At 42.4% G+C, this 576,716-nt stretch overlaps 6 protein-coding genes and 2 pseudogenes across 11 annotated transcripts; 3 read left to right on the top strand and 5 right to left on the bottom strand.

The window, feature by feature from the left end:
* The first annotated feature begins 52,623 nt into the window (after nucleotides 1-52,623).
* Nucleotides 52,624-57,449, top strand: LOC148041738 (uncharacterized). Of its 2 annotated transcripts, XM_087681864.1 has the most exons (3): nucleotides 52,624-56,117; nucleotides 56,395-56,668; nucleotides 56,780-57,449. In XM_087681864.1, the coding sequence occupies exon 1, from the start codon at nucleotides 52,804-52,806 to the stop codon at nucleotides 55,057-55,059; it is 2,256 nt and encodes a 751-aa protein (XP_087537990.1). In that variant the 5' UTR covers nucleotides 52,624-52,803; the 3' UTR covers nucleotides 55,060-56,117; nucleotides 56,395-56,668; nucleotides 56,780-57,449. The 2 variants fall into 2 exon arrangements, with proteins under 2 accessions (XP_087537990.1, XP_087537981.1); XM_087681855.1 differs by having other exon boundaries at nucleotides 52,624-56,668.
* A 179,125-nt stretch (nucleotides 57,450-236,574) lies between these two features.
* On the top strand, nucleotides 236,575-237,467 carry LOC148041737 (uncharacterized). Its single transcript, XM_087688705.1, has one exon. It carries the CDS (start codon nucleotides 236,749-236,751, stop codon nucleotides 237,064-237,066), a length of 318 nt encoding a protein of 105 aa, XP_087544831.1. The 5' UTR covers nucleotides 236,575-236,748; the 3' UTR covers nucleotides 237,067-237,467.
* Nucleotides 237,468-241,752: 4,285 nt separating this feature from the next.
* LOC148041736 (uncharacterized) lies at nucleotides 241,753-242,583 on the bottom strand. Its single transcript, XM_087696594.1, has one exon. It carries the CDS (start codon nucleotides 242,581-242,583, stop codon nucleotides 241,753-241,755), a length of 831 nt encoding a protein of 276 aa, XP_087552720.1.
* Nucleotides 242,584-243,046: 463 nt separating this feature from the next.
* On the bottom strand, nucleotides 243,047-243,598 carry LOC148041735 (uncharacterized). Its single transcript, XM_087696579.1, has one exon. The coding sequence runs from the start codon at nucleotides 243,596-243,598 to the stop codon at nucleotides 243,047-243,049; it is 552 nt and encodes a 183-aa protein (XP_087552705.1).
* A 14,933-nt stretch (nucleotides 243,599-258,531) lies between these two features.
* LOC148041731 (uncharacterized) lies at nucleotides 258,532-536,109 on the top strand. Of its 5 annotated transcripts, none has more exons than XM_087681817.1 (13): nucleotides 258,532-258,829; nucleotides 323,745-323,844; nucleotides 335,567-335,608; nucleotides 420,070-420,178; nucleotides 421,289-421,377; nucleotides 463,450-463,506; nucleotides 463,590-463,698; nucleotides 463,784-463,885; nucleotides 463,983-464,047; nucleotides 465,214-465,317; nucleotides 465,417-465,481; nucleotides 470,959-471,013; nucleotides 535,422-536,109. In XM_087681817.1, exons 1-13 carry the CDS (start codon nucleotides 258,769-258,771, stop codon nucleotides 535,574-535,576), a joined length of 1,113 nt encoding a protein of 370 aa, XP_087537943.1. In that variant the 5' UTR covers nucleotides 258,532-258,768; the 3' UTR covers nucleotides 535,577-536,109. The 5 variants fall into 5 exon arrangements, with proteins under 5 accessions (XP_087537943.1, XP_087537935.1, XP_087537951.1 ...); XM_087681809.1 differs by lacking the exon at nucleotides 535,422-536,109 and adding an exon at nucleotides 534,909-535,357 and having other exon boundaries at nucleotides 258,539-258,829; XM_087681833.1 differs by lacking the exons at nucleotides 258,532-258,829; nucleotides 535,422-536,109 and adding exons at nucleotides 259,048-259,515; nucleotides 534,909-535,357.
* Nucleotides 298,469-300,028, bottom strand: LOC148041734 (uncharacterized; annotated as a pseudogene).
* Nucleotides 300,587-301,681, bottom strand: LOC148041733 (uncharacterized; annotated as a pseudogene).
* LOC148041732 (uncharacterized) lies at nucleotides 301,836-302,558 on the bottom strand. The gene has a single exon (XM_087685987.1). It carries the CDS (start codon nucleotides 302,439-302,441, stop codon nucleotides 301,836-301,838), a length of 606 nt encoding a protein of 201 aa, XP_087542113.1. The 5' UTR covers nucleotides 302,442-302,558.
* Nucleotides 536,110-576,716: the final 40,607 nt, after the last annotated feature.

Genomic DNA, 576,716 nt, shown 5'->3' with positions numbered 1-576,716 from the left:
GTATTGGCCTGTTGGAGGTGGGGGGTGGGGCATGGTCGTAGTGGTGGCGACCTCTTCTATTTTTTGCCTTTTCAATTCCGGCCTTGGCTCCAGTTCGGCCGTGGCTGCCCTTTTGGCTCTTGAAGCTGGGGTGGCCACAGCCGCTTCCCTTGCCAGCTCCCTTTCCACCAAAAACTGCAGCCAGGTGACCACATTGCTCTCGTCGACTTTTGGGGTGGGCCCTTGGGTGGCGGTGGCAAGGGGTGTCATCATGATAGCAGTGGCTTACATGGGCGGTATGAGGAGAGGGGAAGCTGGCCTGATCAAGTCCTTTCCTTTTCCTTCTGCAGGGGGCAGGGGCGCGATTTTCGGCACACCGGTACTAGGACTGGGTGCCTCAGGTTGGTGCGGACCCTCTGCTCCTTCCTCGTCTCTTCTGTGCTATTCCTCGATGGAGCGACGGGTTGCCAGCTCCAATTCTTCCTCTTCCTTCCTTCTCAGCTCCTTCTCGGCCTTCTTTTTTCTTTCCTCCTCATCCCTTACCGACTCCCTTCAGGCCCTTTCTAGATCTTCCTTCTCTTTCTTCTTTTGCTCCTCCTCTCTTTTTCCATGTAGAGCCTTAGTTCATTGTTCCGCATGCCTTTCAGGTGTAGCCTGGGGTTCTCCCTCCTTATCGGCATCCGTTTCTGTCTCATCAGATGACTTCTGCTGCTCTTCCGTGTGAGGCGGGGACTGTGACAGTGATTCGCCACTTTCCTCGTCACCTCCCTCTTTGTCTTCTCTTGCTTGTCCCTGCCCCATCGCTTCTTGGATGATTGTTGTAAGGACACCTCCAAACCCTATGGTGGGGGCCTTGGAGGATGATGCCTTGCAGGTCGATCGGGACGACGGGGACTCTCGTGCTACTGCTCTTCCTCCTGTCGCCAGGGCCTTTGCCGAAGCCTCAATTGTCTTTCTCATGAACCCATTGAGGTTCACCTCATCCAGCGATTGCACCGCAATGTTGTCGAGCAGAGGTACATTGATTCGAGTCATAATGCTGTTGTACCTCTGGCTTGAGAACAGGGCGTGCACCATCTTTGCCTGCAGCTGAATTTCTTGGTTGGGGATGTCCGCCAGGCTAATTATGTCATTGGTGTGAACCTTCACTTTATCCATCCCCAACATGGCATAGATGTCTCTTTTTGGCTTCCTTTCCACCTTATAAAGCAGCCCTAGTGCCCTTTCCACCAACTCGGGGGTTAGCTCGATCTGCACCTGTCTGGCCCTTGTTTCTGTTGAAGGTACACAAGAAATCAGCGCACAGGGTGTAGTCTATCCTCCGGCCCACTGCGTCCAAGTACTTCTATAGGTGGCACTGCTCTATGATTTGACGTACCACCGGTTCTTCGATGACTACGTCTTCCAGGTTGAAGACATGGCGGAACTTTAACTGGTTGAAAGCTCTTGTTTCCACCGTGAGGCCATACTTTACTTGTTCCTCCTACGAGAAGGGAAGCTTGCATGCTTTGTCCTGGCTTGCCATGGTCGCCACCTGCAGATTTAGCCATTTCCATTTTTAGTATTTTTTGGCAACTAATTTGTTGGACAAACAAAAGCATAGCAGATTTTATTACTCATAGCCTTAACTTTGCCTTTCAAACTTCTATCATTGCATTTCAATTTTAAGCGTTTCACACTTGGTTTACTTTTTAGATTTTATTTCGTTTATCCCCTTACTGCCCCTTCACCCGTTTGGAAAAGAAGAATCCGTCCAAGGATTGGAGGTTGTGGAGCCAAGGCGTTCATCTTTATTTGTGTAGGAGCCAAGCGTAGAAGTTGGGGTTATATTCCAGTTGTGCAGCACAGTCCAGATCAAAGGGTTGAATTCCTACATGTGTGATGTACGTGAGGACATCTGTGAGGAAATCACCGGAGTCGACCCAACTTGTGATGTGGAGCTCTTCCTCTGTTAAGAGGCAGTCGAGATAGGGGTGCCCTGTGATATGTTCGTCCATGGGTCGACCCCGAAGAGTGGTTAACACTCTATACGAGGTGGGCGCAACGTAGGTGGGATCATACTCGGTCATTTTGATGGCTCGGCATTGTTCGACATTGGTCATTATACAACATCCGTCGACTTCCCATTGCAACCTAAGAGCGTACCATTGCCTCAAGAAGGGTGATCCCATATCAGCCAGGTGGGATATCCTTGCAATCTCTTGGTCGGTGATGGCAAATGTTGTCCGTGGGTCAAATGATGTGATGAGGCGTTGCTTAATGGCTTGCTCTTCGGAGAGCTCGCTAGCGAGCAACTCAGCGGGCAAAGCGAGAAGCCTATGCAAAGGCGAATTCAAAAGTCTCCCAAGAGCAAGGCATATTGCGCACGTCTGTTGCAAAGGGTTCTCCTAATAGACCCAAGTCTAGGCTATCATAGCTAAGGGCCAATGCAACAAAGGTGGCATCGAGCTGTTTGATGCAGTCCACCACATCATCTCCCATGTCCTCTGCAAGGTTAGCGGCCAGCTTTAGAAATGAATTTCGTTCATAAGAGGGCTTAAGGCCGACAGGTGGTTGAGGTTTGCTGGAACTGGAGGTTCTAACTGTACAGAGTTGAGGCTGGGAGTCCGTTTGAGTCGGCAACCTGGCTGTTGGCAAGATGGATGGGTCGGGTTTGATCACAGCAATTATGCTGCTGCAGTCAGCTAGGCTACGGAGCAGCGGGTTGACTTGGTTGGATGATGCCACTTGTGGTGGTGGCCGTTGTTTGGGCCGATAGGCATGTGCGACTCTCTTGGATTGATGCATAGAGGGGTTGGATGACTGGGGTTCTGGAGAGCACTGTGGCCCATGGTCTTGAGGCGTCGGGGGACATGGACTAATTAGACTTGAGGTTGGCATATGACTAGTGCTTTTGGCAGTGGGGACCTTAGGGATCCACAGCAAGGCATTCCCCTCATAGTAGCCTTGTGCATGCACGAGGATTTTAGGGACCCACCTTTGTTTAATCACGCGGCGCTGGCGGTGATGGCATCTTGGTTTCCGAGATTTAGATTTGTAGGTCTTATGCAGACATGTGCATCTAGTCCTAGGCGGTTCTCGAGGCTGTTTAGGTACCCATTGCAAGCAAGGCTGTTGGGGTTTTGCTTTGGTTGCTATGGCCTGCGGTTTATGGGGATCTGGGAGCGGCAGATATGCATTACCCCCCTCCTTAGTCTTACCTACGGCTGTTTCTATTGGTGGCCCTGTGAACGATGATGGTGTTACAAGGCCCTTGCTGAAAGCTGTGACAATGCACACATTGCCGATCGCTAATAAGTGGATGCACTGTGACTCATAATCAACATTGCAGTGAGTCTGCTTTTTAAAGGTTCGCCCAAGCAATGACTCGACTCTGTGCCTGCATCCGTGGTACTTGGCAATACGTAAAACAGCATGGGGACAGTTTCAGACTCGATAGAAACGGTGACTCTGCATATGCCAAGAAGCGCATAAGATTGAGCCCCATATGGGCTTAATTTGGCTGTTGTGAAATGAAGTAGGGGTTTGCCGAGTTGGATCCAATGCTTGTGCGTCAAGACATTGAAATCTACCCCCTCATCAATCAAGGCGTTGAAGGAGCACGTTTGCTTGGCCGTGACCGTGACACGGAGGTAGGCAGGTTCTACAAGCTCCTCCTCATTCTCGTAGATTTCAATAATTGTGGCTACTCGTATTTTGACAGGCGGTTCCACCATTGGTGGTTCATGCAAAGGATGAGTGGGAGGGTAGTACTTCTTGACACGGCTGCCATTGAAGAAGCCTATTCCTTCACCATCTAGTGTCTCAAGCTCGACGTTACCAGTTCAGCTGATTGCCCGAACCTTGAAGGGTCCGAGACCTTTGAATTTCATATTTTTCTTATGTCCTTTAACTGAGTAGAGGAGCACTAGGTCACCCTGCTCAAACTCTCGCTACTTGACATGTTTGTCAAACTAGCTCTTGCGTCAGGCTTTCTCGCAGATAAGTGCGTGGGTGGCTAGAAGGTGAGCCTCCGATAGGCGTTCGAGCTCGACCAAGCGTTGCGTCAATGCTTCCTTCCCTTCCCATCGTTCTTGGAGCGCTATTCTCAGGCTAGGGACGAAGAATTCTAATGGGAGAATGGCTTCAGTCCCATAGGTTAGCCTAAAAGGTGTTTGACTGACGGCCGTTTTATAAGCTGTTTGATAGGCCCACAAGGCTGCCATCAGCTTGTTATCCCAGTCGCTTCGTGAGGCTGAGACTACTTTAGTCAGGACGTTGATGAGAATTTTGTTGGTTGATTCTGCCTGGCCATTAGCCTGAGGGTAGTATGGTGAGGATTTGCGATGGATGATAAGAAAGGTGGATAGGAGATGGGCTATCACTTCGTTGATGAAGTGTGTTCCTTGGTCGCTAACCAATTCGATGGGGCAACCGAAACGTGAGATTACTTGCTCCCATAAGAACTTGGCAGTCGTCCTAGCATCGATTTTTTGTATGGCTCTCGCCTCTGCCCATTTCGTGAGGTAATCCGTGGCCACCACGATGTACTTGGCTTGTGAGTATTGTGCCATGGGGCTAATGGGTCCTATGAAGTCAATCCCCCATTTTTCGAAGGGTTGGCGAGCAATAACAGGGGTAACTCCATCTGATCCTTGCGAATCAGGACTTTTTTCCGTTGGCACTCGTCACAATGCTTGACCAATTGCTTAGCATCGCGAAAAAGTGTGGGCCACCATAGCTGGGACTGCAGCACCTTCCGTGCTATCGCGTCTCCGCTAAAATGTCCTCCTGCAATGCCGTTGTGCGCCTCTGAGAGCACATCATGCATCTCATGCTCACACACGCACCTACGCAACAGCCCGTCTTGCCCCAGCCTATAGAGTTGCCCTGCAATCAGCTGGTAGGGCTAGATTTTCAGGATCAAGCGCCTAAGTCGTGCCCGTTTTATTGGTCGTTCGAGTAGTCCATGCTCGAGCACTTGGACTATATCGTTTGCCTAGTATGGTATCAGATCGGCCCTAAATAGGTCTCCTTCGCTGGAGAGATGGAATAAGTGGCTGTCAGGTAACTCGTCCATGATGCCTTGTCCAACGGCTTCTCCTGTGGGTGTACGGGACATATGATCAGCCATGTAATGTTGTTTTCCCTTCTGTACCACCATGGAGAAATCGAACTCGAGGAGCAGGAGAAGCCATCGAGCTATTCGTCCTGTAGCACAAGGTTTGTTCACTAAATAGAGCAGGGCTTGATGGTCCATGAAGAAGATGAAGGGGGTGGCCAACAGGTAATGCCGGAACTTCTTCACGGCGAACACCATGGCTAATCCCTCCCTTTCCGTTGTCGAATAATTCATCTCTGTCTCAGTGAGTTGCCTGCTAGCAAAACTCACTGGGTAATCTAGGTTATGCTCACCAGGTTGGCACAACAATGCTCCCACGGCAAACTTAGAGGCATCAATGTGTACGTGGAAGGTAATGGTCCAATCCGGGGCTTGTAGAATCGGTGTCATTGTTAGAGCCTTTTTCAATTCTTTGTACGCCCGTTGGCATGCTTCGATCCACTCGAAGATGATTAGCAGCTTGTACAATGGCCTAGCAATCAGCGCGTAGTTCAGTACAAACCGTCGATAGTATCCTGTGTGACCTAAGAAGCATTGAACTCCCTTGTAATTACTTGGGGGTGGAAGGTCAATGATAACCCTGACCTTCGAGAAGTCCGTGGCAATGCTGTTCTTCGACACCATGTGTCCTAAGATGCATCCGTGCTTCACCCAAAGCTGACATTTCAAGGGGTTCAGGGAGAGACGATATAAGCAACACCGTTCAAAGACCGCGCGGAGTTTGTCTAGGTGTTCAATCCAGGTCGAATGGACACACAGGTCATCGACAAAGACCTCTAACTCCTTGCGAAGCATGTCCTTGAATATGGTTCACATGAGGCGTTGAAAGGTGGCGGGGGCATTGGTTAACCCAAAGGGCATGACTACGTACGCAAAGATGCCCCACTCAGTGGCAAAGGCGGTATTGTGCATGTCTGCATGATGCACTTGCACCTGGTTGTACCATGAGAAGCCATCCAGAAAACTGTAGGCTTCCTTGCCTACCACTCTCTCAAGCATGTGCTCGGTGTACGGCAAGGGATAATTGTCTCTCTTTGTAGCAGCGTTCAACTTTTTGTAATTGACACACAGTCGAATCTTGCCGTTCTTGTTCATCACAATGACTATGGGTGATATCCAATCTGTGTGCTCAATTTCGTAAATGAATCTAGCTCTCATTAGCTTGTCAATTTCCTCCTTGACAGCATGGGCGTGTTTTGGATTCATAGGGTACGGTCGCTGCTTGATCGGCGTTGCGTCCGATGTCATGGGTATATTGTGAGTCACAACACTCGGATCTATCCCCCATAGCTCTTCTAAGGACCAGGCAAATACATCCATGTACTCCCACAAGAGAGCAACAAGACTCAACTCTCCCTTACCAGTTAAGTCATCGGCAATGAACATTGGTCGGGGTGTCTCCCCTTCCCGGGCTAGGTTAACCTCCTTGACCTTGGCTGGTCCTTCGATCGGTTTGCTTGTCTGCCCTTGACGCTTGGCACCTAGCAGAACCACTACCCTATCCCCTTTTTTGAATTTAGTGAATCGCTTAGGGAGGTCTTGTGGTTTCCCCTGCTCTTCTGATCGTGTATCTTTAGGGTGCTTTGCCCTATCCTAGCGTGACCGTCTGCGTCTCAGGTGGATGGGTAAGTCCCCCTTGGTGCATCTGGTCATGGGTGGCCTAGGGATCTCTGGGTCGCTATCCGAAGTAACTTCTGATTTGGATTCAAACCCTCCATCTTCGGTGGAAGAGGCGGTGTCCCCTGGTGGAAGCAATTCGGATGGCGATTCAGTTCTAAGTATTGACGTCGTTCCTGCTTGGGCTAGGCCTGCCTGCTCCAGGTCTATGGCCCCCATACATTCTAACCACGCATGATCACATTCCATGCGCATGACTCAATGCTCCAATCTAAGGGCCTGCCTTTTCTGTGGCTTGGCGTCCGCTCGTATCTACTCAATTTCGCATCCATCCATGTCATACTCTATGGTATCCACTTCACCCTCGCTCTCACCACTGAAAGATTGGCAATCTTCATATTCATCGCAGGAATCTTTGTCGTTCAACTGCCCATCGTCTCCTAGGGCTTGGAATGCCCCGTCTCGTTGGTCTCGAATCAAGACCCAATTATACATGAGGTTCAACTCGTGCACTCTGGTCCATTGCTACTTAGGATCCTCTAAGAGATCCTGGAGCAGTTTGAAGTTGGCAGCCAGGTTACCCGCTAGCTGGTCTGCTAGATATTCCAGTATCCCCTGGAGTTCCCTTTTGTTGGATGGTACTTGGAAGGTGACAGGCTTAGGCCCTTCATGGAGGCTTGCTGCCATCATGTAGACGGGTGTAGAGAGTGTTTCGTTTGTCTTGCCAATTGTTTTAATAGCCCGCTCGTACGCCTCATGGTCTGAGAATGGCAGGTCAAGTGTGGCAAGAACGTGCATCCAATCCCGCTCGTCCTCTGGCCATGGGATATACTTAGTTAAGGACCCATAGGGTTCCTTGACCTGAGTGTTCCCTTTGAGCATAGCAGAGATGGCATCTAGGTCGACTGGTGAGGTCTTCCAAGTGTCCATCTCTATTCTTACGGGGTCAGTTCGATTGCCAAGGAAGATCAGGCTATTATCCCAATCTTCGATGACTCTAGCATTGCGCATCCAAGGTCGGCCCAATAGGATATCATAGTCCACTCCCTTCATGACTATACAGTCGACAAAGAACTGGACTCCTACAATCTTTACTAGCCAATTCTTCAAGACCTCGAATGGCTTCACTCTCATACCATTTGCTAGCCTGACATTAAACTGAGCAGCTTCGACAGGCAGGTTTCCCCAAGTCTGCAGCACTACATGGCTAAGCACACTAACCCCAGCTCTCGTGTCTACAATTCCCTTCCTCATTGTGTCACCCAGGGCTAGGACCGACAGGACTGCGTGCATCTCCGAGCCCTCCCAAAAGGCATTGACGTGCAAGGATTTAGGCATGGAGTGTAGCGTCAGAATTGGCAATTGTGTTTCCGCATCCTGGTCTTGAGGATCTGCCGTGGCCTGCTCTTGCGATCCCTCGACCCACTGCTTGAGGTCTTGCCATAGGGCAGGGTGCTTCTTAAGCAGGTCCCCCATGCTAAGTGTTACAAGCGTGGTCACCAACTGGAGCCCCAAGAGGAACACCAAGGAAAAGGGAATTCTCTTGCAAGAAAATCTATCTTGTAACATCAACAAGCTTGTTTATCATACTTCATATGATCACAATGAAGAAAAGAACACCATGCACAACAAATCTTCATGCAACATCATGTAGATCTCCCACGGATTTGATAGAATCAACCATATTATTCAATATCTTCACAAAATCCATCAATACAACAAAGAAAGCAAAGGAATACACCATCTTTGAATGGAAATACATCACATAGTATTCATCTTCAATATCTTCATAGTCTTCTCTCTCAATCTCTCATATACAATCACTTTGTTTTTGTAGAATTGGCTATCTCTGACTCTCTCTCTCTCTCTCTCTCCATCAATAATACATCATATCCTCACTACAATCTCTCAAAAATCACTCTCAATAATCCCTCTTAGGTCGTGGATACCCCTCCCAAGAGGTATGTCTGATATGAAGAGTCACCAGAGCCACTACAGTGTCCTTTCATAGCTCACTAATGTCACTTCACTCCAATCTTCACTTGAGTCTTCAGCAGCTACTTCTTTCAGCTCTTTTGCACTTGTATTCACCTCTTTCCAAGGCTAGAAAACTTTCCCAAGCTACACTCTCATCCATCAAAACACATACAGAAGCATACAGAACAGTCACAGTGCAGTACCAGAACAGCTACAGTACAGAACAGAACAGAACAGAAACAGAGGCTCTACAGAAGACCTACAGAAGGTTACAGAAGGTCATCAAAACCACATAACTCATACTCAAACCATTCCAAACTCTCACAAACCATTCAATAAACTTTCACAAGATCTCAATCTTCATCAATCAATACTCCATCCCTCCTTACAGAAGACAATCAGAACAAAACAGAACAAAACAGAAGGTATACAAAACCAATCATAACCTATCAAAACATCACAGAACCACTAATAAACATCATGAACTTCCAAAACACAATCAATATCATCCAAAATACTCTCAAACCACTTTCAAACCAATCAATCATATCGTAAAATCAACCATTCAGCTCTCAAAAACAACAAAAATCAGCCCAAAAACAAGTCATTTCAACACTCAACATATCCCCACACTTAATAAGGAAGCGTCCTTGCGACCCAGGAAAAAGGGAATACAAGTTCAGGTAAAAGCTCAACTTTAATCTTCAATATCTTTTCAAAAAGAATCCATCCACCACGACCCCAACTTATAGCATGTTTCTGATATAAAAATACAAAGAAAGGAAAACCCTTTATACATTAACACTTCTTATCAAACTAAAAATTCACAACAAACTTGTAAAGGATATAAGAGTTTTCTTCTTCTTCATCGACTTCAACTTCAACTCTACAACCACGACCCCATCACCACAATTCTCCAAAATGTATCTCACACAAAATCCAATCCAATAGGAAACCACCACGTTCTTTTTACAAAAATGAACTCACAACACAAACACTACACACCACACAACCATCTGAATGACTCCTCCAAAAAGAGAGATTTGCATTAAAAAGCATCCACCATACATTGGAAAGGTATCAATGAAGATGATCTCTCTTGAAAGATTGATGTTGTCAGAACCGATCCATAGACAAGGATTCATCTACAAATGTTTTGGGAGGATTTTGAAAAAACTGAAGACAGCACATCCTTTCCAACAGGACCAAGTATCTGCTAGGCAAACAAAGGGCATGAAAATACAATATATCCAGCTACTGGGAATCAATGCTCACATTGGCATTCATGCACAACTTTGGAATAGGCTTGGAATCATTATGAGAGTGCCTATGCATATACGCCAAGTACCAAGCAAAGTGAGCAGTTAATCTCACTGAAGGATCTGCAGACTGTGAATACTGCTGAGCAAAATGAACATAGTTCTGATGAGCTTGACTAGTAGATGTCCATTCTCCTGGAATTACTAGCCAATTGATCTGAGGTCCTGTAAGGGAATCATTCAAGCTCCATCCCCTTCTTCTGAAAATCTGATGATCAAACCCGTCATAGTCACTAACCAACTGAGGTGGTTGAGATATAGAAGTGTTAGGTGACGGTAGTGGAATAAGGAAAAGTGGATGAAGTGAGGGATAGGCAAAATCATAAAAGGAAGAAAAGTTTAAAGAAGGAGTGGCATAAATTTGTAGGGAATCACTAAGGAAGGGTATTAACTGATAAATGGGAAATGTGGAGGGTACATGAATGGATGGAGAAGGACAGGGTGGAGAAGGGGAAAATACTCTATCCTCAATAAAGGAACAGTATGTAAAAATGGGAATGTGAGGGAAAGATGAAGGTTGGAAAAGAAGGGGTAAAATAGTGGTGGAATTAGATTGACAAAGGGAAAGATATAGATCATATTGGTGAGCCATTTGTTGGTAATAGAGGAGGGTAGGAACAGAAGGTCCTAAGAGAGATCGTCTATGATAGGCATCAAAGAAGGTAGAATCAAACGGATTATGTTTTGAAAGATAGGCTAAGAGATCCATCCTCAGTTGATTAGTACTGTGGGCATAGGTAGGGGCTGTGTTTTGTCTTTGATTCAAGACCACAGAATCAATCATGGGATGCCAGGAATTATCATGACAATCAGCTACTTTGGAGGAGTAACTCTGGAACATGTCAGCTATGCACAACTCCAAATGGTTGACATACAAGACAGATTGTAGAACCACGTCTCCCACATACCATGCCATATCCACCTCATCTGGAATTAACAAGTCTCCTCGTAGATATATGTATGACATCAACATGGTATCTAGCATGACAGAATCTTCAAACACTATCCTGACTACCTCTGTCAACAACTCAGCAAACCAAGCCCCACTCCATCCATCCTCTGGAAGAGGTAAATCCATCGTGGAAAGCTTCATGTAAAAGGCCAACTTCTGTAAGTGGTAGTGGACAAAGAAAGAATGGTATTCCTGAAATTGCTCAAATGTAGACCATAACAAGTCCATTCTGGATTGCAATCTTTCCACTTTATCTTGGAATAGAGGGCACAAGGTAGCCTGTCTCTGAAGAGCAGCCAAGTCCTGCTGTGAAAGAGAAGGGATAAAAGGAACATTAGGGCTTGGACGAACAGACCGTGACTTGGCCAGTTGATCTTTCAACTGCTTGATTTGGGAGGCTTGGGATTCCAATGTGTCATTAGCAGTCTGTAAAGCTGAAAGTTTGTCATCTAAGAGAGTTTGGAACTCCTGCGCTTCTCTGGATATCCTCTCCTTCTCCTCTAAAAGGCTAGTAACCTTTGATTGAGCCTCTAGTAACTAGATCTTCAAAGAAGAGATCTCATCTCTTTGGGTGGCAACCAGGTGGGTTTGTTGTTCCATTTGCTTAAACAAATCTGCTAGGGTATCCTTAGCAGAGGCTAACTCGGATGTTGCCTTATGCAACTGGTCCTTAGACTACATGAGTTCTTCATAAAAGGACGCGTACAACTGTTGAACACAAGCTGTCATCACTGACAACTCAATGGAACTCTGAATATCTTTACAGAGGAAAGGAATTGCATCTCCTGAGACTAGATTGTTCACTGAGGGAACTGATATGTCCAATGATCCTTCGCGATGTGCTCTGAATAGGTTATTACAAGTGAGATACCCAGGGAGATCACTGCCAGAGGTAGCAGGAATGGGCACTGAAGGAAGTACTGAAGGAGCTTTATTCCCTACCCGCTTCAAGCATTTGCGCTGGATGATCGGGGGAGACGGAGAATCATCATCCTCGATGTCAATAGGTTCTAACTCATCTAAAGGTGGAGGAGGAGGAACTGGATCTGATGGAGGAGGTGGAGGCACACTCTTCTGTAAACCTGAGTAGGTCAAGAAGGCAGACAAATATGATCCATATGTGAATTGGTAACATTACCCCTGGTGACTTTGATGAAATGTTGATCCATTTTAGTGAGGAGGTAAGTGCTCCAATCAATAGCAACTCCTTTCAACACCATCCTGGAAGCTGTGAAAAGCTCTTTGGACAAGTACTGGGATGGCGTTTTGGCAGGCATAAACCTGTCCTGGAGAAACTGATAGACCATCTTCCATACGGGATCAGTGATCATGAAAAAGGAAACTCTTGAAGAGTTGATCACCTTCTTAACATCCAGCAATTCCCTTGTTTGCTTTTGCAACAGCTTCAGAATCTCTTCATTAGAGAAAAGCTGACGAGTGGTAACAAAAGGTTCACCTTTGGAGGGAAGAGACAGAGCCTTCCCTAAGCCTCGAGTGTCAAAGTCATAGAAATTCCCTGGACTAGTCCTGTCTTCTCGTTGTAGGAGGCCAGAAACTCATCACATAATGACGGATCCTCCGGAAGCAATGGAAAGGAGGTAGCCACAAAAGCAGCGAGTCCCGCCTTCGTGAGAGGCTCAAAAGTGAGTAGGGAAGAGTAATCCCTACTAACTAATGGGACGTACTGGATACGAGGAGGAGTGTGAGAAGGCGCCATTCAGATGGTTACACACACACCACAAACACAGACAATCAAGGAGAATGCCTACAAAGCAACAGACAAAAAACCAAGGATAAGAGAATAACCAAAACAATAAAACGTGACGCGACCAACTAACCCCAAGCAAACCACAACCTAGAAAAAATTCGACATGACCTCAAGACATATGCGACCGAAAGCTTCATGGTATGCATCAGACAAACACCCAGAACCCCATATCAGGCAATAAAAGAAAAAAAAAACTACATACCGTACCCTTAACCGTATCAAAGACAGTAAACCAAAACATCACCACATGCGACACATATCAAGACAACATCTTGCAGACCATGGAAATAACTCTAATGACTGCGCATACCCATCCCACGAAACCGGGTTTATTAAAAAGGGGAATGTAATTGCAGTGAGGGGGAATTAATTTAATGAAGGGTTCATTTTAATAAATTATTAAAAAATGGATAAATTTTTATTAAGTGATAAATATAGCAAGAAAACGGCGGTTCCTTCTTAAAAATTTAATTACCAATTAGTAGGTTAAAGCGGTGCTTTAATTCGAATCCCGGACTTCGATACCCAGACTGGGTCTCTAAATGCAAGTTCATTGATTACGAATTAAGGTGATGTGGAGCGCTTTTTTGCCAGCGCATGCTCTTGTGACAGCTGGTTCATTTTAATTAAAAATTATTAAAGTGCCTCTTTAGCGCACTTAGCACGTACTAAGTGAACGGCGGGTTTATTTTAATTTAAAAAAATATGGTGTATTTAGCGCGAATGCGCATGCCATGGTGGTGTGTAGGGTTCATTTATGTTAATTATTGGGTTGTTTGTTTGTGTGTTTTTTCTTTTCGTGGTTGTTTTTTGTTTTTATATTAACCATGGGTTTTGGGGTAGCTGAAAAAATAACAAATAGCAAATAAAAGGGAGAATACCTGGTAGTGGGTGTATGGAAATGCAAAGAATCCGCTCTCCTCAATCCAAAAATATCTGGATTTTTTTCTAGACATTTAGTGGGTGTTTTGGATGAAAAAGGTGTTGTTTTTTTTTTTCAAGGAATTTAGGTGTGAAAGGAAAGATTATGATAGCTGAGAAAAATATGCCAAAGATAAATAAAAATATTAAAGAAAGTGTTAGGAATTTTTCAGAAATTAATTTGGAAATTTTAAGCATTTTAATGAATTTTGATCATATTTTTTGGTATGTTTAAAGATTTTGGAATTTTAAAATGGGCAGAAATATTTTTTTCTGAAATTTACAGGTGTAGAAAAATATGGCCATGGGTTGCAAAAATAATAGGAAAGTTTCCTAGATTTTTCTAGAATTTTTTCAGAATTTTAAAGTGGTTTTTAATGAGTTTTTTGTATTTTTCAATGTTTTTGTTTTTTTTTGTAATTATTTTAAAAGGGTTTGCAGGTGTGTGAATTAAAAATCTAGGAAAATACCCAACAATAGGCTGCGTGTCAGCAATCGACGATCAAAGTCCCGCAGCCGCGCACGAACAATCGCACAATCAACCACAATCTCCCACGCGCACGTACACACCCGTGCGCATGTCGAAGGACGGAAAAGAGTAGCTGCGTGGGTAGAGGGAACAACGGCTGAGAAAGGGGGACAGTGGGTTTAGCTGGTGAGGTTGCTGCGCGGAGACAGGGGTTCGGGAAGGGGTACGACGGAGGTGGGTGTGTGCAAAGGTGGGGGGAAAGAGGGCCTGGTTAGGGGTGGTGGGGAGTGTGTGGGTATGGGGTGTGAAGGGGGCCTAGTGGAGTGGGGGAGGTTGTGTGTGCCGGAGGCAGGAACAAGGATTAGTGGGGGGGTAGGGTTATGGGGGTGGGAAGGGGGGTTAGTGGGGGGGTGAATGGGGGGTGGGTTTAAATGGGTGGGAAACGTGGACAGGCGGGAAGCGGGAGGCGCTGACCAGCGAGGCGGCAGGAGGCGCGGGCTACGGCGGGAGCAGGAGGCGCAAGCACTGCGACTGGCAGGGGCGACTGGAAGGCGAGGCGGCAGGAACGCTGCTGCAAGGCTGGCCGGGCTGGAGGGCGGCGCTGCAGAGGATGGACGAAGGGCGACGTGGGCGGACGGGCGACTGCTGACGCAGAGGCCGGGCGCAGGGAGCAGGCGCTGCGAGGGCGCGGGCGAGAGTAGGGACTCTGCACGTAGGGCGGCCTACAAGGCGGGCCGCGACGGCGGCAGAGAGGAAGGCCCCGACAGCGCTTGGCGAGGAGGGAGGCGGCCGGGGCGCTGCTGCAAGGCGGCCCGGGGAGGGAGGACGAGGGAGGAGGGAGAGGAAGGAGGGGAAGGAGAGGGGAAGAAGAAGAAGAGAAGGAGGAGAAGAGGAGGAGGGGAAATGGCGGGGAGGAAGAAGGAGAGAAGGAGGAGAGAAGGAAATGGCGAGGAGAAGGAGGTAGGGAGGGGGGTGGAGATGGAGGTAGGGAGGGTGGAGATGGAGGCATGCAGAAGGAGCAGGAGAGGGAGAGAGGGAGGGGAGGCAGTTAGGGTGGAAGGGTCGGGGAGAGAGAAGGACATGGGGGGGGGGGGGGGGGGGTGTGGAAACTAATATGGGCGGGGTCCATAGGGGGGGTTGCCCAGGGGTTGGGAATGGGCGGGGTGCCCAGGGGGTGGGAAGGGGGGTAGGGTAGGAAGATGGGCAGGGGCCCAAAGGGGGAAAATGGGCGGGGGGTCCCATAAAGAAGAGACGTACCCCCCGTCCCGCGCGTGAGCGCGAGGCGGGGTAAAAAAATTTACCGTGACGGGAGTGAAAGGGCGCTCGGATACGAGAACGAGACACGCGGATGCAACCGGGTACGTTAAGACGCATAAAATCGAAAACAGGCGCGTGCACGCGCAGGATGGGGCGCGTAAAAACTCATAAAAATAAAGAAAAATTAATAACTCCCTATCCGGATATCAAAACGAAATAGCGTAAAAACAAAAAGTGGACAGGACAACAGGGGGAAGACATGAAAAATATGCAACGGAGGTTCTGGGAAGGGTAAAGGGCGGTCATGTGCAAAAAACACAAAAAACAGACCAAAAAACGCAATTAAAAATTAAGATCGGGAGATCCGTGCATCGGAACGAGGTGCAAAAAGAAGAAAAACTGTGCAGAAAGACGTGCCCAACAATCCTATCACATCAAAACATAGTTCCGACTGAGATAAGACGCACGTGTTCACATGGGAAAAACCCAAAAATGGGATCGGAAATTAATACTAGCCAAACCGTTCGCTGGAATGACATGCAGTAAGAAGGAAAAATCTTTGCAAGAAGGGGTGGCACAGGGTTGTCACGTTAAACCGCAAGTCCGGTGGAAGTAGAAGGGGTTCACATGCAAAAAATACCAAAAATACGCCCAAAAACTCATTTAAAAATTAATAATTAAAAATCCAAAAGTCGAAAGAGGGGGGAGGAAAAAGGAAAAAGGTGGGGGAAGACACAGGGGACACGGCTGTCAAATCAAAATGGAATTTTGATGCAAACAGGGCAGGTTCACATGGAAAAATGTCAAAAAGACGCACGAAAAAGTCTTAGAAAATCGGAAAATTAATATTGGACAAACCGTGTATCGAAATGACTCGGAGTAAAAAGGAAAAATGTCACGGGAAAAGTGGTTGTCAAGGCTATGACGTCAAATCACGGTTCCGAAGCAAGAAAAGCACATTCATATGGAAAACCGGCTAATTTGCAAAAAATACTTCAAAAATTAATAACTCGAAAACCGTGCACCGGAACAGGTGTAGGTAAAAAGGAAAAATGGTCAGTTCAAATGGAGGAACATGGCTATAAGGTTGGGCTTGGACTTCGGTGAACGTAGGGTGTATTCACATGGCAGGACCTCAAAATCAGGAAATGAAGGAAAACTACAAGGGAACAGTCCCAAGGGTGGGTGAAAAATGAACGAATGGGTGGGAAGGGACCCTATCAAGGTAACAGCAAGTCATGGAATACATGCATGAGCAGGTTGAGGCATATGCAGAAGGGTATGCAATGTAGATGCGCAGGGACGCGTCCCCACACTTAAGACCTTAATAGATAGGGTTAACCGAGCAACAGGGACCTAGGACCATGCCACAGACCATCCACTAACGTCCCCACACTTAAAACATGAACATCACTGAGAAACAAAAGTTGTAAGGTTAGAAAAACTTGGCCCATTTTGTCAAGAAGCAAGGTTGAGTGTCGATGGCACGTCCTGTGTTGTTGTCGGTTGCTGGAGGTACCAAAGCATCTTCTCAGCACACGTCCGTCATGGAAGGGACCACGCGGTAGCACCCAAGGAGGTAGCTGATTGAAGGAATCGCATGAAATTTATCGATGATGAGGGATATTGCACTCAACTCACAGTCACTCATATGGAATGAAAGAACAGTCACTCACCCCATGACTAATATCACTCGAGGAATAAGGATTGAAACCCATATCGCATACCCGGTTTAGGAATCGACAGGGGAATGGTGCAGAGGGAGTATGCCAAGGTGCACAGTTGATGGTGCATTAGGGCATCCAACTCCTCTGGCATAAGTGCAAGGAGAAAGGCAAGAGAACCTTACAGTGCAGTGTACAGAACAGGGTGATGTGTCTTGTGTTGACGACAAAGACCCATCCCATGGGTGCATAGGGAAACGGGAACATACCTGACTCCAAATGTCGTAACGTCCCTCAATCTCACCTCTCGGTAATTGATTAAAGAAACTCCAGTCACACTCAACCCACCCTCTGTCTCACGCTCTGTTGATAGATACAGGAGGGCAACCATATCCTGAAACCCATTGATGTAATCCTCACAGTCACTTGTGTAAGGGTTGTATGCCTTGTGTACATTTGATGGTGCAACTGTGCATCCTGCCCTGTGCTGGCATACGGTGCGAGAAGGAAGGCCAGGGAGCCTTATAGTGCAGTGCACAAAAACAAATTGTGCGTTGTGCATTGAGAGGCCCATCCCGTGCGTGCAACACTTCATTCACACTACTCACCTCTCATTTGATTTGAAGAGAAAAGACTGGTCTCTCGGCCCACCCTCTGTCTCACTCGTGGTTGATAGTTACAAAGGGCAACCCATACTCACGTCCCCATCCGGTTAGGATGAAAGCTCACATCACTCGATTGTTTGTCGATGAAGATCGCGTCGTCAGTTAAAGAGGCGTACCCAGGGAGGTAGCCATCAAATCGAATGTTGTGTTGGATAGGACATGTCGTCTGCTAGAGGACAGTTAGACACTTTGCAGAAAGACCCAGGACACTGTGTACCAAGGGAGGCAGCTTCGGAATTGGATCCTGGAGATATCAATTAATGAATCTACTTTCTGGACTGCTGGGTGTTGCCACCTTTTCCACAGCCAGCTTCCCGCCCAAGGGTGTTTGCCACTTTTTCTTGGAATGAGGCATGCTATGATAGGGAATTGCTTCCTTTTCTCTCATAACAGATTTGTTTTTCTTCTTTTTTTCTCCTTTTTTTTATTTTTTGTTTGTTTTCCCCTATTCCCGAGGATGTTTCCACCTTTTCTCGAAGAATAGGTCGGCATGACAGGGACCTAAGTCCTTTTCTCCCATGACCGATATGTATATTGTGTTTTTTTTTTCTCTCTTTTTTTTCTTTTTTTTTGTTTTTCGAAGTAAACAAGGGAATGGTAGAAATACCATGTATCAAGACCAACCTCGCCACTGTTGTTGGTGGAAAATAGAGAATAAGAGATCACGGCTGGAAGGGGGGTTTGAGGGGACGGAGGGTTGCGTCCACCTCATCAGGAGTGGCTGAAGAACGGCTATCAGAAATAGCATCATAAGAAGTACAGCGCCATGCCAACGAGGGAAAGGATCAGGTAACCATGATTGTCAGGATCCCCAAGGAGGGAAGTACTTCTTTAGGCGATATCCATTGATCAAGAAGGGATCATCAGAGGCATCAACGGTCTGCACATGGACAGAGCCATTAGGGTTGACAGCAAGTACCTTATATGGGCCTATCCACCGCTGTTGGAGCTTGCCAAGAAACTTGCCAAATCGTGAATCATAATCTAGGACCAAATCACCTTCTTTGAACTCCTTGTGCTTGATGAAGCTGTCATGGTAAGCCTTGCGTCGAGCTTGCGTGGCTTCCATGCACTGTAGAGCCATCCTACGAGTTTCGTCCAAACATTCCAGGTGCAGGAGACGGCATTGTAGTGAATCATCGTTCCGCAAACGCTCTTTGATAGAAGCCACTCTCAAAGAGGGTAATTCCAATTCAACAGGAAAAACAGCTTCTATACCATACACCAACTGGAAGGGTGTCTGTCTTGTTGCTGCCTTATGGGAGGTTCTGTACGCCCAGAGGGCCTCTGTAAGTTGATCACCCCAATCACGACGATGTGCGGCAATTGTTCTTATCAAAATCGAATAGAGAATGCGATTCGTGACTTCGACTTGGCCATTGGCTCTAGGGTAATAAGGAGTGGACTTGCGATGGCGGATCTTATACAACTCTGTCAACTCTTCCATGACTTTGTTAAGGAAATGAGTACCTCTATCACTTACCAGCTCTAAGGGACTGCCAAAACGGGTGATGATATTCTCGTACATGAACAGGGCCACGCTGTTACCATCGTCCCGCTTTAGGGCTTTAGCTTCACACCACTTTGTGACATAATCCGTACATACGAGGATGTATCGGTTCTGTTTCCTTCTGGTGGGAGGATCGATCGGACCTATGAAGTCAATGCCCCACTTCTCAAAAGGCTTCAAGGGAAGAATAGGTTGCAGTGGCATAGCACTTGTCTTTGTGGGTTTCCCCAATCGCTGACAAGCATCACATCTTTTACAGTAATCATAGGCATCCTTATGAATGGTAGGCCACCAATAACCTGCTAGCAGAGCCTTCCTGGCTGTAGCTTCTCCTGCAAAGTGACCTCCACATGGCTCGTCATGGCAAGCCTTCAAAACAATCCCAATCTCATCTCCTGCAACCCATCTTCGGAGCACTTCATCTTTGCCTTTCTTATACAATGCACCACCTAGCAAAGTGTAGGGGGCTGATTCTAGCATAAGCTTCTTCCTCTCTCAACTAGAGATACCAGGAGGGTACTGTTGGGTTGCCAGCAGATTGGCAATGTCTGCATACCAGGGGGTTACAGTTTCTACCAAGAATAGGGAAGCATCAGGGAGGTCTGGATCATCCTGCTCCTCGTCTGCAGTTTATGGGATACGCGACAGATGATCAGCCAAAACATGGGAACGACCAGGCTTAGTAATCACCTCAACGTCGAACTCCTGAAATAGAAGGAGCCATCTCATCATTCGTCCTTTCACATCTGCTTTGTTCATCAGGAAGGATAAGGCCTCATGATCCACATAAAATTTAAAGTGGGTGGATAGGAGGTAATGGCGGAACTTCTCTAGGGCAAACACCATTGCCAAGCACTCCAGCTCTGTCACTGTGTAGTTCCGTTCCCTATCAGTGATTTTTCCGACTTGCGTAATAGATCGGTTGATCCAGCTTCAAGGAACCCTTTTGGTAGAGAACTGCGCCTAAGCCTTCAATGGATGCATCAATGTGTACATGGAACTCCTTCGTCCAATCAGGAGGTTGCAGAATGGGTGCCTCTATGAGACACTGCTTCAGAGTGGTGAAGGCTTTATCACACTCTTCCGTCCAAGTAAACTCTGCATCTTTCCTCAGAAGCTTGTGCAAGGAGGTTGCCTTTGTTGCAAAATGGGCTATGAACCTTCTGTAGTAACCCACATGGCCTAGGAATCCCCTCAACTGTTTGAGGTTGGTGGGTGCTGTCAAAGCTGCGATCTTTTTGATCTTTGTAGGGTCTGTTGATATCCCTTGTGCGGAGACAATGTGGCCCAACAGAACTCCAGAAGAGACCCCAAAGATGCATTTGTCGGGGTTGAGGGAAATCCCATACTCCCGGCATCGATCAAAGCATTGTTCCAAGTGTCCCCAGTGTTCTCGGATCAAAGTATAGACACAAAAGTCATCCAAATATACCTCAATAAAATCATGCAGATGATTTTGGAATGCGGCCATCATGACTCGCTGGAAAGTAGTACGGGCATTGCAGAGTCCAATCGGCATCACTTGGTAAGCGCAGGTCCCCCATTCTGTGGTGAAGGTTGTTTTGGATTGGTCTTCTTCTGCGATTTGGACTTGGTTATATCCATTGAATCCATCCAGAAGGGAGTAAAGCTCATGTCCTGCCACCGTGTCCAACAGTTGGTCTATGAAAGGGATAGGAAAGTGATCCTTCTTCGTCTTAAATTGAGCTTTCGAAAATCCACACAGATTCGCAATTTGCCATTCTTCTTGGGTACAACCACGATGGGTGAAACCCATTCACTATTTGCCACTGGATAGATGAAATCGGCTTCTAGAAGCTTCAGCAGCTCTGCTTTCACCAATGTGGAATAATTCGGGTTCATTCGCCTCTGTCATTGCCGTACTGGCTTGGCATCAGGCTCCAAGTCAATATGATGCTGACATATTGTGGGATCAATCCCCTTTAGGTCTTTGTAGGACCAAGCAAACACGTCCAAATTTTCTTTCAACAAGTTGTACAAGGTTGACAACTCTCCTTCTGGGAGGCTGCTACCCACCTTCAAGTGGCATTCAATGCCTTCTGCATCCACAAAGGTAAACTGCCTTTCACCTTCTGCTTCACGGATGAAGGTCCCATGGACTGCTTCTGGATACAGATTCAACTCCTTCAAGGGAGTGATGTCCTCTTTTGACGTCCCACTAGACCCAACTTCTTCTTTTGGTGGAGACTTAGGTTGCTCCTGGAGATGTTGGAATGGGATTAGAGCCGTGTCGGTTTTGGTTTCAAGAGTAGTTACCTCTTGGCTTGAAGACTCATCTTCTGATGACGCATCCAAGAATGTCACATAACAGGGACCCTCTGATGCCTATTGGGTTTGTGGGACTGGTGCTTGTTGGCACGGTGCATCATCATCATCTTTTCTTGGCAAAGATGGGTTAGGACGACATGAGCCACTGCTGAAAGACGGCTTGTTCTTCTTAACCGATGTCTTATAAAGATTTTGCATATGAGAAGATCCATTTACCAGACCAAATGGTACCATCGTCATTCTGTCCCATAGCATGAGCTCGTTTGCTTCTGATGCTTCTGGAACTTCTTCTTCAAATGTATCCTTTTCGGGTGGAATAGACTCTTCTGGCTCACTTTCATAACCTTCTTCGTCCATATCATCTCCATCCTCTTCTGTTTTTGTCTCTGTCTCTGCTTTTGCTTCTGTCTCTGTCTCTGTCTCTGTCTCTGCTTCTGTCTCTGCTTCTGTTTCTGTAGGAGCTCTGTAAGAGAAGAACAGGTTCTCTATTTCATCTTTTGCCTCTGTCTCTGGCTCTACTATAGCCATGTAACAGGGAGAGTAGTACATCCATGCTTCTATCTCACTATCAGAAGTGATTTCGGAAATAGTTCCTAGTTCAGGCAGGAAGTATTCTCCCATTGACAATGGCTTTGCATCTTTTGGGAGTTGGCTTACAGTATCCACTGTTAAGGAACGTGCCACTATTTTCTGGGGAAGGATCTGTTTGACAGCATCTTCATCTGCTGATGTTCCATCCATAGCCTCATTAGGGGAGTCAGAAGATAATTCCAAGGAGGTGGATCCATGTCCTTTTTGAGAACCATACAGTTTCAGCACCACTTTATTGGGTCCTCTACCCAAGGTCAAGGTTCCTTTGAACCAATCCGTCCTTGCTCTGGCTTCAAAAAGCCATGGTCTGCCCAGTAACAGAGGGTAGGATGTACCATAAGAGTTTGGCTTCACCACCAGATAGGTTAGCCAATAATCTTTCCCAGCCACTGTAGTCTTCACATATGGGAGAATACCCAAAGGCTTGATTCTACTCTGATCCACTAGTCTGATGAGCCATTGGGTGGGTTGCACACCTTGTAGGCCTAGATCCTTCATTGTCACATCCATCATAATGTTCACTGAAGAACCACCATCAATCAGTGCATTTGCAATGAAGCAGCCTTCAATCCACACGCCAGTCTCTGGGGTACCCGCATCTAGGAAGGCGTTAGCCACATCCACTTCTTTGACAGGCTCTGGAGCTTTATTGGACTTTATTTTTATTGAGGGAGTAATTCTTAAGCCACGTCTTCTTGTCAATATACTTTTGAACCGTTTTCGGCAACTGGAAGACAACATCAATAACTGTCGGAATGTGAGGTTTGGTTTAAAGGTATCTAGATCTCTAACCAGATCGTATTCCTTAATAGGATCCACTGGCTTCTCTAACCGGTTAGGAATGGGGCAACACCCATTTCCATTTTCCCTCTTTCTTCCAACAGAGGCATCATAGGAACTTCTTCTGCCACTTGTGGCACTTCCTCCTCTTCTATCTCCTGGACCTCTGATCGTGTCTCTATAACTGTCTCTGTAACTCTCTATGGCACTATAGTGCTCTGTACGGCACTGTCAGGCTCTGTTCTGTTCTGTTCTTTTGGTGGAAGATTGAACTTCACTGTTCTGGCAGGAGGATTATTTTCTTTCTGGATAGGTGGTTCCTTCTTCTTTGCACGTGTGATGGCAGCAACTTCCAATTCCACTAAATTGGAGGTAGGCTCTTGGGCCTTGGCCGGACTATCAGTAGCACTGTTTTTCACTAGGGCTGGGCTTGGACAATCTTTTGCAGTGTGTCCTTCTCCTTTGCATCGACTGCATAAGGGCTTGTAATCCACTGACCTTCTGGGATTTGGACAATTTGGTGAGATGTGTCCCTTTTCTCCGCATCTGTAACACTCCACTTCTGTTCTCTAACCACCGCCAAACTGTCTTCCTCTGTAACTTTGAGATGGAAATCTTCGGGGTCCGAAATTAGGACCAAACTCTCTAGGCTTGGGTCCAATATCTTGTGTTGTCATTTTGGATTCCAGCAAGTTGAATCTTGCATCTTCTTCCTTCCTCCTCCTATCATGCATCTCCTTCAGAGAGCAAATGTCCTCTGTATGGTTCTTCCGCAAATAGTAGGAACAGAAGGCTCCAGGAATGGTTGGTTTTCGTGTACATTCAGTGGCTAAATGGCCTGCTTGATGACACTTACCACACCAAGTATTTGACCGCATCACATCTCTTCCTACTCCTGCAACATTGGATATGCTGGCGGTATTCACTTTCAACGTCTGTAGCTGCTCTGTAATCACATCCATCAACTCATTTTTTATGTTTGCAACTGAGTTGGATAAGTAATCCTTAAAGCTTTCTCCTCCGGAGGTACTGGCAGGAGGGTTTTGAGGAGTCTCTATAATCACTGCATAAACAGATTGGGTTGGTGCAGAGGAATCTCTATTCTGATTCTGATTCAAAGCTCCTGTTTGAATTGTTGGCTGTTGGCTCCAGTTGGTAGGATTCCACTGTTGCTGCTGCTGATTTGGCATTGAGGAAATTGGTTGAGACCATTGTTGTTGTGGTTGAACCATCATTTGAGGCATGGATTGTGGCCACTATGGATTTGGTGCACTGTACTGTGATACTAGGGGCATCTGTTGGTAAGGGTAGGGGACAGTCCCTGGGACTGCATTTGATGGGTACATCATTCATGGCATCAGAGAAGGTAGGACTCCTCTTCCTGTATTCATCGCTAATCTAGCTTCCACTTCATCGTACAGTCGTGAACCTTTTGTTGCAGCTTGCAGCGTGGCTGGTCTTCGCAGCTCCACAAACTTACGGACTTCTAGTTGTAATCCTCTGATAAACACCCCCTTCTAAATGCCATCATCTAGATTATGGTTAGTCCATCTCTTCAGGATGGATTCCATTCGTGAGACATAAGCTTCTACTCTTTATCCAGAGGACTGACTTAGGTTCATAAATTCCTCTTGCATCCGCTCTTCAAAACCTTCACACCTAAATTTAGTGAGGAAGGCCAACTTCAGGTCATCCCATGTGCCAAAAGTTCTTGCTGCTTGTCTCTCATACCACTGAAACGCCGCGCCCTTAAAAGTGGCGAGGAATATTGCCAACTAATACTCAGGGGTTCTGGCATTGTTAGCCACACATGCTACCATAAACTATGCTACATGAAGATCGGGGTCTTCATTGTACTCTCCCTTAAAAACTAGCAATGGGACTATATTCGCTGGCATGTCATCAATATTTCCAGGATGGATCTGGCTTGGAAGTGGACCTCCAGCAGGAGGAGGAAGGGCTTGATATGCCATTGGGACTTCTGTAAATAGTTCCGCAAGGGCGTCAAAGGCAGCTTCTACTGCGAGCTCATTCTCAGCCTTGATTTTTACTTTCTCTCTTCTCACGTACCTCTGGACTCGTTCTAATGCTTGCCTCTTTATTGTGTCATTCATCAAGGGGTTGGCTCCACTATGTTGTTAGTGCTCTACAGAGGGTTAACAGAAGGCTTCAGTCTCTAGAGGACTGTCTTGCCAACATTTCTTCTACTTTTTCCTTTTCAACGTTTCTGAATTCTGCTTTCATGCCACTGCACAGAGAAAGGTATTCGGTTCTGAAGGTGTCAAAATGCATACGTCTAAGCATTGTGGTGGTGCCATCATCATAGTAATGCCAGCTTCTGATGGTTTCAATAGTGTATGTTGTGAAAAACACTCTGTCTACCAACTTCCAGTGGGTTGCTAATTGAACAAACAGAAGGTTATCAGTGCACCAAGCATCCCATGTATCTTGCTGTTGAGCATCCACGAATAAATTCCAACTCTTTTCCTTCTTGTCTTTGTGAACCTCTACAGACCAAGACTCCTGAAGCTTCTTCACAATCTCCCACTTAATGATGTCTGGAAACTTCTCAATGAATGCCAAATCTTCCATGGATGGTCATTCTCTCTGTTTCTGCTCTTCAGTTTGTTCCCAAACAGTTTGTCACCAAGATGCAAGTTTCTGCTGCTTCAACAGGATTAGCAAACTATCCACCACATAGAGCATGCATCATGATGGTGATGTGTTTCCGCCATTGTGGGATAAACTTCTTGTGGAAAGTAGCTTTGATTATGAGAAACTCCAACTCCTCAGTGGAAGAAGGAACTTTACAAACATCCATTGAATTCTTCTCTTCTTGGCAATGCCATTTCCTTCATTTTTAGCCTCTTCTGGTGCTTGTTGATGGCAAGCTTCCCCGACTGCGCACCAAAAACATGGAGCCCCAAGAGGAACACCAAGGAAAAGAGAATTCTCTTGCAAGAAAATCTATCTTGTAACATCAACAAGCTTGTTTATCATGCTTCATATGATCACAATGAAGAAAAGAACACCAGGCACAACAAATCTTCATGCAGCATCATGTAGATCTCCCACGGATTTGATAGAATCAACCATATTCTTCAATATCTTCACAAAATCCATTAATACAACAAAGAAATCAAAGGAATACACCATCTTTGAATGGAAATACATCACATAGTATTCATCTTCAATATCTTCATAGTCTTCTCTCTCAATCTCTCATATACAATCACTCTGTTTTTGTAGAATTGGCTATCTCTGACTCTCTCTCTCTCTCTCTCCATCAATAATACATCATATCCTCACTAGAATCTCTCAAAAATCACTCTCAATAATCCCTCTTAGGTCGTGGATACCCCTCCCAAGAGGTATGTCTAATATGAAGAGTCACCAGAGCCACTACAGTGTCATTTCATAGCTCACTACTGTCACTTCACTCCAGTCTTCACTTGAGTCTTCAGCAGCTACTTCTTTCACTTCTTTAAGCTCTTTTGCACTTGTATTCACCTCTTTCCAAGGCTAGAAAACTTTCCCAAGCTACACTCTCATCCATCAAAACACATACAGAAGCATACAGAACAGTCACAGTGCAGTACCAGAACAGCTACAGTACAGAACAGAAACAAAGGCTCTACAGAAGACCTACAGAAGGTTACAGAAGGTCATCAAAACCACATAACTCATACTCAAACCATTCCAAACTCTCACAAACCATTCAATAAACTTTCACAAGATCTCAATCTATGAAAAGATGGGTGATTGCGCATTCTGCGCACCTTTGGTCAACTTTGTCCCTATTTTGCTGCTCTCTTTCAGGGCAGTGCGATGAGACATGACCGGGATTTCCGCAAGTCCAACAAGTGACCGGATCCTGTGGCTGCCCTCCTAGGCCTCTACCCCATCCTCGTCCTAACGCCATCACCGGCATGGGTCGATAATCCATGAGGACCGCATTGCCCTCGTCATCATGCGAGATGTAAGGGTATATGTAGGTCTCTTCATCACTGGGCTCCTCCACGTAGTGTACGGGAGTGTCGCTCGGTGGGTGGATCACATAGGGACCAGGCGGTCTAGGAATGCCGGTAGGATTTATGTCCATTCTAGGGACAGCTGGTTTCACATCGTTAGGCGCAGGTAGGGCTAACGGGGCTCCTCGTCCGAAGAATGGCTGCGGCCTGTTAGCCGAATAAGGCTGGTCGTAGGGTTGCGCGTATGGTAGTCTTCATGGTAATCTGCAGTGTGCGGCATCGTGGCCCAACCTACCACAGTTAGCGCAAGGTCTTGACCTAGGGTCTTGACACTCTGCTGGCAGGTGGTTTCTGCCACAGTACACGCACTGGATGTGCGGACGCGTTGGTCATCTCAATATGTCTTGTATTTTGGCTAATTCCATCTTGACCTCAGCCAACAAGCCTTGGTCCGTTTCAGTGGTCTTCCCCTTATCTTGGGATGATGGGTTTGACCGCTCACTAGAGGTTGATGTTCGATCTACGCTTCGCGGGTTAGTCTCTTCCAGAGTTGAGCTCCTAGAGCTTCTCTCTTTCAGTTGGTCATCGACTCTGATGGCTTTCTCAAAAACTCTAGCCACCACGTCTCGCTGCAAGCTTGAATTGCCTGCCAATGCCTTATATTTTCATGAAGCTGTACGGATTGTCATGCGGTTGGTACTTGTCGAGTTGCTTGGCAACAATCGATATTTTGGCCTGGCGCTTTGAGCCCTGGCTTGCCCCTAATCCAGCAAGTAGAGACGTCGCTAGTGCAGTGGCACTCTGCTCTACTGCGGTGTTATCGAGTAGTCGTTTCATGAGGAGATCGCTCAGCATCAGGTCTCCCTCTAGTGCTCTCTCATGGTCTGTTCGGTTCCGGCCAGCCAAGTTCAGCACTCGCTGCACCTCATGCAGCTCCATGCTTTGCCTTAGGCTCCTAGCTTGTTGATCCCTATTATACTCAGCTATGCCTTGCAATGCCCTACGGGCTAGCCTTCTCTCCTCCTCTAGGTCTGCAATGATTGCATCTGCCGTCCTGCCATGGTGCTCGTACCGGGCGTGTGCATCGTAACTGCTCACCATCTGCTGTATAGTGTCTGGGAATACACTCACATCGAGCTCCTCAGTAGACCGATGGTATGAGCTTTCCTCTGTCATGGTTGAATTCTTGCGCCTCGCTGCGCTCTCGATCAGGTTAACTAGTCGTGAGACAGATCCTTGTCGTTGACGCTCCTTGCTTGGTTCTATCCTACGCTTCGCGCGTTTGTCTATGTCTTGGGTCCTCTCCTATTGGTGGGTTTTTTGAGCGATTTATTTGAGTGATTTCCTTTAATTTCTGAATACAGTGCTCAACTTATGGTCGCTCATGAGTATGTTGTTCCTCGTGCAATTGTGCTCAATCAGGCTTTCAGCTTTCCTAAGTGTACTTCAAGTGCGGAAATTCAACATGAGTGCTGCAAGCAATTTCCCGACGTCTTACTCACTCTCGCTCGTTTCGGGCCTAATAGGCTTTGTTACTCAAGTCCTGGCCGTTCTAACGGGTTTTAGGGTCTTGTGCTGCTTCTCGTTGTTCACTAGGGGGTAGGTCGCTGGGGAATGTTCCAGTGTGTCCCTTGGTGGGTCAAGTTTTGATGTTTTTCCCTTTCTTTTTTTTTTGTTCGACTCTGGGAATCGGACGTCCGATTTACCAGTGGTCCGATTTACCAATGGTCCGATTCTGGGAATCGGACCAGGTGTGTCAGGGCTGAGTGGCAGTCTCAGAGTCCGAGTGTCCGATTCTCAAAATTCAGACGGGCAAGTGTTCAATGAATAGGACAAAGGTGGTCCGATTCTGGGTGGTCCGATTCATACGAATGGTTCGATCGGACAGGGTGGTCCAATTTTGAAAATCGGACGGGCTGGTCCGAGTGTCCGATCCTGGTGGTCCGATTATGGGCGGGTTCGATTCTGGAAATCGGACCGGGCAGGTGGTTCGATTGCAGACGTGTCTTAATTCGTCCGATCGAACAGGGTGGGTCCAAGTCCGAGCGTCCGAGTTGGACGATTGTCCAAGTGTCCGAATCAGACGGGGTGGTCCGATCGAACAGTTATCCGAGTGTTCGAATCGGAAGAGGTGGTTCGATCGGACGGTTGTCCGAGTGTCCAATTCTGGGAATCGGACACTAGGTCAGACATCCGAGTCCGCCGCTCGACGAACTTGCGAGCACAGATTCGCCCAAATATCTCTAGATATCTATTACTATTGACCACAAAATTCACCAGCGATGGAGTTGGAGTGGTGAGGGAGAGATCGGTGTACCTGGGGATCGCTGAATGCAATGTCACTCAGTGCCCTAGTCGATCGGATGGTCACCAAGCTCGCTCTCTCTCTCTCTCTCTCACTCTCAGCTAGTTGTAAATGAGAATTCTCTTGCCCTTCCAGAACTTATACCCTATTGGTCCCTCCCTAAACACTACAGATCACTCTCTTAGCATTTCCTACACATTTACATGCGCATTTCCTCCATTTTCCCCCTGTTTTCCCCGATTTTCTCCTTGTTTCACAACAGCAACCCTCTACCTCTCGGGTGTGATTCCCTACTGTTAACCTACCCTAAACACAACATAAATCGAAAGCAAAACACTGAACTACTTTCTCCATGTTTTCCAATCATCAAACAACCAAAATATCCCAAAATACTTACCTGTTCTAAAGATCGAAAACACCCAACTTCCTACCTATCTTAAGCTCCGTTTCGGGGATGAATACCCTACTTTGATGCTCGATATGAGGCGCGCAAGTGCTCAAGCTTGAATCCGTTGGTCCCGGCAATGGAACCAAAATGTGGGAGCTTTCGCTCAACCGCCAAGACCCACAGGACCACCTATTGTTTCAAGCATTCCAAGCGAGCTCTAATGGCTATCTCTCACCTAGCCGACACACCGTCGATCCTACAAGTGTTGTGAGTTTACCTTGATGCCCGATCGAGTACCCTCCTCTCTCTTGCACTCCGGTAGCTCCACGACTCTTGATGCTAGCTCAAGCATCCTCAAGCCTCCTCTATCTCCAAGCTCCATCCTCCATAGCCGCACACGCAAGAGAAAAAGGGAGAAGAGAAGAGAAGAAGAGGAGAGGAGATGGTGAAGAGCTTCACCCTCTTGATCTCTCACTCTCACACACACTCACTCCCTCATGCCCTCACACTCCCTCTCTTAAGAGCACACACAAGCAAGGAGAAGAGAAGAAGAGAGGAAGAAGAAGACTCCTTTTGCCACACACCAAAGAATGAGCTTCTCATTCACTTTTCAACTTTATATACATGCCCTAATTTCCATGGGCGGTCATCCCCCTTTTTTACATGGCCGGCCATTAGCCTAGGCCCCTTTTCTCATTGTCCTTCTATCTTCCTAGCTTCCTTTCCGTTGCCTGTCTACATTTACAAATTTCACGGGTGAGAGCCCGGCGCTCTTTTACAAGATTTCAGGGTGCGCCTTTTTATTTTAAAATGCACATTTTTTCCCTTTTGCATTTGCCTTGGACTTTTAAGGTTGCCCTTGCGCTTTTGGTCTTCTTTCCTCTTCTTTCTTCAGTCGGGCTACCTTTTTTTCGCCTTTGCCCTACATCTTTCCCACTTTCTTTTGCTTTCTTTGTATTGGGGTTAACAAACTCTTAGGAATGAATGGTGTGATTTACTTTTTTGTCAAACTTCACTCACTTTGACGAAGTTATTTGTCATTATTATGAGGTGACTATAGTTGAGGTCCTCTAGATTGCTTCACTCTTAGAAAAGATGTGTTCATTGTCATCCCAAGTAGTCCTCCATCATGAGACCGGGTCTATCATTTGCTTTTCTACAATTCCTAGATAAATCATTTTATATGTTCAGATAGGTGTTTCGAACATATTATTAAGTTGAGTGAAACAATCCATCACTTGGAGATTCACCTTTGCTTGCCAAAACTATTGCCATTTGATAAATATATCAGTGAGTGGAAGAATACCCCTATCTCCATTTAGGATATATAGCTATTGGTATCATTCTCTTATTTCACAATGGTTTGAATGTCTCCTATATGGCTATTGTGCTTAATACAAGGCACTTAGAACTTTTGGATATGGTTGTAGGTGATGCAGTCTCTCCTCCTTCAAATAGTCCAATCTTCTTTGAATTAAGACCTAATTATATATTAGAACTATGGGACTGCATATGAAAGCTTCTTCTACCCATTTAGTTATACAATATAGAATGGTTTTTAGATGTATGTCATTAGCTATTCCTAGAGTGTTAGAAGGAACAAACAATTCTAAAGATCACAGATAGACAATTATTATCAAATTAGATGAAAGTACTTAGAGATTTTACCCTGAATGTGTTAACTGGGATAATATTGAACATCCCCGAGAATGACATCTTGGCATCTTTCTTTATAGAAAAAATAATTATTGGCTCCAAGGGTGATTTCCATCAAGCATATCGAAGGGAAAATGTTGGATCTTCCTCAACGAGAAACAAAGCCAGAATCCTCCAAGGCAATAATCTTTGGTCCTAAAGTGCAACTCAATATCTCACCCTCACAAAGAGGAAGTATCCTGAAGTTCCATGTTCAACCATATGATCACTTTCAGGTCATCCAAGGTATTTGTCACAGCATTGCAAGAAGTTAATTGAGTATGGCCAATTCATATGTGGTTAATGTGGTCCAAGAATTTGATTATGAAACTCATAAGGATAAAGCTACTCCATATCTTTGACCTCAAGATGGTACTTCATGGACTGTTGAACTTCAAGCCACCAACTAGACTCATTTGTCTCTAATTAGAGTTATTGAGAAACTAGATCAATTACAAGCCGTGTGTGATAGTATCCCCCAACTTTGCCAAATTGACAAAGGCCAACATTACTTCCATATCTACTCTTAGTAACTTCTTCCACTTCTTCTATTGTGCTAGCTCCTATCATTACTGATTGGGCTAGCTTCTCTACAAAATGCCTCCAAAAATGCTAGAGTACTCACTTTCTCTCTCCTTCTCCTAGTGTTCTTAATGAACATTCTTCCCTCATTGTTATTGAAAAAGGCAAAGGAAAAGTTGTATGGATTGAAGATGAAGAATCAAGTGATTGTGACTCTATTTTTGCAAAATTGCAATAAATCTATTGTCCTTCTTTAGCTACTATTATGCAAGAATCTGAGGCTAGTTGGACCAAGTACTTCTTCTAACATGTACCAACCTCCTTTACAATTGGCTCAACTTGCCCCAAAATTATCAGAATACTTAGAACTCTGCTTCCTAGATTGGTTTGATAAATATTATCACATTGATTTTGATGCAGTGGATGAATATGTGTTTTAGAAGATCCTAAGACAACGAGAAGCTAATAAATTCTTGGATCAAATGCCCGATGTGTATAAATCCAGAAGAACAAGTCAATGATAATTTAGCTAGGACTATACATAATTGCTATAATTCTAGAGTGATGGGTGAATCAGCTGACCAAATTGCCTATGAATCTCTTCCTGCCTGGTATCAAATGGACCAACAACAATATCATAATAGAATTACATACACTCTCCTCCTCTGATGAAGATGGTGATAGTGTAATTGATGAGACCTTTATTCCCATCAATCCACATCGGCTTCCTTTTGCAAAAGTAGTGCCACATGAATTTCTTAATGCACATCCTCTAGCTACACATTCTCCCACAAGTTGTTCGCAGTAAGGAGTGCTTAATGCAAATAGATCTACTAAGTATAAGTCTTCTTCCAAGTCTTATCATTCTACTTTCTACAACTGGATTGGAGTGCTTGAAAAAGTTGGAACATTCCCTATTTAGTCAATAGATGGTAAGACTCCTGAAGGAATCAAGCTCTTGATTTATATGATGTATGCATATGTGGGTCAAAAATCTTGGATAAACCTTCAGCCAATAGAATTGATATTTTGGATGCAATGACACATGGTCTTGTAGGAGGTCTCAATCAAGGGTGGGTTTCTATACATCCACATGTAAAGATAGCTATTGTCCAACACGTTGACCTTGTTCAACTCTTTTTTGAACTCTTATTATTAGGAGAGTTAGTTGGCAACAAAGGTGATGATGTATTGGAAGTGTGGGAAGCATTCTTCAAATCTAAATTATGTGATCCACACCAATACAAGGAATACCTCAACTACATGAGAGATTTTCTCTATAAAGGACTTGATTCCCATGATAGCAGTATGAAGGAACATTTGGTATGCTCTTTTCTTGAGCCCATTCTTTTATATTGTAAGCAAAAAAAGAAGCAAGAAAATAAAGACTTCTCAGACAGTGTTGGTCAAATCATTCAAACTATCGAACACACTATCAAAGAAGTGTGTCAACAACAAAAGATGACCCTCCTCCATCAAAAGTTTCCTCAAGTAGTGTGCAAAATGGCAAACAAGTATGATGTTGATTTTGGTTGTGACAAATATTCCTGCCAACCTTTCTCTACCTCTCATAGTAGTTCTACTTATCATAAGCATGGCTTCTCAAGAAAATCCTATTATAAGCCTCACCATCAACATTTTTCCCACCATTCACACCACTCCAAATAACATGGAAGACATGGACATAGACATCATTAAAGAACAAAATCTTCTACAAGGTCTTCTAATCAACAAAAGCTTAAATGTTATCTTTGTGGTAGCCCCTCTCATTTAGCAAACAAGTGTCCCTCCAAGAAGAAAGATGGTGGCAAAAACAAGGAACCAACTAAAGTAAATATGCATTTTCTTGTCCTCGGCTCGAATCTGAGTCTACTAATGAAGATTCCTCTTGCTCCTCTTCTACATCAAGCTATTCTACATCAAACTATTCCACTAACACTGAGACAGCCACTCAGTCCCTCTCTTTTGCTCTGCTGATAGTCTATGGTCTAGTTTATGGTCAAACAATGATTATTCTGATGATGGATCTTTCTATATGACTTCATCCAGTTTGTTTGATAAAGCTTGTATTTCTTCTATTCCTGAGACTTTGGACATTGATGAAGGTATTGATACTTAGACATTTGTGTCGGTTATTAATGCTCATTCTCTCCACTCTTCCTTCAAACCAAAAGACATGTATGTCTCTACTCCTTCAAGTTCAAAACAAAAACAGAAAGGCAAAATGCATCAATTTGAAAGCTTTTCAGATTCAAAAGCCTGACTATTGGATGAAGATTCTATTGACAGTAAAAAACAAAAGGATAATAAAATCAGAAGAGAATTCTTTAACAATCCGTATGACCTTCCAAAACAGGGTACACTTAGTTTGAAAATCATGAAAAAGGCTAATTTGTTTGTTCCCCATAATCTGGATCAATTGCATAAACCCAAAACTGTATCTCAGTTTATAAATTATTTATAGCAAACCACTCAAGGAATCCAGCAAGAAAGTGATGGGATGTTGCAAGCCTTTATGCAACAAGAATTACATTCTCAATTCAAACTTTTGAAAAGAACCCTTAGAGGACAAAGCCATATTGAACAAACTTCTACAACTATTTAGGAAGACTTACAACATCAAGTAACTTCCTCTAGTGTTCTGGGGAATGGGGGCCCTAAACCAACAAACTAGATCTAATTATCTCCCTTAAAATAAGAGGTGTACAAAGTGAATACTTTGACCAATGGTGGCCCTATCCCAATGATCTGTGTCCAATTGAAAAATATGCCTAAATTTTCTTTATATGTTGATGCTTTACTTGACACAGGATCAAGCCTTACAATCACTCCCTATGAATTGTTCACACCGGACTACATACAAGTGACCAGTCCTATAGTGGTGGAACTTTCCAACAATAAAAGAATCACTTTAATCCATGTCACTCAAGCTTATTTATATCTTGGAATAATCAAGGTTCGTATTGAAATCCAACTAATGAAGTAGATGAGATATGACTTGCTATTGGGTATAGATGTTCTTCAATATTTAGTGCCTTTCACTTTTTGGCAAGAGCATTTTATTGCTTCATATCTCAGTAAAAAGGTTGATATTCCCCTCTTGATTATGGTCACAATGTCTATTCTATCTTTGAGTCTTCTCAAGAACACAAAATTCAAGCTACGGAAACATGGCTCCAACAAGAACTATAATTGCATGCTCTTGAAATTCAAAAGATTACGACAAAGCTCAAATTCTTTATGCATGAAGATCCCCTCATGTTTAAAGAGAAAAGAGCTATTTATGCCATTTAACTTCCTTATAAAGATCATGCCACGCCAACTAAAGCTATTCATCTGGGCATGAAGGAAGACGATTTAGAATTGTGCAAACAGGAAATTCAAACCTTGCTCTCCAAAGGTTTGATAGAATCAACTACCTCACCATGGTCCTATCAAGCCTTCTATGTGAATAAGCATTCGGAATAGAAAAGAGGTAAGAAACAGCTCGTCATTAACTATAAGCCCCTGAATGCTTACATCATTGGGCATGGACATCCAATCCCTCTGAAAGATGTCCTCATCAAAAGGATTAAAAAGCTAAACAACCTTCAATAAATTTGATCTCAAATCTGGCTTCTGGCAATTACCTATCAAACCTGAGGATCGCTACAAAATAGGCTTTTGTGTGCCACATGGCCATTGCCAATGGATTGTCCTTTCGTTTGGAATTAAAACTTCCCCTACCTATTTTCAAGGTTGGACGAAATGAGTTTTATCTAACATCTCTTATTGATCGGTTCTTTGAAACTTATGCTAGCGAGAAAAACTTCCTCACATACTTCAAGGAAAATTAGGTTCCCAAACTGAGTAAGGCTTTTTAATTTATAAATTCATCTATTCTTGAATTCACATGAATGTTGATTCACTCGTTATTTTATATTATAGGAATGTGGGTGTGATTTGTTGTAGTATTAAGGTATTAGAGGCTTGAGCAATTTATAGACACACATATGGCACTTACTATATTCTCTCATTTATGCTACTTGAAATTTTATATTTTTCAATTTCTATCATTGGCATTAGATGTTGATGTCTTGATTTGTTCAAACTATTTTGAACCATTATATATATGTGCATTAATCCCTAGTTAAAAATGACTCTAATTTCCATTTGTAAGTTTCTAGTAAAAATCTTCTACATAATTCCCCTCTTAGAAATATGACATATATAGAAACATGTGCAAACAAGAAAAAGGGTATATTTCATACTTACAAATAGTAAGACAATCACTTGGAATCTTGTTTCCTATATAGGAGTTGTTTCCTACATACAAAACTTTTTCTATATAAGGAATTTTGTTTGTGATTCGGTAGTTACTATAACTTTTTCACTTTTCCCTAGTTTTAACGCCATCCATATTATTGGTATCTTGAGGCCATGAAAGAGGCAGGCTTTAGGCAAAACTTCAATGTCCAAAAGAATGTATTGTCATCTCTTATGCGTGCAAGAGACATTCCAAATCAATTTGTCAAATTTATTGGAGATGATCATAGTCTTGCAAAGGTTAAGAGCATGAACAATGCAAAGCTTTGGTATACAATAGACAATGCACATTGTGAGTGGGCATGTTGCAACTGTGATTGGGCCATGCAAGGAAATATATGCAAACATCAAATGAAGGTCTTAATATTGTCAGGTTTTGAAATTGACACCATTGTGTCGAAGAGCATGGATATATGCTACAAGAATTTTGAAGGTACATGGGCTTATTTTTATGAGCCATCTTTTGTGAATACATTTATTCGATGCTAATATCAATTCTTATCAAATAGGATCTTCTCTAAATATGAATATGGAACAGCCTACTAACATTGTTGAGAGTAGTCTTACACATATATAGAATGATGCAGATACGCTAGACGACACTTATAGTGACATACAAGATCATGGCGATTCAATCAAACCTTTAGTATATATGGTATTTGCTATTTTCTAGATATATATGTGTATCATATCTATCTCAATTTGCACGCCAAGCATTACAAGGTGCCAAAGAAAAGTTTTGTGAAGTAATGGCTTTAGCAGGTAAAATATAGTTACAATAGAATACACCTTGATTTCTTATATTTGAAGTATCAAAACATATACAAAAGATGTTCTCTTTATGATAGAGAAGGATCCTAAATTAGCAATCCATCTTGAGTGCTTGAGTAGTCATCTGCTTGCCTCCTTGAAACAAATCAAGTCTAGCTTGCAAGGACAAAGACCCTATCCCTTAGCTTCCTTGCAAAGGAGCAATGATGGATTCAGTAATTCTATCCAATGTGCCAAGCCATTCATTGAGAGACAACTCTCCAAAAGACCACGACAACCACAACCCAAAGATGTCACACCATTTCCAAATCCTCCAAAGCATAAGAGGGTATCTATGCAAGCACGGCTTGATTCAGACGCAACTTTTGAGGCAAATGTTGTACCTGATACAAATTGAAAAGAGCCTCACTAACACTGCCCATTTTGTGATTGATTTTGGATTGTTGTTCTCTATATTTTTTCATTGTGATAGCAAGCTATATGAAGTACCTAGAACAATAGTTGTGAGATGGAGGGTTTGATACAACACTGCAAACTATCTTCTTGGAAATGATACAACATTTTGTGATTGATGGTGCATTCTTCTTTTTAATAGTGCTTTCATTGTAAAAGTAACTAAGATGACTTTCAAATAACATTCTACATCCACATCAAATGTGAATTTATTGAATAAGTTCTTAACGACTAACTTGTATGTTTTTTTCTCTCAAACATACCGTTTCCAAATGGACATCATGCCTCATCAAAAGGATAATCAATGAAATGCATAATGCCATAAAATAGTTGCTAACACGATTTCCATTTATTCAAAAAACTTTCAATTCTCAAATTGAAATATGAAAAAATGAGTCCATGGTGAGAACCCCTTGAAGGTTACATTCTAACCTCAACATGTGGCAAATAATGTGAAATAACTAGATGAGTAGGTTGTTTCACCAATCAATTTTGACTTTGAATTCTTAGGCACTAGAACTTGTTCATTTATTTTATCTCCAAATTTCCAAAATTTTAAGGTGGCAGGCCATCCAAAGCCAAAATAATGAATAGATTACTCACATGATGTGTGTGTGTGTGAGAGAGAGAGAGAGAGAGCGAATTATTAATCTTGAAGGAATCTCAGAATTGGTGGGTGGTGGTGCAGTACCTATGAGCTAGAGCAGCAAGCAGTGGGGCTGGGTGCCGAGGTGAAAACAATAGAAGAATTTCACCTCCAAAGTCCACATCACGTGGGTCAACAGGCCCCTCCCTTCCACATCAATCAAAGAGGGGGGCCCATCCCGATATCTATCCTCAGCCATCAACAACATCCACTTCACACTAAGGTATCCTACTCTTCTTCTTCTCCTCCTCACCCTCTTTTGCTAAGTTCCTTACCTTTCCCTCCTTCCTGCCACTTGATCTATACTTTCCACGTAGCATTGTGGTTCTAGAGTAGGGATATACCTCTTCTTTTGCCAAGTTTGCACCTTATCTCTCCTTCCTATACCTAGATCTCTACTTTCCATGTGGCAGAGTCAAGTTAAACTAGTCTCCTTCATGATATAGATAGAAGAGCAATGTTGCCAATAGCTAACTAAGGGTATTTCAAAATATGCAATCAACACAGCAAAAGCATCTTGCCCATAGTCTGATGCCCCAAGCCTCCATTTTGCAGAGTTATTTGCATCCACATCCTAGGATAGAAAAGTCCTACTTATCTTGAAGTGGGTATCCACACCACAAGTAGATTATTTCTTACTTTAGTGGTAATGCACCCAACCATTGCAACTAGTTAAGTCTCATCTCCCCAACTACACATTCCAATCCCAACTAGCAGCTACAACATCCTTCTGAACATTGGGCAATGTTATCCTGCTTTCTGTACATAGAAAGCTCACTCCATGAAACTTTTTATGGATAATGTATGTCCAACTTTCTACTACTACTGTTGTAGTTTTAGTAGGCCTTATGAGCCATGATAGCATGAGGGACATTTGTGTCTATTTTCCTTCTCCTTGCTCATTCTGTAAAGAACACATATTTGAGCTAAATGTCTCCTTTGTTGTTTAATTAGCTACTAATATAAATAATACATATATTCAATTGAAAATATTCAGTGTTGGGACTCTTGCACAATGTGATGGGTTTCTTACCATATTAATTTCTCCAAAGTGTAATGTGATGGGCCCTCAAAGTACACAGTCATTGTCAAGTTATGTGATGACTAACTTGTAGAATAAACAAGTATAATGTATATTGTAGCAGAATGACCTCATAAATCAATTAAAATCTCCAAGTATACACAAAAAATTATCTATTTTTTGTGGAATATCAAACATCAGCCAACATGGAGTAGCATTCAATCAAATGAACGAGAAACATTTGTGACAATTCCGATATTAGATGTGTTTAAATCCCGTATCAACAATTCCATGATATACATATTTTAAGTAACTCAATGAACTCCTAATGTGAAAAAAAGATGCGGAGCCAGCAAGAACAAAGGACATGGGTTGAGGGGGTTTGAAGGAGGAAAAAGGCACTGTAGCTGAAGAAGAAGGGGATGCATAGTACAAGGGGGAAGAAGAGGAAGCTAAGGGTATTAATTGCTGACATTCTTGTGCTGGAAATGCGAGGGGTGGGGCCATGGGGGCACCGAGGAAAGGTGAAAACTGTTTTCGTCTTTTTTGAGCAGGTGCTAATCAGCAGGTCCCCCCCTTCCACGTCAATCAAAGAGGGGAGCCCATACTGATATTTATCCTCAGACAGAGCCGATAGGAGTGGGGCTGCAGTGGGAGCCGAGAGGGCCCAAGGTGGTGAGCAGCTGGTAGGAGCAGGGATCCAAGAGGAGGGAGGAGCGGAGAGCTGACGTGGCGCCCAGGGCTGCAGCGGGAACCGGGAGGAGCCGAGAGGGCTCGAGGTGGCGGGGTCGCAAGCGAACATGGAGAGCATGGCGAGAGCTGAGAGGGCTCGAGGTGGCGAGGTTGCAAGTAGATGTGGCGGGGGGCGATGTGGCAGGCATGGCGGGAGCCCAAGGTGGCAAAGCCGTGGCAGGAGTTCGAGGTGGCGGGAGCTTCGAGAGGTCATCCTCTCTCTCTCTCTCTAGACTCTCACGCCACTCCTCTGCATAGGAGTGGCACGAGAGAGAGAGAGTGTGTGTGTGTGTGTGTGTAGAGAGAGAGAGAGAGAGAGAGAGAGAGAGAGAGAGAGAGAGAGAGAGAGAGAGAGAGAGAGAGAGAGAGAGAGAGAGAGAGAGAGAGGGAGGGAGAGAGATTGTGTGTGTTAGTTAGTTAGTTTAGGGTTAGTTTAGTTAGTTGGGTTAGTTTTGAAGAGAGAGAGAGAGGGAGAGAGTTAGTTAGTGGGTGAGTTAGTTTGTTTACGGTTATGTTATTTTAATTGTTTGTTTAGTTAGTTGATTAGTGTAGGGTTAGTTGGTTGGTTAGGGTTTGCTTAATTAGTGGGTGGGTTTTGTTAGAGAGAGAGAGAGAGAGAGGGGGAGAAAACATTATTTTAATTGTTTATTTAATTTAGGGTTGGTTTAGATTAGTTTAGGTGTGAAAATTTATGTTGTTTTAATTGTTTTTTTAGTTAGTTGGTTAATTTAGTGTTAGATGGTTAGTTTAGTTATTTAGTTAGTATAGATTGATAGATTAATATTAGTTAATTGTTCATTGTGTGTGTGTGAAAGTTTAAGGTTATTTAGTTGTTTAGGGTTATGTCATTTTAATTGCTTGTTTAGTTAGTTGGTTCAGTTAGTTTTGGAGAGAGAGAGAGAGAGAAGAGAGCGAGTTAGTTAGTGGGCGAGTTAGTTTGTTTAGGGTTAGTTGGTGGGTTAGAGTTTGGTTAGTTAGTGGGTGAGTTTTGTTAGAGAGAGAGAGGGAGGGAGAGGTTAGTTTAGGATTAGTTTAGGTGTGCAAGTTTATGTTATTTTAATTATTTGTTTAGTTAGTTGGTTAGTTTAGGGTTAGTTGGTTAGTTTAGTTATTTAGTTAGTATAGATTAATATTAGTTATTTGTTCATTTTATTTAATCGATTGAATGGTTAATTCATTGTTTATCTTATGTCATTAGTTAGTAAGATTATGTGTGTGAGTTTAGGGTGAATTTAAGGATTTAGTTTAGGATTACTTTAAATTTTTATTGATTGGTTAGTTAGTTAATTTAGTTATTTACTTTATTATTATCTATTAAATAGTTTAGTTATTGGTAATTAGTAAGTTTATATTGTTTAAATTGTTTGTTTACTTTAGTTGTTTAGGATTAGTTTATTTTTTTAATTATATATTAGTTATTTATTTTATTTGTTATTCTTTAGTTTGTTTAGTTAGAGAGAGAGAGAGAGAGGGAGAGAGGGAGAGAGAAAGAGGAGGGAGGGAGAGAGGTAGGTTGGTTTGCTATTGGTGTGGTTTAATTATTGGTATTTTGGTTTGCTTGGTACAATTTTGTTTGCAAGATTGGTCGTTGGGGCAGTTTTTGGCGACTATTATTCAGGTTGGTGATATCTCTCTCTCTTTTGGGTTGTACTTTTGTTTTGTTGTGTTTTTTACTTTATTTGTTGTTGTTATTGGTTTGGTATGTCAGTTGGTTGGTTGGGTGGTTAGGTTAGTACGTTCTTCTTAACTATGAGTTAGTGAGTTATTATAAGTTTATGTTGATGTTGGTTGGTTGGGTGATTAGAGAGAGAGGGGAACGGGGGAGAGAGTGTGTTTGTGTGGATTAGTTATATATTGGTTATATTAGTAATAGAGTAGTTTGGTTTATGATTGTGTTTAGTTGTTATTAATTGGTTGGTTTTATGATGTTGGTTTGTGTTTATATTAGTTGATTGGTTAGCTATTAGTAGGTTCTATTTTCTTCTCTCTCTCCCTCTCTCTCTCTCTCTCTCTCTTCTCCTTCTCCTCTCTCTATCTCTCTGTCTTATTCTTCTTCATCATAATTGTCTCTTCTCGCTTTTCAAGAATCTCTTGTGCTTAATGTATGTAATCTTTCAATCTCACAAGCTATATGGAAGTATTTGATAGAAATTCTTATTCTTCTTCTTCTTCTCTCTCTCTCTCTCTCTCTCTCTCTCTCTCTCTCTCTCTCTCTCTCTCTCTCTCTCTCTCTCTCTCTCTCTCTATGTGTCTCTTTCTTAGTTGGTTAATTAGTTAGTAGGTTGGTTAGTTGGATAGTTAGGTTAGCAGGTTCTACCTTCTTCTTTATTGTGAATTAGCAAGTTATTATAAGTTAGCGAGTTGTTTATATATATGTATATATATGTATATATATACATATATATACATATATATATATATATATATGTATCTCAGTTGGTTAGTTAGTTAGTAGGTTGGTTGGTTAGATAGTTAGGTTGGAGAGGGAACCGGGGGGAGAGTGTGTGTGTGAATTAGTTATATATTGGTTATATTAGTAAGAGAGTAGATTGGTTTATGTTTGTGTTTAGTTGGTTGGTTGGCTATTAGTAGGTTCTCTTTTCTTCTCTCTCTCTCTCTCTCTCTCTCTCTCTCTCTCTCTCTCTCTCTCTCTCTCTCTCTCTCTCTCTCTCTCTCTCTCTCTCTAACAAAGTTTAGGTGCGCAAGTTTATGTTATTTAGTTAGTTAGTTAGTTTAGGGTTAGTTGGTTAGTTTAGTTATTTGGTTATTTAGTTAGTATGTCTGTTGGTTAGGTAGTTGCAGAGAGATCTATATGATATTAGTTAGTTGGTTAACTATTAGTAGGTTCTCTCTTCTCTCTCCCGCTCTGTCTCTCTCTCTCATGCACATACACACACTCTCTTCTCTCATTCTTTTTCATGTTAATGTATGATTTTTAGTTAGTAATTTAGCTATTGGTTGGTTATCTATTAGTTGGTTAGTTAGGTGGAGAGAGAGACACACAGAGAGAGAGAGATAGGTTGGTTGTGTTGGTTAGTTAGTGCATTGGTTGGTTGGTTAGGTGTAGAGAGAGAGAGAGAGAGAGGGAGAAGGAGAGAGAGAGGGTTGATTGAACTTTGCTAGTATTAGATATGGGAGTTTTCACTATCTCTAAATTTTGAGAATATTTGATATATCCCTCAAGGTTAACGTGTGCTTTTTATCCAATATGGAGGTTTTTGCAACAAACAAGAATATGTTTGCAGAAGATATTATATAGTACACTCCTAATGTGCAAATGAATGTATATAAAATGAAGGAGGTCACAAGGAAGAAGGCAGTTCGTCGTACACTTAAGCATGTTGGAGGGCATGATAGTTCCATCAGTTTCTTGAGGTTTATTCATCACTTGGATGGGATTGAAAAGCAAGTGAAGACACTATTTCAGCGTCAAAAAGCTTCGATTTCTCTTTATAAAAACATTGGTGATCGTCTGCAAAGGATTGAGAGAATGTTGAAAGAGAAATATGAAGGGCACATTGCCGATGGAGTAACAATACAAGATGAGTTAGATCTTTGGATGATCAAGAAGAGAAGGTGAAAGACCTTCTTAATAGTGCATGTTGTATAGAGGATAGAGTATCTGAGTTAATTGCTCACAAGGATGAGAGCTTGGTTGCACCGGAGAACATTGCTCTTAATGTGCAACTTACTTCTTTGAAAGTTTATCTTAATAGATTTTCGACAATGTTAACGCAGATGAATCACCATGCAGCTCATCTTCTTGCATTGGAGAACATTGCCCTTGATATGCAACTTGCTTCTTTGAGGGTTGATCACAATAAACTTTTTGGCAATGTTAACCCATGCTTCTTTGCCATGGTTTGCTTGGTATACATAATCCCTACAAGACACCTTAATGTTTAATGAAAATCTCCATTTTGAAACACATTGTTTGTCGTTTGCAAATTATAAAACTATTTTTAAATCATTTTAATACTCTTTCTCTCAGTCTCTCTCGATTACTATACAATTTTACTAATGTGCTTTTGTAATTTAGATTAGATTAGATACATAGAATGGTTGAAGCTCTGACATGTTGGGAATCTTTGTATAGTTTGGTTTTGCAATCAAGGTACATCTCTCTCTCTCTCTCTCTCATGTGGGTGGCTTATGTGTGGCTCCCCTGATGTGTCTCACACTCTCTCTCATTCTTCTTCTCTCAGGCATATACAAACACTCTCCTCTCATTCTTCGTGTTTTTTTCCCTCCTCTTCTTATTCTCTCTCTCTCTCTCTCTCTCTCTCTCTCTCTGGGTTCATTAGTTAGTGGCTTATTGAGCTGGTGGTTAGGTTGGTTGGTTCTATCTTCGTTATTGTGAGTTGGTAAGTTATTGTAAGTCATCTCAAAATACGGTCCTATGGGATTGGCATCAATAAGTATTTTGAGACTCAAGACACTTTCCCATGTAGGACACGTTCATTTCTCTCAAGAATGTGTAGATCTAGATGAATGAACATCCATTGGCAAGGCCTTTAGGCAATGCTTGGTTGGCATTTGGTGAGTGTCATGTGTTCATGGCACTTATGCACATCCATACATGCATTATTTCATGCATTTAGGGTTTGTGGTTGTGAATGTGTCTATCACTTATGTCTTGAATAGCTTTGAGATCTATTTGTTGTGTGACTCTTATATTCTCTTTAAAGTTTGGTGTAGCCATGGAACAAAGCAAATCCATGGGAGATATTCTCAACGTAGTGCTTTTGACTCCATTGAATGTAGTGGATTTTGTTGAATTCAATAAAATGGCGACAACATCATCTTTTCAACACTTGCCAACGGTCGCATGGGTATGGAATATAATTGTTTTAATTGTGCTTGCATCAAAGTGCTATATATATTTTTGGAGATGATCCTTTGTATATTTCGTTGCAACCAATGTGTGGGCTCTAATGGAATGAATGTGTGAAAAATGAAAGAGGTGGCAAGGGGACAAGGAACGCATGTTGCTAAATGTACAAGAAATGCAAAGATCTAGAGAAACGTGAGGACTACTTCAAGTTCTTCGAACTTTAAAATTCTTGAGGCCAAGATGAATGAGTTGATGGAAATGTAGACGGGTTTATGCATGTGTTAATCATTCACTTGCCATGTACTCAACGGAGTTACATGAACATGCTCAAGGTTTGTATGGTGTTGTGTGTGTGACAAAGCACACACAGAGTGTTCTCCTGTAAGTGTCGACTGATCTGGGTGGTGAAGTAAGGAAACTTTCAACAATTATTTTTGAGACAAGTAGATTAATGAATCTACTAGTGAATGATATGTAGGCATCATTCTAGGGGCTTGGAGATGGCCATGAGCATATGATTTGCCAAAGGGGTTATCGGTTGTCGTTCTTGTAGTTTCAAATGAATGTTAGTATGTTTAATGCCTTGTTGCAACAATTGAGTCGTTAGATGAACAGTCACATCTGAGGAGAAAGAATTGCTTAGAATGGAACTTATGCAAAGCTCCATCCTCAAGCTCCATGCTCCAAGCTCCATTGCTGCAAGCAAGAGAAGAGAAGAAGAGAGGAGAAGATGGAGAGCTTCTCCACCATGGTCCCTCACCCTCGCACACTCACTTCCTCACACTCTCACACTCCCTCTCTCAAGCACAAGCTCAAGCAAGCAAGCAAGAAGAAGAAGAAGAAGAAGAAGAAGAAGAAGAAGAAGAAGAAGAAGAAGAAGAAGAGGAGGAGAGCTACTTTTGGCCACACACGAGAATGAGCTCTCATTCATCTTTTGAACTTTATATATAAAGCCCTAAATCCCATTTGGGCGGTCATCCCCTTTTTACATGGCCATTTTTTCCATTGTCCTCCTATCTTCCTAGCTTCCTTCCTACTGTCCATCTACCTTTACAATTTGCACGGGTCCTACCGTCCATCTACCTTTACAATTTGCACGGGTGAGAGCCCAGCACTCTTAAAATAAATCGTGGTGCACCTTGTATTCTTTTACAAAAGCATTGACTTGCGCTTTTTCTTATGCACCTTTCTCCTTGATTCAAGACTCTTTTGCACTTCTTGTGTTTCCATATTTCTCTTGGCATGCCTTCGTCTCCCGTTTCACTTTTTCCTTGGCCTTATCTTCTGCTTTAAATTTTCCTGATTTTTCAACTTGTTCGTCTGAGGGTTCACACACACACACACTCTCTCATGGGTGGGCTCAACGTCTTTATAGATAGATACATTGATTGGGCTGCAGGCATTGATTCAAATACATTGACTTGGTATCGTGTGTCTTGGCATTTAATAATTAATATGTCTGTATGTATATGCTGAGCCATGCCTTCGATGGAATGTGTTGATAGCATATTCTATGGCCATCTAATCAATATGGGGTATTCGCATCAAGCAACTAGCAAGGACTATGTGTTGCGTGTTCCTAGGGGAGTGCTTACCTCCACAAGGTATGAGAGATGGCAGATTCCTAGGCTTAGGCTCGCAAAGGGATTTTAGATTATGGTAGAACACTTCATAAGGATATTGAAAACCTGCCTTTTAGTCAAGAGATTCCAAGTGGACATCATGAACTAGGCCAACAATTTGGTATAGACCTGCCTAATGGTTTGCCATCGACAGATAGAACCATTAGGGGATTTTAAGCTCGATGACAATTTGGTGTGGAATTGATGAATGCTTTGCCATCAGCGGGTGATTGCAATGGCCTTAATCATGTGATTATCGAGTCACATGTTAATAATGTTTCGATGTCTAACTGCCAGGATGGGAAAAATCATAATGGAGTGGTTTATGAGAGTGTGTCTCACCATGTTGAAATTATAAAGGGATAATGAATCGATTGAACAACATGTTGGTATAGATTTGGTTATGATGCATGTTGATTATGTTGTGTCTAATATTTTAACATCAATAGATGGTTGTGATGTTGGGAATCACCACAATGTGGAAAATTCTATAGATAATTAATGAGTCACATGTTGATAATATTGTTATTTTTTATCCCCAAAATGGTGGATTGTGCTCCATTTTACATGTTTTGCCTACAAGGGATGTTCATCCAGCAACAACGGTATTGCTATTTCAAGATTCAGATATGCATTCCATGGCGAGTCTTTTTGAAATATGTGAGAGGTGTTTAGCTAGGTCGTGGAGATGCGAGACTTGGGTGCAAGGGTTGACTTTATTTAGAAGGCACTGTTGTCAAAATGGAAAAGTAATGTTGCCACCATTGCAACATCCACCATAGCCATTGCATGATTTGTTGCATGGTATGCACCCTCAGAGTAGGATATTTAAAAATAACATATGAGCATACATTAGTGCTCTTGCATTTGTATGACTCAGAGCTAATGTTGATGATTTGTCTATTGTCGGGAATGGTTACACCTTTAGAATGCATGGCTCTGTTTATCACCGTATAGGTAATCTGCTTCCTAATGTGCAACGTCAAGAAAGGCCAAGATTTGCACAACTCTATGTCTATGATACTGAGCATCAGTTGTTTAATTGGTTGGGGTTTATACATGATTTATTACCAAATTTGCTAGGGGAGCTTCAATGTATGATGCATTGACACAACATATATGCACATGCTTTTAGGTCTGTGGATTTGCAACTGCAAAGTAACCCCATGCAAGAACTAGGAATGAGTATTTTTGGTGTTCAAAGAACCAGCAACAGTACTCTGCTCCTACAACAATTGAGATTGCAGCTATCATGCCGAGGCAGGGTGGCAATAATACTCTTGATCATTAGGATATTCATGTTTACACTCGGGGTGGTCGATGTGTTGCTATTTGAAACTTGCATAGAGCATATATGCCAATGCTATATGTTCTCCTTTTTCCTATGGGAGATGATGGTTGGCATGTTAAGGTTCCCTACAGTAACGTGAGTGTTCTTGTTAACATATATGAATTGTCCAATAAAAATTGTGTTACCCAAGTGCAATTTTATACATTCCATCTTCAAGTACACAAAGATACTGAGGTGTGCATATTGCACAGTGGTCGACTATTGCAATAGTTTATTGTTGATGCTTATTGTAGTATAGAGTAGTACAGGTTAACTTGGTGTCGACAAAATCAATCAGTGTTGTGATTGGAGGCCTACATAGACTTGGCAAACATGGTGGGGGCAAACGATAATGGGCCAATGCAGATTGTTGGTGCCTCTGTTGGCAAGAGGATAGTTTTACCATCGTCATTCACGGGCGAGAACCAAGGCACATGCATCAATTATATTAGGATGCCATGGGTGTAGTGTGATGCAAGGGGAAACTTAACATTTTTATAACAATGACATGTAATCCAAAGTGGTTGGAGATAACTAATGCTTCATTGCCTAGTCAAAGTGCTTATGACTGTCCACATTTGACTGCTCATGTATTTCATAATAAACATGCTAATTTAATGTACACGTTATTGTGGAAGGACCTCTTTGGAAAGGTTGTGGACTATGTAACAATGATTGAATTCCAAAAGGGGGGGGCTATCACATTCTCATACTTTGCTAATTTCAGAGCGGTCTTTTAAAGTCAGTATGATAGACTGGTTTGTGTTGAGTTGCCGGATAGAGTTAGGTTTCCAACCTTATTTGAGACAATTTCAAAGTGCAACAGTCATGGCCCTTGTGGAGGATTGAACCCCAAGAGTCCCTGCATAGATAAGGGTAGATGTACTAAAGTCTTTCTGTGAAAATTAGTGGGCATGATAACAATTGATAGGTTTGGCTATCCCATCTATCAAAGATGAGACGATGGAAACTTTGTGATCATAAATGGTAATGTTATTGATAATTGATGGATTGTTCCATATAAACTTTTCTCGAGTAAGAAATACAATGTACACATAAATGTGGAGGTGTGCTCAATAGTAGCAGTTGTTAAGTATTTGTATAAGTATGTGTACAAGGGGCATGACCGTGCAACCATCAAAATTTCTATTGGGTTGATTTAGTTCAAAATGGTGGCAATATTCATGTGGTGGACGAGATTCAAAGTTATTTGGATGCAAGATATGTTTCCGTCTCTAAGGCATGTTGGTGGATCTATGATTACAGATTGCAGGATGAAAATCCTAATATACAGTGTTTGCAAGTGCACTTACTTGGTGAGAATTATGTAGTGTTTCGAGATACATATAGTATACTAGATATTGTGCAGAATGAAGACCTTCGAAAAACTACTCTTACTAAATGGTTTGTGTACAATCACATTCATCCAAAGACTAGGACTATTTGCTATTAGGACTTTTCGATGTAATGGGTGTGGAATGCATGATATAAGATGTGGACTAGGAGGAGGCGTGGGAATACATGTGGTTGGATGTATTTTGTGGCACCTACATGTGGTGAGCTCTATGTTTGTAGATGCTTTTAACAGAGTGTCGAGGATGTACTTCTTTTGAAGATTTGCATACTATTTATAATGTGATCTATGATACTTTTAGGGATGCTTCCATTGCAAGAGGTATGTTGGAGAGTGATGATGAGTATGTTGTGTGCTTGGAAGAAGTTGCCTCTGTGCAAACCAATGCTCAACTCCATACTTTGTTTGATGCAATTTTGGTCAATTGAGAGCTATCTTGGCCTACCCATCTATGAGAAAGATTTTTGGTACCAATGGTAGAGGATATCATGTATAGATTGTAGCAGCTACAATACATGGATGCCTCTCTTGGTGTTCTACAGCACGAGGCATCTAACATGGCTTTGTTAGATCTGCAAGACCTTTTGCACCATGCTGATTTTGATGGGTTGCTTGAACCTCATCAACCGAATCCACAGTTGCATGCTAACCCCTTTTTGCAAGTTGAATGTACATATAACACGTCGGAACAATGTAGGGTTTCCGAATCCATGGAGGAAATGCTGAATGAGGGACAAAGAATTGCTTTTAATGCAATTATGGATGCTGTCGATGCAAATATCGGGGATATATTCTTTTTGGATGGTCATGGTGGGTATGGGAAGACTTTCCTGTATAAATGTTTACTTGCGAAGGTACGCAATGTATAACACTACCAATAGCACCATGTGGCGTTGGTGCCTTGCTTCTACCAAGTGGACATACAACTCACTCAGTTTAAAAATCGAGTAGAATTAAATAATCTATCCACCTGTAACATTCCTGCTCAAAGTGACAGTGTTCAGTTGTTGAGAAAATCGAGCCGAATTTTGTGGGATGAGGCTCCTATGACCCATTGATATGCCTTTGAAGCGGTTGATAGAACTTTAAGAGATGTTGTGAGTTGTGATAAGCCATTTGGTGAAAATATCGTTTTATTTGGAGGGGATTCTAGGTAGGTCTTGCCAGTTGTAGTAAGGGGAACATGTGAAGATATTGTTAATGCTGCATTGTGTTAATCTAATTTGTGGTATTATATAAGGGTGCTAAGGCTATCTGGGAATATGCAAGTGTCAACAACTGGTAGTGTAGTGGACAAATGGGTTCATCTGTTGGATTCACAGAATAGGGGATGGAGTGGATATTGCCAAAAACTATGATAAGTTGTGTGTTCACCTAGTATGGTATTAAAAGGGCAGTTTATTGAAACCTTGATTGGTAGTGTCTACAGTGACGTGTCCAATGTGGGCGACTACACAATGTATTTTAGTGAGTGGGCTATACTTGCCTCATGTAATACAGAGGTGACTACTTTGAATGCTCATGTAGATTCAAAGTAGCCACCTCCCCTTTGGCATCAATTGGTCTTTATCTAAAGGTGCTAGGGGAGCACTTTGTCCATTGTTGGGCTTTATCTAAAGGTGCTAGTATTTACACATGATCATCTATATGTTGCATTTTCGAGGGTAAAATCTTTGCATGGTGTGAAAGTCCTATTGGGTAAAAAGGATAGGGATATGACCACAAATATTGTATACAAGGATGTACTTCGAAAGGTGTAATAATGTGCATTGAGAAGGTGTAGTTATTGACGACCATGTAGGGACACTGGTTTTGCATATATGTGAATTTCTCTCTATGCCATATTTGGTTAGCATATACTATTCTCTTGGAAGTAAATTATTTTTCATATTTCACTATTTATTTGACTTTTGCATATGTCTACCATAGAGTGGCATTATTACCCAGAATCTGATTATTAAAAGGAGTTATAGTGCATGTTGCGCACAGTAATGAGTGATGATATCATAAGAAGGACGGTTGGAAGAGTCATCAAGCATTTATATGATGATGTTAATATTGACCTCAAGCTCCCAATTTTTATTGAAGTTGTACATTGTGGGTACACACAATGTTTTCGGGTATATATGTATGAGGTTGACTATAAGAAGAGATTTCAACACTCTCATACTAATAAGATCTCGAGGCATTGATTTAAGTATGGATTCAAGGATTTGGGTTGTTTTGTGACACTACGTTAACGTTTGTCAGTACCTACTGAATGGTTCACAAATGTTCGACTAGGTATTATTATTGTTGGAATGAAATGGTATTTGTTAGTTGTTCCACGTACTTATATTGTGATTTTTGTTCCAATGTAGGTGTTAGAGAGAGAGAGATAAGACTATTGCATCGCCAATGCGATTACCAACAGAAATTATGGTATCAGTCCCTGCTTCACCTTCGCATACTTTGCTTGAGGATGAAGATTTTGCTAATGGTTCCTCAAAGAAGAGGAACCTTTGTTTCTATTAGGCATCTTGGAGACGTCTTTTTTTGTTGGCATTAGCCATTTACTTGTGGTGCTTGGAAATAGTTAGGTACCCTATACTTGGCCTTCGTGGCTTGCTAATGGAAGGTAGGATATCTTATACCTTGCCATTATGATCGATGGAAAGATGCCAAGGATATTGGACCCTGGCTCAACTTTACTTGTGAGTGTCTTGCTTGGAGATAAGAACTATTCCTCAAAAAAAGAGAGAGCTTTGTTTTAACTAGGTCTCGTATAGAAATTCTTTTTGTGGTACTTGGTCTTTGTTTCAATTATGACTAATTTCAGTATAACATTGCTGCTTTTAAATATCGTGCGAAGCAAGCACGTGATTCCTTACATTCATGTCAAGAGGAAACTTTGTAAGTATGGTGCATATAAGAGATTGTTTCTATGTCTGGCATTCTGTATTACGAATTTTGATAAACTACTTTTAGTTTTAAGTTTGATGAGAGAGAGAGAGAGAGAGAGAGAGAGAGAGAGAGAGAGAGAGAGGGGAAAATAAAATAAAACAAAAGGCAGAGATGGAGAGAGGATTTATAGAGTGAATTGGGAAGAGAGAGAGAGAGAGAGAGAGAGAGAGAGAGAGAGAGAGAGAGAGAGAGAGAGAAAATGTCTCTTAAAGAAATTCTTTTTGTGGTGCTTGGTCTTTGTTTCAATTCTAACCCATTTCAGTATAACATTGTTGTTCCTAGATGTCATGCGAAACAAGCATGTGATTCCTTACATTCATGTAAAGAGGAAAGTTTGTAAACATGATGTGTAAAAGAAATTGTTTCTATGTTTGGCGTTTTGTATTACAAATTTTATAAAATACTTGTAGTTTTAAAGTTTGACGAGAGAGAGAGAGAGAGAGAGAGAGAGAGAGAGAGAACAAAAGGTAGAGATGGAGAGAGGGAGAAAGAGAATTTAACTAGTGAATTGGAGAGAGAGAGAGAGAGAGAGAGAGAGAGAGAGAGAGAGAGAGAAATAAAACATCTTGGAAATGGAGAGGGGAAAGAGGAGAAATGGATTATTGAGTGATCGCTTGTTGCCACGAAGCGGCCTAGTGTTTCGTGCGCACGGAACTCAAATTCCTATTACCATTGGTCAAAACCTTAGCTTTGCGAAGCAACCTAGCGTTTCGCACGAGCGAAATGCTAGTTTCTATTACCATTGGGCCAAAACCTGTTCGATGTTAAAATATGCAATGCCCCATATGTAAATATAATTAGGACAGTTTTTGCAGTGCCCGGCCCATCCGGGATAGTGTGTAACCGGCCTAAATTTGACGTTTGGGGGCTATTCTGAATGTTGCCGCGGTGGTTGGAGCGCAGTGGCAATATGAACGGCTAGAAGTATTGGATTTCTTGTGGGAAACCCTAATTCTTTCTCTGTTATCGCTCTCTTCTCGCTCTCTGTGTCTCTCTCTCAGAAAAACAGAGGTTTCTTGCAGCACGCTCGCAGGCAGGCAGGCGGGGCTCGCATGGAGCGCCTGGCGCCATATCCTTCCGCTGTAGCAGACGACGCCGCCGGCGACATCTTGGCCCGGTCCCGTCCTCCTGACCTCGGCCCGCCTCTGCGGCTCTCCTACAGTGACTATCCTTCCTATCCAGGTTACCAGTCTTCCCTCTCTCTCTATGAATCCAGGTCTAGATCGTCGCAGCAGTTGCCATTGCCTGCCTCCGCAGGTCCCAGCGACACTTATCGCAGTGAGTACCTCAACTCAAACAAACCCTATGGTGACCTAAACCCTGGCTCTGATTACCTTGGCTATAGTTCAGCCTACGGCAGTTATCCATACGCTCGTTCTTTTGATGATCATGCCAGCAGTGGTCGGAATCTTTATCAGAAGGACGACCCCCTTGATCTGCAGAATCGTTCGAGAGATGATCTCTATGGACGTTATGAAGCAAGCTCCAGCAGCAATTATGGTCTGAATATTGACACCAAGGACCGTTTTGCGCATTTCACCCTGAATCAACAGCATCAACCAGCAATGGATCCTAGATATGGAAGAGTTGTCCCTGATTCCTTGTACAAGCTCACCGACAGCAGAGATCCCATCTATCCAAATCTGGAATCTGGTCACCATTATGAGCAGACAACTGGTACCTCTGCATATAATCATTATCTACAGCCAGAAAGCATGCATTTTAATGGAAGAAGTGAGCTGGACATGCACAGCAAATATCAGCAGCAAGTTGCAAAAGCTGATGCATCGCCATCACCATCTCCATCTTCTGATAGAGATCAGGGGCAAGATTCTAGCAAGGTGACTAAGGAAGGGGAAGTGATTGACAAGTTGAGCAGTCAGGGTGCAAATACAGCAGCACAGGGTACTGAAAAGAAAAAAAGGCGCAGTCGATGGGAGCCGGTGGAGAATTGTGAGGGAGAGAGTAATGAAAACATAGATGGAACATCCAAACGCAGAAAATCACGATGGTCTGAAGAAGCCAAACCATCTGTTATTAAGCTGCCAGACTTTGTGGCTGGAGGTGTAACGTTTGATCGAGAAGTGCTGGAACGTAATGTAAGACTATTAGAAATAAGTAAAAGGCTTCAAACTGGACAGGTGATTGAGGATAAGCCTGATGGGAAAAGGTCTCCTTCTCCAGAGCCTGTTTATGATAGCCTTGGCATGAGAATCAATACAAAGGAGTCCAGGGCAAGGGAGAGACTGCTGAAGGAAAGAGCACAGCTAATTGCTGAGATGACGAAAAAGAATCGGTCATACAAGCCACCGGCTGACTATAAAATTTCCAAATTCCAGAGGAAGCTATTTGTTCCTGTCAAAGAATATCCAGGGTACAACTTTGTGGGTTTGATTATTGGGCCTCGAGGCCTGACTCTCAAGAGAATGGAGAAAGAGTCAGGTGCCAGAATTCTTCTACGTGGTAAGGGCTCTTCTAGTAAAGAAGATCAGAAATCAACAGTATTACCCGAGGAGGATCTTCACGTTTTGATTGAAGGAGAAACTGAAGAGTCTGTAGAGAAGGCAGCTTTGCTGGTGGGAAAACTCCTGGTACCAGTTGAGGATGACATGAATGAGCACAAAAGAGCCCAGCTACGTGTGCTTGCTGCAATCGAAGGCACACTAGATGTTTGTAGATGTTGCGGTGAAACTGGACATTTGTCATATACATGCCCTCTGGGGTCCAATAAACCAGTGATTTGCCATCTTTGTGGAAATGAAGGCCATATTAAGTCACTCTGTCCAAAAGTGGGCAAAAAGGCGGAGCCTAGCAAGAGTGAGTTGGCTGAAGGGAAGAAGCCTGAGCCTAGTCAGAGGCCTGTTATGGCTGATGGTGTCAACCAAGAGAAAACATTTTCTCTGTCAGTCTCTGAGGGTAGCTCTTCAAGCGGTAATTCTGTTCTTCATGCAAGCTGCTTACCATCTTCACTAGATGATGAGGGTCTCGCAAAATTGTTTTCCCTCTTTGGTGACCTAGAGCATGCAAGGGTAGTCAGAGATCCATTGAATGGTTCAAGCAAGGGCTATGGGTATGTTAAATTTTCTGATGCTACAGCTGCAGCACAGGCTGCTGCTCTCATTAATGGATATATAATGGATGGATGTAAACTAGAAGTTAAGGTTGCAAGCAATTCGCTCTATCCGGCTGGTGATGCTATTCCTATGCATTCTTTGCGGTTTGGTAGCCATTTGGCAATTCCTTCAGAAGGAGGTACATCCTGCCTCTCTCCATATAATTTTTATGACCCTTCAGCTAATCATTTTTGACTACAGCAGCTATATCCCCTGTATAGTTTCAGCAGTTGTTGTGTTGCACTGCTTTGTTGGTCAATGCTCTATCATGGAGACAGTGCTTATGCTCAGTTAGACCTGGGACATTGTATCGATTGTGCTGAGGTATAAAGTCTGGGAGGTTGTTGGATGTCAAATATGAAAGGTTGGATTTTTGCAATTGATGGTGATTACGACCTTTCATGAGATTTGACTTTATTGATGGCTTGGTTGTTACTCTTTGGGATGAAATGGTCAATCTTATTGTGCTCTGGTGACTACTTAGAGTTGAATTGCTTGTCTGCAGGGTTTCTGTGTATAAATGGTATGATGATGATATTAAGAGCTTACATTTTCTGCCATGTTTAATATCCTTGTTATTCTATTGCCATGGAGTGTGCCTTTATGTATTGATGACAGCCAACTTCACCACTGCAAATGTTAAAAGCACCATAAAGCTTTTTTGTCCTTGGTGCTCGAAGTTCTTTCCCAGTGGCAGGGAGAGTCTGTAAGTCTGTTCTTCTAACAGTGATTAGTTTTGCACACTTCTTCCGAGTGACTTTACAGCCTACAGGTGAAGTTTTTCTGCCGTCAACTGTAGAACTCAGTCTTGTTTTTTCACTGCTTGGCAACTCTCATCAGGGTGATGGAAAATGAACTAAGCAATTGGTAGACAGCTGATGTAATCTTGTCCTTGCTGAAAGAAAATAGATATTCAAGTCGTCACACGAAGTACCTCAATATTGTCATCTGCATGCTTTTCATGCTGTAAAATTTAATCTTCTCGGATCTTGGCTTGAGTTGATAATGCAACATCAAGCACTCATCTGTCTAGAGGCCGCAAGTGGTCTCTGAGTTTTGTTATTTTCAAAGGAGATTGTCAAATATCAGGTGCCCTGGGAAACAAAGATCTATGTGCAAATTGGTCTCCAAGGCTTGTGAAATTCAGGACAAGGCTTGTTGGTGATTTCTCTTTTCTTGCTGTAGTAACCAATTCATTGGATTAATTCCAATAGTCACTGGAAGATTCGGAAACCACATCGGCAAACAGTATGGTAAGTTTCTCTTTGATTAGTAAATCCTGAAATTTGAGTTCTAAATCAGAGGAGTATTGTTGGTTCAGACTCTGTATTTTCTACTTCAAGCAGCCGAGCACCTTTCTTGTAAAAGGGACGCGTTGTGAGCTACCATTAAATTTCTTTAAAAATTGTGTATTGAAGAAGCTTTAGAATGATCAAGCATTTGATTCTTGATGAGTTGAAGCTTTTATAAACGAGAGTGGTAATGCACACTTAATGTCTCTTATGTTTTTGCATGATTGTTTCAATACAGAAAGTTAGTCGTGGGTTGTGCTAGCTTGTGGCATCCAAGTTCTATGTTGAATGGATCTCCGCCCTAACTTTTCAGTGCCAAACCACATTCAGTTGAAATAATTACACATTGAGAATCTCGAGATTAGAGCGATGACTATTTAACACACATTAGTTTGGAGCATACGTACTGTACTTCAAGAGTATCCTGATACTCTGTTTTTAAATGACTTTGGTGCACATGAAGTTGAAAACAGGGGAGGGAGAAAATTGCCAGCAGGCAGCTAATTTCATTGGTATGTCTGTTATTGGTAATTATGCTTTAATGCATGTTGATCCAAAGAATATCTTCACTGCTAGCTCCCTTTTGGCTTGAAGACAATAATTTTGCCATGCAATTGTTGCAGCATTTTGGAACAGACACATGCAAGCCAAAGTAAAAGCAGTGTAAGTTGAAAAGGTCAGGACCGAAGCCTTTCAAGTTTCAGTCCAATGCAAGGAAGAGGAGGTTACTTCAGTATGCTTGCTTACTTCAGACCTATCGCAACCTAATCTAGGTACAACTGTGGACAATGGTGGGTATCTGCTTTGCATCACCTCCTCTGTCACCTTAGCTTTTCCATCAAGCTGGTTTGTACATGTAATTTTCTTCAAACTCTATGAAAACATGTGATTTTCTTCAAACTCCACGGAAACATTTTTGTGGTAGAAGACTGTGGACCTACAACATTGAGATCTGCTACCACACTAGGAAGTCTGATTGGTGAGGCCAAAAATATAAATGAAATAGCCTCCTGATACTCCTGTTTTGTAAATTGTCAAATGTAATATCGTAGCCTGTATACTGAAGCTGTCATACAACTAGATCAGTTAAGGAGACTGTCTATCAAGACTGTCTATCAAGGATTCATTCTGTTGCAACACGGAAGATGAGGTATCCTTAGGTGTCAAACTAGAAAGTAGACAGCAAGACTGAAATGGTTGTTGCTAGAGACAAAGTCTTGGAGAAAAAGAGGATTATGTTAACAGCCGTGCTTCTAGTATGGATGGAATGCAAAGGTCATTTGGTTATTTCAATCAGAGTTGCATCTTTCTACTAAACATTACAATCTGTTCTCTACTCCTAAGTATATCTAATGTGTCCTTTTGCATTATCAAGTGGGAATGTTGTGAATATTTGGCCTAGTCACTATTTAAAAGGTGTTCAAAAAGTAATTGTGTTACAGTATCACTATGCTTTTCATTTTACTCGTGTGTTCAAAGGAGTCCTTATGGGTGCACACATTAAAGTGTTATTTTACCTTTAGGGGTGTACAGTCATAAGTATTATGTCATGTATGTGTTATTGTACAATTTGAATCGTTGGAATCTGTGATTTGCCCACTCATGTGGTCTGAATACTCCTCACCTCTTATTGTTAATAATTGAAAGGAGATAGAAAAGTGTGGGCCTTGTGCATAGGCGATCTTGTAGGAAGTATTCATAAGAACGACCGAAAAGCGAAGGGTCACAATTGAGCTATTTTCCTCCACTTCACGTCATGGGGAGAGAGAAACATGCAAGATCTTCATTTTAAGCAATTGGATAGCTCACTTCTTCTTATCTTCCAACTCGGTATTATATATGCCAAGGTGCAACCGGTGCACAATGCACCAAGGAATGGATTGCAATTAACTAGATGCAACCAGCAAGCCTTAATGCAACATGTAGCATGAGCTTAATGTAAGATGTAGCAAAGTATAATGTAGGAGTCTATGCTCTACCAATAAGGTGGTCCCTTTTATCATTGGGTATTGAAATCTATATCAAATGTGACCAAGATAAACATTACCGTTGACTTATGCTTAAATAAATACTGTTGACTTATGCTTAAATAAATATAGGACATAGCCTAATGATGGTCTGGATTATTTGGCTATTACACATGCACAATCAAGATAAAAGTACTTTTAAGGTGTGGGAGTTGATGGCATGGGACAAAGATGCAAAGAGGACAGTCCAAGGATGGTTTTGATTAGTTGGTTACTATACATGCACAATCAAGATAAAAGTACTTTTAAGGGGTGCATGTGCCCCAAGGTGCACAAGTGGCCCAAGGTGTCGGAGTTGATGGCATGGGACAAAGATGCGGAGCGGAAAGCACTTGTGGTCAAAGTTTTATTATGTATGTATTGGGGTTTGGTACAAGTGATAATAATAAGAAACCTTGTCACTACATGAATAAAATATGATGTGCTGCATACAAAGTGTATTGCTCGTTTAAAAATACAATGTGTCATACAAGGTTTCTTTATGGGACATATGATGACTCTAGCTTGTATCCCATTGTCATATGAAGATGTGTATTCCTCAAGTGAAAACATGGTGTCATAAAATGTTTTACATGGGACATGTTGATTTACTTGTATTTCATATGAATTTAGAATGTGAGGATATAGTGAGTTAAGTGATGTATTTAACATGTCTTATGATAGCTAACTAGTATCTAAAGAGTTAGTGGCCATTGCGATCAATTTTGAGGGAAAAAAGGCATTTTATTAGCATTCACTAATGATGAGATTAGTGTATAAGCCAATGGGACATTGCCATTTGTGGTCTAATGTAACATTTGACTCTTAACTAATTCAACTAAGTTTTTTCTAATACTAGTAAAGGTAAAAATGAGTCTTTAAACATATCCTCATGAAGGAATTTCAACCAAATGATTTATAATTAATAATGACATCTTTTGGTACTTTTTCCTTTTAACTCCTTGATGTGACTTTTTGAAAAGTGGGGTACTTTAAAATCATCTTAAAATAATAAAAGTATATTACTTTTCATTTTAACTCAAAGTAAATGTTTATTTAAAAGTTTTTGTAGTTGTCTTTTTTATACGCATTCATCTCGTAGTTGCAATTATTTGATTATCCTAGCTTCAAAAACTCAGTTTTGTAATTTTTCTATTCTATTTTAAGCTCATTTCTCATCAATATTTCAACCTTTGTCTTTTATGGTGTCTTCTTCTAGCGGTTCTTCTAGATGATCTAACTCTATACATGCATGCATGTGCTATAATACAAGAGAGTATGTTTTTTGGTATTTGTTAACTTGCAAACTCCAAGATTGTATAACAATGGTTTCCGCTTGTAAAGGTCCTCACAAGATTAATAAATAAATAAGAGAAAACATAAGCTTTCATGGGAAAGTATGAATTCTAGGGTTCAAAATATAGGATAAAAGATGGTATGTAAGGATCCATCATGTGTATACTACAAAGCACTTGGAACCTTCCATGCAACAACAATTTTTAGCTCATTGTAAGGCAATGACATTTACTTTTAAAGGAACATTAACATCTTATAAGACTTTTTTTTGTAGTATGTTTGGTTTTTTTTGAGTATGTAGACTAAGTTTTAGTTTGTGCAGATATGTTTCTATTAATAAGTGTGGAATGGCAGGCACTGGAGTCCTTGACAAATATATTTCGTGTCATGCATAATGAATTTGGAAACTTATCTTGATTGCAAGCATCTAGAAGGTTGGAAGAGCTTCATTTACTTGATCTCAATGGATTTACAAATTGCCGATAATGGAACCATCCATGGCTTGAAGTTAAAGATTATTGAAGATATTCAAAATTCCATGAAGATCGGGAGAATATTAAGGAGAATTAACTTATCTTGGTTCATTTTAATTCATGCTTTTAGATTAATCATTCAAAGAACATGTTTACAAAGGACAAAAACAATATGATAGGATAAGAGAATGCTACCTAGCACAATAATTAAAATATTTAGAGAAAATTCATTGTAGGTTGAGAAAGAATACAAGGATGATTTTTTTCTTTGCAATTGTTCGGAGGAACTTGGTACCATGTCATACAACATTCCAAGGCAAACTCTACATCTTTGTTTCCAAGAATATAGAATATGGAAGAAGATAAAAGGTGCATCGATACCCTTGGAAGCAACAGACTTCACATACCTCAATATGCATCTAACTCTATCCAAATGAGGCTTTCTAGGTATCTACAAAAATTGATTGACAAGGCCAACAAAATAATTTAGATCAGAGTCCCTCTATCCTCCTGAACATAGTAGGGTCTTCTATCTCATTCCCAACATTGGCACTCAACTTTACATTTTACTCCAATCGCACTGAAAGAGGCTTATACACTATCATACCATACTTGGATAATATATCCAAGCTATACCGCCTTTAGATTAGCCATATACAATTATCACATTTGCTCACCCCAATACCAAGAAAGCACCTTAGCTCACCCAAATCTTTCATCTCAAACTTCTTCTTCAAAAGGCCCTTAACTTCAGCAATTCCACTGTCACTATCACTTGTAGTAATCAAGCCATCCACATAGATGACTTTGATGACCAAACTTGCATATTCTTTTCTCACATAAAGTGAGTGATCGACATTAGAAAACATAAAGCCAATGTTAGCAAGATACTCTTAAATCTTGTTAGACCATGCTCTAGGTGCTTGCTTCAATCCATAGAGCACCTTCTTTAACTTGCACATATATGTGGGATGCTCTAAATCCTCATAGCATGTTGGATGCTCCATATATACCTCTTCTTGTAATTCACCATGCAAGAAGTTATTATTTATACCTATTTTTTGTAAACTCCAACCTTTGGAGCTTTACAGTGATTGTCTACTTGGAGGATGAGGATCAAATATGTTTGTAAGTAAATAAGAAATGGAAATTTGCAGACATTAGAGAAGCACTTCAAAGTCTACTAGCAACCATGCATACAATATCTTGATTTGAGATAAATTGTGAATTAATTTGAAAAAGGGTGGAAAAAGTGTATACATATTTTGAGCTACCTTCGGAGGGCATTGTAAGATTTTCAAAGAGTTGAACTTATCATATTTATAAATCCTTTTTTATTTTTCTTTTTAAGTGCTTTAGTTCACAAAAAACTAGCATACTTTGAATGAAATAGAGAGAATTGTAAGAACTAACATTTCTAAATGAAATAGGAGAAACTCAATGAGTGCTAAAAAATCATTTTGATGAATATTCTTGCCAAAGCAGTCGATGCTAGGAAACTATGATTGTAAAGGATGTCTGAAAGCTGATGGAAAAATGATTAATGTGACTAAATGTCCCCTTATTTATATAATGTCAAATTCATGATACACACCATGTGACAAACACTCATTTGGAGAACACTAGATACACGCCATGTGGCAAATTGTGAACTTCGACATGTTAGCCTATGTGGTAAGTTGGGAATTAGAGCATGCTTATCCACATAGTAGAAGGCACACACAGGAATGAGCTTGCATCACATGTGTGGTACTTCACATATAAATATCATCCACCTCATTTTTTAAGTTTACACTTGCAATAATTGTCACGTATATGGAATCCTCCATATAGCTCCAAAATTTTGCATGTATTTTCAAGTCTTACTATCATCATATTGGTTGAATAATTGAGACACCAGGTATAATTCTTTTCCATTGTTCTCCATATTGATGTCGAGACCTCACAACATGCACAACAACATTTCGTTAACTATTAGAACACGCTTGTGCATGCTATGTGGTCCGCTTTGGCATCGTTGGACCTCACTTGTGTGGTCTGCTATGTCATTGTCATTTCCATTCTACTCTATGTTGTTGTCGGACCTCACATTGCACATAGGGGGGTTCCCCTTCCAGTAGAGCACCCTTGTGCACACCTTATGCTCTGAAAATTTCCAACTATTTTTGCCAACTCCTTGTGGTATGTTGATTGGTTGATGTAGGATCCCACGGTGCACATAATAGTGGTCCCCTACCACTTCAACACCCTTGTGTGCAAAATGTGGTCTAAGTTTTTTCAAACACCTATTGTGTTTGTGGATTGTCCCCTCTTGTTCCCAACTCCTTGTGTCTAGGTTTTAAACTTGATTGTATGTAGTTTAGGGTGACATCGGAACCCACAGGTGTAATTGACAGTAGTCCCCTACAACTTCAACACCCTTGTGAACACAATGTAGTTCGCTATTGTTTCACCTCCAAGTTTTTCCAAACACCTATTCTATTTGTGGTTTGTCCCCTCTTGTTCCCAACTCCTCATGTTTGGGTTTTAGACTCGATTGTATGTTGTTTTGGGTGATGTCGGACCCCATGACATACTTGATGGTAGTCCCCTACAACTTCAACACCCTTGTGAGCACGATGTAGTCCGCTATTGTTTCACCTCCTATATCCCTATTGTATTTGTGGATGTTGGACCCCACAACATGCACAACAACACTCTGCTCTAACTTCAACAGCCTTGTGCGCACAATGTGGTCCACTCTTGTTTTGTCTCATGTATCTCTCTTTTCCATTCATGTGCATGTTGTTGTTGGATCCCATGCCACGGCCAATGGGGTTCCTCTACCACTAGACCATCCTTATGCACATTGTGTGGTCCAAAATTTCCCTACTTCGTGGGGTACATCCTATCAACCCCAAGTTCATCTATTATTTTTTGGTTTTGTCATAAGGTGTAATACATGAATTGATGTAGAGGCTAGCAGTAATGACAATGGCAAGAATAAAAAACATAGCCAAGAAAGTCCTAAGGGAGCAAGTTGGAAATTTATCATAGGACATATTACAAGAATATTCAATGCAAGAATAGAGAAATCCACTAGAGGTCCTTGACCTTGGAAGTCCTCAAGGGGAAGGAGGCACGATCCAACCCTAGGAGAACCTGAACGTCCCCATGACCTAGGAACCCCCGGTGCCCCCCCCCCCCCCCCCCCCCCCTGCTGACATAGAAGCCCCCCCTGCCACCTTGACCGACCGTGAGGAGAAAGGGAGGAGGAGAGGATAAGAAGGAAGTAGTGGGAGAAAAGTAAGGAGGGAGAGAGAGAAGAGGAGGAGAAGAGAAGGAAGAGAAAGGAAGAAAAGAAGGGGAAGAGAGGAAGGAAGAGGAGAGGGAGAGAGAGAGAAGGAGGAAAGGGAAATAAGGAGAGAAGAGATAAAAGAAGGAGAGAAGGGAGGAAGAGGAAGAGAAGGAGTGAGGAGATAGAAGGAGAAGGACAGAAGAGAAAGAAGGAAGAAAGAGAAGGGGAGGAAGAGGAAGAGGAGTGAGGAGATAGAAGGAGAAGGAGAGAAGAGAAAGAAGGAAGAGAGACAGAGGAGGAGGAGAGAAGGAGGAGAGAAGAGAAGAAGGAAGATAGAGAAGAGGAGGAAGAGAGAGAGAGAGAAGAGGAGGAGAGAAGGAGAAGGAAAGAAGGAGAGGGAGAGAGAAGAGAGAGAAGAGGGAGAGAAGGAGGAGAGAAGAAGAAGTGGGAGAGAGAAGAGAGAGAAGAGGGAGAGAGGGAGAAGGAGAGAAGAAGAAGAATAGGAAGAGAGAAAGTAGGAGAAGAGGGAAGAGAGAGAAGAGGGGAAGAAGAAGAGAGAGAGAGAGAGAGAGAGAGAGAGAGAGAGAGAGAGAGAGAGAGAGAGAGAGAGAGAGAGAGAGAGAGAGAGAGAGAGAGAGTGAGAAGAGAGTAACTGCCACAAGTCATCCAAACCACTCTCTTGGCAACAAACCCCATTTGGTGGTCTTCCCAACAGATCATGTCAAACCGAAACCATTAAGGTTCGGACTGCTCAATCTCCGCGAGGCGAATGGCTCCCAAGAAGAAAGTCGCGAGAAGCATAGGCGCCCAAACCACCGGTAATGCTGGAGGGATGAACGGAATGACCAACACAGCACACATGAATCAAGCCCAGGTTCTAAGCCTTAAAATTAATTATGTAATATTACTCGTGGAAGAGATGAAATGGTTTGTGCATGGAACTAGAACGAGTCTTAGGGTTTTGTTTACTCTAATAACTAAGTGGCATGCACAAACGGAAGAGTTTAAAATTCACATAAAATGATAAGGTTGTCGCCTTATCTCACATGAAATGATAGCTTTTACTCACATAAAATGATGGGGTTATCACCTTGTTGAGATATCGAGCTCCACTCGTGATATGCCAGGGTGACCGTTGTGTATTTATGTCACCGACTTGTCAGTTGCAGACGCGGTTGGTACACCGCCCATGAATAATAGCTACATGACAGCTATCCTTATCTACTCTAGTTCGTGGCTCAGTTAGTATGCCACCTTAGTTAGTTGAGTTTGGTTTGAGACCCATATATAGTGTTCTTCTATTTCTTTGTACTTGAGTTCTTTTGGCTTACACAACTAAGAAGAGGAAAACTATTTTCAGCCTCCACCTCTGTGTGTATTCCCCCATTGTGCAAGCAAGAAAGCTTCAAGTGAGACTCCTTCCTTCTCTCCCACAATCTTGACATGGTATCAGAGCCTTGTTCGTGGTAAGGAGCTCAAGAAAGCAAGCCAAGCTCGCGGTGTTCTGGTAAGAGGAGCAGTGTTGCTTTCATTTTCTGTTTTGGGAGCAGATCTCTGCAGTAGCACAGCCGGAAAGTGCAGGAGTGCATTGTCTCAGGTTGAGGCGCCCTTCGCGGTGAAGCAAGAGGGCAGCATATACTGCCGGATAGGGCTTTAGCCCTTGGCGACTTTGTTTTTTTGATTTGAGGCCATTTCGGGGCCTGTTTTGGAGGCATAAGTTTTCTGCACGCACTCAGGAAAATGCACAGTTTTATGCTGTGTAGCCACTGTTCTACAGGTCGGTGAAAAGTTACAGTAGAAATTGCATCGTATGCTTGTGCGCAGAGACACTGGGAGTTACAGAATCATCCCTGTTGCCTGTTGATGCAAAATTGTCACTAGGAAGTGATTGTGTGGTCAAATACCACTTTCGTCAGTTTTGCAGATTTTCCCTTGTGAGGGTGAAGCTGTGTTTTTTGCAGTGACAGAATTTTTTGCAGTGTTCTGTAATCGCATCTGATTCTCTTTCACAGATTGTCACTGAAAAGCTTGACAAGAACAACTTCCAAGCATGGAAGTTTAGAATGACGAATTTCCTTATGGGAAAAGGATATTGGGAATTTGTTGCAGGAAATGAAGAAGAACCAGTTCTTCCTGATGTTCCCAATCAACAGCAAATGCAGGCATTTAAAGCATGGCATGAGAGAGCCAAGAAAGTTATGTACTGGCTGTCTATCAGCATTTCAGACTCTATGATTGTGCATATTCAAGATGCAAGTACGCCAAAGGAGGCATGGGATACTTTGTCAAAAATATATAGCACAAATACGCAAGCCAGGAAAATGCAGCTCAAGCAAGAGTTGCATAATGTGCAAAGAGAAAATATGAGCATCAATGACTACCACATGAAGGTGAAGAAGATTGCAGATGCACTTGCTTCCATTGGGTCGCTAGTGGAAGATGATGATTTAGTTTCTATGACCTTGAATGGTCTAGGAAAGGATTATGCACAGTTCCGAACATCCATTTCCGTCCGTGAAAGATTTCCTGATTTTGAGGAGTTGATTGCTCTTCTAATTTCTAAGGAGTAGAGAAATGGTGGTGCATCTTCTTCAGGAGGAACTTCAAAAGAAGCTGTCTTCTACTCAAATGCTGGAAGAGGTAGAGGCAGAGGTAGAGGAGGCCGATATGGAGGCCGTGGTAGAAATCAGAATATGCAGCAAACTCAAGAAAACCAGTCCTATGGAGGAGGACATGGTAACTCTAGAGGCAGGGGGAGCCAAAGAGGTCGTGGTGGATGGCAAAGAGGCCAAAATGCAAATAGTAATGTTGAATGCTACTACTGTGGTAAAATGGGTCATATGGCTAAAGACTGCTATAAAAAGCAAAATGACATCATGAATGGGAAATTGCAATAAGGGAATTATGCATCTTCTAGTAGACAGGGTGATGACAGAAATGAGCATCTGTTTATGGTGCAACACATGAATAATTCTGTGACAAGTGCAGAAGAAAGCAACGATGTATGGTATGTTGACTCAGGTGTATCAAACCACATGATAGGTCATGCAGAATGGATGGAGGATGCAAGAAAAATGGAAAAACCAGGATTTGTGGAGTGATGATACTGCACATCCTATTGTGCAGATTGGAAAAATTCCTTTGTCTATGCAGGATGGGAAAAAGAAATACATGTCCGATGTATTTCATGTCCCGAATATCACCAAGAATTTGGTTTCTGTTGGTCAAATGGTTGAGCAAGGCTTGCAGGTCAGATTTAATCCTCATGGATGCTTTGTTGAGGATATGAAAAATAAAGGTCGCTTGATAGCAAAAGGAAAGAAGAAGGGCAGAATGTTTACATTGGATGCAGACATGTCTGAATTGAGTGCAGCAATGTTTGCACATGGGATCGGTGTAGTTGCAGATATTGATATCTGGCATAAACGCATTGGTCATGTTAATGTACAGCGACTTAAATCAATGCAAGCCCAAAAATTGTTGCAGGATTGCCTAAATTCAAGGTTGCAGAAATGCATAAGGTATGTGAAGCCTGTCAGTTTGGAAAACAGGCAAGGAAACCATTTCCTAGACATGTTCAAGAGAGTGAGAAGCCATTGGAATTAATCCACTCTGATGTGTGGACTACTAAAGCTGCATCTCTTGGAGGGTGTCATTATTTTGTCACTTTTATTGATGACTACAGCAAAAAAGTTTGGGTGTATTTTATGAAAAAGAAAAGTGAAGTTTTTGGGCATTTCAAAACCCTTAAAGCTATGGTTGAAAAAGAAACATGCCTGCAAATAAAATGCCTAAGGTCAGATGGAGGGGGAGAGTACCTCTCAAATGAGTTTGCAAGGTTCCTGCATGAGTATGGCATAAAGCAGCAATATTCATGCAGTCATACCCCACAACAAAATGGAATTGCAGAAAGAAAAAATAGGCATATTGGAGAGGTATCTCGTGCCATGCTCAATGAAAAAGGCTTGCCAGATTTTTATTGGGCTGAAGCAGTTGCTACAGCAGTCTACATAATGAACATGACTCCCACTGCAGCAATACATGGAATGACTCCCACTGCAGCAATACATGGAATGACTCCAGAGGAGAGGTATACTGGTTGGAAACCAGATATTTCTCATTTGAAAATTTTTGGTTGCATTGCCTATGTACATGTGCCAGATGAGTTGAGATCCAAGTTGGATCCAAAAGCTGAGAAGTGCATCTTTATTGGTTACTCTCTGCAGCAAAAAGGGTATAGATGCTATAACCCTTCTACTCGTAAGTTTACAGTGAGCAGAGATGTTGTTTTTGATGAGATGAGTAGCTGGTATAAACCAGTAAATGTGATTGATGATGTAGATGCACAAAATGGTAATGGTGCACAGAATTCATAGCAGCAGTCACAAAATATTAGTGGACCTGGAGCGGTCCTTTAGCAGTGGTTCACATTCTTCGCCATGGACAGGCAGATTGAGATCAGGAGAATCTTCTCAAAGTAATGCAGATAGTGGTATGCAGGTATCACGAAAAGGAAAAGAGAAGGTTGATCAGCCCATGTTTGATGTGAATGCAGGTCACTCTTATGTGGATGGTGAATCCAGTGGCTCAGAATAGAGCATTGATGATGAGTTGGGTATTCCTTCTATTGTTACACCTGGAGTAAGGAAGACCAGGGATGTTTTGAGAGCAATTGGGAGTGAACCTACTTTGCGCAGGTCTACAAGAGCTAGGTATCCTGTGGATAGGCTGAAATATGATGGATTTACACCCATTCACTATGCATATATGGTCAAAGTGATGTAGGAACCATAACCCACTTCTTTTGAGCAAGCCATGGGAAAAGAAAAATGGGAGAAAGCCATGGATGAAGAAATGGATGCCTTGGAAGCAAATGTTACATGGGAATTGGTACCTTTGCCTAAAGGTAAAAATGCAATTGGCTGTAAGTGGGTTTATAAGGTGAAGCACAATGCAGATGGTTCTGTGAACAAATATAAGGCAAGATTAGTAGTCAAGGGGTATGCACAAACATATGGCATTGACTATGAAGAAACATTCAGTCCGGTTGCAAGGATGGCAACCATAAGAGCAGTCATTGCTATGGCTACATCAAAGGGATGGTCTTTACATCAGATGGATGTAAAGAATGCCTTCTTGCATGGTGATTTGCAAGAAGAGGTCTATATGGAGCAGCCACCAGGTTATGTGCATGCTATTCATCCTGAGTTTGTTTGCAGGTTGAAGAAAGCCTTGTATGGCTTGAAGCAAGCACCTAGAGCATGGTCTGACAAGATAGGACAGTATCTTGTTACTATTGGCTTTCAGATTTCCAAGGCAGATTTCTCACTTTATGTGAGAAAAACAGAGAAAGGTATTATGCTACTTGTCATTTATGTTGATGATTTGATTATGACAGGTGACAGTGATGAAGATATCCTTCATGTAAAAATGCTATTGAAGCAGAAGTTTGAGATGAAGGATTTGGGAGAGGTGCGTTATTTCTTGGGCATTGAGGTGATTAGATCACCAAGTGGGATACAGCTCTTGCAGAGGCAGTATGGATTGGACATGCTGTCCAAATATGGGATGACAGGCTGTAAGCCTATTTCAGTTCCTTTGGAGCAGAATGTGAAGCTGAGCACAGATGCAGGTGAGCTTCTAGAAGACCCTACTATGTACAGACGCATAGTAGGAAGTTTAGGAAGTTTGATTTATATGACTATTACCAGGCTAGATTTGAGCTATGCTATTGGATTGGTAAGTCAGTTTATGCAGGCTCCAAGGAAACCACATTTGGATGCGACACATACTCAGGTATGTGAAGTCCACATTGCAGTATGGACTATTTTATGAGACTGGGGTTCAGATACAGTTGCATGGATATACTGATGCTGATTGGGCTGGTAGTATTTCTGATAGACGATTTACCAGTGGATATGTGTTCTCTTTTGGGAGTGCTGCAGTCACTTGGAGCAGCAAGAAACAGCCTACAGTTGCCTTGTCGAGCACAGAGGCTGAGTACAGGGGTGCAGCAATGGCTGCATGTGAGGTAGCTTGTTGCATAAGCTACTTTATGATATGCATCAGTCTACAGATGGGCCAGTTGTCATTTATTGTGACAACATGAGTAGTATACACTTGGCAAATAACCCAGTCTATCATGCTAGAACAAAGCACATTGAGGTGCATTATCACTATGTGCGAGAGAGGGTTTTACTAGGTCTTATTGATCTAGTTTATGTCAGCACAGAGGATCAGGTAGCTGACATATTCACAAAGGCATTGGGCGCAGAGAAGCTGCGCAAGTTCAGAGACCTGCTTGGTGTGCAGGAATTGGGATTGAGCTCGAGGGGGAGTGTTGAGATATCGAGCTCCACTCGTGATACGCCAAGGTGACCGTTGTGTATTTATGTCACCGACTTGTCAGTTGCAGACGCGGTTGGTACACCGCCCATGAATAATAGCTACATGACAGCTATCCTTATCTACTCTAGTTCGTGGCTCAGTTAGTATGCCACCTTAGTTAGTTGAGTTTGGTTTGAGACCCATATATAGGGTTCTTCTATTTCTTTGTACTTGAGTTCTTTTGGCTTACACAACTAAGAAGAGGAAAACTGTTTTCAGCCTCCACCTCTGTGTGTATTCCCCCATTGTGCAAGCAAGAAAGCTTCAAGTGAGACTCCTTCCTTCTCTCCCACAATCTTGACACACCTTACTTCACATAAAATGATAGCTTTTTAACCAGTTTAGTACATGAATAGTCATTTAGAATTCACATTTCACAATCATGGTTAAAAGAAACACATGAAATGTTAATTTCTGTTCATGAGATACACTTGCATCGTTAGACAAAACCCTAGACTTTCATAGATGCAAGTTGCATGTGATCCGGGTATTAGGAATAAGTATAAATTGCCTGCGAATTGTTTCATTGATCTTGTTGTGGATTATCGCAAATAGATATGCCCTAGCTTAGTTGAAGCTGGTGACCTAACCCTAAATGGATTGTTGACCCAAGTTATGCTTGGTGGTTTGAAAAGATTGTAAATCCCTTAAGCAAGTGTTTTGATACATCCAATTAAAATTCTGATTATGCATGCAACCAAACCCGCTGCGAGAGGTCTTTCCATGGAAATCACTTGGCATAGGAGGACGTTTGGATGCCAGTGGGGGATCTGGCCGTAAATCCCAATGCCTTCGGGCCCTACACATGTTCTACGTGACTCGAGATGGGATCTCGAGGCCTTGATACTAGTTACAAGGCAGAATCTTGGAAGGATAAACCTTCGAGTTTTATTGCCAGAAGACAGAATGATTTTTCTGCGGAGGCAGAAAGGAGCACTTAATTCTCCTGTATGGGCAGGAGACACACATTAATCCGAAGATAAGTTAAGGAAGTGTTTGATCTTGTTTTAATTTGTCTTCGTATCTTTGGCCTTAATTACGTAAAGGAACCTGTGACTAACGGGTTAATTAAGGAAGTTGCTTTTATGTGTCAAGCATAACGTGGTAGGTAATTAGATAACTAAAACAACCCTCGAGGGAAGGTGGTGGATGTGACCAATGGGTCTATCCTACGGAAGGGTGGTCTCGGTTGGCCGAGAGCTTTCCTCAAAGGAGATGTTAACAGGAAATGTTAGGAAAAAGTCGGTCTATGACCTTAGAGAATGTTGACTAGGAACTCAGACTTCAGGTCGATCCTAGTGGGAACGGCCAGATTAGTTCTATTGCAGGGCAGACTCGAGAGACCCTAGTTGGCAAACCCCGTGTCATTCCTTGGGAGTGCCAGGCGGCGTCTTCTAGATATATCTCTCGATGGACTGCTAAGACGTGTCCCACGATTTGAGGAGCGGACACGTTACAGTTGGTATCAGTACAAAACTTCTTAATGATGCATGATTGATTAATGTTTGGATCATAGATATATCCTAAATAACCTAAGTGGTATGGCTTGATTGTCAAGCATCTTCTGCACCCACAAATGCTGACATGCAATAGAAGAAGTTCCTTCTCAAGCAAATTAAGCCACCCGAGTTTAATGGTAAGGGACAGACTATTCAAGTTGATGCCGAGATCTGGATTGAGTCCATGGAGGACTATATTGAGGCAGCAGGAACTGCATATGCTAACCAAGCCATGCTCGCCAAACTTAAGCTTACAGGCAAAGCAAGATTTTGGTGGAAACAGTGGTGTAGAGACCAAGCGATCTCGGAGGGGGCCATCACTTGGAATAAGCTTAAGGAAGCTGCCACCTGTTTACCGCACACAAAAGATGAATGAATTCTATGACTTGAAGCAGCTAGAATTATCCCTTGAAGCATACTATTCGAAGTTCGTTTCAATCCTAAAATATGCACCCCCAATGGATATGACACAACAGGTGTCAAAGTTTTGTGCTGGGTTGAATCCACCCATAAACACTCGATTGGAATCAATGCACCCAACGGACTTGCAAGATGCATTACTCCAAGTAAATCCAATCGTCCAAGAGCTTAAATCAGGCAACTATGATGAAGATGACTCACGGGATCAAGATAAGAGGTGCCACAAGTGTGGTGAGATAGGACACATCCATAAGAGATGCCCCAACCGTCGATGTTTCCACTGCAATGAACTAGGACACATCCAAACAGATCGTCCTGAGTTGGACCCTGAGAATCAGGAACGTGCGGTCAAACGAAGCCGTCTAAAATATAATTTTGGCTCTTATTATAAATCACATGATGATGAAGGCCTAGAGCTTGTTGTGACCTTTGAGGATGACTAGATATCCTAGGAAGATATACTTGAGGTAATAAGTCTTGTACTTGGAATAAAACCTATTGAATCCCATGAGTTGTGGCAAGTTGTTATTTTAAGATGGGAATTTGAGTAATCAGAGTTGCACAGCGAAAGCGTGATGGGACCTAACCCACAGGTTTTAGAACCCAATAATAATTGGTTATCAATAAACCCCAAGTGCATTCGAGATGAGGGCATCTCGATTCCTTTAAGGGGGAGGGGATGTAACGTCCCCGTGCCGTAGGAACCCACCCCCCTTTTATTTTCTTTCTCAATTTTTTTTTCCTCTCCCTCCCCCCTGACAGTACGTTGGGGAGAGATAGAGAGGGAGTGAAGAAGGAAAGGGGGGTGCATGCCACCCAGGTAACGGCTTGTAGCTGTGCCCCCCCTTTAAAAGGCCACCCTCCTCCTCCCTCGTCAACACCCCCCCCGTTGTTGCAGAAGCCCCCCGTTTGTTGCAGGCAGACCGTTAGCTCCCTAGGTCCTCTAATGGACGTAGAAGCCCCCTCTTGCCACCTTGACCGGCCGTGAGGAGAAAGGGAGGAGGAGAGGATAAGAAGAAAGTAGTGGGAGAAAAGTAAGAAGGAGGGAGAGAGAGAAGAGGAGGAGAAGAGAAGGAAGAGAAGGGAAGAAAAGAAGGGGAAGAGAGGAAGGAAGAGGAGAGGGAGAGAGAGAGAGAAGGAGAGAAGGAGGAAAGGGAAAGAAGGAGAGAAGAGATAAAAGAAGAAGAGAAGGGAGGAAGAGGAAGAGAAGGAGTGAGGAGATAGAAGGAGAGAAGAGAAAGAAGGAAGAGAGAGAAGGGGAGGAAGAGGAAGAGGAGTGAGGAGATAGAAGGAGAAGGAGAGAAGAGAAAGAAGGAAGAGAGAGAAGAGGAGGAAGAGAGAGAAGAGGAGGAAGAGAGAGAGAGAAGAGGAGGAGAGAAGGAGAAGGAGAGAAGAGAAAGAAGGAAGAGAGAGAAGAGGAGGAAGAGAGGGAGAGAAGAGGAGGAGAGAAGGAGAAGGAAAGAAGAAGGAGAGGGAGAGAGAAGAGAGAGAAGAGGGAGAGAAGGAGAAGGAGATAAGAAGAAGTGGGAGAGAGGGAGAAGGAGAGAAGAAGAAGAAGAATAGGAAGAGAGAAAGTAGGAGAAGAGGGAAGAGAGAGAAGAGGGGAAGAAGAAGAGAGAGAGAGAGAGAGAGAGAAGGAGAGGAGAAAAAGAAGAAGAAGAGAGTGAGAAGAGAGTAACCACCACAAGTCATCCAAACCACTCTCTTGGCAATGAACCCCATTCGGTGGTCTTCCCAACCGATCATGTCAAACCGAAACCATTAAGGTTCGGACTGCCCAATCTCCGCGAGACAAATGGCTCCCAAGAAGAAAGTCACGGGACGCATAGGTGTCCAAACCACCAGTAATGTTGGAGGGACGAGCGGAACGACCAACGCAGCACACATGAATCAAGCCCAGGTTCTAAGCCTTAAAATTAATTACGTAATATTACTCGTGGAAGAGATGAAATGGTTTGTGTATGGAACCAGAACGAGTCTTAGGGTTTCGTTTACTCTAAGAACTAAGTGGCATGCACGAGCGGAAGAGTTTGAAATTCACATAAAATGATAAGGTTGTCGCCTTATCTCACATGAAATGATAGCTTTTACTCACATAAAATGATGTGGTTATCACCTTACTTCACATAAAATGATAGCTTTTTAACCAGTTTAGTGCATGAATAGTTATTTAGAATTCACGTTTCGCAATCATGGTTAAAAGAAACACATGAAATGTTAATTTCTGTTCATGAGATACACTTGCATCGTTAGACAAAACCCTAGACTTTCATAGACACAAGTCACATGTGATCCGGGTATTAGGAATAAGTATAAATTGCATGTGAATTGTTTCATCGATCTTGCTGTGGATTATCGCAAATGGATACGCCCTAGCTTAGTTGAAGCTGGTGACCTAACCCTAAATGGATTGTTGACCCAAGTTATGCTTGGCGGTTTGAAAAGGTTGTAAATCCCTTAAGCAAGTGTTTTGATACATCCAGTTAAAATTCTGATTGTGCATGAAATGGGATTGCGATGCCTTAAAGTAAGAGGTTGTGCATTCAACTGTTTGTTAATGTGGTTTTGGATGTTAATCCAAGTGGGAAGTGTTTGATGATTTCATGGCCGGGTCTGAGATAACTGATTGCCATGAAAACGAAAGGGATGTTTTCCCTAGCAATTGTTACTATGTTGGTTGCTTCAGCTATGGTTGATTTCCTAAAGGGATAATTAAGGAAGGATGGCGCTAGCTACCCCCCGCAAGCCGCCAAACCCTAACCAAGGGGGTTATGCATCCGCGTCGGGAATGTGGACCGCACCTGTCGCAAGAGGTCTCTCCGTGGAAATCACTTGGCGTAGGAGGACGTTTGGGTGCCAGTGGGGGCTCTGGCCGTAAATCCCAATGCCTCCGGGCCCTACACAAGTGTTCTACGTGACTCGAGATGGGATCTCAAGGCCTTGATACTAGTTACAAGGCGGAATCTTGGAAGGATAAACCTTCGGGTTTTATTGCCGAAAGACGGAAGGATTTTTCTGCGGAGGCAGAAAGGAGCACTTAATTCTCCTGTATAGGCAGGAGACACACATTAATCTGAAGATAAGTTAAGGAAGTGTTTGATCTTATTTTAACCTGTCTTCGTGTCTGTGGCCTAAATTACGTAAAGGAACCTGTGATTAATGGGTTAATTAAGGAAGCTGCTTTTATGTGGCAAGCATAACGTGGTAGGTAATTAGATAACTAAAACAACCCTCGAGGGAAGCGTGGTGGATGTGGCCGATGGGTCTATCCTATGGAAGGGTCTTGGTTAGTCGAGAGCTTTCCTCAAAGGAGATGTTAACAAGAAATGTTAGGAAAAAGTCGGTCTATGACCTTACACAATGTTGACTAGGAACTCGGACTTTAGGTCGATCCTGGTAGGAACGGCTAGATTAGTTCCGTTGCAGGGAAGACTCAAGAGACCCTAGTTGGAAAACCTCATGTCATTCCTTGGGAGTGCCGGGCGGCGTCTTCTAGATATATCTCTCGATGGACTACTAAGACGTGTCCTGCGATTTGAGGAGCGGGCACGTTACAAAACCCATCAACGAGAGGGCCACAACTCAAGCCCAAGTGGAAGTTAAGGGAGACACAATACCTCATGCAACAACTCAAGTCCAACGCGAAGGTGAAGAAGTACCACATGACTCTAGAGACAATCAAGAAGGAGCCAAAGCAATACCACAAGCACTAGCTGAAGTGTAGATGCTAGGATACCAAGGGACTCAACAATATGCACAGACCCTTGTATCCCAAGCTTAGTGGCCTCACGTTGAAAAACCCAAAAGGCAAGAAATTTTAGAAAGGGAAAACAAGATGCCCATGCACTAGTCAATAGTGCAAAGGAGAGGGCAGCCAACTTTGTTAGAAAGAGGTTGATTTAGCAAATGAATCCCTTAAGGGAAATCATGAAAGCCCAAAATTCCTTTGACAAGATCATTCCCAAAGCTCCTTTTCTAAGGATTGTCAAGGACATTTGCAATAGACATGGCCTAAGAGTTAGGTGGCATTCTTCTACCTCTCATGTCTACAAGAATTTGTTGAGGACTACCTAATTGATTTCCTCCAAGATAGCTATGTCTATGCTACATGTGCCTAGAGACACACATTGATGGATAAAGATATGCACACATCCAAGTTGAGAAGGTACATATTTAACAAATTGCTTGAGCTAACTCACACTGCTGATAGAAAGGCCTATGAAATATTAAACATTGCTCCCAATAGAAGGCCCAAGGAATCCAAATAGTCAATTTATAGAGAAGTGCTTGTTGAAGAGGTGACTTCTTTCAAAGATAAAGAAATCTATGAACAAGAGGAGTTTGTTGATGAGGGAAATGAAAATTATAGGTTTGCAGATTGAGGGCAAGAGGACAATTTTCTTAACAACCATGGTGAGTAGTAGAGAAAGGCAGATGATAAACAAAAAAAGGAGGGTTAAAAAAATAGTGGTTTTTCAAGAGGACAAGAGGATAAAAGTCAAATACAAGAGGACAGTTGGCTTGACAACTAGGGGCGAGCAGCAAAGAAAGAAAGATGATAAACAAAAAGAGGTTGATAATAATGAAGGAAATGAAAATGATGGATTTTCATGCATATAAGAGGATAAAATTCCTAAAGACAAACATAGAGAGGCACATGATGAAGAAGAAGAGCCACACAAGCAAGGTGATGATAAACAAAGATAGGAAGATAATTTGTTGAATAATCTCCTAGACCTAGAGAAGGAAAATGTTAGAAAGCTTAATGAGATTCTTAGGCAAGTGGTTGTTAATATTTTAGGAGAACAAGATCCACAATACCTCTCTATCTCACATGTAAACAATATATTTCTTCACAAGGAGGACAAATAAATAACTTTGACACAACAATTTTGATACTTCTTAGGTATGTCCCAAGTGATTTATTGATTTTGGTAATTAATTTATTTTTCACTTTTGTTGTCCCAAGTACTTATTCTTCATGCCAAATACTTTTTGGACTTAGTATGCACCTGGACCCTATGGTGCACACACTGACAGTAAGATGAACTCTAGAATGCTTATTTGTGTGTTCTTGGGTTTGAATAGACTGTTGCTATCTATAGTCACCATTCTGGTAAAGTCTGAGAATTTTCACATTTTGTTTGAAAATTTCTTGTAAATTATACAAAATAGTTTTTTTAAAGCTTGGAGCTTACTCGGACCCCATAGAAGGGAAGGGGGGAACAATGAATAAAAAATTCAAAGCCTTGCAAATTTTCTAATCATGGCTCTTATCTATGCAAATATACTAAAAGAATGGCTGGAATCAGTAACAAGGTTATCAAGAAGAGGCAAGGCAAACCCCAAATACCCTTCACATAGAATGAACAAGCTAAGTATAGCTCAACCTTGGATGTTTGGAGAAATGGGAACATAAGATACAAAAAAATCTAGAATTGAGTGAAGTAGTAGTAGGGAACCACAAGCAAAGGAGTTAGTGGAGTAGTCATAATAGATTTTAGAAGGACACAGAAAAGCAACTTAGTAGGATAAATAGTGAAAATCATGGTTTCTTTTGGCTCATCCCCAATGCCTCACACACTATTTCAAACCCTACAATATCCAAAAAGTGTTAATGAAAGAGGGAAGATGATGGCTCCTCTAGTTTCTCATTACGTTTCACTCAAATACCATCCTTACCCCTTAGCATGTTGTTTCTATGTAGTTCCCTACATACGATGCTACCCATACCATCAATGCCACCCTCACTACTTGCAACATAAACCCATCTCACTACCTTGTGCAAAGATGCTAACATATTCATGTTTATAGCAAGTGCCAATGCACCCCTACTATAAGAGTGAATATGACAAGTCTCACTCCTACAAGTGCTAGTGCACCATTGCATATGGCTTGATTTTGTCAAGCAAACTTCTCACCAAGTTCTTGTGCACCCATTCTCAACAAAAGTACTTGTTCTCATATCGCTAGGTTGATATGAGTAGAGGAATATACAATATAGAAGTACAGAAGTTGTTGATGCAATGTTTGTGTTCAAGCACAATTTAATCCACATTTACACTAGTTGCACAAGAGTGGTAGTTGATTTGACCAGACAAGGAGACAAACCCAAAATGCATGTTTGCACATCGTTGGGTTTGAATCAGCTATTGCCATCTCTTGTCCCATTTTGAACAAGTCCCATAAGTTTCACATTTTTGTTGCCAATTGTTTCTAAATGACATAAAATAGTTTTTGCCTTAGAGCTTACTCAGACCCCATGGCACACATACTGATAGGAAGATAAATTTGGAATGCCCATTGGTGTTTGAATCAACAATTATCATCTCCTATCATAATTTTGAACAAGTCCAAGAAGTTTCACATTTTTGTTGCCAATTGTTTCTAAATGATACAAAATAAGTTTTTGGCTAGAGCTTACCCAGACCCCACAATGTGCATACTAACAGGGAGACAAACTCGGAATGCCCGTTTGTGCATCATTGGGTTCGAATCAATTGATTCTGTCTCTTGTAATAGTTTTGACAGAGCCGAAGAATATTCGCATCTTTTCTATCGATTGCTATCTCTTGTCACCATTTTGGCAGTCTAATATTTTTCCCTTATTTTCTCCCAAATTCTTGTTAATGATGCAAATGGTTTTTGGATATAAAATATACTTGAACCCAATGGCATGCACATTGAAAGCAAGTCAACTTTGGAATTCTTGCTTGTGTTTTGTCAGGTTTGGGTCATTGGTTTTCTCCTCTTTGCAATTTTTTGCTAATAATATGTCTAGTGCAATTGTGTCCAGGTGTTTGATGCTCACACTCCCACTAAAAAAGGTTTATGTTGTTGATCCTCTTAATCTATACAAAAGAAAATTCAGACAATTGATTTCTTTGTGCAAGAGATTAAGCCTGATAAACTTCAATTTGTTATCATTACATATCATAAGGGGTATATTCTTGTCCATTTAAATTCTCATGTAAAAATTAGATCTAGTCATTGCTTTGATGTATCATGCTAAAATATATTTAATGCGTAGTTCACATTGGAGAACCTTAGTCTTGGACCTCAAATTTAGGAAAATTTGCTTAATGAATTCTTTCAATGGTTTCCATAGGGATGTTAGATTGTAAGTATGAATTGAAATTTTTGTGCAGTTGGTGTGTTCCAAGTGAACTTCAAATAACTATCACAAGCATACTCTATAGGTTTTCAAAAAGAATATTTGCTACCCTTGAGAATAAATTTCTAGTGCTAAAATGGGATAAGGAGGCATTTGTTTACAACTTGTAAGTCCCTCACTAGCCTCACACCTCCTCTTGTGGATGGAGGATAATTGCAAATTCACGGAGATTTCTTCAAGCAAAGTTCATGCTTGGGAATAAATCAATCACTTTAAGTAAGCTTCTAATTTCTTAGCAATACTTAAATATATTTCTATTCATTTTCATATTCCATCTTATTTTTGTAGTTTACACAAGGTTGCTAAAAAGTATATATTTTTTGGCTAGTAAGGGCATTGGCAAAATCAAAGTTCTCCTTGAAAGGCATGTTTAACTCCCTCATGACCTAGATTCCCCAGAACTTCAAAAAGTACCAAGAGCTAGTAAGAAATATATATCCAAGAAGCTAGTAAGCAATAAAGAAGATAGCTGGTGCAAAGAAGCTAGTTGCAGCCAAGAAACCAACTACACTTAAGAAGCTTGCTATTGCAACCATGAAGCCAACTGCCAAAAAGCCATCTACAACTAAGGAGCCTATATCTACAAACAAGACTAAGGATCTTGCATCTAGCAAGGATAAGAAGTCAATTGAGGAAATGGTTGGTGCAACCAAAGAAAGGGTTAGCAAGAAACTAAATCATGGTGATGACATCGGCCCAATGCTACCACAAAGTTCCCAACAAATACCACCATGAAGTTCCCCACAAAGACCACCACAAAGTTCCCCACATAGGGCTCAATAGACCCCCCAAAGGGCACCAGAAGGATCCAAAAAATTCCCACTTAAGTCCCCATAAAGGGAAAGCAGAGCTCAAGATTTCCATAGAAGATTCCCTAAAACACCAAGTAAGTAGCCAGAGACTAGGGCATCTTCTGACATCAAGTTGGGGATGTACCAACAAGTTTGTGATCATCAGATCATCTTCCACTATGTGGTAAGGTTTGGATTAATCTTGCTTCTGAGTATTGTACGATGGTCATTTGACCGATTGAGTTAACACATGAGATAACACATTGTTTGCTTACTACTTTACTTATCCTTCATTGCTTATGTATGAGATGATACATTTTTGTCAACTCTTCTACTTCTCTCCCATTGGCACTTCGTTTTTGATTATGCCATCCAAACATTGCCTTTGGGGCACAATACACTTGGACCCCACTGTGCACAGAAATTCAATGAGGCATTGGGAAAGTCTCCCCTCATGCCATAGGGTTCGGGTTGATCCTATTAAATTTTAATGTGTCAGGTTATTTTGCAATGCGAAACAAGGAAGTTGTAGCTATGTAATCCCTCTTAGGCTATGTCTTGTGGTTTGCAAGAGGCTTGGATGAAGAGAATGAGTGTTGGAGGTGGGGTCCAAGCTTAAAGTACATGATAGGGGATGCACACATGTTTCCTGTAGCTCTAACACACCTAGTTGGACAAGGAGGTCAATCACCTAGTTTCCCTAGTGAAATCAATATTAGATTTTCTTAATTCATCAATACTGTGACCAAATTGCACACAAACATGAAATGTTGAGCGACTTTGAAAATCTTTCCTCATGTTGTTGGGTTTGGGTTAAATGCTGTCAAGGTATTTCTTCTAGAATTATTTGTTCTTTGATACGACTCGACATGCAACTAGGAATGTCATGCAACAAGTTCTTCGATGTCATCCCAAGAGCTTTGAAATCACTCCTACTAGCATAACACTTCAAGGTTTTTTCAAAGATTGTTTCTAGATTAGTGATGGATTGTCTTCAATGGCTTCTAGCCCTTCCTCCTAGCAACCAAAGTCTTTGGGAGTGGAAGGAATATGTCTTAGGGTCTTGTTATAATGTGACACCAAATCCTTAGTTCTTAGAGTATGCCATGCCTTGGTGTGCATTTTCCCTTAACATACGTATGATCTCTTCCTACCAAAGTGTTGGACTTCATGGAGAAGTTCCCTACATTCAAAGGACCATGTGTTCTTTCCTAACAACATGTAGGGAACTTCATGGAGAAGTTTCTAGCATTGAATCCCTTAACCTATGTATGATCTCTTCCTACCAAAGTGTTGGACTTCATGGAGATGTTCCCTACCTGGTAGGTTTCCTTCTCAAGTTTTGGTTCTTTGGCAAACAACTCTCGAGGCACATGCATACCAATCTTGAGGTAATGTTTGGATCCAATTCAAGTCATAGGTATGATCCTTGTCAACAAGCTAGTGTGGGTGAGTCCTACATGGTTAAGAGGCTATCACTTGTAGTGGTAGCTTAGAGACTATGAGCTTGCATCAAAATTTTTGAATTATCAAGCTTCATTTCCAAGCCAAGAAAACCCTTGTTTGACATTCAAAGTGGAGGTTATAGATATAGATTGTGACTTAAGCATTGGAGCTCCTTTAGGGTATATTCTTGTATGCTTGTTCACATCATGTTCTTAATGTGCCATGCCTTGTGGCAGATCTCATTCGAGCAACTCCTAGTTGATTTTCTTGCAATCAATGTGCTCTCCTTATGATGCTAGGCTAATGTCTTTTGTAATTGCACTGGTCCCTAGTACCAAAAGATGATCAATTGGCCCTTGTGTTTCAAGATGCCCAAATTTTATTGTTTAATGACATAACAAAATACTCTTCTAAGGCTTGTGTAGTTGGTACTAATTGATAGAGATTTCATGCTCCTCTTCTCAAACTAGACCAAACTGCATGCAAATATGCAATGTTGAGAGCTTTGAAAATCTCCCCCCATTCGTGCCTTGAGACTCACTTGAAATGTTGTAATGAAGGATATGTGCTTATGGAAAATGGTTTCAAGAGTCCTTTATTAATTTTGGAGGAGATGACTATTGGAGAAGATAGGAATGACATTAGTGAATGTAGAGAGAAGTATAAAAGGGCACTTGGTGCTATTGTAAATAATTTTTTTCTCATTTGTCGAATCATCAAGGACTCAATTAGCATTAGCATTAGTTGCTTCCCTTGTACTTTCTTGTAGCATCCATGGATGTATTGTGGTGTGGGTTAATGGAAGTATTTTTCCATGGCATGACCCTGCTACATCGTCTCTGTGTTCAATTTCTTCAAGAATAGTCTCAATTTGTTGTAGGAAAGATATTTATTCATGATCAAGGTATGAAGTTTCATGACCAAGAATCTAATTGGAGTTCTATGCCCTAATCTCTGAAATTAAATCCATGGATTGAAAAGGACTCTAGACATGATCTAACCTACTTCTTTGATACCAATGTAAAGAGGGGAACCTAGCCTAGCCTTTCTAACTAAGGAATCGAAAAGAAATTACTCTAGGCTAAAGATAGCTGGTGGCACCCATAGCCAAAACTGTACTATCCTATGAAAAATGGATAAGAAACAAGAAATGATTCTAACTCATCAATTTTTATTGATCAAAATAATAAAAGGGCCCTACAATAGCACTTTCTCCCCAATTTATAGTTCTTCCCTAGAACTAGATAGTGTAGCTTCATGTAAGTTATTTACAAGATGACTTTTCCTACATTACATGTGCCTTAACGGCACCATCCATCATCCTAGGCTATTGTCTTCAGTCTCTAACACTTTCTCCTTGAAATTGAAGCCTTTTGAAGTTGAAGGAATATGGCTAAGGGTCTTGTTATAATGTGACATGAAATCCCTAGTTGAGGAGTTCCCTACATTGAGAGGATCATGTATTCTTCCTAGCAACATGTTTTAGAAGCTTGAGGTATGTTTCCTTCTCAAGTTTTGGTTCTTAGATAAACAAATTTCGGGGTACATAGATACCGATCCTGAGGTAATGCTTAGGTAAACTTTAAGTCATAGACACGATCCTTGTCAACAAACTAGTTTGGGTGAGTCCTATGTAGTTAAGAGGCTATCATTTACAATGGTCGCTTAGTGACTATATGCTTGCATAAATTATTTTGAAGTATGAAGCTTTGTTTCCAAGACAAGAATAACCTAGTTTGACACTAGAAGTGGATGTTGTAGATATAGATCATGACTTAGGCATTAGAGCTCCTTTAGGTTATATTCTTGTACACTTATTCATGTCATGTTCTTAATATGCCTTGCCTTGTGAAAAAATTCTCTCTCTCTTAAGCAGACCTCATTTTGAGCGACTCCTAGTTTCTTTTATTGTGATCAATGTGCTTCCCTTATGATGCTAGGCTAATGTAATTTATGATTGTGCTAGGTCCCTAGTACCAAAAGGTTATCAATTGTCCCTTGTGGTGTTTCAAGATGCCCAAATTTTGTAACACTCTTCTAGAGCTTTGTGTAGTTTGTCCTAATCAATAGAGATTTCATCCTCCTCTTCTCAAGCTAGATCAAATTGCATGCAAAAATGCAATGTTGAGGCACTTTGAAAATCTTCCCTCGCATCCATAGAGTCGAGGTCCTTGTATTTTGTGATTGTTCTAGGTGCCTAGTCCTAAGAGGTTGTCGATTGGCCATTGCAGTGTGTCAAGATGCCCAACTTTTGTTGTTGTCTAGTGATAGAACAAAGCACTCTCTTAAGCCTTTTGTGCAGTTGACCCTACTCAATAGAGATTTTATCCTCCTCTTCTCAACTTGGACCAAATAATCCATAAACATGCAATGTTGAGATGCTCCAAAAATCTCCCCTTGTGCCATAGGGTCTCAGTTTTCCATGTGCCTTGAGACCCACCTAAAGGGCCTTCATGGCACTATTCATCATGCTAGGCTAATGCTTTTGCGATTGTACTAGGTCCATAGTCCCAAAAGGTTGTCAATTGGCCCATAACAAAACACTCTCTTATAGATTTTGTGTAGTTGGTCCTACTCAATAGAGATTTTATCCTCCTCTTCTCAACTCAAACCAAACCACATGCAAACATGCAACATCGAGATAATTTGAAAATCTCCCCCTGCACTGTATGGTCTAGGTTTGCCATGTGTCTTGAGACCCACTGAAAGGGCCTTCATGGCACTATCCATCATGCTAGCCTAATGTCTTTTGTGATTGTCCTAGGTTCATAGTCCCAAAATGTTGTCAATTAGCACATAAAAAACACTCTCTTAAGGCTTTGTGCAATTGGTTCTACTCAATAGATATTTTATCCTCCTCTTCTCAACCAAGACCAAACCATGCACAAACATGCAACCTTGAGATACTTTGAAAATCTCCTCCTGCATTGAAGGGTTTGGGTTTTCCATGTGTCCTAAGATCCACTTGAAAGGCCTTAATGGCACTATCCATCATTCTAGGCTAATGTCTTCTATGATTGTGCTAGGTCCATAGTCCCAAAAGGCTATCAATTGGCCCTTGTGGTGTTTCAGGTTGCCCAAATTTTGTCATTCTTAAGTGACATAACAAAACACTCTTCTTAGCCTTTTGTGTAGTCAGTCCTAAATAATCAGTAGAGACTTCATCCTCCTTTTCTTACAGAGGACCAAATTGCACACAAACGTGAAATGTTGAGGCACTTTGAAAATCTCCCCCCACACCATAGGATCAAGGTCTACCATGTGTAATGTGTTTGGCCCTTGTTTTTACTTGATTGTGCTTGGGTCATCCCTAGCCCTTTCACTTCACTTGGACCCATTCTTCTTCCCCTACTTTCCACGCCTAGCCACAGAAGGCATTACATAATCTAATGGTGTTTCATGCTGTCCTCCTAAGCAATGAAAAAGTTTGACAATAGCATTGTTTTGTACTGTGCACATTAAGATGTCCCGAAATAATTCTATCTTTGATGTTTTTTCATCTTTTTTTCAGTTGAGTCCCTATGGTGTGCATGCATGTTTTTGGGAGAGCCAAAATGTCTTTTTGCACACTATGGGTTCTGGGTTCATTTCTCTTGCTATGATGTAAGTCCTTCTAAGTTTTGTTTCTTTGCCCCTCCCCCCTTCCCCCCTGCCTCCGGGCCACAAAGTGGATGGAGGTTAAAAAAAAGGGAGGAAGACCATAGATCACAATTCCCCAATATCTAAAGATATTTTCATCGGAGAGGAGTACCTTGCTCATGAAGGACCCCTTTTGTGAGGAGAGTGTGATGCTAGAGAAAATCCAAAAAATCTAGAAGTTCCTGATATTCAAGATGACATCTATGTTGGATAGGAAGTCACTCGTGAAGAGTCCCCTGCAGAGAAACTATTCTCATTCCTTCACAAAGTTGGCCATACTTCAAGCTTTGATGATGCAAGGAGAATATTCAATGCTCCATTCAATATAAATGAGGTCATTCATTTGATTAACATGAGTTTCATCTAGGATGAACTCAAGGCATGCAAAACCCTTGTGGAGTTAGAAAAACTTGTAGAAGATTCCAAATACTTCATACATTTTCCATACTAGGGAAGGAGGTATAATTCAAAGAGGATTGTAAGGAAGTGACTCCAACACCTCCCAAAGGATTGCAAGAAAACATTGGATTGTCCATTGCATAAAAAGATTTTTGAATTCTATGAATTCTATTCTAGTTTCTTGAGCTTCCAGACTTCACAAGAAGACCTTGTTGACCCAACAAAGCTTCAAGAGACCGCTTCCTCTTGCAAGAGTATTATAGACATCGAAGAAGTTGACATGAATATGGAAGAGGTACTGCCCATTGAGTAGGAGGAAAAAACACCAAATGAGCTTGCTATAGTTAAATTGAAGGTTGGTAATCTTGTGGAAGAGGGCTAAGAAGACATTGTAGTGTTTATTGAATCCCTCATTCTTGCAAATCTCCCCTCCATTCCCATACTTGGGAAGGAGTTTCTGATGCCTAATGATATCTAGAAATTCATAGGGCTAAGGGAAGAATTTTGCATTTGAGTGATTGCAGAGCTAATGAGGATGAAACGGACCTAATTGATGATTCCAAGGAGGGATTTCATATACTAGACAATAACACTTCAAATTTTGTTACTGCAAATGATGCTCTCAAATTCTATCTACAAAAGTCTCTTGAGCACTTCGAGACACTTCCAACTAAAGAGGAGTTTCTCGAGACTCAAAGGCGAGGTGCTATTGAGTGAATGGGTGGGGAGGTGGAGAAGAAGGTCACCTTGGAGGAACCTCAACAAGGTTCTATCAATTTATCAATAGATGAAAGAGTTGTAGATGAAGAATATCCTCAAAATATAAGCCCTTTTTTTAATTCTCCTTTTCCATTTCTTTGATTGATTGAATTTTCAATAATAAAAGTAACATGTTCTTCTATTTTCCACAGGTATTAGTTTAAGATAATGATGGTTTCCTTACTCAATTTGGTGGCACATGTTTGGGCAAGATTCTACCATTGCACACTATTTTCCTAGGCTTGATCCAAATATTGTGAAGATCTACAATTCAAAGTATAGCAATGAGCCATCTATTCCAATGACTACTTTAAAGACTTTGTCCAAATATTTAGGTACTTCCATATACATGCAAATAAAGACAAAATCATGCTTATTGAGAAGTATGCTATGATAAGGTCTTTTGGCTATGCTCTAGATGTAACGGCTCAAGGAGTGGATACTTGCTATGTTACAATGTTTATGCCTAGGCTACTAATCCTTTAAGGAACCCCCCTTTGCAAGGGTATAGGAGGTAAATATACCTCTTGCACAAGAAAAGCAACACATTTTTGCTAGAAGATAATACAAATAGGAAAATGGGGAAGCAAAAAGTAGCAAAAGAAGACACATTTGATTAACTTTTGAGCCATATATGTATAATGTCCTTAAATGTATATATAGAATGTTACAAATAGCAAATGCTCTTCAACAAAATGTGATGATAATCACATAATGTACAAACTCTCATTGAGCTGATGAGAATATTATTTCTAGGTTCATATTGATCATCTGTGGTTTCCTCAGTTTCTTGTGTAGTGTTGATTGATTTTATGCATCAAAGCAATTTTCTATAAAAGCTATTGAACATTTCACACAATGATTTTACTTTTCTTAGTCCACCACCATGTCTTGTGGTTCTAAAGTAGAATGTTCTTGCTTGATAGTGAAATTTTCCATGCCTTATGTGCTTTATAGGAACAATGGTCCATAGTTATCAATAAAGTACATTCCATGATTTAGTAAAATGTTTTGCACAAAAAAGGAACATATTAAGTCCAAGAACAAATGAAGTTTTGAGATACAATTTTAAAGTAGTATACTCACCAAGTAAAATGTTTTAAGTAGTATACTCACCTATGATGTCTTTCTTTGCCCAAGCTTTGACTATTGCTTCCACCAAAATTTTTATAGCTTTCTTGTAGTCTAAACAATAGCTTGCATTGATCTTGATTTGCTACAAAATTCTTAAGAAGTTATTGAGCTCCATCCAAGCCTTCATATGATTATTTGCTATTGAAGGATCACTCACTATATTGATTGTACATTCACACAATTCTTTCTAACATTCCCATAGTGAATTTTTTGACATTATCAAAGTTGGAGAGAAACCTTTTAGCCTTTGGCTGTCCCATTGATATAGGGGCTAAGACATTGCCTAATTTTCTTGATTTTTTATATCTTTTTGAAGTTGCATATGGCACCCATGAAAGCCCATTCTTGAAAGGAGTTCTTCACATTTCTTGATGTAGGCATCTGAAAGTGATGTAGGCCCAATAGAGTAAGCATAATCTAAATGCAACCTTAGAAGCTTATTAAGAATATGGATCTCTATATGCAATGTACAAATATTCACTCTTTCTAATAGAATTTGAAGGATAGCCTCCCAATTTTGATCTTACAATTTGTTGATGGCACTGCTTTGTAAATGCCTTGATGCACTGTTCAAAGTCCTAGTTGACTATTTGTCTTGTCCCTTGATAGAGCAATATGGTTCTTGTGTTAGACAAATCTGAAGATATCATTCTTACACTGCTCAAAGTCCTAGCTTGACTATTCATATTTTCTCTTGATGGGGCAATTTCTTGTGTCAAATCAATTTGAGGAGGTCATTCCATCCATACAATACAAGCATGGATATGGTGTTGTTGCTCCATTGGAGATCCCAAACATGCAAGTCAATGCTTTCAAGTTAGTGCTTAAATGCCATTTTACTTCAAATTTGAAATGACCCAATGCCTTCTACCTCAAGTAGCTCTCCTTTGTCTTGTGACTTTATGATGCTTGGGATGTCTGTGTGATTGAAAATCTAGTTGAGGGTCTCATGGTTCTTGTTGGGCACTTGAGTTGCACCTATCTATCATAGATCATTCTCAAATTGAATCCGTTTAACCATTCCTTGTGCTGACAAATCCTTGCATGTTGCAAAGCCTTGTTCATGCCCACAATACTTATATGTTCCATATTTTGGTATTTTAATATTTTCTCATCTAGTTTCAAAACAAATACAAGTCTCCCCTCTATATTTCCTTCAGTCTCATAGCATAAGCATGCACTATTGTAACTTGCATGCTCTTTAGATCCAACTACACACATTGTTGAATTTATTATACTGAAAAACTAACATATATTTTTTCTTCTCCTTTTTAAAGTGCATTAAATCTTTAATATGCATGTAGACACCTAGGAACTTTGTGATTGCCATGTTTTACATTTGTCTCTCTTGTGTGATCATATATGGTCTAGAAAAAACTAAACCACTTTGATGATGTGACAAAGGTTCTTCACCACCATCTTAATTGCTCTATACCCTTGACTACTTATTGAAGCACTGTCACATGCCTCCAAAACTTTTCCTGTTTCAACTATGTTTTGAAAATCCTTTTGTAGTTCCTTCCATAGATCTTTATGTAGTGAGATTGAAGCCAAATTTTGTAGCATATTGATAATGTCCTCTTTGTTTTTGCATGGTATTTGCCTCATGAAATGAGAATTCTTTAAGTCAATACCCGTTATATTCTTTTTTGATTATTTACTTGAAGACCTCGACTTTTGGTGCTAAATTGTCAAGGCTTTTGAAATACCTTTGCTTGAACCTAAAACCACCTGATGTCAGTGAGGCTTTCATTTTGCCACTTTTTTTCTCCTTGAGATCCTTTATTCCCTCCATTAATTTTTAACTCCATGTTTACCTCAACTAATATATTCCCTTGTTATCCATACTTTATCTCCTAACAAGAAGAATGATTGTGATAAAGTAATTGCTATAAATTATGAGACTCTCTTACGTGTTGGGACTCCAAATGATTACGATACCCCAACAAGCCATCATTTCCATCTCCAATAAACCCGATTTTGTCATGAAGAGTTCAAAATTGGGATGGTTGACTAGCAAATGGGTTTGTTGGATATGTGTAGTCATAGACTTGGTTGGGTCATGAGCAATTTCTCATGTGTGTGGTGTGTGTCTACTTTTGTGAGGCTCCCTAGATTTGCCATTGTCAGTATTAGCTGTCTCTATTATAGGTTTGACCTTTCAAGTTCTTGTTTTTTTTTTCACGATTGGTATTATTCCTTTTTTGAGGGCACTCTATTACTTCAATAAACTACTTAGTAAAATGGGTCAACACTCCACTCAAAACCTTAATTTTGTCTTTGTGCTTCATCAAGCTCCCTCTTTTGCAACCCAAGTATATCATAAACAAGAAGCCTCCTAGTAGGATCTAAACACTTGTATAATGAGAGAGGTTCTTGATGCTATGTCTAAGTCAAGGGGTAGTGCCTTAAAGCAAGTTCCTTACTCAAGTCACCTTAAGAGAATCAAGATGCCAATGGGTCATATTCGTAGGTAAGCATGTAGAGGGTTGGTCAAGTTGATTGATAAATTGTGTGTCATGACCATTCTTAGTCTCAATTAAGACTTGAATCCTATCATTGTCTTGGGTGGTGGTTCATTTTGTAGTTCCATGGTCTTGATACACTCATGAGTGTGTCTTTATAAATGATTTGAAATCTCTCTAATGTTTGCAATCAATTGATTATCTAGCCTTCTTCAATGCAAATATCCTATGCTAAAGTGCCTAGGAGTGTTGTGGAATGTGAATCTAATGATCTAAGCCTAGTATGGTGCTAATGTTGGCTAGGTGAGCCCTCTAATCTTGTGGCTAGGATTAGTAGTTTGAATTGCCCTAGGTGTGTCATTAGAAAATTATGTGTGCCTAAAAGTATCCTATGGTGCCAATTATTTGTACTTAAGGACTATTCCAAGGTGTGTATCTTAAGTTAGGGTGGATATGCATATTAGTGTACTAAAGACCTTGCTAATGAGATGTACATTGAGACTACTCTAAGGGGAATGTAGAGTCTACACTTTGGAAGGTCACAAGTTTTGGTGGTTATATGGGCCAATGATTGGGACTTGGGTGGATATATAGGAGGAGAGGTAGTTTTAGTGGAGGAGCATGAATGTGAAGTCCTATTTAATGTCCTTCTCTAGTGACTACCCCAACAAGAGGGCCTAGTGAGTATGTCGTTATAGTATGAGTAGTCCCAATAATGCAAGGGATAAATGGGTGTCATTAAGGGTCATTATGGTGGCTAGGTATTAGAATTGGATGTGCCTAGTATGGGTATACAACCATAGGGGTCCCTAGTGCATAATGTGTGCTCAAGAACCTAGTGGATGTATGCCTTAAGTGAGATATGTAAGTACCTAAGGATAGGGTGTGTATGTGCTTAGAGTATAGGTTCCTATAGGCAAGGATGGTGTAGGTTATTGTGATAGTACAAAGTCCCACTAAAGTTTAATGTGACTTATGTGGGTGTTTTTTAGGTGTAGGTGTTCACATCCTAGGGAATTGTGTGATATAGGGTAAAGGGTCCAATTGTAGAATCGGTGCCAATAATGGAAACTTCTTGGTGCTAGCAAGGGTCAGTGATAGAATGTCTTGCACTTGATCATAACACAAAAATGTGTGAGGGAAGATTAGCTTATGGAACCGTAGATGTTCTCTTTGAGGAGGGATTTATAGGCTTATATCATGTAGCATGTATTGGTTGGAAAGGGACATTTGAATATTGTACATGGCATTGAAAGATATCCTAGTGGTGTTTTGGAAGCTCGAGTGCAATAGAAATATGTGCTGTTCCAATTTCGCTCTAGTTAATGCTAGTGCACCACCACATGTTAAACCTATGCAAGTTCATGGCAGTCAAAAGCCTACACAAAAATTAAAAAAATAGGAAGTTGATCAAGGAAGCAAGAGCAAATATGGAACCATTAATAAAATTCAAATGCTAAGAAGTGAGAGATGCGGGAGTTGCCAAAAAATATTAGAGAAGACTAAAGATAACAAAAATCTTAGAAACACACTGAATTGTAAATTTGAGTGGCCATAATTTTGTAAATGTTTAAATTATTTTTGGGTTGGGCTCACTCCCATAAAAATTGTAATTCGATTTAATGTGCACTTGAGAGGAACGAGTTAGGAATTTTAATGAGAAGGTTTGACAAGTCACTTGGGCTGTGAGGATGTGCATGCATGAAATTCCAAGTCATGACCACTTTCAAAATTTGGCCATGCCTACTTGTAAAAAGAAGGCCCCTATTTAAGATGGGAAAAAACTTAGTCTAAGTCATTTTATGGTTTTTAAATCTGATGTCTTATCTTTTCTTTTTGGCTATCGACTCTCCTTGTCTGTTCTATCCTCCCTAAGAGGTGAGCTATTGCATGCAAGCTTAGGGAGAGAAGCTCTGTGTAGGTGGCATAGCTTAGCACTCTTCTTGGTGTTCCTTCTCTTTGTCATGAACATCATCATCTCATCTCCTCACCTTCTTGAGCTTAGCTCAAGGTTGAGAGGCAGCGAGGTTGAGACTCTTATAATAGAGAAACACGACATGAGACTTTGAATAATACATATATATATATATATATATATATATATATATATATATATATATATATATATATATATATATATATATATATATATATATATATATATATATATATATATATATATATATATAGAAGAGAGAGAGAGAGAGAGAGAGAGAGAGAGAGAGAGAGAGAGAGAGAGAGAGAGAGAGAGAGAGAGAGAGAGAGAGAGAGAGAGAGAGAGAGAGAGAGAGAGAGAGAGAGAGAGGTGCATTAGCGTGGACTAGAGGTTTGAACAAGGTGGCACACTTTTGCATGAGCTAATGGGATTGAGATCAGTGGAGCTTGGAGATTGCAAGTTTGGTGAAATTGGCAAAGCTTGAGAGCTCATTGGCGAACCCTAGACTACAACCGTTGATGAATCCTCTCTTACTTGATCTACTACTTAAAATCTTTCCACTTGCTTTGGGAAGTCACAGACTTTGCCTACAACAACCTAAGTGGAAAGCCATAGAAGGAGATGTTGTGGTGTGAGAGGGTACAAGAAAATTGATCAAGGAGAGTGCATGAAGAATATGCATGTTTCTCTCTAAGTTTGGCAAGTCATAGATACCAATCTACATTTTGGTTCCATTGTTGGAACCAAAGAATCTATTTGATTGATTCTCCAACCATAGACCCTAGGTAGAATACACTGAGCTCGAGTGAGATAAACTTTCTTGCAATGACAGAGTGAAAACTTGGCATGCCATAGATTAGGTTGATTTTTTCTTTGAGTAGAGTATAATTTTGGAAGAGATTGACTAGATTAGGAATTTTCTTCTTGATTTATCAAAAAATTTGAAAAACTATAAAAGTAATACAACAACTTGTTAGGACTATGCATTTTAAGCAATCAAAAGTGTTCTTGAAGTTTTGTGTGCTTAAAGGGAAGGTAAAGTAAGTAAATTTCAAGTTTTTAATTGTTAGTGACTAATTTTCACCATTGCTTTCTTGGGAAACTATAGGCATATCATGGGCAAAGACATGGGATGGCAATTAGCTAGATGTGGTCTACTATGGGTAGCCCAAAAAGACTATGCATGCATAAGTGCTAGGTATTTTTTAATGATCTTATTACGTCAAAAAACGAGTCTAAAATTATTGTTGGATGGTTGGTTATGCATTTAAAATCTTGGTTTTAATTCAATTTGATGAGTGCCTACATGAAGGATAGGGTCCCTCATGATAGAGAACATCATCTTATGGCGATGAATGGAAGTGTTTGTGCAAATTTGGAAGAACTAAGGATTGCTCGGGATTTGCTGATTTTTATTGGTTATTTTCTCACAATTTACTATTTTTTTGAAATTTCAATATTTGGAAGTAAACAACTCATGAACTTGGACAACTATGAGTAAGTAGTCAACAATGGTGCTAATAGGCTATACATTGGAAGATTTATAATCATGTATGAGTTCTAAATTGCATTGATGCAATCCTTTGATATTTTTTGAATTTAAATTTTTAAAATGTAAATTCATAAACTTGAGAGTTGGATGAACAGGGGACCAAACTACCTAGCAGACATTGTAATTAGGTAGAGCATTTGATTGCCTTTGTTATTGATTGTTGGGATTTGACTTATTGATCAAAGTTTATAGCCAAAAAAGGACCAATACCTAAAAAAATTAGAGTTTTCAAGGGTAAGAACCTTAATGTTAAATAGATTTCAAAGTTGGAAAAGGCAGTCTCCCAATGGGTATCGATTGGTTTCCTTGCAAATATTATATTGACATAATTTTGGGAGATGTGAAGGGATCTCATTAAGGGAAGTTGTCTACACTATCATTTCATTTTTTCCTATGTAATTCTCTAAGTAAAATTTTTATTTGATTAGTTGAGGTTGGGTACCTAGTTGTATACCCACTTAGGATCCTTCCAGGACACTAGGGAGCTAGTTTGGGACCCCAACATGTCATGATTTGACCTTGTTGAGTTCCATTATCTATGTGTTGATTTGATCTTGGAAATTGTAGGTTTGGGGAAAAAAATTGCAAGTTTAGGACCAACCTTGAAAGTCTCATACTTAGTGTTGCGAATGGACAAGATACAATGATTGTCTAGACCTAGTCTAGTACTTTGGTTTGCATGTTCAATAGTTGGGTGGATTGAGACACTCATGGCTTGGTGGTTTACTCCTTTATGCTAAAAATCACCGAGTCATTAGTTGGAATCCACTTGGATGTCAAAGGGAGTAGCTTAGGACTATTGCAGAATTGCTTGGCGGAACTATTCATGAAGGGCACCACACCATGGTTGCTATGGAAAATGCTTGGACATCTAGTTGGGCTTCTTTCCACTTGGGAGAGTTGCAAAAACCATCTTGCCTTGAATCATGAGGTAGACCTCTCGAAGGCCTCACGATGATAGAGACCTCCATATTAGTGGAGTTCTTGCATTGGCACCTCAAGTATAGAGGTTGCATATTGGAAGCTTGATGGTGCAAGCAAAGAGTAACATATAGAGAGTGAAATCCACTCCTATGGTTGGCCTTTTTACTCCCCCTGGATATGATGATTGTGAACCCATTGTTAAGCATTACCATCACTACTGTCTTATGAGCATGCATGAACTGTATCATCCTCATGCAACTCAATATAAGGGTCATCATTATCTTATCTGCATGCCTCTTTGAGGTTCGTGCACTTACTACGACCACCCATACTAAGGTGGTCATCATCCTCCACTTAGCTATGGACCTATTATCACCAAGAATACCAAGGACCTTCACATAGACTAGTCCACCACTCTCAACACCATTTTTCCACCACTACAACATAAGTCCGCGACTAAGGTAGAGTTGATCACTCAAGTTAATCAAGCTCTTGAGGCACCTTTCTTCTTTAGCCTCAATGCCTTCACCCTCATAACCTTGATCCCCCAACACCATACTTATTGGCTTGACCACATCATCATCATGCTCTCCATGGGCTCTTGATGTAGGAAACAAACTTCACCCAACCTTAGGGCAATTGCCTAGTATAGCTCAAGAGTATCCTCCTGAGAAGGAGACATGCAAGATCGTGAAAAATGCTAATGTTGAGTGCTAAGGAAAGAGTACCCTAGCTCTACATCAAGGGGCAAGCCAAGCTTGTCACCTAGAGGCATACTACACTACCCCTGCAGCTTCGCTCAAGGTGAAGCATCAACCCTCTATACTCAAAACAACCAGATTTACTTGAGATAGGCACTCTTCTTGCATCAAACTACACACAAGGCATACTTAGTCACACTTGCCTCCTCAAGGCACTCCATACCTTGATTGATTGCAACCTGACTTGAGAGAAGCCCAACCCCCTTGAGACAAGGCTAACCACCTCAGGCTCCCCCTAGAGTGCTTTATCTTGAGCTCCCCTTTCACAATGATATTTGCATTTAGACTTGAGCTTTTATGTCTTGCTTTTTTTTTTTGTCTTAGGACAAACAACATGAGTTGCTGACACCTCAAGGCTGTAAGGCCACCACTTGCTTAGAGCCGCTTCGTGCTATGAGAGATGTCTTGAGTTGTTGAGTGAGACATTGTCTTAAAATGCATCATTTACTTGGAGGGCCAGAGTCTCTTCTAGTCACTTGCTTTTTATGACGTGTCACTTTCGATAAAAACTCTCACTTATTTTCGTTGCTTTGAGCAATGTTAGCGCTATTCTTATCCACCTTCACATCGAGGCAATAGCGTGGGTCCACACTAGTAAGGAGATTATCATCATCGTCTCCAAAATAGTAGCGTTCGAGACAATCGGCTGAGTCACTTTTGAGACAAACAACCTTGGTGTTCCCTCCTGGCCACTCAAGACGTTGTGGACAAAGAAAGCCGCCATGCCATGCGTGCCTCCTAATCTTCGTTGTGAGTCAAGACAAGCACGAATGACTCGAGAGAAAGAACGTCCGGAGTGGCTCACCAACTCGATCGCCATCTCACCACCTCGAGCCATCGCCGTCTCACCACCTCAAGACAAGACCCACAACACAACGATGCGTGTCTCTACAACTCAAGACAAGTTGGCTTGTCTCCCTTCAACTCTCCTCTCTCTTGTCTACTCCGCTTGAGGCAAGTTGTCTATTACATCTCTGTGAACTCGAGACAAGCTCATCACGATTGGCCAAGTCCAGACAAAAGATAGCACTCGAGGCACATCGTCAAGCAATAACAACTCCAAGCAAATTGCAACACCAATGCCTTTGCAAGGTCCACTCAAAGCAAGTCAGCCAACTCAATACAACTTAGCGAATCACCTACTCAAGACATATTGAATTGTCTCGTTTGGCCAAATCAAGACAAGATTGCAACACTATAGTCAACTCGGGTGAGAACAAGGGCACTCACTCAAGGCAAAGCTCCACCCACCATAGTCCGAGGCAAAGCCCATGGCATCACTTCAGTCAACCCAATGTGATTGCCTACAACCACATCATGCACACGTGATGAAGTCAAAAAAGCATTTGAATCAAGCCAACTCGAGGCAAAGAAGCACTTGCATTTGGGTGCATTGAGACCTACTTGTCAAGCCACCTCTCACCCATATCCATCTGGCATTGCCAATCAACCTTGCACAACAAGCAAGTTGCATTGCCATCCAAGGCACTCTATCTTGCCCACATTCACCTTAGGCTAAGTGAACGCCTTTTGCACAAAAGAAAAAGACACACACATTCTGTGGTGGTACCTTCACGATCAAGCCTAACTTGAGACATAGAAATTGGGTCTCTCTTGAAGCTACCCCGCCTTTTCTTGTGGCATTCACCATCATCCTACTTGCCACTTGAAGCTACCCCACCTTTTCTTGTGGCAAGTACCATCACCCTACTCGCTACTTGAGTTAGGTAGCCCATGTGACAATAATTCACTTATGCCTAGACAAGTCGACATCTAGATCCATCATGCAAATGTTGATATGGGAATTGAACCAAAAATCGCAACCAACGTTCTCCCCATCCTTGCAAGGCACATCCCAAAACTCTTGCATCAATTGTACCTTGGAAAATTCTATCACACTAATAGTTGGTTTCTTAATAGAGTCAAAATTTCCATCTTGGTGTGCTAGGGTTATCAAAAAGTACGTTTCTTATTGTGCATCCATAAAATTGCATTGCTCAAATTAGACCTATTCCTTCCATGAATCTAGAACTTGAGAGGTGACCCTAATACAAACTTTAGAATACAATCACTACCATGGCAAACTAGCATCGCCTAGTGAATCTATAACTTGAAATCCAATCTGTGCTAGGGCTATCTAAAAGTACATTTCTGATTATGCATTGATAAAATTGTGTTGCTCAAATGAGACCTATTTCTTCCATGAATTCGAAACTTGAGAGGTGACCCTAGTGCTGACTTTAGAATACAATCACTACCCTAGAAACCTAGCATTTCCTAGTGTATGTGCAACTCCAAATCCAAGCTAAATTACTAACACTCTAAGTGTCTCAAATTGATTAGTGAATCATACACCTTACCACTTTTACTGATGAATGTGTTGACAAACTTGTTAGAAGCATCTAGTTGAATAGATGCAAGGTAAAACTTCCTCATGTGAACCAAGAGATAGAATTTCAAGCCACACCCCACTAGCTACTCCCTAGGGATCCTTACATGAGAGAGCTTTGTGAGTCATACATGTCACTAGATTTTGGGATATTGAGAGGAGACCTAAACTTTGAGAAAGAGATAGGCTATCATTAAGAAGCAACACCACACATAACTTATCAACCCTAGAAGACTTGGAGACTTTGAGAGTCATTCTTTGGGAGTAATTTAGTCTTAGACCTACATGATCTTGCATGACAATTCATGAACTACATGGTCATGATCCGACCCCCCTTGTAAGAAAAGCCATGTGTTGACAAGGTGGATTAAGTTGTTAGTCACAACCACACAAGTAGAATGAACAATTAGACGAATTGAGAAAATGACAAAACAAGAAAATAATAAAAATGAGAAGTCAATCTTCATCAAGAACCAAGCCTGTGAGACTTAGCCAAGAATGATACATCTAACTTGACTATCCCATAAAGGTAGTATGTAAAACCCTAACAAGAAAGAACAAAAAAATGGAAAACAAGAAATCAGTAATAATAAGGAGACATACAGAAACATATCAAAACATTGGGCTGAGGGAAACAAAACCAAAACATGCATCGAGGGAAAGGAAGTGTTAGCATGCCACCTAGGTTCACTGAGGCAAGCAAATCTTAGCATTGTAAGTCCTATAGACCCATGAATTTCTGAATCAACTATTGAACACACTGTGCTTTCCTAGACAGGACAAATAGGAACTCATGCCTCCTTACCAGAACTCATTAGTCTTATTGAAGCATTAGTTAGTTGAGAAGAACTCAAAACCATGTCAAGCTCAAGCTCAAGCTCAAACCTCAATAGTCTAAAACTTGAGTCCACCATATTCCCATTGGATATCCAATGGTTGATGTCATGTTATGACTAGTACACAAGAATATAGCATGTGGGAGGGTAGTGGAGGATATATTGACAAACTTGGCAATCAAAAGAAGGCTAGGGAAGGACCTTATAAGGCAAGTGGCTAGGTTCAATCAAGCTTGGACCCAGAAAGGGGGCTTGAGCTAGAGCAAGTCTAGTGAATCTTGGATTTGGGTGTGGTAAATAGGGAAGAAGAAGAGGTGGAACACTCTAATGCCAATATCACTCCTTTTGAACTTCTTCTTAAGAGTCTATTGGGAAAAACTTTAATTGAGAAACGTGGTGCTACCCTAGCAACCTTTCTTCTTTTGACAGGATTGAGAATAGGACATGGAGCTAGGAGTTAAGCAAAAATCTTGATTGTCACAAAGCAAGTTGACAAATGTAGAGCAGGTGATGTCCCATATAGACTTTATAGAACAATTTGAATAGGTACGTGAGATAAAAAACCTCATGGATGTTGACAAAAGAGCACAAGATTTCACATTATGTCTATGTCAAAGAGCAACTTGATTCACTAGCCTAGACAACAACCAGAAGAATGACAAGCAACTTGATTTCAAAGGAATTCTAAGAGGGTCAAAGGATTCAAATTAATCAATGAATCTTTGATGTTTGCATTTGCATTGAGCACTTGAATTAGCTTAGACTAGTAGAATGATCAAATTTTGCATTATCATAGCATGATACGTTTGGGCATTTGTACACTGATGGCATAAGCATATTTCCATTATAGGTGCACTGAGGGTCAAGAAAGAGCATGTGCAATGGGGCCATTAGTGTGAGGTCGAGAAGTGTGGGGGGTACCTAAGCAACCTTTGGCCCCATGTGTTTACGTAATAATTTAAATATTATTTTTGATTTTGTTGGATATGTGTTGTTTGTATTTGGGCCCAGTACTACTTTGTTGCTTGAATACGTGTTTTTATTTCTCTTCTACCGTACTAGGGTGATGGTGAGGGCAGATTGATGCAAAGTGTACCACCAAAACAAGCAAGATGGATGGAGAGGAGGCACTATCAATAGCAATGCTATGCGGCAAGAACACGAGGGGGGCCAGGGGGGGATTGTTGGAAGCCCGTATGCATCTAAGCCAAAGTTTTGCAAGACACTATTGTTGATCTGATCGAAGGAATACTCAATAGAGCTACAACTATATTGTAAGGATATTAATTTCAGGTTTTGCAACTTAATGCCATGCGACCTTCAAGTTGATACCCTTTCCTTTTGCAACATTAGAAGCAAATCAACAATGCTTGAAGTCTAGTTTACATGTTGTATTGATCTTACCAAAGGTTTTTAGTCCTACATTTGTGGTTATCATGTTACACATGTCAATCTCAAATAGAGTATAGTTCTAGATATCGTCTTATTTGGTGAATTTCATTAGTTGGATTTTATTCTTGGAATTGCTTTTTTTTTTTTTTTTGGGTTCAATCTAAACATTGGGGACATGAAGATTGGGAGGATGTAACAAAACCAAGGAGATACAGAGATGTGCTTTTGTTCACTTTGACATATCATTTAGGTTAGAAAATTAGGTGTATAATATTAAGACATAGAGCCACGAATTAGAATGTATTGTAATGTAGATGCAAAAAACACATGAACTGTTTACAAGAAAAGGCCTACACGTGCAAAATTTCGTATAGAGATAGCCAAAGAAAAATCCCTGAAGGTATAAGGGTTGAGAGTGAGGGAGGGAGGAGAATAATGCTAGTCCAAGTACCTTAGAATGAAGAGAACCCTAAAGGTATAAGGGTTGAGAGGGAGGGAGGGAGGAGAATAATGCTGGTCCAAGTACCTTAGAATGAAGAGAACCCTAATGTTTTAAAGAGTTATCTAAACAAACACTACAAAAGGTTACAACAAACTTTAAGAGTCGAGTGAGTCCTAAAGGGCAAAGACTCAAATAGAACAAAAAGTGCAACAATACCTCTTATATAATGTCTAGATCAAGTTGAAAGGACCAAGGAGGATATGTTAGGGACTTGGGGACAAGGAGCATGTATCTTTGTTGTACTTATAACGAGAAAGGAAAGAGTGGAATCCTAGACTAGTGATATTTAGAACAACTTTGTGGTCAGATAGTTGGATAGACCATGGGCATCTCCTTTGATTGTCTTATAGAAGTGCCTAGTGGAAAAAAGAGCAAGAGAGTAAATCTATTTTGATACACAAAAAACAAGCATTGGATTCCTAAGGAAATAGTTTGAGTATAATGTAAGGCACACTATATATGGTGTTGTTGGGTTGTGATTTCTAGCCTAGAGGATATTTAGAGGAGTTGGTACTTTGTGTCTAGTCATCTTTGAGCACCAAGATCATTAGTATATATTTTTCCTTTGGTGGCCTATTGGGTGCTTGCACCCTACTAGAAAAGCTCAATTTTTAGTGCCCTGGTTGATGATTCTTTTTTAGTTTTGGGGTTGAGTGTTCACTCCAAACTAAGCTCAAGATGACTTTGTTTGGTTGTAGAGCTCCATGGTCTTGAGGGATAGGATCCTAGTGAATTCCTTAGGAAACTGGAAATTGCAAGTTGCCTCAATGGGGGTAAGGACAATGATATTGATAGACTGAGGTTGATGAAGTTGCTTATGGCAAGTCAAGCAAGAGAATGGTGGGAATCGCTATCATTAGAGAAGAGGTATAATTGGGAGTTAATAAGAGTCCAATTGATAAATGACTTTAGTAAGAAAAGGACATTTGAAGAGATATGGAAGGATCTTGGAAGCCTACATTTAGAAGAACATGGGTTTATGGACAACTTAGTTGGCAAGTTTAATGTCTTATCAAAAGACTTGATTAGATCCTTGCACAATAATGAGATGCCATCTAACTTTCTAAAGATGGAGCTATTTGCGAACGCCCTATATCCAACTTTAAGAGAGAAAGTAGAGCTGAGATTCCCTGAGACATTTAATTAGGCTTTGGTTTTAGCTAGAGACAAGGATAGAAAGCTAAAAGGGATAGCTCAAAGGAATATACCAAGTAATAATGGGTATAGAAGTGCAAATGTGTCTTTGCAAGGAAAACCTATACAAAATATTGTTTGAAATGCATGTGTGGACCCCAAGGTATTTCTAAGCCATGTGACCCATGTAGGAGATAGAGAAGAACCTTGGAATCATTTTAGATCCCTAGGACTTGAAATATTGCCAGTTTGACTCGATTCACATCTAGGTAAATATGAATTAGATTTTTTGAAACTAGGGTTTGAAGAATTAGAGATTTCTAATAAAAGATCAATACGGAGGGCATAGAGTTAGAAGGGATTAATGAGAAATAATCCTTAGGTCATAATGAATGTGGCTTATTTGAAAATAGAGACTTAGAAAAAAGCTTAGATTTGGACAAATTGGTTAATGAACCTTGAGTAGTCTCAAAATCTAATGGTCCTAGTAATATGAATGAGCAAAGATTTCCCAAAAGTAGATTTGTTTAAGATGGAGAGGAGAAAAAAGTGAACAAATATAAAAAAAATCATGAAGGAGGTCAAACATGTGTTTTGGAGGTGGTTATATCCTTAGTAGATCAAGCAATTCAAATTAAACAATTCAAATTAAAATAACCTTAGCATTAATGAGTTTAGTCAAAGCTGTAAACAGAGTGGATAGCTTATTGTTAAAGGATATGGTAACAATAGAGTCAAGATTGCCCAATGGGACTAAGGATAAATGTGAACTAGAGCTAGAGCCCTTGAATAGTTCCAATCACGATGTTGAGATAAATGTGAGACCTAGTGAGAATAAAGTGCTAGATTTGAGTGTGTTAGAGCCATTATACATTGGGGATGAGTTATCATGTGTATATATTCACATTGGAAGAGGGAATGCATCTAGAGATGCCTAGTGTTTAGACATGTGGTGAGGTCACAAGAGTGGGAAGTCTTAGACCTTGGGACTTGAATCATATATATGCCCTTAGCATTGCGTTTTCTTTGCAAGAGGTTAGGTTCCTTGGAGAGACTCGAGATTGTGATGTGGATGGGGTCTTAGATCAGTTCAAGGCTGATGAGAGTAAATCCTACTTTAAACCTTCTAGTGGCAATAATTTAATCCTCAACATGTTGGATTTAGGGATCCCTTGCAAGTTTCTAGCTCTTTGAGTAAAGCAAAGGATAGAGAACCTACTTCATTAGTAAACAATGATTTTGAGGATGAGGAAGATTGGGGATATGATGATCCCCAAGATGAAATAGATGGGACTATGCAAGTAAGGGTGGCAAGAGTGAAGGGAGAAGCCTGAGAAAGCAAGAGAGATGCAAGCTATGGAGGATGGAGCAAGGGATAGAGACACAAGATGTGGGAACTCTAATAATCACGATGTGTGACTAGCCTTCCCTTATTCAATAGTCACTGAAAGAATAAAGAATAAAGTGACAATGATGGGTGCTTGCCACTTGCACTATATAGGTGTATGGTCATAGTGTGTAAAGTAAATGCAAGACAACATAGGCACATATGTCTTTACTCCCACATGTCATGAATTGCATTATGGAAGGACTTGCTTGAGCTATTGTTGCAAACACACACCATATATACAAGAGAAAACTTACTTAAGAACATGAGAAGAGAGATGGGGGGCCAAAACGTTTTCTTACTGATTTCTTCTTCTTTTTCACAAAGTACAATGTACACAAAGTATAAATAAGATACAACATAAAGGAAAGTGGCCTACTAAGTCAAAAGTGCATAATAGACTATACTAATCAATTGGCGCTATAATTATGCCAGCAATAGGTAGGTGTAACGAACTAAATATAATAAGTGATAAATCTGTGGTTGGCCATGTGAAGATCATAATGACCATTGATGTGATAAGTGTAGACATGCAGACCCATCTAGCTAGGTGGTCCATCATCAATGTCCACACATGTTGATCTTACTATCTCAACACTCCTGCTCAAGCTCAACTGTATCTTTGTAACTCCAAGTAAGCTTCGAAAATTTTGAAGCTTCTCTACACCTAATGACTTTGTGAAAATATTAGCTATCTGATCCTGTGTAGTACCGACATATACCAAGTCAACCTCTCTTGCAAGTACCTTCTCTCTCACAAACTGGTAATGCACCTCAATGTGTTTTTTCCTAGCATAGAACATTGGGTTCCTAGCTAGCTGTATACTGCTCATGTTGTCATAGTGAATGAGAACTATCACCCAATAAGTTTTGTAGCCATAGCACCTCACATGCTACCATAAAAACACCTCTCTACTCGATAAGGCAACCATAGGTTGCTTTTTGCTGCTCCACGTAATTGCTACACTACCAAGGGAAAACATGAATCCGCTAGTAGATCTTTTATTAGACATGCTACCGGCTCAATTTGCATCTATGTATCCAAACACCTCTGTATCCTTACCTGCCTTGTAAAGAAGTTCATAATGCAAAGGGGACTTCACATACCTTAATATGTATCTAACTACATCCAAATGAGGCTTTTTAGATATATGCATAAATTGACTGACAAGACCAACACACATAGCTCAAGTATGGACCTTGTGATAGTCATGTAAATCAAAATTTCTACTATCCTCCTATACATAGTAGGGTCTTCTATCTCATCTCCAACATCAATACTTAACTTCACATTTTGCTCCAATGGCATTGAAAGAAGATTATATGTTGTCATACCATACTTGGACAATATATCCAATCCATACTCCCTTTGGGATAGCCATATACCATAATCACATTTGATCACCTCAATACGAAGAAAGTACCTTAGCTCACCCAAATTCTTCATCTCAAACTTCTTCAAAAGGTCATTAACTTCAGCAATCCCATTATTACTATCATCTATAATAATCAAGTCATCCACATAGATGATTATGATGACCAAACTTGCATCTCCCTTTCTCACATAAAGTGAGTGATTAGCATCAGAAATATAAAAGCCAATGTTGACACAATACTCTTTGATCTTGTGTCAGACCATGCTCTAGGTGCTTGTTTTAACCCATAAAGCTCCTTCTTTAACATATATACATATGTGGGATGCTCTAAATCCTTGTAACCTAGTGGCTACTCCATATACATCTCTTCTTGCAATTCACCATGTAAGAATGAATTCTTAACATCTATTTGTTGCAAACTCTAACCTTTGGATGATCTGGTAAAGCAATCACATATCTAATAGTTGCCATCCTAGCAATTGGACTGAATGTCTCTTCATGATCTATGCCATATGTTGCATAACCTTTTGTAACTAGCCTAGCCTTATACATGCTAACATAACCATTTTCATTATGCTTGATTCTATAAACCCACTTATAGCTAATAGCTTTCTTGCCCTTAGGCAATGGTACTAGATTCCAAGTCTTATTGGCTTCTAATGTAGCCATCTCCTCATCCATTGATGCATCCCAATGAGCATGACCAACAACATCCTCAACCACCTTTATCATATAAGCATTATGGTGAGCTACATAACCTTCAAATGCAGCCATCTCCTCATCCATTGCTACATTCCAATGAGTATGACCAACAACATCCTCAACCACCTTTATCATATAAGCATAATGGTGAGCTACATAAACTTCCAAATTCAATCTTTTAGCAGGGTATCTAACCCTGTTAGAGTTGTGTGCCATTGAATCACTTAGTGGAGCCTTTACATTACCATGTGCTCTTTGTACACATGGTGTCTTGATTGAAGGAATTCCAAGCTTATCATCCAAACTTTTTAAACCACTTGAATCTCCATCAAATTCCAAATTGTTAGTAGATGCATTATTACTATTCGACACTTTCTTATTCCCTTTGTCTTTACTTGCAACACTTGTAGATGCACCTAAAGATGTGGAGCTACTCCTTAGTCTCCCAAACCAAGGACTAACTATAGATGTAGTACTAGATGATGTTTCTGATCCATTAAGACTTCGTGATTCTAGCTTTTTTTTTCTGTATATAACTATCATGATCATCATCATCATTCAATGCAACGCCACTAGCTATATACCAATTGCTCATAACTCTTTTTCTTCATGAAATATATCCATAACTTTCTTGAAGAATCATCAATAAACGTGACAAAATATTTTTTACCATCAAGAGATATGTTTGGTATAGGTTCCTAAATATTTGTATACACAATATCAAGTATATTTATGCTCACATCTCTATCATGCAAAAAAGATTATCTCAGCTGCTTACCAAACTAACATACTTCACATACTTTATGAAATTCTACAATTCTAAAAGCAAGCAACCTTATAACCAACCCTTCGGATTTCATTGATTTTAGACTTTGCACATTTTCATATCCAATATGTATGTGCCATATTTCAATGTATGCAACAACCGCTCCTTTTTCTTTAGTATACACAACATCATTCATAGAAGGAATTCCAACATCTAAAGTGAATATGCAGCCAACTCTACTTCCTTTTGTGATCAACATGCACTTATAATTAAAATCTTCCACAAAGAAACCTTTTGCATTAAATCAAACATGCAACCTTGCTCTACCATGTGACAAACAAACACTAAATTATTTGTGATGGATGGTATACATAATACATTTGACAGATTCTTTGTCTAAATATCATACAAGGACAAGGAAACCTTTCCAATGTGTGAAATTGGGTGGCATGAATCATTATCTATCTACACATAGCCTTGATTTTGTAAATACTGTATCTCTCCAAACCATTCAATATGATTGGTCATATGATTAGATACACTTGAATCAAGATACCATACATAATCATGTGTCCCCTTTTTTTAAACAATATTCATCATATGCTACATAACAAATAGACGCTCATTTTTGTCTTTATTCTATTGTGAAGATGATGCATAGGTTTCTTGCTGCAATTTACCACTTCGGATATCATCCTTCTTAGCATAACTATGGGTTGCAATATGACATGTTTTGCGACAATAATAATAAGCAATACCAAAATTGCTAGAATCTTTGTTCTTCCATCCACCTCTTCATCTAGAGCTCCCCATATCTCTAAAGTTTCCATGGCCTCTTGAAACTTGCATTTCATTGAATTGTTGATTTAAGATCTACGATGTTGAGTAAAATGCTTGGACCTATTCACCACTTCTTTTAGATAATTCACCTTGCATATTTATCGCTTCAGTAATGATGAGAGAGGTCAACTCATCGAAATCTAGAAATGACTTTCATAGATACGCATAAGTAATAAATGATTTTCAAGTCTTTTCATTATTAAGACCACCCAAAGTAGATGATACCAAATCATCATAATCAGGCATTGCATCAATAGTTGCTAAGGCATCTGCAATGCTTCTCACTTTTAAAATATACTCATTTACATGCATATTTACTTTCTTCAAAGTATTTAACTCTTGCTTGAGTTGAATCTTCCATGCCTTTGTATTGACTAAAAACACGTTCTAAAAAATTATCCAAGTTTTATGTGAAGTTTCTACATGTCCTAGCATAGTATTATTAATGATTGTAGATAGCCAATATGACAACTTTTTGTCTTTTGCATTCCATTCTTTCCATGTCTTTAATTCATCTGCAGTTTGCAGGGTTACTCAACTCTGGCTCCTTTTCTTCACCCAAAATAAACTTGCAGAGGCCTTTTCTTAGTTTGCCATAAGGAACTTCCATTGTGATGGGTAGTTGTTCTTGTCCAACTTCTGAATGATGGGGTTTCTAATATTCTCTGCCTTTATCACAAAACTGATACAAAATAGTAAGCAAGTCTTTTGCAATCTTTCACAACAACTGCACAACAATATACCAAGTAGCGTTTTTTACTATTTGCTCAATAGTACATATAATCTACAACCTGTTAGCATATAAAACTTGTGTTTGCTTTTGGTGGATAGGCCATGGGCATCTCCTTTGATTGTCTTATAAAAGTGCTTAGTTAAAAAAGGAGCAAGAGAGTAAATTAGTTTTGCAGAAGAAGCAAGTTTTGGATTCCAAAGGAAAAAGTAGTGTTATGTAAGGCACACTATGTCTCATGTTGTTGGGATAGGATTTTTGGCCTAGAGGATCTATCCAAAGGAGTTGGTACTTTGTGTCTAGTCATGTTTGAGCATTGAGATTCTTAGTATAGCTTTTTCCTTTGATGGCTTGTTGGGTGTTTGTGCCTTGCTAGAAAAGTCCACCTCAATGTGCTAAAGAACTTGTTCATTAAATGTTTTTGAGATGTGGGGTACACAACAACTCTAATTTTCAATCTCATGAATGTGATCTAGAAGGAAAAAGAAGGAATCCAAGACTACATCACACATGCATGAAGTATTTATAAAAGAATTTGTGTGAATGAAAGACGCACACTAAGAGCTATGCCTATGGTCTTGATTAATGGCATCAAAGATGGAAAATTGTATAAAGCCTTGGAAAACAGTTCTAAAGAGATGTATTGGCTAATAGATTTGATGAAGCCATATGAGTTTATGACTTACTGAAGGAAAGGAACACGACAATCAAACTAGTAAGCATTATCACAATTCACAATGAAAGGCCAACTATTTTAGTGAACAAGTGATGTTTGAAGCACATGAAAAAGGGTAAGGAGTGGATTTTTCACAAGAAATTTTGAACCTCAAACTTGAGATGGTCAAGCTTTAGGAAGCTTTGAGGAGACCCACTAGATCTAATGTTCTATGTGAGTGATAACCAATTGCTAGTACAATTCCCTAAATGTAGGTCTAGATCTTGCAAGAATTGTGGGAGGTAATGGCATGAAGCTATTCATTCTAGATATCTAGAAAGACCACCTTATCCTCAACAATACCAACAACACCAATAGCCAATGAATAGGAAATTCCACTATGGCTAGCGAGCTCAACTAGCTCAGCTAGTATCAAATGACTAGAGACTAGCTACACCTATGGATATTTGATTGGTTTGCCTAGACTCCCTCCACCAATCATAACACTTCCACAAAGCAATTCTCTAGTACACTATGTAGAGCCACTAGAAGAGGAGCCCTATTTGAACCCTTACATCTCATATGACAAAGAGAGTAACCTAGTTCTTATGGACTAAATGCCAATTCCAATGATGACGTTAGGTAGAGGAAGAGGGCAAGGATCATGTAAAATGTAGCCTCAAGAGCCTATAACTTTTTAGAATTGTGGCCATTTTGTACACATTTCATCTTAATGTCCCTAAAAGGAACAACCCAACAAGGTCAAGGAGGTTGAACTTAGATGCCCTAAATATGGAGTCACACATCTATATGTAAACTATTCAAGGAGGAAGGCTTCTCCTAGTAACACAATTGTCCCATTAGTAAAATTACAACTATTTGGAGTACAATCACTTGATGATGAAGCCATACCCATTCCACTCAATGTGACGACTAGAGCCCAAGTCAAACAAGCTGGAGTGTCAATACTAGGACTAGCAATGTAGTCCTTTTAGTTGGCGTATTAAGGAATTCCACCGAAAGAGGAATCATTGATATTAAGGTAGGAGTGAGAGTGTCCTCAACCATGTTGTGTTGCAAGCTTGGGGTAGTCCCCTTGTGGAAATTTCTTGATTCAATGCGATACTTGCCAATGGCATGAATATTAGACCATTTGGGGTGCTAAAAGATTGGCTGATTAAAACAGCTAATGTCTAGTTCTAATTAAACTTCATTGTCATGAAGGGTGTGGACTATGAGGTCTTGCTTGGAAGATCTTGTATAAGAAGTGCAAGAGTGATTGAAGATTGGGGTAATGGATTGATGTTTTTAAAGAATCAAACAAAAGCAATCCGTATAGAGATGTACACGTGAAGATTGCACCCATTGATCTAGATGCCATCTTTGTAGTTCCCAAGGGAGAATCACATAACAAACCCAACTATGGGTCCTTAACAAAGTATATACTATGTCCAAAGGATGAGAGTGATTAGGTTGATGTTCTAGATGCCATCTTTGTAGTTCCCAAGGAAGAATCACATAACAAACCCAACTATGGGCCCTTAACAAAGTATATACTATGTCCAAAGGATGAGAGTGATTAGGTTGATGTTCTTGTAACCACCAACTTTTCATGTCTCTAACAAGAGGAGGACCATAAGAGAGCTATTAAGAAAGTGAGTGCTTATAAAGGGATTGTGAATGAACTTGCACTTGGGAACTAACTTATCCTTTGTGCCTCTCTACATGATGGCCAACAACATGAGTAAGAACCACACCCTGACCTACCATATTCCTACAAATAAATGAGAATTTTGTCCACTGTAAATCTTCAAAAGTTCAAAGGTTTCCATAATCAAGGATTTGACATCTTGATCATGCTCAACTTTGAACCATGACTCCATATATTTTGGCCAAAACACAATACTCACACATAACATATACATGAACACAAAATAGTCATCTAAATATCACCTCGAAAAAGAGAATATATCATTATATCTTGTCAAGAATACAACATTTCTAAGGCGAGGGATTCATCAATAAATGCCTTGGGAGGATTCTAGAAGAATCACAAACAATACATTCTCTCCACAAGTACAATGTATCTGCTAGGGAACTAATAAGCATGAAGTACAAAATATCTAACTATTGATAATCAATATCCACATTGGCATTGAGGCAAAACTTAGGTACTGACTTTTGATCACTATGTAAGTAGTGGTACATGAGCGCCAAGTACTATACAAAATGTGCATTCAATCTTACTAAAGGATCAATAGACTAATAATATATCTATGCAAAGTACACATAGTTATGAAAATATTAATTAGACATATCAGATACTCCTGGAATAAGGTCAATTTAGTTGAGGACCTGTTAATGAATCCTTTCAACTCTAGCCTTTACATCTAGGAATTTGCAAATCTAGCCTCTACATCTAGGAATCTGCAAATGAAAACCAAAGTGGTACTAACCAACTAAGGTGGATCAAGAAGGAAATACATGCTAGGAGGAAGGAAAATAAGGGACAAACATTATAGTAATGGATAGGGAAAATCATAGAAAGACGAAAGGGTTAAGGATGGAGATTTAGGCAATCGTACTGAATCGAGTTAAGGAATAAGTTGAGAAAGTAGAGAGCAGAGGGGTAGACGGGAGGAGAAGATGAATAAGTGAGAAAGTACCATCCACAATAAAAGGATAATGACTAAATATAGAAATTTAGGGATTTTCTTAAGGTTGAAAAAGGAGGGGTCCATTAAGGATGGAATTGCAAGGCCCAAAATAGATTGACAATTGTAGGCTCCAAAGAAAGATGGATTAGAGGGAAGCTATTGGAAAATATAGGATAGGAGATCCACCTTTAGTTGGTTAGTATTCTAGAGATGGGTAGATGCTTGTAATTGGCATTGATTAAAAGCAACAAAGTCTACCAATGCATGCCAAGAAACCTCTTGATTGACAACTAGCCACTTTGGAGTAATATGCGTGAAAAACCTCATCTATCTTTAACTCCAAATATTAGACATAAACAACAGCTTGTAACACCACATCCCCCACGTACCAGTAAAAGCCTTTCTCATCAAGAATCAAAAGATAACCTTTGATATACATGTAGGACATCAACGTTCTGTCAAGTGTCACCGAATCTTCAAATGCCATCTTGACAACCTCTATAAGGAGATCACATGACCAAGCTCCTAATCATCCATCCTCTAGAGGAGGAAAATCCATCATGGACAACATCATATGAAATGCCAAATTTTGCTATTGATAATGGACAAAGAAAGAATGATTTGGTGGGACATATTCAATATGTTGCTCAAAAGATGTGCACAATAGACCCATCTTGGACTATAATCTCTCCACCTTAGCTTGCAACAGAGGGCACAATGTTGCAGTACGTTGGAGAGTAGCCAAGTCTATAACTGTCAAAGAAGACACCGGAGGAACCAAAGGACTTAGTCAAATTGAATGGGATTGTATCAACTATTCTTGTAACTCCTTAAGCTTTGTAGTCTGATTAACTATTATGGAGTGGATAGATTGCAACTCTTCTATTTGGGCATTGATCACGACTTGAAGTTCTTGGACTTTCTAAGAAAGATAATCCCTTTCCCCATGATAGTAGTCAATTGAGCCTTCCCCTCATTAAGTTGTGTATGTAAGGATGAGATCTCAACTTTCTGTGCTTCCAACAACTTAGTGGACTACTCCATCTGCTTAAATAGATGAGAAATAGTCTCTTTGGTGGAACTAAGCTCTGTGGTAACTTGATGTAACTCAACCCTAGACTTTTGCATGTCCTCATAAATTGATGAGTATGATTGCTGGACACACACGGTATAACTGCTAACTTTACAAAACTCTAAATGTCCTTGTAGAGGAAAGGGTATGGCATCTCCTGACACAAGGTAGTGGAGAGAAGGGACTAAAATCTCTATATTACCATCTCGATGTGCCAAGAATAAGTTAAGGCAGGTAAGGCATGCAAGAAGAGAGCTTCTTTCCAATGTAGGAGGGACTAATACTATAGAGATAGAAGCTGGAACAATGTTAGTAACATGCTTTAGGAACTTGCATTGAAGCAATGACATAGGAGGATAATTAGCATATTCTTCAATAGGAACGAGATCCTCAATAGTAGCAGAAGGAACGATAGGAGCCTTTGCTATGGGTGGTGGTAGCTTTATGGAAGGGGGAGAGTATGTAAGGAAGGCATACATGTAGGACCATATGTCACATGGGTCATGCGATCCTTGGTGAATTTGGGAAAATGTTGGTCCATTTTGGCACATATGTAGGAAATACAATTAATAATGATGCCCTTAAGACCCTCCTAAAAGCAATAAATAACTCCTTGGAAAGGCAATAGGTAGGAGTCTTCGCTGGTATGAAATAATCTTATAGGAATTGACACAACAACTTCCAAAAAGGGTTTGAGATTAGCACCATAGAGATCCCAAAAATAGTCCTTTGGATACTAGGTGGATATGTTGGATAGGTTGAGGTGCCATTTAGGTGATAATAGTACATATACACCACATAGACAAACAAAGAGGATACCTACAAAATAGGAAACAATCCATAGATAAGACTTCCACAACGTACAATGCATATACATTATAGACCATTGACCATCTCAAGCAAACCATATTCTAGTAAAGATTTAACATGAACTCTACACAAATGTGATTGAAAGCTTCATGCTTTGTAAACAAACAAGCACCCTGAACCCCATAGTCAAGTAGCAAAAGAAAGATAAACATTTGCATACCATACCCAAGGCCACAAAATTGTGACTAACCAAAAAAACAGAGAGCAATAGATCATAACTTACCCACCACAAAGACTGAACCATAGGCTAGACTAAAGAGGATTATGACATACTCAACAAGATTGTGCAACCCATAAGCTCACATAGTGTGTTCATTGAATTATGTTCAATTGGTAGTGGTGGGTTTTAGATTTCATGTAAGGTAGATTTTAGAAATTAATATCAATGGGTGACATTTTTATTTGGTAATAAACCTTATCAAGAAGATTGTGATTCCTTTTATTACCCATTATATCCCTTTATTAAATTTGAAGGATACATAAACTTCAAACTTGTGACTCTAATGTTCTCTAAATGCAAGTTTCTTGATTACAATTTAATGTGTGTGGAGCGCTCTTTTGCCAACACATGCAAGAGTGATGGCCGGTTGATTTTATTATAAATTAGATTGTGTGTTTGACAATCAAAGTGCGTGAAAAAGTGAATGACGAATTCATATTATTTTATTAATTTGTGTTTGTTGGGTACATAAAGTGCAGGGAAAAGTAACAAGCATATTCCTTTTAATCAATTAAGTGTGGTTGGAATGTGTAGGGAAAAAATGCATGGATGAGAACCTGAAGGGTATGTGGATATATCCTAATTTGAATGGACACATTGAGAAGTCAATGACATGTAATAATGTACACAAAAAGGGACCAAAACAATCCCAACAAGTCTTCAGATTTGTAGTGTAAGGAAAAAAACAAAAACACAACATTGATATTTTGGTGCTAGTTATTTTGATTCTTATTTATGTGTGTTGTCTCTCTCTTTTTTTGGATGTTTTGTTTTTAGTTTGATTATTTTTTGTCTTTATTATTTTGTGTATAATGGGAGGCACAAGAAGAACATAGATCACATCTGAAGAAGCCAAACTTGATCTCCTATTTTGTATAATGGGTGTTGCATACAAAGCTTATAAGAATTTCTCTTATATTTCTCTTGAGCTTGTTTGATTTGTGCTTTCAACTGTTTATGAATATCAAAGAGGTATTGAGCTAAGTTTGTAGTAGTTGTATTCTTCTCATGTGATCTTACATGATTGTCTATCCTTGGTTGTTGACCATAATTAGCAAAGAATGGTGGGAACCGAGGGGAGACATGAGACTATATGTAGACTCAACAAGGCATAATAGATCTACCAATTGCCTTGATGATAGTTGACTGTGCATCTAAGGTATTGCTCTAAGACTTGATTCACTCTTTCTGTTTGTCCATTACTTTGTGGTGGGCGATTTACATGTAGCTGAAAAGAGAAAGGTCATTGATAGCGAAATGTCTCATGCAGGGCAAGACATTCGTGGCATAACTGGTTGGGAATCACCGGTAGATGCATATTCATTCTATGCATATTTAGCAAAGGTACAAAACACGGATGTACTTGTGGAAGAAAAAAAGAAAAAGAGATGAAGATAATGCAAGGAAATCTCAAAGAATGACAAGAAGAAGTGTGGATCAACCTAAAGTTGCAAATCAGCCACCTCCCGAGCTTGTTATGGAAGAGGTAAGTCAAGAGCAAAAACACGATAACAAACAAGAGGGCAAAAAGAAGGGCAAGCAACCAAGATATAAGTTGCAGTCTGACATTGAGATAACCACAGATCTTAAGAAGGTTCTTGAAGAAGAGATCTTAAATAGTCGGGTAGAATTCACCTTGGGAGAGGTGTTTGGCAAGAAAGATTCACTTTTACTTCTAGAAGTTTAAAGAGGCTTTTCCAAAACCCAAATATAAATTGAAGGTAATGATCATCGTAGACAATATCATCATGTAACTTGTGGTATTGATATACCTATTCTAGGAAGAGAAAGGGCACGAGGCCGATGATGAGGGACTTTAGCTCGATTACATGTGTCATGAGAATGCACAAAGTCCTTGACTAGTTTTCACATTTGTGGCCCCCAAAAATCCCTTGAAACTAGCTCAATTGTCTTGTTAACCCTCAAAATGCTATGCTAAGGGGAGATCATGTATCTTTTTTAGTATATCCACTTGCAAGGGATTAGGAGGAATACACAAGAGTCCTTTATAATAGAGCAGCCTATCGATATCCTAGAAATCCCTTTGAGTTTATTCTTAGCCTTAATGTAATTGCCTCCTTATGTCCTTATAATAACGAATGAGTCTTTTGTAACTTCCTTCTTTACCTTATAAGAATCCAAAGTATTCTCAAGCTTTGTTGATAATCACCCTTAACTTCAATCCTTAGGTTTCAAGATTACTAAGTTTTGTCTTCTTTTGGTGCCATGTAGGATCTTTGAGATAAAGCATTAGGCTTCTCTTGTTTGGTGTCTAGGCGGCCTATGGGTAACAACAAAGTAATCTAGCTAGAAAACCACTCCATCTTTCTTATTAGCGATGATTCAAGACACGAGAAATCATAAAATATTCTAGATTCTTGTGATCCATATAGATAGTGATCTTATGAGAGGTGCCTTTAAGTAGATATTGTTAGGTCTCCAAGGAGTCCAGAATAGCTAGATGTTTTTTATCATGAATTTCATAGTCGATTTTTGTAGTAGAGAATTTTTGTATGTGGAAAGCTATTGGGTGGATGAACTTGATTATTGCCAGATTTGGGATAGACCAAATCCAAATGAAAAATTTGAGGCATTTGTCTCCATGATAAAAGGCTTTAATGGATTTGCATGGATGAGAATGGGGGCTGAGGTGAAGGCTTGCTTTATTCTTTGAAAAGATTATTCTTGAGCTTTTTGATCCCATACAAACTTGTCCTTTCTAGCTAGGCTTGCTTTATTCTTTGAAAAGATTATTCTCGAGCCTTTTGATCCCATACAAACTTGTCCTTTCTAGTTAGGTTGGTTAGAGGGGCAATAAGAAAGATTCAATACAAATTTGCAAATTCTAAAAAGCATTGAACATCTCACATAAATGAAGGAGTCTCCCATTCTAGAATAGCTTGTACCTCCTTAGGGTCCACAAAAAAATTTTATTCCCCAAAAACTCAACTTTGGTTTGATGGAAAGAGCACTTTTCCAACTTTGCATACAAACCTACTTCGTGCAATTTATTTTAGACTATTTTGACATGATGCTCATGCTCCTCTTAGTTCTTGGAATAGATAAGATGCCATCATCCAAATAGGTCATAATAAAGTCATCCAAGCATTCTTGAAATATATTATTCATCATATGTTGGGAAAATTTTTGGAGCATTTATGAGGTCAAATGGCATGACAACATATTGAAAATGTCCATACATTTGCAAAAAGTCGTCTTCCATTCATTACGTTCCTTTATCATGACAAGATTGTAAACACGACGAAGATCTATCTTGGTAAAGACTTTGGCTTTCCCAAGTCATTCAAGGAGTTCTAGAATCAAGGGAAGAAGGTAGTGATTCTTGATAAAAATCTTATAGAGCCCTCTATAATCCACACATATACTAAGGGATCCATCTTTTTTCTTCATGAATAGAATTGGAGCACCTGCTAGAGATTTTGAATTGAGTTTCTTCTTTTAAATCTATTGCACAACCATAAGTTGCACATTTGAATTTTTCTTTTCAAACACATCCTTGAACTCTGCATATTGAGTTGGGATTGTGTCTAGGCTTTCATCCTTTGGCTTCTTTGTTGGAATTGTATAAATAAAAAATGGTGGGATTTTTTTTGCTTGATGTATGAACACCTTTGTCCCAATGTATATTGTTGAGAATTCTTCCTTTTGTTAATTTTCACTCAACCTCCTCCAATTGATATCAAGCTTATGTGCTTTTAGTTAGGGTAGCCCAATAACAATAGAACTATTTGGGCAATGGATGATGTTGAAGGCTCTATTCAATACAAGACTACTCAAGGTAACTTTTATGGGTTGAGTCTCATATCTGACATTTCCTGAAGCAAGAGGTTGGCCATCAATTACTTTTGCATATATCGAATTTACTTTTCTTAGAATTTGTATAGCATGTTGCTTTTTGCAAATTTCTTGTCCAAGCATGCTATGGCTCTAGAGTCTAACAATTCTTGTCCATTTATCTGTCTTCTCTCTAGGTGAATCTCTATTGGTAACATGATGCTAATCATTGGATTTGTAGATAGAAGATCTTCTTTGGGTTTCTCGAAGCTTTGACTAGCTACATATAGTCTATACGATGTTGTCTGGACATCGACATTTCTTGACAATGATGGAGTACTAGCACCATGAATTCTAATCCTTTCTATGTTGGGACAATATTTAGATATGGATCCCAATAGGCTGCAATACATCATAATCCATTAATGTACTGCCTTTATTTGTCTTGATCTATAAATGGCTTGAATTGCATCATATCAATTTGCATAGGCTCTACCTTAGATACTTGGTCTTCTTAGGCAGTTGGGTCTTCAAAAGTATTCGTCATACTTGAATGCAAAGTGGCTCCTTAGTGCCTTTCTTGTCTTCTCTCAAAAATTGCTTAAGAGATAAATTCACTAAATGTATGCACTTTTGGCATGGTGAGCAAATGATCTTTAACCTCATCTTTCAATCCCCAATGGAACATACTAATTAAATAATCCTCGTGCCATGTTAAATCGCCAAGTTATCAAAATTGTGATGCATAGATTGAGGCAAGTCTTGATCCTTGACGTAGATTTCTAATATTTGTTTTAGCTACTCTTGCTTTGTCTAGTTCTCCAAATGTTGTAGAGAAGTCTTGTACAAAGGCCTCAAAATTATATAGCAATGGGTTTCCTTCTCAAGTAAGGGGAAAAGCCAAGAGAGAGCTATACCTAAGAGGAGAGTTCCTATGAGAATATTCGAGAAGCATCATTTGGGTAATGATTTGGTTACATCTCTATAAAAAAGCATACCTATGTTGGAGGAAATTATAACGTGCCTGCTTGAGACATCCTTAGAAGCACGAATTAGTGATCCATCAGGATGATTTTTCAAGCAACACTACTTGATAATCTTTCGAATAACATGAGGTTTACTACCTAGACTCTCCCAAGCTCACTTCACAATGAAAGGTCTTGGCCACTCCCACAAGAATCAACCTGAAGTTTAGGTTCTAAGTAAACTAAGATCACCCATCCAAGCTCACTAGTGTCGGTAGTTGAGCAACTTCTTGTGCTAGATTGCATGAACCAAAGTTTGGCTTGTATCGCACTTGGTTTTAGGAGAGTGAGAAATGAGGGGAGTATGAGTGTGTCGACCCCTCTACTTGTAAGGCAAAAATCTCACTCCATTTCCCTAAAATGATACAAAGTCAAGGTTCTAATTGATTCTATGGGTCAATATTTTGTATACTCTAATGCATCAAATTTGTAAAGAAGCTCTTGGCTTACAGAAGACTGGCCTACCTTAGGGTAGATTCGTCAAAAATCACGCCCTTTCGCTTCCCTTGGTTGGGTAGTTTTAGTTGTCTACTTACCTAACATGTCTATGTTGTACACATAAAATCAACGTCTTTAATTAATCCTTATTGTCACAGTGTTAGCTCAAGTAGTTTAAATCACAACACACAAAAAATGAAAAAAATCCTTTGGAAAACAACTTCTTTATTTAATAGAGATTTGTATACAAGTGTTCACCTTTGATCTATACGAAAGAACGACACGAAGGTCTTTATTTTCCAAGATTTTAGTCCCTAACTAGTACAATGATTGCAAGAAATCCATCCTAAGTCATGTAGATGTTTGGACGATTTGTAGGAGTCTAAGAGTTCTGGCTAGCGCACCCTTGGCACCCTTAACTCCTCCTGTGTCCAAGGATCTCCCTATGGGGCAGTGTCTCGCCATCAGTCGGTCCAAACTCTCCAAGGTAGCAAGCTAATCCCCCTTGAAAAAAGGACCCGTGACTAGCCTTGGGAGAGGACTAGAGTGCTTTTCTTTTTTATCCTATTACAAAATTTATACATTAGGATTTTTATTCAATTCAATCAACTTCCTAAGTGCATTAAGTTAAACTTATGTGCACTGTTACAAGAACAAGTAAATCTTCCTCAAGCAGTATTTTTATACAAATAGGAAGGCAATCAGAGCACGATCTTAACTTAGTGCAATTCTTTCCAACTTGGTCCTCTTCCTAGCTTCTTAGATTTCTTCTAGTTTTCCTTCAGAATTCTCTTTTCTAAGTCCCCTTTTTGGGGTCTAAATTTTGATTAGCCTTTCTTCATTGGATCTTTCCTTGTTTATCATTAGTCTTTGTTCACAACCTTGCTCATAACCCTTGCTAAAGGTTAGTCACTTGACCTTATTATGAGTCTTAACTATTTTTCTAGACTTCTATGTGTTGAGAAAATAGTTAAAATTTTTCCTAATTTGTGGAACCACTACCTTTCCTTGGAAACTAATTTCACTTGATTATGTTGGCAAAGTGAATTGGTTTGAATATCCTAAGTTTAAAAATAGTTACGTATTCAATTTAATAACTTCCAATGAGCTATGTATACCATAACTTCAACTTAATTAATAATGGTGGAAATTTTCTCTAAAAATAGTACTTTTAATTAACAATTTTTAATCACCTACTTTAACTATCTTAGTTCAATTTAAATGAATTAAAAATACTAAGAAAAATAGTTTTTAATGTTTATATGATTCATAAATACTAAAAAATAATTTTCAATATTTATGTTACTCATAAATACTAAAAGAAATATTCTTGATATAATTTTTACATTTCTCTACATTTACATAATTTGTAAAATGCTAAAAGAAATATTCTTAATTTAATTTTCACTTTTTTCTACATTTAAATATTTTTTAAATGCTAAAAAATATTCTTAGTGAAAATTTCGTTTTTTTTACATTTATATAATTTGTAAATGCTAAAAGAAATATTCTTAATGCAATTTATAATTTCTTAGTTATTACTAAAATTTATTATGACTTATTTTTCTAATGATCCTTCTTGGATAAAAAGTTGATTTCCTTGATGCACTTTGTTTATAAGCAACTAGGGAAGGGTTTATTCAATGTATCACATTGCCATGCAATTTACCTATCGTTCATAATTTAAAATCTAATTTAATAACCCCTATTTATTGTAATATTTCCTTCATATTGAATTTTCCATTAAGCTATAAGTTCTTTACTGATAATTAAAACTCATTTACTTAGGTTCTTATTCATGTATTAATAAATGATCATTAATCTATGGAAGAACTTGGTCTTGTGTTGTGTGTGACGACATGTTGACCATGTTCATGATCGTATTTGTAACTCCCATGCTTTCCACTCCAAAATGCCGTTTCTTTGGGGCCATTGCAACAAGCAGGGAGTCGACGTATGCTAGCTTCAAATTTGGTCTTGATTAGAACTCCAAACGGTTGGTTGGGCTCCTTGCGAAAGAACAGAGGTTTCGTATAGAGGAGAAGGGCTTGTTCCATGGGCACTAGAGACACATAGATGAATCTTTTTCAATCTCTTCCACAATTGATGATTACCTCTTGTTGCTCTTCTTCATCTCACTCTGTCTCTCCTTCTTCACCCTCTTCCTCTCTATTCTGCTCTTCTCTTTATTTACCTCTTCTTTTCCTCTTCTCTTCTCCTCCTCTATTCTCTTATTTTCTTATCTTCCTCTTCTCCTCTTCTCTCCCTTTCCTCCTTCTCTCCCCTGTTTCTCCACCTCTCCACCTCTCCTCTTCTCCTCTTCTCCTTCTTCACTTTTCTTCTTCTCCTCCTCCTCCACCTCTTTTCTTCTTCTCCTCTTTTTATATTCTTCTCCTTCTCCTTCTCTTTCTGTGTGTGTGTGTGTGTGTGTGTGTGTGTGTGTGTGTGTGTGTGTGTGTGTGTGTGTGTGTGTGTGTGTGTGTGTGTGTGTGTGTGTGTGTGTGTGTGTGTGTGTGTGTGTGTGTGTGTGTGTGTGTGTGTGTGTGTGTGTGTGTGTGTGTGTGTGTGTGTGTGTGTGTGTGTGTGTGTGTGTGTGTGTGTGTGTGTGTGTGTGTGTGTGTGTGTGTGTGTGTGTGTGTGCGTGGGCGTGCGCGTGCGCGTGTGCGTGTGCGTGTGCGTGTGCGTGTGCGTGTGTGTGTGTGCAAATGGTAGGCTAAGGAAGAAAGGAGCCCTTAGCCTAAGCTATGACTAAGGCTTTATAGCCTTAGGCTATCGACTTGTCTTGCAATCGTGGAGCTCTCCCTCCCTCTCATTGATGCATCCAAGGTTGATTATGCAACGTCCAATTGTGAGATTGATATGATGTTGGCGATGGCACTGTGATGAGGTTGGTAGTAGCATTCTTAATGATGTCGATGGGTTTTGTCAGTTCATGGATTATTTTGTTATTTTCCCTTTTTTAAAGGCTTCTAAGCCTTGTTAATTTACTTTTAAGTCCCCTTTTCGGCGCAAGACTTCCTAAAAGGCCAGCGCCTTACATCCTCTCTCCCTAACAAAGATTGAGATGTCCTCATCCCAAGAGAACTTAAGGATTAGTGGTTTCTAACAAAAGTTGTATTGTAGAACTGGTGGGTTAGGAGTCATTAAGGTTTTTTCTATACTCTTGTGACTATACACATCATTGGAAGTTTTTAAGATTATAGGGACAAGGTAGAATAGTCATTATAAAGTAACTCTTATTGCAAGTGTAGGGTTTATTACATCTCATGAAGCACTTTCTAAGATTTTATTGCGTCCTAGTTCTTTATTACAAAAGAAACTCAGGATGTTGTTTACATAGTGTATTCTCATCCATCGAAGTGGCATCCTGCTCAGGATAGTCTTTCCATTGGGTGAGATATTCCCTAATAGTCCTGCTTCTAAGGATGCCTCTCCTTACATCCATTATTCTTTCAGGTTGAAGCTCAAGGAATCCTTGGCTTGGTATTACAACTTGTTGATAATCAAGAACACGATCAGGATTGGGTACATAACCTTTTAGAAGGCAAACATGAAATACATAATGAACTTTCAAGTGTTTAAAAAGTTGTAGCTTATAAGCATTGAGTCCTAGACACTTGAGAATGTTGTATGGTCAACAACATCTTGAACTTAGCTTTAAAAAAGTTTCCAAGGATAAAGAACTCTTCTTAGGAGACAGACACGAATAAAAACCATGTCCACGTCCTTGAAGATCCATTCTTGCATTTCTAGATCAGCATTTGCTTTTGTTGATCCTTGGCAGCCTAGATATCTTGTCCGATAGTCTTAACTTATTCATCCATCTCTTCCAACTTCTTCTTGGAAGCTTCTAGTTTTAGGGCAGGGTTAGAAAAGTTGTGGGATTAGACATTCTTGTCCATACAGAGCTTGGAATGGGGTCATCTAGATGCTTTGATGAGATAGGATACATTATAAGCACACTCCACCAAAGGTAGGTATTGCATCCACTGCTTAGGTTCCCTACAAGAGTAAGCTCTAACTATGTATTCGATGACTTGGTTGACTTGTTCATTTTGCCTATCGGTTTGAGGATGATAGGAGGTGATACAAAGTTGGGTACCAATGGCCTCAAATGAACTCTTGCAAAAATGAAAAGTGAAGAGAGAATCACAATTATTGATGATCCTTTTAGGTAATCCATGCAGCCTAAAGATCTCCTTCATAAATATCCTTATAATATTTGAAGTCTTGTAGTTGGTTTTAATTGGCATAAGGTGAGCAAACTTAGTTAGCATATCCACAAAAACTAGGATTGAGGTGTATGCTCCTTGGATACAGGGTAATCAAACTACAAAATCCATAGTGATAAATTTCCATTCCATTTGCGGGATGTCAAGTGGTTGAAGCTTTTCTGGTATCTTAATGCACTCAGCCTTAAGCCATTGGCAACTTAGGCATTTAGTAATATATTTAAGCATGACTCCTGAGAGGCAGATTTAAAGCCATACTTGTCAAGATTTTGGACAATTTTAGATGGATCCACAGGGCATTTGTGGATGAAAATAAAGATTTTAGGCTTCAAAGTAATTCGTGGTGGTGCAAAGCAATCAAGGTGCAAGAGAAAAAGTATTTTGAAGAGCTTGAGATGTAGTAAAGCGCTAAGTTGAGTATGCAAATAATAAAAAACATCTAGCCATCACTTGGGCATTAATTCCACATGCTTGGGATTGAACTTAAGGCCATGAAACTTTAATTTATATGGGAATGTGGAGTTGGTAGTCAAGGAGATTAAAAAAGGCTCAAAACCATGTGGGCATGCTTGATTTGAAGAGGACTTATAGTAGGCCTCAAAGGGGTACTTATTTAATGTGTTTAGTCATTTGGGAGAGAGAAAGAAGGGGAAAAAGTGGGTAGAAAATGAAAAATGCTATCATGTTGGGCTTTTGATGATTGTTGTTGCATACGAGATCCTCATCATTTCTCACATGTGATGGATGAAATGAACCCCCCTCGCATTCCTCTATGCAATGATGTAAATTTTGTGGCTTGCTATGAAGAATAAAGAATGCTGTATTTTTAGTATTTCTCTCTCATTTCTCAAAATAGTCTTTTTCTCTCCTTCTTTTCCTCTTGCATAATGGCTATTCTTATGAGAGAAAAGGGATGGGCGAAAGAGAGAGAGAGGTGAGAGTTATGTGAAAGATATGATTTGTGGCATGTTGTTGGAACATTGTGGAGTATCGCCAAGTATCTTAGCAGCTATCTCAAGTATCAACAATGGCCTTGGAATCCACACGTCATCTCATTCATGTCTCACGATGTGTATGAAGGTTTCTAGGTAAGTTCATTAATTTTCATAGTAAGTGGAATGGGATTGAAAAAATATTTTAGAGGGAAAAAAAGAGATATGAATACTTAATTTTCAACACTTCATATTTTCTATTTGTTATTTTTTGAAGATTTAAAAAATAAATAGATAAAAATAAGGAAAATAATAAAAAAGAGAAAAATTATAGAAAAATACTAATAAATAATAGAATACTAAGAATAAATCTAAGAATTATAAAATATAAATATATTTCATATATGAATTTAAAAATCATAAAAACAAGTATTTTTGTGTCTAAATAAGATGTTTCGATAGCACAATAGTAATCTTGGTATTGTTTGTAGCGTGGTAAAGGAATCCAGTGTTAAAAATTAGAAAATAACTAGTGAAAATAATGTTTTTTCGTTGCACTTCATGAGTAGGATGGTCGTGTGTTATTTATATTCTCAAAGATAGCATGAGTCAGGAGGACAACATTCATTTACATTTTGCATACAAGCATAATCTTCCATATACCATCACACTACAATTGTAATTAATTGACTAAGTGTGCAAGATATATCCAAGGCGTTGAGATATTGACTCATAAGGGATATTAGTGAAAAAAGAGCAGAGTATGTTTCGTCATTTTTTATGTATTAAGACGCATGGGGCCAATCCTTGGGGTGTAGGAGAGCAATAGGGAACCTTAACAGTCTGTTGGGGGGGGGGGGGTGCCCTTTGTTTGTGTGTATTGAGATGAAGTAGTCACCTATGTATAAGAGGTTCCCTTTTCTTGGAGTCGAGATGGATAGTATGTTGGACCACAATCTAAAGATTATATCTACAAATGCATTCATTAGATAAATCATTTCCTAACGTCCAGACGCTCCTAGTTGTGAGGCTATGGGGATTATTTGGTGGGTGTGGAAGCCTACTGGTTAGAGCCTTAGAGTTAGTGTCAGGCTCAATTTTTAGTCCCGACGATAGGTGGTGCATTTTTTGAGAGTTGCTAATAAGTGGCTGTTTTTGAACCTTGGCTAATAGAGACCTAGTTAGTTAGTATATGCCAAAAAGTGTGGAGATAGATCCAATATATCGTGATAGAAATTGTCAGCCTGAGATTCAATGATAAGAAAGAGATGAAAGGACTAGATAGAGAGCAGAGATCATTAGGAGGTAGTCTTCTAAGTGCAAAAATCTAATATCGTTAAGAGTCAGAGGTCTTATTGATCCAGTTAATAACCTAATTAGTCAGTTAGGGGAAGAAGGAAGCTTTAGCGCTCCCCTTTCTTCAAAAAGTTAGTCTACTTCAAGTGGGAGTGTAACCCCTCCGATACAAATCCCTAGAGAAAACTCGGTTGTCATGATGGTGCAACCAATTGCGATACTTGTAGGAACATTAGATTTGCCAATGCTTGGTTTTTGCCTATCCATTTTCAATGAGTTAGCAAAGGAGGATGCATAACTCCATGTTAGTGAGTTCCAAAAGTTAATGTCCAACTTTTGAATCCAAGATGGACATCTTATGATGTTCTTTAATATGACTTTGAAAGGAAGAGCTATGGTGTGGTATCATGGCTTGGAAGCCAGAACCATAAATTCTATGATAGATCTATTTTATTCGGCCTTTCGAAGAGAGTTTGCCTCTGAGAGGTGGTCAATATTGGCTACATGTTTTGAAAATGACATGTCAAGAGCCTCATGAGAATGCTTGAGCTTATGCCAAGAAATTGAAGGAGATGTTTTATAATTGCAAGCCTCTATTCCCATTCCACCTATTGCCCAACTATAGTATTTCCTACATAGATTGGATTTCAATATCCAAGTGTATTTGAGTAGTGTTTCTCTTGCTAATATAAATATTGCCATTACACGAGTAGGGAAGATAGAGTCACAATTATAAGTGGCCTACGCATCTAGGAAAAATCTCTATTCAAGTCTAGGTCGTCCAAACAATAATTTGGCATTACCTACAACTAGTGGGGGGTCAAGGTGGGATAAGTCCACCTACAACAAACCCTAATGCAAGAGAAGGTGTTACACAAAATGTACCTATGCTGCCAACTCCTCCTAATGCAACCATGCCAATGGTTAGACAAATGGGCATGTTAACTAGTGGAAGCCAAATGATGAATCCTAATGTAATGCCAATTAATCAGCCATCAATACCTAACCACGTGGTTAAGCCATTGGGATGCCAAGCAGATGATTGTAGTTATGAGTCTAGTGCATTGAATGTTCTTGGTGAAGTCAAGGACATGATGAAGTATTATACTGCCATGACAATTGAAAAATATATACAAATAGCCATATATGTAAAATTCTTGAAAAAGTAGCAAAACTTAATAAGAAGTCGATGCCTTGAAAAGGGTGGTCCATCAAGATGTAGTTGTAAGTGGTGTGGTGGTTAGTATCTCCCATGGAATTTCCCTCATAAGAAGTGCGATATATGTGGAAACTTAGGACATATGACCAATACATGTTGGAGTAGAGTTACTTCACTCCAGCAAGGCAGTCTGGGCTAGTGAATCATCATTCAAATGATGTGAATCCTCAAGGGGAGGGCCCTAAGAAAACCTTGCAAAGGGGAAAAGCCACCTTAGAGGAAGTACCTAGTGGGATTAGTCTAGTAAAAGCACTTCCAATTGATGGAAAATTAGCCTCTAACAATATAAGAATGGTCACCAGGGGCCAAAAAATGAAAGATGTTCAGAATGATAACCCTAGTATAAGCAAAACTAACCCTAAGTTTATTGTGCTTGACAAGAAGATTGCAAATGCTAATACGTAGGTGGGGCCTCTTAAATTTGAAGGTGTTTTGAAGGAGCCCATGGGGTTAAGGGCAACTATAAGTTAAAAGTGAAGAAGGTTGTTAAGGCTGTCAGAAAGCCAAAAGAGAGGATGGTGTGGCAAAAGAAAAAAAAGGCTATTGTAAACTTCCATGAGTTTGATCTAGTAAATGCTCTATCTGAAGTCAAGCTAGATGTGAACTTGCTACAATTAATATGGTTGTCACCTAACCTTCACAAGGAGTTCAAGAAAATCCTACGAACAAGTTATATAATTGAACGTTCTGGGTGTTAATCGAGAGGGTAGTGAATGGTGGGAACAGGTGGAGAAACATTGTCCTAGGGTGTAAGCATATGTTGATGGCATCTTGATAGAAAGTGTTGTGGTAGATATGGGCTCGTCCATAAACATTATGAGTACGGGCTTATTGAATAGGCAACTATCCTAAAAATGGCCAACGATATTTTAAGACAATCAAAAGGAATAATATCTCAAGTACATATAACTGTAGTGCATATTGAGTGTGTTCTTGATTTTCGTGTTATCTGATATTTACTGGGAGACCAAACTATCAATTATTGCTAGGACAAATATGGATATTATAGTTTGATTGTTTGGTAGACATTCCAATTGGTTGACTGATCTTCGAGTGTAGATCAAGGAGAAAGATTTTGGATGTTTGCCACCTTGAACACCCATTGAATGAAAGGGCACCACCTTCCACTACAAAATGGGAGGTACTTGAGGGCACGTTTGCCATTGGAACTTTAAGCTCTCGTGAGTCTGATGAAGGTTCCACAATAGAGGAGGTTTATCAAGTATGTTTAAATGAGCTGATAGGGGCAAAAGATCACATGATATGCAATTTCTATGTAATAGAGTGGGATCTTGGGACTCTCTTGATGATCCCCATCCAATCAAAATTGGTACTATATTATTTGATGATGAGTGTGCAAACTATGTATTTCTCCTACAGGAGTTTTGGGATATATTTGCATGGATCTATGATGAATTGAAGGGGATTCCCCTTTCTATTGCCATACACATGAACCCATTGAAAGAAGATAGTAAACTAGTAAGGCATAACGTTGGATGAATGCCTTTTGAGCTAAAAGAGCCTCTTTTTGAGGAATTTATGTGTCTAAGGAAGGCATGTTTGATATTTCCTGTTGAACACACTCAATAGTGTTCACTAGTTGTGATAAGGAAGAAGAAGAACAATCAAATGTGCCTATGCATAGATTTTAAGGAGCTGAATAAGCAAATAGTAAAGGACTACTACCCTTTGCTTTTATTGACCAGATTTTAGACCAATTTTTGGCAGGGTGAAAAATGTATTCCTTGCTTTGTGGGCTATAATCAGATGGCCATAGTTGAGGAGGATAAGTTGAAAACAACATTCATTGTAGTGTTTGGTACCTTTGAGTACCATGTCATGGCTTTTGGTCTATGCAATGCTTCTGCGTCTTGGCAAAGATCGGTTGATAAGACATTTGCCAATATCTCTCCTGATGAAGAACTTGTTTTTATAGGTGATTTGGGGGTAGGACCACAACCCATGATAGAAAACTCATTGTTCTACGTAAGTGCTTTGAGCATTTTCGTGAGTACTACATAGCATTAACTCCTTAAAAGTGTGTATTTGGGGACCCTTACGGCTTATTGCTTGGCCATTTGTGAGTGGAGCTAGCATTGCCATTGATCTTGAGAAAGTAGAAATAATTGTGGCCATGAACCCACCCACTAGCCCTAGGGAGGTTCACAACTTTGTTTCATCTGTGGGATATTATCACCAATTCATTAATGCATGGGCTAAGCACTCATTCATTACCTTTGAAGAATCTCTTGGGGCACACCCATGTTTTCGAATGGATTGAATGGTGTGCAGTGGTGTTTGAGGATAAGATGGAATTATCCAAAATGCTAGTGTTAAAAGCTCCAAAGAGGGGTGAGATTTCTTTATATCTTTACAATTGCAACAAGATGTAGTATTAGTTGTTGCCTATCCTAGATTTGAGAGGTGTAGCTCTATCATCCGATCACTTTTGCAAGCTAGAAATTGGGCATTTCAAAGCTCCATTATAGTTATTTAGAAAGTCTATTTGGCTATGGTATTCGCCACCAAGAAGTTTAGACATTACATTATTTATGAGAATTTAGTGTTTTTCACCAAGATTGAGGGTCTATGATTATTGTTGAATAAGCTTCAACCCCTTGATCTCCTAGCCAAGCGGTTAATCTCTTTTCAAGAGTTTGACTATGAGATTCGAACTAAGCCACCAAAATTGCAAGGTATTGTTGAATGTTTAATAGATTTTGGTGAGCCTAACGAAGAGTGGGCTGATATTAGTGATTGCAAGGATCAATGCAAGATTGATGCAGCCTCAATAGCATTGTGGTATACATGGATTACACATTATCTATCCACATGCAACCCAATGGAAACTCTTTCTAAATATGAGAAGAGGAAGATTAAGAAACAAGCACTTTAGTTTTCCATTATAACTGATGTCTTATACATAAGGGGAGTGGATGAGGTGTATCATTGTTGCATTTGATGAGATACCATTTATTGTAGAGTAATGCCATGATTCAACATGTGGGGGTCATTTTTCTATATGACTTACCACCTAGAAATCTTTACATGCTAGTTACTTGTGGTTGATGGTTTTCCATGATGCTTTTGAATATGTTAAGCATTGTAATATCTATCAAAGACATAATGGTAGGAAAAATTGTAAGAGGCCACTAAATCCCATTCTAGTTACCTTGCCCTTTGAGAAGTGGAGCATTGATTTCATTGGATCTATGCATCCTTCATCTACTACACATAAGTTTTATATCATTGTAGCAATGGACTATTTTACAAAGTGGTTTGAAGGCCACACTATGATGAAGGATAATACCAAGGAGATGGCTAGTTTCATTTTGGAGAAATTTTTTTCCCATATTGATCCACCTAAAGAGCTTGTGTTTAGTCGTGGGATACATTTTTTGAATAAAGTGATGGAGGCTTTGATAGAAGCTCTAAAGATTAAACATAATAAGACCATGACCCAAGAAAATGGGCAAGTAGAGAGTACCAATAAGAGGCTTGTGGAGATTTTTTCTAAGACAGTATTGGTAAGCATGATTGGGACAAAAAGTTGTATGTGGTTGTTTGGTCTTATAATACAACATTTAAAAGAGCTATAGGCCACGCCCTTTCAAATTAGTGTATGGGGAAGAGTGTGTTTTACCTTTGGAGATTGAGTTGCCTACAATAAGGTTCACTCTAAACCATTCTTTGGGTGAAGAGGAAGCATTCCAAGAAAGATTCACTTCTCTTACACACCTTGACGAGACTAGATTACAAGCCTTGTTACATTAGGAAGTAGAGAAGAAGTGGATGAAAATGCTTCATGATCTTCATGCTAGGAAGTATACATTTTCAAAGGGTCCATTGGTCCTATATTACGATGCCCGCCATGAGCTATTCCTTGGTAAGTTAGAACCCAAGTGAGATAGCCCTTATAAGATTGTTCGTGTAGAAAAGAATGGCTCTATAGCTCTTTTAATGGATTTGCAAGGGGTAGAGTTCAAAAGTAAAGTAAATTTGAACAAACCGAAGCCCTATTATGTATAGGAGTTGACGTCAGACTTGGTGCATTTGTAGGTCCTTTAGGATTCAGCTTAAACTTGCAGAGGGTACCAAGACTATAGGATATGAAAAGTTATTCCTTATCTTGAGCATCCATATTTAGAGCAACGGTACCACCAAGGCAAAGTGATCTAGTGGAGCTTCTTGATGAGCTACTAAGCATGGGAGTGTAGGAGTTGTCATAAAAGCCCGTTGTCAAGTGGTTTTGAAAATGGGAGCATATTTAGACACATCTTTCATTAACAATATGATAGAATACAAGGCTTTTCTTATGGGGATAAATTTAGCTACACATGGTGGTACTCGCCAGTTGTTGGTGGAAGGCGACTCACAATTAGTGATCAACCAATTGAATGAGATCTATAGTATGAGGGATCCCATTCTAAGGATGTACCATTGTATAGCCTTGGAGTTGATTCCCCACCAAAGAAATTGCTTTGTAGGATCCTTGGCTAATTATGCCTTTGTTGAATATGTCTTTCTCAACTATGGTTGTGAGGGGCTTTTACAATTACCTTGTGATATCAGCCCAAGGCTACTATGGGGATTACTTGTTGACATATCCTGTTTTGGCCGCCGATGGTTAGTATGGGTTATGAGCCAGGTAGTGATTGACCATCTTCCTATTCTTTCATGAACATGCCGGATCTTTCAACAGCATATTTGTTGGACCCCCCTTGCTAATAATGTGATGGGCATAACTAATAATTTGATGCATTTGGTGTAGGGCCTAACAATTCATCTCCTTGCTTTAATTTTTTTCTTCAATAAGGTCATGTGAGGAGCGGGGTTTTTCTTTCAATAGCAGATTGTTGAAAGGTGTGCTTTATTATAATATTTCGTTAGGCTAAGAGGGCCATGTTTCTATTTGATGCAGGTGCATTTAGTGGTTCTTTGTTTTAAAACTACACTAGACAAGTTTGAAGGAACATTAGGAGGGAGCCAATTGCTGCATGGACGCTTTTGTGGCTAGTCCAAGTGATATATTTTCTTTCCAAGTTATTTTCCCTTAAGTAGAATGTGTTATGTGTATTTTAGAGATTTTTATTTCTTTTGTTAGGGACCGATAGTTAAGGCATGAACCCCTAGGATTAGGTTAGGTATGTCTAGAGAGGTTTGAGTAGTTGTCCATCTCTTGCAAAGGCATTGTTAGGCATGTAAAGAGTTGTTTCAAAGGTAGTCTTAGTGACCTTGTCCTTCTAGCCTACTAGAGAGCTAGTTCTAGGAATTCCTATTAGTTGTGAGGCAACTAGGAAAGCCTGATAAACAAAAGAGAAAAATGATGAATATATCTGAAATATACATCATACTAGAGTTGTGTAAAAAGGGGGTTCTGATACCTAAAATTAAAAAATAACAAGAAAGAAGACTCTCAAAGAGCTAATGTTCATTGCCTTACGAAGGCTTGGTAGGTTCTTAGGGACAAGTTTGATGCCTTATCTTCTTGGGGGTGGCATTTTGCCGACAAGAATATGAGGATGGTTGGAGCAAAAATAAAAGTGAGTAGGAACAAAAAAGGAAGATTGTATCACCTCTTGAGAACTTGATAGGTTCTTAGGTATCAAGATTGGACCTAAGACTAATGCCTTGTTCTTCTTGGGTCACAATGCGCTCAACTCCCTCCTTTTACACATCCAAGTACCAAATAGTGAAAAATGTGAATTTATATGAAACAAGCTATAGGAGTACTTGCCTAGTAGGAGTTATTGGTCCAATTGTCTTAGGTAGTAGGTAGGTTAGACCACCACTTAGGATGACCCATTTGAGAGTTCTTTTAGTCACAGTTGGTTAGAAACTAGCTTTTGACTTCTTTGTTAGAATATGCTTGGCCTATCCCTCAGGGAATTCATACCTTGATTGTATTAGGGAGATTCGATAAGCTTATCTGTGTGCAAATTAGTTCATGGATTCAATAAGCCAGGTCACCCTATCATGTGGTTGCCAATGAGAGACAGAATTAAAGGCATAGTTTTTGGAATGTTGGACAATTTTAGACAGATATGCAAGGTGTATGTGGGCGAAAATAAAGATTTTAGGCTCCAAAGTGGTTCCTGGTGCGAAGCGATCAAGGCACAATAAACAAAGTATTTTGAAGTTTGAGATGTAGTGAAGTGCCAAGTTGAGTTTGCAAATAATGAAGAAGCATCCAACCATCACTTGGCATTAATTTTGTGCACTTGGGATTGAATTTAAGGCCATGAGACCTTAATTTATATGGGAATGTAGAGTGTCAACAACATGTCATGAACCTGGTATACCTTCACATAACTCTCACCTCTCCCTCTTTTTCACCCATCCCCCTTCTCTCATAAGAATAGCCATTATACAAGAGGAAAGGAAGGAGAGAGAGATGATTTGAGAAAGTAGAGAGAAATACTAAAATGCCATTATGTTGGGCTTTTGATGATTGCTGTGTGTGAGATCTTCGTCATTTCTTGCGTGTGATGGATAAAACAAAACCCCCCTCATCATCCTCCTCTATGTGATGATATAAATTTCATGGTATGATATAAAGAATAAAGATTTCTAGTATTTTAGTATTTCTCTCTACTTTCTCAAAATAGTATTTCTCTCTCCTTCCTTTCCTCTTGTATAATGGCTATTCTTATGAGAGAAGGGGGATGGGTGAAAAAGAGGGAGAGGTGAGAGTTATGTGAAAGATATACGGTTCATGACATGTTGTTGGAGTATTGTGGAGTGCCACTAAGTATGTTAGCAGCTATCTTAAGAATCAACGGTGGCCTTGGAAGCGACATGGCACCTCATTTGTATCATAGTATGTAAATAGTTTTCAGGTAAGTTCATTAATTTCCATAGTAAATGGAATGGGATTGAAAAAGTATTTTAGAGAGAAAAAAGAGATATGAATACTTAATTTTCAACACTTCATATTTTTTATTTATTGTTTTTTGAATTTTTATTGAATAAATAGATAAAAAATAAGAAAAATCATTAAAATTTGTATCATGGTATGTAAGCGAATTTCAAGTAAGTTCATTCATTTTCATAGTAAATGGAATGGGATTGATAAAGTATTTTAGAGAGGAAAAAAGAGATATGAATACTTAAATTTCAATACTTCATATTTGCTGTTTACTATTTTTTGAATTTTCATTAAATAAATGGATTAAAAATGAAAAATAATTTAAATAAGAGAAAAATAAAAATACAAAGTGAAATATTAAGAATGAATCTAAGAAAAATATAACATAATTATATTATATGTATAAATTTAAAAATCACAAAACAAGTATTTTTTGTGTTGAAATAAGTCATTTTGGAAGCACATGAGTAATCTTGGTGCCATTTGTGGTGTGCTAAAGGAATCTATGTGTAAAAAAATAAAAAATAAATATTGAAAATAATGATTTTTTGCTACACTTCATGAGTAGGATGGTCGTGTGTTATTTATATTTCCGAAGACAACATGGGTCAAGAGAGGTGCCTCTGCGGTGTGTTTACCAACACCGAAATGAGTAGAAAATTCATGGAAAGATGTAAAAGAATGATTTTTGTACATTCACACTTTGATTGTCTCATTAAATCTGTTTATGCACATTCATTCATATTTTACATACAAGCATAATATTGTATATACCATCACAATGCAATTGTATTTTATTGACCAACTATGTAAGATATATCCAAGCTATTGAGATATGTGGATAATAAGGAATATTAATTAGGAAATAGCGAATTATATTTTGTTATTTTTTATGCATTAAGATGATGCATCTTGGGGCCAATCCTTGGGGTGTAGGAGAACCATAGGGGCCACAACAGTTTGTTGAGGGGCAACATTTGTGTATGTGTATTGAGGTGAAGTACTCACCTATGTGCAGGAGGCTCCTTTTTCTTGGAGTCTGGATGAGTGATACATTGTAATACAATTTGAAGTTTATATCTACAAACACATTCATTAGATAAATCATTTTGTAGCATCTAGGTTCTCTTGGCCACGAGGATGTGGGGATTGTTTAGTGGGTATAGGAGTCGACTAGAGCCTTAGAGCTAGTGTTGGATCCGTTTTTGGTCCCAATATCTCCTTTGAGCTTTTCCCAATGAAAGATTTTTCTTACAATATTGAGAGTCTTTGCATAGCCTGGATGTCTTGAGAAAGGAGAATCGTGGGCTTCCCAAAGTATCTTCTTTTTGAGGTCTTGACTTCTTGGGATGCACAACCTCATCTTGAAGTAGAAAAGTCCTCCTTGTATAGAGAAGTTCAAATACCTTAATTTAAACTTAGCATCTATCTCTTTGGATAGGACTTCTTTTGTCATCTATTGATATCTTGGGTCCTTACTTGCTTCCTCCTTAGCCATTTCTATGATTGGATTAGTAGGCATTGACACCATGGCTGTTAAAGATCTTGCCTTGGAGGGTTCTTTTGAGATAAGGGAATTGAGAAATGCTTTGTGGCTTAGGGTATTCTCCTTACCTAGCTTGTACTTGATCTCAAAGTCATACTCTTGCGCCAACAGACTTCAATCCATCATTGTTGCCTCATGTTTAGGTTTGGTTGAGTAAAGATCCATTTGAGACTCTTATGGTTGGTGACTAAGGTAAAATTTTTGCCAAACAAATAGTGTCTCCATAATTTGAGAGCATGAATTACATCAAGTAGCTCTAGATCATGGGTAGCATAGTTCTTTTCATGAATCTATAGCTTTTTAGAAGAATAGGCTATCAGATGGCCTTCTTTCATGAATCTATAGCTTTCTAGAAGAATAGGCTATCAGATGGCCTTCTTGCATGAGCACACAATGTAATGTAAGAGAGCTTGCATCTGTGTGACAGCTTCAAATTATTGGTTCAAGTCAGGTGGTTCTAGAATAGGAGATGTGATCAAACTAGGCTTCTCAAAGCTAGATTGTCAATGGGAGTTCATACAATGGCAGTTTGTTTCAAGGGTGCAACAATCAAGGCATAGTCCTTGATAAAAATCATGTACCATCTTGTCAAGCCCAAAAAACTTTGAACTTCCTTAACTATCATTGGGGGTACCCATTCTCGTATATCTTTAACATTGGCAAGGTCTACTATAATCCCTTTGTTAGAGACTATAAATCCAAGATACTCAATTTTTCTCTTAAGGAAGGCTTGTGCATCCTCATTGTTTCAAGGAAAACTTAGAGTTGCAGTTCATGACCTTCATTCTTCTTTGAGTAGATCAAGATGTCATTGAAGAAGACAAAAACAAAGCCATCATGATAGGGATAAAAGATGTCTTGCATTAGCTTGTTAAAGGTTGCAGATGCATTGGTTAATAAAAAAGACATCAAAATAAATTCATAACAACCATACCTTATGTTAAATGTAGTTTTTAAAATGTCGTCTTCTGTGATCCTTATCTGCTGATATTAGCCTGATCTTAGATTAATCTTTAAGAATATACTTGCATCTTGAAGATGGTCAAGTAATTTGTCTATGCTTGGAATTGGATATTTATTCTTGATTGTCACGTAGTTTAACCCATAGTTGTCGATGTATTTGTAACTCCCTCATTCCCGGTTCTAGAATGCCATCTCTTCGGGGCCATCACAAGTAGGGAGCCCATGTATACTAGCTTTGAACTTGGTCTTGATTAGAATTCCAAACAGTTTGGTGGACTCCTTGCAAAACAAAGACTTTGTAGAGAGGAGAGGGGCTTGTTCCACGGGCACTAGAGGCATGAAGGGTAGACGAGTCTTTCACAATTCGAAGTGGTGCTCTCTTCCATGATTGATGATGACCTCCTCTTTCTCTTCTTTGTCTCACTCCGTCTCTCTATCTTCACTCTCTTTCTCTTTATTCTTCTATTCTTTTCATCTTCCTCTTCCTTTCTTCTTCTCTTTGTCTCCCCCTATCCTCTTATTTTCTTATCTTCCTCTTCTCCTCTTCTCTTCTTTTCCTCCTTTCCCCTGTTTCTCCACCTCTTCTCTTCTCCTCTTCTCCTCCTTCACTTCCCTTCTTCTCCTCCTCTTTTCTTCTTCTTCACCTCTTCTCTTCTATTCCTCTCCTTCTCTTCTCTCTCTCTCTCTCTCTCTCTCTCTCTCTCTCTCTCTCTCTCTCTCTCTCTCTTTGTGTCTCTGTCTCTCTCTCCTCTCTCTCTCTCTTGCTATTGAATGCGATGAGTCTTCAAGCTTGAAGCTTGCACCTAGATCTCTCCCTTGAAGCTTGCACCCAAGTCATCCACCACGATTTCTCACTTGAGTGCTCAAAAAGCTTGCAGTATCGCACAGACCGTGGGTTGAGTATACTCACTTACTATGCCTACTAGTGTTGCTTATGAGTAGAATCCACCGAGTGTCTACTATTGCTTCGATGGAAATGAGAAAAATTTGTCTTGCTATGTTACAGAGTGGTGCCCTGGACTACACTAGTGCTTAAAGTAGTAACCCCAGCCTTTGCAGTTCAAAGCACACTGCCATGTCTTCTGCAATTCATATATGCAAGTCTACAGTTGTGCCTAAAGCCCTAGCTGTGGGCAAGGCTATGGGCAGAGTTGGACTGTGTGGCAGTGTTGGCAAGGCTGAACTACTAAGGATCAGACATGACTACAATTGGAGATACTAATGAGCGCCTTTCTTGGAGTGGATGATCTGTCGCACGCAGCAAAGCCAACTTGACAACCACAGGTTTACCTCTATCTATTGGCATGTTAGAGCAGCCATGTGTTGAAGAAATATCACAAGATGCGATATGGAATTTTTTTGCGACACTTCAAACATCAATCAATGCACAGAATCAAGAAATCACATGCTTGGCTCTCTAGTGTCAGGCATTGGAAAGCAAGAATACACAATTGGAAGAGACTATGGAAGAATAGGCCAAGAGAATCACAGACTTGGAAACGAGTATGGTGACACACACATGCATGGAAACACCAAAAACATGGGAGGAAGTAGTAGCACATACTCCCCCAAATGAACACATGCCTATACTTCATGCAGGGGGTGGTGATGCGGTGGTAGATGATGTGGATTCACGTGAACGTAAAGAAAGAGAAAAGCAGGCCCAAAACATGGTTACTTGGGGATTTCTCAAAACAGATGATGAGACTGCAGAAGTCATGGAGTTTTTTGGTAAGCATTTTGCCATGGTAGATGTACCTATCTTTGGTGCTCAACATATGGGCAAGAAGAAAGACGATGGGAAGGCAAGAGCCATTGTATGCACTCTATTGGATGCACGTAAGAGAACTATACTTGTAGACAGTAGTTGAGTATACCTCAAGGGAATACACTTTTATGTAAATGAGGATTGCACCCCCATGCAACAGGAGGAACGTCAAAAGTAATACAAAAAGCGAAAGAAATCTAGTGATAACACTTCAAAGGATGCATAGGGATGCGTGACCCATGGGAGCTAAGAGGGAATATACAAATGTCATTTGGAAGGAATGATTGATGTATGTAAAGTAGACTGACATAAGCAGTATGTATGGATTATGCTCAAGCACACTACACCAATGTACATTGCGGGATGTTACATTCCACATAAGGAGTCCCCCTTTTATGCATGACATGAAGTGGATTTGTAAGAAACTTTTGAATATTTGAGTATGGATGCATGCACATATATGCAACAAGGACATGTGATGGTATTACGTGACTTAAATGCGCGTATTGGACATATGCAATTTTAGCCCATAGTGCGTGATGAGCTAGACAAGGAATAGGTTGTGGATGTAGATGCACATTGGTGTAGACAGCCTAAGGATACATACATTAACACTCATGGACGTCCTTTGATAGATCATATGGTTAATGGTTTTCACATGCCAATATTGAATGGTATGAATTGTTTCCCAGATACTAAAAGATACACGTGCTACTTAGCTAGTGGAGGTTTCAGTATGGTAGACTATGCAATGGTACACATGAATGATTTATGCATGATCAGAGAGTTCTGGTTAGGTGGAAAACATCCAGAATTGGATCATATAGCTTTGGGCCTGATACTTGATATTTGCCATCATGTAGGACATGTAGGGGACACAATAGGTACTGGTGCATTCCGTATTGATGTAGACAAGAAACAAGCATATGCTGGTACCTTGACAGTCTTATGAGCAATCTTACTAGGAGCACATGGGCTGATCTGAGAGATGCGATGTTAAATATGACTATACAGGTTTTTGGGAAACCAAAGAGCAGTCACGAAAATGCCAAAGGACTGCCATGCAAGAAATGGTTTGATGATGAATGTTATGCTACATGTAGAAAGCTGAAAATCCTCCCTAAGCGACAAGAACAAAGTGAGGCAAAAAAATGATATAATACTCTCACGTGTAAAAAGCGATGACGATATGTAGTGGCCAAAGAAAGTGAAGATGCTAGGGAGTTTGACAAATGTCCAAGGCAAGCATGGAGAAAATTGCAAACCAAACGGTCAAATGTTATGGGGGATTTTACAGATGCTGATATGCTATCGTATGTTACAAAACTTTACATGCATAAAGGGGTACAACCCATCAAATGTGATGTATGTATGCAGCCATTTAGTGCTGTGTTCACTTTAGAAACATTGGAGGTAGCCCTCGATAAGATGGCTAATGGAAAAGCATGTGATACTTTGCAGTTGAATGCGGAGATGTTGAAATGGACAACAAAGGGACGAGAATGTTTATGTTGCATGTGATACATCATGCTTTTGCATATGGTTTTCCCCAAGAATGGCAGGAGAATTGGATACAACCATTGTATAAGGGAGGAGATTGCATTTTACTCACAAACTACCACACAATTATGGTCAGTTTAGCCATGGCAGACCTGATCAGCACTATCTTGGTTCAGTAAATGGGTAGAAATTAATAACAAACGAGCTTATGGACAAGTAGGTTTTCACCCTCATCATAATACCATAGACCATTTGGTTACTTTACGTGTGCTTATGGATGAGAGTCGGCTTGAGGAAGCAACCTTGTATTGCTGTTTTGTGGATTTCAAGAAGGCTTTTGACATCATACCAAGGGTTGGCTTAGGGCAACGAATGCAAGAATTAGGGGTCCCAAATGATCTATGCATGGGAATTTATAGCATATATTAGCGAGTGTTATGCCAGCTCAAAGGTCGCAACGGGCTGTCACAAGTATTTGAGAGTAATATGGGAGTCAAACAAGGTTGTCAGTTCTCCCCTATAGTATTTGATTTATGCATTGATAAGCTGGAGGAAATATTTCTTACATCCGTGAATGAAGAGGAAGCCAAAAGCCCACATATTGGTATGTTGGCCATCTTGCTGTTGCTTTATGCAGATGATGTGGTCTTCTTTACATATATTGGGGAAGACATGCAGTAGTTCATGGGGATTCTTGAATGATTTTGTCAAGATAGTGGTTTCACGATGAATGTATAAAAAACAAAGCTAATGGCTGTGTGCACCAAGCAATAAAAGACCCCACCAAAAGTACATTATGCGGGACAGTACATAAAGATAGTACTTACTTTCAAATACTTGGGGATTGAGATACCTGTAGACCACAAATGGCTTACATGTGTGGAGCGACAATTAGCGGTAGGGAAAAGCAAGTATTATCACTTTGGAAATGATTGAAGTTGTACAGATACTAAATGTTGAAAATACGCTGTATGATTTTTGATGCATATGTTCTACAGACGGTATTATATGGAGTGGAAGTGTGGGGGGTGAGTATCTCCTCATCTGCATGGAACAACATTGAGAAGCTACAAAAAGCTTTTATTCGTAAACATTTGGGCATCAAAAGCACCACACCATATGTACTTATGCTTTTGGAAATTGGCCATCGGCCAATTGAGGTACATGCAATGATCCAAGTACTGAGATATGCCACTTGAGTACATCAAATGAATGATAGTAGGCTCCCCAAATGGGCATGGGATGCTAGCACACGCCTACAAAAAATGTGGAAAAGTAAAGTGCTTTCAAAAAGATGGGTGCTAGATATGCAAAAATGGTTTAAAGGGTGGGGAGTGCATATATATCTAGATATGGCATCCGAAGATATATGCATGGACACATTTCAATCAGACCTCTTATGAGCATATTAAGCAAAACATCAAAGAAAGGGAGAAAATGGCAAACTTGCTTATTACCGTATACATATCTATCCTTCATGTTGGGAATCCTACATGCAGGCAGAGGTACACACACAGTCATATATAGCCAACCCGCTCTCAATGGTATTTAGACAGAGTATTGCACGACTTCGAACTCGATCACACACTTTAATAATCGAGGCAAGTGCATGGAGTGGACATGTAAGAGATATGAGGTTATGCAAGTTGTGGGGACTACAGAGTGTAGAATCAGAGGATCACATGATTATGACATGCCCATCATATGCTCACATACAGACTGACTTTGATATCCCTTTACAGAGGCCATTTCACCAATTTTTGACCACTACTCCTATATCGAAGTTAGGGGCTCTCATCACCCGCATGTTACGCTTTTGGGAGAACCACGCTGCATAGATCGTTTCGTAGCTACCCTTTCCTACCACGGGGGAGGAGAATCATTGTATATCTGGAAAGGCACCATGGGTTATAATTTGGCCTTCCATGGACGATAATAAACTTCTCTTCTCTACTCTACTCTACTCTACTCTCTCTCTCTCTCTCTCTCTCTCTCTCTCTCTCTCTCCGTGCAATTGATAAGTTAAGGAAAAAAGGAGCCCTTAGCCTTAGCTAAGGCTAAGGCTTTATAGCCTTAGGCTATCGGCCTGTCTTGCAATCATGCAGCTATTCCTACCTCTTATTGATGCATCTAAGCTTGATTATGTGACGTCCAATTGTGAGATTGATATAATGATTTCAAGGAGCGGCTAATAGTGGTGATTAGTTTGAGGAAAATGGCACTGGAAAAATGAGATGAGATTAGCAGTGTTCTTGCTAACATCGGTGGGTTTTGTCAGTTCATTGATTAGTTCTTCTCCCCCCTTTTTTTAAGGCTTTTAAGCCTTATTAATTTACTTCTTATTCCCCTTTCATACGTGGGACTTCCCGAAATATTGGGGCATGATAGAAACCTTTGAATTTTGACCTTATGCCATCAAATTTCTCTAGAAGACTAACCTTTGGCTCTTTCCTATATTGACCATGAAGGTTGCCAGTTAGCTAATGGACCTCTAGCTTGATGTAGGCTTGTGTCTTGAATTTCTTGAAGTTATCATTGTAGGTCTTACACAGTTATGCCCAAATCTTGTGGTTGCTCTACTTTTATCTTTACATTGCTTTCTTGAAGCTCTTGGCTTTGCTGCTAGATGCTTTATAAAGAAGCAACAATACCTTCCATCACAGAATCCATCACAACTAGGCAAGATGGTGGTAGGAGAGTTTTTCCAAATTGTTATGAGCACAACAAGTGATTTCAAGAGTGAGCAGATTTCTCTCACAACTTACAAGAGAAGAACTTGAAAGAGAAATTGAACTAGAACTTGATTGCGAGATAACTCATTTACAAGAGAACTTGATTACAAGAGAATGCTCACAGGAGCGTGGCTTGATTACAAGACAAGAATTGACACAATACAAGAATAGAATAAGACAAGAATTGGAAGAGAGCTTGTCTCGTAGGAGCCTCACGACTAGTGTTGGCAAGACTAAAGGATATATGAGGTTCATGGACCATTGGACTCAAGAAAGTATTAGAAAGGTAATTTCTAATGAGAACTATGGTCAAACAAAGAATACTTGGAAATAAGAAGAGGTTAGAGCAAGGCTTGGACCTTAAGCCAATGATGATTACTGCTCATAATAAATAGTGAATAGAAGCTCAAAGTGTGGTGGATGGTGGGGTCTTCAGCCCACAATAAAGGGTAGGCATGATGGATCCAAATAGAGCAATTTGGTTTGTCAAATTTTGGGTCAGGAGAGGTTTCGATACATGGGAGCCAAATTTTGTAACTTCTTTTTTTTCTAGTTTCTATATGTGACTATTTGGAATTGATTATATCTAATACTCATGCTATTTTTATTTTGTAGTTGACTATTGTTGGTTTGCTATTTATAAGCTTGAGATGACTTGTAAGTATCATCATAACAGGCTTGATATATGGATGCAATTGTGGAAACAAGGCATCTTCAAATAGCAATAGTGGCATGAAATGATGGTACAAAGAATTTGTTAAGGTGGTTCTCTTGTCAAATATATTGAAAGTTCTTAGTTATTCTAAGCTTGAATCTTCTAGATCTATTAGGACAACAAAACAATGAGATAGCTAGAGAGGAAGGGAGCAGAGAAGGGGTTTATGCAAAGAGTGAAGAGCACAATGATGAGGAGAGTGATGGCAATGAGGATGGGAAAAGCAATGAAGAATAATACAAGTAGCTTTTTCTCAAGCCCATTGGTTATATTTGTTGTGCATATTTAATTATCTCAATCCATTTTATTATATGTGGTATTAAAAAAAAATGTGTGGAACTTGAGCATGGCTATGGAGGATGAAATAGAAATACAGGACTCATGATGATATAAACTTAGAGATAATGACTGTCACACAAGCAAATTAGGTTCCAAGATGGAAGCTTGGACTCATAAACACAATCTTGTATGTATAGATAGTGACACTGACTGAAAGGACAAAAGTACAATGACATTGCATTCAAATGATAGGAAATTACAATGCTTTATATTCTTTTGGGTAGGTAGCACTTTCCACCATTGTGCTTATGGGATTTAGTCCCTTCTCCTAGACTGCTTGAATTTCCCTTGCCCATTGCTTCACATAAAGAGGCTACACTGGGTGTGATTGCCTAAATTCTCAACATTTTCTTAATATGTAGATTCAATTCATAAAAGTAATGTCCAACGTGTATGTAAGAAGGGGTATTCAAAAAACTAGGGAGTTGCTTGTTGGAGCCATGTTTGTAATAATTGATAGCTAATTGTTTTTTTTTCATGTACAGAGCACATTTATATTCACATGAAACAATGTGTGAAAATTGTAGGTGTATCCTGTTTAAATAACCATTCAAGCCATGTGAAAATTGTACTATAGAGATCATTTGGTACATTCTTTCCAATTTCATTTTGATGTCTATCATCACAGTGCTATTTTTTATTTATTATATGAAATTGACTAAATAATAGATTAAACCATTACCATTAAAATCATCTTTTTATTTAGTGGCCATTTTTTGGTCCATGTCCTATGGGATGTTTGATCCAAGACCAATAATTGATTGACATGGCTTGTACTTGTTTTACTTGCTCTTTGCTCATCGAGCATAATAGCTCACTAATCTAGCATTGTAGCACCAAAGATGTATCAGAGGTATATTGCTAACCTACTATCTAAACTTTTTAGAAGATATGAATGAGAGTCACTTCACGAGTTGCAACCACCCCCTCTTACCCATTGCTCCATTGGCAACTCGAGCGGCAACTTGAGCTATATAATGAGAATGTATGCTTAGAGTGCTACATAAAGGCTCTGCTTCCACCATCTCAAGGCAAAGGAAAAGAAAATGAATAAAAGGAAGGAAGGAAGGAAGAAAGAAAGAAGTAAAAAAAAGTAAAGAAAAACCCTTGCACATGCACAACACCTAGGGGTCCTTAAAGTGTGGGTGTTTAGTGATTTTGATTAGCTAGCTCCATATTCAATCCCCTAGCCCATTTCCACATAACTTGTTCAAGGTCCTTAATTATAGGGCATCCCAAGAAAGACTTGTCACCCTGAATACCACATCACATCACTACACAACTAACCCTCCACCAATTGGGTCCTTAAGTCTGGGACATACCTAGGGACCTCAACTGTAAAAAGAAGGCCCATATTTAAGATGGGAAAAATCTTAGTTTAAGTCATTTTACGGTTTTGAAATCTAAAGGCTTGTCTTTTCTTTATGGTTGTTGACTCTCTCTATTTGTTATATCCTCCCTGAGAGGTGAGCTATCACATGCAAACTTGGGAAGAGAAGCTTTGTGTAGGTGCCATAGCTTAGTGCTCTTCTTGGTATTCCTTCTCTCTTTCATGAGCATCTTCATCTCATCTCCTCACCTTGGAGGTTTGAGCAAGGTAGCACCATCTTGTATGAACTCATGGGATCGAGATCAATAGAGCATGGAGATTGCAAGTTTAGTGGAATCATTAGCGCTTGGAAGCTCATCAGCAATCCTAGACTGCAATAGCTAGTGAGTTCTCTCTTGCTTTACGTACTATTTAGTTTCTTTCTACTTGCTTTGGAAAGTTGCAAACTTTTCTTGCAACAACTTGAGTGAGTGGGAATTCATAGAAGGATATCCTATGGTGTGAGAAGCTATGAGAAAATCAATTAAGGAGAATGCATGACCAATATGCATGTTTTCATCTAAGCTCGATAAGTCATAGATAACGACCTACACCACCACACCTACCCTTGAGATTAGATTCATTGGGATGGAAAATATATTCAAGCTCATGCTTTGATTTCATTGTTTGTAAAGTGTACCATGATTCCATGTCTTGGCTTATGTAAGATAGCTAAGGATGATGGGGATACTCTTATACATTTGTATCATGGAAGAAATGAGGGTTGTATTAGCTACCTATGCAAGTAGTTAGAGAGTGAACATATGGATGAATGTACCATGGATAGTTCCTTGACTAAGATAAAAGATCTTAAGGATTAGTTGATTGCTATTGATGATATTTTGCTAGAAGTTTAGTTATGTAGACTATTCTCAATGGTCTGAAAGTAAATGTTATAAGTTATGCTATCCATAAAGTAAGCATATCTCGATCAGCCATGATACCATCTTTGTGGAGAGATTTTCTTTAACATTTACTTTCATGTACATAGTAGGATCCTCATAAGTTACTTATGACAATTTGTTACCTCTTTTCAATGGTGTGTGTAGTCACATGTAGTGCCAAATGAGATAGTTTTTTGGCCTATGTAAGCTTCTTATGATATCATAGATCAATCTATTTCTAATATAGATGTGAATGATGCACCTTGATGAGAGAGTAGAGATTCATCAAGCTAGGACTGTGCCAAAATGACTGATGTAAACATTGCATGACAGTATGTTAGATACATTATTGTCTTGTTATATTGATTTGAGCTCTTGTAATGACTCTTATGTAGCATTAGATTTTTATGAATTGGTTGTTTCTAGTTTGTGTGATGGGGATCAACCTGTGTTGTCAATGAGGCACACAATTTAGAAAATTCAATGGTGGTTGCTATGAATCTGAGTATGATGCTATTATAAAAAATGGTACTTCATTCTCATGTGATTTGCCTCTTGGCATTGGTACCAAGAGGGTTTACCAATGGCCTTCTTGTCTCTTGACAAATCACATGTGATGCTATTATAATAAGTGGTACTTCATTCTTATGTGATTTTCCACTTAATACCAATGGCCTTCTTTCTAAGAGGGTTTACAAGTTAAAGCACAAGCTAGATGGATGTATTGATCCCTACAAAGCTACTTGTTGCAAAGAGTTATACTCATTAGTAGAATCAGTATGCTGAGTAGAAGGGTATTGATTTTGATGAGACCTTTGTTTCCACTTTCCATATGAGAAATATTCATAGCATTTATTCATTAACAACTTATAATGCTTGGGATGTACATGGTTAGTCCTTGAAATTAAGTAAGTTTTCTCATGGATAAGTGCAGTTATCTACTACCTAATTGCGAAGACAATAAGCAAACTTTACTTAGAAAATGATTTTTTATAGTTTTGTTTGGAAGGACTAATTATGGTTTATGTTTTACATATGAAATTACACTAAGTTTAGTGTATACCAAGATGACGAGAGAAATTTCAATAAAGTGACAATGATGGACACCCATAATTTGCAATGTATAGGTATGTAGTCATGGTGTGTGTACTGAATATAGAGTGGCTAAGGCATATGCGTCTTTACCCGTGACAACCTTTTACTTAAAGACAAATGTGCTTTGAATAAGGAGAGACTAAGAAAAAAGTGACAAAGTACAAATGTACATAAGTATAATAGGATGAGCAATAGATATCATCTCATCCTATGCCCATCATCTTCCTAAGGAAGAGAAAACATTCTATTGAGAGACTTTTAGTGAGAGATTTATAGGATTCTTGTCAATCAAGATCTTGAAAAGCTCAATGGACTTGTCCTCTACCACCTCCTTGATGAAGTGATAGTACATCTCAACGTCCTTTATCTTCACATAGAAGCCTAGAATCTTAGCGAATTGAATAGCATTCATAGAATCTGAATGTAGTGTAGGAGTAACAATAATACCAAGGTGGGCCTAACCATAGGTCCTCCTTGCAAGCCTTAGTAGCTACAATATACTGTGTCGTAGTAATAGATAAGGCTATGCATTTCTACATCCTAGACATCCAAGAACATTACCTTAAGCAAAATTGAAGATATATCCAGAGGTGGACTTCCTACCATCTACATGTCCTATATAGTCGGAGTTAGTGTAATCCATGACTATAGTATACTATCCACGATAGCAAATGCACATATCTATAGTGTCTTTTAGGTACCTCATGATATCCTTCACGGTGTCCCAGTGTTGTCAGCTAGGTGTAGCCATATAGCATGCCACAACTCCTATTGTAAATGCTATGTCAGGGCAAGTGGCTATCATGGGATACATCAAACTGCCTATTGTGGATGCATAAGGGATCTTGGCCATCTCTAATTTTTGCTCATTTTACTAGGGACAATCTGTTTGACTATCCTTCACATGGAAAGGTAAAGGATAGCCAATAGACTTAACATCCTGCATATGGAATCTCTTAAGCACCTTCTGTATGTATGCCTATTGTGAGAGGTAAAGGAGGCCATTAGAGCGATTGCGCATGATGTGTATACCAAGAATATGTGAGGCCTACCCCATATCCTTTATCTCAAAGCTCTTCTTTAGTTGAGTCTTCAAAGTATCCATCTCATCATGAGCTCTACCAGCAATCAACGTATCATTGATATAAAGTACCAAGATAATAAGGCTATAATCATGGGCCTCCTTGTGTATAAACATGGAACCATATCAATGTGAGTATATCCTTGTGAATGTGTGGAATTGTCAAACTTATGGTGCCATTCTTTAGGTGTATGCTTAAGGCCATAAGGACTCTTTCTCAACTTGCACACTAGGTGTTTCTTGCCCTTTTCCATAAAGCCCTTAGGCTAATGTATATAAATATCCTCATGCAAGTCTCCATGCAAAAAAGCCATTTTCATATCCATTTGATACAGGTCCAGATCTAACTGCACAACCAAAGCTAAAACCAATCACACTGTAGTCATGTTGACTATAGGGGAAAAGACTTCATCAAATGCAATACTAGGCTTACACTTAAAACCATAGGTAATGTGGCATTATCTGCTAGCTTGGGGTTTCCAAGGGTACTCTTCAACATATACACCCATTTTCATGGTAATACTTGTTTCCCACTAGAGGCGGCAAAGTAACCAAATCCCATGTATGGTCTTTTTGTAGTGAATGCAAAGTTGTTTCCCAGTTGCACAAAACTTATCATGTTATGATAGGACTAAACCAATCTCTATGTAGGGTGAAAGGAAGTCCCAAAATCAAGAAGCCAATACTAAGAATATATAGATGAAGCGTCGGTAAATTGAGAAGCATCAAGAGAGGAAGCTACTAAGATATACTCATCATTTGATTCTAGTTGCACTATATTTATCTCTTCAATATTTACACTGGACTTACTAGGGATAATTTTTGTGAACATCAGACTTTTCCTACACTTTACCCTTTCCTTTCTCTTTATGTTTATCATCATGCATTTTATCGCATAACAGCCTAATATGACCCTGCTCCCCATAGTAATGACATGTTAGGAAGGAGTTATGACAACGAGACTTATTGCAAGACTTTTCACAAGACTAAGACCTCTATGAGTTTCTACTATAGTGGTAACTACCACTCTTATCACCATGTCTGCACCTAATGGTCAATGCATGAGAAGTATGGGTTGCGTCTATATTCTTTCTCTTTATCTCCTCCATGAGTAAAGCACCCTTAACATCTTGGAGTTTCAAGATATCTTTATGCATATTAGCACACATGGTTGTACAAAAAGTGTTCCATGACTTAGAATGTGTCACAAGCAAGAATAAGGGGGATAGGTTATTCTTGTGCTCTATACCCTCTGAAGTCAATTGGCTAAAGATTGAATGAAATTCATTAAAATGTATGGACACACTAGTCCCCTCCATGTGAAGGTCTATAAGTTTTTTCGACCAATGTATTTGTGATGCAAGACTTTTATTGTAATAAAGTTTGCATATATTTTTCCTTAACTGCAAGGCATTATCTTTAGGTGCAAGAGTATTGAAATAAACCTGTTTAGACAATGACAGTGGATGGATTTACATAGCTCATCCAACTCATCCCAATCATCTTGATCCATACCTATGGGGTTTACACTCTTGGTTTTCAATGGCCTAACCGACATCTTTTGGATCGATACTTGCCACATCTATGTCTTCCTGTTGAGAGTGGAAAAAGACTGAATTTTTGACTAATTTTTGTTGTTTTGGACGTTTGAATGGTTGATTTTTGATGGATTTTGAGTGATGTATGGTTGTTAATGGAAGTGTTTGAGAGTGTTTTGGATGATATTGATTATGTTTTGGAAGTTCATGATGATTCTTAGTATAAATATGAGGCTTTGTGATGTTCTGATAGGTTCTGATACCTTCTGTTTAGCTTTTGTTTTGTTTTGATTTTCTTCTGTATGAAGCATGGATTGATGATTGATGAAGGTTGAAATCTTTTGAAAGCTTATTGAATAGTTTTTGATAGTTTGGAATGGTTTTAGTATGAGTTATGAGGTTCTGCTATTCTGTGATGACCTTCTGTAACCCTTTGTAAACCTTCTATAGACCTTTTGTCTCTGCTTTGTTTCTGTTTTATTCTGTTCTGTTCTGTAGATCTTCTGCAAGTGTTCTGTAGAATGTATGTGTGACTTTGAAAAAGTTTTCTAAATTTTGGAAAGGATGAATCTAAGTTCAAAAGAGCTAAAACAAATAGAAGAAGTAGCTGTTGAAGACTGAAGAGAAGACTGAAGTGACAGTGAAAGTAGTGAGCTATGAAGAGATACTGTCGTGGCTCTCGTGCCCTTTCATACCTCCCATACCTCTTGGGAGGTGCATCCATGACCTAAGAGGGATTATTAAGTGTCATTGTTGAGTATTGTAGTGAGGAGATGATGTATTTTTGAGAGAGATATATATATATATGTGTGTGTGCGTATATATGTATATATATATGTGTGTGTATATATATATATATATATATATATATATAGAGCCAAAGATAGCCAATTCTATCAAAACAATGTATCTACTATACCTTCTGTTTAGCTTTTGTTTTGTTTTGATTTTCTTTTGTATGAAGCATGGATTGATGATTGATGAAGGTTGAAATCTTTTGAAAGCTTATTGAATAGTTTTTGATATTTTGGAATGGTTTTAGTATGAGTTATGAGGTTCTGCTATTCTGTGATGACCTTCTGTAACCCTTTGTAAACCTTCTATAGACCTTTTGTCTTTGCTTTGTTTCTGTTTTATTCTGTTCTATTCTGTAGATCTTCTACAAGTGTTCTGTAGAATGTATGTGTGACTTTGAAAAAGTTTTCTAAATTTTGGAAAGGATGAATCTAAGTTCAAAAGAGCTAAAACAAATAGAAGAAGTAGCTGTTGAAGACTGAAGAGAAGACTGAAGTGACAGTGAAAGTAGTGAGCTATGAAGAGATACTGTCGTGGCTCTCGTGCCCTTTCATACCTCCCATACCTCTTGGGAGGTGCATCCATGACCTAAGAGGGATTATTAAGTGTCATTGTTGAGTATTGTAGTGAGGAGATGATGTATTTTTGAGAGAGAGAGAGATATATATATATATATATATATATATATATATATATATGTGTGTGTATATGTATATATATGTGTATATATATATGTATATATATATATAGAGAGAGAGAGCCAAAGATAGACAATTCTATCAAAACAATGTATCTACTATGAGAGATTGAGAGAAAAAACTATGAAGACATTGAAGATGAATACTATGTGATTGATTTTCATTCAAAAATGGTGTATTCTTTTATGTTCTTTGTTCTATTGATGAATTCTTTGAAGATATTGAAGTGTAACGTGTCCTCTTCGTATCATCCAAGACACGTCTTAGCAGTCCATCGGAAAGGATGTCTAGAAAGCTCCACCCGGCACTCCCATGGAATGTTACGGGATTTGTGATCTAGGTCTTTTCGCGTCTGCCACGTAGCGGAAGTATCCTGGCCATTCCCACTTACGATCGACCGGAATTAGGGTTTTTCTAACTGGTCATTAACTAACAGCAACTAGCATCGGACCCAAGCGAACTACTTTACGCAGAAACGCCAGGTCCGAAGTGGATTCACGCTACACTTGGTTCAAGGAGAATGGGAAACGAGAGGGATGCAAAGCTCAACCTCTCTGCCATAAGGCATAGTCCCATTCCGTTGCCCTAAAACAGCGTAAATCGGTTAAGACATAACTCTAGGTCATCGCTTTCATTATTCGTTTTCTTTTACGATCATCCCGCTGTTCTTTGAGAAAATTTCCCGGCTAATCGGGACTACCCAACTGCAGGACGGACCTATGGCCCATCCTCCGCACTTTTCTCGGTTTGTTTTAGTTATGTAATTATCTAACACATTAATTTGACATGTAACAACCAGCTTCTTTAATTAATCCATTAAACACTGGTTCCTTCACGTAATCTTATCATGTGACATAGAAAAACAATATCAAACAAGTTCTTTATTAACATATCATCATTGTTATCTTTGAAATACAAGGAGTTTCGCCCGTAGGCAAATCTGCCCGAAGGCTATCCAAAATTCCACAGTGATCACTATTCTAAGCTTCTGCTCGTAGACTAGTATGCGTGCCTCGAGATCCAATCCCGAGTCACATTAGCCTCTTGTGCAGGACCCGGAAGGCGAGGGATTTACGGCCAGAGCCCCCCTGGCACCCAAGCGTCCTCGTGCTCTAAGTAGAGCTCAACGGAGAGACCTCTCATGGCGGGTTTGGTCCACGTTCCCGGCGTGGTCAACAAACCCCTTGGTTAGAGTCAGACAGGTAGTCGGGGGTAACTGAAACTGCCTCTCTCTTTAGGCCTTCATCCTGAAGTATAGGTATTCATTTAATTTGTAATTCATAAATCAAACAGTGCTCTAAAATCTCTAGCAAGCACAAACATTTCCATTAATCGACCGTGTTGTTTGGCAAACTGCTAAGGAATTATTCTTTCCTTTTGAGTGTATCAGCACTCATTCCAAGGTGTCTTGCAACTTGGCGAGATCCTTTATATTCCGGTTTAGTGCGTACCTTATTTGGTCAACCCTAAAGTTCATTAGATACTTTAGTTTCCGGTTTATAACTTTCCTTATTTAGAAGGATATCCAAGAATACGTCCTTTTGCAAGATAACTTGCGTAAGGATCTGCCATCCTTGTTGAGGGTGTTTACCCTTTCTCCTTGTGAATAAATCACAAGACTAAATGACTTCATACTTGTTGCGCAAGTCCTACGATGAAATAATCAGTTTTAGATTCTTTAAGCTGACGTATGTCGGACCTAGGGTCTCTTTCTAAGAACCTTAGGGACAACTCTAGTTCATTTACCTTTACAAAATTAATTGACTCTACAATCAGGGAAGGTAGTCAAGTGCTTAAGGTATAAATGTTTCTTTGGTCTTTAAGGCATGTTTTGCAGCATGGTATTTCTAAATTTAGATTGATTTGGCTATCTTTTGGAAGGAAATATTGATCACCTCGGCACGATTTGTTATCCTTGTGACAATTGATTTTTCAGTCCTAAATTTTATTGCTTTGTGGTAGGTAAATTCAATTTAATCTTCCTTTTTCCTTGCAAACGAAACTTATGCCAATTAACATTCTTTTCCTTGCCAAGATATGCAATTAGCAATGATAATTTCCTCGTAATTTGAACAACGTAAAAAAAACCTTTCATGAATTTCATCACGACTTGTTGCAAAAAGAATAGGGTTAATGGTGCAAGATGCAGCTTTTATACCTTCAGGAATTTAAATTGAAATATACTGCTATAGTAAGTAGATAATCTTGTTCGTAATTCATTATAAATGTATGATGCTATTCGAATGAAACTACGTTCTATACATTATCATTTGTTCAATTAAACTGAACTCCTTCATTGTAAATAACTCGAAAAAATATATCCTATCCCTAACAATTTCTCTTTGCCTGATTGACTTAAAATATAAAAAAACCAAGAAGGAAAAACCTGGTTTTGCGGTGAGATATCCACATGGATACCAGGAGATGATCCCTTCGCAGCTACTCCTTGGACTTTCTTAGGCGACATCGCAGTTCGATCGTGAAGGCAGCTTTTACTCTTTTTTTTCAGATTTCCACCGTCTCTCTTTCGAGGCAAGAAGTCGATCAAAAAGTTGACCATCGGAAGGGATAATAAGACCTCTAAAATCCTAGCTTCTTCGGAGAGAAAAAGGTTTGTAAGCTTGAGGGATAAAGGATCTATAGGATATAATCACGGTGGAAAGATTATGTGTGAGCGTGGCTTCACAAACATCTATGAAAGCCCTTGGGATATCTTTGGCAATGGAACGGAAGGATTTGGGAATTTTTCAAACCCAAAGGAAAAATTGAAAAATACACAAGGGTTTATAGTTGGGGAAAAAGGTGTGTACGGGGTTTAGAAAGGGCTTAGGAGTGTACAAAAGAAAAAGAACATATGAGGGTAAAACACGGGGTCAATCACAAGACAGGACTTATGGTTTTAGGCACGGGGATTAAGGGTTTCTCCTCCTAGAGTAAGGTGAATTTTAAGGGACTTGGCTTTAATGCACCCCGGAAAAGGGTTAATCGTACCCCGGAAAAGGCTTAAGTCTACCCCGGAAAAGGGGTTAATGCACCACGGGAAAGGGGGCTTGGGGGTTTAAAAACCCGGGGGAGGGGGAATGAAAATTCACAGGAAGGGATATGAGGGGGGGTGAATGGGGGCTTGATTAGCCCCCCCCTTGGGAAGCTTCCACTTCCTTTATCACGTGGCAGGAGGGGGGGAAAACAATCTGGCGGGGGGGGGGGGGGGGGGGGAGAATGGGAATTCTAATGGTGGCGCTGTGGAGAGGGAAACTAGAGGGGATAGGCGGCAGCGGCGGCTAGTGGTGGGAGCAATCCAGCAGGGCGGCGTGCATCTTCTTCTCCTCCTCCTCCTTCGTTAACCGTGCGGCCCTCCCTCTTTAAATAGGGGAGGGGAGGGAATCCTCCCCCCCCTTGCCTGTCAGCATGCATGGCGAGGGGCCTGAGCAAGCTCCAGCGAGGAGCTTGCTGGCCCCCTCCCCCCCTCTATCCCCTATCTGATTGCGACGTCGTGGCTTAGCTCATGCGCCGCCATGAAAGGCGAAAAATAATTTTTTTCTTTTACTTATTCAATATATTACATTCTCTCCCCCTTAGAAGAATCGAGATGTCCTCATCTCGAGATAAACTGGGGATATTGATGGTTGAGAGTGCCTTCATCTACCCAGGTGGCATCCTCTTTGGAATAATCTTTCCATTGGACGAGGCATTCTCTCAAGGTTCTAGATCTTAACTGTCTCTCCCTAACATCTAAGATCCTATCCGGCCTTAGTTCAAGGACTCCTTGACTAGGCATTACAATTTGTTGGTCATCAAGTACATGGTTAGGGTTGGGTACATATTTTTTCAATAGGCTGATATGGAATACATTGTGAACCTTTAGGTTCTCAGGGAGTTGCAATCTATAAGCACTGGGTCCTAGGCATTTGAGGATTTTGTACGGCCCACAATAACTTGGACTTAGCTTCTTGAAATCTCCTAGGGATAGAGAACTCTTTTTAGGGTGTACGCAAATGAAGACCATGTCTCCTTCTTCGAAGACTCTTTCTTTACCCTTCAAATTTGCGTATTCCTTTTGTCTATCCTTGGCCGCTTGTATGTCTTGTCTTATTTACTTTATTTGATCATCCATGTCTTCCAACATCTATCTTGACGCTTCAACCCTTACGGTTGGATCAGAAAAGTTTAGGGGACTTCGACAATCATGACCATACAATGCCTGGAAAGGGGTCATTTGAATGCTTTGTTGGTAAGAAGCATTGTAGGCAAACTCTACCAAAGGCAAGTATTGAATCCACTTCTTGGGTTCTCGAGAGCAGTATGCCCTAAGCATATCCTCGATGACTTGATTTACTCGCTCTGTTTGGCCATCCGTTTGGGGATGGTAGGCGGTGCTAAAACAAAGTTGAGTCTCAATAGCTTCAAAGATAGCTCTCCAGAAGTGTGATGTGAAGAGAGAATCTCGATCATTAATGATTCTTCTGGGTAAACCATGTAGCTTGAATATCTCTTTGATAAACAATCTTGCAATGTCGGAGGCTTTATAGTTTGTCTTTGCTGGAATCAGGTGTGCAACCTTGGTAAGCATGTCAACCACAACCATAATGGAATTGTATCCTCCTTGGACTTGGGGTAAGCCTACAACAAAATCCATACTGATGAATTCCTATTTCATTTGGGGAATGTCAAGCGGTTGCAGTTTCCATGGCATCATGACATGTTCGGCTTTGATACATTGGCAAGACAAACACTGAGTGACATATTTGAGAATGTCACCTTTGAGCCTCTCCCAATGGTAGCTCTTCCTAACTGCATTAAGAGTCTTAGCATAGCTTGGATGTCCTGCGAAAGGGGAATCATGAGCTTCCCATATTATCTTCTGCTTAAGTGATTGGCTTGCTGGTATACATAGCCTTGTTCTGCAGTAGACAAGCCCATTATCAATGGAAAATTTCTGATATTTAGCTTGCAACTTTTGATTCTGCTCCTTGGTAGAAATCTCATTTAGCATTGCTTGGTAGGCCAAATCATGGCATGCTTCCTCTCTAGCTAATTCAAGTATAGGGTTGTTTGGCATAGATACTTTTGTAGCCAGAGATCTGGCCGTTGATGGATTCTGCAAGATTAGGGAATTTAGGAATGCCTTGCGACTGAGTGCATCGGCAACTACATTCTCTTTCCCTGGTCGGTACTTGATTTCAAAATCATATTCCTCCAACACTTCAATCCACCGACGTTGCCTCATGTTGAGCTCGTTCTGGGTAAAAATCCATTTGAGACTCTTATGATCGGTTACTAAAGTAAACATGTTACCCAACATGTAGTGTCTCCAAAGCTTTAGAGCATGGATGACAGCTAGTAATTCCAAATCATACGTGGCATAATTCTTTTCATGACTCTTCAATTTCCTTGAAGAGTATGCTACTGGATGACCTTCCTGCATAAGTACGCACCCCAAGGCAAGAATGCTAGCATCAGTTATTACCTCAAACTCCTTATTGAGGTCAGGAAGTTTTAGAATAGGTGCTGATACCAAACTTTGCTTCAATCTGTAAAAGCTATTTTGTTCGAAAGTTGACCATGTAATGGAAGTCTGCTTCTTTAGTAAGTCTGTAAGAGGTGCTGCAATCAAAGCATAGTTTTTTATGAAGACCCTATACCATCCTGTCAATCCAAGAAAGCTACGTATCTCTTTGACGGATACTGGTATTGGCCATTCAAGCACATCTCTAACCTTGGGTGGGTCTACTGATATTCCTTCTGATGATACTATGAATCCCAGATATTCAATCTGACGCTTGAAGAATGCACACTTCTTCATTTTTGCATACAACTTATGTGACCTCATTGTCTCAAGGACAATCCGAAGTTGAGATTCATGATCTTCTTCCTGTTAAGAATAGACTAAAGTGTCATCGAAGAAGACAAGCACGAAATCATTAAGATATGGTCTAAAGATATCCTGCATTAATCTATTGAAGGTGGCAGGTGCATTTGTAAGCCCGAATGACATAACCAGGAACTCAAAGTGCCCATATCTTGTATTGAAGGCCGTCTTTGGGATATCTTCTTCCTTGATCCTTATCTGATAGTAACTTGACCTGAGATCAATCTTAGAAAAGATCTTTGCACCCTGAAGACGATCAAGAAGCTCATCTATTCTAGGAATGGGATACTTGTTCTTGACTGTTGATTGGTTCAACCCTCGGTAATCAATACATAGTCGAAGTGTCCCATCTTTCTTTTTTTGGAATAGCACTGGAGCTCCCCACGGTGAATTGCTAGGCCGGATGTAGCCTTGATCTAACAGTTGCTTGAGTTGTTCCTTCAACTCTATTGCTTTTGGTATGTACATTCTATAAGGTCTCTTTGCAATTGGTACAGCTCCAGGTACTAACCTAATCTCATGATCTACTTCTCTTTGAGGCAGAAGTTCAGTCAATTCTTTAGGGAATACGTCAGCGTATTCCTTTAGCCAAGAAGGTCCTTCATGAGATGCTTGCTTTTGATCTAACTTATTGAGTTTGATCAGGTAAACGGGTAATCCTTTTCTGACTCCTTTTATGATCCGAGATACTTTGGCCAATTGGATTCTTGGCACTCCTGCCTCACCTTGAGTTGTGACAAATTCCCTTTTAGAGTTTCGAAAAGAAACTTGACCCTTTCCACAGTGAATGTGGGTGTCGTTGGGCTTAAGCCAATCCATTCCTAGTAGACACTCATGGATTCCTAAATTCATGACTCTGAATTTGACTGAAGTCTTCTTTCCTCCTAGAAAGAATTCCACCTTAGCAGTTTGCCTGGTACAAGTTACCTCACGACCATTTGCCAATTCCATAAGCAGGGTAGGTGCTTCTATTGTGGCTATTCCTAATCTTTTTGCACATGCTGGTGAGATAAAGGAATGTGTACTGCCACAATCAATCAAGGTTTTGAAACCTTTACCTTGATAGTCCGACGGTGTCTGAATCACTGAGAACTGGCGATTCGGCCCTTTCTTGTGTAAAGCGGCATGGATTGTCGCTCTTTCGAATTTTGCTTCCATAATCGAATCTTCCTCTTCTTCTTCTTCGCATCTTTGCCTATTGGCAATGCAGGCGGTTCTTCCTCTTTCACGGGTGGCGGCTCCTTGACCACGGCCTGCTCCTTGGAAAGGCATTTGGCGATGTCCTCCGCTGAGCTTGGGACATTGCCTCTTGAAGTGACCGGGTTCGTTGCAGTGGAAACAACGGAGGTTTCGGCCATTACTTTGAGTAGGAACAAAGTTGTTGACGTTATTTGTCCTTGCTTTCTTTCTTTGTCCCTGATTATGACCTTGAACTCTCTTCATTTGAGGTCTGAATGCACCTCTGTTCGGGTCATTATAAGACCAAGTTTTGTTACCCCTTGGTCTAGCTTGCACCTCCTGAATTATAGGCGCCGCTCGAATGAGTGCATCTTGAATATCTGACGGACGCATAGATTCGAGATGGGTATTTACTGGTGGATTTAAGCCTGCACAAAATTTGGACACCTGCTGCGTCATGTCCATCCGTGGCGCATACTTTAAAAGTGAGACGAATTTAGAGTAGTATGCGTCAAGAGTGAGTCCTAGCTGTTTTAGCTCGTAGAACTCGTTCATTTTTTGCGTGTGATATGCAGGTGGTAAGTATCTTCCCTGCACGGCTTTCTTCAGCTTCTCCCAGGTAACGAATCCCTCTGAAATCCCTTGATCCCTGCACCATTGCTTCCACCAAAGTCTGGCTTCGCCGGTGAGTTTTAACTTGGCGAGCATAGCCTGATTGGTGGGTGCAGTACTAGCTGCTTCAAAGTAATCCTCCATGGATTCAATCCAAATTTCAGCATCAGCATGAACAAACCTGCCTCTCCTGTCAAACTCGGGTGGCTTTATCTGCTTGAGGAGGAACTTCTTCTCCTGGATCACAACAGTACTTGATGTAGGAGGCGAATTCGGAACATGTACCTAGGGTTGTGCCTGAATAAAGGTTTTCTTAACGTTATTATATGATAATCGATGTTAGCTTATCTTTCATTTTTAGTTCAGCTATCTCGTAAACAATGTAGCTACTTCACTTTTTAACAACTCTTATGCACATCCAAATATTGATAAAAAGAAGTCTTTATTTGTATTTACATGGGCATAGCCCTTTCGAATACAACGTTTCATGTAATGATAATCCAATTGTTACATTCAGTTTGGGGAGAACAACGTTGCATTGCATTTGTTTATAGGAACTGTGTAATAGTAGGGTTTTGGGTCATGGATCTTCAGGAATCGATAAATCATTGGAAGTTCAGGATATCCTTTCCGTTGGAATCCATACTTCTCATGGTGGCCCAACACTTTAATCCTGTCGGCTGGGATTACACGGGTAACTTCCTCATATACATATGAGTTCATCTCAACCCTCCGACCTCGGATATGTAAAGTTGAATTTACATGAGCTTCCACAAAAACGAACAGCTTCACGACCTTCAAGTCTTCCAACCATTTGATCCTCTTTAGGTTGGTTTGTAGATAAGCAAACCGGTGGGCGGCTATATAGTAGATTCCTGAAGACCCTGTCCATCTTCGTTCTATGTATAAAGGTGATGGATTATAAATCTGCTCCAGGATGATCATAATCCCAATTCATTGTCTATAAAGTGGAGAATGCATTGCAGTCATAAATATGACCCGAAATACCAAAAACTTGTTCCACGCTTCATAATTCTGCAAGACAGCATTGAAGATAAGGAAATGTTTGGACAACAGCAATTTCTTTACTTTATTTAATTGAGATTTTATAAAAGCAATTCTATTATTGGTCGGCTCTGATACCAACTGTAACGCGTCCTCTTCGTATCATCCAGGACACGTCTTAGCAGTCCATTGGAAAGGATGTCTAGAAAGCTCCGCTCGGCACTCCCATGGAATGTTACGGGATTTGCGATCTAGGTCTTTCCGCATCTGCCACGTAGTGGAAGTATCCGGGCCGTTCCCACTTAGGATCAATCGGAATTAGGGTTTTCTTGACTGGTCATTAACTAACAGCAACTAGCGTCGGACCCAAGCGAACTACTTTATGCAAAAATGCCAAGTCCAAAGCGGATTCACGCTACACTTGGTTCAAGGAGAATGGGAAACGAGAGGAATGCAAAGCTCAACCTCTCTGCCATAAGGCATAGTCCCATTCCATTCCCCTAAAACAGCGTAAATCGGTTAAGACATAACTCTAGGTCATCGCTTTCGTTATTCGTTTTCTTTTACGATCATCCCGCTGTTCTTTGAGAAAAGTTCCCGCCTAACCGAGACCACCCAACTGCAGGACCTATGGCCCATCCTCCGCACTTTCCTCGGTTTGTTTTAGTTATGTAATTATCTAACACATTAATTTGACATGTAACAACCAGCTTCTTTAATTAATCCGTTAAACACTGGTTCCTTCACGTAATCTTATCACATGACATAGAAAAACAATATCAAACAAGTTCTTTATTAACATATCATCATTATTATCTTTGAAATACAAGGAGTTCCGCCCGTAGGCTTGTTCATAATCTGCCCGAAGGCTATCCAGTAATCCACAGTGATCACTATTCCAAGCTTCTGCCCGTAGACTAGTATGCGGGCCTCGAGATCCAATCTCGAGTCATGTTAGCCTCTTGTGCAAGACGCGGAAGGCGAGGGATTTATGGCCAGAGCCCCAAGCGTCCTCCTGCTCCAAGTAGAGCTCAACGGAGAGACCTCTCGCAGCGGGTTCGGTCCACATTCCCGGCACGGTCAACAAACCCCTTGGTTAGGGTCAGGCAGGCAGTCGGGGGTAACTGAAACTGCCTCTCTCTTTAGGTCTTCATCATGAAGTATAGGTATTCATTTAATTTGTAATTCATAAATCAAACAGTGCTCTAAAATCTTTAGCAAGCACAAACATTTTCATTAATCGACCGTGTTGTTTGGCAAACTGCTAAGGAATTATTCTTTCCTTTTGAGTGTATCAGCACTCATTCCAAGGTGTCTTGCAACTTGGCGAGATCCTTTATATTCCGATTTAGTGCGTACCTTATTTGGTCAACCCTAAAGTTCATTAGATACTTTAGTTTTCGATTTATAACTTTCCTTATTTAGAAGGATATCCAAGAATACGTCCTTTTGCAAGATAACTTGCGTAAGGATCTGCCATCCTTGTTGAGGGTGTTTACCCTTTCTCCTTGTGAATAAATCACAATACTAAATGACTTTGTACTTGCTGCGCAAGTCCTACGATGAAATAATCCGTTTTAGATTCTTTAAGCTGACGTATGTCGAACCTAGGGTCTCTTTTTAAGAACCTTAGGGACAACTCTAGTTCATTTACCTTTACGAAATTAATCGACCCTACAATTAGGGAAGGTAGTCAAGTGCTTAAGGTATAAATGTTTCTTTGGTCTTTAAGGCATGTTTTGCAGCATGGTATTTCTAAATTTAGATTGATTTGGCTATCTTTTGGAAGGAAATATTGATCACCTCGGCACGATTTGTTATCCTTGTGACAATTGATTTTTCAGTCCTAAATTTTATTGCTTTGTGGTAGGTAAATTCAATTTAATCTTCCTTTTTCCTTGCAAATGAAACTTATGCCAATTAACATTCTTTTCCTTGCCAAGATATGCAATTAGCAATGATAATTTCCTCGTAATTTGAACAACATAAAAAAAACCTTTCATGAATTTCATCACGACTTGTTGCAAAAAGAATAGGGTTAATGGTACAAGATGCAGCTTTTATACCTTCAGGAATTTAAATTGAAATATACTGCTATAGTAAGTAGATAATCTTGTTCGTAATTCGTTATAAATGCATGATGCTATTCGAATGAGACTACGTTCTATACATTATCATTTGTTCAATTAAACTGAACTCCTTCATTGTAAATAACTCGAAAAAATATATCCTATCCCTAACAATTTCTCTTTGCCTGATTGACTTAAAATTTAAAAAAACCAAGAAGGAAAAACCTGGTTTTGCGGTGAGATATCCACATGGATACCAGGAGATGATCCTCCCGCAGCTACTCCTTGGACTTTCTTAGGAAGCATCGCAGTTCGATCGTGAAGGCAGCTTTTACTCTTTTTTTCCGGATTTCCACCGTCTCTCTTTCGAGGCAAGAAGTCGATCAAAAAGTTGACCACTGGAAGGGATAATAAGACCTCTAAAATCCTAGCTTTTTCGGAGAGAAAAAGGTTTGTAAGCTTAAGGGATAAAGGATCTATAGGATATAATCACGGTGGAAAGATTATGTGTGAGCGTGGCTTCACAAACATCTATGAAAGCCCTTGGGATATCTTTGGCAATGGAATGGAAGGATTTGGGAATTTTTCAAACCCAAAGGAAAAATTGAAAAATAACACAAGGGTTTATAGTTGGGGAAAAAGGTGTGTACGGGGTTTAGAAAGGGCTTAGGAGTGTACAAAAGAAAAAGAACATATGAGGGTAAAACACGGGGGACGGGACTTATGGTTTTAAGCACGGGGATTAAGGGTTTTCTCCTCCTAGAGTAAGGTGAATTTTAAGGGACTTGGCTTTAATGCACCCCGGAAAGGGTTAATCATACCCCGGAAAAGGCTTAATTCTACCCAAGAAAAGGGGTTAATGCACCATGGGAAAGGGGGTTTGGGGGTTTAAAAACCCGGGGAGGGGGAATGAAAATTCACAAGAAGGGATATGAGGGGGGGGGGGGGGGGGGGGGGGGTGAATGGGGGACTTGATTAGCCCCCCCTTAGGAAGCTTCCACTTTCTTTATCACATGGCAGGAGGGGGGAAAAACAATCTGGCGGGGGGGAAATGGGAAATCTAACGGTGGCGGTGTGGAGAGGGAAACTGGAGGGGATAGGCGGCAGCGGCGCAGCTGATGGCGGCAGCAATCCAGCAGGGCGGCGTGTATCTTCTTCTCCTCCTTCTCCTTCCTTAACCGTGCGGCCCTCCCTCTTTAAATAGGGGAGGGGAGGGAATCCTCCCCCCCTTGCCTGTCAGCATGCATGGCGAGGGGCCTGAGCAAGCTCCAGCGAGGAGCTTGCTGGCCCCCCCCCTCTATTCCCTATCGGATTGCGGCGTCACGCCTCAGCTCATGCGCCGTCATGAAAGGTGAAAAACAATTTTTTTCTTTTACTTATTCAATATATTACATGAAGATTATGGTTGATTCGATCAAATCCATGGGAGATATCTACTACGATGCTACATGAAGATTAGTTGTTTTCCTTGTTTTGGTCATCAAAAGAATGAAATAAAAGCTTGTTGATGTTACAAGATAGATTTTCTTGCAGTAGAATCCCTTTTTCCTTGGTGTCTCTCTTGGGGCTCCATGTTTTTGGTGCGCAATCGGGAAAACTTGCCATCAAGAAGCATAAGAAGAGGCCGAAAATGAAGGAAATGGCATTGCCAAGAAGAGGAGATTTTAATGGATGCTTGCAAAGTTCCTTCTTCCATTGAAGAGTTGGAGGTTCTTATTGCCAAAGCCACTTTCCACAAGAAGTTCATCCCACAATGGCGGAAACATATTACCATCATGATGCAAGCTCTATGCTGTGGACTATTTCCTCTTCCTATTGAGGCAACAGAGACGTGCATTTTGGTGGCAAATTGTTTGGTAAGAGCAGAAGCAGAGAGAATGAATATCCATGGAAGATTTGGTATTCATTGAGAAGTTTCTAGACATCATCAAGTGGGATATCGTGAAGAAGCTTCAGGAGTCATGGTTTGTGGAGGTTCACGAAAACAAGAAGGAAAAGAGTTGGAATTTGTTTGTGGATGCTCAATAGCAAGATACGTGGGATGCTTGGTGCAATGAAAATCTTATGTTTGTCCAATTAGCAACCCACTGGAAGTTGGTAGATAGAGTGTTTTTCACAACATACATTGTTGAAACCCTTAGAAGTTGGCATTATTATAATGATGGTACAACAACGATCCTAAGAAGAATAAATTTTGATACTTTTAGAATGGAATATCTCCCTCTCTATAGTGGTTTGAAAGCCAAATTCAGAGATGTTGAAAAGAAGGAAGTAGAAGAGATGTTGGCCAGAGAATCCCCCAGAGACTGAAGCCCTCTCTGATTCTATTCTGTTGAGTACTGAACAACTGGTTGGAGCCAAGCCCCTGATGAATGACGCAATCAAGAGGCAAGTGTTAGAACGAGTCCAGAGGTATGTGAGAAGAGAGAAGGCAATAATCAAAGCTGAGAACGAGCTCACAGCAGAAGCCTCCTTTGACGCCCTAAAAGCACTCTTTATAGAAAGTCCCCATGGCGACTCAAGGTCCCCTTCCTAATCAGATTCATCCTAGAAATATTGATGATAGGCCAGCAAATGTAGTCCCATTGCCAATTTTTAAGGGGGAGTACAATGAAGACCCTGATCTTCATGTAGCAGAATTTATGGTAGCATGTGTGGCTAACAATGCCAAAACCCCTGAGCATTGGTTAGCAATATTCCCCGCCACTTTCAAGGGCGCGGCATTTCAGTGGTATGAGAGATAAGCAACATGAAATTTTGGCACATGGGACGACTTGAAGTTGGCCTTCCTTACTAAATTCAAGTGTGAAGGTTTTGAAGAGCGGATGCGAGAGGAGTTCATGAACCTAAGTCAGTCCTTTGGAGAAAGAGTAAAAGATTATGTATCACGAATGGAATCCATCCTGAAGAGATGGACTAACCATCATTTAGACGAAGGTATCCAGAAAGGAGTGTTCCTTAGAGGCCTACAATCAAAAGTTCACAAGTTTGTGGAATTGAGAAGACCAGTCACATCTGCAAGCTGCAGTGGAAGGTGCAAGATTGTATGACAAAGTTGAAGCAAGGTTGTCAATGACTCTAGGAAGAGGAGTCTTACCTCCTCCCATGCCAGGAATGGTATACCCACCAAATGTAGTCCCAAGGACAGTTCCCTATCCCTATCCTCAGATGCAAACAATGCCGCAGTATAGTGCACCTAATCCACTATGGTCGCCACAGATGATTGTGCCTCAAATGATGGTTCAACCACAACAATAGTGGCCTTAAACAGTCCCTCCAATGGTGACTCAATAACAGTGGAACCCTATCAACTGGAATCAACAATCCCAAGTCTCAACACAAGAGCTCTGAATCAAAACCAGAACAGAGGACCCTCTGGATCAACCCAACCAATATGTGCAGTAATTACAGAAGCTTCACAAAACCCTACTACAAGTACGTCAGGAGGTGAAAATATGGACTATTTATCCAACTCAGTTTGCAAGTATCAAGAAAGAGCTTATGGATATGACTACAGAGCAGCTATAGACGTTGAAGGTGAATATCGCAAATATATCCACTCCTGCGGGAGGTGGGAGAGATGTGATGTGTTCTAATATATGGTGTGGAAAGTGCCATCAGACGGGACATTTTGCCAATGAATGTACTCGAAAACCAACCATTCCTGGAGCCTTCTGTTCCTATTGTTTGTGGCAGAACCATACAAAGGATATTTTCTCTCTGAAAGAGATATACGAACGAATACAAAAAGATGAAAATGCAAGATTTAACTTGCTAGAATCCAAAATGACAACATAGGATATTGGACCAAAGCCTAGGGAGTTTGGTCCTAATTTTGGTCCAAGGAGGTTTCCCTCTCAAAATTATAGAGGACGACAGTTTGGCGGTGGTCAAAGATCAGAGGTGGAATGTTACAGGTGTGGAGAAAAGGGTCATATCTCCCCACATTGTCCAAATCCTAGAGGATTTGTGGATTACAAGCCCTTATGCAGCTAATGCAAAGGAGAAGCCACATTGCAAAGGACTGTCCAAGTCCAGCCCTTGTCAAGGTCAATGCCACTGATAGCCAACAGAAGGTACAAGAGCTTGCCTCCAATTTGGTAGAGTTGGAAGTTGCCGCTATCACGTGTGCCAAGAAGAAGGAACTAGTTGTCCAAAACAAAAATAATTTCCCTGCCAAGACTGTGAAGTTCAACCTACCAACAGAGGGACAGAGCAGTACAGGAAAGAACAGTGCAGTACAGAGCATTGCAGTGCCACTAAGAGTCACAGAGACAATCCCAAAAACAGGACCGGAGGTCCAGAAGATAGACAATACAGAAGCACTTCCAGAAAGAGCAAAAGCGCCGATGCTGCCATTGCTAGAAGAAAAAAGAAAGATGAAAATGGGTGTAGCCCCATTCCCTAGTAGGCTGGAGAAGCCCATGGATCCTATCAAAGAATATGACTTGGTAAAAGACCTAGACACTTTTAAACCAAACTTAATATTTTGACAGTTTTTGATGCTATCTCCCAGCTACCGAAAGAAATTCAAAAGCATCTTGACAAGAAGACGTGGACTAAGGATTGCTCCTTCAACAGCGACCAAGACCAATAAGGCCCCAGAGCCTGTAAAGGAAGTAGATGTGGCTAACGCCTTCCTAGATCTTGGAATCCCAGAGATTAGTGTATGGATAGAAGAATGCTTTATTTCAGATGCATTTATTGATGGAGACTCGTCAATAAACATAATGCAGATGTGACAATGGACTTAGGGTTGCAAGGAATTCAACCTACACAGTGGCTTATTAGATTGGCAGACCAAAGTAGAATTAAACCGTTGGGCATCTTCCCATATGTAAAGACAACGCTTGTTGGAAAAGATTATTGGCTGACCTATCTGGTGGTTAAACCAAATTCTTATGGGACATCATACCTTCTACTATTGGGAAGACCTTGGCTTTTTGAAGCTAGAGCCAAGATGGACTGGTTCAAAGGAACCCTAACCCTAGGCAGAGGACCCAACAAAGTGGTGTTGAAATTGTATGGATCGCAAAAAGGCAATGGATCCACATCCATCAAAGTCATAACTGACTTCTCCAATGAAGTAACAAATGGTACATTAGGAGATGAAGAGGCTGTTAAACAAATCTTTCCCAAGAAAACAGAGGCACAGTCCCTAACAATAGGCATTGTAAGCCAACTACCAAAGGAAGCCAAGTCTTTGTCTATGGGAGAATACCTCCTGCCTCAACTCGAATTCACTTCTGAAATCACCTCTGACATTGAGATATAAGCATGGATGTATTGTTTTCCCTGTTACATGACAGCCATAGAGACAATAACAAAGACAAGGCTAGAGACAGAAGTAGAAGCTGAAATAGACACAGAGGTGGAGGATCTGTTCTTCTCCTACAGAGCCTCTAGAGGAAGAGGATAAAAATGATGAGGAAGAAAACGAAGCAAGATATGAAAGTGCGGATGAAGAATTTCCTCCGATAGCGAACAATCTTGTTGATGTCCCTACGGAGACCTCAAAGGGGCCGAAGATATCGGGGTGTTGGAGGGAATGACCATGGTTCCATTTGGGTTGACCAACAGACCACAAAGTATGCAGAATCTACATAAGCAATGGATCAAAGGCATAAAAATTAAGTTCACCAGTGGCTCATGTTGCCCTGACCATTCATTTCGGAGAAAAGATGATGATGATACCTCTTGTCAACAAAAGCTAGAGCTATTAGAGCCATGACTTCTAGAAGGTCCATGCTATGTGACATTCATGGACTCATCCTCTGAAGATAAATCCCTAAGTCCAGAAGAAATCACCACTCACACAGAAGCAAACAAAGCTCTGATACCCTTCCAACAATCTCAATAGACAAATGAGTCATCTGTTTAGAGGGAGGACACTGGTTCTAGTGGAATATTAGACGATGACACTACTCCCTTGAAAGAGTTAGACCTCTATCCATAAGCAATCCGTGGGACATTTATCCATGAAGTGGAAGGTGAAAGGCAAGTGACGTTCCTAGATACTGACGGTATTGAACGTCACCTGAAAGTGGGTCTCAATCTTTCAGAAGAAGAACTAGTGGTCCTGCGAGACTTACTAAAGGAGAATTTAGACGTATTTGCTTGGTTGTACAAAGAACTAAAGGGGATTGATCCCACAATATGCCAACATCACATTGACTTAGAGCCTGATGCCAAACCTGTAAGGCAAAGACAAAGGCACATGAATCCTAGTTATTCTTCATTGGTGAAGGCTGAATTATTAAAGCTCCTTGAAGCAGAGTTCATTTATCCCGTGGCTAACAATGAATGGGTTTTGCCCATTGTGGTTGTATCCAAGAAGAACAGGAAACTTCGAATATGTGTGGAATTTTGAAAGCTGAACTTGAAGAGGAAGCAGGATCATTTCCCTATCCCTTTTACAAACCAACTGTTGGACACAGTGGCAGGCCATGAGCTGTATTCCCTCTTGGATGGATTCAGCGGATATAACCAAGTCCAAATCGCAGAAGAGGACCAATCCAAAACAACCTTCACCACAGAATAGGGAATCTATGCTTATAGAGTGATGCCATTTGGGCTCTGTAATGCTCCTGCTACCTTCTAATGAGTAATGATAGCTACCTTCCAAAATCATCTCCATGACTTCATTGAGGTGTATCTTGATGACTTCTGTGTCTATAGTTTAATCTGTGAGCACTGGGGACACCTAGAGCAATATTTCGAGAGTATAGGATTTCTCTCAACCCCAACAAATGTGTCTTTGGCATTTCATCAAGAGTTCTTCTGGGCCATATTGTCTTTGCACAAGCGATTGCAACAGACCCAGCGAAGATTAAGAATTGCCGCCTTGACAGCACCAACAAACCTTAAGCAATTGAGAGGATTTCTTGGCCATGTGGGCTACTATAGAAGATTTATTGCACATTTTGCAACCAAGGTAGCCTCTCTGTACAAGCTCCTAAGGAAAGATGCAGATTTCCTTTGGACTGTTGACTGCGAAGAAGCTTTTAATACCCTAAAACAGTTCCTTATCCAAGAACCTATCTTACAGCCTCCTAACTAGACGAAGGAGTTTCATGTGCACACAGATGCATCAGTTGAAGGGCTAGGTGCTGTCCTATGTCAAAAGGGCCCCTCCAAATTAGATCAACCAATATATTATGCAAGCCGAAAGGTCACTGATAGGGAACGGAACTACACAGTGACAGAGCTTGAGTGCTTGGCAATGGTGTTTGCACTGGAAAAGTTTCGACACTATCTATTGTCAACGCATTTTAAGTTCTATGTGGATCATGAAGCCCTGTCCTTCCTTATGAATAAAGTAGATGTCAAAGGGAGATTGATGAGATGTTTGCTCCTATTCCAGGAGTTCGATTTTGAAGTGGTCACTAAGCATAGCTGTTCCCATGTCCTAGCTGATCATCTGTGGATCCCTCAAATTGCAAAAGAGGAACAAGATGATCCAGACCTTCCTGAAGCTTCCTTGTTTCTAGTTGAAACAGTTACTCCCTGGTATGCAGACATAGCCAACCTCCTGGCAACTCAAGAGTATCCTCCTGGCACCTCAAGCCATGAGAAGAAGAAGCTTCTATTAGAATCAACTCCCTACACCTTGCTAGGCGGTGCACTGTACAAGAAAGGTAAAGATGAAGTATTGCGAAGATGTGTTGCAGGAGATGAAATCGGCATAGTATTGAAAGCATGTCATGACGAACCATGTGGTGGACACTTCGCAGGAGAAGCAACAGCCATGAAGGCTCTGTTAGTAGGATAATGGTGGTTGACCCTCCACAAGGATGCACATGACTACTGCAAGAGATGTGATGCTTGTCAGCGACTGGGAAAACCCACCAAAACAAGTCCCATGACACTGCAACCTATTCTTTCCCTAAAGCCATTCGAGAAGTGGGGGACTGATTTTGCAGATCCCATTGATCCACCCACCAAACGGAAGCAAAACATATACATCTTAGTATGTACAGAATATGTCACAAAGTGGTGTGAAGCTAAAGCTCTAAAATGGGATGATGGTAACAGCGTAGCTCTGTTCGTGTATGAAAATATTACTACATGTTTTGGTAGTCCCCTCGAGCTGGTAAGTGACACAGATACTCATTTCCTTAACAAAATCATGGAGGAGCTGACGGAGCTATATAAGATCCGCCATCGCAAGTCCACTCCTTACTACCTCAGAGCCAACTGCCAAGTTGAAGTCACCAATCGCATCCTCTGCTCGATCCTGACAAGAACGATTGCCGCACATCGTCACGACTAGGACAATCGACTTACAGAGGCCCTCTGGGCATACAGAACCTCCCATAAGGCAGCTACAGGCCAGACCCCTTTCCAGCTAGTGTATGGTAAGGAAGCCGTCTTCCCTGTTGAACTGGAATTGCTCTCTTTGCAAGTGGCAGTTAAAGAACACTTGGGAGATGATGAGTCACTGCAATGCCGCCTCCTACACTTAGAATGTTTGGATGAGATTTGGCAGATAGCCCTACAGTGTATGGAAACCACTCAAGCACGAGGCAAGGCCTATCATGATAGTTTCATCAAGCACAAGGAGTTCAAAGAAGGTGATCTTGTCCTAGCCTATGATTCGAGATTTGGCAAGTTTTTTGGCAAGCTTCAACAATGATGGATGGGCCCGTACAAGATACTTGCTGTCAATCCTAATGGCTCAGTTCAGGTGTAGACCCTTAATGCCTCTGATGATCTTTTTCTAATCAATGGCTATTGTATGAAGAAGTACTTCCCTCCTTGGGTATCTTGACAATCACAGTTGACTACCCTCTCCCTTTTGGGCATCGCATTGTCATTCTCTTCGTGCTTCTGATAGCCCTTATGATCTTCCTCATGAGGCGGTCTCGTTCTACTAGCTTCTCATAGATACCTCTCAACCCTACCTTGTTCTCTTCTCGTTTGATCCAACAACGGTGGCGAGGTTGGTCCTAACACATGGTATTTCTACCATTCTCTTTATTAACGAAAAAAAGAAAAATAAATAAATTAAAAAAAAAACAAACAAACTGTTATGGAAAAAAAAGAAAAAATTCACTGTCTTAAATAGGCCTCGTTTCAAGAAAAGGTGGAAACATCCTTGGCTAACTGGGGAAAAGGTGGTAACACCCCGCAGTTCAGGATAGTTGACTCACTAGCAGAACCAGCTAGTAATTTGAAGCCACCTCCCTTGGTGCGCTGTCTCTACAATATCAGTCTGTCTGCCCTTCTTAACAGATGACCTTTCTTACAAATCATTTAAGTACCAAACTTGTTGGCTGCCTCCTTGGGTACGTCTCGTCTTCAATATCCTGATGACAACAACAGCTGACACGATCTTCATCACCAACCCCTTGAGTGATGTGAGCTTTTATCCTGACAGGATAGGGGACATGAGTATGGGCTACCTTTTGTATCTATCAGTGAGTGAGATAGAGGGTGGGCTGAGTAACCAGTCTTTCCCTTCAAATCAAATGAGAGGCGAGATGTGTGAATGGAGTGTTGCACACACAGGTTGGGCCTCTCAATGCACAACGCACGATCTGTTCCTATGCATTGCACCATAAGGCTCCTTGGCCTTCTTTCTTGCATTGAATGCCGGCACAGGATGGGATGCACCATCAAATGCGCACAAGGCATACAACTTCTGCACAAGTGATAGTGAGGATTACATCAATGGGTTTCAGGAATGGGTTGTCCTCCTGGATCTTTCAATAGAGAGTAAGACAGAGGGTGGGCTAAGTGTGACTGGTGTTTCTTCAATCAATTATTGAGAGGTGAGGCTTGAGGGACGTTATGACAATTGGAGCCAGGTACATTCCCATTTCCCTATGTACCCATGGGATGGGCCTTTGCCATCAGCACAAGACACGTCACTATGTTCTGTACACTGCAATGCAAGGCTCCCTGGCCTTTTTACTTGCACCTATGCCAAACGAGGTTGGATGTAGTGATGCACCATCAACTATGCACCCTGGCATACTCCCTCTGCCTCGTTCCCTTGTCGATTCCTAAACCAGGTGTGAGATTTGGGTTTTATCATTATTAACTCGAGTGATGTAAGTTATGGGGCGAGTGATTGTTCTCTCATCCCATTTGAGTGCCAATGATTTGAGTGACTATCCTTCATCAACAACGCCTCCCCCGACAGGCTTCATCAACTAGCTACCTCCCTGGGTGTGCTGCTACATGGTCCCTGCCATGCTGGCTGAATGCTGGAGCGAGCCATGGTACTTCCTACAGCCGACTCCAATCCTTTTGTAGCAGTGATGGTTCCTTCGACCATATGCAAACCGGGCCAAGTCTTTCTAACCTTATCCTTATGATTGGAAGTGTACGTTATGTTTTAAGTGTGGGGATGCTAGCGTCCAGTTGGTTGACGAGTCCTAGGTTGTGGTCCTACATCTAACCCTGTTCGTTAAGATTTTAAGTATGGGGATGAGTCCCTGCGCGTCTATTATGCATACCCCTTGCCTATGCCTCACTTTAATCCTGCATTTATACCCTGACCTGATTTTACCCTGATGAGCTCCCTTCCCCATCCACTCGTCCATGTTCAACCCACCCTTGGGGCCGTTCTTTCTCTTTTTCCCTTTATCCCTTGTTGTGATGATTTTTCATGAGAACGTATCCTACGTTCACCGAGACCCCCATCCAACCTTACAGTCCTATTTGTCCCTTTGATCTGACCATTTTTCCTTTTTACCAACCTCTGTTCCGACCGATGGTTCTTGAGTTATTAATTTTTGAAGCATTTCTCGTAAATTGAACGATTTTCTATGTGAACGCACCTTTATTGCTTCCGAACAACAATCTGACATGACAAACATATCCTCCATCTTTCCCATGACATTTTTCCTTTTTTCTCCCTGTCCTTCCGATGCACAGTTTATCCAATATTAATTTTTGCACGTTTTCGGGCCATTTTCGCGCATATTTTTCACATTTTTTCATGTGAATGTGCCTTTTTTCACTAGAATACGAGTTTTATTTGACTGTTGTGTCCTGTCAGCCTTTTCCCACCTTTTTTTTTCTCCACCCTATTTTGATTGCTGTATTTTTTGTTATTAATTTTTCAATATATTTTTGGTTTTTTTTGTGTTTTTTACATGTGAACCCCTTCTAACTCCACCGGAAGTGCGTTTTGATGTGCCAACCCTGTGAATCCCCTTCCCCTGACATTTTTTCTTTTTACAGCCCTTCATTCCGATGCCCCACTCTTTTTATATTAGTTTCAGTATCCCGTTTCAAGGTTGATTTTTGGGTTTTCTCCATGTGAATGGGTCTTATCTCTATTGGAATTCTGTTCTAACATGATAGGCCTGTCCGGTATAAATTTTCTCACAATTTTTCTTTTTCCTGTGTTTAATTTCGGTGAATGGATTCTTTGATATTCATTGTCGTATGGGTTTTCGAGCCTGTTTTTTGCCTTTTGCCCATGGGAACGCCCTGATTTGATCTCAGAAACCCCATTGTACTTTTTCACAATCTCCCCCTCGCCTTTCGGCTCAATTTCCCTTTTTACGTCATTGTGTTTCGATGCCCGGTTTGTGAGTTATTAATTTTTCTTTGTTTTGTTATGTCCCCGTGAGCCTTGCCTTGTGCGTGAACACGCACGTTTTTTAATTTACGTGCCTCGACATGCCCCATTCTCTTCATGCCCTTTCGTCCTAAAGTCCTGGCCCTTGTTGCTTCCCATCCTTGTAAATTTTTTTAACCCTGCCCCGTCCATGCGTGCAGGGCGGGACCGGCTCCGCATTCTTTCTTTTTCTTTATTTAAGAAAACAAACAACCAAACCAAATAAATAAATAAATAAATAAATAGAACACCAACAAAACCATTACCAAACACAAACCACAAAAAAAAGGAAAAAAAAACAACAATATTTCTTTAAAATAAAAATAAATTTTAAAAAAACAATTCTCCCCCCTCCCCATTCAACGATTTTTTTCCCTTGCTTCTTCTCTCTCTCTTCTTCCTTCTCTCTCCTTCTCTTTCTCTCTCCCCGTCTTCTTCCCTCCTCCTCCTCCTCCCCTGCTCTTCTCCCTCCCTCCCTCCCTTCTTCTTCTCCCTCCTCCTCCTCCCCTCTCTCTTCTTCTCTTCCCTCCCCTCCTTCTTTCTCCCTCCTCCTCCTCTCCTCTTCTCCTCTCTTCTTCTACTCCTCTTATTCTCCTCTCCTTCCACTTCTTTCCTGCCCCTGATCGCCCGCCGCCCCAGACCCTGGTCGCTGCCACCCCGTACACCGTCGTGCCGCCTACTATACCTTCCCCCCACCACCAGTCCCTCCACCACCCCACCCCGCCCGCTGTCCCTTCCCCCCACCACTAGTCCCCCCCCACCCCGCCCGATGTCCCTTCCCCCTACCACCAGTCCCCCCCCCCCCCCCAAATTGACCCCCTCCCCTTCTCTCAACTTACCTCCCCCCCCCCACTTAAGCCCCCTCTCCCACCCCCTACCGTCGCCCTTTACACCTAACCCCTTGTTCACCCCCCTTCACGCGCTGCGGTCGACGTTTTGGTGTCAAGGGTCGTTTGCGTGCGTTCACGTGCGAGGACGTGCCTCCGACTTGTTCGTGCGGTAGGGTCTTGCAGCCATTCGAATGCAACCACAATCATTAGCAGCCGTTCATATGTAGTCCGAGTACTTCAAATCTCGAAAACTCTTAAAATACATACAAATTTCAAATATTCATTAAAATTCAACTAAAAGCCAAAAAACTTACATAAAAATTCCTAAAAAATCTCCAATATTTCAGCAAACAATTGAAATATTTTTCAAACTAGAAATCTCAGAGAAAATTTTTCGAAATTTTGAAAATTGAAAATTCTTTTCAAAAACATTAAAAAACTAGTCAAAATTCATTAAAATTTGATTTAAAAAATACCAACATAATTTCAAAAAAAATCAAAAAAATCCTACAAACTTCCTTGTCCCTTTTTTTAATCATTTCTCAATTGAAAATGCTTTCCTAAGATAAAACCTGAAATTTTTTGCCCAAATTCATGCGAAATTCATTTTCAATCTCAACAATGAGTTGAAAAATGTGAATTAAATTTGATTACATTATTGACACTGGATGATCATGTTTGATTTGTTGAAATCTCATTTTTACATTATGTTAACAAAAGAAAAAACCAAAACACACTATAAAAGCAAAAAACAAAACATAACAAAATCACAAACTTTTCGCACATTGATATTTCAACTGTGATATGTTTTCTCACTTGGTTTGTTGTTTCGATACACATCCATATGAACCACCATATTGCCCTTTATTTTATTTTCCACATTTTTTTCTTTTAAAAAAAATTAAAAAAGAAAAAAATTCACAACAAAACAAACACCAAAACCATAACAATAAAACCCAATCAAAACAAAATCCAAAACATATCCATCATTTTATTTTATTTTGGTCATACGTATCATTTGTTTCTTTCTTTTTTTTGTCAATGTGTTAGTTGTTTTTTTCGTTTTTCTGTACGACAGGACGACTACCGTTGTGTGGAATATTTGTGGATTGCGCCTTTCCTTTTTTTTTAAAAGGGTGTGGTATCAAACTTTGCAGATAGCCCCACCCATTGCCAGGTTTTTTCTCTTTTTCCCTCTCTCACGTTGCACTGTAGCACACATGTAATTGTAATAAAATCAACAGACTATTGCACCCACGAAATAAATAGAATGCACTTCATTAATTTTTAATTCAAAAGGAACCCAACCGTTAATTGTAAAAAGAATCCCCACCATTACACAAGCACATGGCACAATAACCCACACAATTTTCTAAAATAAATCCACAGTGCACGCACACATGCGCTACTGACACAATTTATTTGTAATTAAATTGAACCCCCGCCGTCACTCATGCATGCGCTTTGCGCCACCACAGATCATGTAAGTTGTAACAATGAATTGCATTTTTAGAGACCTCCAATCAGTCACGTCAGTCTAAGTAGGGGTTGGGATTACAGAATCAACTCACTATTCATTAATGATTAATTAATAACGAACTACAATCTAATTTGTACATGGCTAAAATGAATTCGATAGTGTTCACCCATCCACGTTCACTACACCATAGGTTCACGCAATGCATTTATGGGGATTAGGATTTGCTAAGTCAGAGATGTCGGTCTTGTTCATCTCTCTTTATTCTGTTGGTCCTAATCTTGGATTCTATTTGAGTCTGGTCATTGCCTGGGGTACAGTGTGTTTGAGTTTTTTTATTATTGATTGCTTGATTATGCGGGATGAGGGTGCCTGGTTGTTGCATAGCATGAAGCTTTTAGTTGCATGAGTGCGTAGGTCATGTCAAAATTTTTCCGTAGGATGTGGATTGTTTGGGGAGGTCTGGTCTGGTCGTCTGTCCTTTGTTTTGATGTTCCTCTCAGTGTTGATCTGTCTGGGTTTTGCAAGAAATTTTTCATCTTTTTCCTTGGTTGTGTGTGTGGGTCTCCTGTGTAGTTTGAATGGCATCTATCTCTATTCCTCCTATTGTCATCCAGCATGTGCCGTTGCCGATACATGACTATGCTCTTCTCTTGGAGGCAGATTGCATTCACTGTGCTGGTCTTCGTCCTTTTGTGGCTTTGAAGTTTCTGTCAATGGTGGACAACACGATTTGCTACTCCTTCCGGGCATCCTACAAGAACCAGTCTGGCTTGGTTTATAACCGATGCTTTTGCTTATCCACAGCCAATATCAGTGATGCGTTGTGCTTTCCTCTTTCAGCATCTTTCGTCCCTAGTGGAAATCAATTATTGACAACTGAGGAGATCCTTTCTCTCCTGCAGAAGGAAACCTCTATTCCTTTGGTCTCTAGCAAAGTTATTACCAGTTCTGGGGTTTTTGTAGCTCACATCTCCTCCCTAGTATGGAAACAACTTTGCCAATTTCTACAAGACAGGCTCATGTCAGGGAAGCCTGCTTCCAAATGTCTCTCCAAGGAGTTGTTCACTGCTTTTGTTAGGATCCTGGAGGGAGCCAAGTTCAATTGGGCAGCATTCATGCTCGCAAAGATGGATCATCATTCTCAACGAGTTTGGAAAGGTTAGGGCAGTAATGTCTTCTACAGTATTTTTCTTCAGAAGATTATCTCCCTTGCACCTCCTCCTGGTGGTGTGCCAGTTCCTGATCCTGCTCCTCTTCCGAAGTAGCCGCCACCTTTTGTTTTAACTCCTCCTCCATTACAGCCCAATTTTGATTCGGAGGATAAGCCCCCTGCCAAATTCTCTCGTAGTAAAAGATTACGTACTAAAGGGCCCCTTAGTCCTATTTCTATTTCAATTTCTGATTCTCCTGCACAGGACTCCATTCCTCCTGTTTCTACCAGTTCCCTTCCTTCATTCTTGTTCATGTCCTAATCTATTTGCATGCTTCCTTACAAACAATGTTAGCTGGACCTTTGCTTCCTTAGTTAGTTTTTGGTGTCCAGGCTACATTGGAGACTTCACTGATGACTTGTCTTCAGTCCATTTACACAGGGGTGTATACTTCCTTGCAGGACAAAGTGGATTCCCTGACAAGTCAATTGAGTAAGGCTTTGGAGGATCTAGCATCTGAGAAAGCCGCCCTCACCAATATTCACAAAAAACTAACTAAAGCTACTACCTTGATGGATTCCCAGAAGGCCACCATTCAGAAGTTAGAAGTTCAAGTAGTTACCTTGGAAGCAGAGAATGCGTCTTTGACTAAAGAGAAGAATTCTACCCTTGAGGAGATGATCGACTTAGCCAGTAGGCTGGGTACTTGTGAGGGTCAGCTACAGTCTTCTCAGGAAACTGTTGAGTCACAGAAGACGATGATTGAGGAGCTTATTTAGAAGATTGTTACTCTTTCTGTTCCTCCACCTCCTGTGATTTCTTCTGTATTATCTTCCAACGAGGAGCTTGACCAGTTACAGCAGAAGGCGAAGTTGTGTAATGGTTTTTCTACTAAGGTAGAACACCTTCAACAACGTATGAACTATGTGCATGATGATTTTACTAGTTATGCAAAGCTGGTGTCACCCCCAACGTCTTTCTAGATCAAGTATAATCAACAGTGTTTTGCCTTGTATATCTCTTTGAGCAATGTGGATTTAGAACCTCCAGAGGATGTGTGGCAGAATTTGTGGTCTGCAAATTTGCTGAAGTCTGTGTTTGACAGATTTGTTGATGAGCTGATTTTGCATGACGTACAATTGCTGTCTTTCATGTATCTTATGGGGCATTTGTAGATTCCTGATGAGGAAGATATCAATTTGTATGTGGGAGATGTCATCATACGCCTGTGATGTATGTACATTCAGTGGAGCTTCTTTTAGCTGAAGGGTTAAAAACTTATCATGAGCAGACGTCTTGGTGTTAGGGACATGCTTGGCATCTACCTTTGGAGGATGTTACTTTGGAGCCTCGTCGTCTCAGGGGTGTATTCCACAAATCTGAAATCCAACCTTTGCAAACTCAACTATTGTGCCATATTGTTGATCATCCATTATTCACTGATTCTTTTTTCCAAGATCTTGCTTATCGTTGTTCTTTTTATCCATTAGATCCCACTGATCTTTTGTCTTATTCTTTTATGTCCTATCGTTTTCCGTTGTATATTTTCCTCCTCACTTTCAACCTTGACACTATTCCTTTGTTGTCTTTTACTCCTTCTAATTCCCCTCACATTCATGTTTTTACTTTTTGTCCTTTCGTTGCCGATCCGACATCACCACCTACCCCTTCTGAACCTCCTCCTGTAGTTCCTCCTATTCCTTCTGTTTTCTCAGCAGATTCCCTTCATAAGTTTTTGCTGAATTTTCCATCTTTTCCATCTTCCTTATCTCTTCATTTCCCTTCTTTTTATGATCTATCCTCCTCCTTTACAATGCTCTCCTCTTATTCCATTCCCCTTTCCTTCCGATTACATTAACCTTCCTCCTCAATCAGTGCTAGATACACCAGGGTATGATAGTGACATACTTCATTGACAACAATGGACACTACATGATTCTGTGACAGGACCGGCCTTTCATTCCAGGGTCCTGGGATACCTCTGCAGCATGTTCGAACTCTTACCTTCATTTTTCTCGGATGCATGCTCTATCTGAGGATACCTCTGTACGTCTTGCAGCTCATTTTTGCTGGTACCTTGCTTTTATGCATCAACAGTCTAAAATGAACACTTGCAAGTGTATCCCCCATTTGATTATCAATCCGAATGTGGCTGTGACTGTTGTTCAGATGGATATTTTGTATTACTTTGCACAAGCTTTCCTTACCAGGTTTCTTATTTTGCTGGAAAGGATGTGTTGTATACAGTTCCTCCAGATTGTGCCTTTGCATTTTGTAGATTATGGAGCGTCTCAAGTCTAGCATGCAATTTAAGAAGAAGTGTCTGCATCGTGCTTAGCAATGGAGTTCTTTTTGGATGTATCAGTTATTTTTCTTTAATGGAAATCTTTTTCTGTGCTCTCCATTTTTTGGGGGCATGTGCCATTCAGATTAGCTGGTGTTGTGTCTATGTGAGTTGTATATGTGGTATGTATATATTTTTTATCTTTGTTGAATGGAGCTGAAGTTGAAGATGGACTGATGAAGAAGATGATGCTAATTCAAAGAAAACTCTTATATCCTTTATGACTTTGTGATTGCTAACTTTTTTTATTATAAATGGAGATAATATCCAAAAGGGTGTTTTCCTTTCGTTGTAGTATTATTAGAGACACAGGTGATAAGTTGGGGTCATAGTGGAGTGATTGTTGAAGATACTAAAGAATATCAAATTGAGCTCTTTACTAAACTTACATTCTTCTTTTCCTTAGGTCGTGAGGACGCTTCCTTTCTAACTATGGGGATATGTTGAGAGTGGAAAAAGACTGAAATTTTGACTGATTTTTGTTGTTGTTGATTTTTTATGGATTTTGAGTGATGTATGGTTGTTAATGGAAGTGTTTGAGAGTGTTTTGGATTATATTGATTATTTTTTGAAAGTTCATGATGATTCTTAGTAGAAATATGAGGCTCTGTGATGTTCTGATAGGTTATGTTGAGGTTCTGATACCTTCTGTTTAGCTTCTGTTTTGTTCTGATTTTCTTCTATATGAAGAATGGATTGATGTGATTGATGAAGGTTGAAATCTTTTGAAAGCTTATTGAATAGTTTTTTATAGTTTGGAATGGTTTTAGTATGAGTTATGAGGTTTTTTTGTTCTCTGATGACCTTTTGTAACCCTCTGTAAACCTTCTGTAGATCTTCTATCTCTGCTTTGTTTCTGTTCTGTTCTGTTTTGTAGATCTTCTGTAAGTATTCTATAGAATGTATGTGTGACTTTGGAAAAGTTTTCTAACTTTTGGAAAGGATGAATCTAAGTTCAAAAGAGCTAAAAAAAATGGAAGAAGCAGCTGCTGAAGACTGAAGTGACGGTGATAGTAGTGAGTTATGAAGAGACACTATAGTGGCTTTGGTGCCCTCTCATACCTCCCATACCTCTTGGGAGGTGCATCCACGACCTAAGAGAGATCATTAAGTGTCATTATTGAGTCTTTATGTGAGGAGATTATGTATTATTGAGAGAGAGAGAGAGAGAGAGAGAAAGAGCCAAAGATAGCCAATTCTATCAAAACAATGTATCTACTATGAGAGATTGAGAGAGAAAACTATGAAGATATTGAAGATGAATGCTATGTGATTGATTTCCATTCAAAAATGGTGTATTCTTTTATTTTCTTTGTTCTATTGATGGATTCTTTGAAGATGTTGAAGATTATGGTTGATTCTATCAAATCCATGGGAGATATCTACTATGATGCTGCATGAAGATTTCCTGTTTTCCTTGTTTTGGTCATCAAAAGAATGAAATAAAAACTTCTTGATGTTACAAGATAGATTTTCTTACAGTAGAATACCTTTTTCCTTGGTATCTCTCTTTGGGCCACTTCCAATAGGTGAAATTTGTGCCATCAAGCTTTTCAATATTGAAGATAACACTGTCATTTGAAGAACCAGTCATAATGATAGTATACCAATGCAAATAAAGTGCTAGTTTTGGGTAAAGCACAGATGCATCCTAGGGCACGTAGTGTCCAAGAACGACATTGCTACTGACTTCTTGAAAGTCAGGGTTATTGTCGATCTTCCACCCCCAACCAATTACAAGGGAGTTCAGTGCTTCCTAGGTCATACAAGGTACTTTTGACACTTCGTGCTAAACTAGGCATTGATTTCTAGACCCCTGTACAAGCTACTAATAATATTTGAATGGATCAAGGAATGCCAGCATGCATACGGGGAATTGAAGGCTCTAACCACCGCACCAATCTTAAGTGCCCCAAACTGGAACATAGCCTTTCATGTTCATATTAACGCTTTGAAATTCGCAGTAGGAGGTGTGTTGTGCCAGCCTAGTGACCACAACCTAGACTATCCATTGAGCTTTGCTAGCTAACAACTCACAGATACAAAAATTAATTACTCCACAACCGAACAAGAGGGGTTAGCCATGGTGTTTGTCGTAAAGAAATTTTGGCATTATTTTTTGACTACACCCTTTATTTTCTTTGTTGACCATCAAGCCTTATTGTATCTAGTAAACAAACCCTACACTATAGAATGCATAGCTCAATGGTTACTTCTACTTCTCAAATTCAACTTCTCTGTCATCATATGCAAGGGGAAGCAACACTATATGGCTGATCATATATCTTGCATACCCACGAGAGAAGTCGTTGGATAGAGCATTAGAGACGAATTGCCATATGCGCATCTATTCGCCCTATCTAGTGAAAGAGATCTACTTAGAGCCGACTTGACGCCATACTGGGCACATGACATAGTCCAAGTGCTTGAGCACGGACTATGTGACCAACCCGTAGAAAAGGCCCGATTGTTGAGGCGGTTCATTCTCAAAATCCAACCTTATCAATTAATATAACAGGCTAAGTCTATCGACTAGGGCAAGACGGAATGCTGCAAAGATGTGTGTGTGTGTGTGCACAAAATGCACAAGTACTAGTTGAGGTACATGACAGAATCGCAGGAGGCAACTTCAACAGAAATACGGCAACCCACAAGGTGTTGCAGTCTCAACTATGGTGGCCCACACTTTTTGACATGTGGCACAATTCGCGAAACGCTATGACAACGAGTGCTAATAGACCAAGGTGCTAGTTTAGAAGGACAAAATGGAGCTAAGTCCCATCATTGCAAGACAACCATTCAAGAAATGGGGGATTTACTTCATTGGGCCTTCCTGTGGCTCAATATTCTCAAGCCAAGTACATCATTGTTGCCACCAATTATCTCACAAAGTGGGCGGAAGCTCGAGTCACCAAGAAGAACGACGCACAGACCACTGCTAAGTTCTTATGGGAGTAGGTAATCTCTCAGTTCGGCTGCCCCAACCTATCAGTGATCAAGGCACACACTTCATCAATGAGATGATTGCTCATCTCCTGTCCACCTTCCTGATCATCCATCAAAAATCCTCACCCTACTACCCTCAGGCAAATGGCCAGGCGAAATCAACAAATAAGATTTTGGTAAACATCCTGACCAAGGTAGTCTCTGCTTCATGCAGTGACTGGGATAACAAGCTAATGGTGGTAGTCTTATGGGCCTATCGGACAACTTGTAAAATAGCTGTGGGACAAACTCCCTTTAGATTGACCTATGAGACTGAGGAAATTCTACCTATGGAATTCTTCGTTCCTAGCTTGAGAATCACTATTCAAGAGAGATGGGAGGGAAAGGAAGCATGGATGAAGCATCTAGTCGAGAGCTAGAACACTTCAAAAACTCGAATTCTAGCCACCCATGTGCTAATCTGCAAAAATTCACACTACAAGAGCTCGCTTGACAGGCACATCAAGTAGTGAGATTTCAAACATGATGACTTAGTACTACTGTACTCAATCAAGGGACATAAGCATAAAATGAAGTTTAGGGGGTTAGGACCTTTCAGAGTTTGAACCATAAGTTGAGCCGGTAATGTAGAACTCAAAACCTAGGAAGGTGAAGGCATAGGCTTCTTTAACGGAAGCTGCATAAAGAAGTACTACCCTCCCACACATCCACTACACAAACCCTTGATGCTAGAAGCCCGTGTCAATGTATGGGTAGCTACCATTACAAAGATTGAAGATGAGGTTGCGGAAACCATAGCTCTGGCTTACCTATACATGACTATTACATTGGCCTAGCAAACACATGCCATTGATACATTGATTGATGTGGGCACTGCCTTTAATTATCATGACTTACGATCATTGGACTCAAATTGGCAAACCATAGTTACAGTCCACTAACACCAAACTTAGCCCATTTGGGGGCCGATCATATGCACTTCTGGGAAAGTGCAAAGTTGCAGTCTCTATTGAGTCTGAAAGCTTACCCATGATCTTTTATGTATTGCCAAACACAAAAGATGTAGGCATGGAATCATTGTTAGGACAAACCTTTAAGAAGCAAACCCATTGTAATGTTGACTACCAGTCACTATGCATTCACCTAGCCATCAACAATGTATGAATCATCACAACCTTCAGCAAGGGCTACGTGACTCCATCACAATCTGCAAAGTGACCGATAGAGAAACCCACCATCAAGCCTAAGGAGGGGAGTCATGATTCGTCACCACCCACCAAACCTTAGTGCCAACAAAAAGCCGACCACAAAGCTAGAACCCTTGAACACTAATTCAAATGGGTACCAAAACATCCAAGACTACTACCTAGGAGCACCCAACCACAAGCTTGCAAAGCTAAACACTAAAAACCTAGGAGGCCTATAAGAGACTACTGGCATTGATGAACGGTCAAGCCGCGATGGGTCCCCAAGACCATATCGCAATCGCAAGGCTATTACAAGGGTAATACCTAGATCTGGGTGCCTAAAGCCAAGATGGCCAAGCACACTACTCAAATGTGGCCCTCAAGCTTGACCACACGAAGCATCAAGATGAATCAAGCATCAATGCAAGAGTTGTCAGAGAGTGAATTCAAAACTAGAGTGGTAGGAATATTTGGAGGTCCTCCATCATGAGCACATAGAATTTCAACTTGTAGATATTAACCCAACCAACTCCTAATGTTCTTGAGATTCTAAAAGAGCAAAATAAAAGTCAAAATTCATTCGATAAATCAGATGAGGCAAGTTTAGAGTCAAATGAGAGCATTGGCTTCAACCTCAAGATTCCACAGCTAGCCAAGTAATACAATGTCACATTATAGATGCATTTGAGGCAGAGAAAGCTAAAGGAAACTTGGAAAACTAGAGAATCAGATGATGATAATTAAAAAAGTAGAGATGTAGACAACAACAATTAAAAGAAGTTACAATATCTCTTTAAGATATTTACTCCCTTCAAAAAGTGGGATCTTGTGGTCATTCTATTGGAACCAAAATGTAGAGGAAAATCAAGCAAACCAATTGAGGGACTTGCAAAGGTCAAGGACGTCAGTCTTGTTGGGAAAGAACCTCCTAAACCAACATGTATTGTCAATGACCTAGCAGGGAAGGACAAGGGAAAATGCATCACACTTCTTAAAAAATTATGTGATGTGTTTGCATGGAGTTACACCAATCTTAAGGGAGTGCCACTACACATGCTCACCCACACTATCGTAATGGATCTAAACATCAAACCCACAAAGCAAAGACCGTATCCAATGAGCTAGAGATATGCACACCTCATATAAGAAGAGTTGGATAGACTTCTTAAGGCAGGGTTCATTTACGAATTTGACAAACATGTTGGGTATCTCCCATCGTAGTAGTAATCAAGAAGAATGACAAAATATGAGTGTGTTTTAACTACAAGAAAGTAAATGTAGGCACTAAAAAGGATCACTACATGTTGCTATACACCAAACATATGATTGAATACGTTTTAGAGAAGGAGGTTTATAGCTTCCTTGATGGATTTTCACGCCATAATCAAGTGCAAATACACCCTAATGATAAGCATAAGACCAATTTTTCCACTAAATGGGGGGTTTTGCATACATCATCATGCCGTTTGGTTTGATGAATGCACTAGCAACCTTTCTTTGTTGTTTAATGTGTACCATTTTTAAAGACATGCTTTGCAAATATCTTGGAGTGTTTGTGATTACCTTTGCATCAATTCTTCATGGCATGAACACTTAGAGAATCTTTAAGCTATCTTCAAACACTACATGTAATATTAATTGTTCCTAAACTTGCTTAAGTATTAGTTTTGCATAAAATATGGTGTTATTCTAGAGCATGCCATGTGTAAGAATAGAATAGCAATTGATACTTCAAAAATTCAAATGATTGTGGAACTACCACCTCTAGAAAATGCTAAAAGAATTTAGTGCTTCGTCAAACACACCAATTGCTATATAGAAATTTTGTGCTCAACTATGCATCCATTACTACACCATTGTACAAACTCTTACTAAACTAGGAGTGGACTAACAAATGTCAACAAGCTTGTAAAGCCCTAAAAAAGGCTCTACTCAATGCACCTATCCTATGAGCCCCTAACTAGGAGCTAACATTCCATGTCCACATTCATGCATCCAAGATTACTATGGAAGTGGTGCTTTGCTAGCCCAACATAGATTTTCCTTGCTAGTCAATAACTTAAGAAAACCAAAATGACTATTCAACCAAAATGAGAGGAATGCATTTTTTGTTCTCCCAAGTTGACAAAATGTAGAATAAGAAACCTTGCTCGGATGTCCATTCAAGTTCAAAACATAATGTCTAGTGGAACAACACATTCATCTAAATCTCCTTGGAACCAAAATTATCTTTGCCTTCAACAACAGAGACTTGTTCGAAAATCTATTGTGTCTTATGAAATTGAGCCAGTCGTTGATACCTGAAGAACAAACAAAAGGTCTATTGAAGGAACTTTCTTGGCCCCAATATAAATAGCTCTTGCCAATTAGTAGTACAAAACATGTACAACCTTACGGAATCCCATGCAAATTAGCCCTAGAAACTCGGAAATAGGGGTTTGATCCTTCATCTTTACAAACCTATTGGAATGCCATCCAAACGAACGAAAGAGTTATAAATTTCTAAATCTGAATTGAGCGGTTTCAAAACATTACTTAATTTGCTCATTTTAGGCTTGCCTCTAGGAGTTTCATCGATAATCTTTGCAACCATAGCTTTTTCTCTTGATTGATTGATAATCACTGACTGTCGAATAAGTCTTTTGTTGCCGATGACAATGGGAGTTTTTTTTGTTAGATACCCTTGGACATGTTGTGGACCTATCCAAATACTGAAAGGGACAAATTCCACAAAAATCCTAAAAGCTTTGATAATTGTAATCATATCCAAGATTTCTCTTTGATATGAAGGATAATTTTGTTTAGTTGTATTAAAAATCCCTAAAGCATATCAACAAATGTGTAAGACTTTTTTGTCATCTTGTTCACAAAGTACAACACCCCAGCTAAAATCTGAAGCATCAATGAACAAGAGTGAGGGTTTGCTAGTAGGAAGATGTAATGGAGGAAGAGTAGAAATGAAATGTTTAATTCGTTGTAGTGCCACCATATGTATAGGTTGCCAATGAAAATGACATTTTCATAGAAGAGGATATAGATCTTTGGTATACAAAGCTAAATTAGGGGTGGCAAAATTTATCTGATTTAAACAACCTAAAAGTTGTTGGAGTTGTTTAGGAGAGGTTAATTCTAAGGGAAAGCTAAGAATTTTCTTGAGTATATGGTCTTGTAAATCAATCATGCCATGATGGATGTGTAATCCCTAGAACTCCACAAAGGTTGTAAACCGAATGGACTTGGTTGGTGAAAGGACCATGCCTATGTCTTTGATTGCTTGATAAAACTGATATAGATGTTGGATATGCTCCTTGATTATCTCTTAAAATACTAAAACATCATCTATATACACTATACAAAAAGGAAATTTAGATAAAACTCGATCCGTCCAACCTTGAAAATAGGTAGGGGAATTTTTAATTCCAAAAGGAAGGACAATCCATTGGTAATGGCCATGTGGCACGCAAAAGCCTATTTTGTAGCGATCCTCAAGTTTGATAGGTAATTGCCAAAAGCCAAATTTTAGATCAAATTTATTGAAGGTTGTTTGCCTTTTTAATCCTTTTGATGATGACATCTTTTAGAGGGATTGGATGTCCATGCCCAATGACGTAGGCATTCAAGGGCTTATAGTTAATGACGATGTGTTTCTTACCTCTTTTCTATTCCGAATGCTTATTCACATAGAAGGCTTGATAGGACCATGGTGAGGTAGTCGGTTCTATCAAACCTTTGGAGAGCAAGGTTTGAATTTCATGTTTGCACAATTCTAAATCGTCTTCCTTCATGCCCAAATGAATAGCTTTAATTGGCGTGGCATGATCTTTATAAGGAAGTTAAATGGCATAAATAACTCTTTTCTCTTTAAATATGAGGGGATCTTCATGCATAAAGAATTTGAGCTTTGTCATAATCTTTGAATTTCAAGAGCATGCAATTATAGTTCTTGTTGGAGCCATGTTTCCGTAGCTTGAATTTTGTGTTATTGAGAAGACTCAAAGACAGAATAGACATTGTGACCATAGTCAAGAGGGGAATATCGACCTTTTTACTGAGATATGAAGCAATAAAATGCTCTTGACAAAAAGTGAAAGGCACTAAATATTGAAGAACATCTCTACCCAATAGCAAATCATATCTCATCTGCTTCATTAGTTGGATTTCAATAGGAACCTTGATTATTCCAATATATAAATAAGCTTGAGTGACATGGATTAAAGTGATTCTTTTCTTGTTGGAAAGTTCCACCACTATAGGACTGGTCACTTGTATGTAGTCTAGTGTGAACAATTCATAGGGAGTGATTGTAAGGCTTGATCCTGTGTCAAGTAAAGCATCAACATATAAAGAAAATTTAGGCATATTTTTCAATTGGACACAGATCATTGGGATAGGGCCACCATTGGTCAAAGTATTCACTTTGTACACCTCTTATTTTAAGGGAGATAATTAGATCTAGTTTGTTGGTTTAGGGCCCCCATCCCCCAGAACATTGGAGGAAGTTACTTGATGTTGTAAGTCTTCCAAAATAGTTGTAGAATTTTGTTGAATATTTCTTTGTCCTCTAAGGGTTCTTTTCAAGAGTTTGCATTGAGAATGTAATTCTTGTTGCATGAAGGCTTGCGACATCCCATCACTTTATTGTTGGATTCCTTGAGTGGTTTGCTATAAAGAATTTATAAACTGAGATACAGTTTTGGGTTTATGCAATTGATCGAGATTATGGGGAACAAATAAATTAGCCTTTTTCATGATTTTCAAACTGAGTGTACCCTGTTTTGGAAGGTCATAAGGATTGTTAAAGAATTCTCTTCTGATTTTATTATGCTTTTGTTTTTTCATGTCAATAGAATCTTCATCCAACAGCGAGGCTTTTGAATCTGAAAAGCTTTCAAATTGATGCATTTTGCCTTTCTGTTTTTGTTTTGAACTTGAAGGAGTAGAGACATACATGTCTTTTGGTTTGAAGGAAGAGTGGAGAGAATGCATTAACTGGCACAAATGTCTAAGTATCAATACCTTCATCAATGTCCAAAGTCTCAAGAATAGAAGTAATACAAGCTTTATCAAACAAACTGGATGAAGTCGTATAGAAAGATTCATCATCAGAATAATCATTGTCTGACCATAAACTAGACCATAGACTATCAACAGAGCAAAAGAGGGGGGGGGGGGGGGAACTGAGTGGCTGTCTCAGTGTTAGTGGAATAGTCTGATGTAGAATAGCTTGATGTAGAAGAGGAGTAAGAGGAATCTTCATTAGTAGACTTAGATGTGAGCTGAGGACGCATATTTACTTTAGTTGATTCCTTATTTTTGCCAGCATCTTTCTTCTTGGAGGGGCACTTGTTTGAGAGGGGCTACCACAAAGATAACATTTAAGCTTTTCTTTCTTAGAACACCTTGTAGAAGATTTTGTTCTTTAATGATATCTATGTCCATGTCTTCCATGTTGTTTGGAGTGGTGTGAAGGGTGGGAAAAATGTTGATGGTGAGCTTATAATAGGTTTTTCTTGAGAAGCCATGCTTATGATAAGTAGAACTACTATGAGAGGTAGAGAAAGGTTGGCATGAATATTTGTCACAACCAAAATCAACATCATACTTGTTTACCATTTTGCACACTACTTGAGGAAACTTTTGATGGAGGAGGGTCATCTTTTGTTGTTGACACACTTCTTTGATAGTGTGTTCGATAGTTTGAATGATTTGACCAATGTTGTTCGAGAAGTCTCTATTTTCTTGCTTCATTTTTTGCTTACAATATAAAGGAATGGGCTCAAGAAAAGAGCATACCAAATGTTCCTTCATACTGCTATCATGGGCATCAAGTCCTTTATAGAGAAAATCTCTCATGTAGATGAGGTATTCCTTGTATTGGTGTGGATCACATAATTTAGATTTGAAGAATGCTTCCCACACTTCCAATACATCATCACCTTTGTTGCCAACTAACTCTCCTAATAATAAGAGTTCAAAAAAAGAGTTGAATAAGGTCAACATGTTGGAAAATAGCTATCTTCACATGTGGATGTATAGAAATCCACCCTTGCTTGAGACCTCTTACAAAACCATGTGTCATTGCATTCAAAATATCAATTCTATTGGCTGAAGGTTTATCCAAGATTTTTGACCCACATATGCATACATCAAATAAATCAGGAGCTTGATTTCTTTAGGATTCTTACCATCTATTGATCAAATAGGGAATGTTCCAACTTGTTCAAGCACTCCTATCCATTCGTAGAAAGTAGAATGATAAGATTTGGAAGAAAACTTATACTTAGTAGATCTATTTGCATTAAGCATTCCTTACTCTGAAAAACTTGTGGGAGAATGTGTAGCCAGAGGATGTGCATTAAGAAATTATTCATGTGGCACTCCTTTTGCAAAAGGAAGCCGATGTGGATTGATGGGAATAAAGGTCTCATCAATTACACTATCACCATCTTCATCAAAGGAGGAGAGTGTATGTAATTCTATTATGATATTGTTGTTGGTCCATTTGATACCAGGCAAGAAGAGATTCATAGGCAATTTGGTCAGTTGATTCACCCATCACTCTAGAATTATAGTGATTATGTATAGTCCTAGCTAAATTATCATTGACTTGTTCTTTTGGATCTATACACATGGGGCATTTGATCCAAGAATTTATTAGCTTCTCGTTGTCTTAGGATCTTCTAAAACACATATTCATCCACTGCATCAAAATCAATGTGATAATATTTATTAGACCAATCTAGGAAGCAGAGTTCTAAGTATTCTGATAATTTTGGGGCAAGTTGAGCCAATTATAAAGGAGGTTGGTACATGTTAGAAGAAGTACTTGGTCCAACCAACCTCAGATTCTTGCATAACAGTAGCTAAAGAAGGATAATAGATTTATTGCAATTTTGCAAAAATAGAGTCGCAATCACATGATTCTTCATCTTCAATCCACACAACTTTTCCTTTGCCTTTGTCAATAACAATGAGGGAAGAATGTTCATTAAGAACACTAGGATAAGGAGAGTGAAAGTGAGTACTCCAGCATTTTTGGAGGCATTTTGTGGAGAAGGTAGCCCAATTAGTAATGATAGGAGCTAGCACAATAGAAGAAGTGGAAGAAGCTACTAAGAGTAGATATGGAAGTAATGTTGGCCTTGTCAATTTGCCAAAGTTGGGGGATACTATCACACACAGCTTGTAATTGATCTAGTTTCTCAATAAGTCCAATTAGAGCCAAATGAGTCTAGTTGGTGGCTTGAAGTTCAGCAGTCCATGAAGTACCATCTTGAGGTCAAAGATATGGAGTAGCTTTATCCTTATGAGTTTCATAATCAAATTCTTGGACCACATTAACCACAGATGAATTGGCCATACTCAATTAACTTCTTGTAGTGCTGTGACAAATACCTTGGATGATTTGAAAGTGATCACATGGTTGAACATGGAACTTCAAGATACTTCCTCTTTGTGAGGGTGAGATATTGAGTTGCACTTTAGGACCAGAGATTATTGCCTTGGAGGATTCTTGCTTTTTTTCTCGTTGAGGAAGATCCAACATTTTCCCTTTGATATTCTTGATGGAAATCACCTTTGGAGCCAATAATTATTTTTTCTATAAAGAAAGATGTCGAGATACCATTCTCAGGGAAGTTCAATATTATCCCAGTTAACACATTCAGGGTAAAATCTCTAAGTACTCTCATCTAATTTGATAATAATTGTCTATCTGCGATCTTTAGAAGTGTTTGTTCCTTCTAACACTCTAGGAATAGCTAATGGCATACATCTAAAAACCATTCTATATTGTATAACTAAATGGGTAGAAGAAGCTTTCATATGCAATCCCATAGTTCTAATATGTAATTAGGTCTTAATTCAAAGAAGATTGGACTATTTGAAAGAGGAGAGACTGCAGCACTTACAACCATATCCATAAGTTCCAAGTGCCTTGTATCAAGCACAACAGCCATACACGAGACATTCAAACCATTGTGAAATAAGAGAATGATACCAATATATATATATCCTAAATGGAAATAGGGGTATTCTTCAACTCATTGATCTATTTACCAAATGGCAATAGTTTTGGCAAGCAAAGGCGAATCTCCAAGTGATGGATTGTTCACTCAACTTAATAATATGTTCGAAACACCTATCTGAACATATAAAATGATTTATCTAGGAATTGTAGAAAAGCAAATGATAGACCTAGTCTCACGATGGAAGACTACTTGGGATGACAATGAACACATCTTTTCCAAGAGTGAAGCAATCTAGAGGACCTCAACTATAGTCACCTCATAATAATGACAAATAACTTCATCAAAGTGACTGAAGTCTGACAAAAAAGTAAATCACACCATTCATTCCTAAGAGTTTAATACAATCATTACCTTCAAATCACAACTAAGGATACTTGTTTAATGATCAACATAGAACAATAGTCGGTGAAAACCATGCAACATGACCCCATGCATTGTAATGAAATTTTGCTTCATGCCAACCTCATCGTTTAAGACCTACCATACTCATTTGAATTGAAGCAACACCCTTTGTTAGTTGAAATATTGTGAGAAGAAGAACTCCAAGTGGCAAGCCACTTGGAAGGCCCAAATCTGTTGATCAACTTAGCGGCCTACCTTTGTAAACTACCATGCTAACTATTCGATTTAAATGTGCTTACTAAACCCTAATTCAATCCCAAATTCTTCTACTAGTTGGAGCCTCGAAAGGAACGCCAAGGAAATAGGGTTTCTACTGCAATAAAATCTAATGTATAACATCAACAACCATCTTTTTCATCTTTTATATGTTCTCAACAAAGAAAACAACACCAGGAACAATAAATCTTCACGTAGCTTCATAGAAACAATTCTCCCACAGCTTTAACTTTAACATAATCCATCATATTCTTCATAGAATTCTTTGATAGACATAGAAAACACAAAAGAATACTCCATTTGGAATGAAAAATCTCACATATGATTCATCTTCAAAGATTCCATAGCTTTCTATCACAATCTCTCATATGTAGATACATTGTTTGGCATAGAATTAGCTCTCTCTCTCTCTCTCTCTCTCTCTCTCTCTCTCTCTCTCTCTCTCTCTCTCTCTCTCTCTCTCTCTCTCTCTCTCTCAATAATACATCATCTCCTTACTAAAATACTCAATAATCACTCATAATAATCCTTTCTTGGTCATAGTAGATACCACTTCCAAAAGGTGTGTCTAATATGAAAGGTCACTAGAGCCACTACAATGACTCTTCATAACTCATCACTATCACTTCACTCTAGTCTTCTCTTGAGTCTTCAATAGTTGTTTCTTCCACTTCCTTGAGCTCTTTTGAACTTACATTCACCTCTTTCCAAAGCTAGAAAACTTTTCCAAAGTCACACATACATTCCACAGAACACTTACATAGGCATATAGAACAAAACAGAACACGAACATAGGCTCTATAGAAGCTCAATAGAGGGTTATAGAAGGTCAACAGAAAACATCAAAACCACATAACTCATACTAAAACCATTCAATGAGCTTTCAAACAACCTCAAGCTTCATCAATCATTACTCCATTATTCATATTGAAGAAAAACAGAACAAAACACAAGATAAACAGAAGCTATCAAAACATCACAGAGCCTCATATCTCTACTAAAAAACATAATGAGCTTCCAAAACATAATCAACCTTATCCAAAACACTTTCAAATACTTCCAAAAAAACTAAATATCATTCAAAATCCATCAAAATTCAACCATTCAAGCCTAAAAAACAACAAAAATCATCCAAAAAACCAAGTCATTGCAGCATTCAACACTAGTGGATTCCTCCAACATCATCAAATGGCACTTTCTAAGCACACCTCTTGTACATACCAACTCATACTTTATCTTTAATTTATTTAAAAGAACAATATTAAAAAATACAAAACAAAATAAATCACACATCTCCATGAAAGTGCCAGTATATAGTAAGGAAGATATTATCTTCACTTTGAAGGGGGGGGGGGGGGGGGGGGGGGGAGATTTCATATTGAATCTTGCAAAACTATTTTGTATTGAATTGTGAAAATGTGGTGTAATGATGACAAATCATTTTGAATGGTCCTTTGGTATTTTATGTTTGCAACCATACACAATTGTCTTTTGTTCACATAATTCTCACAACTTGTTGATGTCAAATGCGCAAATGACAACTCCTCCTATAAGAATGATTGACCTTGAAGTTTTCACATTAATCAATGACCTTAGGATCAAAGAAAATGTTATCCTTAACATAGATCAATGCAACAAGTATAACCTGCAATCCACCATATGTGTCTAGGGGATCTTAAATTATAGCTCATTAGAAACCTTGAGGAGTTTGTTAATGATAATGGCATGGTTGGGAATAAAAAATAAGCAAGGAAAATTCAAAGAATTCACAAGATTTCCCACACTTCTACAAAGATAGAATAAATTGTCTAACCTCATGCAACACATTGTATAATTCAATGCCATTGCAGCGAGGAGTTGTGCACAACCACCTAAGTTCCTCATCACATGTTCATTAATAATAAATTGTATTCTTCCAAAACAAAGATTCCCAAACACCTCATGGAATAGATGCTCACTAAACAAATCGTGGCTAGAGATCTAAATGACCTTTAGATAGAAGGAGTTCATGAAACTATCACCAATGTGCAAAAAGCACTAGTATAGAACCTTGATGTGAGCCCCTCTGAATCTAAACAAATGGTAATAGTCTTTGCTATTGCACTCTCTAGGATGATTATGTGGGATTGGACTCTTTGGTGATGCACCACTAGCACTAAGTATGGTTACATTCTCATGAACAGCCACCACCGCTGCACCAAAGCTATCTCACACAGGGGAACTAGGGAATTGAAGAGAAAGTAAGAAAGGGAGAAAAAAGGATAAGGTAAAAAAAGGTAAAAAAGTAAGAGGAGCAAGAAAGAATAATTCAAGCTTCTAGCAAAGCACTAAGCAACCAACATGGGAATAAGAGGACAAGAGAAGAGAGTGAGAAAAGTTTATGTACATTGGGCTCCTACGATAGGGACACCCCTAAGGAGCGAGCATCAACTTGTGCTACCAAGAAAACAAGTAAGAAAGAAGCAAGAAATAGAGGCAAGTATGAATGAACATGCTCACATTATTCAACAAACCATTTTATAGTCATTTGCTGATCAAAGATGGGAAATCAGCCACACATTTGTTCAACAAATTCAAATAGTTATGGTAGAAGGGGAAGGTAGTTTGAGCAAGGGAAAAGAAAAGACCATTGAAAGCACACATGGCCTTGACCTAGAAATGATTTAGCAACTAGTATATAAGATACAAGGCTTGCGAAACAAAATCTTAAGTTTGGAAAATATAGGGAACACTAAAGAAGCCACACCCACTTTGCAAGTTGACAAGTTACGCTAACCAAAGGTCATCTCAAGCTCACAATGACCCCAAGGAGTGCACCTTATAGAACATGTGAGATACCACATGAGTTCAAAAGAAAGGGTATTTTATTTAGTAAAATTTACAAGATTATATTTACAAAAGGGGTGTTTTGATTAGAATTTGAAAAAAAAAAGTTTAGTAAAGTAAAAGGGACCATTTCTAGCATGTAAAGAAAGGCTATTTTGTAATACCATTTGAGCACACTTTATATAGATGATTCTTATAGGTGCACCCCTCGAGACAATAACCTACATTAATCCTAGGCACAACAGGGAACATGGAAACCCTAGAAATGTTATGTGAGGAACTTAGAAGGAATAAAAAGAAGCGCTTCAAGGTAAACATGAGCTACATGATAGATTAGGAAACACTTAAGAGGCCTACCAATAGTTCATGGAACAATCCAATCATCGAGTACTATAGATTAGGAAACAATTAAGAGGCCTATCACTAGTTCATGGAACAAGCCAATTGTCAACTACTACAGGACCTCCAAACTCCAATGATATAAAAAGAAAAAGCACTAGAAGTAAACGGTGAGAACTAGAAGAGCTAAAAAAGGAACATGAAGTAATCTAAGTTCAATTAGGAAACCTCAGTATGAAATTAGAGCAAGAGAAGATTAAGACAACTCTGCAAAAAAAAGGGAATCAAGGAAAACCAATAAGCCTAAGAGCAATTAAAATTGGATTGTGATGGTCTGCAAAAGACTATGCACAAAAAGGACATCAAGGAGAATTGACAAGTATAAGAGCAATCAAAATTTGATTGTGACGGTCTACAAAAGGCTGTGCACAAAAAGGACATCGAGGAGAATCGACAAGCCCAACACGAATTAAAAATGGCTTTTGATGGTCTACAATAGACTATGGACAAAAGTCTTATCAAACAATCTTTAGAACTCAAAATGAAGTGAGAAAAAACTTAGAGAAGTATTCAAAAAGCTGACAAATGATTTAGCCAATTCACTAGGCAAGGAAAGTTAGCTCAATGTGCATGTAATTGTACTTAAGGTTTTATTGTCGGAGCAATAGGAGCTCTAAAATGTGACCGCTTATAAAATCACCACCTATAGCATTGATGATGTAATAAAGCTAAGCACAAAATTAAGCTTGGCCAATGTAGCATTGAGCAATTTGGAATTTGGCCAAGTGTGTGATCTTCTAGTCTCGATCCCAACCACAGAAACATTAGGGAGTCTTTTAAAGAATGTTGGGTATGAAGAGTAAAAGTTGAGAACCATGGGGCTGGGAGGACCGAAAACTTGTGGAACAAAGCTATCCTTTCCCATAGACCCACCAAAATCATGCCTTCCTAAGTAGATTTTGTGGATCCACAAGAGTTTGATGATCTGTGAGAGAGTGCCAATGAAGTGCCTCCAAGATTACTGCTAGTGGGGTGGAGCTACCATTGGAAGTGCAAAAGCAACATCTAACACTATTGAGTGTGCTAAAGGATCCTTCTCAGAAAGTGATTGATCATCCTCTTGATTGTAAGGGCTATGAAGAATAGTGAGAAGCTATGGATGAACCAATGAGGAAGTACTAAGGGCCAAAAGGGGATCAGGTTGTTGTAGTGTTTGAAAGTACCTAATGAAAGAAAACTATGAAAGGCTCCATCCCCCAAGACCATTCATGTATTAATTCACACAACTAAGAGCATTAAAAATAAATGGAGGAACTAACAAAATAAAGATTCCCTTTTGATCACGTAGACACTAATTCGAGCAACTAAGAGCATTATAAAGAAATGAAGGGAGCAACAGGATGAAGATGGCTGCCCTTCAATAAGCTTATTAATATTCAAGAAGGCAAAAGTCGAGGTGAGCACTTGAAGTACCAGTCATGAGAAATATAGAAGCTTCAGCTAGAGTGGTGATAGGTGGATAACATTACAAGGTTGACATTTTGCTATGCATCAAGCTACAAAAGGGAAAATGAGCTTTACTATCCTTATCCCAAGAAACATGAACATTATGATCCACAAGTCCATGGCTGATATAACTTTCCAAAGATCCCCAATTTCAATGCCACCATGAAAGAAAATTTGAACTTGTTCCAACATAGAGACTTGCAACCTTCATTCTCTCCATTCCTCAAACACTTCATGAAACTACCCTGACCCTACCTTCATCATCACCTACAACTACCTTTATCTTTTGGTCAAGCTATTAGAGCAAGACATTACCCTCTATGAGGAAAGAGCATGCCCTTTGTTCTTTGACATCTATGCATGCATTGATAGAGTGGCCATGATACAACTCCACCTTCATGCCACCCTTTTCCCATCCTATTGTTTGGTGCTACTAAGGGACATGGTGGATAACCACTTTGCCTTGTATATCCATCCCTATTATGTGCTGCTACTAAAGGACATGTTGGATTGCCACTTTGCCTTATGTACCCATCCCTTTTATCCAGAGTCTTCCATTGAGCTATAAGATGCAGTTAAATATTACATGCATAGCAAGGGATGTCTAGCATGACGAAAGTTATAACCACACCAAACAAAAAATAAATAATAATTCAAAAATAATAATAATAAGATAAGAATAAGAAGAGGAAGTAGCGAGAAGTAAGGAAAATAGAAAAAGAAAAGAAAAAGAAAATTTAAAGAAAAAGAGAGTAAAAGCTCCAACTTAGATAGGCGCACAACGCAAGCACCACATCTAGGGATCCTCAAGCTAGGTGTGTCCAGTGGCTTTACTTAGTCAACTCTACTTCTAAATCCCTAGCCCTTTCCCTCATAGCATAACCTTACGACATATCAAGGGGAGGACACTTTGGGCTTGTTCAAAAGACCTATTCCCATGACCATTCATCGCACAATAAAATCATGCATCAATTGGGTCCTCAAGTGTTGGACAACATGCCAAGCCTAGTTGTAACTTGACCCATATCCTAGTTGCACATGCACATGTACAAGCATCACACAAAAAAGTAGACACACCTCAAAGAAGAGCACATTAATTATAGGTTTCTGAATATCCATGGTTACTAAAGTTTCATTGAAGACTTAGAAACATCAATGGCCAATCATCCCCTACACCAATATGACATCCTAAGCTCTCTTCAACCTCCTCAACAATTGCCATAGACTACATCGATACTTCTATCACCCTCAAAAAATTTATATCCTCTCAAAAAATCCATGTCATCACACGACCATCCCTAGCTGCACTCAACTAGGAGAGGATAATATTAACCCTCGATTGCAAGCATTTAAAAAGGGATAGAAGCATCCATAAATTTCACTATTTACGTGCAACTTTCTTTTGTTTTATGTCATGTAATGATCCTTGTGATAAATTTGTTTTTAATGGAAAATGAGGACCATTCTCACTCCCATGCAACTTGTATTTATTATTTGTAAAAAGCAGAGTTCCATGGGAACACTAAGGTTCATGCAATTGTGGCTAGTCAGGAGACCACGAATGTGGGCTAGATGCCCAAAGGGGGTGAGAAACCCTAAAACTTTGTATAAAAGCAATGAGAAAGAATGAAAAGGCTATTCATATGTATGGAAACTTTTGCTCCTTATCATCTTGCTATGGTCTATGTGTGAGAATGAAGAAGAGGGAATGTATGAGAGTGTGAGAGGGTGAGGGACAAGGAGTGCAGCTCTCTTACCTTTTCTCATCTTCTTCTCTTTGATTTGTTTTGGCAAGAGTGTGTGAGGTTGAGAGAGTGAGGGAGTGAGTGACACAATGTATAAAGCTCTCTTTCTCTTTTCCTTCCCAAGTGCATAATACGACTACAAATTCCATGTGTGGCAACCATGAAAGCAAAGTTGTAGCAAAGAGCAATGTACATGGATTGTAGAGTGTTGCTTTATCCAACCTATTGTGACTACAATGTGGTCAATAGTTGGTATAAGTGCACTCAATACACCACCTCAAATTGATCTATTATCAGTAGGTTAGTTTGTGTGTTTATGTGCATGTGCAAGTAGACTAGGTGAGGGATAGCTTCATAGGTCAAAAATATTCAAGGAATAGGAGCATGTTTCTGGTTCCAATGTGGTGTATGAATGTTAAATAGCATCCCTTACTTCACTACCCCTTGGGTCTTCTAACTCATACATCCTTGAGACAAAGTTTGATAAAGAAAAAATGACAATGCAAAAGAGAAAATATAGATTTTAGCTAAGTAAAAAGAATGTATTGGCTTGTGAAGAAGAGTAGTCCTCAAAAAGCTTGGGCAATATAATACTTATTAATATTAGAAACTGAAGGCTTGTTGTATCCTATGGATGGGTTTTGGGGGGATAAAGGCACCTATGTCTACATCCTCTTTTATTTACTACACACACCATGATTGTAGGTACATGTACACTGCCTATGGTGGGCACCCATCACTGTCACTTTATTCTTTATTCCTTGAATGGCTATTGAATAAGGGAAGGCTGGTCACACATTATCACTATTGGAGTTTCCACATAGAGTCTTTTTCTCTCTCCCTCTTGCTCTCTTGCTCCATCTACCATATCTCTTGCTTTGCTCTTGCTTCCACTTGTGTGCTTCTGCTCCAGCTCTATCTTTCAACTAGTATCATAGCAAGTATTCAAGAAGCTTGTTCATTCTTTACTTCAGCTTGGATTTAAAGCTTCATGTCAAGGTTTCATGGCAATCATCGTTTCTTCTTCTTGAGGTATGCATTGAGTTCTTTCATCTCCTCACAGCAATTATTCCCCACTTGTTCAAGCTATCAAGAAGCTTCCCATGGATTAGCTAAGCTTTATTGAGTGTTTTGAGTGGATATAGAGCATGATGTAGAAGCTATGGACAAGTATGGCAACTTGAGAGCACTTTTGAAATTTTGCCCGTAACTTTTATATAAGATATCAGATTTAGGTGTTCTCTAGCTAGAAACAAAGAGTGTGATGAGAAATATAGATCTAACCACTCATAGAGTTTATTCTATATAGTTCTTAGTTCTTTATTTTACACAAAATAGAGCAATTCATGTTTGGACCTACTTGATGCTCTACTAATGCTTATGATGAATGTTGGCAATGTCCAGATGATGCATTGATACTCCAAAAAAGCTTTTGGGTTGATTAGAGCTTGATTAGCTCAATCATTGAAGTATTTATTATTATAATAACGATTTGGGTGGCAAGCATACAATAGTAAGCTTCATGCTATGAATGTCTATGGTGCTTACATGGTATTTTTGGTATGCTACAAATCTATGGTGATGTTTAGTATTGATATATGAGTCCGAACATGGTTATGTCATGATTTATCACTTGTATTTGATGTACTTGGACTTTTTTTAGTTTCTTTGAGATTTTGTGCTTATTCATAAATGGGCATTGAAGCTTCATTAGACACTTATGCTCCCAAATATATTTGTGATGTGCTTGGGATTCCTAGATGCTTTGATGTATATGTCTTGAGATTTTCTTGCTCACTTTGCATTCTAGATTTTCTTCTAGTGGGAGACGCTTGAACTTATTTAGCAGAGCTTGGTTCTTTGAGATAGTGGGACTCTTGATTTATGTATATGCTCTTTTGTATGGTATTGAATGCAGTTGTTCTCGCTTGTGGGCTGATTTGATTCCATATGCTTTGGATATGACACTTACCTCTGTCAATAGTTTGTTAGTGATGTATGTGCTTATGGGATGTATGGTTTACTGACACTTTGAGTTTGTGAAGATAGTCTTCGGTACCAATGGTCTATACTTAGTTATTGCTAGTTGCATTCTTTATATCCCGATTACTAGTGGGATGTCCTTGGAAGCTTTGTTTCTTGGCTATTTCCCCACAATTGGATTGACATATATTGTTATCTTTATTTTAGCATTACTGTTTACAATTTTCACCATTGTCTTAGAGAGTAGATATGGTACTTTGGTATTATATTGCTTGTAGTTGGTGGATTGCTCTATACTTTGGTATTCGCTCCTTTTTTGCCCCTTGTTTTGGCTGAGTTTTGAGGGATGATTTGCAGTCATTCACAACAACCCATTCTCTTGGATTTTGCATTGGCATACTATCATTATGGTTGGTTCTTGGAATGATAGTGCTATTCTCAATATAGGAAAGCTTGAAATTTCACCTATTGGAAGATGCAAATATGGTAGGTAATGGTTCAAAAGAAGTAAGTTAGGCCATTGAAAACCAAGAGTGTAAAGCCTGAAGGCATGGATCTAGATGATAGGGATGAGTTGAATGAACTATGTAAATCCACCCTTATATTGTCATTGTCTAAACATGCTTACTTCATTGTTGTTGCACTTGAGAATAATGCTTGGCAGTTATGGGAAAAGATATGCAATCTTTATGGTAAGCAAAGTCATACATTGCATACGTATTGGTTAAAACAACTTATGGACCTATAAAGGAAGAGACTAGTGTATCCATGCATTTAAATGAATTTCATTCAATTTTCAGCCAATTTACTTTGTAGGCATTTAGTTCAAGGATAACCTTACCTCCGTTCTTCTTGTTTATGACAACTTCACAAGTCATGGAACACTTTTCGTACTGGCATGTGTACTAATATGCCTAAGGATGGCTTGAAACTCCAGGATATTGAGGGTGCTTTACTCATAAAGGAGATAAATAGAAAGAATGTGGATGCAGCTTGTACTTCTCATGCATTGATTGTTAGGGGTAGACATGATGATAAAAGCAGTAATGACCACTGTGGTAGAGACTCATAAAGGTCTCATTCTCATGGACAGTTTTGCAATAAGTCTTGTGGTTATAAGACCTCTTTGAAATGTCATTACTATGGAAATTTTGGTCATATTTTAGTGCCATAAGATGCACAATGATAAGCATAAAGAGAATGGAAAGGGTAGAGTGCAGGAAAATTCTAATGGTCACAGCATTATCCCTAGTAAGTCCAAGGTAAATATTGAAGAGATAAATGTAGTGTAGCCTGAGTCAAATGATGGGTATATTGTAGCAACTTCCTCTTTTGATGCTTCTCACTTTACCGGTGCTTTATCTACCTATTCTCAGTGTTGGTTGCTTCATTTGGGGGATTCTTTCCATATTACCCTCATAGAGATTGGTTTTAGTCTTATTGTAGTATGATAGGCTAGATATTATTAGCCTTAGGGATATACTGCTATAGTTTTCTTCACGCAACTCTTTTACTCTACTTAATGTATGTCATGTAATAGCTTTGATCAAAATTCTTCTATTTACTGGACAGTTGGATGATGATGCAAGTTACCATATATCTTTGCATGGAAGATTACTTGTGGGAATCTTGTTTTTGCTCGAGGTGCCAAGGTTGGCAACCTTTATACTTTATTTGTATTTGGATCTTTTCACTATGTTTTGGCTATGGCTAACATACCACATGTATCTTTATGGCATTGTCACCTTGGGCACACATCCTTAAAGGAAGTGAAAATGCTTACTTGTTTGCAATATCTTTTACCTATTGATTACAAATGTTTTGACTCTTGTGACCATTTTCTTTATGACATGCAAACTTGTTGTTCTCATTAGAAGTATGGCATTGCATGCATCGATGAGCCTCAAGCGCTTGTGTACTCTGATATATGCAGTCCCATGCCCTATCAATCATTGGATGTGAGGCTTTTTGCCATGTATCCAAGGAAAAATGTAATAAGCCAGATCATCCTAAGTCAGTGAAATGCATCTTTCTTGGGTACGGGGATGATGTAGGTGAGATGGGCCATCACCTATGGGTTCCACAGGCTCGAAAGGTCATCCCTAGCCATGATGTTGTCTTTCATGAGGAGAAGATGTACAAGCAACATAAGCAAGTAGTTGAGGTACGCATGCTGATTTTTCAAGAGGAGACTCCTATTATCGTATAGCTAGCTAGACAGCCTATAGCTGATGTCCTAGTGACCCATGATCATGTTGTTGGACAAGATATACATGTCCCGCAATTTTTTCTACAAGAGATAAATGTTAACATGATTGATTTGCGCCCTCCATGGACTATGTTATGGTGATAGCTTCTGGTGAGCCCCTTACTTATGAAGAGGAGGCCATGCACAAAAGTGATAGTCACTATTGGAAGAGGATCATGTAGTTTAAGTTAATTCACTACAGAAAAACCATATGTGGGATTTGGTCCCTTTGCCCAGTGGGAAACATGCATTGCCATGTAAGTAGGTGTTGCTAATAAGGATTTTAATCAAGAACATGGTATTGACTTTGATGAAATTTTTTCTCCTATAGTCAAGATGACTACTCTACGATTGGTTTTTCCCTTGCTTCTGTAGTCAGATTTGACCTATACTTTTATCAAATAAATGTGAAAATAGCTTTTCTACATGGAGAGTTACATGAGGATATCTATATGTAGCAATCTAAGGGCTTTATGGAAAAGGGTAGGGAACACCTAGTGTGCAAGTTGAGAAACGGCCTTTATGGCCTTAAGCAAGCACATAGGGAATGGTAGCATAAGTTCAATGCTTTCATGCATTCATAGGGATATACTATGTTCCATCCTTTAATCATTGGGTATTGTTTGCTATTGGATTCTCTCTCTACATTAATATTATGATAGACATTACATCACCATTCATTAAGATTGGAATGACCATAATTGATCTCATCCATCTTCAAAAAGAATGATAAAATTGGATGTTCTTCAAAACTTACATGTTTTGGTTGTAGCCTATGAATTTATCAAGTTTGAGGGAATGTGAGGTATTTCTGTTTAATGTTCTAAATCACCTCTCATAGGCCTTCTTTCTAATGCATGCTTGATCACAAGTATAAAGGAGGTCATGCTTTTGAATAGCTTCTTTAATCTCCTTTAGAGCAAGTTTTACCATTTATCTCACAATAACAACTACTCATTTCCTTGTAATCCCCTCCACCAATTCAAATGTGCACATAATTTTATTGGAAATTTGTTTCTACATTCTGACCATATTTGGCACACTTTCCACTATGCATCAATAGCTCATCAATGGGGAGATAGTCATCTCTTCTATTTCTCAATCTAAATGATTAGACTTATCCATTGCACCAAACAATACTCATTTTCTTCTAATCGCTCTCATTTGTTGTGGATCTCCTCTTTGCACTACAAAAGTTCATTCCTACTTGCATGGCATGCTATTTTGAGAGCCTATCAAGCATTATACACTTATATAATAAGAATCTTCATAGCTACACTGCTTCCTAAATAGTGTACTTCCAAATCACCTGGCCAAAATTTTGTTATCTTGGTTGCTTTGTAACCATTAACAACTCCCTTTTTCAATGACATTGCTATGTCCTAGGAGGCCTATACCCTTTAGGTTTGGGATAGGAATACCAAAGGTAATAATAGTGTAATCCCCTTGGCTAAAGGGTGTGTTAATACATGTGATTTCATAGAAAGTATGATTATCATGCTACATTTGGTCACCAAAGCATAATTTTGAACAAGAATGTCAAATTGATAATTCATTGTGCTATTTCTAGCCACCTTGGAAATTTTTTGAATCTATTCCAATATTTTACAAAAACTTTCTTGAATGTTATCTGAATAGTTTCCAAGTGATGAATATAGAAACATCTTTGAGTCATGATGGTATCTCTTCTTCATGGCTCCCACCACAATGATTGAATCATGGCCACATCCATAGAAAGCCATGCTAGCATCCTTGTATTGGCCTCCAACCATAATGATTGAATTACCACAACACTGTTGCAAATAAACACCATTTTTGCACATGGCATCAGTAATGTGGATGCTATTCTTGCCAATTGTAGAGTTTTTGGGTTAAGTGCAAGTCACCACCCAACCAAATCGGGTGGTAGAGCACGGCTTGAGCTTATGGAAGTGTGAGGAAGAGGAAAAGTCTTTGGTAAGCATTATTATCCTACCCCATGGCCTTCTTTGTACATGCACACTCCCTCTTGAAGGTAAGAAGAGGGCTATGTAACTTGTTTTGGCAAAATTTGTATGCTTCACTTCTCTAGGCATGACAAAATATCCAATATGCAAAATATTTATGAGCTATAAGAATATCTTGATATATATATTGCTCTTCAAGTTTGTCAATTAAAGATGATATGCCATTAGTTAAGAGATGATATGGAACTATTGGCTACTCTTAGCTATATCGCTTAGTGAAGCATAAAGTAGTTCTAGAGCCATGCATGTTGAAGGGAATTTAAATGGCTTGGGTTTGAAAGATCAGGAAGATGCACCTAGTGTTAGTGCATTTTTGGCAATGCATAAGATTTAATATCAATGTAGAAAATAACACAAGTAAGCATGTTAACAAATGGAATGTAATAAATATGTAAAATCATATTATATTGTGAGTTCAAAAACAAGTCGTCCTTTTGTTGCATTTAGGCATGTTGCCAATATCAATTTGATCATGATCAAGATTTGCTAATAATCTTTTTATGGATGTTCACCTTGAAGTTGAAAATAATGCAAGAGAATAGGTCCAAGATATTGATCATGTTTATAGTGTCACAACATGCATGGGAAAACCATGCAATATGATGGTTTTTGGGTAAGGTGAATGTAATTTAGGAAAAAGCAAGACTTGTACAAATAGCCTACAGTAAGCCTTGAAAATACTGCACTATCTAGACTTGTGGGAAGGACTCTAAATAGCTGAGAAAGCACTACTGTAAGGGTTTGTCATTTGATAAATAATACTTGGCAAGTTGGTTCTAATTTCTTATTCTTGTCCATTTTCTTAGGTTAGCATAGTTTAGGCTATGGCTTCCAGCCATTTTTCTTGCAATTAGATTAAATCATTTTCAATTATTTGGCTAGATGTAGGCTAGTCTAGGTTTTTCCATTTCATTGGTGTCAAAGCTTTAGTTTAGATCCGATCAATAGGTCGTTTTTAAGCTTTGGATATGGTGTCTACAATTAGATTAAATCATTTTCAATTATTTGGCTAGATGTAGGCTAGTCTAGGTTTTTCCATTTCATTGGTGTCAAAGCTTTAGTTTAGATCCGATCAATAGGTCATTTTTAAGCTTTGGATATGGTGTCTACAATTAGAATAGATAAATGTGGTTATAAATCTTGGTTGTTGTGACAAGTCTTGATATACTTCTACAGCTAACCATGGCTACAATTGAAGACATTATGGAAGTTTTGGCAAAATAATTGCAATCTTTTTGCTATTTTGGTAGGTCATCATCAAATTTGGAGCCATTTTGAATGTTTGCTGACAAAAGCAAGGCAACAAGAGGCTAGTGGGAACTAAAGTGACCTCCACTTTTTGGAAATAGGGTCTTTTCTTCTTCTTTCTTCAAGCTTGAGGCTTCCATGGCTATCACAATTTCTATGTCTTTATATCTCCTCGCTTCTTGCTTCAAACTATATGCAGACTTGGGGAAAAACTTTCTTGTCTTGTACTCTATCATTTGAGCACCCTTTTCATGAAGTTTGATGCTTATCAAGCTTCCAAGAAACAAGGCACTACATTGTAGGATTCTTGGTAGCTTAATCTTGAAGGGAAGCTCCATTTTGATTGTGTTTTGTGTAGCCTACATGATAGCATACTCAATGTATTTTGTGCTATTTTAATAGCCTTAACTCGGGAGTATTTAGCAAAGTATGGAGACTTGTTGATCATTTAAGCTTTGGCTTACCTAATTGAGCACAAAGATAACCATTGTGGTGACCATTGAAGGTTTGAAGGATAGTGGCACTTCAATGCAACTTCTGCTACCTTGAAGGCCTAGTTCAGTAGTAAATCACTTGTGTTGCTATGATTTTCTAATTCTATCACTACCTATGCTCCCTACTAGCTACTATCATCATGCCTAATGATTCTTGAGGGATACTCTTCTACGACTATCGAAGAAATTATTGTAAGCCATGGTTCTATAGTAATAATCTTCATGGCATCAAGTACCTCACAATAGTAGGGACAACACTTGTAAAGCGTGCAATGGTAGCACTTGCAAGTCTACTCAAGTTATTACAGTGGATAGGTCTCTCTATTTCTGTCACCACTAACACTAATGCAAGCTATATATTCCTTGAAGATAGATTATAGTTGCAATTTGAGGTCCTAAAGGATACACATGGCTAGCCATAGATGGTTTCATGATTCCATGTGAAAGATCATGGACTTTAAACTATTAAGTAGCATGTGTCTATAATTGAGTGATGATGTCATCAATTTTTGCTTCTCCAAACACAATACACAAGTTTTATGATCGAGTTTGATTACTAGGAGCTTTAAGAGCAAACTAGAAACTTACATTGTCTTTATCATATCTTGGAATACAAACTTGTAATCTCTCCTCTGAGATAGTGGATTTAAGAACAAAGAACTCATTGGCAGTCACAATTTTTATCAATGATGGAAGATCTTGTTGCTTTGGGTTAGAAGTGCTAGTTATGTTTTCCATTAAAGTATGAATCTATGTAGTAAGAACATTGATGAGGATTGAGCTTTGATGGAACACATGGTAGCATTTGTTATTGCTTAAGCCAATTAGAAAAACTAATCATAGAATTTCAAACATCGCAAACATCCAAAGTTGCTGGTAGAATTCTAGCAGGATGTCCAAGCTTGGTGGGTCAAGGCCAAGCTATGGCACCACAAAATCATACTATATTGACTATAACAAATGATAGACCAATAACTTTCCCAATGATAATGGCATTTTGGGTGGGAGAAAGGCGCCTATGCAGCGAGTTCCTCTGCCAGCTAGCTCTTTAAGAAATGATCTTGAAACCCATACTAGTGGTTTGAGATGTTGGCAATAGTTCTTCATTGGTGTCATTACTAATACATTTACATGGCAAATATCAATTATAGAAAATCCAACATTGGTGTAGTCAATTTTCTTTACCATCAGAGTCATCATTTTGTGATAAAGAGTTGCGGACACAGTGGACTGTTCGAAAGAGGGTGAGTGATGCAAATGTTCTAAGATTGAGGATCTAGTTAGAGAAATAATTTCACTATGGCACACTCATGAATTGAGATGGAGGCTGTCAACACATGTAGATGAAGCTATAGGAGGTCTACATATTGTAGAACAATCATTGTGGAAAGTCATACCTTAGTACATAGGCTAATGCCCCTTGCCTACTCTCTTTAACTTATCCTTGAATGCTTCCTGTTGGTTGCCATAATTGCTTTCATATACACCAATAGGTGATACACAATTATGCAATCCAATGTGCCTAATTTGTAAGAATGGGAAGAATTGTCATAGGGATTAGTTTCTTCTATGGAGCAAGTAGCTAGTCCTTCTTATGAGTTGAAATCGTGACTTGATTGCAAAGAAGCAATTGGTTTAGGTCAATTGGAAGGTCAATCTTCAATTGAGGCATCGACTACTAGCTTTTCTATAACTCCAATTATACAATTGCAATGGAGGCCAATAGTGATAACTCTTGTGTGTAGAAAGTTTGTTTATCAAGTTCGGGCTCAACTATGCCAAAACAAGGCACTCTCTTGCAAGACTTACAAAGTAGTATACTAACAAGGACAAGATTATTTTCCCTCCAAATCCCATTGCCTACAATGATAATAGATAGATTAGCTAGTAGTAGTTGCTTTACTTGCTAGAATATGCAGGGCTACACATACTCTTTTATCAAGGATCTTGTATGCCTATCGTGATTAGATGCTTCTCGAGCACTTTGGATGCTACACTGGGGTATACCATTGATATTAGGTGCTTAGTGATGCTCTTTACATGCTCTTGAGTTGAGATTGGAGCTTTAACACTTGATATTGCATGTCATTCACTGTTACATATTGTCATTTGATGCTAGAGTAAGAGCTTTGCAAGTTACGTGGGTCGGATGCTCCCAGATATATGCTACTTGGATCTTGGATGTATGGATGCCTTCCACATGATGTTTTGAGCTTTGTTTGCTCATCTAGCATTCGACTTTTGTCACAGTGAGAGATACTGGGCTTTATGTATTAGGCCTAGTTGACACTTAGATGTTAAACTGAGCATTTGGTTACGCAGTTGGGGCTTAAGGGTCTTATAGTGAGAACGTGGGACTTGATGACATGTACATGCTCTCCTCATGCTTGAATACACAATTGATGCTTAATGGACTGATTTGACATTGCTTTTGGTTTGGCACCTATCTCTATCAAGTTGTTGTTAGTGATGTATGCATCTTGGTTGGCTATGTATTGAGCTTCCATTGCATTGTTCAGTCCATTGTGCCTTTGGTTGTGGTCTCTTCCATTACCCGTGAGACATGCTCTATGCATGACAGTTATACCTATGGGATGTATCTCGGTTTGACACATTGATCCTTTGATAGTTATTGGTGCCAATCACATATTCACTCACTACTAGTTGGAGCTATTCCTTGGCGGTTGCAATTTGTCTTGTACCAATGATTGTCCCTCTTTGGCATGGATTTAATACTAGTGTACTTCATTTTCAGCATGCTATACAATAATTATAAATTATTGCACTATTTATTTGAGCACTCACCTCTATTTGTTGGCAATCTTTTGCATTGAGTTTGTGGGCAACTCATTACTTGGTCAATGCCCTCTATTTTTAGCTTGATCTATCAATGGTTTTGGGATTGATTTGTAGGTTATTATATCATCTTGTTTTACCCTTTTATACTTGGTCCCAGTATGGTTGGTGGTTCCAATGATAGTGCTATCTTTAATATTGACAAGTTGGATGGCACAAACTTCAACTATTAGAAGGCCCAAATCTCGCAAGTTTTAGTGCAAAAAATGTAGGTTAAGCCTTTAAAACATGAGGTTATCAAGACCAAACATATTGATGTAAACGATTGTGCTGAATTGGATGAGCTATAAAATTCCACAATCATATTGTCCCTCTCTAAGAAGGTTTTCTATAATGTCTTTGGTGGTGGGCAATCTACAGCATGGGACTTATGGGATAAGATTTGCAAATGTCTATGATAAGCAGAGCCCTGCTTCTTAAATATATTGGCTAAAGCAACTGATGGACATTCACATGAAGGAGGGCACTTCCATGTTGTTAACCTCAGCACAAAAAGAAAGTGAAAAAGTGCAAAAGCCCAAGCTAAGTCAAAGATATAAGGGCATTCTTAAACACAAGGAGCCCCTAAAACTTCTTGTAAAAGAGTACCAGGCTCCCTTCTGTGCAAATTATAAAGGTAGATGGGAAATAGAAAGAAAGGCAAATAGAAGGCACATAGAAGAAAATGGAAAAAGGACCTTGCCACAACGGCCAGTCATATAAAAAAGGGAATAAGGGGATGACCGCCCGAAAGGGATTTAGGGTTTTGTATATAAAGTTGAAAAGTGAATGAAGAGCTCATTCTTTGGTGTGCGGAAAAGTGGACTCTTCTTATTCTCTCCCTCTTCTCTTGCTTGCTTACTTGTGAGTGCTTGAGGGAGGGAGTGTGAGTGACTGAGGGAGTGAGTGTGTGAGGGTGAGGGATATTGGAGGCAAAGCCCTCCACCATCTCCTCTCTTCTTCTCTTCTCTTATCTCGTCTTGCACATGGCTATGGAGGATGGAGCTTGGAGGGAGAGGCTTGAGGACACTTGAGCTTGCATCATGAATCATGGAGCTATTGAAGTGCTTGAGAGAGGAAGCAACTCAATCGAGCATCAAGGTAAGCTCACTACTCTCGTAGAGAGGGATAGTGCGTCGGCTATGTGAGAGGTAGCCATTAGTGCTCGCTTGAAGTGCTTGAAGGAATAATTGGTATTTGAGTCTTGGCGATTGAGTAAGAGTTCCCTTTACATTCTAGTTCCATTGCCAGGACCAACGGATTCAAGCTTGAGCTCTTATGTTCTTCAAATTGAGCGTCGAAGTAAGGGTTTCATCCCCGAATCGAAGCTTGAGATAGATAGGAGGTTTTGGGTTTTTAATCCATGCTACAAGCAATTATTTATAGTTTTTGATGATTAGAAGAGTAGGAGAAATCATTTCAGTACTTTGCTTTTGATTTTTGTTGCATTTAGAGTAGGTTAGGATCGAGAAATCGAAGCAGAAAGCTTAGGGTTTGCTACTGTAAAACAAGCCCAAACAAGGCATAGACAGGGAAAAATGAGTGATTAGATGTGTTAGAATAGCAAGGGAAGTGACCAGTGAGATTAAGGTTGTGCCCAGCAAGGGTTTAAGACCCAGGAGGCAAGAGAAAGCCTCATTTGTGACCTAACATTGTGTGTGTGTGTGTGTGTGTGTGTGTGTGTGTGTGTGTGTGTGTGTGTGTGTGTGTCTGTGAGAGCTTGAAGGCCCTTACTTGGCAATAGACTAATCGAGCTAGATCAGAGGTTTTCGTGGCATCCAAGTATATGAGACCCTTCCTCTACATCCCTAGTTGTATTCTGGAAAATCTTGAGTACTAGCATTGCTTGTATCAGTAGCTTTTCATTGAATCATACTCAACTATGTCGTTGCGGGTGCATCGGAATTGAACATACTCGAGTATGTCATTTGCGACTGCATCGGAATCAGATGGTTGTAATAGTGTTCGATTCCCAGAATCAAATCTTTGATTCTCTTGTCTGATTTTCAAAATTGAACACTTAGGATCGGACCTACCATGTCACCACTCGGACAACTCACCCCTATCCAATCAGACAAGCAGATATCGAATACACAACCTCGTTTGATACCCGTCAGATCGTGACAATCATACCATAGAATCGGGCCAGTGACCTGTTCAATCGGACACCAACCCGAATCGGACCAAGCACCCCTTTCCGATTCTTAGAATCAGACATATCCAAATCGGACCACCCCAGATGTCCAATCGGACATACCCTGTCCAATCGTGACAATTAGACCTGACCCTATTTGATTCCTAGAATCAGACACATCCTAAATCATACACTGGTAAATCAAACGTCTGATCCTCAAAATCATACTCTGTTAAATCAAACACAGCCTAAGAGATAAAATCTAGAAATTTGACAAACCCCGACCGACAAAGAGCGTGACCCGCACCAAGAGAACTCACCGAACGCCTTACAAAGACAGATATAGACCTAGAAATCGTAGCCAAAAAGCCAAGAACCGTGCTGACGCACATTTCATCAAACTTGACATGCTTAGTGTTATAGAATAATTGTAAGGCCCCAAGCTAACCAAGCTGAATGACACGACATAGACCATAAGAAGCGGCAAGGAAGGCCAGGAATCGAGCTTAGAGCCCCATCAGACCGCCAGCACAAGCAAGAGTGCAAAAGCTAAATAGTCATCTTGTCTTCGTACTCATATTGTTTTCCATCACACCTAAAGAACACTTGATAAGACCTGAAAGCCTAATTGCGCATAGTGCACGAAAAAGAGTACACGCATACACTCACTAAGTGACTGTAAATTGAGAATTGCTTGTAAGCAACAAGGAACGCACTTGGACGCAAAATCCTAAAGGAACCCACCAATAGGAGAAGACATTGAGACTTGGTTGGGTGATTGAAACCCCAAGTGTAGGGTCCAGCTGAAAATGCAACGAAGAAGCCAAGGCGCAGCAAGGACAAACCCCATCGGAGAAGTGGATCTACCCGACCTAATCAATCTCATCGACAACTTGGTGGAGCATGAGATTCCGGACATGGCAAGGACAAGCACTAACCACGAGAAGCTCGACTTAGAAGATCTCCCAATAGAAATCTAGTGGCTAGTCACCAATTATGATCTACAAGCCCAGACAGAGACCACCATGATAGGACGTCCGAGGGTATCATAGTGGACCTAGAAGAGGAAAGAAGACTAGCACGGGAAGTTTTGCACAATGTAATGAACTACAATCAGGAGTAGCAAACCAAGAACTTGCAGTAGAGCATAGAAATGCAAGAAATTTAGCGGGTGCTAGCACTAGCAAAGCAGAAATAGGACAAGTCCTGATGCCGAGAGGGAAAGAGCACTAGAAGGAGATCTTACACTGAGTGAGCTTCTCATGAAGTGACTATTAGACAACGCTTTCATTGAGTGAAGTGCCACTGCAATGGCAACCTCATTGCTCATAGGATTAGGAATTACTCAGGGCTCCAAGAGCTCATCTAAAATCTCGATAGTCACGAAGCAACTAGACAAGTACCAGCCCAATGATGACCCATATAGCTTCACGGAGCAGTTTGAGCAAGTCTGCAAGGCGAACGGCCTCACCGATCTTACTTTGCACTCGCAAGTTTTTGGTCTGTGCTTAGGAGATAAGGGTAGAACTTGGTACACGAGTCTAGATGTTGCCACGAGCGAACTAACTTTGACAACCTCGAGAGTCTCTTTATTAAGAGATTTTTCAAGCTAGGATACTCCGACAACCTACTAGTGCAACTCATGAACGTCAAATAGAGAGAGAAGGAATATATCCGGGATTACATGACCCATATAAGGAGTCTCTTCAAGAGAATCCCTACTAGCGAGTGACCAACCGAGAAAGCAGTGTCCATAGTATTCATTAATGGAATACGAAACAAAGAGCTCTCCAAGGCCTTGGCTGGCAACTCAAGCTTGCATGGAAACACACTAACGAGGGTCTTTGAAGAGGCCATTAGAGTGGATGACCAGCTCAAGGAGAGAAATTCCAGGAGCTCAAGTTGAGAAGAGACTACCTCTAGGAATCCTGAGAGAGCTTCAACAACAAGCGAAAGATCAGGCCCAAGTACTCAGGATAAAGGCAAGAGCATTGTCTCAAGCTAGGAGCTAGCGGAGATGAAGATGGAGCTAGCTAGATTACAAGAAATAATGAGACGACTAACACGTCCTCACATCCAATGCGTATATTGTGGCAAAAACCACCTGCCAGCTGAGTGTCAGGATCCTCGGTCTTGACCTTGTGCTACCAATTGTGGTAGGTTTGGCCACAATGCCATGCATTGCAAGCTGCCGAGGAGACTCATGTACCGCAACCATATAATCAACCATACTTAGCGAATAGGCTACCAAACTTCTTCAAAAGAGGAGCCCCATTGGCTCTCTCGACACCCAATGATGCCAAGCTAGCCATTCCTAGGATGGAGATAAACCCTATGGGCATACCTAGACTACATGGACCCTACATGACCCATCCACCAACAAGTGACACTCCAACCCACTACATGGAAGAGTTGAATGAGGAAGAGCCTTATGTACACCCTTATATATTGTATGATGAAGAAGGCAATGTAGACCTTATGGATTACCAACTAGTGTCGATGATGGCATTAGGTAGAGGAAGGGGTAGAGGCTGAGGAGGGAAAACCCAAGAACCAACACATGCTGGACTTGTGGTCACCTACTAGGACATATCTCTTCACGCTGCCCTGAATGAGAGCAAGCAAATCAAGAAAGGGCCGATCAGAGATGCGTTGAATGCAGAATCACACACCTCCTTGTTGATTGTCCCAGACAAAAGCCCTCCTCTAACTCAATGAACGAGCCATCAGTTCCATCGAGGCTATTCGATGTTGAGACACGATGGAGGAGACCACGCCTATCCCATTGCATGTCGTGACCCACGTGCAAACCAAACACACTAGCATATCATTGCTGGGGCCTAGCAACTTAGATACAGTCTCAATAGAAAAAAAGAGCCAGAGATGAAGAAAGAAGATACCATATGTGAAGGTCACACTGAAAACTAAGAGTGCCATGATGCTGCTCTGCTGAAAAGAAAGTGACCGACGCATAGGCAGAAACGTCAGCTCCAAAGACAGCTGAGAAAGGAAGTGCAACGGTCGGGGAGTACCCCAACCTAAAGCGCCAACTTAAAGCCATCAAAAAGATGAAGGAGTGGGTGATGAAGCCTATGAACACCTAGAAGATGTTGAGCCCATATTGGAGGACGAGATCGATGATCTCTCAAGCATAAGCATGCCAGTGTCATCTCCACGACCAAAATCAAGAGATGCAGCAGCACCAAAAATAGTGCCACATAAACAAAGCCTAAACACTACACAGGCTAGTGAATCAGCCAAGGCCATTGTCCAGGAAGCGCAAAGACAGCAACATGGCAAGCAACTAGCAATCTCCTCACCTCAGTGGTGATAACCACACATGTGATGCTAAGCCCAGGAGACCTCCTTAGGCAGCATCGACCGTTGTGGTAGGAGTTGAAACAATGGGTTGAAGGACCAATGGGGCAAGGTGCCACTAACTTGAAGGAACACAACACAGAAACGTAGATACCGATTCTGGCACTGCACTCAGTGCCAAAATCCTTACACATCAATGCTTTCTGGGAGAGCACTGAAACTCATGATGTCTTACCGGTCTTAGCTCTAGGCAACACCACAAGGAAAGGGATCATGGATATGGGAGTTGTAGTCTGTGTTGAGCCATGGAGTGCTCCAAACCTAGGGCAACCCACCAGTTGAGATGGCTAGGTTTAATGTCACTTTAGCTAATGAAATGAAAGTGAAGGCCTTCAGCATGTTAAAGAATTGGCCAGTAAAAATCGCAGGGGTCCAATTCTTGGTTGATTTTATAGTCATGAAGGAAGTGGACTATGATATCCTATTGAGCTGACCCTGGATGTGCAATGCAAGAGTCATAGAAGACTGGGGCAACACTCTAATCTTCCTAGGCAATCGAACGAAAGCTGTAAGAATAGAGATGGACACGTGGAAGGCCACACCAGTCGACCTAGATGCCATCTCCACTATGGTGAAGGGTAACGGCCGAATAGAAAATCTTAGGGGCCATTGACTAAGTATATCCCTTGTCCTAAGGACGAGCGAGACTAGATGCATGTACTTGCTACAATTGACCTATCGTTCTCCGAACAATGAGGAGTACGAACAAGCCATCAAGGCAATTGGCAAGGCCAACAATGCGCCCTCAGTGCCAGTCTGTATGATGGATGGAAGCTCACGTAGAAAACCCAATTCTATCACATTCTAAGTACCGAAAAATAAGTGAGAGCTGCATGTGATCTTAGAGCACCTAACCGACAAGTTAGCTAGTAACTCATCAACAAATCTTAAACCACTTAAAGACCTCTTGAACAAACCTAAGTGGCAATGGACCAAAGTGCATGACTTAAACTTGATATACAATTGGGCCTTAGTCTTCAATGAGAAGATGCATGAGTATCAAGACTTAGAAGATGATGAGCAGTTAGATGAGGGCGATTCTGATGATGAGTACGAGTACTCCTTCAGTGACAAGAGTGAAGGGGAGATTGATATGATAGAATATGACACACAGTGAGGGACGCATAATCGAGCAAATACGAGAAGAATCCAAACTACACAAGGGAAATACCTTTAGAATCGAAAAAGGAGTCATGTGCATGGATTGAGATAGAGCACATAGGTGCAATGGATAATGGGCAAGCAGGACTAGTCCAACCAAGTGTTGCGCCCATATATAGGACGGATTCACCTTCTGAGCTATGACCACTAAGAGAGACTCCCTCTTTCAGTGAAGATAAAGAGTTTAATTCCGAGTCAGAAGTAAGCTCAAACAGTGATCCTGAGAGATACCTCAACCTGCTAAGACTAGACGCACCAAAGGGGACCTACCTGTTCACCTGAGGCGCAGAAGGTTAAAGGAGGAAATGAGGAAATAGCCTAGGGACACATAGGTTGAAGAGCAAAGAAAACCACAAGACCTACCAAAGAGGTTCACTAAGTTCAAAAAAGGTGATAGGGTAGTGATCTTGCTAGGAGCCAAATGCCAGGGGCAAGCAAGCAAACCAATCGAAGAACCCACCAAGGTCAAAGAGGTCAATTTAGGTAAGGAAGGGGAAGCCCCCCTGACCTATCTTTATCGTCAATGACCTGACTGAGAAAGAGGAAGCAAGTCTCATTGCTCTCTTGCGAGAGTATATAGACATATTTGCTTGGTCTCTTGATGGAACTCAAGAGGGTAGATCTGAGTGTAGTGACTCGCAACATACCCATACCCATGACACATGACGCAACGCCAGTCAAAGCAGCAACCATATCCTATGAATCTAAAGTAGCAACCACACCCTATGAATCTAAAGCATACCCATGCTGTCAAGGAAGAAATTGATAAGCTAATGAGAGCTATGAGATTGAGCACATGGACTGGGTTTCATCCATAGTCATTGTGCTAAAGAAGAATGGGAAGATCAAAGTGTGCGTCAACTACAAGAATGTAAATGTTGCTATGAAGAGAGATAACCATCCATTACCATATACCGAACACATGATCAAAAGAGTAGATGGTTATGGTAAAAGAGGCCTACAGCTTCTTGGATGGCTTCTCCGGGTACAACCAGGTACAAGTGCACCTTGATGATAGCACCTTTGCCACTAAATGGGGAATCTTTACCTACCCAATCATGCCCTTCGGTTAACTAACGCACCAACTACCTTCCAAAGGCTCATGTGTGCTATATTCAAGGACATGCTTAGGAAGGAGTTAGAGGTTTTCGTCAACAATCTGTGTGCTCACTCCACTTGGAAGGAGCACATAGACAAGCTCCGATGTCTTTGAATGGTGTCGATTATATCGTCTCTCGTTGAACCCCGTAAAGTGCCAAGTTCTGGGTGAAGCACAGATACATCCTAGGACATGTGGTGTTGAAGAATGACATCGCCACCCGACTTCTTGAAAGTTAGGGTCATCATCGATCTCCCACCACCCAACTGATTACAGGGGATTTCAATGCTTCCTAGGCCATACATGGTATTATTGACGATTTGTGTTGAACTATGCATTGATGTATTCGAATGGCGCTAGACCTCTATACAAGCTGTTGATCGTATTTGAATGGACCAAGGAATGCTAACACGCATACCAGAAAGTAAAGAAGGCTCTAACCCCACTGCACCAATTCTACGGGCCTCAAATTGGACAATCACCTTTTGTGTTCACATTGACGCTTCTAAATTCGTCGTAGGAGCCGTAGCTTAGACTATCCTGTGAGTTTTGCTAGCAAACAACTCACGGATCAGAAATTAATTATTCGATAATGGAGAGCGATAACGGAGAGAGAGGGGTTAGCCATGGTATTTGTTGTAAAGAAGTTTCAGCACTATCTTTTGGCTACACCCTTTACCTTCTTTGTTGACCATCAAGCCTCGCTATAACTTGTTAACGAACCTTGTGCTACAGGACGTATCGCTCGATGGCTACTTCTGCTTTTAGAATTTGACTTCTCCATGGTTGTACGCAAGGGGAAATACCATTACATGGCTAACCATATGTCTCGCATTCCCACAAGAGAAGCCACTGGACAAGGCATTACGAATTACCTAATGCCCATCTCTTTAACCTACCTAGAGAAAGAGATCTATTTAAAGTTGATTTGATGCCATATTGGGCAGATGACATAGTCCAAGTGCTTGAGCACGGACTCCATGAATGACCAATAGAAAAGGCCCGACTTAGGTGACTCGTCCTAAAAATCCAACCCTATTAGCTAATAGCAGGCCAACTTTACCTGCTAAGGCAAGATGGATTGATGTGCCAATGTGTGTGCAAACATGAAATGCATGATGTGCTTACTGAAGCACATGGTGGAATCGCAGCACTTCAGTGGAGACACGATAACCTGGAAGGTGCTGCAATCCCAGCTATGGTGGCCTACTCTCTTTCGGGATGCAACACAATTCGTAAAGCACTATGACGAGTGCCAATAGACCATGGTCCCAATTTGCAAGGATCAAATGGAGCTGACACCAATCATTGCAAGACCACCATTTGAGAAATGGGGAATCGACTTCATTGGACCAATAAGTCCCGCACCACAATATTCACAGGCTAAGTACATCATCATGGCCCATAGACTATCTCACGAAGTGGGCGGAAGCATGAGCTACGAGAAAGATTGACGCTAGGACCACTACTAAGTTCTTATGGGAGCAGGTGATCTCAAGATTTTGGCATGGCCAAGGTACACACTAGGATGAAGTGTGATCTCAGGTGACCAAGGCACGCACTTCATCAATGAAGTGATAGCTCATGTCCTATCCACCTTTCTAATGAGTCATCGAAAATCCTCGCCATATTGCCCTCAGGTGAATGGCCAGGCTAAGTCTAGGAATAAATTTCTAGTAAATGTCCTGACCAAGGTGCTCTCCTTCGTGCAACAACTAGGATAACAAACTCATGGCAGCCTTATGGTCCTACCATATGGCTTATAAAATGGTAGTTGGTCCCTTCAGGCTGACCTACGGAACTAAGGCAATTCTACCTATAGAGTTCCTCGTTCCTAGCCTGAGAGTCACTCTTTAAGAGAGATAGGATGGAAAGGAGGCATGGACTAAGCACTTAGTCGAGCTGGAATGCCTATCGAAAACTCAAGTTCTAGGCACCCATGCACTAATATGCGAGAAGGCAAGATGCAAAAGCTGGTTTGACAAGCATGTCAAGCAACGAGACTTTGAATAGGGTGACTTAGTACCATTGTACTCAGTCAAAGGACATAAATAGAAAATGAAATTTTGGGGCTTAAGAACTTTCAGAGTTCACTTCATCAGTTGAACTGGCAACATAGAACTCGAAACCCTAGAAGGAGAGGGCATAGGATTCTTCAATGGCAACCATGTAAAGAGGTACTACCCCCCCACACACCCGCTACATGAGCCTCCGATGCTAGAGTCCCCTGCCAACATACAAGTGGCCACTATCACTAAGATAGATGATGAGGATGAGGAAGTCGTAGAACTAGCTTACCTAAGCATAACGGTCACTACCAAGCAAACACACACCTTCAATGCATTGATCGATGAGGAAGCTGACTTTAATGTCTTGACTCATGATCATTGGCTTCAAATTGGCAAACCAGAGCTACAGCCCACTCACACCAAACTCATCCCATATGGGGGATGATCATACGCACTCTTGGGGATGTGCAAGGTTGCCATCTCTATTGAGTCTGAAAGCATGCCAATGATCTTCTATATTTGCCAAACGTTAAAGATGCAGGTACGGAATCGTTGTTAGGATCCACGTTTAAAAAGAAAACTCATTGCAATGTTGGTTATGAGTCCCAGTGAATTCACCTCACCACAAGCAATGTATATATTGTCACAACTTTCAGCAAGGTTGCGTAACTCCATCAAAGTCCACAAAGCCACCAGTAGAGAAACCCACCGTCAAGTCTAAGGAGGGGGATTGTGACTCATCCCAACCCGCCAAGCCTCAATGCCACCAACCTGTTGAACCCAAAGCTGAATCCCATGAATCCCAGTTCAAATGGGTACCTAAACATCAAGGACCGCCGCCTAGGAGCACACACCCATGCCCTCGCAAGGCTAAGGACCCACACTCGAAATCTAGGAGGCATGGAAGAAGCTACCAATAACGACAAGAACGGTCAAGTCGTGATGGGTCCCAGAGACCTTATTGCAAGTGCAAGGTTACTATGAGGGTAACACCTGTATCTGGTTACCTAAAGCCAAGATGGCCAAAGGCACTCCTCAAAAGCCACCCTCAAACTTGACCACACAAAACATCCTAACAAGTTAGGCACTCAGACTACTAGAGAATCAGGCTGCTAAGTCCATAGAACCTCCAAAACCTAAACCAACAGGGCCTAAACCAATCTATCGCCCAAAACTGTAGTCTACTACTAACGAACCGCCCAAATCTAGTCCCAGTAGTGTCCCTCAAACCTCAAAAGCACCTAGTAGTGCGACACCCGCAGCTCCAACCAAACCCATTAAGCATGAGGCCACGAGGCCAAGCCACAACCTCAAGAGCAAACCAAGCAGCAACCATCAACTTCTCAACTATCTAGTTCTGTCAAATCTCAACCACTTGTTGAGCTAGCCTCAGACCCTCTTATAAGCGGGGATCAATTCTAACCTTAGCCGCCCGCAGACTTAGCTAAAAATACGAGGGATGGCTTGGTTTCTTACCTTAGATGCTTGGATGCTACTTTCATGACATTGGCTAAAAGATACGATCTAGGGCTTTTGGAAGAGCTTATAGCAACGGAAGTGCGTACACTCCCTTACTCTTGGGAGGAGTCGAATTTTGTATTTGTTAAGGCTTCTAAAGCAGCTGAGGAGTTAATTGCCACTGAGATATCTAGAGAACAAGCAATCAAACAGTGTCTCATTACGTCGTATAACAAGAATACGATCATGGCCATAGACTAAGAAATCGAGGTGTTGAAACAGCTTACTGACAACGGCTCCTCTTTCTTGCGGAAATGGTATGCCCTTCGATTGCAATGGGAGCTAGAGGGATGCCAAATAATGACCAGTGCTGAGCAACAATGTGCAATCAAGGCATCGAAATACGACCCAACCTATGTAGCTCCAACTTCCTATAGGGTGTTGACTACCATCCGTAATCGACCCCTAGGAGAACACATTAGGGACGTTCTTATTTAGATCGCATCCTCATCAAGGAGGAGCTACACATTGCTAGCAGAGTGGAGTCCAGTGACTTTTTCCTTAATGTCCTCACATACATTACACATGTAGGTATCTGTCCTTTCCACATGGACAGCTATGCTGACTTAGAATATAATCTGAATTTCTATGCTTGGCTCATGTGAAAGTAAAACACTAAGATTATGTGTTGAAGGTCCTTCATCCTCTAATCCTTTAATTCTAGGAAGGATTCTACTCATTTCATAGGGGGGAGGGGGTAAGGTGAATCAAACCAAACACATAAGGAAAACAATAAAGGAAAAGCACACATTAGAAACCTCAATCAATGCCTAAAAATAGAAATGGAATGATGAAACAACTTGTGATTGAGGAAAATGTCAATAAAATTTGAAATCAATAGACTACTTGAAGGCAAAGTCTACTTTTGCACGCAAGCATTTCAGTTCAGCAACAAGTATGTAGTCGTTTCCTTTGGCTTGTAATTATTCTAAAAAGCACTACTGGTGAATATGGCTTCATGATCAGCACCCATCATGGCAGGCCAAGAAAAGGCTGGAAAATTGCCTTGTCTTTTTCAAAAGAAGAGCAAAATACATCCTTTCTAGTGGAAACAAGGGCCTTTAACCAATTTAAGTTCCGGCATGTCTTCAACCTAGAAGACGTAGCCATTGAGGAACATGTCGTGAGGCAGATCATAGACCAATGCCATTTGCAAAAATACATGGAAGCAGAAATGAGCCAAGGAGTCAATTATACCTGCTATGCAGAAATTCTAAGAACTTTTAATAGGAACCATGGCACCATCACCGTGCGAGAGGGGGAAGAGACTCGCCAAGTATAGATTGAGCTAACCCCAAGAGACTTGGTAAAAAGGCTGTGGGATTGGCAAATAAGGTGGAGCGGAGCCAAATAGAGATGTGCACGCCATGCTAGGAGTGGACAAGGTGAAGGTCCATACCAACAATGGCATCAACTTGGTAGATATCCTCGACCCTGAGATTCAACTCCAAGAAAAAGTGGTGTGTGTGTTGTTTTATAGTCAGAGGTACAACACTAACATGAGTTGCATTAATGCCCTTTACTAGAGAGCATCATAGCACGATCACTGGATGAGGTGAATCTCAATGGTTTTGTGAGAAAGACCATCGAGACCTTGGCTAAGGCCATGGCAATAGGAGGAGAGTCCCCAACTACCAAGGCCAAAAGGAAAGCCTCATCTTCTAAGGCCTCAACCATTGGATTCGGTGGGGTCCTTAAGGCCATTATTAGAGAAGCCTTGGTGCAAGGGCAGAGAGAAGGAGAAGAAGGAGTTGGAGAGACACCACTAAGATCACCTCCTCAACAAGAGCAGTTGATGCAAACAAGTGAAGAGATGGAGACTGATGATGAAGGGGAATGAGAGCTGTAAACTAGCCAACAGAGGCATAAGGAGCAAAAGAGGAAAGCTTCATAGGAAATGACAGAAGAAGAAAGGAGGAAAAAAGAAAAAGAAAACTTGCACAGGGCTTACAGGGAGTCTAAAAAGACCGAAGAAAAAAGGAAGAAGAAAGCAAAAGAGGTGAAAAGGTTGAGGGGAGAATCAAGAAGGTCTGAGGAGGAGAGAAAAAGGAAGGTATTTGAAGAAGAGGCAGAGCTAAAAAGAAATGAGGATGATGATATGGCTCTAGCTACACGCTAATCAATAGAGAAGCAAAGTAGGAGAGATGAGCTACATACCATAGCCCACCAAGAGAGGAAGGGCCATGCTCAAGCACCCATGTGCTAGAAGTCACGCCGCCTCCTCCGAAAGAAGGCAAGAGCAAGGAACCAATTGTGCCCATTCCTATCCTCCTAGTGCCAACCATGCCCACAATCACAACCACCTAGGGATCAATGCCAAAAGTAGACTCCAACAATGTCTTAGCCTGGGTGCAGTACCTTGTAGCTAAGGAGAGGACCCAAGGGACCGAAGAGGGTACCCAAGTGGCAGGGACCAAGAGATCGAATGTAGCTAATGCCAAGTCCAAGCAAGATCTGAAGAGGCAGAAGATGGAAGCCTCTACCACCTCCGTACCCATGACAAAGCTGCCGGCTAAGGAGTATGATGAATATGTAAAGCAGTTGTTGTCACAGTTGAAAAAAGCCAGGGAAGAAAAGAAAATAGCAGTAACAAACCTCGAAGCTGAAAAGGAGGCCATGGCTGCATTCCAGTTGCAGAAAACATGCCAAATAGCCATGGCCCAAAGGAAGATCAATGAGCTCAAAGAACAGCTCCAGGCTAAGGACGAAGCCAAATGGCGGGCAAGACTTGTTGAAGAAACTGAAGCCGTACGGCACATGCGAAGACACAATATAAAAATGGGGCTTTATGAAGATTTGCAAGCTGAAATGGAAAAGATCACTAAAGCCACAGAAGAACCAGAGGCGCTGAGGGAGGAAAGAGCACATAGGTATGAAAAAGAAATGGAAGAATTGACACAAGAAGTAGCCTTGGAGCAGGAGGAGCAACAGAGGCTAAAAAGAGATATGGAGGATCAGGAGTGAAGGCTCACAGTGTTGGCCTAGAGGCAAAGAGAAAGCCTCAAAGACATGAAGAAGAGAGCAAAAGAATGGGCCAATCAGAATGAGAGAAGAGTTAAAACCTTCGCACATCATCTACTTAGGTGGAGAAAGACAAAGTATTGGCTGAAAGTGGAGTAGTGGCCATCCACATGAGTTTCAAGGCCCAACAACTCACATTCCTCAATACACTACTCGATGTCACTCAGACAAAGGAAAGTGAGGCCATTGAAACAATCAAGAAGAAGCTTGGGATTGCACCCAGGGCCCTGAAAGCAGACATGCAGATGCCGACGCAACCACCTGCCCTATGAGTGAAATAATCCTACATTCATGCTATACCCTCAAAGGATAGGAGTAGATTTTGACCCCAATGTCCACGGCCAATACGACTTCCCTATATAATCTACAATGTGCATTGCACTAAGCCTGAAGACACCCTTGTATTCACCTCAAAAGACCTCTATGATTCCTTAGTCCGCTTCCACGAAGAATTCTCTTCATGCCTTGATCCCACTTTTATTACCACCTATAATTATATTAGATTACTTAGAATACTACTTAGGCAAGCCCCCACCCCACAAGAGTGCAGCCTTTCGACCCTCTATTTTGACACTAATGCTATAGATAGCTGTGCAATAGCTCGACTAATGATGTGAGCTACACTACTTCCTTAATTTTTCTTAGCTCTCTTGGAGGACATGAATGATAGTAAGTTCGCCCGTTGCAATCATCCATTCCTCTCCACCATCACTCTCCACGATGATATGAAGGGATATATCTAAGGCTACATGCTCCTCAATAAATCTCTTAGATCCCCTCCTCCACCTCATCATCATAACTCTGAGGACGAAGCTTAGCTTTCATCATAACTATGTAAATCCAAAACAAAGAAAGAATCCAAAAAAAAAAGGAAAAGAAAAGAAAAAGAGAGAGAAAGAAAAGAAGAAACAAATCTGGATGAAAGAGAAGCAAACACAAGAAAAGCACTAAACTCCACATAGGTCACAGTCACTGCACCTAGGGGTTCTCAAGTTAGGTGCACTCGGGGGCTTTGATCGGCCGGCTCTATCCCTAACCCCTTAGTCCATTTTGATTCTCCACATCACGCTTAGGGCACATCAAGGGCAGGACATACCTAAGGAGCTCACCTTGCCTATGGTTAGACCTATCTCCCTAAGCCGCACACCCAACGCACCTCCCTTCTCCACGAATGCGGTTCTCAAGTGTGGGACATCACCCATGTTGGTCAGACCCAGCTCCCAGTTCCACTAGCACAAGCACAATGCACCACATGGCAAAGCAGACACATCCCCAGGTAGTGCACCTTCTTTTCTTTTCAGGTACAAACAAGGCTCCAACCACCAATGTCAGAGACCCCATCATCCATGCAATGCACTCTCCACCTCCACCACCTTGACCAGTTGATCAACTGCTTCCCAAGACCAATAGCCTCAGGACCCTATCATCATCGACTCACATGACCACCCTTTCTAATCAATGAACCTTCATCAACTCCAAATCACAAGTGTCCTAGAACTAGCACCCATCTAGGAAGGGGGTCCTCTTACAAAACATGTCACCATGCAGATGAAACACAACAGATACAGACCAAGGCAGCCCTAGTCAAAAAAGTGAATGAAGAAGCTAATTTGGAATAGCGCAGGACAAGGCAAGCTCAAAAAAAAAGGGAGCTCCACCTACTATGACAAGGTCCTCTCAAAGATGATGGAGGCCCTATCAACAAGGATGAAGGATGCTCTCTCAAGGATGATGGTAAGCACCAAATATTCTAGCAAGGATCTCTCAAGAATGAAAGAGAACCTCTAAAGGCCCTCAAAAGGAAAGCGTAAGACATAATGTAATTCATTTTATGAGGAATACAGGTTTCCTCTTGTGTGAATGGTGAACTCTGCATAGACATAGGCGAAGAGATAAGGAAACTTGAAGGGAATCGGGAAAAGCCAAGTTCTGCTCATGTCGTGGCAACCTCGACCGACAAGAGGGAGATCCGTTCAACACCATATTCAAGGGATAGATCCACTAGTCATTGCGATGGAGAAAGGAAGGACCCGCACCAACTATATCTTCAATTTCAAGGCCGGTCCAGCCACAACACCATCCCCCACAAAGGGCTTATATACAAACTCAAAAAAACCATCTGGCTACACCCATCCCACTTTCCAACTACTACCCATCAGTGCCATGGGACTGGCAATAAACTAGGAGGGGGTAATGTTAACCTCAGCACAAAAAGAAAGTGAAAAAGTGGAAAAGCACAAGATAAGTCAAAGGCAGAAGCACATTCGTAAATGCAAGGCGCCCTTAAAAATTTTTGTAAATGGAAAAAGGACCTTGCCACAACGGACGATCATGTAAAAAAGGGGATAAGGGGATGACCGCCCAAAAGGGATTTAGGGTTTTGTATATAAAGTTGAAAAGTGAATGAAGAGCTCATTCTTTGGTGTGTGGCAAAGTGGACTCTTCTTCTTCTCTCTCTCTTTCTTCTCTTGCTTGCTTGCTTGTGAGTGCTTGAGGGAGGGAGTGTGAGTGAGCGAGGGAGTGAGTATGTGAGGGTGAGGGATCTTGAAGGTGAAGCCCTCCACCATCTCCTCTCTTCTTCTTCTCTTCTATTCTCTCATCTCACGGATGGCTATAGAGGATGGAGCTTAGAGGGAGACACTTGAGAATACTTGAGCTTACATCACGAATTGTGAAGCTATCAGAGTGCTTGAGAAAGGAAGCAACTTAATCGGGCATCAATGTAAGCTCACTACACTTGTAGAGAGGGATAGCATGTCAGCTATGTGATTGGTAGCGATTAGTGCTCACTTGAAATTCTTGAAGGAATAAGTGGTCTGTGGGTCTTGGCGGTTGAGCAAGAGCTCTCTTTACACATGTGAGCCCACTTAAATGATTTTCATTCCATTCTCAACTATTTGTCTTCGCAAAGGATTGAATTCAAGGATAATCTTCTCCCTTTGTTCCTCTTGGTTACATTGCCTAAATCATTGGATACATTTTTTACTACTATATGTATAAACATACCTAAAGATAGGGTTAAAGTTATAGGATGTAGAGGGTGCACTCTTTAATGAAGAGGTTAATGGAAAGAATGTCGAAGCTTCCTGCACCTATCATGCTTTGACAGCTAGAGGCAATAATGGTAGAAGTAGTAATGACCGCCATGGGAGAGACTCTCAATAATCTCATTCTCAAACATGTGGACAGTCTCATAGTAAGTCCCATGGCCGTAAGCCCTCATTGACTTGTCATTATTGTGGGAAAGCATGATATATTCGGCCACAATACATAAAATGTGCAAGTATAAGAAAGGAAAAGGGAAAGGGTAAAGTACAAGACAAAAATGACGATTGTAACATTGTTCTTAGCAAGTCCAATGTTAAGATTGAAGAGATTAATATCATGCCAATTTATTCTAATGATGATTTCACACTTGCAGTTTCTTCTATTAATACTTCATAGCTGACTGACACTTTGTTAAGATATACTCAATGTTGGTTGATAGGTTCAGGGTCTTTCTTTCATCTGATCCCTCATAGAGAGTGGTTCCACTCTTATCGTAGTTTGACTGATTCTATTCGTTTGGGTAATGACCAGCCATTAGAGATCATTGGTACTGGTGATGTCTCTTAGGTAGCATATTTACTCTTCATGATGTACATCATGTACCGGTTCTCACGAAGAGCCTTATCTCTGCTGGCACTTTGGATGATGCATGTTATGTAATTTCTTTTGGCGATTTCTCATGGAAGATTACCCATGGGAATCTTGACATTAATTACAGTCTTAGCTACATTTCAACGTTGGATTGCTTTGGTTGAGAACCAATCTAGGTATAGACTAAAATGCCAAAGGTCAAATAATGGGGGCAAGTATGTCTCCAAAGCCTTTGAGCAGTTTTGTAACGAGAGGAATATTAAGCATCAATTGACTGCCTGTACACCCCATCCTAGAATGGTATGGCTAAACACATGAATAGGACAATTCATGAGAGAGTCCATTGTATGCTTAGCTAGGTAGACTTACCACATCATTTTTTGGTCGAGTAGTTACTATTATTGTACACTTGATTAATCGGTCCCCATGTACTACTCTTGACTATTAAGCTATAAAGGAGGTAGTTACTATTATTGTACACTTGATTAATCGGTCCCCATGTACTACTCTTGACTATTAAGTTATAAAGGAGGTATGGTCTAGAAAACCTCCCTCATATGCGCATTTGCGTGTCTTTGGTTGTGATGCTTTCCGCCATGTTCCCAAGGACAAGCACGATAAGTTGGATCCTAAGTCTAAGAAATGAATCTTTCTTGGTTATGGGAATGTAGGTGAAATGGGCTATTGCCTGTGGGATCTATAGGCTCTAAAGATTCTTCGCAGCCATGATATTGTTTTCTATGAGGAGAAAATGCATAAGCAACCTGAGCATGTTGTTGAGATACACAAGGTCATATTTTAGGAGGAGCCAGCTACTAGACAACCTCCTATAGTAGTAGCTAATACTCTAATGGCCCAGGTCCTTAATATTCCACATGATGTATAGGCCCCACAACCAGTTTTGAGGCCGTTTATAGAGATGGATGACAACATGCACGGTTTGATCCCTTTATGGATTATGTTATGGTGATAGATGTTGGTGAGCCTCTTACCTATGACAAGGCCATGCATAGAGGTGATAGTCGCTCTTGGGAGATGGCCATGTAATCAGAGTATGACTCAATGCAAAAAAAGCATACATGGATTTTGGTTCCTTTTCCTAGTGAAAAGCGTGCATTACCATGCAAGTGGGTGTACAAGTTGAAAAGTACCCCTGGATGCCCCAAGTTGGCATACAAGGTCAGATTGGTTGTTAAGGGTTTCAACCAGCAAGAGCATGATGTGGACTTTGATGAAGTCTTTTCTCCTATTGTGAAGATGACTACCCTATGCTTGGTACTAGCTTTAGTTACTTAGCTTGACTTGGATCTTTATCATATGGATGTCAAGATGACTTTTCTCCACAGAGACTTGCATAATGAGATTTACATGGAGCATCCCAAGGGCTTTGCAAACCACCCTGGTAGAGAACACCTAGTGTGCAAATTGAGAAAGAGCATTTATGGCCTTAAGAAAGCACCTAGGGAATGGGACCACAAGTTTCATCCATTTATGCATTCACATGGATATTCCCGTGTAGTGATATGGATCCATTTTTATACACGAACAAGGCTTGTAATGGCAGCCTTGTGATTTTGATCCTTTATGTGGATGATATATTGATTGCTGGAGTACTCATGATGAGCTGGGTGCCTTGAAAGGCTAGCTCAAGAATATCTTTGAGATAAAGGACATGGGACATGCCTCACATATTCTTGGGATGTGCATTATACGCAACCGCTCTAAGGGGCTCATTTACTTGTCACAGAAGAAGTACATCTAGAAGGTCCTTGAGCGATTTCATCTATAGCATGTCCATAGTCTAATGAGAAAAAGGCCAAGATGGGTAAGCTCCCTTATACATCCATAATGTGCCATGATAGCCACTTGCCTTGACATAGCATTTGCAATGGAAGTTGTGACATGCTATATGGATACACTTGGCAGATGGCATTGGGATACCATCAAGGGTATCATGAGATGCCTAAAGGACACAACCTGATTATGTAGGACATGCAGACAGAAGGAAGTCCACCTCTGGCTATGTCTTCATCTTTGCTAGAGATGTTGTTTCTTGGATATCCAAGGTGCAAAAATGCATAGCCCTATCTACTACAGAGGCAAAGTATGTTACAGCCCTATTGAGCCTTGTAAGGAGACTCTCTGGTTAGTGGCAAACCTTGGCATTACTAATAAGGTCCCTACACTGCATTCGAATTCTATAAGTGCTATTCAGTTGGCCAAGAATCCCAGTCTTCTATGCAAAGACGATGCCCATTGAGGTGTGTTGCCACTTTATTCAAGAGGTTGTTAAGGACAAGTCCATTGAGCTTGTTAAGATCTTAACTGACCAAGATCCTATAGATTTTCTCACTAAAAGTCTCTCAACGGAGCATTTTGCCTTCCTTAATAAGTTGATGGGCATTGGATGAGATGATGTCTTTCCTAATCTTGTTGTACTTATGTACATTTGTGCTTCACTTTTTCTCATTCTCTCCTCACTAGGGGCACATTTGCCTTTACGTGGGAGGTTGTTGGGGGTAAAGACGCTTATGCCTAGCCACCTATGTATTAGTTACACTTACAATACCCGCACCGTGTATTAGTTATCTGCACACCTATACATTGCAGGCGGTGAGTGCCCATCAATATCACTTCATTCTTTATTCTTTCAGTGATATTTGAATAAAAGGAAGGTCGGTCACACATTGTAATTGTTGGAGTTCCCTCTATCTTGCTCTTGCTTTTGCTCCATGCTTCCACTTTAGGGCTCACTTCCTTCATGAACTAGGTTATCTTTAAACTATGTTCACAATATAGCTACATTATATCTAAACTAGATATTTTAAAATTACATGCACATTATAGTTGTATTGAGCCAATTCTTTGTCATCACAAATTTAATAGCCTGCTCATACACATCTAGTGCGTACCCAAAGCCCATGTAAGGAGGACTTGTTCGATGAACTCCAAAAGTGAATGAGCTATCATGGAAAATTTTAATACTCCAAAAAGACATAAAAGCTAGAAAATCACTAAGTCCAAGAAGCCTCCCCAAGCCTATTGCGAAAATAAACCCAAGCTATGTAGACCTCTTGTATTGAAAAAGATACTATACCCAAAATAAAATAATATCTAATGTTTACTTTTCAAGAATGAATGCAAAAAATATTCAACCAAGCAAAGATAAAGAATATGAAGAAAAAGAGGTCCAAGGAGACAAAGGAAACAAATAAGATCAAATGAGGAAGACCAAGAATGGAACCAAAGCTAGAATCAAAATGGAGTCGAAAGTTCAAAATCAACAAGTAAGAAGAACCAAAGACAAGCCAATGAAGCCTAAGAAGCTATGACAAGTTCATAATTACAATGTCCATCTATTGCCTACATGCTTTTTGACACTGTATGAGCTAAAACATCTTGTAGGCATTAAGGAGGGAAGCCTACATCCTTGGGTGTAGTTATCTAGAGGGGAAGCTAGCACCAAAGTGGGGAGGGGGGGGAGGGTGTTAAAGTGTGTGGTGCTAGAGGCATATGTACAAGCAAAGAGAGGTGTTAAAGACACATGATAGAGGCATAAGATAAAGGGAAATTTTGTCTATCCCACAAGCTAAGTAATGTTGAGAGAACTACCAAAAGGGCTATGAAATGATGTACTTAGTTCATGGTTCAATAAAATAAATCAAGTGAGCCTATCACGTTTACATCTTTTTTTTCATTCTATCCTCCATAGTCCTCTTTTCCTCTTGCCTTTAGTTCATGTTTTCTAACAAGGAGGAGGAGATGATAAGGTGTTGTGCAGTTGGTAGATTGAACTCATGATGATTAGGAAGTTGGACTTGTGAGTTGATAGAACAAAATTGGCTTCCCACGAGGGTAAGCACTTGGTCACAAAGGGAAAATGAAGATATATTAATGTGTTTGAAGAGGCCAAAATGCCATGTGAGACCCACCAATTAGTATAACTACTAGTGTGATCTCATCAACAATAACAATAAAATAAAATAAAAAGCAACGTGTTTGAAGAGGTTAAAATGCTACATGAGACCCAAACAATCAGAATAACTTCTAATCTCATCAACAAGAACAAAAAAATAAAATAAAAAGTAAACCAATGAAATCACAATCATATGAGTCATAAGTGTAATATTATACAACCAAATCATGAATAAATTGAAGGCATTGATAAGTGAGAAAATGAGATATACTGAGAGTGGGGGGGTTGTCCTCTCCTCCAATCAAAGATCTCTCCCATAGGGTGATCCAATATGGATATGTCATTGAAGCAAGCCATGCATATCCGATGGTGAGTGATAATGGCTTTGATATGTCAAAGGTATGGTGGCTAGGGTGGTCCCAATGGGCAAAGACAACATATCTACATAAGTTAATAGCCCAAACCATTATGACAATTTTGTGTTGTGTCTACTATCCTAATGTGTTCCATCAATGTGTTACTAGTAGGTCTATTGGTCAAAGTGTTGGAATTGAAGATATTTGTGAGAATCAACTATCTAGGTGGATCAACATCTGCTTTCCAATTACTTAGTATACCCTATGCCTCATGACCTCCGATAGGAATAAACCTAGGCATCTCTAATCCTTGTACTCCATCACTCTATGAAGAGGTCCAAACCCTTCTCAAAAGAGACAATGGTATCTCCCTCTGATCTTAATATGTTGTGCATGGACACACATTGTGTTCCTTCATGTCTACCTCTTGATGGCATAACTAGCAAATACAATTCTTTGCTATGATAAATGTGTAGAGACCTATCCCTATCCTTAGTGGATGTAAAGAGACCCTAATCTATCCAATCACATTGCATATCCCATGTGAGGGATATACAACCATGTATGTTGGGCCTAGTAACAAATCCATTATGAGAGATATGTAGGGAAGTGGTGTTTGTAATTATCTATCTCTATGGATCATAGGGGCTAATCCAATTTCTCTTAATATCTAGTTCGACAATATCCATCCTAATGACTTACTTTCACTTGGATTAGGTGGCTCCAAATGTGGCAATCCAACCTACACTCCTTAATGCACGCATGAAACTTGCATATACTTTGATTATTATTTTTGGGATGTCACCCAAGCCCAAGGGTCAACACGTAGATGAAGAGGCACTTGGGCTACTCCAAGACTAAAACTCAAGACTTCACATGACATACACAAACATCCTAACCAATTGAGTTGCCACTTTGGGGGGGGGGGATGCACCTGCACTTGTTACTCACTCAACACGACATAGAAAGGTAACACGATATGTGAGAGCAAGGTATACTCTTGTATTATTCAATCAAAGAAACAGTACAACATAGGCACATCCCAAGACTACACCCTTGTGGCGTCACACATGAGAGGGTTCACCACTGGATATAGGAAATCTCACTAGAGTGGAAACCAAGCACGGTCACTACTACTCCCTATATAGGTGTTTCTGGTAATAACGGCATGGTATAGCCACAAAGCCCTTACACTCACCCCCGCTTGCTGGATTGCTGTCCTCAGCAATCTAAGGGTAGCGTTTATTTTGACTCATCAAGGAACACAATATTAGTGACTTTGGGAATCTCCCAATTTCCATTTTTTGAATACTAAAAGGTGACACTCGGATAACATGTCCATAAGTTTCTCAAAACCATATGATGTGACCTATCATTAGAAAGCTCTTGAAAAATGGAATCTATTGAGCTATAGAGTGCTTGATTTGGAGTTATAATGTTCAAGTTATGACAAATCCAAAGATTTGACCACGTGCCCCAAACTTATGGGAAATTCCCATATTCCCCAATATGGTATTCGGGATCTTAACACATTTTTTGCTAACAAGCCGGTTTGGTCTAGGACTTGGTGAGACATTCGCAGGGTCTTAATATAGTCTATGCTATCAGACTGGTTAATGTCTGCCACACTAGGACTTGGGGTTCTTAACACTGCTTTTTCTAGCAAGCTGGTCAGTGTCTGCCCATCTAGACTGGGGAGGGGCTTGTTGGGTTTATTACCATGCGAGTCCACCCTTGACTCAAGTACATTTGAGGAGTGGAGGCGTTACTTGGGCCTATGGTTTTGGGACAATTTTCTTGTGAATACTCAAGAGGTGTTAGAAGGATTGGTGGGGTTCTCCTTGAGCTAGATGGCGAAGGCGTCTTTGCCACATTCGTGCACCTCCGCTTCTGAAATCCAAGTGGCTTCCTTGAGAGGATGCCCGTGCCACTCGATGAGATACTCAGGGTATCCTTTCTGTTCTTGGCATCAGAGGAAGGCTTCTACTTTGAAGGGGCCATTGGAATGGAGCATTGGTATGTGTCACCCCCATTGGTTGTCTGGGTAGAACCTACACAGAAGATGAGTATGAAAAGCGTTATGAACACATATACTTTATGGTAGGTCAAGTTTGTAAGTGACTTCATTTAGCACTTGAGTGATGCGGTAGGGTCCATAGTAGCGGAAATTGAACTTAGGGCCCATGTTCTTTGACAGTGACATATTCTTAGAGCTAACTAGGACCATGTCGCCTTTAGTGAAAAGTACGATCTTTCTCTTTTTGTTGGCTTGCTCTGTCATGGTGATTTTGCTTTGTTCGAGGCTCTACTTTGCCACTGCATTCTAGGCTCTCCATTTTTGCAAGAATTCTTCTGCATCTTGATCTTCATCTTTAGCTACTCTTGATGCTAATGCAAGGTGTGTGATGACTTCTCTTCCTGTGGCCAATTCAAAGGGTGTATAACCCGTGGAGGAGTGGATGAAACTGTTATAGTGGAATTCGGGCACATTGAGGTATAAGGCCCAATCCTTATGGTCCACTCGAGCATAGCTCATGAGATAATCTTCAATACATTGGTTGACTCTTTTTGTTTGCCCATCTGTTTCAGGGTGGAAGGATTATGAGAGCCACAACTGTGTTTCCAGGATCTTGAAGAGTTCCTTCCACATGTCACTCATGAATCTTCCATCTCTATCTAACACTATGGCTAAGGGTAAGCCATGCAACTTGAATATATGAGTAAAGAAGAGGCATCTCCCCCCTTGGCATTCAATGGTGGTTTATCAAGGATGAAGTGGGCTTGTTTGGAGAAGTAGTCCACCACTACAAAAATAATGGTGTATCCATGGGATTCGGGGAGCTCCACAATGAAATCCATGCTAATTACATCCCATAGGTGGCTAGGTACTGGCATAGGTTGGAGCAAGCCGGCTGGCTTAGAGCATGGTGCCTTGACTAGTTGGCAAGTAGGGCATGTCTTTATGTAGTCAATCGCTTATTCTTTCATGTTGGGCCAAAGGAACTACTTCATAAGGGCCTCCAGTGTCTTGCTTTCTCCTTTGTGTCCTCCTAGTTTTCCATCATGTATTTCATGTAAGATGAGTTTCTTGAGCTCCACACTGTTGGGGATATACAATCTCTTTCATACAAATAGGATTCTCTCCTCGAGGGTGTACATTCCATGCGGTGTCATTAGCTTCCACATCTTGTATAATTTTGTGCATTTCTTGGTCATGCTCCAAGGCTTCCTTCACTAACTCCATGAAGTTCCTACTGACCACACTGACGGCTTTCAAGTCGGATTTCCTACTTAAGGCATTTGCTATCTTGTTGGTGGATCCAGGCTTGTGTTTTATCTCCAAGTCAAATTCGACAAGGAAGTCTAACCAGCAAGCTTGTTTGGCTGATAGTTTGGGTTGGGATTGGAAGTATTTGAGAGAGATGTTGTTAGTGAAGCCTACTGTGTGTTTAGCTTGAACATAATGTTTCCATTTTTTGAGGCAATGGATGATTGTGAGCATTTCCTTTCTCATGTGTGCTCCATCTGGTTTTGGCATCAATGAAATTCTTAGATTCATAGGCTATGGGGTGGCCTTCTTGCACCAATATGCCCCCAATGCCATAGTCAAAGGCATCTGTGGAGATCTCAAAGGGTTTGGTGAAGTTGGGGAGTTTCAAGACAGGGGTTTGACTCATGCATTTCTTCATTTGTTCAAAAGCATCTTGTTACACATTACCCCATGTAAAAGTATTGTCTGCTTTGGTTAGGTGGGAAAGGGGTGCGGTGATGAGGCTATAATCCTTGATGAACCTTTTGCAAAATAATGTGAAGCCAAGGAACTCTCACACTTCCCTTACAGTCTTTAGTACAAGCCATTTTTGGACAGCTTCCACTTTCTTGGGGTCCACTTTGATACCCTCTACTCCTACAATGAAGCCTAGGAATTCTAACTTCCTCACTACAAACTCACATTTTTCTGGTTTGGCATATAGCTTATGTTGCCGCAACTTCTCAAAAACTAATTGTAAGTGTTGCTTGTGTTCTTCTAAGGTTTTGCTATAGACTAGTAGATCATCAATGTAAATAATGACAAATACATCTATCTCGGGTGGTCTAACGGCTCTATCCATGAGGCCTCAAAATGTACATGGGCCATTACTTAGCCCGAATCCTAAGATTAACCATTCAAAACTACCATATCTAGTGCAGAAAAATAGTTTTGGGATATCTTTTTCAACTATGCAAATCTGGTGGTAGCCTGATCTAAGGTCTATGCGGCTAAAGTATTTGGCTCCGTGTAGCCTATCTAAGAGGTCCTCCACTAGGGGCATGGGGTATTTGTTTTTTATGGTGATTTTATTAAGGGCCCTATAATTTGCACATAGTTTAAGCCCCCCATCCTTCTTCTTAACAAACAACACTGGGGGACCAAAGGGGGACTTGTTGGGGCAAATGAAACCTTGTTCTTCTAAATTATGTAGCTGCTTCTTCAATTCCATGAGTTCTATATGATTCATTCAATAAGGGGCTCTGGTCAGTGGCGCAGATCCTAGGATGAGCTCGATTTTGTGATCCACATCTATCTGGGTGGAAGACCCTTGGGTAGTTTTGCCGGCATTACATCTTTGAACTCTTCAAGTATTTCTCTCACTTCTGTGCTGCTAGTTTGGGGTTTGGGCTTGTTGTTGGTCTCCTGCTCGATGGGTCGAATCATACATAGATAGACCATGTCTCCTTGCTTAACAGATTTCTCCACTTGCTTGGCACACATGTCATGATGCGTGTTCTAATGGGGTTTACTTGACCTGGTGTTGCTTGGGTTGGTACTCTTGGTTGATTTGGACTTGACTTCATTGGTTGATTTGGACTTGACTTCACTATTTGGCAAGCAGCTCTAGACTTGTTCTCCTTCATTTGCACTTTGATTGGTATTTTGCTTGATAGTTGTATTCTTTCACAAGATACTATCACACATTCTCCTTGCATATCTAGCATAATCTCATTCACTCCCTTTCCAAACATTGCACTGATATATTTATCATAGAATTCCAAGCCTAAGATAATTTCAAAATCATCCATGAGGATTACTAAGAAATTGAACTTTGCTTTCCATTTCCTAGCTTCTACTTGTACTGCAAAGACTTGTTTTACTTCTTTGGCCTCTCGTTGCACGAATGTTATTGTCAATCCTTCTAGGGCCTTGGACAAATTCAATCCGTGTTTGGATGCGCACTTTGGTGTGATAAAGTTGTGAGTAGCCCCTGTATCCACCATAATGGCCTGATTCCCTTCGCTCACTCTGCCTTTGATGTATAGGTGGTAGACTGCTGCTACTCGGGCAGCCATGCAATGGGTTCGTGCACTGTCTGTCCCCACCCTTGGGTGGTCCATGCTTTCATCACTTCTATTAGGAATTTCTTGGATGCACGGGGATTGTGGTTCCTCTTCTCCACACGCACTAGTGGTGTTCACCCTCGACCCACTTGATGATGCTGTGTCTTCCACGAGGCATCTGTTTTGATAGTTTGGTCCTTTTCGTTTGAAGCATCTAATCCTCGTGGTTGGGCCTAGGGGGACTCCACCATGATGTGTTTGATCCCATGGGATCATATGACATACTTGGAGTTGACATGTAGTGATTGTTTCCCCATCTACCACTTGCTCCTCTTGGTACTAATGCGGATTGTGACGCAGCTAGTGTTATGCTGGCAGTCTGACTCCATGTCTCTGTGAACTGGCCTCTAGGAGCATTGGGTCTCGGGGTCCCTAAGTTGTTGTTGAGATTGGTGTTGAATCTATTCCGATTTCCTTTGGCCGTCCTCCCGCCTTCCAAATCCACTAGTCTTTCAACTATTCTCATGGCCTCAACTAAACTGGTTTTGGCTCCTATCTCTCTACGTCTCTTTTGGCCCATTCCTGCATCCCAAATAAGAATCATACAATTTGGTGTCAAGTATCCATGTTGGGTAGTTGTAGTATGATTTACTTGTATTTGTTGAAGTACTCCTTTATCTTCCCTTGCATTTGCTTGAGGTTTCTTCATTCGTCTCTGACTTTGAATTTTTCCATCTTTGGAATGAAGTAATCTTTAAGTTCTTCTTGGAGTTCTTTCCATGAAAAGATGGTGTGTCCCTGCTCTTGTTTCAACACATACCAACTAGTAGTATCATCCTCCAAGTAGATGGGTGCCACCTCTGCCTTCCTTTCTTTAATGATCCGGGCATATTTCAAGTATTTGTCCACCTCTGCAATCCACTTCTTCGGGACTAGTCCGTCTCTCTCTCCTTTGTACTTGGCAAGTTAGGGCATCTTGAATTTGCCATAGTCATCTTCCAAGCTATCACTGTCTTCCTCTTCTTTATGGCTATGCTTCTTGTCTTGCTTCTACTACCTTCTCCTTGTCTTTTCTTGTATCTTGCGCCCTCCTAGAAGTCTCCTCTCTCCCTAATCTATCCATCTCCTCTTGTACTTTCTACCTTTTTTCCTCTTCTTATTGTTGTAACACCCATTCTCTATAGCCCTGCTCCACTTCTAATTTTCTTATCCTTTCCTCTTCCTCTTCCTTTATCTGCATGTTCCTCCAAATTGACTTTAGCATGCCTAACATGCCCTCCAATTGTCTCTCCAATTTAGCTACTTTTTCATCTTAGACTACTCTCCATTTTTATCCTCTACTCTTCTTTCTCTCTTCCATGGTTGGGATGGGTACATTCTCTCTATCGTCCTCTATGTGGTCGGTAGGGTTGTTGATGTGGGGAAGCCGCGTTTCGCACCTTCGAGGTGGTGGTTATGCCGTAGGAAAGTCATGTCACGTCTTTAGATGGTTGGTAGTGTCAAGGTCGCCGTGCTAGGGCATCACGTCGGCGCGACGTGTGTCGATGTAACGAGGGTTGACGCGTCGTGGGGTGTCGCAACACGGGGCAATGCGATGTGGATCGTTTTGGCTCGTTCTCTTTGGGACATTGGATCCTTTTCTCCTACTTCCGTGAGCACTCCTTCACTTCGAGCAAGAGTTACTCTAATACCAAGTGTGATGCACTTGCACTTGTTACTCACTCAACATAGCACAGAAATGTAATACGATACGTGAGAGCAAGGTATACTCATATATTATTCAATCAAAGAAACGGTACAACATAGGCGCATCCTAGGACTACACCCTCGTGATATCACACATGAGAGGGTTCACTGCTGGTATAGAGAATCACACATGGAGTGGAAACCAAGCAAGGTTCAGAGTCACTACTACTCCCTATATAAGTGTTTCTGATAATAACGCCACGGTATAGGTACAAAGCCTTTACAAGGGCGAGAGGAAGGGTGGAGGGGGAACGAATTGCAAATGGAACCATGGCACCACCACAAAGGCAAAAAGAAACTCTGCTAGGGCAAGCAAGGTGTCCGGGGTCCTATTGCCAAAAGCCCGAGTCTGGTAAGGTTAAGTAAAGACCGACAAACTCTGAGAGAGAGAGAGAGAGAGAGAGAGAGAGAGAGAGAGAGCGAGGCTGGTAACGTTAAGTAAAGACAAACTCTGAGAGAGAGAGAGAGAGCGAGAGATAGATGACAAGCAAGGGCGACAGCAGCAGCAGCAAAGACAGCAGAGGTGGCGATGGACGGAAGAAGAGCGGGCTTGTGACGACTTTCGTGACAGTGGCAGGGATAGCGCTCCTCTGGGGGGCCCTCGAGGTGGCCTTCAAGCCATGGCTTGCAGCCGGCCGTAGGGCCCTCAACAAATCCCTGGACCCTGACTACGATGTGGACGACGAGCTCGGGCCGCCGTCCGCCCCCTTGCCTTCCCATGCTGGAGGCGTCGACAATGATGATGATGATGCTGATGCACAGGAACCAGACACCAAGAAGAAAGACCCTTCCCCTTGAGATTTCTAGGGCTTCCTGGTACCGTTCTATTCGCCTTCCTGTTGTACATAACTCCATTGCAGCCTGTGAAGGGATGCCCCTTGCTGCATTGCACCATTTGCACGGTGAATTCTATAGAAGCTATAATAAGAACCGTTTTCGCCTGAATAACCTCTGTTATCTTGTTTTGAGAGAGAGAGAGAGAGAGAGAGAGAGTGTGTGTGTGTGTGTGTGCGTGTGCGTGTGCGTGTGTAGCGCTTTTGTTCGTTCATCATTTTTATGTGCTCTCTGTTTTGGATTGGTTGTTCTTATCCAAATTTCAGCCTGTGTGATACACCCAATGGACATTGGGCAAGACTGCACATTTTGTGGCTCTATATAATGAGTAATGTACAATTGGCATTTGGACAGAGGACTAGTTTGTCTGCGCACCATGATGACACTGTATAATGAACGATTTATGACACTGTATAATGAACGATTTCTCTTCTTTCAAAGTTGTTTTAAACGTGTGCATTTTCCTCAGTACTGTAGTGTGGTCTATTTTGAGAGAGAACCTTCTAGGATGATATCAATGTACAGACAGAATTTAGGTAGTTTAACATGAAATTATGCGACTAGCGACAGAGCTGGCACCAAAACTTTATGGAAGTCCTCAGTGCATAGAGAGAGAGTGAGAAACAAGGTTGACAGCAATGGCATCAGTACATAAGACGAAGGGAGGATGCGTTCTGAGAAGGGGTGCTATATGGCTAGTGTTAGGATCAACTACTTGTTAGTCAAAAACAAGCTTGCCAGATGAGCTGGATATAGAGCATAGCGATAATTCAAGCAATTGAAAACTAGAGCCTAAGATATTTGAGTGATATTATTAGACCCATGATGGTACAAAGTTAGGATTGAATGTAGTGAATAGTTCACATTGAGGCTAAACTAGAAGTTCATTGGGTGTGAATAGCAGGTTCTAGTATGGACTCTAGTAGCTATAATTGGACCAAAGTTTGTTCATTATACAAATAGAGCTTTCGATTGTGTTATATAGCATATAGGTACTTGTTATTGTTATTGCAAGTTGGAGAGATGTGGCATAAATTAGTGAGTGGATCACGCACATGTATACATGTTCGTGCATGCACGCGCATATGCGCACACACACACACACACACACACACACACTCTCTCTCTCTCTCTCTCTCTCATTGACACACTTCAAGGTGCTTTTGATACTAAAAGAAATACAAATTGTTGAAGTTCATAGCCCTAAAGCAACTCAATGCATAGGCCTTTTAAAGTCCTCCATGATGGCTCTCACCTTGATAAACTACACATTTGCCCTATGTAAGCTATCTTCATCTTAGCAATTTCACTTGGTTACGATTTGGGTGGTGGTGATATAAGTTCATTTGTGATCCACATTTTGGTTCTTGTGAAATTGCTTTGATATTGCAACTCTATCTTATATGTCTTAAAACACCAAAATTGCTTGATTACTTCTTTGCTTGATGATTTTTCATGGTACTATCCAGTGATGCCGTTTTTTCTCCCAATATTGGTCTTGTTGGTAGCATGTATGACTTTGAACATGCTTGATGTTTTCATAATTTAGTTCCTCTTGTGTTTTTTCATGGTGTCCATCGATGAGGCCTTTTATATATGCATGGAATACAATATTCTTTTGGAATGTAGCTTCATAGCATGCTGATAACAAAATGCCTTATCATACATTGCTATCTACTTGTGATCTTGCTTCAATTTTCCTTCTATATTTCCTCTTGCACTTTCATTGTTCTTTCTTAGGCTTCATCTTCAAATCTTCTTATTCATTGTAGCCATCTCCATTGTCAACTTCCCTTCTAGCTTTGCCAAGTGCGTAAGCACTTTGAAAAGTGAGTTCTTGAAGACCACATTTTCTACTCTTAAGTTACAAACTTGCTTGAGGTATGTATTCCTTGCATGGGTTTGACTTCCCAGTTATCTTGGGCAATGTTGCCAAGGTTGTTGAGAAAGTCTTTGGGTACATCTCACTATCAAGGCAAGAGCATAGTCTAACCCTCACCCCCAGGTGCTACCCTTGCATTGTAGGGGGATTTGACAAAAAAGCTTAGAAAAAAGCTTAGGTTTGTGCACACAAACTTGTCTTCATACAAGGGAAGAGGGATAAATATGGTTTGGCTACTAAAGACACAAAATGCAAATAGAGAATGTTTAGAGAGAGATGATTATATCATTCCATTGTATCCTCTATCAAAGCATTCAAAAGGGAGTTTGTGAGGACTAACTTGGCAACAAGATATCTAAAGGCTAACTTGACTAATGTGGCAAGCTGTGGAATGATGTTCTTTTACAATCTATGATTTAGCCCTAACCAACTTGCTAGCTATCTTCATTACATGTCACTAACCAATGTCAATTGTTCTTACCTATTTAAATGTGTTGAAAATCTTCTGGTTGAACATGTCACATTGAGCTCCAATGGTTGAATGCAAAGGACATTTGAATGTCGATTGTTCTTACCTATTTAAATGTGTTGAAAATTTTCAAGTTGAACATGTCACTTTGAGCTCTAATGGTTGAATGTAGAGGACATTTGAAGTTATTGACATTGAATTTACATTGTGTGAATACACTTTTTACAACTTGAACTATATATTTCAATATTTTGGACAAAATGGCAGTTTAGGGTACTCTCTTGGTTGCCTAATGTGCCTCTATAGTTAATATCTAGATTATCAAACCATTATGTTTTATATTGGGTATGTTCTCAACTTTTGGGTTATCCATTACTCCTTAATACATGTTCAAATTTCAATCTTTTCAATTTAAAATTGTGTCATTCATTATGTTGCATACTTATGGCGGGGGTGATTTTTTTTGCATTGTCATATTAGTCGAGATTGCACATCATGCAACCATGCTAAGGTCTTCAAATGTTTGAGTGGCATTTTTGTCTCTTTTATTTTTTATTTTATTTTTGTAGGGTATGTGCTTGGCTTACTTTAAATTGTCTAAACAACTAATTTTCATAAAGTATGGGCTACATTAGCGAAGTAAGAGGTTAAATCCAATTATATGTAGGATTGTGTTAATTTTGTATTACTAGAGTTACATATATGCAATGTAGCTTGAGTGTATTGGGCTTAGATTGCACCAAAAGAACAATAAACTTTATAGGTGGTAAATATCCATTCAATGCATGCATACTAATTGCCAAGGTTTGAATGTTTAACGCTCCATTGTGTGTGGCAACAAAAGTGTGCTAGAAAAAATTATAATTGTAGTCATCCATTCCCATTTAATTATGTTCATCATTGCTGTATTTTATAACTTGCTACCTATATAGCAATAGTTGTGAACATTATGGTTAGCTAATATCCATTGAATACATGCACACTAGGTTGAATGTGTAGCACCACATTGGTTTGTGGTAATGTAAGATTGGCCTTAAAAATTGCATTTGTATTAAGTCTAGCACCACTCTTCGTGTTCGTCATTGCCATTGTATTTTGTAATTTGGTATCTATGTAGCAATAGCCATGAACATTCAAAGAGTCAATGGGCACTTGATCAACATGCACACAAGCTAGTATCCAACCTTTTGTATGTTAGTTGAGAGGTGTTTGTGAGAGAGACAGATAAAAAAGTTTCAAATGACACTTTTAGATAAATGACATAAATGATATAGACATTAAAAAACACAACGTTTTTAAAAAACATTCATTTAAGGCTTATCATATGCTTGGACATCAATAAAAACTAGGAGCTTGATATCGATATTAACATCATCATATAAACGCTCGATGGCACTTACAAGTGTCTTTCTTATGATATCATTAGGAGCTACAGTGAGTAACGTGCATTATATCTTTTTTTAATAGCCAGAAGCTGGGTAATAGTGCTACTCTAGGGTAGGCATCTGCAAAAGTTAAATAAATAGTGAAATATGAAAAAAATATACTTTCAAGAGAGTATATGCCAACCAAACAGGGCACAGAGCAATTCACATATATGCAAAACCAGCGTCCCTGCATAGTCGTCAATAACTACATCTCCACAAAAAGAGCAACAGAGAGCAATTCACATATATGCAAAACTAGTGTCCCTACATGGTCGTCAATAACTACATCTTCGCGAAGAAATCAATGCACATTATTGCACCTTTCGAAGAACATCCTTGTATACAATGTTTGTGGTCATATTCCCATCCTCTTCATCCAATAGCACTTTCACACCATGCGAAGATTTTACCCTTGAAAATGTAATATACAGCTGACCATGTGTAAATACTGGTGTCTTTAGATAAAGCCCAACAATGAACAAAGTCTACCCCTGTGACTTGTTGATTGTCATAGCGAATGCCAACCGAATGGAAAACTGTCTCCGCTTCATAGTAAATGACAATTGTGTAGCATTCAAAACAAAAGTAATTTGAGAAATAAAAACTCATTCGTCCACATTTGTCCCTGTTATTATCTGAGCATCTATCACTTTCCTATTGAAAGCTCTACATATCAATCGTGTACCATTACACATATCCCTTCCTAGATTTAGGTTTCTAAGAATAATAATAGGTATATTTATCTTCAGCAGCAATAAATGTGGAGGAAATCCATCTCCAAGGTTTAATGTATTTAAATACTACAAAAATGAGTCGTCGGTCTCTACAATTGAATTTGTACTATAATATTGACCGACCTTCCTTGGCATTAGTTACAATGCACAATCATTCAAAGTAGCCACCTTTGTATTCTGCAAGGTAAGTAGAGCCTGCTCACTAAAATACGATGTGTAGTTATCCACATTGGACACGTCATTGTAGATATTATCAATCAGTGTTTCGATAGAGTGTCCTTTTAATATCATGTTAGGTGGAACATACAACTTATCACAACTTTTGGTAGCACCCACTCCATTCCCTGCTCCTTGAATCCAACAAATGAACCCATTGTCCACCACACTATCAGTTGTCAACACTCGCATATTGCCAGATAGCCTTAGCACCCTTATGTAACGCCATAAATCAGAGTAACACAATGCAACATTAACAATATCCTCATGTGTTCCCTTTATAACAACTGGCAAGACCCGTCTAAAATTCTCCCCAAACAAAACAACTTTTCCACCAAATGGCTTATCACAGCTCATAACATCTCTTAGAGTTTTATCAACTGCTTCGAAGGCATATCGATGGGTCATAGGAGTCTCATCCCACAAAATAAGACTCGTTTGTCTCAATAACCGAGCAAGGTTACTTTGAATAAGAATATTGTAAGTGGATTGATTATTTAATTCTACTGGGATTTTAAACCACGAGTGAGCTGTACAACCACCTAGCAAAAGCAATGCAGCAATGCCACATGATGCTGTTGCCAACGCTATACGACTGTCACTGCGTACCTTCGCAAGTAAACATTTGTATAGGAAAGTCTTCCCAAATCCACCAGGACCATCCAAAAAGAATACATCCCCAGTATTTGTATCAACAACATCCATGACTGCACTAAAGGCAATTCTTTGTCCTTCATTCAACATTCCCTCCATGGATTAAAAAACCCTATGTTGTTCTGACATATTGTATGCATATTCATCTTGCAAAAGAGAGTTAGCATGCAGCTGTGAGTTTGGTTGATGAGGTTCAGGCAACCCATCAAAATCACGGAGTCTTCGTCCTATACGACGTAAAAGGTATTGCAGACGCAACAAAGCCATGTTAGATGCCTCATGCTGCAGAACTCCAAGAGAGGCGTGCACGTGCTGTAGCTGCAATCTATACATAATATCCTCTACCATTGGCACCAAAAATCTTTCCCATAGATGGCCAAGCCGAGCTAGCTCACAAAAGACCAAAATTACAACAAACAAAGTTCGGAGTTAAGCACCGGTTTGCACAGAGGCAGCTTCTTCTAAGCACACAACATATTCATCATCGCTCTCCAACATGCCCCTTGCAATGCAAGCATCCCTAAAAGTATCATAGATCACACTATCAATAGTACATAAATCTTCAAAAGAAGTACATCCCCGACAGTGTTAAAAGCATCCACAAATAGTAGAGCTCACCACAGGTAGGCGCCACAAAATACATCTGACCACTTGTATTCCCATGCTTCCTTCTAGTCCACATCTTATGTCGTGCATTCCACATCCAATACACTAGAAAGTCCTGATAGCGAATAGTCCTAGCCTCTGGATGAATGCAGTTGTACACAAACCATTTAGTAAGAGTAGTTTTCTGGAGGTCTTCATTCCGCACAACATCTGGTATACTATCTGTATCCCGAAACACCACATAGTTCTTACCAAGTAAGTGTATCTGCAAACGTTGTATATCAGGCTTTTCATCGTGTAATGCATAATCATAGATCCGCCAACATGCCTCAGAGGCAGAAACATATCGTGCATCCAAATAACTTTGTATCTCGTCCACCTCGTGAACATCACCACCATTCTGGACTGAATCAATCCCAACAGAAAAATTGACGGTTGCACGGTCATGCCCCTTGTACACATACTTATACAAATACTTAACAGCCACAATTGTCGAGCACACCTCCATATTTATGTGTGCATTGTATTTCTTACTCAAGAATGGATTATATGGAACAATCCATTGATTATCAATAACATTACCATTTATGATCACAGAGTTTCCATCATCTCGTCTTCGATAAATGGGATAGCCAGAACTATCAATCGTTGTCATGCCCACTAATTTTCGCGGGCAATCTTTAGTACATCTACCCTTGTCCATACAGGGACTCTTGGGGTTCAATCCTCCGCAAGGGCCATGAATGTTGCACTTTGAAATTGTCTCAAATAAGGCTGGAAATTTAACTCTATTGGGCAACTCAGTCAAACCAGTCTATCGTAGTGACATGCTTCAAAAGGTTTGAAAGACGGTTCTAAAATTAGCAAAGTATGAGAATGTGGTAGACCCCTCTTTTGGAATTCAATCAATCACAGCAACATAGCTCGTAACCTCTTCAAAGTGATCATTCCGCAACAACGTATACATTAAATTAGCATGCTTTTTACAAAACACGCAAGCAGTCGAATTCGGACGGTCATAAGCACTTTGCCCAAGCAATAAAGCATAAGTTATCTCCAACCACTTTGGATTGCATGTCATTGTTATAAAAAGGTTAGGTTTTCCCTTACATCGCACTATAGCCATGGCATCTTGATATAATTGATACATGTGCCTTGGCCCACCTGTGAATGACTACGGTAAAACTATCCTCTTGCCAACAGAGGCACCAACAATCTGCATTGGCCCATTATCGTTTGTCCCCACCATGTCTACTAAGCCTTTGTAAGCCTCCGATCGCAATACTGATTGATTCTTGCAACACCAAGTTAACATGCACTGCTCTATACTACAATAAGCATCAACAATAAATTGTTGCAATAGTTGACCAACACGCAATATGCACACCTCAGTATCTTTGCGCACTTGAAGACGGAATGCATAAAACTGCATTTGGGTAACACAAATTTTATTGAACAATTCATATATGTTAACAAGAATACTAACATTACTGTAGGGAATCTTTACATGCCAACCATCATCTCCCATAGGAAAAAGGAGGACATATAGCATTGGCATATATGCTCTATGCAAGTTTGAAATAGCAACACATTGACCACCCTGAGTGTAAATATGAATATCCCGACGATCAAGAGTACTCTCATCACCCTGCCCTAGCATGATAGCTGCAACCTCAGTTGTTGTGGGAGCAGAGTATTGTTTATTGGTTCTTTGAACACAAAAAATACTCGTTCTTAGTTCTTGCACATGATTATTTTACAATTGCAAACCCACTGACCTAAAAGCATGTGCATATATGTTGTGTCGATGCATCATACATTGAAGCTCCCCTAGAAAATTTGGTAATAAATCATGCATAACCCCCAGCCTATTAAGCAACTCATGCTTGGTATCATAAACATAGAGTTGTGCAAATCTTGGCCTTTCTTGACGCTACACATCAGGAAGCAAAGTGTAACCATTTCCAACAACACTCTAAAGATGTAACCATTCCCGACAACAGGTAGCTCGTCAACATTAGCTCCAAGTGATACAAATGCAAGAGCACTGTTGTATGCTCGTATGTTGTTTTTAAATATCCTACTCTGAGTGTGCATACCATGCAACAACTCATGCAATGGCTGTGGTGGATGTTGCGATGGTGGCAACATTACTTTTTCATTTCGACAATAGTGCCTTTCAAACAGAATCGACCCTTGCACCCGAGTTTCGTATCTCCACAACTTAGTTGAACACCTTTCACACATCACACAAAGACTCCCCATGGAATGCACATCTGGCTCTTGAAATAGTAGTATTGAGATTGCTGGGTGAACATCTGTTGCAGGCAAAGCATTTAAAATGGAGCACAATTCACCACTTTGGGGATCAAAAATAGCAATATTATGAATACGTGACTCATTAGCCACGGAATTTTCCACATTGTGGTGATTTCTGAAATCTAAACCAACATGCTGTTTAACTAGCTCATTATCCCCATTTACAAATTCAACACGGCGAGACACTCTCACAAACCACTCCACTAAGATTTCCCCATGTTGGCACTTAGACATTGAAACATTATTAACACGTGACTTGAAAATAACATGATTAAGACCATTGCAACCACCCACTGATGGCAAAGCATTCATCAAATCCACGCCAAACTGTCACGGGTCTTGAAATCCCTTAGTGGTTCTATCCGTTGATGGCAAAACATTAGCCACATCTATACCAAACTGTGGTTGGCCTAGTTCACGATGACCACTTAGAATCTCCTGATGGAATGTCAGGTTTTCAATATCTCTACGAATGGATCTACCATGATCTAAAATCCCTTTCCGAGCCTTGAGTCTAGCAACTTACCATCGCTCATGCCTTGTGGATGTAAGTATGTCCCTACGAACACGCAACACATAGTCTCTGCCAGTTGCTCAATGCGAACACCCCATATTGATCAGTTGGCCACAAAACTTGTTATCAACATTTAGACACATTTAATATTTAAATATCTAAATATTAAGATTAAATATCAATACACAAAACCACTGCCACCGTATTTGAGTTAGTGCCTACAACCCAGTCAATGTATCTGTCTACAAAGACGTTGCGTCCGCCCATTAGAGAGAGAGAGAGAGAGAGAGAGAGAGAGCCTGGTTGCTAAGATAGAAGTAACCTTGGTAATAAACACATGCACAATTAATCCATTTCAATTAACTAACAAAAGAAAGTAAACATACAACTGCAGAAACAACTATCAATATACTTTATCAAAGGCATGGTTTGATTTCAAAACTAAATGTATTGCGTCATTCATTCGATGTACACAATATACCAAATCTAAATATACCAACCATCATTGGACTATCGAATCTACACCATGTAAATATCAAGAAAGAGACATCACGTCATACACACTCAATACATTTTACTCAAATACGCTTTGTTATATCAAAAGTATTACACATCTTAGCACACTTCACATAAGCTTTACAAGAAGGAAGCATATTATTATCATAAAAAGTGCTAGCCCACACACTTTAAAATACCCAACACATAGTCTCCTTAGATGTGACCATTCATTCGACGGCTCAATTGTTGCAACAAAGCATTAAACCTACTAACATTCATTTGATACTGCAAGAACAGCAACCGACAACCCCTCTGGCAGATGAAAGGGTAGTGGTCATCTCCGAGCCCCCAAACCGAAGCCCACATATCATTTACCAGTAGATTCATTAATTTGTTTGTCTCGAAAATAATTGATGAAAGTGCCCTTACTTCACCACTCAGATCAGTCGACATTTGCTGGGAGAACACCCTCTGTACTTTGTCTCGACACAACGCCATACAGACCTTTAGCCTGTTCATATAACTCCATTGAGTACATGGCAAGCGCACTATCAACACGCGCACATAACCTCGTCTGCATTTCCATAAACTCATTCATCTTGGGCTCAAGTTTTTTAAAGTCCAAAGCACTTGAAGTAGCCCTCATGTTTCTTTCGAATCTTTGTAGCTCTTGTACATTTAGTAACATGCATCTCTTGTCCCCTTGCCACCTCTTTCATTTTTTGCACATTCATTCTATTAGAGCCCATATGTTGGCTGCAATGAAACATGTAAACAATCATCTCCAAAAATATATATAGTAGCACTTTGATGCAATCACAATTAAAGAAGCTATCTTCCATACCCATGCGAATAGCTTCAAGCTGGCAAGCGTCGAAGAGATGATGTCATTGCCATTTTGTTTAATTCAACTGAATCCACTACATTCAATGAAATCGAAAGCACTACATCGGAAATATCTCCTATGGCTTCGCTTTGTTCCATGGCTACACCAAACTTTAAAGAGAACATAAGAGTCGCACAACAAATAAATCTCAAAGCTATTTGCACACCAAATGTCAAGACATAAGTGATAGACACATTCACAACCACAAATCCTAAATGCATGAAACAATACATGTACGCTACGCATGAGTGCTATCATGCACACATGGCACTCACCAAGTACCAGCCACGCTTTGCCTAAAGGCCCTGCCAATGGATCTTCATTCATGTACATCCGCACAATCTTCTTGAGAGAAAAAAACATGTCCTATACAAGTTGGTGTCCCTAGTCTCGAAATACTTATTGGTGCCAATCCCATAGGATACACAATAACTTACCAACTCACATTCACAACCACAAACCCTAAATGCATGAAAGAATATATGTACGCTACACATGAGTGCTATCATGCACACATGGCACTCACCAAATACCAACCACGCATTGCCTAAAGGCCCTGCCAATGGATCTTCATTCACGTACATCTGCACAATCTTGAGAGAAAAGAACATGTCCTATATAGGAAGGTATCCCCAGTCTCAAAATACTTATTGGTATCAATCCCGTAGAACACATAATAACTTACCAACTCACGTTCGCAACCACAAACCCTAAATGCATGAAAGAATATATGTACGCTACACATGAGTGCTATCATGCACACACAACACTCACCAAGTACCAACCATGCATTGCCTAAAGGCCCTACCAATGGATCTTCATTCACGTACATTTGCACAATCTTGAGAGAAAAGAGCATGTCCTATACAGAAAGGTGTCCCCGGTCTCGGAATACTTATTGGTGTCAATCCCATAGGACACACAATAACTTACCAACTCACATTCGCAACCACAAACCCTAAATGCATGAAAGAACACATAAGCCACCTAAGTATGAGAGAGAGAGAGAGAAAGAGGAAGGGAGGGAGGGAGGCATATATACCCTAATTGCAAAACCTAACTATACAAAACGTTCCAACATATCAAAGCTGCAATCATTCTATGTATCTAATCCAATCTAAGTTACAAAAGTACATTAGCAAAATTGAGAAACATAGAGAAACAAAGAGAAAGAGGGACTATTAAAATGGTTTAAAAGTAGTTTTATAATTTGCAAGGCACATGCAATGTGTTTCAAAATGAAGATTTTCATCAAACAATTCATTCAAGAAGTCTTGCAGGAATTACATATACCAAGCAAACCACGGTAAAGAAACACTGGTTAACATTGCCAAAAACCTATTGTGAACCACTCTTCAAAGATGCAACATTCTCTAGTGCATATCAAGGGCAATAATCTCCAGTGCCAGAAGATGAGCCTGCACGGCGATTCATCTACGTTAACATTGCTGAAAATCTATTCAGATAAACTTTCAAAGAAGTAAGTTGCACATCAAGAGCAATGTTCTCCTGTGCAACTAAGCTCTTGTTCTTGTGTGCAATCAACTCACATACTCCATCCTCTATACGACCTGCACTATTAAGAATATCTTTCAACTTCTCTTCTTGATCGTTCGAAGATCTAGCATGCGGCCACAATTTTTCTAGATATATTCATAAATGTTACCTATATAACCCCTGATCTCTTTTAACTTGCCCTGTCTCGTTACTCCATCAGCAAGGTGCCCTTCATATTTCTCTTTCAACATTCTCTCAATCCTTTGTAGACGGTCATCAATGTTCTCAAAAATTGAAATCGAAGCTTTTTGACGCCGAAATAGTGTCTTCACTTGCTTTTCAATCCCATCCAAGTGACGAATAAACCTCAAGGAACCAATGGAACTATCATGCCTTGCAACATGCTTGAGTGCACGACGACGAACAACCTTCTTCCTTGTGACCTCCTTTATTTTGCGTACATTCATTTGCACGTTAGGAGTGCACTGTATAATATCTTCTACAGATATATTCTTGTTTGTTGTAGAAGCCTCCATACTGGACAAAAAGCACGTGTTAGCCTTGAGGGATCTATAAAATATTCTCAAATTTTAGAAACAACAAAAACTCCCATGTCTAATACCGCCAAAGTTCAACTAACCCTCTCTCTCTGCTTCTCCCTCTCCCTCTCTCTACACCTAACCAACCAACCAATGCACTAACCTCTAAACTAAAGTAACCTACCAACTAAACTAACTAAACCAAGGTAAGCAAATAAATTAGTAGGTAAAACATACTAACTTACTAATCAATCATCAATTTATCTACTAACTTACAAAACTAAACTAACTAAACTAACTTACTATTTAACTAACCAACTTACTAATCAAATCAAACAAAAAATTGGAATAACTAAATAAACTAAACTAATTTATCATTCTCTAACCCTAAACTTTAAAGTAAACTAAACTAAAACAAATGATTAAACTAACCCTAAGTTTTATCTACTAACCAACTAAACTAACTTATAATTTAAAGTAAACTAAAACAAAAAAAATAAACTAACCCTAAACAACTATATGTACTAACTTACTAAACCAAAACAACTAAATTAAACCAACCGTAAATCAAACTAAACTAAACTAACTAATCTAATGTAACCAACTAAACTAACTAACATAAAAAACTTACCAATCTAAATAAATAAACACGTCCGTAAACAAAACTAACCAACTAAACTAAAGTTAACTAACTAACCAAACTAAACTAACTAATCAATCTAACTAAACTATTCGATAGATAATAAACAAAAATAATTTAAACTAACTAATCTAATAAGCTAACGTATCTAACCAAACTAACTAACGGTAAAAAACTTACTAACCAACAAACTAAAGTAAGGTAAGCAACTAATCTAAGGCAAAACCTACTAACTTACTAATCAATGATCAATTTATCTACTAACTTACTAAACTAAACCAACTAAACTAACTTACTATTTAACTAACTAACTTACTAATCAAATCAAACCAAAAATTGGAATAACTAAATAAACTAACTAAACTAAACGAACTTATCATTCTCTAACCTTGAACTTTAAAGTAAACTAAACTAAAACAAAGGATTAAACTAACCCTAAACTTTATCTACTAACCAACTAAACTAACTTATAATTTAAAGTAAACGAAAACAAAAAAAATAAACTAACCCTAAACAACTATATGTACTAACTTACTAATCTAATCAACTAACCACAAACAATTAAAACCTACTAACTTACTAAACCAAAACAACAAAATTAAACGAACCGTAAATTAAACTAAGCTAAACTAACTAATCTAATGTAACCAACTAAACTAATTAACATAAAAAACTTACCAATCTAAATAAATAAACACGACCGTAAACAAAACTAACTAACTAAACTAAAGTTAATTAACTAACCAAACTAAACTAACTAATCAATCTAACTAAACTATTTGATAGATAACAAACAAAAATAATTTAAACTAACTAATCTAATAAGCTAACGTATCTAACCAAACTAACTAACAGTAAAAAACTTACTAAAGTAAATCAACAAAACTAACAACCTATTTAACTGACTAACTTACTATTTAAACCAATAAATATATCAAAAACAAATTTACAACTTGAGAGAGAGAGAGAGAGAGAGAGAGAGAGAGAGAGAGAGAGAGAGAGAGAGATCACCGACTTGAATATTGGCTAGACAACCAATCCTTACAAACAAACTGCACAAAATAAACCAAAATACCAATAAATTAAACCATACCAAGCAAACCAACCAACCTCTCTCTCTCTCTCTTTTCCATAACACATATATAAACTAAAACAAAAAAACAAACTAACCCTAAACTATATCCATATATAACACACAATCTAAAGTAACTAAGCAACTAATCTAAGGTAAAACCTACTAACTAAATAAACTAACTTACTAAACCAAAACAGCTAAATTAAACCAACCGTAAATCAAACTAAACTAAACTAACTAATCTAATGTAACCAACTAAACTAACTAACATTAAAAACTTACCAATCTAAATAAATAAACACGACCGTAAACAAAACTAACCAACTAAACTAAAGTTAACTAAGCAACCAAACTAAACTAACCAATCAATCTAACTAAACTATTCGATAGATAATAAACAAAAATAATTTAAACTAATTTAAACTAACTAATCTAATAAGCTAACATATCTAACCAAACTAACTAACGGTAAAAAACTTACTAACCAACAAACTAAAGTAAGGCAAGCAACTAATCTAAGGCAAAACCTACTAACTTACTAAACTAAACCAGCTAAACTAACTTACTATTTAACTAACTAACTCACTAATCAAATCAGACAAAAAATTGGAATAACTAAATAAACTAACTAAACTAAACTAACTTATCATTCTCTAACCCTAAACTTCAAAGTAAACTAAACTAAAACAAATGATTAAACTAACCCTAAACTTTATCTACTAACAAACTAAACTAACTTATAATTTAAAGTAAACTAAAACAAAAAAAAAAACAACCCTAAGCAGCTATATGTACTAACTTATTAATCTAATCAACTAACCAAAAACAATTAAAATCTACTAACTTACTAAACCAAAACAACAAAATTAAACGAACCGTAAATTAAACTAAACTAAACTAGCTAATCTAATGTAAGCAACTAAACTAACTAACATAAAAAACTTACCAATCTAAATAAATAAACACGACCATAAATAAAACTAACTAACTAACCAAACTAAACTAACCAATCAATCTAACTAAACTATTCAATAGATAATAAACAAAAATAATTTAAACTAATTTAAACTAACTAATCTAATAAGCTAACATATCTAACCAAACTAACTAACAATAAAAAACTTACTAAAGTAAACCAACAAAGCTAACAACCTATTTAATTAACTAACTTACTATTTAAACCAATAAATACATTAAAAAATTACAACCTAAGAGAGAGAGAGAGAGAGAGATCACCGACATGAATATTGGCTAGACAACCAATCCTCACAAACAAACTGCACCAAATAAACCAAAATACCAATAAATTAAACCATACCAAGCAAACCAACCTCTCTCTCTCTCTCTCTCTCTCTCTCTCTCTCTCTCTTTTCCATAACACATATATAAACTAAAACAAAAAAACAAACTAACCCTAAACTATATCCATATATAACACACAATCTAAAGTAACTAACCAACTAATCTAAGGTAAAACCTACTAACTAACTAACCCATAACACATATATAAACTAAAACAAAAAAACAAACTAAAACAAATAAACACACACAATCTAAAGTAACTAAGCAACTTACTATTTAACTTATCTAAACTAACTTACTATTTAACTTATCTAATCAACTAACTAAACTAGATTACTATTTAAATTATCTAATCAACTAACTAAAGTAACTTACTATTTAACTAAACTAACTAAATAAACTAAACTAATCAACAAACTAACTTATCTAATCATGTTCTGCCGTGTGAGAGAGAGAGAGAGAGAGAGAGACATCAGGAAACTTCAGTGCAAGACTGATTGCTCTGGCTTTTGTGTACTAGAGAGCTTCCGGCCCGAGAGGTGCAGAAATAGAACCTCTAAAGAAGAAAATCGGCTGCCTCTGACGGCTTTTTCCTTGGATCAAAGAAGTCTCTCTCTCTCTCTCTCTCACGTTCTGAGAGAGAGAGAGAGAGAGAGAGATCGTGGGATAGCATCTGGATGCTTGTGCATTTGATCAAAATAATCCGGCACTATGGACATAGTCCATACAGCTCCTTCTGGAGTCTTGAATGATCCGGTGAACACTACAGTGCCGAATGCTCTTAGAGACTCCTTATCTACATAGCATTCCGTCGCAACTCGGATGGTGGTTATTTCAAAAGGTTGCGCTTCTTCGAGCATCCCACGACGTCTCTCTCTCTCTCTCTCACACACACACACGACAGAATGTGCGTGAGAGAGAGAGAAGTGTGGGGGGACGTGATACTCAAATGCTTCTAAGCGCTTCTAACCTTGCTAACAAAGGATCAAAATTTCACCTAAAGCGAGCACAGATGCTTCCATGCGTTCTTATCAATCCTGATAAAAGATTAAAAATGCTACAGTCCAGCCAGCGTGGGGGAATAGTTAACTCTCTTTATAGAATGCTACAATCCAGCCAGTGTGGGGGACGTGATACTCAGATGGGGTTTCAGGGAGAAGAAACTGCGTCTCTGCATGTGTCTCTCTCTCACTCACAATAGAACGTGAGAGAGAGAGAGATCTAGATGTCATAATACGATCTCTACAGTATTCTAGCGTGAAGAGAGAGAGGGAGAGAGAGAACACAAAAACACCTAGAGAGAGAGAGAGAGAGAGGACTGACCTGCTGCCTGCTGCCTGCCAGCCTCCTCCTGTCTACTACCCGTGAGAGTGAGAGTGAGAGTGAGAGGAGAAGGTGGTAGAAGGAGACCACGTTTCCTTCTTTTTTCCCCCAATCATGTGATATAAATGGTCACTTACCTTTCCTTTTGTCCCCAATCATGTGACATAAATGGTTACTTTGGTTTGGTTTGGGAGCTAGGTTCAGGAGCACTGTGGTGCTTTGACATTTTCTCGAACCTGTAGCTCAAATAATAATGTAGTATAGATTCAAGTGAACTTGGACATCTATGAACGAGTGCACCATAATTATTAATTCTTTGGCTTAAAAAGCTCGACTCACATGGCTACTTAAAAGTGCACATTAGAGTTAAGGAACATTTGCAATAACTTTTTTTTTTGTATACATTGTTAGCAAAGTTGCATTTTATTTCATGTTGGTCATCTATATTATGTGTTGTTAGTTATACACGAAAATGCAATATCATGACTAATCATGTGTTAATAAATTTGCATTTCTTTTCATGTTGTGTGGCCATACATAGAAAAGGAAGTAGCTTGTATCACATGGCTCTATGATCTCATTTTTCAAGAAGAGTTGGTTATAAATCATGGGTGTGCCTTGAAAAAGACTATTGAGAAGTTCCACTGCAAAGTAATTCAATTATAATACATTTTGAAATGGAGAGTTGGGGTTGAAGAAATATACTAGAGTAAGGGTAAGGGTATAGAGAAAGGATGCAGATAAAGGGTCATGAGAAAGGTGAGGTATAGATAATGAGGATGAGGGATTATGGGCCATAGAAAAGGGAACTATTAGTTGTGTGATATGGAGTCTTGAAGGAAAAGGATCACCCTAGACACAACACCTTGTGACCATTAGAGATTAATGACATAAATGTACCATGGATGTGTGAAGATACTAACCATATTAAAGCACTTTTTCTCATTCTTTCTATATGAGTTACTAAATTTGCTTCTAAGACCATCTTGGTCTTATGTTACTCTTAATACATGAATAGTACAATGTCAAACATGCACATTAAGGGCAAGGGGAAATTTATACTTTTAATATTGTCATGTGCTCTATTCAATCACTCTTTGAGAAACTATATAGGAGAGATTATACAAACATATTACATACATGGTGCTTTCAAATGACGTTGTGCAATCATGATTACTAAGAAATTCTATATGTTAGAAATAGTAAAAATAGAGGCTATATTATGATTTAATGTGTTGATACATGTGTGGAATATTTCACTCTGTGTGTGTGTGTGCACATGCATGCATGCATGCACGCGTGTGTGTGTAGAGAGAGAAAGAGAGAGAGAGAGAGAGAGAGAGAGAGAGAGAGAATGCACACATGTAGGTATACACATGCATGCTTGTATAGATGTACACACACACACACAGAGTCTCTCTCTCAATCCATATGTGTGTGTGTGTGCGCGCGCACGCACCCAAAAGGTATGTGTTCTCAAAACATTTGAAGATGCATTATGTAAGCATAAGTTGTACAAGGCATGAAATAGTAAAACAATCTAATAAATTTGAGCATGGCAAGTCTCTGTGATGGACTGCATTTTGATATCGATAGGAGTGACATCTAACTTGCAAATTCATGGTTCCAAAAGGTGATGTTCTTTAGGTTGTTGGTAGTTATGCCACTATGCACTAGGTTAAAATGACAATGAGAAATAAATAAAGAAATGAAAGTGAAGTAAGGGAGGGGAAATATGGTGATGAGGTTTGTCTCTGACACTCAGTATAGAATTATTCCCTCTCTTTAATGCTACGCTGCTTCTTGAAAAAGAGAAGTAGCTAAGAGCCTCTAGATGGTTGTAGATTTTTTGCATTTTACAAGGTAATATCTTCCTCTAAACCTCTAAGGTCAAGAAGACACGTCAAGTTGCTTCTCACAACTAGAGTTGAGATATTAGGGGTTCTTTTCAGAAATCCATAGTTAAGTACTTGTATCAAACTTTTTTTGTTTTGTTCAACTCACGATTTATTTTTCATGTCAACTTTGACAAATGGAGCCACTTGCAAGTTAATGATAGGTACTTTGCTAGGCATAAGTACTATTCTCCGTTGGTTCTCTATCAGAGCATCACCATGTTAGGACATGTAAAATAATGATCTAGGAACCTTTAGTATTTCAAAAACTTAATTGCTTATTATTTGTGCAAACATTCCAAAAAGCTTTATACCATCCAACTCTGAGGAGATACTATTGTGACATCAAAGAATGCATTATTTGAAAAATGAAGATATAAAACTTACATTAAATATCTAAGAATTTGTATCATATTTTCAAGTAGCTAACAAAAATACATCATTGTGTGGAGCACATTGTTTGTTGCACTTGAAGCACATTGTTTGATTAGTTTTCTATGAGCAAAGGGAAGCAACCATGCGACCACAAAAATATGAAGTGAGCAAGGCATAGCTCGTGAGCTTCACAATGATACCAACCACACAAAGCATGGTTAGTATGCATGGAAGGCAATGCTATAATTTGTTTTACTTGGTTGATCACATGGTAGATGCCATGAAGATCAATTGTTAAGTTGGTTGTAAAGGGTGTTAGATTGGCATCCCTTGAGAAACAAGTCCATGATGGAAGCCTTAGACTATTAAATAAATGTATGCACAAAATCCATATATGTCAAAAATAGTGGATGTATCACTTTGGATAAAGGGACAAATGAAGTGATGGCACCTAAAAGGGAAACACAACCCACCCCAATTTAGTGACAATTTTGCACAAAATGATACATCATTATTAGCAGTTTGAAGCATCATATAAATTCTTATATGTTAAATACATATTTAATGTGAGTCAAACAATTGGGCTATGTAATATTTTTTGTATTTTGGAGTTTGTAAAACCTCAAAACAATACATCCTTGAGTATCATTCTATATGCTTCTCTTTGTCATCCTTTTGTAAAATCTTTATTTATAACTAGGTCTACTTGATAAAAATATCAAAATACTTTGAGTTTTTTAAATTTGAGTGTACTATGATATATAAAGCTTAATTAATAGAAACATCTATTCTATATAATTTAGAGGTTTGCCTTGGGGATCTTGAACCAACTAGAAAATTCCCAAGCCTATATGTGGCACAAGTAGGAGAAGTTTGGTATTCAAGAAATAAAGATGGCTTTTTTTAAAAGGGTGAGTGGGATTTATTAAATGATTTTTCAAAAAAATTAGATGTATGAAATGATAAGATATTTTAATGGTTGATGAATATGTGTATGCAATGTGTGCATGCTCTAAAAACATCCATAAATGTACATACGCTATTTAAAAAGAGTTCATTTAAAAAAAAGTGAACATATGGGATGAGATAATAGTTTTAATAGTTGAATATGTTCATGAAATGTATACATGCTCTAAAACCACACACAAATGCACATAGACTATAAAAACACATGAATAATACATGTACACATACATATGCACTTGCACACACACACACACACACACACACACACACACACACAAACATGAGAGAGAGAGAGAGAGAGAGAGAGAGAGAGAGAGAGAGAGAGAGAGAGAGAGAGAGAGAGAGAGAGAGAGAGAGAGAGAGAGAGAGAGAGAGAGAGAGAGAGAGAGAGAGTGTGTGTGTGTGTGTGTGTGTGTGTGCGTGTGTGACACTTATAAATACCTACTTGCATACATGCACACATTCATATATGCAGACATACATCTACACATAAATATGTACATGCACATATATTTACTATACACACATGTGCATACACATATATACACATGCGTATATATCCACACATGAAATAAAAAAGATGAGAGAAAGGACGGAAAAAAAGAAAGGATAGAAAATAGAAATGATGAGAGGGAGAAAGAGGACACACATTTATAAGACCATACAAATATATATCCACATATTAAACACGTATACGTATGTACACATATATACACATGTATACACATATATATGCGCATGTGCATATGCATAGAGCATAGAAAAAACAAGAATAAGCAAAAATGTATGTGTGCTTATGTATATCATTCACATACATATGTATATATGCATATATGCTCATACACACATAAACGTGTATGAGAGAGAGAGAGAGAGAGAGAGAGAGAGAGAGAGAGAGAGAGAGAGAAGAAGAAGAAGAAGAGGAGGAGGAGGAGGAGGAGGAGGAGATAGAATACTAGAAAATAAAGGAGAGAAAAGAGAGAAAAAGAAAAATAGTAATATAATAATGTAATTGATTAGGTATTAATCATTAATTATTAATGAGACAATTCATTATTAATAAAAGATGTATAATTATTTTTCAACTAATTAATTATACTTATATAGTTATGTATGTATGTTATTAATTATTAATTATGAGAGAGAGAGAGAGAGAGAGAGAGAGAGAGAGAGAGAGAGAGAGGAGGAGGAGGAGGAGGAGGAGGAGGAGACGAGGAAGTAATTCTCAATATTGTTTATGGGTTGTCAAATTCATGAAATATTGTAGGCTTAGTATATAAGGATAATACGCATGATATGATAGGCTCATTGAGAATAGAAATAACCATTAAATGTGTTTGTGTTTGTGTTGAGAAACTTTGAGAAATAATCGTAAGGGTTCTTTGGAGATATAGTTTATGCTTAATCCTATTAATGTTGGTCGTTCACTCCTTATATATTAGTGAGTGCCACATCCCTATGTATTGCATTTTCATATATTTAACATCATATTAGTTTACATTGCCAAAGGTTTCTAAGTTCAGATTATGTTCCGTATATTAACCTCCCATAAACTCTCTTATCACATGAAACATACTTTTGAACCCAGGACGAAGCATCAAGATACGCGCGGAGCGCCTAGTACCACTTGATAGAAGTATCAATATATACTTTTGTATTAAAAAAAAGTCCTATGTTGGTGCCTTTACTTGATAAATATTGGTCCGTTTACCCTAGGGGTGGGTTAGGATTGGGGATGTTTTACTGTGCTGTGTCCCTGGTTATTGCTTAATGATGGGTGGTGAAGGACTACATCCAAAGTTGATCATCCAAAGCAGCAGCAAATTGTATTATACCGGAAAACACTATCATGGTGTCAATGCAAATGGTCCCACTTGCTCCTGGTTTGGAAGTCTCCAGGCTCTGCCTCGGTAATCTATCAACCCCACCCCCTTTCAAAATTCTCTCACTGTTTTTCAATTCATGCCGTGGGTTCTTGCAGATAAACCAAATTCTATATTTACTGTTGAAACAAAATGTGTGTCTTTGGGCTGATTGGGCTCTTATTATCCTTGTTCATGTCCTGGGTTCGAGCTGCATTCTTACAGATAAAACCATGTGAAAAGGTCGGGACAGCCAAAATTTATAACTAGAGCATTGCAGCATGGGTTGTTATAGCTTGGAATGAATGTGAGCATTGGTTGACAAAGGATTTCAATGGGGATGTTCTCACAAGTTCATATTTGAAATGTGTGTAGCCCAAGTTCTAGTACAGAGCGGCTAGAGTGCTAAAACCTGCCATGAGATCTCCTAGTGTAAATGTTGCCTGCCTAATCTTATGAACCTGTCCCTTAAGTACTACTCTTGTGTGAGAATGGAGACCCAATGGATAGGTATACTGACAATACCATAGAACTTATGGCGAGTTGCTGAAATGAACTGAGTGAGCACAGTTATGGCATATGCCAAATTAGGATGCATACCGGCTGAATAAAGGGATGAGCCAACAAGCTGCCGATCCTTGTTGGCATCAATCAACTCTGAAACATCATTTGCAGTCAACTTGCTGTTGGGATTCATAAGAGCAGTCAATGGAGCACCATCAGCCACGCCAAAGGTAGATAATAATTCTAGATAATTCTTTTGCAGAGAAATGAAGATGGCATGATCATGTTAAGCGATCTTCATACCAAACCAAGAGAGTAATGCAGCAGCCCCAAATCACTTATCTTAAAAGTAACTCTTGAGTCTCAACTGATGCATGGCTGTATGAGAGCCATTGGTCATCAGATCCCTGCTTAAAAGATAAGGAAGTAATGAAGTGGATCAGCAGAACAAGAATATAATTTGGCATCCAACCTACTTGAGAAATTCTAAAGGATTTAATATAGTGATGCCATGCACGAGGAGCTTGCTTTAGACCAACAAGGCCTTTTGCAGCAAGACATGACTGGCCACTGAGATCGAGCTGAATCAACATCAGTATGCAACCAACACGAGGTGTGGCCTGTTTTGGGAAAGATTGTTGTCATTGCCTGCCAACACGGCAAGGCTTATAGACATCTTAGCCTGGCTTTAGACATAGGATGCCAACCACTAGCGGACACCTAGACATCTTGTAGACTGTGTCATGGGAGTGTGAAGATACCCTAGGGCTTGCAAAAGAAAACACAAAATGTATGACCGTGATTGAAACATAGAGAACTCAAACACTAATGCAGAAACACAAAACACAAGAAAGAATATAATCGAATCAGTGAAAATGGATGAATAATTACTATAAGTGCACAGAGTGCTCAATGGTAGAAGTGTCAAACAGCTGGTGGCTTGTGTGAGAGTGGGCTGAGGGAGGAGTTGGAGTGTGATGTCCTTTGGAGAATCGGAGATGGATCTTGAGTATAATGACCATCAGTTGGAGCTGAAATTTGATGTAGAAGTGGGCAGGCAGCAAAACACGGCCCATGGGAGGGCATTGGAGTGGTAACTAACCTCCGGGAGCAGCAAAATAGCAGTCAACCTGAGCTGAACCAAAAACACAGATGTCCAGCAGTGACTCTGATCAGGCTGGTAGCTGGGAAGGGCAGCACAGGGGCTGCAAGTGTCAAGGAGACTGTTCAGATGAGAATGTAAGCAGCAGCTAGGCACCTGCTGTGAACAGCAGAAGGTAGAGGCAGACTGGTCCCAATGATTGTCAAGAAAATAGGTATGTTTTGATCCCATGTCAAGAAATGATTGTTGTGAGAGCAAACCAGAGAGACAGTAGGGTTCAAGGGGAGAAACACGGAGTGTGTGTGGCAAACACTGAGAGAGGAGAAGCTCAAAAAACTTAGAAGAAGAAGATAATGAAGCACTAAATCATACTAAGTGAACAAAGCTGATACGGTGGAGCTGAAGGTCTGAAGATGACTGCACTGTCTTGTTTGAACCTGCACTATAGAGGAAGCGCAACACAGTCCTCTGGGCAGTAGGGTATAGAAGGTAATATTGGAGATGAAGGACAGTTGTCGAGGGAGTGAAACACAGTCCTGAGATGCCATTTGAATCAAGGAAGAAGATCACCAGCTTTGAACACATGCTCCACAAGATGAGGATCAATAGGATCGCGTGCCAGATGAGGAAATCCCTCCTCTGATGGAGCAGGAATTGCAAAAACGCAGGTGTTTGAGGTAGTAGGTGCTTGCTAGAGTTGTCATTGATGCCAGACTGCAAAACACAACCGAGAGGCTGATGTCAAGTGGAGAGCATTGTTGCTAGGTAGAAAGAGGTGATTTGGCAGCAAAACGCAGGTGCTTGATGGTCATTAGGTGGAGGAAGAGAATATGTAGCCAAAAACATAGGCACAATCTTACGCCAGATGATGGAGGTGGTCGCCATGTGGAGGGAGAGAATTTGTAGCCAAAAACATAGGTACAATCTAACGCCAAATGATGGAGGTGGTTGCTAGGTGGAGGAAGAGAATCTGTAGCCCAAAATGTAGTCTGGAAGGTGTGGAAGATAGGGCCCCTAGTGCAGGGAGAGATGTAGACCACAAACTACAATATCCTTTGAGTGTGGTGTGAGCATCAGTGAAGAGGAAGAGAGTGATAGAATGTTGAAGGAATGAATGTGGGGGTGAATGAATGGGAGGAGTCAATGCCGTATATATAGGCATAGATTATCTAGAGTGTTGCCCACTGAAGTCTCCCGGGTTGCGCCCCAACTCTCTTGAGAGGCGCCCAGAAAGCCTTTCTGGGGCTATAAATGGAAACCAAAATAGGAATGGAGGAGGGAAAAATGTACTGAATCACTTGGTTTCTCCGTTACTACATGCTAGAAGGATATGCAGGCCTAGCCACCAAGCCATGGCTAAAAACATCCAAGGGCCCAAACGAGGAAGAACTTGTAGATCCTGGATATCATTGGGAAGTAAGGGGAACGGGAATCAATGGGTGAAATGGCATGGAGATGCCACCTAGCCCAAGAAGGTAAAGGGAGTGTGAAGAACCGTAGGATGAGTAGGGACCCCCTCTGAAGGTATAGAAATGAGATCCCCATCTCAAGAAGAAATATGAGCCCCCTCCGCATCCCCTATTGAATCCCCGTCGGGGAGAGATAGGGAATCAAGAAACTCATGGATCATGGCTTTCAAAACATTGAAAGACGAATGAAACACTGCCAGCGATGCCGAAGAAGGTATTTGGGCTCCAATGGAACAGAGATGAGATAGCTCCTAGAGGTGGCCTCTCGAACTTGAGTAGAGGAGGGGTATCACACAGGATCTCCTCGATGCCCGCATCGAAGTCTATGAGTGGAGCAATCCAAGGGAGGGGAGGTAATAGATAGCTTCTCTAGAGCCATGGGTGGACAACAATCACTGTCTCTCACTGGAGCGGATTGCGGAGCTAGAATTGAATAGCTTGTGCCTCTTGAAGGAGCGGATTTACAAGAAGGTGGTATCCACCAACAATCATTGTATCTTGGTGGAGTGGACTGCAAATCATATGCTGTGGTGGTCGTGAAAGCCATTTGACCTGAAAGTAGGTGGGGGAAACCTTTGTAGTGCATTGTGGTGGTCTCCAAGAGGTTGGAGCGCTTGATGATCCTTCTTTTGCTCATAAGGACTTAGTACGCATCAAATGTGTTTGCTAAGCTAAGAAATTCATTATATGCTGGCTAGTTGCTTAAACAACCCCCAAAAATGTTGATTAGCTTGAGGCCGCAAAAATGGTGCATGGTTCAAGAGAATTTAAGTGAAACCCTAATTTGGAAGGGTCCATCCACATCCATAAATAGACAGGCTGTCTCCATTTTTTTTTTTCATTCTTTTGTATAGTTTTCTCACTCTACCATGTAGATTTTAGGCATTGGTTACCTATCATTTATTGTTCAACCATCACCGATTGCAGCCTATGACTATCCATTCCTAGGCGGCGTGTTTCTAGCCATCGCCCGTCCCTTCTTCATGATCCAACAGAAAATACAGAATCAGTTGGCATAGAATTTGAAATAATAGGGTTCGTACTTGGCATTGGAGAAAAGATGTAATGTGGAAGTGATATGTAATCTGAGCTAGGTTCCACTTGCGGATGGCCAGTTTGTAGTGGAGATTCTAAAGGTCCTGTAAGATCATTAGTTCTGTGCATTGAATCTAAAGGAGAAGACTTAGGCTTACCTTCAATCTCTTGCTGAGCTCTATAAGGATCATACTTAGCGGCAGAAATCTGATATGGTTTGTGGACTCCATGTTAGTCCAATAGTTTTGTGCCCATGTTAGATTGGGCAGAAGCAAGCTAGGAGGCCCACTCTTGATCATTTCTATCCATGTTTGGTTGTGGAGATTGGAGTGGTGTTGTAAATGTGTTCGAAGTTATCTGACCCTTTTGTTATTCTTGCTTTTACAGATGAGCTTTCCGATCAAAGGCAAAGGTTTCTCAGAGAGTACCTAGCTTTGATACCATGTGAAGAAATACTCTAAATGCAGAAAACACAAAACCAATCGTACAACAAAGCACAGACTAATAAACAGAGAATACAACTAGGGTAACTTAGGGATAGTGAACACAATGAATAATGAAGTGAATGAATATTGAATATACAATGCTTATGCAACAAATACACTTTGCAGTGAATATTGAATCTCGAACTCTCTATCTCTGGGATCAAGATAGTGGTTATGAGCTATAGAGTGTGTTGTACTCCAAACAGATCTTGAGATACAGAAAAGCAACCTTCGTGTGTCAAACACAGCCAGGGAAGGTTGGATCTGATGCATACAACAGTGTAGGAGAGAGAAAGACTAAAAATGTAGGTATCAGAGGTGAGAGAAAATTGGGTGACAGTTGGAGATGACAAACACAATAGTCTGGAGATGGGCGATAGTGTAGATGACCTTGTGCAAGAGAGAGAAGATCAAACACAGGTAGTTAGTGCAAGGTGGTAGGACCTGGATGATGGCGACAACTCTAGAGACCCGTGATGATTGTAAATGCAGCTTGGATGATGATGTCAGCAACTGGAGATGGATGCTTGGCAGCAAATGCAAATTTGATAGTGATGGAGCAGCAGGCGATAGCTTGGATGTGGGTGATGGAAATTGGAATCAGGTGCCAGATGATAGCAAATGGTTGGGGGAAGCTCTAACTGCGATATCCTCCGCGAATGGGGTGTGGTTAGCAGAGATACGGCTCTTGAAACGTGCAAAAACAAGATTGAGGGAGAGTGGTGGGCTGCATGCCTATTTATAGAAAGTTTGGGGCATCCAAATTAGGGGTTTGCATGTGGGACACAGTAACTCTCTAGGATCACATTTCTTTTTTAAAATAAGATGGTTTTTTTAATTAATTAAGCGTGTTTTGGGACTGTTTAAGTTAGGCTAATGCATTTTGAGCTCAACAGTTGCCAGCTCTTGAAGGGCCTTCTCTTGCTGTGGCTTGCCTGTTGATGGCTCTAGATGGCTGTCACTTGCTACAATTTGCTATTTTTTGCTTAGAAAATGGACCAACAGCCTTTTTTTTTTTCTCGTAAAAGGTAATTGTATTAATTACGGAAAAAAGGTACAAGAGTACATGATTACATGATTACAAGAGACACGAGGGCCCTAGGCCAACGTGTGGGAAATCCCCGTACTAATGCACTAAAAAGGTTACACCAATCATGGCAACGACCCAGAGGCAATTGCCATATGCCAGGGATGCAAATCCTCCCGAGGGAGCAAGTCGGAGTGCCGGATGAGATCTAGCTGCCAATGCAAGAGCCCTTTAAGCCTGGCAATATGTCTCGTACATTAGAGGCCGAATCAAAGAGAAAAGCATTGCGCGTGGTCCAAATGTGCCAGCATCCCCAGTATTTGAAAAAGTGAAATAAGATCTTCATATGTAACTGTGGTGGTGTGGGGTACTTTGGGCGCACAAAAACCCAATTGGAAGGAGTTAGTAAGGACCCCACCATTGTGCGCCAGATTTGCGACAAGAGTGACCGGATATTCTTGGCGAGCGGGCAAGAAAGAAAACGATGTCGGGCCGATTCCGCAGTAGTGGTATACAAGAAACAATTGCCATTCGAGATGCGACGCTTGGAAAGGGCCGAGGCAAGAGGAAGACCACCAATCATTACCCGCCAAAGAAAGACCTTGCATTTGAAAGGTGCCTTATTCAGCCAGCCCTCCATCAGCGTTGCCTACCACCATGACAGCGATTTCCGCAGTCCCCAAATAGTATTAGCTTTCACACCCAGCCATTGGTGATCTTGAATGAGAAGATGATACGCCTGATTAGTAGAGGCCTTTTCCAGACTCAACCGGCCTGCAAGGTCCCAGTCCTGCCAAGGACGATCCACAGCCAGGGCAGGAAAGGGTTGCCTACCCTGAAGCTCTGACAAAAGCTTTCCCCATAAACCACGGTATCCGCGTGGGATCCTGAAAAGTCTCCTAGCAGTTTGAAACGATGCGAGGACATTGCGAGTGGCAAGGGTAGCATCCGCAATCGAAGTCACACCTAAACAGGCCATGCAGTTAAATCTCAGTCTGAGCTGATGTTTGTCTTCCCAGGAAAGTAAACTCGATACTGCCAACAATTCTAGCTGAAAGGAGTTAGTTTGCAAGCGGTCCCCTACTGGATGCCAACGGGCCTTTTGGAGCACCACTTTCCAAGAGCCGACCAAGTGCAGTAACAAAGAGGAAGAGGGACTGGAAAATCGAGAGTCAGCATTAAGGACATGCCACCAGGAGGCCCGAAGCCGTGTGTTACCATGGCGTAGCCTGCTGTCCTCAAGAAAATAACGGGCTATGATGGTCCACGGGTGATGATCCACACACGGCACGAAAAAGAGACCAACGAAGAGCCAGCATATGAGTTTCCGTGTCCAAAATAGCTCCACCAACCAATAGCCTTCTCTCTCTCCTCCTCTAGCTGAAAACTGATTTGAATGGCTAAGACCAAGCCCCAAAAACGTTTTCTTAGTGTGCATGGATATTTTTGCCTAGTGGCAGTCTTTTAAACCCAAATTTCAGCATTATCCAACCATTAATTTACTTTTCAGAATTAAAATAATTTTGAGAATTAATTTTAATCCTTCTATCCTTGCCCAAAATTAAATGTGCCTATCCATAATTAAATTGGCTAGGCCATTTGCTATCTGGAGTGGTCCCCAATCTTTGTTGACCCTTAGATTGGTATTAATTAATTAATCAATGCATAGTTCCTAGTGTCACCACCACTGACCCGTACTGGCCAAACAACTATCCTAGGGTTCAAACTAGCACCAACTAACCACCAAAGCCTAACTGGTATAACTTATTGCACTTTTGCCTTTCATATCCATTGCATCCTTAGGGTCCTTGGCCTGTTGCCATGAAATAATTGCCATGTGCATCACATGTGCTAAGCAACCTTGCTTATTTGATCAGTAACTTAATCGAATACTATTAGCAAGAAGTATCTCAAAATTTTGTTAGCAGTCATGTTTGTCATGCCTTGTCATCTCCTACCTTGAGCCTCGGTTTGAGTCAGCCAGACGAGGACTTTAGGAGCTTTGACCTGTTTGTCACTTGTTTTGACGGAGGAGGTAGCTTATTCTAGAATAGTTAGTTTATTGCCTTTTAGTGCATTTTCTCCTCTAGTTGAGATTTTGTTTACATTTCTTGAGCAATTTCTGTATACATGAGTCTACTTCATTTGTCAGACATTGTCCACCCTTTTCAAGATTTTTTTGGGATTTTTTTGGCATTTTACTAGCATTAAATGCTGGTTCGCCATATTTTGGCCCAAGATTTCAGGTTAGCCAGATTTGGGAGGTATTGAGCTATTTATAGCCTCCCCACTTAGTTGGCAGATCATTTATACATCTTCCTCCTTCCTTGGAGGGTGCATACGCCGATTCCGTCATCTTCCTTCGTCTCCTGTGCTGCCATCATCATCAACTTGATTATTTGGTACCCTCATTGACGTTGTGGGTTGCGTGTAGGGATTGATCAATTCTCCTTCTATATTCAGCATTCTTCCCTTGTTCAGTGCAGATTTGTTTCTTCTTTTCTTGGAGTCTCTCTCTTTCTTTGTCTCTATGTTCGTGTTTTCTCTTTTATGCGCTCTCATATGGTATCATCGCTTAAGAGAGAGACAGAGCTGATTTCTCATAGAGCAGACCACCCTAGACTGCCAGACGGCCTTGCTACATCAGCATTTTGTTGAAAACACAGATTTCTTCTTGAAGAGGCGATAGCTTCTTTGTGCAGGAGACAATATTTCTTCCCCAAGCAGACCCTCTACATCGACTTCCTTGTGATCTTGTAGCCGTTTCCTCCTATTTCGATGTTGTCTATTGTCAAAATGCAAATTTCTTGGGGTTTCTTGCAAGATTTTGAAGATGTCTTACAATCAGTTTTGTGGCTTTGATGATATAGAGGAGGAGCCTTCTCAGCACTCCTTTGAATGGCGGCGAGATTATCGCATGGATCGTGAAGAATGGAGGTCACCTAGCTCGTTTGTTCAGGGATCCTCTCCTTCGTGTTCTCTCCATGTCTCATAGAAGGCCTATTCTATTGGCCTCTATATGCCGTGCATGGCACCTTCTATACAGGTGCTCATACTCCCTTATTTGCCCAAAGAAGATTGGCTTGATGGTTCAAACTACTCGCTTTGGTCATGTATCCTTGATCCCTTTGATCTTTGGGAGTTTGTTATCCATCCCATTCCCCATCCAGTGGAGGATCCTATTGTTGGATCATCAATGGATCATGTGGCCTTATGGGATCGGCTTAACTCTAGAGCCCAATCTTTCCTCTTTATGAGCTTATAGGATTCTGTCCTAGTGCATGTGCACCGGTTGCAAAAAGCAGCAGAAGTGTGGATGATTCTTCTTTCATGAAGGATCATATTAGCAAGTTGGAGGATATGAGGGATAAGCTTGTGTTCCTTGGCAGGATGATCTCTTTAGAGGATATGACTATGATTCTTTTGACTCAGCTACCATCTCCCCTGGTCTTGCCCTACTTGTTTTGGAGCATGACAAGCGCACCAAAGAGGTTGCTAGTGGATCCACCTCCACAAAAGCTTTTGTTGTCGGTTTGGAATGGGGGAAGTAGAAGAAAGGGAAGTCCAAGGCTAAATGATAGGAGAGTTCTTTAGGTTTTGACTTTGATTTGGAGAGGCCTACTTGTCCATACTGTGGGAAGGGGACACATCTAGAGGAGAAATGTTGGAAGAAGTATCCTCATCTTCGTTTGGGTGTAAAGGATGGAGCTAAAACATCCAAGCCTTCTACCTCTATTGCAGCGGTTACCCATGAGTTAGTGTTTCTTCATATTGTTGACTTGGAGGAGAAATCTTCAGTGGTTGTCTCATTTGTTGAGAGTTCAGTCACTGTTGGTGACATTATATCGATGCCTATTTGTGGTGTTGGCACTTTGCCTTTGTTTCCTGACCGCGCTTCGAGCTCCCTTTCATAGGCCCTTTATGTTTCGGACTTGGGCTTTTCACTCCTCTCAGTTTATGGCTTTGTTAGGCTTGGTATCCAAGTTATCTTCACCGTGTAGGCTGTTTGTATTGAGGATAATTCTACAGGGGCTGTTATTGTGGCAGGTTGGTAGGAGAGTAGGCTTTACAAGTTGCATTCCCCTTCTCTTATGCAAAGTCCTCTAAGGCAATTGTCTATTGCTACACCCGTTCCTGCTTGTGCACCATCTATTCCATAGGATCCTTCCCATCCCCCACCCTCTCCTCTGGTGGTTCCCTCGTACCTCCCATCCCTTTTAGAAGGGGATGATCTCGGTGATGTGGTTGTGGATTCCTTGGCCCCTAGTGTTTTAGAGGGGGTTTCCTAGGATTGTCAGGAGCTTCTTCATCAACAGTCTTCATCGATGGACTTCATCGACATTGGTATTTTTCTTGCCACTCTAGGATCCGTTTCTTCCTTGGCCTTCCGCCACATCTAGGATTTGAGAGGGGGTGTTAACAATCTTGTTTATCATGCCTCATCATCTCCTGCGTGTGAGCCTCAGTCTGAGTTAGATGATGACTTTAGGAGCTCTGACCTGCTTGTCACTTGTTTTGACGGAGGAGGTAGCTCATTCTAGAGCAGTCAATTTATTGCCTTTTAGCATTTTCTCTTCGAGTTGGGATTTTGTGTGCATTTCCTCGGTAATTTCTGCATACATGAGTTTACCTCATCTGCGAGACATTGTCCACCCTTTTTGGGATTTTTTGTTGAGATTTTTTGGCATTTTACCAGCATTAAATGTTGATCATTAACTATCTTTTGGCCCGAGATTTCAGGTCGACTAGATTTGGGGATATTTGGCTATTTATAGCCTTCCCCACTCAATTGGTAGATCATTCATATATCTTCCTCCTTCCTTGGCACGTGTACACTCTGACTCCATCTTCCTCCGTCTCCAGTGTTGCCATCGTCATCAACTTGATCTGGTGCCCTCAGTGATGCTGTGGGTTGCATGTAGGGATTGATTAGTGTTCCTTCTGTATTCAACATTCTTTCCTTGTTCAGTGCAGGTTTCTTTCCTCTTTTCTTGCAATCTCTCTCTATTCCTTTGTCTTTGTGTTCGTGTTTCTTCTTTCGTTGCACACTCTCACAAATTTCATGTCCTTGTGACAGATCGTCCCCTTGAAATCCTTGCAATTGTCCTCGATTGCACTGCATTGTGCCAAAGCAAAAGCATACTGCAGTGGAATTTCCATATGGCATCACAATCACAACATTGGCTAGTGTTGTCTAACCATGCCATATGCCCCAAACGTGCTGAAAATTTCCAGCCAGCATAAACATTAGTTAAAACTGAAAGACATTCCAATACTGTTGCTAGAAACCCATTGGATGCATCCCTAACTCATGTTTCTCAAGTATTCTGACTATTAACCATGGAAAAGCATTAGTTCAGCATAAACCATGGCAGATGTTGGGTATTTGACTCACGCCTCACTTACGCCTACGCTCATATGGGAGTGTCGGTGATCAGTAGGACACTGGGGCACTTTTTACTCTCGGTAGGAGAGGTTTTTTCCCCCAGACTTGTGGTCTTATTGTCGTATGTACTTATGTGCTTATGTTACACACATTTGGGCACTTACTGTGTGTCGGGTGTGAACACCCTCTACAACCCTAAGGTTTAAGGGTTGTACTTTGTACTTTCTGGTTACACTCATTCAGTCTATTCTCTTGGGTGTCGTGCTTCACTCTGTCTCTCACTCTCACACTGTCTACTGAATCTCAGTTGCACCTCGATCCTTCCATCTCACACTTGGTATCAGAGCTCAGCTCTGAGCTCACCACCTGTCTGCAGTCTGCAGCACACACCAGTTCAGCCAGCCCCCGCCAGTTCTGCCCCAACCGCCAGGTCAGCCCAGGTCGCCAGCTCCAGTCGTCAAGCCTGCAGGCGCCGCCATCTCAGCCAAGCGCCACTCTCTGCCCTGCGCCTGCTCAGCGTGCCCCTGCCCCCGTCAGTCTGCCAGCGTGCAGCTTCTCACGCCAGCATGCAGCTCCAGATTACAGCGCGCAACTCCAGATTACAGCGCACAACTCTCCAGTTTGAGGCGCAGACGTCTCCTCCGTCTGTCTGAAGCGACGCTAACTGCAGATGTCACTCAACGTAAACGTCTGCTCGACTGTCCAGCCCGCCCGACGACCAGCGGCCTGCCACTCTGCTCGACTGTCCAGCCCGCCCGCCCGTCTGACCAGCGACCTGCCACTCTGCTCGTCCGCCTGCAATCCTCATCAGCAATCGTCGTTTGACCAGTGTCCGCCCTGACCATGTCAGGTGTGCTTTTTTTAAAAAACAAATTTTTTTAATTTTAGCCCAGAACAAAGCTCTGGAAGAGGAGGTTCATACGCGACAGACACAGCACAGGTGTGGGATAAATTTGATGCAAATTTCTGGACTGGATCATCAGAAATTTTGGGGCTTTTGTGTATTTTGAGGACAGTTGCATATGAACTGCTGGTACAGTCAGTCACAGAAAGACTGTTTTGACAGAAATTTTGGCAAAAATTTTGGGGATTTTTATATAACAGTGTTGCATACACTGTTTGCACCATGGGAAGCGTGCATTAAAAGACAGTTTTTTGACAGAGTACGCCCTTGCACATTAATTGCAGAAGCGTGTTTGCTGCAATTTCTGGAAATTTGCAGATTTCCAGTCTATACTGCTTTGACATTGCTCATTTTGTCTTTGGAAATTTGTCATCATGGCAAATCAGGGAGGTGATGTCTTTACATATGTATCCAAAGAAGACAGATTGGAGAGAAACAACTATTCGCTTTGGTCATTCATGATGAAGAATGTATTAGTGGCCAAGAATTTATGGGATTATGTCAGTGGAGAGGAAACTCGATCAGGAGTTGTAGCTCCCGTTACTCCTCCTCCCCATGGCGTACGTGGACAACGAGGACCTCAGCCCGCTCCACCTCAGCCACTTCCTCCAAGAACTGCCGCTCAAAAAGCTCGGGATACATGTGATGCACAGGCCTTGTCGCTGATTGCTCTGGCAGTTCAGCGGTCCATCATACCTCATATCCGTTCGGCATCTTCTTTACGAGATGCATGGTTGACTTTGGAGCATATGTTTGCAGGAAAGAATGAGACTCGGATCTCTTTCTTGAAGAAAGAGTTGGAAACTTTGAAGATGCATGAGGGTGATTCTATGCAGGATCACTTAAATAAGATTCAGGACTTGAGAGAGCAGCTCATGAATGTAGATGAGTATTTTTCGGATGCATAGTTGATATCCACCACCTTGAATTCCTAACCTCCTTTGTACTTGTCTTTTCATACTGCATTGAACCTCACCATGAGGATTGTTGAGCACCCACTCACTTTTATTCAGCTGGTTAGTTTGCTTCTAGAGGAGGAGCAAACACGGAAAAATAGTGGTGTGGATGCTATAGTCTCTGAGCAAGCTTTTGTGGCAAGATAGAAAGGCAAAAACAGCAAGGTGAAAAATGCTCCTCAAAGTTTTGGCACTTCGGGCACATCGCAGAATCAGACACAAGGGGGGACGCAAGCTAAAAAAGGAAAATGTCATTATTGTAAGAAGCCAAGCTACTATATCACTGAGTGCAGGAAGCGCATTGCCAAAGATAAGAAGAAGGAGTCAGGAATGTCTGTTTCTATTACTCCTTTCACTGCTAGTGAGTCCGCGTCCTTTGTTGTGGACAGGGACAATTGTTTTTACACTTGCAGTTATGACATCTCTTGGGCCGATAGAGCACTTAGCTCTACAGAGGATGCTGACACTTGGTTCTTGTCAGATGGGAGAGGATCGAGGTGCAGCTGAAGTGCAGTAGACAGTGTGAGAGTGAGAGACAGAGTTGAGCACGACACCCAATGCAATAGTACTGAATAGAGTGTAAACTGAAAGTACAAATGATAACCCTTATACCTTAGAGTTATAAGGGGCTGTTCACACCCGAACACAGTAAGTGCCCGTAAGTGTGCACCACAAGCACATACAAAATAGTACTCATAATCTGGGGGAAAAAACCTCTCCTACCGAGAGTAAAAAGTGCCCCAGTGTCCTAGTGATCACCCGCACACTCCCATATGAGCGTAGGCGTAAGTAAGGCGTGTGAGATACCCAACAAACCCCCCTGGAGTGAAGAGTGATCAAGTGTACAAGGATCATCCGCCACCAAAGGGCGTCAAATTCAAAGCATCGCGAAATGCTTCAAATTTGTCTCGTGGAAGAGCTTTGGTGAAGATGTCTGCCACATTGCTGGTGGTAGGACAGTAGACAAGGCTGATATCACCTGCATGTAGCCTCTCTCTGACAAAGTGGTAGTGAATCTCTATGTGTTTCGTGCGAGCATGAAACACAGGGTTCCGTGCCACTGCAATGGCACTTTGACTGTCAGTATATAAAGGAGTAGGCTCCGTAACAGATACATCCAAATCAGCAAGTAAGCGTCTAAGCCATACGCACTCAACTGCAGTAGTGAAGGCTGCCTTGTACTCAGCTTCACATGACGACGTGGCAACAGTGGATTGTTTCTTGCTAAGCCAAGAAATGCATGACGAGCCAAGAAAGAAACAATTGCCACTAGTGGAGTGACGAGTATCAAAATCACCAGCCCAATCAGAGTCACTGTAAGCATGTAACTGCAGTGGTCCCCCCTTGGCATAAAGCAATCCAAGAGCTCTAGTACCCTGCAAGTAACGAAACACACGCTTCACAGCTTGCCAATGCGACATACGAGGCTGATGCATGTACCTGCTCAAAACTGAAACGGCAAACTGTATGTCTGGCCGAGTGTGGCATAGATAGATGAGACATCCCACTGCTGGAGCATAAGTATGGATATCAAACAAATCACTGTCATCATGTAATGACAGTTTGAGCCCAGGTTCCATGGGTGTACAAACTGGCTTGCAATCCTGTAAGCCAAACTTCTCAAGAAGTTGCCCAATGTACCTTGACTGACATAATCCAATGCCTCTAGCATCATGTACAAACTGGATGCCCAAGTAATAGTGCAAAATACCCAAGTCAGACATGTCAAAAGTTTGCTGTAAATTATTTTTGAATGCTGAAATCTGATCAGCACGTGTTCCAGTGAGCAAAAGGTCGTCTACATATAGACACAAAATCAGCATGGATCCCCCTTCTTTATGTACATAAAGGGTAGACTCAGATGGGCTGTTTACAAACCCCTGACTAAGCAAGAAAGCATCTATCTTTGCGTACCAAGCTCGTGGAGCTTGTTTCAAACCATATAGAGCTTTTTTCAGCTTGCATACTAAATTTTCTGAGCCTTCAACTGCAAAACCAATGGGCTGCTGTACATACACTTCTTCCTGAAGTTCCCCATGTAAGAATGCAGTCTTTATATCCAGCTGATGCACTTTCCAACCAAAATGTGCAGCCAAGGCAATCATAGACCGAATGGTCGTCATACGGGAGGTAGGAGCAAAGGTCTCCTCATAGTCAATGCCCTTTTTCTGTGCGTAGCCTTTAGCTACCAGCCGTGCCTTGTACTTATCTATGGATCCATCTGCATTCCTTTTCAATTTGTAGACCCATTTCGTACCAATGGCACGCTTGCCAACTGGCAAAGACACCAAATCCCAAGTATGATTCTTATGAATAGAATCCAATTCAGCTTGCATGGCTGCCATCCAATGCACACTATGTCGTGCATCCTCAAAACATTCAGGCTCCTCATTATCATGAGTACATGCTGCCATAACAAACTCCATGGAATGTGCTGAATCATGCAGTCGAGTTTGCCTTCGAGTACGACCAGCCAAGGGTGTTTCCAAATGACTATCTCTCATAGTCTGCGTGTACCATCTAGGCACCTGTCTTGCTTCCTGACTGTGTACAAGTTCCTGCTGAATTTCAGTTTCAGCAATGTGCTGATTTACTGCATGTTCCATAGGAGCAGCTGGCTGAACATTAGGTTCATTTGCTGAAGTACCAGCTGAATCACCAAATGTGATGGGCAGCAGCCCTTCAAAGACATCACGGGCAGCCTGATATGTATCAAAACCAGCCAAGGATAATTCTGATTTTTCATCAAATACAACATCCCTGCTGACAAAAACCTTCTTGGTCACGGGATCATAGAGTCTGTAGCCTTTGCTTTCGCTGCTATATCCCATAAAGATGCATTTTACAGCCTTGTTGTCCAACTTCTTTCGAAGTACCTGTGGAATATGGGCATATGCAAGACACCCAAAAGTACGGAAGTGGCCAACAGAAGGTTTGCGGCTGTGCCAAGCCTCAAAAGGTGTGACGGTTTTCAAGGCCTTGGTAGGGCATCTGTTCAAAATGTGGCAAGCACTCATGACGGCTTCCATCCAAAAACTATGAGGCAAACTCTTTGCCTTCAGCATACATCTGGCCATCTCCATGAGTGACCGATTTTTCTTCTCTGCTACCCCATTCTGCTGTGGAGTATATGCAGTAGTGTACTGATGGATAATGCCCTTCTGCTGCAAATAAGAATTCAGCATAGAGGACATGTATTCCCCCCCTCGGTCCGAACGGAGAGTCTTAATCTTGCAACCAGACTGAGTTTCCACAAGTGCACTGAAAGCCAAAAATGCATCATACACTTCTGACTTCTTTTTCAAGCAGTAGACCCAGCAAAAACGTGTAAAGTCATCAATAAATGTTACAAAATAGTAACAACCACCCAATGACTGTGCCTGCATGGGCCCACAAACATCCGAATGCACAAGCTGCAATCTGGCTGTTGCTCTAAAAGCAACATCACGGGGAAAAGAGAAACGATGCATTTTCCCCAAAATGCAACCCTCGCATAAATGCTCAGGAGGTCTCTCCAAGAGAGGTAATCCATCCAACATCTGAGTACGCTGTAATAGCATCAAGCTGCCATAGTTTACATGCCCCAAACGAGCATGCCATAACTCTGCTTCTAACATAGCAGGAGTAAGAGTGGATGTCAAATATGCAGACTGATCTACCGAAAGAGCATCCAACTCATATAACCCATGACACAGAGAACCTGTCAAGACCAATGTCATGTGTTCCTTGTCACGGACCATGCAACGGTCATGATCAAAGGTGACCTGCAAACCACAACGTGCCATAGAAGAAATGGAAAGCAGATTCTTCTTAATGCCAGGCACATACAAAGCATCCTGTAGGCGGAGAATAGAGCCATCAATGGCTGTAAGCTGAATTTCCCCAATACCACGAACAGGGTATGATGCATTATTAGCACACTGAACAGACTTCCCAACGGGAGGTGCACCAAGAGAAGCAAACAAATCCCTACGAGATGTGATATGCCGTGAAGCACCACTGTCAAAGAACCAAGTGTCAGCATCTTCTGTAGAGCTAAATGCTCTATCAGCCCAAGAGACATCATAGCTGCAAGTGTAAAAACAATAGTCCCTGTCTGCAACAAAGGACGCGGACTCACTAGCAGTGGAAGGAGCTGCAGAAACAGACATCCCTGACTCCTTCTTTTTCTCTTTGGCGATGCGCTTCCTGCACTCAGTGATGTAGTGGCCAGGCTTCTTGCAGTAATGGCATTTTCCTTTCTTGGCTTGCGTGCCCCCCTGTTTCTGACTTGTCTGTGAAGTGTTACTACTACTAGAACTCTGCGAAGCATTTTTCCCTTGGCTGTTTTTACCCTTCTGCCTTGACATAAAAGCCTGCTCAGAGGCTATACCATCCACACCACTGTTCCGTCTAGTTTGTTCCTCCTCTAGAAGCAAACTGACAAGCTGAATGAAAGTGATGGGCTCTTTCGAAATCCTCATAGTGAGGTTCAAGGCAGTATGAAAAGCCAAGTAAGAGGGAGCCAGTGAATTCAATGTCGTAGAAATCAGCTGCGCATCTGAGTAGTACTCATCCACATTCATGAGTTGCTCCCGCAAGTCCTGAATTTTGTTGAGATGATCCTGCATAGAATCACCCTCATTCATCTTTAGAGTCTCTAGCTCTTTCTTCAAGAAAGAGATGCGAGTCTCATTCTTTCCTGCAAACATCTGCTCCAATATCAACCAAGCTTCTTGTGAAGAAGCTGCTGAACGAATATGAGGAATGATAGAACGCTGAACTGCCAATGCAATCAGCGACATAGCCTGTGCATCCCGTGTATCCCAAGTTTTCTGAGCTGCAGTTCTTGGGGGAAGTGGCTGAGCGGGGTGAGGTGGAGGGGGCTGAGGTTGCCCTCTTGCACGTCCTCCTGGAGGAGGAGTAGCGGGAGCCACAACTCCCGGTCGTGCTTCCTCTCCACTGACATAATCCCACAAATTTTTTGCCACTAATACATTCTTCATCATAAAAGACCAAAGGGAATAATTGTTCCCATCCAATCGGTCTTCCTTGGACACATAGGTGAATACATCTCCTCCCTGATTTGCCATTATTTCCCAAAAGGCAATAGAGCAATGTCAATGCAGTACTGGCTGGAAATCTGCAAATTTCCAGAAATTGCAGCAAACACAAGTCTGCAATTAATGTGCAAAGGGTACTCTGTCAAAAAAAACTGTCACTGATGCACGCTTCCCAAGGTGCAATTAGTGCTCAGCAGCACTAAAACATCAAAAGCCCCAAAATTTTCTGCCCAAAATTTCTGTCACAAATGTCTGTTACAAAAGCCCCAAAATGTGCATTCAATGTGTCATAGACAGACACAGCACGTTTCCCAATGTGCAAACAGTGCAGTGCAACACTGTTATGAATAAATCCCCAAAATTTTGCCAAAATCTCTGTCAAAAACAGTCGGTCTGTGACTGTATCAGCAGTTTAAATGCATCTGTCCTCCAAATACACAAAAGCCCCAAAATTTTCTGACCATTCAGTCAGAAATTTGCATGAAATTTAGTTTTCCAGTAAATCTGTGCCAACTGCGTGTGAACTGCCGCTTCCAGAATTTTATTCTGGGCTGAAATAATAAAATTTTTGAAAATTTTACCTGGTCGTGTGGCAGAGTACTGACGTGGAGCAGGTCGTCTGACGGGCGGGCGGACTGGCTGACGTGGAGCTTTACAACGGCGGTAGGCAGATTAGCGGGCTGTGCGAATCTGAAGCGGGCAGGCAGGTCGCGAGCAGGCGTTGACTCCGCCTGAACGAAACAGGGCCCTGGCGGACTCGTCGAGCTGCTCGCGAGCTGACGAGCGACTGCTGACGGGCAGCTGCTGACGTGGACGACTGTAGTGAGAAGCCTGCGCTGACAAACGTCAGCACCTGCAGCTGACGCGACACGCCTGCTGGTGGCGCGCTGGGACAGGACAGTGTTGCGTGTTGATTGTGAGCTGCGCGCAGGGTAGTACTGGGCAGGTCTAGAGCTGGCGACTCGGGGGCAAGACTGACGGGGACTCCTGGCTGCTGACTGAGGACAGCTCTGATACCAAATGTCAGATGGGAGAGGATCGAGGTGCAGCTGAAGTGCAGTAGACAGTGTGAGAGTGAGAGACAGAGTTGAGCACGACACCCAATGCAATAGTACTGAATAGAGTGTAAACTGAAAGTACAAATGATAACCCTTATACCTTAGAGTTATAAGGGGCTGTTCACACCCGAACACAGTAAGTGCCCGTAAGTGTGCACCACAAGCACATACAAAATAGTACTCATAATCTGGGGGAAAAAACCTCTCCTACCGAGAGTAAAAAGTGCCCCAGTGTCCTAGTGATCACCCGCACACTCCCATATGAGCGTAGGCGTAAGTAAGGCGTGTGAGATACCCAACAGTTCTTTGGCAGTGGAGCTTCCAGACATATTACATCTCACAGAGATTTGTTTGCTTCAGTTAGTGCACCTCCTGTTGGGAAATCAGTACAGTGTGCCAATAATGCATCATACCCTGTTCGTGGTATTGGGGAGATTCAGCTCACAGCCATTGATGGCTCTATTCTCCGCCTGCAGGATGCTTTGTTTGTGCCTGGAATCAAGAAGAATTTGCTATCTATTTCTTCTTTGGCACGTTGTGGTTTGCAGGTCACATTTGATGATGACCATTGCATGGTTAGAGATAAAGAACGCATGACTTTGGTCTTGACAGGATCTTTGTGTCATGGTTTATATGAGTTGGATGCTCGTTCAGTAGATCAGTTGGCATACTTGACATCCACTCTTACTCCTGCTATGATACAGGCGGAGTTATGGCATGCTCGTTTGGGGCATGTAAACTTTGGCAGCTTGATGCTTTTGCAGCGTACTCAGATGCTGGATGGCTTACCTCTCTTGGAGAGACCTCCTGAGCACTTATGCGAGGGATGCATTTTGGGAAAAATGCATCGGTTCTCATTTCCTCGTGATGTTGCTTTCAGAGCAACAACCAGATTGCAGTTGGTGCATTCAGATGTTTGTGGGCCTATGCAAACCATGTCATTGGGCGGTTGTTATTATTTTGTGACATTCATTGATGACTTTACACGTTTTTGCTGGGTCTACTGTTTGAAAAAGAAGTCAGAAGTGTATGATGCATTTTTGGCTTTCAGTGCACTTGTTGAAAATCAATCTGGAAGCAAGATTAAGACTCTCCGTTCGGACCGAGGGGGGGAATACATGTCCTCTATGCTGAATTCCTTTTTGCAGCAGAAGGGCATAGTCCATCAGTATACTACAACCTATACTCCACAGCAGAATGGGGTAGCAGAGAGGAAGAATCGGTCACTCATGGAGATGGCCAGATGTATGCTGAAGGCAAAGAGCTTGCCTCATAGTTTTTGGATGGAAGCAGTCATGTGTGCTTGCCATATTTTGAACAGATGCCCTACCAAAGCCTTGAAGACCATCACACCTTTTGAGGCTTGGAACAGCCGTAAACCTTCTGTTGGTCACTTTCGTACCTTTGGGTGTCTTGCCTATGCCCATATTCCACAGGTACTTAGAAAAAAATTGGACAACAAGGCTGTTAAGTGCATTTTTATGGGATATAGCAATGAGAGCAAAGGCTACAGACTCTATGATCCCGTTACAAAGAAGGTTTTTGTCAGCAGGGATGTTGTTTTTGATGAAAAATCAGAATTATCCTTGGCTGATTTGGACACATATCAGGCTGCCCGTGATGTTTTTGAAGGGCTGCTGCCCATTACTTTTGGTGATTCAGCTGGAGCTTCAGAAAATGAACCTAATGTTCAGCCAGCTGCTCCTATGGAAAGTGTAGAAATTCAGCCATTGGCTGATCGAAATATTCAGCATCATGCTGAAACTGAAATTCAGCAAGAGCTTGCACAGAGTCAGGATGCTAGACAGTTACCTAGATGGTATTTGCAGACTATGCAAGATAGTCCTTTGGATGCACCCATGGCTGGTCGTACTAGAAGGCAAACTCGTTTGCATGATTCAGCACATACCATGGAGTTTATTATGGCAGCATGTACTTTTGATAATGAAGAGCCTGAATGTTATGAGGATGCACAACACAGTGTGCATTGGATGGCAGCAATGCAAGCTGAATTAGATTCTATTACTAAGAATCAAACTTGGGATTTGGTGTCCTTGCCATTTGGGAAGAAAGCATTTGGAACGAAACGGGTCTACAAACTAAAGAGAAAAGTAGATGGATCCATTGATAAATACAAGGCACGGCTTGTAGCTAAAGGCTATGCACAGAAAAAGGGCATTGATTATGAGGAGACATTTGCTCCTACTTCTCGTATGACGACCATCAGGTCTATGATTGCTTTGGCTGCACATTATGGATGGACAATGCATCAGCTAGATATCAAGATTGCATTTTTACATGGGGAACTTCAGGAGGAAGTTTATGTACAGCAGCCCATTGGTTTTGCAGTTGAAGGCTCGGAACATTTGGTATGCAAGCTCAAAAAGGCACTATATGGTTTGAAACAAGCTCCTAGAGCTTGGTATGCAAAAATAGATGCTTTCTTGCTTTGTCAGGGGTTTCTAAACAGCTCATCTGAGTCTACCCTTTACGTATGTAAAGAAGGGGGATCTATGCTGATTATATGTCTTTATGTTGATGACCTTTTGCTCACTGGAACACATGCTGATCAGATTTCAGCATTCAAACAAAATTTGCAGCAAACTTTTGACATGTTTGACTTGGGAGTTTTGCATTACTACTTGGGCATCCAGTTCATACATAATGCTCGAGGTATTGGGCTATCACAGTCAAGGTATATTGGGCAGCTTCTTGAGAAGTTTGGCTTACAGGATTGCAAGCCAGTTTGTACTCCTATGGAACCTGGACTGAAAGTGTCATTACATGATGGCAATGATTTGTTTGATATACATACATATGGTCCTGCAGTTGGATGTCTTATGTATCTATGCAATACTAGGCTGGACATACAGTTTGCAGTTTCAGCTTTGAGCAGGTATATGCATCAGCCATGTATGTCACATTGGCAAGCTGTCAAGCGTGTTTTTCGCTACTTGCAGGTTACTCGTTCTCTTGAGTTGCTTTATGCCAAGGGGGGACCACTGCAGTTACATGCTTACAGTGATTCTGATTGGGCTGGTGATTTTGATACACGTCACTCCACTAGTGGCAATTGTTTCTTTCTTGGCTCTTCTTGCATTTCTTGGCTTAGCAAGAAACAATCCACTGTTGCCACATCGTCATATGAAGTTGAATACAAGGCAGCTTTCACTACCACAGTTGAATGTGTATGGCTTAGACGCTTGCTAGCTGATTTGGATGTATTTAGTACGGAGCCTACTCCTTTGTTCACTGACAGACAGAGTGCCATTGCAGTGGCACGGAACCCAGTGTTTCATGCACGCATGAAACACATTGAGATCCATTATCACTTTGTCAAAGAGAGGCTACATGCAGGTGATATCAGCCTTGTCTATTGTCCTACCACAAGTAATGTGGCAGACATCTTCACCAAAGCTCTTCCTCGTGACAAATTTGAAGCATTTCACGATGCTTTAAATTTGATATCCTTTGGTGGCGGATGATCCTTGTACTCTTGATCACTCTTCACTCCAGGGGGGTTTGTTGGGTATTTGACTCACGCCTCACTTACGCCTACACTCATATGGGAGTGTCGGTGATCAGTAGGACATTGGGGCACTTTTTACTCTCGGTAGGAGAGGTTTTTTCCCCCAGACTTATGGTCTTACTGTCGTATGTACTTATGTGCTTATGTTACACACATTTGGGCACTTGGTGTGTGTTGGGTGTGAACACCCCCTACAACCCTAAGGTTTAAGGGTTGTACTTTGTACTTTGTGGTTACACTCATTCAGTCTATTCTATTGGGTGTCGTGCTTCACTCTGTCTCTCACTCTCACACTGTCTACTGAATCTCAGCTGCACCTCGATCCTTCCATCTCACAGCAGACACTGTCGATGGTATTTACTAACATATTGCTGTCTATGGAACCAGCAGTAAACCATTGAAAACTGAGCATAAACTGTTCATAAATTGATCACTTGCTGATCTGAGAACTAATCACAAACTGTTGCAAATGTGACCCCAAATTGATTGCAAAATCTGATTAGAAACTGATGCAAAAACTGATGTGAAACTGATCCCAAAGTTACCATCAACAATTTTCAAATCGATAAAAAACTAAGCTGAAATCAGAATTTTGTCTCAAAACTGAGGCAAAAACTTATGCCAAATTGATCAGAGACTCATCTACATACATCTCACAATGACTAGTACATTGAAAAGTGACCTCATGGTAGACATACTCTTAGCACAGTACCTTGGGTGCATGCTGAATACATGTGAGATCCACTACATCCAAGAGCTGTTCACAATTGGGGGAGTGGAAGTGCTATCTTTCCCTTGAGCAGTAGGCAATGCTCAAGACTCTTGCTCTGCTGAACTTGATTGAGCTTGAACCAAAGTCAACTCTAATTGAAAAGCATCTAGGTAAAGCTACAACTGAGGATGGTCTATGAAGTCATCCTTTTCCATCCATTTTGCATCCATTGGTAAATAGTTCTGCAACTTCACCGAATATCTCTTAGGAATATGGTTCGCTCCCTCGACAGTTGGTGATTATTTTCCACAGTTCCGATAGCATTAGAGGACTACTACTAGCTCCCTTGACAACTGTCTTCACCTTCTAGTGATTACTTCAATAGCCCACTGCTCGAAGGATTGCGTTTCACTCCCTTCACTATGCAGATTTCCCACAAGTGGTGCCGCCTGATTCAGACAGGACAGTGCAGCTATCTTCTGAGCTTCGGCTCTACTGTATCAACTTTTCTTCTCATAGCATGATTCAGTGCATCATCACTGTGTTCTTCTTGTGTTTTTGAGTTTCTCTTCTCTCTTAGTGTTTGCCGTACTACACACTGCGTTACTCCCCCCAAACCCTATTGTCTTTCTGTACCTTTGCTTATTTTGACATGGTATTAGAGCATACCTGTTATTTTTGACATAATATCAGATTATATTTGTTATTTTTGACATGGTACGAGAGCGCAGGAGCTCATAGAGCTAAAGACCCTATTCATTAGAGAAGGCAAAGACAGGTTGTGGGTTTGGCATCATCTACTGATTTCCCCCTTCATTTCCGCTGCATCATAAGGAGACAGAGATACCTTTCTCTTCCTCTCCCACCCACCCACTCTTTTACAAGTTGACACTCCGGTGCTATGACTTCTCCCCAGGCTAATGGTCAGACCGCTAGGTGTTGCTCCTTTGACATCACTGGAATCCCCACCGATGCTTACTACCATGGACCTTTGCTCCCTATCTCGCTAGAGTATATGCATCTACCCCCAAGCACTTGTTGTGCCACCTTTCCCTCTTGGGCCACAGAGTTTATTTTGCATCGGCTTTCAGATTTTTATGCTCAAGGCAATAAGATGCATCTAATGCACACTAAGCCCTTTCGAGCCATAGGAGGATCGAGTGGTACCATGGTCTCCTTGCGACCGCCACAATTTGCTATGGAGGTTGCTTCTACTTCTAGGGTTTCAAGAATGCCACCTCAACAACTTGTGGTTCTACAATCCGCTCCCCCAAGAGACAATGATTGTTGGATACCGTCTCCTTGATAGTTTGCTTCTTCAAGAGACAACGATTGTTCGACACCCTCTATTACTTCGGCTCTACAATACGCTCCACTGAGAGATAGTGACTGTTGCCCACCCTTGGCTCAACCTAAACCTCCCTTTTTCCCACCCTTGACTATTCAGATTCGAGAGGCCATCTCTGGGAGTTTTTGGATATCTTCGATACCCCAATTATCTTCTTCGGCATGATTGGTGGCACTTCCTTTGACATCAGATGATTCGAAGTTCGTGATGCATGAGTTTTTAGATTCCCTATATCTCATAGAGGGGGATTCAAAGGGGGCTATACTCTCTTTGCCCTCAAAGGGGGCCCTTACACCTCCACTCTCAATGGGGGCACCTCCTCATCATGAAGTTCATCACCTACCCTTTACTCTTTTGGGATGGCTGTCCTTAAGAAGTCATTTCTCCTATTGATACCTAGGATCTTCAGAGACTGCCTAGAGTGGGGCCTTGGAGGTTCAACTGCAACTTGGTGACTAGGCCATCGAATTCCTTCCAGCATGGAGTCATGGAGCTAGTGGCTTCTCTCCCGAGGTGGAGTCAGTTTCTACAGTTCATCCCGTTCTATTGTTCCTTACTATAGGTTACCTTTCAGGTGGAAATCTTGGATCTCCGGGGTTCTCTTCTTCTTCATCGTATCTCTTTTTGCTCCTCTTTCTTCATCCCTTATTGGGCATGAGAGGGGGTGTTGAGAAACCACTTCTTCAGTTTACACACTTCATTTAGGGTTTCACATTGATAGCCCCAAAAAGGCCTGGTGTCCATATTTTGGCCACTTTTTCAATGGGCGTCCACCTGGTCCTTAGACAACTTATGCCTATAAATAGGCAGTCACTTCATTCATACTTCACTTCTACCACTCTCACCACTCTTCAATCATTCTTCACCCCTCTTCCTTTGTCTCATCAGACACCCTTCCCTTCACCAGTCCCTTCCACTCCATTCATTCTTCACTTCTACTACTCTCACTACTCTTCAATCATTCTTTACCCCTCTTCCTTCGTCATTAGACACCCTTCCCTTCACTAGCCTCTTCCACTGCCCTCACACCCCTTTAGGAGGACATTGCGGTTCATGGCTCATGGCTGCCTTCACCCTTCCTCTTCTGCTTCAGGCACCTTGTTCATTAGGCCTTGTGTTTGGAGCACCTTCCACCTGGCATCACCATCAACTGCTTGGCATCAGCACTCTTCTCCTTCAGGCTCCACCTTCACTTGGGTTTTGCAGTGTGGAGACCTCCTTGCTTGCATGACATCATTCTCTCTAGCATGGTGTTAGCATCCTAGCCTCTGGTGACAGTCTACTGTCAGAAGTGGTGCAACAATGGAAGCATAAACAACATGCTGAAATAAATTGCTGAAACACAAGATAAGAAAAAAATAAACACAAATACAGATGAGAACTCAGATGTATGCCCGGGAAACAGAACCCATATCGAACATGAGATAGCAGCATACAACAGTGAGTCATTGGCTGTGTGGGCACCTTGGCACCGGCTCCTCTCTCCTCAGAAGAATCCACAAATGATGGCTGAAGTATACAAGAGGAGGAGGAGGAGCCCTAGCAATATATAGGCATAAAATGGGGGGGAGCAATAAATGCAATCGGCCAGTATTAAATGCTCCCTAGCCCTAAAAAAGGGCACCAGAAAATGCCAAATAAATGCTACATAAAATGCTGTAGCCTCTACAATACAGATTCACACCAAGCTGACTAATCTGCTAACACCCTCTATCAGATCAGGGGTGATCTGATACAATACAATAGTACAATGATGGGGTATCATAAACTATACAACATAGAACCACCAGAAGAACCATGGATATCTAAGCAGTGAGTGGCTAGCCCACCACTAAGATGCCTCAGAGAGTATCTGACGGCGATGTCGATCATAACAACACCACCTGAAAATATAGAAGAATCATAGCAGCTCTTTGTGTTATGTCACCTATGTCACTCAGGACATACAAGACCAATTTGCCAAATATGTCTCTGAACATGTGACCATGGAATCCCCGCCTTCGGCTAGAACCACCAAAGTGTCCCCTCATATGGGCTCGAGACGAAAGCCTCCCGCTCTCTGTCAAGTAACCAGTCCATCATGAACCTAGATGTCAATCCTCGCTCCAGGATTTGTACCTACCAGAATTCGGTCAATGCGTCAGGGATGTCCCTCTCTGGATCTTGTGCATCTGTATAGACATATAGATGAGGCACAGCTGCCCCATCTCACCACCCTCTCACATTCCCTCTCTGGCACTGGAGAGTCGTGAGGGATATCCGCATCACCACCACTAGAAAGCAGTTGAGGAAGGGGCCACTAAGCCCTTCCCACGATCCGAAGAAGAGGATCCCTTTCGTGCCTTGGACTTCGCCTTGGCTAGAGAATTGGAATCGGAATCTAAGGTAGATGATGATGTGAGGGTTGGGAGGATCGAGGTGCAGCTGAGAGTGCAGTAGACAGTGTGAGAGTGAGAGAGACAGAGTGAAGCACGACACCCAATAGAATAGACTGAAAAAGTGTGAAATGAAAGTACAAAGTACAACCCTTAAACCTTAGGGTTGTAGGGGGTGTTCACACCCGAACACGGTAAGTGCCCATAAGTGTGTAACATAAGTACATAAGCACATACGAAAATAAGACTATAAGTCTGGGGGAAAAAACCTCTCCTACCGAGAGTAAAAAGTACCCCAGTGTCCTATTGATCATCGACACTCCCATATGAGCGTAGGCGTAAGTGAGGCGTGAGTCAAATACCCAACAAACCCCCCTGGAGTGAAGAGTGATCAAGAGTACAAGGATCATCCGCCACCAAAGGATATCAAATTTAAAGCATCGCGAAATGCTTCAAATTTGTCACGAGGAAGAGCTTTGGTGAAGATGTCTGCCACATTACTGGTGGTAGGACAATAGACAAGGATGATATCACCTGCATGTAGCCTCTCTGACAAAGTGATAATGGATCTCAATGTGTTTTGTGCGGGCATGAAACACTGGGTTCCGTGCCACTGCAATGGCACTCTGACTGTCAGTGAACAAAGGAGTAGGCTCCGTAACAGATACATCCAGATCAGCTAGCAAGCGTCTAAGCCATATGCATTCAACTGTGGTAGTGAAAGCTGCCTTGTATTTAGCTTCACATGACGATGTGGCAATAGTGGATTGTTTCTTGCTAAGCCAAGAAATGCAGGAAGAGCCAAGAAAGAAACAATTGCCACTAGTGGAGTGACGTGTATCATAATCACCAGCCCAATCAGAATCACTGTAAGCATGTAACTGCAGTGGTCCCCCCTTGGCATAAGGCAACCCAAGAGATCTAGTACCCTGCAAGTAGTGAAAAACACGCTTGACAGCTTGCCAATGTGACATACGTGGCTGATGCATATACCTGCTCAAAGCTGAAACTGCAAACTGTATGTCCGGCCTAGTGTTGCATAGGTAGATAAGACATCCAACTGCAGGAGCATATGTATGTATATCAAACAAATCACTGTCATCATGTAATGACAGTTTCAGTCCAGGTTCCATGGGGGTACAAACTGGCTTGCAATCCTGTAAGCTAAACTTCTCAAGAAGCTGCCCAATATACCTTGATTGTGATAGCCCAATACCTCGAGCATCATGTATGAACTGGATGCCCAAGTAGTAATGCGAAATTCCCAAGTCAGACATGTCAAAAGTTTGCTGCAAATTTTGTTTGAATGCTGAAATCTGATCAGCATGTGTTCTAGTGAGCAAAAGGTCATCAACATAAAGACATATAATTAGCATAGATCCCCCTTCTTTACATACGTAAGGGGTAGATTTAGATAAGTTGTTTAAAAACCCCTGACCAAGCAAGAAAGCATCTATTTTTGCATACCAAGCTCTAGGAGCTTGTTTCAAACCATATAGTGCCTTTTTGAGCTTGCATACCAAATGTTTCGAGCCTTCAACTGCAAAACCAATGGGCTGTTGTACATAAACTTCCTCCTGAAGTTCCCCATGTAAAAATGCAGTCTTGATATCCAGCTGATGCACTGCCCAACCATAATGTGCAGCCAAAGCAATCATAGACCTGATGGTCGTCATACGGGAAGTAGGAGCAAATGTCTCCCCATAGTCAATGCCCTTTTTCTGTGCGTAGCCTTTAGCTACAAGCCGTGCCTTGTATTTATCAATGGATCCATCTACTTTCCTTTTCAGTTTGCAGACCCATTTCGTTCCAATGGCTTTCTTCCCAAATGGCAAAGACACCAAATCCCAAGTTTGATTCTTAGTGATAGAATCTAATTTAGCTTGCATTGCTGCCATCCAATGCACACTGTGTTGTGCATCCTCAAAACATTCAGGCTCTTCATTATCAAAAGTACTTGGTGCCATAACAAACTCCATGGTATGTGCTGAATCATGCAAACGAGTTTGCCTTCTAGTACGACCAGCCATGGGTGCATCCAAAGGACTATCTTGCATAGTCTGCAAATACCATCTAGGTAGCTGTCTAGCTTCCTTACTGGAGTGAAAGGACTTAGGGGTTTTTCAAACCTAGGGGGAAATTTTGAAATATAACACAAGGGTTTGTGTAAGTAAAAGGGAACACGGGGTTTAGAAAGGCTTAGGGGTGTATTAAAAAAAAGAAATATGAGGGGTAAAACACGGGGTTTCAAACACAAGATGGGACTTATGGATTTAGGCACGGGGATTAAGGGTTTTTGAGGTCAAGGGAAATGGGCTAAGGTGGCTTTCGAGGGATGCTAGGGGGTAAAAGGGTTTCTAAAGGTTAGAACTGGGAGGGAATGAAAGGGTAAGGAAGGGGTATAGGAAGGGGAACTTGAGGGTTTTTAAAAACCCGAGGGAGGGGGAAAGAATTTATGGAGTGGAAGGGATATGAGGGGGTGAATGGGGGACTTGATTAGCCCCCCCTTAGGAAGCTTCACAAGGAAGCTTCTTTTATCCCACGTGGCAGGAGGGGGGGGACAATCTGGCGGGGGGGGGATGAGAATTCTGACGGGGGCCGACGATGGCGCTGTGGGGAGAGAAGCTGGAGGTGATAGTCGGCAGCAGCGGCTGGTGGCGGCAGCATTCGAGTAGGGTAGTGGCGTATCTTCTTCCCTTCTTCCTCCCCTTCAACCCTGCGGCCCTCCCTCTTTAAATAGGGGAGGGGAGGGAATCCTCCCCCCCTTGCCTGTCTGCTTGCATGGCGAGGGGCCTGAGCAAGCTCTAGCGAGGAGCTTGCTGGCGCCCTCTATCCCCCCTCGAAGATCTATCCCGATGCGTTGCCATGAATGTGTATTTTTTTTATTTTTTTAAATATTTAATATATTACATTATTGTAGTCCATGCCAAGCTTTCATAAAACATGTCATGCATCATCATGAGACTCAGGCATGGTATTTGCGGGTGGTAATTTATGATATTTCAATAACCTGAAAAAAATCATAAAGCACCTTGAAAAAGCACAAATGTTTTTAATAATAGTGCCAAAAAGAAATCAACGAAGCGTATGTACAAGGTACCTGAACAACTCAAGCTCTTGTTGAATTTCAGTTTCAGCATGATGCTGAATATTTCGATCAGCCAATGGCTGAATTTCTACACTTTCCATAGGAGCAGCTGGCTGAACATTAGGTTCATTTTCTGAAGCTCCAGCTGAATCACCAAAAGTAATGGGCAGCAGCCCTTCAAAAACATCACGGGCAGCCTGATATGTGTCCAAATCAGCCAAGGATAATTCTGATTTTTCATCAAAAACAACATCCCTGCTGACAAAAACCTTCTTTGTAACGGGATCATAGAGTCTGTAGCCTTTGCTCTCATTGCTATATCCCATAAAAATGCACTTAACAGCCTTGTTGTCCAATTTTTTTCTAAGTACCTGTGGAATATGGGCATAGGCAAGACACCCAAAGGTACGAAAGTGACCAACAGAAGGTTTACGGCTGTTCCAAGCCTCAAAAGGTGTGATGGTCTTCAAGGCTTTGGTAGGGCATCTGTTCAAAATATGGCAAGCACACATGACTGCTTCCATCCAAAAACTATGAGGCAAGCTCTTTGCCTTCAGCATACATCTGGCCATCTCCATGAGTGACCGATTCTTCCTCTCTGCTACCCCATTCTGCTGTGGAGTATAGGTTGTAGTATACTGATGGACTATGCCCTTCTGCTGCAAAAAGGAATTCAGCATAGAGGACATGTATTCCCCCCCATCGGTCCGAACGGAGAGTCTTAATCTTGCTTCCAGATTGATTTTCAACAAGTGCACTGAAAGCCAAAAATGCATCATACACTTCTGACTTCTTTTTCAAACAGTAGACCCAGCAAAAACATGTAAAGTCATCAATGAATGTCACAAAATAATAACAACCGCCCAATGACATGGTTTGCATAGGCCCACAAACATCTGAATGCACCAACTGCAATCTGGTTGTTGCTCTGAAAGCAACATCACGAGGAAATGAGAACCGATGCATTTTTCCCAAAATGCATCCCTCGCATAAGTGCTCAGGAGGTCTCTCCAAGAGAGGTAAGCCATCCAGCATCTGAGTACGCTGCAAAAGCATCAAGCTGCCAAAGTTTACATGCCCCAAACGAGCATGCCATAACTCCGCCTGTATCATAGCAGGAGTAAGAGTGGATGTCAAGTATGCCAACTGATCTACTGAACGAGCATCCAACTCATATAAACCATGACACAAAGATCCTGTCAAGACCAAAGTCATGCGTTCTTTATCTCTAACCATGCAATGGTCATCATCAAATGTGACCTGCAAACCACAACGTGCCAAAGAAGAAATAGATAGCAAATTCTTCTTGGTTCCAGGCACAAACAAAGCATCCTGCAGGCGGAGAATAGAGCCATCAATGGCTGTGAGCTGAATCTCCCCAATACCACGAACAGGGTATGATGCATTATTGGCACACTGTACAGATTTTCCAACAGGAGGTTCACTAATTGAAGCAAACAAATCTCTGCGAGATGTAATATGCCTAGAAGCACCACTGTCAAAGAACCAAGTGTTAGCATCTTCTGTAGAGTTAAGTGCTCTATCAGCCCAAGAGATGTCATAACTGCAAGTGTAAAAGCAATAGTCCTTGTCTACAACAAAGGACACGGACTCACTAGCAGTGGAAGGAGTAGTAGAAACAGACATTCCTGACTCGTTCTTCTCTTTGGCAATGCGCTTCCTGCACTCAGTGATATAGTGGCCTGGCTTCTTACAATAATGACATTTTCCCTTTTTGGCTTGCGTCCCCCCTTGTGTCTGATTCTGTGATGTGCCAGAAGTACCAGAACTCTGTGGAGCATTTTTTACCTTCCTGTTTTTGCCTTTTTGTCTTGCCACAAAAGCGTGCTCAGAGACTATAGCATCCACACCACTATTTTTCCTTGTTTGCTCCTCCTCTAGAAGCAAACTAACCAGCTGAATAAAAGTGAGTGGGTGCTTGGCAATCCTCATGGTGAGGTTCAATGCAGTATGAGAAGACAAGTACGAAGGAGGTAAGGAATTCAAGGTGGTGGATAACAACTGTGCATCCGAAAAGTACTCATCTACATTCATGAGTTGCTCCCGCAAGTCCTGAATCTTATTTAAGTGATCTTGCATAGAATTACCCTCATTCATCTTCAAAGCCTCTAACTCATTCTTCAAGAAAGAGATTCGAGTCTCATTCTTTCCTGCAAACATATGCTCCAAAGTCAGCCATGCATCTCGTGAAGAAGATGCTGAACGAATGTGAGGAATGATGGACCGTTAAACTGCCAAAGCAATCAGTGACAAAGCCTGTGCATCTCGTGTATCCGAAGCTTTTTGAGCTGTAGTTCTTGGAGGAAGTGGCAGAGGTGGAGCGGGCTGAGGTCCCCGTTGTCCACGTGCCCCTTGAGGAGGAGGAGTAATGGGAGCTACAACTCCCGGTCTAGTTTCCTCTCCACTAACATAATCCCATAAATTCTTAGCCACTAATACATTCTTCATCATGAATGACCATAGCGAATAATTGTTTCCATTCAATCTGTCTTCCTTGGATACATAGGTAAATACATCACCTCCCTGATTTGCCATGATGACAAATTTCCAAAGACAAATGAGCAATGTCAAAGCAGTAAGGGCTGGAAATCTGCAAATTTCCAGAAATTGCAGCAAGCACACTTCTGCAACTAATGTGCAAGGGTGTACTCTGTCAAGAACTGTCTTTAATGCACGCTTCCCAAGGTGCAAACAGTGCTCAGCAACACTGTAATGTCAAAATCCCCAAAATTTCTGCCAAAATTTCTGTTACAAATACCCCAGAATGTGCATTTAATGTGTCTCTGTCACAGACACAAGCACGTGTCCCAATGTAGAAAACTGATCCTGCTGCTGCACGAACTCCTGTGTTTGAAATAAAAAATGCAAAATGTTACCTCTGCAAAATGATTGCAACTGACTAAAGGCGGGCACGGATCTCGAGGCAATGTCTGCTCATAGGAACAGGGCGCGCACAGGGACTGGCGGCGCCTGAGGAGGCGGTAGCTCGGCAAAGGGCATGCTGGGCAGAGGACACGCTGGGTAGAGGAGGCGGTGCCTGGACTGGCGGCGTCTACAGGTGGCACGGTGGTACAGAGGAGATGGCGCCTGCAACTGGCGGCGTTTGCAGGAGCAGCGTCAGCAGGCAGGTACAGGGCGCGCTGGAGGCAGGAGGCGGCGCAGGCTAGCTCAACGCAAGGAGGCTGCGTAGACAAATTGACAGGTGCAGGGGTGTCACTGCCAGTGACGGGCTGTCTGGTGCAACTGACAGGGTGTATCACAGGTGCTGGCGACCACTATTGCACTGGTTGTAGTAGTACCGGCACTGCTCTGCAGATGCTGGGGGCGGAGCTGAACTGAGCTGAACTGAGCTGAACTCAGCTCTGATACCAAATGTGAGGGTTGGAAGGATCGAGGTGCAGCTGAGAGTGCAGTAGACAGTGTGAGAGTGAGAGAGACAGAGTGAAGCACGACACCCAATAGAATAGACTGAAAGAGTGTGAAATGAAAGTACAAAGTACAACCCTTAAACCTTAGGGTTATAGGGGGTGTTCACACCCGAACACGGTAAGTGCCCATAAGTGTGTAACATAAGCACATAAGCACATACGAAAATAAGACTATAAGTTTAGGGGAAAGAACCTCTCCTACCGAGAGTAAAAAGTGCCCCAGTGTCCTATTGATCACCGACACTCCCATATGAGCGTAGGCGTAAGTGAGGCGTGAGTCAAATACCCAACAGATGACTCGTCTGAGGAGTTTGTATTCCGCTTTGTCTTCTGCTCCTTTTTCTTTCGGGAAGCCACTAACTCTTTGCAATCCTTGCGTAAATGATCTTTCTTGCCAGTGGTAACACTGGGCCTTCCACTTCATCTTTGAACCCCTCTTTGAAGCTGCAAAAGCCTCACTTGAATCTCCATAATGTGATGGAAGCCGCCCCTGTAGTCGCAAAGTAGCCTCATGCTCAAGTAGCATAGAGAACATGTGAAGAAAATTGACAGGAGTTGTAGATGTCTGCGTCCATAAAGCATTCGCCACTCCATCAAATTCCCGAGGAAGCTTGTAGAGTACCGTACCAACAAGATGTGCCTCTGATAGGGCAAACTGCTTAGTGCGAAGCTAGTCCTGGAGTTGGGTAACACGAAGTAGGAAGGATTGAATCGTATCTTTGGATTCAAACTTCAGTTGCTGGAGCTGGCCATAGAGAGTAACGGCCCTCATGGTGGAGGGAGCCTCGTACATCAACTGTAACTGCGACCATACATTTGAAGCTGTCGTATAGGAGGTGACCGCCAGTAGGACTTCTTTGGAAATACACCGAAGTAACGCCGAATAAGCACGGGCATCATCCGAATCCCATGTAAGTACTGCCTCCTCATGGTTGTCTTTATCAAAATCAGATGGAACTAGAGAAGGTTGTTGAGGACGTGCCACAGCTCTGTCAACCACGTACCATAACCTCTTCTGAATAAACCAAGCCTTCATCATTGCACTCCACGTGTAATAATCAGGTCCATGGAGCTTGTCATCAGTGGATGTGTATGGAGGAGCCATCTGGAGAGGATTTAGAAAAGAAGTAGAGAAAAGAAGGGATTGGGAGAGGGAACACAGGCAAACCACGAGCACAGACTGCAAAAAGCAAGAGTTCACATGCAGTATAACCCATAAACTGATAAAAATAAGCCAAAATCTGCTGCACAAAGTCAAAAAATCAGTTTAAATCTGCTAGAAACAGCAAAAACGGCCTATTCTGCCAATCGCCCAGCCCAAAATAGTGCTGTAAATAGCAAAATGCAGGCTGTACACTGCCTAAACAGGTGTAGGGAACTGTTGCCAGCAGCCTGATGAGATAAACATAGGCAGCAGGAGGTGTTGGACAGGTAGACGATGCATATGCTGATCAAAACGCAGAGTATGGAAGCCAAAATCTGGTCGCAATCAGGTTGACAGCAGTCGCCAGGGCAGCAGAGGGGTAAATCAGTCCTGAAAACAGCAATAAAACACAGCAGAAACACAAAACTTGAAAATTGATACCATGTCAGAAGTGGTGCAGCAATGGAAGTATAAACAACATGCTGAAATAAACTATTGAAACACAAGACAAGAAAAAAATAAACACAAATACAGATGAGAACTGAGATGTATGCCCGGGAAATGGAATCCATATCGAACACGAGACAGTAGCATACAACAGTGAGTCACTGACTGTGTGGGCACCCTGGCATCGGCTCCTCTCTCCTCAAAAGAATCCACAAATGATGGCTGAAGTACACAAGAGGAGGAGCCCTAGCAATATATAGGCATAAAATGGGGGGAGCAATAAATGCAGTCGGCCAGCATTTAATGATGGTCGACCAGCATTAAATGCTCCCTAGCTCTAAAAAAGGGCACCAAAAAATGCCAAATAAATACTACATAAAATGCTGTAGCCTCTACAGCACAGATTCATACCTGAGCTGACTAATCTGCTAACATCTACATCATCCAGTGTCTGTGATTTCATCATTCATCTATCATTGGGGTTGCTGGGACGTGTTTTTGCAGCCTAACTCCTCCTCCATCACCTGGCATCATTTGTCTATCACAAGGGCTACTGGGACCTGCGTTTTTGCAGCCTAGCTCCTCCTTCGTCACTTGGTGTTAGTTCCTTGTCACAGAGATTGCTGGGACCTACGTTTTTGTAGCCCGACTCATCCTCCATATTTGGGGTTATCATTATCCACCTGATGTCAGCATCTGGGTTGCTCTCCCTGCATTTGACAACTCCGACACTGGGATTTGTGTTTTGCTGCCCAGGTCACTCCCTGGCATTAGAGGATTGTGGTTTGCTCCCTTGACGGCAGGTGATCACCTTCCATATCTCCGACAACATCAGAGGACTATGGTTAGCTCCCTCAATAACTGTCCTTCACTGTGCAAATTTCCCACAGCACTGCCATCTGATTTAGACAGGACAATGTAGTTGTCTTCTGAGCTTCGGCTCCGCTGTATCAGCTTTTCTTCTCATAGCATGATCTAGTGCACTATCACTGTGTTCTTATTGTGTTTCTAAGTTTCTCTTCTCTCTCAATGTTTGCCGTATACACTTTGTGTTACTCCCCACCAACCCTACTGTCTCTGTGCACCGTTGCTTATTTTGACATGGTTTTAGAGCATACTTGTTATTTTTGATAGGCTTGCCTGACCACACTTCTTGAAGGACTCCCCCTACCCCCCAAAGATCTGTTTGGTGACCGATTTATCAAGTGTATGGTTCTTATAACGGTCTCTGCCTAAAATCCATAAGGTAATGCAACATGAGACAGCATGGTATGGACCTAATCCTATTCATATGCTTTACGACACCATTTTGGAGTAGATTATAAGGGGTAGTGAGCTTCCTTTTTATCATTTTTCTATCATAAAAGGCCTGAAAGGCGTTGGACACATATTCCCCACACCATTGTTAGAGTGAAGACACTTTAATGTCTTGCTGGTCATATTTTCAACAAGTGCCAAGAATTTTTTAAACTTATCCAAAGTTTCCTCTTTACGATGGATTTGATAAACCCATACTTTGCGTGTGACATCATCAACAAAAGTGACAAAATATTTCTTTTCCCCTAGAGACAACCGTGGCATCTCACATACATCTGAATGTACAAACTCTAAGGGTGAACATTTTAATGAAAGAGACTTTTTATGTGATGTTTGAGCATGCTTGCAAAAAATACAATGATCACAATGGTCAAAATCAGCACACCCAAAAAGCACGGCAAATAACCCAAACGAGAAAGCACTTTCATTCTAGTTTGACTCATGTGCCCCAACTGGCTATGCCACAAAGATACACTTGGCTGCTTGGTTATGGTGACAACATGATCACATAGACTATGTAATGGATATAGAGTATCACTTTTAGAGCCTTTAGCAACAGTCCTAGGGCCCTTACATATCTTCCATTTGCTATCCTTAAAAGTGGTATGATAACCTTTATCATCTAGCTGCCTTGTGCTTATCAAGCTTTTCTTGAACTGGGGTACGTGTCTCACATTATGCAAAGTGAACACTGGACCATGCTAAAATGCCAATTGTAGGTTGCCAATCCTTGCAATGTTACATGCATAATTGTCTCCCAGATGGACAACACCATGTCTACCACCATTATAGTCAGAGAGGCACTCACAGTGTGGTGTTACATGGAATGAAGTATCTCAATCAAGAATCCATGTGTACATGTCATCATCAGAATCTGCAAGCAATGACTGTGTACTAAAAGAAGAAGCAAAGAGTATATCACTGCTACTGTCACTCTCATGACTGACTATATTGACTTTCTCTTTCTTCACACTACTCTTCTTTGCATGTTGGCTGTTCTTTTTCTCATGTTTGTTATCATCAGTGTTTTGCCTTTGCCCTTTTCTTTCTTCCACTTAAAGCAATCCCACTTGAAGTGCCCTTTCTTGCCACAACGATGGCACTTCACATTTTTACCATGAGACTCGCTGTGTGCTTTGTTGTGAGAGTTGCCCTTCTGGTGGGATCTACCTCTAGTATGCAGTGCATTGGAAGACTTGTTTGTTGAAATATTTTGCGTGTTGAGCTCCTCCATGAGTAGAGAGCTCTCTACATCTGAATATAGCAGCATAACGTTAGAATTACTCATTGCTGTCCTAAAAGTGTCCCAACTTTCAGGCTAAGTGCATAGCAAAAAGATTGCCTTGAACTCCTCATCAATGTGAAATTACAAAGGAATTAGTTGGCTGAAAATAGAGGTAAACTCATTCAAATGTATAGACATGGTTGTACCTTCCTTCATATGAAGGTCCATCAAAATTTTCAACCAATAAACCTTGCTGGCTACACGTTTCTAAGCATATAACTCCTCAAGTTGTTGCAACATATTATAAGCAGATTTCAATTTCTATGTTGAAGAGCAAAGTATCTAACACTGAAAGCTCTATGGTAGAGCGTGCAAGCTCATCTAACTCATCCCACTCATCTAGATCCATGGTTGTTGGTTTACCCCTTTTGTCTTTATAGGCTTCACTTGTTTCTTCTACACTAAGACATTATAGCACTGCTTTTGCCATATAGGAAAGTTGTGTGCACCCTCAAGCTTCTTAACGTGCAAAAGATTGCTGCTATCACTGCTGCTAGCCATGATTTACAGCTAAAAAATGACTCAAAAAATTAACAAATGTGAGCCCAATTGTCACACAAATGACCAAGGTACGGAGCAAGTACCAACCAACAATGAAAATTCAAGTAATTGCAGAAATTTCAGATTTGCAAATCAATTTTCAGAGGTATCAAATGTGTGCTATAGTACACCATAAGCAATTACAGCCATATCATAGGATAATACATTAATTTCATAAGAAAGTCCCAAATTTTAGCTGCAATTTTTGCTCCAAATGCATCCATGGGTACAAATATGACTCCCACGGTCAAAAGGCCCAAAATTTCTCTGCTCAAACTGCTCAAATGACATTAAACATAACTCATGAATGGATTGCACAAGCCAAATTTGCCAAAATTTCACAAATTTAGCAAAAGCCCTAAATTTGTCCGAGGTCCTATGTGCTCAATTTGCATAGAAATTGCATTGCAAGTACATATCACGACAGAATTTGACTCAAACTTTGCAAATATTGCAAAAGCCCCAAATTGTAAGGGATCCAATGTGTCAAAATTTCAAGAACTATACATGTTCCACTGCAGTTTCTGCATATACATGAAAAGCCCCAATTTTTGAGACCCGAGAGTGTGGAAAAATCCACAAATTTTACTTAATGTGTAAAATCTTCATGCATATGCCAAAATCCCTAAATTTTGAGAGTAGACGTGTGCCAAATCTTTGAGATTTGTCGAGTTGTGCTTATGCACGCGTGACAACTCGTAGCGCATCAAAGAAAGAAGGAAAAAAGAAAAAAATTGTTAAAATAAATGTTGGCAGGTTGGGTAGCATGCGACCTGCGTGTTGCCTACCAGCATCACCTGCCCCCTGCACGTCCTTTGCATTGATGTGGTCTCCCTGTCGCCTGTGCCGAAGCTTGGCGTGAAGACGACTGCGACCAGCCACTTGTGCCTATACCTGTGTGGCCTGCCTGTCTGTCACTTGCCTGTATAGAACTCGGGAGGCGAGTAATCTTTAGCTTTGCAAAAAACTCGAGAGGTGAGCAACCTTTAACTCCAATACTACGGCTTGTGCGTAGTGAAGGTTCGATGTTCCAGCAAATGGCAATGGTGGAGAAATGAAATGATATATTAACGTCTACAAAAGGCCAAAATGACCTATGAGACCATGAGTTACAATCATGTGTATGATGGTACAACTGTCTAGGCAAAATATGTAGCACAAAGCAAAATAAGAAAGGAAACTAACTATGGCTATGTGTAAAACATAGAGCTCTATCTAGTAACAAGAGCTCCAAATGGTACAATCTCATGTGGGTATGGAGGGCCTAGCTCTAGTCCGAGCAATAATCCCCTATATCCACCTATGAAGGTGTCGTCGGTGTCTGTGTCGAGGCCAAGGACGTCTGGATCGGCTAAGCTGAATGGTTCGATCAATTAGTACACCTTGTTTGTGTGTGGGCTGTGGCGGTGAGAGAGGCTCTCGTGTGGATTGTGGCTATAACTATATTGAAGTCTTCTGAGTCTCCTTTGCAAAGAAGTCTATGAGCTACCTCTGTGAAGGGCCTTGGTGTCCTAGAGCAGCTGTACTCCTGAGGCGCATGTCATGAAGCCGTCGTATCTCAAGAAGAAAGAGGCCAAGGTATCGCCGATGGGTAAAATCCATGAGTTTGGATAGTGGTCCAAATCCATCTCTAAAGTGACAATGGAAATGACCACGAACCTCATAATATGCTGGGCAGTGACAGATATAATGCTCCTCTGTCTCTGGCTCTAATTGGCATATCTGGCATATGCGCTCCTCTAGTGGGATGGATCTATATTTGCCAATCTCAATCTCTAGCTGATGTGAGGAGGTGCGCAACTGGCCAATAGTACATCTGATCCCATGGGAAAGGTGGGTGTCCATGTATCTCGGGCAAACAATAAATCCATCATGTGTAGTATGAAGGAAATGCTTGCGGTAGAAAGCCATCTTTGTCCCTAGCTCTTGCCCTGGCATCAATCATATCCGCTTGATATCCAATTGGGTAAGATCCATCTGATGATCTTGCGAATCTCTAACCTGCTCAAATCAAGAGATGGTGCATCAAGGGAGTACTGGAAGGGAGATAACTTGTCCATGCTAAAGCCATGCAGCTCAAACCAGGTCGACATCTATACATACCAATATGAAGTATCACCCTCTCTGGCAAGCTACCTGGAGGACTCAAGGGCCAACCGTGCATATCTGTGTTTGGGTAAGTCCCATAGGCTATGTATGTATGCGACTGATCGGGTGAGGGCCTCTACCACAATTGGTGTAGCTGCTAGCTCAGCTCTGATGATCTCATGTGGCACTGAGGCTTTACATCTGATCATCATGGATATCATGGACACTAGGGGTTTCTCCATCGACCTCCATCCGTCATAAGTGCGCCCTGATCTACTACGGTGGTCAAGATTGGCTCCCCCATATCTGTACTCCATAAAGTACTGTGGATGTGACCAGTGTATCGAAGAGCCATAGCTTGGTGCGGGATTCTTGGAATTGCACTTGTGAGCACATCCTCTCCAAACCACCTAGTGTTGTGTATCTGCGAGTCAGTCTAGTGTCTGCTGCCTCTCGCATAGAAAAGGTGGGCCCTATGAATAAGACTCCCAGGTATGTATAAGAATCCACATACTCCAGCTCCTCAGATCCATATGTGAATTTAGGTGCTGATCTCCTGACCCACTGTGGTGTAGTATTAAATACCATCACCTTGGTTTTACCAAGGCTCACTGAAAGCCCACTGTCCAAAGTATAGGAGTGTAATGCATCCAAGTGTCTTTGTAGACCCTCTGGAGAGTCAGCTATCAATACAATGTCATCTGCATACAATAGGAGAGGTATCCAAGTGCCAGCTAGTGGAGCTCCTCTATCTCCTTCCTGTGAAATATAATCAGCAATCCCATCAATGTACAGACCGAATAATGTCGGAGAGAGGGGGCATCCCTGCTTCACCCCAATGGTGGAGTAAATAGGTGCCGAAAGGCCCTCAGGTGTCCGGACTCTACCCACAAATTTCTCATACAGTGCCAAAATACCCCAACTGAGCTCTTTTGATGCTCCCATGGCATGCAATCTATGTATTAGCTTGTCTCTCGGTACTGTGTCAAAGGCTTTGCGGAAGTCCACAAAGCAGCAGTAGGCCTGTCGGCCATGGGTCCTTCCCTCCTCAATGATCGCTTTGAGTGTGAGATATGATCCAATGTGAAGAAGCCTCTCCTAAAGCTAGCCTGTCCTTGTGCTCTAAGACCCCACATCTCTATCCACCTGCTTAACTCATGCTCAAGGATGGAAGCATAGAACTTAGCCAATGTATGCCCAACAATGATAGTCTGATAGTTACTGGGTAGAGTAGGGTCCCCTGACTTGAGGATAGGCACAATAGTGTTCGTGCTTGAGCTTTTTGGTAGGCCTTCACACATGGCTTTGTTAAACATGTAAGCTAGGAATCCTGCCACCAAATCTCTAGCATGGATCAAGTGCTCGGCTACTAATCCATCATGATCTTGTGTCTTTCCTATGATAAGTGTGCCAATGGCCTCTCGGACCCTACTTTCTGTAAAGAAAGTGGTGGTCTCTGGACAAGGTTCTAGTGGGTCGTTAGGAAGAAGTGACTGACCCTCCACAGTATAAAGACTAGCTGCATACTCCTCCCATACAACGGTGGACGTAATAGGTGTGGTCAGGCAATGCTCTCTGAAAAGCCTCCAAGCCTCTCTAGAGTCTTGGCTCAAGAATAACTGATATAGGTCTCGCTCTAGCTGGGCCAAGAATGTTCTCTTCTTCCACCGTGTGAGGCGTCTAAAGAGTATCTGTGCGTGTTTGTGGGTAGTGGACCCAGTGCTATCTCTCTCTGTAGCTGTGCTCTAGTCTCACGGCACTCATCATCATACTAGCTATTCCGAGGTGTCACCCCGGTGGAGACTCTCTGTGTGGGTCGTGAGTGTGGGAAAGCTACACCTGCAGCGATGTGTAGGGACTCACTGAACTGTTGAGTCAGCTCCTGTAATGGAACGTCGGGGTCTGCATCATGTAACAATCTAAGGATCTCCACCTCATAGATATCCTCTGTCTCTCTGGAAAAGAGGTATCTCGGGTGTCGGTGAGCTGCATGATGGATCTGTGTGTTAGTGAATTGGAGGTCGATGGTGAATGATAGGTAGGCATGATCCACTGCAACTCCGAGAAGGCGTGGGGATACTGAGAGGTCTTGGATGTAAGATATCAGCATCGGTGGGGCAAGAACATAGTCTACTGTGTTGGCACCGTGTCGGTGAGGATAATATGTGAAGGCGCCGGATAGGGGGTATCTACCATGCCATTGAGAACGGCCAACTTGTGTGGTGTGCCCATCTCCACAAGGTATCTTCCATATTCGGTGACTTCTCCCATATCCTGAGATGTCCTCTCCAGCTGTAGCTCTGACACATCTTACTTTTGTAGCATCTCCTCAGATGCATCAAAGAAAGACACTTGATGGGAGGCTGTCCTGGCATTAAAGTCTCCTAGTAAGATAACCTCTCCCTCCTTCGAGAACTCCCAAATATCCTCATCCAAAGCCACATATGGTGATTGCCCCTTGGGTGGGGCGTATTGGGACGTCATAGGGGGGAAATAGCATATGGCAACATACAAAGCGCGTTCCTCACCACGCACACTCACCCACATGTATCTGGCCTGCTCATCTCTACGGACTACCTGGATCATCCGCTGTAGCTCCTCCCTGAACAAAACTGCCACTCCTCTGGACTGATGTGTCTCTGAGTAGAACACTATATCTATCTCTCCCTCTGAATGTCTCCTCAAAAGCTCCCACATCCAATCGGAGGGCTCCATTACAGTTCCAAATTGCCACTGCAAGGCTGGTCCCATAGGTCTCACACCGTCATTTGTGGTGCTTCTCCATGACTACCACTCTCCCTCCTCTGTAGAAGGTGAGTTTTCCCTCCTCCCTGGCTGCCTTAATTTTTGGTATGCACTCCCTCATGTGGGCTAGTTGGGTTGGTGTGAGATCGTCACCCAAAAACACACCGGTCCCCTTCAATGTACAGCGTTGAGCTAGGAAGTCTCTCCTAGCCTCCATGGTGGGGAGGCAGAGAATGAGTGCACGCTCTTTTGAGCTCTCCTCTTTTGTGCTTTTCTTGCCCACTCTCCAAGCAGAGACATGCGTGTCTTTCTTAATATTCATTAATGTGTATAGCACCTTGGTGTCCTCATCCACTTTTTCATGTATCTTCAGCCCCGTCACCCGAACATGGAGTGCTCTCATTTTCCTTTTTTGTTCCTCCTCCAATGTGTCATTGATTATGGTTGTTGTAGGTGCGTGTGCTAGGTGTTTCCCCTTCTTTGCAATTTGAATCCATTGCTTCGCCTCCTCTACTTGCTGTTGGGTTTTCTTGAGCATCTCTACCCAAGAAATAGCCTCCTTCGTCATCTCCTTTTTTTGGAGTTGTTGTACTTCCTCTTTGATGCGGGTGAGCTCCTCGGTCATGCTAGGTTGAATTTCTCCTTCCTCTAGCTTGGAGCTTAGCTGAATGTCAATCAGTAGCTGCCTAAGTGATTGAATCTCCCCATCTTGGGCTTCTATCTTCAATTCCAGCTTTTTAATCTTATTGTTCAGCTGCTTGTTCACTATGCTCATTCCGTTGTCATACTCCTTGACTTTGTTGATGGCATTGGTAATCATTTGCTCTATCTGGACCTTCTCCATTTTGGGGGCGAATTCTGTTTTGTTGTGTTGGGCTTGTGGGGGAGCTCAATTCAGAGTTCAGAATAGAGGATAAGCATTTCAGTGTATGCGAGGAACAACCATTTCATGACAGGTTTACTGTTTGCAACAAGAGGGACTTTGGGACTAGGAGATGGCACAGCAGGGAATTGGGGGCTGCAGAGGTGGTGGGTGGGGAGCTGATGGATGGCGGGAGAGGCTGGCGTTAGGTGGTGCAGATAAAGCAGGTGACGACGAAGGGCTGAGGTGGCGTAGATGATGAGGGGTTGCGGGATGGCGAGGGATCTGACGGTAGGACCGATGAGTAGGAGCTGGCTAGCAGGCACTGTCGGCGGAATGGGATCGCGACCTGACGTGGAGGTGTCGGACGAAAACGACCTGTCCTGACATGGAGCTGTCGGACGAAAACAACCTATCCTGTCGCGCGCATCCACTTGACGTAGAGAGAGAGAGAGAGAGAGAGAGAGAGAGAGAGAGAGAGAGAGAGAGAGAGAGAGAGAGAGAGAGAGAGAGAGAGAGAGAGAATGGGGATGCTGGCACATTTGGACCACCCGAAATGCTTTTCTCTTTGATTCGGCCTCTAATGTACCGCGACATATTGCAAGGCTTAAAGGGCTCTTGCATTGGCAGCTAGATCTCATCAGGCACTCTGACTTGCTCCCTCGGGAGGATTTGTATTCCTGGCATTTGGCAATTGCCTCTGGGTCCTTGCCATGATTGGTGTAGCTTTTCTAGTATACTAGTCTGGGGATTTCCCACACGTTGGCCTATGGCCCTCGTGTCTCTTGTACTTGTGTAATCATGTAATCTTGTACTTTTTTCGTAATTAATACAATTACCTTTTACGAAAAAAAAAAGAATGGAACGGTTCGACGAGAGAGAGAGCGATAGCGACCTGACCCTTCGTGCTGATTCTGTCGAGGCCTGAACAGCTGCGCAATTGTGCTCTGCGTCAGCGCACAGAGTTGAGGTAGCTAGAGAGAGAGAGAGAGAGAGAGAGAGAGAGAGAGAGAGAGAGAGAGGATTCGGCCCTGCGTGCAGAAGCAACGCCTCCGATTCTCCCATCCTGTCCCAGTGTGCAGGGCGATGGCGAGCGGGAGCAAGGGCGGCCGTGTCTCAACAAGGAGGGGGCTCGCGTGCTGCTGTCGTTTTCTTTTTTTCTTTTCCGTTTAGTGCAGGGTTACGCCTGACCTGCCTGCACACCTTGTCCTTTCCCCTGCGGCTGCAGTATCAACTGTCGACCTGCACCTCCACCTTACGCCTGTTCCTCCTACCTTTCTGCAGCACCCGATTGAAAGGCAGCAATAGACTGTCCACTGTTTCTGCATCTATGCAGACAGTTTCCACGCATTGCCTAAAAGAGGCAGTCCTAGCTCAGTTCTGACTTCGCCAGTCAGAGTTCAGAAAGACATTTGTGATCGGTGCTGGTTCTACTATGGCAAATCTGCAGGAATCTAATGGTATCGATATGGCCTTTCTCGATCAGCAGATTGGGCAAGGGAATGACAAAGACTTGACAGACTCGGATGGTGATTCGTTGGCTGAAGAAGTCGGGCCGTTGCTGGATGGGGATGAGATGGGCAAACGTTGTAGGATGTCGGTTGAAGAACCGGTCTTAGGCACAAATTTGCCCCAGCCAGAGGTTCATGTTTCGTGCACATAGCCTGATGGGTCTCTTCAGTTCATGTTGACCACTACCAATCATCTTATGTCGGATTATGTCCATGTTAATGAGGGTAAAGGTAACTTATTACCGGATGGGGATCAAGTAGTTGCAGTCATGGGAACCGACCTGGTCTTACAGCAGATTGCTGCTTTCCATGAGAGGGAAGCCATCTTTTATTTTACTGGAAGGACTCCTTTGATCACTAGAATTCATGCTTGGCTGCAGGCCATGCTTGTCAGTCTTGAACAGTGCTCAGATGATGCTTCAGGGCGTATGGAGGTTCCACTGGTTGAAGAGATTTATGATGGTTAGAAGGGGTTCTTTGAGGTTCTTTTTTGTTCCGCGGAAGTACGGGCTATTATTATGCAACACATTCCTTTGTTTATGGATGGGCAGCTAGTTCATGTGGTCCCTTGGAGACCCATGACTGAGTTTCAGGAGGTGCTGAGACAGGCATGCCCAATTTGGGTAGAGGTGGTTGATTTCCTTGCACATCTCTGGAGACTCCTCCCTCTGGTTTTGAGAACCCTTGGGGAGGTTTTGGTGGAACCTCGGCTAGCTTCTCGCAATAGGAATAGGGCATGTATGCTGTGGGATATAGGGAAACCTCACTCGACAAAAAATCGTTTTAGGTTCCAGGGTTACAATGGTTGGTGTATGAATTGAAATAGGGTACTTTTGCAGGACATTGTTTCAGATGTGGCCAGTTGGGCCATTTCATTTCGAAATGCGACAAAAATACGGAGGTAGTGCAGTGCCCTATGGATCTAGACATGGAAATGCAAGACAACCACCCTCAACAGATGATTCAGCAGCCAATAGCTGATCTAGAGCAGCTCTCCCAACATGGTCGTGAGGAAGGCAAGAAGGATGTTTCCCACGTTGGTAGGGAGCATGCTTTGCTTGTGGCTGGGAGGATTTTGCCTCCTTAGGAGGATTCTTGGGTCACTGTGGTTTGTCATAATGCCAGACAAGATTCTCGCTCGAATCCTACCCATCCTTCGCCGCCCCCAATCACTCAAACCTTTCAATGTAGAGGTAGGGGTTTTTATGTGAAACCTTAATCTTCGCATGCTCCGGTAGTGGAAGATAAAAGGACTTCTGATTCAGCTTTGTGCTTCGATGCGTGTCGGAGGCTTGTGCTTCCTTGGGATGTTTTCCGTTCCCAACAACTGCAGTTTCCTTCCCGTGCTTTGATTGTAGGTTTGTAGAGGGCAGATCTTGTAGATGTTATCCGAAGTGAAATGGAGAGATTCCAGGTTTCCAAGGCTATTGATGTAAAAGGGAAAGGGAAAGCGGTGGTTCAATAGTTTTTCTCATTTGTGTTTGATCATGAAAATTGCTTTGTGGAATGTGAAAGGTATTGCTTCAGGCAACAAGCAGTATTGGTTGTGGAAAGTTGTGTTAGTTGGAAATTGGGATGTGTTTTGTGCTGTGGAGCCCAAACATCATGCTTTGGCTAGATTTTCTTATGTATACAAGGTCTTTTTTAGTGGTCGAGCTTCACATAAATCGGAAGTAATGTTGGTTGTCAAATCCTCCCTGCAACCATTGTTGGTCTCTTCAAGATCCTTGCGGCCGATTTGTGATCTTGGAAATAATTTATGAGGGAGAGGTTTTGTGGCTTGTGGGCATGTATGCTCCTTCTACTGCAAGGGAACATCGTCAGCTTTGGGATGACCTACACCTCCTTGCTATGGCCCGCTTTGTCATGGGTGATTTTAATGCATGTGTATCTGGGGATTAGGCGACTTCTCCGCATTCGGTTATGGATGTTCCTGAGTGAGAGGCTTGGGATGCTCTTGTAGCGGTGTCTTTGAAATAGGACATGTGGTCCTGGATGTATCCATCACAAGCCGGATATACTTATCGTTCTTTTCAGCATCCAAATACCTGGGCGAGACTGGAAAAGATCTACATTTTCCAGAGTGATTCTTTTCTTCCTGCACTCATTGATACGTGGGTGGAAAGACAGCATGTTTTGTTAGATCATTACCCTTTGGTCTTGGTGTGAGAGAGGACGGCAGGATCGAAGCTCAGCACAGAAAACAGTAGACAGTAGAGAGTGAAGCATGACACCCAGTGCAATAGACTGAAAGAGTGTAAACTGAAAGTACAAGGTACAACCCTTAAACCTTAGGGTTGTAGGGGGGTGTTCACACCCAAACACGGTAAGTGCCCTTAAGTGTGTGTCATAAGCATATACAAAATAATACCATAAGTATGGGGGAAAAAACCTCTCCTACCGAGAGTAAAAAGTGCCCCAGTGTCCTACTGATCATCGACACTCCTATGTGAGCGTAGGCGTAAGTGAGGTGTGAGTGAAATACCCAACAAACCCCCATGGAGTGAAGAGTGATCAAGAGTACAAGGATCATCCGCCACCAAAGGAGATCAAATTTAAAGCATGGCGAAATGCTTCAAATTTTTCATGAGGAAGAGCTTTGGTGAAGATGTCTGCCACATTACTGGTGGTAGAACAATAGACAAGGCTGATATCACCTGCATGTAGCCTTTCTGTGACAAAGTGATAATGTGTCTCAATGTGTTTCGTATGTGCATGAAACACTGGGTTTTGTGTCACTGCAATGGCACTCTGAATGTCAGTGAACAAAGGAGTAGGCTCCGTAACAGATACATCAAAATCAACTAGCAAGCGTCTAATCCATACGCATTAAATTGTGGTAGTGAAAGCTGCCTTGTATTTAGCTTCACATGACGGTGTGGCAACAGTGGAGTGTTTCTCGCTAAGCCAAGATATGCAAGACGAGCCAAGAAAGAAACAATTGCCACTAGTGGGGTGACATGAATCATAATCACCAGCCCAATCAGAATCACTGTAAGCATGTAACTGCAGTGGTCCCCCCTTGGCATAAAGCAATCCAAGAGATCTAGTACCCTGCAAATAACGGAAGACACACTTAACAACTTGCCAATGTGACATGCGTGGTTGATGTATATATCTACTCAGGGCTGAAACTGCAAATTGTATGTTTGGCCTACTGTTGCATAAGTAAATAAGACTGCTGGAGCATATGTGTGTATATCAAATAAATCACTGTCATCATGTAATGATAGTTTAAGTCTAGGTTCCATTGGTGTACAAACTGGCTTGCAATCTTGTAAGCCAAACTTCTCAAGAAGTTTACCAATGTATCTTGACTGTGATAACCCAATACCTCTAGCATCATGTATAAACTGAATGCCCAAGTAATAATGCAAAGACCCCAAGTCTGACATGTCAAAAGTTTGCTGCAAATTTTGTTTAAAAACTGAAATCTGATCAGCATGTATCCCTGTAAGCAAGAGATCATCAACATAAAGACAAATGATCAGCATGGATCCCCCCTCTTTACATACGTAAAGGGTAGACTCAGATGAGCTGTTTATGAATCCTTGGCTAAGCAAGAAAGCATCTATCTTTGCATACCAAGCTCTAGGAGCTTTTCAAACCATACAAAGCTTTTTTCAGCTTGCAGACCAAGTGTTTCAAGCCCTCAACTGCAAAACCAATGGGCTGCTGTACATATACTTCCTCATGAAGCTCCCCATGTAAAAATGCAGTTTTAATATCCAACTGATGCACAGTCCATCCATAATGAGCAGCCAAAGCAACCATAGACCTGATGGTCGTCATACGATAATTAGGAGCAAATGTCTCCTCATAGTCAATGTCTTTTTGCTGTGCATAGCCTTTAGCTACAAGACTTGCCTTATATTTCTTAATGGATCCATTTGCATTCCGTTTTAGCTTGTAGACCCATTTTGCTCAAATGGCTTTCTTCCCAAATGGCAAAGACACAAATCCCATGTTTGATTCTTAGTGATAGAATCCAATTCAGCTTTCATTGCTGCTATCCAATGCACACTCTGTTGTGCATCCTCAAAACATTCAGGCTCTTCTTTATCAAGGGTGCTTGCTGCCATAAGAAACTCCATGGTATGTGCAGTATCATGCATACGAGCTTGCCTTCTAGTACGACTAGCCATGGGTGCATCTAGATGACTATCTTTCATAGTCTATAAATGCCATCTAGGCATTTGTCTTGCCTCCTGACTGTGCATAAGCTCTTGCTAAATTTCAATTTCAGCACTTTGCTGAATATTCAGATCAGCCAATGGCTGATTTTTTGCATTTTCCAAAGGAGTGGCTGGCTGAATATTGAGTTCACTTTTTGCTGAAACTCTAGCTGAATCACCAAATGTAATGGGCAGCAACCCTTCAAATACATCACGGGCAGCCTGATATGGGTCTAATATAGCCACAGACAATTCTGATTATTCATCAAATAGTACATCCCTACTGACAAACACCTTTTTTGAAACAGGATCATAGAGTCTGTAGCCTTTGCTCTCACTGCTATATCCCATAAAAATGCATTTAACAGCCTTGTTATCCATCTTTTTTGTGAGTACCTTTGGAATATGTGCATATGCAAGGCTCCCAAAGGTACGAAAGTGTCCAATAGAAGGTTTCCGGTTGTTCCAAGCCTCAAAAGGTGTAATTTTCTTCTATGCTTTGGTGGGGCATTTGTTCAAAACATGGCAAGCACACATGACAGCTTCCATCCAGAAACTGTGAGACAAGCTCTTTGCCTTCAGCATACATCTAGCCATCTCCACGAGTGACCGATTCTTTCTCTTTGCAACCTCATTCTGTTGTGGAGTATAAGCAGTAGTGTACTGATGGACAAGGCCCTTGTGCTTCAAAAAGGAATTCAGCATAGAGGACATGTATTGCCCTCCTCGGTCCGAATGGAGAGTCTTAATTTTACAACCAGACTAGTTTTCAACAAGTGCAATAAAAGCCAAGAATGCATCGTACACTTCTGACTTTTTGATCAAAGAGTAGACCTATCAAAATCGAGTAAAGTCATCAATAAAAGTCACAAAATAGTAACATCCTCCCAATGACTTTGTTTGCATAGGTCCACATACATTTGAATGCACTAATTGCAACCTGACTATTGCTCTAAAAGCAACATCACGGGGAAATGTAAAATGATGCATTTTTCCCGAAATACATCCTTCGCACAAGTGCTCAGGAGGTCTCTCTAGTAGAGGTAATCCATCTAGCATCTTCGTACGCTGTAAGAGCATCAAGCTGCCAAAGTTCACATGCCCCATCCTAGTATGCCATAACTCTGCCTCTATCATAGCAGGAGTAACAGTGGATGTCAAATACGCTGACTGATCAACTGAAACCAACTTGTATAACCCATGACATAAAGTTCCTGTCAAGACCAAAGTCATGTGTTCTTTATCTCTCAATATGCATTTGTCATCATCAAATGTGATGTGTAATCCACAACGTGCCAAAGAAGAGATAGAGAGCAAATTCTTCTTTATGCCTGGCACAAATAAAACATCTTGTAGGTGGAGAATAGAGCCATCAATGGCTATGAGCACAATCTCCCCAATACCTGTAATAGGGTATGATGCATTGTTGGCACACTGTACAGACTTGCCAACTGGAGTTGCATGAACAGATGCAAATAAATCTCTGCGAGATGTAATATGCCTAGAAGCACCACTGTCAAAAAACCAAATGCCTGCATCCTCAGTAGAGCTGAATGCTCGATCTGCCCAAGAGATGTCATAACTGCATGTGTAAATAGTCCCTGTCTGCAACAAAGGACGTGGACTCAGTAGCAGTGGAAGGAGCATCAGCCTTTTTCTTCTCTTTGGCAATGCGCTTTCTGCACTCAGTGATGTAGTGGCCTGGCTTCTTGCAATAATGGCATTTGCCCTTTTTGGCTTGTGTGCCTCCTTGTTTTTTGTTTGTTTGTGATGTGTCAGAAGTCCCAGGACTGTGCGGAGCATTCTTCACTCGGCTGCCTTTGCCCTTATGTCTAGCCATAAAAGCCTGCTCAGAGGCTATAGCATCCACACCACTATTCCTCCGTGTTTGCTCCTCCTCTAGAAGCAAACTGACTAACTGAAGAAAAGTGATTGGCTGCGCAGCAATCCTCATGGTGAGGTTTAAGGCTGTATGAAAAGCCAAGTACGAAGGAGGTAATGAGTTCAAAGTGGTAGATATCATCTGTGCGTCTGAATAGTACTCATCAACATTCATGAGTTGCTTTTGCAAGTCCTAAATTTTGTTCAAGTGATCCTAAATAGAATCACCTTCATCCATTTTCAATGTCTCTAGCTCTTTCTTTAAGAAAGAGATGTGTCTCATTCTTGTCTGCAAACATCTGCTCCAAAGTTAGCCAAGCTTCTCGTGAAGAAGCTGCTGAACAAATATGGGGAATGATTGACCGCTGAATTGCCAATGCAATCAGCGACAAAGCCTGTGCATCCCGTGTATCCCATGCTTTTTGAGCTGCTGTTCTTTGGGGAAATGGCTGAAGTGGAGCAGACTGAGGTGCCCGTGGTGCACGTCCTCCTAGAGGAGGAGTAGCTGGAGCCACAACTCCAGGTCGAGTTTCTTCTCCACTGACATAATCCCAAAGATTTTTGGCCACAAGTACATTCTTTATCATAAAGGACCAAAGTGAATAGTTATTTCCATCCAATCTGTCCTCCTTGGATACACAGGTGAAAACATCTACTCCCTAATTTGCTATGATTTTTAATTACCAAAGAAAGATGCAAAAGAGCAATGTCAAAGCAGAACTTCACTGAAAATCTAAAAATTTTCAAAAATTGCAGGAAATAACTTTTTGCAATTAGTGTACAGAGGTGCACTCTGTTAAAATTGTCTGTTATGCATACAATTCAACGTGCAATCAATGTTCAACAACACTGTACCAGCAAAATCCCCAAAATTTTCTTGCCTCGGGTTTGTCAAAACAGTTTGTTAGTGACTCTAACTGCAGTGCGTATGCCAATGTTCCTAGAAAACATTAAAGCCCCAAAATTTTTGATGAATGTGCCCAGAAATTTGCATCAACCGTGTCCTTGACACGTATTCTGAATTGTGTGCTTGTGCTGTGGAAACCCCCTCTTCCAGAAATTAATTCTGGTATAAAAAAGGTGAAAATTTTTAAAAAATTACCTTTGAAACGACAAATTGTCACTGACGACACGCAGGTGTGGGAGTGGTCAACGTGGCTGACGTGAGGGCAGTTGGGCTGGTCGTCGTAGGCGAGTTGACAGGCAGCGCTGGCAACTGACGGGCATGACGCCTGGTTCACCAGCGGTGCTGATGCTGGGTGCATCGTTTGGCAGCCGGGCTGGTCATTGCTCGCAGGATGACGAGCTGAGCTATGAAGGTGGGTAGGATAGGGGCGGATAGGAGACGTCAAGCGCTTGAGGTCCATGCAGCAGGAGCTGGAGGAGTAGCTGATGAGGCAGGCACTGGTGGGGTGTGAGCTGCCTGGCGGGTGGCGTAGCATCCTAGTGGGTGTCAGTCTGGCGTGTGCAGCAGACTAGCATGGTGCAACACACGGGCCTAGCGGGTGCAGGACGAAGTGCTACAAGATAGGACGCTGGTCGAGCTGCTGCAGTCGTGTCGGATCCGACGGGGTAGAGTTGGATTAAGCGGGGAGCTCCCATAGGCTGAGCGGAGCTGAACTGAACGGAACCTTGGCTGAACAGAGCCAATGCTGCTCTGATACCAAATGTGAGAGAGGTTGGCAGGATCGAAGCTCAGCACAGAAAACAGTAGATAATAGAGAGTGAAGCACGACTCCCAATGCAATAGATTGAAAGAGTGTAAATTGAAAGTACAAGGTACAATCCTTAAACCTTAGGGTTGTAGGGTGGTGTTCACACTCGAACACGGTAAGTGCTAGTAAGTGTGTGTCATAAGCACATACGAAATAATACCATAAGTCTGGGGGAAAAAACCTCTCCTACTAAGAGTAAAAAGTGCCTGAGTGTCCTACTGATCACTGACACTCCTATGTGAGCGTAGGCGTAAGTGAGGCGTGAGTGAAATACCCAACACTTGGAAATGTTTTGCCAGATCATTACCCTTTGGTCTTTGAAATGAGCCACAAACCAATTCATGCATTTAAGGCTCTCCTTGCATGTTTGTCTCTTCGTTTTAATCAATCTTTTGTGTAGCAAAACCAGTTTTTGGAAGGTGTTCAGCCAACTGATTGCTTCTTTTAGCTCGAGGATACTATTTGGAGGGATGGAAGCATGGGTGGTTTTTAGGATTAATGCACGAGCGTTATCCCAATAATATGGTATTCAGCATGCTTCCTCTTTTCGAGCTGAATTGCAGCATGCCCAATCATTATTGGCCCATTTCTTGTCTTTGTGTCAATCTAGGGATTCCAATGATGACTTGCTCACATGCATTGAATGGTTGAAAGGTAGGGTTCAATCTCTTCAGGAAGAGGAATATGCAAAATACAAACTGCTGGCCAGAGCTAAAGCTTTACACGATAATAACTGTCAAACTCATCAATTTTTTGCTTGTCTACATTAGAAATATGCCCGAGAAAATATTGTGCGCTTAAAGGATGGGCAGGCTGTTATGGTGATTGATCCTGCCTCCGTCATTCGGATGAGTGTCGACTTTTATAGGTCCTTGTTGGTTCCGCAAGAGATTCTTTTCGATGTTGTTCTCTCTGCTCGAATATATATTTGTGACCTGGTTAGTAATTAGGTCAAACCAGAATGGGTGAACTTAATGGAGGCCGATATTTGAGAAGATGAAGTGGAAGAAGTGAGATCCCACTTGCCTCGAAGGAAAATCCCTCGTTGGGATGGGCTTCCTAATGAGCTGTTTTCAGCCCATATGAAACTGCTTAAGGACCCATTAACTTGATTGTGTCAGCAAGTGTGGAATTTTGGTATGATGTCTTCATATTGGAAGATTGCTATTATTAGGTTGTTGCCCAAGGTTCCCTCTCCAATCTCTTTGAAACAATGGAGACCCATTTCTGTTATGGGGTCGTTATATAAAATCTTTTCCAAAATTATTGCCAATAGATTGCAGAACGTATTTCCGCACCTCGTTCATTCACGTCAATACGATTTCATTAAAGGTGAGAATATAATGCACAACATTTTGAATGTTCAACTGGGAATTGACTGTGCCAAAACTTCTGGTGAGCAAGTTGTTATGCTTCAACTAGATATTGAGAAGGCATTTGATCATGTTAGCTGGTCATTTTTGCGGCAATTAATGTCTACAATGGGTTTCGGTCCCCATATGATTTCTCTGGTAGATACCATTAGTCAGGGTGCTGTGGCTCGTATTGCTGTTAATGGAGGGATTACGGAGGAAATCGCCTTATCTTGGTCTCTTTGGCAAGACATGTTGGAGATCATAGCCTGCACAGTCAGTCGGACTGTGCAGTCGGACTGCCACGTGGCAGTCCGACTGTCTGCAGCCCAGTCGGCTGCATTTAATGCAGCCGACTTGTTTCCAGGCTACGCCCTGTTTCTGGCGCCCCAGTTCGTGGCAGATTTCGACTATTTAATAGTCGACACTTTCAGCAGTCTATACACTTCTTCTCTGACGCAAATTACAGACAGGTGACACGCAGTCTCTGTCTCTGTTCACAGATTTCAGACAGCAGACAGTGCAGACTGCAGCAGACTTCGAGGTGGACAGCAGGTCGCATCGTCGAGGTGGAGACACGCAGTCCAGCGCACTGCGCCCGTGTATATCTTTGTATTCAGCATTCTTTATACAGCAGATCTTCATTGTCCACTGTCTCTTTCTCTCCCTTCTCTCTCTGCGTTCTCTCTCTCTCAGTCCTATGCTTCCGCACCGCTGCACTCTAACATGGTATCAGAGCAGTATTTGAGGGCTGACTGAGCGCAGAATCAACCTGAAGAGGAGTTTCCATCGCGACACAAATTTGCGTTTTTTGCGTTTAAGGGCAGACAGGAGGGCTGCACCTTGGAACGAGGCTGAAACGAGTGTGGGCGCACAGGAAAGGAGTACAGGTGGTGGATTTGCTGCTGTTTACTGCTGTTTGACGTGGAGGAAGTTTGAGTTTTCAGCCTAAAAGTGCAGGTTTTGCTTTTTCATCGCCTCCGGCGGGTGAAGAAGCTTCAGGACGCGGAAGAGCCTTAGCAGGCTGAGTTTACCCAGTCAGAGGGGGCTGCTTTTGCGTTTGAGAAGGCATTGCAGGTGAAGAGGTCTACAGAGATGGACTTGGAGTTCCAGGCGATTATGGACCAGAAGGTGCCTGTCTTACCGGCTCTTCCTACAGATCAGAAGCTCGACGGCGACAACTACCGCATTTGGCGCGTCATGATGTTGGCCATCCTTGAGTCCTATGATTTGGCGGAGTTGGTACAGGAGGAGATTGACCGGCCCTCGGTAAGAGATGATTCCAAACTCTCTTCCGATGCTCGTGCGGAGTTAGCCAGGGCCTAGTCTCATTGGGACAAACTGAATGCCAGGATTCGATCCTTTCTCTTTCTATCATGCACTACAGCCGTGATCGCTCACATCGAGCACTTGACGGTGGCTCGTGAGATATGGCTGGAGCTTGATCAAATGTACAATCGGATGACCCTGATGAAGAGGGTTTCTTTGGAGGTACAGATGCGGACCTTGTCCGTAAATAAGTCTTCTTCGCTACGGGAGTACATTAACAAGCTAAGGCAGCTACATATGCAGGTTCAGAATGCGGGGAAGCCGATTTCCTCCGAAGACATGGCGATCACACTATTGTCCCAGTTGCCGCCATGATGCGGTGCATTTTACTCTGCCCTTATTGCTTCGGGGCGAGAGTCTACTCTTTGCTGGGAAGAGTTGGTTCCTATTGTCTTGGACCAAGAGGAACAGTTAAAGGGACAGAATGCTTCCAAGTCGGAGGCGCTGACAGGTCAAGCCTCTCAGAAGAAGGGGAAGGACCAAAAGAAGAAGAAGGGGGATAACAAGTCCAAGAAGGAGAAGGAGAAGGACAAGGACAAAGACTCCACATGTCATATTTGTGGAAAGACTGGCCATTGGAAGAAGGATTGCCCTGACAAAGACTCGAAGGACACCAAGAAGAAGGACACCAAGGATTCTGGAGCGGTGGCTGCACCCTCATCAGCTGCATTTCTTCATCTAGCTGTCATTGAGGACGCTTCACCAAATGCTTCTGATGCTGCGATGACGGCTCCCCAAGCTCGAGAGTGGATTGTTGATAGTGGTGTCTCACGGCACATGACTCCTTCATCAGATGTTGTTGCCCAGCTGCGACCCTCGCGTGGGCAGGTTCTCATTGGAGACAGCTCTTCAGTTTCTGTTGCAGGTCGGGGTAAGATGCAGCTTATTCCGGATGGACGAGGTGGCACCCATACCTCAGAGGTTTTGCATGTACCAGGATTAGGGTACCATCTCCTTTCAGTTCATAAGATTTGCTCCCTTGGTCTTTTGGTGGAGTTTGACAGTTCTACTGTGCGAGTCCTTGATCGTGGATCGAGGAAGGTTCTCTCATCCGGATATGAGGAGAACGGCATTTACAAACTGAAGTCTTCCACTGCCCTCTCTACTCTTCTTTTTACCTCACAGTCACAGTCTGAGTTATGGCATGCTAGGTTTGGTCACCTGAACTATGACTATCTTCGGAAGGCATCACGTGGACAGCTTGTTCGAGGGTTGCCGGATATCGTGGTGAGCCAGCAGCCATGTGTCTCCTGCATACGGGGGAAGCAGCATAGAGATGCCATTCCCCACACAACTTCGCGGCGGTCTACTTCACCGATGGAGCTAGTATCTACGGATCTATGTGGCCCTATGAGGAATGAGTCCTTGCGTGGGAGCTCGTACTTCATTCTGATCGTGGATGACTATAGCAGGATGACATGGGCCTACTTTTTGGCATTAAAGTCAGAAGCTTTCTCGCACTTCAAGGATTGGCTTCTCTTTGAGGAGAATCGATCAGGCCGGAAGTTGAAGACCTTGCGATCCGACAAGGGAGGTGAATTTGTGTCTAATGAGTTTGCTCGGTTTTGTGCAGATAGAGGAATTCACCAGGAGTTTGCCAATACCAATACTCCTCAAGAAAATGGTATTCTTGAACGGAAGAACCGCAGTGTGATCGAGATGGCGCGCACCATGATGGAGCACTGACAGACCCCTCAGGTTCTGTGGGCCGAGGCTGTGGCTACTGCAGTCCACATCCTTAATCGATCCCCTACTTCGGCCGTGGAAGGGATGACTCCATTTGAGGCTTATTTTGGGGCGAAGCCAGATGTTTCTTACTTTCGAGTCTTTGGCTGTGATGCCTATGTTCACATTCCCAAGGCTCACTGTGATAAATTTGAAGCGGCTTCCCGAAAACAGGTATTTGTTGGCTACAGCTCCTAGTCCCAAGGCTACCGACTGTATGATCCCGTCAAGCGGGATGTGTACACTAGCCGTGATGTGCGGTTTGTGGAGGTTCCGGCTACTTCAACGGGTGAGGAGCATCCCGTTCTTGGAGATCCAGGGGAGAGTTGGGCTCCTTCTACAATTCCACTGGAGCCCGTGCCTTTTGATTATGATTCTGTTTCTGACACAGAGTCTACTGTTCCACCGGACACCTTTGAGGAGTTACCACCGGTGGATATTCCAGAGTCTTCTGCTGATGGAGAACGACGAGGGGAGGTTCGGCCTCCTTCTCGCTGGGCCCGTGACACACTCCGTGATTCAGGGATCGAGGGGGTTCCTGAGGAGTGGGGACCGCAGGATGGTCCGCGGCGGCCACGGAGGCACCAGGCGCATTCTTCGGAGCTTGTTTGCTCCAACTATTGTTTGATGTCCCGTGTTATGCAGGATTGAGAGCCCACCTCCGTGAAGGAGGCTTTACAGTCCGCCCCATGGAAGAAAGCTATGGAAGCTGAGTTGGAGGCTATTGAGAGGAATGGCACTTGGTCACTTGTGCCACGCCCCCCGAAGAAGAAGGTGATTGGAGTCAAGTGGGTCTTCAAGACCAAATATCTCAGTGATGGTACTTTGGATAAGCACAAGGCTCGCCTTGTTGCTAGGGATTTTGCACAGCGCCCAGGGATTGACTGTCATGACACCTTTGCCCCCACAGCTCGTATGGCAACCATTAGAGCTGTTCTTGCTTTGGCTGGCCATAGGAGATGGCCTGTTTATCAGTTGGATGTGAAGTCGGCCTTCTTGAATGGTGATTTGAAGGAGGAGATCTATGTGGAGGAGCCTCCTGGCTTTGGTTCTTCAGATGGGAAAGTCTACAGGCTGAAGAAGGCCCTGTATGGCCTCAAGCAGGCCCCGCGAGCTTGGAACGAGAAGATTGATTCGTTCCTCCAGTCTCAGTTGGGATATCGGCGGTCCAAGGCTGATCCGCAGCTGTATGTTCACACTTCCGAGGATGGTTGTGTGCTGTTTGTATTATATGTTGATGATTTGATTGTCACAGGTGATGATGCACAGCAGGTCCAGGAGACAAAGTCAGCTTTACATCGGACGTTCGAGATGACGGATTTGGGGCTACTCCATTTCTTTTTAGGCCATGAGATTTATCAGTCTCCGAGGGGGATCTTTATCTCCCAACAGAGATATGTACAGGAGCTCTTGGTGTCTTTTGAGATGGAAGACTGTCGGGCCCTCTCTACTCCTATGGATCCGAACTGGAAGGCCACTTCCCATTCAGCTTCTCCTTTGGCGGATGCGTCCCGCTATCGACAGTTGATTGGGTCCTTGATTTGGCTTCTCAACACCAGGGTTGATCTATGTTTTGCTGTTGGGCTCTTGGCAGGGTTCATGAGTGAACCTAAGACGGTGCATTGGCAGGCTGCTCAGAGGATACTTCGGTATCTGAGGGGGACGTCTGATTTGGGGATTCATTACCCTGCAGGGACAGATGGGTCAGATCTTGTACTTGCAGGTTGGAGCGACTCGGATTGGGCCGGTGACGTGGACCACAGGCGGTCTACTACAGGTTACTGTTTTACTTTGGGTGCAGGTGTTATTTCATGGAGTAGCAAGAAGCAGCACACGGTAGCCCTTTCGTCTACTGAGGCGGAGTATCGGGCCGCGTCTTCCACCACCTGCGAGGTTGTGTGGCTTCGGAGATTGTTGGAGGAGCTTGGGTGCCCCCAGACTCGTCCTACATTGCTGCGATGTGACAATGAGAGTTGCATTGCCTTGGCAAGGAACCCTGTTTTTCATGCCCGGACGAAGCACATTGAGATTTAGTACCACTTCATCCGAGAAAAGCTTCTGGATGAGACCATCACTGTGGAGTATTGCAAGACGGAGGACAATCTTGCGGATTTGTTTACGAAGGCGCTTCCTTAGGCTCTACTTCGGCAACATTCCAGATCCCTCAGGCTTCTGCCCTGTCCAGGCTCTGAGAGGGGGTGTTGGAGATCATAGCCTGCACAGTCAGTTGGACTGTGCAGTCGGACTGCCACGTGGCAGTCCGACTGTCTGCAGCCCAGTCGGCTGCATTTAATGCAGCCGACTTGTTTCCAGGCTGCGCCCTGTTTCTGGCGCGCCAGTTCGTGGCAGATTTCGACTATTTAATAGTTGACACTTTCAGCAGTCTATACACTTCTTCTCTGACGTAGATTACAGACCGGTGACGCGCAGTCTCTGTCTCTGTTCACAGATTTCAGACAGCAGACAGTGCAGACTGCAGCAGACTTCGAGGTGGACAGCAGGTCGCATCGTCGAGGTGGAGACACGCAGTCCAGCGCACTGCGCCCGTGTATATCTTTGTATTCAGCATTCTTTATACAGCAGATCTTCATTGTCCACTGTCTCTTTCTCTCCCTTCTCTCTCTGCGTTCTCTCTCTCTCAGTCCTACGCTTCCGCACCGCTGCACTCTGACAAGACAGTCCTCTTAGCCCTTTGCTGTTTGCTTTGGTCACTCACCCGATGCTCTCATTATTGGATAAGTTGGTAGCTCAAGGTGAGATAGTTGGCTTATCTCTTCCGTGCGGTGACTAGCTTGTGGGTCAATCTTTGGCAGATGATTCTTTTATGTTCCTCAATGCTGATCGCACTAATGTTAATTGGGCAATGGTGGCGTAGAATCTTTTTGCTTTGGCATTGGGTCTTCATATTAATACTAAAAAATCTAACCTTCTCTCCTGTACGGAGAATGATCTGTAGACCTTGGGCTGGAATGGAAATGTGATCCCAAGGGGCAATCTAACCAGACACTTGGGATATCCTATTGGTGTGGAGGTAGCTCCCCATGCCTTGCTGGATTGGATGGCCTCCCGAATTCATGACAGGTTCATGTACTAGAAATCTCAGAGCTGGCCTGTGCATGTCAAACTAAAAGTTTCTCAATGCATTATGATCAGTATGATTTCGTTCTTTCTGCCATTGCTTCCTTGGACTAAGAAGTCCCTTTTGGAATTGGTTCAGCCTATTTGATTCACGCTGTGGAAAAAGAAAGGCAATCGTTTGGGTTAGGTATGGATTTCGTGGGAGCATGTGACTACTCCAAAAGGATCGCGGGTGTAGCTTTGTTGGATGTTAATTTGCATATGGCCGCTTTGAGGCTATCCCTTTTGCAGAGTCTATGTATTCAAAGTCATCCTTGGTCTGATATTACTAAATTCTTCATAGAAAAGACATGCCTCTCTCATGGTAGCACGGTTATTCACGCTTCCTGGTGGCATGTACTTAATTCCATGAGGCCTATTAAGGTCTCCCAATCTTTTCTCCTTTCTCATTTGATAGATTGGCTGCATAAAGATTTGGAGCGAGACAAGTTAAATCGGATGGCTCGGTTGGGTGCCTCACGGATGTAGTGACATTTGGTCATCCATACAGGACAGTCTTCAGAGGTTCTCTCCTTTGCCTGCGTTATAGCCATTGTATGCATGGTGTGACTGGATGTTTGTGCTTCTTGATGATTTTGAGAAAAGGTTAGCTAATTAGATATATCATCAGATGTTGGAAGCTAAGAGATGGGTCACTGGGAAAGTTAATAAATTATGGCATCTTCGGGATAGCAAAAAGAAGTGGCGGGAAAGTTTTATCCAGCTTTGGAAGTCTAAGGTTTCGTATCAGGGTAAAGTGTTCATGTGGAGGCTGCTTATTGGTGGTCTTCCAACGGGAGATGTGCTCCGTGTCCAAAAGATCTCTGCAGGACATTGTGCTTTTTGCACTACATGTGATGAGACATTGCTTCACCTCTTTGTCTCTTGCCTTGTTGCTCGACAGATCTGAAACTTCATTTTCCGAGTGTGGTCCTTGGTGACTCAGCACCGCATACCAGCTCGCTCGTGGATTATGGGAAATATGTACTCTATGTCTTCTTTGCATTCAGATTATTCTTGCCTTTTTCATTTCCTTAGATGGACAGCCCTGTGGCATATATGGCGTACTCAGAATGCCTTTATTTTTGATTCAGCATCGGGCATCCATGGGCATGTGACCCGTGTGTGTGGTTTAGTGCTATGGCAAATCTCTTCTATGATGTCAGTTCACCTGGTTCTTCCGGATGTTGTTGCTCCTTTGCTGGCTATTGTTCGCTCTACTCTAGCTGTCCCAAAGGCCTGATGTAAATATCTCCACAGAGAGAGAGTTTATGACTGTTATTTCTATGTTGACTTGATGATCTGATGTAAATATTTACTACTTAATTCAATTATCTTCACAAAAAGAGAGAGAGAGAGAGAGAGAGAGCAATACAGAGTGAGATGCACGACATGTGGGTACAAAGAGTTGTACCTCTCTTAGGTTTTTGTGATAGTTATATGTAAAGTACTAAAGTACAAGTGCTAAGGGTGTGTTCATACCCAAGCACCTATAAAAGGCAAGGTGGCCCTTTATTCCCAATATCGTTAGAGTACAATACACTCTCCAGCTAATACTCTTTGCCTTGGTCCACTAGACAAGTGTTCAAAGGTCAACATTCTTCATTGCATATTGTGTTTGCTGCATTGAGTATTGTCTTCTATTTAGTATTCAATCATTATTATTCATTGTGTTCATTATCTCTAAGTTACCCTAATGCTAATCATGTTCTTTATTAGTCTGTTGATTTGTCATACGATTGTTTTTTTTGTGTTTTTTGTGGTAGAGCATTTCTTTACATGTCCATCATCTTTGAGGTCCATAGTAGAGATCCTTCATGTTCTAGATTCGGGATTCCATCTCCTTTTCGTCTTTGGCCTTTTACATGTCTTGGACATGGGTTTTCTTTATAGAGCATGTTGTCTCTATTGAGGATGCTACCTCAAGAGACATACTTTGGGCTCATCTTTAGGAGTGTGGGCTTTATCGACTCCAATCCCCTTCTTGGAGGGGGATATTGATATTGGTGATGTGGCTCTGGCTTCTTTGACTCTTCTCTCAATTTTAGAGGGGGATTTTGGAACCTTGAGGAGCTCTCTTAAGGGTGCACATCATCACAGGGCCTTTACATTATGCAATGACTACTTTCTCTCTTTTTCAAGCTGCCCTTCCTTGCTGCTAATATCACCATCCCATGCTTGTTGCAAGACTGCTTTACAACGCCACAATGCCCTTGGTAGCTCCTAACTTTGGTCTTTTGGTCAGATTAGAGACTTGGCTTATCCATTTGTGATTGGATACCTTGGTTGTGATGTTCAAGGCGTTTCCACTCCAATTGGTTGTTCTTGCTGTCCCTATCAAAGGGCTCTCATGTAGAAAGGGGGTCCAGTGTCCTCATTAATGCACTTCTGTAGCGTGAAAGGGATGATTGTGTGAATTCTTGTATGAGTGTTTTGAGATTGGCGTTTCTTCTATTCGTTTGCATTTCATCTCTTTTCTTTCTCCTCTTCGTGTGTATCTTTTGTTGTGCACCCTCATAGGCTCAACCTTCCACATCCTATGCTTGTCTTTAGGATAGATTATGTAGCTGCCAACTATGTGGTACGAGGCTATATAAGTGTCCTAATTGGTGTTAAACCATGGAGTAGGATCTTGATAGCATTAACTAGAATGGGACTTAGACTCTTGTTGAGCATCCTCATCAGAGAAGGTCATCAAGTTGAAGTGGATTTTTCAAACTAAGTTCAAGCATATGGTACCCTACATAAATATAAGGCACAATTGGTGGTGCTAGGTAAGAAAGAGGGCATTGACTACAAAGAAACACTTGTCCTCACTGCCGCTTTATGCCCATTTGGCTCTTGAGTCAGGTTGTCCATTCTGGTTGGCATATCTATGAAATGGACATTAAAAGTGCCCTTTTGAATGACATTTTGGAGAAAGAGGTTTGTGTGGTGCAGCCATGGGGCTTCTCCATTCCTGGCCATGAGAATACAATCTGGCTTGCAAAAAGGTCACCCATTTCAGGATCAATGTTTCCTTCATACCTGTGATATAATTTTGTACATTTATCATGACCAAGGGGAGATTTGCTACAATATTCTCTATGTAGACGATTTGATAATTACAAACTTAGATTTATCTAAGATTGCATCCACAAAGGAACACCTATCCACCACTTTTGAAATGAGGTCTCGATTGTCTCTCTTATTTTCTTGGCATGGAGATTAGCTAACATCTTGGAGACATCTTCCAGGATCAATGTTTCCTTTCTACAGTCTTTGCACCATCATATGCAGCTTGTGCTGCTCAGGCTGCTGCATACAGCCAAAATACAGATATTTCCTCATCCTTAGCATCCATCCTTGCATCTTGACATCAAGTGCCAGCCAGTTGCTCACATCCAAGATCCTCTGAGCGACAACACAGTCTACCCTGTTCATGGCATCTTTGACTGTACATACAACTCTGCACAGCTTGCACCCCTTCTTCGAGCATCCCTAACACCTGTGCTCCCTTCTGCTGCCTTCTGCATTGAAGCTTCCTTCTTAGAATAAGAGATCACATAATTGAAAATGTTGGAACAGTGTAAAATGGAGAATCTAATTTTGAGTCAATGTAATTTAAATTATTGCCAGCTCAGTGTCCGTTGCCTTAATTGAGACTATCTCCAAACTATCCACCATGCAGAATGTTGAAGGTCCAATCACACAGCAATTCTTTGGAGACAAGAACTTACAGTTCTCATCTGGTTCTCTTACATAGGGAACTGGTCAGTGGTGACCCCACTTTCCACATAAGAGGGCAACTCATTCAACATCTGTCTTTTGCTTCTTATTGCACCTCCTGTCTGCACATCTAGTTGCTTTCTGTAAAGTACTTTGCATCCTCAAAAAAGATTCAATTTTTTTTCTGTATGCAGTTCAAGTCTGTGCAATTGATGAAAGAATGTCTCATTATATCCCTTGCAAGTCTTAGCTGTACATAACACCTATGACAAGAAGCAGAAACAGACAAAAAGATATTATAAACCATCCATTTTCTATTCTCTCTAAATCAGTTCAATTTTCAGGAATACAGCATATGTTTTTAACGTTGTAGCTCTGACTATTTATCAGTTCTTGATTCTTCTTTTTCCAATCCCCTCGAGATGAGTAGAATTTCTGCTGGCAATCTCTTGAAACAAGGCAATACCTCCTTCAATTGTCAAATAATCTCATTTAAGCACCAATCGTGGATGTAGGCATGGTAGAAGGATCCTAACTTGTTGTATATGTGCAGGTACAATGACATTTGGAGAACAAAATTCGTATGCAGATGCTTCCAACCAACTTATGATGGCTACCAATTCTGGAATAAACTTCATTGACACTGCTGAAATGTATGTCAGTTTTTGCATCTTTAAGCACATCTTTAAAATGCAACAGCATGTGAATCGAGGGAACATTGAATAGTATGAGTAGATTACTGGTTGAAAAGAGAGGCACTAAGTTAAACCTAGGTTGCACATGTTAGTGCATCATATGATATGATTTTAAATGAATGTCATTCTGGTCAAAAGCATAGTTATTTGTCTAAGATCTTCTATTACCTAAAACACCCTAAGTGTTTCTAGTAGGACTTTCCCCAGATTAGAGAAAGCATTCTGCACTCTACTTGTTGAATTGACAATGCCCAGATTGCCTTACTTTCCAGGAATGGTTGGCATAATGCATACGGGTCAAGATTACTGAAAGTCACAAATAAGTCGAAAGCTTGAGCCAACGTAAATAGAAGGTACTAATGCTGATAGTACATCGTTCTCATATCCAATCATATGCGAAGAGCCACTAGGTTAGCACATAGAGCTGCTGTGATCATTCAGAAGGGACTGGTGGTTGTTTACCAATTGACCGACTTTTTTCCCACATATCTTTAGGTAGTGAAGTCATACCAAAAGCTCTTTTTATTTTCGGTGTAGTAGTTTGTATCCTTTATCTTAGTCTTATAGAGCAAGTTTCCATATAGTGACACTACAAAAGATTTCTATGAGAGAGTTATAGGTGATCGATGTTAGATATGCTCAACACCCCACCCTTATAAGGTGCCATCAATAATCCATGGTGCTCAAAGTTGTAAGTCCCCATTATGAGGAGAAGCTATGTGTGAGCCTGGATAATGGTTGGTTCTGGTGCTTTTGTTACTAGTGTTAGGGTTACCATGGACCACCCCTTTTTCAAGGCCCGAGGGTTGTAGAAGTAGCCCTTGGCTAGAGGGTCCTATAGGGCAGCTGGCAGGCGTGCATGAATAGCTCCCCTGGCCTAATAGTAAAGGGAATATTCCTTGGTTAACTAGCAAATGATTATAATATGGTAGATTGGTCAGGTCTACTTAAGAAGCAGCCCTTGGCTAGAGGGTCCTATAGGGCAGCTGGTAGGCGTGCATGAATAGCTCCCCTGGCCTAATAGTAAAGGGAATATTCCTTGGTTAACTAGCAAATGATTATAATATGGTAGATTGGTCAGGTCTACTTAACTACCTTCGCAAGCTATAAAAGGGAGACCCCTTCAAAACCATGATATCTTTCACCTAGTCAGAGTTCTTTTAGTTAGCCTTAAGCTCTTCATCCTATCTTTTTTTTTTGCAAGTAAAATGTGGCTGATTATATTACTCAAAAAAACTGATTACAACAGAGTGTTCGTGCTCAAGAGACTAGTTGGAGCTGATGCAAGGTCACCAGTACATCATGTATACAAGCCTCTCAAGGCGGTCTAGGGAGGATGGGGGCAAGAAGCCATGGGGGGGGGGAGGGATATATTGCCAGCTGGGGTTGCCTGCGTGCATTACGAAGAACAGACCCTGGCCGTCCCAAGTGCACATGAAGTGACCTCGGAGCTTCTAACTCGCCCTGGACTCGCCTTGCACCTAATCCCATCGGCCGCGGAGGGAGTGGATGATGGAGGTCCAGAGCTCTTCATCCTATCATTTGTCTAGCTTGCTATCTAAGCTTCACAATGAAAGTGTATGGGTGGGCAGAGCCATCTTGTATGAATCGGTTTGGAATTAAAGAAATTTCAGCTTCTCTAATTTGTTGTGTATTTCAACTTGGTCTATGTGCCAACATAGGACAACCTTGCAAATCTTTTCAAAAAGACTTTGTGTCGTGAGAAGCTTTTTGCAAAGCTTTGGGCTTATTCTCCTTTGTGAATCGATCTAGTCCACTAGGCATGGCACTTCCTTGTGCATGAGTTTCAACTCTTGTTCATTGCATCACTCCCAATGGGGATTTGTTACTATATTTTGGTAGTGATGTGTATGAACACAGTTAGGGCCATTGGGGCACTTTTTTCCCTATTCAGGAGGTTCTTTTCCCTCAGCCTTGTATATATGCTATTCACTTTTAGGACATACTTGGTCTTATAAATATTCTCTATTGATACCTCTCAATACACTTTGAGTTGTGCTCCCTCAAGCTGCTTCTTCTCCAAGTTGTGTATTTGCATTCTTGCAACCCTAAATCCAGCAAATTTGTGCCACTAGAGGGCTAGGGCTAGTAGGATACAAAAGACTAGTGAGGAGCTAGCTCAATGGTGTCTTCGGATTTGTCCACTAGAGTTTGATGGACTACTAATAGCTCTTAGTACTCAAGTGAGATCTCAAGCTTTGACATTTGAGGAATTTTGTTCATTTGTAATGGAGGAGTTGTAGCTTAAAGGTTGAGAAGGAAGCAACATTTATTGGAGATGTTGCATTCTCTACCAATGCAAAAGGCAAAGGTGGTTCCTCCACCAAAAGTGACGGTGACAAAAAGAAGAATGGAAGGAGAGTGCTATAGAAAGGACATGCAATTGTAGATTATCATGCCAAGAAGGTAGATGAAAACAATGATACCTTGAGAGTAAAGGGAAGGACAATCACCATTGTTGCAGAAGAAATGTGAGGTAGAAGGTTGAAGAGAGCAGGGCAGCAGGCTGGAAGTTGAAACACAACAATATTAGAGGCTAGAACGATAAAAACACAACAAAGTATTGTTTGGGGACAAACTTTGATGAAGAAGAGGGAAGCTGGTCTAAAAATGTAGCAATCTAGAGATGTTCAACAATTCACAGCAGCATCAGCACCCCAAAATGCAGGCAAAAGAAGCTATCTGGCAGGTAGCAAGGCGGGATAAAAATGCAGTTGTATGGGAGTTCAGCAGCAAGGCAGTGTCACTAGGAGCACAAGTGGCAAGAAGAGGTGATAGATGGTGGCAGTCTTGATGTGTGGGTGGCAACTCTTGAGAATCAGCAGCAGCTCTAGCCAGTTGGGTAGCACCAAGAGGTGAGGATGGTGATGAAGATGCTGATGATGAATTTAATGGAGAGTTGGCACAAAGTGTGGGAACGAGGGATGAGAAATGGTTGCCCACAACAAATACATTGATAGGAGATTTTCAGGCATTTGGGCTACCATCACAAATAAAATGCCTATTTCATAAATTATTCTCTTTGGGGCTCTTTTCATGGAGTTAAATTAGTTCAAGATGCATGATAATACTCTCTTAATTTAGGCTGCAGCAGGGGTGGTGGTAGTTGAAGGTGGGCGACAACCTCTAATAAGTGGGTGGTAGCTCTCGAGGATGGGTGGCAGCTCCATTTAGGTGGGTGGTAGTAGAATGTTGAGGATGATGGAGAGATGGTACAAAGTGTGGTTGAATGAGAGATGGATGCCCACATCATGTCCTTTTGTATGAGATTTTTGGGCATTTATCCTATTGTCACAAATAGAACGTCTTTTTCATAAATAACTCTTATTGGGGCTGTTTTTGTGGAGGTACATTAGGCCAGAATGTGTGATAATTTTCTCTTAACTGAGGCCTTTAATTTATGTGCTCAACACCCCCTCTCAGGGTCAAAAGTGCGCAAGGGAAGAGAGAGTATAAATTTATCCTCATTTTGTTAGTTTAGTGTGTATCATGGGCTTTCAATATTTAGCATGCATCCCTCATGAGTTCCTAGGTTAGGGAGGGACTGTGAGAGGTGGCGATGGAGCTTGTAGGTGTTGTTGATTTCTTGACATGGTGGATCCCAAGGGAGGCTTGTCACATGCATTAGATTAGTCTAGTAGCTCAAATCCTTGAGTTGCTGTGGTCTAGGTCCATGTTGAGAGGTTTGGACATAGTGAGCGATGTTTGCTCCTAGTTTGTCCTCCTTTTGACTAACACCTACATTTTCAGGCTGCCACTCAACCCATAAGAAGGTGCTACACATCTGTGTTTTGGTTCTGATTCCCCTAAAGGTTCTCTTTTCATCACCATCAACTAGTGAGCGATGTTTGCTCCTAGTTTGTCCTCCTTTTTGACTGCCACCTATAGTGGCAGGCTGCCACTCAAACCATAAGGAGGTGCTACACATCTATGTTTTGGTTCTGCTTCCCCTAAAGGTTCCCTTTTCATCACCATCAGCTATAGAGGAATGTATTTCGCTCCCTTCGCTGCTGCCCAAATTGATCTAGTGTCTTCTTTGACATCCTCGCCTTCCTAAAGGATTGTGTTTCGCTCCCACCATAGTGCACATTCCTTCCATAGGTGCTGCTGTCCATCAATTGTGACAACACAGTCACATTGAGCCATAGTCACATTAAGCCTAGGATATAGACACACGGAGGCCTAGGGCCATTGTATCATCATTCGATTTCATTCATCATTATTCTGTTCTCCAGTATTTTTGAGTTCATTCACTACTTGTGTTTGTGGTACAGTTTGTTGTCCCCATTGCAAACCTTTTTGCTTCTTTACATGGTATGAGAGCGGGGCATTAGTGATAGATATCAAGATATGTCTATTTCCACTTCCTATGATCAAGGATGGAGTATGATCAATAGTGACATTGATGCTTTTTTGAGGCGTATTTGTTACTAGACATGATGTACATTTCTTCTTTTGTGTATACCTCTTGCTTGTAAGCTTTAGTCTTAGTTAGATGAGGACTTTGGAAGCTATGCCACTGCCTCAGTCTGTCATTCATTTTCATGTGTCAATCTTCTTCATTTCAAGCACATTAGGTGGAGATTAGAGTGCATTTTCCACTTATCACTTGAGGATGCTCACACTGCACACTTATGATCAATGGAGTGCAGTTTAGCAGCCATCGCCATTCCTTTGGCATTATATCGGTCTGTTCATAAAATCTATGCTTGTTTATAGGTAGTTCCATGCCCATGCCTCCATTATTTAGATCAGATCATCCATCATTCTAGCCATCATCATTCTCCCACGTCTTCCTCAGCTAGACCTCTCCATAGCTTCGTTCTAGCACTCTTCTACTTGCTGCCCACTATTCGAGCTCTCCCTCTTGGGATTCCAAATGCCTTCTTTTCTTATCAACATAGAGTTTCATGTGGATTTGTGCCTTTTGAAGATTCACTTTGCATTGCTGAAGCAGGACTTGCATGTGATTCAACTTGGCTTTACTTTGAGGGTTGATCTTATCGTTGAACAAGACTATAGGGAGGGGGACTGTATACCCGTATGCTGCCTCAAAAGGGGAAACCCCAATGCTAGAGTGGGTGGAGTTGTTATATGCAAATTCAGCGAAGTGGAGCCATGTATCCCAATTGTGTTGTACATTGTGGCAAAAGTACCATAGGTACATCTCAAACCATTTATTTACCCTTTCGGGTGGCCATTTATCTATGGGTGATATGTAGTGGATGGAGTAAGCTTGGTGCCCATAGACGTTAAAATTGCCTGTCAAAAGTTGCTTATGAACTTGGCATCTCGATCGTGCACTATGACTTGTGGTAATCTATGGAACTTGAAGATATACTCCATAAATTGAGTGGCCATCTGAGAGGCAATGTATTGAGTCTTAGTGGGGATAAAGTGGGCAGCCTTGGTGAGGCGATCAACTACCACGTACATACTGTTCCATCCTTTCTTGGTAACGAGGAGGTCCGTAATGAAGTTCATAGTGATATGTGTCCATTTCCCTTCAAGAATAGACAGTGGCTGCAAGAGGCTAGTGGGTCTAAGAGTGTTGTCCTTGTTTTGTTAGGCGTGGAACGCATTTGGTCACAAAATCCTTGATATCCCTCCATAAGCCTTTCCAGTGAAAGCTCTTGGCAATCCTATCATGTGTTTTTAAAACACCCAAGTGACAAGGAGTGGGGCAAAAATGCATCTCTTCCATGTTTTTCTGTGTGAAGGGAGAAGTGTGGGGGATGACAATCTTGCCATGGGACCAAATAAGGCCATGTTTGAGTTGATATTGGGAGTTTTCAGTCATTATCTCATGTAATTTTTGGAATATGTGGCTAAAGTCCTCATTCAACAAATAAGTTTCTTGAAGGTTCTCAATCTAATGACTATGTAACTGTGAAATGGAGGATACTTTGCATACCCATATCGGAGAGAGTGAATCAACCACGATGTTGTCTTCGCCTTGAGTCTGAGAGATATCAAAAATATAGTTTTGCAAGGTTGCCACCCATCTCCTTTGCTTAGGAGTCAAAGTAGACTGAGTCAGGAAGTACTGGAGGACTCTATGGTCACTCTTTACTCTAAAATGGCTGCCCTATAAGTAGTGGTGCCATTTCTTAATAGCATGGAGGATAGCCAACATCTCTTGGTCATACACATTCATTTACATCTCCTTGTCATCGAGCTTATGGCTCTCAAAAGCAATCACACCATGTTTTTGCAGCAATACCACACCAATACCTTTGCCACTGACATCATACTGAATGATAACCTTGGAGAAATCAGGGCATACGAGGATGGGGGCTGAAGTAAGCATTTCCTTCAATTGCTTAAAGTTGTGATCAGTAGTAGTATCCCAGAAGAATGATTCATTTTTTAACTGATCAATCAAAGGTGTTGCAATGGTGGCATAATGCTTAATGAAGCATCTATAAAATGAAGAGAGACCAAGGAAACCACGTAATGAAGTAGTGTTGGATGGAGTGAGCCAATCCTTAACACATTGCACCTTCTTGGGGTCATCCTATATGCCATTTTTGCTAACAATGCGTCTCAAGTACTCCACTGATGTTTGTATGAAGATACACTTACTTTCCTTAGCAAAGAGTCGATGCTCTCTCAAGATATTAAACATCCTTTGATATGTGTCAAAGTGCTTCTCTCGTGGCTTGCTGTAAATGAGAATGTCATTTAAAAAAAACGAGCGTAAACTTAAATAGGAAGGGGTGGAGAATTTTATTCATGAGGCTCTAAAATGTGGTGGGGGCATTAGTCAACCCAAAAGGCATCACTAGAAAAGGATAAAGCCTACGATTAATCCTGAAAGCTATTTTGATCTTATTACCCTCCCTCATATGGATCTGATGGTAGTTAGAGCGTAGATCAATCTTAGTGAAGAAGTGTGCCCTTTTCAACTCATTCAATAAGCCATCCATCTGTGGGATGGGGGGCCGGTTCTTCATTGTTGTGATTTTGTTCAAGTCTCTGTAATCAATGCACATGTGGAAAGAGCCATCTTTCTTTTTGACTAATAGGACGGGAGATGCATAAGGGGAATAATTCGGTTCAATAAAACCCATCTTAAGTAATTCCTTGACTTGCTTTGTTCTTCACGTTCATACTTGGAGGGTCTATAAGGTGGCTTGTTCACTGGCTTGGAATGAGGCTCTAAATCAAGTGGGTGGTCCACTTATCTCTTTGGGGGAAGGGCTATAGGCATCTGAAATAAATCACAATACTCCTCAAGTAAAGCTTGCAAGGTTGAATCCCTAGGTTCTTTGGAGAGCTAATCTAAATTTTCCTTATTCAAGTGCAAAACAAAGATCTATGAGCATTTCTTAAACTCCCGTTTGAGTTGCTTTGTTGGAATTAGCTGAAAATCAGTATTATTATGAACTCCCTCCAAGAGGATAAGCTGTCCATGCATCATAAACTCCACATTGAGGTGAGAGAAGTCCATGGTAAATTTTCCCAATTGTTTTAGCAAATCACAACCCAAGACAACATCAATAGGGGACCCATATCTAATGCAATTAGGTCAACCAATGCCACATAATTCTTAGCCAAGCATAGGGGGACTTTGGAACATATATGTGTGCTGATTTTTCCCTCATCATTTGCTATTTGAACTTTCAAGGGGTGCTATGATTCCGTAAGGGTGCATTTCAACCCCTCAATAGCTGATTTATTGACAAAATTGTGAGTACTACCAATATCCACAAGAATGAATACATTCTTGCCATTAATATTGCCTTGAATGCATAGGGTGTTGGGACTCCTAGAACCAGTCCAAGCATCTAAGGAGATGGAACAAAGGGAGGTGGTAATCGGGTGGGATGTCAAATCAAGAGCATAGGATGGGCAACCGCTTGGGTCAAAGGGAAACTCATCCTCCGGTCATGGAACTGCTCTTGGTTCACATCCTTAGTATGCTCTTCATTTTCAGTAGGTAATTTTTCCTTTTCATTATGCAAATCTTTCATTACATACACGCTATGAACTTTGACCTTGGTTATCTTGTAGGGGAATTTGGAGGTATGGTCGGCTGTATACTTGTCCTCACATTTAAAGCATAGGCCTTTTTCTTCCGTTTCTTCATAACATCCATGGGAATGAACCTTTGACCACTTGAATCATTCGAGGGTGATGCAGTGTGGTGTCTATTTTCAGCATATTTGCTCTCACCATTAGAGCCAAGTGCTGTCCCAAAAGTGTCCTGTTTTCTTTCTGCATGAAAGGGGGGGGGGGGGGGGTAAGTGGGTATTTTGGGGCTGCTATTAGGTGTGGAATTGCCTCTAAGACCACCCCCATATGGGGTGACCTCAATGGTGCAGGACTGTCCATAATCTTGCTGAAAACTCTCATTTTTATGGTACTTTCTTGTATATCTTTCATCCAATTCAATTGCATTAAATAGTGTAGTTGTCTTTTGAGCCATGACATCTGCCAATAGGCTTGGCTTCAACCCATAGATGTACTTGTGCAATTTGGCATTGTCACTAATGCTCTTCACATTCATGTGAAGTTCATAAACAGATTTGTGTACTCTCGTACAGTGAGATTATGTTGGTCAAGAGTGTATCATTGTCTTGCCAACCTCTCTTTTTTCACAGGGGATACAGATACTTGAATCATATGCATTTTAAAGTCTTTCCAATCAATAAATTGATGATTCTCTTGATTGATATAGCACCACCATGTGTGGGCCAATCCTTCCAAGTGGAGAGATGCAAAGATAATTTTTTGATCATCCGTGCGGGGGTAAATATTGAAGGACTTTAATTTAGAAGTCCATTCTTTCAAATTTGATAGTTATGGGGACTGTCCATTGTACTTAGTGAGAAGGATCTTGTCACGGAGATCATTAGGGCTTTGTTGCCTATGGAAACCTTACTATCCATACATACCATAATGGCCGTACATACCATGTTGTTCAGACATATCATGTTATGCATTTATCCCATGTTGCCCATTATAGCCATGTTGCCATAGTTACCAGGAACGGGGAATGGGAACGGGAACGGGGGGAACGCCCAAAGTTAGGGAATGGGAATGGCAAGCGTACACACATACACACACACATATATGGAGAGAGAGAGAGAGAGAGAGAGAGAGAGAGAGAGAGAGAGAGGTTTCATCAAGGGCCGAAACATTCTGCATAATGTCTTAAATGTGCAAATGGCTATTGACTATGCAAGGCACTTTAATCAGGAGATGGTATTGATCCAATTGGACCTGGAAAAGGGTTTTGATTACTTAGATTGGTCTTTCATTGCAGAACTTATATCTACTATGGGCTTTGGTTGGTGCGCAGATCGGACGCAGATAGCTCACGTGGTGAATCCCGGAAGGTCCCCAAGAACAAAGTACTCTACTTTTTAGCACAAAAACCCATGTAAAAGCAAGCACGACATGAGACAAGAGACAAATTGGGTTCAATCTCCCCCATGCCTTGTGTGAGCGCTTCACAAAGCATGTATTTAATGTATATTTCTAATCTTTATGCTAAAAAATAGCCCAATTACAAAAATATGACAAGCTTTTAGCTTTTGAGTTTGCTTTCTACCAAAAATAGAAAAATAAAGCTAATGGACGGTGCCTATAGTGTCTGGCACGCCCAATCTCAATGTCCAAATAGAAATAACATATCCAAGCGCATAAGCGCATACAAAATAATAATAAATAATCGATGTCTCTATAGACATAACAAAATATAGACGTGGCGCCTATCAAAATATAGTCCAAAGATCGAAAACCCGCTAGACTCCAATGCTTTCCTCCGCCACTGCTGCTATCTCTACACATCAACTGAAGCATTCACAATCGTTAGTAAAATAACACAATTAAACCGACAAAAGTGAATACCTAGCAGTCTTCAGCTACATAAATAAATCAACTGGTTAGAAATAAATCCTAACCTTAATTTATTACGAGTGCGCACTCTAAACTCATAAACGTTTATTAATTTAATATGCATTTTGCGGAATCACCCGCTATGGAATCACCCATGTACACACTAAATTAATGAAACGCCCGAAAAGGACAGGCGTCCCCATCAACTTCTCGCACAAAGAATCCTCTTTGCGTATGAGCCCCGGTCATCTAAGTTTACGGAATCCACCGTAAAACCTCACGGAATCCACCGTGGAATATGCCTCCTGGCATCATACCCCCGGGGTGGGATAGCAATTGACCTCAATTGCTATTAGTTCAATGTGGAGCTAACAGAGTGGGGAAAGCATTTAAGTCTCTAGCGTGCATCCATTGTGCTTCCTCTACAGGATGGTTCTTAAATTTCACTAGATATCTAGAATACCTTCGGCCAGTTCTAGTGGTCATGTAGTCAGTGTCTATGATGGCTTCTGGTTCAAGTATTTCAGTTTCTTCTTCTAATATAGGTGGGTTTTCATAGACAGGGTGGATAGGTAATTGTCCTCTAAATGGTCTCAATAAACTAATATGAAATGTATTATGAATTTTCCAATGGGATGGCAGTTCTAACTTGAATGCATTGTCATTAATCTTATGAATGATTCTAAATGGTCCGTAGAATCTAGGAGCTAATTTGACAACTGGATGTCTATCTACACTTTGTAGTCTACGCTTTTCTATTCTAAGCCAAACATAATCATCAACTTTGAAATTCATGGCTTGTCTTTTCTTATTGGCTTGTTTGGTATATGATTGTTGGGCTTTAGCAATCATATCCTTTACTTCATCAAAAATAGTGTTATGCATAACAGCAATATCATCAGCAGTCTGTATTCTATTAGACAAAGATGCAATAGGTGTAGATAATCTGTGTCCATAAATAACTTCAAAAGGTGCTTTCTTTGTAGATGTGTGCGGTGTATTGTTATATGCAAACTGTAATAAATGTAAATGAGTATCCCATGTATGAGGTTTAGAGATAGTGTATGCACGTAAAAGATCTAGAATGATGCTATTTGTGGCTTCTGTTTGTCCATTTGTTTCTGGATGAAATGCAGATGAGAAATCAATCTTTGTGCCTAGATTTGCAAACAGTGTAATCCAGAAATTATTACAAAATCTAGAATCTCTATTTGAAATAATCACTTTCGGCAATCCATGGTTAGTAAAAACAGTTTTCAAAAATAACTGTGCTGCTTGTGATGCTGTTAAAGTTTTCTTACATGCAATGAAATATGCTTGCTTACTAAATCTATCTACAATTGTCCAAATCATGTCATGGTTAGATTTAGTATTTGGTAAGCCAGTAATGAAATCCATAGATATATGTTCCCAAGGTTTAGATGGAATAGATAAAGGCATTAATAGTCCATACTGTTTACCATGATGTCTTTTTATTCTTTGACAAATCAAACATTCAAAAACAAAATTAGATACATCTGCATCCATATGCGGCCAATAAAAATCTTCAGTTAACATGCGTAATGTAGAAATGATACCTCTTGATATGGGGGACAATGAATTTCATTCAAAACAAAAGATCGGAATGGAATAGTAACACATAGTCTCTTTTCAAAGAACATGAATCCATCATTATATGATAATGAATCAATAGGAATGAAATTATTTTGAACTAATTTTTGCCAATCAGAATGAAAAGTAATATCCTGGTGATATGTGTCTTTCATAGCAATTAAAGAATCAAAAGATATGATAGAAATGTTATGAATTGCAGGTCTTCTACTCAATGCATCAGCAACTACATTTTCTTTTTCAGGTTGGTATTGAATGATAGGATGGAAACTTTGAATGAATGAAGCCCATTTGATATGACGGTCAGAAATTTGGGGTTGGCTAAGTAGATGTCTAATGCTTTGCTGGTCGGTCTTTATCATGAATTCTGAACCCATTAAATAATGCTTCCATTGTTTTAATGCTTGTACAACTGCTAAGAGTTCTTTGTCATAAGTGGAATATTTAAGCTCAGAGGGTTTCAGCTTAGAACTAGAATATGCTATTGGATGGTTGTCTTGCATTAGCACGGCTCCTATTCCTGATCCGCTAGCATCAGTCACAACTAGAAAGAATGGTCTGTTAAAGTCAGGCAATTGTAGAACAGGGGCATTGGTCAATGCACGTTTGAGTAAATCAAAGGATTTCTGCTGGTTTTGAGTCCATTGATAAACAATGCCTTTCTTATGAAGTTTGGTCAATGGTAAAGCAAGTAATGAGAAATTACGTACAAACTTCCTATAGAAACTAGCAAGACCAAGGAATGAGCGTAATTCATGTACATTTTTAGGAACAGGCCAATGCAATATTGCATCAATTTTCTTAGGATCAACTTTTATTCCTTCTTTTGATACAATATGACCTAGATATTCTATTTGTCTTAAAGAATTCACTCTTGTCAGGATTTGCAAACAATTGATTTTCTTTCAGTAATTGAAAAACTAATGATAAATGCTCATAATGCTCTTTTTCACTTTGACTGAACACTAAAATATCATCAAAGAAAACAATCACACAATATTGATATTTTAGAAAAATACGGTTCATCATTCTACTGAAAGTAGCAGGTGCATTAGTTAATCCAAATGGCATAACTAAGAATTCGTAATGGCCAAACTGTGTCCTGAATGCAGTCTTAAATATGTCGGATCTATCTAACCTCACCTGATGATATCCAGATTTAAGGTCAATTTTACTAAATATAGAAGATCCTTGCAGTTTGTCCATAAGGTCATCAACTCTAGGTATAGGATACCTATTCTTTACAGTGATCTTGTTTAATGCTCGGTAGTCAATACACATCCGATAAGTATTATTCTTTTTCTTGACTAGGAGCACAGGTGCACCGAATGGAGAACTGCTAGGTCGAATTAAGCCTCGATTTAGTAATTTTTCTACTTGACTCTGGATTTCTTTTTGCTCTATTTGATTGTGCCTATATGGGGCTTTGCAAGGTGGTTGTGTGCCAGGTATTAGGTCAATCTTATGGTCTTCTGGACGTGATGGAGGTAAACCTGGTGGTAGGTCTTCTGCAAAACAGTCCTTAAAATATGCAAGAAATTCCTTATGCCTAGGATGCATATGATTTTCCTTTACTTGCAATTCATTCACCCAAATGAGATATGATTTAGTGTTCTTGCGTAGTGCACGTTTTGCTTGAGTATGCGAAAGCAGTGGAAACATATGAGATGCATGCATACCAAACAATGTAATAGATTTTCCTTGAAAATTAATATTCATTGTATGCGTAGAATAATCTATATTTGGATTATGCTGGTGTCTCCATGGCATTCCTAGAATAATATCACTTGACTGTAATGGGACAACTAAGAAATTTCTTCTTTCAATATATGGACCAATTTGAATTTCTAAATCTTGAACTTCTTGTGTGCCATTGTACCTAGTGCCTAAAAATGCAGCTTTTATGCGATAGTGCGTAGGTACAGTATGTAGTTTCAATTCCTTTACCAATTTTGCTGAAATAAAGTCATGGGTACTACCGTCATCATGCAATATAATTCTTTCTTTTCCATGTACCATACATTTCATAGTCAACAATGAATGTAAAGTAGGCATACCTGGTAAAGTGTCGGAAGTAGTAGTAGGATCATCTTCTTCTTCAGTGAAATCCGGCATATCCTCATGCTCGCCTTCGTCCATAGCTCCAAGGTAGTTGATATGTGCTGATGGCTTCTTTGAATGACAATTTGCTGCGAGATGCCCTGGCTGGTGACACTTGTAGCATACGATGGGCTTGGCTTTGGTCACATTATTTGCAATGGCTGGGAGTCTGTGTATATTTGGATTTGCTTGTGGAATAGGCTTAGGATTTGGATTGACAGTGGATGGTAATGCAGGTGGTTTAGGCCAATTCTTGCGGAAAGATGGTGATGAGAAACGACCTGGATTAAACCTTCTGAAGTTGGAATTGAATTGTTTAGATCCATAATTACCGTTTGCTTGGAATGGCTGTGGTCGTCGATCTCTTCCACGTAACTTATCTTCAGTGTCGTGAGCTAAGGAGATAGCATCTTCAAGGGTAGCAGGCTTGAACATGTTCACCTCAGCGTAGTAATGTCCAAGAAGTCCAGACATATACTTCCGCTTATGTGTCGTCTCTGGTACGTCTTCAAGCATGCGTAGCTGTAAGAGTGCATTCCAAAAACGCTCTGTATACTGTAGAATAGGCTCACGATCGCGTTGTTGAAGTAAATCCCATTGCTTGATAGCCTTCTCATGAAATTGCGGTGGAATGAAATTTTGCATGAACTTCTTCTTGAAATCTTCCCATGTAGCAGGACATTCTATACTCTTACGGACTACAGTCCACCAAAGTGATGCTCTATCTATCAGATGATTAGTAACACACTTGATTTTATCTTTCTCAGGATAAGTTTCCTCATGGAAATAGTCATCAAACTGGCTAATGAATGATAAAACAGTCTTTCCTTCTCTTATGCCATTGAAAGTGCGAAACTTGAAACTTCGTTTACTTATCTTGGATTCCTTGCGAATGGTTTGTGCTTCAAGAGTGGCGTCGATGGTACGGCGAATCAAATCTTCAGCTTGGGGTTCTTCTTTATCAGTGGACGCTCCTTGTAGCTTTGTCAATTGCGCTTGCAAGGCTTGCCTAGCTCTTCGCTCTTCTTCCAATTGCAGCATGATAAGATCCAGCTTTTGTTCCATGGTAGGCTCGGGTAGGTCGTCTTCAGCCATAGGATCATCCATATGTGGGGTAGTCATCCTGTAAAACTCAACAAACCTTTCTCACTCAAAATCAGTTAGCGGGATGAGCGTAGCTCAAATTTGGGGTTACAAGGCTATGTATTTTTGGGTATTTTTCTTCTTCAATTTTCAGAAATTCTGAAATATTTCTGTCTCCGTTTGCTGAAAGTACTTCAACGAACTTGCAGATAGGTAAAACAGCTTGCTACGAACAACTTTCCAGTTCAGAGTTTTTGCATACGAACAAGTCTTCTATGAGTTTTAAGCACTAGTCAGTTCTGATTTAGTCTGACTTGCAGAGTTGCAGACTTAATAGACTTGCAGAGTTGTAGACTTGTTGGACTTAGGCCGACTTGCAGAACTTGCAGTACTTGATTCCAAGTGACTTACTGAACTTGACTTCTGGAGCGCAGGACCCGGAGTTACTGACTTTGTTTGGCCAGTGTGACTTGCAGAGGATTGTGTGACTTGAAGGAAGCTTAGTGGTTTAAGCTTTAACTTAAAGATTTAAGGGAGTAATGGGGAAGAATCAGGCCGCCATTTTTTCGTGAAGGGGGGGGGGCCGTTTTTTTTTCCCACGCGGAATTTTCGGGGCCTCCTCTTGCCAGTCGACTTGATAATTGTGAAGCTTTATAAGCTTCTTAAGCTTAAGATTAAGCTTTAAGGTAATAATAAACTTGATTATGAAAGATCTTATCTCTATTTGCAACGACTTGATGAAGAGAATGGATGAGTGGTCCTCCGCCGACAGAGCCTGGTCCTTCGCGATCTGACAGTGGAAATAGGGGTTCTTGATCGCCAGAAGTCTGCCTGTATCGACGGTTCGCGACGAGATTGACTGTAGAGGCCGTTTGTTCCTGGAGCTCCGCCTTCGCCCGAGATTGGTAGCGATTGGAAGCCCTTGATCTCTGCTCCGCTCTGATACCACTGGTGCGCAGATCGGACGCAGATAGCTCACGTGGTGAATCCCGGAAGGTCCCCAAGAACAAAGTACTCTACTTTTTAGCACAAAAACCCATGTAAAAGCAAGCACGACATGAGACAAGAGACAAATTGGGTTCAATCTCCCCCATGCCTTGTGTGAGCGCTTCACAAAGCATGTATTTAATGTATATTTCCAATCTTTATGCTAAAAAATAGCCCAATTACAAAAATATGACAAGCTTTTAGCTTTTGAGTTTGCTTTCTACCAAAAATAGGAAAATAAAGCTAATGGACGGTGCCCATAGTGTCTGGCACGCCCAATCTCAATGTCCAAATAGAAATAACATATCCAAGCGCATAAGCGCATACAAAATAATAATAAATAATCGATGTCTCTATAGACATAACAAAATATAGACGTGGCGCCTATCAAAATATAGTCCAAAGATCGAAAACCCGCTAGACTCCAATGCTTTCCTCCGCCACTGCTGCTATCTCTACACATCAACTGAAGCATTCACAATCGTTAGTAAAATAACACAATTAAACCGACAAAAGTGAATACCTAGCAGTCTTCAGCTACATAAATAAATCAACTGGTTAGAAATAAATCCTAACCTTAATTTATTACGAGTGCGCACTCTAAACTCATAAACGTTTATTAATTTAATATGTATTTTGCGGAATCACCCGCTATGGAATCACCCATGTACACACTAAATTAATGAAACGCCCGAAAAGGACAGGCGTCCCCATCAACTTCTCGCACAAAGAATCCTCTTTGCGTATGAGCCCCGGTCATCTAAGTTTACGGAATCCACCGTAAAACCTCACGGAATCCACCGTGGAATATGCCTCCTGGCATCATTGGTACTCGGATGTCTCGTTTGATCTACACCATTAGTGCTACGGCTTCTTCACAAGTTATGCTGAATGGTGGTGTTACCAAGCCATTTGTCCTTGCACGTTCTCTGAGACAGGGTTGCCCTTTGAGCCCTCTCTTTTTTTCCATTGCGACTCATCCGGTTCTTTCGATGTTATCCCATATGGTAGCTTCTAATCAGTTGGTTGGATTGTCTCTTCCTTTTGGACAACACTTTATTAGTCAATCATTGGCTGATGACAGCTTTATGATTTTGCGTGTGGACAAGGATAATCTTCGCAAAGCATTAGATGTTTGGACTCTCTTTGGTCAGGCTTTTGGTCTTCGTATCAATGCTTTGAAATCAGCCATTCTCAGTTGCACGGAGTCAGATTTGTAGTCATTGGATTGGCAGGGAATGGTTGTTCCCGGTGGTTCCATTGTTAGGCATCTTGGGTACCCTTTGGGTGTTGATGTTCGGCCAAAGCAACTACTAGAGTGGATTTCACAGAAACTAGCATCTAAGTTTCTGTATTGGAAGTCACAGGCGAGGCCCTTCCATATTCGCCTCAAAGTGGCTCAGACAATTTTGTTGCCAATGCTCACATATTTCTTGACGTTGCTGCCCTGGACTACTACTACATTGAATGCTCTTACATAGTACATTCGTTTCATGTTATGGAAGAAGGATTCCTTGCATGGAGGCATTTCATGGATTTCTTGGTTGCATGCATGTATCCCCAAACGCATGGGTGGTGGGGCTATTTTGGATGCCGAAACTCATATGCTGGCACTCCGTTGGTCTCTTTTTCGTGCCATGTGCTTGGATCATCACGCGTGGGTCTTTATAGCCCGTTATTTTCTTGAGGATCACGGGCTTGTGCATGGTAATACCCACATTCGGAGCTCCTGATGGCATGTTCTTAATGCAGATTCTTGGTTTTCTAGCCCTTCATCATCCCTGCTTGCTCATCTGGTATGTTCCTAGAAATTGGTTCTCCAGAAGGCTCAGTGGCATCCTGCGGAGGACCGCTTGGCTACTAACTCTTTTCAACTGGAATTGTTAGCAGCCTCGCGATTACTTTCTTGGGAAGGCAAACATGAGCTTAGACCAAAATTTAACCGCATGGCACGCTTGGGCTTGACTTCAGTTGTTGCAGATGCCACCCTTGCTAGTCGCAATGTGTTCATATCGTTTCGTACAGCCAGGAGGCTTTTCAGGGTTTCTCATGGATACCGTGATTTATGGGGACAGCTTTTGATGGTGCTCCAGAGCAGACAACCCTTTCTTGTCCTTGCTTCGGATCGTCCTTGGCAGGACTGGGATCTTGCAGGCCGGCTGAATTTGGAAAAGGCCTTAGCTAACCAGGTGTATCATCTTTTGATCAAAGATCATCAATGGATGGCTACTAAAGCTAATACAGTATGGCGATTGCGTACAAGGTCTTTCTTTGGAGGGTGATGATTGGTGGTCTTTCTCTTGCTTCAGTCCTTTCCAAGTGTCGAATCTCCAACGGCAATTGTTTCTTTTGCACCACCAGTGTGGAATCGGCCCGTCATCGATTTATTTCTTGCCCTCTCGCTAAGAAAATCTGGTCACTCTTGTCAGCGGTTTGGCAAGCAGTGATTGGCTTCTCGCTAAGCCCTTTTGATTGGGTTTTTGTGCGGCCCAAATACCCCACACCGGCACAGTCGCATATGAAGATCTTGTTTCACTTTCTTTGATACTGGGGCTGTTGGCACAATTGGACCATTCGGAATGCTTTTTTTTAATTATTCAGCCTCTAATGTTCAAGGACATATTGCTAGGCTTAAAGGACTCTTGCATTGGCAGATAGATCTCATTCGGCACTCTGACATACTCCCTCGGGAGGACTTACTTCCCTGGCATATGGCAATTTCCTCTGCGTCTTTGCCATGACTTTTGCAACTCTTTTGTTGTTTAGTACTTTATAAATATAACATCCATTACGAGAGAGAGAGAGAGAGAGAGAGAGAGAGAGAGAGAGTATATTAACGTCTCTAAAAGGCCAATGTGGCCTATGAGACCAAAACAATACATACAATGATGATGGTGTGTTTCTCATCTAGAACGAGAAGAAAGATGAAGAACATGCCTATAAGATTGAAAAGGAAATGAAATGAAATGAAATAGTGTCCCATAAAGGGAAACATGTCAGTGATCTGAAAGTGAGAGTAGAGAAAGGAAAACCCTCCATCAATGATATGTCTGTTCTCTAGGGAAGTGTATCTCTGCATAGCTAAGGCGTCTTGGCATCTGTCTCCTGTGGCGCTCAATGATGGCTTTAATTTGTCTGTAATGTGGATGTCTAGGCCTTCGTCCGAGTGGACGTGGGCGCCTAGACCGGCTAAGTGCCACTGCTCTATCCAAAGGGACACCTACAGAAGATGAGGTCCAATGATGATGTATTCCTGTAGGCTGTGTGGCAGTAGTAGTGGTATCTGCCATATTCTGTCGTGTATCCATGAAAAAGTCAGTGACTGCTCTCTGTCTATGTGAGCCGAGCTGTGGGGGCCTCCTACTCCGTAGAATTGTTGCTCTGCGCCTCTGGAGCTCCAAGAGGAAAAATCCCAAGCATCTCTGATCCTCATACTGCATGATCCGTCTCAGGGGTCCAAAACCCTCTCGAAACAGACAGTGGTATCTACCTCGTATGTCGTAATATACAGTGCATCGGCAGATGTAGTGTTCCTCTGTCTCTGGCTCTCTGTCGCATAGTGGGCATATGCGTTCTTCTGTCTGTATACCCTCCCATCTGCCTGTCTCAATCCTCAGGTGGTGGGATGAGGTGCGGATCTGACCAATAGCTGTGCGTAGTCCATGAGGCAGCTGTGTGTCCATGTAATTGGGTCGGGTGATGAAACCATCCTCAGATACCTGGAGGAAGTGGGTCTGGTAGTGTGCCATCCTCGTGCCATGGGGCGAGGGGGGTCGGATCCAGGTCTTCTCCGTATCTAACTTCAGTATGTCTGCTCTGATCACATGGTTTAGCTCTGATCGGCTTAGGTCAAGTGTAGGGCAATCCAGGCTATAGTCAAAGGGGGGTAGTCTGTCAATCTGCAGACCATGTAGACGCATCCATGTGCTCATCTGAGCATACCAACAGTGTCTGTCACCGTCTGCTGCTAGTTGTCTAGAAGAGGCCAGGGCTAGCCGTGGGTATCTATCTTGGGGGAGCTCCCATAGTCTATGTATGAAAGTCACTGCCTGAACCAAGGCCTCAGCCACCATGGGTGATGCCCCCAACTCAGCTCTGATAATCTCATGTGGGGTCGAGCTCTTCGCTCGTATCATGCGTGAGATCATCATGACCAGTGGTCTTTCCATATGCTCCCATCCATCATAGTATTCCTTCTCTGGTCCATCCTGGTCTCCCAAAGGCTGTCTCCTCGTGTGAAACAGACTCGGACCCCAAATAGCTGCCCCATATAGGAGTGTGGGTGTAACCAAGGTGTCAAAAAGCCACAGTTTGGTGCGCGGCTCATGGAATTGTATGTGAGCACATTGCCTCTCCAATGCCCCTAAGGCTGCATATGCTTTTGCCAAACGAGCCTCTGATGTCTCTCTCCAAGAGAACTGTGGTCCCTTCAATGTGACCCCCAAATAAACATACTGCCTAACCATCTCCACTGGCTCTCCGTCAAAAGTAAACTGGTGCTCAGCGTCAGAGAGAGAGAGAGAGAGAGAGAGAGAGAGAGAGAGAGAGAGAGAAAGAGACATTAGTGCTGCGGCTTCCTCTAGAGTTATGCTTAATGGTGGGGTTACAGAGCCATTTGTCCTTGCACGCTCGGTCAGACAGGGTTGTCCTTTGAGTCCTCTCTTCTTTGCCTTGGCGACTCACCCGGTCCTTTCAATGTTATCCTCCATGGCACCTCTGCTCAGCTGGCCGGGCTGTCTCTTCCGTTGGGTCAGCACTTCGTTAGCCAATCTTTGGCTGATGACACCTTTATGATTTTGCAGGCCGACAGGGACAACATTCGAAGGGCATTAGATGTTTGGACACTCTTTGGTCAGGCCTCTGGGCTTCGCATCAATGCCTTTAAGTCAGCCATTCTCAGTTGTACGGAGCCCGATTTACAGTCCTTAGGCTGGCAAGGCCAGGTGGTTTCCCGTGGCTCCATTGTCAGGCATCTTGGATACCCATTGGGGGTGGATGTACGGCCAAAAGACTTGCTAGAGTGGATTTCACAAAAACTGGCGGCAAAGTTTATGTATTGGAAGTCGCAAGCGTGGCCATTCCCTATTCGCCTCAAAGTGGCCCAGACAATCATGCTACCAATGCTAACGTATTTCCTGCCTTTGTTGCCATGGACGCCTACTACTTTGAAGGCTCTCACTCATCCCATCCGTTTCATGCTATGGAAGAAGGATTCACTACAGGCAGGCATTTCGTGGATTTCATGGTCACATGCATGTACCCCTAAGAGCATGGGTGGTGGAGCTATTTTGGATGCACACACTCATATGTTAGCTCTCTGTTGGTCCCTTTTTCGTGCCATGTGTGTGGATCATCACCCGTGGACCATCATAGCCCGTTATTTTCTTGAGGATAGCGGGCTCCGCCATGGTAACACACGGCTTCGGGCCTCCTGGTGGCATGTCCTTAATGCTGACTCTCGTTTTTCCAGTCCCTCTTCCTCTTTGTTACTGCACTTGGTCGGCTCTTGGAAAGTGGTGCTCCAAAAGGCCCGTTGGCACCCAGTAGGGGACCGCTTGCAGACTAACTCCTTTCAGCTGGAATTGTTGGCAGTATCGAGACTCCTTTCATGGGAAGATAAACATCAGCTCAGACCAAGATTTAGTCGCATGGCCCGTTTAGGTGTGATGTCGGTTGCGGATGCTACCCTTGCCACTCGCAATGTCCTCGTATCGTTTCGGACTGCTAGGCGACTCTTCAAGATCCCGCGTGGATACCGTGATTTATGGGAACAGCTTTCGTTGGAGCTTCAGGGTAGGCAACCCTTTCCTGCCCTGGCTGTGGATCGCCCTTGGTAGGACTGGGACCTTGCAGGCCGGCTGAGTCTGGAAAAGGCCTCCAGTAATCAGGTGTATCATCTTCTCATTCAAGATCACCAATGGCTGGGTGAGAAAGCTAATACTGTTTGGGGACTGCGGAAATCGCTGTCATGGTGGCAGAAAACGCTGATGGAGGGCTGGCTAAATAAGACACCTTTCAAATGCAAGGTCTTGCTTTGGCGGGTGATGATTGGTGGTCTTCCTCTGGCCTCGGCCCTTGCCAAGCGTCGCATCTCGAATGGCAATTGTTTCTTCTGTACCACACCGGCGGAATCGGCCCGACATCGTTTTCTCTCTTGCCCGCTCGCCAAGAATATCTGGTCACTCTTGTCGCACATTTGGCGCGCGGTGGTGGGGTCCTCGCTAACTCCTTTTCACTGGGTTTTTGTGCGCCCGAAGTATCCCACAACGCCACAGTTGCATGTGAAGATCTTATTTCACTTTTTCAGATATTGGGGATGCTGGCACATTTGGACCATGCGCAATGCTTTTCTCTTTGATTCGGCCTCTAATGTACCGCGACATATTGCCAGGCTTAAAGGGCTCTTGCATTGGCAGCTAGATCTCATCCGACACTCCGACTTGCTCCCTCGGGAGGATTTGCATCCGTGGCATATGGCAATTGCCTCTGGGTCGTTGCCATGATTGGTGTAACCTTTTTAGTGCATTACTACAAGGATTCCCCACACGTTGGTCTAGGGCCCTCATGTCTCTTGTAATCAGAAAAAAGAGAGAGAGAAAGAGAGAACCTCTTCACATGATGGATTTGTGTCATCATGTATCTTGTAATCAAGTAATCTTGTATTTTTTTTGTAATTAATACAATTACCTTTTACGAAAAGAGAGAGAGAGAGAGAGAGAGAGAGAGAGAGAGAGAGAGAGAGAGAGAGATTTAAGAGAGTGAACACAAGACGAATTATCGAGAGAGAGAAGAGGACGCGATGGCGGAGAGAGAGACGACGACCTAGAGAGAGAAAGAAAGAAACGTCTGACGAACGCGATGGCGAGAGAGCACGCGACGGTGGATTCCGCCCTGCCGCCGGCCGTCTGACCTGTGTGTCCTGCGTGTGGTCGTCGCCTATTGGCCTTGTTGCTGTCAGATCTGGGCCGTCGCCTGTCCGCCCGTCCGCCCTGCATCGCTTGTTCACCCTAACCCTGCCGTCGCCTGTTAACCCCCCTAACCCTGCCGTCACCTGTCCGCGCGAGCTGCGCCCTGCCTGAGTTCTCCCCTCAGGCGTCTGCCGGGTCCGTTTTGCCCCATCGCCATAGTGTTACGCGCTGGTCGTCCTGTGACTACCGCGTCGACCCCTACTGCTCGCTGGCTGCGACCTTCCTTCTGGGGTCGCCCTGGTTCGAGAGAGAGACAGAGCGAAAGTGCGACCCTCTGCCTGCGCGTGTGCTGCTTGTGGGACGAAGGCGTGCGTGCGTAACACTGCACCCTTGTGGGACTGTGAATTGTGAGCCACCCGTTTGCATCTCAGCCGCCTGCTGCCTGTTCCTGCAGCGATTGGCAGAGAGAGAGAGAGAGAGTTCTTGGCAGCGAGAGAGAGAGAGAGAAAGAGAGAGAGAGAGAGAGAGAGAGAGAGAGAGAGAGAGAGAGAGAGAGAGAGAGAGAGAGAGAGAGATGGCTGGTTTGGATCTGGATTTCATAGACGAAACGGTGGTAGCACTTGGCCCGGATTCTGATGTTGAGGAACCGGAGGATATGGTTCCGTGCACTGAAGAATTGCCCCCGGGTCTTGACATCCAGGCTGAGGGTAAACGTACCAAGCATACCCCGGAAGAGATAGGTGTTACTCAGGATCGTTTCTATGCGCAGGTTGCTTCGGATTCTGTGGACTCTCAGGAGGTGGACTGGGAGCATCTGTTGGAATTTGCCAACACTCTGCTTGGTGAATATGTTCAACATAATCAGGAAGCCTTCTTTGACTCTGCTCCAGACGATTTTCTGGAAGCTACCGTCGACCCAAAAACTGTCCTACGCTCCTTTTCGGTATTTTATGATCACGCGGTGATACTCTTCTTCACTGGTCGCATCACGCTGCTTTCCCGTATTCGCCAATGGCTGCAGAGTCTGCTACAAGGGGAATGTGTTGAAGAGATTTTTGTTGGATCCCGAGGTTTTTTTGAGGTCCTCTTGAAAACAGAGACGCATCGTGCTGCTCTCCTGTCTAAACTGCCTTTGTTTTTTGATCGTCGGTTGGTTCATGTGGTTCCATGGCGCCCGATGGCAGATTTCCAGCGCCTCCTGCAACGTGAATGCCCTGTGTGGGTAGAAGTGGAAAATTGTGCGGCTGTTTATTGGCCGCTCTTGAAGGATGCTATGGCCGCTGTGGGCTTGGTTCTGGTCCCTCCCAGTCTCAGGGCTGTGAATCGCAACCGCTTGTGCATGTTATGGGATACTGCAAGGAAACGGCGTGCCTGGTTACGCCTCAATTGCTCTGGCATGCATCCGTTACACTTTCGTTTGAAATGGGGCAATTTTGCAGGCCATTGCTTTTCCTGTGGACAGTTGGGGCACTTTATGGCTAAATGCCCAGAGCAACAACACGTTTCAGATGCGGGTCATGTTGCTCCGCCCATGGAAGATATGGTGTGTGATGCTCCGTCGCTGGATACTATCCACTTGCCCTAAGTTCTGGCCAAAGGTAAACAATAGGTTTTGGGTCTGGATTCCCGTGCCAGTGATTGGGTTGAAGTACGTGCCAAAAAAGGCAACAGGATTGGTGCTGGCATGGAGAGTACTGTGCCTACTACCTCACAAGATTCCATGCGAACATATATGCGCAGGAAGAAAATGATGTCTTCCGAGCGCTCTGCTCCTGCTATGGTTTCCTCGGCTCCCTGTCATCAGCCCGCCAGGAAAATGTATTCGGATCGTCTAAAGGGTCCACCTGCACAGCTGGCTTTTGATACCAGAGGCAACGTCATTACTCCGTGGGACCGTCGTTACCCACGTTCCAACCCCAAGCAAGCAGATATGCTTTCTACTTCCAAATCTTGTCCTCAGAACTATTTTGCGGTGTTGGCGGATTTCTTGGATGAGGGAGTCCTGGACATTCTCGCCGACAAAGTCAAATCGAGGCAAGCTGTGCCTCGTACCTGATTGTGTTTTGTATACACATGAAAATAGCCACGTGGAATGTGCGAGGAATTTGTTCTCGCCACAAGCAACATGCCATGTGGACTGCATTGTATGAGAATCAGTGGAATGTCCTGTGCGCTGTTGAGCACAAGAGTCACGGTGACGCCGGTAAAGTTGTGGATTGCCATGGCTTTCGTTTGTTCTATGCAGGAACACCGGCCATGCATTATTCGGGTGTGCTCATGATTGTACATGCCAAATATCAGCCTGTTCTTATTAAAAATGATGTTCATGGCCGCTTTTTGGTGGTTGAAATCTTATTCGAAGGGGAAATCCTATGGTTACTTGGCCTTTATGCTCCGAATGATTCGTTATCTCGCCGGGAGCTTTGGCAGACTTTGCAGACTTCCTTGTCACTTGGCAGACGGGGCTTCTTCATGGGGGATTTCAATATGTGTGTTGATTCTTCCCAGTCTACATCGGAGCACTCGGTCATGGATGCGCCGGAAAGTCGTATGTGGCAAGAGTTGGCTCTTGTTGTTCTTAAGCAAGATCTTTGGTCCTGGCTACACCCGTCTTCTCCAGGCTTTACTTTCCATTCGGCCCAGTATGCCACAACATGGTCGCGGTTGGACCGTATATATATAATGCAGAATGATGATTTTCTGCTTGAGATGCTCGAAATAAAAGTGTTGCAGCAATATGTCTTGTCGGACCATTTCCCTTTGTAGTTCGAGTTGCTTGCACAACCCATTGCCCCTTTCAAGCAATTTCTGGAGAGACTCCCTTTGCGTTTCAACTCGTCCTACTTAAAGCATACAAATTTTCAGGGCTATATGCAGCAATTGCTTGACAGATTCTTCTTGGACTTTTCCTCTCAGGGCACTGCGTCATTTGAAAGATTGCTCTCTAATGTGCAGCGGGTTGCTCGGCAATATGGGATCTATCATGCCTCTCTTTGTCGGCGCCGTCGACAGGCAGCGGAGGACCTGCTGGTTTTGGTTCACTCCCTGCTGGTGGACACTCTGGATGATGCATTTCTTCTTGCATTGGCCATGCGAGTGGCCGATCTTATTAAAGAATTCCAGTTTAAATCGTATCAGCAGGCCAAATTGCAACATCTGACAGAGACTTTGCAATATAGTGCATGTCAGACCCATAAGTTCTTTCGAGCTCTCCATGCCTCTCCTGCTCGAGAGAATATGACCAGACTCGAGGATGCACAAGGCCACCTTATCCTGGATCCACAGACTATTGTGCATATGTGCAGGAATTATTTCCGTGACCTTCTCGGTTCCGCTTCTCCACCTTCAGCCCAAATTACTCAGGCCCGTTCGGTTTTTTATGACCTGGTCCGCAATCAGCTTCCGCAGGACATGCAAGCTACTCTGGAGTCAGATATTGGTGAAGCAGAGGTTATGGATGTCTTGTTACACTTGCCCAAAGATAAAAGTCCGGGTTGGGATGGTCTCACCAATGAGTTCTTTGAAGCTTTCGCTATCCAACTGGCGAAACCATTGCAAGCTTTGTTTCAGCAGGTGTGGGAAACGGGGATTATGCCTCCCTCATGGAAACAAGGACTTATTAAACTGCTTCCAAAAGTTCCTTTGCCATCTAAGTTGACACAGTGGCGCCCAATTTCTTTGATGGGTTCAATGTACAAAATCTTCTCCAAAGTAATGGCGAATCGGCTCCATAAGCATCTCCCTGCCCTTGTGTACCCTCTCCAGTATGGTTTCATTAAGGGCCGAAATATTCTACACAATGTTTTGAATGCCCAATTGGCCATTGATTATGCCCGGCATTCTAATCAGGAGGTGGTACTGATTCAACTGGACCTGGAAAATGCTTTTGACTATCTGGACTGGTCTTTCGTTGCTGACCTTATGTCTGCTATGGGCTTTGGTGCTCGGATGTCTCGTCTGATCTACACCATTAGTGCTGCGGCGTTTTCGCGAGTCATGCTGAACGGAGGTGTTACTGAGCCATTTGTCCTTGCCCGTTCTGTCCGACAGGGGTGCCCTTTGAGCCCTTTATTCTTTGCCCTTGCGACATATCCAGTTCTTTCCATGTTATCACATATGGCCGCCTCTTCCCAGTTGGCCGGACTGTCGCTTCCTACAGGACAACACTTCATTGGCCAATCCCTGGCGGATGATACTTTTATGATTTTGCGTGCGGACAAGGATAACCTTCGAAAAGCATTGGATGTTTGGGGTCTCTTTGGTCAGGCGTCAGGGCTTCGTATCAATGCGCTCAAATCAGCCATTCTTGTCAAGAATTGCGTGGTGGAGGGGGTTGTTCAAGATGTTGCGCCGAACACACACAGAATGCACAAGGAGAAGCTCACTCAAGAGACAAGAAGAGAGATGGAGGCCAAAACGTTTTCTTGCTGATTTCTTCTTCTTCTTCCACACTCTTTACAATGTACACAAAGTATAGATAAGATACAACATAAAAGGAAAGTGGCCTACTAAGTCAAACAATGCATAACCGACTACACTAGTCGACTGGCGCTATAGCTATGCCAGCTGTAAATAGGTGTAACGACCTGAATATAATAAGTAATGAGTCAGTGGCCATGTGAGATGCATAATGACCACCGACGTGCTAGGTGTAGACGTGTGGACCCATCTAACCAGGCGGTCCATCATCAATGTCCGCATGTAGTGAGCTTGTCATCTCAACACTCCCCCTCAAGCTCAACTGCATCTCTGCAACTCCAAGTAAGCTTCGAAACTTTTGAAGCTTCTCTGTACCCAATGCCTTCGTGAAGATGTCAGCTATCTGATCCTGTGTGCTGACATACACCAAGTCAATCTCACCTGCTAGTACCTTCTCTCTCACAAAGTGGTAGTGTACCTCAATATGTTTTGTCCTGGCATGGAACACAGGGTTTCTAGCCAACTGTATACTGCTCATGTTGTCACAATAAATGACAACTGGACCTTCCACCTGCACATCCAAATCAGCCAATAGCTTTTGCAGCCATACTACCTCACATGCTGCAACAGCAACACCTCTATACTCAGCCTCTGTACTCGACAAAGCAACTGTAGATTGCTTTTTGCTGCTCCATGCAACTGCTGCACTACCAAGAGAGAACATGTATCTGCTGGTAGATCTTCAATCAGACATACTACCAGCCCAATCTGCATCTGTGTATCCAAACACCTGTACATTTGTACCTGCCTCATAGAAAGGTCCGTAATGTAATGTGGACTTCACATATCTCAATATGCGTCTGACTGCATCCAAATGTGGCTTTCTAGGCACTTGCATAAACTGACTCACAAGACCAACAGCGTAGCTCAAGTCTGGCCTTGTAATGGTCATGTAGATCAAACTCCCCACTATCCTCCTGAACATAGTAGGGTCTTCTATCTCATCCCCAACATCAGCACTCAACTTTACATTCTGCTCCAACGGGACTGAAAGTGGTTTGCATGCAGTCATACCATACTTGGACAACATATCCAAGCCATACTGTCTTTGGGACAGCCATATACCATCATCACATCTGATCACCTCAATGCCAAGGAAGTTCCTTAGCTCACCTAAATCCTTCATCTCAAACTTCATCTTCAAACAGCCCTTGACTTCAGCAATCCCACTATCACTATCACCTGTAATAATCAAGTCATCCACATAGATGACTATGATGACTAAACCTGCTTCTCCCTTTCTCACATAAAGTGAGTGATCAGCATCAGAAACATAAAAGCCAATATTGACAAGATACTCTCTGATCTTGTCAGACCATGCTCTAGGTGCTTGCTTGAGCCCATAGAGTGCATTCTTCAACCTGCACACATACGTGGGATGCTCTAAATCTTCATAACCTGCTGGCTGATCCATATACACTTCTTCCTGCAAATCACCATGCAAGAAGGCATTCTTTACATCCATTTGCTGCAACCTCCAACCTTTGGCTGCTGCCAAAGCAATCACACATCTGACAGTTGCCATCCTAGCAACTGGACTGAAGGTTTCATCATAATCTATGCCATATGTCTGGGCATAGCCTTTTGCAACCAGCCTAGCTTTGTACCTGCTAATAGAACCATCTGCATTGTGCTTAATCTTATAAACCCACTTACATCCAATAGCTTTCTTTCCCTTCGGCAATGATACTAGATCCCAAGTCTTATTGGCCTCTAATGCAGCCATCTCCTCATCCATTGCTGCATCCCAATGAGCATGACCAATAGCCTCCTCAAAACATGTGGGCTCAACATCCTCAACTAGTTTCACCATATAAGTGAGCTGCATAACCTTCAAAACCAAATCTTTTAAGAGGGTATCTCACCTTGCTAGACCTACGTACCACTGGATCACTCAATGGAGTCTTTGCATTAACGCGTGCTCTCTGCACACCTGGAGTCCTCACTGAAGAAATGCTAAGCTCATCATCTAAGCTCTCTAAGCCACTAGAGTCTCCATCAAGAACTGCATCAATGCCTTCTGACACTTTATTCTTTCCTTTGTCTTTACCTGTAGTGCTACTACATGCACCTGAAGATGTAGAGGTACTCCTTAGTCTCCTAGACCAAGGACTACTAGATGATGTCTCTGGTCCACTAAGAGTCTGTGATTCTTGCTTTTCAGCCTGCACATGAGTATCATGATCATCATCAACATCCAATGCATCACCACTAGATGCATACCAACTGCTCATTTCATCAAAGATGACATCCCTGCTCACTCTGAACTTACATGTGACAGGGTTGTAACAGCGATACCCTTTTTGCTTTAAAGAGTATCCAATAAAGATATACTTTTCAGCCTTTGGATCTAGTTTTCTCCGCAACTCATCTGGCACATGAACATATGCAATGCAGCCAAACACTTTCAAGTGTGAAACATCAGGCTTCTTACCTGTAAAACATTCTTCGGGGGTCATACCATGAACTGCAGCTGTGGGAGTTCTGTTCATAATATAAACAGCAGTATGAACAGCCTCAGACCAAAAATGCTTAGGCATATTCTTTTCAGCCATCAAGGCGCGTGCAACTTCTGCAATATGCTTGTTTTTCCTTTCTGCAACCCCATTTTGCTGTGGGGTATACCTGCATGTGAACTGTCTCTTTATCCCATGAGACCTCAGAAAATCACTGAACTCATTTGAGAGGTACTCTCCCCCTCCATCTGACCTCAAGCACTTTACTTTCAAGCCTGTTTCTCTTTCAACTGCAGCCTTGAAAGTTCTAAAGTGCTCAAATGCTTCACTCTTTTCCTTTATAAAATATATCCACAGCTTTCTAGAACAATCATCAATGAATGTGACAAAGTATGAACTGCCTCCAAGAGATACATTTTGTGTAGGCCCCCAAATGTCTGTATGCACAACATCAAGGATATTTCTGCTTACATCTCTGTCATGTGAAAATGGTTGTCTTGCCTGCTTACCAAACTGACATGCTTCACATACCTTCTGAAATTCTGCAACTTTAAAAGTAGGCAAACCTGTAACCAACCCTTTGGACTGCATTAATTTCAGCCTTTGTACATTTGCATGTCCAATGCGTTTGTGCCAAATTTCAATGTCTGCAACAACACCTTTTCCTTTGGCATACATAGCAGCATTCATAGTAGGAATTCCAGCGTCCAGAGTAAACATACGTCCAACTCTACTTCCCTTTGCTACCAACCTGCACTTGTCATTGAAATCTTCTACAAAGCAGCCCTTTGCATTAAATCTGACTTGCAGCCCTTGCTCTACCATTTGACCGACTGACACCAAGTTCTTTGTAATAGATGGCACATGTAATACATCTGAAAGACTCTTTGTCTTACCATCATGCAAGGACAAGGGAACTTTTTCAATGTGTGAAATTGGGTGGCATGAGTCATCACCCGTCTGCACATAACTTGCATTCTGCAAATTCTGCATCTCTCCAAACTAATCTGCATGGCTGGTCATATGATTGGATGCACCTGAATCAACATACCAAACATCATCATGTGCTCCCTTTCCTGTAACAGCATTCAGCATATGCTGCATGACAAACAGACGTTCATTTTTGTCTTCATTCTGTCGTGAAGACGATGCATAGTTTCCTTGCTGCAACTTACCACTGCGGATATCATCTCTCTTAGCATAACATTGGGCTGCAATATGACCTGTTTTGCCACAGTAGTGGCACACAATACCAGAGTTGTTAGAACCTCTGTTCTGCCATCCACCTCTTCCTCTAAAGCTCCCCCTGCCTCTAAAGTTACCACGACCTCCTGAAACCTGCATATCGCCAAATTGCTGATTCAATCTATTTTGCTGGTTGTCACTACCACGTCCTGTACCACGGCCTCTTGAAGAGAACCTGCCACGTCCCCTTCCTGAACTGGAGTAGAAAGCTTGGACCTGTTCACCGCTTCTTTCAGATGTCTCACTCTGCATGTTGATCTCTTTAGTGATCATAAGGGAGACCAACTTATCGAAATTTGAAAATGGCTTTCTGACATATACGGAAGTTATAAAAGACTTCCAAGCCTTTTCATTATTAAGTCCACCCAAGGTAGACGACACCAAATCATCATCATCGGGCATTGCATCAATTGCTGCCAAGGCATCTGCAATGCTTCTTACCTTCAATGCATACTCATTAATAGACATCTTCCCTTTCTTCAATGTATTCAACTCTTGTTTGAGTTGAATCTTTCGTGCCTTTGTATTTACAGAAAACATACTTTCAAGTATGGTCCAAGCTGCATATGCATTCTTTGCATTTCTAATGTGTCCCAACATATTATTGTCAATTACTGCAGACAACCAATACATGACCTTCTTGTCTTTTGCATTCCATTCCTTTCGTGCCTTTGTCTCTTCTGCAGTTGGAGGATCACTCACCTCCGGCTCCTTTTCTTCACCTGAAACGAACTCGTAGAGGCATTTTCCAATAAGAAAGTTCGTGACACGGAACTTCCATGAAGGGTAGTTGTTCTTGTCAAGCTTCTCAATGATGGGGCTTCCACTATTCTCTGCCATTATCACAAGAATAATACCAAACAGCAAGCAAATCTTCTGCAACCCTTGACCTGTAGTGCACAGCAATACACTAGACAGCCTTTTTCACTGTCTGCTCAACAATACATGCAATCTGCAACCAGTTTGCAGATAAACCTTGTGTTTACTCACTGGTAAACACCTTTGATCTTACAGATTTGAAATCTGTAACCTGCGCACCCACTTTCGATCGATACAGCCGAAGTCACAGCGTACCCTGAAACTGCTGTCCGCAACCTTGCGGCTCTAAAACGGGCCCTGAAACGGCCTCAAATGCCCAAAATAACTGCGGGAAAGCCCTGAAGGGCCTATCTGCAGAATATACAGCGCTCTTCGCGCACACCAAATCTCATTGCAATCTGAGATTTTTGCTCTACCCTGCTTTCGGTGCCTCCACAGGCACTATCCAAGAGAAAGAGTGGAAGGATGGGAGAGCTTCTTACCCGTGGCTTGCTTGCTCGAACCTTGCTTCTTCTCCTTTGCTTCAACCTTCGAAATCAGCCTCTCTCAGTGGTGCGGCTCTGATACCATGTCAAGAATCACGTGGTGAAGGGGGTTGTTCAAGATGTTGCGCCGAACACACACAGAATGCACAAGGAGAAGCTCACTCAAGAGACAAGAAGAGAGATGGAGGCCAAAACGTTTTCTTGCTGATTTTTTCTTCTTCTTCCACACTCTTTACAATATACACAAAGTATAGATAAGATACAACATAAAAGGAAAGTGGCCTACTAAGTCCAACAATGCATAACCGACTACACTAGTCGACTGGCGCTATAACTATGCCAGCTGTAAATAGGTGTAACGACCTGAATATAATAAGTAATGAGTCAGTGGCCATGTGAGATGCATAATGACCACCGACGTGCTAGGTGTAGACGTGTGGACCCATCTAACCAGGCGGTCCATCATCAATGTCCGCATGTGTTGAGCTTGTCATCTCAACAATTCTAAGCTGCACGAAGTCGGATTTGCAGTCCTTGGACTGGCAGGGTCTAGTTGTTCCTCGAGGTTCCATTGTCAGGCATCTTGGATACCCTTTGGGTATTGATGTTCCCCCAAAGCAGCTTCTGCAGTGGATTTCTCAGAAAATGGTGGCCAAGTTTATGTATTGGAAGTCTCAGGCCTGGCCCTTTCATGTTTGCCTCAAAGTAGCCCAGATAATTATGTTGCCAATGCTCACATATTTCTTGCCATTGTTGCCCTGGACTCCTACGACTCTGAATGCTCTCACTCAGTCTATTCGCTTCATGCTATGGAAGGACTCATTGCATACAGGTATTTCCTGGATCTCGTGGTCGCATGCGTGCACCCCCAAACGCATGGGTGGCGGAGCTATTTTAGATGCCCAAACTCACATGCAAGCACTTCGTTGGTCCCTTTTCCGCGCCATGTGCTCCAATGATCATCATCCGTGGGTCGCTATCGCCCGTTATTTCCTCGAGGGCCATGGGCTTTGGCATGGCAATACCCAACTCCGGAGTTCTTGGTGGCACGTTCTTAATGCTGATTCGCGGTTTTCCAGTTCTTCTTCTTCGCTGCTTACCCATTTGGTGTGTTCCTGGAAACACGTCCTTCAAAAGGCTCAGTGGCACCCAACGGAGGATCGCTTGGCTAATAACTCTTTTCAATTGGAATTACTGGCAATCTTGCGTTTACTTTCGTGGGAAGGTAAACATGAGCTTAGACCACAATTCAACCGGATGGCACGTTTGGGCTTGTCTTTAGTTGCGGATGCCACCCTTGCCAGTCGCAATGTGCTTATATCGTTTCGTACTGCTAGGAGGCTTTTCAGGATCCCTCGTCGATATAGGCCTTTATGGGAACAACTTTTGACGGTGCTCCAGAGCAAACAACCCTTTCCTGCTCTTGCTTCGGATCAGCCCTGGCAGGATTGGGACCTACAAGGCCGGCTGCATTTGAGCAAAGCTTCTGCTAACCAAGTGTATCATCTCCTGATTAAAGATAATCAATGGCTAGTTACTAAAGCGAATGCTTTATGGGGATTGCGTAAATCCCGGTCATGGTGGAGGGCAACTGTGATGGAGGGCTTGGCCAACAAGACACCCTTTAAATACAAAGTCTTTCTTTGGAGAGTGATGATTGGGGGTCTTCCGCTTGCTTCGGCTCTTTCCAAGCGACAAATCTCCAATGGCACCTATTTCTTTTGCACCACTACTATGGAATCTGCCCGCCACCGATTTATTTCTTGCCTCGTCGCTAAGAAAGTCTGGTTATTTTTGTCGGCCGTTTAGCGAGGGGTGGTTGGTATCACACTGCGCCCCTTTGATTGGGTTTTGGGCCAGCCCGAATACCCTACTCCTGCACAGCCACATATGAAGCTCATGTATCACTTTCTTCGATACTGGGGCTGTTGGCATAACTGGACCATTCGGAATGCTTTTCTGTTTGACTCCGCCCATAATGTTCAGCGGCATATTGTGAGGCTTAAGGGCCTCTTGTATTGGCAGTTAGCTCTTCTCCATCGTTCTGATTTGCTCTCTACGGAGGACTTCCGTCCTTGGCATATGGCAATTTCCTCCGCATCCTTGCCATGACATTGTAACCTGTAGTACTTAGCACCTCTTCACATGATGGCTTGGATTGTCATCATGTATCTTGTAATCAAGTAATCTTGTATTTTTTTTCGTAATTAATACAATTACCTTTTACGAAGAGAGAGAGAGAGAGAGAGAGAGAGAGAGAGAGAGAGAGAGAGAGAGAGAGAGATCTATTAACATCTCTAAAAGTTCCCACCAAGTCGCGGCTGAACCTTCAAGGTCCCAATCTAGGTGGTACCTAAAGATCCTGGGTATCAATAGAAGAGATGACTGGTTGAAGACAGCCACCCCAAGAAAGTAGAGGATGGGTGAAGAACTTCATGTGGAGTAGGTTCCCCCTCATATGTGGGAGATGGAGAGGCCCCCGCTGAAGTCGAAGAAGAAGTAGATGTCCCCTCTGAGGGCAAAGAAATAACATTTCCCTCTAAATCTCCCTCTAAAGTAGATAGGGAATCCAAAAACTCATGGATCTTGGACTCTGAAATGTCTGATGATGAAGACCATAACCAATACAATTGGTATCATCATCTCTCATTGGATAAGAAGAGATAAAATTTATGTGTAAGTTTACATGGTATATTGGAATGAGATGTATGGAAACTAAAAAACTGAAAAAGTTGGAAAAAGAACTAAGTTTAAAAAGATCAAGAGTGTAAGGGGTCTCCCCCTCAATCTATGGAATCCACCAAGACATGCCATGTAGGTACTCTAGGGCGTTGTGCTATGCGTAGCATTGTAGCTCTATCAATTATGATGCCTCCTGATGCTGTATCTCAACAATGCCTATCAATAGGAGATGTAGTGTCTGGGGTGGTCGCGGTTGGGGGTTCAGCTGCGTGGAAGTAGTTTGTAATTGCTCTCTGGAGGGGTGGATGGTGTTGGGGTCGCCTCCTATCCTGTAACAATAATGCTCTGCGTCGTTAGAGCTCTTGCAAGAAAAGGTCCAGACATCTTTGGTCCTCATAGTCCATCACCTGTCTTAGTGGTCCAAAACCCTCCTTAAAGTGGCAATGATAGCGGCCTTGGATATCATACTATACAGTATATCTACAAATGTAGTGCTCCTCCACCTTTGGCTCCCATCCACAAAGCTAGCACATCCTCTCATCATCTGCAATATGGCTCCATCGACCTGTCTCAATCATTAGCTGATGTGATGAGGTGCGGATCTGACCAATAGCAACTCGAAGTCCGTGTGGGACAGTTGAGCATCCATGCATCTAGGCCTCATTATGAAACCGTCATGAGAAAGTTGCAAGAAGTGACTTTGGTATTGTGCCGTTTTCGTGCCTAATGGGAAAGGGGGCTTGGACCAAGTCCTTTCTATCTCCACTTTAGTGATGTCTGCCCTGATCACACTATTCAGCTCTGCACGACTAAGGCTCAAAGTAGGGCAGTGGAGGCTGTAATCAAACGTTGGTAGTCTATCTGTACTCATGCCATGCAAATTCAGCCACGTGCTCATGTGTGCATACCAACACTGTCTATCTCCCTCTGCTGCAAGCTGTCTTGAAGACTCCAGTGCTAGTCTAGGATATCGGTCTTTAGGGAGCTGCCATATCCTCTGAAGGAAAGTAATTGCTTGGAATAATGCCTCAACTACCATGGGTGGAACGCCTAATTCTGCCCGGATGATCTCCTGTGGTACTACGGCTTTTGCCCTTATCATATGTGCTATCATCATGACTAGCGGTCTTTCCATGTGTTCCTAGCCATCATAATGTTGTGCTTCTAGTCCATCACAGTCCATAAGTGGCATCGGTCTAGTATGATAAAGTCTTGGCCCCAAATGGTTGCCCCATAGAGCAGTGTGGGCTTAACTAAAGTGTCAAAAAGCCACAATTTGGTACGAGGCTCTTGAAACTGTATGTGCGCACACTGCCGCTCTAGAGTACCCAAAGCTGCATATGCCCGTGCAAGCCTGGCCTCTGAAGTCTCCTTCCATGAAAACTGTGGCCCCTTGAAAGTGACTCCGAGGTATACATATTGTCTAACCATTTCCAAAGGCTGGCCGTCATACATAAAGTAATGCTCTGAGCGTGTCACCCAAGCTGCTGAGGTGTTAAAGACCATGATTTTAGTCTTTCCGAGATTAATCTTGAGACCTTTATCTTCACAGAACACATGTAATGCATCTAGATGCTGTTGTAGTCCCTCTGGTGAATTGGAGATAAGCACCATATCATCAGCATATAACAAAATTGGTATCAGTACCCCAGCCAAGCTGGCTCGCGTACCACCCCATCTCTGCATATAATCAGAGATCTCGTCAATGTACAGTCCAAACAGCAAAGGAGAGAGGAAACAGCCTTGCTTTATGCCCACCGTACTAGAGACTGAGTCTGTTGTGCCTCTAGGCACCTGTACTTTCCCTGTCACAGTTTCATACAATGCATAAATACACCATTGCATATCCTTTGGGACCCCAATGGCTCGCAACCTTTGCATGAGTCTTGCACGTGGCACAGTATCAAAGGCTTTGTGGAGGTCCACAAAACAACAGTAGATTCTTTGCCTCCGTGATCGTCCCTCCTCAATCAAGGCCCTTAGCGTGAATATATGGTCTAGCGTATTGTATCTGTGGAAGAAACCTGCTTGTCCTATAGATCGTATTTTCTTTGTTTCAGGCCACCAACTCAACTCATGCTCCACAATAGAGGTATATATCTTTGCTAGCATATGGCCAATCATAATAGTGCAATAGTTGTTAGCGACCAATGGATCTCCTCTCTTAAAAATCGGGACTATTGTGTGGTCACACCAGCTTATTGGAAACCCCTCACATACGGCTCTATTGAAGAGATTCGCCAAGATAGGGGCCAGTGCATAACATGCATGTGCAAAATGCTTTGCCACAAGGACATCTTGGTCATGTGCTCTCCCATTCTTCAACCTCCAAATGGCATATCTCACCATCTTTTCGGTAAAGGAACCGCACTGTGTTGGCCTAGAGTTTTATGGACAGGGTATTTGTTCTTGTGATGGAACATCGTATAATGCCCTAGCATGTTCATGCCAAACCATAGGTGATGTCAACTGGATTGGGGGTTGTCTCCCGTGAAATTTCCTCTATGCCCTCTTGTTGTCCTTGCTCAGAAAGAGTTGATAATCTTTGACTCTAGTTTGTCTAAATAATCTCTCTTCTTTTTTCGCACAAGACGACGCAAGACATTCCGTGCTTGCTTATGTGTTCATGTTCTTAGTGTAATATCCCTTTGCAGGCGGGTCCTGTCTGCACTCATCATCATACCAAGCATTTTGAGGGGCAGTACAATTGCGTATTGTGGTAGGACCCATCTTTTATGGGAATGCCTCTGAAGCTGCAGCATGTAAAACCTTTGCTAGAGATCTAATGGCATCTTCCAATGGTTCATGTTGGTCTAGCTGACTTAAGCCATCTCGTACTGCATCACCATAGATGTGCGACGTTTGCTCTAGAAATTCATAATGCGGGAATGTGTGTGACTGTGTGCATGTTTCTTGTCTATGACTACGTGCTAGAGTAAATTTTAAGATCGCATGGTCGGCTGCTATACTGATCGGCTTATTAGATATCTTGAAATCCTTAATTTTTGGAATTAACTCTAGCGAGCCCATTACATAGTCCACCACACTGGCCCCTTTTTTGCTGTTCCAACAAGTGAAAGTATCCACTCCTAGCTATCTTAATAGGCCATTGAATATAGCCAATCCATGAGCACTTCCCAAAGCTAGCAGATGGGATCCATATGTTGTCAATGCCTTATCTTGAGATGTCCTAGCAAGCCCTAGTATCCAAAGCCAATTTCTTAAACATTTCATGTTCAGTATCATAAAAGGCAAACTGTGTCAAAAGATGACGTACCAGCGAGATAGTAGGGTTTGCAGGGAGGAACACGGAGTGAACTCGGCAAACATGGAGAAAAGAAGAGAAGAGAGAAACTCTGATGAATGGAATGATGAAGTTCCAAATCATGGAGTGAATGTGATACAAGGGACCAAGGGTGCCGTAGCACAAGGAAGATGATGAAGACAACCACGAACCACGAACCGCAATGTCCTCTTGAAGGGGTGTGAGGGTAGTGGAGAGGCTGGAGAGAAGAGGTGACAGACTGAATGAATCAGCCGTCAGGAATGAATGAGAGAATGGTCTATAAATAGGCACAGTTAGTCTAGGATGGCGCCCCTTTTCGGGGCTGCAAGCCCTATATGCAAAACGCAGAAACACAAACTATGAATGAAGGGTTTCTCAACAAATAGCTCACTTCTTGTTCGAGCATTAAAGTCTCCCACTAGTAGTATGTCCCCAATACTTGCATATCTTGTAATATCTTCATGTAGTACTTCAAATGGTGATCCCTCCTCAATAGCAAATGTTGAAGAGGCAGGTGGGATTCGGGAAGTAGCATACCACAACATATAGATCCCTCGGGTGCCCTATCCTTAGCCTTACCCACATGTATTTAGCATACACATCTCGTAACACCACGTGAATCATGTCTTGGAGGCTCTCACGATAAAGAATAGCCACCCCTCCTGACCCCCTGGTGTTGAGCTAAAATATGCATTACTTGCTGATTAGTCTCTTAAACAGCCCCAAAACACACTAGAAATGCTCTTTTAGAGTAAAACCCTAAAACGGGGAGCGGTTCGAGAGAGTTTAGTGGAAACCCTAAAACGGGTAGCGGTTTGAGAAAGTTTAGTGGAAACCCTAATTTTTGGGGCGCCCTTCCACATCTATAAATAGACAGGCTGCCCCCAATCAACAATCATCCTTGTTTGCAGGTTACACCAGCCCACACACCCTCTGCTACTGTTGGCGCCCAGTTTCCAGCCTGTAGCCCGCCTCCATCTGCTGTCCAGCCATCATCGACTGCAGCCACATCATCTTCAGCCTGTCCATTGCTGTAGGCGACAGCTCTCAACTGCTTGTGACTGCTACAAACTGTCCCAGACTGCTGTTCAGCCTGCTGTCCATCATTTCCAGGGTCAGCCAACCTGCGTTTTCAGCATTGCAGGCCTTGACACTCTTAGATACTGTTTCAGCCTGCTGTTTACAGTAGATTGTGCACAGTTTCCAGCCCCTGATCGGTGGTACACTGCTGCGTTTTCCAGTTTCCAGCCTCTAGATTGCTGTGTTTTGGTGACCAGTCTGCTGCCATTCACTATTCAGCACTCCTACACTCCGACTGGTGGTCACAGACTTGGGATCCGTCTTCGGTGGACGTCACACTCCGACATTGCTCTGCCCTTGAGCACACTGTACACTCTTACATTCATTTACAGCGTTCATTCACTTCAGAGTTATGTTCTCTCTCTCCCTTCTTCTATTTGTGTTTGAGTTTTTGAGTTTTGAGTTTTGGGTTTAGGGTTTAGGGTTTGAGTTTTGAGTTTTGCGTTTAGGGTTTGAGTTTTGCCCTCTGTGTCTGTGTCTGTGTCTTTGTGTTTTTGTCGTAGTCGTACACTTTGTGTGTCCTCAGTGCAAACCCTAGCAGTCTTCTTAACATGGTATCAGAGCCGGTGCTCTTGTAAAGAGTATCCTGCGGATATTGTTGAGAGCTAGTCTTTATGCGAGGCACATAATACGACTCGTAACCGAATCACACCTTCTTCCCCAGTTCCTATGATGTCTTATCAGGCTTCTCCATCATTGGAGGCCTTGAGACGGCATTATGGACTCAGTGAGGAGGACGACACTCCACCTTCACCAGATTTCACTAACATGACAGATGAGGACTTTGAGGAGTACTATCGCAACAAGTACGGTGATGTTTACACCCCTTCTACCAGTTTTGCTACCACATCCGGACCGGTTGGTGAGGCTGGCCACCTCTTCGATCATGGAGGATACACGGCATTCGGAACATCTGGCGATCCATCTTCATCATCTCAGCCAGTTCCAATGTCAGGTTTGTACAATGCTTTTGTGTTGCATGAATCAAAACCCTCGCCTGTTTCTTCTTTTGAGGTACACGATCCGGATGGCTTTACGTATGTGAACTTCAATAGAGGGGGCTCACAAAGCAGATGGAATTCAGGTACATCTACATCTTCTGTTCCATTTGAGCATATCACACACACTTCTCACTTCCCTCCCATCCCACCCTCTTCTATATCACACCTTGATCATCTCTCATCATCTTTCCAAAATCTTGGATTACACTCCACATTTGCTTCACACACCCTAGGGGTTGGATCTTCCATCTCCGCTCCTAGCACCTTTTCCTTCTCCACCCCATTCTCTACCTCTTTGCACCATGGTACTTTGTTAGGGGGAATGCCACCCTTTAACACAGTGCCTCTCACCTTTCAGTAAATGAGTATACCCATAACTCGTAGGCCGACTGTGGTGGGCATTCCCCTCACTATCCCCAGCTTCACATCTCCCATGACCACTCATACGCAGGGATTTCCATCCTCAGCTTATGGTGCGTCTTCACACTCTCCTTAGGTTACACCTATGTAGGGATTCCCATCTTTTGCTCCCTGTGTTCCCATCCCGTCTCCTTGGGTTCCTCATGTGGCTACCATGCCCATGCCTAGTTAACCCATCCCTACCTATGGATCCACCTTGCACACTAGCCGCATGCCTGGTGGGCACTCTGGGGCCCATTCCCAAGTGTACTCCACTCCCCTATCCTACCCCCACTACACTTTTTCACACTATTCATCTTTGAGCACTACGACTCGTGTTGCAATGGCCAAGAATGCCTTCACGGATAAGACACGTTTTAATGGGTCAATTTTCACTACTTGGTCGAATTTCATGTAACAAATGCGTGAGTCTCAGGGTCTTTGGGACCTCGTCATTGGTCTAGAGCCGATGTCGGACCCTAGCTCACCTTGACTACATTCGTCAATGGAGAGTCCGCAATGCTATAGCCAATGTTGAGCTGATGTAGGGATTGCTTCTTGAGTTTCACTCTCATTTGTAGCACTTCTCGCTCGCGTCAGAGCGTTGGAGTCACCTTCTCGACCACTATGTGGCTCGTAATCGTACTCGGCGCATCAATCTCGACTTTGAGCTTCAAGAGTTCTCTCTTAAGGAAGGGGATGATTTGAAAGTCAAGCTTTCTGACTATAGGCGGTTACTTGCCGAGTTTGCCACTACTGGCTCTCCAAAGTCAGATGACGATCATGTTACATTCTTCTTGAATAAGTTGCCCGCAAAATACTTCAATTTCATTCAACACATCATCTCCCAACCTGGATTGCCAACCTTCTACGAGTTTGAGTGCCAGTTCTTGCATTACGCAAGGCTGCATGATCAAGTCCACAAGAAATCCTCATCACAGCCTTATTCAGAGCAGAGGGGGTTGGTTGCTTCTTCTTCCGGAGGGAAAACCACCAGTGGCAAGAACTCGCTAGATGCGAAGGTAAGCGAATCAAAGGGTGACTCCTCTTCCTTCGATGGAACCAAAGAATCAAGACCTATCTAGCAACAACTCCCTAAGAGAAACCGGTTTTGCACACACTGCCAGAGAGCAGGCCATGTGGATGAGGAGTGTCGCTCCAAGGCCCAAGGCCTTCCACCTAAAAAGCCTCAGCAGATCGCTGCGACTTCACAGTCCAGTGGGGCTACGCCTTCCGCTGCTGCCCCATCTACTCCTCCAGCCCCCATAGTGACTGCTGGACATGTGGCACCCGGACAGCCTCAGCGGCCATCCTTCTCTACTCCTGAAGGATTGGTTGATTAGTTAGCAGGTTCCGATCCCGTTGCACTTCATGCATCTATCTCACCTTCCTCCCCACCTCGTTAGGCGTTCCCTTGGCAGAGCCCTGCTATTGGACGTATGCGATGGTGGCCACCTTCTTAGACTAGCATGTCGCTAGGTCCTTTCGGATACCCTAGGTCAGTCTAGCATTCATTTTTCGCACTCTTAGAGTCGGGCCCATAGGATTTTTGTCTCTACATTTTAAGTCTTCCACTGCATTTACTCACACACACATACACATTTGCATCTTTGCACTTGTTCCTTTAGTTAGCTTTCCATTTTAGTTTAGTTTTGTTTTTGAAGCATCTCACTACTGACCTTTGTGATTGCAGACTTTGATCTCCTTTGTAGGTTTTGTTTTCAGTGTAGGGCTAACATGCAGGTTTGCCCAGTCCTACCTAGGCTGGAGACTTGGGATACGCGCCATTCCTTTATGGTCTCATCATCCTTGGAGTTTTGCTCTTCTACCAGCATGGAGGCTTCTCCTTCCGAGGCGGATCGTGCATCATCTCTCTTGATGCTATCATGGCGGTGACTTCTACCTAGCTCTTCCAGCTGGGATGCTTCCTCCTCCTCTTCATTCCTTATGGTTCTCGGCACCACACGAAGATCGACATCAGGCTCCTCTTCCTTCTTCGGCATCTACATCCAGGTTGAGAGGGGATTCCTACCCTTCTTGGTATTCTACAGGCTTCAGCACTTTGTCTTCGACATTGGCTTCTCCCCCCTGTTGTACCTTACCCTTTGCATTGCATGATTTCATCATCTTTGTACTAGGGTGCTTGGGCAAGTGAACAATTTTCCCATGAGGAACACTGTCCAAGTGGCACCTGTTGCATGAGCATTCTTTAGCATGTAGCATACTTTGCATCTCATTGTGCAGAGCACCACTTGAGGGGATCCTAAGCTGTTTCCACCGGCGGCTGTTGTTACCACACCACCATCCTTCATCACATGGATACCTCATCACCTACTTTTCCTTGTCATCGACACCCTGAGTGGATGGGTTAGCTTGTAAAACAGGTAGTGGTTCGAGAAGGTTTAGTGGAAACCCTAATTTTTGGGGCACCCTTCCACATCTATAAGTAGACAGGCTGCCCTCCTTTAACAATCATCCTTGTTTGCAGGTTACACCAGCCCACACACCCTCTACTGCTATTGGCGCCCAGTTTCCAGCCTGCAGCCCGCCTCCATCTGCTGTCCAGCCATCATCGACTGCAGCCACATCATCTTCAACTTGTCCATTGCTGTAGTCAACAGCTCTCAGCTGCTTGCGACTGCTACAAATTGTCCCAGACTGCTGTTCAGCCTGCTGTCCATCATCTCTAGGGTCAGCCAGCCTGCGTTTTCAGCATTGTAGGCCCTGACACTCTCAGACACTGTTTTAGCTTGTTGTTTATAGTAGACTGTGCACAGTTTCCAGCCCCTGATCGGTGGTACACTGCTGCGTTTACCAGTTTCTAGCCTCCAGACTGTTGCGTTTTGGTGACCAGCTTGCTGCCATTCACTATTCAGCACTCCTACACTCCGACTAGTGGTCACAGGCTTGGGATCCGTTTTCAATGGACGTCACACTCCGACATTGCTCTGCCCTTGAGCACACTGTACACTCTTACATTCATTTACAACATTCATTCACTTCAGAGTTGTGTTCTCTCTCTCCCTTCTTCTGTTTGTGTTTGAGTTTTTGAGTTTTGAGTTTTGCGTTTAGGGTTAGAGTTTTTCCCTCTGTGTCTTTGTCTGTGTCTTTGTGTTTGTGTTGTGGTCGTACACTCTGTGTGTCCTCAATGCAAACCCTAGCAGTCTTCTTAACACCTGGTTCCTCCTGGTCTACGGGGTTGAGGTCTGTATATGCTCTCTGATTTGTATCCCTCAACATCCGGTAATCTAGAATTTGTACAGTGATGTGTCTCTGTATACATAGCCATATCTATCCCATGAAAGGTGTCCTCAAAATAACCTGCATTGAGTCTCATTGAACCATTACAATTCCAAAGGGACATCTTCAACGTCTCATAGGCCTTGTACCATCATTGTGACCTCCGTTCTGCTATGATTACTCTGCCATCTCTATGCACAGTATACTTTCCTTCTTTACATGCCTCCAGCACTTTTGGCATGCAAGTCCTTCTGTGCTCTAGCTGTGTGGGTGTGAGATCCTCATCGAGGTAAATCTTTTCACCCTTCAAAGCCTTTCTTTTTGATAAGAAGGTCCTTTTGCTATCCATGTCCTCAAATTTCAGCATGAGGATCTGACCTCTTTGGCCATTTGGATCGCCTATCCTTCAAGCATCCATAATGCATGTCTCGTTTGCACCCATCTTAGCACAAAGTGTTTTAGCGTCCTCTTGGGGGTTTCCTTTTTTAGTCCACCCCACCATACGTACATGCAATGCATGGAGTTTCCTCTTTGCTTCCTCCTCTAGTGTTGCATTCATCATTTCTACTTTGTTCTGAAGCACCCCTTTGTTTCTTTTGACTACCTCGATCCATTGTGCATTTTCATTGACTGTTTGCTGAACATTTTCTACTTTCTTTTGAGTTCCGTGTACCACATTCAACCATGTGTGCATGTCTTTTTTAAAACTTTCCATCTCTTTCTCTAATTCTAGTGCATCTGGCATTGTTGTTTGTGCATCCATCATTAACTTGTATGTCACTAATTCATTCTTACATGACTCTAACTACCTTTTGAGTTCGGCAATCTCCATATCCTTGGCTTCTATGCATGCATTTGTATCGGATTTCAATGCATCCATATCTGCTTTCCAAGTGTCCCTTGTTCAAGTTATCTATCATATCCATTTGCAAGTCAACCTTAATTTCTTTATATTTTGCATCATCCCAACCATTAGAGCATGATTTCCTGTTTGCTTCTACAACATCACTTAGTTCTTCCCTGAATGTCTCCTACAATTTTCCATATACGTATTTTTGCTTTGTGTCCATATCGTTCATGACTTTTTGTTGCATGTTGCCACACACCCTCATGTACGCTTTCAGGTTTGCATTCATTTTAGCATTCAATTCCTTTCCCCATGTTTCATGCATCGCATTCATGTCACTTGTCACCTTGTCAAACATTGGCATACATATTGCTGCAATCTCAGCTCTTATGAGGGCTTTCATGTCATCCAAACCATTTGTTGCAACCAGCCTTGTATCTTTGTCCATCGCTTGGCACTTGTGGGAGTGGCATTTTCACGAGCTCTCTTGTTTTATCTATAGTAGAACTTTTCGTCCTTAGTGGGGGTCTTGTACCGCCCTTCTGATGCAGTTCCTCCTGTGGCTGGCCCGATTGGTTGTGTATCAAGTTCGTTCTCATGTCTATTGGTTTCTTTGTCAGTAGTCTCTGCCATCTCGCGGTTTAGCACAGCCACTAAGTGTGCTTGCATTGACCCTATAGACCCTTCTTAGACAACACCCAATACATAGCGACTTCCAGGGCAGCTTGAGTCTCCCTATGCAAAGACGACTTTGCAGGATAGTGACTGTTTCTTTGTGCAGAAACGTTCCCTGCAGACCAACGCCTTCGTGTCAGCACTCATGTCAGTGTCTTCGGAGTTTCCGCATTGCACGTCAGCACCTGTCTCACGCCTGCCTCCATTCGGACAGTTGTCATGCCAGTGTCCTCACGCCAGCGTCTAGTCGGGCAAGAGAGAGTAATGTCCACTTTGATCTTGGAGTAACGTCCATTGAGACCATGTCCACATCAGTCATGTCAGGCGTCAGGCATCATTCACGTCACAGCATCCCTTCACGCATCAGGCGTCAACATTCCATTAGGCCTCAAGCGCCCCGTTAGGCGTCAGCATCTCCCCCCCCCCCCCACACACACATACACACACGCACACACAGAGAGAGAGAGAGAGAGAGAGAGAGAGAGAGAGAGAGAGAGAGAGAGAGAGAGAGAGAGAGAGAGAGAGAGAGAGAGAGAGTTCGCCAGTGGCTGCACCATTTACTACAAGGGGAGTGTGTTGAGGAGATCTTTGTTGGGCCCCGAGGCTTCTATGAGGTGCTGCTGAAATCTGAGAAACATCGGGTTGAGCTCCTGTCCAAACTGCCATTGTTCTTTGATCGCTGTTTGGTCCATGTTGTGCCATGGCGCCCTATGGCAGACTTTTAGCGCCTGCTTCGATGTGAATGCCCGGTGTGGGTTGAAGTGGAAAATTGTCCGGTTGTCTATTGGCCATTGTTAAAGGATGCCATGGCCGTTGTGGGAACGGTGCTGGTTTCCCCAAGCCTAAGGGCCATGAATCGAAACCGTTTGTGTATGTTATGGGACACTGCTAGGAAAAGGCCTACGTGGCTTCACCTTAATTGCTTTGGCATGCATCCTTTGCACTTTCGCTTGAAATGGGGCAACTTTGCAGGACACTGCTTTTCATGTGGAAAATTGGGGCATTTTATGGCCGAATGCCCAGAGAGGCAACCGTCTTTAGATGATGCGCATGTTGTGCTGCCTATGGATGACATGGTGCTTGATGCTCCGTCATAGGAGGCCACCCAGCCACCTAATGTTTTGGATAAAGGTAAACAACAGGTCCTGGGTTTGGATTCCTGTAGCAATGACTAGCTAGAGGCACATCCCAAAAAAGGTAAAATTTGGATGTTGGCCTGGCGGATTCTGGGCCTAATGTTTCACAGGATTTCGTGCGCCAACTAGAGGTAATGTGATTACACCCTGGGATCGTCGTTATCCCCGTTCCACTCCCAAGGCAGTGGATATTTCATCTACTTGTAAAGCGGGCCGTCAGAATTCTTTTGCAGTGTTAGCTGATTTTCTGGATGAGGTGTCCTTGACATTCTAGCAGAAAAGGTTAAATCGAGGCAAGCGGTGCCTCGTTCCTGATTTTCTTTTTGAAGATATATGAAGATAGTCATGTGGAATGTGTGAGGCATTTGTTCTCGCCATAAGCAAGATGCCATGTGGACTGTCTTGCATGAGAATCAGTGGGATGTCCTGTGTGCGGTGGAGCACGAGTCACGGTGAAGCAGGAAAAGTTGTGGATTGCCATGGGTTTCGCTTGTTTTATGTAGGGACACATGCTATGCACTATTCTAGCGTGCTTATGATTGTCCATGAGAAATACCAGCCTGTTCTTATTAAAAATGATGTACAGGGCCGCTTTGTGGTAATCAAAGTTTTATTTGAAGGAGATATCTTATGGTTGCTGGGCCTCTATGCTCCAAATGGCCCTTCATCCCGACGGGATCTTTGGAAGACTTTGTAGAGCTCAATGTCACTTGGCAGAAGGGGTTTTTTGATGGGGGATTTCAATATGTGTGTTGACTCTTCTCAGTCCACTTCAGGGCATTCGGTGATGGATGCTTCGGAAAGTCGGGTGTGGTATGTCTTTGCTCTTGAGGTACTTAAGCAAGATCTATGGTCTTGGCTCCACCCTTCTTCTAGAGGGTTTACTTTTCATTCTGCACAATATGCAACTACATGGTCGCGGTTGGACCGAATGCATATCATGCAAGATGATGATTTCCTTCCTGAGATGCTGGAAATGAAAGTCTTGCAGCAATATGCCTTGTCGGACCACTTCCCTCTCCAACTTGAGATACTTGCACAACCCATTGCACCTTTTATGCAGTTGCTGGATAGACTCCCTTTACGTTTCAACTCGTCTTATTTGAAGCATCTAATCTTTCAGGGCTATATGCAGCAATTGATTGAGAGGTTTTTATTGGACTTCGCCTTTGAGGGCTGGGCTTCCTTTGAACGACTGCTCTCTAATGTGCAGCGGGTTGCTCGGCAGTATGGGATCCATCATGCCTCTATTTGTTAGCGGCGTCGACACGCAGCGGAGGACTTACTGGCTTTGGTTCGTTCGCTGCTGGTGGACACCCAGATGATGAATTTCTGCTGTCACTGGCGATGCGTTTGGCTGTTCTTATTAAAGAATTTCAGTTGAAATCTTATTAGTAGGCCAAACTGCACAACTTGACTGACAATTTGCAAGATAGTGCTTGTCAGACTCATAAGTTCTTTTGCGCCTTGCCTGTTTCTTCTGCTCGAGAAAATATGACTAGACTCCAGGATTCAGAAGGTTGAATGGTCACTGATCCGCAGATCATTGTCAATATATGCAGGAATTATTTTGTGGATCTTCTTGGTTCATCTCCGTCGCCTTTTGACCAGGTTACACATGTACGCTCAGTCTTCTATGATCTGGTCTGCCATCAGGTTTCACTTGATATGCAAACTACTTTGGAGGTAGATATTTGTGAGGAGGAGGTTATGGATGTTTTGTTACACCTGCCTAAGGATAAAAGTCCTGGTTGGGATGGTCTCACCAATGAATTCTTTGAGAGCTCGGCTACCCAACTGGTGAAGCCATTGGCGTCTATGTTTCAGCAGGTTTGGGAAACAGGGGTCATGCCTTCCTCATGGAAAGAAGGCCTTATCAAACTGCTTCCAAAGGTTTCTTTGCTGTCAATGTTGCAACATTGGATACCAATTTCTTTGATGGGTTCGATGTATAAAATCTTTTCCAAAGTGTTGGCGAATCGGCTCCACAAGCACCTTCTAGCTATTGTGCATCCTCTTCAATATGGTTTCATTAAGGGCCGCAACATTCTGCATAATATCTTAAATGTGCAAATGGCTATTGACTATGCAAGGCACCCTAGTCAGGAAGTGGTATTGATTCAATTGGATCTGGAAAAGGCTTTTGACTATTTAGACTGGTCTTTCATTGCAGAACTTATATTTGCTGTGGGTTTTGGTACTTGGATGTCCCGATTGATCTACACCATTAGTGCTGCGGCTTCTTCGCGAGTTATGCTCAATGGTGGTGTTACAGAGCCATTTGTCCTTGCACGCTCGGTGAGATAGGGTTGCCCTTTGAGTCCTCTCTTCTTTGCCCTGGCGACCTACCCGGTTCTTTCAATGTTATCTTCAATGGCAGCATCTACTCAGCTGGCCGGATTGTCTCTTCCTTTGGGACAGCAGTTCATTAGCCAATCTTTGGCTGATGATAGCTTTATGATTTTGCGTGTAGACAAGGACAACATTCGCAAGTCATTAGATGTTTGAACGCTCTTTGGTCATGCTTCTGGTCTTCGTATCAATGCCTTCAAATCAACCATTCTCAGTTGCACGGAGTCTGATTTACAGTCCTTGGGCTGGCAGGGTTAGGTTGTTCCCTGTGGCTCCATTGTCAGGCATCTTGGGTACCTGTTGGGTGTTGATGTTCGGCCAAAGCAACTACTGGAGTGGATTTCATAGAAACTGGCAGCTAAGTTTATGTATTGGAAGTCACAAGCGTGGCCCTTCCATGTCCGCCTCAAAGTGGCTCAGACAATTATGCTGCCAATGCTCATATATTTCTTGCCATTGCTGCTGTGGACTCCTACTACTTTGAAGGCTCTCACTCGTCCCATTCGTTTCATGTTATGGAAGAAGGATTCATTGCATGCAGGTATTTCGTGGATTTCGTGGTCACATACATGTACCCCCAAACGCCTGGGTGGTGGAGCTATTTTGGATGCCGAAACTCATATGTTGGCACTTCGTTGGTCTCTTTTTCGTGCCATGTGTGTGGATCATCACCTGTGGGCCATTATAGCCCGTTATTTTCTTGAGGACAGTGGGCTTCGGCATGGTAATATACAACTTTGGAGCTCCTAGTGGCATGTCCTTAATGCAGACTCTCGGTTTTCCAGTTCGTCCTTCTCTCTGTTACTGCATTTGGTCGGCTCTTGGAAAGTGGTGCTCCAAAAGGCGCATTGGCATCCAGCGGAGGACCGCTTGCATACTAACTCTTTTCAACTGGAATTGTTGGTAGTCTCGAGATTACTTTCATGGGAAGACAAACATGAGCTCAGACCAAAATTTAACCACATGGCCCGTTTGGGTGTGACTTCAGTTGCGGATGCCACCCTTGCCAGTCGTAATGTCTTCATATCGTTTCGTACTGCTAGGAGACTTTTCAGAATCCTGTGTGGATACCGCGATTTTTGGGAACAGCTTTTGTTAGTGCTTCAGAGCAGGCAACCCTTTCCTGCCCTTGCTGTGGATCGTCCTTGGCAGGACTGGGACCTTGCAAGCCGGTTGAGTCTGGAAAAGGCCTTTGCTAATTAGGTGTATCGTCTTCTGATTAAAGATCATCAATGGCTGGGTGTCAAAGCTAATACTGTATGGGGATTGCGGAAATCTCAGTCATGGTGGAAAGCAACTGTGATGGAGGGCTGGTTGAATAAGACACCTTTCAAATGTAAGGTCTTTCTTTGGCGGGTGATGATTGGTGGTCTTCCTCTTGCCTCGGCCCTTTCCAAGCATCGAATCTCGAACGGCAATTGTTTCTTCTGCACCACTATTGTGGAATCGGCCCGACATCAATTTATTTCTTGCCCGCTAGCTAAGAATATCTGGTCGCTCTTGTCACAGGTTTGGCGCACGGTGGTGGGGTTCTCACTAACCCCTTTCGATTGGGTTTTTGTGCGCCCAAAATACCCCACACCGCCATAGTTGCATATGAAGATCTTATTCCACTTTTTTAGATACTGGGGATGCTGGCACAATTGGATCACTCGAAATGCCTTTCTTTTTTATTCGGCCTCTAATGTACCGAGACACATTGCTAGGCTTAAAGGTCTCTTGCATTGGCAGATAGATCTCATTCGGCACTCGGACTTGCTCCCTCAGGAGGACTTACTTCCCTGGCATATGGCAATTTCCTCTGGGTCTTTGCCATGACTTGTGTACCTTTTTAGTGGCTTTGTACTGGGATTTTACACACGTTGGCTTAGAGTCCTCGTGTATCTTGTAATCATGTAAACTTGTACATTTTTTTCGTAATTAATACAATTACCTTTTATGAAGAGAGAGAGAGAGAGAGAGTTGTGTGTTGGGAGAAGGGACAGCTTTGCTCTAGGAAGAAACAGACCTGTTGTCCGGGCAGTCTTGAGCGCACCCTCTAAGCGCCCCTATACAGAGCCTGCGTTCACAGTTCCAAGACCTGTGCAGAGAGCCTGCAGCACATTCCGAGGGTTTTGCATAGAGTGAGAGAGAGATGGACGAAGGATTTTGGGATTGGAATCTACTTATGCTATGGCAAACCTGCAGGAATCTAATGGTATCGATATGGCCTTTCTCGATCAGTAGATTAGGCAAGGGAATGAAAAAGACTTGGCTGACTCGGATGGTGATTTGTTGGTAGATGAACTCGGGCCGTTGCTGGATAGTGAAGAGATGGGCAAACGTTGTAGGATGTCGGTTGAAGAACCAGCCTTTGGCTTGAATTTGCCTCAGCTTGAGGTTCATGTTTTGTGTCTGCAACCTAATGGGTCTTTAAAGTTCATGCTGGCCACTGCCAATCATCTTATGTCGGATTATGTCCATAGTAATGAGGATAAAGCTAACACATTACCGGAAGGGGATCAAGTAGTAGTAGTCATAGGAACCGACCTGGTCCTACAAGAGATAGCTGCTTTCCATGAGAGGGCAGCCATATTTTATTTTAATGGAAGGACTCCTTTGATCACCAAAATTCGTGCTTGGCTGTAGTCTATGTTTGTTAGTTTTGAACAGTGCCCAGATGATGCTTCAGGGCGTATGCAGGTTCCCCTGGTTGAAGAGATTTATGATGGCTTGAAGGGTTCTTTGAGGTTCTGCTTTGTTCTGCGGAAGTACGGGCTCTTGTTATGCAACACATTCCTTTGTTTATGGATGGGCAGCTAGTTCATGTGGTCCCTTGGAGGCCCATGGCTGAATTTCAGGACATGCTGAGACAAGCTTGCCCAATTTGTATAGAGGTGGTGGATTTTCGTGCGTATCTTTGGAGAGTCCTCCCTATGGTACTGAGAAACCTTGGTGAGGTTTTGTTGGAACCTCGGCTAGCTTCCCGCAATAGGAACAAGGCATGTATGCTGTGGGATACAGGCGAACCTCGCCCGACAAAAATTCGTTTTGAAGCTCCAAGCTTACTAACGTTGGTGTATGAGTTGAAATGGGGTACTTTTGCAGGACACTGTTTCAGGTGTGGCTAGTTGGGCCATTTCGTTTCGGAATGCGACAAAACCACAGAGGTAGTGCAAGGCCCTATGGATCAAGATATGGAAATGCAAGACCACCACCCTCAGCACATGTTTTAGCAAACAGTATCTGATCCAGACCACCTTCCTTAACAAGGTCGCGAGGAAGGCAAGAAGAATGACCCCCATGAGGGTGGGGAGCATCCTTCGACTGTGGTAGGGCGGAATTTGTCTCCTTGGGAGGATTCTTGGGTCACTGTGGTTCGTCGTAATGCTAGACAAGATTCTCGATTGAATCCTGCCCATTCTTCGCTGTCCCCAATCACTCAGACCTTCCAACGCAAAGGTAGGGGTTCTTGTATGAAACCTCAATCTTTGCGTACTCCATCAGTGGAAGACAGAAGGACTTCTGATTCAACATTGCGATTCGATGCTCGTGGAAAGCTTGAGCCTCCTCGGGACGTTTTCCGCTCCTAGCAACTGCAGTTTCCTTCCCGAGTTGCGATTGCGGGTCTGAAGAGAGCAGATCTTGTAGATGTTATACGTATTGAAATGGAGAGATTCCAAGCTGCCAAGGCTATTGATGTAAAAGGAAAAGGGAAAGCGATGGTTTAATAGTTCTTCTTATTTTTTGATTGATCATGAAACTTGCTTTGCGGAATGTAAAAGGTGTTTCTTCGGGCAGCAAGCAGTATCGGTTGTGAAAAGTTGTGCTTGCCAGAAATTGGGATGTTTTTTGTGCTGCGGAGCACAAACACCATTCTTTGGCTGGATCCTCTTATGTGTATAAGGATTATGTGGTCTTTTTTAGTGGTCGCGCTCCATATAAATCGGAAGTTATGTTGGCTGTCAAATCCTCTCTGCAACCAGCATTGGTTTCTCAAGATACCTGCGGCCGATTTGTGATCCTGGAAATATGTTATGAGGGGGAGGTTCTGTGGATTGTAGGAGTGTATGCTCCTTCTAGTGCAAGGGATCATCGTCAGCTTTGGGATGACCTGCACCGCCTTGCCTTGGCTTGTCAAGGCTTTGTTATGGGTGACTTTAATGCCTGTATTTCCGCGGATCAGGCGACCTCTCCGCATTCGGTTATGGATGGTCCTAAGCGACAGGCTTGGGATGCTCTTGCAGCGGCATCTTTGAAATAGGACATGTGGTCCTGGATGTATCCATCACAAGCCGTTGGATGGCTAGGTTAGGGTTGAAGACAGTGTGTGATGGGGTCATTTGTGGGCAGCCCTGCCTTTATTCTTTTAGGCGTATTCGTCAGTACTTTAGAGTGCCTCGTGGATACAAGGATATTTGGTCGTCAATACAAGACTGTCTTCAGAGGTTCTCTCCTTTGCCTGCGTTACAACCATTACATCCATGGTGTGACTGGAAGTTTGTGCTTCCTGATGATTTTCAGAAAAGGTCAACGAATCAGATATACCATCAGATGGTGGAAGCTAAAAGATGGGTCACGGGGAAGGTTAATAAGTTATGGCATCTCAGGGATAGCAAAAAGAATTGGTGGGACAGATTTATCCAGCTTTGGAAGTCTAAGGTTCCGTATCAGGGTAAAGTGTTCATGTGGAGGCTGCTCATTGGCGGTCTTCCAACGGGAGAAGTGCTCCGTGCTCGAAAGATCTCTGCAGGGCACTGTGTTTTCTGTACTACATGCGATGAGCCATTGCTTCACCTCTTTGTCTCTTGCCCTATTGCGCGACAGATCTGGAATTTCATTTCTCGTGTGTGGTTCTCGGTGACCCAGCACCGCATACCAGTTCGTTCGTGGATTATGGGAAATATGTCCTCTATGCCCTCTTTGTCTTTAGATTGTTCTTGCCTATTTCATTCGCTTAGATGGACAGCCCTGGGGCACATATGGCGTACTCGTAATGCCTTTATTTTTGATTCGGCATCGGGCATCCATGGGCATGTGGCCTGTGTGTGTGGATTGGTGTTATGGCAAGTCACTTCTATGATGTCAGCTGACCTGGTCCTTCCAGACATTGTTGCTCCCTGGTTGGCGATTGTTCGCTCTACTCCAGCTGCTCTTTCTGTCTGATTTATTAGAATTGGTTATGTAAGAGGTTGTTCTGAGAGCTTGCTCGCATCTTGTAAATTTCTACAGAGAGTGTGAGAGAGATTGAGTATGCTGACCTGATGGTCTGATGTAATAGAATGTAAGAGATAAAGAGAGAATGTTGACCTGATGGTCTCATGTAAATATTTACTACTTAATTCAATTATCTTCACGAAAAAAAAAAGAGAGAGAAAGTTATATTAGCATCTATGAAAGGCCAAGGTGGTCTATGAGACCAAAACGTTACATACAAAATGTTTGGGAAACTTTCTAGGTCCCAGTAAAGCTACCATCTAATGCTATGATAAACTAATTGAGTAGGTACAAGGTGGTATATAGGCTAGGTACAATTCATATGTGTTCCAAGTATGTTGTGGAGGGGCAAGAGAGAGTAATGTCCACTTTGATCTTGGAGTAACGTCCACTGAGACCGAAGTCCACATCAGTCGCGTCAGGCGTTAGGCGTCATTCGTATCACAGCATCCTGTCACGCATCAGGCGTTAGGCGTTAGCATCCCATCAGGCGTCAGCATCCCGTTAGGTGTCAAGCATCCCGTCAGGCATCACGCGTCAGCATCCCGTCAGGCTTTAGCATCCTGTCCGGGGGAGAGAGAGAGAGAGAGAGAGAGAGAGAGAGAGAGAGAGAGAGAGAGAGAGAGAGAGAGAGAGAGAGAGAGAGAGAGAGAGAGAGAGAGTTAGGTGTCAAGCATCCCGTCAGGCATCACGCGTCAGTATCCCGTCAGGCTTTAGCATCCTGTCCGAGAGAGAGAGAGAGAGAGAGAGAGAGAGAGAGAGAGAGAGAGAGAGAGAGAGAGAGAGAGAGAGAGAGAAGGGGTGCGCCCCGTCCTGTCGTCGCCTAGACCTGCGCGCCGCCTGACGACCTGCCTAATGACTGCCGCCTGACGCCTGACTGCCCGCGCGATGACTTGACGACCTGCCTGACGACCTGCTTGACGACCTGCCTGCGCGCCGCCTGACGACCTGCCTGATGCCTGACGACCTGACGACCTGCCTGATGCCTGACGACCTGCGCGCCGCTTGACGACCTGCGCGCCGCCTGACGACCTGCCTGAAGACCCACCCGCCGGCGACACCCGCACTTCACAGGTCTGCATCGTCCCTGCCTCTTTTCCTGCCGTCGCATCCGTCCTCTGCCGTGGCCATCAGGTCCAAACCCGCTCGCCCTCTGCTGTGCGACTGTGGCCCACTGCAAGGAGTTCTGCTTGACGTCTCCCCTCGGACGTTGCACACTCACCTGGATCTGTGCCCTCAGCTGCTCGCCTGCCTTCACACGCCCTATTCGTCAGGGGTTCACCGGCGCGCGTCTGTCCTGTTCTGCACAGGTGCCCCGTTGCAGTCCTGTTGCTGCAGCCAGGTGGTTCCCTGATTGTGCCGGTCTGCGGGACTTGCGGAGCGAGCAAGAGAGAGAGACAGAGAGAGAGAGAGAGAGAGAGAGAGAGAGAGAGAGAGAGAGAGGAAGGGACAGGCAGATAGACATTTTACAAGGACAGATCTGTGCCGAGGAGGCAGCAGATTATTGAAGAGCAGAGACTGTAGACAGTGCATCCTGCTGCTGCAGTGAGGGAGCGAGCGAAAGAGAGAAGACAGCGGTATGGCTGGCCTGGATATGGATTTTCTCGACCGGACGGTGGCAGCCTTTGGCCCTGATTCCGATACCGAGGAGCGGGAGGATATGGTGCCATGCACGGAGGAGCCGCCTCCGGGTTCTGAACTGCCGCCGGCAGGCAAACGCTCTAAGCACACTTCAGACGAGCCAATGGGTCCTCAGGACCGTTCCTATGCGCAGGTTGCCTCCGAACCTGTGGATTCGCAGGAAATAGACTGGGAGCATTTGCTGGACTTTGCCAATACTCTGCTTGGCGATTATGTCCAGCATAATAATGAAACTTTCTCTGCTGCGGCTGCGGATGATGTGCTGGAAGCGACAGTGGACCCAAAATCAGTCTTGCGGTCCTTCTCGGTGTTCTATGACCGTGCAGTTATACTTTTTTTCACCGGCAGGATCCCAGTGCTCTCACATATTCGCCAGTGGATGCACCACTTATTGCAAGGGGAGTATGTTGAGGAGATCTTCCTTGGCCCTCGCGGCTTTTATGAGGTGCTGTTGAAATCTGAATCGCATCGAGCTGAGCTATTGTCCAAGTTGCCACTATTCTTTGACCGCCGCTTGGTCCATGTGGTACCATGGCGCCCTATGGCTGACTTCCAGCGTCTGCTTCAACGCGAATGCCGGGTGTGGGTGGAAGTGGAAAATTGTCCAGCGGTATATTGGCCATTGTTGAAAGACGCGATGGCGGTTGTGGGCACAGTGCTGGTTCCCCCCAGCCTCAGGGCTATGAACCGAAACCGTCTATGCATGTTATGGGATACGGCCAGGAAAAGGCCTGCGTGGCTTCGCCTCAATTGCGCTGGCATGCATCCTTTGCATTTTCGCCTGAAAAGGGGCAATTTTGCCGGACACTGCTTTTCATGTGGTAAATTAGGGCATTTTGTAGCTGAATGCCCGGAACGGCAACTGTCTTCTGAGGAGGCGCAGGTTGTGCAGCCCAAGGATGACATGGTGCTTGATGCCCAGACACAGGAGACCCTTCAGCCCCCTACTGTCATGGAAAAAGGTAAACAACAGGTCCGAGCTTTGGATTCTCCTAGCTCTGATTGGATTGAGGCACGACAAAAAAAAGGTAAAAAGTTGGACGCAGGCCTGGCAGATCCTGGGCCTCATGTTTCCCCGGATTCCGTGCGCACGTACACGCGCAGGAAAGACATCGTCACCCCACAGCAGGTTGTGCGTACCATGGCCCCGTCAGCCCCCCGCAATCCGTCTTCAAGGAAAGTCTATTCCGAGGGCCCCAAGGGCCCACCTGCTAAGCTGGCGTTTGATGCGAAAGGCAATGTGATTACTCCTTGGGATAGGCGTTATCCCCGCCCTGCTCCCAAGGTAGTGGATTTCCCTTCTACCTCTAAAGCAGGTCGCCCGAATTCATTTGCAGTATTGGCTGATTTTCTGGATGAGGGTGTCCTGGATGCCCTCGCGGAAAAGATGCAATCGAGGCAACAGGCGCCTCGTTCCTGACTTCCTTTGTTTGAAAATATATGAAGATTGCCACGTGGAACGTGCGAGGCATTTGCTCTCGCCATAAGCAGCATACCATGTGGTCTGTCTTGCATGAAAATCAGTGGGATGTATTATGTGCAGTGGAGCACAAAAGTCATGGTGAGGCAGGAAAGGTTGTGGATTGTCGTGGATTTCGTCTGTTTTATGCAGGGACACATGCTAAGCATTATTCGGGCGTGCTGATGATTGTTCATGAGAAATACCAGCCTGTTCTTGTTAAAAATGATGTGCACGGCCGCTTTCTGGTAATCGAAGTCCTATTTGAAGGGGAGATTTTATGGCTGCTGGGACTTTATGCTCCCAATGATCCCACATCCCGACGGGATCTATGGTTGACTTTGCAGGGCTCCATGGCACTTGGCCGCAGAGGGTTTTTGATGGGAGATTTCAATATGTGTGTTGACTCTTCGCAGTCCACCTCAGGGCATTCGGTAATGGATACGCCAGAAAGCCGGGTGTGGAACTCCTTTGCTTTGCACATACTTAAGCAAGATCTTTGGTCGTGGCTTCACCCTTCTGTTTCAGGTTTTACTTTTCATTCTGCGCAATATGCAACTACTTGGTCGCGATTGGACAGAATGTATATCATGCAGGGGGATGATTTTCTTCCCGAGATGCTGGAGATGAAGGTCTTGCAGCAATATGCATTGTCGGATCATTTTCCCCTCCAGCTTGAGATGCGGGCACAATCTGTTGCACCTTTTATGCAGTTCCTGGATAAGCTCCCTTTACGCTTCAACTCCTCTTATTTGAAGCATCCAATTTTTCAGGATTATATGTAGCAACTGATTGAGAGGTTCTTATTGGACTTCGCCTCTGAGGGCTTGGCTTCGTTTGCACGCCTGCTCTCTAATGTGCAGCGGGTTGCTCGGCAGTATGGGATTCACACTGCCTCTCTTTGTCGCCGCCGTCGACTTGCAGCAGAGGACTTATTGGCCTTGGTCCGTTCCTTGCTCCTGGATTCCCCAGATAATGATTTTCTGCTGTCACTGGAGCGGCGTTTGGCCCATCTTATTCAAGTCTTTAGCTTGAAATCTTATCAGCAGGCCAAGCTGCATAACTTGACTGACACATTGCAAGATAATGCCTGCCAGTCTCATAAGTTCTTTCGCGCCTTGCATGCTTCTCCGGCTCGCGAAAATATGACTCGACTTCAGGACTCGGAAGGTCGCATGGTCACTGATCCGCAGACCATTATCAATATGTGCAGAAATTATTTTATGGATCTTTTTGGTTCTTCATCCTTGCCGTCTAGCCAGGTTACGCATGCCCGCTCGGTCTTCTATCAGCTGGTCCACCAGCAGGTTCCGCTTGATATGCAAGCCTCTTTGGAGGCGGATATTTGCGAAGATGAGGTTATGGATGTGTTGCTGCACCTGCCTAAGGATAAAAGTCCTGGTTGGGATGGTCTCACTAATGAATTTTTTGAGCACTCAGCCACGCAGTTGGTAAAGCCTTTGGTGGTCATGTTCCAGCAGGTTTGGGAAACAGGGGTCATGCCTTCTTCATGGAAAGAAGGCCTCATCAAACTGATCCCCAAGGTCCCTTCGCCGTCAAAGCTGCAACACTGGAGACCAATTTCGTTGATGGGCGTGATGTATAAAATCTTTTCCAAAGTGCTGGCAAATCGGCTTCACAAGCACCTTCCAGCTCTTGTGCACCCCCTCCAATATGGTTTCATTAAGGGACGCAACATTTTGCACAATATCTTGAATGTGCAAATGGCTATTGATTATGCGAGGCACTCCAATCAGCAAGTGGTCTTGATTCAACTGGACCTGGAAAAGGCGTTTGACTGTGTGGACTGGTCTTTCCTTGCAGAGCTTATGTCTGCTATGGGCTTTGGGATCCGCATGTCCCGATTGATCTACACCATTAGTACTGAGGCTTCTTCAAGAGTTATGCTTAATGGTGGGGTCACAGAGCCATTTCTCCTTGCACGCTCGCTCAGACAAGGCTGCCCTTTGAGTCCTCTCTTCTTTGCCTTGGCAACTCACCCGGTCCTTTCAATGTTATCCTCCATGGCAGCTTCTGCCCAGCTGGCAGGGTTATCTCTTCCTTTGGGGCAGCACTTCATTAGCCAATCCTTGGCTGATGACTCCTTTATGATTTTGCAGGCGGACAGGGATAACATTCGCAAGGCATTAGATGTTTGGACGCTCTTTGGTCAAGCTTCTGGTCTTCGCATCAATGCCTTCAAGTCAGCCATTCTCAGTTGCACGGAGCCTGATTTAGAGTCATTAGGCTGGCAGGGCCAGGTGGTTTCTCGTGGCGCGATTGTCAGGCATCTTGGATACCCATTGGGGGTGGATGTACGGCCAAAGGCCCTGCTGGAGTGGATTTCACACAAACTGGCCGTGAAGTTTATGTATTGGAAGTCGCAAGCCTGGCCGTTCCATGTCCGCCTCAAAGTGGCTCAGACAATTATGCTACCAATGCTGACGTATTTCCTGCCATTACTGCCATGGACGCCCAGTACTTTGAAGGCTCTTACTCATCCCATTCGTTTCATGCTATGGAAGAAAGATTCACTGCAGGCAGGCATTTCCTGGATTTCATGGTCACATGCATGTACCCCTAAGCGCATGGGTGGTGGAGCTATTTTGGATGCAGAAACTCATATGCTGGCTCTTCGTTGGTCTCTGTTTCGTGCCATGTGTGTGGATCATCACCCGTGGACCATCATAGCCCGTTATTTTCTTGAGGACAGCGGCCTCCGCCAGGGTAACACACAGCTTCGAGCCTCATGGTGGCATGTCCTTAATGCTGACGCTCGTTTCTCCAGTCCCTCTTCCTCTTTGTTAGTGCATTTGGTCGGCTCTTGGAAAGTGGTGCTCCAAAAGGCCCGTTGGCATCCTGTAGGGACCGCGTGCAGACAAATTCTTTTCAGCTGGAATTGTTGGCGGTATCCACATTACTTTCATGGGAAGATAAACATCAGCTCAGACCAAGATTTAACCGCATGGCCCGTTTGGGTGTGACTTCGATTGCGGATGCTACCCTTGCCACTCGCAATGTCCTTGCATCATTTCGGACTGCTAGGAGACTTTTCAGGATCCCGCGCGGATACCGTGATTTGTGGGGGAAGCTTTCCTCGGAACTTCAGGGTAGGCAACCCTTTCCTGCCCTGGCTATGGATCGCCCTTGGCAGGACTGGGACCTTGCAGGCCGGTTGAGTCTGGAAAATGCCTCTACTAATCAGGTGTATCATCTTCTCATTAAAGATCACCAATGGTTGGGCGTGAAAGTTAATGCTGTTTGGGGCCTGCGGAAATCACTGTCATGGTGGCAGGCAACGCTGATGGAGGGATGGCAGAACAAGACACCTTTCAAATGCAAGGTCTTTCTGTGGCGGGTAATGATTGGTGGTCTTCCTCTTGCCTCGGCCCTTTCCAAGCGTCGAATCTCGAATGGCACTTGCTTCTTCTGCACCACTTCGGCGGAATCGGCCCGACATCGTTTTCTTTCTTGCCCGCTCGCCAAGAATATCTGGTCACTCTTGTCACGAATCTGGCACGCGGTGGTGGGGTCTTCACTGACTCCCTTCGATTGGGTTTTTGTGCGCCCGAAGTATCCCACACCACCACCGTTACATATGAAGATCTTATTCCATTTTTTCAGATACTGGGGATGCTGGCACATTTGGACCACCCGAAATGCTTTTCTCTTTGATTCGGCTTCTAATGTACCGCGACATATTGCAAGGCTTAAAGGGCTCTTGCATTGGCAGCTAGATCTCATCAGGCACTCTGACTTGCTCCCTCGGGAGGATTTGTATTCCTGGCATTTGGCAATTGCCTCTGGGTCCTTGCCATGATTGGTGTAACTTTTTAGTACCCTAGTCCGGGGATTTCCCGCACGTTGGCCTATGGCCCTCGTGCCTCTTGTACTCGTGTAATCATGTAATCTTGTACTTTCTTCGTAATTAATACAATTACCTTTTACGAAAAAAAAAGAAAAAAAAGAGAGAGAGAGAGAGAGAGAGAGAGAGAGAGATGGCGCGCAACAGGATGGCGATGGCGAACCTATCCGTGACCTGACTGCGGCAGCGATTTCTCTGCCTCTCCTGCTCGTCCAGGGCAGCCCGTCGCCTCCTGCAGGTGCGAGAGAGAGAGAGAGAGCGAGAGAGAGAGCACGTGTGCCTACCTCGGATGCCCTTTGCGCTGCCCTGCGCACCGCCCTGCCCTGTCGCCCGTCGCTACCCCCTGCGCGCCCTTCGTCGCCCCCTGCCCCGTCGCCGCCTGCGCGACGTCCTTGACCTGCCTGCGTGTTGCACTGCCCTGCCCTGCGATTTCTTCGCCGCCCTGCCCTGCGTGTCGCCTGGCCCCTTCCCCCAGGGCAGCGCAGGCTCGACTGGACCCTGCGTGAAGCTGGGGACCCGCAATCCGACCCTGCGCAGGATCGACCTCACCTAACCTAGGTCGCCCTCTGCCAGGACGTTCCGTCGCCCCCTGCCTGCTGCCCGCCCTGAGCCACCAAGGGCCAGCAGCCAGTCACCCCCAGGTTGCCACACAGAGCGCGCGACAGCGTAAGCCAGCAACGGGAACGAGCCCGTCTCTGCCTGCGAAAAGGAAGAACGGCCGGTGTAGTCCTGCTTCCCGTGAGATTTTCGTTCAGCCTCTAACCAGTATACACAGCAATACACCATGGCCGGCTTGGACTTGGATTTTATCGACCAAACAGTGGCAGCACTTTGTCCGGACTCTGATACCGAGGAACCCGATGATATGGTTCCGTGCAATGAAGAGACGCCCACTGCTTCTGACTTTCAGCCTGTAGGCAAACGCACCAAGCACACTTCGGAGGCATCAATGGATCATCAGGATCGTTCTGATGCGCAGGTTGCTTCGGACTCTGCAGACTCTCAGGATGTTGATTGGGAACATTTGCTAGAGTTTGCAAACACTTTACTTGGTAATTATGTTCAATATAATCAGGAAGCCTTTTCTGACTCTGCACCGGAAGATGTTTTGGAAGCCACTGTTGACCCCAAATCTGTCTTGCGCTCCTTTTCAGTATTCTATGATCGCGCGGTGATACACTTCTTCACTGGTAGAATCCCCCAGCTTTCTCGTATTCGCCAGTGGCTGCACAGCCTGCTACAAGGGGAATGTGTTGAAGAGATTTTTGTGGGGCCCCGCGGTTTTTTTGAGGTGTTGTTAAAATCTGAGACGCACCGTGTTGCTCTTCTGTCTAAACTGCCTCTGTTTCTTGATCGCCGTTTGGTCCATGTTGTACCATGGCGCCCAATGGCAGATTTTTAGCGCCTGCTACAACGGGAGTGCCCTGTATGGGTTGAAGTGGAAAATTGCCTGGCTGTTTATTGGCCGCTGTTGAAGGAAGCCATGGCTGCTGTGGGCACGGTTCTGGTCCCTCCAAGTTTAAGGGCAGTGAATCGTAATCGCTTATGTATGTTATGGGACACTACCAGGAAAAGGCCCGTGTGGTTACGTCTCAATTGCTCTGGCATGCATCCCTTACACTTTCGTTTGAAATGGGGCACTTTTGCAGGACACTGCTTTTCCTGTGGCAAATTAGGGCACTTCATGGCCGAATGCCCAGAACAGCAACACCCTTCAGATGCGGGGCATGTAGCGCTCCCCATGGAAGATATGGTCTGTGATGTCCCATCGCAGGATGCTATTCATCCACCCAAAGCTCCGGATAAAGGTAAACAACAGGTTTCGGTTTTAGCCTCCCATGGCACCGACTGGGTTGAAGTACGCGCAAAAAAAGGTAACAGGGTGATTGCTGGTATGGAGAATTCTGTTCCTTCTGCGCCACAAGATTCCATGCGTACTTATATGCGCAGGAAAGAAATGTTGCCGTCAGAGCACTCTCCTCCTGCGATGGCTTCCTCAGCCCCCCGTCCTCAGCCCCCTCGGAGAGTGTATTCGGATCGTCCAAAGGGTCCACAAGCTAAGGTGACTTTTGATACCCGAGGCAATGTCATTACCCCGTGGGATCGTCGTTATCCCCGCTCCATTCCCAAGCCAGCAGATATGCCGTCTACCTCCAAATCTGGTCCGCAGAACTCTTTTGCCGTGTTGGCTGATTTCTTGGATGAGGGAGTCCTGGATATTCTCGCGGACAAGGTCAAAGCAAGGCAAGCCGTGCCTCGTACCTGATTTTCTTTTACAAAAACCATGAAAGTAGCCACTTGGAATGTGCGAGGAATCTGTTCTCGCCATAAGCAACATGCCATGTGGGCTGTATTGCATGAGAATCAGTGGGACGTCTTGTGTGCTGTTGAACACAAGAGTCACGGTGAAGCTGGAAAAGTTGTAGATTGTCATGGCTTTCGTCTGTTCTATGCAGGGACACAGGCCATGCGTTATTCTGGTGTGCTCATGATTGTACACGAAAAATATCAACCTCTTCTTATTAAAAATGATGTGCATGGCCGCTTTGTGGTGATTGAAATTTTACTCGATGGAGAAATCTTATGGTTACTTGGTCTCTATACACCGAATGATCCTTTATCGCGCCGTGAGCTTTGGCATACTTTGCAGACTTCTTTGTCACTTGGCAGACGGGGCCTCTTCATGGGCGATTTCAATATGTGTGTTGATTCTTCGCAGTCCACCTCGGAGCATTCGGTGATGGACGCGCTGGAAAGCCGTAGGTGGCATGAGTTGGCTCTTGCTGTTCTTAAGCAAGATCTCTGGTCGTGGCTGCACCCCTCTTCTACAGGGTTTACTTTCCATTCCGCTAAGTATGCAACAACTTGGTCGCGGCTGGACCGCATATACATCATGCAGAATGATGATTTCCTCCCTGAGATGCTTGAAATGAAAGTCTTGCAGCAATATGCATTGTCGGACCATTTTCCTCTGCAGCTTGAGATGCTCGCACACCCCATTGCACCTTTTAAGCGATTTTTGGACCGGCTCCCTTTGCGTTTTAACTCCTCTTATTTGAAGCATGCAATCTTTCAGGGTTATATGCAGCAATTGATTGATAGATTCTTACTAGACTTCTCTTCTCAGGCCACTGCTTTCTTTGAGAGATTGCTCTCTAATGTGCAGCAGGTTGCTCGCCAGTATGGAATCCATCATGCCTCTCTTTGTCGACAGCGTCGGCAAGCCGCCCAGGACTTGCTGGCTTTGGTCCGTTCTCTGCTGATGGATACTCCAGATGATGCGTTCTTACTAGCACTGGCAATGCGTGTGGCTCATCTTATTCAAGAATTTCAGTTGAAATCGTATCAGCAGGCCAAACTGCAGCATCTGACGGAGACTTTGCAAGATAATGCGTGTCAGACTCATAAATTCTTTCGAGCCCTCCATGCCTCTCCTGCTCGAGAGAATATGACTAGACTTCTGGATGCAGATGGGCACCTGGTCCTTGATCCGCAGACTATTGTGCATATGTGCAGGGATTATTTCATTGATCTTCTTGGTTCCACTTCGCCACCTTCAGCCCAAACTACTCAGGCCCGTTCAGTCTTTTATGACTTGGTTTGTAATCAGGTTCCGCAAGACATGCAAGCCACTATGGAGTCAAATATTTGTGAGGCGGAGGTTGTAGATGTTTTGTTACACTTACCCAAGGATAAAAGTCCTGGTTGGGATGGTCTCACCAATGAGTTCTTTGAGGTTTTTGCGACCCAATTGGCGAAACCATTAACGGCTTTGTTTCAGCAGGTGTGGGAAACGGGGATTATGCCTTCGTCATGGAAAGGACTTATTAAATTGCTTCCGAAGGTTCCTTCGCCGTCTATGTTGAAACATTGGCGCCCAATTTCTTTAATGGGGTCTATGTACAAAATCTTTTCCAAAGTAATGGCGAATCGGCTCCACAAGCATCTCCCTGCCATTGTGCATCCACTTCAATATGGTTTTATTAAGGGCCGAAACATTCTGCACAATGTGTTAAATGCGCAACTGGCGATTGATTATGCACGGCATTCTAATCAGGAGGTCGTACTGATTCAATTGGACCTGGAAAAGGCTTTCGACTATCTGGACTGGTCTTTTGTTGTAGAGCTTATGTCTGCTATGGGCTTTGGTGATCGGATGTCTAGACTGATCTACATCATCAGTGCAGCGGCGTCTTCGCGAGTCATGTTGAATGGAGGCGTTACCGCGCCATTTGCCCTTGCCCGGTCTGTCAGATAGGGGTGTCCATTGAGCCCGCTCTTCTTTGCCCTTGTGACTCATCCGGTTCTTTCGATGTTATCTCATATGGCAGCTTCCACTCAGTTGGCTGGATTGTCGCTTCCTTCTGGACAACATTTCATTAGTCAATCCTTGGCTGATGACAGTTTTATGATTCTGCGGGCGGATAAGGATAACCTTCGCAAAGCATTGGATGTTTGGGATCTCTTTGGTCAGGCTTCCGGCCTTCGCATCAATGCGTTGAAATCAGCCATTCTCAGCTGCACGGAGTTGGATTTGAAGTCATTGAATTGGCAGGGTATCGTTGTGCCTCGTGGTTCCATTGTCAGACATCTTGGCTACCCCTTGGGTGTTGATGTTCCACCAAAGCAGCTTCTTCAGTGGACTTCTCAGAAACTGGCAGCTAAGTTCCTATATTGGAAGTCTTAGGCTTGGCCATTCCATGTTCGCCTCAAAGTAGCCCAGACAATTATGTTGCCGATGCTCACATATTTCTTGCCCTTGCTGCCCTGGACTACTACTACTCTGAATGCTCTGACTCAGTTTATTCGTTTCATGTTATGGAGGAAAGATTCCTTGCATGCAGGCATTTCCTGGATTTCTTGGTCGCATGCGTACACCCCCAAACGCATGGGTGGAGGAGCTATTTTGGATGCCCAAACTTACATGCTGGCCCTCCGTTGGTCTCTTTTCCGTGCTATGTGCTCAGATCATCATCCGTGGGTCGTTATAGCCCATTATTTCCTTGAGGAGCAGGGGCTTCGGCATGGCAATACCCAAATCCAGAGTTTGTGGTGGCATGTTCTTAATGCCGATTCCCGATTCTCTTGTTCCTCTTCATCCCTGCTTACCCATTTGGTATGTTCCTGGAAACTGGTCCTCCGGAAGGCTCAGTGGCATCCAGCGGAGGATCGCTTGGTTGCTAATTCGTTTCAACTGGAATTGCTGGCAGTCTCGCGGATACTTTCATGGGAAGGTAAACAAGAGCTTCGACCACAATTCAACCGTATGGCACGTTTGGGCTTAACTTCAGTCGCGGATGCCACCCTTGCCAGTCGCAATGTGCTAATATCATTTCGTACAGCTAGGAGAATCTTTAGGATCCCTTGTGGATATAGGCATTTATGGGAACAGCTTCTGATGGTGCTCCAGAGCAGACAACCCTTTCCCGCCCTTGCTTCGGATCGTCCTTGGCAGGATTGGGACTTTGAAGGCCGGCTGAGTTTAGATAAAGCTTCCACTAACTAGGTCTATCATCTCCTGATTAAAGATCATCACTGGCTGGTCACTAAAGCTAATGCGCTATGGGGATTGCGTAAATCTCGCTCATGGTGGAGGGCAACTGTGATAGAAGGGTGGCTGAACAAGACACCCTTCAAATATAAGGTCTTTCTTTGGAGGGTGATGATTGGGGGTCTTCCGCTTGCTTCTGCTCTTTCCAAGCGACGAATATCCAATGGCAATTGTTTCTTTTGCACCACTAGTGTCGAATCTGCCCGTCACCACTTTATTTCTTGCCCTATCGCTAAGAAAATATGGTCGTTCTTGTCAGCCGTTTGGAGAGCAGTGGTTGGTTTCTCGCTAAGGCCCTTTGATTGGGTCTTTGTGCAGCCCAAATACCCAACACCGGCACAGCCACATATGAAACTAGTGTTTCACTTTCTTCGCTATTGGGGCTGTTGGCACAACTGGACCATTCGGAATGCTTTTCTTTTTTATTCCGCCTGTAATGTTCAGCGGCATATTGTTCGGCTCAAGGGGCTCTTGTATTGGCAGATCGATCTTCTTCAGCATTCTGACTTACTTTCCCCGGAGGACTTGCATCCCTGGCATATGGAAATTTCCTCTATATCTTTGCCATGACCTTGTAACTCTTAGAACTAGAACTGTTTCACATAATGGCTTAGTGCTATCATGTATCTTGTAATCAAGTAAACTTGTACTTTTTTCGTAATTAATACAATTACCCTTTACGAAAAAGAGAGAGAGAGAGAGAGAGAGAGAGAGAGAGAGAGAGAGAGAGAGAGAGAGAGAGAGAGATTAACGTCTACATAAGGCCAATGTGGCCTATGAGACAAAATCCAGAGTACATTCATGTCTAATGTCATCTCATCAGTAAGGTAAAGATAACATTACAAATAAGTGGGTAGCCTCATACTCCATGATGCGATGAAGGGGTCCAAATCCGTCACGGAAGAGGTAGTGGTACCATCCTCGTATGTCATAGTATATTGTGCATCTGCATATGTAGTGCTCCTCCATGTCAGGCTCTCGACCACAAAGCTGGCAAGTCCTATCCTCTACTAGGGTATTTGTCCATCTACCTGTCTCCATCTGAAGCCCATGTGAGGAGGTGCGAATCTGTCCGATAGCTACTTGTACACTATGGGAGAGATGGGTGTCCATATATGCTAGCCGAATAGTGAAACCATCATCAGAGAGAGATAAGAAATGGCTCGTGTAGAATTCCATCCTCGATTCTAGAGGAGCGGTGGATGGATCCATGCCCTTGGTGTCTCAATCCTCAAGATATTAGCTCTGATCACCTGGTTCATCAACTCTGATCGGCTGAGAGAAAGTGTAGGGCAGCCAAGGCTATAATCCAAAGGTGGAAGACGGTCAATATCCAAACCATGTAGGCTCATCCAAATAGCCATCTGTGAAAACCAACAGCTCCTCGCCTCCTGCTGCTAGTTGTCTACATGGGTTAGTGCCAATCTAGAGTATCTATGGCATGGAAGTTCCCATAGTCTATGCCAAAAGGTCACTGCCTTGAAGAGTGCCTCCATAACTATAGGTGTTGCCCCTAGCTTTGCTCTGACAATGGGATGTGGGGTGGAGGGCTTACTCCTAATCATGCTATCATCATGATCAATGGCCTTTCCATGCTATCCCAATCATCATAATAATCTCTCTCTACTGCAATTTGATCAGTGAGTGGGCTAAGACGCGTGTGATACAAGCTGCAACCCCATATCTCTGCTCCATATAGTAATGTAGGTGTGACTAGGGTGTCAAACAACCAAAGTTTGGTGCGGGGTTCCTGGAATTGTATGTGAGTACATTGACTCTCGAGTGTCCCTAGTGCTGCGTATCCACGTGCCAAACGTGCCTCTGATGCCCCTTTCAATGAAAAACGTGGGCCGGAGAAGGTGACTCCCAAAAAGACATTCCCTCACATGCTCTAGTATGTCTCCCCCAAATGTGAATTGGTACATAGATCTAGTCACCCATGCTGTTGAAGTATTGAAAACCATGGTTTTGCTCTTCCCAAGGTTCACTGTGAGGTCTTTATCTCTACAGAAGATGTGCAAAGCATCTAGATGGCACTGCAATCCCTTCGGTGAATCTGAAATGAGAACAATATCATCTGCATACAGTAATATCGGTATCAACACCCGTGCTAGACTGGCTCCAGCTCCTCCTCCTCGGTCTATGTAATCAGACACTTCATCTATGTATAGACCAAACAATGTGGGTGAAAGTGGACATCCTTGTTTGACTCCTATGGTACTGTCAATCCTCTCTGATAGCCCCCTAGCTGTCTCATATAATGCATAGACACCCCATCGTATACCCTCTAGTACTCCAATGTCCTACAATCTTTGCATGATGCGTGTACGAGGCATTGTATCAAAAGCTTTGCGAAAGTATACAAAGCAACAATAGATCCTCTTGTCTCGGCCTCGACCCTCCTCAATAATGGCTCTAAGTGCGAGAATATGGTCCAGCGTGGTATATCCTCGTCTGAAACTTGCCTGTCCTTGTACTCTCTTGCCTTGCATTTCAGCCCACTCATTGAGTTGATGCTCCAATATAGATCCATATATCTTGGCCAAAGTATGACCGATCATGATAGTCCTGTAGTTGCTAGGAATCAGGGGTTCACCACTTTTAAATAGTGGAATTATAGTATTGTTTGACCAACTCATGGGAAAATCTTCACATACTGCTCTATTGAACATATGTGCTAATATGGATGCTAATATGTCACAAGCATGTGAGAAATGTTTTGCTACTAGTCCATCCTCATCCTGTGCCCTCCCATTTTGTAATTTATAAATTGCATCCCTAACCATTTTCCACGTGAAGAAAGACCACTGTGTTGGCCTATAAGCTTGTGGGGACTGCATAGGTGGCTGTCCTAGCAGGTCATACAGTTGTCTCCCATAGTCAAGCCAAGTATCTGGTGATGTAATATGTATGGGGAGCTTTCTTTCATGAAACATCTTCCATGCGCTCTTGCTATCCTCCCCCAAAAATAGTTGATATATCTTTGCTTCTACTTTCGCTAAGTAGTTTCATTTCTTCTTCCACGCAAGGCATTTGAAGAACACCTTTGCTTGGCGATGTGTTTGAGTGCCTAACTCCACTTCTCTCTGTAAGCGAGCTCGGGTGACTCTACACCCATCGTCATACTAGCTATTTTGGGGAGCAGTAGATTGTGTGGGTCTACATCGGGGCAAGGTGTGTAGGAATGCATACATGGCTGATCCATGTATGGCCTTTGCTAAATTCCTTGCACATTCTTCCAATGATCTACTTAAGTCCAATGTATGTAAAGTGGTCCTACAGAGAACCACTGTAGACGTGTGAGGTGTCTTCTGTAAAGTAGTATTTGGGATGTTTAGGGAGGCATGGTGTTTCATGTTCATATGTACACAAGAGAGCATGAATGTCAAGATAGCATGATCTGCTGCTATGCCAATTGGTCTCTTAGATATCTTAAAGTTTTGGATATCTGGTATCAATGCTAGTGAGCCTATCAAGTAGTCCACAGTACTTGCCTCTCCTTTGTGATTCCAACATGTCAAATTGTCAGATCCTGGCCATTGTGGCAGACCATTAAAGATGGCTAGTCTATGTGCACTTCCCAAAGTCAATAGGTGTATCCCATAGGTGCTCACTTCTTTATCCTGGGCTCTCCTGCGTAGGCCTATTTCATCTATGTCAATCTCTTTGAACATGGCATTATCATGCATATAAAAGTCACCTTGTCTATCTCCAGTGCGTGCATTGAAATCTCCTACTAATAATATGTCCCCAATGCTAGCATATCTCATGATATCCTCATAAAGTACATCAAAGGGAGATCCATCTTGCGTGGCATAGGTAGAATTTGCAAGAGGAAAGTAGCATATTGCGATGAATATATCCCATGGTCTTTCTGCATATATCCTAATCCATAAATATCGTGCATCATCATCTCTTTTCATTACTTGCACTATCCCTTTGAGGTCTTTCCGGTATAGTATGGTGACACCTCCAAAACCCCTAGTGCTTCCTGGTTTTCTAGTTGCTGGAAGAAATGCACTTTCCCACCTGTATCCCCGCACGTCTGGTAGTTGGCTACCTTTACATTGGTGTGTTTCTGTGTACATTGCTATATCCATGTTTCAGAAGCTATCTTCAAAGTAACCAGTATCCAAGCATAGGGCTCCATTACAATTCCATATTGACATCCGAAGTGTCTCATGGGCCTCGTATTGTCATGAAGTCCTTTTGTCAGTGATGATGATTCGTCCATCCCTATAAACAACCCACTTTCCTTCTTTGCGAGTCTCCAATACCTTGGGTATGTATTATTTGCAATGCGCTATTTGTGTTGGGGTAAGGTTCTCATCCAAATAAATCTTCTCACCCTTGAGGGCTTTCCTTAGAGAGGAAGGCTTTTTTTTCTCTATGTCCCCAAAGCAAAGAATTAGAGCCTTGGACTTAAGAGTCCTCTTTCCCCACTCTCCAAGCACTGACGATAAGTATGTCTAAAGCCCCAATTTTGTCAGCAAGTGTCTTAGCATCTTCCTACGGGCTGCTCTTCTCTTCCCATCCTACTACCCGTATATGTAAAACCCTAGCCCGTCTCCTAGCCTCTTCTTCCAAGGTAGCATTCATTACTTCAATCTTGTTCATTGATGTTCCCTTATTTTTTTTTTTACTACCTCAATCCATGGGCTGGCTTCTTCTATCTGCTTTTGCGTTGTCTTTGCCACTTTTGCCCATGAGTGAACTTCCCTTTCACATGCCTTCAAAGCCTATTTCTCTTTATGTAGTTCTTCTTGCACGTTCATTTCTTTTTTCTTAAATGTATTCAATTCTTTCCCTAGTTCTAAGATTTCAGATTTTTAGGCATATACCACTTTCAACATTTCAGTTTTCAGTGTGTGCATTTCGGACAGCATTTGTGCTTGTAAGTCATTCTTAATCTTTATCTACATGTCTTGCATTTCTGTCCTCCTTTGATTTACTATCAGTTCGGCTTTGACCTGCTCTCGTATTTCTTTCTCTAATTCTTGTCTCATAATTCGTAGTTTAGAGCGTATCATGAGATGAATTTCTTCGTATTTCTTCTCATTCATGGTGCATGAGGTCTTTCCATGACTGTCAGATGCTGGGGAGATGGTCCAATCACGGTCCAATCACGAACCCTACAGCCATACGTCTAGTATTGTGTGTTCTTAGAAGGGCTGTTGAACATTGCTTCCATGGACAGTTGTGTTAGTTCTTGATCAGATTCGTCTCCCAAATATTCATTTTCCATGGTTTGGTGCTTGCATTTGTCTACATTATCCATCTCTCACACACTGTGTGCAAAGCCACTCAGCTTGTACTTTGTAATGTCAAATCAGAGCAATTTCTAGGGTTTTTCTAACCCCTCACTAAATTTTTGCAAGTCCAATAATCTTTTACGAGCCCAAATGCCTTCACACTATTTATAGTCATGGCTTTGGACTGCTGAATCATTGTCGGGGCGATGGCGATGGCGATGGCGATGGCCGTTTTGAGAGAGAGAGAGAGAGAGAGAGAGAGAGAGAGAGAGAGAGAGAGAGAATCAACACTTAAGTCTTAGAATCTAGAGAGATATATCATATCAACCATAATTTGTGAAATTAGAGACATAATAATCAAGTTTCAACAATAACAAAGATTCAAAACATTGTAATTAGCAATGGATTGTTGCATTCATGATTCAACATTGTAATCAACAATGTTGCATAAGTCCAACAAGTATGCATTGGAAAGACACAAAATATGCACTAAACTTTAAAGTCTAAAGATCCAAGTTACAGGAGCCCCGATTTCCAAGTCAATACTCTAAAGTTCCAAAAGGCTAGCTGCTAAGTGCTCTGATTCATGGAAGATGGCTCCACTGTGCTTGAATGCTTACCGTGCTGAACAACATCCTCGCCATCACCATCACCATCATCATCATCATTATTTTCCCAACGTATAAAAGAATCAGCCTTTGCAACTAATGTACGAGCTAGCAAGCGAAGATTGGAGCTCACATAAACTAGGTCATTTGTCTTCATTGTACCAAGACGATTTCTCTTCTTTGAGTGAATGTGATTGAATGAGCTCCATAGTTGCTCTAAACAAGAAGATCTAATTGTTTGGCTAAGAATATGAATAGCCAAGCTCTGCAACTCTGGAGCTTCTGCCCCGTAGTCCTCCCACCATAAAGCAACTCCAATATTTGTCCTATCCTCTAGTGCATCCTTTGTACCAAACATCCCTAATGTTTGTTGATACATAGAGAGCTGATTTTTAATTTTGTGTTGCATTCCACTGCTAGGATAAAGCCTTTCAAGCAATGTGTTCCAAGCCTTGACCACCTCAGGTCTCTTTCTTGCATCTTTTCTTGAAACTCAGGATCAAGCACATATGCTATAACATGCATAGGAGAGTCATACTCATTCCATTTGCTGATGCATAATTCCTTGATCTGCTCATACCTGTCTGCATTTGGTTCCAAACTCTCCAACCTCTCAATCATGCGCTTCATACCTTCATAGATCTTTCCAATGCATGGATCCATGCCATGTGCAAGTCTCAACATGTGTATAATAGGATCAACCATCTAGTTGGTGCGATTCACCTCATCCCAAAAATCTATATTAGAGGAGACATATGCATTACATAACATAGCAGTGGTAGTGGCAGCCCCAGTCCAATTTTCATACTCATCACTAGGAAATAGCTCCCTAATTGCACCTTTGCAATAGTGCAATCGACCAAGCATAAGAAAGTTTTATGCAAATCGTGTATTCGAGTATTTGAGAAGTTCTTTGTCACTTCTCTTGAGAAACTTAGCATGCAAGTACTGATGATTACATATAAATGTGATAATCTTGTTGCCTTTCGCAACAAGAGATGCAATCCACGGCAAGTCCCCAATATCCTTCAACAAGTTATTCAAGCAATGTGCCATACATGGACTAAAGGTGATATGTGGATACATTGCCATTAAAATGTTTCCTGCTGCCTTGTTTGTAGGTTCATCATCTGTCACAAACTACACTACATTTTTTGCCCCAACAGCTTGCACTGCCTCGCACCACTCGAATGCCAATACATCTGCACTCTTTCCAGTCTCTGAAGCATCATGACTACCAATGAAGTATACATCCCCATGAGAATATGCGACAATGCCATGTATGGACCTATGGTGTGTGTCACTCCATCCATCTGCTATTAATGTCACTCCATTTCTTGCCCATTGATTGCGAATATTTGTTGTTGCAATCTCTATGGTTGCTTTCTCCTTTTGAAGCGATGTAGTCCTGATAGTTTTTTATGAAGGGGGCTTATATGTGGGTCCATACTCTGTAATCTTTGTCACCATATTTAAAAAATAAGGTGACCTGGCTGATTTGAATGCAATATGGTCATGGTAAAAAAAGTGTGCCACTGCTACATCTGTTTCCTCTTTTTTCTTTGGTTCCCATGAAGTGTGCAATGAACTTTGTCTAATACCACGACTTGCTGCAACTGATAGCCCACGAGAAGGCTGCGTAGCCACTAATCCTGGTGGTCTTCTGCATGAAGCACCATGCCTTGCTAGCCTTGGAGTCCATGTTGTTGGATCCATTGCTATATTTGGAATCCTCCTGGCATGTGAATTCCCCATAGAAGTGGCTATGCGGTCAAGTAATTCCTGCCTTTTCTCAATTGATACATTGGTGCAAAAATGAATCTCTTTCTCCTCCTCATATAGAAGATGGACTCTCACTTTATCAGCCCCACTAGTGCGAGTATAAGAGCAAAGTTTGCATTTCCAAGGGTGAGCCCCTTCACCTCTCAATGGCACCTGTGCATCTACCTCATCCCACCATGACCAAGTAGTTCTTCAACTTTGTCCAGTTGTTGACGAAGTACCTGCTGAGGATGATAAAGATCCCATAGATGTCAATGCTGCCATCTATATAAAAGTGACAAATAGTCAGTTAAGTTCAATGAAATTGCAAAAATTTGCAGCCAAAATTTTAACATGTATGTGTTAAATGTTTGCTAAAAATGCCTGAACTTTAGTGCTACTTCAGCGTGCATGGAGCCCCAAGAGGAACACCAAGGAAAAGGGGATTCTACTGCAAGAAAATCTATCTTGTAACATCAACAAGCTTTTATTTTATTCTTTTGATGACCAAAACAAAGAAAATAACAAATCTTCACGTAATATCATAGTAGATATCTCCCACGGATTTGATAGAATCAACCATAATCTTCTACATCTTCATAGAATCCTTCAATAGAACAATGAACATAAAAGAATACACAATTTTTGAATGGAAATTAATCACATAGTATTCATCTTCAATGTCTTCATAGTTTTCTCTCTCAATCTCTCATATACAGTTACATTGTTTTGATAGAATTGGCTATCTCTGGCTCTCTCTCTCTCTCTCTCAATAGTACATCATCTCCTTACTAAAATACTCCATAATGACTCTCAATAATCATTCTTAGGTCGTGGATACACCTCCCAAGAGATATGTCATATGTGAAGAGGCACTAGAGCTACTGCAGTGTCTCTTCATAGCTCACTACTGTCACTGTCACTTCAATCTTCTCTTCAGTCTTTAGCAGTTGCTTCTTCCATTTGTTTTAGCTCTTTTGAACTTAGATTCATCATTTCCAAAAGTTAGAAAACTTTTCCAAAGTCACACATACATTCTATAGAACACTTACAGAAGATCTACAGAATAGTACAGAACAGGAACAGAACAAAGACAGAGCAGATATAGAGGCTCTACAGAAGGTTTACAGAGGGTTACAGAAGGTCGTCAGAGAACAGTAGATCCTCATAACTCATACTAAAACCATTCCAAACTATCAAAAACTATTCAATAAGCTTCCAAAATATTTCAACCTTTATCAATCATCAATCCATGCTTCATACAGAAGAAAATCAGAACAAAACAGAAGCTATACAGAGGGTATCAAAACCAAATCAGAACTTTAATAGAACCTATCAAAACATCACAGAGCTTCATATTTCCACTAAGAATCATCATGAACTTTCAAAACATAATCAATATCATCCCAAATTCTCTCAAACACGTCCATTAACAACCATACATCACTCTAAATCCATAAAAAATCAATGATTTAGACTTAAAAAACAACAAAAATCAGTCAAAAATTCAGTCTTTTTCCACTCTCAACATATTCCCACACTTAGAAAGGAAGCGTCCTCGTGGCCTAAGAAAAAGAAGAATATAAGTTCACTAAAGAGCTCAATTTAATCTTCTTTAGTATCTTCAACAATCACTCCACCACGACCCCAACTTATCACCTGTATCTCTAGAAAAGAATACTTCTAAAGGAAAACTTCGTTATTCATTAACATATCTGATAAACAAGAAAGAGTCATAACAAATTTGCAAAGGATATAAGAGATTCTTTAGCTTTCCATCGTAGGCTTTCTATCCACCATCACCATCAATAGTTCAAAAGTGAGCTCTCGAACAAATTATTCAACCAGCACAAACTCATCACATACAAATTATTACAACACACTCACAAACACTAAACTTAACCATCTAAATGACACCTCCAAAAAGAGAGATATATATCATTAAGAATCATCCAAAATACATTGCAAAGGCATCAATGAAGGTGATCCCTCTTGAAGATTTGGTGATTTTGAAAACGATCCATGGAGAAGGACTCATCCATAAATGTCTTGGGAGGATTTTGAAAGAACTGAAGGTAGCACATCCTTTCTAGCAAAACAAGGTATCTGCTAGGTAGACATAGGGCATGAAAATATAGGACATCCAATTGTTGGGAATCAATGTTCACATTGACATTCATACAAAGCTTTGGAATGGCCTTTTGATCATTATGGGAATGCCTGTGTATATATGCTAGATATAAAGCAAAATGGGCTGTCAATCTCACTGAAGGATCTAGAGATTATGAATATTATTGAGAAAAATGGAGGTAATTTTGATATGCTTGACTAGTAGTGGTCCGGTCCCCTGGAATTAATGGCCAATTAATCTGTGGTCCTGTGAGTGAATCAGTTGAGCTCCATCCTCTTCTCCTCGCAATTTGCTGATTAAATCCTTCGTACCCACTAACAACTGAGGGGGTTGAGAAATAGAAGTGGCAGGAGATGGAAGTGGAATAAGTAAAAGAGGATGAAGAGATAGGTAGGCAAAATCATAAAATGAGAAATAAGCTAAAGGAGTGGCTGAAAATTTAAGTGAATCAGTTAGGAAAGGTGTCAATTAATAAGCAGGAAAAGTAAAAGGTATATGGATAGATGGAGAAGGGCATGGTGGAGAAGAGGAAAAGACTCAATCTTCAACGAAAGAGCAATAGGTAAATATAGAAATTTGAGGAAAACCCTGAGGTTAGAAAAGGAGAGGTAAGATAGTTGCTGAGTTGGATTTATGAAGGGAAAAATAAGCATCATAGCGATGGGCCATTTGTTGATAGTACAATAAGCTAGGAACCGAGGGACCTAAAACAAATTTTCTATGGTAGGCATCAAAGAAGGATAAATCAAATGGATGGTTCTTGGAAAGATAAGCTAGGAGATTCACCCTCAGTTAGTTAGTGCTCTGCACATAAGTAGAAGCTGTATTCTGGCATTGGTTCAGGACTACAGAATCAATCATTGAATGCCATGAAGTATCAGGGCAAGTAGCCACTTTAGAAGAATAGCACTGGAATATGTCATCTATCCGCAACTCCAAATGGTTGACATATAAGACAGCTTGCAAAACCACATCTTTCACATACCAAGCCAGATCTACATGTGAAATTAGCAGATCACCTCGTAGATACATATAAGACAACATGGTATTCGTTGTCACAGAATCTTCAAAGACCATACGGACAACTTTTATCAGCAAATCAGAAGACCAAGCCCTACTTTAACCATGCTTTGGAAGAGAGAGATCCATCGTTGAGAGCTTCATATAGAAGGCACACTTCTGTAACTGATAGTGGACAAAAAAGAAATGGTCCGGAAGAACATACTCCTGAAAGTGCTCAAATGTAGACCATAACAAATCCATCTTGGACTACAATCTTTCCACTTTATCTTGAAACAATGGACATAATGTGGCCTGTCCTTGGAGAACTGCCAAGTCCTGCTGAGATATAGAAGGAATCATAGGAACACTGGGGTTTGGAGGAATGGACCGTGACTGCGCCAGTTGGTCTTGCAACTGCTTAATCTGGAAAGCTTGTGATTCCACTGTATTATGAGCAGTTTGCAAAGCTGATAGTTTCGTATCTAAAAGAGTCTTAAACTCTTGAGATTCTTTGAACATTTTCTCTTTCTCTTCTGAAACTCTAGTGACCTCTAACTGAGCTTTTGCTAACTGAGTTTTCAAAGAAGATATTTCTTCTCTTTGGGTCTCAATCATTTGGGTATGCTGCTCCTTCTGCTTAAATAGATCAGCAAGAATGTCTTTAGCAAAGGCTAACTCTGCGGTTTCCTTATGCAACTGGTCTTTGGATTGCATCAATTCTTCATAGAAAGAAACATATAACCATTGAACACAAGCTGTCACTAAGAGTTCAATAGAACTCTGGATGTTATTACAAAGGAAATAAATGGTATCCCCTGACACTAAACTGTTCAGTGAAGGAACTAATATTTCCAAAGAACCTTCTCGATGTGCTCTGAATAAATTGTTACATGTGAGATAGGCAAGGAGGTCACTGCCAGAGGTAGCATGAACTTGTACTGAAGGAATGACTGGGGGAGTTTTCTCTGCTACACGGTTTAAGCGCTTTCGTTGAATGACCAATGGAGGAGGGGAATCAAGATCCTCTATGTCAATGGGTTCTGAATCTTCTGAAGGTGGAGGGGAAGGAACTTGATCAGATAGAGGAGAAAGAAGCACATCCTTCTTAAGGCCGAAATATGTCAAGAAAGCATATAAATATGAACCATAAATGACATTTGTAACATTCCCTCTGGTCACTTTGACAAAATGTTGATCCATCTTCGTAAGCAGGTAAGTACTCCAATCAATAGCAACCCCTTTTAATATCATTCTGGAAGCTGTGAAGAGTTCCTTGGACAAATAGTGGGATGGTGTTTTGGCAGACATGAACATGTCTTGGAGAAATTGGTAGACTAGCTTCCAGAGAGGATCAATGATCATGGAAAAAGACACTCCTGAAGTGTTATTCACCTTCTTGACATTAAGGACCTCTTTGGTCTGCTTTTATAACAGCTTGAGAATCTCATCATTGGAGAATAATTGTCTGGCTGTAACAAAGGGTTCTCCTTTGTAGGGAAGAGACAAAGCCTTCCCTAATCCTCTAGGTATCAATACCATGGAAGTACCACGAACCAAGCCCGATTTCTTACTGTATGACGCAAGAAATTCATCACATAGAGCTGGATCGTTTGGAATCAAAGGGAGTGAAGCAGCCACAAAAGTTGCAAGGCCTGCTTTCGCGATAGGCTCAAAAGTGAGTAGGGAAGAATAATCCCTACTGATCAATGGGACATACTGAACAGGAGGAGGAGCTTGAGGCGCCATTCAGATGGAAAATGCACACACCACAAACACAGACAATCACAGAGAATGTCTGTAAAACAATAAAATAGCGATTAAAAAAAAATCGATCAAAAGAAGCATACACACAGACGTAACTAACCAATTCACCATCCCAAACAACCCATATCCTAGAAAATATTCGGCATGATCTCTACACATATGCGATTGAAAACTTTATGCGATGCAACAAGCAGGCACCCAAGACCCCATATCACGCAAAAAAGAAAAAAAAACTATAAACCGCACCCGTAATCGTATCACACAAGCAAACCATAATACCTTAAAAACCTAATCAAGACCTAACCATAACTTTAATGAAACAATTTCAACTTAAAGGACTATACGTGTCCATCCCACGAAGCGTGTTTATTAAAAAGAGAAAAAAAGTGTAGTTAGGGGAATGATGTTAATGAAGGGTTCATTTTAAGAAATTATTAACAATGGTTGAAATTTTATTAGGTTATAAACCTCAATAAGAAAACGACAGTTCTTTTTTAAAATTTTAATTACAAATTATTAGGGTGAAGCGGTGGTTAAATGAAACCCGGACTTTGATATCCAGATTGGGGTCTCTAAATGCAAATTCATTCATTAGAAATTAATGGTGATGTGGAGCGCTTTTTTGCCAGCGCGTGCTTTTTTGTGACGGTTGGTTCATTTTAAATTAAAATTAAAGTGTCTTTGAAGCGTAGGAAGCGCGTGCAAAGTGAACGATTGGTTCATTTTAAATTATTAGAAAAATTCATCTTTAGCACGAGTGTGCGTGAAAAAGTGGGTGAATAAAATTCATTTTAACAATTAAATGTGGTTAAGGGATGACCAAAATAAATAAAGCACAAAAAATATATAACCTGGTAGAGGTGTGTATGCAAAAGACTGAAGGCGCACTGAGTAGTCCCAAATGTAAGAAATTCAATCAAAAAAGCAAAAACCACTGACTGAAAAAAATAAAGCACCTTAGTTTATTTTCTCTATTCTCTAAATAAATAAATATCAAAGCAATACTAGGAGTATCACATTTAATTTAGACAATATTCATTAGTGTTTGGGTGAAATGATTTTTTTTTTAAAAAAAAATATAGATGTGTTTTGATTTTGTATTTTGTGTATTTTTTTAAATAAATTTTTTAAATGATTAAAATGGGATATAGGACACATGAATATGTTGTGAAGTGTAATGGTGGAATTTCAGCAATCTAACAAGTGTCAATAATGTGTTTGAATTTATTCATGATTTTTCAGCTGATTTTTGAAATTTAAAATAAATTTTCATGAGGTGAGTTATTAAAATTAGAGTTTTGGCTTCAAATAATACTTTGGCAATTTATGGAAGTATTTCAATTGAGAAATTATTAGCAAAAGAGGCAATGGAGTTTGTAAAATTTTTTGAAATTTTTTTGGAAGTATTTTTGATTTTTTACTAATTTTGAATGAATTTTGTTCATTTTACATGTATTTTTGAAAGAATTTTTAAGTTTTGAATTTTTTGCAATTTATTTTCTTGAATTCCCAGCTTGGAAAATAGTGTAAATGATTTCAGTAATGTTGGAAAAATTTTTAAAGGATTTTTTTTTGCAATTTATTTGGATTTTAAATGAATTTTAATGAATTTTTAAAGTTTTTTTTTGTTTTTTTAATATGGTTTTATGTGTTTTTAGAGTTTTTTGGATTTTGGAATGAAAAGTCGGTACTCGAGCTGCATGTGAATAGCTGATAATGATTGTGTGTGAACGGTTGACTGCAATACACCGTCACAAGCACACGTTGATACGTGCATAAAAAGAAAAACACGGGCCTGCGGAGAGATGTGGTGGGTGTTTGATGCGGGCGTGTTCCTGCGGGTGGTGAGTGGGAACAGGGACTATGGGAGAGGGGGGGTTTTCTGTGTTGGGTGTAGAGGAGTGTGGGTGGGAAGGGGGGCTAGGGGAGGGGTAACTGTGTGGGGGTGGGGAACTAAGGTTGGGGGGTTGGGTGTGGTTAGGGGATATGGTTAGGATTTGGGGGGGAGGGGGGGGGGGGGGGTTTAAATTTGGTGGGGGGGGATAAATTGGGTGGGGGGGAATCAGAGTTGGTGTGGGTACCAAATGTAGTGGGGGTAGGCAGGCGCCCGTGGCAGCAGTGAGCGGGCAGGAAAGGGGGCGCAGGGGGCAGCAGCGAACGAGCACAGGAAGGGGCGCAGGGGGCGGAGGCGTGGGAGAAGACCACGTACGCAGCAGGGGCGACAACGGACGGATGAAGGCAAGGAGGAAGAGGAGGGGGTGGGCACTGCAGGCGGAGGCGGCGGTGAGAGGAGAGAGGGCCATGAGGGGAGGAGGAAGAGATGTGGAGAAAGGAGGGAGGGCCGTGGGGCAGGGAGGGCCGTGAGGGGAGGAGAAAGAGACGTGGAGAAGGGAGGGCCATGAAAAAGGAAAGGAAGCGGGAATAAACAACAGGTATACGTTTTTTTTAAAAAAAATACGTGTTTCGTTTTTGTGTTTTTTTTCAATTTTTAATTTTTTTTTCTTTTGTTTTTAATTTCCGTTTTTTGTTTTTGTTTTAATGATTAGGGATTTTTTTTTTCTTTTGTTTTTTTTTTCTTTGTGCTTTTGTTTTTGTTTTTGTGGATGGGTGGTTTTTTTTTTGTTTAAAAAGTTTTTTTTTTTGTTTAAAAAGTTTTTTTTTTACTGGATTAGGATTGTTGTTTTTTGTTTTTTAATTTTATTATTTTGATTTTGATTGTTTTTGTGTATTGTGTTTGTTTTTTTTTCTTTGTTTTTTTTTTTGTTTTGCGATTGGTTAATTTGTTTGTTTGTGTGTATGTTTTTTTGTTTTTTTTTTAAAAAATTGGTATGGGTATTAAAAATAAGCGCAGGGGAAGGAGTAAAAAACATTTGCATTGGCGGGATCAAACAGAGAGGGGACGGCGACACGCGAGGCAAAGAGGCCACAAGAGCGTCCCGAGGTGCTGAAAACCAAAAACAGGCGTGTTCACGCGTGACACGAGAGACGCGTCCACACGGCAAAAAGAAAGAAAAATTAATAAAACCCAAACTGTACGTCAGATCGAAAACCGTAAAAAGGAAAAATGTGCCGGGAGACAAGGGGAAGATGATGGAAAAATGCGATACTAGTTCCGAGGCAAAATTAGGGTATTCACATGGGAAAAACCCAAAAAATGGACCCGAAAATGGACTCAGAAATTAATATAAGAAAAACCAATTGATGGAACGAAGTGCGATAAACAAGAAAAATGTCCGGGAGAAAGGGATTCATAGGGATGGCACATCAAACTCAGTTTGGAGGGGAATTAGGAGGGGTTCACATGGGAAAAACACATAAAAGACTTCCGAAAACACTCGGAAAAATTAATAACTAAAAATCCAGCAGTCAGAAGAGGGGAGAGAAAAAAGAAAAAAGTGGAGGAAAGGTTGGCGAGACACGGTAGTCAAATTAAACTGGAATTCCGGTGAAAATAGGGCATGTTCACATGGAAAAATGTGAAAACTAAGCACGAAAAGGGTCCGAAAACCTGCAAAAATTAATAATGGATGAATCATGCATCGGAATGACAGGGAATAAAAAGAAAAAATGTTAGGGAGAATGGATAGGGTAGAGCTGGTACATTAGATCAGTGTTCCGAAGCAATAAAGACGCGTTTACATGGAAAACTGTCCAATTTACAAGAATTGCTTCAAAAATTAATAACTTTAGAACCGTAAATGGATAGTTCGAAGGGACAAACATGGCTGTAAGATTGGATGTGAGTCTCAGTGAATGTAGGGTGCGTTCATATGGAAAAATCGCAAAACAAATAATAAAGGCAAACGGTCAAGGAATAGCTTCGAGGACAGGGTGAAATAGAATGGAGGAGTGGGGAAGGGACCCCATTAGAGCATAAAAATTGAATTTCCGCATTTGGAGATGGATAGATGTATTTCCATAATGATATGCAGAAATGATGTGCAGGGACGCGTCTCCACACTTGAGACCTTACCGGGCAGGATTATATGCAGCAACATAACTTAGGACTCGTCAACCAACTGAACTCGGACGTTCCTACACTTAAAACATCATATACAATTGCAAACAAAAAAGTAGGGTTAGAAACACTTGGCCCGTTTCGCGTATGGTCGAAGAAACCGTCACTGCTACAGAAAGATTGGAGTCAGTTGCAGGAGGTGCCACGGCTCGCTCGAGTGTTCAGCCAATATGGCAGAGACCATGCAGCAACACCCAGGGAGGTAGCTGGTTGATGAAGCCCGGCGGGGGAGGTATCGTTGATGAAGGATAGTCACTCAACTCACTGGCACTCATATGGAATGAGAGAACAGTCGCTCACCCCATAACTTACATCACTCCAGGTAATAATGATGGAAACCCAGATCTCACATCCGGTTTAGGAATCGACAAGGGAATGGTGCAGAGAGAATATGCTAGGGTGCACAATTGATGGTGCATTAGTGCGCCCAACCCATCTGGCATAGGTGCAAGGAGAAAGGCCAGGGAGCTTTGCAGTACCGTATACAGAACAGAGTGATGTACCCTGTGCTGATGGCAGAGACCCATCCCGTGGGTGCAGAGGGAAACGGGAACGTACCTGAGTCCAATTGTCGTAACGTCCCTCAATTATCACCTCTCAATAATTGACTGAAGAAACATCCGTCACACTCAACCCACCCTTTGTCTCACGCTCTGTTGAAAGATACAGAGGGTAGCCCATTCTTAAAACCCATTAATGTAATCCTCACTGTCACTTGTGCAAAGGTTGTATGCCTTGTGCACATTTGATGGTGTAACTGTGCATCTACCCTGTGCTGGCATACAGTGCAAGAAGGAAGGCCAGGAAGCCTGATGGTACAGTGCACAGGAACAGATCGTGCGTTGTGCATTGAGAGGCCCATCCCGTGCGTGCAATACTCCGTTCACACATCTCATTTCTCATTTGATTTAAAGGGAAAGACTGGTCACTCACCCCACCCTCTGTCTCACGCTCACTGATAGACACAGAGGGCAGTCCATACACACGTCCCCATCCTATTAGGATGAAAGCCCACATCACTCGAGGGGTTGGTGATGAAGATCGTGTGGGTTGTTGTTGTTAGTATCTTGAAGATGAGGCGTACCCAGGGAAGCAGCCAACAAGTCTCGTACTTCAATGATTTGTAAGAAAGGTCGTCTGTTAAGAAGGGCAGACAGACTGATATTGCAGAGACAGTGTGCCAAGGGAGGTGGCTTCAAATTACTTGCTGAAAAGGTTCGCTGCTGCTGAGCCAGCTATCCTGAACTGCGGGGTGTTACCACCTTTTCCACAGTCAGCTTCCCCCAAGGGTGTTTTCACATTTTCTTGGAACGAGGTCTGTTATAACAGGGAATTTCTTCCTTTTCTCCCATAACAGTTTTTTTTTTTTTTTTTTTTCGTTAAGAAAGAGAATGGTAGAAATACCATGTGTCAGGACCAACCTCGCCACCGTTGTTTGATCAGACAAGAAGAGAACAAGGTCGGATTGAGAGGTATTTGTGAGTAGCTAGCAAAAGGAGACTGCCTCACGAGGAGAATCATAAGGACTATCAGAAGCACGACGAGAAGGACAGTGCGACGCCCAAAAGGAGGAGGGTAGGTCGACTGTGATTGTTAAGATCCCCAGGGAGGGAAGTACTTCTTCAGATGATAGCCATTGATCAGGAAAGGATCATCAGAGGCATCAATGGTCTGTACCTGAACAGAGCCATTAGGTTTGACAGTAAGTACCTGGTATGGGCCCATTCACCGTTGTTGAAACTTGCTAGGAAACTTGGAAAATCTCCAATTATAGGCTAGGACAAGATCACCTTCTTTAAACTCCTTGTGCTTGATTAAACTGTCGTGATAGGCCTTGCGTCGCGCTTGAGTGGTCTCCATACACTGTAGAGCTATCCGCCGTATCTCATCCAAGCATTCCAAGTGTAGGAGGCGGTGTTGCAGTGACTCATCATCTCCCAAGTGTTCTTTAACTGCCACTTGCAAAGAGGGCAATTCTATCTCAATAGGGAAGACGGCTTCTATACTATACACTAGCTGGAAAGGGGTCTGTCCTGTAGCTGCCTTATGGGAGGTTTTGTATGCCCAGAGAGCCTCTATAAGTCGATCGTCCCAGTTGCGACAATGTGCGACAATCGTTCTTGTCAGAATCGAGCGAAGGATACGATTGGTGACTTCAACTTGGCCATTGGCTCTGGGGTAGTAAGGAGTGGACTTGTGATAGCGGATCTTATACAGTTCCGTTAGCTCCTCCATGATTTTGTTCAGGAAATGAGTACCTCTGTCACTTATCAGCTCGAGGGAACTGCTAAAACGTTTGATAATATTTTCGTACATGAATAGAGCTACACTGTTACCATCGTCCCGCTTCAGAGCTTTAGCTTCATACCACTTTGTGACATAATCCATACATACTAAGATGTATTTGTTCTGTTTCCGTCTGGTGGGTGGATCAATGGGACCCACAAAATCAATCCTCCACTTCTCGAACAGCTTTAGGGGAAGAATAGGTTACAGTGGCATAGCACTTGTTTTGGTGGGTTTCCCCATTCGCTGACAAGTATCCCATCTCTTGCAGTAGTCATATGCACCCTTGTGGAGAGTCGGCCACCAGTATCCCATCAATAGAGCCTTCCTGACTGTCGCTTCTCCTGTGAAGTGTCCACCACATGGGTCGTCATGGCATGCTTTCAATACTATGCCGATTTCATCCCCTACAACACATCTTCGCAGCACTTCATCTTTGCCTCTCTTGTATAGTGTACCACCTAGCAAGGTGTAGGGGACTGATTTTAACAGAAGCTTCTTCTTCTCACAGCTTGAGATGCCAGGAGGATACTGTTGAGTTTCCAGGAGGTTGGCTATGTCTGCATACCAAGGAGTAACTGTTTTAACTAGAAACAAAGAAGCATTAGGAAGGTCTGGATCATCTTGTTCCTCTTCTACAGTTTGAGGGATCCGTGATACATGATCAGCTAGGACATGGGAACGGCCAGGCTTAGTGACCACTTCAAAATGAACTCCTGGAATAGGAGCAACCATCTTATCAGTTGTTCTTTAACATCTGCTTTGTTCATCAGAAAGGAGAGGGCTTCATGATCCACATAGAACTTAAAATGCGTTGACAGTAGATAGTGTCTAAACTTCTCTAGTGCAGACACCATTGCCAAGCATTCAAGCTCTATCACTGTGTAGTTCCATTCCCTATCAGTGACCTTTCGGCTTGCATAATATATCGATTGATCTAATTTAGAGGGGCCTACCACCACTGTGTTCAACAATTGGTTTGTAAAAGGGATAGGGAAATGATCATTCTTCGTCTTTGAGTTCAGCTTTTGAAAGTCCATGCATATTCGAAGTTTCCCGTTCTTCTTGGGTACTACCACAATGGGCGAAACCCATTCACTGTTAGCTACGGGATAAATGAACTCGGCTTCAAGAAGATTCAATAATTCAGCCTTCACTAGAGCAGAATAATTAGGATTCATACGTCTTTGTCTTTGCCTTATAGGTTTGGCATCAAGCTCTAGGTCAATGTGATGTTGGCATACTGTGGGATCAATCCCCTTTAGATATTTATATAACCAAGCAAACACATCTAAGTTCTCCTTTAATAAGTCTCGCAAGACCACTAGTTCTTCTGAAAGATTGAGACCCACTTTCAGGTGACGTTCAGTACCATCAGTATCCAGGAACGTTACTTGCCTTTCACCTTCTACTTCGCGGATAAATGTCCCACGGATTGCTTCTGGATAGAGGTCTGACTCTTTCAAGGAAGTAGTGTCCTCGTCTGATGTTCCACTAGAACCAATATCCTCCTTCTGAACAGATGACTCATTTGTCTGTTGAGATTGTTGGAAGTTTATCAGAGCTTTGTTTGCTTCTGTGTGAGTGGTAATTTCTTTTGGACTTAGGAATTCATCTTCAGAGGATGCGTCCAAGAATGTCACATAGCACAGACCTTCTAGAAGCTGAGGCTTTGATAGCTCTGGCTTCTGTTAGCAGGGGGCATCATCATCATCTTTTCTCAGGACTAAACAATCAGGGCGACAGGAGCCATTGGTGAACTTAATTTTTATGCCTTTAATCCATTGCTTATACAGATTCTTCATACTTTGTGGTTCATTGGTCAACCCAAATGGAACCATGGTCATTCCATCCAACACCCCGAGATCTTCGGTCTCTGAGGTCTCTGTAGGTACATCAACAAGATTATCCGCTATTAGAGGAAATTCTTCATCTGCACTTTCATAATCTGCTTCATTTTCATCCTTATCATTTTCATCCTCTTTTTCTGGAGGCTTTGTCTCTGCTTCTGTAGAGGCTCTGTAGGAGAAGAACAGATCTTCTGCCTCTGCATCTGCTTCTGCTTCTGCTTCTGCTTCTGTCTCTGTTATTGCTTCTGTCTCTGGCTTTGTCTCTGTTACTGCTTTTGACTCTGCTTTTGCCTTTGTCTTTGGCTCTGTCTATGTTACTGTCTCTGGCTCTGTCTCTGTTACTGTCTCTACGGCTGCCATGTAACAGGGAGAACAGTACATCTATGCTTCTATTTCACTGTCAGAGGTGATTTCGAAAGTCAATTCCAGTTGAGGCAAGAGGTATTCTCCCATGGACAAGGACTTTGGTTTCCTTGGTAGTTGACTTACAGTGCCCACTGTTAGGGATTGTCTCTGTTTTCTTGGGAAAGATCTGTTTAACAGCCTCTTCGTCTCCTGATGTACCATTTGTTACCTCGTTGGAGGAGTTAGTTATGACTTCGATAGATGTGGATCCATTGTCTTTTTGCGATCCATACAATTTCAACATCACTTTGTTGGGTCCTTTGTCTAGGGTCAGGGTTCCTTTGAACCAGTCCGTCCTGGCTCTCGCTTCAAAAAGCCAAGGTCTTCCTAATAGCAGAGGGTATGAGGTCCCATAAGAATTTGGTTTGACCACCAAATATGTTAGCTAATAGTCTCTTCCTACAAGGGTTGTTTTTACGTATGGGAGGATGCCCAACGGTTTAATTCTGCTTTGGTCTGCCAATCTAATAAGCCACTATGTAGGTTGAATTCCTTGCAACCCTAAGTCCTTTATTGTGACATCCGTCATTATGTTTACTGATGAGTGTCCATCAATCAATGCATCTGAAATAAAGCATTCTTCAATCCATACACTAATCTCTGGAGTTCCAGGATCTAGGAAGGCGTTAGCTACATCTACTTCCTTTACAGGCTCCAGGGTCTTATTGGTCTTGGTCGTTGTTGAAGGAACAATCCTTAATCCATGTCTTCTTGTCAAGATGCTTTTGAATTTTTTTCAGCAACTGGGAGACAGCATCAGCAACTGTCGGAATGTTAAGTTTGGTTTAAAAGTGTAGAGGTCTTTTACCAAGTCATAATCTTTGATAGGATCCACGGGCTTTTCTAGCCTGCTAGGGAATGGGGCTACTCCCATTTTCATCTTTCCTTTTTCTTCTAGTAATGGCAGCATTGACACTTCTTCTGTTGCTGAAGATGCTTCTGCATCGTCTATCTCCTGGACCTCTAGTCCTGTTTCTGGGACTGTCTTTGTAACTCTCTGTGGTACTATAGTGCTCTGTACTGCACTGTTCTGTCCTGTACTGTTCTGTCCCTCTGTTAACAGGTTGAACTTCACAGTCTTGGCAAGAAAGTTGTTCTCATTCTAAACAACTGGTTCCTTCTTCTTGGCGCGCGTGATAGTGGCAACTTCCAACTCTACCAAATTGGAGGCAGGCTCTTGTGCCTTCTGTTGGCTATCAGTGCCATTGGCCTTTACAAGGGCTGGACTTGGACAGTCCTTTGTAGTGTGGCATTCTCCTTTACATCGGCTGCATAAGGGCTTATAATCCACAGATTGTCTAGGGCTTGGACAATTCGGGGAGATATGACCCTTTTCTCCACACTTATAACATTCCACCTCTGATCTCTGACGACCGCCAGACTGTCGTTCTCTATAACTTTGAGAGGGAAATATCCTTGGACCGAAATTAGAACCAAATTCCCCAGGCTTTGGTCCAATATCCTGTGTTGTCATTTTGGATTCTAGCAAGTTGAATCTTGCATTTTTATATTTTTGTCTTCATTCGCGCATCTCTTTTCAGAGAGCAAATATCCTCTGTGTGGTTCTTCCGCAAAGAGTAGGAAGAGAAGACTCCAGGAATGGTTGGTTTTTGGGTACATTTAGTGGCTAAATGTCCCGCTTGATGACACTTTCCGTACCATGTATTAGAGCGCATCACATCTCTCCCAGCTCCCGTAGGGGTGGATATATTGGCGGTATTCACCTTCAATGTCTATAGCTGCTCTATAATCACATCCATAAGCTCTTTCTTGATACTTGCAACTGAGTTGGATAAGTAGTCCTTCAAATTTTCACCTCCTGAAGTACTTGTAGTAGGGTTTTGTGAAGCTTCTGTAATTATTGCATACACTGGTTGGGTCGATCCAGAGGGTCCTCCGTTCTAGTTCTGATTCAGAGCTCTTGTTGAGACTTGGGGTTGTTGATTCCAGTTGGTAGGGTTCCACTGTTGTTGAGTCGCCATTGGAGGAACTATTTGAGGCTACTGTTATTGTGGTTGAACTATCATTTGAGGCACTATCGTCTGTGGTGACCACAGTGGATTAGGTGCATTATACTGTGGCACTGTTTGTATTTGGAGATAGGGGTAGGAAACTGTCCCTGGGACTGCATTTGGTGGGTATACCATTCCTGGTATGGGAGGAGATAAGACTCCTCTTCCTAGAGTCATTGACAACCTTGCTTCAACTTCGTCATACAATTTTGTACCTTCCACTGCAGCTTGCAGATGGAATGGTCTTCTCAATTTCACGAACTTGCGAACTTCTGGTTGTAGGCCTCTAAGAAATACTCCTTTCTAGATACCTTCGTCCAAATGATGGATAGTCTATCTCTTCAGGATGGATTCCATTCGCGAGACATAAACTTTTACTCTTTCTCCAGAGGACTGACTTAGGTTCATGAACTCCTCTCGCATCTGCTCTTCAAAACCTTCACGCTTGAATTTAGTGAGGAATGCCAACTTCAGGTCGTCCCATGTGCCAAAAGTTCCTGCTGCTTGTCTCTTATACCACTGAAACACCGCGCCCTTGAAAGTGGCGGGGAATATTGCTAACCAATGCTCAGGGATTTTGGCATTGTTAGCCACACATGCTACCATGAATTCAGCTACATGAAGATCAGGGTCTTCATTGTAATCTCCCTTAAAAACTGGCAATGGGATTACATTTGCTAGCCTGTCATCCATATTTCCAGGACGAATCTGACTAGGAAGAGGACCTTGAGTTGCTATGGGGACTTCTGTAAAGAGTGCTTTTAGGGTGTCAAAGGAGGCTTCTGCTGCAAGCTCGTTCTCAGCTTTGATTTTTGTATTCTCTCTTCTCACGTACCTCTGGACTTGTTCTAATGCTTGCCTCTTGATTGCGTTATTCATCAGGGGGTTGGCTCCAACCAATTGGTCTGTACTCAACAGGATAGTATCAGAGAGGCTTCAATCTCTGGGGGATTCTCTGGCCAACATCTCCTCTACTTCATTCTTTTCAACATCTCTCAATTCGGCTTTTAAACCACTACAGAGGGGGAGATATTCCGTTCTAAAAATATCAAAACTCATTCTTCTTAGGATCGTTGTTGTGCCATTATAATAATGCCAGCTTCTAAGGATTTTAACAGTGTATGTTGTGAAAAACACTCTGTCTGCCAACTTCCAATGGGTTGCTAATTGGACAAACAAAAGATTGTCAGTACACCAAGCATCCCACGTATCTTGCTGTTAAGCATCCACGAACAAATTCCAACTCTTTTCCTTCTTGAACTCCTGAAGCTTCTTCACAATCTCCCAATTAATGATGTCTGGAAACTTCTCAATGAATACCAAATCTTCCATGGATAGTCATTCTTTGATTTTGCTCTTCAGTTTATTCCCAAACAATTTGCCACTAAGATGCAAGTTTTTGCTGCTTCAGTAGGAAGAGGAAACAGTCCACCGCATAGAGCATGCATCATGATGGTAATATGTTTTCGCCATTGTGGGATGAACTTCTTGTGGAAAGTGGCTTTGATAATGAGAATCTTCAACTCTTTAGTGGAAGAAGGAACTTTGCAAATATCCATTGAATTCTTCTCTTCTTGGCAATGCCATTTCCCTCATTTTCAGCCTCTTTTGATGCTTGTTGATGGCAAGTTTCCCCAGCTACGCACAAAAAACATGGAGCCCCAAGAGGAACACCAAGGAAAAGGGGATTCTACTACAAGAAAATCTATCTTGTAACATCAACAAGCTTTTATTTTATTCTTTTGATGACCAAAACAAAGAAAACAACAAATCTTCATGCAGCATCATAGTAGATATCTTCCATGGATTTGATAAAATCAACCATAATCTTCTACATCTTCATAGAATCCTTCAATAGAACAAGGAACATAAAAGAATACACAATTTTTTAATGGAAATCAATCACATAGTATTCATCTTCAATGTCTTCATAGTTTTCTCTCTTAATCTCTCATATACAGTTACACTGTTTTGATAGAATTGGCTCTCTCTCTCTCTCTCTCTCTCTCTCTCTCTCAATAGTACATCATCTCCTTACTATAATACTTCATAATGTCTCTCAATAATCCTTCTTAGGTCGTGGATACACCTCCCAAGAGATATGTCTGATGTGAAGAGACAACAGAGCCACTACAATGTCTCTTCATAGCTCACTACTGTCACTGTCACTTCAATCTTCTCTTCAGTCTTTAGCAGCTACTTTTTCCATTTATTTTAGCTCTTTTGAACTTAGATTCATCCTTTCCAAAAGTTAGGAAACTTTTCCAAAGTCACACATACATTTTACAAAATACTTACAGAAGATCTATAGAACAGTACAGAACAGGAACAGAGCAGATATAGAACAAAGACATAGTAGATACAGAGGCTCTATAGAAGGTTTACAGAGGGTTATAGAAGGTTGTCAGAGAACAGTAGATCCTCATAACTCATACTAAAACCATTCCAAACTATCAAAAACTATTCAATAAGCTTTCAAAATATTTCAACCTTCATCAATGATCAATCCATGCTTCATACAGAAGAAAATCAGAACAAAACAGAAGCTATACAGAGGATATCAAAACCAATTAGAACTTTAACAGAACCTATCAGAATATCACAACGCTTCATATTTCCACTAAGAATCATCATGAACTTCCAAAACATAATCAATATAATCCAAAACACTCTCAAACACTTCCATTAACAACCTTACATCACTCTAAATCCATCAAAAATCAATCATTCAGACCTAAAAAACAACAAAAATCAGTCAAAAATTCAGTCTTTTTCCACTCTCAACACTGCATTCCTTTTACTGAAAATGTTACAAATCTAGGGCATTCCAGCCTGCATTCCCTCGCTGAAAATGCCCCAAAATTTGGCATATTTTCAGCTCCCAAATTTGGGGCATTCGAGCTTCCATTCCCTTGCTGAAAATGCCCCAAAATTTGGCGCATTTTCAGCTCCTAAATTTGGGTAGTGACTGATTTAAAATGCCCCAAATTTGGGGACATTGCAACCAAATTTGGGCCCCAATCCTTAAGAAAGTCCCAAATTTCGAGCCAATTGCCAACAACTGAAGTCTGATCCAAAATGCCCCAAATTTGGGGGAGATAATAATCCTAACCTAATCGCGGGTGGGAGTCAAGCTAGGCAAGAGAGGCGGGCCAGGCAGGCGGGAGTAGGCAGGTGAGGCAGGAAGGGCAGGCGGGGAAGGCCAGATAGGTAGGAGAGACGGGAGAGGTGTGCAAGCGAGAGAGGCAAGAGTCGTGCGACTGAACGGGCGACGTCAGCCCAGCAAGTTGTGTCCGTTCAAACGATTTCTTCCTTTTTTAAAAAATCCATTACTGAAATTGCCGTTCCAAAGAGAGAACAGACTTGGAATGGCCTGGAACGGGAGGGAATGGGGCAGGGAATGGGTTGGAACGTTCCGCTAGCGTTTTGTGGGCTCGGACTTCCCGGAACGCGTTAATCCGTTCCTATGTGCCGGAACGGGCGTTTTCCGTCTCTATGCATGCTTCCCATCATTGCCATGCTTCCCATTATTGCCATACTATCCATGATGGGGTTGAGCCATATAAGCACCGTTGGGGCTTCTAAGAAGAGTGGGGGAGCTTCTACTACCAATGGTGGGTAAGGGTCTCACTAGAGGGTTGGTTGCATAGATGATGGGGAGGGCCAAAAAAGGCTCGTCATTAGCATGAGGGTTCACTAACTTCATCTACCTGCCCATTTTCTCTGTGATCATTGCATAAGTGGATCTTAGTGCCATACATATTCTTTGATTGCATATATGTCAAGTGTCATACATGGGTGCCATGAGCATTGAAAGGGTGTCCAAATGGGGGTATTTCATCGGAAGTGGGGTGACCATGGAGTATATCTGTACCTGCATACAAGTATCGGGCTGCACATGTATGGAGGGTATCCAAATGGAGGTATTTCATTAAAAGTGGATTTACCATGGAGTGTATCTACACCTATATACAAGTATCGGGCTCTGGATCATCGGGAGGTGGGCACAGTTTCCCCCGGGCCGAGTTGTGTATCCCTTCAGGGTCTTAGGTGGTAAGGGAGGGTTACCTCTCCTGGCATCGGCCTTTTTCCTTAGCCAGAGTATACATGACAGACATTTTTACTTGAGCAATCAGCATGAGGTGCATTGAAAAGTAAGCATTGGATCTTTTCATGAGATGCAAGGATGAAACAAGAGCTTGGGTAGGGCTTACCTTGGCAGTCCAGTGACTCACTAGCTGCTACTTACCCTTTTTACAATGGCTTACTATCCACTTGGGATTAATTTAAAGTATACAAGAGCTAATGTTAGCAAAAGCAATCGATTGAGAGTTAAGCATGATGCATTCGAAGGCAAATGGTTCACTGGTTTCTGGTGGGGAAACATGTATACAATGAAAGATGTAACTAAGAGAGCATATGCAACCATAATCTCTCCAACAAAAGGAATTAAGCTCAACAAGTGGATTAAAATGAGAGATTAAGATTAGATTGACATATCTCTTCAATGTTTGGGAAAGATAGATGAAGCATGATCCACCATGGTGCCAATTTCTCTATCAACCAAGCCCGGTTGATTAGAGCACTCCAATTGATGAAGCCTTCAAGCATTTGATGCTTCCATTGATGGTAGGGACTCTTATGCTTGTACCTGAGCTTACTCTTCAATAATGGAAAGCTTGAAGGGGTTTTCATTGCTGCCCACAAGAAATCCTTGCATGCTAAGCTCCATGTCTTCAATCTGGGTAAGAGAGGTTAAGAATGACTGAAGGAGCTCTTGAGGGCTAAGATTTCAAAGGTGGGAAGGCTTGAGCTAAGCTTTAATTGTTGAGATAGCTCTAGATGAAGAATCCATGGCTGCCTAAACTGTCTAGCTTTTGTCCATCTTCTAGGGTTTGCTCCAGGGCCAAGAATATCAGGAGGGGAAGAAGAAGAGTGTTGAAGGAGTGCCCAAGGTTGGCCAGAAGCTCCAGTGAGCAGCAAAAGGGCAGGAGGAGGGCTGGGGAAGGCAGGAGCAGCTAGCACAAAATGCGCCGAAAATCAGGGGCTGTTTCTTGGTGGTTTCTGCTGGCCTCACCTAGCCTATGGAGTGCTGTGTCAGTTGCTGGAGATGCCAAGAATTAAGTGGAAATGATGGCTTATGTCCTGGAGGCAGCTGAGTAGAGATCTTGGGGGTTCTTGTGGCTGGCAACTATGGCAGCTTGCAGGAGAAGAGAGAGAAGGGGGACTCGGACAAAAGGTAACTGAGATTTTTGCCCTCTTTTAACTTCTGAGTCTCCAACTTTGGTCTTGGAATCCCCAAAAATTGCTTGAAAAGGAGTGACGACTTGCAAAGTTAGCCATTTTACCTCCAAATATGTCTGAGTCTCCAGCATAGCTCCCACTTGCTCCAAAAAGATGTAACTAACTGTGGTTCTTCCTATTATACCTTTACGTGTGACCTAAGTAACTAGGGTTTTGGATATGAAAAGGGAACTAGATGGAGAAAGAGGAAAGAAGAAAATGACCAAAGCTTGATGCTCTGATATCACTTGTAATGAATGAAGTTGAGAGGAGAGAGAAGAATGAGTTGAGGAGAGAGAAAGAGAGAAGGAAGAAGAAGAAGAAGAAGAAGAAAGACTAGAAGAGGAGAGAGAAAGACAGGAAAGAGGGGGGAAAGGAGGAGGAAGTCATGGAAGCTAGAGATGAAGGTGAAGAGTATGTTCTTAATAATAATTTGGATGCTCTAAACTGGGTATCTTACACCTTATATACCTCGGTCAGTGTGACTGGGTGTCTAACCCCTAGTTTCTATGTATCCCGCTCATTACATCATTTGATTCCATTAATCATTCTTCCATTTTGTGTTTCATAATTCATTCACTACTAGTGTTTCTCATGCACTCTATGGTCTCCACTACAAACCCTGATGTTTTTTTACAACAATAGTTTAATAGGTTGTTACTTAGTAGCTCCTTTCTCCAAGCATTTCTATTAAAACAACCTTATAAAAGTTTAATTTGCATCACTCAACTCAAAAGAGATGACAAAATAATCTCTTGAGGTTCGTGTTTTTCAAATATTTTAGAATCATAAGTGAGCAATGCGTGATCATAGTGTGCATGTACACATGAGTTCTTACAGTCTTTTATCAAGGAAATCAAAAAGGGATCCAGAAGTTTGTGGAGTGGCCAGCTCCCTAGAAAGTTGGACAAGTTTGTATATTGCCAGGGCTTATTGTTCCTTAAATGCATTCAATATGATATTTTGTAAGTTCATTTTCTTCTCACTGACCCCTTAATTTAGAGAACACAAATAAGTCTCTTATTACCTTGAAAGGCTAACTTGATATAGCTTTGTTAGGGCCTCAAGAATAGGGTGAAAGCTCCTTTGGCTGTGAAGCATGCTACTTAATATGGATGGGGCTGTGTTTTAAAGGCGCTTGACGAGTGTAGCTTTTGAAGAATAAGAAGCTTGATAGAACACAAGTTAACACAAATTACATGAAATACATAGGAGAAAAAGCTATGTATGCTCACATAAAAGTTGGCATCACAATTGTGAGAAATCAACTTAACCATCTTGTACTTAAACTCGAGTTGTAGTTAATCACATGCTCCTAAAACTCACAATTATAGAGAAATTTGATTGTCTTTTACATGTAGGTATCCGGTTCCTCAATGCTCAAAAACTCAAGGAAAATCTGAAGAATATGTTGGACGTTGGATCAAGGAAACTAAAACTCCTCGAGACAAACTTGTCCTTGCATCAAAGGTTCGTTTAAGTTTCTTTAAAAAGTTTCTACTTGCTGTTAATGAACAACAGCACTGTTTAACATGTTGGCACTTGTTGAGAAAAGTGGCGAACATGCTACCTTTTGATGAATGTTGACATTTAATTCAGATACTTGAGGTTGCTAGGTACATTGGCTACAGTTTGGCTCTGTGCTTAGAGTTTAAGCACAATTCACTCTTGAGCGTCAGGTACATAAAGTTCATACACGAATGTACCCAAAGTAGCTGCAAAGTGGGTCATATGCAAAAATAAAAGTAAAGTTGTGCCTTTTACCTTCCAAACCCATAATCGTTTTTGTGAGTTTGGTGGGCTACTTGATGGTGAGTTGGTGCCTTTGAAAGTTTATGGGACCTTTGGTTGCTACTATTGGAAGATGCAACTCTGCTGGAGATGCTTTTTTGTGAAGATCTCTTTTTATTGTTTTAGAATAAGCATAATAAAGAGATAGGGCATAGGCCCGATAATCTCAAAAAGTGCCATTAGCACCATCTGGAAATAATATTTGAGGACCGGTCTTGGTAATGATCTTTTTCTCATTGACCCAAGACAAAACGAGTAGAATCAGGCCAACTTGAAGTAATGTATAATCTGCAGTCAATATGGGGGAAATATTAGTCAAGGGGAACCTACAAATCCTAGATTTAATGTATTGGTCAACTTGTGCAATAGTGATCATTTATCCAGTTTCAGGTTTTCTTTCTTGCGGTTTTTCTATTGGGAAGTCAAATCTACACTTCGAGCAAAAAATAGAGGATTACTACATGTTGGAAATAGCTATTAACTTTGATTTCTTTCAAGGGAAAGGAGAGCCGGAAAGAGCATGTCAAGGACAGTTTCTGAAAGTAGAGCTGGTCTGCTTTGAAGCCATTATAATATTTTTAACCAGGAGGTGGTCAAGTTTTTTGGTCATTCAATAACTTCTTTTTACAGACAAACTTATTCTCTGGTTATGTTGTCAAAACAGTCAAAACCTTGGTTTGCTACACTCTCACAAGATATTTGTCCTGTTACTTAACCAATCACAAAGATGTAAATGCATTGTTTTTATAATTGGTAAATCATTTCCAATTCTTCGTATTTTCTGCATAGGTCTCTGGACCATCTGGCGAGATGGCCTGGATACGAGGTGGCCCACTGTGCATTGATGCAAAAAATATACAGGAGGCCCTGGATGGAAGGTAAAAGCTTGATTGCCTGACTCCTTGAAATGGTAGGAGTTTTAGCTGTGGTCAAGTGATTTGGAGCATACGCTTTAAGATTAGGTGTATGACCTGACTCTATTTGTTGTTGGCTGCTTTGTCACATTCAACTAAAGCTAAACCTAATACATGACACAAAAAACTGAAGTTATACAATGATTGAATCTATATAATAACTTAAAGTGAGTATCAAGATTTACTTAGGTTTAGGTTTACTTAAGAAGGTTAATTGAAATTATACTTCAAATTGTTTAGTTAGGTGTTATGTTTACTTAAAATGATCTACTTAAGGTTTACTTAGGTGGTTAGGTTTACTTATGTGCTTATATTTACCTAAGGCTTACTAGGTGCTTAAGTCTTCTTAGATTTAGCTTTATTGAAGCTTACTAGTTTTTACTTAGGTTCTTATGTTTACTTAAGAAGATTTACTTACATTTACTTAGATTTAGGTTTACAATTACTTGGGTTTAGAATATGTACATAAGACTTGGTACATAATTTCTTAGCTTTAGATACTTTACTTGCATTGGGATTATTGCACATCACTTGTTAAACTACAAATGAAAACATCTTTATACGATAAGGTTAAGACCAACAATTCAGCTATTTCAATTCCTCCCAATGTGATCTTGCAACTTCAATTTGATGGGATAAGTGGATTCCTTGAGCTTGCAATTGGATTGCTATCCGTTTCTCTTGAGACTCTATGTGTCTAAGCTCCACTTTCTTGAATGCTTGTGCCCTTGTATGAGCAGTAACTCGAATGTATTGTAGGCCTTTCTTAGATCATTGTATAGAAATGAGAATCATTTGCCAGGCAAAATAAGTATTTAATACACTTTTTTGCTAGTAGCTATACTCATGCATGGCTGAATGGCTATACAAATACCATCCAAGGAAATGCTTTTTTGTTTTCCTGTTGGAAAGATCTCAGATGGTTTCCCCACTAGAGGGACCAACATTGCTTTCTTTAGTTATTTTTTCATCAAATTCGCAATAGTGGAGGCCTTATGAATAAGCTCATTATCATTTTCAATTGGCTCCATGGTATGTTTTAGTTCTTGCCTCTCTGTAGGTGGCGAGTTTGAGTCCTCTTCCTCCAAAAAGTCGGTATCCATAGGAGCAAAATCATCTCCAATAAACCCCCCCAATCCCTGCTCTCTTCCTTCCGTAAAGACCATTAACTTTTAATGTAGTAAACAATATGTCACTTTTTCATTTGTACAATTGCCAGCTAGATGGATTTTGACAAGGTGTAGCCTCTTTAGAGCACTCTGATATATAGATCGTTTTTATGTTGTCTCATTTGTTTAGACATTGACTCTTGGTAGATTTTGTATTTGATCTTGCATTGATATGTCCGGATTCTTTAGCTTGGCCTTAAGATTTCGTCTATCTAGAAAAATCCATTTGTCCTCGTAGTAATCAAGAAGAGTAGAGATTTGTATTGAAAATCAAAGTTCTTGTTTTTAGAGGTGTTGATGATCTCTACTACCACTATGACGATGGATAGGCGCTTTGCGCTAAGGAGCAAGGATCCTTTGCCCCTCGATGTCATAGTGTTTTATGAGAATCCAAGGAAGTCGAGCCCTATGCAAAGCAAGAGAGTCCAAGGGGATTGAGGCAAGGCGTGAAGCTAGGGAGATGAGTTGGGATGGTTTGTGATGCATCGTGCTCCAAGTGGACGATGTGATCCAAGATATGTGCGGATGAGCCTAGCATGGTGAACCGTGGCATGATGAGGCCCATTGGGGACCAAGGTGCCTAGGGTGTGTGATGAGGAAGCCTTGTAGGAGTTGTGAGTCATGAGTGAGACATGACGACTCATCTCCCTAGCTTCACGCCTTGCCTCAATCCCCTTGGACTCTCTTGCTTTGCATGGATGACTTCCTTGGATTCTCATAAAACACTGTGACATCGAGGGGCAAAGGATCCTTGCTCCTTAGCGCAAAGCGCCTTGGAGAAGGGAGTAAGTAGATGCTAAGTTTCCCAAGCTCAACCCCACTACCCTTATACATCACTTGGTGATATTCCTTCCCGATCCGATCGATCTTTGAGTTCGTAAGGCAAGGTGTAGAGAGATTATACAGGAACTTAATTTTGAGTTTCATTACTTAACCGCACAACCAATATGGTTGTTGATGCCCTTGCTCAAATCCCTAAGCTGAATGCTTTATCTTTTACAAAGATCTCCATAGATTTTGAAGGGATGTTGCCAATTAAATTCTCACTTTGGTAGAATTTGGCAATTAGTGTAAAATGGAACTTGTAGCCTGGGAATCTTTGGAGGTTTGAATGTGTGTAAGATGACTATCAAGAGAAAAATAGATGGTGGAAAAGTAATTCATCAAAGTTGGTTTCCTGTTTAAGTAAGGCAAAGTGCGTGTGCTTGTTGATGAGTATTCCAAACATAATTCTATATGATTGTCATGACATGCCTAGCACAGAACACTTGGCATCATACATTGGACTTTGTATTGGTTGGAATTGCTATTGGCCACACAGGAAGGCTTTGGTTGAGTCTTATGTATGTGAATGCTTACATTTTTAGCTCAATGAAAGTGAATGAACAACAAGTAGGACAATTACATCCTCTACAAAATCCCCATAAAAAAATGGAGTAGTATCTCCATGGATTTGTGGTGGGATTGCCCTATGCACAAATTGAGGTCATGGCATAATTTTGGTCATGGTAGATCAAATGCCTAAAATGGATGGTTTATTTTGATAAAGATGACCATCAAAAGCCCCAAGCTTGCTAGTCGCCGTGTAGAGCATCTTTACACATACACTTTTTGCCCTTGATGTTTGGTTGGGTATGTATAGCTCTAGATTTTCTTGTGTGTTAGCTTGGGGTGAGGCTTCTTTTCCTCTAGCTATGCAATGGTAATTACTCGTGTTGTTTGATCTTGGTGGCTCTTTTTCTATTTTGCCCCTCCTTGGCCAGTGTAATTTGAAGTCTTTTTGCTGTGAGGATTGATCTAATTGTCCCTCTAGCCTCTTGATCTAATTGGAGTGTGTCTAAGCTCTTGTAGCACTCAAGTACCCTTGGCAAGTTCTAGGCAATGTGCAAGTGGGAGAGTTGCTTGATGTATCTTAGGGTTAGGTAAGAGTGCTTTGAAGCAAGTCGCTCCACCAATTTGAATTGAATGAAGTGAGTAAAACCACCCGCTTGAGTGTGGCTCAAAGAGAGAAGATAATTCATTGGGTCCTTAGTAAGTAGCTCGGGTGGAGTTGTCAAGTCAATTATAACACAAGCTTGCAAGTGGTTCTAGTCCTCAGTTATGGTGCTAGCCTATGTCTAGATGTGTTGTGTCTACATTTGGTCTAAGTTTGCTAAGTTGAGTATAGGAAATGATCCTAAAAACAAAATGACTCGAAGTAAAGTGCACCTGAATGAGACCTAGTTGGGGTGTAAAGTGTGGTTAAGGCAATGGTTAATGTGAATGGATGGTAATCAGAACCTAGTAGATATTTTGGGTTAGTGTGACTAAGTGTAACTAAGGACTACGTGTGCATGTATGGATGGGTCCTAATCCTACGAGTACATGAATATGGTGATTGGCTATGTCCGAATGGGTGTGCCCGTGCTCTAGTGTCTGTTGGGTATCTCACACGCCTTACTTACGCCTACGCTCATATGGGAGTGTGCGGGTGATCACTAGGACACTGGGGCACTTTTTACTCTCGGTAGGAGAGGTTTTTTCCCCCAGATTATGTGTACTATTTTGTATGTGCTTGTGGTGCACACTTACGGGCACTTACTGTGTTCGGGTGTGAACAGCCCCTTATAACCCTAAGGTATAAGGGTTATCATTTGTACTTTCAGTTAACACACTATTCAGTACCATTGCATTGGGTATCGTGCTCAACTCTGTCTCTCACTCTCACACTGTCTACTGCACTTCAGCTGCACCTCGATCCTCTCCCATCTGACATTTGGTATCAGAGCTGAGCTCTGAACTCAGCTTCTGCAGCACACGCCAGTCCTGCTCCAGCGTCAGACGTCACCTCAGCACAGGTACAACCTGTCGTCAGTTCTGTCAGCAGTGAGGCGCTGTTCCACAGAGCTGCCTCAGCACAGTACAAGTCGTCGCCAGCCTCCACCAGTACCCTGTCCGTCAGCAGCTCGCGAGCAGCACCAGGTCCACGTCAACGTTAGTCTCGTCAGTCACGTCTGACATCTGTCTCGTCACGTCAGCTGCAGGCGCTGACGTATGCCAGCGCGCTGTCCAACAGTGCAGTCCTCGTCAGCCCAGGCGCCGCCTAAGTCGTCTGTTAGCCCATACGACTTCCGTCAGACCACCGTCAGTCCACCCGTCACACGCGACTGACCTGCGCCCGCCCGTCAACGTCACGTGCAGCCCGCAAGTCTGACATCAGCCCGTCCTGCCCGCCGTTTTGACCACGCGCAGCCAGCTTGTCTGACGACCACGTCAGCCTGTCCTGCGCCAAACTGCCCGCCGACCAGCACACGCCAGTCTGCTCCACGTCAGGTAAAATTTTCAACAAATTTTTTTCATTTCAGCCCAGAATAAAATTCTGGAAGCGGCGGTTCACACGCGGTTGGCACAGATCTACTGGAAAAGGAAAATTCATGCAAATTTCTGGACTGAATGGTCAGAAATTTTGGGGCTTTTGTGTATTTGGAGGACAGATGCATTTAAACTGCTGATACAGTCACAGAACGACTGTTTTTGACAGAGATTTTGGCAAAATTTTGGGGTTTTTGATGTTTTAGTGCTGCTGAGCACTAATTGCACCTTGGGAAGCGTGCATCAGTGACAGTTTTTTTTGACAGAGTACCCTTTGCACATTAATTGCAGACTTGTGTTTGCTGCAATTTCTGGAAATTTGCAGATTTCCAGCCCGTACTGCATTGACATTGCTCTATTACCTTTTGGGAAATAATGGCAAATCAGGGAGGAGATGTATTCACCTATGTGTCCAAGGAAGACCGATTGGATGGAAACAATTATTCCCTTTGGTCTTTCATGATGAAGAATGTATTAGTGGCCAAAAATTTGTGGGATTATGTCAGTGGAGACGAAGCACGACCGGGAGTTGTGGCTCCCGCTACTCCTCCTCCAGGAGGACGTGCAAGAGGGCAACCTCAGCCCCCTCCACCTCACCCTGCTCAGCCACTTCCCCCAAGAACTGCAGCTCAGAAAACTTGGGATACACGGGATGCACAGGCTATGTCGCTGATTGCATTGGCAGTTCAGCGTTCTATCATTCCTCATATTCGTTCAGCAGCTTCTTCACAAGAAGCTTGGTTGATATTGGAGCAGATGTTTGCAGGAAAGAATGAGACTCGCATCTCTTTCTTGAAGAAAGAGCTAGAGACTCTAAAGATGAATGAGGGTGATTCTATGCAGGATCATCTCAACAAAATTCAGGACTTGCGGGAGCAACTCATGAATGTGGATGAGTACTACTCAGATGCGCAGCTGATTTCTACGACATTGAATTCACTGCCTCCCTCTTACTTGGCTTTTCATACTGCCTTGAACCTCACTATGAGGATTTCGAAAGAGCCCATCACTTTCATTCAGCTTGTCAGTTTGCTTCTAGAGGAGGAACAAACTAGACGGAACAGTGGTGTGGATGGTATAGCCTATGAGCAGGCTTTTATGTCAAGGCAGAAGGGTAAAAACAGCCAAGGGAAAAATGCTTCGCAGAGTTCTGGTAGTAGTAACACTTCACAGACAAGTCAGAAACAGGGGGGGCACGCAAGCCAAGAAGGGAAAATGCCATTACTGCAAGAAGCCTGGCCACTACATCACTGAGTGCAGGAAGCGCATCGCCAAAGAGAAGAAGAAGGAGTCAGGGATGTCTGTTTCTGCAGCTCCTTCCACTGCTAGTGAGTCCGCGTCCTTTGTTGCAGACAGGGACTATTGTTTTTACACTTGCAGTTATGATGTCTCTTGGGCTGATAGAGCATTTAGCTCTACAGAAGATGCTGACACTTGGTTCTTTGACAGTGGTGCTTCACGGCATATCACATCTCGTCGAGATTTGTTTGCTTCTCTTGGTGCACCTCCCGTTGGGAAGTCTGTTCAGTGTGCTAATAATGCATCATACCCTGTTCGTGGTATTGGGGAAATTCAGCTTACAGCCATTGATGGCTCTATTCTCCGCCTACAGGATGCTTTGTATGTGCCTGGCATTAAGAAGAATCTGCTTTCCATTTCTTCTATGGCACGTTGTGGTTTGCAGGTCACCTTTGATGATGACCGTTGCATGGTCCGTGACAAGGAACACATGACATTGGTCTTGACAGGTTCTCTGTGTCATGGGTTATATGAGTTGGATGCTCTTTCGGTAGATCAGTCTGCATATTTGACATCCACTCTTACTCCTGCTATGTTAGAGGCAGAGTTATGGCATGCTCGTTTGGGGCATGTAAACTATGGCAGCTTGATGCTATTACAGCGTACTAAGATGTTGGATGGATTACCTCTCTTGGAGAGACCTCCTGAGCATTTATGCGAGGGTTGCATTTTGGGGAAAATGCATCGTTTCTCTTTTCCCCGTGATGTTGCTTTTAGAGCAACAGCCAGATTGCAGCTTGTGCATTCGGATGTTTGTGGGCCCATGCAGACACAGTCATTGGGTGGTTGTTACTATTTTGTAACATTTATTGATGACTTTACACGTTTTTGCTGGGTCTACTGCTTGAAAAAGAAGTCAGAAGTGTATGATGCATTTTTGGCTTTCAGTGCACTTGTGGAAACTCAGTCTGGTTGCAAGATTAAGACTCTCCGTTCGGACCGAGGGGGGGAATACATGTCCTCTATGCTGAATTCTTATTTGCAGCAGAAGGGCATTATCCATCAGTACACTACTGCATATACTCCACAGCAGAATGGGGTAGCAGAGAGGAAAAATCGGTCACTCATGGAGATGGCCAGATGTATGCTGAAGGCAAAGAGTTTGCCTCATAGTTTTTGGATGGAAGCCGTCATGAGTGCTTGCCACATTTTGAACAGATGCCCTACCAAGGCCTTGAAAACCGTCACACCTTTTGAGGCTTGGCACAGCCGCAAACCTTCTGTTGGCCACTTCCGTACTTTTGGGTGTCTTGCATATGCCCATATTCCACAGGTACTTCGAAAGAAGTTGGACAACAAGGCTGTAAAATGCATCTTTATGGGATATAGCAGCGAAAGCAAAGGCTACAGACTCTATGATCCCGTGACCGAGAAGGTTTTTGTCAGCAGGGATGTTGTATTTGATGAAAAATCAGAATTATCCTTGGCTGGTTTTGATACATATCAGGCTGCCCGTGATGTCTTTGAAGGGCTGCTGCCCATCACATTTGGTTATTCAGCTGGTACTTCAGCAAATGAACCTAATGTTCAGCCAGCTGCTCCTATGGAACATGCAGTAAATCAGCACATTGCTGAAACTGAAATTCAGCAGGAACTTGTACACAGTCAAGAAGCAAGACAGGTGCCTAGATGGTACACGCAGACTATGAGAGATAGTCATTTGGAAACACCCTTGGCTGGTCGTACTCGAAGGCAAACTCGACTGCATGATTCAGCACATTCCATGGAGTTTGTTATGGCAGCATGTACTCATGATAATGAGGAGCCTGAATGTTTTGAGGATGCACGACATAGTGTGCATTGGATGGCAGCCATGCAAGCTGAATTGGATTCTATTCATAAGAATCATACTTGGGATTTGGTGTCTTTGCCAGTTGGCAAGCGTGCCATTGGTACGAAATGGGTCTACAAATTGAAAAGGAATGCAGATGGATCCATAGATAAGTACAAGGCACGGCTGGTAGCTAAAGGCTACGCACAGAAAAAGGGCATTGACTATGAGGAGACCTTTGCTCCTACCTCCCGTATGACGACCATTCGGTCTATGATTGCCTTGGCTGCACATTTTGGTTGGAAAGTGCATCAGCTGGATATAAAGACTGCATTCTTACATGGGGAACTTCAGGAAGAAGTGTATGTACAGCAGCCCATTGGTTTTGCAGTTGAAGGCTCAGAAAATTTAGTATGCAAGCTGAAAAAAGCTCTATATGGTTTGAAACAAGCTCCACGAGCTTGGTACGCAAAGATAGATGCCTTCTTGCTTAGTCAGGGGTTTGTAAACAGCCCATCTGAGTCTACCCTTTATGTACATAAAGAAGGGGGATCCATGCTGATTTTGTGTCTATATGTAGACGACCTTTTGCTCACTGGAACACGTGCTGATCAGATTTCAGCATTCAAAAATAATTTACAGCAAACTTTTGACATGTCTGACTTGGGTATTTTGCACTATTACTTGGGCATCCAGTTTGTACATGATGCTAGAGGCATTGGATTATGTCAGTCAAGGTACATTGGGCAACTTCTTGAGAAGTTTGGCTTACAGGATTGCAAGCTAGTTTGTACACCCATGGAACCTGGGCTCAAACTGTCATTACATGATGACAGTGATTTGTTTGATATCCATACTTATGCTCCAGCAGTGGGATGTCTCATCTATCTATGCCACACTCGGCCAGACATACAGTTTGCCGTTTCAGTTTTGAGCAGGTACATGCATCAGCCTCGTATGTCGCATTGGCAAGCTGTGAAGCGTGTGTTTCGTTACTTGCAGGGTACTAGAGCTCTTGGATTGCTTTATGCCAAGGGGGGACCACTGCAGTTACATGCTTACAGTGACTCTGATTGGGCTGGTGATTTTGATACTCGTCACTCCACTAGTGGCAATTGTTTCTTTCTTGGCTCGTCATGCATTTCTTGGCTTAGCAAGAAACAATCCACTGTTGCCACGTCGTCATGTGAAGCTGAGTACAAGGCAGCCTTCACTACTGCAGTTGAGTGCGTATGGCTTAGACGCTTACTTGCTGATTTGGATGTATCTGTTACGGAGCCTACTCCTTTATATACTGACAGTCAGAGTGCCATTGCAATGGCACGGAACCCTGTGTTTCATGCTCGCACGAAACACATAGAGATTCACTACCACTTTGTCAGAGAGAGGCTACATGCAGGTGATATCAGCCTTGTCTACTGTCCTACCACCAGCAATGTGGCAGACATCTTCACCAAAGCTCTTCCACGAGACAAATTTGAAGCATTTCGCGATGCTTTGAATTTGACGCCCTTTGGTGGCGGATGATCCTTGTACACTTGATCACTCTTCACTCCAGGGGGGTTTGTTGGGTATCTCACACGCCTTACTTACGCCTACGCTCATATGGGAGTGTGCGGGTGATCACTAGGACACTGGGGCACTTTTTACTCTCGGTAGGAGAGGTTTTTTCCCCCAGATTATGTGTACTATTTTGTATGTGCTTGTGGTGCACACTTACGGGCACTTACTGTGTTCGGGTGTGAACAGCCCCTTATAACCCTAAGGTATAAGGGTTATCATTTGTACTTTCAGTTAACACACTATTCAGTACCATTGCATTGGGTATCGTGCTCAACTCTGTCTCTCACTCTCACACTGTCTACTGCACTTCAGCTGCACCTCGATCCTCTCCCATCTGACAGTGTCTATGTGCACACATGGTTATTGAATGTGTGTGTTAATGCGCGTGTAATGATGATACGTTTGCACCTGAGTGCAAGAGTGTTGCTATGTGTGCGAGTGAGTGAGGGTTATGTGTGCTAATGTGGATGAGTGGTGTGTGAGAATGAGTGGTAGTAAGCGTGTGTTGATGTGTGAGTACTCAGAATGGGTAGTGTGTGAACACGATAGAGGTCGTGGATGACCCCAAGGTGGTTGACAATCGGACGGGTTGGCTCGGGGTGCAAAAATGTACACTCGAAGTGATGAGTCATAGGTGTAGGCTGTAGCTCGAGTGAGTCACATGCACTCCAGTAGTGACAGTGACTCGATCTACATCTCAAGATGAATGCTGTCAACAACCTTAGGGTGACTATGCGCCGTCAAGGTGGTTTGAAGGTCGCTTAAGTCCGCATCTGCTCATGATGAATTGCAAGTTTGTGTCAGCTCGAGATGAATTAATGCCCGGACTTGAGATGATGTGCATGCACTTTAAGTGGAACAGCACTGGGCAATAATTCAAAGTGGTGCACTTGGTATGGGCAGGTGGGAAGCCAGTTGCAGCATGAGACCTCGAATAGTAGTTGTCACTCAAGGCAAGGACAGTCAAAGAAGGCTTGGTGTGGTTGCCTGCCTACTGGAAAACTCAGGATGGATAGCTTGGAGTGGACTAGCTTGGGCCCTGGGGTGATAGTCGATACTCCAACTTGAGGTGGCCATCAATTCGATGCATATGTGTGTGTATTTGTGGAGACTCATTATTCCAAGTGTTGTGCTAATATGTGTGGTATGAGCTGTGTATGTGTTTGGTTTTACATGACTATGTGTGGTGCTTGTGAATCTTCATTGTGTGTGAGTGTGTGTTTACATTTGGTGCATGAGGGCATGATTATATACATATATATGTGTGCACATGATAGGCGTTTACATGCTGGTTACTTTTGTGCAGTGGTGCTTTGTGAACAAGGCCTTGCCAAGCTCATTTGTTTAGCCAAGAAGGGCATTTCAGCTGTTATCATGTGGAGAGGAGTATACTTTTCAAACGTGGTATACATTGCTGGATGAGGGCGGTTGACAAGTGGAAGCTTGAGGTAGGCCATGGATGGCAGCTCGGTATGTTGCAGCTCAAAGTGCTGGAAATGACAGGCTTATAGGCTCCACTCAAGGTATATGGGGAGGTGAAGTACAGAGGGTGAACCTAGTAGTGCTAGCCCACAAGAGGCACTTAGTGATGAGCATAAAAGTCACTCTAAGCATTCATGCTGCTCAAAATAAGTATGTAGTCAACCCAAAATACATGATGCCACTCAAGGCAGGTGACAATGGTACCCTAGCCATCGTCCATTTTCCTCCAATCATTGATGCTTCTGATGTTTTTTTGTTAAAACAATCTGTCATTGGTGTAGATTGTCTCAGGCCACCAAGAAACCAGGTTAATTGAAATCTTGTGGGTGAGGTGGTCTTACAATGGAATTCTAATGAGCTTTCTGGCATGACTTAAAATGACGTTCTATTGTTCATTATCAAGGTGTTGGTGAAGGAGTAAGGAGTAAGGAGGAGTGCAGCATGGTGGCCATTGGCCTGCTTGGGATCTGGTGTGAGCGATGTCCCAAAAGTCTATTCTCAGTGAGGTAAGAGGGAAATAGGCTATACAAAGTATGGGTTTTCACCTGGAGGATTCCCTAGCTGGGTTTTCACCATTTCAACTGCCAAAATCACACAAACATGTTGATAATGCAAGGGAAAAGCAATATGGGAATGTTACTGCAGCAGGGTTTCATTGAGCAGTGCCTGGTGCCCTTGTAAGGGAGTTGCTCATTTACCTAAGTGCCATTTTACAATAAATAATGCATGGTTACCGATGGAAAAGGATGTCATTGCCGAAGACAATAGAAGACAAACCAATCCATGGATGTAGACAAGGGACAACACCCCTTCTCACAATGTTAGTCCTTAACTAAAATACAACCCAACTTGTATAATGTAGCACGGAGTTCCAAAAATGGGAGGTTTCATACGGTTTTCATGCATAGGAAACGTTTTTGTAAAACCTCAGAAATAGTAATAAACAAAGTGCGTACAACTATAACAAATAATTGATATTTATGAAATACATTAATTAGCAACATGTACAAAAAGCATGGTAAGTCTTTAAGTTATTTACAACTTTCATGAGAACTTGGAAAACAAGTTTTAAATTGACTTAAGAAATGCTCATTCTTAAATTAGGTTCTAAAAGTTGTAAGGTTTACAATCATAAGAGTACCATACCCACTAATCATGATAAAACAATGAATCATGAGTCATGATCAAGCCAGCTGCCCTGATCCATTAAATATTTAAATGTTAGGTAACATCTTACAAATCTAAAAGCTATAACATCTAAGAGTTTCAAAGTAAGGTCCAAGCTTCTTGTCCCTTCAGTCAGTGTCATTGTCTACACACACAAGATTGTGTTATGAGTCCAAGCTTCCATCTTGGAACCTAATTCACTTGTATGACAGTCAGTCCTTCTTGTCTATATTATCATGAGTTTTCTCTTTCTTTCCCATCTGCTATAGCCATGCTCTAGATCCATGCATTCTAACATGGTATCAGAGCCATGGTGAGCATGGCTCAGGATTGAAATCTCTTCTCTTGGCTCCTCTTCATCTCTATCCAGCTTAGTCCAAGTGGTTAACTTCATCTCCAACTTCATCTACACTCCCTACCTTCATGGCAGCCATAGCCAGTAGGACCTATCTTGCTTGGAGCAATCAAATCTCCTCATACAAGCCATATCTCAGCTAACTTTCTTTTGAGGATTTGTCCCTCTTCTCAAGGCGCAACTACTAGCATGTCCCAGCCCAGCATTGGCTGCTCTATACACCAGCATTACAAAAATCAGAGATCTCTGTTTGTTTTGCGCCATTTTCAGTCCGTACGGTCCGTTCTCCCTGCACGCGATGCAATCCTCCTTGCAACCATAGGGCTTTTGGAGCCCACCTCATAGGCCTTCTACCTACCAAACATCTCCTGAAATGATTGCCTCTACACGCTGAAATCAGGAAAAAAACCAGTCGGTCTGTTTGCAAACCCTAATCCACCATAGCTCCTTCAACCTCAAGCTCAAAAATTCCATCATTTTCTCACTCTCCCAAGCCTATTGGAGTTCCTGCCACTCAAATTTGCTTAGTTTCCAGCAAGTGCAACCCTCATTAAGAAGAATTGGAAGACTCAAGCTTAGCAAGAAGATCAAGCTCATCAAGATAGTATCTCTTAATACTTATCTAGTTCTTCTTGGCACTTGTGTTCTTAGCACATTCAAGAACAACTTATTTGTTGGTTTTACATCAGTTCTTGCAATGACAAACATGAAGATTTTTAATGTGGAATGCCCAATTGATTGAATCCCTTGTAAGCCTTAATCTCATTGTAAAAGGATAGACACTGCCCAAGTATAGTTGCGGTAAGACCTTCAAAAAATGTCTAAACTTGAGCAAATAGCCAAATTCGATGGTGAAGGCTTTCAGGCATGGAAAGAAAAGACAATGTACCATCTCATGAGGAAGGATCTTTGGGATCTATTTGAGGATGATATAGGAGATGCAGATGGCAAGAAGGAAGATGATGAAGACGAGTTCGTTGAAGAAGTCCAGTTCAAGAGAAAAGAGTGGAAAAAGATGAACAACAAGGCTCTAGGCGTCATTGCCTGGGGACTATTTGATGATGTATTGCACCATATCTCTGGCATCAAAGATGGGAAAAAGGCATGGGATGAGCTTGACAGGATCTTTGGAACTCAAGCTAAAAACTCAAAAGTAAAATTACTCATGCAATTCTATAAGCTCGATGTAAAGGATAGTTCTTCTATGACTATACACATTAATAAGTTTAAGAGCCTAAAAACTTAACTTGCAACTTTAAAAAAGAACATAGGTGAGGATGAAGCCATAGCAGTGCCACTAGCAAGTGTAAATTAAGAACCATATGAGAACCTTGTGTCTACCCTAAGTAATGTTCCTAATCTCTCGCTCAAAGATATTGAGCATTCTCTACTTGATGGAGAAAGTAAACTTAAAAACAAAGATGCAAAAGAAATTATCTCAAAGGACAATCTCTTATACAGCACGGAAACTTATGGAGCAAAAGGACATGGACAAGGATTCAACACCAATAACAAGGATCGGGTCACATGTTATTATTGTGGTAAGATTGGGCACATGGCTAGTGAATGTTTCCACAGGAAAAGAGCACAACAAGTGCAGAATAGTAACCATCAAAATCAGTTCATGAATGAAGAAGATGCTTCCGCTATCAACAACAGCTCTGATAAATTATTTTGAAGAAAATTTCATTGTATCTTTCCCATAGTGGATTTTTTTGTTTCCCTTGGTAGATGTTGTTTTGTAAAAACCCTTGTCAAAGATGTATAGTTTCAAGCTTTAACTTGACTAGATTGCCTATGGGCTAGTCTCTCGGGCCATGTCATCATGTAGGGGGGGCAAAAGCCAACAAGTGTAGGAACTCATCATTTGAGGGGGGTATTTAAAGATATGACAAATGATGTATACTCTAGGAAGAGATGCTCTGTATCCCATAAGCACAACGAGGAGAGTGGAACAACCCAAAGGCTATATAAGCATGTACTTGGTTCTTATTTCAATGCAATGTCATTGTACTTTTCGTCCCTTCAGTCAGTGTCATTGTCTACACACACAAGATTATGTTTATGAGTCCAAGCTTTCATCTTGGAACCTAATTCACTTGTGTGGCAGTCAGTCCTTGTCTATGTTATCATGAATCTTCTCTTTCTCTTCCATCTGCCATAGCCATGCTCTAGATCTGTGCATTCTAACATAAATGGGCTTGCATAAAGAAATGGTCTAACAATTTGTAGGTTGACTAGCCTAGCGATCCTACCACAAGACTAGACCAACTAGCCTAAGGACCCTAATGGAAAAACTTAGGCTCTCACGCCACCATTGGACTTCAAATCTTGTAGGTGGCTACAAGGGGCAGATGTCTCTATTGTGTGTCTCTTGAGGGACCAAGGACCTAAGATGAGCTTTGAGCACCAAAGCCCATAGGAGATCCAATAGACCAATCAACCAAGCCCTAGAAGTCCCAGTAGGTGGTAGCAAAGGGGTTGACCATAAACCACATTTCCAACAGGTCTCCATTGGAAGAAATGTGGGAATAGAACCTGCTCTTAGCTGCCAAGAGAATCAGCTTGGCTATCCCCTAGTGTATTTAATGTCTAATCAGTAGGGAAATTTGGGTTACCTATTGATTACCTAGTCTTTGTATGACATCCGTCATCAATGTGGTTGGGCTTTTGGAAATGCATGTGAAATCTATTCTTTTTAGATAGTTATGCTAGGTAGGCTTAGGGGGTTGAGGGTCATTGAGGGAAGAGGATTTGGCCTTTTCAGGACTCTCCTTCTAATTCTTTTTCTGAGTTTTTGCCACCTCTAGATTACCCCTTCAAAGAGGCGGAAACATCATAGATGGGAGAAAAGATTTTGCTGGTTTGATATGTAAATTAGGGTTTCTACAATAGTCTACCTAGAGAGAGAAGAGAGAAAAAAGTGTGTGTGAGTTAAATGATTTACCTCCCGACTACAACATGACCATATTTAATGAACTTATGACCTTAATTCTCTTTTTTTTTGCAAATAAAATGTGGTTGATTATATTACTCAAAAAAACTTATTACAACGGAGTGCTCATGCTCAACAGACTAGTTGGAGCTGATGCAAAGTCACAAATACATAATGAATACAAGCCTCTCAAGGTGGTCTGGGGGGGAGGGGGGCAAGAAGCCATGTAGGGGGGGTGTATCGCCATCTGGGGCTGCCTGCCTACATCACAAAAAACAGGTATTGGCCACCCTAGGTATGCATGTAATGACTACGGAGTTCCTGACGAGCCCTAGACTTGCCCTGCACCTGATCCCAACAGCCATGGAGGGAGTGGATGATGGAGGTCTAGAGCTTTGCTAAGGTCGCCTGTGCTGAAAGTCTCTCTTCGCCAAAAGTCTTTTGACACCGCACCTTCTAGATATGCCGTCCAGTAAGACTCTCTATGATCTCCCATATCTCAGAGCGGTCTGCTGTGGGCTCCAGTACCTGACAGATGGGTAGCGCCTCCAAGCCGACCACTACGCATGACCTTGCCTCGATGATGAATATTGTGTCTTGTATCCCGGCCTCATACAAAAGGTGCCAGCCCTGGCTGACTGCCTGCCAACAGAAAGATCCCCATGAGATATATCCAAGACTGGGTGCTATATGGTGAAGGATGCAGCATACTCCTCTCCATATGAGCTGCGCCTCCTCACATGACCAAAGGCAGTGCTTGGGGGTTTCCAGAGGCTGCTGTGTGCAGCGCTTACAACCTCCCTTCTGCATTTGGGCAAGCCAACTTTCCACCGCCAATCCTCCATGTGCCACTGGCCATAAGAAGTACGATATCCTCCTCGGCCTCCAGCTATCCCATAGGTGGTGCCGAAAGGTCTGTTGAAATGGCTCCGTTATGCCGTGCTCCGCGCAGTGCCTGCTACGTGACGGCACCCAATCCATGTCCTCCCGCATTAGTATATGTCTGCCAATCCTGGCAGTGTATTCCAGGAACCTCGGTGGCTTCTTGGCGACTGTCGTGGCTGGCCATAGCCACTCTCCTAGATCCCACTCCAACTCATCAAGTGGTCTGCCCTCCTAGATCCAAAGGCGCCACTCCTTGAGCTCCTTCCAAAAAACATAGGGGTCCAGTCGCCATGTCTTCCCTTGAAGGCCCACCACCCGAATCCTTCTCCACGAAAGGGCAACTAATCCCTCATCTTGCTGTTCTCTGTCAAGGGCCAGATGCCCTCCCTCCTGAGTAGTGAAGAAAGTCCCCTACGGGGCGCCGCCCACTCTACTTGCCACCTGTAGGGGGATGCCTGCTGGTGAGAACCTAGCTGCCCATACCTCCCCGGGCTCTATTAGCACTCATCTCGGGGGAGCAACCCACTCCAAAGGTATTGTTGAATCTATCTCCCTTCGCCCCAACTCCACTCCTCTTTGGTAGCCTAATACTCGCTGGAGCACCTCCTCGTTTGCCATCCTGTACACCTCCTACCATGTCCTGATGGTACAAGCCGGGCCAGCCTCCCAACCAGCCCACTGGATGTGGGGGCACTCGCCAATCTGTGCCCCTTCCCGATCTTTGACCTGGGGGTTCCAAATCACCGGCTGACGGTCTATCTTCTCTTCGCAACCTAGGGGGCTCTGGATTAGGGCCTTACGGAGGCCCTGCCGTATGCAGAGTAAGTTGCGTAGGAAAGGTGATCTAGGGGGGGTGATCTGGGCTGATGTGAAGATCCATCTCAGGGACGGCCTCCACTCACTACCAAGCCTCTGTTTACAATCTTGAAGACCCTCTTGCAGTAGGACCTTCTAGGTCTGCCCTCCCAATGTGAGGCCGTGTACAACTAGCTTGCCCAAGAGGGCCATACTCTGAAACTCTGGGTCTATGATCCTGAGTCCTCCCTTTGACCGATGCCGTATGATGGTCGCCCACGCCACCTTGGCCCGGGAATCCCTGGAGCCATCGGACCCGGACCAAAGGAAGTTCCGCACAAGGCGGCAAAGCTGCACTACACAAGACGAGGAGAAACACGAACACGAGCCGATGTACCAGGCAGTCGCTAGGAGAACTTGGTTAACCACTAGGTTTCGGCCGGCTAGTGAGAGACGAGCCGTGCTTCAGTAGGTCAACTTTCTCCGAATAGAATCGAGGAATGGAAGAAACTACTGGGCGAGAGTGATGTCGAGTCCCACTTGGAATCCTAGGTTCCAGACGGTCTGCCCTCTGCTCACCCATCTAAATCCAAGGTGGATGCCCCACTCTGTGCTAGAGTCCGGGTCTGTGAGAAAACCAACCGACTTTTTCCAGTTGATTTTCGCTCCCACTACTGAACAGAACACCTCAAGGGGTAGCCTCACTCTCTCCAACATCAACTCATCGTCCTCTATGTAGAGCGTTGTATCGTCTGCATACTCTGAGTCTAGCAACTTCGTCTCCTCTCTCACTGGAAGTCGGAGGTAGGGTAAACTGCTCACAAGGAACCTGAGGAAGTGAGACATCGCCTCTACAAAGAGTAGGAACAGGTACGGGGCTAGGGGGCAGCCCCGTCGGACCAATCTCTCCAACCGAAACTCCTCCCCACGTCTACCACCTATGAGAACCCTGCTGGTGGCCGATCTGTAAAGTGCAAAGACTCCGTGAATCCAAGCCTGTAGGAAACCCAACCTCGCCATGGTGCCCTCTAGGAAATCCTAGTCCACCCTATCATAAGCTTTCTCGAAATCCAAGAGAAGTACGGCTAGTCTATGCCCACCGTGCTGAGCCCACTCTGTCGCCTCAAAGAAGGTAAATACATTGTCCAGGATGCTCCTATCCTGGACAAAGCCTGCCTGTGTGTCATGGATGATGTCTAGTAGCACGGGGCGTAGTCGCCTACCAATCATCTTTGCCAATGCCTTATAGGCCACTAACAATAAGGTGATCGGTCTCCACTAGGAAAGCTCCAATTGATCTCCCCCTTTGGGGAGAAGACTGATGAGGCCTGCTGAAAGGCTTGGTGGCATCTGTCCTAAAGTGAAAATCTCCTGGAAGGCCATCAGGAGGGGGTCCTTCACCACTTCCCAGTAGGTAGTAAAGAAGGCCTTGGAGAGGCCATCCTCTCTCGGGCATTTTTGCCCGTCCTGTGTATAGAAAGCCTCTTCTAGTTCCTTCTTTGTGAAGGGGGCTAGGAGGAAGCGTCCCATCTCTGTGACGAGGGACGAGATGTGATCCCAGACCTGCTGCCTATATCATTGTCCTCTAGCTGAGGCTGTCTCCTACCGGAAAAGGCAACCATAGTAGTTAGTGGCAATCTCCATCACCTCGTCTGGGCTAGAGCGAGTCCTCCCATACTGATCTCGGAGGATGCGTATCTGCTCTCCTGAGGTGCGAGGGTGGTGCACTTGGAAGAACTCCCTGCACATCGTATCCCTCTTCCGTGCCCAAAAAGCTGCTGAGGTGTGGAAAGAGAACTCTGAGCGCCTGTCCTCTTGGCCTGCAATGGTTGCTCGTGCTCGCACCTCCTGTGCGTGGAGGGTGGGATCCCTAGGTGCCTCCTGTAGTTATCTCTGCGTGGCTGCAAGGTCCCGCCGGAGTGCTCTCTCCTCTTCCCAACACTGCTGCCTGGCCTGTATGGATGCCTCTTGGCAGATTTTGCTCGATTCAGCTAGGATCTCTACAACCTCCTCTGCGATCCAATCCCTCCTGCCCCATTCCCTAGTCCAAAGTTGCTCTATCTGTCTCGTCATCTCCTACCTCCTATAGATCGAGTCAGGGATCCGACAGGATCGTGTGTCTAGGGTGGATGCTGGGGGGTCTAGCATCAGGAGAACCAAGCAGTGATCGCACAATGTGGTGCCCGCCAACTGCCCTATCTGGCCTCCACGAGAGCCTCCACACTCTCCCACATAAAATCTGTCCAACCGCTCCAGCAAGACTTCACCTAGCTACCTGTATCCCTAGGAGAAGTCCAGTGACCTCTCCCTCCTGTGAAAGGCAGGGTCTCTCCAGGCATCGCGTGCATCTACTGGCAATAGAAATACCTCCCATGCCTCCTGCTCCTCCGTGGCCATGCCCTGGTGAGACGAACCATGAAGATCCCACGGCCCATGAGGACTACATCCATGATCTGCGCTGTGCCAATGCGCAGCGTGGAGTGGAGCCAGTCCCGAAGCTAGGCCCTGGCTAGAGAGTATCCTGCTACCTGGCCGAAAATCGCTGTTTCTTTAAGCTCCAGCTCAGTGGCACAGCGTGGTGACGCAAGCGCAAGGCGCGGGGATCACAGGGTAGCGTGATGCGATGGCGAGGCGGGGGAAGCGTGATGTGGTGGTGCAGTGTTGACGATGAGTAGGGGGGGGGGGGGGGGGAGGCAGTGTGATAGGGAGGAGGTGGCGCAATTCGATGGGGCACGGGGGTGAGGGCAGCGGCACGCTGGTCGGGAGCTTTACACACATAGGGATTCTTTAGATCATATCATCAAATGTGACCTTAATCCTCTTAAGTGTATGCATGCATGCCATATCACCCACTTGCTTGGCTCCCACTTACTTGGCTCTAGCCCCCATGCACATGTATTAATTGGCTGGAACCTTGTATTTTTAATGCCCTAAGCCCTTAATCACATGTCCTTTACATGTGTTATTAGTTGTATACCCTTGAACCCTCTACAGGTATACTTAATAATATACACATAGTCACAACTCCTTTAGGTGTTTCCTCATAAATGCCACATTAATTAATCAACACCCCAAAATATAGTTGAGGGAAACTCCGAAAGGGAAATGAAAACAAGAACAGAAATTGAAATGGAAGCAGAACACGCAAGATTTTAGAAAGAAGTGGGAAATGGAAATGCCGTGTCATTAAGGGGCGACTGAGAAGAGGTGAAGAGGGGAAACGCGTAAAGAGACAATGGGCTGACATTTCTAAGGGAGGAAAAGTAAAAGAGTATGAGTATCTTAAAGGGATAGAAAGGTATAAGTCTATCATGGCCTAAACACATCTTCATCTCCATAACTTTGCCACTTGGCATTTGAAATCCCAATTGATGAGGGAGATGTGTGGGGAAACATTTCAGATCCAAGGGGAAACGCCACGAGGCACTGTTTTGGAAAAAACGGAAACATTTCCCCCTGGGAAACACATTTCAGGATTTCTCAAGCCATTTTAGAGTTTTACACACCTCCAACAGGCATTTCGGGGTGTTCCCTCTTCTATGCCCCAAAATTATGTGACACTTCCTCCGTCTTAAGAATTGTTATCGTCCTCAAAAATAGAATGGGAAGATCTAATTGCAATTGGAAAAGCCTTTTCTACATGTCCTTACATGCTCCCATGTTAAACTCTCTTTTGAGCATTACTTCCACTTTACAAACCACTCGTGATAAACAATATCCCTTGTTTGTCTAGTACGAACATCTAAAACCCTCTCAAGCTCATGCAGAAGAGATTTCTTATCAAAGAGCTCCACTATTTCATCCCTTGAGATGAGATCATCAGCTTCACCCAGGTTTTTCCTTAGCATACTTACATAAAAGACTGAATGTATCTTAGTTGTGGCTGGAAGCTGGAGCTTGTAAGCACTATCACTTATCCTCTTAAGTATGTAAATGTTCCATAATATCCAGGAGACAGCTTTGAACGTGGTCTCATTTTCATAGTTTTGGATTGCTGCAGCCCTCAAGTACGCTTGCTCTTTTTTGTCAAGTGCTAGAGATTTTGTGTGTGGGTCAACATAAGCTCTGGCTCAATCTTGTGCTTTCATAATGCTGCTTTTTGCAAGTTCTAACATTTCAATTTGTCTTGTGCCTTCATAATGCTGCTTTTTTGCAAGTAAGAATCTAGCAATTGTCTGTAAAGGGCTGTCCACCCTCCTAAACGCCGCTCTTTAAAAGTGACAACCAAACTTTCTATCCTAGTAAGAAACGACAGTTTATGGTAGGCCATACAATCAGTATAGGTTCTCTATGAACAATCTAGCAAGGTTTGGAGTTTCAATATCAGATTAGATTTTGAATAAACCTAGCTATATTGGTCAGATTGTCCACAATCATCCAGATAGGGTCATGCTGGTTTTCTGTCCTAGGTAATCCAACAATAAAATCCATGGAGATGTTCTCCCATTTGTTGAAGGAATTTCTAGAGGGTGAAGAAGAACTCCCAATGTTTAAGATTTATTGATTCATTACTAAAATGTGCCATTTTGAGTGTTGATCAAGTGAAATTGGATCAGCCATTTCAATACAATCTGTAAGCAAAGAGGGATCTGCCCTAGCCCCTTTCAATCATGACCTTCATAAAAGGAAAATTCTGATTCTTCCACATATGTGTGAGATGGAAGGATCGAGGTGCAGCTGGGATTCAGTAGACAGTGTGAGAGTGAGAGACAGAGTTGAAGCACGACACCCAAAAGAATAGACTGAATGAGTGTAACCAGAAAGTACAAAGTACAACCCTTAAACCTTAGGGTTGTAGGGGGTGTTCACACCCGACACACACTAAGTGCCCAAATGTGTGTAACATAAGCACATAAGTACATACGACAATAAGACCATAAGTCTGGGGGAAAAAACCTCTCCTACCGAGAGTAAAAAGTGCCCCAGTGTCTTACTGATCACCGACACTCCCATATGAGCGTAGGCGTAAGTGAGGCGTGAGTCAAATACCCAACAAACCCCCCTGGAGTGAAGAGTGATCAAGAGTACAAGGATCATCTGCCACCAAAGGATATCAAATTTAAAGCATCGCGAAATGCTTCAAATTTGTCACGAGGAAGAGCTTTGGTGAAGATATCTGCCACATTACTGGTGGTAGGACAATAGACAAGGCTGATATCACCTGCATGTAGCCTCTCTCTAACAAAGTGATAATGAATCTCAATGTGTTTCGTGCGAGCATGAAACACTGGGTTCCGTGCCACTGCAATGGCACTCTGACTGTCAGTGAACAAAGGAGTAGGCTCAGTAACAGATACATCCAAATCAGCTAGCAAGTGTCTAAGCCATACGCATTCAACTATGGTAGTGAAAGCTGCCTTGTACTCAGCTTCACATGACGATGTGGCAACAGTGGATTATTTCTTGCTAAGCCAAGAAATGCAAGAAGAGCCAAGAAAGAAACAATTGCCACTAGTGGAGTGACGTGTATCATAATCACCAGCCCAATCAGAATCACTGTAAGCATGTAACTGCAGTGGTCCCCCCTTGGCATAAAGCAACCCAAGAGAACGAGTACCCTGCAAGTAGCGAAAAACACGCTTGACAGCTTGCCAATGTGACATACGTCGCTGATGCATATACCTGCTCAAAGTTGAAACTGCAAACTGTATGTCCGGCCTAGTATTGCATAGATAGATAAGACATCCAACTGCAGGAGCATATGTATGTATATCAAACAAATCACAGTCATCATGTAATGACAGTTTTAGTCTAGGTTCCATGGGAGTACAAACTGGCTTGCAATCCTGTAAGCCAAACTTCTCAAGAAGCTGCCCAATATACCTTGACTGTGATAGCCCAATACCTCGAGCATTATGTATGAACTGGATGCCCAAGTAGTAATGTAAAACTTGTCAAATGGGAGAGGATCGAGGTGCAGCTGAAGTGCAGTAGACAGTGTGAGAGTGAGAGACAGAGTTGAGCACGACACCCAATGCAATAGTACTGAATAGAGTGTAAGATGAAAGTACAAATGATAACCCTTATACCTTAGGGTTATAAGGGGCTATTCACACCCGAACACAGTAAGTGCCCGTAAGTGTGCACCACAAGCACATACAAAATAGTACACATAATCTGGGGGAAAAAACCTCTCCTACCGAGAGTAAAAAGTGCCCCAGTGTCCTAGTGATCACCCGCACACTCCCATATGAGCGTAGGCGTAAGTAAGGCGTGTGAGATACCCAACAAACCCCCCTGGAGTGAAGAGTGATCAAGTGTACAAGGATCATCCGCCACCAAAGGGCGTCAAATTCAAAGCATCGCGAAATGCTTCAAATTTGTCTCGTGGAAGAGCTTTGGTGAAGATGTCTGCCACATTGCTGGTGGTAGGACAGTAGACAAGGCTGATATCACCTGCATGTAGCCTCTCTCTGACAAAGTGGTAGTGAATCTCTATGTGTTTCGTGCGAGCATGAAACACAGGGTTCCGTGCCACTGCAATGGCACTCTGACTGTCAGTATATAAAGGAGTAGGCTCCGTAACAGATACATCCAAATCAGCAAGTAAGCGTCTAAGCCATACGCACTCAACTGCAGTAGTGAAGGCTGCCTTGTACTCAGCTTCACATGACGACGTGGCAACAGTGGATTGTTTCTTGCTAAGCCAAGAAATGCATGACGAGCCAAGAAAGAAACAATTGCCACTAGTGGAGTGACGAGTATCAAAATCACCAGCCCAATCAGAGTCACTGTAAGCATGTAACTGCAGTGGTCCCCCCTTGGCATAAAGCAATCCAAGAGCTCTAGTACCCTGCAAGTAACGAAACACACGCTTCACAGCTTGCCAATGCGACATACGAGGCTGATGCATGTACCTGCTCAAAACTGAAACGGCAAATTGTATGTCTGGCCGAGTGTGGCATAGATAGATGAGACATCCCACTGCTGGAGCATAAGTATGGATATCAAACAAATCACTGTCATCATGTAATGACAGTTTGAGCCCAGGTTCCATGGGTGTACAAACTAGCTTGCAATCCTGTAAGCCAAACTTCTCAAGAAGTTGCCCAATGTACCTTGACTGACATAATCCAATGCCTCTAGCATCATGTACAAACTGGATGCCCAAGTAATAGTGCAAAATACCCAAGTCAGACATGTCAAAAGTTTGCTGTAAATTATTTTTGAATGCTGAAATCTGATCAGCACGTGTTCCAGTGAGCAAAAGGTCGTCTACATATAGACACAAAATCAGCATGGATCCCCCTTCTTTATGTACATAAAGGGTAGACTCAGATGGGCTGTTTACAAACCCCTGACTAAGCAAGAAGGCATCTATCTTTGCGTACCAAGCTCGTGGAGCTTGTTTCAAACCATATAGAGCTTTTTTCAGCTTGCATACTAAATTTTCTGAGCCTTCAACTGCAAAACCAATGGGCTGCTGTACATACACTTCTTCCTGAAGTTCCCCATGTAAGAATGCAGTCTTTATATCCAGCTGATGCACTTTCCAACCAAAATGTGCAGCCAAGGCAATCATAGACCGAATGGTCGTCATACGGGAGGTAGGAGCAAAGGTCTCCTCATAGTCAATGCCCTTTTTCTGTGCGTAGCCTTTAGCTACCAGCCGTGCCTTGTACTTATCTATGGATCCATCTGCATTCCTTTTCAATTTGTAGACCCATTTCGTACCAATGGCACGCTTGCCAACTGGCAAAGACACCAAATCCCAAGTATGATTCTTATGAATAGAATCCAATTCAGCTTGCATGGCTGCCATCCAATGCCCACTATGTCGTGCATCCTCAAAACATTCAGGCTCCTCATTATCATGAGTACATGCTGCCATAACAAACTCCATGGAATGTGCTGAATCATGCAGTCGAGTTTGCCTTCGAGTACGACCAGCCAAGGGTGTTTCCAAATGACTATCTCTCATAGTCTGCGTGTACCATCTAGGGACCTGTCTTGCTTCTTGACTGTGTACAAGTTCCTGCTGAATTTCAGTTTCAGCAATGTGCTGATTTACTGCATGTTCCATAGGAGCAGCTGGCTGAACATTAGGTTCATTTGCTGAAGTACCAGCTGAATCACCAAATGTGATGGGCAGCAGCCCTTCAAAGACATCACGGGCAGCCTGATATGTATCAAAACCAGCCAAGGATAATTCTGATTTTTCATCAAATACAACATCCCTGCTGACAAAAACCTTCTCGGTCACGGGATCATAGAGTCTGTAGCCTTTGCTTTCGCTGCTATATCCCATAAAGATGCATTTTACAGCCTTGTTGTCCAACTTCTTTCGAAGTACCTGTGGAATATGGGCATATGCAAGACACCCAAAAGTACGGAAGTGGCCAACAGAAGGTTTGCGGCTGTGCCAAGCCTCAAAAGGTGTGACGGTTTTCAAGGCCTTGGTAGGGCATCTGTTCAAAATGTGGCAAGCACTCATGACGGCTTCCATCCAAAAACTATGAGGCAAACTCTTTGCCTTCAGCATACATCTGGCCATCTCCATGAGTGACCAATTTTTCCTCTCTGCTACCCCATTCTGCTGTGGAGTATATGCAGTAGTGTACTGATGGATAATGCCCTTCTGCTGCAAATAAGAATTCAGCATAGAGGACATGTATTCCCCCCCTCGGTCCGAACGGAGAGTCTTAATCTTGCAACCAGACTGAGTTTCCACAAGTGCACTGAAAGCCAAAAATGCATCATACACTTCTGACTTCTTTTTCAAGCAGTAGACCCAGCAAAAACGTGTAAAGTCATCAATAAATGTTACAAAATAGTAACAACCACCCAATGACTGTGTCTGCATGGGCCCACAAACATCCGAATGCACAAGCTGCAATCTGGCTGTTGCTCTAAAAGCAACATCACGGGGAAAAGAGAAACGATGCATTTTCCCCAAAATGCAACCCTCGCATAAATGCTCAGGAGGTCTCTCCAAGAGAGGTAATCCATCCAACATCTTAGTACGCTGTAATAGCATCAAGCTGCCATAGTTTACATGCCCCAAACGAGCATGCCATAACTCTGCCTCTAACATAGCAGGAGTAAGAGTGGATGTCAAATATGCAGACTGATCTACCGAAAGAGCATCCAACTCATATAACCCATGACACAGAGAACCTGTCAAGACCAATGTCATGTGTTCCTTGTCACGGACCATGCAACGGTCATCATCAAAGGTGACCTGCAAACCACAACGTGCCATAGAAGAAATGGAAAGCAGATTCTTCTTAATGCCAGGCACATACAAAGCATCCTGTAGGCGGAGAATAGAGCCATCAATGGCTGTAAGCTGAATTTCCCCAATACCACGAACAGGGTATGATGCATTATTAGCACACTGAACAGACTTCCCAACGGGAGGTGCACCAAGAGAAGCAAACAAATCTCGACGAGATGTGATATGCCGTGAAGCACCACTGTCAAAGAACCAAGTGTCAGCATCTTCTGTAGAGCTAAATGCTCTATCAGCCCAAGAGACATCATAACTGCAAGTGTAAAAACAATAGTCCCTGTCTGTAACAAAGGACGCGGACTCACTAGCAGTGGAAGGAGCTGCAGAAACAGACATCCCTGACTCCTTCTTCTTCTCTTTGGCGATGCGCTTCCTGCACTCAGTGATATAGTGGCCAGGCTTCTTGCAGTAATGGCATTTTCCTTTTTTTGCTTGCGTGCCCCCCTGTTTCTGACTTGTCTGTGAAGTGCTACTACTACCAGAACTCTGCGAAGCATTTTTCCCTTGGCTGTTTTTACCCTTCTGCCTTGACATAAAAGCCTGCTCAGAGGCTATACCATCCACACCACTGTTCCGTCTAGTTTGCTCCTCCTCTAGAAGCAAACTGACAAGCTGAATGAAAGTGATGGGCTCTTTCGAAATCCTCATAGTGAGGTTCAAGGCAGTATGAAAAGCCAAGTAAGAGGGAGGCAGTGAATTCAATGTCGTAGAAAGCAGCTGCGCATCTGAGTAGTACTCATCCACATTCATGAGTTGCTCCCGCAAGTCCTGAATTTTGTTGAGATGATCCTGCATAGAATCACCCTCATTCATCTTTAGAGTCTCTAGCTCTTTCTTCAAGAAAAAGATGCGAGTCTCATTCTTTCCTGCAAACATCTGCTCCAATGTCAACCAAGCTTCTTGTGAAGAAGCTGCTGAACGAATATGAGGAATGATAGAACGCTGAACTGCCAATGCAATCAGCGACATAGCCTGTGCATCCCGTGTATCCCAAGCTTTCTGAGCTGCAGTTCTTGGGGGAAGTGGCTGAGCGGGCTGAGGTGGAGGGGGCTGAGGTTGCCCTCTTGCACGTCCTCCTGGAGGAGGAGTAGCGGGAGCCACAACTCCCGGTCGTGCTTCGTCTCCACTGACATAATCCCACAAATTTTTGGCCACTAATACATTCTTCATCATGAAAGACCAAAGGGAATAATTGTTTCCATCCAATCGGTCTTCCTTGGACACATAGGTGAATACATCTCCTCCCTGATTTGCCATTATTTCCCAAAAGGTAATAGAGCAATGTCAATGCAGTACGGGCTGGAAATCTGCAAATTTCCAGAAATTGCAGCAAACACAAGTCTGCAATTAATGTGCAAAGGGTACTCTGTCAAAAAAAACTGTCACTGATGCACGCTTCCCAAGGTGCAATTAGTGCTCAGCAGCACTAAAACATCAAAAACCCCAAAATTTTGCCAAAATCTCTGTCAAAAACAGTCGTTCTGTGACTGTATCAGCAGTTTAAATGCATCTGTCCTCCAAATACACAAAAGCCCCAAAATTTCTGACCATTCAGTCCAGAAATTTGCATGAATTTTCCTTTTCCAGTAGATCTGTGCCAACCGCGTGTGAACCGCCGCTTCCAGAATTTTATTCTGGGCTGAAATGAAAAAAATTTGTTGAAAATTTTACCTGACGTGGAGCAGACTGGCGTGTGCTGGTCGGCGGGCAGTTTGGTGCAGGACAGGCTGACGTGGTCGTCAGACAAGCTGGCTGCGCGTGGTCAAAACGGCGGGCAGGACGGGCTGATGTCAGACTTGCGGGCTGCACGTGACGTTGACGGGCGGGCGCAGGTCAGTCGCGTGTGACGGGTGGACTGACGGTGGTCTGACGGAAGTCGTATGGGCTAACAGACGACTTAGGCGGCGCCTGGGCTGACGAGGACTGCACTGTTGGACAGCGCGCTGGCATACGTCAGCACCTGCAGCTGACGTGACGAGACAGATGTCAGACGTGACTGACGAGACTAACGTTGACGTGGACCTGGTGCTGCTCGCGAGCTGCTGACGGACAGGGTACTGGTGGAGGCTGGCGACGACTTGTACTGTGCTGAGGCAGCTCTGTGGAACAGCGCCTCACTGCTGACAGAACCACCCATAAAGATGCATTTTACAGCTGAATGAAAGTGATGGGCTCTTTCGAAATCCTCATAGTGAGGTTCAAGGCAGTATGAAAAGCCAAGTAAGAGGGAGCCAGTGAATTCAATGTCGTAGAAATCAGCTGCGCATCTGAGTAGTACTCATCCACATTCATGAGTTGCTCCCGCAAGTCCTGAATTTTGTTGAGATGATCCTGCATAGAATCACCCTCATTCATCTTTAGAGTCTCTAGCTCTTTCTTCAAGAAAGAGATGCGAGTCTCATTCTTTCCTGCAAACATCTGCTCCAATATCAACCAAGCTTCTTGTGAAGAAGCTGCTGAACGAATATGAGGAATGATAGAACGCTGAACTGCCAATGCAATCAGCGACATAGCCTGTGCATCCCGTGTATCCCAAGTTTTCTGAGCTGCAGTTCTTGGGGGAAGTGGCTGAGCGGGGTTAGGTGGAGGGGGCTGAGGTTGCCCTCTTGCACGTCCTCCTGGAGGAGGAGTAGCGGGAGCCACAACTCCCGGTCGTGCTTCCTCTCCACTGACATAATCCCACAAATTTTTTGCCACTAATACATTCTTCATCATGAAAGACCAAAGGGAATAATTGTTCCCATCCAATCGGTCTTCCTTGGACACATAGGTGAATACATCTCCTCCCTGATTTGCCATTATTTCCCAAAAGGCAATAGAGCAATGTCAATGCAGTACGGGCTGGAAATCTGCAAATTTCCAGAAATTGCAGCAAACACAAGTCTGCAATTAATGTGCAAAGGGTACTTTGTCAAAAAAACTGTCACTGATGCACGCTTCCCAAGGTGCAATTAGTGCTCAGCAGCACTAAAACATCAAAAGCCCCAAAATGTTCTGCCCAAAATTTCTGTCACAAATGTCTGTTACAAAAGCCCCAAAATGTGCACTCAATGTGTCACAGACAGACACAGCACGTTTCCCAATACTGAAAACTGAACCTGCTGTTCAGCACGTTTCCCAATGCTGAACCTGAACCTGTTGCACGAACTCCTGTGTAACAGAAAAGTGCAGAATGTTACCTCTGCGTGTTGACGACGGGCACGATTCCCGAGGTAATGACTGCTGGGTACAGTCGGGCTGACGCACAGGTACAGGCGTGCAGGATGGCGCGTCAGGACACAGGCGGCACGTCAGGGCACTGGTGGCGTGTCAGGAGACAGGTGGCGGGACAGGGTACCAGTGGCGAGACAGGGCGTCAGATGGCGGGCAGACGGGAGCAGCTCGTCAGACAGGCGGGATGAGCAATCACGAGCTGCTGACGGGCGGGATGCGTGGTCAAAAACGGCGTCTGCAGACAGGTGGCACGCTGGGACAGGTGGCGCTGGGGGCGTCTGCAACCAGCGCGCTGGGCAGAGAAGGCTGCGCCTGGACTGAAGACGTCTGCAGATGTGGACGACTATTGACGGGCAGGACTGAGCTGCAAGTGACGTGGCTGCTGACGAAGGTACAGGCTGCACGTGCTGTACCAGACAGGTACTGACGAGCTGTCAGTGCTGACGCAAGTCCTCGGGAACCGAACAGAGCTGCTGACCAGCTCTGATACCAAATGTCAGATGGGAGAGGATCGAGGTGCAGCTGAAGTGCAGTAGACAGTGTGAGAGTGAGAGACAGAGTTGAGCACGACACCCAATGCAATAGTACTGAATAGAGTGTAAGATGAAAGTACAAATGATAACCCTTATACCTTAGGGTTATAAGGGGCTATTCACACCCGAACACAGTAAGTGCCCGTAAGTGTGCACCACAAGCACATACAAAATAGTACACATAATCTGGGGGAAAAAACCTCTCCTACCGAGAGTAAAAAGTGCCCCAGTGTCCTAGTGATCACCCGCACACTCCCATATGAGCGTAGGCGTAAGTAAGGCGTGTGAGATACCCAACAAAACTCCCAAGTCAGACATGTCAAAAGTTTGCTGCAAATTTTGTTTGAATGCTGAAATCTGATCAGCATGTGTTCCAGTGAGCAAAAGGTCATCAACATAAAGACATATAATCAGCATAGATCCCCCTTCTTTACATACGTAAAGGGTAGACTCAGATGAGCTGTTTAGAAACCCCTGACCAGCAAGAAAGCATCTATTTTTGCATACCAAGCTCTAGGAGCTTGTTTCAAACCATATAGTGCCTTTTTAAGCTTGCATACCAAATGTTCTGAGCCTTCAACTGCAAAACCAATGGGTTGCTGTACATAAACTTCTTCCTGAAGTTCCCCATGTAAAAATGCAGTCTTGATATCTAGCTGATGCACTGTCCAACCATAATGTGCAGCCAAAGCAATCATAGACCTGATAGTCGTCATACGGGAAGTAGGAGCAAATGTCTCCTCATAATCAATGCCCTTTTTCTGTGCGTAGCCTTTAGCTACCAGCCGTGCCTTGTATTTATCAATGGATCCATCTGCTTTTCTTTTCAATTTGTAGATCCATTTCGTTCCAATGGCTTTCTTCCCAAATAGCAAGGACACCAAATCCCAAGTTTGATTCTTAGTAATAGAATCTAATTCAGCTTGCATAGTTGCCATCCAATGCACACTGTGTTGTGCATCCTCATAACATTCAGGCTCTTCATTATCAAAGGTACATGCTGCCATAATTGTTGGGTATCTCACACGCCTTACTTACGCCTACGCTCATATGGGAGTGTGCGGGTGATCACTAGGACACTGGGGCACTTTTTACTCTCGGTAGGAGAGGTTTTTTCCCCCAGATTATGTGTACTATTTTGTATGTGCTTGTGGTGCACACTTACGGGCACTTACTGTGTTCGGGTGTGAACAGCCCCTTATAACCCTAAGGTATAAGGGTTATCATTTGTACTTTCAGCTCACACTCTATTCAGTACTATTGCATTGGGTATCGTGCTCAACTCTGTCTCTCACTCTCACACTGTCTACTGCACTTCAGCTGCACCTCGATCCTCTCCCATCTGACATTTGGTATCAGAGCTCAGCTCAGAGCAGTCTTCAGTCTGCAGTCTGCAGCCCCCGCCAGTTCTGCCCCAGCCGCCTGTTCCTGCCCAGTCCTGCCTGCGCCTGTCCAGTCCTGCCTGCGCCTGTCAGTCCGTCAGCGCGCAGCCCCAGACGACTCCTCTGCCCAGCGTGTCCTCTGCCCTGTGTCTGCCCAGCGTGCCCCTTCGCCTGTCAGTCTGCCTGCGCAGCCTCCCTGCGCTGAGCTAGCCTGTGCCGTCAGCTCCAGCTGCCAGCGCGCCACCTGTCTCCACCAGCCAGTCCTGGGTGCCGCCTCCTCTGCCCAGCGCGCGCCCAGTCCTGCCTGCGCGTCACTGGACCTGCACGCCTGTACCTGTGCGTCAGTCCGACTGTACCCAGCAGTCATTACCTCAGGAATCGTGCCCGTCGTCAACACGCAGAGGTAACATTCTGCACTTTTCTTTTACGCAGGAGTTCCTGCAACAGGTTCAGGTTCAGCATTGGGAAACGTGCTGAACAGCAGGTTCAGTTTTCAGCATTGGGAAACGTGCTGTGTCTGTCTGTGACACATTGAATGCACATTTTGGGGCTTTTGTAACAGACATTTGTGACAGAAATTTTGGGCAGAAAATTTTGGGGCTTTTGATGTTTTAGTGCTGCTGAGCACTAATTGCACCTTGGGAAGCGTGCATCAGTGACAGTTTTTTGACAGAGTACTCTTTGCACATTAATTGCAGACTTGTGTTTGCTGCAATTTCTGGAAATTTGCAGATTTCCAGCCCATACTGCATTGACATTGCTCTATTGCCTTTTGGGAAATAATGGCAAATCAGGGAGGAGATGTATTCACCTATGTGTCCAAGGAAGACCGATTGGATGGGAACAATTATTCCCTTTGGTCTTTCATGATGAAGAATGTATTAGTGGCCAAAAATTTGTGGGATTATGTCAGTGGAGAGGAAGCACGACCGGGAGTTGTGGCTCCCGCTACTCCTCCTCCAGGAGGACGTGCAAGAGGGCAACCTCAGCCCCCTCCACCTCAGCCCGCTCAGCCACTTCCCCCAAGAACTGCAGCTCAGAAAGCTTGGGATACACGGGATGCACAGGCTATGTCGCTGATTGCATTGGCAGTTCAGCGTTCTATCATTCCTCATATTCGTTCAGCAGCTTCTTCACAAGAAGCTTGGTTGACATTGGAGCAGATGTTTGCAGGAAAGAATGAGACTCGCATCTTTTTCTTGAAGAAAGAGCTAGAGACTCTAAAGATGAATGAGGGTGATTCTATGCAGGATCATCTCAACAAAATTCAGGACTTGCGGGAGCAACTCATGAATGTGGATGAGTACTACTCAGATGCGCAGCTGCTTTCTACGACATTGAATTCACTGCCTCCCTCTTACTTGGCTTTTCATACTGCCTTGAACCTCACTATGAGGATTTCGAAAGAGCCCATCACTTTCATTCAGCTTGTCAGTTTGCTTCTAGAGGAGGAGCAAACTAGACGGAACAGTGGTGTGGATGGTATAGCCTCTGAGCAGGCTTTTATGTCAAGGCAGAAGGGTAAAAACAGCCAAGGGAAAAATGCTTCGCAGAGTTCTGGTAGTAGTAGCACTTCACAGACAAGTCAGAAACAGGGGGGCACGCAAGCAAAAAAAGGAAAATGCCATTACTGCAAGAAGCCTGGCCACTATATCACTGAGTGCAGGAAGCGCATCGCCAAAGAGAAGAAGAAGGAGTCAGGGATGTCTGTTTCTGCAGCTCCTTCCACTGCTAGTGAGTCCGCGTCCTTTGTTACAGACAGGGACTATTGTTTTTACACTTGCAGTTATGATGTCTCTTGGGCTGATAGAGCATTTAGCTCTACAGAAGATGCTGACACTTGGTTCTTTGACAGTGGTGCTTCACGGCATATCACATCTCGTAGAGATTTGTTTGCTTCTCTTGGTGCACCTCCCGTTGGGAAGTCTGTTCAGTGTGCTAATAATGCATCATACCCTGTTCGTGGTATTGGGGAGATTCAGCTTACAGCCATTGATGGCTCTATTCTCCGCCTACAGGATGCTTTGTATGTGCCTGGCATTAAGAAGAATCTGCTTTCCATTTCTTCTATGGCACGTTGTGGTTTGCAGGTCACCTTTGATGATGACCGTTGCATGGTCCGTGACAAGGAACACATGACATTGGTCTTGACAGGTTCTCTATGTCATGGGTTATATGAGTTGGATGCTCTTTCGGTAGATCAGTCTGCATATTTGACATCCACTCTTACTCCTGCTATGTTAGAGGCAGAGTTATGGCATGCTCGTTTGGGGCATGTAAACTATGGCAGCTTGATGCTATTACAGCGTACTAAGATGTTGGATGGATTACCTCTCTTGGAGAGACCTCCTGAGCATTTATGCGAGGGTTGCATTTTGGGGAAAATGCATCGTTTCTCTTTTCCCCGTGATGTTGCTTTTAGAGCAACAGCCAGATTGCAGCTTGTGCATTCGGATGTTTGTGGGCCCATGCAGACACAGTCATTGGGTGGTTGTTACTATTTTGTAACATTTATTGATGACTTTACACGTTTTTGCTGGGTCTACTGCTTGAAAAAGAAGTCAGAAGTGTATGATGCATTTTTGGCTTTCAGTGCACTTGTGGAAACTCAGTCTGGTTGCAAGATTAAGACTCTCCGTTCGGACCGAGGGGGGGAATACATGTCCTCTATGCTGAATTCTTATTTGCAGCAGAAGGGCATTATCCATCAGTACACTACTGCATATACTCCACAGCAGAATGGGGTAGCAGAGAGGAAAAATCGGTCACTCATGGAGATGGCCAGATGTATGCTGAAGGCAAAGAGTTTGCCTCATAGTTTTTGGATGGAAGCCGTCATGAGCGCTTGCCACATTTTGAACAGATGCCCTACCAAGGCCTTGAAAACTGTCACACCTTTTGAGGCTTGGCACAGCCGCAAACCTTCTGTTGGCCACTTCCGTACTTTTGGGTGTCTTGCATATGCCCATATTCCACAGGTACTTCGAAAGAAGTTGGACAACAAGGCTGTAAAATGCATCTTTATGGGATATAGCAGCGAAAGCAAAGGCTACAGACTCTATGATCCCGTGACCAAGAAGGTTTTTGTCAGCAGGGATGTTGTATTTGATGAAAAATCAGAATTATCCTTGGCTGGTTTTGATACATATTAGGCTGCCCGTGATGTCTTTGAAGGGCTGCTGCCCATCACATTTGGTGATTCAGCTGGTACTTCAGCAAATGAACCTAATGTTCAGCCAGCTGCTCCTATGGAACATGCAGTAAATCAGCACATTGCTGAAACTGAAATTCAGCAGGAACTTGTACACAGTCAGGAAGCAAGACAGGTGCCTAGATGGTACACGCAGACTATGAGAGATAGTCATTTGGAAACACCCTTGGCTGGTCGTACTCGAAGGCAAACTCGACTGCATGATTCAGCACATTCCATGGAGTTTGTTATGGCAGCATGTACTCATGATAATGAGGAGCCTGAATGTTTTGAGGATGCACGACATAGTGTGCATTGGATGGCAGCCATGCAAGCTGAATTGGATTCTATTCATAAGAATCATACTTGGGATTTGGTGTCTTTGCCAGTTGGCAAGCGTGCCATTGGTACGAAATGGGTCTACAAATTGAAAAGGAATGCAGATGGATCCATAGATAAGTACAAGGCACGGCTGGTAGCTAAAGGCTACGCACAGAAAAAGGGCATTGACTATGAGGAGACCTTTGCTCCTACCTCCCGTATGACGACCATTCGGTCTATGATTGCCTTGGCTGCACATTTTGGTTGGAAAGTGCATCAGCTGGATATAAAGACTGCATTCTTACATGGGGAACTTCAGGAAGAAGTGTATGTACAGCAGCCCATTGGTTTTGCAGTTGAAGGCTCAGAAAATTTAGTATGCAAGCTGAAAAAAGCTCTATATGGTTTGAAACAAGCTCCACGAGCTTGGTACGCAAAGATAGATGCTTTCTTGCTTAGTCAGGGGTTTGTAAACAGCCCATCTGAGTCTACCCTTTATGTACATAAAGAAGGGGGATCCATGCTGATTTTGTGTCTATATGTAGATGACCTTTTGCTCACTGGAACACATGCTGATCAGATTTCAGCATTCAAAAATAATTTACAGCAAACTTTTGACATGTCTGACTTGGGTATTTTGCATTATTACTTGGGCATCCAGTTTGTACATGATGCTAGAGGCATTGGATTATGTCAGTCAAGGTACATTGGGCAACTTCTTGAGAAGTTTGGCTTACAGGATTGCAAGCCAGTTTGTACACCCATGGAACCTGGGCTCAAACTGTCATTACATGATGACAGTGATTTGTTTGATATCCATACTTATGCTCCAGCAGTGGGATGTCTCATCTAACTATGCCACACTCGGCCAGACATACAGTTTGCCGTTTCAGTTTTGAGCAGGTACATGCATCAGCCTCGTATGTCGCATTGGCAAGCTGTGAAGCGTGTGTTTCGTTACTTGCAGGGTACTAGAGCTCTTGGATTGCTTTATGCCAAGGGGGGACCACTGCAGTTACATGCTTACAGTGACTCTGATTAGGCTGGTGATTTTGATACTCGTCACTCCACTAGTGGCAATTGTTTCTTTCTTGGCTCGTCATGCATTTCTTGGCTTAGCAAGAAACAATCCACTGTTGCCACGTCGTCATGTGAAGCTGAGTACAAGGCAGCCTTCACTACTGCAGTTGAGTGCGTATGGCTTAGACGCTTACTTGCTGATTTGGATGTATCTGTTACGGAGCCTACTCCTTTATATACTGACAGTCAGAGTGCCATTGCAGTGGCACGGAACCCTGTGTTTCATGCTCGCACGAAACACATAGAGATTCACTACCACTTTGTCAGAGAGAGGCTACATGCAGGTGATATCAGCCTTGTCTACTGTCCTACCACCAGCAATGTGGCAGACATCTTCACCAAAGCTCTTCCACGAGACAAATTTGAAGCATTTCGCGATGCTTTGAATTTGACGCCCTTTGGTGGCGGATGATCCTTGTACACTTGATCACTCTTCACTCCAGGGGGGTTTGTTGGGTATCTCACACGCCTTACTTACGCCTACGCTCATATGGGAGTGTGCGGGTGATCACTAGGACACTGGGGCACTTTTTACTCTCGGTAGGAGAGGTTTTTTCCCCCAGATTATGTGTACTATTTTGTATGTGCTTGTGGTGCACACTTACGGGCACTTACTGTGTTCGGGTGTGAACAGCCCCTTATAACCCTAAGGTATAAGGGTTATCATTTGTACTTTCAGCTCACACTCTATTCAGTACTATTGCATTGGGTATCGTGCTAAACTCTGTCTCTCACTCTCACACTGTCTACTGCACTTCAGCTGCACCTCGATCCTCTCCCATCTGACAATAATAAACTCCATGGTATGTGCTGAATCATGCAAACGAGTTTGCCTTCTAGTACGACCAGCCATGGGTGCATCCAAAGGACTATCTTGCATAGTCTGCAAATACCATCTAGGTAGCTGTCTAGCATCGTGACTGTGTGCAAGCTCTTGCTGAATTTCAGTTTCAGCATGATGCTGAATATTCCGATCAGTCAATGGCTGATTTTCTGCACTTTCCATAGGAGCAGCTGGCTGAACATTAGGTTCATTTTCTGAACCTCCAGCTGAATCACCAAAAGTAATGGGCAGCAGCCCTTCAAAAACATCACGGGCAGCCTGATATGTATCCAAACCAACCAAGGATAATTCTGATTTTTCATCAAAAACAACATCCCTTCTGACAAAAACCTTCTTTGTAACGGGATCATAGAGTCTGTAACCTTTGCTCTCATTGCTATATCCCATAAAAATGCATTTAACAGCCTTGTTGTCCAATTTTTTTCTAAGTACCTGTGGAATATGGGCATAGGCAAGACACCCAAAGGTACGAAAGTGACCAACAGAAGGTTTACGGCTGTTCCAAGCCTCAAAAGGTGTGATGGTCTTCAAGGCTTTGGTAGGGCATCTGTTCAAAATATGGCAAGCACACATGACTGCTTCCATCCAAAAACTATGAGGCAAGCTCTTTGCCTTCAGCATACATCTGGCCATCTCCATGAGTGACTGATTCTTCCTCTCTGCTACCCCATTCTGCTGTGGAGTATAAGCTGTAGTATACTGATGGACTATGCCCTTCTGCTGCAAAAAAGAATTCAGCATAGAGGACATGTATTCCCCCCCTCGGTCCGAATGGAGAGTCTTAATATTGCATCCTGATTGGTCTTCAACAAGTGCATTGAAAGCCAAAAAAGCATCATACACTTCTGACTTCTTTTTCAAACAGTAGACCTAGCAAAAACGTGTAAAGTCATCAATGAATGCCACGAAATTATAACAACCGCCCAATGACATGGTCTGCATAGGCCCACAAACATCTGAATGCACCAATTGCAATCTGGTTGTTGCTCTGAAAGCAACATCACGAGGAAATGAGAACCGATGCATTTTCCCCAAAATGCATCCCTCGCATAAGTGCTTAGGATGTCTCTCCAAGGGAGGTAAGCCATCCAGCATCTGAATACGCTGCAAAAGCATCAAGCTGCCAAAGTTTACATGCCCCAAACGAGCATGCCATAGCTCTGCCTGTGTCATAGCAAGAGTAAGAGTGGATGTCAAGTATGCCGACTGATCTACTGAAAGAGCATCCAACTCATATAAACCATGACACAAAGATCCTGTCAAGACCAAAGTCATGCATTCTTTTTCTCTAACCATGCAACGGTCATCATCAAAGGTGACCTGCAAACCACAACGTGCCAAAGAAGAAATAGAAAGAAAATTCTTCTTGATTCCAGGAACAAACAAAGCATCCTGCAGGCGGAGAATAGAGCCATCAATGGCTGTGAGCTGAATCTCCCCAATACCACGAACAGGGTATGATGCATTATTGGCACACTGTACTGATTTCCCAACGGGAGGTGCACTAACTGAAGCAAACAAATCTCTGCGAGATGTAATATATCTAGAAGCACCACTGTCAAAGAACCAAGTGTCAGCATCCTCTGTAGAGCTAAGTGCTCTATCGGCCCAAGAGATGTCCTAACTCCAAGTGTAAAAACAATGATCCCTGTCCACAACAAAGGACGCGGACTCACTAGCAGTGGAAGGAGTAGTAGAAACAGACATTCCTGACTCCTTCTTCTCTTTGGCAATGCGCTTCCTGCACTCAGTGATATAGTGGCCGGGCTTCTTACAATAATGACATTTTCCTTTTTTTGCTTGCGTCCCCCCTTGTGTCTGATTTTGCGATGTGCCCGAAGAGCCAGAACTTTATGGAGCATTTTTCACCTTGCTGTTTTTGCCTTTCTGTCTTGCCACAAAAGCCTGCTCAGAGACTATAGCATCCACACCACTATTTTTCCGTGTTTGCTCCTCCTCTAGAAGCAAACTAACCGGCTGAATAAAAGTGAGTGGGTGCTCAGCAATCCTCATGGTGAGGTTCAATGCAGTATGAAAAGACAAGTACGAAGGAGGTAAGGAATTCAAGGTGGTGGATATCAACTGTGCATCCGAAAAATACTCATCTACATTCATGAGCTGCTCCCTCAAGTCATGAATCTTATTTAAGAGATCCTGCATAGAATCACCTTCATGCATCTTCAGAGTTCTAACTCTTTCTTCAAAAAAGAGATCCGAGTCTCATTTTTTCCTGCAAACATATGCTCCAAAGTCAACCATGCATCTTGTGAAGAAGATGCCGAACGGATATGAGGTATAATGGACTGCTGAACTGCCAGAGCAATCAGCGACAAGGCCTGTGCATCACGTGTATCCCAAGCTTTTTGAGCTGCAGTTCTTGGAGGAAGTGGCTGAGGTGGAGCGGGCTGAGGTCCACGTGCGCCATGGGGAGGAGGAGTAACGGGAGCTACAACTCCTGGTCGAGTTTCCTCTCCACTGACATAATCCCATAAATTCTTGGCCACTAATACATTCTTCATCATGAATGACCAAAGCGAATAGTTGTTTCCGTCCAATCTGTCTTCCTTGGATACATAGGTAAAGACATCACCTCCCTGATTTGCCATGATGACAAATTTCCAAAGACAAAATGAGCAATGTCAAAGCAGTATGAGCTGGAAACCTGCAAATTTCCAGAAATTGCCGCAAACACGTTTCTGCAATTAATGTGCAAGGGCGTACTCTATCAGAAAACTGTCTTTTAATGCACGCTTCCCAAGGTGCAAACAGTGCACTGCAACACTGTTATATCAAAATCCCCAAAATTTTTGCCAAAATTTCTATCAAAACAGTCTTTCTGTGACTGTACCAGCAGTTCAAATGCAACTGTCCACAAAATACACAAAAGCCCCAAAATTTCTGATGATCCAGTCCAGAAATTTGCATGAAATTTATCCCACACTTGTGCTGTGCTTGCCGCATATGAACCTCCTCTTCCAGAGCTGTGTTCTGGGCTGACAGTAAAATTTTTTTGTGTAAAATGTACCTGACGTGGAGCAGGCCACGAGCAGAGTGGCAGGTCGCTGGTCAGACGTGCGGGCGGACAGTCGCGAGCAGGCGTTGACTCGTAGGACAGTCGCAAGCTGACATGAAGGTGTCAACCGGCGGGCAGGACAGTCGTGTGTTGTGTTGCAGGTGGCTGGTCGCCAGGCGGGGAGCAGTGCTGACGTGGACTGCAGCGACGAACAGCGCGCTGGCAGACGTGGACTGTTGACGTGACGTCTGACGAAGTTTGACGACAGGCAGCGTCAGACCCTGTGCGCTGGCGGACGAGCAGGCTGATGCGAGCTGCTGGTGAGTGGAGCTGACGTTGACTCTGTCAGACGAGACTGACGTTGTGCTGGAGACAGGTTGCGTGGAGCTGTGCGCCGGCGGCCTGTAGCAGAACTGGCGTGGGCTGCAGACTGCAGACTTGCACACTGCAGGCAGAAGCTGAGTTCAGAGCTGTGCTCTGATACCAAATGTGAGATGGAAGGATCGAGGTGCAGCTGGGATTTAGTAGACAGTGTGAGAGTGAGAGACAGAGTTGAAGCACGACACCCAAAAGAATAGACTGAATGAGTGTAACCAGAAAGTACAAAGTACAACCCTCAAACCTTAGGGTTGTAGGGGGTGCTCACACCCGACACACACTAAGTGCCCAAATGTGTGTAACATAAGCACATAAGTACATACGACAATAAGACCATAAGTCTGGGGGAAAAAACCTCTCCTACTGAGAGTAAAAAGTGCCCCAGTGTCCTACTGAACACCGACACTCCCATATGAGCGTAGGCGTAAGTGAGGCGTGAGTCAAATACCCAACAATATGAACATTGAGAAAGAACAACTAAAATGAGGATTGTGGCCACGATTTGGTTCCAACTACAGTCCATAAATCAAGACTGACACTTATGACTATCAATTATGGCCAACAGAGAATCTAAACACAACTTATAACTCGTTCCAGCTTATAGTTTCGTTAACATCTTCCAATTTATAATTGTAAGTCCTTGCATATTGATAAATTTAAGTTTTTAAAGTAAGTCTCTAAATCTTATATACTAAGATATCATGTAATCCTCGTCTTCTTGTGATGATGTGGCGTTATCATTCCTGTTTTGACCCCTTTGAAAATTCCTGTTTCCCATCCCCATTCCTGTTCCAAAGTTTCCCTCAACTATGTTTGGAAGTGGCTATTGATACATGCATTTCGTTTTTAAAGTCAATTACAGATTTAGGTTTTTATAGATCACTTTTGTGGGGTTTCTTCCAGAGCAGATTTTTAGTCAAATTTGACTGTGAAGATGTCCTTAGGGACATTTATCGCTTACTTTTAATGTCATTTTCAAACTAGAGTTATCCATGTGATACCTTTCCTACAAATGATGCTTTGTGGGTGGGTCCTCAAGTCCATTGGTTTTGACCATTAGTGACGTTTTTAGGTGCTACTACCGAGAGTTGTGAGCTTAAGAGTGAGGTTTTAAAGGAAGGGAGCAGGTCATGTGCATGCCTGGCATGGATGAGCTATAGTACGATTGTAGGTTCAAGACACCGAACCCAATAGATGCAATAGGGGCATAAGTGGGGCCCAGATACTAGGGTAGCATTGGATAGCTTGCAGGGCTTGGAGAAAACTGCCTGACACTGTACCTCATGGAGCAGTGAGGGTGCCTTGAGTTCATCATGATTGGGTGGTGAGTTGTCCTGCACGTCTGATCTGTTTCTCTGATGCATTCTTGGGTTAGGGTTTTCTGTATCTGCTATTTCTGTAGTTTTTCCAGGCTCTGGGATTCAGTTGGGGTCAAAATAGGTTGGTTCTCTAGTTTAAATGTGAGGTCATATTTCTTTCATGCTGATGTACATGTCTGTGAAGTGAGCAAACACACCACACAATCATGTTTCTCTCATCACAAATGAGCTAGCTACACTTGCATTCTTGTGCTTGTGTGTTGAAAGAGTCCAACATCAAATGGTGAATCTTCAATACAACATTTTAGATGTCTTAATAGGCTAGTGATCTAGCTCAAACACTCATTTATGTTTCGTTTATGCTGATTTAATGTCTCTGCACAGTCAAGAGAAATTACAATTATTTTCTCTCCTCTTAAAATATGAGCTGAATGTGCTTGCATTTTTAATCTTTGTTTACTTATTTGGAATTCAACATTAAATGGTTAATCTTCAACAAACAAAATTTGAGTTTAGATTTGTTGAGGATTTGGATTAGCCATTTTTCAAACCAATACAAAAGCAACACACACACATTCATGGAAGAAAAGGTTACAAATATGTATTTGTGCATCCTAAATTTTTGACTAGTCCAAAAAATTAGTAATTAGGGGGGGTTTCTGCATGCTGCAGCTTTTGGCCTGTGCATTGCTAGCTGCATATGTTTAGATGATTTTTTTAATATGATTTCAAAGTACTAATGCTTATTGTATAATGCAGCTTGAGACGATTACAGACGGACTATATTGACCTCTACCAAGTCCATTGGCCTGACCGGTAGACATTTAAGTTGAAAATGTCTGTTTTTCAGTCTGAAATGTATAATCACTTGCTGGATATTAATGGTGATTGTCTTGTAGCTATGTGCCTATGTTTGGAGACGTTGACTATGACCCTAGTTACAAATATTCTTCCATACCTATCGAGGAGCAACTGGAAGCATTAAGTGATGCCGTTATCTCAGGGAAGGTTGGTACTCATTGTCTCTTCACCAACCTTACTGCATTTCAAAAATCATATAGCATGAGTCTGAACATCTTAATGGCAATTTCAGGTGAGATATATTGGCCTCAGCAATGAGACTCCATATGGTGTGATGGAATTTTGCCGTTTAGCTGATGCAGTTCCTCATTTTGCTCGTGTTATTACCATACAAGTAAGTTTGCTTGGTGGTTATTGTGAGCTTTGCTGATTCTAAAATCAAGTACTTGCATTGAAAACTTAAACCTGGTGGAGAAATTGATTTTTAACAGAATTCATACAATCTTCTCTGTCGCACATTTGATTCAGGCTTGGCGGAATGCTGTCATGAAAAAAGGTTTGTACTTATTGATCTTTTAAATCTCTAATCAACTATGTTAATACTTGAACACATGAGGTCAAAAGTTTATTGAAATTAATTGCCTGCTTTAAGTAGCACATAAACAATAAAATCATGTTGTAAGCAACTTTGAATGCCCGAAGAAATAATTGAACTTATTGGGAGAATGGAATGTGAGAGCACACAATAGAAGTTCCCATAACTATACAGAAAGCAAAGTAGAAGAAAAGGCAGGCTCTGCATTGGAAAGGGCAGATAGCTAGGTTTGTGAAGCCTATGATACACAGGAAGTCCTTTCGTTTATCAAAGTCCACTTCCTTGGACCTGCTTGGAAATCCAGACCATAATGATAGCAGCTGAAAATAACAACAAAACAAAGTGTCAAGGGGATTGGTGGATGCAGATTGCGAAGATGTTCCATATATTGGCTGGGGTTAATAGGCCATAAGCAAGCATCATAGAAAGGAAGTGACCAACCTATGCAGTATACTCGTACAGAGTGATAATTGAATCAGCCTAGCCCATAAATGGAGTAGACAGGGCAATATAAAGCCTGCACTAACCTTCGAGGTTCCCAGATGCAGATGGGAGGTAAGTGCAGATGGGCTTGGTTTCAAACTTTGAACCATTTCTACTACTTAGGCCATACTTTAAGGCTGACCTCAGATTCTTATGCAATACCCAAATCAAAAGTTGCCAAAATGCCTTACAACTGGTGGGTCAAGTATACAACTGACATTGACAAATGTTTAGGCTCAATCATCATCTATTGTATGCATTATGACATGGCATCTTTTCAAGGGGTCCAGTTGAAAACATTAGAACTCAAAGATTACTAAGTTTTGTTTTGAGTGACTTTCACAGAAAGCCATAGGCTTTAAAAATCCCAAGATAACAGCTTCACATATTTATGATATTTTGGAGTGGATAGTTAGATAAATAATAGGAAAACTTATATTTTTGGCTTCCAAGAGGGTTATATGGTTGGGCATTAGTGAAGGTTTGCACAAATCTTTGGCCTTTTGCATCTTCATCATATCGAGTTTTTGTACCTAAGACTTGTAGCTGGGTTAAGCAACATGATGCAGTATGTGGAATCACACTATGATATATACGAAATCCATTCTTCTTTGGATGTGAATATAAATGTTTAACAAATGCAGGGTGGCGCTACTGCCTTACAGTCCTTTGGCTATGGGACTTCTTTCTGGGAAGTACATTGCTTCCAACAGAGGACCATGTGGTGCCAGATTGAACTTATATAGAGGTACCATGAACTCTTCAATGCCATTATCTTTGTTTGTATAGATGAGACGATATACTAATTTAGGCATAGGATTTCTTGTTATTTGGTGCTTATTTCCAGGTCGTTATGCTGAGGCAGAATGTCGCTACGATCTTAACAAGCCAAATGTAATACCAGCAGTGAAGGTCATACACAAGTTCACTAGATTTAATCGGTTCCAGATTATCATGTTCTATAATTTATTGTATGGACCCAAGCTGGTCCTTTGGTTAATGAAAGGTTCCTCTTGAACACTGGCCCCTGTGTGAATTGTTGTATAGCCTCAAAAGCTGATCTGTAAGCTTAGCTGACCAATGTCCAGTGAACAAGCAAGCATGGAAAAAGAAAACAGTATTTGTAAAAAAAATCCTTGAATTGGTTCTGCATGCTTTTTTGATCAATGCCTAACTAGCAAATAAGCATCTATGGAAAGCAAAACAGAATCTGTAAAAATTTCCCAGAATCCTTTACTTAATGCAACAAATTCTCAACTAAAGACAAACATCATGATGTCATACAAGTAGTAAAAGAAATGAATACTTCTTTGTCTTAAGTCTTGTTGATGCCTATTCCTCTTTGCTTGTGTCGTTATTGAATCTCTATGTATCTGGCTACATGTGGTGAAAGATATGATTCCAAATGGTATTAATGGTTTGGGCTTCATAGATTTGTGTGCCTTTAGATGCCTGATTACTTCTGCCTTCCAAACTTGCAGGGCAGTAAGCTTATAATGAGCCCTTAAGCTGTGTTAACAGTTTGGTTAGGCAGACTTGAAGCCAAGCTGTGATGTCCAGAAGGAGGCATTGGATGCCCATCCTTAATATATTGCCACTTTCCTCATAGAGAATTGAATGCAAATGCTCTCAATGCAATGCATGTGCTCTTCAAATTCAACTGTGAACTCCAACTGCTGGCCTCCAGCCTAACTCCATTGCCTGCTCCCTCAGCCAGGCCTTGCACTGCCTCCAACATTGTGCAGCCTCCATGCGCTGCCCCTCAGCCTTGCACCTACTTCTTTCAGCCTTTGCCTCTTTCCTCAGCCTACTGCTACCTGATCTCAACCAGAGCTGCCTGTCTTAATAGCCCTGTGCTACTCCTCCTCAGCCCTGTGTAAAATCCCCCAGCCTGTCTTCAGCTTGTGCCACCCTTCCTCGGCCCTTAGGAGTCCTTCATAGGTCTCACTTTGTGCTTTGTATTTTACCTCCAGGGCTTTTCTCAAGGTGTTCTTAATAAAAGTTTCTTTTCTTTGAAACAAAAAGATTGCTGAAATTTGCTTGGGAGAAGTTTTTAACTACAACTTTGCAGAGTAATTGTTTGCCCTGGCTAGAATGATTGGCAATGCCCAAATCCTTCCCTCTTTTTGGGCCAGTCTCAAGTCTGAGAATCAAAGGGATCAATTGGGCTTGAATAATCACTGATCAAGCCAACACGGTCTTTGCTGGCGCCCCGTCTCCACAAATGTGAACTCCATGATAAGTCACCACTTGACCAACAAGATTGAGAGAACTGCTAACAACTGGTGGTATACTGCAGAGTCTTTGTTTGCCACTAGTACTCTTCCTATCAAAGAAGATTTCCTGAACTGCAATGCAACAACTTGCTTGTGCTGTGCAAGTCAGGATCAAGGGTGCAGTCTATTGTTTGCTGTGATATCAATTTCAATGTGGCAGCCAAGATATCTTATATTGTCCTTCTTGGAATCCATTGAAACTCATCCACTGGCATTAAGTCAAAGTTGGGCTGACCCTAAGCCCACAAGACTTACGCTAGTTAATGAATGTTCCTGAAACTGATAAATTCTCCTTGGCTGCTGGAAATCTTGTGGTTTTAGTGTTGTCCCCGTATCGCTAAACAGCAATTCCATTTGCAAATTCTAGATCTAAAACTTGTTAAGTGGGTAGCTAAATGCCTCTTGACCTCAAAGATACACAGCCTCAGTCACACAGAGCTATACTTTTCTTTATTGAGGACATCACATGAGGTCCATTGGAGGAGGTGCTGCAGCACAAAATGTATCATTTTAGCATCTGCACATATCATGTCCATCAGGTGAGCAATCCTAGGCTAGGTTTCTATCAGGTGAGTTCATCCAAGGCTGCATTTTGATCAGGGAAGCATACAAGAGGTAAATCATGTTTTTATTTAATATTACATTTTTTGGAGACAATCATGCCCTTTAGAAAAATAAAATAAACCTCTGTTGACACTTAATGGACATGCAAAGAGAATCAAGGATAGAGTTAAGGGGCAGCATACACAAACTGTTGAGCTAAAACATGCTTTACAGCTGATTAGCATTTTTAAACAGCCCAAAGCACACTTAATTAATGAAAAACGCAAATTCGGTGCATGGTTTGAGAGAGTTTCAGTGGTCCCCCATAACCATAATTTTTTGGGGTATCCTTCAACATCTATAAATAGATGGGCTGCCCACCATTCAGCCTTATCCTTTTGTGCAGGTTTCTCACTCTACCATGTAGATTTCAAGCATCAGCCACTTACCATCTGCTGTCCAACCATCACTGATGGCAGCCCATCACTATCCAGCCCTAGGCAGCCTGTTTTCAGCCATCGCCCTACTGTTTGGAGGTCTTCATTTGCTGCGTCACCATAGCACCTGATAAGCCTACATTTTCAGCATCTGGTGCTAGGTGACAAGCTGTTGCCATCTCTCCCATTAGGCGACTACTATAGTACCTATGTTTTTGCTATCCAACAAGCCATCTACATCAGTAAATACCTCTCTTGTTGTTGCTTGATAGTTCTCTGTTTCAGGTGATCAGCTTTCAGCCTTCTCTGGTGGTACAGTGCTGCATTTACCAGATTTCAACCTCCGACTGTTGTGTTATGGTGACCACCTTGCTGCCCTTCATTATTCAGCACTCTTTAGATTTTCTTCTCTTTGTCTTTGGATTTTGAGTTTTTGTGTTTTGTGTTTTGCATTTAGGGTTTGAGTCTTGCTCATCTGTGTGTGAATCTTTGTGTTTCAGTCTTGGTCATACATGTTGTGTTTCCTTAGTGCAAGCCCTAGCATATCTTCACACGAGCAATGCTGTGATTTACATTGCAAGACAAAGTAATGATGCAAGTCCATAGATGGAAGACAATTGCAATAGTGAAGGCGTCTTAGGATCATAGTTGCATCAATATGCGGTATAGACAAATTTGGTATGATACCATACATATCCATACTATTTAGCACAAAAAAACTGTCTCTTTTTTTCTTGTCCCATTTTAGTATGAAAAAATGCCCCTTTTTAGTACAAACTACCCCTTTTGTATGATCATTGATGTATGATGTATCCACCTCCCATCTACATTTTTGTAAGTTGTAGTGCATGTTGCAAATGTGGCATATGCCATACAGATTTTGATTTGTTACCCCCATGAATTCATCTTACATACTCTAATGGCATTGCTATTTAAACATGTGTTCTATGGCCCATAGTCCAAAATAATTGAGTTATTGTTTTTCTTTTGTTTTATATTGTACCATACTTTATAAATTCTTAAGATACCATTTGATACTGTATTTTATCATACCGTATGGTATAATACCTTTCATACGTGACAACTACTCAAATTGGGATAAGTGCACCATTTCTAAGCATATTATGTTTCAATGGCGCTTGGCTCAAGGAGAAGAAAGGAGTTTATAGAGGTTCCTTGGTGGGTAAGCAACAAAGAGCATCACTTTCCTAGAAGGCTTCCATCACTCTTTATGCGTTTGATTGGTTCCTTGTATCTCTTGTCCAATGGTACTAAATTTATTTTGAATGTCCCTTAAGAGCCTAAGACCAGATATATACCTACTACTGTGTGCATTTGGAGGAGCGAGGATCTCCCCTTATTCAGACATTTTGGTGGAGAGACTCTAGACCTTGGATAACAAAGGACCACTGATTCATAGGCACTTGGCTCATGAAGGACGACCTTCCTCCCACTTACTGTAGATAGAGATGCCTTCTGGAGACTCAGAGAAAGTTCTTTTGGGACTCTGCACTGAGGAGGTTGGCAAATAACTTTAAGGATGGTCTTTCAGGTGTAGAGGAGGGAATAGTCCTTCAACTTGCTGTAGATACAGATGCCATCTGGAGACTTGGAGAAAGTTCTTTTAGGACTCTGCCCTGAGGAGGTTGGCAAAGGACTTTAAAGATGGTCTTTTACTAGTAGAGGAGGGAATAATGACTCAGGGAGATAATTGCAAAATTGTTCACTTCTTAACCAGCCTTGGGATTTGATGATCATGGATGCAACAATGTGATAGAGTTCAAAAGACTCCACAACCTTAACTGCCTCTCTGGATTTTTCATAAGTGACCTGTTCCAGGAATGGGAGATCAGCAGCATAGTAGCATATGGCTCATTTGGAAGGCAGACAAGCAATTGAGCAGTAGAGGAATCCCTCATAAGAATGCACCAAAGACAACTAGGTTTACCTCATTCACTCAGAAATCTATTAGAACTCCAAAGGAAGTTCACGGAGGATAGTATGGGAGAGGCAAGGTGCCCTTTTTTGAGTTTGGAGCCTGATCCCCTTCTGCAATAGATAAATCTCTTAGTTTCTCCATTTACCATGCTTAATATCTCTTGAGCATCATCCAGTGTTTTGAGGTGCATTATTCCCTTCCTTTTAGTTATGCAAAATAGTCGTCTCCATTTGCTTCCGTTTATTTGCTCATCATCTCTTCACCATCTAGGGCCACAGGGTGGCCTTACTAAGTGATTTTAGTGATAGAATATAGTGCTAGTCTTTAGTGTCATCTTAGTGGCTTGATATGGTCATCTTAATTTGCTTCCAATTTTGAAGGAATAATTGCAGTTTGCATCACAAAGTAGCATATTGTGATGATATGATGCAATTTGCATGTAATTTGTCAAATTGGGTGAGCATCTTGATGCATTGCATCAAGTTTCTGATGCAATGCATCAATATCAGGCATGGCATATCTTGAGAAATAAGCACCAAGGAAAAAAGAAAAATAAAAACCACAAAAAGGAGTTGGTGACAAAGGGAAGTGCAGGTTGAGGCAGATGGGGAATGTCAGACTGCAAAAAAGAAAGGACTTGATAGTAAATTTAAACAACTAATGTTGATTATGTGGATGTGCTGCAAAAAAGAAAGGACTTGATAATTGACAGCAACTGATAAAAATGGTTGTGCTGTGATAATGCCAACGCCTCAAGAACACACATGTAACCTAATTGAAAAAAATGGAACTTAAGATTAGCTGGATGCTACTTTCCTGAATGTCTTATTTGACCTGCTAGAATATTGCAAGATTGTATTACAGCATTTATGAGTTAGAAATGCCTTGGGGATACTTTGTGCGGAAGAGATTTATTAATTAAATTATTTTTTCTAAATTAGCTGAATTCTACTTTCCTATTTGTCTCGTTTGACCTTCTCAAATTGTGATGGTTGTATTATAGCGTTTATGAGCTAGAAATGCCTTTCGGATTTTTTTTTTCTTGAGGGGGTTTGGTAATTCAAATATTTTTTTCAAATATCTTTGTACACCCTTTTTTGGATCTTTTCCAAAGCAGCTTTACAATTGAAATTTGAAAATTGATAAACGTATTACTATACAATACTTAATTTGATTTTGTTCATTGAGCTGCAGGCATATGTAAACATTGCTCATCAACACAAAATCAGTCCAGTTGCTCTTGCCATTGGTATGTAGACCTATTCTTTGAGATAAGGGTATTCTAAAATAGGAAGCATACTGTTGTAACTTATAAGCATTGTGTGGATATCGAAAATCTTTTGTGATCACTCTATGAAGTGTGGACGCTTGGTCATTAACATTTTCCTTGATGGGCATTAATTTCATTAATGCCCATATTGGTAGCGACACTTAGGCAAAAAGCTCTTTAAAATCTTTTATTTGGATTTTGGAAGGCATATAATTGAGTGGATTGACATTTTTCTGTGAAGTAGCTAGGGCTCGAATGGGTTTTCAGCTCCATTCATCCATGGCTGCATTCTGTGGATGGATCCAGTCTGGTCAGACCTGTACGATCTGTACAGTCCAGATGGTTCAAAAAGCAGTCCAGTTTTTGAACATTTGAGCTTCTAAAAAGTGCATTCCTACCAGTTTTTTGGCCATTTTTATGACACTTTTCTAGCTATTTTTTCTCACACTCATCTCTTCTCCCTCAAGCTTCTGGCTTTTCCTCTCCTTCTTCCTCCTCTTTCTCTTCCTCTTCAACTACCTCTACCCATGCCTCTCTTACCACCTCCTCTTCCTCTACCTCTTCTCTCTGGCTTTCATCCACCTCACTATCAAACTTTACCACCTCCTCTTCCTTTATTTTCTCTATTTGGAACTCCCATCTACCTTTATCATCACTCACCTTGTCACTCTATTTAGTTTTGTATCATGGGTCATCATGTTGAAAGTAGTAAGTCTAAAGTTTATATTTAACAGATTGACTTCTGTGTATATTTCAATGACCATATGAAACACTATTTTATCCAATAAATTTTTGTCTATATTCGGTATCATACTAAATTTGCATACTGGACACATAGTATGATTTATATCTGACTACCTTCCATGCATCAAAGCTATATGTTCCTGACTACACACGATGAAGTCTTAGGTGCTATTGGAGTTAAGCTTAGCAGAATGGCATCAATGTTTGGCGGCTTCCCACAAGCACCTTATTTGTGCTTATTTCTTGAAATCTTTTATCATTGTAACAAAAGGTTCAGCTGTTTCTCCATCAGAAAACTTTTCTGCTGCAAGTTTTTTCTCCAGGTTCAAATGCTAATGTTACACCACATCATACTAACTCCTGTCTATTCTCCAACTCTGGCTGCACATCTGTCCATGTATGGGATGAAGCCGTGTGATGTGTAGCGTATGGTCATACCCTATGATTTATACGCTTCCCATACAATGCCCCCGTTGCAAAAAAATCTGACCGATCAGTGCATGAACAGCAGTCACTTCTAAACCATTTTCTTGCATATTTCCAGTATTTTTCTTCCATGTTTTAGAGGGGAATTTGAATCAAGCTGTTTCCCACTTCTCACTCAGCGGTCTACTTCAGCCATTTTTTTACAAGAGTCTCCCAGCATTTGAACTCACACTTCAAAGTTCATCTTCCTTCTCTGCATCTGCGTCTTAAAGAATCAAGGTTTTACCTCTAACAGTCACCTCTTCCTCTTGAGTCACCCTCTCCCTCTCACTCTTCCACTTCATCTACATCTAGCTCTTCCTCTACCTCTTCTCACTCTCACTCTTGTGTAATGCATGACTCTTATAGCCATGTAACTCTTTTTATATCCATGATGTTTGAACTTTACATGCCTAAATAAGCTGTTGCCTAACTGTTTAGTCAACACCTTATAGCCATTCTAGTTTAAACTCGGACCTCTACCTAGTAAGGGGGCATTGAGCTCTATTCCAACTTGGTGCTGCCAATAATGTGCATATTACAGGAAAAGAGTGAGGTTTTTCTGATCCACAAAAAGAATTGTTATGCATAAAAAATCAGGTAGCAACTTGTTTTCCTTACTAAAAAAGTTTTAGAAATTTGTAACTACTTTTTCTCTTTGAGAAAATCAATGGTTATGAGTATTGGTAGTTATTATAAAATTGTTAGGACTGTAAATGATGTGGTTACTAAATAGAATGGCTCAAAAAAGCTTTGATGAACCTATAGAATCTCATAAGAAGCATGATTCGAAAATTGAAATATTTGGCGGGAAAAACTCATGATCTCAAGTGCTACCTTTCAGAAAAACGCCCTAGGTATTTGCCATATGGGTGAGTGTCAAAATGTTCAAGTTTTCAATATGTTATTATCAAACTAAAAGTTTCACATAAAGTATATACATAATGGTCTTAGCAAAAGCTATCAAGCTGAGACTCCAGACTCACATACCACAGCTTAATCACACTTCCCAAACTCAATTGGCTTAGGAAGAGAGCTGCAACTGCCATGTTATTGTTGAAGCTAATTGGTTCTTGGTTTTTTCTCTTTTTTTTTGGAGGACTCTTGCAGCCTAACATACACTAGATCATCCAACAGATCAAGGTGAGAGAAAGAAAGAAAGAAAGAGTATATTAATGTCTCTAAAGGGCAATGTGGCCTATGAGGCCAAAGCAATACATACAATGATGGTGTGTTTCTCATTTGGAATGAGAAAATATGAAAAACATGTCTATAAGACCGAAAAGTGAAATAGTGCCCTATAAAAAGAAAACATGTCGATGATCTTAAAGTAAAAGTAGAAAAAGGAAACTCTCCATCAATGAGATATCTGTCCTCTAAGGAGATGTATCTCTGCATGGCTGAGGCTTCTCGGCATCTGTCTCTTGTGGCGCTCAATGATGGCTCTAATTTGTTTGTGGTGTGGATGTCTAGGCCTTTGTCCGGGTGGACGTGGGCACCTAGACCGGCTGAGTGCCACTTCTCTATCCAAAGGGACACCTACAAAAGATGAGGTCCAATGATGTACTCCTATAGACTGTGTGGCAGTAGTAGTGGTATATGCCATACTCAATCGTGTAGTAGTGAAAAAGTCAATGACAGCTCTTTGTCTATGTGAGCCGAGCTGTGGGGGCCTCCTAGAATAGTTGCTCTATGTCTCTGGAGCTCCAAGAGGGGAAAACCCAAGCATCTTTGATCCTCAAATTGCATGATTCATCTTAAGGGTCCAAAACCCTCTCAATACAGACAGTGGCATCTGCCTCGTATATCATAATATACCGTGCATCAGTAGATGTAGTGCTTCTCTATCTTTGGCTCTCTATCACATAGTGGACATATGCGTTCCTCTGTCTGTGTGCAATGCATGAGGTAGCTGTGTATCCATGTAACTGGGTCGGGTGATGAAACCATCCTCAGATACTTGAAGAAAGTGGGTCTGGTAGTGTGCCATCCTCGTGCCATGGGGAGAGGGGGGTCCGATCCAATTCTTTTCCATATGTAACCTCAATATGTCTGCTTTGATGACATGATTCAGCTTTGATCGGCTTAGGTCAAGTGTAGGGCAATCTAGGCTATAGTCAAAGGGGGGTAGTCTGTCAATCTACAGCCCATGTAAACTCATCCATGTACTCATCTAAGCATACCAACAATGTCTGTCACCATCTACTGCTGCTAGCCATCTAGAAGCAGGGCTAACCATGGGTATCTATCTTGGGGAAGCTCCCATAGTCTATGTACAAAAAGTTGATAATGCATCCAGGTGTCTATTTAGTCCCTTGGGCAAGCTAGATATAAGTACAATATCGTCTACATAAAGCAGTAATGATATCAATACTCCAGCTAGGCTGGCTCCGGCCCCACTAGTTCTGTCCACGTATTTTGAAATTTCATCTATATACAGCCCAAATAGTGTTGGTGAAAGTAGGCAACCTTGTTTCACCCCAATGGTACTATTGACTGTATCAGAGATGCCCTCAAGTGTGCGTACTCTGCTTGTCACTATCTCATACAAGGCATAGATACTCCATTGTATCTCAATAGGCACAATGATGTCTTGCATTCTTCTCATAAGTCTAGCACACGGCACTATGTCAAAGGCCTTGCGAAAGTCCACAAAACAGTAATAGATCTTTTTCTTGAATGCCTTGTGAAACTAGCCTTCCTTTCATGGATGGGTGGTAAATCCCTGATTACAACTTAATTACAGCAGCAAACAATAAATGTAAATCTGAAAATACAAATTTACCTGCTGATCTTGGACAATGCACACCAGATTGGCCCAAAAATTGGCGCCCCTTTCGGTATTTCATTAGCATTATTGAAGAAGAAGTTGATTTAGAATGGGATTCTCTTGATCCCCTTCACAATCCAAACTCCCCTTGCTATCCAAAGTGACTAGAAAGTTTTCAATCTATTTTGCCCCTTGATTTGGGCACTTAATTGGCCTTCACCCACTTCATAGACGATGGAAATGCCTCAAATTCAATCGCTGGCTAGTCCTCCACTAGAATTCAGCTAAATTTCACCTTCAGCCCGGAAAAATCCAAGTCTTGGAGCTTCCAATTTTTGGCATGCTTCCCGAGATTGCTCCTAAATTAGGGTTTACAACAGAGAAATTTGCAATTTCTCAGCCTTTCATCTACTGCCACATTCGACAAGCTATCATTGAGATATAGATTGCAATTTGCGTTTTAAATTTGTTTCACTTTCTTTCATTATGATAATATCATGATTCATGATTAAAATTTGATTTATACATAACTTGTAATTTGTAAATTGTGGTTGTAGGTGGGCCCCTCAAATGTGGTGCAAGTTGTTATCGACAATGCATTGAATTGTGAGTGCATGGGCCGTTTGCTTGAGGCGGAGTTTCCTACGATTGTGTGGACTCCATGTGCAAGTCATTGTTTAGACTTGCTCATGGAGGACATTGGGAAGCTCAAGTGGGTCAAGAGGGTGGTCCGCAAAGCTACATCAATTGTCACATTCTTCATAGTAAAGGTAAAGTTGCTTGCGATGTATCGTGAGCATAGCACACTAGAGTTGAAGAAGCCTTCTTCAACTCGCTTTGCTTACATGTGGTTGTTGCTGGAGCGCCTTTATGAGGTGTAGTCCGCCTTGCACCAGACAGTGGTGTCCACTCTATGGAATGAGTGGGATGAGCATGAGACAGAGGAGGCCAAAGCCATACAGCGCTGTGCCTTAATGAGCAGTTTTGTCAAAAAGTCCGTGCCGTTATCATTGTCGTGACTCCCTTTTATAGGGTGTTACGTATGAGTGATTGTGAGGGGTCCACCATGGGCCTTCTCATTCACTTCTTTAGAACGGCATTGGCGGAGGCACGTGCTTGTACAGTGATCACAAAGACATAGCGTGCACATGTTTTATAGATAGCAGAGAGGAGATGGGCATGGATGCATAAGCCCATCCATGGTTTTGCTGCATTGGTACATCCGGCCTACAAGTCGCCAGCGGTCATGGATGATAGAGAGTTGCATTCAGACCAGCTTGCTTATTTAACTCGTGTGGTCCCTGTGGATGACCACAATGTAGTGCTAGAGGAGCTAGGATGCTATGCAGATCAGAGAGGGCATGTGGCTTTTGCTTCTCCCACTTGTTGGAGGAGAGAGTCACTTGTGAAGCCTTTATTTTGGTGGCAAAACTTTGGATACACACTAGAGACCCTTCAGCCCTTAGCCATAAGGGGCCTTGCCTAGGATTGCTCTTCGGGTGCATGTAAGAGAAACTAGAGTGCCTAACATTCACACAAAGATTCGTAATCGGCTTAGCACACGACAGTTAGAGCGGCTAGTCTATTGCCGCACTAACTTACGCATGATGAGGGCTATGCTGAGCATAGGTAGTCCAAATCAAGTAAAGTTTAAACACTTAACCATAACATTTAAAATTTGTTGTTTTAACTTTTAAACTTTGAACTTTGAAGTTTAAACTTTATTCTTTACAATTTAGACTTTAGCATTTACAATGATCAATGATCAATCTTACATGCATCACTGCATTGTGTAGGTGAATGTTGATACATTTAAGTTGATGGGCGACACTCTTCCGAGTATACATAAGGAGGTGGATGAGGAGGAGGAGATGATTTTCGCAGAGCTCTATAGAGAGCTTATAGCAATAGATACTCCTGACACTTGCAGTCAGCGTGCTCGTGGGCAAGGAGTTCGAGTAGGTGGTAGCAAGGGCATGGTCATTCAACACCCTCCATCATCGAGGATGGGTGGTTCGAGTGACTTGCAGACATATGTAAGGCGGGGCTCTAGTAGCTCACATCCTATGCCTCATGATGACATCCCCCCCTTGCCTACACAACCGCCACCTAGGGAGCCATGATTTGATAATGATGCTAACCTCATCAGTGAGGATGAGTATGAGTGTGTCTCATCATCGGATGCTGAGGAGTCATCTTTAGACTCTCTTGATGAGCACTCAGATGGTTATGATGATGATGATGATGATGATGATGATGATAGTGATGCCTCATCATAGATTCATATGACATAGGTCTGTCTTTTTTTTTTGTATCAGATATACTAGACTGTAGACTGTAGTTGTATCGCATATTTTGCGTAGCCCATGCGACCGCGATGGTCACCCTCATGTATTCATCTTATTTTGTAATGAAATGGCTAGTTCCACTTTAAACATGTATTCTATGATCTATCATTTAATGTTTTATGTTTTTTTTTTTTTAATCATCTTTTTTTTTCGTACTAATATCGTACCATATCTTATAAAATCATAAGGTACCAATTAGTACCGTATTTTATCGTACCGTACCATATCGTATTTTTCGTACTTGACAACTATGAAGGCTATGAAATGGCTGGGAGATGAGGAAGAAAGCTGTAGAGAGAGAAAATTCAGAGTTTTGTTGCGAAGAATGACTGAAAATCAGTCAAATACAACTGCTGCCCAGCCACAACAGCACTGAATGTTGTTGCCTATAGCTGAGACATCCAAATCAGCTATCACCTTGTACCTGGATGCAATTGCCCAGCTGTGGATGGTTGGAATCTGCAATCGCCCCCTCAAAACTCACTCGTGGTTGGCTACAATGGCTGAAAATAGACTGGCTATGACTGCTCACAGCTCTCCCACATTTGCTACAGCAAGAATCCTCTCATTTTTCCTCTTCTTTAACCTTTTACCAGCCTATATGGGCAAGTTTGCCAAGTGGCAGCCTTCCCAAATGGTTTTTCCAACATGATCCATCATTAAATATTAATTTTCAGCCTTTAATTACTGAAAATTAATCTAATAATTATTTCGGTGCCCAGAAAAATAATTTGACAAGCCAATAATTAAATTGGCTAGGCATCTTCCACTCCCGAGTCTCTATGTGCATAGTACAAGGGAGTTTTGAAAACGGGGGAAACGAAAACGAGAAAAACTGGAGTTTCAGAGTTTTGGCCAAATTTTGGAAAGAGGGAAATGGCGTTTCGGATTGTACACTAAAAAAAATACAATATTATGTGCGTATGTAAATATATCAATGCCTACAACATGTACCCAAATTTCATACAAAAGTCTTTATCTCATATGATTGAAATCATGATTCATTACACATTTCATGAGTCACGAATCACGACTCACGAGTGAAGATTAAGGAGTCAAGACTGAGGACTCAATGGTTGAAACTTAAGAGAGCTTAACACAATTAAGACTCAATTTTCAAAACTTAAGGCAACAAAATGAATTAGAATTTATGACTCATGAATAATCTATGATCTAAAGAGTAGTGAAGACTAGCATCAAGAACAATGGAACAAGAATCAAGATGCATAATAAGTGGGATCAAGATACAATGATACATGTAACTATGTCATGTGAATAATCTGTCAAAACTCCAAAGTCCAATGAGGCTATAAGTATCAACATCAATGAACAACTGGCAACTCTAGTCTGAACCTTTGCACTGCTAAATTGACTCATGTATATCATAAGTTATGACTCAGGACTCATTTGGACTCTGAGGAAGTGTGCACCATCTCCTCATCCGACTCCGAGGACCCTGATTGAGAAGTTGATGAAGCAGCCTCAGCCTCATCCTCAGACTCTAGTTCTGACTCTGCCTGTGATGCACGACCACGTGTGGCCCTCACTCTAACCCTCCTCTGTGCACGAGTCTCATGCACCGGTGCCGATGGCTCCTCATAGAGCATGGAGTAGATATCCCGCTCCTCCTATGGTATCTGCGGATTGTCATGCACCTTCTCTATATTAATCTTGTCAACATTCACCTGTAAGGGTGAACGAGACAAAGATATATCCTATGAGAGGAGATTCAATATGTTCAATGTTCATGCATATTACAATTTACAATCCAACTTCTAAGCAAATTAGCAATGTCAAGTGTCAAGGACTCAAGGTTAAAAAGTTAATTATACATAATACTAATCATTATGAATTTATGTGCGAAGGCTGAGGGGACAAAGCAATTCTCTCAAGAAGTTGGAGATTGCAATGGCAAAACACTAAACACTCTAGTTGTGGGCAGTTGTGAGCTTATTTCTCTTTTTGGTGTAGAAGAGAACTCATGTGCTCCAGTTCCTCTCAGCAAACCCTGAACTACAATCTTGTGAGAGAACCCAAATGGCAATGCGTTTCTATTCAAATTTAAGAGATTGAGGTTAAGTAATTGGCAACTCCTAATATGCATATTGCAAAATCAACATTTGAGTGGGCAATAGATTATAGAACTTTTTACCTAGGTTGCATAATGCATTAGATAATCAAGATTCAAAATATAAAAGTCACCAGACACATACAAAGTAGAAGCACAATTGCCGCATTTCTCCCACCAAGAGACAGGCTGAAGCTGTGTCTCTCAAAGCCTAGGCCAAAATAAAGAGAATGATTACGGAATGCAAGCAAATCATCCTCTGCTCTTCTCATCATATCTATATCATCCCCTGTGAGGCGCCTCATGTACTCCATGAAGCTCTCTAACTCCTCGCTAGTGTACTGCTCCGCGCTATGCCAAAGGGATGTAAGATATGTGCAACAGCATTGATTGGTTTATGGAACCAATCCCATTGTGCATTCCACAGTGCACGAATCTCATCAACCCTATAGATAAAATAAGTTAAAAACTTAGAAGTTAGAATAATGATCAATCATCAAGGAGTCGTTAATACCAAATAATTACATATGTAAAAGTTAAACAAAAACTTACTTGTCTTAGGATAAAAAATTGTTGCGAAGCAAGGACTTGCCAATTTTATCCATATACTCATATAGAAGTCCCAAAGTACTCCCCTCCATATCATTGATGCACAATACAATGTAAATAGGAGTGAGACTTTTCACCAATGCCTCTGCCTCAACCCACCAACTCTCATTTAAAATATTGTGCCTAAAAGCAAGAGCCTTTGGAGACTCTCTCTCACTCCATGTGAGCCATTCCTGGCATGCAATGGTCCCGTATCAAATTTGGACGGACTTGTATCAACCTCTCCAATACAATAAACATATAAGCAAATCTAGTAGTGGAGGGCTTCAATAGCTGAAGTCTGCTATTGGCTCAAAACATGCTTGTAACGGATGCCCTCTTCTTCACAAATCTTACCGTGCTTATTACCGTCTTGAAAATATCATCCACCCAAGATATTTGCCCAACATCTTCAATAAGCAAGTCAAGGCGATGGGATGCATATGAAATCCATACTATGCTAGGAAACTCCTCAAGCATACGTTCCATAGACACACAATTGTTTTCATTATCTGTCACCACCTGCACCACATTTTGGACTCCTACGTCTATGATGACCTGTCGCATGTGCTCCCAAATGAAAGCTCCTGTGATGGTAAGACTTGAGGTAGAGGCATCGATGGCCTTAATGAACATGGTGCCTTTACATGAACATCGATGGCCTTAATGAACATGGTGCCTTTACATGAATATACCAAAACATTGTAAACATTTCTTTGGCACATATCTGACCATCCATCACATAATATTGTGCATCCATATTTCACCCATATCTCCTTCAAGGGCTCCAATTGAGCCTCTATGGATGCTTTCTCATTTCGAAGCTCCCGTGTGCATAATGCATCTGTGGTGGGCCTTCCCACTCACACCCTATGCGGCTTACTAGTGTCTTCTTCCATTGATGTGTAGTGGCCACATTGAAAGGGATAGCACACCGAATAAATAAGCGTGTGAGTTCCCTAGTTGCCTCCACAATTGCCTGCCTCTGAAGTCCTACATGGACACTTGCACTATGCAAGGAGCTCTTTTGCCCACCACCACTAGAAGATGGCAATGGGTTCCTTTTTGCACTTAGACCTGATACGGATATGGATGCATTTCTCTTTTATGGGCCACTGACACCTCCAATTTGGCTAGCGCCACTAGGCCCACTAGCCTCTCTTTGCCCCACTTGTGCTTCATTAGCCCGATGTGGTATTGGATGAGAGGATTCATCCTCTTCTAGCTCAATACCCATACGCTTTCGGCGCCAAAGATGGAGACTTACTGTTACTTCTGCTAGCACATTTGCACAAGGCCTGATGTCTTTGTTAGGAACACATGCCAAATGGTCTTTCACGCGCGTTATACTCCTCGATTTCTCCAATCCACAATAGTTGCACCGCCACTTCTTTGATCCGCTGAAGCCCTCATATCCCTTGATTGGAGTGACGTGCCTCCAATATGAGTCCAGCGCCATGATATGATTAGCCTTTAGGACCTAGGTAATGGATTAAAGGAGAAGAAGAAAGAAGAAGAAAGAAGAAAGAAGAAAGAAGAAAGGAGAAGGAGAAGGGGAAGGGGAAGGGGAAGGGGAAGGGGAAGAGGAAGAGAAAGAGGAAGAAGAGGAAAATGAAGAGAAAGAGGAAGAGGAGACGGGAGCTGGAGGTCCGAGGAGGAGGAGGAGGCGAGAGTTCCTAGAGTGTGCCGCGCACGTGAGTCAGAAAGGAGAACGACTGGAATCGCGATCCGGTGTTGGATAACCAGCTTCGAAACGGGCCGCAGGATTGCAAAACCACGGTCTGCTATTTCCGTTCTAGTCCGTTTCAGCACTGCCGAAATGGCGTTTTGGGATACTATGTCTCTATGCCATCTTTGACCATTAGATTGGTGTTAAATACCATTAAACACCACATCTCTAGTGTCACCAACTGACACTTATGGCCAAATGAATGACCTAGACCAAACAATTGATACCAGATACCACCAAGTACCTGTGCAACATAACTTATAGCAACTTTTACCTTTGACATCTTGTGATTTTCTCAGGTCCTGAGCTCGTAAATTTACTCTAACCCTAGTTACACATCACATGTGCAACACAACATTTACTTAATCATGTGATTAAAAATTAATCCATATGTTAAGTGAGGTTTCAAAAATACATGTCCTCATGACAACCCTCCCCCTTGAAATCCTTGCAATTGTCCTCGATTGCATTGCCAAATGCATCAAAAGTAAAGTACTACACTAGAATTTCCATAGGGCATCATAGTCGACACAACATTGCGCACTGCTATTCAACCATTCCATATGCCCAACATATGCTGAAAATTACCAGCCAACATAACATACCATAAGACTCACAAAGAATCTCAAAAACATTGCCAGATTATCATGTGACATGTCCATTTCTCATGAGCTCAACTCATCTAGCAAAACCAAACCATAGTATAGCGAAAACCAAGCATAAACCATGGCTGAAACATCAATGGCATCATAAGACATGTTGCTGCCAACAAATCCAGCTGAATACCACTAAATATTAATGATCATACGCTGAAAACCAACATTCGATAATCAGCCCCTGATGATCATTAACTGATGCTACACCAAGCATAACCAATGCCATACCAAGTCTAACTGATTACACACCGAGTATAATGGATGCAAATGTACAGTTTCAGAGCTATAGTGAAAACCATACCGATCTGCATACCAAACATAGTGACTAGTACACTGAATAGTGATCTCTTGGCAAACATACTGTTCAGCTACAGTACCTTGAATGTATGCTGAATACATTCGAGATCCACTACTTCTAGAGTTGTCCATTACTGAGGAGCGGAGATGCTAGCTCCCTCACGAGCATCAAGTAATACTCTGGACCTCTGCTCTACTGAACTTGATTGAGCCCGTCGGCTCTAATTAGAAAGCATCGAGGTAAAGTTGCAACAACTGAGGATGGTCTGCCAAGTCATCCTCCTCCATCCATTTGGCATCCATTGGTGAATAATTCTGAAACTTCACCAAGTACCTTCTCGAACCCTTACCCTAGATCTTCCTCTCTGTGTGCCAAAATGTGCTCTGGTACTAGTATTTCATTGAGCTCTTCAACCCTGAAAAATCCAAGTCTTGGAGCTTCCAATTTCTGGCATGCTTCCCGAGATTACTGCTAAATCCTAATTTCTGCTATAAATTAGGGTTTACAACATAGAAATTTGCAATTTCTTATCCTTTAAGGGTCCAAATGTTGAGATATTCAAAGCAAGGCTGTGAAATGGCTGGAAGATGAGAGAGAAAATTCAAAGTTTTGTCGTGAAGAATGACTGAAAATCAATCAAATGCAACTGTTGCCTAGCCACAACAGCATTAAATGCTATCTCCTACAACTGAGACATCCAAATCAACTGTCACCTTGTTCGTGGATGTAATCGCCTCCTCAAAACTCACTTGTGGCTGGTTGCAATGGCTGAAAATAAGCTAGCCATGGCTGCTCACAGCTCTCCCACATTTGCTATAGCAAGAATCCTCTCGTTTTTCCTCTTCTTCAGTCTTTTACCAGCCTGTATAAGCAAGTTTGCCAAGTGACAACCTTGCCAAATGGTTTTTCCAGCATTATCCATCATTAAATATTAATTTTCAGCCTTTAATAATTGAAAATTATTCTAATAATTATTTCAGTGTCCAAAAAAAAAATCTAATTGGCCAATAATTAAATTGGCTAGGCATCTTCCACTTCCGGGTCTTTATGTGTCATCTTTGATCATTAGATCAGCGTTAGGTACCATTAAACACTACATCTCTAGTGTCACCAACTGACACTTATGGCCAAATGAATGACCTAGGCCAACAATTGACACTAGATACCACTAAGTTCTTGTGCAATATAACTTATAGCAGCTTTTGCCTTTGATATCCCGTGATTTTCTCAGGTCTTGGGCCCGTAAATTTACTCTAATCCCAGTTGCACCTCACATGTGCAACATTTACTTAATCATGTGATTAAAAATTAAACCACATGCTAAGTGAGGTTTCAAAAATACATATTCTCATGACACCTTGCCTTCTTCGATGATTGCTCTCAATGTAAAGATATGGTCTAGAGTTATATATCCCCTCTTGAAGGTAGCATGGCCTTTTGATCTCAGGCCATACATCTCAGCCCATTCACTCAATGCTTGTTTCACATATATTTTGGCCAGCATGTGTCCAATCATGATTGTTCGATAGTTACTAAGTAGCGCAAGGTCTCTACTCTTAAAGAGCAGCACAATAGTATGGTCTGACCAATTGGTTGAAAATCCCTCACAGATTGCCCTATTAAAGATGTGAGCCAATGCTAGTGCCAAGATATCACAAGCATGCATGAAGTGTTCTACTACTAAACCATCATGATGTTGAGCTTTCCCATTTTTCAGTTTCCATATGGCATTCCTCACTTTTTTTCCTATGAAAAATCTGAAATTTGTTGGTCTTGAGGTTGAGGGGAGTGGCATAGGCTCTTGGCCAGGAACATCATAAAGTGCGCAAGCATATTTATGCCAATCATCCAATCTAGTAATTTGTATAGATGGCATGTCTCATGCATCCTTTTCCATGCTCTCTTGCTGCCTTGCCCCAAGAACACGGAATACATTTTTGTTTCTAGTTTGCTCAGGTATTCGCGCTTCTTTTTGCGTACCAATCGTTTGAAGAGTGTGCATGCGTGCTTGTGTATACATATGCAAGTGCCAACTCTCGCTGAAAACGTGCTCGTGTCTCTTTGCACTCATCATCATACCAGCCATTCAATGGCACATTACCTGGTGGAGGCTTATCTGACGGTGTAGTGTGTGGGAAAGCATAGGCTGCTGAAGTATGTATTATCTCGGCCAGTTTCCTTGTAAACTCATCCAAAGAGGCCCGTGTGTCTAGCTCCCTTTATGCATCTTGCATAGCAGTGTAGTATGTGTGAGGTCGCTTCCACAAAATCATAGCATGGTAATTTTGGTATGTGTGACTGTATCTCAAGGATATGCTCATATTGCATTGTGAAAGCTACAATAGTATGGTCTGTTGCTAATCAGATTGGTTTGTTTGAGATTTCAAAGCTTTTTATGTCAGGTAGTGAGTCGGGTGATCCAATCAAGTAGTCCGTTGTGCTTGACCCTTTCTTATTATTCCAGCATGTGACACCATTAGATCCTAACCAATCTGGTAGCCCATTAAGGATGGCCAAACCATGTGTACTTCCCAATGCCAATAGGTGTGTTCCATATTCTATTATCTCTCTATATTGGCCTCATCTAACTAATCCACTTCATCTAATGCAATATCTTTGAACAGCTCATTGCTAGTGTCAAAGAAAGCAAATTGGTTGCTTCTTGTGTGTGCATTAAAGTTTCTGCTAGTAAAACATCCCCAATACTCATAAAACTCATTTTGTCCTCATATAGTGGTGTATACGGGGATGCCTCCTATGCAAGGGGGAAAGTAGCATATGGCAATATATATGTCTCGGGTTCTATTTGTACATAACCTAATCCAAATGTATCTTGCCTCTGCATCTCTATGTACCACTTAGACTGCATCTCAGAGCTCTTCTTTAAATAGAATTGCCACACCTGATCCCCTCATCCCTCCAAGCCTCCTAGGCTGAGCACAATATGCACTTTCCCATCTATATCCATATACATCAAGTAGGCAGTTGTCTTTACATCAGTGTATCTCAATATACATAGCAATGTCTATCTTCTTTGAAAGTATCCTCAAAATAACCTGCATCTATCTTAAGGGAGCTATTGCAATTCCACAATGCAAACTTTAGTGTCTCATAGGCCATGCACCGTCATGTTGTCCTTTTCTCTATGATACTGACTCTTCCATCTTTGTGGACAGCTCATTTACCTACTTTTTCATGCCTCTAGAATATGTTGCATGTTTTTCCTCCTGTGGACTATCTAGGTTCGGGTAAGGTCTTCATGTAGGTAGATCTTTTCTCCTTTGAGAGAGATCCGCTTGGAGAGGAAGGCTCTCTTCTTTTCAAGTCTCCAAACTTCAAGGTGAGAACTTTTGTTTTTGTATGGTTTTTCCCAACTCGCCAAGCCCCAATGATGGGTACATTTGTAGCCCTAATTTTGGTGGCAAGAGCTGTAGCATCTTCAATTGGGGAGCTTTTTCATCTATTCCAACCACTCTTACGTGGAGTGTGCATGCCCATCTTTTTACCTCTTCTTCCAAGGTGGCATTCATAACTTCCACTTTGTTGCCATGCATTCCTTTGTTCCTTTTTGCCACATCTATCCATTCTACACTTTCTTTGACAGCATTCTCAACATTCTCCATTTTCTTTTGGATGCCTTCCATCACACTTGCATAGGTATGCATATCCTTTTTTAAAACATCCATTTCTTTTTGCAGCTCCGGTTTGATTTGTAGTTCCTTTTGTGCATCCAATTTCTTTTTGCATTCCTCTAGTTCTTTTTTTAGGCTAGATATCATTGAGTCTTTCTATGCCATGTGTGCATCCTGTGTTTGTTGTATCTCTTTTTTTGGTTCCTCCATTTCAGCTCAAACCCACTTTTGTATATCACTTTCCATTTCCTTCCTCATGATACTCATTTCAGCATGGAGCATAGTCAACATCTCCTAATATAGTGTTTCATTTATTTTGTGGGATGTCTTCCCATATCTACTTGACCTTGGAGAGACATTCCAATCTCGGGTTTTACGCCCATAGGTTTTGTATCTCGGGTTCTTTGTCAGTGTATGAAACATTGTTTCCATGGTTGGTTTTGTGATTCCTTCATTTGTGAGAGAGGGGATTTGAGATCATATTCATAGCTTGCCACATATGATCCTAGAGATTTGTATCATCTAGCCTCCCAACCGTAGTTGAAGAGAAGATGAGGCAACCTCTTCTCTTCAATTATCATTTGAGGTCAAAGTATAGCCATACCTTGGGATAGAGGTGACAACTTTCTTGGGGAGAGTTCTCCACACAAGTTACTACTACTGTGGAAGAGTGGGTTTTTTTTTTAAAGTGGATTTGCATGAGGCCTTAGAAGAGCCATTACCATGATAGAGACTACAATGAAGAGAGTGCCTCTTGAGTGAAGGACAACCACTACCACCTCTCAAACCTAGATTAGCTTCTTTCTATAGGAGACTACCAACTTGGAGTGATTTTGTGACCAATAGAGAGGTTTTCTAATTATCGTGGAGGAGGACAGCAGTCTTATTGGGGAGGACTTGGATTAATGAGAGTTTGCATGGTGCTCTCATTAGACAACTAGAGTAGTGGCTCATTGTGGTAGGAGATGGTATGCAGGTATGGACCTAGTTATTTGCATAGTGGATGGATGGATACATTAGGACTATCAGAGGAGGCCTTTATAGGGAGATTACAGGGGGATCCCAAGGGAATGATGTGGACAATCTTGCAGCATTACCTTTTTGGGATACATGACCATGTTGGGAAGGATGATCTAGATGAGCAAGAGCAAAGTGGTGCCAACTTCTATAGGGCATCTCTTTACCCTTCTTGGCTGGATTTTGAAAGAGATTGAACGATAGCTTCAAACCTAAGAACATCTTTTTTTTCCAAGAAAAGAAATTCTATTAATAACACCTCAGATGAAATCTTCGAGGTAAATCCAAAGGTCAATAGCATGGCTAGACCTCGTAATCCATCTTAACCAAACAATGATGCTAGAAATCAACTCCCATCTACGATAGTGTTTCTCTGTCCACAATGTCCTTCAGTAATCTAGTATGCAAATGTGCTCCAACTGCTGACCAAACACAAGAAATGAGTAGCTCCCTTGAAAATCTTCATGTCTACATATCGGGCCTTTGTTCATGACTCAAGCTATTACTTCCCAGGTTGCTACCACAGTCTCACTTGTGGCATGAAAGGCCATCCTGATGGTTCTCCTCTACACCTCCTAGGCTCGAGGGAAATCCATAACGCCTTTGGGTTTCCTTTATCTCTCTAGCACCTTTGGGTCTCCTCTCTCTCCTCATCTTGTACATGCTATATTACTCAAAAGGCTGATTACAATGGAGTGCTCATGCTCAACAGACTAGCTAGAGCTGATGCAAAGTCACGAATACATGATGTATGCAAGCCTCTTAAGGTGGTCTGGGGGGGATGGCTGGGGCTGCTTGCTTGCATCATGAAGAACAGGTCCTAGGCACCCTAGGTGTGCAGAAAGTGAAAACGGAGCTCCTGACGAGCTCGAGACTCTCCCTGCACCTCGTCCCACTAGCCGTGGAGGGGGTGGATAATGGAGGTCCAAAGCTCAGCCAAAGTCGCCTGTACTAAAAGGCACTCCCCGCCAAAAACCTCCTAACAGCGTGTCTTCTAGATGTACCATCCTGTAAGACTCCCTACTACGATCTCCCATACCTCTGAGCGGTCTGCTGTGGACTCCAGTACTTGGTGGCTGGGTAAATCCTCCAAGCTAACCATTGCACAAGACCCAACCTCAATGATGAAAATCCTGTCCCGCATCCCGGCCTCATACAAAAGGTGGCGGCCTTGGCTGACTGCCTGCCAGCAAAAAGCTCCCCACAAGATACATCCAAGGCTGGGTGCGAGACGGCGGATAATGCGGCAGACTCCTCTCCACATGAGCTGTACTGCCTCAAAGGTGTTGTGGGCAGTGTTTACACCCTTCATCCTACTACATTTGGGCTAGCCAACTCCTGACCGCCAGACCTTCATATGCAAAAATCCATAGGAAATATGATATCCTCCTTGGCCTCCAACTATCCCATAGGTGGCGCCAAGAAGTCCGACAAAAGACATCCATGATGCTCTGCTCCGCCCAGTACCTGCTACGCGAAGGCGCCCAATCTATGTCCTCTTGCATCAGTACATGTTTGCCAATCTTGGCTGTGTACTCCAAGAACCTCAGTGGCTTCTTGGCGACCGCAGTGGCCGGCCATAGCCACTCTCCAGGGGCCCATTCCAACTCATCAAGTGGCCTGCTCTCCCTTATCCGGAGGTGCCACTCCCGAAACGGAGGCACTCTTCAGGGCAATGACCTTTTGGCACAGACTATGGGAACTTTCACGCCATAGATACTCTAGACTGGCACTAATCTCATCTAGACAACTAGCAACAGGAGGTGAAAAGAACTGTTGGTTTTCACAAATGGCTATTTGGATGAGCCTACATGGTTTGGATATTGACTTTCACCTTTGGATTATAACCTTGACTGCCCTACACTTTCTCTCAGTCGATCAGAGTTGAACCAAGTGATCAAAGTTGATATCATGAGGATTGAGACAGCAAGGACATGGATCCATCCACCACTCCCTTTAGGATCAAGGATGGAGTTCTACAGGAGTCATTTCTTGTGACTCTCTAATGATGGTTTCACTATTCGGCCAGCATATATGGACACCCATCTCTCCCATAGTGTACGGGTTGCTATCGGACAGATTCGCACCTCCTCGCATAGGCTTCAGATGGAGACAGACAGATGGAAAAATACCCTAGCAGAGGATAGGACTTGCTAGCTTTGTGGTCGAGAGCCTGAGATAGAGGAGCACTACATATGCAGATGCACAATATACTATGACATACGAGGATGGTACCAGTGCCTCTTCCGTGATGGATTTGGACCCCTTCGTCGCGTCATGGAGTACGAGGACCAAAGATGCCTAGGCCTTTTCCTCCTGGAGCTCGAGAGGCGCCGAATTGCACTAGTGCGAGACAGGAGGCCAGCTCACCCAGAGGGACACACACAGAGAGCAATGACAGGCTCCTACAGAGCCAACCCTACTAACACTACCAGTTAGCAGAGACAGAGCCACCCCGCCAGACACCTTACAGGCCACATCGTGGAGACACATTGGATAGAGCCATTTCTCTTTGTCGAGCATGATGACCTCGTCTACTAGGACCACGTCCGAGGAGGCCACACCACAGTCGGATTAGAGCCATTATCACGAGACACCAAAGACTCACCACCATGCATATCAGTGAAGCAGCTAGGGACTGTATCATAGCTGAGATCATGTGAAGACCTTGAGATCACCAGCTATAGCCCATAGTCTCCACCGCACTTTTGTACATGGTTCTATCAAATTTGGTTCTCCTTTCCTTTCCTTTTTTCTATCAATGGAACAACACCACACATGGTTCAATCCTAGTATAGTCTCATCGTATAGTTATTTTTAGTATTGTTTCATAGGCCACCCACTTATTTGTAATGTTATCTTTACCTTACTGATGAGATGACATTAGACATGGATGTACTCTAGATTTTGTCTCATAGGCCACATTGGCCTTATGTAGACGTTAATATCTCTCTCTCTCTCTCACTCTCTCTCTGTGGAGCTCGAGAGGCGCCGAACTGCACTACTACGAGACAGTAGGCCAGCTCACCCAGAGGGACACACACAGAGAGCAGTGGCAGACTTCTTCTACAGAGCCGACCCTACTGACACTACCAACCTAGCAGAGACAGAGCCACCCCGCCAGACACCTTACAAGCCACACCGTGGTGTCACATTGGATAGAGCCACTTCCCTTCGTCGAGCACGACGACCCCGTCTACCAAGACCACGTCCGAGGAGGCCACACCACAGTCGGATTAGAGCCATTATCACGAGACACCGTAGACTCACCACCAAGCATATCAGTGAAGCAGCTAGGGACCGCATCATAGCTGAGAGCTGAGATCATGTGCAAATCTTGAGATCACCTACAGCCCATAGTCCCCACTACACTTTTGTACATGGTTCGATCAGATCTGGTTCTCCTTTCCTTTCCTTTCCTTTTCTATTGATGGAATAACACTACACATGGTTCAACCCTAGTATAGTCCCATCATATAGTTATTTTCAGTATTGTTTCATAGGCCACCCACTTATTTGTGATGTTATCTTTACCTTACTGATGAGATGACATTAGACATGGATGTACTCTAGATTTTGTGTCATAGGCCACATTGGCCTTATGTAGACGTTAATATATCTTTCTTTCTTTCTTCTCTCTCTCTCTCTCTTTTTTTTCGTAAAAGGTAATTGTATTAATTACGAAAAAAGGTACAAGGTTACATGATTACAAGATACACGATGGCTCTAAGCCACCGTGTGTGAACTTGTCAGTACAAAACACGGACTGAGATACACAAGTCACGGCAAAGACATAGAGGAAATTGCCCTATGCCAGGGAAGCAAGTCTTCCCGGGGGAGCAAGTCAGAGTGTCAAATGAGATCTATCTGCCAAAGCAAGAGGCCTTTAAGCCTGGCAATGTGTCCCGGAACATTAGAGGCTGACTCAAAAAGAAAAGCATTCCGAGTAGTCCAGTTATGCCAACATCCCCAGTATCTGAGAAAATGGAACAAGGTCTTCATATGCAACTGTGCCGGTGCGGGGTATTTTGGGCGTGCAAAAACCCAATCGAAAGGACTCATTGAGAAACCAACCACAGCTCACCAAACCACAGACAAAAGCGACCAGATTTTCTTAGCAAGAGGGCAAGAGATAAATCGTTGATGGGCCAATTCCACAATAGTGGTGCAGAAGAAACAGTTGCCGTTAGAGATTCAACGCTTGGAAAGGGCCGAGGCAAGAGGAAGACCACCAATCATTACCCTCCAAAGAAAGACCTTGCATTTGAAAGGTGTCTTGTTCACCCCAGCCCTCCATCACAGTTGCCTTCCACCATGACTGAGATTTCCGCAACCCCCATACAGTATTAGCTTTAGGGACCAGCCATTGATGATCTTTAATTAGAAGATGGTACACCTAGTTAGCCGACGCATTTTCCAAATTTAACTGACCTGCAAGGACCCAGTCCTGCCAAGGGCGATCCATAGCAAGGGCAGGAAAGGGTTGCCTGCTCTGGGGCACTGACAAAAGCTGTTCCCATAAATTATGGTATCCACGAGGGATTCGGAAAAGCCTCCTAGCAGTACGAAATGATATGAAGACATTACAATTGGCAAGGGTGGCATCTGCAACTGAGGTCAACCCCAAACGGGCCATGCGGTTAAATTTTGGTCTAAGCTCCTGTTTGCCTTCCCATGAAAGTAATCTCGAGGCAGCCAGCAATTCCAGTTGAAAAGAGTTAGTATTTACGCGGTCCTCCGCTGGAGACCAATGCGCCTTCTGAAGAACCAATTGCCAGGAGCCGACCAAATGAACAAGCAGAGATGAGGAAGGACTCGAAAACCGAGAGTTTGCATTAAGCACATGCCATCAGGAGCCTCGAATTTGTGTATTCCCATGCAGAAGCCCGCGGTCCTCAAGAAAATAACGGGCTATAGTGGCCCACGGGTGATGCTCCACACACATGGCACGAAAAAGAGATCAACGAAGTGCCAGCATATGAGTTTGGGCATCCAAAATAGCCCCACCACCCAGGTGTTTGGGGGTACATGTATGCGACCACGAAATCCACGAAATACTGGCATGCAATGAATCCTTCTTCCATAACATGAAACGAATGGGCCGGGTGAGAGCATTCAAAGTAGTAGGAGTCCAATGCAGCAATGGTAAGAAATATGTGAGCATTGGCAGCATAATTATTTGAGCCACTTTGAGGCGAACATGGAAGGGCCAAGCTTGCGACTTCCAATAGAGAAAATTCGCTGTCAGTTTCTGCGAAATCCACTGTAGTAGTTGTTTTGACCGAACATCAACACCCAAAGGGTACCCAAGATGCCTGACAATGGAACCATGGGGCACAACCTGTCCCTGCCAGCCCAATGACTGTAAATCGGACTCTGTACAACTTAGAAGAGCCGATTTGAAAGTATTGATACGAAGACCAGAAGCCTGACCAAAGAGCGTCCAGACATCTAATGCCTTGCAAATATTGTCCTTGTCCGCACGTAAAACCATAAAACTATCATCTGCCAAAGATTGACTAACGAAGTGCTGACCAAAAGGAAAAGACAATCCGGCCAACTGAGCAGAAGCTGCCATGGAGGATAACATCGACAGAACCAGATGAGTTGCCACAGGGCAAAGAAGAGAGGACTCAAAGGACAACCCTGTCTCACAGAACGTGCCAGGACAAAGGGCTCTGTAACACCACCATATAGCATAACTCGCGAAGAGGCCGCCGCACTAATGGTGTAGATCAAGCGGGACATCCGAGTGCCAAAGCCCATCGTTGACATAAGTTCTACAATGAAAGACCAGTCTAAATAGTCAAACGCCTTTTCGAGATCCAATTGGATCAATACCACTTCCTGACTAGGGTGCCTTGCAGAGTCAATAGCCATTTGCACATTTAAGATATTATGCAGAATGTTGCGGCCCTTAATGAAACCAAATTGAAGAGGATGCACAATGGCTGGAAGATGTTTGTGGAGCCGATTCGCCAGCACTTTGGAAAAGATTTTATACATTGAACCCATCAAAGAGATTGGTCTCCAATGTTGCAACCTTGACAGCGAAGAAACCTTTGGAAGCAATTTGATAAGCCCTTCTTTTCATGAGGAAGGCATGAACCCTGTTTCCCAAACCTGCTGAAACATAGCCATCAATGGCTTTACCAGTTGGGTAGCAGAGCTCTCAAAGAATTCATTGGTGAGACCATCCCAACCGGGACTTTTATCCTTAGGCATGTGCAACAAAACATCCATAACCTCCTCCTCACAAATATCAGACTCCAAAGTAGTTTGCATATCAAGTGGAACCTAATGTCGGACCAGATCATAGAAGACTGAACGTGCATGCGTAACCTGGTCAGAAGGTGACTGAGAAGAACCAAGAAGCTCCAGAAAATAATTCCTGCACATATTAACAATAGTCTGAGGGTCAGTGACCATTTGACCCTCTGAATTCCCTAGAGTATCAAAAGCCAACTTAGCAGGTGGGCCCTTTGAACCATCGGTATATACTTTCCTAGCAAACTGATTATGGGGAGCAGAAGGAACCATAGTACGCGCAGCGTGCTCTAAAGACATCATCTCTTTCCTGCGCATATACGTGCGCATCGAATCGACATTAGGCCCAAAAGCTCCCAGGCCAGCATCAACCTTTTTACCTTTTTTGGGACGTGCCTCTACCCAGTCATTGCCACGGGAATCCAAACCTGAAGCAGGTTGTTTACCTTTATCCAGAACTTTCTGTGGTGGCTGGGGTGCATCCTGGGACGGAGCATCAAGCACCATGTCTTCCATCGGCAGCGCAACATGCTCATCATCTGAAGATGGTTTCTTCTCTGGGCATTCGGCCATAAAATGCCCCAATTTTCCACACGAAAAGCAATGTCGTGCAAAGTTGCCCCATTTCAAACGAAAGTTCAAAGGATGCATGCCAGAGCAATTAATACAAAGCCATGTAGTCCTTTTCCTAGCAGTGTCCCATAGCATACACAAACGGTTGCGATTCATGGCCCTTAGGCTCGGGGGGACCAGAACAGTTTCCACAACGGCCATGGCATCCTTTAACTACGGCCAATAGACAGCCGGGCAATTTTCCACTTCAACCCACACCGGGCATTCACGTTGAAGGAGGCGTTGAAAGTCTGCCATAGGGCGCCATGGCACAACATGGACCAAACGGCGATCAAAGAACAATGGCAGTTTAGACAAAAGCTCAACCCGATGCGCCTCAGATTTCAACAGTACCTCATAGAAGCCTCGGGGCCCAACAAAAATCTCCTCAGCACACTCCCCCTGTAGTAAATGATGCAGCCACTGGCGAATGTGGGAAAGCACTGGAATCCTGCCAGTAAAGAAGAGTATAACAGCACGGTTGTAAAACACCGAAAAAGAGCGCAAGACACTTTTCGGGTCCACCGTGGCTTCCAAAGCATCGTCAATTCTAGAGTCAAAAAACGCTGCATGATTGTGTTGGACTCACTCGCCAAGCAGCGTGTTGGCAAACTCCAGTAAATGCTCCCAGTTAATATCCTGTGAATCCATAGAGTCGGAGGCAACCTGAGCATACGAATGTTCGTGATGATCCATTATCTCTTCTGACGTATGCTTGGAGCATTTGCCCGCAAGCTGGAAGTCTGGACCAGGGGGCATCTCCTCCGTACACGGAACCATGTCCTTTGGTTCCTCTGTATCAGAATCCAGACCAAGGGCTGCCACCGTTTGGTCGATAAAAGCCAAATCCAATCCAGCCATGGTGTTTCAGTACGTGTGCAGGTCGGAGGCCACACCAAGAGCTCACGGAAGACCAAGACAGCACAGGCCTCTCTCTTTCTTTCTTTTTTTCGTAAAAGGTAATTGTATTAATTACTCCCATAAATCACGGTATCCGCGCGGGATCCTGAAAAGTCTCCTAGCGGTCCGAAACGATGCGAGGACATTGCGAGTAGCAAGGGTAGCATCCGCAATCGAAGTCACACCCAAACGGGCCATGCGATTAAATCTTGGTCTGAGCTGATGTTTATCTTCCCATGAAAGTAATCTGGATACTGCCAACAATTCCAGCTGGAAAGAATTAGTCTGCAAGCGATCCCCTACTGGATGCCAACGGGTCTTTTGGAGCACCACTTTCCAAGATCCGACCAAGTGCTGTAACAAAGAGGAAGAGGGACTGGAAAATCGAGAGTCAGCATTAAGGACATGCCACCATGAGGCCCGAAGCCGTGTATTGCCCTGGCGGAGGCCGCTATCCTCAAGAAAATAACGGGCTATGATGGTCCACGGGTGATGATCCGCACACATGGCACGAAAAAGAGACCAACGAAGAGCCAGCATATGAGTTTCTGCATCCAAAATAGCTCCACCACCCATGCGCTTAGGGGTACATGCATGTGACCATGAAATCCAAGAAATGCCTGCCTGTAGTGAATCTTTCTTCCATAGCATGAAACGAATGGGATGGGTGAGAGCCTTCAAAGTAGTGGGTGTCCATGGCAGTAATGGCAGGAAATACGTCAACATTGGTAGCATAATTGTCTGAGCCACTTTGAGGCGGACATGGAACGGCCAGGCTTGCGACTTCCAATACATAAACTTCGCGGCCAGTTTTTGTGAAATCCACTCCAACAGGTCCTTTGGCCGTACATCCACCCCCAATGGGTATCCAAGATGCCTGACAATGGAGCCACGGGAAACCACCTGGCCCTGCCAGCCTAACGATTGTAAATCCGGCTCTGTGCAACTGAGAATGGCCGACTTAAAGGCATTGATGCGAAGACCAGAGGCTTGACCAAAGAGCGTCCAAACATCTAATGCCTTGCGAATGTTGTCCCTGTCCGCCTGCAAAATCATAAAGGAGTCGTCAGCCAAAGATTGGCTAATGAAGTGCTGCCCCAAAGGAAGAGATAACCCTGCCAGCTGGGCAGAAGCCGCCATGGAGGATAGCATTGAAAGGACTGGGTGAGTCGCGAGGGCAAAGAAGAGAGGGCTCAAAGGGCAACCCTGTCTGACCGAGCGTGCAAGGACAAATGGCTCTGTAACCCCACCATTAAGCATAACTCTTGAAGAAGCCTCAGTACTGATGGTGTAAATCAATCGAGACATCCGGATACCAAAGCCCATAGCCGACATAAGATCGGCAAGGAAAGACCAGTCCACACAATCAAACGCCTTTTCCAAGTCCAATTGAATCAAGACCACTTGCTGATTGGAGTGCCGCGCATAGTCAATAGCCATTTGCACATTTAAGATATTATGCAAAATGTTGCGGCCCTTAATGAACCCATACTGGAGAGGGTGCACAATAGCTGGAAGGTGCTTGTAAAGCCTATTTGCCAGTACTTTGGAAAAGATTTTATACATCGCGCCCATCAACGAAATTGGTCTCCAGTGTTGCAGCTTTGACGGCGAAGGGACCTTGGGAATCAGTTTGATAAGGCCTTCTTTCCATGAAGAAGGCATGACCCCTGTTTCCCAAACCTGCTGAAACATGACCACCAAAGGCTTTACCAACTGCGTGGCCGAGTGCTCAAAAAATTCATTAGTGAGACCATCCCAACCAGGACTTTTATCCTTAGGCAGGTGCAACAAGACATCCATAACCTCCTCTTCGCAAATATCCGCCTCCAAAGTGGCTTGCATATCAAATGGGACCTGCTGGTGGACCAGATGGTAGAAGACCGAGCGGGCATGCATAACCTGGCTGGACGGCAAGGAAGAGGAACCAAAAAGATCCATAAAATAATTTCTGCACATATTGATAATGGTCTGTGGATCAGTGACCATACGACCTTCCGAATCCTGGAGTCGCGTCATATTTTTGCGGGCCGGAGAAGCATGCAAGGCGCGAAAGAACTTATGAGACTGGCAGGCACTATCTTGCAATGTGTCAGTCAAGTTTTGCAGCTTGGCTTGCTGATAAGATTTCAAGCTAAATACTTGAATAAGATGGGCCAAACGCCTCTCCAGGGATAGTAGAAAATCATCATCTGGGGAGCTCAGCAGCAAGGAACGGACCAAGGCCAATAAGTCCTCTGCTACATGTCGACGACGGCGACAAAGAGAGGCATTATGAATCCCATACTGCCGAGCAACGCGCTGCACATTAGAGAGCAGGCGTGCGAACGAAGCCAAGCCCTCAGAGGCGAAGTCCAATAAGAACCTCTCAATCAATTGCTGCATATAACCCTGAAAAATTGGATGCTTCAAATAAGAGGAATTGAAGCGTAAAGGGAGCTTATTCAGCAACTGCCTAAAAGGTCCAATGGGTTGAGCCCGCATCTCAAGCTGGAGGGGGAAATGATCTGACAACGCATATTGCTGCAAGACCATCTCTAGCATCTCGGGAAGAAAATCATCCCCCTGCATGATATACATTCTGTCCAGTCGCGACCAGGTGGTCGCATATTGTGCAGAATGAAAAATGAAACCTGAAACAGAAGGGTGAAGCCACGACCAAAGATCTTGCTTAAGTACGTGCAAAGCAAAGGAGTTCCACACCCGGCTTTCTGGCGTATCCATGACCGAATGCCCTGAGGTGGACTGAGAAGAGTCAATACACATATTGAAATCTCCCATCAAAAATCCCCTGCGACCAAGTGCCATGGAGCCCTGCAAAGTCGACCATAGATCCCGTCGGGATGCGGGATCATTCGGAGCATAGAGCCCTAGCAACCAGAAAATTTCTCCTTCAAATAAGACTTCGATCACCAGAAATCGGCCGTGCACATCGTTTTTAACAAGAACAGGCTGGTATTTCTCATGGACAATCATTAGCACGCCCGAGTAGTGCTTAGTAGGTGTCCCTGCATAAAACAGACGGAATCCATGGCAATCCACAACTTTTCCTGCCTCACCATGACTTTTGTGCTCCACTGCACACAATACATCCCACTGGTTCTCATGCAAGACAGACCACATGGTATGTTGCTTATGGCGAGAGCAAATGCCTCGCACATTCCACGTGGCAATCTTCATATATTTTCAAAAAAGGAAGTCAGGAACGAGGCGCCTGTTGCCTCGATTGCACCTTTTCCGCGAGGGCATCCAGGACACCCTCATCCAGAAAAATCAGCCAATATTGCAAACGAATTCGGGCGACCTGCTTTAGAGGTAGAAGGGAAATCCACTGCCTTGGGAGTAGGGCGGGGATAACGCCTATCCCAAGGTGTAATCACATTACCTTTTGCATCAAATGCCAGCTTAGCAGGTGGGCCCTTGGGGCTTGCTGAATAGCCTTTCCTTGAAGACGGATAACGGGGGGCGGATGGGGCCATAGTACGCGCATCCTGCTGTGGGGTGACCATGTCTTTCCTGCGCGTGTACGTGCGCACAAAATCCAGAGAAGCATTAGGCCCAGCATCAGCCAGGCCTGCGTCCAACTGTTTACCTTTTTTTTGTCGTGCCTCAATCCAGTCAGTGTTAGGAGAATCCAAACCCCGGACCTGTTGTTTGCCTTTATCCATGACAGTAGGTGGCTGAAGGGTCTCCTGTGCCGGGGCATCGAGCACCATGTCATCCTTGGGCTGCACAACCTGCGCCTCCTCAGAAGACGGTTGCCGTTCCGGGCATTCGGCCACAAAATGCCCTAGTTTACCACATGAAAAGCAGTGTCCAGCAAAATTGCCCCATTTCAGGCGAAAATGCAAAGGATGCATGCCTGAACAATTGAGGCGAAGCCACGCAGGCCTTTTCCTGGCCGTATCCCATAGCATGCATAAACGGTTGCGGTTCATGGCCCTGAGGCTCGGGGGAACCAGCACTGTGCCCACAACCGCCATCGCGTCCTTCAACAATGGCCAGTATACCGCTGGACAGTTTTCCACTTCCACCCACACCGGGCATTCTCGTTGAACCAGACGCTGGAAGTCAGCCATAGGGCGCCATGGTACCACATGGACTAAGCGGCGATCAAAGAATAGTGGCAACTTGGATAGGAGCTCAGCTCAATGCGATTCCGATTTCAACAGCACCTCATAAAAACCGCGAGGTCCAAGGAATATCTCCTCAACACATTCCCCTTGCAGTAAACGGTGCATCCATTGGCGAATATGTGAGAGCACTGGGATCCTGCCAGTGAAAAAAAGTATAACTGCACGGTCGTAAAACACCGAGAAGGACCGCAAGACTGATTTTGGGTCCACCGTGGCTTCCAGCACATCATCCGCAGCCGCAGCAGAGAAAGTATCATTGTTATGCTGGACATAATCGCCAAGCAGAGTATTGGCAAAGTCCAGCAGATGTTCCCAGTCAATTTCCTGCGAATCCACAGGCTCGGAGGCAACCTGCGCATAGGAACGGTCCTGAGGACCCACTGGCTCGTCTGAAGTGTGCTTGGAGCGTTTGCCTGCAGGCGGCAATTCAGAACCCGGAGGCGGCTCCTCCGTGCATGGCACCATATCCTCCGGCTCCTCTGTATCGGAATCAGGGCCAAGGGCTGCCACCGTCCGGTCGAGAAAATCCATATCCAGGCCAGCCATACTGCTATCTTCTCGCTTTCGCTCGCTCCCTCACTCTCTCTCTTTTTCGCTCTGTGCAAGTCCCGGAGGGCTCGCTCTCTCTCTCTCTCTTCTCTCTCTCTCTCCCTCTCTCACTCTCTCTCTCTGTACAAGAGCAGATCAGATCTCGGAGGCGAGCAGGGTTGCTGTCACGCGCTGCCAGATTAGGGTTTCCTTTCCCTGTCACGGCACCGCAAGATGCAGAGGGCAGGCACCCGCGGGCAGCAGGCGTAGGGCAGGGGGCGGACAGAACAGCCGTGGTCTCAGACAAGCAGCTGTCGACAGCAACTGACGGAACGCGGGCCGAGGGCGGGAGCTCAGGCGATGGAGGCGCAGACGACGGAGCCTCTGACGGACGACGGGGGCCCAGGCGACGCGGGCTGAGGAGCTCAGGCGACGAAGGCACGGCGGACGGGGACGCAGACCAGAACGACGGGGGCCCAGGCGACGGGGGCCGAGAGGCTCAGGCGACGAGGGCACGGACGACGGGGGCACAGGCCAGCGACAGGGGCTCAGGCGACGGGGACGGGGGCTCCATCTCTCTCTCTCTCTCTCTCTCTCTCTCTCTCTCTCTCTCTCTCTCTCTCTCTACACACACTCTCTCTCTCTCTCTCACAGGCCTCTCTCTCTCTCTCTCTCTCTCTCTCTCTCTCTGTGTCTTGCTGCAGCACAGGTCTCTGTCTGCTGAGTTAGAAATCTGCACCCCTATAAGCTGGTGTCTCACACAGCGGAGGCCGACCCTCTGCTGTATTACAGAATTCTTTCTGCTGTGCCAGAAACCTAGAAGACTGCATGCCAGTCGCCCTTAGTACAGGGGATTCGAAGGCCAGAAGAGACGGGGGACTGACGGTGAAGTCTGCAACGCAGCCGCTTGAGTGGTGAGACAGAGTGCGCGCAGGACAGGACAAGGACGTCTGGAAGGCAAGGGCGGAATTCGACAGGTCTGGCAGGGAATACAGATGGCGCCCGCTCTCTCTCACGCACGTACCTGCTATACAGACGGTCAGGGTCGTCAGGCAGGAAAAACGCAGCAGATTCTCCCTTGCTGGCTCACGGTCCGGCTGCACGCAGGGTCAGGTCGATCCTGCGGCAGGGAGGCGCAGGGCAGGACGGCGCGCAGGGCAAGGATCCGCCATCGTTCCATTGGCAGCTCACGATTCTCTCTTTTTTTTCTTTTTTTTTTTCGTAAAAGGTAATTGTATTAATTACGAAAAAAGTACAAGATTACATTGTTACATGAGTACGAGAGACACGAGGGCCCGAGGCCAACGTGTTGGAAATCCCCGGACTAGTATACTAAAAAGGTTACACCAATCATGGCAAGGACCCAGAGGCAATTGCCAAATGCCAGGAATGCAAATCCTCCCAAGGGAGCAAGTCAGAGTGCCTGATGAGATCTAGTTGCCAATGCAAGAGCCCTTTAAGCCTTTCAATATGTCGCGGTACATTAGAGGCCGAATCAAAGAGAAAAGCATTTCGGGTGGTTCAGATGTGCCAGCATCCCCAGTATCTAAAAAAGTGAAATAAGATCTGTATATGTAACGGTGGCGGTGTGGGATAGTTTGGGCGCACAAAAACCCAATCGAAAGGAGTCAGTGAGGACCCCACCACTGCGCGCCAGATTTGCGACAAGAGTGTCTAGATATTCTTGGCGAGTGGGCAAGAAAGAAAACGATGTCGGGCCGATTCCGTCGTAGTGGTACAGAAGAAACAATTACCATTCGAGATTCGACGCTTGGAAAGGGCCGAGGCAAGAGGAAGACCACCAATCATCACCCGCCACAGAAAGACCTTGCATTTGAAAGGTGCCTTATTCTGCCATCCCACCATCAGCGTTGCCTGCCACCATGACAGTGATTTCCGCAGGCCCCAAACAGTATTAGCTTTCACACCCAGCCATTGGTGATCTTTAATGAGAAGATGATACACCTGATTAGTAGAGGCCTTTTCCAGACTCAACCGGCCTGCAAGGTCCCAGTCCTGCCAAGGGTGATCCATAGCGAGGGCAGGAAAGGGTTGCCTACCCTGAAGTTTTGACGAAAGCTTCCCCCATAAATCACGGTATCCGCGCGGGATCCTGAAAAGTCTCCTCGTAGTCCGAAACGATGCGAGGACATTGCGAGTAGCAAGGGTAGCATCTGCAATCGAAGTCACACCCAAACGGGCCATGCGATTAAATCTTGGTCTGAGCTGATGTTTATCCTCCCATGAGAGTAATCTGGATACTGCCAACAATTCCAGTTGAAAAGAATTAGTCTGCAAGCGGTCCCCTACAGGATCCCAACGGGCCTTTTGGAGCACCACTTTCCAAGAGCCAACCAAGTGCAGTAACAAAGAGGACGAGGGACTGGAAAATCGAGAGTCAACATTAAGGACATGCCACCATGAGGCCCGAAGCCGTGTGTTACCCTGGCGGAGGCCGCTGTCCTCAAGAAAATAACGGGCTATGATGGTCCACGGGTGATGATCCACACACATGGCACGAAAAAGAGACCAACGAAGAGCCAGCATATGAGTTTCTGCATCCAAAATAGCTCCACCACCCATGCGCTTAGGGGTACATGCATGTGACCATGAAATCCAGGAAATGCCTGCCTGCAGTGAATCTTTCTTCCATAGCATGAAATGAATGGGATGAGTAAGAACCTTCAAAGTAGTGGGCGTCCATGGCAATAATGGCAGGAAATACGTCAGCATTGGTAGCATAATTGTCTGAGCCACTTTGAGGCGGACATGGAACGGCCAGGCTTGCGACTTCCAATACATAAACTTAGCGGCCAGTTTTTGCGAAATCCACTCCAACAGGACCTTTGGCCATACATCCACCCCCAATGGGTATCCAAGATGCCTGGCAATGGAGCCACGGGAAACCACCTGGCCCTGCTAGCCTAATGATTGTAAATCAGGCTCCGTGCAACTGAGAATGGCTGACTTAAAGGCATTGATGCGAAGACCAGAGGCTTGACCAAAGAGCGTCCAAACATCTAATGCCTTGCGAATGTTATCCCTGTCCGCCTGCAAAATCATAAAGGAGTCATCAGCCAAAGATTGGCTAATGAAGTGCTACCTCAAAGGAAGAGATAACCTTGCCAGCTGGGCAGAAGCCGCCATGGAGGATAACATTGAAAGGACCGGGTGAGTCGCTAAGGCAAAGAAGAGAGGACTCAAAGGGCAACCCTGTCGGACCGAGCGTGCAAGGACAAATGGCTCTGTAACCCCACCATTAAGCATAACTCTTGAAGAAGCCTCAGTACTAATGGTGTAGATCAATCGGGACATCCGGGTACCAAAGCCCATAGCAGACATAAGATCTGCAAGGAAAGACCAGTCCACACAGTCAAACGCCTTTTCTAGGTCCAATTGAATCAAGACCACTTGCTGATTGGAGTGCCGCGCATAGTCAATAGCCATTTGCACATTTAAGATATTATGCAAAATGTTGTGGCCCTTAATGAAACCATATTGGAGAGGGTGCACAATAGCTGGAAGGTGCTTGTGAAGCCGATTTGTCAGCACCTTGGAAAAGATTTTATACATTGCGCCCATCAACGAAATTGGTCTCCAGTGTTGCAACTTTGACGGCGAAGGGACCTTGGGAATCAGTTTGATAAGGCCTTCTTTCCATGAAGAAGGCATGACCCCTGTTTCCCAAACCCGCTGAAACATGACCACCAATGGCTTAACCAACTGCATGGCTGAGTGCTCAAAAAATTCATTAGTGAGACCATCCCAACCAGGACTTTTATCCTTAGGCAGGTGCAACAAAACATCCATAACCTCCTCTTCGCAAATATCCACCTCCAAAGTGGCTTGCATATCAAATGGAACCTGCTAGCGGACCAGATGATAAAAGACTTAGCGGGCATGCGTAACCTGGCTAGAAGGCAAGGGAGAAGAAGCAAAAAGATCCATAAAATAATTTCTGCGCATATTGATAATGGTCTGTGGATCAGTGACCATGCGAGCTTCCGAATCCTCGAGCCGAGTCATATTTTTGTGAGCCGGAGAAGCATGCAAGGCGCGAAAGAACTTGTGAGACTGGCAGGCGTTATCTTGCAAGGTGTCAGTCAAGGTATGCAGCTTGGCCTGCTGGTAAGATTTCAAGCTAAATACTTCAATGAGATGGGCCAAACACCGCTCCAGTGACAGCAGAAAATCATCATCTAGGGAGTCCAGGAGCAAGGAACGGACCAAGGCCAATAAGTCCTCTGCTGCATGTCGACGTCGGCGACAAAGGGAGGCATTATGAATCCCATACTGCCGAGCAACCTGCTGCACATTAGAGAGCAGGCGTGCAAACGAAGGCAAGCCCTCAAAGGCAAAGTCCAACAGGAACCTCTCAAGCAATTGCTCCATATAACCCTGAAAAATTGGATGCTTCAAATAAGAGGAGTTGAAGCGTAAAGGGAGCTTATCCAGCAACTGCATAAAAGGTGCAATAGATTGTGCCCGCATCTCAAGCTGGAGGGGGAAATGATCCGACAACGCATATTGCTGCAAGACCTTCATTTCCAGCATCTCGGGAAGAAAATCATCCCCCTGCATGATATACATTCTGTCCAACCGCGACCAAGTAGTGGCATATTGTGCTGAATGAAAAGTAAAACCAGAAACAGAAGGGTGAAGCCACGACCAAAGATCTTGCTTAAGTACGTGCAAAGCAAAGGAGTTCCACACCCGGCTTTCCGGCATATCCATAACTGAATGCTCTGAGGTGGACTGAGAAGAGTCAACACACATATTGAAATCTCCCATCAAGAACCCCCTGCGGCCAAGTGACATGGAGCCCTGCAAAGTCGACCATAGATCCCGTCGGGATGCGGGATCATTTGGAGCATAGAGTCCGAGCAACCATAAAATCTCTCCTTCAAATAAGACTTCGATTACCAAAAAGCGGCCCTGCACATCGTTTTTAACAAGAACAGGCTGGTATTTCTCATGGACAATCATCAGCACGCCCGAATAGTGCTTAGCATGTGTCCCTGCATAAAACAGACGGAATCCATGACAATCCACAACTTTTCCTGCCTCACCGTGACTTTTGTGCTCCACTGCACACAATACATCCCACTGGTTCTCATGCAAGACAGTCCACATGGTATGTTGCTTATGGCGAGAGCAAATGCCTCGCACATTCCACGTGGCAATCTTCATATATTTTCAAAAAAGGAAGTCAGGAACGAGGCGGCTGTTGCCTCGATTGCACCTTTTCCGCGAGAGCATCCAGGACACCCTCATCCAGAAAGTCAGCCAATACTGCAAACGAATTCGGGCGACCTGCTTTGGAGGTAGAAGGGAAATCCACTGCCTTGGGAGTAGGGCGGGGATAACGCCTATCCCAAGGCGTAATCACATTGCCTTTGGCATCAAACGCCAGCTTAGCAGGTGGGCCCTTGGGGCCCTCCGAATAAACTTTCCTTGAAGCCGGATTACGGGGGGCAGATGGGGCCATAGTACGCGCAGCCTGCTGTGGGGTGACCATGTCTTTCCTGCGCGTGTACGTGCGCACGGAATCCGGGGAAGCATTAGGCCCAGGATCGGCCAGGCCTGCATCCAGCTTTTTACCTTTTTTTTGTCGCGCCTCAATCTAGTCAGTGCTAGGGAAATCCAAACCCCGGACCTGTTGTTTGCCTTTATCCATGACAGTAGGTGGCTGCAGGGTCGCCTGTGTCGGAGCATCAAGCACCATGTCATCCTTGGGCTGCACAACCTGGGCCTCCTCCGAAGACGGTTGCCGTTCCGGGCATTCGGCCATAAAATGCCCTAACTTACCACATGAAAAGCAGTGTCCGGCAAAATTGCCCCATTTCAGGCGGAAATACAAAGGATGCATTCCAGAACAATTGAGGCGAAGCCACGCAGGCCTTTTCCTGGCCGTATCCCATAACATGCATAAACGGTTTCGGTTCATAGCCCTGAGGCTGGGGGGAACCAGCACTGTGCCCACAACCGCCATCGCGTCCTTCAACAATGGCCAATATACTGCTGGACAATTTTCCACTTCCACCCACACCGGGCATTCGCGTTGAAGCAGACGCTGGAAGTCAGCCATAGGGCGCCATGGTACCACATGGACCAAGCGGCGATCAAAGAATAGCGGCAACCTGGACAGGAGCTCAGCGCGATGCGATTCCGATTTCAACAGCACCTCATAAAAGCCGCGAGGTCCAAGGAAGATCTCCTCAACACACTCCCCTTGCAATAAATGGTGCATCCACTGGCGAATATGTGAGAGCACTGGGATCCTACCGATGAAAAAAAGTATAACTGCACGGTCATAAAACACCGAGAAGGACCGCAAGACTGATTTTGGGTCCACCGTGGCTTCCAGCACATCATCCGCAGCCGCAGCAGAGAAAGTTTCATTGTTATGCTGGACATAATCGCCAAGCAGTGTATTGGCAAAGTCCAGCAAATGCTCCCAGTCAATTTCCTGCGAATCCACAGGTTCAGAGGCAACCTGTGCATAGGAACGTTCCTGAGGACCCATTGGCTCGTCTGAAGTATGCTTGGAGCGTTTGCCTACAGGCGGCAGTTCAGAACCCGGAGACGGCTCCTCCATGCATGGCACCATATCCTCCGGCTCCTCTGTATCGGAGTCAGGGCCAAGGGCGGCCACCGTCCGGTCAAGAAAATCCATATCCAGGCCAGCCATACTGCTGTCTTCTTGCTTTCGCTCGCTCCCGCACTCTCTCTCTTTCTCTCTCTGTGCAAGTCCCGCAGTCTTGCAAAATCAGGGGACCACCCGGCTGCAGCAACAGGACTGCAACGGGGCTCCTGTGGAGAGCAGGACAGATACACGCAGATGAACCGCGGCGCACGGGAACAGGGCAGACACCAGTGAGGCTTCAAGGCGGTTGCAACCAGCTCCCACGCTGATGCAGAGCAGCCGACCCGTGGCGGATCTGACACAGATCCGAGTGACGGCAGGGGGCACGATACACAGGCTGGCGCTGATCAGGACAGCGGCAGAGGGCGCGAGACACAGGCTGTTGCTGCAAACGCCGAGGCCTGTCAGACTGTTGTGGGAACCCCGTCCGCTCTGTCAACGGGACAGTTCGTCACTCCCTGCGCTGTGCCCCACTGCTCGTGAAGGACAGGCGGAAAGGTACGGGACAACAGGCGGCGCTTGCAGACGGGGCAGCAAGTCAAAAGATGACGGGGACGATGTAGACGACGAAGCAGACTGGATCGCGCGCAAGTCAGAAGGCTCCCACAACACCAGAAACACGTCGCGAGATCCACAACACCAGAAACGCGTCGCGAGATCAGGGGGACACCAGATCCGCCATCGCCCGCTCTCGCCTCTCTCGCTCCGCGACACCTCCACACGATTCGCCAACGTGGGGAAAATCCCAGTAGTAGTGCACTAAAAAGTTACATGAATCATGGCAACGACCCAGAGGCAATTGCCATATGCCAAGGAAGCAAATCCTCCGGAGGGAGCAAGTCGGCGTGTCGGATGAGATCTAACTGCCAGTGCAAGAGGCCTTTAAGCCTGGCAACATGGCGCGGTACATTAGAGGCCGAATCAAAGAGAAAAGCATTGCGCATGGTCCAAATGTGCCAGCATCCCCAATATCTGAAGAAGTGAAATAATATCTTCATATGCAACTGTGGCGGTGTGGGATACTTCGGGCGCACAAAAACCCAGTCGAAAGGAGTTAGCGAGGAGCCCACCACAGTGCGCCAAATGTGCGACAAGAGTAACCAGATATTCTTGGCGAGCGGGCAAGAAAGAAAACAATGTCGAGCTGATTCCGCCGTTGTGGTACAGAAGAAGCAATTGCCATTGGAGATGCGACGCTTGGCAAGGGCCGAGGCAAGAGGAAGACCACCAATCATTACCTACCAAAGAAAGACCTTGCATTTGAAAGGTGCCTTATTTAGCCAGCCCTCCATCAGCGTTGTCTGCCACCATGTCAGCGATTTCCGCAATCCCCAAACAGTATTAGCTTTGTCACCCAACCATTGGCGATCCCGAATAAGAAGATGATAGACCTGATTAGTAGAGGCCTTTTCCAGACCCAACCGGCCTGCAAGGTCCCAGTCCTGCCAAGGGCGATCCACAGCCAGGGCAGGAAAGGGTTGCCTGCCCTGAAGCTCCGCCGAAAGCTTTCCCCATAAATCACGGTATCCGCGCGGGATCTTGAAAAGTCGCCTAACAGTCCGAAAGGATATGAGGACATTGCGCGTGGCAAGGGTAGCATCTGCAACCGACGTCACACCTAAACGGGCCATGCGGTTAAATCGCAGTCTGAGCTGATGTTTATCTTCCCATGAAAGTAGTCTCGATACTGCCAACAATTTCAGCTGAAAGGAGTTAGTCTGCAAGCGGTCCCCTACCGGGTGCCACCGGGCCTTTTTGAGCACCACTTTCCAAGAGTCGACCAAGTGCTGTAACAAAGCGGAAGAGGAGCTGGAAAAACGGGAATCAGCATTAAGGACATGCCACCAGGAGGCCCGAAGCCGGGTGTTACCATGGCGGAGCCCGCTGTCCTCAAGAAAATAACGGGCTATGATGGTCCACGGGTGATGATCCACACACATGGCCCGAAAAAGGGACCAACGGAGAGCCAGCATATGATGTTCTGCATCCAAAAGAGCTCCACCACCCATGCGCTTAGGGGTACATGTATGTGACCATGAAATCCAAGAAATGCCTGCCTGCAGAGAATCCTTCTTCCATAGCATGAAACGGATGGGATGAGTGAGAGGCTTCAAAGTAGTAGGCGTCCATGGCAACAATGGCAGGAAATACGATAGCATTGGGAGCATAATTGACTGAGCCACTTTGAGGCGGACATGGAAGGGCCACGCTTGCGACTTCCAATACATAAACTTTGCCGCCAGTTTTTGTGAAATCCAGTCCAGCAGGTCCTTTGGCCGTACATCCACCCCCACTGGGTATCCAAGATGCCTGACAATAGAGCCACGGGAAACCACCTGGCCTTGCCAGCCTAATGACTGTAAATCAGGCTCCGTGCAACTGAGAATGGCGGACTTAAAGGCATTGATTCGAAGCCCAGAGGCTTGACCAAAAAGCGTCCAAACATCTACTGCCTTGCGAATGTTGTCCCTGTCCGCCTGCAAAATCATAAAGGTGTCATCAGCCAAAGATTGGCTAATGAAGTGTTGGCCCAAAGGAAGAGACAACCCTGCCAGCTGAGCCGAATCTACCATGGAGGATAACATTGAAAGGACCAGGTGTGTCGCCAGGGCAAAAAAGAGCGGACTCAAAGGACAACCCTGTCTGACTGAGCGTGCAAGGACAAAGGGCTCAGTAACCCCACCATTGAGCATAACTCTGGATGAAGCCACAACACTAATGGTGTAGATCAATCGGGACATTTGGGTTCCAAAGCCCATAGCAGACATGAGATCTGCAATGAAAGACCAGTCCACATAATCAAACGCCTTTTCCAAGTCCAATTGAATCAATACCACTTCCTGACCGGAGTGTCGCGCATAGTCAATAGCCATTTGCACATTTAAGATATTATGCAAGATGTTGCGGCCCTTAATGAAACCATATTGGAGAGGATGCACAATAGCGGGAAGGTGCTTGTGAAGCCGATTCGCCAGCACTTTGGAGTAGATTTTATACATGGAGCCCATCAAAGAGATTGGTCTCCAGTGTTGCAGCTTTGACGGTGAAGGGACCTTTGGAATCAGTTTGATAAGGCCTTCTTTCCATGAGGAGGGCATAACCCCCGTTTTCCAAACCTGCTGAAACAAGACCACCAATGGCTTCACCAACTGCGTGGCTGAGCTCTGAAAGAATTCATTAGTGAGACCATCCCAGCCAGGACTTTTATCCGTCGGCAGGTGCAACAAAACATCCATGACCTCTTCCTCGCAAATATCCGCCTCCAAAGTGGCTTGCATATCCAATGGAACCTGCTGGCGGACCAGATGATAGAAGACCGAGCGGGCATGCGTAACCTGGCTAGAAGGCAAGGGAGAAGAACCAAGGAGTTCCATAAAATAATTTCTGCACATATTGACAATGGTCTGCGGATCAGTGACCATGCGACCCTCCGGATCCTGGAGTCTGGTCATATTGTCGCGAGCCGGAGACGCATGCAGGGCGCGAAAGAACTTATGAGACTGGCAGGCACTATCTTGCAATGTGTCAGTCAAGGTATGCAGCTTGGCCTGCTGATAAGATTTCAACTGAAATACTTGAAGAAGATGGGCCAAACGCCTCTCCAATGACAGCAGAAAATCATCATCTGGGGAATCCAGGAGCAAGGAGCGGACCAAAGCCAGTAGCTCCTCTGCTGCAGATCGACGACGGCGACAAAGCGATGCATGATGGATCCCATACTGCCGAGCAACACGCCGTACATTAGAGAGCAACCGTGCAAATGAAGGCAAGCCCTCAGAGGTGAAGTCCAATAAGAACCTCTCGATCAATTGCTGCATATAGCCCTGAAAAATTGGATGCTTCAAATAAGAGGAGTTGAAACGTAACGGGAGCCTATCCAGCAACTGCATAAAAGGCGCAATAGATTGTGCCCGCATCTCCAGCTGAAGGGGGAAATGATCCGACAACGCATACTACTGCAAGACCTTCATTTCCAGCATCTCGGGAAGAAAATCGTCCCCTTGCATGATATACATTCTGTCCAGCCGCGACCAAGTAGTTGCATATTGTGTAGAATGAAAAGTAAACCCTGAAAAGGAAGGGTGAAGCCAAGACCAAAGATCCTGCTTAAGAACATGCAAAGCAAAGGAATTCCACACCCGGCTTTCCGGCGCATCCATTACCGAATGCGCTGAAGTGGACTGAGAAGAGTGAATACACATATTGAAATCTCCCATCAAAAGCCCCCTTCGGCCACGTGACATGGAGGCCTGCAAAGTGGACCAAAGCTCCCGTCGGGATGCGGGATCATTCAGCGCATAGAGGCCCAATAACCATAAAATCTCGCCTTCAAATAAGACTTCGATAACCAGAAAGTGGCTCTGCACATCATTTTTAATAAGGACAGGCTGATATTTCTCATGGACAATCATCAGCACGCCCGAATAGTGCGCAGCATGGGTGCTTGCATAAAACAGACAGAATCCATGACAATCCACAACTTTCCCGGCTTCACCGTGACTTTTGTGCTCAACTGCACACAATACATCCCACCGATTTTCATGCAAGACGGTCCACATGGTATGTTGCTTATGGCGAGAGCAAATGCCTCTCACATTCCATGTGGCTAGCTTCATATTTCTTCAAAAAAGAAAGTCAGGAACGAGGCACCTGTTGCCTCGATTTCACCTTTTCCGCGAGAGCATCCAGGATGCCCTCATCCAGAAAATCAGCCAATACTGCAAAGGAATTCTGGCGACCTGCTTTAGAGGTAGAGGGTAAATTCACTGCCTTGGGAGTGGGGCGGGGATAACGCCGATCCCAGGGAGTAATCACATTACCTTTGGTATCAAACGCCAGCTTAGCAGGAGGGCCTTTGGGACCATCAGTATAGACTTTCCTTGGAGCCTGATTACGGGGGGCAGACGGGGCCGTAGTGCGCGGAGCCTGCTATGAAGTGACCATTTCTTTTCTGCACGTATACGTGCGCACAGAGTCCTGGGAAACAAGAGGCCCAGGATCTGCCAGGCCTGCATCCAACTTTTTACCTTTTTTGGGACGTGCCTCAATCCAGTCCATGCGACGGGAATCCAAACCCAGGACCGGTTGTTTGCCTTTATCCATGGCTTCCTGGGGCGGAGCATCAAGCACCATGTCGTCCTTGGGCAGCATAACCTGTGCATCCTCCAAAGACGGTTGCCTTTCAGGGCATTCAACCATGAAATGTCCCAATTTCCCACATGAAAAGCAGTGCCCCGCAAAGTTGCCCCATTTCAAGCGAAAATGCAGAGGATGCATGCCCAAACAACTGAGGCGAAGCCAGGCGGGCCTTTTCCTGGCCGTGTCCCATAACATGCATAAACGGTTCCGGTTCATTGCCCTGAGGCTTGGGGGGACCAGCACCGTGCCCACAACCGCCATGGCATCCTTCAACATTGGCCAATAGACCGCCGGACAATTTTCCACCTCCACCCACACCGGGCATTCTCGTTGAAGCAGACGCTGGAAATCGGCCATGGGGCGCCATGGTACAACATGGACCAGGCGGCGATCAAAGAATAGTGGCAACTTGGACAGGAGTTCAGCTCGATGCATTTCCGATTTCAACAGCACCTCATAAAAGCCGCGAGGTCCAAGGAAGATCTCCTCAACACACTCCCCTTTCAATAAATGGTGCATCCACTGGCGAATATGCGACAGCACTGGGATCCTGCCAGTGAAGAAAAGGATAACTGCACGATCATAAAAAACCGAGAAAGATCTCAAGACTGATTTAGGGTCCACCGTAGCTTCCAGCACATCATCCGTTCCCGCTTCAGAAAAAGATTCAGTATTATGCTGGACATAATCGCCAAGCAGAGTATTGGCAAAGTCTAGCAAATGCTCCCAGTCGATTTCCTGCGAATCCACAGGATCAGAGGCCACTTGCGCATAGGAACGTTCCTGAGGACCCTTTGGCTCATCAGAAGTATGCTTGGAGCGTTTGCCAGCAGGCGGCAATTCAGAACCCGGCAGTTCAGAACCCGGAGGCAGCTCCTCCGTGCATGGCACCATATCCTCTGTCTCCTCTACATCGGAATCAGGGCCAAGGGCTGCCACCGTCTGGTCAAGAAAATCCATATCCAGGCCAGCCATACTGCTGCCTTCTCGTTCCCGCTCTCTCTCTCGCTCTTGCTCTCTTTCTTTCCTGTACAGCGGCGCTGTCCAAGGACAGATTCCACAAACACAGCCAATGAAACCAGAGCTTTACCTGTCAGCCTGAGTCGTGGCCTGTCCCAAGAACGCGTGTGGCAGGGCGCAACCCTAACAATGCAAGGGCCTGAGGGTGGAACACAGGTCTGGCAGTCGACGGCAGCGCGGGATAGTCGAGGGCACAGGGTAGGGGCCTCGCCAGCAGAAACCCTAGACACAGAGGGCAAACGAGCAAAATGCTGGTGCAGAGCCCGCCACTCAGGCGGGCGACAGCAGGGCAGGGGCCGCTGACGATGGGCCGACCAGCAGCGGGGCGGGGGACTCAGTCGCGCCCGACGGGGCGTGGGAGATACGCACCAGGGCGCCAAGGGCAGCCGCGGGCAATGGAACTTCAGGGGCGGGCGACAGGCGACAGGCCTGCGGGCGGCGGGCGATGGACAACGGCCCTGCGGACGACGGCGAAACGGCAGCTGCAGGCGACAACGTGGACGCAAACAGGCTATGGCGGCATGACTGGCACAGGCGACGCGATCTCCATCTTGGAGGTCTTAACTCCTTGAGCTCCCAAGACTGGCATTGGCAAGACCCCACACGATTCTCTCTCTCTCTCTCTCTCTCTCTCTCTCTCTCTCTCTCTCTCTCTCTCTCTCTCTTTTTTTTTCGTAAAAGGTAATTATATTAATTACGAAAAAAATACAAGATTACTGGATTACAAGATACATGATGACACAAAGCCATCATGTGAAGAGGTTTTCTCTTTCTCTCTCTCTCTCTGTTTTCTGATTACAAGATACACGAGGGCCCTAGGCCAACGTGTGGGGAAGCCCCGTAGTAATGCACTGAAAAAGTTACACCAATCATGGCAACGACCCAGAGGCAATTGCCATATGCCACGGATGCAAATCCTCTCGAGGGAGCAAGTCGGAGTGTCGGATGATATCCAGCTGCCAATGCAAGAGCCCTTTAAGCCTGGCAATATGTCGGGGTACATTAGAGGCCGAATCAAAGAGAAAAGCATTGCGCGTGGTCCAAATGTGCCAGCATCCCCAATATCTGAAAAAGTGAAATAAGATCTTCTCATGCAACTGTGGCGGTGCGGAATACTTCGGACGCACAAAAACCCAATCGAAAGGAGTTAGTGAGGATCCCACCACCGCGCGCCAAATGTGCGACAAGAGTGACCAGATATTCTTGGCGAGTGGGCAAGAGAGAAAACGATGTCGGGCCGATTCCGCCAGTGTGGTACAGAAGAAACAATTGCCATTCGAGATGCGACGCTTGGCAAGGGCCGAGGCCAGAGGAAGACCACCAATCATTACCCGCCAAAGAAAAACCTTGCATTTGAAAGGTGTCTTATTTTGCCAGCCCTCCATCAGCGTTTTGTGCCACCATGACAGCGATTTCCGCAGTCCCCAAACAGTGTTAGCTTTCTCTCCCAGCCATTGGTGATCTTGAACAAGAAGATGATACACCTGATTAGTGGAGGCCTTTTCCAGACTCAGGCGGCCTGCAAGATCCCAGTCCTGCCAAGGGCGATTCACCGTCAAGGCAGGAAAGGGTTGCCGACCCTGAAGCTTCGACGAAAGCTGCTCCCACAAATCACGGTATCCACGCGGGATCTTAAAGAGTCGCCGAGCAGTCCGAAATGAGACGAGGACATTGCGAGTAGCAAGGGTAGCATCCGCAACCGACATCACACCTAGACGGGCCATGAGATTAAATCTTGGTCTGAGTTGATGTTTATCTTCCCATGAAAGGAGTCTCGATACTGCCAACAATTCCAGCTGAAAGGAGTTAGTCTGCAAGCGGTCCCCCACTGGGTGCCAGCGGGCCTTTTGGAGCACCACTTTCCAAGAGCCGACCAAGTGCAGTAACAAAGAGGAAGAGGGACTGGAAACACGAGAGTCAGCATTAAGGACATGCCACCAGGAGGCCTGAAGCCGTGTGTTGCCATGGCGGAGCCCGCTGTCCTCAAGAAAATAACGGGCTATGATGGACCAAGGGTGGTGGTCCACACACATGGCACGAAAAAGGGACCAACGGAGAGCTAACATATGAGTGTGTGCATCCAAAATCGCTCCGCCACCCATGCGCTTAGGGGTACATGCGTGTGACCAAGAAATCCAGGAAATGCCGGCCTGCAGTGAGTCCTTCCATAGCATGAAACGGATGGGATGAGTGAGGGCCTTCAAAGTAGTAGGAGTCCATGGCAACAATGGCAGGAAATACGTTAGCATTGGAAGCATGATTGTTTGGGCCACTTTGAGACGGACATGGAATGGCCACGCTTGCGACTTCCAATACATAAACTTTGCTGCCAATTTTTGTGAAATCCACTCCAGCAGGGCTTTTGGCCGTACATCCACCCCCAATGGGTATCCAAGATGCCTGACAATGGAGCCACGGGAAACCACCTGGCCTTGCCAGCCTAAGGACTGCAAATCAGGCTCCGTACAACTGAGAAGGGCTGACTTAAGGGCATTGATGCGAAGCCCAGAGGCCTGACCAAAGAGTGTCCAAACATCTAATGCCCTTCGAATGTTGTCCCTGTCCGCCTGCAAAATCATAAAGGTGTCATCCGCCAAAGATTGGCTAACGAAGTGCTGACCCAACGGAAGAGACAGACCGGCCAGCTGGGCAGAGGCTGCCATGGAGGATAACATTGAAAGGACCGGGTGAGTCGCCAGGGCAAAGAAGAGAGGGCTCAAAGGACAACCCTGTCGGACCGAGCATGCAAGGACAAATGGCTCTGTAACTCCACCATTAAGCATAACTCTGGAGGAAGCCTCAGCACTGATGGTGTAGATCAATCGGGACATTCGGGTACCAAAGCCCATAGCCGACATGAGGTCTGCAATGAAAGACCAGTCCACATAATCAAATGCCTTTTCCAAGTCCAATTGGATCAATACCACTTCCTAACCGGAGTGCCGCGCATAGTCAATGGCCATTTGCACATTTAAGATATTATGCAGAATGTTGCGGCCCTTGATGAAACCATATTGGAGAGGATGCACAATAGCTGGAAGGTGCTTGTGGAGCCGATTCGCCAGCACTTTGGAGTAGATTTTATACATGGAGCCCATCAAAGAGATTGGTCGCCAGTGTTGCAACTTTGACGGCGAAGGGACCTTTGGAATTAGTTTGATAAGGCCTTCTTTCCATGAGGAGGGCATGACCCCCGTTTCCCACACCTGCTGAAACATGGCCACCAATGGCTTCGCCAACTGCGTGGCCGAGGTCTGAAAGAATTCATTAGTGAGACCATCCCAGCCAGGGCTTTTATCATTCGGTAGGTGCAACAAAACGTCCATAACCTCGTCCTCGCAAATATCCGTCTCCAAAGCGGCTTGCATATCAACTGGAACCTGCTGGCGGACCAGATGATAGAAGACCGCACGGGCATGCGTAACCTGGCTAGAAGGCGAGGAAGAGGAACCAAGAAGATCCATAAAATAGTTTCTGCACATAGTGACAATGGTCTGCGGATCCGTGACCATGCGACCGTCCGAATCCTGGAGTCTGGTCATATTTTCACGGGGCGGAGATGCATGCAAGGCGCGAAAAAACTTATGAGACTGGCAGGTGCTATCTTGCATTGTGTCCATCAAGTTGTGCAGCTTGGCCTGTTGATAAGATTTCAACTGAAACACTTGAATAAGATGGGCCAACCGCCTCTCCAGAGACAGCAGAAAATCATCATCAGGGGAATCCAGGAGCAAGGAACGGACCAAGGCCAGTAAGTCTTCTGCTGCATGTCGACGTCGGCGGCAAAGCGAGGCATGATGGATCCCATACTGGCGAGCAACCCGCTGCACATTAGAGAGCAGCCGTGCAAATGAAGGCCAGCCCTCAGAGGCGAAGTCCAATAAGAACTTCTCAATCAACTGCTGCATATAGCCCTGGAAAACTGAATGCTTCAGATAAGAGGAGTTGAAACGTAAAGGGAGCCTGTCCAGGAATTGCACAAAAGGTGCAATAGAGTGTGCCCGCATCTCAAGCTGGAGGGGGAAATGGTCCGACAACGCATATTGCCGCAAGACCTTCATTTCCAGCATGTCGGGAAGAAAGTCATCGCCCTGCATGATATACATTCTGTCCAGCCGCGACCAGGTAGTTGCATATTGTGCGGAATGAAAAGTAAACCCTGAAAAAGAAGGGTGAAGCCACGACCAAAGATCTTGCTTGAGCACGTGCAAAGCAAAAGAACTCCACACCCGGCTTTCCGGCGTATCCATTACCGAATGCCCTGAAGTGGACTGAGAAGAGTCGACACACATATTGAAATCTCCCATCAAGAATCCCCTTCGGCCGAGTGACATGGAGCCATGCAAAGTGGACCAAAGATCCCGCCGGGATGCGGGATCATTCGGAGCATAGAGGCCCAACAGCCATAAAATCTCGCCTTCAAATAAGACTTCGATCACCAGAAAGCGGCCCTGCACATCATTTTTAACAAGGACAGGCTGATATTTCTCATGGACAATCATCAGCACGCCCGAATAGTGCGTAGCATGGGTCCCTGCATAAAACAGGCGGAATCCATGACAATCCATCACTTTTCCTGCTTCACCGTGACTTTTGTGCTCAACTGCACACAATACATCCCACTGGTTCTCGTGCAAGACGGTCCACATGGCATGTTGCTTATGGCGAGAGCAAATGCCTCGCACATTCCACGTGGCTATCTTCATGTATCCTCAAAGAAGGAAGTCAGGAACGAGGCACCTGCGGCCTCGATTTCACCCTTTCCGCAAGAGCATCCAGGACACCCTCATCCAGAAAATCAGCCAATACTGCAAAAGAATTCTGGCGACCTGCGTTGAAGGTAGAAGGGCAATCCACTGCCTTGGGAGAGGGGCGGGGATAACGCCGATCCCAGGGTGTAATAACATTTTCTTTGGCATCGAACACCAGCTTGGCAGGTGGGCCTCTGGGGCCGTCGGTATAGGCTCTCCTTGGAGACTGATTGCGGGGGCCCGACGGGGCCCTAGGACGCGGAGCCTGCTGTGAAGTGGCCATTTCTTTCCGGCGCGTATACGTGCGCACGGAATCCTGGGAAGCGGGAGGCCCAGGATCCGCCAAGCCTGTATCCAAGTTTTTACCTTTTTGAGGACGTGCCTCAATCCAGTCAGTACGACGGGAATCCACACTTCGGACCTGTTGTTTGCCTTTGTCCATGACATGAGGAGACTGAAGGGCTTCCTGGGGCGTGGCATCAAGCACCATGTCGTCCTTGGGCAGCACAACCTGCGCATCATCCGAAGACGATTGCTTTTCAGGGCATTCGGCCATGAAATGCCCCAATTTACCACATGAAAAGCAGTGGCCCGCAAAGTTGCCCCATTTTAAGCGAAAATACAAAGGATGCATGCCCGAACAATTGAGGCAAAGCCACGCGGGCCTTTTCCTGGCCGTGTCCCATAGCATGCATAAACGGTTGCGGTTCATCGCCCTGAGGCTTGGGGGAACCAGCACTGTTCCCACAACTGCCATCGCATCCTTCAACAAGGGCCAATAGACCGCGGGACAGTTTTCCACCTCTACTCACACCGGGCATTCGCGTTGAAGCAGACGCTGGAAGTCGGCCATGGGGCGCCATGGCACAACATGAACCAGGCGGCGATCAAAGAATAGCGGCAACTTGGACAGGAGCTCAGCGCGATGCGTTTCCGATTTCAGCAGGACCTCATAAAACCCGCGAGGTCCAAGGAAAATCTCCTCAACCGACTCCCCTTGCAATAGATGGTGCAGCCACTGGCGAATATGCGAAAGCATTGGGATCCTGCCAGTGAAGAAAAGAATAACTGCATGGTCATAGAACACCGAGAAAGATCGCAAGACTGATTTGGGATCCACCGTGGCTTCCAGCATATCATCCGTTCCCGCAACAGAAAAAGATTCGGTATTATGCTGGACATAATCGCCAAGCAGAGTATTGGCGAAGTCCAGCAAATGCTCCCAGTCGATTTCCTGCGAATCCACCGGATTAGAGGCCACTTGCGCATAGGAGCGTTCCGGAGGACTCATTGGCTCATCAGGCGTAGGCTTGGAGCGTTTGCCGGCAGGCGGCTGTTCAGAACTCGGCGGCAACTCCTCCGTGCATGGCACCATATCTTCCGGCTCCTCTGCATCGGAATCAGGGCCAAGGGCTGCCACCGTCCGGTCAAGAAAATCCAAATCCAGGCCAGCCATACTGCTGTCTTCACACAGAGGACGAACTCTCTCCTCTCTGACGAAGGTCAGGTTCAGGGTTTTCACAAGAACTGGGCGCCTCTGCACGAAAGGAGGAGCACACGCAGGCGGCGCCTCGAGCCGCAGCAGAGGTGAAGTTGACAGGGCGGCTTCAGATGATTCAGCGAGACAGGCAGGGGCGGATCCGCTGACTCACGGCCGCAGGGGCAGGCTGCCGTGGCTAGGGCGGCGGGACGGCTCCGTGAGCAGGCGCGACCGTCAACCAGAGGCGGCGATCTCTCTCTCTCTCTCTCTCTCCGAGGAGGGCGACCCAGAACAGCAGGTCGCACGGCAGTAGGCTCTGAAGGACGGCAGGGTACTTACAGGTTGGCAGGGCGAGATAGTGTCGTCAGGGCGAACCCCACGCTGGTCTGAGGGGCGATCTCCCGCAGCGCACAGGTCAGGACGCGCGTCACCAGGTCAGGCCCCAGCCAGTTCCGCCATCGCTCGACGCATCCTCTCTCTCTCTTGAAGGCGAAACGGGAGGGTGCAGGCACCGACAGCAGAGGAACGTCTCGCCTCTCTCTCTCTCTCTCTCTCTCTCTCTCTCTCTCTCTCTCTCTCTCTCTCTCTCTCTCTCTCTCTCTCTCTCTCTCTCTCTCTCTCTCTCTCTCTCTGTGTTGCCTCAGCTCTGCGCATTGACGCGGGGCAGGATTGCGCAGGCGTTCAGGCCCCGACAGAATCGACGCGAAGGGTCAAGTCGCCATCACTCACTCCATCGTTCCGTCGGCTCCATCTATAACTTTCTTCTCTCTCTCTCTCTCTCTCTCTCTCTCTCTCTCTCTCTCTCTCTCTCTCTCTCTCTCTCTCTCTCTCTCTCGGCCCAAGTGCCCCCTTCCAGCATGACCTTGACTCGTACTCACGAATGAAGAGGAATACAATCATCATGCATGACCTATGTTAGAGACATACATAAAAGACCTAGGTGGCACCGTTGGCCCCTCTCCCCATGAAGATATAGTACTATAGAGATCTTTTCATGAGCCGCACCGAGGATGTATTCATCATTAGGCCCTTGTATATGGAATATTACATGCCATAGGCCATGCAAGTTGCCATAGGCTAGCTTAAAGTTTCATCACACCAACTGGAGATAGAGACAAGTAGAGTCTCAAGAATCCCCAGGGAGGAGAGGATATGCAAATTTTGCCATGAGGAGGTAGAGATGGAGAAGCATTTCTTATATAGATATAGTGCATATGCCCAAGTTGAGAGGGGCATTACACATTGTTCCAAGGGTAGTAGACCATACAGTCAATGATGAGCACACTAGATTAGAGATATTTGGGCCACTATATACTGGAGATCTAGAGAGTCAGAGCATCCCTACTAGTGGTAGGTACATGAGACAAACGATAGTTAACCATGATAGAGCTTTATCAAGGGCAACATTGGTTTGGGAACATATAGACACAGGGTCCATGAATCAAAGAGGGGTGTACCTACAAAGGGCACAGGAGATCAGAGGGGTGTCTCTACAAAGGGCACAAGAGATTAGAGTCACACGATAACCTTGCGCCTTTAGCTGGAGGCAGCCCTTCTCACACCAGAGAGAGGTCACCTGGATTCGATAGTAGCATGAGATGTACCTGGCCCACTGCACCAACTCTTGTACCTAGGAGATACTCAAGATCCTGTTCAAGGAGAGTGCCCCCCCCCCCCCCAAAACCTCCCCAAAAAAATACAAAACTCCATTGGATGGACTTAGATCTATATGGCATTGTACCTCACATGCATATAATCTCACATCCCTAGATGGACATACTTGTATACATTGATGGCTCGCCTAGATAATGATGCACACACTCATTGCACATTAGATAGGATTTTTCACTTTTTAGTATTTACTCTCCTGATACCATGAGGATATTCTCTTATACATGGATATGTCTCATAAGCAAATTTGGTCTTTAGTAGACATTGATATACATACCAAATATTTCACATTCAGATGATTTAAAGGTTGTGATAGTGAGATGCAATGGAAGTAAATCAAAGAAGGAATTGTACTGCAGAGGCCTTGAAAAAGTATAACTAAGCCGAAACGAAACTAGCCTAAGGTTCCTAAGAGACTAGCCTAGGGAAAGGTAATGACCAAACTAGGCAAAGATGGTATGAAGCCCTGCAAAACCATACTAGTACGAATCTAGGTCTCCATGGTGACTTACAATTGGTTCCTGCATAATAAAAGGAACTATATAGACAAAATTAGACTCAACACATATTCTTTCATCAATGCTCATGTCACTTCTTCAGTAAGCCTTTTCTTCTTTCTACAACCCCATTTTGTTGTGGGTATATATCTACAAGAGAATTGTCATTTTATACCATCTATGTTTCAATAGGAGTTTTGAAAGTTTTGAAGTGCCAAACACTTACTCTTTTCCTTCAGAAAATATTGTTGAACTTTTGGTTGTCCCGACTGGGTAGTATTTCCTCAATAGAGAGGTGATCATCAGCAAATTCCTCCAACTAAGATGTACCTTGTGGAGTATGAGACAAAAAAGACTTGGGCCTTGATGAGTGATCCCTACAATAAAGGTTAGTAGAAGAAGTGTTGTCCTCCAAATCAAGGCCATAATGCCTCCTCAAGGCTTCCATTGAAGGAGTAGCTTGCAGAAAGTATCAAAGGATCCGAAAATGGAGTCGTTTGAGCCACCGTGAATCAGTTACATGTCGTTTGTGTCCCACACAAAACCAAGCTCTCCATGAGAGCCACATGATACTCTTTAAATGAGCACGAATTCAGATACCATGTGAAGATAATGCTAGGGTGTGCACAAAGAAAACACGAAATGTATGAATACAGCTAAAACACAATAACTTAGACGTCAATGCAATAAATGTCAAGATTGTGGGAGAGAAGGAAGGAGTCTCACTTGTAGCTTTCTTGCTTGCACAATGGGAGAATACACACAAAGGTGGAGGCTGAAAACAGTTTTCCTCTTCTTAGTTGTGTAAGCCAAAAAGAACTCTAGTACAAGGAAATAGAAGAACCCTATATATGGGTCTCAAACCAAACTCAACTAACTAAGGTGGCATACTAACTGAGCCACGAACTAGAGTAGATAAGGATAGCTATCATGTAGCTATTATTCATGGGCGGTGTACCAACCGCATCTACAACTGACAAGTCGATGACATAAATACACAATGGTCACCCTGGCGTATCACGAGTGGAGCTCGATATCTCAACACTCCCCCTCGAGCTCAATCCCAATTCCTACACACCAAGCAGGTCTCTGAACTTGCGCAGCTTCTCTGCGCCCAATGCCTTCGTGAATATGTCAGCTACCTGATCCTCTGTGCTGACATAAACTAGATCAATAAGACCTAGTAAAACCCTCTCTCGCACATAGTGATAATGCACCTCAATGTGCTTTATTCTAGCATGATAGACTGGGTTATTTGCCAAGTGTATACTACTCATGTTGTCACAATAAATGACAACTGGCCCATCTGTGGACTGATGCATATCATAAAGTAGCTTATGCAACCAAGCTACCTCACATGCAGCCATTGTTGCACCCCTGTACTCAGTCTCTGTGCTCGACAAGGCAACTGTAGGTTGTTTCTTGCTGCTCCAAGTGACTGCAGCACTCCCAAAAGAGAACACATATCCACTGGTAGATCGTCTATCAGAAATACTACCAGCCCAATCAGCATCAGTGTATCCATGCAACTATATCTGAACCCCAGTCTCATAAAATAGTCCATACTGCAATGTGGACTTCACATACCTGAGTATGCGTCTAGCTGCATCCAAATGTGGTTTCCTTGGAGCCTGCATAAACTGACTTACCAATCCAACAGCATAGCTCAAATCTGGCCGGTAATAGTCATATAAATCAAATTTCCTACTATGCGTCTGTACATAGTAGGGTCTTCTAGAAGCTCACCTGCATCTGTGCTCAGCTTCACATTTTGCTCCAAAGGAACTGAAATAGGCTTACAGCCTGTCATCCTATATTTGGACAGCATGTCTAATCCATACTGCCTCTGCAAGAGCTGTATCCCACTTGGTGATCTAATCACATCAATGCCCAAGAAATAACGCAACTCTTCCAAATCCTTCATCTCAAACTTCTGCTTCAATAGCATTTTCACATGAAGGATATCTTCATCATTGTCACCTGTCATAATCAAATCATCAACGTAAATGGCAAGTAGCATAATACATTTCTCTGTTTTTCTCACATAAAGTGAGAAATCTGCCTTGGAAATCTGAAAGCCAATAGTGACAAGATATTGTCCTATCTTGTCAGACCATGCTCTAGGTGCTTGCTTCAAGCCATACAAGGCTTTCTTCAACCTGCAAACAAACTCAGGATGAACAGCATGCACATAACCTGGTGGCTGCTCCATATAGACCTCTTCTTGCAAATCACCATGCAAGAAGACATTCTTTACATCCATCTGATGTAAAGACCATCCCTTTGATGCAGCCATAGCAATGACTGCTCTTACAGTTGCCATCCTTGCAACCGGACTAAATGTTTCTTCATAGTCAATGCCATATGTTTGTGCATACCCCTTGACTACTAATCTTGCCTTGTATCTGTTCACAGAACCATCTGCATTATGCTTCACCTTATAAACCCACTTACAGCCAATTGCATTTTTACCTTTAGGCAAAGGTACCAATTCCCATGTAGCATTTGCTTCCAAGGCATCCATTTCTTCATCCATGGCTTTCTCCCATTTTTCTTTTCCCATGGCTTGCTCAAAAGAAGTGGGTTCTGGTTCCTGTATCACTTTGACCATATATGCATAGTGAATGGCTGTAAATCCATCATATTTCAGCCTATCCACAGGATACCTACCTCTCGTAGACCTGCGCAAAGTAGGTTCACTCCCAGGTGCTCTCAAAACATCCCTGGTCTTCCTTACTCCAAGTGTAACAATAGAAGGAATACCCAACTCATCATCAATGCTCTGTTCTGAGCCATTGGATTCACCATCCACATAAGAGTGACTTGCATTCACATCAAACATGGGCTGATCAACCTTCTCTTTTCCTTTTCGTGATACTTGCATACCACTATCTGCATTACTTTGAGAAGATTCTCCTGATCTCAATCTGCCTGTCCATGGCGAAGAATGTGAACCACTGCTAGAGGACGCTCTAGGCCCACTAATATTTTGTGACTGATATTGTAAATTCTGTGCAGCATTACCATTTTGTGCATCTACATCATCAATCACATTTACTGGTTTATACCAGCTACTCATCTCATCAAAAACAACATCTCTACTCACTGTAAACTTACAAGTAGAAGGGTTATAGCATCTATACCCTTTTTGCTGGAGAGAGTAACCAATAAAGATGCACTTCTCAGCTTTTGGATCTAACTTGGATCTCAACTCATCTGGCACATGTACATAGGCAATGCAACAAAAAAATTTCAAATGAGAAATATCTGGTTTCCTACCAGTATACCTCTCCTCTGGAGTCATCCCATGTATTGTTGCAGTGGGAGTCCTGTTCATTATATAGACTGCCGTAGCAACTGCTTCAGCCCAGTAAAAATCTGGCAAGTCTTTTTCGTTGAGCATGGCACGAGATACCTCTCCAATATGCCTGTTTTTCCTTTCTGCAACTCCATTTTGTTGTGGGGTATGACTGCATGAATATTGCTGCTTTATGCCATGCTCCTGCAGGAACCTTGCAAACTCATTTGAGAGGTACTCTCCCCCTCCATCTGACCTTAGGCATTTTATTTGCAAACCTGTTTCTTTTTCAACCATAGCTTTAAGAGTTTTGAAATGCCCAAAAACTTCACTTTTCTTTTTCATAAAATACACCCAAACTTTTCTGCTATAGTCATCAATAAAACTGACAAAATAATGACAGCCTCCAAGAGATGTAGCTTTAGTAGTCCACACATCAGAGTGGATTAATTCCAATGGCTTCTTACTCTCTTGAACATGTCTAGGAAATGGTTTCCTTGCCTGTTTTCCAAACTGACAGGCTTCACATACCTTATGCATTTCTGCAACCTTGAATCTAGACAATCCTGCAACAATATTTTGGGCCTGCATTGATTGCACTCAATTCAGACATGTCTGCATCCAACGTAAACATTCTGCCATTCTTCTTTCCTTTTGCTATCAAGCGACCTTTATTTTTCATATCCTCAACAAAGCATCCATGAGAATTAAATTTGACCTACAAGCCCTACTCAACCATTTGACCAACTGAAACCAGATTCTTGGTGATATTCGGGACATGAAATACATCGGACAAGTATTTCTTTTTCCCATCCTGCATAGACAAATGAATTTTTCCAATCTGCACAATAGGATGTGCAGTATCATCACCAGTCTCCACAAATCCTGGTTTTTCCATTTTCCTTGCATCCTCCATCCATTCTGCATGACCTGTCATGTGGTTTGATGCACCTGAGTCAACATACCATACATCGTTGCTTTCTTCTACACTTGTCACAAAATTGTTCATGTGCTGTATCATAAACAGATGCTCATTTCTGTCATCACCCTGTCTACTAGAAGATGCATAATTCCCTTGTTGCAATTTTCCATTCATGATGTCATTCTGCTTTTTATAGCAGTCTTTAGCCATATGACCCATTTTACCACAGTAGTAGCATTCAACATTACTGTTTGCATTTTGGCTTCTTTGCCATCCATCACGACCTCTTTGGCTCCCCCTGCCTCTAGAGTTACCACGTCCTCCTCCATAGGACTGGTTTTCTTGAGTTTGCTGTATATTCTGATTTCTACCACGGCCTCCTCTACCTCTGCCTCTACCTCTTCCAGCATTTGAGTAGAAGACAGCTTCTTTTGAAGTTCCTCCTGAAGAAGATGCACCACCATTTCTCTGCTCCTCAGAAATTAGAAGAGCAATCAACTCCTCAAAATCAGGAAATCTTTCACGGACGGAAATGGATGTTCGGAACTGTGCATAATCCTTTCCTAGACCATTCAAGGTCACTGAGACTAAATCATCATCTTCCACTGGCGACCCAATGGAAGCAAGTGCATCTGCAATCTTCTTCACCTTCATGTGGTAGTCATTGATGCTCATACTTTCTCTTTGCACATTGTGCAACTCTTGCTTGAGCTGCATTTTCCTGGCTTGCATATTTGTGCTATACATTTTTGACAAAGTATCCCATGCCTCCTTTGGCGTACTTGCATCTTGAATATGCACAATCAGAGTCTGAAATGCTGATAGATAGCCAATACATAACTTTCCTAGCTCTCTCATGCCATGCTTTAAATGCCTACATTTGCTGTTGATTAGGAACATCAAGAAAAACTGGTTCTTCTTCATTTCCTGCAACAAATTCCCAATATCCTTTTCCCATAAGGAAATTCGTCATTCTAAACTTCCATGCTTGGAAGTTGTTCTTGTTAAGCTTTTCAGTGACAATCTGTAAAAGAGAATCAGACGCCATTACAGAACACTGCACTGCAAAAAAACACAGCTTCACCCTCACAAGGGCAAATCTGCAAAACTGGCGAAAGTGGTATTTGACCACACAGTCACTTCCTAGTGACGACTTTGCACCAACAGGCAACAGGGATGATTCTGTAACTCCCAATGTCTCTGTGCACAAGCATACGATGCAATTTCTACAGTAACTTTTCACCGACCTGTAGAACAGTGGCTGCACAGCATAAAACTGGGCTTTTCCTGAGTGCGTACAGAAAACTTCCGCCTCCAAAACAGGCCCCGAAATGGCCTCAAATCAAAAAAACAAGATCGCCGAGGGCTAACACCGCGAAGGGCGTCTCAACCTGAGACAATGCACTCCTGCACTTTCCGGCTATGCTACCTGCAGAGATCTGCTCCCAAAACAGAAAATGAAAGCAACAGTGCTCCTCTTACCAGAACACCGCAAGCTTGGCTTGCTTTCTTGAGCTCCTTACCACGAACAAGGCTCTGATACCATGTCAAGATTGTGGAAGAGAAGGAAGGAGTCTCACTTGTAGCTTTCTTGCTTGCACAATGGGAGAATACACACAAAGGTGGAGGCTGAAAACAGTTTTCCTCTTCTTAGTTGTGTAAGCCAAAAAGAACTCTAGTACAAGGAAATAGAAGAACCCTATATATGGGTCTCAAACCAAACTCAACTAACTAAGGTGGCATACTAACTGAGCCACGAACTAGAGTAGATAAGGATAGCTATCATGTAGCTATTATTTATGGGCGGTGTACCAACCGCATCTACAACTGACAAGTCGGTGACATAAATACACAACGGTCACCCTAGCGTATCACGAGTGGAGCTCGATATCTCAACAATAAACACAAACCCTAAACTCAAAACACAAAATGCAAAAATGCAAACACAAACAAAGAAGAAAGAGAACTCTAAAGTGAATGAATCAATGCTATAAATGAATGAAAGAAAGTACAGAATGCTCAAGGGCGGAGTTATCCAACAGCTGGTGGCCCTTATGGTAGTGGGTTGAGGGAGGTGTCTATGTGTATCATCCACTAGAAATAGAGTTGTAATGCAGTTTTAACTCAATACTCTAGATATCCACAGAGTTGTTGTGAAAATATGCTAGGGTTTACACTGAGGAAACAAAGCATGTATGACCAAGACTAAAACACGAAGACTCAAATAGTGATAAGAAAAACTCAGAACTCGAACACAGAGACAAACATAGAGAGAAGAAATTCTAAAGTAAATCAATCAATGTAAGAGTGTACAAAATGCCCAAAGGCAGAGCAATGAAGTGTCGAAGAGTGACGTCCACTAGAGACGGATCCCAAGTGCTATCACCACCAGTCGGAGTGTGGAAGATGAGAAAAAAACCAAATGCAGATCACTAGAGAGTCAAGAGACCGAGGCGACTACTCTGCTAGGAGGATGAAGAAGCACACAAGCTATCACTAGGTGAGGAGAATACCAAACGTAGGCTGCAAAAGGTCGCTTAATGGATGGAGAAGATTGACAACCTGTCTCGAGGGATTATAGAGTCCAAATGCAAGCAATAGGAGGGGTTGGCAATGACAATGATATCAAATGCAATTGGAGGCAGGGCACCAAACAATGGACAACAACTAAAGAAGAAGGCGCTAGGAACTAGAGGAGTTGTGGAAGGAGTGGCAGCAGTCACAAAGGGTAGATTGCCGTGTGGGTGAATGCTGATGGATGAAATTTGCATAAAAGGAGTGAGGCTGAATGATGGTGGACAACTTGTCTATTCATAGATATTGAAGGATTGCCCAAAAAATTAGGGTTTTGGGAGACATCTGAAACTCTCTCAAATTGTGTACCAGTTTTGTGTTTTTCATTATATAAGCGTGTTTTGGGGCTATTTAAATATGCCAATCAGTTGTAAAGCGTGTCTTAGCTCACCACCCCCTCTCAGGCCTAAAATTAAGCGTAAAAGGGAAGCCCTGCAATGTTTACCCTAAGGCATTCCACCCCAAACTAGCGAGGGTATTGGACAAAGGGTACACGTTGGTAGTGGCCTACCAAGACTACAAAGGTGATGGTCATCTTACCAAGGGAGTCCAAGAGTCACCCCAAAGAGAATAGGGCATCAAGGATAGGGCATCGAACAAAGAGTGCTCGTCGTCGGCCGCCGAATGGCCCACCAAGCCCTACAAAGGCCAATGAAACCACATTGCACTTGTGTGTTTTTTTAACCTTTTTTTTGGGTTGAAAGTTCATTTATTACGTGGCGGCCAATTAAGTAATAGTGACCCAAAAGAGGAGAGGAGGGATGGTGCACCCAACACATCACAAAATAGTACAAGCTAACCCAACCACTCAAGGATGTCAATGATGAGGGAAAGGTAATGAAGTATCATGTAAAGAAGGATGGTGGTGTAAGCTATCAGTGGAAACAGCTTAGGATCTGTCCAGTGGGGTGTCTGCACAATGGGATGTATAGTATGCTACATATTGAAGAATGCTCATGTGGCAGATGCCACTCAGACAATGTCCCTCATGGAAAATTGTTCACTTATCCAAGCACCCTAGTACAAAGATTATAAAAGCATGCAATGCATAGGGGAAGGTACAACAGGAAGACCGATGTCAAAGACAAGTGCTAAAATATATAGAATATCAAGGAGAGTAGAAATCCCCTCTCAACCTAGATGGCGATGTCAAAGAAGAAAGAGGCTCCTAAGGATATCGGTCTTCATGTGGTGTCGATAACCATGTGGATGAAGATGATGAAGCATCCCTACTAGAAGAGCAAGGATAGAAGATACCGCCATGATAGCATCAAGAGAGATGTTGCATGATTTGACGTAGAGGGAGAAGCCTCCATGTTGGAAGAAGAGCAAAACTTCAAGTAGATGGAACCATGAAAGGAATATCACATAGCTTCTATCTTCAGCACAGAAAGAATTGGTGCAAACCTACATATGAGCCCTACACTCAAATACAAAACCTTATAAAAGATATCGTAATCTGCAACAAGCACAAAGGTGAGTAGTGAGATGCTCCAAAAAAACAAACTGAAAAGTGACGGAATATTCCGTCCCACAGGAAGTGATGCCACCCTTGTTTTGGCTTGCCTTCGCATCTTGCAACATCTTGCCAATGTTGGTTTTTCCGCCCAAAGAAGAGACAACCAACCCTTACTCCCTAAATGGATGTGTGTGGAGAACTTCTTGTGAACTTAATCGTGCATTGTTGCGTAACACAAAAACTAGCACACTCAGAGTCATAGAAGGTCGGCAATCTAGGTAGTGAGATAACGTACTGGATAAAATGAAAGTATGTGTTGGGCAACTTGTTCAAGAAGAATGTGACCTAATTGTCGTCTAACTTCAGGGAGCCAGTTTTGGCAAACTCAGCAAGTAGCAACCACCAACTTGACTTTCACATCATCCCCTTGCCTAGTGGAAAACTCTTGAAGCTCAAAATCTAGATTAATACATCGAGTGCAATCTCAAGCCACATAGCAGTCAATGAGATGAATCCAACACTCAGATGCGAGGGAAAAATGTTGTAACTGAGAGTGGAATTCAAGAAGCAACCCTACATCATATTAATATTGGCCGTGGCATTGCAGGCTCTCCATTAACGGATGTGATCAAGGTGAGCTAATCAAGGGTCCGACGGTACCAATGACGAGGTCCCAAAGCCCTTGAGATTCAAGCACTTGTTGCATGAAGTTCGACCAAGTGGTGAAATTCAACCCATTAAAAGGAGTCTTATCCATGAAGGCATTCTTGGCTATTGCAACAAGAATGGTAGTGCTAGGAGATAGAGGTGTGTAATGGGGGTAGGGTGGATAGGGGGATAGAGTAGAGGAGTGGAATACACTTGGAAAGAAATCCCAAAGTGCTGCCCACTAGGCATACGAGAAGTGTGCATAGTGGTTCCAAATGTGGATATAGGTGGATTGGGCATGGGCATGGTAACTGCATGAGGAGCCCATGGTGGAGGGATAGGGACACGTGTAGCAAAGGCTAGAAATCCCTGCATAGAAGTGACCCAATTAATGTGGGAGGACAGTACATAAGCAGAGAATGGATATCCTTGCGTCTGAAAGGTCATCTGGGGGAGTTGTGAGTGTCTGAGGGTAGTGATGGGGATGCCCATCACAGTCGTCCCAGGGTGTAAAAATGTGGGAAAGTGGGGATATGTAGAAAGTACAATGTTAAAGGGTAGCATTCCTCCTAATGCACCAAGGGGTGGAGTGAATGGAGGGTAGGTAGATTGTGGGATGGAGAAAAAGAGAGTGCTAGGAGCTAAGATGGAAGATGCAACCCCTAATATGCTTTGAGCAGAAGTGGAGTGTAATCCTAGGTTTTGGAACGAAGATATGAGTAGATGAGAATGAGAAGATAGTGGTGGGATGGGAGGGAGTTGAGAAGTGTGGTTTACTTGCTCAAATGAAACTGATGATAGAGATATACCTATTGAAAGGAATCTACTTCGAGAGCCTTCTCTATTAAAGTTAACATACTAAAAATCATCTTAAGCATGCACAATAAAAGAAAAAACAAGAGAGGGTTTTGGTTCATACAACTCAAAAGAGTTGTATGAACTTGACATAAGGCTTGGCTGAGATGAAGGAGATGGATTGCTAGACGCGTCAAATGTCGTGGTTCCTCCAAGATCAAAGAGATGGCTAGACTCACCAATCGGTCCACATGGAGTAGTAGCACTCGTTGGAGGAGTGTAAACCTGACTGTATGTGATGTGCAAGCACTCGTCAAACTCCTCATCTGTAAGATGACCAAAATGTAAAGAAAAAGATAGTAGAGGTAAAAGTGTGTCTACCTCCTCCTCAAGATCATAATGACTCCTTAGAGTCTCCAATGATGGAGAAGCTTGATAGGGTGTCATAGGATCCCCAGAAGAAGGTGCCTGAGACATTATGAGTCATGTGAGTTGCGTGTGTGTCTCACATAAGGACTAGTCTCCACAATCACGGCAGGATACTCTTTAGAAGAGCACATGCTCTGATACCATGTGAATATATGCTAGGGTTTGCACTAAGGAAACACAGTATATACGACCAAGACCGAAACACAAAGACTCGGACAGTGACAAGGAAAACTCAAATTCTAAACACAAAATTGAAAACTCAAACATAGAGACAAACATAGAGAGAAGAAACTCTAAAGTGAATGAATGTAGAGTATACAGAATGACCCAAAAGAGGGGAGTAGAAATGGTACACCGAACACATCACAAAACACAACAAACTAACCCAACCACTCAAGAATGTCGATGACAAGGGAAAGGTGATGAAGTATCATGTGAAGAAGGATGGTGGTATAACCTGCTGATGGAAACAATCTAGGATCTGTCTAGTGATGTTGTACACAATGGGATGCATAGTATACTACATATTGAAGAATGTTGATGTAGCAGGTGCCACTTGGACAATGTCCCTCGTAGGGAAGTTGTTCACTTGCCCAAGCACGCTAATACAAAGATGATGAAATCATGCAATACATAGGAAAAGGTACAACAAGGGGGAAGGCCGATGTCTAAGAGAAGTGCTGAAATATGTAGAATATCAAGAAGGGTAAGAACCCCCTCTCAACTTGGATGGAGATGTTGAAGAAGAAAGAGGTGCCTTAGGATATTGATCTTCGTGTGGTGGTGAGAACCATGTGGATGAAGATGATGAAGCATCCCTATTGGAAGAGCAAGGATAGAAGATATCGCCATGATATCATCAAAAGAGACGTTGCACAATCTGTCGGGGGGGGACGGGCCGCAGAAGCCTCCATTTAAAAGAAGAGCAAAACTTCAAGTAGATGGAACCATGAAAGAAACCATGCACAGCTCCTATCTCCGAGCCATGCATAGCTCCTGTCTCTAGCAGAGAAAGGAGTGGTGCAAAACGTGCATGGCAAAAAGACAGTATAGAAAATATTCCCTAGCCAACTAGGGAAGGTTCATAATATGGTTGAAAAAGTCGACTAGACTACCTTCCTAGGCTATACAAGGAAGTCCCCTCAAAAGCCATTGTCAATCTATCTTTCACCCAGTCAGAGTTCTTCTAGCTACCCTTGAGCTCTTCGCATATCATCTATCTGGATTACCATCTAAGCTTCATAGTGGAAGCGCATATCATCTATTTGGATTACCATCTAAGCTTCATAGTGGAAGTGCACACGTGGACAAAGCCATCTTTGTATCAGTTTGTTTGAAATTAAAGTAGTTTCTGTTCTTCTCATATTTGCTATTTGTTCTCTACTCCTTGCTCAGATTATATCCACTGCACCATGTAATTTCTACAATATGCACATGTACATATGCACACATGCATACACACAAGAAAATATATACACACATACATAGACACACACATGTTTTAGTAAAATAATATATATTTATAAACACCATATTAGAGATTTTGAAAATTTTCCAAGTCTCACTTTTAATGAATGTCTTATTTTTATGAATGAAAGAGAGCACTATGTTTATTTTTGTCTTTAAAAGGTACTTTGTATGTTATAAATGTGAGATCACACATCTTGAGAGCTTAAGTGATGAAGTGTAAGCTATGTGGCTATTAGGAGATTTGGATTTCACTCTATCTTTTCTGTTTCTAAACTCTGTGCAACTATGAGCACCACAATTGGGAGGACCTTGGGATCCTAGCTTGAGATCTTACCAGGTGAGAGTTACATGTATTGGCAGAACCCTCGGGATAGATTTGCAATGGCTATCATCAGAGCTTGGAGAGCAGTCTCTCTTGCCCTTTTCAAATGTCCCCACAGCTTGTTGAAGGGAAGCAGACAGTCTTTCTTTTCATTATTTTAGTCGGGGGCATGGATTGCCACACCTTAGTGCAGAGACCTTATACTCTCTTCGGTCAAATTTTCTTCAGGGGTTTTGGACACGGTAGGAGAGCGGCAGGCCTTCACTAGATATTCAGAGACACAGACTCAGAGGCCTCAAAGAGGGTACATACTAGACCTGAATCAGTGCTATTCCTCTTGATTGTCTTGCATATGACCATACATACTAGGGCCAATTGTTACCAGAGGAGATGTGCTGCATGCCATAGTGAACATGAGAACAGGGCCATCATCTGTACAGGGCAGGATGATGGTTGACTGATTGGAGAGGACCTTGACTTTTAGGAGTTTGTAGAGCATCCATCCGAGCTAGATAATTTGAGTGGTGGCTCACCATGTCAAGAGTTGATGTATAGATTGGGATCCTCCTCCATCACTCAGCTCGGATATTAGAGAGGAGGTTGACTTCTAAGTGTTCTAGTTGGAGGATTCAATTGGTCACATATTGTGGCAAGCATTTATGTATAGATTCAGATCCCTATGTCATCACTCAGCCCAGATGTTAGAGAGGAGGTTGACATGTAGGAATTTGTAGTGTTCTAGGAGGATTTGAGTGGTGGCTCACAGTGGTAAGATTTAATGTAGATTTGGAAAATGGATCTCCATGTCATCACTCAGCCTGGATGGACATTTTATTCCTACCCAAGGAGACCCCTTTACATATTAGAGTGGACTTTGGAGAGTGGGAATATTTTGAGGGGCAGCAGCATATTTCCTGTTTTAGTTACAGGACCAAAATGAGAGTAAGATCGTAGCCTCTCCAGTAGCAGCACCTAATGGGTACAACTAGGGTATTACGCAACCATTCCTCATGAATTTCTGGAGATTGAGAGGTGGGTATGAAGGTATTTAGGGAGCATCTCTTCTGTCATTTCAAATCATGAGCTGAGGCATTCAAACTCTTGACTTCTCTGCAACTTGGCTATCTTCTCAGGACATCTCTGCAGATGGGAACTCATTGCTAGTACTGCTTGGCATATTTGGATAGTCGGATGGAAACAGGCCATAGATCTTTGGCCTACTTGCACTTCAGAGTCCTTTTGTAGATATGGGTGGCGAATATGCATATACCCTTAGAGGCAGATGGGACAAGCTGTAGGGTGACTCGGAGAGCATGCAGGGAGATGTGAGGCATTCCTAACCACCTGGGCTTAGACGTCTTTTTTCATGCATTTCCTCGCATATTGGCGATGTACTCTTCCAGTGTGGTCTTTTCATGTTTGTGACCCCTATCAACAGTGATTAGATTGGTTAAGGCACTCCGATGTCTTAGGTGGGCTGATCCCAAGTCTGGCACTTTCTTTTGAACTTCAATATCTATAGACATAATTGACTTCCATTTAAGAAACAAAGGGGTTCAACACTAGGGATAGTTGCCTCGTAGTCTCACAGTCATTTGTTTGAGTTTGGATTCTTGCAGCCAAAATCATATGGGAAAAGCTCTCGAGTGTTTTTGAAATTATCATGTCCATGACATGCTTTAAACAACTGAGTTGGCCACATCGACGTGGTGATGTAGCAGAGTGTGATAGGCACATAGACACAACAAGATTCTTTCCATGTGAAAGTTCTTTTGTGTCCGGATTCATGCAAGTGTTTTTGAAATTTTCATGTCTATGACATGCTTGAGACTGTTAAGTTGAAGAAAAGTTCTTCATGCAAATCTCCTTGATGATTCTTTTTAAATGTGCATTCAAGTCTAGGTCAAAGTAAACATGACATTGTGCGCTTATGTACGAAAAGTACTGATGTTAGCTGAGTAACTTATTACTAAGCATTGACAGTGTTTTTTTCAGGTTTTGTCTTAAGGCATCCACTAGTCAAAAGTGTTGTTATTGGTGCAACTAGTATGATCCAACTACAGGAGTTAATAGATAGCTGTAGAGTAGAATTACAACCAGATGTTATTTCTGAAATAAATGAAGTGCATGAAAGATACCCCAATCCATGCCCATGAATTCTTGTAAAAGAGATTTATTTCATTGGTAGGTTGGTAATAAACCATGTATAGAGTAAGAGGTAAGTAGCATGTATTACGTGATGTTCTTGTTGTCCCCATAAGCTCCTCATGATTGTAATGGTAGCATTGCACATAATTACACTTCTCTCAAAATAGTGTCGTGCATGATTTTTTTCAAACAAGGGGACTTTTGCTAGATGTGCAGCTATATAGTCACTTTTTGGAAGTGGCGACAGACACATACTTATTTGCCTTACTCAAACCAGCTAGCCTCATCTTGCAATATCTTGTATTATCTCTCTCCATTTTTACGGTCATGTGTTGTAATTTATTGTTGGCTTGTCGACAGCAAGCCTTCGTGATGGGTCCATCAGCATCTCTCTCTGTTATCGAAGACCTCACCAAAATCAAGGAGGAAGTTCTCCACTTGCAGGAAACTACAAAGGAGGCTACCTCTTGGGTGGAAGTAATCAAGAAGATGCAAAAGCAGGTAGAAGAAGCTGAACAATGGATACAGGTAGCGAAGAAGGGGAAACAACAAATGACACCTGCTCCCACCACTTACATTATTAATGATGCCTTGGAGGAAGAGCAACGTAGGAGAGTGGGTGCATTGCAGCCTTGATGTAGGAGAAAATTGCAGCGTGGTTTAGACCAGTGTATTATGCTAGCAAGAGACTTACAGCAAACTGAGAGGAAGTATACAGTCACGAAAAGAGAAGCCTTAGGCATGGTGTTTGCCTTGCAGAAATTCCGAGACTATTTGTTAGGAAATCCAGTAGATTGTCAAGCCCTTCTATATCTTATGAATAAGCCTCAGTTGACAAGCAGGTTGGCCAAATGGATGCTTTTACTACAAAAAGTTGACTAAAAATTTGTGCAGGCCCCTTTAAAAAAACATGCAGCTATATTCCTTAGGATTAGATTGAATTTATAGACCCTGCACAGGGAGTGAGTGATTAGTTGCAGGATCGAGACTCATTCAGAGTTTAGGTACATTAGTTTGATTCTTATTATGACCAAATGATACTTTTTTTTGTGGATGGTGTTATGCCAGCAACTTTGTCAAAGGATCAGAGAAGAAGATTAGCTTCGAGGAGCAAAAATTGTCTAGTTGTCATGGGAGATCTATACAGAAGAGGCATGGATCAACTATTGAGGAGATGTATTCCTTAGTATGAACAGGTTGCAATGATTGCAAGAAGCTCATGCAGTCTGACAGGTCATTTCTCCAGTGAAATTACGAAAAGGAAAGTACTACAACCTAGTTTATAGTGGCCAATTTTTTTGAAATGTGCATATTAGTACACCAAAAGAATGTGTAATATATAGGCAAGAGGGCCACCACAACCGAGGGGTAGAATGCAAGATCATCCAGTATTTGCCCTTTGAGAGATTTCAAAAATATTATTTCACTAAGTGGGTTGAAGCAAAGGCTTTGAAGGATAATATTGGCAAGATGATCAAGCTCGTACTAGATTCGCAATAGTGATGGTATACGTAAATCAACATGGACTTGAGGATAGACACAAGCTATGGCTGATTATTGCACTAAGTTGGTTGAAGCAAAGGCTTTGGAGGATAATATTGGCAAGATGATCAAGCTCGTACTAGATTCGCAATAGGGATGGCATATTCCTCTCCACAAAGATAGGTAGTCTATGCAAATCAACATGAAGGTGGTGAGGATAGCACACTACATAGCTTGGGACTTATGATACATTTCAAGCAATGACCTTTGTCATGTATCTAGCTTCCACTTTACACGTGATCATACGGGTCCACTTGCTTCGTATGGGTGTTAGTTGGAGCTCAAACTTGAGAGACATTTTTTGCTCTAGGGTAGAGGAGCCAAATAAAAAATGGGTACTAGTCGGGTAACACTTTTTTGGAATGCAGAATCCCTTCTAATATCACAGGAGTGGGCCATTAACATGATGAAGGGAGTTGCCTTTGTGGTTAGAGTAATAAGTTTGTAGCTCTACCATTGGTTGAATAGTGGTTCAATTCTCGTCATCTTACTCATCTAGTAGCGGTTTTCTTATTGGGTGCTCCATTGACAAAAGTTAAACAACCTTTTTTTTTTTCAACACGATTCACATATCAACGTCAGCGCAATTGTGTAAAGCTTCACCTCGAAATTCATTGATTGCGTGATCATTAGGCAACATTAGCACAAATGCTAAGCATATTCTTGTCCAAATTTATGATTGATTTGCAGAGGCCTTTGCACTTCTCTTAGGGGTGTCACCTAATTGGCTCCTCTACCCTACTATAACCTTATTATATCTATACCCTTTTCAATTGTATTTAGGCTTGTAGCCTATCAAAAGGTTTCCCACCTCATAATGAAGAGATCCAAGGCTTAAGTATTTTACCTTTATATTTTAATGAATCTTCCTTGTACCACATCTATACTCCTCTCACTTGAACGTTTCTCTTTCCTTTGCCTTAGTGTATTTCTATATGTAGCTTGAGGGAGATAATCATGTCTATAGCCCTCTTACTTGAACATTTTTTCTTTCTTTTGTCTTAGAATTTTCTATATGTAGCTTTAGTGAGGTATTCCTTCTTAATAGGGTATTCCCTACAAAGTTGTTGTTTAGAAGGGTAAGCTCTATTGTTGTGTTTTATAGAAAAACCTCAATGTATTCTTGTGTTGTACAATATTATTTATTTATTTGTGTTGTTTCTATTGCATACACCAAATGTGAATATTTAGTCGATAAAACTATGTATGTATACTTAACTTTCAATTATCATGAAATATTTTGCATGTTCCAACTTTGTATTACTAAATTAGGTGTGAATATTCAGTCACCAATAAAATTATGTATGTACATTTGGCATTCAATTATTATGAAATATTTTGCATGTCTTAACTTTCTATTGTTGATGAAGTGGACCCTGCAATGATGTGTCAAGTGCAAGATCACTTCAAAGAAGAGTGCTTGAAATTGATCTTGAAGCATAACTTGGATGTTTATAGGGTTGGTCAATAGTATTTGTTGTTCTCTTGAAAAAGGAGTACACACTCAAACTATAATCATAATGAGAGGAAATCCAAGACAATTAGAGCAAGTGCATGATGTTGCATTAAAGAGGATGCAATTGTTGTCGAATGAATAGATGCCGCTGAAGGGTCACTTTCATAGTTTTGATCAAAGTGTAAATGCATGCTAGGTCAAAACTTGAGCTAGTTACTTGTCATTTAGAAGTTTATATTGCTACAAGATATATGAGTCCTTTGAGATGATAGATGCGAGGCTCTATAAATTGATCGAACATGCAAGGCCCTAGTAATTTGCCCAATATATAGATTTATAGATCACAATCCCTAGGCCTTGACCCACACAACCAATGGTATAGAAGGGGCTTGTAGAGCCATGCCATCATAGTACATTCATAGCCATATTTTAGCTGAGCTTTACATCCTCAAGCAAAATATCGAATCCAATGAGATTTGGATAGCTATGGAAACTTAATCTACATGAGCTTCAAATTGTTGGAGTAGAGATAGTGCAAGTACTTCCTCAAAATGATGGTCTTGTATAATTGGTTGCTAGGAAGAGAAGCCTATTGATATAGTTTAAAATATATTGATAGATTCCCTTTGAAGATGGCCTCCACCCATCCCATTATCACATTTTCAATTAAGAATATGGTTCTTCACAGAAGGTTCCAATCTTGTCTTTTGAGTGTCCATCATCAACTCAATCTTATAATAATGGTATGATGATTTATCCTTTTCTTTGCTCTACATTAAGTAACCTAAAGGAGGGCTTCCTTCTAGCTCTTATAGAGGAAGTCACCTAGTAGAACCCTGTTCAATCCTCAATAATGGCCCACAAAAGAGCTTGCTAAGTTCTTCGTATTATCAATCATCAAAAGCCTTCTTGTTTTGAATGTGCATGTATAGCTAAAGCCATTACCCATCCTCTCACTCTATTGCATTATCAAAAGGTTCATTGCTATGAGCTCTAGTCTTGAAGGAAGCTATCCAAATCTAGCATTGAGAACAATACTTCATACCTTTCCCACTCTTCTCTAGAGAAGCTATAGTATTAGTGATGTGTACGACGGAGACAAATAAACCCCAAACTATGTTGGGTGTTAACCACAAAAGGAAAAAGGCAATGAAGGATGTGAAGTTGAAGTTAATGTGCTTAAGATTTGTAGTCTTTGATGTATTAATTTAGACATCATCCATTCACAAGGTATAAGGCAATTTATTCCATGTATTTCCCTGGATGAGAGAACATTGTCTTTTCGCGGCATTTTGTGAGAGTTGGGCTCACTCCTATGCTAGTTGTAATATCTATCAGCCTTATATTAGAAGACTTATAATGGATATGAGGATTGTAGAAAACCTCTATTCCCTTTTTTTTAGTAAGGGAAGTTTGCATGCACACATTAAGAGAAGATTGATCAAGAGCCACCAAAAGTGGATAAGGTGCTTAACTTTGGATGGAAGCCTTAATCCTAACCCAAATTTGGGTGGATTATACCCCTTAGTGATGCAATGTGCCTAGTTCTCCAAAGTGTTACATGTGAAAGGGATAGGAATTTAGGTTGACATCTAGAACTTGTTCAACTCCAAATGGAAGGACTTAAGCAACATTTTTAGTTATCAAATAAGGAGATGTTGGTTATTCAAAGTCTACTCAAAGTTCAAGGATGTGTGGCCTACTTTTGTAGTCTCAATCATCCTACAAAGCATCTTATTATTGGTTGTAGTAGCAATTGTGGCATTACAAGAATAATAGCGAGGTGCAAGGTCCTTCTCATGTGGTGTTGTAGACCACCTAGAAAAGGAAAGTTTCACTAATCAAAGTTTCAACTTGCGAGAATAGATTAAGGAGGGCCTGTAAGTCTACTAGAGTTGAATACACATAAATCATCCATTAATACCCTTAAAGAGTATGTCAATGATTTTAGACTTAGACATATTCTTTGACATAAATTAGCAAGTTAAGATTTGAGAGCTCACAGTTGACACAATCCATGATACCAAAAGACTTTTGATATTTGTAAGTCTGAAATCATTGGCATATACTCTTTGGCATAAATTAGCAAGTTAAGATTTGAGAGCTCACAATTGACACAATCCATGATATAGATATTAATTCATTTCCAGTTTGTGATGTACGTGTGATTGTAAATCATGTGGATTTAGCCCACAAATCAACAATTGATAGTGATTCTTGCTTTGGATACTCATGCAGTGATTCATGAGCAGTCTAGCTCATGAAGGGCTTATATCATTGTGCATATTTAATCTCATCATTTTGTATGTATTCCCTTTGTTTTGTTTAACAGACTTTAGGGTTTGTTATGCTATTGCATTAGAGGGCTATGGACATCCTAGGGGGGCTCTATCATGGTGTCTCAGTGTAACCCATCTTGAGGTGGGAGGCTTCAAATGGGGCATAACCATACTCTCTAGCTTAGTTCATTTTGGATAAGGTAGTTTGCTTATGTACTAAGGGTTTAGGTCTTGGTTGTGGCTAGCCAACCATGAGAATGTGCCAAGTGTTAGGCCTTGACATTGGCATTTAGATTGCTAGTATCATTATACCTTAGTCCTAGACTTTGAGTATATGTAAAATGATTTTAAGTTTCAACTGTGAGCTCTCAAACCTTAACTTGCTAATTTATGTCAATGATTTCAAACTTGCAAATATCAAAAGACTTTTGAGCATCTAATGCGTTATTTTTCTTCCCCTTCTGCAAAGTAGACGACACTTCAACTAGTCTATCATGCTCTATTTGCATAGCTTTCACTCTCTCTTGAAGTTCTATTCTTCTCTTCAATCAAACCTTCAAGGTTTTCGAACACGAAATCTAATGAATTACTTCATAAGGCCTAGCAATCACTTGCACCATCCAGTTAGCAATCAAATGCCATCGTTCATGTATATGTTTTGTCAAAGAGGTTTCATGACATTCAAGTCCTCTTTCATAAAAACTAATCTCTCCAAATCTACCTCAAGGTCATGAAAAAGTTGTTTCTCAACCTATAACAAAGGATAGAGATTTGCATCAACCAATTAGCACTAGCGAGATTTAGGTCTCCAATAATAGGCCATGATATCTTGAGTTGTGTTGAATCCTACCTTGCCTTTGCTAGGCTAAGAATCCAGGGATCCTATTCCTTCCTAATGCCTACTCCTCTCCCTATGGAGATCATCAATTTGAATCGCTTCATCCTAGCACATTATGAATGTCGAATCAATCCATGATTAAATTGCCTTCCATTGTTTGGTAGAAGATTCTTTCATCTTGGATTCACTTGATGAATTTGTTGGCTACAACCTTGGCATTTTCAACCCTTCCATAGTTTTACTTATTTTGTAGAGGCTCCTAACCTTGGGGTTATAGCCTCTCATGTTTTCCCCTTCTTGTTGCTCTACATTCATCAATGATGAAGTGCTCCTTGATAATGATTAATGAAGACTTCTTATTGACATCTAGACCCATGTACCACATTTGTCACTTTTTGCCTAAGTACAACTTGAAGGCTTGTGCTTTCTTTGAGCTAGAGCTGGGTTGCTTGGCTTGCACACATGCTCAAATCACTCTATGAAGTGAGAGGGGTCACCCCCACTCTATTTTTTTTTAATTGGTTGACAACCAAGAGAATGTCAAACTGCTCTTTGGTTCCTAACGTGGTATCCAAGCTTGTGAGAAAGGTGTTGACCATATGCAAACTTCCTTGGAGAGCTTGAGTTAACTAGTAGCTTACTCTGAACAAGGTCAACCAACTAATAATCATCGTCAAAATCTATGACTAGACCCATGTTCAAGACAAGTCGCCTAATGCCATTAATCTCTCTTTGCATCTTATTCAAAGTGCTTGTGCTATGGTCTTTCAACATCAATAGTTTTTATTGTATTGCTTCTTGTGTACTTTCTATTGCTCATGCTATGGTCTTCCAACATCAAGATTTTTTGGTCTATTAGGTGAGTCAAGCTCTACCAATCAAGCACTTGTGCAATTTAAATGCTCACTTGACTGCATACTAATATAAAGGCAAGTGAGCAATTTGATCACTCACTTGATTGCATGCCAATATAAAGGCAAAACCAAAATAGAAGCCATCACTTTTATATAGAGTTTTTAATCAAAGAGAATGAGAGCATGAGAGAGGGTTTTGTTGGTCAATCTCTATCACCATTGTCGTCACCAATGTCATGTGAAGGAGTGCGAGGAGGTTGTTGAGTCAATAGTTGAGCTCAATGGTATCACCTATTATCCCCATTCTCACCATCACTACCTTCACTCCTATCTAAGGTGCTTCCCAGCTTGCTTTGTTGTCCACCTTTAGCCACGCTTGTCGAGTCTTACTACTTTGTGTGTTTCCATTGCTTGAGTTATATTTGCTTGCCTGAGGAATGCCATTGTATGGTACTAATGGGGAGGGGGCATCATTATCAACTCCCCAACACAATCATGAAACTCAATCCCCACCTTACCATCGATGCATGGAGCAACTCAACTACTAAACATTGAGGCGTTGTGACCGGCTAAGCCTATTAAGCCAAGGCTCAATTCTTTCGGATTTCATGTAGCACTTGATTCTTGATCACTCGAGGCATTAATACTTAGGATCACTTGAGCCATCAATGGCTCCAGGTAGAACTTGACTAGGCAATCACTCAGCCTCTCAAGAACCTAGACTTAAGTTTATTGATGGGACTTGACAAGGCAATCACTCAACCTCTCAAGAGCCTAGACTCGACCCCTTAAGATTGCATACTTGATTCTTGACTACTTGAGACTTTGATAGGACCACTCAGTCTCAACTTGATAGTCAAGCCTTGACTTGATAGTCATGCCTTGACCAATAGATCCATTGACCATTCAAAAATCAAGCTAGATCCTAGGATCTTTGTGCTCATTTAAAGACATTTTACATCACCATTGGAGAGGAAATAAGTCACCCAATCCAGGCATTGAGTCAAATATCCTAAGGACCATTCACATGGGGAACTTGAGAGAGCTACATTCAAGACTCCACACTTGTCTAAACCTACCATCTAAGTTTGTACGACTCGTTTAAACCATAGAGATCCTGACCACTCAACTAATCAAGAGGAACTATTACTCAACCAAGCCCATTACTCAAAGCAAGTCCCCACAATCTTGATCCCTCAACTAGGCCAAAAGTTCTCTCTTGAGTCAATAGAACTTGAGCCCACTAAAATCTTTCACACCAAACTATCAAAAGAAGACTCTTGCGTTCCGCTCAAGCTCTATGCTTGACCAATTTTCAATGCATGACCCCACTTGATTGACTCGAACTCGACTGAGTAGACTCAAACTTGAGAGAACTAGGGCTACATACAAAGCCATTCCCAAGAAAACCCTTGAAGCCAAACCCATTGTTGATCCCTTGAGTGAACCCTTGAAGCCAAACCCATTGTTGGTCCCTTAAGTGAACCCTCAATGCAGTAACTCAATAGTTAAGTCTAAGGACCATTTGACCCCAAACCAAAGCCCTTGTATTGACACTTAATCTTGTATTTGAGCACTCCAATGAGATACACTCGAGTACTCAAAATAGGGAGTTGAGTATAAAACTAGAAGCTCAAGTAGAGAACTACAACTTAATGGTAAATTAGGGGACTAGGAAGAGAGTAGAACCATTGCTAATTAGGGTTGTGTTGTGCACTTTCACTTGTTTTAATAAATAGGGAATCATGTTTGAGAATGAGATTACAATTAGGACCTAAATTTGAGTTGTTTGAATAAACTAAAGACTGTTGCAGGGACCTATTACACTATAAAAGAAACCCACTATGTGTACGGACCTAAAAATCCAAAAAACCATTAAGGATCAACCTTGTGAGCTTAAAAAGAACCTTACATATAATTAGCAATAACAATGAACAACAAGAAATGAGGCCATTACGGCCTAAGTTGTGCAAATACTTGCGCAAATAGACAAGAGAATACCACACTAGGGCCACTTTGTCCTACAACTAGGCCACTAAAATGGGGTAGCAAACCTCCACAATGGAGAAGAAATGACAACTCAAGTATGTGCTAGAAGACTTAAGCGAAGCACTAGTAGGTAGCTTTTGTGCCACTACAAAAAAGGACTTGATTCAATAAACATAGAATGATAATATAAGATGCTAGTAGGATAGACCAAACGGACCTTAGACAAGTTCATGGATGTAGCTATTGTAGCCCAACATGAGAAGGAGGGCATGCAATGAGAGATGGAAGACATTAGGATGTTGCTACTAAATGCAAGTCGCGTAGGGATATCTAGGCACTCAATTGTTGACCTAGTGTAGAATAAGTTGCTTAAGAATACTAATGCTCTCTAGATCAAGACCAATATAGCCAACACACTTCTTCTAGGTTTAGGTGTTTTACTTGGTTTTAAGGACCAAGCAAAGATTCTCTTAATTTCCAAGAAGATAGAGAAGTATATAGTAGGAAATGAGAAGAGGGTGTAAGTGTTCAGATTGTGCATAGGTGAGACAAGGGAAGAATGTGATTCATGGGGATAGATGCAACTAAGAAATCTCACTTCTCGCTCCTCAAGAACTTATTCATCATGTGATTTGTGAAAGTTGGGTATCAAGATAACCTCATAGTATGGCTCATGAACCTAGCATAGCAAGAGGGAGAGAACATGAGAGACTATCTCTAAGATCCAAAGCTTGTACAAATGAATCCCAGCAAAATGCCTTAACCCTAAGATTGTCGGTAAAGCCTTCATGAAGGGCATGCATGACAAGCTAATCTATGAAGCCACTTCCAATAGTTTCGACTTGGATAGAAACATCCTTAATGCAATCCTCGATGAGGCCATGCACATCAATGACTTACACCGAGAGAGAAATGACAAGAAAAAAGGTAGGGTAGGGAGTGACGTAACGTCCACTAGAAGTGACTTAGGGCTTAACATGACCCAAGACTTGATTACAATGTCCGACCACTAGGAGTGTTGAAGGACTAGCCTATTAGAATCGTAGAAACTAATTTCACACTAAACTTTGTGGCCATGAAAAGCATAAACTATGGCAAGTTATTAGGCCATCCATGGATACAAAATGCTCAAATCATTAACGATTGGGGCAACATGTTGGTCTTCTTGGGCAATAGATGCAAAGTGGTTAAAGTGGAGATGGAAAGCTAGAAGACCTGCTTGTTGACTTAGAACTATCTCTAACATACTCTAGGGACACAAACTATTAATTAGCAAGCAAGCCCTTTACTAAGTACATACCCTACCCTAATTATGAGTAGAAGTAGATGCACATACTTGCCATGCTGGACTTACCATTGATGCAAGAAAGTGAATACAAGGAATCCCATGAATGAATGAGCTAACAAGGCAAGGAAAGACTCACTACACATATGTTTGAACATAGCATTAATAAATTGATGACGCCAATACTTATAATGAACCCAGAATCTACTCAATTTGGGCCAAGGGATACAATTTTCTTGCTAACTAGTAGGAGATGAAGAAAATCCTCACTTAGTGAGATGATGCTGCCTCAAGGACAACATTGAAGCCAACTTTCTCATCTTTGAAGAGCTACTTTAGTAATGAGAGTGGAGATAGACTAAATTACATCAAGCACTCTTTGATTACCACAACATCCTAGTAGTATAGCTAATAGAATGGGAACAGCTTGAGCAGGATGAGTGTAGTGGTACTAGGGAGGAATTCTCTAAAGATGATAGTGATGATTACAAATGTTGAGAAGAGCAAATGATGCTTGGCCATAGAGGCTAGATGTATGCCCTGAAGAGGCTAGAAGATAGACAAACGATGTATGCTCTAGGAAGAGATGTTCAGAATCCCATATGTACAGTGAGGAGAGCGGTACTATCCAAAAAGCTATAAAGGCATCTACTTGGTTGACACTCATTACAAGATAATGGTATTGTTAGTTTGATTCATTGTCAGTGTCATTGTCCATCTTACAAAAGAATGTTTTTATGAGTCCAAGCTTCCATCTTGGAACCTAATTCACTTGTGTTAACAGTTAGTCTATCTAAGTCTATGCCATCATGAGTTGTGCATTCATCTTCCATCCTCCATAGCTCCTGCCATACTCTAGATCCATGTTTGTCAACATGGTATCAAAGCTTAGCTGAGCATGGCATAGCTCCATACACTACTTCTCTAGACTCTCTTCACCTCTGGTCATCTTAGTCCAGCTCAGTGTGAGTGTATGACCCCCATTCTTCATTTCTTCTCACTGCCCTACTTGGTAGCCATAGCCACCCTGCACCTACTGTGGTTTGAGCTCTTAGATCTCTTCAATCAAACAAGATCTTCACAACCTTCCTTCTGGATATCTCTACTCCTACTCCTAGAGCTCCTCTCTATCACCTCAAAGCTCAACATTAGGTCATCTATAGCTCAGCATTGTCAACTTTGTCAACTTCTGTTTTGTGTGTCTTCCATAACCAAATAGGACCTGTAGCCATTTGAGCTTTTGGATCTCATAGTAGAGGCCATATCTCATTATGATTTCTTCTGAGGAGTTGTTCAGAACTCAGGGTACAACTTTATACCACTTTATAGATCAAGGTTGTCCACTCTATGCACCGGCATTGACAAAATTTGTGGTCGTTGTAATTTCTGCGCCTATCTAAATTCGTACAACTCGATCTCTGCCTGCGCGCTGTGATTCCTCCTCTAAGCATAGGGCATTTGAAGGGTGGCTTCTAAGCTTCCTCTCCATCAAATATTTGACTGGATCATCCACGGTAGCCGCTGTACCATCCAAAAAATCAGTCGGCTTGTGCTTCAAAACCCTAATAAACACCATAGCCATTAACATTCAAGCTTCTTTCTTCACTCCATTCTCAAATCCATTTGATAAAGACAAGTATTTTTACTCAGATATGCTGCTAAACTCAAGTCATTTACCAGCAAGGAGGGGACTCAAGTTGAAGGACAAGACAAGCATCAAGAATCATCACAGCAAGCTCAAGTCTAGACATAGTATCTCTTGATACTACAGAGTGTGTCTTCACACTACCTTGCACTTGTGTTCTTGACACAAAATCTTTCAACTCTTCTATTGCAAAATCAGATATTTGAGGTTGATTCTCAGTAATGAGAATGCGGAGCATGAAGGTTTTTCTCATGGAGTAGTATTACTGTACTTCTCATTTCAACTACATAGAAGACTTTTTTATTCTACTTGTAGAGATGGTTGGATTTACTTGTTTTGAAGAGCAATCAATAAATTTATTTGAATATTTTGAAGACATTCCAACTTTCTTGGACATCATGATACCTTTTCTTGAGGGGGACAAGACAAGCAAAGTCAAAGTCAAAGAAGTTATAAGCAAAGTAAAGAGTGACAAAGCAAGAAAAATGAAGGACAAGATGTTGTATGATCTCAAAAGAAAATCCAATGTAATGTCAAGCCATGAGTCAAAGCCATATGAAATCCCAAAAGCTATGTATCCCAAGATTTATGTAATAGTTCAACAAGTCATGTCAAGTCACAGCAATGTATCCGTCTCAAACTCACTGAGAAAGAAGACCAAAAGGACCTCACAAAGAAGACTAGAGCACAAGATAATGAAGAACAAGTCAAAGATGAAGAGCATGAAAACCAAGGAGTCCAAAAAGATCAAAGACACCCAGAAGATCGAGAAAAGTAAAGAATGCCAAAGAAGCCTGAAGAAGATAAAGAAATTTCCGCTCTGCTGACAACAAAGAATTATTCCCATAGTGGATCTCTATTTCCTGTAGTGGATCTTGTTTCCAATAGTGGATGTAAAAGCCCTTACCAAATATGTAAATTTCCAAGCCTTAACTTGACTAGGTTGTCAAAGAGCTAGTCTCTTAGGCCATGTCATCATGTAGGGGGGGCAAAATCCAGCAAGGGTAGAGACTCATCATTTGAGGGGGGGTGGGGGGTGTTGAGAATAGCAAATGATGCTTGCCCATAGAGGCTAGATTATGCCCTGAAGAGGCTAGAAGATAGACAAATGATGTATGCTCTAGGAAGAGATGTTCAAAATCTCATATGCATAGTGAGGAGAGTGGTACTATCCAAAAAGCTATAAAGGCATGTACTTGGTTGACACTCATTACAAGATAATGGTATTGTTAGTTTGATTCATTGTCAGTGTCAATGTCCATCTTACACAAGAATGTGTGTATGAGTCCAAGCTTCCATCTTGGAACCTAATTCACTTGTGTAACAATTAGTCTATCTAAGTCTATGCCATCATGAGTTGTGTATTCATCTTCCATCCTCCATAGCTCTTGCCATGCTCTAATTCTGTGTTTGTGAACAACAAAGATGATGAATCTAGGGACTATGACTCCAATGGAAAAATAATAGAATAGATCTGCATGGATCCTCATTTGTAAGCCCCAAAAATATACCAAACAACTGTTGGTTACTAGAATAGTCAAGTCAGAGTTAGAATGGCTAGAATACCTAGAGATCCTCAATCATAAATGCTCTCAACTCATTAGGGACTAGGGAAACATGCTAGTCTTCTTAGGAAATATTTAAAAGCCTATGCGTGTTGACTTGGATGCTATCTCTGGCATACTCTAGGGAGACATGAACTATCCATTGGCAAGAAAGACCCTTAACAAGCATATGGCACCTCCTTGCCACATTGGACTTACCATTCATGTAAGAAAGTGAATACAAGGAATCCTATGAACAAATGAGCTAACATGATGGGGGAGGACTCGTCATATATATGTTTGAACCCAACATTAGTGAAACTAAAAATACTTATTATGAACTTAGAACCTACTCAACTTGGGCCACCATGGGATTCAATGTTCTTGGTAATCATTGGGAGCTAAAGAAAATCCTCACTTAGTGAGATGATGGTGCCTCAAGGACAACCTTGAATCCACCTTGCTCATCTTTGAAGAAATCTTGCAGCAATGAGAGTGGGGAGATAGACCAAATTGCATTAAACACTCTTCGATTACCATAGCATCCTACTAGTATTGCTAATAGATTGGGAACAACCTGAGAAGGATGAGTATAGTGATACCAAGGAAGAATTCTCTAAAGATGATAGTGAGGATGAAAAAGATGACAAATCTAGGTATTGTGACTCCAAGGGAAAAACAATAGAGTAGATTTGCATGGATCTTGATTCCTAAGCTGCAAAAATCTATCAGAGCACTAGTTGTTACTTGTATAGCTAGAGTAAAAGTTAGAATGGCTAGAATAACTAAAGATCCTCAATCACAAACAAATAGGCATTAGGAAAAAAATGAACTCACAAATGGGCCTTTTAGGCCCCCCCTCTCTCCTCCTTAAAGCAAGGAGAAGAGGAGAGAATAATACTAAAATAATCCTCTTCTCTCTCCACTTTTGCAATCTCGTTTTGCCTTTTTTATATTATCTACAAAGATATACGCACATTCATTCTCTCTCCTCATTCAAAATGTCTTTTTCAACCAAATTTTATATTCAAAAAGGAGTTGGCTATGGGAGTATGGTGCTTCGTTTTCAATGCAAAATTATTAGTAGATACGAGGCAATTTATTTTTTCATCGAGCATAAGGAAAATGAAATTTTAAAAGTTCCTTTTAAGATATTTTGGGGATTTTTTTATATTCTAGCTTTTGGTCAAAAAACAAATCAACTCGTCGAATTTTGTGTTTTTTGGATATTTTTTTGGAGGCAAAATAGAAATGTCTAAAATACGAAAAGTCTTGGGCATCCCTACCATTTGAGTTATTTTCTCCCATATCTATACTGTCTCATGGCTCTATTGTGACCTCTTCTGTGTGTTTATACAACCTTCGTTAACAGAGTGAATTACTTACACCCTCCTTTTCCTTGGCACCTTTGTGTGCCTCTCTATGCATCTCCACTCTACCTCCTCTGACAACCAAGCAGGTTCCCCATTTCTATTGATAGTAAAATGAATACAAGAAAGAAGGAGCTACATATTGAGGTAGAGATTGAATACGCCCCATTATTCAAAAGAACCCAACGTACCAGTATCAACTCTAAGGTTTTGTAGAGTTACAGGCAAATGGGATTGAAACATGTGGACTTGTGGGTTGATGGGGGAATCTACCTGATTGACCCCTTAAACAATAGACCTCCAACTTTCCCAGGAATCACAAATTTGCTGAAGTATGTGTGCGAGTGTGAAAATGGGTTGCTCGGTTACACTATGCGGCTCAATCATCAAGCGTTCAAAGTATTTACAACTTGCCAAGCAACCATAAAAATTTGTCATGATGTGATCGCTGCACATCAATTTCATATACAATAGCTCATAGGACAAGTGGTACACCTGAATGACACTATAATTCAACAAAACAATCAAATTATTTCAATGCAGGACACTATCCATGACATTAGTATCTCATATGAGAAGGCAAAGGCACAATTGTACAACCTGAGAAAGATCAACAGCAAGCTAACACAAGAGCGTAAAAAAAAAAGAAAAAGTCAATCAATGAGTTAATTGTGAATAGCGGCCAGTGGAAGCGACGTATCAAAGCATGTAAGATAGCTCAGAATGAGAACCTAGGTGAGGGTGATGTCGGATTATGTATTAGTAGATTGTTGAAGGCAAGTACATTGGAAAATGCTTTGAGAAATCCTAAGTTCAAGGCTGTGAAGGAAAGGTGATTGAGTGCACATTAAAATATGTATCAAATGAGTTCTCAGCTGTGGATGCACAATCCATTTGTGATAGGTCCGGTATTAGCACAACTTACTCAAAGATATTCAAAGATGTGAAGATTGGGTTTGGTCGTGTGTTGAAGAGAAATAGAATCATGCCTCTTCTTGAACCTTCAAAGTTAATAGAGGCCCGACGGTAACTTAATACAAAGATTTTAGAGCTGATAGGAGATCCCATGCATGTTCAATGCCTGGAAACACTAAAGGTTGGGACCAAAAACGCATATGAGGTGAAGTTCACCAAACTCAACGATTACTATTTAGATTTGTACAAGGTGCAGTCGACAATGGTAATGTACTACAATATGTCTATTGAGGAATGTAATGGTAAATTGCAGTTTGTTATAAAATTAGATGAAAGTGAGGTCATCAAAGGAGTAAAGCTTGAAAAAATTAGTGTAACTCTGATAAATAGAGCTTTACAATTCGACAAGAACAACCCAAGGAACTTTAGTGTTCAATCCAAGTGCCATGTCTGTTGGCTCCTGCATTTGAAGTTCCTAAGGAAACATTTGAGGTGATGCAGTTGCTCTTTATATACACAAGCATTCCAAGCATTATCGATCATCAAGAACATGGTGAGATGCTCTCGGTTGAGGGATATGGTCAATACTTGGTTGAATGGCATCTTACATTAGACTTAAAAACTCTAAAATGCATGTGTGGAATCTCCAATGGTGCAAATACAAAGAATCCATTACTATATTGCTTGATAGAGGGTGGAAGGAAAGGACGAAAAGAAGAACTGGCAAAGGGTAACAAGTGTTGCACCTATGCATAATAGAGAAGATCCCATGTGATAGCCCATCTTGAACATTCCATTGGATCGTATTCACATTTGTTCATTGCATGCTTTTGTCAGAATCATGGAGAAACTTGTGTATGAATACATTTGGTTTGTTTTTAGGATACAACCAGAAAACAAAGCCATTGCAATGTGTAGGAATGCGGAGTGAGTGCTATCAGAAATTGGGCTACACAAGCATCAAGTGACGATTGAAAAAGATGAAAAGAGATCAGGAAAATCTGGTGACTTGCCAAAAAAGCCTTGCTTTGGAGGAGTGGCTAGGAAGTTTCTCTCAGCACCCATCAATGAGAAAGGGAATGTCATGGTTCATAGGCTGCAGGACTACAATGGGTGGAAAAAGTTACATTTTGCAGTTCCTGATCGAAGTAATGGAGGAAAAACAAGGTTGGCCAAAGTTAAGATTTAGGTCTTAACAAATTGGCTCCCTTACTTCACAAGATGGTGTTTAACAATGAAGATAAGTAAGAATTTATTGATGTTGTGCATAGCTTCTACGAAAACATGGTGGAAACATGGGGCAAAAGCTCTATCACACATTACATGGTGCATACTAAGTTAATATTTTAAAATTGTATGAATTGTATAAACTATTGAGCATAGTTTTACTCATGTGTGATATGTGTCTTTATAGCATATCCTTGAGGCACATGGACCATACTTTGCAAAAAAGGGAAGCATCAGAGTTTGGTCCACACAAGGGATGGAAAATTCACATTGGAAAGCACATGGTGCATATCAAAGAAAAACCGATCATGGTGGAGGGGTGAATGGTAGCAATCCGATTATCCAATTGCTATCTTGGTGGTATAGGATTATAGTAGCAGATGAAGCTAAACTCTCACAAAAGAGAGCAAATGAAAGTGGTAATGAATCGGCTGCAGACATGATAGAATCACATTGTGTCACTAAAAGACTGTGTTATGAAGCCTCAAGTGCCAAAGAAAACCATGCCAAGTGGCTAGAAACAAGGCTTCGACAAGGCAGCAAATGGGTTCAAAGAGAGCTAAGATAGTAAGATGAACAATGTGTTCAGTGTGAATGCAATTCACAGTTTAAGAGAGAAAGAGAGAGTGTGCATCTATATGAATGAGTCTTACAATTTAGGGTTATATAAAAGAGGGTTTCACTTTTCATCTTATTCATTGAGTTCTTACATCTCTTGTGCAAGAAAGATGGCTAGGTCTGAGGTAGTTGCAAATAAGCTTCCACTCAGAGCCCCATATCGTGTTCAGCCCCTTGGAGCATCTACTAGCTCAGATACACCCCCTTCTCAACCTAACCTAACTTCCTCAAGCCGCCCTCACAAGGGTCCTCCTCATCATTCCCACAAGAAACGCAAGTGGAAGCTAGATATAGTGGCCCTGAGAGAAATCAGGAGATATCAACGCTCTTTTGATCTCATCATTCCAAACGTGAGCTTCTTGAGACTTGTTTGCAAGATTGTGCAAGAAATCTACTGCATTGAAAGCAAATTGTGGTTTTTGGCACAAGGTCAGGATAGATGTGATCGCTTCACAAAAGAATGTCTTCATACTCTACAATGTGCTGGCAATGCCTTTTTAGTTGACTTGATGTGACTGATGCTCAATGTTGTGCAATACATGCGAAGCGCATCACTGTAACTCCCAAGGACTTCCAACTTGTAAGAAATCTTCAAGTAGTGAAGGATGCATTCATTCCAATTGAATGAACATAGTTTGTGATGTTATCTTTTTTGACATAGTGTTATCCTCATGCATTGGACATACGACTATGTCCCAATGTAAAACTATTGTACACACCCTTAAAATATGAATTTAATTTTTACTCTTGTCCTTCGCTCTCAACTTTGACTATGCATCTTTGCTGTATTTTCAACTCTTACTTAGAATTTTGGCTAGCATTGTTAGTTTCAATATGAAAAACATGTAAAAATTTGCCATTTCTTAATGCAGACTTTACTCCTGATGCCTCTGTATAGTCTATGTGGTGCGAAGTGGCAGGAAAGTGGCTCCAGACGCCAGACTTCAGACTAGGGGTCTGCACGTTTTTTTTTTTCTTAACAATTTGGGCTCTTGGCCACCTAATGAGTGCGCATGTGAAGTTTCATCACATTCCGATAAAAGGTTATGGATTTACGATCACACGATGGACAATTCGTATGAAGCTGCATTAATCCACTTTTTGGATTTAAATGGGTTAAAAGTTCATTCTTCTTCTCATTTTCACATCTTGCTTTCTTTGCTTCCTCCATTCTCACATCCCCAACCTCTGTATCTTCTCCATCTTGCCCTCCTCAAGCTTGCATGGCACGCACCAAGCAAGCATGTTGCCATCTCATGCCAAGGTCCACCACCTGGAGCACAAGGTGGAGCCTCCTCTAGTGTAGCAACAAGTGCTCCCCATAGAGCACAACAACCACCACAGAAGAAGAGGAGATAGAAACCAGGCACTATCACCCTTCGGGAGATAAGGATAATCCAATGTAGATACGAGCTTCTCATCCCGAAAAGATCTTTTCATAAGGTTGTTCAGGAAGTCATGCAAAACTTGGAGATGAAAGGGATAGAAACCAGGCACACTGTCGCCCTTCGGGAGATAAGGAGAATCCAATGTAGATACGAGCTTCTCATCCCAAAAAGATCTTTTCATAAGGTTGTTCAAGAAGTCATGCAAAACTTGGAGATGAAAGGGATGGGAAGATTTTGGGCGTGAGTATGGGATGGCCCACCAATAGGAAGGTGGATTTTTGCAGCTATGGAGGCCCTACAAACGGCTGCAAAGGGGTTTCTCATCAACTTGTTCGATAATACACAGCTAGTGGCCATCCATGCAAAGCGTGTCACAATCATAGATAAAAGACATGAACTTTATCGTTCAGCTTCGACATGGCAAGGGGACTCCTCCATAGGTTATGAGATTAATGATGCAAGGTTTTGTAATGAGTGTTATAGCACCATAGCATCTTGGAAGGCCAAAAAAATTGTATATTATGTCACATTTGAATATTTATCTATATATACATAATATCTCGTGCGATGTATACTGAATTCAAATAATTGAGTAAAGCTGTTTTGTTTTGTTTCTTGAAACACACAACTCTTAATTTTTATTTAACCTACACACACATTGAAAGTAGTAATATGTACGGATACGAGTTACATTATTGCTTATACACAATCACAAGTGTAGTACTATGTGTTGACATAATTAAATTGGATTATATTAACATATGCGAATGCGTCATTCACGTACCACACATTATCATCATGCTTACACAAATCACATATTTATTCAATAAATATTTATTTATAGTGACAAAGTAAAATATCTTATATTCATCAAGAAAAATACATGCGACGGCTGAAAGTGATGGCAGATACAAAAAGCTGATAGCCAACAAGAACTCTCATTGGTTCCTTGGCTTTTTCATCAGTGGAGAGGAGGGGTTAGCTTCTGATGAAAATATAAGTTCCTTCTTTGCTTCAAAAATGATGCACACCCACTTCAACTCTTTCTCCAAGAGAAGCGAATCTGACATTTTAGCAAGGTCACATAATGTAGCAAGCATCCACATTGTTCCACCACACGTTCGGTCAAACAAGTAAAGAAGCTTTGACCTCTTGATTAGCACTACCTTCTCCAAGCTAGATATCACAAGTATCACTCGAGAAGGTCCAAACTTGGTCAAAGCTCGAATTTTCATGATTGTTTCTTGCCCTCGTGGTAAGCACTTCTTATGGAAGACCACCAAGTCTACAATAAGATTACCAATGTACTCCTTCATAGCTGAATCCTTCCGTCAATCCGCATACCAAGCTCCTCCTTGCCTTGATGCAAACTCATCTATATACAGTATGTCCTGAATGACGAAGTCAAATCAAACAGTATATTTAGCAACTAACCTAGAGTTATCATAAAGTGGCCCCAGACACCAGGGCTACTACATGCATCATTTTTTGCCAAGATTTCACCGGTGGACTCCAGGGGACCTAATGCACCCTACCATCAAGTTTCATCACATAAAAATATGTGGTAGTTAGAAATCTCACCTTCTCCAGATCATATTGTATCTTCATTTCCTCGTGTGTCAGCGAGGCACCTCTTTGGGCAGAGGGATCCACAAACTCCTTGGTAGGAAACTGGGGCCTTGGTCCCGAATAGATCATGCTATAGTGCTTCAAATTCAACATCTAGCACAAGGTAATCTTCTTCAACCGCGGTAATGTGCTCATGTGTTGCTATGATAGTATTCATTGTATCTAAACTTGTGCCATCATATCTTTCAATCTCTGCCATCGTCGGATGCACATCCGTGTAATCATAATCAATCATGTCTTCCATTGAATCCCTAACTAGGATAGAAAACAACTCTTCTTCCTTCATTTCCAAGTATTGCAACACATCTGATAGAAGCAAGTATTGTACACCATCTACTTCAATGGGCGTCAAGGAGGCAAGGTTGGGTTTGTCGGCTTGTGGCTATTCTAAAGCAAGTATTATACACCATCTACTTCAATGGGCATCAAGGAAGCAAGATTGGGTTTGTCGAATTGTGGTTGTTCTGAAGAAGATGGCACCATGAGAGCCAACCCTTGCTTTGCCACCACCCAATGTTCCTCTTTAACATTTATGAGCTCTTCAATCAGTTCTTCTCTTATGTATGTGATAGAAACAACCTATGGAATTGTATCTTCATCGCTCTCCTCCTCTAGGGATATATCCAATGCAAGGAGGTAAATTGCCAATGTGCAATCACACTCCACGAGATCCAAAGGTGTTGTACTTGGCGCACTGTCCATGGGAACAGTGCATACTCTATGCGAAGGATCCACATGGGCCAAACACCTATTCACCACTTTTTGGTGATTTTTCCTTGCTTGAAACACCATGAGCTGTTCCAGAGGCATCCAAGTCATATCGGATCCCTTGATGGAGTATGTAATAGGTAGCAATGGTGCTTACAAAGTCTTCCAAAAACTGAAGAGGGGGATCTAATGATGAGAGCATGTTTTCAAGGTTGAAATTCTTAGAGAAAACCTGAAATATCTCGTCACCCTGGCTAGTAAAGATAGTCTCATGGATCCACTTGTCAAAGTGTGTGCGAGCATCCATCGTAGCAAGTAGGAGGGATGTGGTGGATATAAAGAGATGAAGAGAGAAAGTTTGAAATGAAACGATGAAACAAGAACTAAATTAGTTCTACCTTAAAAACCTTAAGTTTTAAACCATTAAGGGTTGTTCGCATACGATATTTAGTTGTTGCTTTACTTACATCTTTGTAAAGTTTACATTCATATGTAAATGTGTTGATATGGAAAGTGTATAGAAAGTGTATGATTTTGCAAGCATAAATATCATAATTTTTAAATATTACAGGTTTGCAAGCGACAATATTCTATTGGCCAAAAACATTTGACATTTTACAAGTGCTGGATATTACAACTTCTAGTGTTGGGATTTTTAGAGAGACTCTACAATTTCTAAAATATGTGGAGCCACACACTTTCCATTGGTAACAATATCCTCATCTTGGCTTTAAATTTTCATACCATCTAGTTTAAAATAGAAGCTAACAAGTGGATTCTGCATTAACATTGTAATTTCCCGGCGCATTAGAGTCAAGAGCCAATCATCCTCCATTTGCAACACCTGGGGCTCGCGGCCCTCACAAATGACAGTAACATCCACAACTGCACTTTCACACATGACTTGATCAAGGCACAACCATTTACCCTTGAGCATCCTCCATCTACAATACTTGAACACTAGGCATAAAGTCTGTCGTGTGACAAAGTACCTGTAATTGGAAAGGAAAGTTAGTTGATCCATCCCAAAATAAGATAATAGTCAACTAAGAGAGAAAAACTTTACCTGAAATCCATGTCTCTTGTTGTGACTCGACACTCCACTGTGTCAGGACTATAAGTCATTTTTTATGTCCACTGGAATCCTTGTTGCATAATTCTCCAATGTACTTTTTATGACGTACGTGCTTCTGGTACGTCTCAAACCCTTACATTCCTTGAACATATGTGCAAAAATTGCAATCAGTATGAACTAGCTTAGATGTACATTCTTTGAGCTGGTGCTTGGCTTCATAAAGTTCAATATGTCTGCTGAAATTTTTGTGCTACACATATGCAAAATGTCGCTACTATACAATGGCCATTCTATACTATTGAGATTCGATATGTGCATAGACTCAAGGGTTCCATATTCTCAACCCCCCTTGGGCAATATGTACTTGAAGTCATAGAAAAAAACAAGGTCCTCTACGAGTTGCTTAGCTGTACCGCCCCTCAAAGAGCAATCTACCAATTTTGAGGTGGTAACACTTAAAAGAACCTATAAAACTCTCAACATTTTGCCATTCACAGCAATCCAAAGGGTATACTCCCGTAAATATGAGACAATTAGTTACATAGATATCATGAAATTTCTCATTCTCAATGAGTTGCAAATACTTACTATTTGCAATGTTTCGTTGAAAGGGCACAGTGGGCGCAATATGTATTTGTTTTTGCATGAATACATGTTGTACAAACGCCTTCGTTACAAGGTGAGAATCAATGTTCCTTTTTCTGAGAGCTAAAATTTTTCCCTTCCAGTGCTTTGATACATGTGCAATTGCAGATGCTTTTACCCTGAAAGCTTCCTTCATACTTGGACGCATATGTACCCAAGATGAGCAATGATACGTATCATTGATCCAATTCCCTTCTTCATCTTTTCTGTCATGTACTTCTATATCAAGAGAATGCTTATTATTCTCTCAAGCATTATAACCTACGCATTAGATGTAAAGAAGTATGTATTAACTCCTAAATAATAAGCATTTTAAGTCTGTTTAATCACCAATATGCCATACAAATCAACATGGTATTAAGAGATGTTTACACTTTTATAAACAGACACAAACATCGATATCAAAACGCATGTGGATATGTACATCAACACAAAGTATAGATTCAATTTCAAGGCATCACTTTAATCATACCATTTACATAAAATATAATGAAAAGAATAGCATAAGAATACTCAAAGAATTTTGCCAAAATAAATTTTATTATAATGAATAGGAGTCCAATTTGACTCAATACATTGTATAAAACATGGGTATTATAGAGTAGTTGTTACAAGGATAGCAACCACATGGCATGCAAATCTTAATAGGCACATTGGATTGATACACCATATATTGTGTGTTATATGGATTGAATGATACAAGAGTTTCATGAATCATTGCATTGGCATGGAGATCCGAATGGGCACATGCGACCAATAAAGCAAAGGATTTTTGAACCATTAACTTCCAACAAATCCATATCATCCAGCACAAAGGAATCACTCGCCACATCAAAATAGTCGATCGAGATTTATGTGCTTCACCTAAACCTTGTATAATACATGCATGTGCAAAAAAATACCTACATGAATCTCTTTTAACAAAAATACTTGCATGAATCTATTTTAACAAAAGATATCTAGGTAATTGCATGAATAGAAGCAACACAAAATAGGGCCAACTTACCTATAAGCTAATCTACTGAAGATAAGATTGGATCGTTGGTTATCAAAACCCATTGCAAATGATTGACAAAAGAAAATATCAATCCCATCAAACATAAAAGTCATTAATTAAATAAATAAATTTTGGCACCACAAAAAATGACAGATTTACCCGTAAATTGAGCTACAAAATCTATGCTCTACCTTTTGTTAAGTGCTTCAATAATAACTGATCATTAAGTTAGAACTAACATCAAACCGTATTGTAAAGATAGTAGAAAAGGGAAAATGCAGAGAGGAAGAAAGAGAGTGTATGTGAGTACACTGGAGAGAGAAAGAAATGAGCACCTATCCAATATTGCCTAAATTGATCACTACAAAAGACAATAGCAAGAGTTAGTATTTACATGAATATATACTGAAAAAGTAGTAGAAAAGAGGAAACATAGAGAGAGAAAGAGAGAGGGAGAGAGAGGGAGAGAGAGAGAGAGAGGAGCACTTATGCAATGTTACCCAAAATGATCTCTGCAATAAAACAATAACAAAGGTATATTGAAAAAACAGTAGAAAAGAGGAAACATAGAGAGAGAAAGAGATGAGAGATGAGAGATGAGAGATGAGAGAGAAAGAGAGAGGGAGAGAGAGATGAGCACTTATGCAATATCACCCAAAATGATCTCTGCAATAAAACAACAACAAAGGTTAGAACTAACATCATGTTGTATTGAAAAGATAGCAGCAAAAAAAAAAAAAACCAAACAAAGAGAGATATTAACACCTTTGTCTCTTCTCCAAATAAACTCTACAAGAAAACAACAATTAGAACCAACATCAAATTCTATTGAAAACACAACATAAAAGAGAAACAATACATAGAGAGAGGGGGAAAGAAAGGAGAGAGAGAGAGAGAGAGAGAGAGAGAGAGAGAGATGAGCACCTCTGTCTCCTGCCCAAAATAACCTCTCCAATAAAACAACAATAACAGTAAGAAATGACATCAAACCCTATTGAGAAAATAGCAAACAAGAGAAAATGTAAAGAGAGATGGGCACTTGTGTTTTGCCCAAAATCTAGAGTTGCATGGAGAAGAAAGTGCAAAGGTAAGCAGAACGCTCAAAACCCTAATTACTCTCACCGCGGAGTTTCAATGGAGACGAAAATTCAGGAGTATAGAGAAGAGAGGGAAAGTGATCTATTGCTCAACTTTTGGGACAAGCTACTTTCGTGAGAGGGGAAAAAATCGAAATAAAAATTTCTCCAAAAAAATGGGGGAAATACGATGTGAGAGAAACTCAAATTTTGTGTACTATTCATTCTCCCTTTTTTTAAATCCCCCACTACCCCTTTTTTAATAAAAAACCCAAGATTTAGGGAGAGAAGATTCACCCTCCATGGATGTCAACATCTAGCCTTCCTATTGGACAATCCAAAAGGCCCACATCTTAAACTATATTATTTTTAAGGGCCCATTTATGAGTTCATTTTTTTCGTAATACGGTGTGATTCCACTAATATTGTACCCACTCTCAAAGTACTTCTGATGGGGGGGGCGGGGGGGGAATGACAGTGATAAAGAATTAGTGCAAGAGTCTAGTTCAAAAAACTTTGGACTATGAGGGCTTCTAGACTACCAAATAGATATACTCTATCTCTAAACTATCTCGTAGTTATGAATTGCAATGAGCCTTCTTATTACACTAATACTATATTTAGAGATTATAGTCATAAAAGTGGAAGAAGTCTATGTAGTCAGAGAAAATTATTTGGTGAAAAATGCTACTTGGGAGTTAGTTTACCTAAGGGAAAACATGCACTATCATGCAAGTGGTTCTACAAGTTGAAGGTGCCTCCATCTAATGCATTGCCTAAGTATAAGAAAAGGTTGGTGACCAAGGGATTTAAACAAGACAAGGGGATTGACTTTGATGAGATATTCTTACATGTAGTCAAGATGACCACCCTTTGTACATTACTTGCATTGCTTGCCAAGGAAGACCTGGAGCTTGTCCAAATGGATATAAATATAATTTTTTAACTTTATATTCTATAAATATAAACTATAGCTATATCATTATATAGATTTGATTCTTTGATACTTTAGATTGGTATATTTCACTATGATTTCCAATCAAAGTGCACAATCTATTGTTAGGTTCTTATCATAAACCACATGCTTAGATTTGGATTTACAAATTATAACTAGCTATATATTGAATTCTTTGGTGAAAAATGCTACTTGCGAGTTAGTTTACCTAAGGGAAAACATGCATTATCATGCAAGTGGTTCTACAAGTTGAAGGTGTCTCCATCTAATGCATTGCCTAACTACAAGGAAAGGTTGATGTGGCCAAGGGATTTAAGTAAGAGAAGGGGATTGACTTTGATGAGATATTCTCACCAGTAAGTCAAGACAACCACCTTTTGTACATTTCTTGCATTGCTTGCCAAGGAAGACATGGAATGGATATAACTATAATTTTTTAACTTTATATTCTATAAATATAAATTATATCATTATATAGATTTAATTCTTTGACACTTTAGATTGGTATATTTCATTGTAATTTCCAATTAGAGTGTACAATCTATCGCTAGGTTCTTATCATAAATCACATGCTCAAATTTGAATTTGCAAAGTATAACTAGCTATATACCATTTATAAGTCTCTTAAATTTCGTCATTGATTTGTTTTTGAGAATTTACAAATATGCCATGTCAGAAGTGGATGTAGCTATAAAATGCTTTTGCAATTGCTTGCTTTTTGTTCTTACACCTTTCCAAGATAAATAACAAAAAATACTTTAGTGGTTCATAATTAAATATTACTTTATCCATCACCATTTATACAATATCTAACATGCATACATTATGTGACATAATTTATAAAATGATTTGATAGATTTTAAGGACACTGAAATTGTCGAAAGCCATATTGAACAAAGTACTCTGCAAAGCTTTCACAATGTAGTTAGATATAAAGGCTTTAGCAATTGCACTATCCAATGGTTTCGCACAGACAAAGATATGCACACATGATGGACCAAGCAATATCGTGTATCTTAAGCAATATATAATCAAACAATTGAACTTGTAAATTAATATAAACTTATTGAAAGTTTTCATTTACTTACAAGGGGAAGTAAACCTTCTAACAAGAGAAAACTCAATGACACCAATAGATCATTGAACAAGTCAAAATAATTTTGACCTTAAAGTTCACCTCCAAAAATTACAAACAATAAATATCCATGTTTTAGCAATATACAGTTTATCAATAGATTGTATTAAAAATTTTGAGTAGAAACCTCTATTTGACATGTATGAAGTTGCATATGTGACAAAGGTTCATTGCATGCCAAATATTGATCCTAATATTCTATATATGCTAATAGAGTATAAAGATACCAAACAAAAAGGTGCCAAACTTGTTCCTCCAAGACTAATATTACACAAATCCATCAATATCTAAACTAAAACATCAAATCGTGAAAGGTGGAATAATCATTGTACCTTCAAACATTGATATGATACAACTTCTACTAAGAGATTTGGAAAACATTCAAACAATTGGAATTGCAATCAAATGGAAATTATCATACAAATCAATCTACATGAACATAAGAATAAGGCCACAAAGCATAATAAATACATCAGATGAATTAAAAGACACATAATGCTATAAGATATTTGGAATTAAAGTAGCAAAAGCTTGGATAAGGATCACATGAACTTAGATAATGATCGCCTTTCAATAAATTATCATGATCAAAATAATATTTTAGAAGCTTTGGAAGACAAAGTTGATATAATGTTGCATGGATTTTTTGGTGTACCAAAATGCTATGATCTTGTAAACATAATCATAATAGTTGCACCTTTAGAAGGACAAATTTCACTAGCATTTTTCCAATACAAATTTTATGAATAACTAAATTATATAATACTATTCAATCATGCACCATAATATAATGATAACAAAAAACAATTTCATCTATGACAAAAAGAAAATGGGAGCAGGTGTCCCAAGAGGAACACCAAGGAAAAAGGGAATTCTCTTGCAAGAAAATCTATCTTGTAACATCAACAAGCTTTTTTATTAGGTTTATATGATCATAATGAATAAAAGAACACCATGCATAATAAATCTTCATGCAGCATCATGTAGATCCCCCACGGATTTGATAGAATCAACCATATTCTTCAATATCTTCACAAAATCCATCAATAGAACAAAGAAAGCAAAGGAATACACCATCTTTGAATGGAAATACATCACATAGTATTCATCTTCAATATCTTCATAGTCTTATCTCTCAATCTCTTATATACAATCACTCTGTTTTAGTAGATTTGACTATCTCTAACTCTCTCTCCATCAATAATACATCATATACTCACTACAATCTCTCATAATCACACACAATAATCCTTCTTAGGTCATGGATACCCCTCCCAAGAGGTATATCTGATATGAAGAGGCACCAGAGCCACTACAGTGTCCTTTCATAGCTCACCACTGTCACTTCACTCCAGTCTTTACTTGAGTCTTCAGCAGGTACTTCTTTCACTTCTTTTAGCTCTTTTGCACTTGTATTCACCTCTTTCCAAGGCTAGAAAACTTTCCCAAGCTACACATACATTCTACAGAACACCTACAGAAGCATACAGAAGGTATACAGAACAGTCACAGTACAGTACCAGAACAGCTACAGTACAGTTATAGTACAGAGATAGAGGCTCTAGAGAAGGTTACAGAAGGTCATAAAAACCTCATAACTCATACTCAAACCATTCCAAACTCTTAAAAACTATTCAATAAGCTTCCACAAGATCTCAATCTTCATCAATCATCAATCCATGCTTCATACAAAAGACAATCAGAACAAAACAGAAGCTATACAGAAGGTATACAGAACCAATCAGAACCTATCAGAACATCACAGAACCTCATATCTCCACTAAAAATCATCATGAGCTTCCAAAACATAATCAATATCATCCAAAACACTCTCAAACCACTTCCAAACCAATCAATCATCTCATAAAATCAACTATTCAGCTCTCAAAAACAACAAAAATCAGCCAAAAAAACAAGTCATTTCAACACTCAACATATCCCCACACAATAAGGAAGTGTCATCGCGACTCAGAAAAAAGGGAATACAAGTTCATTCAAAAGCTCAACTTTGATCTTCAATATATCTTCAAAAACAGTCCATCCAACCACGACCCCAACTTATCACCTGTATCTGATATAAAAATACAACGAAAGGAAAACCCTTTATACATTAACACTTCTTATCAAACTAAAAAATCATAACAAACTTATAAAGGATATAAGAGGTTGCTTCTTCTTCTGCATCATCATCTTCAACTATCCAACCACGACCCCATCACCACAATTCTTCAAAAATGTAGCTCGCACGAAAGCCAATCGAATAGGAAATCACCACGATCTTATTACATCAATTAACCCACAACACAAACACTACACACAACACAACCATCTGAATGACTCCTCCAAAAAGAGAGATTTATCATTAAAAATCATCCACCATGCATGGCAAAGGTATCAATGAAGATGATCCCTCTTGAAAGATTTGTGATTTCGGAAACGATCCATAGACAAGGATTCATCTACAAATGTCTTGGGAGGATTCTGAAAAAACTGAAGGCAACACATCCTTTCCAACAAGACAAGGTATCTGCTAGGCAAACAAAGGGCATGAAAGTACAATACATCCAGCTGCTGGGAATCAATGCTCACATTGACATTCATGCACAACTTTGGAATAGGCTTTGAATCATTATGAGAATGCCTATGCATATACGCTAGGTACCAAGCAAAATGAGCTGTCAATCTCACCGAAGGATCCAGAGACTGCGAATACTGGTGAGCAAAATGCATATAGTTCTGGTATGCTTGACTAGCAGTTGTCCAATCTCCTAGAATTAATGGCCAGTTTATCTGAGGTCCTGTAAGAGAATCATTCAAGCTCCATCCCCTTCTTCTGGAAATCTGATGATCAAACCCATCATAGTTACTAACCAACTGAGGTGGTTGAGATATAGAAGTGGCAGGAGATGGAAGTGGAATAAGAAAAAGTGGATGAAGAGATGGGTAGGCAAAATCATAAAAGGAGAAATAATTTAAAGGAGTGGCTGAAAATTTTTGGGAATCACTTAGGAAGGGTGTTAACTGATAAATAGGAAAGGTAGAAGGTACATGAATGGATGGAGAAGGACATGGTGGAGAAGGGAAAAATACTCTATCCTCGATAAAAGAGCAGTATGTAAATATGGGAATTTGAGGAAAAGATTGAGGTTGGAAAAGAAGGGGTAAGATGGTTGTGGAATTGGTTTGATAGAGGGAAAGATATATATCATAACGGTGAGCCATTTGTTGGTAATACAATAGGGTAGGAATAGAAGGACCTAAGATAGATCTTCTCTGATAGGCATCAAAAAAGGTAGAATCAAATGGATTATGTTTGGAAAGATAAGCTAAGAGATCCACCCTCAGTTGATTAGTGCTTTGTACATAGGTAGGGGCTGTGTTCTATCGTTGATTTAGGATCACAAAATCAATCATGGTATGCCAGGAATTATCAGGGCAAGTAGCCTCTTTGGAGGAGTAACTCTGAAACATGTCATCTATTCGCAACTCCAAATGGTCGACATACAAAACAGCTTGTAAAACCACGTCTCCACATACCAAGCCATATCCACTTCATCTGGAATCAACAAGTCTCCTCATAGATACATATATGACATCAACATGGTATCGGACGTGACAGAATCTTCAAACACCATACGGACCACCTCTGTCAGCAACTCAGGAGACCAAGCCCCACTCCAACCATCCTTTGGAAGAGGAAGATCCATCATGGAAAGCTTCATGTAGAAGGCCAACTTCTATAATTGATAGTGGACAAAGAAAGAATGGTCTGGTGGAACATATTCCTGATACTACTCAAATGAAGACCATAGCAAATCCATCCTGGACTGCAATCTTTCCACTTTATCTTGGAAGAGAGGACATAAGGTAGCCTGTCTCTAAAGAGCTGCCAAGTCCTGCTGTGAGAAAGAAGGGATCAAGGGAACATGAGGGCTTGGAGGAACAGACCGTGACTTTGCCAGTTGATCTTGCAAGTGCTTGATTTGGGAAGCTTGTGATTCCACTATGTCATTAGCAGTCTGTAAGACTAAAAGTTTGACATCTAAAAGAGTTTGGAACTCTTGCGCTTCTATGGACATCCTCTCCTTCTCCTCTGAGAGGCTAGTAACCTCTGATTGAACCTCTATTAACTGAATCTTCAAAGAAGATATCTCATCTCTTTGGGTTGCAATCAGTTGGGTTTGTTGCTCCATCTGCTTAAACAAATCTGCTAGGGTATCCTTAGCAGAGGCTAACTCAGATGTTGCCTTATGCAACTAGTCCTTAGACTGCATCAGTTCTTCATAAAAGGAAGCGTACAGCTGTTGAACACAAGCTATCACTGACAGTTCAATGGAACTCTGAATGTCTTTACATAGGAAAGGAATGGTATCTCCCGAGACTAGACTGTTCAGTGAGGGGACTAATATGTCCAACGAACCTTCTCGATGTGCTCTGAACAGGTTATTACATGTGAGATAACCAGGGAGATCACTGCCAGAGGTAGCAGGAATGGACACTGAAGGAAGAACTGAAGGAGCTTTATCTGCTACCCGCTTCAAGTGTTTGCGTTGTATGACCAGGGGAGGCAGAGAATCCAAATCCTCTATATCAATTGGTTGTGACTCATTTGAAAGTGGAGGAGGAGGTACTGGATCAGATGGAGGAGGTGGAGGCACACTCTTCTATAAACATGAATAGGTCAAGAAGGCAGACAAGTACGATCCATAGGTGACATTGGTAACATGGCCCCTGGTGACTTTGACGAAATGTTGATCCATCTTAATGAGTAGGTAAGTGCTCCAATCAATAGTTACTCCTTTTAACACCATCCTTGAAGCTGTAAAGAGGTCTTTGGACAAGTAATGGGATGGCGTTTTTGCAAGCATAAACCTGTCTTGGAGAAACTGACAGACCAACTTTCACACAGGATCAATGATCATGGAAAAGGAAACTCCTGAAGAGTTGATCACCTTCTTAACATCCAGAATTTCCCTGGTCTGCTTTTCTAACAGCTTCGAAATCTCTTCGTTAGAGAAAAGCTGGCGAGTTGTAACAAAGGGTTCACCTTTTGAGGGAAGAGACAGAGCCTTCCCGAGGCCTCGAGGTGTCAAAGTCATGGAAGTACCCTGGACCAGTTCCGACATCTTGCTGTAGGAGGCCAGAAACTCGTCACACATCGATGGATCCTCTGGAAGCAATGGAAAGGAGGCAGCCACGAAAGTCACGAGTCCCGCCTTCGTGAGAGGCTCAAAAGTGAGTAGGGAAGAGTAATCCCTACTGACTAGTGGGACATACTGGATAGGGGGAGGAGCGTGAGGCGCCATTCAGATGGTTACACACACACCACAAACACAAACAAACAAGGAGAATGCCTGCAAAGCAACAGACAAAAACCAAGGATAAGATATCAACCAAAACGATAAAACGTGGCTCAATCAACTATCCCCAAGCAAACCACAGCCTAGAAAAAATTCGACATGACCTCTACACATATGCGGCCGAAAGCTTCATGCTATGCAACATGCAAACACCCAAATCCCCGTATCAGGCAATAAAGAAAAAAAAACTACATACCGTACCCTTAACCGTAACAAAGAAACTGAACCAAAACATAACAACAACCCACACATATCAAGATCACAACTTTGATAATCAGGTTTGACCATGGAGACAACTCCAAAGACTTTGCGTACCCATCCATTAAAACGAGTTCATTAAAAAGGGGAAATAAGTGCAATGAGGGGGAATTAATTTAATGAAGGGTTTATTTTAGTAAATTATTAAGAAATGGGTGAATTTTTATTAAGTGATAAACCGTAACAAGAAAACGGTGGTTCCTTCTTAAAATTTTAATTACCAATTATTAGGTTAAAGCGGTGCTTAAATCCGAATCCCGAACTTCGATACCCAGACTACGTCTCTAAAATCAAGTTCATTTATTAAAAATTAAGGTGATATGGAGCACTTTTTTGCCAGCGCGTGCTCTTGTGACGGCTGGTTCATTTTAATTAAAAATATTAAAGTACCTCTTAAGCGCACCTAGCACGTGCTAAGTGAACGGCGGGTTAATTTTTATTTTAAAAAATGGTGTGTTTAGCGCGAATGCGCATGCCATGGTGGTATTTAGGGTTCATTTTAATAATTAACCGTGAATTTTGGGGTAGCGAGAAAAAAAATAAAAATAAAAGGGAAAAAATACCTGGTAGTGGGTGTATGTGAATGCAATGAATGCGCTCTTCTCAATCCAAAAATGTATCTTGATTTTTTTTAGAGATTTTTCAGTGTGTGGTTTGAATGAAAAATGTTTTTTTTTTTAATGAATGAATTTAAGATTTAATGAATTATTTTTACAGCTTAGAAAATATGCCCAAAATAAGTAAAAATGTTAATGGAATTTTTAGGAAATTTTCTGCAATTAATTTGGAATTTGTTACCATTTTTAATGATTTTTTTTCATTTTGTGGATATTTTTAAAAGAATTTTGAATTTTAAAATGGTCTGAATTTTGTTCCTTGAAATTTCAGTTTAGAAAAATATGGCAATTTGCTGCAGAAATATTGGGAAATTTCAAGATTTTTCCTTTTTTTGTGAATTTTAAGTGTTTTTAAATGTTTTTTTTTTAATTTTGCAATGTAAGTTGAAGGTTTTCGGGTTTTTGGAATTAAAAATCCGGGAGTATACCCAGAAATAGGCTGCGTGTCAGCTACGTGTGAACAGCCGACTGCACACCACCGCATGGACCCGCGAACGCTCGTCCCCACGCATGAACATCCACTAACAATCTCCCGCACACGCTCACGAACAAGCACGAACAGCCACGCGTGCGTACTCACCCTTGTGCGGGTGATCGTGGACTGAAAATGGGGTTGCAGGTTGCTGCGTGGTTCAAGAATTGCAGCTGGAGTCGGCGGTTTCTGCGGGTGGGAACAAGGGTGTATGGAGGGGTTTCAGTGGTGGGGTTTCTGCGGTTCTGCGGGTTTCTGGGGGGAGAACAGGACTAATGGAGGGGGTGAGGTTTTGCGGGTTTCTGGGGGGAGAATAGGGGCTTGTATGGGGGTAGGGTGGTTTGGTGGTGGGACTGGGGGCTTGGGTGGGGGTGGGGTGGGTTTGATTTGGTGTGCTTGGGTGGGGGTAGGGGGGGAAGGGGGCTTAGGGGGGTAATGGGGTGGGTTTGTTTGCTTTGGGGGGAAGGGGGGCTTAGATGGGGGTGGGTGTGTGATGGCAGGGCATGTGGCAGCGAGGTGGGGAGGCAGCGGGCGTTCAGGAAGACGCAGGGAGGAGGCAGGGCACGTGGAGGAGGGGAGGTCAACGGGCAGCGGACTGGCGCAAGGCAGGTGGCAGCAACATCGACGGTCAGGACCTTCACAGCGGCACCGAGGCAGGGCACAGTGCAGGAGGGCGGCACGGCAGGCGTCGTCGGCGGCGGCGTGAGGCGGGCACACGGCAGGCAAGGCATCCACAGGTGAGTGCAATGGCGCAGAGGGCGACGTCAGAGGTGCTGGGCGCCTAGGTGGCAGGCGGCCCACGAGACGGGAGGCAAGGCCATGAGGCCACAGGCGATGGCGGGCAAGGAGAAGAGGGAGGAGGCGTGGAGTAGGGAGGGGAGGAGAGGAGCAGAGGAGGAGGAAGAGAGGAGAGGGAGAAGAAGGAGGGAAGCAGACACGCAGAGGAAAGGGAGAGGGAGAGAGGGAGGGAGGTGGTTGGGGGGGGAAGGGGTCAGGGAGAGAGAAGGGTAGGGGTAGGGGGATAGGGAAGGGTGTGGGGGGTGCCCGTAGGGGGGATAGGCATGGGGGGTCCATAGGGGAATGGGCAGGGGCCCATGGGAGGTGCCCAAGGGTGGGAATGGGATGGGCGGGATGGTCAAGAAGGTGGGTGGGGGCCCAAGAAGGTGCCCAAGGGAGGAAATGGGCGGGGGGCCCATGGGTTAGGGGTGGTAAAGGGCGCCCGAGGATGAATGGGGGGGTGCCCGGGGGTGGGGGACCATGGGATTGTCCATGGGAGTGTCCATGGGAAAGAATGGGCGGGGAGGCCCATAAAAGAGAGGCGTACCCCCGTCCTGCGCGCGTGCGCGAGGCGGGGTAAAAAAAATTTACCGTGACGGGATCGAAAGAGGGCCGGGATGGTGGTACGGGTCACGAGGACACGACCGGGGTGCGTGGAGACACGTGAAATTGAAAACGGATGCATTCATGCACGGGACAAGTCGCACGAAAACACATAAAAATAAAGAAAAATTAATATCTGCCAATCCGAACATCAAAACGAAATGTCGTAAAAACAAAAACTAGGCAGGACGGCAAGGGGAAGACAGGGGAAATGTGCAACGGGGGTTTTGGGGGAAAGACAGGGCATTCTCATGCAAAAAACGCAAAAAACGGGTCCAAAAACGCAAATGAAAATTAATATCGGAAGATCCGTGCATCGGAACGAGGTGCAGGAAAAAGAAAAAATGTGCAGAAAGACGTGCCCGACAATCCTATCAAAACATAGTTCCGACTGAGATAAGACACGTTCACATGGGAAAACCCCAAAAAACAGACCCGAAAATAGAATCGAAAATTAATATTGGACAAACCGCTAGCCGAAATGACAGGCAGGAAAAAGGAAAAATGTCCGCAGGAAAGGTTTGCACAGGGTTGTCACATCAAAACGCAGTTTCAGCGGAAGTAGAAGGGGTTCACATGCGAAAAACACCAAAAATACATCCGAAAACACATTTAAAAATTAAGAATTAAAAATCCAGAAGTCGAAAGTGGGTGGAGGAAAAAGGAAAAGGTGGAGGAAGGCGGGGTGGACACGGGTGTCAAATCAAATCGGAATTCCGATGCAAACAGGGCAGGTTCACATGGAAAAATGTCAAAAATACGCACGAGAAAGTCTCGAGAAACCGCAAAATTAATTTTGGACAAACCGTGCATCAGACGGACACGGAGTAAAAAGGAAAAATTTCAGGGAGAAATTTGTTGTCAGGGCTATGACGTCAGATCACGGTTCCGAAGCAAGCAAAGCGCATTCACATGGAAAACCGACTAACTGGCGCAAAATGCTTCAAAAATTAATAACTCGAGAACCGTGCACCGGAACAGGGGTAGGTAAAAAGGAAAAACGGTCAGTTCAAAGGGATGAATAGGGGTATAAGATTGGATGTGGAGTTCGGTGAACGTAGAATGCGTTCCCATGGCAGGACCGCAAAATTAGGAAATGAATGAAAACTGCAAGGGAACAGCCCCAAGGGTGGTTGGAAAATAAACGAGTGGGTGGGGAGGGACCCCATCAGGGTAAAAGCAAGGCATGGAATACATGCATGAGTAGGTTGAGGCATATGCAGAGGGGTATGCAATGTAGACGCGCAGAGACGCGTCCCCACACTTAAAACCTTAACGGATAGGGTTAACCGAGCAACAGGAACCTAAGACCACACAACATACCATCCACTAACATCCCCACACTTAAAACATAACCGTCACTGAGAAACAGAAGGTGTAGGGTTAGAAAAACTTGGCCCATGTTGTTGAGAATCAAGGTGGATTGTCGATGGCACGTCATGTGTCTTTGTCGGCTGCAGGAGGTACCAAGGTATCATCACAGCACACATCCTTCATGGCAGGGACCACGCGGCAACACCTTGGGAGGTATCTGGTTGAAGGAATCGCAAGAAAGTCGCTGATGACGAGGGATATTACACTCAACTCACAGTCACTCATATGGAATGAAAGAACAGTCACTCGCCCCATGACTAATATCACTCGAGGAATAATGATTGAAACCCATATCTCATACCCGGTTTAGAAATCGACAGGGGAATGGTGCAGAGAGAGTATGCCAGGATGCATAATTGATGGTGCATCAGTGCGTCCAACCCGTCTGGCATAAGTGCAAGGAGGAAGGCAAGGGAGCCTTACAATGCAGTGTACAGAACAGGGTGGCGTGTCCTGTGATGACGGTGCATAGGGAAACGGGAACATACCTGACTCCAAAGGTCGTAACGTCCCTCAATCGCACCTCTCAGTAATTGATTGAAGAAACTCCAGTCACACTCAACCCACCCTTTGTCTCACGCTCTGTTGATAGATACAGGAGGGCAGCCATGTCCTGAAACCCATTGATGTTATCCTCACGGTCACTTGTGCAAAGGTTGTATGCCTTGTGCGCATTTGATGGTGCAATTGTGCATCCCGCCCTGTGTCAGCATACAGTGTGAGAAGGAAGGCCAGGGAGCCTTATAGTGCCGTGCACAAAAACAAATCGTGCTTTGTGCATTGAGAGGCCCATCCCGTGCGTGCAACACTTCATTCACACTACTCACCTCTCATTTGACTTAAAGGGAAAGACTGGTCTCTCGGCCCACCCTCTGTCTCATACTGTTAATAGTTACAGAGGGCAACCCATACTCACTTTCCTATCCGGTTAGGATGAAAGCTCACATCACTCGATTGTTTGTCGATGAAGATTGCGTCGTCTGTTGTTGTTGAAGAGGCGTACCCAGGGAGGTAGCCATCAAATCGAACATTGTGTTGGATAGGACATATCGTCTGCTAGAGGACAGTTAGACACTCTGCAAAGAGACCTAGGACACAGCGTACCAAGGGAGGTAGCTTTGGAACTGGATCCTGGGGATGTCAATTGATGAATCCACTTTCTGGACTGCTGGGTGTTGCCTCCTTTTCCACAGCCAGCTTCCCGCCCAAGGGTGTTTGCCACCTTTTCTTGGAACGAGGCCTGCTATGACAGGGAATTACTTCCTTTTCTCCCATAACAGTTTTTTTTTTGTTTTCTTGTTTTTTTTTTCTTTCTCTTTTTTTTTCTTGTTTTTCCCTATTCCCGAGGGTGTCTCCACATTTTCTCAAAGAATAGGTCGGCATGACAGGGACCTAAGTCCTTTTCTCCCATGACCGATATTTTTTCTTTTTTCTCTCTCTTTTTTTTCATTTCATTAGGAAAGGAATGGTAGAAAGACCATATGTCAGAACCAACCTCGCCACCGTCGTTGGTGGAAAATAGAGGATAAGATATCAAGGCTGGAAGATGGGGTTGAGGGGACAGAAGGTTGCGTCCACCTCATCAGGAGTGGCTGAAGAACGGCTATCAAAAATAGCATCATAAGAAGTACAGTGCCACGCCAACGAGGGAAAGGATCAGGTGACCGTGATTGTCAAGATCCCCAAGGAGGGAAGTACTTCTTCAGACGATATCCATTGATCTGGAAGGGATCATCAGAGGCATCAACGGTCTGCACTTGGACAGAGCCATTAGGGTTGACAGCAAGTACTTTATATGGGCCCATCCACCGCTGTTGAAGCTTGCCAGGAAACTTGCCAAATCGTGAATCGTAGGCTAGGACCAAATCACCTTCTTTGAACTCCTTGTGCTTGATGAAGCTGTCATGGTAAGCCTTGCGTCGAGCTTGCGTGGCTTCCATGCACTGTAGAGCTATCCTACGAGTTTCATCCAAACATTCTAGGTACAAGAGACGGCGTTGCACTGAATCATTGTCCCCCAAATGCTCTTTGATAGCCACTCGTAAAGAGGGCAATTCCAATTCAACAAGGAAAACAGCTTCTATACCATACACCAGCTGGAAGGGTGTCTGTCATGTTGCTGCTTTATGGGAGGTTTTGTATGCCCAGAGGGCCTCTGTAAGTCGATCATCCCAATCACGATGATGTGCGGCAATCGTCCTTGTCAGGATCGAGCAGAGGATGTGCTGGTGACTTCGACTTGGCCATTGGCTCTGGGGTAATAAGGAGTGGACTTGCGATGGCGGATCTTATACAGCTATGTTAACTCTTCCATGACTTTATTAATGAAATGAGTGCCTCTGCCACTTACCAGCTCTAAGGGACTGCCAAAACGGGTGATGATATTCTCGTACATGAACAGGGCCATGCTGTTACCATCGTCCCGCTTTAGGGCTTTAGCTTCACACCACTTTGTGACATAATCCGTACATACGAGGATGTATCTGTTATGCTTCCTTCTGGTGGGAGGATCAATTGGACCTACGAAGTCGATGCCCCACTTCTCAAACAGCTTCAAAGGAAGGATAGGTTGCAGTGGCATGGCACTTGTTTTCGTGGGTTTCCCCATTCTCTGACAAGCATCACATCTTTTACAGTAATCATAGGCATCCTTATGAATGGTAGGCCACCAGTATCCTTAGCAGAGCCTTCCTGGATGTGGCTTCTCCTGCAAAGTGGCCTCCACATGGCTCGTCATGGCAAGCCTTTAGAACAATCCCAATCTCATCTCCTGCAACACATCTTTTGAGCACTTCATCTTTGCATTTCTTGTACAGTGCGCCACCTAACAGGATATAGGGGGCTGATTCTAACATAAGCTTCTTCATTTTCCGACTAGAAATGCCAAGAGGGTACTATTGGGTTGCCAGCCGATTGGCAATGTCTGCATACCAGGGGGTTACGGTTTCTACCAAGAATAGGGAAGCATCAGGGAGGTTTGGATCATCCTGCTCCTCGTCTGCAATCTATGGGATACGCGACAGATGATCAGCCAGAACATGGGAACGACCAGGTTTGGTAATTACCTCAAAGTCGAACTCTTGGAATAGAAGGAGCCATCTCATCATTCGTCCTTTCACATCTGCTTTGTTCATCAAGAAGGATAGGGCCTCATGATCCACATAAAATTTAAAGTGGGTAGATATGAGGTAGTGGTGGAACTTCTCTAGGGCAAACACCATTGCCAATCACTCCAGCTCTGTCACTGTATAGTTCCATTCCCTATCAGTGACTTTTCGGCTTGTGTAATAAATGGGCTGATCTAACTTCGAGGAGCCCTTCTGGCAGAGAACTGCGCCTAAGCCTTCAATAGATGCATCAGTGTGTACATGAAACTCCTTCGTCCAATTAGGAGGTTGCAAAATGGGGGCCTCAATCAGACACTGCTTCAGAGTGTTGAAGGCATTGTCACATTCTTCTGTCCAAACAAGCTCTGCATCTTTCCTCAGAAGCTTGTGCAAGGAGGTTAACTTTTTGTTGCAAAATGGGCTATGAACCTTCTGTAGTAACCCACATGGCCTAGGAATCCCCTCAACTGTTTGAGGTTGGTGGGTGCTGTCAGAGCTGTGATCTTTTCGATCTTTGCAAGGTCTGTTGATATCCCTTGTGCTGAGACAATGTGGCCCAACAAAACTCCAGAAGAGACCCCAAATATGCATTTGTCGGGGTTGAGGGAAATCCCGTACTCTCGGCATCGATCAAAGCATTGTTCCAGGTGTCCCCAGTGTTCCCGGATCAAACTATAGACACAGAAGTCATCCAAATATACCTCAAGAAAGTCATGCAGATGATTTTGGAATGTGGCCATCATGACTCGCTGGAAAGTAGCAGGGGCATTGCAGAGTCCAAACAGCATCACTCGGTAAGCGTAGGTCTCCCATTCTGTGGTGAGGGTTATTTTGGACTGGTCCTCTTCTGTGATTTGGACTTAGTTATATCCACTGAATCCGTCCAGAAGGGAATAAAGCTCATGTCTTGCCACTGTGTCCAACAGTTGATCTGTGAAAGGAATAGGAAAGTGATCCTTCTTCATCTTGGAATTGAGCTTTTGGAAGTCAACACGTATTCGAAGCTTGCCATTCTTCTTAGGTACAACCACGATGGGTGAGACCCATTCACTATTTGCCACTGGATAGATGAACTCGGCTTCCAGAAGCTTCAGTAGCTCTGCTTTCACCAATGTGGAATAATTCGGGTTCATTCGCCTCTGTCGTTGTCGTACTGGCTTGCATCAGGCTCCAAGTCAATATGATGCTGACATATTCTGGGATCAATCCCCTTTAGGTCTTTGTAGGATCATGCAAACACGTCCAAATTCTCTTTCAACAAGTTGTACAAAGTTGACAACTCCTCTTCTGGTAGGCTGCTACCCACCTTCAAGTGTCGTTCAGTGCCATCTGCATCCACAAAAGTTAACTGCCTTTCACCTTCTACTTCACGGATGAAGGTCCCGCGGACTGCTTCTGGGTACAGATCCGACTCCTTCAAGGGAGTGGTGTCCTCTTCTGATGGCCCACTAGACCCAACTTCTTCTGTTGGTGGAGACGTAGGTTGCTCCTTGAGATGTTGAAATGAGATTAGAGCCATTTCGGGTTTGGTTTCGAGATTAGTTACCTCTTGGCTTGAAGACTCATCTTCTGATGACGCATCCAGGAACGTCAATTAACAGGGACCCTCTGATGCATGTTGGAATTGTGGGACTAGTGCTTGTTGACACGGTGCATCATCATCATCTTTTCTTGGCAAAGGTGGTGAGGGCGGCATGACCCACTACTGAAAGACGGCTTGGTCTTCTTAATCCATTTCTTATAAAGATTTTGCATATGAGAAGATCCATTTACCAGACCAAATGGTACCCTCGCCATTCTGTCCCACAGCATGAGCTCGTCTGCTTCTGATGAATTTGGAACTTCTTCTTCATATGTATCCTCTTCGGGTGGGATAGATTCTTCTATCTCGCTTTCATAACCTTCTTCTTCAATATC

The sequence above is a fragment of the Lygodium microphyllum genome, chromosome 1 (genome assembly GCF_053477565.2).
Source record: "Lygodium microphyllum isolate KBCC chromosome 1, Lygodium_microphyllum_v1.1.10, whole genome shotgun sequence".
Taxonomy (NCBI): Eukaryota; Viridiplantae; Streptophyta; class Polypodiopsida; order Schizaeales; family Lygodiaceae; genus Lygodium; species Lygodium microphyllum.
Note: the sequence above shows the minus strand (reverse complement) of the source record. Positions and strands in the feature narration are given on the sequence as shown.

What these genes read in the sequence shown, in the direction of transcription:
- LOC148041738 (XM_087681864.1), top strand. Translation starts at nt 52,804, where the DNA reads ATGGAGCGCCTGGCGCCATATCCTTCCGCTGTAGCAGACGACGCCGCC.
- LOC148041735 (XM_087696579.1), bottom strand. Translation starts at nt 243,598, where the DNA reads ATGGAGGTGTGCTCGACAATTGTGGCTGTTAAGTATTTGTATAAGTAT.
- LOC148041737 (XM_087688705.1), top strand. Translation starts at nt 236,749, where the DNA reads ATGACAAGCAAGGGCGACAGCAGCAGCAGCAAAGACAGCAGAGGTGGC.
- LOC148041736 (XM_087696594.1), bottom strand. Translation starts at nt 242,583, where the DNA reads ATGGAGGGAATGTTGAATGAAGGACAAAGAATTGCCTTTAGTGCAGTC.
- LOC148041732 (XM_087685987.1), bottom strand. Translation starts at nt 302,441, where the DNA reads ATGACCGAGGAGCTCACCCGCATCAAAGAGGAAGTACAACAACTCCAA.
- LOC148041731 (XM_087681809.1), top strand. Translation starts at nt 258,769, where the DNA reads ATGGTGTCAATGCAAATGGTCCCACTTGCTCCTGGTTTGGAAGTCTCC. An exon ending in TTCATTGACACTGCTGAAAT is followed by an intron (nt 323,845 to 335,566) that starts GTATGTCAGTTT and finishes TATGAATTGCAG; the next exon opens with GTCTTCTACTCAATGCATCA. An exon ending in GAATGCTGTCATGAAAAAAG is followed by an intron (nt 464,048 to 465,213) that starts GTTTGTACTTAT and finishes TAACAAATGCAG; the next exon opens with GGTGGCGCTACTGCCTTACA.